The sequence below is a fragment of the Rattus rattus genome, chromosome 6 (genome assembly GCF_011064425.1).
Source record: "Rattus rattus isolate New Zealand chromosome 6, Rrattus_CSIRO_v1, whole genome shotgun sequence".
Taxonomy (NCBI): Eukaryota; Metazoa; Chordata; class Mammalia; order Rodentia; family Muridae; genus Rattus; species Rattus rattus.
Window position 1 is genome coordinate 31,537,861 of NC_046159.1, and position 483,169 is coordinate 32,021,029.

The window sequence follows — 483,169 nt, forward strand, 5'->3', positions numbered from 1 at the left end:
AAAAAAAAAAAAGAGGCAGCAGGTGGATCTCTGTGAGTTGGAGACCAGTCTGGTCTATGAATTAAGTTCCAGGACAGCAGGGATATGCAGAGAAACCATGTCTTGAAACACATAGAAATTCTGTATATCACATCAATCTAATCTCTTTGTGACCTCCTTTTTTGGCCCTGTTTATATTCTCTTATGGACAAAGCCAAACCTGCTTCTCTTAAATCAAGTTTCTTTGAAGTCTCATTTCTTCCTTTCATTCCCACTCTGCTCTGTGTTTGTCCCTTCTTCCTTTACACATAGTCTTATTAGCTCAAAACAATCATCTTGCCTCAGCCTCTTGAGTGCTGAAACAGCAGGTATGAGACACGACTCAACTGTACCACACATTCTTTTAAATCACCTGATGACCACAAAGAACAAATGACATTTTCAGAACTTAATATAACATCTTGTATACAGTAATTGCTCAGTAAATGATAGGAGTTGTCACATTGCACACTAATAGCACTAATCACATATCTGTCAGTTCAGTATGTCTCAAATTTGATTATGAGGATCAAATGCAAAATACATTTCAGTGGGTAGAAAGTAGGATCTGAGATTCTATTCTTCAAAATGCTTCTGGTTGATGCCAATGCTGTTGAACCAAGGGCCATATTTTGAATACAAGAAGTAGACTTTAGCAAGCTTTTAAAAATGTATACAAATCTTATCTGCTCAGCTGGATAGTAAGCTCTTAGAAGACATATTATTTATCATTTGTCTTAACAAATGTACCCTATAAAGATACTGTTGACTTATTGTATCTGTGGTTTTCTAGATGAATATCTTGCCATACTGATTTTCTCAAACTCAAATGCTTTAAAACTGTGCCAACAGGAAAAAGCATAAAGCAAACTGGGTCACAGTTGCTTGATTGAATGGAGACAGAGAATCTGGTAAGAAACTTTACCTGTTCACCAGTGAGGACATATTAGAAGCAAATGTGCCAACTGATCACCTTCTAAGGATAAAGTGTAGATCAGTAAAGTGAAAACCTTAAGTGCACTTCAAACTTTAGCTATGAACAAAAGATGTGTATTTGGGGCAATGCAAAAACCAATAGTGTGTGTGTTGGAGGGGGAAGCTTGATTTAATTCTTAGTGGTACACACTTTGCGTATTTTTCAATAAACTTTTGTAAGCAATTAATCCCCTAAAGCTACATTTGAAATTTCAAGGAAAATAAAGAAGTACCCTCCAGTTTTCTCATGAACCAGGTCAGAAGTCAGGGCTCCATGATACACCGCCCATAATCACACTGATAAGAAATTCAAAGAATCTTCTGTATATTAACACATGATCTGAAAAAGCTTACCTGTTTTAAGATTTTTAAAAAGATTTATTTATTTTATTTATATGTGAGTACACACTGTTTGGTCCCCAGACAATTCAGAGAGAGTAACATCTGTTGCATAGGTTGTGGAGCCACCATGTGTTTGCAGGAATTGAACTCAGGACCTCTGAAAGAGTAGTCAATTAACTCTTAATTCACTGAGCCATCTCTCAGCCCAAGATTTCTTTTAAATGTGAACTTATTTAGATGCTTGTTAAAACTCTCTTTATGTTAGCATTCTATAATTCAGATGGGACCAATACATTTAAATTCTACTTGGATACTCCATTCTTCCTACTCGAACAGCATAAAAATGGCATTGGGTAGATGTAACACCTGCTTACTCAGTTCTGTCTAGGTAAGCTTAAACTATAAGACAAATTATTTTAAATTAGTCTCCAGAACAAAAAGCACCCTTATATTACTGTGTTTTGTCTGAAGCAGCCACCTGCTCCTTTAATTCAGAGACCTTTCAATAAAACCCACTCAATATTTAACTAAGGTGTTTTTAAAACAAATTTAGACATGTTAGAAGATGACAAAATTCTTGGAATTACTTATACCTGCAAAAACACAGAAGCACAGAACCTATCAAGCACAGACTCCAAACTCGGCAAGAGTTTTAATAAATCAATGTTATTATCAGAGGAAGTAAAGTCCATAAGGCATTTGAGAGTCAGCCCACAGGAAAGTGAATCCCTATTACTTCCATCAGAAGCTCTAGTCTCTAGGGCAAAGTAGATTCCAGTTTATACCAGGCACTCTTCCTAGAAAATAACCCTATCCATGAGAATTTCAAATTCAACTCTCTCATTTCTAAATAAACAGATTCACTGTGAGCCTCGACATACTCAACACTTATCCACCTATCTGTGGGTATCTAACTAGCAATTAGAACCAAGAAAATAGATGCAGTTGGGTAAGAGATCGGAACAAAGCTCACAAGAATCAGATTCATCCACAGAAAAATGAAACGTCAATGTTAGTCTCATTCCTCCCTATTTCCTGGCTTTTCTTTATGATTCATTTTTTTAACTGTTCACCAGTAACTCTCAATGTCACTGATTTCTGTTTTTTCCTTTTTTCTTCTTTTTTTCTTTTCTTTTTCTTTCTTCTTCTTCTTTTTTTTTTTTTTTTCTCGGAGCTGAGGACTGAACCCAGGGCCTTGCGCTTGCTAGGCAAGCACTCTACCACTGAGCTAAATCCCCAACCACTAACTTCTGAAATAGTCTTAACTCTAGATTCCTTTGTTAACTGTCTCAGATATCTATTGGGTGACCCAAACCAGTGAGTCTTTCAAAAGGCCCCCAACATTGTCTAACCCCTAAAAGTGAATGTATTGTTACTATATATCGTAGTAACATTCTAATAATGAGACAATACAGAAGGAAACCAAACAGTCCTAAAGTCAAAATGTTACTGTACCATTTGTTAGCTGGATGGCTGTAAGCTCAACACTTACCTTTTCTAAGTCTCAGTTTTCTGGTGAAGACCCAATAGAATATCACATTAAGAGTCTTTACTAGAGAGTCTGACATTCTGTTAGTGTTTAAATTGTCCATGCTTGCTTTCCCCTCCTCCTGAACAAACACTTGTTGATTTGAACTGAGAGTGATCCTTCCAGGAGACTGCTAGTGGCACAACTGTCATACTTTCCCCATTACCCTCCTCTTGGTATTCCCCATGACCTTTGTTATTTCCTGATAAAAGGTCTTTTCCACTCTACTACCTTGAAAAATAAGGGCCAAACACACAACCCACCCAAAGGAAATGATTCCAGTATGGTAACAGCAGGAGGAGATGCAGCTCCAGGTAACATGTCACTTCCACCAGCTCATACCAGCACTCCTTCCCCCCCTCCCTCCCTAGAGTCTCAGTGAAGGGATAGCAGAGAAAGCACAGCAGGGAAGCAGCTAAAAGAGAAATAAACAGCTCTGGGGTCCCCGTGTCTTCCTCTTGGGAAGAACTCTTAGGTGTGGGCACCAATCGACTTCATCCCCTTAGGAAAAACAAAACAAACACAAACCCTTCCTCACATTCCTAAAGAAAAAAACACCTCAGACTCCTGGCCTTTTCTTATTTCCATACCCACCAGTCAGCCCACCATTCACCATTGCTTTAGTCAGCTTCCTACAGGATCAAAGGAACCACTCTGAAGCTCTTAATTAATTAGTCTTCAGTGGACCTCATTCATGTGTTTCTCAACTAAACCTAGCACCTTCCCCAATCTTCCCCATTCCCTATATCTCTTTAAAAAGAAAAAGAAAAGCATTCTTAAAGTTTCCCCTTTACTGCATTAGAGCCAATCATTTTATCTGTGCCCTTTAACAATCTATAATATTTTTACTCATGATTCAGCTGAAAAAGCCAACATCGTTTACACAAAACACAACACACACACACACACACACACACACACACACACACACACACACACACACACACAGGGAGGGGAGGAGGGAGAAGGGAAGGGGGGGAGAGAGAACAAAATTTTAAAAACATACATCCCCTCCCTGCTGCATATATACAATAATCAATCTCATTATTTTTAAATAGATGTCAATCACACTCAGAGCACATCTGTGATCTAACCTACCTTGATGTCAATACAGGTACAGGTTTTAAAAAAACAAACAACAACAACAACAACAAATACCTATCGATTTTAAATACTAATATCCACTTCCAATTCATTCCAGACCTTGCAGACTAGAATCTTTTTTGGTGTCCTTTATTTGATGGCCATCTGGGACCATTTTCACCTTAGCTTATATGTGTCTAAACTATTAAGTCTGCCCCCCCCCCCGTAAGTATTTTTTATTTTGTGTTTTGGTTTTTTATTAGTTCTTTGAGGATGTTGTACAACCTGTTTTGATATTTGCCCTTCCTTCCCCAACTCTTTTCAGATCCATCCCCCCTTCTCTTCCCACCCAACTTTGTGGTGTCCCCACCATCATGGCCAATATGTGCTGCCTAATATTCTTAGCTGTGTGGCCCTCCTCTAGAGTGTGGTCGACTTATCACTATTTTTAAGCCCCATAGGTGCTTAATGAAGTAGCTTGCTTTGCCACCAGCCTGAAGGCCCCTGAATCCTTTACCTCAGGACCGGGTCTCTGGGAGGTCGGTGCCTACCCTCGCCCCTCCCACACACGGACACCTGCTCGTCCCGGGTGCTCTCCCGGGTGACCTCGAGGGTCCATCTTCACACCCTGCCCCCGGCGGACCCCGCAGGGGCCTACCAGTCGGTGTGCGGCTCGTCGACCACCAGCAGCACCTTGGCCTTCCTGGAAGCGGCCGAAGGCGCGGGCGCGTCCACCAGGCCGGCGGAGGCGGCCGTCTGCTTCACTGCTTGCGACAGCGAGCTGAAGAAGCTGCTGCCCACCGACGGCGTCGGCGCGGGCTGCGGCGCCGGCTGCGGCGCGGGTGCCTGGGCGGGTGGCGGCCTGCGCTCGGGGCCAGGCGAGGCAGCTGAGGTGGCCGCCGATGCGGTAGCGGTACCGGGGCCAGGGGCGGGTGGGGGCTGCTGCGGCTCCGGGCGCTGAAGGTCAGTCATGTAGCCATTGGGCAGGTTGGCAATGAAGCTGCTGTCCGACAGCCGGCGCCTCAGGAAGTTCATCATCTGGCTTGAGGGACTGAGGGCGCTCGAGGCGGCGGGCCAGGCGGCGCGGAGAGGACGGCGCGGGGCGACCAAAGGTGGTCCGCGTCTCCGTGAGCCCAGCAGACAGCCGCGGCGCTCTGGGTCTGGGGCGAGCCCGCTGCGAGAGAGCAGTGGGCGGCGCAAAGGCGTGGCTACTTCTGTCTCCGCCCCTCTCCGCAGAGCCTGCTCCGCCCCCGCCTACTCGCGCGCACCCCTCCTTCTGGCTCTGGCGCAAAGAGAAGGGAGAGTCTGCCCTGCCGCCAGCGAAGCGTGACTGTGTGGGAACCAGGCGCTCTTGCAGTGTGGCGGGAAGGGAAGCCTAGAGTCTCCCACCATCACCACCTTCGTGGGTTGAAGAGGAGAGTGGCGTCCCACTTCCAGGCGAAGACACCATCCTAATGCCATCTAGGTAGAAGAGGTGTCAGCTTCCCTACCCTGAGGTGAGAGAAAAGAGCTACACCCGCCTCTCCTCCCCCACCCCCCAACCCCCCCCCCCGCTCTGGCGTGTGTACACGCGCGCGCACACTCAAGCGCACCATTCAGTGAGCAAAACCAAGCATCTCCTTTCCTGAAGCTCAGGACAAATATGCCAACGGCTCCAACTTTCAAATGAGAAGGAATAGACTAATCTGTTGCTGCTAACTCACACCCTGTATGCTGAGACCTAAATAAATGAATGAATAAAAAAATAAATAAAAGCTGCCTACCCATGCTGAGTGGGAAAACCTTTCCCAGACCCAAGAAGAGGGAGTCCAGACCACAGTGAAGTAAAGAGCTATCTCATCCTCCTTGAGGAAGAAGGAACCTAAGCAGAGCCTCTCCACACTGCCCTGGAGGCCCACCTAATAGTGCACAATTCTCTCACTAACCAGAGTTGTGGGGGGGGGGGGAGGCAAGAAGACTCAAAAGGTCTTCTCAGAATCCCTCAGACGGATAGCCAAGGCTACCCCCTCAATTTGCTTCCCTGACATACATTGTTTTTTGGTTTTGGGTGGTTTTTTTTTTTGGTTTTTTTTTCTCAGTGTTATAGGGAAACCTAGTCCTCTAACTGACCATCTCCATGAAGGTTTATCTGATTACAAACTTCTCTGTGCACTCTCTAAATTCTGTGTGCTCTTTGGACCTTCATTTTGATCTGTCTTCAGATATATTCATCCCTTCCATTGTACTGGGACAAAATACAGCAGATGTACGTGACAGGCAGACTACCTGGAGTGATGTACACGACTTTGGACAAATTACTCCTTTGAACCCTTCCCTTCCACAGCTAATAAAAGCAGATAGCACTTTTCAAAGCTGCTGGAGTAAATGGGAACATGTAGGTAAAGCATCAGGTACCCAGTAGATATTCTAGTAGTGGTGCCTAAATCCTTATTATTATCTGACTTGGTCCTCAGTAGTATTAATGAGACTGCACGGAATCAGTGAGTGTCTTGACACTAATGTTAGCAGGATGCTCCTGTTTTGTGCACCCCAGTTGGTGCTCAGCTCTAAACCAATGGCATCAGAGAGGCCTGCAGCCAGTAGTGAAAAATAAATAAATAACCCATAAAGTTAGGAAGCAACCCTTGTCACAGGTATACTCACCACTGAGAGCTAGGGAGGCACTATAGAGACGGGAAGAAATAACCACAGTGAGATGTGAGGAATTCTGTAAGTCAGTTGGATAAGGTGGTTTAGGAACAACAAAGATACAGGATTCATTCACCTCTGAGGAGGCAAGACTTCTCAGAGGAAGTAATGTTTAAGAAAGGACTTGAGACTCGTGGTAAATGTTAACAGAAATGGAGGGATGACTCTGTAGTTTGGAACACGTGTTACTCCTCCAAAGGAGCCAAGTTTGATTCCCAACACCCAGGTCAAGTGACCTATGATCACTTATAACCACAGCTCCAGGGAATATGACACCCTCATCTGGCCTCCAAGGATACCCACACATACATATCATAACATTTACACAGATATACTATCTTGGTTACTGTTCTGTTGCTCTGAAGAGACACCATGACCAAGACAACCCATAAAAGAAAGCATTTGGGGGCTTGTTTAGTTTCAGAGGATTAGTCCATTGTCATCATGGCAGAAATCATGGCTGGTGGTAGGCAGGTGGATGTGGAACTGGGAGCTTACATCCTGATCTATAGTCAGACAGGCAGAAAGAGACAGAGACAGACTGAGACTGGGCCTAGCATAGACTTTTGAAACCTCAAAGCCTGCTCCCAGTGACACACCTCCTCCAACAAGGTCTTCTAGTCCTTTCCAAACAGTTCCACTAACTGGGGACTGAGCATGCAAACATATGAGAGCCATTCTCATTCAAACTATTATACATACATACATACACATAAGTAGAAAGAAAAAAATTTTTGAGAATGTATCCACAGAGAAGTAAAGGAAGCACTTGGGCAGAGAAATGGATGTTTATGAACTCATGGCTCCTCCAGAATGGGCTGTTTCATGTGCTGACTTTGTCAACTCTCCCGCAGACATCATAATAAAATATTGTAGTGACTAGGATGTGAGTTTTTCAAATATAGAACTGTAATTTAGTCATCTTTGGTCCCCCAAGATCCAGTGTATTTATTACCTTCCACATAGTAAAGATTTAATTGTTTCAGAATTGAACTGTATCCCCTTACATAATTTAGTTCTTTCCTACTGAAGAATAAAACTTATATTGCTGATAATCAAATAAGCATAATTTATCACACTTTCCTTCCTAAAATTCCTAAAAGAATTTTTTTTAAAGAAAAATCAAAGAAATCTTTCCCAAACACGTTTCTCTATTGACAGGATTTCAGACTATATATGTCAGGGTTACTATTACTGTGATGAAACACCATAACCAAACAACTTGGAGTATAACTTGGAGTATAAAAGGGTTTATTCAGCCTAGGCTTCTATATCACAGTTCATCATCAAAGGAGGTCAGGACAGAAACTCGAGCAGGAACCTGGAGGCAGCATCTGATAGATAGACCATAAAGGAATGCTGTTTACTGACTTGCTCTTCATGACTTGCTCAGCCTGCTTTCTTATAGAACATAGGACCACCAGTCTAGGGATAGCACCACCCACAATGGGCTGGACCTTCTGCCATTAATCACTAATTAAGAAAATGCCTAACAGCCAGCTCTTATAGAGGCATTTTCTCAATTGAGGTTTCCTCCTTTAGACAACTCTAGTTTGTGTCAAGTTGACACACACAACTAGCCAGCACAATGCAACTTCTATTTTTAGGTGATTTTGGTATTTTTCTAATATATTTCATTAAGAAATTCCCCTTAAATATTGATCTTGTAGTGTGCACATAATTTTTTATTTTTTTGCACATAATTTTTTAAACTGGCCTATTTAAAATGTATTTTAAGTATCTAAAACGCATAAGGCATTGTATGCTACAGACTAGGTGATCAAGGAGATTCAAGTATGAATAAACCCCAAGTTCATGCCTTAAGAAGACAGCTTATAATTAGCAGCAGCAGAACAGTCTGGGAGTAACCAGAAAGTGGAGCAGGCAGTGAGTGCTACAGGAACCAGCGGGAGAAGCATTTTCAGGGATGGGAGATTTTATAGGTGAACTAAGGAAATTCTGATAGTCAAGAAAACGTGGGGAAAGGAAGTGATGTGGCTGGGAGAGCCAAAGATTGGTCAGAGAAGCTGGGCTGCTAAGTATTTAGCACTGTGTAGATCCATTGCTGCCTATGTTATTTTAATCGTTGGACTTTAGCATGGTATGTAATATGCAATGTTCACGGAGGCTTAGAGAGACTGCCCTTGTGTACAGTATTCTGTTATTATCTATAGAACTGCTCTCTATAGTTCAGTTACCTGACATCAACTGTGATCCAGAAATATTATGTAGAACATTCCAGGGAGGACACTGAGGTGGCTCAGTAGGCAAAGACATTCGCCACCAAGCCTAACAACCTGCTTCAACCCCTAGGACTTAGATGGTGGAAAAGGAAACAACTCTCACAAGTTATCCTCTGACTTACACATAACACACACACACACACACACACACACACACAAAGAGAGAGAGAGAGAGAGAGAGAGAGAGAGAGAGAGAGAGAGAGAGAGAGAGAGAGAGAATAAGAAAATTCCAGGAAGTAGGGGGAAAAAAACCATTTGAAATCGCATGCCACTGTGTGTTATGATGGAACGCTATGACTCACACCTTTGCCAGCACATGGATGCTGTAGACATCACTAGGCCATTATGTCTCTTGGTTATTACCTCAGCTATCGCATCCCAGTGCTTGTGTTCAAGTGAACCAGATTCCCCTTAATATCCTCAAAGCGCAAGAATAATGGTGCTAGCCACAGAGGAAATGGGAAAGACAAGCCATAAAGTGCCTTTAAGAGAAAAGATAAAAGTTCTCAGTTTAATATGGAAAGAAAAAAATCGTGTACTTAGGTTGTTAACGTTTATGGTAAAGTATGGGGGGAGAGACCACATTCTCAGGATTTTTATGCTAGTATAGTGTTGTAATTGTCTCATTTTATCATTACTATTAATTTCTTGCTATGTTGAGTTTATAAATTAAGCTTTGCCATTGGCATATCTGTATAGGAGCACCGATTATGGTATACATAGAGTTCTGTACCACCCTATCATTCTTCTTTATGCACTATGTTTTACTTAGAATTGGAGGAATGGTTGAGTTTGAATTTAGAAGCTTTTCAAAATATAAAACCTGGACTGTTGTTCCTATCTGTCTCTGAAACCAGCCAGCTTTCCCCACCCCCATCTCCTCTTAAAGGGTTTTTCTCTGGACAATCAGCAGAGATGTCCCTCTTGCCTCTCTTAATCCTTCTGTGACCTTGAGCCAACTGTCAGAATCTCAGAGGTGTATTCCAGTCAAAGCCCAGGATTCTTTGCATTCCTTCCATGTGTAATCTTTATCTTCTCACTGAATTGTAAGCACCGGTAATCATCCAGCAACTGTGGATCAAATAATATATATATTAGCCCAGGGAGTAGCACTATTAGGAGGTCCCTTCCCTTGAGCAACAGTACAGTAGAGAAAGCTCACGGGGGCAAAAGCTGAATGTGTGCCTGTATAGCAGTGAGAGTGCCTTGGGTAGGCAGAACCCAAAAGCCTAGTTTAGGCTACAAGTGGTAGTGGGTCACACCTGTAATCCCAGCACTCATGTAGCAGACACAGGAGGATGACAGCAAGATCAAGGTCAGCCTGGTCTACATAGTGAGACCTTGTTTCAAGAACAGAAAGGAAGGTTGGTGGGCAAGATGGCCCAGCAGGTAAAGGTGCAAGCCTAGCAACCTGAGTTTGATTCCAGAATCCACAAGAAGGTAGAAGGAGAGAACCAACTCCCATATGTTGTCCTCTGACCTTCTATCTCGTAGATATAAATTATTGTTATTATTACATTTTTCTAATGAAAGGAAAAGAGAAGGAGAGATGGGTAGTACCAAACCTAGCTTAAAGGAAGACCTGTCACACTAGCTACTGAACAAAATGTTGCCAGGTTTCTAAACCTGGAAGTTGGCTTGAACCACCATTTTCAGCTCTGGCTCACTTTCCAGGTCCAAGAAGCCCATTCAGACTCATCTGCTCTAAAGAGAAATGGAAAATGTTGGGATTCCAACATTGTGGGTCCTTGTCCTCCTCTGCCACTAACTCATTGGCTTTGCAGTCCTCACAGGCTACTCAGTTCATATGTAAACAGGAAGTGGTAGTATCTACCTAGATGGTACCTGGATGATATGACCAAAGAGGATAGTAGAAAATGGCAAAAGCTCTACCAGAAGAGACATGGGTTTCTTTCCACATTTGTGTGGTGTTTGAGCACCTCCCCAAGAATCTCTCATGTCCACTGAGGTGGGCCTTCTTGACACTGCTGGTTTGGGTCCCATCACTTTTTCTTTTCTACTTCTTAATGGTCAGCAAAGGACACTTATACCCCAACATCCAATCAAGGTGGCCAAATAAGGTGGGTCAATGTGTCATAATCAGGGAACCATAGGACTCTTAACTCAAGTCCCATCTTCACCTGTCATCCCCAGCCTCAGTTTCAGCTGTGAAAGAACGTGACAACTACCTTGAAAGACTACCGAGAAGATTAAGATTGAGCGAGTGCATTTTATAAGCCAAAGCACTGTGCAAATGTTAGCTATTGATATTTCTCACCTAGTGGATCACAGAGCCTGCCAGCAAAAAGTAAATTACCAAAAAAAAGGAGGAAAAAAATCTTCCCACACATAATTATCCCAGTGTTAAACATAAAGAGAAAGAAACTCAGCAGATGGGGTTTAAGGTCGCCCTCTCGATGACTCTCAGGCTTAGTCATACCCAAAATAAATGCAGCAACCACTTTGACTGATGGTTTCACTTTGTGGGTGACTTAAAACAAGCTTCCCCCTCTCTCATACACACACACTCTCTCCTTTCCCTCCTTCTCTCTCTCTTCCATTTTCTAGTGTGGAAAATATGGGTGAGAGAGCTGAGCAGGCGATCCCAAGGTCTAATGATGTAAGATCTCTGGGTGGAGCCCACAAGTAAAAAAAACCTGATGTCAGCAGGCTGGAGCAAGGAAATACAGGCAAGGGGGCCTGGGGCAAATCACTGAACAGGTGGTTCTAGGAGCAAGAGAAAAGACAGGCAATATGGGTTTTGGTTCCAAGTTGATTCTAACATTAAGGGAGTCAGAGATGGTCCCCATGCCAAATCTCTGTGTTTTGGGACCTAATGATAACTATAATTAGATACTGACTTCATGCCAGAAACATGCTATCTCATTTCATCCCCCACAAGGGAAATGTTAAATTTCCTTCTTTTGCCGATAAAGCAGTTGAGAATCAGAGAGGTTACACCAGCTAATGTTAGCTCTTAGAACTAAAATGAAGCAGATCTGGCTGACTGCAAAGCCCATGAGATTCTCCATTAGGATATACTGACAGGCTCCGAAGAAAGGTGCCATCCATCAGCAGCTTGGCAAATGCATGAGCTTATTGGGAACCATAGCTGAAAGAACATACTTTCCTAGACTCTTATCGTAAGCTTCTCTGACACCTCGTATTACCCAAAGTCTTGCAGACACGTGATGTTTCCTGTACAAGGACCCCATAAAAAGCCTCCTGCCATGAAGCCAGCTAGATTCAAGCAAAAAATCTAGTTGAAGAAACACCCTCCTCCCCCTCCCCCAGTTCCCTCCCTGTCCCCTGTCCCCTCGCCTCCCCCGATCCCTCGCCCCTCCCCCTCCTTACCATACCCAACTCTTATTTTTCACCTAGGGAAGACCACAGCAGTCCCCAAAGAGCAGCTCTGGCTTCTGGTGCAAGATGCTAGTGTGTTAGCTGTTGCCATGGTGATGGAGGAGCATCTCTGTCATGCACACATGAGCAGTACAGAATGGGTTTCCTCTGCCTGGGAAACTCAGAGGATTTATCAGCAGTTGCTTTCCAGCAGCATCTTCACACTGATTCAAGGATGAGTGAAAGTGCAGCCCTTCTACTTAGAATTCGCCCCACACCAGAAGCAAGAATAAGCTTTCCTCACCACAGGGTCTGTGTCTAAAGCAACCCCCTCCCTCTACTGCTGAGACAGTTCCCTTTTAATGGAGGTACCTTCCAGGTGGTAGGAAAAGGAGGGAGGGAGCTGTTGGGTTTACAGAGTAAACAGACAGTCCTTGGCTTCCTAGGCTTTCTTGGCTAATACCAGTTATGTGCTAATTAGAGCTTCAGAGTCAGACCCATGTGGGTTTGTCACTTGCCTCACTCACTTATTAGCAAGTAATAGAATACCATTTCTTTAACCAAACCCTTTATCTATAGAGTTAATGATTACTTGCAAAGCTGTTTTTAAAAAAAATTAAATGGATTTCACATAAATAGTATCCAATATCAAGTCTGGTATCTGGAAGGAACATATTAATGATAGAAATTATTTTAAAGAAAGTGTAGGGGACGGGGTTGGGGATTTAGCCCAGTGGTAGAGCGCTTGCCTAGGAAGCGCAAGGCCCTGGGTTCGGTCCCCAGCTCCGAAAAAAAAGAACCAAAAAAAAAAAAAAAAGAAAGTGTAGGGGTGTGGTTCACACAGCAGAGTGCATGCCTCACCGGTGTAAAGCCTTGGGTTAAATGCCCACCACCATATAAATCAAGTGGCAAATATCTATAAACCCGAACTCCAGAAGATAAAGCCGAGCATCAAAAGTCTGGAAATCATCTTTCATGACACAGTGAGTTCAAGGACTGTTTGAATGCATGAGACCCCGGTCTCAAAAAACAAAATCTTAGGGAATTATTTTAAAGAAAGTAACTATGAGACGTTTTCAACTTTGAGACAGTCAATTTTTGAAGCCTGGGTCATCACTTGGTGGAATGATAGCTATGTAGTATTTTCTTCTGAATAAAAAGATGAAGAGATTAGAGCAACCTGAGGTTCTGTGAATATTTTAGTTTGAAAACATGGTTACATCTCTGATGGCAATCTAAGGGTTTGAACTGACAGGAAAAGAAAGAGAGCCTGTGATTGTCGATATGGCATGCCGTGCTAACTCTATCTTCACTGAGCACCATTGATGTGCTAAGCATGGTGACAGTGCTATGTGTTTGCTAGTCCTTTAATCCAGGCAAGAGCAGTTATGAGGTAGGCACCGTTTTTGCAAATGAGCAGTGTAAGGATATGCATAACCTGCTAGTAAGTTGCAAAATAAAAATGAACAACTCTAATTTTGACCTTTACTGTATCTGTACATTGAAAAAGAAAAGTCCCTCCAGTCAAGCTATGGTACCATTGTGAGTACCTACATGGCTATCTTCAAAGAAAGGCTCCTTGATGCCAGGGCCAGCTTGGAGCAGATGGCCCCATTTCTTTTATTGAAAAACATCCAGCTTTCAGGAATAGGAGACAACAGTCATATTCCAAGATCTCACACTTGACTGCTGTCTTTGTGAGTAGGATTCTGCCCAACAAGCCTGTCTGCACTTCCTCTTCCTCTTAACTGCCAGCAAGCATGACATAACAGAGGCTTCGAGGCATCTGATGAGCTTACCTGCCCACCATTCCTAATCAGGAATAAGTCCATATTCCTATTTACTGGTTTTTCTCTTCTCCCTGCGCTGCTGGTGTCAAAAGAATGTCTTTTCTCATCTCCAAATAGCATCTGGTCCATTTGAAGCCGGCTAGCAATAGGCTGTCTGCCAGCACCCTCATTTCTTGGCGGAGAGAAGGCATTCCCCATCCAATTATCTAAAAGTCTCCTCGCCTGATGATTCAGCCAACCTCTCCATCATGAGCCAGACCTGGGTAGCCTAAAGTCACCTTGAGTATCTCAATAGTGATGAGCGTTTTGTATCTGAACTTGAATTCTTGTATCAGTTCTACTAGGTAGGAGTCTCATTCTCATTTAAGCAAATGAGGAAATGGAGGCTTACAGGAGATTTCCCCAAGGTCACACTGCTTGTCACAAAGAAGAAGGAGATTTAAACTTCAATTTCAAACTGACAAACTTTAAAAAAAACCATTTATTATCCTGTGTATATGATGTAGGGGGTAGCATGAGTCAGTTCTCTCCTACCACCTTTACATTTTGTTCTAGGGATCAAATTCAGGTTATCAAACTTTCATGGGAAAGCACTTTAACCTCTAAACCATCCCAGTGGCCCCAAATTCCCAACTTAAGAAGAAAGAGTTGAACATTCACTGAACCCTTGCTTTTCCTATAGACTATAATGAATGGTTAGAAAGTTCTGTGGATTACAGAACATGACTGTGCAGGGCATCTACCCCATGTAATCTAGTGCATCTCTAAGCTTTCATATTTGCTTGGGACATCCTTCTTCATGCCTTGAAGCATGGTGCAGTTGGACAACCACAGGTTTTGTGGTAAATAAAGATGTTTTGGAATCTTGGTGTGTCATTTGCATGCATCTGCTCTCAGGTAATTTATCCAACCCTTCTGAACTTCTCTCAGTATAATAGGGCTACCTACCTCAAGTTGTTGTCCTGAGGCTTCAAGCTCAAAGTCCTTCTATGGTTCCCTAGTCACTCAGTAGTATGACCAGCCCTGACAACTGCTGTCCACCCACCATCAACTGCCTGGAAGCTCTCTGACTATGTTTCCATCCCCGATGCCCTGGCATTTTTTAATGTCTTTAGTTGAACCCCTCACACAACAGTTATAAGTGGGTCATGTTCTCTCCACTCTCCCACCTTCCTTAGTCTAGGAATCTTCCAAGGGCAAAGATTCTTTTCATCTTTTAAATCTTGAATGCCTAGCCCTTAGCTATGTGGGAGGAAGGAATGGAGGAAAAAAAGGGAAGAGAAAATGAAACCAAGGCATAAGACTGTTTATGAAACACTGCAGCGAAAACACACCCTATCTCTGTATCCAGGCAAGCAGAAGCCCCTGGTCTTCTCCCAGCCTCCTTTGCAAATGCTTCCCAATTCCCCCATCCACAAGAGCCCACAAGACAGGAATACCAATGACTGCCCAAATAGGAAGTCTCCGAGGAGCCCCGCACCCAGGGAGCAGACAGGCAAGTGATGAGTGGCAAGACACAGCTGCAGAAAGGAAAATTCCGTCTGTTAGCCAATGGGGACAGACTGCAGCCCCAGGCCTGGTAACAGTGTGTGTGGTGTGACTGTGCCTGAGCTCCTCCCACCTCCAGCAAGTGTAGCTGCAGCCCCAGCAACAGCTCAGCCTGGCAAGTGATGAAGGCAGCTACGGACTCAGAAGGAAGGCAGGTGGTTGGCTGAGGCAGTACAGAGCTGCTGCTTGGAGACCCGAGCTTCAGACAGAAGTGCCAGGGATGAAGAGGGAAAGGTCTTTCCCCTGGCTCCCCAGACAGTGACTGTGCCCACCACTAAACCATTAAAGGCCTTTTTGGTTGGTTGGTTGGTTTGGTTTGGCTTGTTTTTGTTTTTGTTTTTGTTTTCAAAACATGGTTTCTCTGTATAGTCCTGGCTGTTCTGGAACCCACTCTGTAGACCATGTGGCACTCGAATTCCAAGATTCACCTGCTTCTGCCTCCTGAGTGCCACCACCTTCCGCTTAAGGGTTTTTTTTAATGTCCATTTTAATCCCATCCTCCACAGAGGCTAAAGCCACTTGTTAGCAATGCATTCATGATTCTCCTTTCTGCCTTTCTAGCTGACCCTCTAGCTCCCTGTCTGTCACACCCTTTGGGATGCTGTTTCTTCCACTTGAGATGCCCCCAGGTTGGGACCAGGCCAGGCTTCTAAAGCAGATCCCAAGATTGGGATTTGAGGCAGATGATTCATTAAATGTGCCATCCAAAGAAGCCCCAGTTGAGGTCTGAGTAGGTGTGGTCATGAGCACCTTTGGGCAAATGGCAGCCAGTTCCACTCAAGGACCCTCGTAGATACAGGAGGATGTATTTGTAGGATAGCCCACTAAAGAGATTTAAAACTTCAGTCATGTATTCACCAAACCCATTGAGATGGTTAAGTTCTGCCCTGGCAGCACTAACTCCACTCTGAACAATAGCCAACCACAGCTTTGCGCTAGAGCAAGAACTGAACTAGGCAATTACAGAGTACTGGTACCATCTGCTGTGCTTGCCAATCTAGCTAACAACACCACATCCTTCACAGCCCAGCTCGATCTTAAATCTCACAGCCCCTTTTCTGCATTGCCAGAACAAGGCAACACATTCCTATTGGAGTGACTTTCTGCATATCTCCTCTTCCTCTCTGGACCATGGGCCCCTCTAAAGGAGAAGTGTGACTTAATTCTTCTCATCTCTGTCTTACTCCCCAGCACTGAGCAAGTAGGTGCTCAATAAATACCAGTGTTGCTGGCACTAAGACTCAGAGGCATAGGAAGTCACTGTGCCCATTATGAAATGGGGGACTGTAGACAAAGATTCTGAATGGACACAGTGCCATTGAGGAGAAAAGCCAGACTTTAAAAACTTACTCTGAGCATCCGGGAGGAAGCTCCACAGCCTTAAATACTCTGGCCTAATTCCTGAATTGCTGTGTGACTGTGCTCTAATCACCCCAGTGTAGCTAGGGTAGCTATCCCAAGCCCTTGACCCAAAGTAACAGTGGACATTATAATTAAAGGGATAAAGCTGAGAGATAGCTCAGTGGTTAAGAGCCTTGACCGCAGCTCTCCTTTAGACCAGGCTTCATTTCCAGCATTAACATGGCAGCTTACAACATCTGGCCTCCACAGGCACTGCACATACTCGGTACACATGTATGCCTGCAGACAAAAATACTCATATACATAAAATAAAAATTTAAAGGCAAGAGACACCCAGGTGACTCAGTCACTGGCTCCAGGAAACTGAGATCTGGGCTCTAGAATCTTCTCTAATTTCCAGCTAAAAACCAGGCCTTAAAAAAAACAAAAACAAAAACAAAAACAGGTACTTGGATACACTGGGCCAGATTCTGGTCTCCATGTTTGCCCCAGTGGTTCAAACACAATCGTATGGGTAGGGTAAATTGAGCAGATCATTGTTGGGGTAAAGACAAGAGATTTGGTTGGTAACACTCACTTACCAAGGAGGACATAGGAGAAACTGAAGGGTAGTGACTGAATCTAGGCTAGGCTTTGCTAAAAAAGCTAGGGGCAAGAACTAGAATCTAAGTCAAATTAAATATGATGTCTCCCAACACAGCCTAAGACAACCTAGCCAGAATGGAGATTTTTAAACTGTTGCCAAAACAAAATCCATTCAGGAATATGAAGGAAAACATAAGTGATTTACAATAGCAGTTGAAAAGATATGTTACCTAGTAAAGTTAACAAGATGTGTGCTAATTCATTTGTGGGGAGGAAAGCATGACTAGGGGACAGCAAAGAACCCTTGAACAATAGCAGAAAAGCATATCATGGTCTCAGGTAGGAAGACACAGCATCATAAAGGTGTCATTCCTGACTAAATCATCTTGGAAATGTAATAAATCAAACATAAAATAACAGATTTTGGGGGTGTTAACTTGGCAAGTGGTTCTGAAACCCATATTTTTTTTAAAAAAAGAAAGAAGACAGGCTAGCAAGATTTCTGGAAATAGACAGTTGAAAGAGAGGTGGTCTCCACACAGCTAGAGTGGATATTAAGCTGTAGTAATATAAACTGTGGTGCTTACATATCCTGAGACAGAACAATAAATAGAAAGCCCAGAGACAAGCCCAAGCGTATCCAGAAATCTAGTATGGAATAAACATGGCATTTCAAGTCTATGAGGCCAAAATGATAAAAAGGAAAAAATATTGGAATAACTGGTTAGTTATCTCAGAAGTCAGTCTCCTTGGGAAAAAAAACTTCAGTTAGATTCATTTCTCACATACTAGGCTAGAAAACTCCCAGATGGATTAAAACCAAAATAGTAGAAGAAGAAAATAAGAAATTTTATTTTATAACCTTGGAATAAGAAATAGCTGTCTAAGAATGATAGATTGCAAAAGTCATGAATCCAAAATTTGATAAATTTGACTGATTATATTTCTCCATGGAAACAAAGACTTTCATAGATTCAAAAGGCAGCCAGCCAGGCATGGTTGCTCACACTTGCAATCCTAGAGGCTGAGGTGGGAGGGTTGCCACGAGTTCAGAGCCAGTGGGGCTGCGAGGAGTTCTATGCCCTGAGCTGTAGGGTGAAGCCTGCCTCACAAAAATAAATTCAAAATGCCAAAACAAATTTAGAAGATAACTTCCAATCTATAATGCAAGCACAGGACAAACCTCCTTAATGTACTCAGCATTTCTACATTCAATAAAAAGAAAAGCCAAGGACCTTTAAGATGACTCAATGGGTAAACACACTTGCTATGCAAGCCTGAGGGCCTGAGTTTGATTCCCAGAACTCAGGTGTCTTGGGTATGGTTCCTGTTGCTGAAGTAACACCATGACCAAAGCATCTTGAGGAGGAAAGGGCTTTGATGTTGTGACTCTTTTAGGTCACAACAATTTTAGGTCACACTCCACCAGTGACAGAAGCCAGGGTAGGAACCCAAGGCAGGAACCTGGAAGCAGGAACTGAAACAAGGGCCATGGAGGAATGCTGGCCTTTGGCTCGCTAAACGTTTCTTGTTCTGCTGGCTTTCTTATTCAAACCAGGACTACCAATTCAGGAATGGCATTGCCCATAGTAGGCTAGGCCCTCCCACATCAATCATCAATCAAAAAAAAAAATGTTTCATGGGCTTTCCTACAGGCCAATCTTATAGGGAGGTGTTTTCTCAATTTATGTTCCCTCTTCTCAGGTGACCCTAGCCTGTCAACAGTAACAACAACAACAAACTAATCAGATACCACATGTTCTGGCTGGTCTTGTGTGTCAATGTGACACAAGCTGGAGTTATTACAGAGAAAGGAGCCTCCCTTGAGGAAATGTTCCATGAGACCCAGCTGTAAGGCATTTTCAACTAGTGATCAAGGGTGGAAGGCCTAATTGGTGGTACCATCCCTGGCTGGTAGTCCTGAGTTCTATAAGAAAGCAAGCTGAGCAAGCCAGGGGAAGCAAGCCAGTAAGTAACATTCCTCCATGGCCTCTGCATCAGCTCCTGCCCTTCTTGAGTTCCAGTCCTGACTTCTTTGGTGATGAACACCAATGTGGAAGTGTAAGCTGAATAATCCCTTTCCTCCCCAACTTGCTTCTTGGTCATGATGTTTGTGCAGGAATAGAAACCCTGACTAAGACAAATTAGTACTGGGAATGGTATATTCCTGTGACAGTCTGACCATGTTTTGGGAAGGACTGTGGAAGGACTTTGGAACTTTGGGCTGAAAGAGCCATTGGGATGTTTAGAGCTCTGTGGCATGTGTTGTAGGAACTTGGAAGATAATGTTAAGACCTGCAGAAGATGGAGGCCTGACTTGTGACATTTCAGAGGGAAGATTAAAGACTCATATCAGAGCCATTGCTGTTTTGATTGTGAAGATTCTGTGGTTTTGGTTAGCTGGGGCTAAAGAATCAGCTGTGATTAAGAAGATGCCAGAACTGCTAAAGTGAAACCTCTACATTACTGGGACTATTGATGCTGGTCAGCCGGAACTAAGAAATTAGCAGTGATTAAGAAGAGACCAGCATCACTAAAGTGAAATCTTCTGGAAAGTGTTTCCTGGGAGCAAAGAGAAGCTGTGTTACAGAGGCAGCCACAGTTGGCAGCCGGACTTGGTAATGTGTAAGAGTCACCCAAATAGTACTGGTTTTGAAGGCATGAAGGGGTCATGAAGAACAGCTGAGGCTGGGCACTGTTGAGAGGCTAGGGAAGGCCACTGGTGAAGGTGCAGCCTCAGTTGCAGTTGATGGCCCAGGACTGAAGGGGTCATGCAAAGGAGTTGAGGCTTGGCACCTTGAAGAGAGCCTATGAGAGGCTAGGTTGCAGCAGAAGACAGCAGTGTTTTGGAGATGCCAGTACCATAAGATGACCAACAAGAACAGCAGTAGCAGTGGAGTACAGGCAGCTGGAGCCTAGAAGACAAGCTGTGTGCTACAAAGGGCAAAGCTGGAGATGTGACCAAAGCCCTTGGAGGAGCCCAGGAGATCGTGAGGATTCCAGACACCGGGCAGTTAGAGTTGACTGCTTTTTTATTATACAGTCCATGAAGGCTTTTTTATTTATGCTTACATTTCTAGAAAAAGAATCCCAGGATTTTCCCTCCTGTATGTTTTCATCCTGCTAGTTCATGGTCCATGATGCCAGCTAAAGTTGTCAGTACAATGAGACCAAACTGACACGGGACCAGATTGTTCTACCATTTTTCTAGGTCCTTGAGTTACACATCCAATCTAGGGCTAATCACACCACACTTGTTCAACCTGCCTGTGAGATTCACAATGACTCTCCCAGCTCTGTGATCATCAGTGATCTCAAATTACTAATGTAACCATGCTTCATCATCACAGTTAGGAACCAATCGATGACTTTGGAACACGGCCTGATGAGAACCTGGCATTTGCCTCTCTTCTCAGCATTGTTGGTGTGCTTAAGAGCATCTGCCAGGACATTCATGAGCACCATGGTGACAGCACAGGAAGATGGCAGAAAAATTGATTTTGCTTTGGATTGGGACTGTTCCCTGATATTTTTTCCTCTTGAAGTATTTTAGTGGAGTCCACAGTAAAGAGACTTTTTGAATTTAAAGATTTTGAATTTTTAAAAATATTAGATATTTTAAAGGAATTGAAATTTTACTATGTAAAGACTGTGGGACTTTTAAAGTTATTTAGATCTTGGGGATGAATAAGAAAGTAAGGGTTAAGGATTAATAGTGATGTGTTTGTGTGTCAAGTTAACAAGGGATCAATTGTATTGACTGGTTTGTGTGTCTACTTGACACAAGCTTTAGTTATCACAGAGAAAGGAGCCTCCCTTTAGGAAATACCTCCATGAGATCTAGCTGTAAGGCATTTTCTCAATTTGTGATCAAGGGTGGGAGGGCCCATTGTGGGTGGTGCCATCTCTGGGCTCGTAGTCCTGGGTTCTATAAGAAAGCAAGCTGAGGGCTGGAGAGCTGGCTCGGGGGTTAAGAGCATGAGTGAGTGTTCTTCCAGAGGTCCTGAGTTCAATCCCCAGTAACCACATGGAAATTACATATGCTCATAACCATCTATAAAGGGCTCCTGTATTTATATAAATAAAATAAATGTATCTTTTAAAAAAAAAGAAAGAAAGAAAGCTGAGCAAGCCAGGGGAAGGAAGCCTCCATGGCTTCTGCATCAGCTCCTGCTTCCTGACCTGACTTCCTTTGGTGATGATCAACAATGTGGAAGTGTAAGCTGAATAAACCCTTTCCCCCCCGACTTGCTTCTTGATAATGATGTTTGTGCAGGAAGAGAAACCCTGACTAAGACACCACGTAAATGTAAAAGGAGAAAAAGACTCCACAAAGTTGTCCTCTGCCTTCCACACATGCACTGTCACATACTTGCCTCCAAAACACATCTTGCACACACACTCACACAAATACTAATAATTATGATGATGATGAAAATCAATAAGATAAAATTGTTTAAAATTTTTAAAAAATCAACAATGCTAAAACAAAATAGGTTATGAACATTGTATTAGTCAGGGTTCTCTGGACTCACAGAACTTATGGGTAGTCTCTATATAATAAGGGAATTTATTATGATGACTTACAGTCTGTAGTCCAACTCCCTAACAAAGGTCAGCTGTGAGTGGAAAGTCCAAGGATCTAGTAGTTGCTCAGTCCCACAAGGCTAGTAGATTCAAACACATGTGCTGGCAAGTAAATGGCAGGTGAAAGAGAGGGAATTTTCCTTCTTCCAATATCCTTATGTTGGTCTCCAGGAGAAGGTGTTGCCCATGCCTAAATCTACGACTTGTTCCAGGCTGACCTTGAACTCAAAGATCTCTTTGTCTTAGTCTCCTGGGATTCATAGCCACTATGCCTCAAGATCTCCACGCCAAGATCCAGGTCAGAAACCTGTGTCTCCCACCCTCAAGATCTGGATCACAGCTGAGCCTTCTGATTCTGGATTGTAGTTCATTTCAGATATAGTCAAGTTGACAACCAGGAATAGCCATTACAGACATGAAAGGAAGTAACTATAAATGGCTTTAAACCTCAACATAATGAGAAAAATAGATGCTGTTTTTTGTCCCCCACCTCCAAAGGTCAGTATGGCAGCAGTCAGTCTTCAGTGTGACATTGTTCAGGTGATGAGATCTTTATGAGATTGAATCTTTTTCAGGTGGTTAGATTACTAGAGCTCAACCTTCAAAAGAGATCAATGTAGTTCTCCAAGGACTCTGATTAATCCCCTGCCAAAAAAGAATTAAAAAGTTGCAATTGTAAGAGCAAATATGGTCTCGGAGTCCCTCTTGCTTCCAGTCTTGACAAGTGATCCCTTCCATATTGCTCTCACCATTGTGACACCATCTACCATAAGACCCTCACCAGAATGGGAAGGCCCAATCTGGAACTTTACACCTTCATAACTAAGATAAATAGACCTTCTTCCTTTATAAATACCCAGCCTCTGGCGTTTTGTTAAATGTCTCCATTCTTTTGTGAAATCCTAAATGTTGTGCCATTTGCAACACCCTCCCTGAACACACACCACCCATGGGTCAGGATGTAAAGGTTTTGATACTGATCCAATGCCTGTCTGCATACCACCATGTCCCCACCACTGTGATGCTAATAAATTCAAACACTGAAGCTGTAAGCAAGCCCCAATTAAAGGCTTCCTTTATAAGAGTTGTATTGGTCATGGAGAGCAATCAAGAAGGTAATTTAATCGTGACCAGTGGCCCATATGCACACATTCATGTGCACTTGCAGCCACCTGCACAAAAGATGCACAAAAGAGATGATGCAGAAAGAGCGCAATGTCTGGCATAAGCAAGAACATGTCTTTTGCATGTGCTCAAAGGACATGTGTGACAGCTTAGTGGCCATCATCCATAGGCAAGCACTCTACCATTGAGCTGTATCCCCAGCAAGCAGAAAGGTAGACCTCTGACTTTCCCAACTTGATTGTAAGGCTGTGTCTGCACTTCCTTGCAGTCACCAAGCTACTCCTTTACCTCAGAATATGTAAGAAATAAAAACCTCAGATACCCCTTTTGCTATTGTTTTTTTATTTCTCTCAATGGTTCTGATACTCAAGAAATTAACAGATATTTTTTTTTTGTTGTTGATCTAAACAGAGCTCTCTGGCCCTGACTGCTCCTGGAAAATTCCGGTACAGTTCTAAATATACTAATCTATAATTGTGACTCAATTTGGTTTACATTTAGAAAGCTCAGTATATGCATTTTGCACTCTGCCTTGACTGATTCACCCCTAGACCTGTCGACAGAGCCATCCCACCCACGCATCACATTCCTGCCAGACCTTAAAAGCAAGCTATAAGTGGTAGCTGATACCCAGGGCAGTCCTCAGGGTTACTGGCTTCTTATTGATGCTGACCCTACCCTGTGCCATAGAGCCTGGCTCTCTGTTCTTTGATTGATACCCCTGTGCCCCTTTGGGTGATGATGGTGGTAATAATGATCATTGTTTTTATTTTTTAATAGTGTTTGGGATGGGCCGTTGGGGAGTCTCAAGTAAATGTTAGTCATGAGAGCCTAGTAGGTCTTCAGGACTGTTCCTGCTTTAGTAGCCCTGACCCCACTGATCACTGGCTTACAGAGCACATAGGAGATGATCTAAGAACAAATGCAGGTGATGAACCTGAGCAGTAAAGCCAGTGAAGGGCTCTGTAGCTGCAATTCTTGGGCACATTCTCACAAGCATCTCAAGGAAATCTAAGTGGTGTATTCAAATAACACTAGCTTGCTATAATCGTGACATCGCTATCCTGAGAAGAATCCTGCAAAAGCTCCCGATGCCATTTCTTTCTGAAATCCAGCTTTCTCTGCCTTCAAATGGTGTCACTGTTCAAAATTGCCTTGCTGAGCTGATAATTTTCTCTTTTTTGCTGACGCCGGGTTGAATTGCAACCAAAGGGCTCTTAATTGATCCAGATTGAAGAAAACTAACTTGAATGATGAAATCTGGGCGTTTGTGGTCAGCTGTTAGGGGAGATATTTTTGGTGAGAGAATTCAAATCAAGTCAAATAACAAGGCCTTAGAAAGTAGAAATGCAGAGACAAATAAGAAACCATGTGCATGTTTGCTACAACGATGACATTTTTGCATTGACTTCATGTATAGCTATGAGGTTCTTGAGTCAGCACCATGCACTGTACTTTTATAGCTTTGGTATGTATTGGTGCTCCCAGCACACAAACCTCAACAAGTTGATTAAATGAGGTGGAGTCTTCCCCACCCCCACTTCCCTGACCATGAATTCATAATCTGGAGGCAAACTGACACAAACACACCAACACAGTAAGAGGCACAGTAGAATTAGATACAAGGCACTGTAAAACCAAAGAAGAGCACCGAACACTATGCCCGAAGAGATAAAAGGATATTACACTTTCACAGGAGAGATAGTTTTAGATCAGAGTGACTCTCATGCAAGCATGAGGGCCCGAGTTCAAGTCCCAGCTTCCACATAAAAAGCCAGGCGTGACTGAGCATGTCTAAAACTCTAGCGTTGGCAGATGGAGACTGATAGTTCCAGGAGCTTGCTGGCCAGCCAGCCTAGTTGAAAAGATAAAATTTCTGGTTCCGTGAGAAGTCCTGTTTCAAAGGCAATAAAGTTCTGATAACCTTTGCTGGTTCCTACATACAGGCACACACATCCTCACAGCCATGTGCATGCACTACACACACATAGATACAGAAAAGAAACATTCTACAACTGAGCTGGACTATAAGGATTAATAAGCTTGTGCTAATAAGGGAAGAGTTAGGCAATGGGAAGCATCAACAAAGTTACGATGGCAGAAACATGAGGATTTCAGAATAAGCAAATGTAAGTTAACTGAGCCATGAGCCTCCATGTCTTTTAAACAGAGTCTTGCTCTGTAGTGGTTATCTGTTTAGTACAGGCTCCGAATGCTAAGTGCTTCATACCCTTTTAAAAATAGTATTTCAAAACAGCCAACCTATGATGATGTAGGTGGGATATGAAGATAGGTAAGACCAAACGAACTTATCACTAGAACCAACTAGCGATAAATAGTTTAAAACGATAAAGTAGTGGCAACTGGGCCAGTACTGTGACTTAGTTGGTAGAGTGCTTGCTTATCATGCACAATAGGACCTTGGGTTCTGTCCTCAGCAGCACATATAACTGGTGGCACATTAAACATGATACCACACATCTATAATCTCAGCACTCAGGAGGCAGAGGTAGGAGGACCAGACATTCAAAGCTAGCCTTAGCAAGTTCATAGCCAGCCTGGCCTCACTGCCTCAGGAAAAAAAATACAAAAGACATGAACTGAAAAATGACTAGAGTGGCATAGTAACTCTGGATAGGGACACTAAGTCCATAGAGAACTAGATGGGAAGTGGGGAGGTATAAGGAAATGACCTAAATGACTTTTTAAAGACCCTGTGTAGCCCTAGGTGGTCTGCCTCTGTCTCCCTGAGTGCTGGAGTTAAAGATACTCACCACCATGCCCTGTCAGAAATTGATCTTAGAACCCACTCTTCCTTTCAAATACTAGTATATAGTTCTAGGACAGACCCTGCCTCAGCCCTTCCATTGTATCTTGTTCAGTCGACTTTATACCAGCTGCATGGTGATCCTGGAGTTCAGAGAAGCCTAAGGTTGTGCTCAAGTTCATTTAGTCAGTGACTAGCAAGGCGAGGAGTACAATCCAAGCAATTTTAACCCTTGAACTCACATTCACAGCATAAGACTTGTGTTTCTCTGGTGTTGAGTCACTTTGCTTTCCTTTGTCATGACGGCCTGCTGTCTCCAGGGCCTGAGGAATTAGGTCAAGCCACACAATGCCATCATGTGGTTTAGGTGTTCCTCTATGGTGAGCTGTACAGATGGACCTACTGTAGTTCTCTAAGCTGAGCCTCAGTCTGAATTGGCTACTGCAAGAAGGGTAGCACCCCTCCAGTTTTGGAGAACTCACAAGCATTACTATGATTGACTTTCACAGAGAAGGCGTCTCTGTGATGCCTTTCAAGTCCGTGTTACTGGTGAAAAAGCACCCGTTTAGCCATGTTTAACGAGAAATGATGTTTAAATGTGCCTTGTAGAGCAATGCTATGATGAATTTGAATCTATAACTGAAAGCTCTCAAGCAGCGGGGGGCAGTGGGGGGAACAGTAACAACTTCTAAACTAGCTGTCAAGAAATGTGGTAATTGGAGAAAAAATAAGCTTGAGGCATCAGTGTGATCACACCATTATGTAAACTGTTTCCTTCTCCTTCTGCTTCACCAAGAGGTGAAAGGACCCCGGTAGGCGAAGGAGCGTGTGCGTACCTCTCTGGCAGAGCGAGAACACTAAGGAGAGAGATCATTCCACCGGCCTGTGTCATCCTGTAATGACAAACAGGCGAGTGATCAGAAACCGTGACTAGTGGGAGTTGAAGTCTCTGGGAAGATGTTTCATGTCACCCCCATTTAAAGCATGTCTAGCATGGGTAAGCTCTGAGAAGACATCACCCAAGGATACTACAGAACATTTCAAAAATATCATCTGTCCAGCAGCCACAGTAGCTCTCAGTTCTGACCTCTCCTGTCACATCTGACCTGACATTAAAAGCAAAGTGGTGTGCACGTGACCTTGGTGAAGGTCGTGGAATAAGGAAGTGGCAGAATTAGGGCTTATTTTTCAAGCTATTTATGGCTTGTATTTGCAGGTGATTTTTAACAGTTTTTTTTTTAAACTTTACTTCATTTTATACAAATGGGTGTTTTGCCTACATGCATGTCTGCATACTTGTGTGCCTGATGCCTGTAGAGGCCAGAAGAAGACATTGGATCCCCTGGAGTCAAGGGTAGTTTTGAGTTGCTGTGTAGGCGTTAGAAACAGAACCTGAGTCCTCTGGAAAAGCAATTAGTGCCTTTAACCACTGAGCCATCTCTATTAAATTCAAATTTTTCATTAACCTTAAAAGGATGCCTAACTATAGCCTCAATCAGTCTTTCAGCAAGGTAGAGGTAAATAGGTAAGAGGTAATTTGTTGATCTAATACTCACATCTCCGTTTTTTCTTTTTTTTTTTTTTTTGATTGAATATTTTCTTTACTTACATTTCAAATGTTATCCACTTTCCCAGTTTCCTCTCTAGAATCCCCCTATCCCTTCCCCGCTCCCCCTGCCTCTACAAGAGTGTTCACCCATCCACTCCCTCCCATCTCCCCACCCTGGCATTCCCCTACACAGGGGCATTGAGCTTTCACAGGGCCAAGGGCCTCTCCTACCATCGATGCCTAATAAGGCCAGCCTCTGCTACATATGTGGTTGGCACCGTAGGTCCCTCCATGTGTACTCTTTGGTTGGTGGTTTAGTCTCTGGGAGCTCCGGGGGGTCTGGTTGGTTGATATTGTTGTTCTTCCTATGGGGTTGAAAACCCCTTCAGCTTCTTCAGTCATTTCTCTAACTCCTCCATTGAAGGCCCCCTTTTCAGTCTAATGGTTGGTTGAGAGCATCTGACTCTGTATTTCTCAGGTTCTGGCAGAGCCTCTCAGGAGACAGCTTTATCAGGCTCCTGCCAACAAGCACTTCTTGGCACCCACAATATTATCTGGGTTTGGTGACTGTATATGAAATGGATCCCCAGGTGGGGCAGTCTCTGGATGGCCTTTCCTTCAGTCTCTGCTCCACACTTTGTCTCTGTATTTCCTCCTGTGAATATTTTGTTCTCCCTTCTAAGGACAACTGAAGCATCCACTCTTTGGTCTTCCAACTTCTTGAGCTTCATGTGGTCTGTGGATAGATCTCCATTTTCCATCTCTCACCTTTCCCATCTTCCCCCTGCATTGAGACTCATCTCAGTCTCTCCTCTCCCCTCGTTCCCTCTCTCCACTGAAACCCTGCTCTCAGGAAAGGCATTCATATTAACACACAACTATGGAGCCATAGGGTTTTGACAAAGAAGAGTAGCTTGTGTTGAGAGATGAATATTCAATGGCAGAACTTCAGTGATGACGCCGTAGAGGGAAAGTGCGCCTGAGAAAGCCACGTCTTTCTAACTGATCTCTGGAAGGAGCTACCAAGGTGCATTATGATTCAGATCACTGTCAGGAATCACACTGGCACAATAATTATCTGCGCGTGGATTGCTCATGTGCATGCATTGGATGCTGTGCCTCATAATCTCCTGCTTAATGTGTAGTGTCCAGCGGCACCTCCTCCACATGGGAGTAGCCGAGGCCCATTTGCCCTGGTCAGGCCTGGCCTCCTAAATGTTCCATGGCCCTCAAAATAGCCACTGCAAGCTAGGGGCCGAGCCCTTAAAACATGAACCTATAGAGTACTTTTCAGAGTCAAGCCTTAACAATCATCCACTAAACCTCATATTCCCCATCTGTGATCATGAGAAATAAAAACACTACTTCACAGTATTGAAGAAACTCACAAAACATCAGTACATGGGAAAGTTCAGTCAGTACTGGTTATAACCACTGCCTTCTGCTACACGGTGGCCACCTGTTTGCCCGCCAGCAGCCTGTCCTCTGTTGGGTGAACACTCTTGCTGTGAAGTTTAGGGATGAAGCTTCCATTAAAGTTTACTAGTTATCTAACTGACTCAGAGAGACTTTTATGTCCAAAACAATTGGGAGTCTGATGAGAAAAGGAAAAAAAAACACTTTCTTTCTTAAACAAATGGAGCTTTAATATTCTAACTTTTCACCCCAGCCTGTTTGAGTCACTGAAATTAATTGAGTTTGAATATTGAAAGAAGCAAATTATCCTCTCCATGTTTTCATAATCAGCTCCCCTGAAAGTATTTTTAAAGAGAAATCAGTATGTCACACCTGGTCAGCATTATAACACAATTAGTTCTTAAATTAACGAGAAGAAAAAGCATCACATTTTATTAAGTCATCTTGGAAAAAAAATGTTGTGTTCTGGCAGCTCAATTGCTTGTGATAATTTTAGTTCTCGCTGTTCAATACAGATCACATCCCAAAAAAAGCCTACATAAAATTGCATGTTTTGTACCACAGAGATGTATGTGCATCTGTGTTTATTGCTGCAGGATTCATAAAAGCTCAGTAGTCGGGCCAGTCTAGATGCCTATCGAGAGGTGAATAAAGGCAGCATGGTACCTAGTAAAACCTTTCAGGCTGAAAATAAAAATGCAGAAGCATTGCAGAACATGGAGATAATTGGGAATCATCATGTTCATCTGATCCTTGACTTTTCCTGACAGAGTGAACATGAGTCAGTTGAAGTACTGAAGACAGACCAAATAAATAAATGTCATCCTACCCAAGTCCAGCCTTGGGAACCAGTGAATTTATTGGGTTACTTACATGAATTTGACAGCTGCATCACACCCCAACACGGATGGCAGCTTGTGAAATCTACATATCCACCCCACTTGCAGGCAACTCCACCAAGGAGTCTCTTCTTCCCTGGCAATTGTTTGCTGCTTATGTAACCCCGGGTATGACCGCATCAGTCTTTTTTTTTTTTTAAAGATTTATTTATTTATTTTCTGTATATCAATATACCAGTATGCTATCACTGTCTTCAGACACACCAGAAGAGGGAATTCGATCCCATTACAGATGACTGTAAGCCATCACGTGGTTGCTGGGACTTGAACTCAGGACCTTTGGAAGAGCAGTCGCTACTCTTAACCATTGAGCCATCTCTCCAGCCCCACCCCCATCAGTCTTGTAATTCACTGTGCTTTCTGTATCTTGTGTGTTGTTAGCTTCTTGAGCCCTGTGACTTCCCTCCTCTCTCCAGGAGGAAATGCTTCAATTTGGAGGAAATAGCTACACAACATAAGAAAAGAAGCTAGACTCAGAATAAGTACTGCATGTTTTTTCTCATATGGACAATCCAGGCTAAGGAGTGGGGGCAGGAAATATCTCAGTGGGTAAGAACAAGCATGAGGACATGAATCTAAATTCCTAGTATCTATATGAAAACCCACGCATGCCTGTAATCCCAACACTAGGTTACGGCGATGGGGCAGGGGAGGTGCAGAGACAGGAGGGTCACACAGGGTTTTTGAGCTGACTGCCAGTCTAGCCAATGAACCAGTTTCATCTGAAGAGGAAGAGAATTTAAGGAGGGAAGGCAAACTATTGGGGGCTAAGTGAGAGGACCAGCAAGAGGAGAGCATGAGGATAAGGAACTAGTGGAGTAAGGGATAAATAAGTTCAAAATATAGTTATACATAAAGACACCATACACACACACACACACACACACACACACACACACACACACACACACACAACCATAATGGAACCCTAATTGTATGTATATTTCAGTTGTATCTTTTGTCCATCAAAAATTAAAAATATCCCTGATTGCTTGAGCATTTTACAAGATCATTGCCTTCTTTTGTGTCTCCTTTCTTTAACATACCAGTAAGTGGGTTATAAAAATAGAGAACAAAAAGGAAAAGAAATCCCCAAACTCTTCATCCACTACCCAAAGCAGACACCCGCAGGGTGTTTTTCATCTCTCCACACTTCAGAATGGTCACCTCATCTTGTCTTTCTTCCTCCTTGTTATCTCCGAGACTCGGAATCTCTCCAACATAGGGGCACTAGACTTGGGTCAAGTTCTCTTATCTGACCTAAAAACAAGAACCAGCAGCATCAGTATCACATGAAAACTTATTAGAAATGCAGAATCTCGGGCCCTCCCCAGACCCATGAATCAGAATTTTCATTTTAATAAGATACCTGGGTAATCATATATACATAAAGTTTGAGACATAGCTGTGATAGTCTTTAGTTTTCTTTTATTTTATGTGGGTTTTTGACCTTGTTTTTAACGCAGGGTCTCACTACATATCCCTGGCTGGCCTGGAACTTACAGAAGACCACCTATCTCTGCCGCTTCCCACATGCTGGGATAAAAGCTCTGCCTATATAGCGAGCTACCATGCCTATATGGTGGTTAGCTTTAACTGTCAACTTGACACAATCTAGAGTCACCTGGGAAGGGACCCTTAGTGAAAGATCGTCTAGATCTGCCATGTCCATGGGGAATTGTCTTGATTATGTCAACTGAGGTGGCAAGACCACTGTGCGTTGTACCATTCCCTAAGCTAGAGACACTAAGCTGTGAAAGAGTAGAGAAAGCAAGCTGACCGTGCATGCATTAATTATTCTCTGCTTTTCGACTGTGGATACAATGATGTGACTAGCTGCTTCATGTTCCTGCTGCTTTGATTTCTCCATTGTAATAGACTATAACCTGATTTTATGAGCCAAATAAACCCATTCTCCTTTAAATTGCTTTCATGGGGATATTTTATCACATCAAAAGAAAAGAAGTGAAGGTAATTTCTCAAAGCCACAGGGGCTAATCAGTATGATCCTTAGACAGGCTTTGAATGGTTCTGTCTTTATTTCCTCGTGTCCTACATGGCCTTTCCCCAATCCAACCTAAAGGTTAAAAATGAAAGACTCTAACAAGTAGTCTGCATTCCTCTCTCCCTTGAAACCACGCAACAGCACCTGTAATGGACATGTTTTCCTAGTCGAATCTCTAATAGTTGTTATTATTATTATTGTAGCTGACTTGGGTTGTCTGTGTTTGGGAGGTGTGCTTTGGTCGACCTCCTTCCTGGTTTGGAAACACCCACTCACTCTTCAGCTCTTAATGGAAAGCAAAGATGGATTCACGAGATAGATGCTAAATGGCCCAGATGCACTCTGTCTCAGCCTTTCTGGCAACTAGAGCATGAACACATAACTTGTAATTGTCCAGGCCAATCTTCAAGGGATTTTGAATCTGGAGTTAGTGATAGAAAGAAGAAAACACAGTCAATCAGTCCCAACCCAATTTCTAGGGGTGAAAATGTAGAGGTGACCAGAGCTGGAAGTGTAGACTGCCTGAACCAGAGCATCGATGTTCAGCAGTGACAGCAATGATAATACCAATGGGGTAATCCCAAGGCTAATTTTTGTGTGTCATTCTGGCTCTGTTTTTTCTTTTGTTCTTCACATCTTCCAATCCTGGATCTTTAGCCTTGTGGTAGTTCAATGAGCTCTCAAGAGTCCTTGGCTTAATTCACTTCTTACTGATATCATCAGCCCTCCATATATATGGGTTCTGCATAGATAGATAGATAGATAGATAGATAGATAGATAGATAGATAGGTAGATAGATAGATAGATATGCAAATTCACTTACCTAGACTGAAAATATTAAAAAAGCAATTTCATTTATTGAATATGTAATGTAATTTTTCTACTGTTAGTATTCCAGAGCAAATATACCACAATTCTACTAAATATCAACAGTGTTCCCATTGCTGTGATAAAAACCATGAATAAAAGCAACTTATGGAGGGAGGGGTTTATCTGACTCACAGGTTACAGTCTGTCATCAAGAAAAGCCAGGGAAGGAGCTCAGGGCAGGAACTGAAGCAGAGATCACGGAAGAACACTGTTGCTGGCTTGTTTTCTTTGGTTTGCTCAGCTACCTCTCTTTATACCTCAGTAGATAGTAGTTGGTATCACCTACTATCAATCAGCAAAGTCGCAGGCCAATCGGATAGAGATAATTTCTTAATAGAGAGTCCTTCTTCCCAGATATGTCTATGTTTGAGTCAAATCTCAAACAAACAAAAAACTAACAAGAAGAGGTGTCCACAGTAGTCCTGGAACCAATCCCCAATGAACATCCAGGGTGGTTTCTGTTGTTTATTTGAGTTTTAAGGCTTGTCTACCTGTCCATAAAAATCAGTCTAGCTTCTTTTAAAATTTGATTTACTTAATTATGTATTATGTGAAGGTATGTACACATGTGTTAGGTGACCACAGAGGCCAAAAGGAGACATCAGATGCCCTGGAATTAGAGTCATCTGAGCCAATTTTGAGTCATCTGACATGAGTGCTAGGGACCAAACTCAGGACCTCTGTAAGAGCTCTTAACCTCCGAGCCATCTCTCCAACCCAAATCTAAACCTCTTGACCTGACTACAAAGCCCTTTATTTTCTGTTAGTGGTGTCTCTAATTTTAGGAGTACCACACAATAGGTTTTATGTACATTTGCCTAGAATGTGTACTCATGTGTATGTGCATGTTTATGTGTGTGAAAGCCAGAGGACAAGTCTTGGGTTCGATGCTCAGATGTTGTCTACCTATTTTTCAAAGACTTTTTTCATTTTGTGTGTATAAATGTTTTGCCTATATGTATGTGTATGCATCACATGTATGCAGTTTCTACGAGGTCAGAAGAAGGCAACCGATCCCCTACAACTGGAGTTACACATGCTTGTGAGCCACAATTTGGATGCTGGGGACTGAACCTGGGTCCTCTGCAAGAGCAGCAAATGCTCAAAACTGCTGAATCATCTCTTTAGCCCCATGTCTACCTGTTGTTGTTGTTGTCGTCGTCATCATTGTTGTCATTGCCGTTGTTTAAGACAAAGTCTCTCACTGGCCTGGGACTTACCTAGTTAGCTGGCCAGTGAGCCCAAGGGACTTACCTGCTTCTGCCTTCCAGCACAGGGATTACACATGTGCCACCGCACAGAGATTTTTACATAAGTTCTAGAAGTAGAATGTATACCCTTGTGCTTGCAAGGTGGGCACTTTACCAAGTTATCTCACACGCTCCCAACATATGCTTGACGATTTACATAAATTTTCTTGGATTTCAGCTTTCTTCTTTGTAGATAGGGATAATGATACCTTCTATACCTGTCTTATGGGTTTGTTGGGAGGACCCAGTGAGAAGTGTAGTTTCCAGTGAGTAGAAAATACACATCAGATATGAGCTGGGGAGCACTGTACGGGTAGTGATGTGCTCCTCTGATGTTGGTCTCCTTGGAATCTTTCTCCATTAGAGGTGGGGTTGAGGATGTGGGGGTTGGGTGATGAGAATGGCAAGGACTAGATCCAGGGGGCCAAACGAATGATTACAGTGACACGGAATTCCATCCAATGCTGCTTCTGGGTATGCTGGAAGCAGGAAAGAGACTATTTGCTATTCAGCCCCAATACCCCTCCAGTTATGGAAGGGTTATAGACAACAGTTTTTCTCCCCAAAATTTATGTAGCTTCCTTCAAAGAATGTCTCATTCTATCACCTGGGTTTTTCTTGGGTTTATCTCTACTGGCAAGCAAGTGAATTCAGAAAGCTCACAGGGTAGCTCTATGGCATTGTCTCATTGAATCCCCTCAGCATGAAATATGTCTCATAATTCTTTTTCATAGATGACCTCATGTGGGCTCAATGGGTTGATGGCATGGCCAAAGTATCAGAGCTAGAAAATGGCAGAGCCATAGTGTGATCCCATAGCTGTTGGACTCCAGGCCAGTGTTCTTTCTCTGGGGACATACCTGGTTCCACAGCCTCAAATTCAGATCTTAGTGTCAGTGTTTACACAAATTCCATGACTTTTGTGACTGTAGTCATTGGTTTCATGTCTCAAATAAGTTTATGAGGCCACAGACAGAACAGAGTACAATCGTGGAGTTATTCCACAAAGTCCAAAAGTTTGGAGGAGGAGGAGGAAGAGGGAGGAGGAGGAGGAGGAGGAGGAGGAGGAGGAGGAGGAGGAGGAGGAGGAGGAGGAGGAGGAGGAGGAGGCCAGGTCTAGATTTGAGGAGTTGGCCTTTGAGCTGTTTCCCAGCTTCCAGACCCTTCAGTGCACAGAGGATAAAAGATGGCTTTCCCCACATACATAAAGTGTAAGAAGAGGAGGAGAGGGCTGAGAATACGGCTCAGTAGTGGAGTGTCTACCTAGAATAAATAAGTGAGGCCCGAGAGTCAATCCCCAGGAGAGAGAGAGAGAGAGAGAGAGAGAGAGAGAGAGAGAGAGAGAGAATATCAACCTGTTCTCTTTGCCTGCCAAAGAGACAGAGTGAAAAGGTACACATTTGTGACCCAGATTAAAGCCCTCGCCAGAACCCAATCACAACAACTCCCTGATAGCAGATTTCCAGACTCTAAAGCTGTGAGAAAATGAATTTTCATTGTTTAAACCACACAATCTAAGGTGTTTTTCTAGGACATCTAACGCCAACTAAGATGCATTTCAACTGTTAATTTCTGTGTGTCAAGTTGCCTGGGCCACAGAGTGCCAAGATTGGTTGAGTACTATTTCTTCTGAGGGGTCTATGAAGCTATTTCTGGGTATGAGTTGCATTTGAATAGACAGATTAAGTAAGACAAAGTGCCTTTCCAGTGTGGGTTGGCTCATCCAATCTATTAAAGGTCTTAAAAGGATAAAATGACAAGCAAAAAGGAACTCTTTCTCACTAATGTCTTCAGCAACATTAGTTTCCACTTTTGAACTCAGATCAAACTAAAGCTTATACCAATGACAATCCTGATTCCAGCCTTCATAACTGTCAGCAATAAACCTTTGTTGTTTTTAAGTTGTTCTGTTGTGGGATTTTGTTATAGCATTCATCCACAGCTAAGGCACATACTGAAAACTAGATCATGGCTATAGGTTTGTTTTTTACCAGTTTTTTAAAAATGCATGCACAGGGAGAGAGTAAGGAATAAGAATTTTCCAAGCTGCACCCTTAGTGTCATATCTCATATCCATCATGGAGGACTGGATAGGCATGAACAAGCCCCCACATGAATACATTTTCTAAGCTAAAGCCTGAAAGGACCATCTGGTTGGCCCAACAGAAGACTGGCTAAGAATAAATGGCTGAGGCCAGATGCATGATTTGTTACTTGTTTGTCTTAGTTAGAATTTTTATTGCTGCAATGAAACACCATGACCAAAAAGCAAGTTGGGGAGGAAACGGTTTATTTGGCTTATACTTCCATATTGCTGTTCATTATTGAAAGAAGTCCAGACAGGAACTCAAACAGCAAGATCCCAGAGGCAGGAGCTGTTTCAAAAGCTGATAGAGGTGTTCTGCTTACTGGCTTGCTCAGCCTTCTTTCTTATAGAACCCAGGACTACCAGCCCAGGAATAGCACCACCTACAGTGGGCTGCCTGCCCCCTCCACCCCCCATTATTTACTAAATGAGAAAATGCCTTAAAGGGGGATCTCATGGAGACCTTTCCTCAACTGAAAATCCTTCCTCTCTGATGATTTTAGCTTATATCAAGTTGACATAAAGCCAGACAGTACACCATTTCTCCATTCATCTGGTCACTGTGTAGTCCAGACCTTCATGGACTAGCAGTTCCTCAGTGTCTTTCCAAGATCTTCTTAGAAAGTTCTGGATTATCTGTATGCCACCTATCTCTTCTTTCTCTGCTCATCCATCACCATGCAACTGGAGAGATCTTATCTGGACTTATCCCTTCATTTCTTGGTGGTTAAGAACATGGCTCTGGAGACAGACTGCTTAGATTCATACCTCTGCCCTTCTATTACTATCTCTGTTGCTTCAGCAAGTGACTCAGCTTCCTCATCTATAAAATGACAGGTATAATGGATTGATTGATGGCTTCCTAAAAGATATAAACATGTCCTAATCCTCAGAAACCTCTAGGAATGTAACAGTATTTTAACAAAAGTCTTTACAGCTATAATTAGGCTAATGGTTTTAGGATGAGATCATCCTAGATTATCAATTGGGCCCTAAATCCAATATGTGTCAAAACCCAATTGGTCATAAAGAAATGACTTCATTTCTGGGTTCTCAATTCTATTTCATTGATCTATTATTTATATCTGTCCTTGAGAGTCATTTTTAATGATTTACATTGCCCATGATTTACACTCCATAAAAACTATCCTTCTAAAGTGTCATACTCAATGGCTTTTACCATATTCACAAAACTGTGCCATGTGCAATTGTTGCTGCTGAGTCTAGAAAATTTTTATCATTAAAGAACTCTTTAATGATCCTTTCTTTCCACATAGATTTTTTGGGGGCTTTGGGGGTCATTTGTTCATGCATTTATTGATTTCTGAGGATCAGACCCAAATCCAAACTCAAACATGCTAACCATACACTCTATCTCCAAGCTATATCTACAGGTAGGTGATGGATGGGCTTTGGGTCCTCCTTTGCTTTGCTTTCTGACTTAAGGTGACTGCCTCATTTTGGTTTCTTGAGAAGGACCTTTTTAGTTCTGGGCCCACCAAGATAATCATTTTCTGCCCTAGTTGCATTCTGTTACTCTGATAGAACACTCTGACCAGTGGTTTGAATGAGATGCCCATAAAGCTCAGGTATTTGACTACTTGGCCCCCAGTTGGCTGTCTGGGGGAGGATTAGGAGGTATGGCCTTGTTGGAGGAGCTGTGTCACTGGGAACAGGCTTAACTTTTCAAAAGCCTCTGATCACCCCCAGTGCTCTTTACTCCCTGTGTGGTTCAGTATGTGAGCACTTCTTGCCTGCTGCATGGATTCCTATCCCTCTAGAACTGTAAGCACCAATTAAACCCTTCTTTCCATAAGTTGCCTTGGTCATGGTATTTTGTCCCAGCAATAGAAAACCAACTGAGGCAGGGAAGAAAGGGTTTGTTCAGCTTACACTTCCAGGTCACAGTCCATCATTGAGGGAAGTCAGGGCAGGAACTCAAGGCAAGAGCAATAAACAAATGCTTCCTGCAGGCTCATGCTTAGTTAGCATTTTTTGTATATCCAGGACTGTCTGTTCAGAGAACGGCACCTCCCACAGTGGACTAGACCCTCCTATATCAACTGGCAATTAAGACAATCCCTCATAGACAAGCCCATAAACCAATCTGGCAGTTACTCAGTTGAAACTCTTAATTTCAAGTGATTCTAGGCTGTGTCAAAATTAACAGTTAAGTCTAACTTTGATACTTCCATAACATGCCTTGTCACAATGTCTTGCCCATGTGCATCACCAGTCAGATGTGAAGGAATTGCCTTCCAAGTATCTGTAGTTCTCTCTCTAAAGGATTTCTCACAAGCCATGGAAGTCTCTACTGCTCAGAATAACAAGCTGTAACTAATCCTGCCTTATAGGAGCATAGGAGCAGCCATGATGGCAGCTAGAGTAAACATATCCAGCTCTCCCACTTTCTCTCTCTCTGTGCATGTGTGTGTGTGTGTGTGTGTGTGTGTGTGTGTGTGTGTGTGTGTGTGAATCTGAAAGTAAGAGCTTGATACTAGCTCCCAGAGTTTCCAAAAGGGATGAGCTCAGAAGGTGCAGTAGGAGCTGGATTGTCTGTACCCTTCCTTGACTATTCAAATCATTTCTCTGTGCTTAGATCCTTACTTCAGAGTCATCTTCTGTGACAGACTTTACTTCCTGGGTCTTTGTTGTTGTTGTTGTTGGTTTGTGTTTGTTGTTGTTGTTGTTGTTTTGGAATAGACAACCAATACTTTCTGAAACCTGCACAATGTCATGCAAACAGAACTTCTACCCCTTCCTCTAGTCAAATTGTTGGTTTTAAAGCCACATATAAAAATTCTAGAACCTCTGAGCAGTGATAGCACATACCTTTCATCCCAGCACTCAGGAGGCAGAGGCAGGTGGCTCTCTGTTTGAAGCCTGGTCTAGAGAGGAATTCCAGGGCAGCCATATCTACATAGAAAACCCTGTCTCTATGAAGAAATTAATTAATTAATTAGAGAATGACTGTTGCACTGCCAGACTGATCTTTACCTCTCTCTGCTCTCGACACACATGGTCCCTTATTCTATCCCTAACCAACTCTCCATCTCTAAGTTTTCTGTTAGGCTTGGAAAGACCTACAAATCATGAAACCATCTAGTTGTAGCTGGCTGGGCTCCATTGGATGGCACAAAAGTGGGCCAGCATTTCTTATTTCTATTTGTTGTCAATTCCAGGTCCTCTTGGCAGGCAGAATCACTGACCTGCCTGTCAGTGTCAAGGGCTGTCTGAAGCCTCTGAGGAAAATGGATCACAGATGAACGGCTACATAAATGCAGAGAATAGCAAAATAACAAATCAGGCGGCTACAGCAAAGTGACCCTGGGAGGAATAGGATATAAGAGTCACAGCAGTAAGGGAACCCTCGACTGCCCACATCCTACCACTAGACTTTGGTGCCTTCAAAGTCTCAAAGTCGGCAGTCCGTGAAGCAAGGAAAAGTCAAGGTCAAAGTGGACTCCAATTGGCAAGATGAAAAGCTTATTGCCAGGCAAGGATAGGAGAGGCCCAGGGGAATCTGGCAATTGAGCTGTATACCATAGCTGTGAGCATAGGGGATTAGAAGTGCAGCCAGTAACTAGTACAGGAGCTGAAGTTCCACATGCAAGTAGCTCACACTTGGAGCTGGATCACCTGGCTTACGAATCCCAGCTCTGCAGTTTCTCAGTGGTACTAACCTTGGGCATATACCTCAGTCTGCCTAGATCCTAGTATCCGCATCTGCCAGGTAGAGGTGAGCCTCGTAAGACCCTCTATTTTCTTTCCTTGGTGGTGGGGATTGTGCCTAGGGCTTCTGCCATGTTTGGTTACCATCCCTTCACTGTATCCCTAGTCCTCTTTTTCTTTTATTTATTTCTTTTTTGAGACAAGCTCTCTTAGTTACCTAGGCTGCCTTTGAGCTTAGTCTATAGCCAAGTGTATTAATTTGTTGTTTAATGGTGTGACAAGGCACCATGACCAAGGCAACTTAGAAACCATTCAACTAGAGGCTTGCTTACGGTTTCAGAGGGTGAGTCTATGACCATCGTGGCAGGGAGCACGGCAGCAGTCAGGCAGGTTGGCAGTAGCTGAGAGCTTACATCTAATTTGCAAGTTGGAGACAGAAAGAAAGTGAAACTGGGCCAGACATGGGCTTTCAAAAACCTCAAAACCCACCCCCAGTGACACAACTCCTCCAATGAGACCACAGCTCCTAATCCCTCCCCAAACAGTCTCACCAAGCATTCAAATATGTGAGCCTATGGGGGCCATTCTTATTCAAACCACCACACCCAAGCATGCCTTGAACCTGACATCCTCCTGCATCAGACTTTGCTAAGCTGAGATTGCAAGTCTATGACACCAAGTTACTGTGAAGATCTAACGACAGTATGAGTTTCGTTCATTCCCAGCTAGGCAATTCCAATGAATGTTTCTCAAATTTACAGGTGTTTTCTCTCTCTCTCTCTCTCTCTCTCTCTCTCTCTCTCTCTCTCTCTCTCTCTCTCTCTCTGTGTGTGTGTGTGTGTGTGTGTGTGTGTGTGTGTGTGTGTGTGTTTTGGGAGGGAGTTGTTGCTAAAATTTCCTCCACAGGGAAACATAATCAGCATCCAGTCCATCTCATACTGTTCCAACACCAAACCAAGGTGTGATTCCTCCAAAGCTCAGTCTGGGGAAGCAGTGAATTAGTTCATTGGGCTTCCTTGCAGAACATAAGGGAGGAGTTACCTAAGGGATATGGATGCCCCTCCCCACAACAGACCATACCTGAAAAACAGCTGCACAGATGAACCCCCAGCCCCCAAACTTCTCTAGCCCATGTAATGGAGCCCCTCCCTGAGGTCACGTGCAGATAAGAAAGTGTTGCATAAAACAGGTGGTAGCAAATGGTGGGATTCCCTCCCCACTCCTTCATGAGGTTCAGATGGGATAATCCTTTTGCAATGAGACACAGCAGAACTTCCCAAGATGATAGTTGCTTGGCTCAGGAGAGCCATTCACAGCAAGGTATCTGAGCATGTGTGTGCTGTGGTATATATTCAGAGGTCAGAGGAGCCATTTCTCTCCCTCCCCCTTGTGGGATCTGGGATAAAATTCAGATTAGCAGGCCTGGCAGCAAGCATCTTCATGCACTGAGCCTTCCCACCAGCCCTGATTCACAGGTTCTTTCTTAGAACTGTTTTGGTTTTTGTGTATAGGTGTTATAAATATATATATATATATATATATATATACATATATATATATAAATGTGTGTACATATATATGTTTATCATATATATATATACATATATTTATCTGTGAATGACATGTGTGCAGCACACTTGAAGGCCAGAAAAGGGCACCCAATCTCTTGGACCTAGAGTTACAGTTGATTGTAAGCTAAGCCGCTATGTGGGGAGCTGGGAATCAAACCCCAGTCTTCCAGAAAAATAACATGTGCCCTTCACAAAGGAGCTAGCTATCTCCCCAGGCCCCAAGTTCTTCCCATAGAGTCACATGCTTCCTCCACATCCTCCCCACTATGCAAAATAAACAGATAGATAGATAAGTAGATAGATAAACAAATAAATAAAAGCTTGAAGTACTTCTATTCTCCCTTTCCACCCTTCTCATTATTCCATGGAGGCATCAGCCTGATATCCTACATCTTTAATAATGGTCTAACTATTGTGGATTTGCAAATTCACTGTCTCCAACAGGAAGTGTGGGAAGAGAGATCAGGACCTTCTCAGTCAGGTGTCTGACTCCAGTGTACTAACATTCTGTTCTGGTACTTATTTCTATGATTACCTTCCTTTTATGGAGGGGTTCCCGGGTCTCCTTTTATTTTAGCCATCCAACCCTTCTTTAAAACATCAAATGTGCTTCTTAATCAAGACTGTTTCACAATATTAAACATCGTGTTAGTTTCAAAGTAGGCCTCTAAAATGGCAATGCCACTGACAATGTCTTACATGACAGTCTGGGCTCAGCTCAGGCCAAACACTGACCAGTTAAACAAAGGGGTTTTGTCAGGTAAATAGACAAACTCCATGACCCTCAAAAATCTCCTGAAGCTGGCTTCTGTCAGTGAAGCTATTGCTTCTCTTATCCACTTCCTATAGTCAACTACCTCAGAAAGGGCATCTAGTCCCAGATTAACCCAAACAAGCCTGCAGTAGATCAAAGTCCCCATGATAGCCCCCAGGCTGTTCTGGCCTGCACACCTTCCACCTGCTACTACCTCCTCCCCATCAGACTGGCAAGGCTTTTCCTATCAGTCACTCTTCTCTGCCCTTGAGAAACAGCCAGGCAGTTTGATCCCCCAATAAAACTTCTTTTTAATCCATGGAGTGGTTAGTTTGGTGGTTTCCCTGCACTCCTGCTTAGAGTAGATATTTCTTGGAAATGAAACAAAAGCATCAATCAACAAGACACTAACATGAGTGAACACTGGAAACCATGCTGTTAGAAGAAAGCAGAGTCCTGGGTAACACCTCCAGGTGTCATAGTCAGGATTTCTATGGCTACCATGAAACACCATGACCAAAAGGGAAGGAAAGGGTTTATTTGGTTTATACTTCCACATTGCTGTTCATCACCAAAGTAAGTCAGGACAGGAACTCAAACATGGTGGGAAACTGAAGGCAGGAATTGATGCAAAAGCTGTAGAGAGGTGCTGCTTACTGGTTTACCTCCCCTGGCTTGCTCAGCCTGCTTATAGAATCCAGGACCACCATTCCGAGGGTGGCACCACCCACAGTGGGGTGGGACCTTTCCCACTGATCACTAATTGAGAAAATGCCTTACAGCTGAATCTCATGGAGACTTTCCCTCCTCTGAGGCTCTTTCCTCTCTGATGACTTTAGCTTATGTCAAGTTGACACAAAAGCAGCAGTACACCGGGGATATGCACAGATCACCCCACAACTAAACACATTCCCAAGTCTGCAGATGTGCCCTGGGTCCCGTGTTCTCATGCGGAGTCACCAGAGACTCTTGCACTCACACTTACACTTGCACTCGTCTCATATTTTTTTCCCCTTGAGCCAGGGTCTTGCTATATGGCATAGCCTGGCTTTGAATTCAATCCTCCTGCATCAGCTTCCCAAGTGTTGGGATTACAGGTTAGTGACACCACGCCCAGCAAGAATTTGGCACATACGTTACTTAGTAAGCCAGCAATTCAATTTCTAGGGGTGTATTTTCATAAACACAGAAGGGGTTCAAAGACGTGTGGCTAATTTAGGGGGTCCCATCATTTGGGACAGGGTAAAACCTAGGTACCACCTACAAGAGTAACAACAAGGGGCAAGCATTGCTAATGATAGCGCTGTGTGTGCCTCCATAGATGGCTCCGATGACAGCGATATGTCAGACCGTACGCAGCACTCTCCAGGAACCTTATATGTCACCACACTTGATCCTCACGCTTGCACCTGGAATTGCTCTTGGCTGCAAAGGGCAAAGACTTGGACAACAGGTGGCCAATCAAGCACAGAAAGGTTAACAGAGGTGCCCCAGGCCACACAGCTGGTAAATGGTAAAACTGACATTGGAAACCCAGCTATCTCAACACAGAGCCCATGTTGTTAATTACCCTGCCACACGCTCTGCTTGAGGCTAATGTTATGGGTGAAAAATGACAAACCTAGCAAAGTGAGGAAGAGAGGCAGGGAAAAAAAAAAGGTCTTTGAAAACACACACCATATGTCAAAGAGGGTGTTTCTGGTTGCCTCGGTTGTTATTTTTATTATTTGCTTGTTCTTACTGTGTTTTCCAGGTTTTTCTGTATTGAGTGTTTGTTACACTTAATTATAGAAGCGAAGCTTTGGCAGGGGCAACTCCCTGTCTTTGCTGCTTTTAACGGTTGGTTCTTCTTAATAATAAACATTATCATAATGGCTGGTATGTGGATAAGTTAAGAGGGTGCCTAGTGTGCAGACTGGGTATAGTGGTGCTTATCTGTGATCCCAGCATTTGAGAAGTGGGCGCAGGAGGATCAGAAGTTCAAGATCACCCTCAGATACACAGGGAGCTTGAGGCCAGCTCAGGCTACATAAGAGAATAAATAAATAAATAAATAAATGCCAAAAAATCTCATTAATAGTGAGCTTTTTGCATGCTAATGGAGTGTCCTGCATGAGATCATTTGACCCTTCAAAGCCACCAGATACACTGAGTAGGGCTTCACCGGGTCTGTGTTCTTACTGCAGAAGGCAGATACGAGTCAAAGAACGCAAAGAAAGATCTAGACGCGTGAGCACCGATTCCAAGCTGATGAGGCACCCACCCAGAAGAGGACACAGACCGAGACACCCCGACTTCCCTCAAGCTCTGTCCCTCTTGGAATTCATGACCTTAGGAAAAGTCCCCTTTTCTCCCTCTGGGCTCAGCATCGCCATCTGCGGAACAAGAGAATTAGACAAGATGATCTTTAAGATCTTGCAGCTTTCGGAGTCTGCAATTACAGATGGCATCTCAATGTGCGCCCAGAGTCGTGCCCTCCCACGCAGCACAGCCCATCTCCCTCCTGCCTGCGGAGGCAGCGTCACTAGAGCTGACCTACTTTGTAAGGCTAGAAGAGAAGGACAAAGAGTGGGGCTCCTCCTCTCCCCAGACCCCTCTCCTCCTCCCTCCTCTGTAGCCTGTCCCGATTGATCCCCTGGTGGCAGGTGGTTCCACACGTGGCTTTTGTGGTTCAGCACTGGTGAGTCACCTGGGGAAACAGCCTTTTTTTGGCCTGGCTCTATCAAAGCCAGGCTTCATGATCCACAGGGTGTTTAAGCACAATGCAAAGGCAGGGGCAGGAAAGGATGGATAGGTGAGCAAACCGTAAACCCAAGCCCTCTGGGTTCGTGCCAGGAGAAAGGATAAGAGCCCCTGGCAGGCAACCTGAGCCGGGTGTCATGTCCGCGAGGGGGAAGCTGTGTGAAGACTGGCAGGAACTTTGCCAGGTCTCTCTGCACATGTGTTCCCAGGTTTGAAAACAGCAGGAAGCAGCCGTTCCCTCCTCAGTGCTTCCTGACTGCATAGAACAGCCATCACAAAGGGCCACAGACAGTGGTTTGAATATGAAATATCTATTTTCACCCACCCCAGAGGCTAGAAGCCTGAGCCACAGTGTGGGCCACATAAGCTGAGACCTTATTTTAGTTCATTAACAATAACAACAACAACGACGACAATAATAATAATAACAGTAGCATGCATACAAACCCGTCTCCAAAGGTAGTCATATTCTGCAGTTCATGGGTATTTAGAACTTCTATGTATGAAGCCAGGCCCTAACGCTGGCCGGTACTGATGGGCTCAGCCCTCTAGGACCAGGGGTCTCCAAGGGACAGAGACAGGTTTTCATATTCACTCAACGCTCTGAGCATCTTTCATGTATAAAGGTGTCCTTTAGGTTAGAGGCTAATGCCAGACTGAGTTGTTTCGCTCTGGCCAGGAAGGCAACCGGTAAATGAAAAAGAATACGGTTCGGTCCCCAGCCCCGGAAAAAAAAAAAAAAAAAAAAAAAGGAAAAAAAAAGAATACAGGGCTCAGAGCTTTAGGCTGGGAATGTGTCTCACTCAGTGGTAGAGCTCTGGGCTCCATCCCCAGTACCAAAGAGTAGAATAAAAATAAATTTAAAAATGTTAAATCCAGGCTCTGTTGCTTACCCACTGGGTTGGTACAAAGAGCCTCTGGGCCTCTGTACTGTCTGCAAAGTATAGATCATAATACATGCCTCCAAGGGTTGTCGGAGGGATTAAAGGAGAACAGGTCTGAGAGAGCCTGGAGTGTAGTTCGTGTTCAGTGTACAGCTGGCCCTTTCACTTCATCTCCTTTGTTGTTACCTTTCCTTTGAACAAAATATTTATTTTATGTGTATAGGTGTTTTGCCTGCATGTATGTCTGTGTGCCCTGCGCATGCCTGATGCCAGCAAAGGCCAAGAGAGCTGGAGCTGGAGTTACAGGTGATCGTGAGCCACCTGCAAAGGTCCTAGGACCCAAACTCCAGTCCTCCCAGAGCAGCAAGTACCCTTAATTGCTGACCCATCTCTCCAGCCCTCAAATTTTATTTTTTTTAACTGATAAATAAAGGCCTAAAAATTGTACATATTTATAAGGTACTGTGTGATGTTTTAATACACATATGCATAATGGGATAAACTTATTCTAAACTTCCTTGTACATTTGACATTTCATGTGTGTGCATGTGTGTGTGTGAGGTCGTGTGTGTGTGTATGTGTGTGTTGTCGTGTGTATGTGTGTGTGTGTTGTTGTGTTTATGTGTGTTTATATGTGTGTGTTGTCATGTGTGTGTGTGTTGCCATGTGTGTGTTGCCGTGTGTGTGTTGTCGTGTGTATTGTGTATGTGAGTGTGTGTTGTTGTGTTTATGTGTGTGTATATGTGTGTGTTGCCATGTGTGTGTGTTGCCGTGTGTGTGTTGCCGTGTGTGTGTGTGTTGGTGTGTGTGTGTGTGTGTGTGTTGTTGTGTTTATGTGTGTGTGTATGTGTGTGTTGCCATGTGTGTGTGTGTGTTGCCGTGTGTGTGTGTGCATGCGTGCATGTGTGTGTGTGTATGTGTGTGTGTGTGTATATGTGTGTGTTGCCATGTGTGTGTGTGTGTTGCCGTGTGTGTGTGTGTGTGTGTGTGTGTGTGTGTCTGTGTGTGTGTTGTCATGTGTATGCAGTTTTGTAAAGGTCATAGTACAATCTTGATGTCATTTCTCAGGTACCTTACATCTTTTGGTTTGAGAAAGGTCTCTCCTCAGCCTGGAACTTCCCCAAGTAGGCCGAACTGGTCAGTGTGCTCCAGGGATTCTCCTCTCTCTGCCTCCCAAGTGATGGAGTTATAGACATGTGCCGCCAGCTCCTGGTATTGAACTCAGATCCTCCCACTTGCAATGCAAGCACTTCACAGAGCCATCTCCCCGGCCTGTTTATTCTTTCTTTACATTGAAAATATTCAAAAATCCTTTCCCCTAGCTGGATGCCATGCTGTGTACCTTTAATCCTCTCTACTCTCTACCTGAGGCTGCACAGACCAGGAATTCAAGATCAGACCAGCAATGCAATGAGAACTTGTCTGTTAAGGAAAAATCAAAAAAAAAAAAAAAAACCTACTACTTTTTCACCATCTATAGCCACAAACTAATGCCATCTCATGTCCCTTGCACTGTGGGTTCCTCGAGCACAGTGAGTGTCAAGGCCATTGCTAAGGCTCCACAGTGTAGCTGTAAACAAGGCTCTGACCATGCCATTTTTCTGGAAGCAGTTCACCAGGCTGATTTAGGAGACCATGTGGATATTCTCCAGAGGGGCTTTCAGAAATGCCATATAGGCCATGTCTAAAAGCAGGTTTCCTAAATAAATAAAATATGAGTATTAATGTAACACGACCCTCGAGGGAGCCAGAAGCTGAGGATCTGAGTTTGGCTGAGCTATATGTGAAACTGCCTTCCACCCCTCACAGCCCTCCCCAGGCATCATGGGCAACACATCAGATTGTAGCAGACATCTGGAGTTTGGACCTGTCGGGTGGAAAGCACTGCTACATCCTCCAGAGAAGCAGAACCAGAACCGTGAGATAAATATATATATATATATATTCCACCCATATATATATATATATATATATATATATATATATATATATATATGGAAGAAGAGGCTTGCTACAGCAACTGGCTCGTGTGCCTTTAGAGTCTGAGACTTACACAAGCATCTCTCTAAAAGCCAAAGAGCCGCAAAGCTGCTGCCCTTCAGTCCAAGTCTGGAGGCTAAAAATGGGAGCCTAGGAGAGTGGTCCCAGTCTGAGCATCAGGAGTACTGACGTACAGCGTGGAGAAGACAGGTGTGACGGTTTGAACGAAATGTCCCCCATAGTCTTGTAGATTTAAACACTGGATCTCCAGTGGACGGTACTGGGGGCTTAGGAGGTGTAGCCTTGTTGGAGGATGCATGCCACTGGGGGCAGGCTTGAAGTTTCAAATCCTTGAACTGTAAACCCAAATAAACACCTTCTGTAATCTTCCTATCACATCCACAGGATAGTAACTAAGGTCACGAAAGTCTCGGCTCAGGTAGGAAGAGATAGTTATCCCCCCTCTGCCTTCCTATCCATCTAACCCACAGTGATGGATGATGACTGCCTGTCTTAGTTTGGGTCTTACTGCCGTGAAGAGAAACCATGACCAAGGCAACTCTAATAAGAACTTTTAATTGGGGCTGGCTTACAGGTTCAGAGGCCCAGTCGATTATCATCAAGGCAGGAACATAGAGCATCCAGGTGGGCATGGTGCAGGAGGAGCTGAGAGTTCTACATCTTCATCTGAAGGCTGCTAGCGGAATACTGGCTTCCAGACAGCCAGGATGAGGTTTTTAAAGCCCACACCCACAGTGACATGCCTACTCCCAAAAGGCCACACCTACTTGAACAGGGCCACACCTTATAATAGTGCGACTCCATGGGCCAAGCATAAGCAAACCTTCACACTGCTCATGCTGTAGGGGTCTTCTCTCTTCATGTGCTGTGTTGACTTAGGCTTTGAATGTCTGTAATCTGAGCCCTTAAAGTCCTAGTCAAGTGGATCATGGGTTCAAGGCCAGCCTGGGCTACATAAAGAGACCACATTGAAAACACTTATTGCTGCCATTTACACCCTTATAGACACCCTCAGAGACAATATCTGTTTAGTTATCCATTAGCCAGTCAAACTGACAAACAAAATTAACCACCACTGTCCCCAAACTACTTTTTCCCTAGGGACATCATGCATTCACAACCCTTGTGTACATGGAAGACAACACATGTCTCAGACCTGGCCTGAGGGAGTACTCTATTTCCTGATCTTCCCAGTTCACCATAGTTGACTCAGGGATTAGCACGTGATCCCAGATAAACCAATCAGAGCAGTTTCTTCATGTTTCATGGTTATTGTCAGAAGATATAAAAGCACTCTTGTTTTCAATCAAGGTTAATAAACTGGGACTTCTGGTGGTCATTTGCCACCATGAAGGGAAAGCATGTCTGAGTTCCTGTATACTTTGTTTGAGCACCTGAATCTAGCCATTCCTGAAGGTAGCAGACTAAACAACCTGGTAATATGGGTCAGTGAGCTTTCCTTATATTATAGTTTATTGTGATTTTCTGTCATTCACAGCCAGATGAGTAGCAGTCAAGGGATGAGGGATTATTTCTCCATGACTTCTCTCTGCCTTAAGTCCTTTCTGAGTGACCCAGAACCATTCCCTGCTAAACATCAATTCACTGAGCAAACAGCTTATGAGAGAACGTACCTTTTGCGTTTATAAAAACCCTTCCACATATTGAGGGGAGGCAAACATGAATAGAGAGGTGTAAATAAATACTGAAGCCAGGAAACAAAATGACAATTCCATCTGTCAGGTGTACTCAGATGCTGATGGAGACCCAGCTAGGACAACCTCACCGTCTGGTGATAGATTTCATATTCTGGGTCAGTGCTGGGAAGTGGGCTTGTACTTGCTAGGGAGATGATGGGTTAAAGGGTAAAGGAAGCTGGTTCCTTGTCCATCACTTGACCCAGCCATGGTTGTTCAGATTATAAACATTACTAAGTTTACACATCAAGCCATTACCTCTGATTGCAAAATCATTGAATGAGTGAACAACAGGGCCCGACTTTGTTTCCACAGGACACCAAGTTAAGTGGCAAGAGGGATGATGACCATCAGTAATAACTGCCACCAACATCTATATAAGTGTGCACATGAACGTACAAGTACACCTGCCCGTGTGGGCACCTGTGGAGGCCAGAGGTTGGCATTCTGTGTATTCCTCTATCGATCCATCATATTTATTAAGACAGGGTCTCTCACTGAACTCAGAGCTCACCAACTGAGCTAGACTGCTGGTCAGGGAACTCCCAGCCTCCTCCTGTGTTGTTCCAACATTCCCTGCCAGTGTTGGGGTTATACATGTGTGGTGCCACACCCAGTGTTTTATGTAGATTCTGGCGATGTGCACTCAGGTCCTTCTCTTTACTGACTGAACTGTCCCCACAGCCCTCTTCCTTCACAGTATCATCCCCACTCAGCCGTGGATGGCCATAAAACTTATCACTCTCCTCTCTTAGTTAAAGAATCAGAGCCTGGCAAGTACTGACCTAGGGTCCAGCAGCAGAACTAAGAAATAAATACAGGCTTTTGGACCCCTTATCTACTGCTGTTTCACACTGCCTGTGGGAGGTGACAGGGACATCAAAACAGGATCTAAACGACTAATTTGGTTCTGGGACTTTAAAAGGCTGTTTCTGTAAAAACAGCATTTTAACAATGTCTTTCTGAACAGAGGTGGCCAATTAGCAAAACTGTTGCCCAAGGATTAGCAGCAACATGACATATTTAATCTGCTGGGAAAACAGCACTACCCCTGATAAATTATATACCTCACATTTGCACACAAGGCTTTGGGAGGAAGCCTTCCAAGTCTGCCACTGCTGTAGACCAATTCCCTTTAAATAATTTAAATAATTGGGCCTCACATGGCAGATTGATTACCCTAAAACCCACCACCCACACTCCTCTCCCCTGATTGGATAAACAAACATTTTTACGTTTGTGATATCTCTCAGAGTCCTACAGATTTGTGATCTGGCTTCCTCCTTTCTCGATTTAATCAAGTTGACAAGCAAGACTAACCATCACCGATGTGATGCCTAAGACCCTAGATAGCTGTCACTTTGTAACCATGTGTTGACAAGACAAAAAGCTATATACAGTAAGGCAGATCGACAACAAAGAGGCACAGGGGACTAGAAAAATGATGAACAATAGAAAGTTTCTGAAATAATTATGTGGCAGGTATACATTATATACTATTCAGTTATTGAAAATATTAATATTTATCTATTTTTATCTGTATATATTCATGTATATGAGTTTATAGGCATTGTGTGCATGGAACCTGGAGGCCTGAAGAGAGCAGCAGATTCCCTGAAACTGGAGTTACAAACAGTTGTGAACCACCATGTGGGTGCTGAGAACTAAACCCAGGTCCTCTGCAAGAGTAGTAAGAGCTCTTAACAACTGAGCCATCTCTTCAGCCCCAAATTATTGCAAATTGATATGATTCCTTTTTAATTATTTCATATTTATTTAATGTATGTACACTGTAGCCCTCTTCAGACACACCAGAGGAGGGCATCAGATCCCATTTTAGATGGTTGTGAGCCACCATGTAGTAGCTGGAATTTGAACTCAGGACCTCTGGAAGAGCAGTCAGTGCTCTTAAGCGCTGAGCCATCTCTCCAGACCTATATGAAATTCTTAAATCTGTATTCTTAAACATTGTCCTTTAATCACACATAGGTGTTTTTTATGTAAACATATATACAGCTGTCCCTGGGTATGTTGCTCATATCAGATTTTTAAGGGTTTCAACAAAACATCGAACAATGTTTATATTGAATTGATACTTGCAGCTGTAAAAAGAAGCTCGTGGGGGTTTACAAAACTATATTCTTCCTTATTAGAAAATTTACATATATGTTAGAAAGGAAGGCATGTGAGCCTTATTCAAAGCATTGTGGAGTTTGATTTTAAATTACTTTATTTTGATTTATTTTATTCTTGAGACACGGTCTCACCATATAGCCATGGCTGTCTTGGAATTTGCTCCGTAGATCAAAGTGGCCTCATATTCACAGAGATCTGCCTGCCTCTGCCTTCTAAGTCCTAGGATTAAAAGCATGCACCACCATACCCAGCTCAAGAATTTTAATATTTTAAAGATTTATTTCTTATTTTATATGTGTGTCTGTTTGAGTGTATGCCATGTGTGTACCAGTGTCCGCAGAAGCCAGAAGAAGGTGTCAGATTCCCTGGAGCTAGAGTTATAGGAAGTTGTAAGCTGCCAACATAGGTGCTGGGAACAGAACTCTTGTCCTTTGGAGGAGCAGCAAGTTTGCTTAACCACTGAGCAAGCTCTCCAGATTTAAAGAAAAAAAAAATTTAAGGGTGTGTAGTTCAGTTGTTAAATCCCCAGAACTTAAAAACACAGTATTAGGCCTTCATTAGGTTCTTCACTATAAACATATCTTCTGGGCTGGAGAGTTCATCAGATTGGTATCAACTATCCTTGTGCTCTCTGTTCCCCTGACCCTCTGCCCTCTGCCCTCTGCCCTCTGACCCCTGTCAACTCTGCACTCTGATCCCACATTCTCTTCCCAGCCTTTCCCTCCCACCATACCCAGCAACTTCTACTCAGTGGAATTGGGGTCCATTTTCCTTCATTCTCTCCAGAATCTGATTCCTGCTTCTTCTACCTCCCACCCAGGATACCATCAAGGAAGTACCCTGCTCCTCAGGGAGGCCTCAGATCCTTTGTCTGTTGCATGACTAAGTCATTACTTATCTGGTAGGACCGACTTGGCGATTTACAAAACAGCTGCCTGGAGCTTCCTGTGAACCACAGCTCATCACACTGATAACCCAGAAACTCTGCAGCTTCTGAAATCTCAGCCTAGAGCCTTTAAGGATGAACTCTCTCAGGCAGAAGCCAGAACAATAGAATCTCAACTATACCGTCTGTCCACAGAGCTGCCACTGTAGTCTCAGGGAAGGCTGATTTCTGAGCAAACCTTAAAAACCCTATCAGTTGGTCAAGTGTGTGAGTCAGCTTTCTGTAACTGCCACAAACACCCAAACACCTAACTTACTTATAGAGGAAAGGTTTGCTTTGGCTCCCAGGTCTATAACTGGTTGGGCCTACAGCTTTGGGTCTGTGATCACAGCACATTGTGGTGGAAACACCTGAAGGAAGGACGCCAGAATGTCAAAGGAAAACCGGAAGACAGACCAGGGCCTACAGTTCTCTTCAAGGGCGTGCTTCTGGTAGCCTCCTGTCTTCTCACTTGGCTCCACCTGCTGAAGCTTCTGTCACCTCACAGTAGCATCTTGGGCTGGGAGCCTTGGCCTGTGGGTGACATTGCAGATCCAATACCAACAAGTGGTTGAAGTCGTGTTTCTGACACTCCTTAGCTATGGCCTTGGCCAGATTACCTGCTGTCTCTGGGTCATGGCTGGTTTATTTAAAGAATGAGGGTGATAAACGTAGGGACTTCTGTCTCTACAACGAGTACAGGACAACAGTGCAAAGGCTCAATCAATGACCAAGCCCAGAGCCCCTAGGACAGTGCCTGACACATCAGTGTGTCACACAGCTCTTAAGAGCAATGAGTTCGTCTTTGGTGACAGGCTTGGTGCAGAATTTGCACTTGGTGCTGTCTGATGCTGTCCCAGATTCCAACCACTAACTTGTCGCAACTGCACTCTTCAGCTACCTTTGCAGTTCCTTCTACTCCTCACAACAACCTTATCCTGGGGATACAGGCCTTTGTCCTGTTCTTATCCATTCCTGAAGTTGTCTGCCTATAATTCTCCTTCTCTGTTCCTTTCCCTCTACCAGTGCTGAGGCCCAACTGTTGTCAACGACGGGTCTGGGTACCTGGAAGAGAATAGGGGACAAGAGACATGAAGAAGGATGCCAAGACAAGAGTCTGATCAAGGCGACAATTTTATTTTTCCCCAAGGCTGAATTTATACCATAACATGGGTAACAAAGGGAGGGGGGAAGTAAGAAACATTTACGCAGGCCAAGGACACAATATTCATGTGGTCAGGGAATCGGCTGATGTTGACAGGATGTCAGAAAGGTCACAGGTTTGTCATATCTATTAGTCAGCAGGATGTTGGTTTTTCAGAAAGGTTACAGGTCATCACATCAGGTATCTTGACGTATCATATTATTATTCATTTTGACCACCAGATTTGTATTAGTCTTCTGCAGCTGGCTGGGGATTTTCCATGAACCCAGTTATACTTAATTCTAACCATAATAATAACATCAACAATGGGGGGCTTCAAGGGCATGGCTCCCAACAAACTGTAACACCAATCATATCATAGAGCCAACTCCAGTGGCTCAAACACATTTGTATTTTACTTCCTCCTTCTCTTACATCAAAGAAGAGAATGCTTTAGAGCAGGTACAGTGGCTGCATCATTAAAGAGACTTTAATCACATGGCTTCCATCTTCAAAGTCACAGTGACAAGTGTTTCATTTCCAACCATCACATGCTCTTTCCAAGCAGTAGGAAAGGCCAAGAGGACAAGAGGTGACTGCACTGCCGATGCCTTTTAAAGAACTTTCGTGAGAGCTTCACTCAGGGTTCTGTCTTTTGACCACTCTTAGCTTCAGGGGAGAAATGTGGTCTTTCATGTGGGCACACTGTTGTTTCCAACTGAAATCAGAGTCTTTCTAAGAAAAAGAAGAAAGCGGCCAGCTTATATGGCCGCACTCCCTCCCGTAAGCAGTGGGGAAACCGAGGACTTAACTCAGTTGGTACAGTACTCACCTAACCAGCAGGAAGGCCTGGGTTCAGGGCCCAACATCACATAAAAGGCCATGGTGGTGCATGTCTGGGATCCTAGCACCTGGAAAGGGGAAGTAGATGGATCAAAAGTTCAAGACCATCTTCAGTTATAGTTTGAAGCCAGTTTGGACTACTGGAGACTGCCAAAGAGGGGGAAAAAAGACAGAGGTAAGAAGGGAAGAAGACAGGCCAGCAGCCAGCTGTCTCTACAACATCATCCTTAAAATTCCTTCTAAGGTGAATACTGGACAGGGCTGGGAAGAATTCTTTTAGGGACTTTTTAGGAAAGATGCTAAGACACCAAAAAGTGTGACCTGAGATGTATGGGTCCTTAACTCACCTTTTAGAGGAGGAAGCTGAGATTGTTTGAGGGCCTTTTGTTTTGCTAAATGGAGATGTAGTTTGCCGCCCTGGCTGTTGGACAACAGAGAGAATAAATACTGCCAAGAGGCCTATTTGTTTGCATTTGCAACACCCAACAGCATCCAGCCTCAGCTCCAAACACTAGCTTAGACATTCGAAGAATGAGGGCTTAAAGAGGCGCCTGATTGATTATTAGTCTGCTTGGAAGAATGGCTTGTGCTCACCAACGTCTGGCTCTTTTCCTCCTTCTGAGTGCACAGAAAGAGGCTCACTTTCAGCCCTCTGCAGTGACACTGGGCTTGATGGCTAATGCTGGCTGGCAGGCTGCTCGCAGAGGTAACAGATTTCAGGTCCCAAACCAGAAGCTTCCTGGAGCTGATAGGTGTGCCTGGCTTCTCTCTTCCCAGTTGGGGGTGGGAGGGGTGTCTTTGCTCAGAGCTTGGAGCCACAAACAGAAGCAGCCTCTAGTCTCCAGAGTCTTAGTAAATAGAGCACAGCTCTTAGGGTATCAGGTCAGGCTCCCTGGAGACCTCTACCAGTCAAGAAATAAAAATTTTATAATAGCCTAGAACCTGATAAATAATTGGTTGATAGATTGGGGTGTATCCATACAATTGAACAGTTGGACCTTTAATCCCAGCACTTGAGAGGCAGAGACAGGCAAATCCCTGTGCCAGGCTAGCCTTATGTACACAGTGAACAACAACAACAAATTATGCTAAACAAAAAATGCCATCACAAAAGGTCACAAAAGAGTTTCCTGACTCTATTTATGTGAAACATCCAGGAGAGCCAGAGCTAGGAAGTAAGGTTGATGGCTGCCAGGAGCTGGGCGGAGAGGAGTCATGGGGAGACACCATTCATGTATTCCTGGGTATATAGTTTCTTCATGGAGCAGGGAATTTTTTTTAACATTATGTATGGTAGCTGCATAACTCTGTGAACATACCAAAAATCATTTAATTGAGCCATTTAAATAGGTAAATTTTGTCTTGTATGAATTTTCTCTAACATAGTCATCAAAGGAACAAATCTTTGTTGTTCTTAAACACTGAGACTGCAGGGCTAATTTGCTACCACTGCGGCATAATCTTGTCTGGCCTAGATAAAATACTGCCTGAGGTGCCACCATGTCTCCAGGCAGCCTTTCCTCCCTCCTTTAACAGAGTATAAAGAGGTCATATGGGAGCACAGATCAGGAGTTAGCTAATTCTGTCCTGTCAGAGGTGGAAGATGTAACATCTGGGTTCTGTAATGAAGAATGAGTGGACTCACTCCTCTTCTCCAGAAATGGATCAACGATGGGTAAATAAGATAGATGGATGGATGGATGGATGGATGGATGGATGGATGGATGGATGGATAGATGGGTGGGTGGATGGGTGGATGGGTAGATGGATGGATGGACAGATGGACAGATGAGTGGGTGGATGGATGAATGGATTGATGGATGGATAGATGGATGGATGGATAGATGGGTGGGTGGATGGGTGGATGGATGGATGGATGGATGGATGGATGGATGGATGGACAGATGAGCAGATAGATGGATGGATAGATGGATAGAATATGAGTAGCTTATGACAGACGGGATATAGATTCACTGAAAGAAGACCTTAAAGAAACTGGACTTCACTGGACATGACAAAGGATGATGTCTACACCACCCAAGATGGAAGTGGTGAGACGACAAAGGGCCTGGAGCTCCTGGCCCAGATGCTGAGGACCTGAGAAAGTCAGAGAAAGAGGACTTCAGAAAGATTTTTAGCAGAGGACAAGGGTGGGAAAAAGACTATTTCTGAAAAGAATAGACTAATGGAAGGAAAATACTGGGTGAGAGTTTGGGTGGCCTGAGGTGCCTGAGTTTTTCCTACCTGGTGGTGGGTCCGCCTACTTTGCGTGTGCTTTTCTTGCCTCTTCTCCCAGCTACCCATTCCTACTTCTAAGCTTCGTATCCAATTCCCTGTCTATAGGAAGCCCACCTTGCTCCACAGATAAGAAAGGCCCTTGGTGGGTGCTTTTAAACCATATTATCCAACAGTTGTCTCAGTTGGGCTTTTAGTAATCCCCCTTGTCCACAGTTTCAGCTTCCTATGGTCAACCATGGTCTGAAAATATCAAATGGAAAAACTCCTGAAGCAAATAAGCCCAAGATAGCCTTGAACCCGTGATCCTCTTGCCTCTACTTCTCCAGTATTCATCTTGCCTTTTGTATTGTAAGCACCTCATGGTGCTAGTGTCTTTAACTACTGTTGGAACTCTTGGGTCTCAGCTGACTCCCTCCCTGGACCTTGAGCACACCAAGCTTGCCTTTCTGCTAGACCCGCACTGGCCAGCCCGCTGGCTTCCCCACAGCAGCACTCAACCCATGCTCTGTAAATAAGCCAAGGTGGATGGGTGACTGTGAGTCTTCACTGCCCCAGCCCCATAGAACACCTTTTTTGAGAGCCACTAGTTTGCGTCAACATCACATCCTTCAAACTCACAGATGGCCATGGAAAGTTGTGAACTGTAGCGATCTTTACTGTCAATTTGTAGGGGTTTAACATCACCTAGGAGGTGCACATCCTCATATGCCTGTCTGTGCGAGCATTTCCAGACAGATTTAGCTGAGGAGGAAAGGGCCTCCTCAAATGTGCCTTCACCATCCTATGGATCTTAATGAGATAAGAAGGGACACGGGAGACAGTGAGTTGAGCACCAGCATTCATCTCTCTCAGCTTCCTTACTACAGGGGAAATGTGAGCGGCTGCCTCAAGCCCCTGTTGCCGTGCCTCCCTGCAGTGATGAACAGGGGGCCAGGCAAACCCGAGATCTTCCTCTTAAGCCACTCTCTGTCAGGTATTCAGTCATGGCAATAAGAAAGTAACTAAAATGTAGCCCAGCCAGGTATCTTTGGGAGAAAGTACAAAACTATGTTGTTATCCAAGCATTGTCATTATTGGAAGGGGATGAGGAGACTATAAATTGGGGGAAAAAACAGCAGAAATCTAGGTGTCAAACTGCTGTCAAAGGCCATAGTCCCCAGCCCTTAACAATCCAATTACGTCAGATTTTGAAAGCTAAGCAGTCTGGGTTGGGGATTTAGCTCAGTGGTAGAGCGCTTGCCTAGGGCGCAAGGCCCTGGTTCGGTCCCCAACTTCAAAAAAAAAAAAGAACCAAAAAAAAAAAAAAAAAAGAAAAAAGCTAAGCAGTCATCCCTGGTCAGTTATTGTCTGGAAGGATCTAAAACTTCAGCAGGAGGTGGACCAGGCCACCAGAACAAGCGATGTGGCCTAGAGAGAGAAGCTGGCTCCTACTCCCCAGCTGTAGTCAGACAAAAGCAGACAATTGTGGGTGTGTGCCACCTCCTCTTCCATTGGCAGATCTCCAGAGGGCAGTTGCCAAGGCCCAAGCTTACCTCACACCCATGCTCCCAGCTCTACCCAAAGATGGAGGAAAAAAAAAAAAAAAAAAAAGCCAGGCTGCCTTAGTCCTGAAAAGAGAAGAGACAATTGGACAGCTGTGAGAAGACTGTAGCAACCCCTAACTCAATTTCTTGCCTATCATCCTGGTGAAGTGTCTGCAAGGGATGCAGGTCTGTGTTCTGGGTAATGGGAGCACCAGACGTCTGGAGGTAGACAAGCATCCCCGCCACAGGATTCATCCGGAAGACATGAAGAGGGAGGAGGGAGGGGGGATCACAAAAGATAGGCTGTAATTTCAGGATCCATGAGAGAGACCACATGATGTAAATAAATGCCACGCCCAAGGCTAGGGTGCAGCTCAGCGGTGTACCACAGAGGATTCAAGCCCCACCAACCAACCTAACAAAGCAATTTTATTAGTTCTTTTTCTCATTACTGTGATCATTTCTGTGATAAAATACCTGACAAAAGGAACTTCAGGAAGGGAGGGCTCACTTTGGCTCACGATTTGGATAGAGTCCATCATGGGGTGAGAACTCATGACAGGAGGAACATGTGGTTGGCGCTTTGCACCCACAGTCAGAGACAGAAAGATAAATGCTATTGCTCTGCTCAGTCCAAGATCCCAACCCACAGAATGGTGCTGCCCACATTTTAGGGTAGAGCTTCCCACCCTAGAAGCTCCCTCACAGGCATGCCCAGGGCTTTGTCTCTTAGGAGATTCAAGAGTCTGACAAGGCGGTGGTCAACACTGACCATCAGAGCAACCCTTTGTCTGAGTTGCAGACTGGACTCGGAGCAGCACCATCTCATTTAATCCTCACTTCAACCCTACAAAGCAGATCCAGTAGGCCTGAATAGAATCGGATTCAAGGTCACAGTAGAGGGCGCAAGGTCATCACGGGTCAGCAGCGCAGCAGCGATTTGAACTCAGTGCTAACCTCCAACCACTTTCTGTTTTCTTCTCCTGCATAGCTGCGTCTGTATTATCACTGCCTGCTTTGGCCTTTAAACAGAAGAGGACACGTTCTTTCTCTAACTGTGGAGCTCGATAATCTCCCCTGCAGAGTCCAGGGGAAGCAGAGACCTGCAAACCCTTGCTACCCACTTCTATCTCAGTTCCGACCATGCAGCAGCCATGAAAGAGACCGGCTTGAAGATGGCTGCAGAGCCCAGACTACAACCTAATGAACACTGGAAGCTTTGAAGGGTGCCTGTACCTGAGAGGGGAGGCTTTTCTGAGCAACTGTCTCTAGTTTAGCATCAGAGCTTTCTGCTGTTTGAATTTGCCCCCGGGGATCTGCAGGGACAAAGCTTCTATTTGAAAGAGTCATGCTGAAGTGGCCACAAGCACAGCCATTTCATTTCCTATGTTTTTTTTTTTAAAGGACCCAGTGACATTTTGAGCCAGCTGACAGGTTTTTGTGCTTAAGAACAGTATTTTCACTACTTCTTTACTTCATGCTTCCACCCCAGGGCACTCCATGGCTCAGCGACCTCCACCAAGGTGACTCTGGTCCTGTCTGGTATTCATACCCCTGGCTGAGCTCAGAAGCTGGAAAGCCCTGGCAGGGGAAGACAAAAGGTCTCTTTCCATAATGAGAGGGAAAAAAAAAAAAAAAAAAGACCGAACAGCAGATGCCAGGAGGAGGACAAGGTGAGATCTTTCCAGACCGTCAGCCAGTGAAGGCCTAGCATCAATCCTGACTCTGCTCTTTAATGGCTCACCCACCCCTCAGAATGTCTGGCTGAGAACTGCAGCAAACACAGAGCAGGAAGCAGACTTCAGGTCAGGCTTTCGAAAAACCAACAGGTTAGCGAAGCAAGAAAACAATTTCCTTTTTTTTAAAATCTTTGCAAGCTAATGAGAAATCCTCTTCCCTGAGGGTTAGAGCTAGCTAATAAACCAGGGAGTGACTGGATTCTGTAGTAGATTCCAGGTTCATCTGTTCACTTGCGTCTGTCCATCTGGGCGTGGGATTCAGCTCACTAGCAAATTTATAAGCAAACTCTTGGTTATGGCTCAGTAGGAGAACACGTAGTTAGTCCGCAGCACGCACAAAGCCCTGGGTGTGAACTCTAGCACCGAAATAAAATGAAAACAAGCCAGTTCTTATTAAACCCCCTTGATTTCTTCTTTGAAGCCAGTTGAGATGTTTCAGATAGCAACAGGGCACTCCCACTTTCTCCTCCTGTCCACTGGACATCAACCGCTCACAATCTTCCACTCTGCTCAGGTAGACTTTCTGGTTATTTCCTCATGATCACTTCAGGTAGTATTATTGTGAACACCGCTGCATCGGTGTTGTCACGGCTTTGTTGTTGATGATGATGATGTTGTTGTTGTTGTTGTTGTTGTTGTTGCTGTTGTTGCTGTTGCTGTTGGGCACATGCTTTTCCATTAGCAATATGTAAGAGTTCCAGGGTTGGACACACAGGTCCTGGGTTTGATTCTTAACACTGGAAACAAGGCAAAAGGAAGGATGAGGTGGAAGGGGGAAAGACAGAGACAGAGAGACAGAGAGAGAGAGAGAGAGAGAGAGACAGAGAGAGAGATCTCCAGTTGCTCTTTCTTTGCTGACTTTTAGGTCTGTTTATGCAGGTGGGTGTATAATATCCTTTTTTGATTTGGAGAGTAGGCGTTTTGTTTTGTTTTGCTTTGTTTCTGCAGTGCTGGACATCAAACCCAAGCCTTCCCCTGTGCTGGGCAAGTGCTGTACACTGAGCTGCACCCTGGTACTCAGACTCATTTTAAATTCTACTCCAGCAGAACGAATGCTCTTCTCAAAGTGCTTGTCCACTTTGGCATCTTCTTGATAAGGTTCCTATTTAAGTCTCCTCCTCCTCTTCCTCCTCTTCCTCCTCTTCCTCTTTGTCTTCTAAGTTTTGTGTGTTTCTCTTATTTATTTACAAAAAAACTCTGCCAGTGCTCTGGATGCAAATCCTTCGATAGGCCTATGCATCTTCCCACTCCCCTGCCACCTATCTGGATGTAGAACTCTCAGCTCCTCTCCAGCCCCATGTCTGCCTGGGTGTCACCACGATGACAATGGACTGGACTGATGAACTGTAACCTGTCCCCAGTTGAATGTTGTTCTTCGTAGGAGTTGCTGTGGTCACAGTGTCTGTTCACAGCTATAGCACGGAGCCAAAGAGGCCTCCTTTAAGCTGATATAGGCTCTTGTTGCTGTAATAAAAGCCATCTACCACACTGGAGTGCCATTTAGAATAGTTTCTTACTCACAAGGCCCTTGGTACTCTAGTGAACCAGGATCCTGATCTGAAGTCACATTCACATTAAGTAAACTGAAAACTAGGAAACCATGTCGGTTTCAGGATGCCTTTGAATGCAGATGACAAAGCAGTTTTGATTTGTTGGTTGGTTGTGTTTGTATGTTTGGTTGGTTGTTGGTTGGTTTGGATTGGATTGTTGTTTTTTGAGGTGAGCTCTTTCTATGTAGTCCTGGCTGTGTCTCTGTCTCCTGCTGAGTGCTGGGGTTAAACATATACACCACACCCAGTCATTTGATTTTATATATATATGAGAGATGGGGGGAAGAGAGAGAGAGAGAGAGAGAGAGAGAGAGAGAGGAAGAAGAAGAAGAAGAAGAAGAAGAAGAAGAAGAAGAAGAAGAAGAAGAAGAAGAAGAAGAAGAAGAAGAAGAAGAAGAAGAAGAAGAAACCACAGGTCTAGATATTCAACAGATGTAAGATAAGTAGACAATTTGGCTTTATACATTTAATCCAGTTCACCTCTCTTTCATGCCCCCCCCACTTAGAATTTGTCCTGCAGAATTTATCAGCTTATCCTGATGAGCTTAGGAAGAGGTCTTACTATCATCCCCTCATTATAGATGGGGAAACTGTGAATCAGAAAGTAAGGCGATTTACAGCTAATGTCCAATGGATAGGGATTCATGGTTTTTCTAGCAGCTGTGCTTCAGATTGCACCAGGGCCTTACACACACTGGGCAAGCACTCCGTCTCTGGGCTGTGCCCCTGCCCTAGGTCCAAGGATTGAAATCAGGTATGTTTGACTCTATTCCAGGCTCTGGATTTCTCTCATCTGTGCCCTGTACCAATACCTCAGAGAATTCTGCCTGAGAATGCAGCTTCTGGAAGAAACTGTGGGTCTCTCGGCTGCAGCAATGTTCTGGCTTCTGGTTGGAATAGAAAGAGCTCTCAGGTGAAGGGCAGGGCTGTCATCCGCCCACCCCACTCCCTCCTGTGCATTGTCTGCCTACACTGTTACATTTTCCTAAGCCTTCAGCTTTCCTCTGCATTTCCCTCCCATGGCTTCATTTTTATGGCTTCAATATAAATAATTTACCAGGAATTGTCATGCTCTCAACTGCTCAGACTGCTAGAGAAAACAACTTCTGAAACTCTACAGTGTAATTGAATGTTTGAAACACAAGTACCCTTACCTCTAAGAGTCCACAGCAGAGACAGAAGGGGGCTGCCACACCAGCCACCGTGCGGACTGTGCAGCGGTGCATCTCAGAGCCTGCCCCGGGGGAATTCTGTGAACAAGTGCAGGGCCCTGCCTTCGATTCTCATCTCCGTGGGTGACTGTCGACCCATGCTAACAATTCCAACTCTAAGCTTTTCTGTGGAAGCTTACATCTTATTTGTTGAGCTGCTTTACTTTTTCCCTAAGCAACCAGCCTTTGAGGGTACAAAATGCAAAAAGCAACGGGAAAATATTCAGTTTATTGATCATTTCCTTGGACAAAACAGTCAGAAGGGAACCCCTAAATTTTGCCACCACCCAAAGTCACTAAATGCAGAAATTTTTCTGGGGGGATTTGCAGTCATCCAAACAGCACCCATCTCTTAGGACTTGATTGTCTCCGACGCTCATCAGCTGGGATAGCCTCGCAGAATCAAAAGAGACTCCTCTTGTCCATCCTACTCAAGGTCTCAGACAATGCCCCTTAATGTCCCTCTTGAAGGGCAATTTCCCCAAGCTGTCATGAACAGAAACTTTCACAGAATACAATTAGCATGAATCACTAGGAGGAAAATTTAAAGAAATGAAATCAAAGCTCTGACATTTTATTAGATTAAATAGATGGAAAATTACCACTCTAAAATTTTCTAAGCAGTTCTGATTTCAATTCTTATCTTGTCCTAGGCCAAGTTCAAATGGTTTACAAACCAGTGCTGCTCCACAGACCACAAACAAGCAGCCCTTTTACCAAGAAGTAGAAAGCACATGTGTGACGTACGTGCCACCGGCCACCTGTACTGAAACCAAAGCAGACACTACTAGTCGATCACAGTGCCCATTGTTCACTGGGGCCCCCAGATTCCTTTTCAATATACTCATCCCTACCCATCTTCAGACTGGGTGTACAAAATGAAAACTGGTGTCCTTAGCTCTTTTGTCCAGAGTCACACTCTGTCTTTTTTGATAGTAAAGAAGGATGTCCTGGTCTTCCACTGGCCTCTCCTTCCTGTTCTGCCTCATCTGGGGAAGTCATCCCTGTCATCCGATTCATAGATGGAAGGCAAGGCAATACTAACCTCAAGTTTCAAAGGAAGAAAAGACCAAGAGAATGCTCCTTCTAGTTCTATCTTCAATCTCTTTAAAACCTTCTAGAATGATCTGATCATATGCTTGGCATCTTCCAGTAGAGGTGTCATATGTGGAGTACCTGCAATGTTCCTGGCCTTGTTTTTGGTAAGTTTTGCTATCTTAAGTTATTATGTAACAATCCCATGAAACAGCCGTCATGCTGACCCCACTTTAAACAGATGATAAAACTCGAAGAGGGAAAATGACTAATTAAGGTCAGGCAGTTAGAGCTAGAGCAGACATTGCCACAGGGGTGAGCTGCATGCCAAAGGTGGTCACCTCCTTGTAGACTCACTGGGGAAGCAAGCTCTAGTTCCCCCTGTAGGTGACCCCATACAATGCACAGCCTTTCTCTAAGAGGTCCAGCTAAGCAGGAGACGGGACACTTCCTCTCCCTACGCCTAGAGGGCGATAGTGGGCGGACCGATGCTCAGCCCCACACTCAATGTTGTTTATCCTAAACATTATAATTTAAGGTGCCTGGAGGGATAACAGTGGGTGTCCACTCCCACAGCCCATGGGTGTTGCTGCATTTCCCTGACAGTATTCATTTGCTTGTTGGGGGTCCTGGAAGCTTGACATTTTAAGGTAGGACTTGGAGTGTCCACCCAGAATAACTGATGGAACGAGCTAGTATTTTAGGGAAATCATTGGCTGGAGAATTTACCCATCCGGCCGCAGCAATCTGGCTTCCTAGACAACTGCAGAAATAAATAAAGCCAAATAGGCGAGTGGTAATGACAACCAGTACTATTTATTGAACTCCATATGCTAAGCGCTGCTGAGCGGATCTATGTATACCTAAAACTAGACGGTATTGTCTTCCCATTCGGCAGCGAAGGGAAATTCCTTCTTTGAGAGAATGTTTCTTCCCCCACAAGACCCTGAAGTCGTCTTGGTATAGAGGCAGATGAATAAGGTGGGCGATGGACGTGAATCACAGCTGTATTTATATAAAATGAAGCGGGTGACTTCGGAATAATGAGAACAATTTCGCATGTGCTTTAGAAACTCAGTCTGAGGACTGCTGAAGAGAAAGCTCTGGAAATTTTTTTTTTTTGAACAGTGGCAGCCCTCCAAAAGAGTATTTGTAGTTAAGGATCCCCTCCCTCCTTTCCCAAAAGCAGCCTTTGTTTGTTTTCTGAATTACAGAGGCTATTTATCTTTACTGTAGAAGGTAGAAAATAGAAAAAATAAAAACAAAAACATTAAAAATCTGACTAAGTCCCTAGGATCCAGGCCTAACGTTGGAAAATGAGTTCTTGTGTCCATTGTTGCTGTTAAAATTAAGTGCACTGAATATTTTCTTAGTTATATATTTCTTGTACATCTCTGATTATTCCCTTAAAACGAGCCTCAAGAAGTAGAATGTCTGGCTCAAAGGGCATGTATGTTTCAAAGCTTTGAAATTCATTACCAACATGGCTAAGTGAAAAAAAATCACCAGATTTTAAGGTGAGTGTTTTGATAAGCCAGAACGTGTATTATTTGGAAGTATTTTCTTGTTTGTGGATTGCTGGTTCATGACTTCTGCTTTTTTTTTTTTTTTTTTTTTGCCATTAAAATTTTTTGGTACTTTGGGTAGTTTTCTGGGGGCTGCTTTCATACTAAAGAAACTAACCCTCTGTGTATCTTTTTTTTTTTTTTTTTGGTTCTTATTTTTTCGGAGCTGGGGACCAAACCCAGCACTTGCGCTTCCTAGGCAAGTGCTCTACCACTGAGCTAAATCCCCAACCCCACCCTCTGTGTATCTTGGTTTGTGCTTTCCCTCCCTTGTTGTTTGATTTTGAATGATATGAATTTTGTTTTGTTTTGTTTTCAGTGCTAGCACTGGATCCTAGGGCCTTGGACATATTGTTTACCCAGAAGATCACTCTCTAGCATATACTGAAAAAATATCAGTGCATGTCATTTGCACAGCCCTCAATACTTTTTAAAGACTTTTCAGGTTTTTTTCTATGACAATTTCACACATGTATACAATGTATCATGACTGTAGCCAACCTGAGCTAGGCCTGGAACCTCCGAATCCCTTCTATCTCCGCTGCAATGTTGAGGGACTTGATCTTGTGCGGGAGCCATAGCCCCAGTGAGATCACCAGTGCAGAGGCTATGCCATGGCAGAAGACAGCATGTGTGTGAGCATGCGCACATGTGTGTGCACATATGTGTGAATGTGCACATGTGTGTGGACGTGTATACATGTATGCATGTGTATGTGCATGTGCGTGTGTGCATGTGCATGTGCGTGTGTGTGTGTGTGTGTGTGTGTGTGTGTACACCTTTTGCTTCTTCACAGAGGGTCTGTAAAGATCTCCCTGCACTGTACTTGTTCTTATATTCTTTTTCTTTCTTTTTTTTTTTTTTTTTTTTGGTTCTTTTTTTCAAAGCTGGGGACCGAACCCAGGGCCTTGCGCTTCCTAGGCAAGCGCCTACTGAGCTAAATCCCAACCCTTTTTTTCTTTCTTTTTGAGACTCATTTTATTTTTAATTCTGTGTATGTATATGTATCTGTGCGTGAGTGTGCATTGAATTCCCTGAACTGATGGTACATGCAGTTGCAAGCTGCCTGATGTGGATGCCTCTCTGAACTGAACTTGGGTTATCTGCAAGAGCAGAACCAGTTCTCTATCTCTGAGCCATGTTTCCAGCCCTCTTGTTGTTTTATTGAGAGGCCTTTCCCACACAGAGATGCATAATCCCTGTGGTGAGTGTACTGTATGAAACATGTTTTAAGAAGCAATGTCTGATCAGTTACAGTGTTTTTAAAGTCTCATATGTTCAGAGTTATTTGATCCCCACCCACTTTGTTAAATCCTTACAAACATCTGGTGAATCCCTATCCTACTGAAGTTTCTATTAATGTGATAAACACCATAACAAAAAGCAACCCGGGGAGGAAAGGGTTTATTTCAGTGTATCATAGTTCATCATAAAAGGAAGTGAAGGCAAGAACTGAGGCAGAGACCATTGAGGAGTGCTGCTTACTGTATTGTTCTCCATGGTTTGCCCGGTTTGCTTGCTCATACAACTCGGGACCACCTGCTCAGAACAGCACTACCCACAGTGGGTGGGCTCTTTCATAGTAATCCCCACTCAAGAAAATACTCCTCAGGCTGGCCTGCAGGCCAATGCGATGGAGACATTCTCTCAATTAAGGCTCCCTCTTATTGGATGACTTCTACTTAAAGTTGACAAAAAACCTACCCAGCATAGTCTCTATTTGTCAGTAGCTGGAAAAGCAAAGACACACATTCAAAGCATTTGTGGACACACCTGACCTTCTTCCACATTGGCCATGGTCCAACTTGACAACAGAGGAAACCACAGGAAGAGAAGAGGGACTTGGCATAGCTCTCTTAATCCTCCTCCCATCCTTGACCTCCAACTGTCCCTTAAGTGCCTGTGCTCCCTGGAATTTTTGTCCAGGTTTTCCCTCACACTTCACACGGTGTATAAAGACACCCATATCTATATCAGAGCTCTGTGTGCTGTCTTCATGTCCACATGGGACACTGAGCACATCAAACCACATCCTCCAATTGATTGCATTTGCAAACCCACAACAAAGACCCTGTTCTGGGTCACCTTGACCTTGTTCTTGAATTGCTGCCCAGCCTCCAAACTAAGCCACTTGCTTTCTGTCTGTTCTCCACAGCAGCCAGGGAGAGGGGGACATTGACAGTGTCACATGCTTCCTTTAAGACCTTAGTCTTTGCTCATCAGCCTCATGGTGAAAGTCTGCAGACCTCTTATAAGATGACATTTTTTTTTCTTTTTTTCGGAGCTGGGGACCGAACCCAGGGCCTTGCGCTTGCTAGGCAAGTGCTCTACCACTGAGCTAAATCCCCAACCCCATAAGATGACATCTTTATACTCATTGGTGTGTAGTCTCTCTGGCCTCTCCCTCCTCCTTCCAACCACATAGAGATGTCTCTGGATAAACCAAGCTTTCTCCTGACTCCTGAGCATTTGAAACACTGCTCCATCTGCTTGGAACGCTTCCACCAGACACCTTCACCTGATTAAGTCCTCTTCATCCACCAGGCTTAACTCAGATAACTTCCTCCAGAAGCATCATTCAAAATTCCCTTTATGCTCTCTCTCTCTCTCTCTCTCTCTCTCTCTCTCTCTTCTTTCTCTTAACATTAATGCTGTGCCTATTTACCAGTTTCCTTTTTTCAACCAGTGGCACGGCAGCATGGGCATATTATCATGCATCTCACAAGAGACAATGATGTCAAGAATGACCTCACATCACCACGAAGAGCAAGAAAACTGGGTCTCCTTCACTTCTATGTAACAGAATATACTTATTAAACACTAGAACATGGAGCTCAAGATCAGCTTGGGCTACAAGAGGCCCTGTATCAAAAAGTAAATACATACATACATACATACATACATACATACATACATACATACATACATACATAATAAAACAGGAGCAGGCATGATGGCCCAATAGTTAAGAACACCTGGTAGCTACTTTTGTAAGAGGACCTGGGTTCGATTTCAAGCACCCACATAGCAGCTCACAACGATTTGTAACTCTATTTCCAGGGGATCCAACAACCCTCTTCTGACCTCCACAGGCACCAGGAACTCACAAGGGACACATACATACATGTAAACAAATGCTCATATACATAAAATAAAATAAATATTTTAAGAAGACTAAATTATTCTAAAACTAAAATAAATCTGGGCATCGTGGTTTATGCTTTTAAGGCCAGTACACAAGAGGTAGAGGCAGGAGGTCAGGAGCCTCAGCTCCACATTGAGGTCAAGGCCACACTGAGTTGAGACCCTGTCTGAAAATTGTAATCATGTAGAGCCATACCACACAGAGATAATCCTTGCTATCATTTTGATGCTGGGCCTTCTAGTGTTTTTCTTGTGAATTTGTAACTAGACATATATAACATACTTACAAGATTTATGTGTATGTGTGTGTCTAGATATACTTGTATGTTTTGTAGCTTTGATTTTACCAATATGGGATTATAATGTACAGATTGGCTTTCAAAACAGCAATGTTTCCTTCCTCATTAAAAAGCAACACATGTTCGTGGAGAGATTTGGAAAATGTGGAAAAACAGAATGAAGAAAGTCTAAGTCACAAGCAATGCTACTTTCCAAAATATTGACTGTTTTATAACCTGATTTTTAAAAAAATGTTAGAGCTAAGAGGGAACATTTGAATCTGATCAAGGAGACTTCAGTGCTCCCTCAGGCAATGCTGAGGATTAAACCCAAGGTCTTGTACCTGCTAAGTAAGTGGCTGCCACTGAGAAACACCCCTCCCAGGCTCAAACCTCTAGGCAGAATTCTTCCAAGATCTTCCTCCCCCTTCACACAAGGGGGAAAATGTCTGTACTTTTCCAAAGGCAATTTCACTTTAGACAGTGGACAAAGGGAGAGAAAGGGAATGGAAGATGCAGGCTGCTTTCTCTTCAAATCTTCTGTGCCCCAGAAAGCACTGGCAGAGCCTGGCCGGTTTGTAACAGTATCAGAACAAAACCTTAGGCAATCTGTCATTTCTGATTCCATCTAAGAGTTGGGGCACCAATTAAAAACTGTATGTCTTGACTATAAGCAAATCATTTCTAGGTATGGGTCAGGATTGTCTTGGAAGGAAGAGAGGGTAATAAACTGGCCATGGGAAAGCAAATGGGAGATAGTAGGGGCAATGAAGAGTGTGAGCTTTGATTGGACATGGAGACCAAGGAGCATGTTCTATATTATTCCACCCATCCATCCATCCATCCACCCACCCACCCATCCATTTATCCATCCACCCATCCACCCACCCATCCATCTATCCATTCACCTATTCACTCACCTATCCATCCATCCATCCATCCACCCACTCACCCACTCATCCATCCATCCATCCACCCACCCACCCACCCATTCATCTATCCATCCACCCATCCACCCACCCACCCACTCACCCACCCATCCATCCCACCCACCCATCCATCTATCCATTCACCTTTTCACCCACCTATCCATCCATCCATCTCTTTGCTAAAGTGTCTTTTTTATATATAATAAGCACATTTTACGTGACAGTTACTGCTAATTGTCAACTTGAGAATCACCTGGGAGATGGGCTGATGTGCTCACCTGGGAGGGGTTATCTGATTAGGTTCATTGATGAGGACCCACCTTTACTGTGGGTGTGACCATTCCCTGGGCGGGAATACTGGAGCCTATAAAATGGAGAGGACTCACTAAGCAGTCATATTCATCTCACTTTGCCTCCCGACTACAGATGTAATGTGACCAATTGTGTCCTGTTCCTGTTGCTGTGACTTCCTGCCATGGTGGGCTGCAACCCCTCACAGTGAGTCAAAACAAAACAGCTTTTTGTCCTTCAAGTTGATTCTGCCATTGCAACAGGAAAGTAAGATAGTTAATAAGCAGAATATTATTATTTTTAATAATTTGAGGCTTTTTAAAACTTCATTATCAGAATTCTCTTACAACAAGTGGTATTTTTTAAAGCCATTTTTTTAACTTCCTCCCCACCCCAAAAGGCTAATCCTGTTTTTCCATCATGTCGTGCGGCAGTATTTTACATCGCCTGTGGAGGACTGAAACCTGAGGGGCTTCCTGAAAAGCGGCCAGATGAAGCCTCGGGTTCAGGGTTTGGCTACAATCATGTTGTTCTAAATAAAGACCGGGAACACACGCTGCCCTTCATTACATAACAGCTGCGCTCTTCCTAATGCACGCCACTCTCCTCTCTAAATTACTGACTCTCTGTGCATCAGAGTCAATCCTCCCTTCTTGGCTGTTATGCTTTGAACATAAAAATGCCTCATACATCCATGCTCCTGGAACTTTTTTTTGGAGGGGGTTTGGAAACCTTAGGTGGTGGGCCTGGCTAGAGGATCTAGGTCACCAAGGGCTGGTTCTTGGGGGTATTTTGTCTCTGCCTTTTTCCTGTCCCCCCTCTCCCTGCTTCCTGTCTTCCATAAGGTGAGGAAAATCTTCTGCCCACATCCCTACTGCCACCACATTCTGCCTACATTCATGGGACCAAGCATAGGAATTGAGCTGTCTGAAACTGGGAGCCAAAGCAAAGCTTTCCCCCTTCCAGTTGTTTCTATTGGGAAAGTAACAAAGAATTGACTTCCTTGAGGGTTATAACACCACACAGACCTAGTCCAAACTCTGACTACTGAGGCAGGGGAGTGGGGTGTAGATTGATGGTAAAGCATTGCCTAGCAACTGGGAGGCCCCGAGTTCCACACTCTGTACACACACACACACACACACACACACACACACACACACACACACACACGATCAATGAAAGTAACAAATAACTTTCAAAGTCACTGTAAGCAGTAGTGAGGGCTGGAGCGATGGCTAATTAGTTAAGAGCACTGACTGCTCTTCCAGAGGACCCAGGTTTGATTCCCCAACATCTACATGGTGTCTTACAACTGTCCAAAACACCAGTTCCAGAAGACCCAAGGACATTTTCTGACCTCTGGTGGCATCGCCTGCCCTTGGTGCACAGACACTCGTGCGAATTACAAACCCATACACTTAAAGTAAAAATTCTTAAAGAAGAACCAGGGAGGTGAAGGTCAGGAAAACTCCTAGGTTAGTTAATACCAACGCTTTGGGCATTGATTCTTTCTCAGAAATGTGTGTTTTGAAAAGGGCTGTCGGCCGCTTAACCTCTGTTTCTTCATTTGTCATGGGAGGGTGTTTCTGTCTGTCTCCATGCTGATGTAATAAATGTGAGAATGAACTGTCCAGATGCCACCTCAAGGAGTGGCTTGTCCCTGCTGCCAGCTCCTGCACGGTCAGCTTGCAGGTAAACCTGCACTGAAGACTTGAACTTAGGACCCAAGAGCCAGCCTGCTCCAGTCACTACTGCACAGCTTTGCAGGCATTGGCCAAGGCTGCTTGGTCTGCAACATGGTTCAGCTTCTCTCTCTTCCAAGTCCTCTCCCTCCCCAGCTATTGATCCCTGATCAATATTCCACATGGCAACTCCATCTCGGCAGCTGTTCAGAGAGCCAGATTGGTGGCAGTTAGTGTCCAGGGAGGATGATAAAGCAGACAACAAAGTAGGACCTTGATCCAGATGACTGACCAAAAGGTGAGGACAGATTGGCCCTAGCATGAGGTGACCCTGGTTTGAGTGTTACGTGCCCACTGGAAGGGACTTGGGGCAGGGCATATGTGTGGAAAGGATGCAGTAGCTAGCATGCCATACAAGGCATGGGAGATGTGCAGGCAAGTTGTTGCCATAGAGACAATACAATTAGATGAAGGCTTAGTTTCCTGACTGCCATAATAAATTACCACAAACTTGGCGGCTTATAGGAGCAGAAAAATGTTCTGTAGACCAGAAGTCCAAAGTCAAGGTGTCACTGTGCCCGTTCTTCTGGGAGCTCTGAGGCAGAGTCTGCTCAGTGCCTCCCTCCTGATGGCTCCTGAGGAAGCCTGGGGCTTCAGACTCTATGTCTGAGTCCTCCTTCATTTGCTGTTATTTCCCATGTCCTCTGGGTCCCAAATCCTCCTCCCTTCTCTCGTGAGGAAAGACATCTCTCTCCTGAAGTAATGCTTATCTGGAGTATGAGCTCATGTTGAAGACTTTGAGTCATATCTGCAATGACCCCACTGCCACCCTCAGATGTCTGAGATCGATTTGTGTTGGAGGAGCCACAACCGAGCCTGCTGCAGATGCTTGCTGTTACTGCCTGTTGTTCCAGCTGCTCCAGAGGCTGAGGCAGAGCATGGCTTGTGCCCAGGAACTCAAGACCAACCTAGACAATGGTATGAGACCTTATCTCTAAAACAAAACCAAAGAACAACCCCACTAAATGAGAGAGAGAGAGACAGAGAGAGAGAGAGAGAGAGACAGAGAGAGATAGAGACAGAGACAGAGAGAGACAGAGACAGAGAGAGACATATACAGAGAGACATATACAGAGAGACAGAGACAGAGAGACAGAGAGAGACAGAGAGAGAGACAGAGACAGAGAGACAGAGAGAGAGACAGAGACAGAGAGAGAGAGAGAGAGACAGAGAGAGACAGAGAGAGAGACAGAGACAGTGAGACAGAGAGACAGCGAGACAGAGACAGCAAGACAGAGACAGAGACAGACAGAGAGACAGAGACAGTGAGACAGAGACAGAGAGAGAGACAGAGAGACAGAGAGAGACAGAGAGAAAGAGACAGAGACAGACAGAGACATAGAGAGACAGACAGAGAGACAGAGACAGAGAGACAGAGACAGACAGAGAAAGGCTGACAACTATCAAAGTCAAATGCCCCTCCCCCTGGGAGCCTACCAAGAAGACATCATCTACAGCAGGTGGGCAGAAGGGCCAGGCGAGATCCTGGACTTCACACTCACAGGGGCCAAGCTCCAGAGAACATGAACTATCCAATCAAGGCAAACCCATATGCCAGGGCCAGGCCCTGCCTAAGGAAAAAGGGGAGGAGGGGGTGGCTGACACTTGAGCTGGGGACATCTGGCCTGGAGTATTTGCTTGAGAAGCTCTGAGCCAGCAGCAGCAACCCAGACTTTTCCCAGCCAGGACAAGAGCTGCCCTCAGGATCTGATCCTCCTCCCTTCCTGGCCATGAGACCCACATGTAAATGGGCTTGGTGAGGAAAGAGACTCTACCCCAGAGAGAGACCAGGACAGCATGTGTCCATGTTCAGACATAAGCAGAGCAGGATAGTAATGACGTCTGGTTATCAGGCCTGGGGATTTAAAAAAACAAAAAGGCTGAGTTCTGGAAAGTTTACTAATTTCTAAGCACACTCTCAAAAAAAAAAAAAACCCCAAGAGTTAACACTCTGGGAAGAGCAGTGGGGGATGGAGTAAAGACCATGGTGTGTTTATTCTCGAAAGCACAGAGGAACAATGGTTCATGCCAAGTGAAGTTGTCATTGCTGAGGAAAGATGAAGAGGAGAAGATGAGGACACTCAGCAGGTCTGGGAAGATGGCTCAGTGGTCTCCAGCACTTGCATAGATGTCAGGTAGGCGTTGTGGCCTGCCTGTTGCTTGGGAGACAGAGACAGGATCAGTGAGAACAAGCTGGCTAGGTAGCTAGCCAAACCGGCGAGCTCAGGGCTCAAGTCAGAGACACCCAGTGTTAACCTCCGGCCTCTAAGTGCTTACACATTAACACACACATGTGCACTCCCACACGCAAACATGTATATACGTGGGCATATACAACATATACACAAATACAAGCAAAATCATTATTTTTTTTTAATGCTCAAGGAAGATGATGCATCAAGTCTGCGGAGAGACAAAACCAACAGAATACAAACAGCAAGAACTAGCTTACAGTACTATAGGAGCTATAGGTCCTAAGATCTGTACTTGGCAAGCAGAGTGCCCAAGGGAGCTGGTGCTGTGGCAAGGCCTGGGGAGAAAATGTCTTTAAGTCTACGTCTTAAGCAGGGAAACCTAGGCATGGTAGCGGCCGCACTAGTTACATAGTGAGACGATGCAGGTGGATCCGACGATCACAGAAATGTGAGACCAGGCCACACTCCACAGCAAGACCCTGACCCACGAAACAAAAATTCAAAGACAGATCTCCCGTGTAGCCAGGACTGACGGTACAGTACAAAATGATCGGGCTCCAGAACAAGGGAGGCCAGGGAGTGGCAACCATTGCCAGAAGCCACGTGGAGATTACTGCACTTGGAATGATGCCCAAGGGGGATGATTCAGAGAGCAGGTCAGTGAAGGCAGCACGGATGATAGGCTGTGCTACCTGAGGAAAGAAAATAGGGAGCTTAACATGAGGCTCCCACAGGACAGCACAACCCTACGCCCTCTTCCACCTGAATTCCACAGTGGAGGCAGAGTTAGGACCCCTGCATCTCCACACCAACTAACACAGTGAGGACTAGCAGCATCCGGCCCTGAAGGTACCCATGGCAACCATTCCCATCACACTTCTCTGCAGAATGGCAGATGCACTTAGAAGACTTGAGGACATGCGGTCTGAGCTGACCTGCAGTGCCCTGGCCTCCTCTGACAGAGCAGGGGGCATATAGGAACACAGTCATAAATGCATCCCTGGGTCAGAGACCAGGAAAATGGCTCTCCACTCTCTAACCTCTACCCTGCATCTCTGCTCCCTCTCCTCATCTCTCCCTCTCTTCAAGCTTAAACCTCTTCCCCTCTCCTTCCTTTTCTCTTGTCTCTCTACTGCACTTCTGTTTCTACAACCCTCACCCCTCAGTCTTACACACTCTCCCTCAGCTTAGGCTGTTAGAAGCTTTTGCATCAGTTCATAAAGCCCCTACCCCACCCTTCTTCTAATTACCTTCTATTGTGCCTGCACTCGGTTCAGAAATCATCTCTGGAGCTTCAGGAGAACCGCCTCGAGGTCTCTGTACCTGTCACGAGCATGATAGCAACTAGACTCTAACCACCAGAATCCCCTAAATTGATCTAGACACTCAGGGCAATCGTTATTGAAACTCAAGCTGACTTCCATTCAGAAACTGGAAAGCTGTCCTAAAATTCATGCCAAAATACAGGTGATCCCCAATAGACAAATCTACAGCAAAGCAAGGGAGCGTTGATTACCCTAAGGCCCCAAGTATAGGTCAATGGAAGAGAATCGATTGCACGGAATAAAACCTCAAGTGCACAACTGAGTTTTGCCTGGATAATTCAATGAAGACCTGATCGTCCCTTCAACAAATGGTGCAAGGACAAGGGGAAATCCGCATGTGTCCACGGTACACAAAAACTGGCAAAAATGGCTCAAAGACCAGAACTGAAGAGATGAAAATGCTTACTCGAATATAAAAGCCCTTCTCCAACAGGGAAATACGAGTCAAAACCACGAGATCCCACAGAAAGGGCTACAATAAAAAGACAGTGAATATGATGTTTCTTAAAGAAATTAAACATAGCCAGGCAGGGTGGTGCAAGTCAATAATGGCAGAATCAGGGAGATCAGAAGTTCAAGGCTAGTTTCAGCTACCTAGTTAAATGCTGCCTGGGTATGATGGTTTGTGTTTAGAATTGCCAACCTAACAGATTCAAGAATCACCCTGTGGGTGAACCTCTGTGGGAAGACACCACCCACTCCCACCGTGGGTGGCATCATTCATCCCCCAGGTTGATTTTGTCAGAGGATTTGGAGATTTTTTTTGGTATGGTTCTTTGTTTTTAATCACAGCAACAGGAAAAAATGAAGACACTGGGCTATATAAAACACTGTCTCAAAACAACAAAAAGAGAAGTGAAACAAAATTACCCTATGAGCTATTACCTTCATGGCAGGGAACTTAAAGCAGGAACATGAAAGTATGTCTGTACCTTCAGAGGAGTGTTGTTCACCACGGCCAGAGTGTTGAAGCTATCCCAGTGTCTGTCTATTGAAGGGCTGTTCAGACAAGGCAATGTTGCTCAGTCCTTTTTAGTGATGTGTTTATTTATTATGTGCACACATACACACACACACACACAACATGATGTACATGTAGAGAGGTCAGAGGATGATTTGAAGGAGTCATTTCTCTCCTTCCACCGTGGGGCTCCAATGGTTGAATTCAGGTTGTCAGACTTGGTGACTTGGTTACCTTCTGAGCCTTCTCATGTGTCCTATACTCATGCTTCAAAATGAAGGAGGGGCTTGGGAAATGGTGTAGTGGTTAAGGTTCTTGCTACTCATACATGAGGTCCCAAAGTTGGATTCCAGAACCCATGTTGTGGGTATGGAGACCTATCTGTAATTCCAGCCTCAGAAGATGGAGACGGAGGAGTCCCAGGACACACTGGCTCACAAGACTAGGCATACCAACCAGATCTGGGTTTGGTTACGAGAGTAAAGTGGAACAGTGATAGAAGGTGATCCCCAGCGTCAACCTCAGGACTTCACGGGAACATGCCCACTCTCCCATGCACCTGCAAACGCCTGCGTTCAGCATATAAACATTTGCACCAGAAGGGTGTGGGGTGGAAGGAAGGAGATTCCGGCATCCACGTGGATGAGCCTTGAGGACATTGTGCTAGGTAAAATAAGCCAATCAAGAAGGGGAAAAAAGATAATGCTGGATGACTCCATGATAACAGCACCTAATATGATAAAAACTAGTCGAGCAGACTAGTAGCCCAGGCTGGGGGGAAAGAGGCTGGGGCACTCAGAGTCAAAGAGGAAAGAATCCTAGTTTAGGATGATGTTGGCTTTGGCAATGGATGGTGATGGCTGGATAGCATTGCGAGTTGACTTAATGCCCCTGAGTTGTGAGGTTAAAACGGAAATTTTCATAATATATATGTTTTTCTATAATATTAAATAAAGGGATTTTTTATAGTTGCCTAAACTTACCCATGCCAAATAAACAGGCTGGGAGTAGCTCAGTAGAGTGAGCATGTTAAAGGCCTGAGATTCTATCCATAGCACATCCAGCCAGGCACTAAGTATGATTACAGATCAAAACATGTAAAAAAAAAAAAAAAACATGGGAAAAATCATGGATCGAGTCCTGCTCCCCAGCTTGGAGTCTCAGGGACTGTGCTCTAATCACCTTAAATAGTTCCAAATACAACATAATAAAACATTCTCTTGCCTTCTGAAAGGCTCCCCAGAACACTAAAGAACATTGGTTTCTTCCCCGTGGACTGGGATCATATGACTTCAGGATGGACCTGCAAGTTATTAGTTACAGCATTTTTGGAGAAGGAAGGGATGAATCTGTGTTGCTTGTTGCTTACATAAGCTGCTGTAAGAGACCGGGACCGCAAGCCCGTGAGCACAGTGGGGAGGTGGTTAAGAGCCAGTAAAGGTGCAGCAGTCTGCAACTGGGACCACTACAGCCACAGCTTGAGGAGGAGGGAAGGGCACCCGAACAGGCAGAGTACCTGAGCCCCAAAAATGTCATCCCAGGGCTTTAGGATACCAGCATCAGGAGTCCTATCTCAACCTGTCACAACCAGGAGAGATGGAGAAACAGTTCCTCCCACACAGCAGCTGAGACAGAGTGTTGTTCCCAAGACTGTTGATTCCCGAAGTCATTGGCTCTCAGAGGGCTTGTTAAAGCACAGAGAGCTGGGTCACCGGAGATGCTGTTTACTAGGCTGGAGGAAACAACAGAGCTTACCAGAATGAAGTCCCAGGTAAGGCCTCTGGGGTTGCTGCCTTGAGGACCACATGTTGAGAATACTGCCAACCTGTGCCGGTGCAGACAGGGTATGGCAGGGTGTGCAGAAACAAACTCTTTTGAGAGTGCCCAGTGGATTGACCCCCATGCAAGCTTATCTCTGGCTTACACCACTGACCGGTACAGCCTGGCTGATCCTCCAGGTTCGAAGAGCAGTACTGGAAAAGCTGATGAGAAGATTGGGAAGGCAATGCCAGACAAGTGTGTTAGCTCACAGGCAATTCCACTAGGCTCCTCCCAGGGACTTAGCAAAGGTCATCACCTACAGCTGCCAGGTGCCCGAGTGTAGGCTGCATATAAAAAGATTGCCCACCATTCCACACCTCTCTCTCTCTCTCTCTTCCCACGTGTTCCCGAGCAGTCTCTCTCCCCGTTGTGTTCTCTGCCCCATCCTTCTCTCTCTCTGGCTCTGCTCTGTCTGTCTGTCTGCCCATCTACATGACCACTTGTCTGCCTCTACCTCCTCCCCAGGTCCTCACTCCCTTCCCTTCCCCCAAATAAATCCCCTTATGCCAGATCTGTTGCATGGTGTGATTTCTCAGGGGGGCACCTTGGCATGGGTCTGCCAGGCACCCCCTCACTGCATTATATTTCATACCAGAAAGAGTTCCAGAACCTCCTGCTTCCCACAGGCCAGACCCTAACCTCACTGGGCTACAGTCTTCCCGGGTGCCCAGAAGGAAGTCATGTGACCACACAAGAGTTATCCCCACCACACCAGCTCACACTACACTCCCACCAATCCCCACTCCTCCTGTTTCTTTCCCCAGGAGAGGAATGGCAGCCATCCTCAGTTCTAGAAGGTCCCTCAGACTAAGATGACGGCAATGCCACCAGGAACCAGGTTCAAGCCAATCAGTGTCTGCCCTTCCCAGCTCTTCTCATTGGTCCAGGAGTGGTCATGTGACTGGATCCAGCCATAAATAACGCAGGAAAGAGTAACCTAGTTACTTGAATGAAGAAGCGTCTACTTCACTTGCCACTGGCAGTCATCTCTGGCCAACCCAGAGGATGACTGGACCTAGAGCCAAGTGGGAAGTGGAACCAAAGCCCTGCTGTCTAATGAAGCCTAGCCGACTGACCTCTGGATATTTTTCAAACTTTCAGCGTCCAAATCTGTCATAGGTAGCAGGAAATGAGTAGCCAAGTCAGCGACTTCTCAAAACATCAAGGTGAGAAGAGAGATAATTTGTTTCCCTGCTCCATGCCTCACTTTCTACAGTCTTCTACAGAAGAAGAGATGGTGCCATGTTCAATAAAGACAGCCAGAGCTGTTGTGGGGCCAGGCTCTTGGCATACCAGCACTGCTGTGAGAACTGTCAGTCCAGAATTCCGCGTGCAGCAAAACAAAGCAAATAAAATAATCCCCAGAAATGAAGAAATTGAGAGTCTCAGGACAGAGCTCAGGACCAGCAGGTCTAGCCTAAAGGAAGTGCTTCGAACATCTTCTTCAAATAGTAAAAGAAGACACACACTTAGGATTTGTAACAAAGAAAAACCACAATAAACTTATGTGGAGGGAAATATAGCAGCAGAATAACAAAATATATTCATGACCAGAATTTTCAGTATCCTCAACTTAATAACAATTAAAAAAAAACAAAAAACAAAATGGATGAAGCCTGTAGCCTGTCCTTGAAATCACTCAAATGATGAAAGACAACAAGACAAACAAAAGGATGTCCACTTTCACCATTCCCACTCGAGTGGAGGTCAGGGAATAGAAATCAAAGATGCTGGGTGAAAGAAATTGTATTGTTCATGGTCGCAGACAACATGGTTTTCTGTGAACTGAAAAAAAACCAATAGGAATCTACAATAACTTATGGACTAGTAAGTTCAACAGGGTTATAGGTTGTAAGACAAGTATACAAAAATAAAAATGTTTTTAAACAGCAGTGAACAAATGAAAATGAAAGTTTGGAAACGTGTCCTACTTACGAGAGCTCAAAAAATCTCTCAGGTATCAATCGAACATACATGTATAGGATCTATAAGCTGAAGACTACAAACGAGAATCCCTGCATCCTCTCCAGCAGGGGAGAAAGCTTGGGTGCCACAGCTGCCGTTCCTACAAGAAAAGATCAGGCAGCTTAAAAAGCACAGCTTTTCCTGAACTGAGGTGAAGAGCCCCTGCTCCCTGAGATCTGGACCCACACACAAATCCAGAGAGGCACACACAGGACCTGAGATAGAAGCTTCTGGAATCAGAAGACTGTGAGATCGTGTTAAATATGCCTGGACTCGCACACGAATGAGGGAACCTTGGGGGACACAGTCTCAGATTCAGCTACTTCTGTGAAGCTCACCAGACTATCATAGCTATGAGCCGAAAACATTCTTGTCCTGGTTTGAGAAGAGGAAAGGGGAAGCAACCACCCTGAAAGAAGTGAAAACATCCTCTGCTTCAAAGTACCACACAACCCCCGAGGCCTTTCAGAGTCCCTGTCCACCTGCAGAAAGGACATTTCCCTGACTCTGGCGCCCCCTAGCCTTCCTGCATCAAGCCTTGTCCTCAAGTCTAAGAGACTGGGATTTGCCAGCTCCTGGCTTGCCAGCCGTGCCCCAGGGCAGTGAACAGCAGATGACAGTCAACAAAGGCTAAACACACAGATCAGTCTGACAGGGAACAGCTGGGAAGGACCAAAGACTCAGAAAGGACTTTAGAGGAAAGAGAGGCTGCAGCACAGGCTGCTTTAGCAAACATTTAAAACCTAAACCCCAGCGAGGTCAACATGGAAACCACACGCTAAAGAACTACATATTTGGCACTTGGAAGACATTTGCAGGTGGATCTCTGTGAGTTCAAGGCCATTCTGGTCTACATAGTTTCAAGCAACCAAGGCTATGTAGTAATATTCCATATTAGAAAAGGAAGGAAGGAAGGAAGGAAGGAAGGAAGGAAGGAAGGAAGGAAGGAAGGAAGGGAGGGGGGGAGGGAGGAAGGAAGGGGAAGGGAAGGGAAGGGAAGGGAAGGGGAAGGGAAGGGAAGTGAAGAAAAGGGAAGGGAAGGGAAGGGAAGGGGAAGGGGAAGGGGTAGGGAAGGGAAGGGAAGGGAAGGGGAAGGGACAAGATGAGATGAGACAAGACACACTTCAGCTTCCATTTTCTGACACTCTTGTACCAAAAGCAAGAAAGAGTAAGAGTCTACGGGCTGGGGGTGGGCATGGCTCTATAAGTAAAGCATCACTGCCTGAGCGAAGACCTGATTTGGATGCTCCAAACCCAGGTGAAGCTAAGGCATGGCGGTGTGCCTATATTCCCAAGGCTCCTATGGTGAGATGGGACGTAGAGAGGGGGAAACCCCTGGAAACTTTTGCCAGTTACCTGGTGTATGAATGACAAAGAAGAGACCCTGCCTCAAACAAAGTAGAAGGCACACATGGATGCCTGAGGTTGACCTCTGAGCTGTATTCATATGCCAAAGCAAGCTCGCTCTCTCTCTGTCTCTCTCTCTCTCTGTCTCTCTCTCTCTGTCTCTCTCTCTCTGTCTCTCTCTCTCTCTGTCTCTCTCTCTCTGTCTCTCTCTCTTCTGTCTCTCTCTCTCTCTGTGTGTGTGTGTGTGTGTGTGTGAGAGAGAGAGAGAGAGAGAGAGAGAGAGAGAGAGGGTGGCACAGATGGTAGAACTGCCACAAAAGAAACTTAAACTGCATATTATTCATGTGCCAATGGCTTTAGTGGAAGCCATAGGCCGCATGCAAAAGGTGGTTCATATACGTGCAGTGATAGAAATTCTGAGAATGTGGGTCACATAAGGGCAGTGGTGGAAATTCTGAGAATCAAAAGAGAGTCCGAGAAAAATATTCAATGCAGCAAACAAACAAGGAAAAAGGGATACTTTGGGTGGGGCATATGCTGTAGATGTGGCTAAGAAAAGCCCCCAAGATCACTCAGCTCGCTGCAGGGAGAGGTAAAGTGCAGGGCTGACTGGAGGAGCAACCGAAGAACAGAAGCACTGCATTTCAGTTCAGTTGCTTATGGCTTCCCCTAAAATTGCTTCCCTCTCTTGGGGACAAATGAAAGTTGAAGGCTCTATCTTATATAAGGACTGCAAAGTATGGCCAGGAGGCAGTCCAGCTTGGGATTGGAGAGAAACAGGAACTGAGCATTCTCCTGGAGTGCAGCCGGCAGACATAAAGGAAGTTGCTGAGAAGGGTGTACAGACTCTAGTGATTGGCAGAGGAATGAGCGAGGCCTTGAAGGTGCCTCCATCGACTGTGGAGTACCTCGAGAAACAAGGCATTGATGTGCGAGTCCTCCAGTCTCACACAGTGAAGGAGTACAATGCCTTGGTTGCCCAAGGCATAAGGGTAGAAGGTGTCTTCCATTCCACCTGCTGATGGAGCCTACAGAGGAGAATAAACCTCTGGGCAGCAATGCCTCGAGTGCCTTCCATTCTCCACATCAGCCTCCACTGTGTACTTTGGACATATGTTCATGTTCTTGGAACAGATTGATGGGAGGCTAAGGCACAGTTCTTGCCCTCCAGGTTGCTTAAATCAGAAGAGAGATTTGCTGATGTTTAGTATTGTACTATGTGTTAGGTTCAAAGTATGAGAAAGTTCAAACAAAAATAAAGGTTGAAGCTTGGAAGCAAAAAAAAAAAAAAAGGAAAAAAGAAAAGAAAGAAAGAAAGGAAGAGAGAAAGAAAGAAAAGAAAAGTCCCCAACCTGAACACAAGTCAATAGAAGTACCCGAGACTAAAGTGCAAGGAGGAAGTGGAAGTGGAGGGGATAGAATGGTGAGAGGGGGAGGAAAAGAGACAGAGCACCAGGAGAGGACCGGGAAGGTCATGTACTCGCTGGGGAGGACCCAAAGCATCCGTGCACCCTCAGGCACGTCTTCCACCTTGATGTGTTCACCGACCCAGACATTCATCAGACATATCCTTTCAGAGGGTTTAAAAATTATTTATTTATTTTTAATTTGGTGTGCATTAGTGTTTGCGTGCATATATGTATGCCTGTGTGAGGGTGTTGGATCCCCTAGAGCTGGAGTTACAGTGGTGAGCTACCATGTGGCTACTGGGAATTGAACACAGGTCCTTTGGAAGAACAGGCAGTGCTCTTAACCGCTGAGTCATCTCTCCAGCCCCCTCTGTGTGAGTTTTAATAGTACTTATTCTCCAGCCTCTATGTCGCCTTTGTAGATCTGCCCAGATGGTGGGACTGAGAGTTCCAATCCCCAATCATCTAGTCCTTCCTATGACCAGCCTCATTCAGTTCAGAATCTATCCAAGATCCCTACCTTGAGTCTGCTCAGGTGTGGCCAAAATGGGGCTCTTTTGTTTTGGTGCATGTGTGTGTGTGTGTGTGTGTGTGTGTGTGTGTGTGTGTGTGTAGGTATACATATATGCACATATGTATGGAGGTCTGAAGTTGACATCAGGTGTCTACCTTGGTCATTCTTCATTTTTTATGGAGGCAGATTTTTTCAATGAAGCCCCGAGCTCCCTGATTCTGGATAGTTTAGCTAGTGATCATAAAGGGCTCTTTCTAAGTAGTAAAAGATGCTTAAATCTCTCAGAAAAATCTGAAGATTTTAGGGGTGCTGTGCTAGAAATAGTAATAGAATAGGAAATTGACTTACCCTACATGGTGCTTGTGCATTGGCTGTAGGATGTCTTCTCTATTCCTCTGTCCATGAAGAGGCCCTAGTGATGTCCAAAGCAGTAAGATGCCAACTGAAAGGCTCACAACCATAGTCTACAAATTATTGGGAGTTTACATATGAGTACTAATGAAAAGGATAGGAGGCATTGTTTTGGATGGGGCTCCTGAATAGGTCAAAGCTAAAGAAAGGAGTTACTTGTGCTAAAGATACCCATCACCAATTGAAAGCTGTTTACTGACCTAAGAAGACAGAAGAGAAAGATAACAGCCAATTCCCCAACCATGACAGCTCCAACTGACATAACAAAATCCTTCTACCTTACTTGTCACACAGAAATGGAACCTGAAGTTAACCTAGTGTTACCCCATCAATTACCTGCCTGTTGTTCTCTCTCCCTGTCCCTGCCTGACCCAGAACTGGTTTTGAAATGCCCAGTGTGTGTTAGTTCTTCTGTCTGCTTCGTTCAGGTCCTTCTCTATCTGTAAAGTTTACCCCACTTGACTCATGGACACAGTGACCCTGTTTTATAGATTGAAGTATTACCCTATGCTAGAATGAAACAATAAAGCCTATTAAGAATTTTAAAACAACCTCATGTCATTCTGTTCTCTAAGGACAGTAATTAATGCGTTGGGAAGCTGTCCAGTTTCTCTCACAGCCACAGATGCTCCAGGGCCTTCAGGCGAAAGAAGTCAGGTGACAAACAGGGAGAGAGAGGGAGACAGGAAGAAGCCCAGTCTTGGAAACTGCAAAATAATACCTGTTCTGTTTTTTCTCATGAAGATTCCCGGTGCTCACTGACACTGTAGCGCTCTGAGTACTCCGTGACAAACTCACTCGTTCTTCTCTATTTACCCCAGATTTTCCAAATGTCATTTGACTTTGAGATGTTTTCCAAATTGTCAGTAATAGTTCAGGTGAACCCATCTTGGGACGGACTACAGATCTGATAGATTACAGACCTCCGTTTCTGCAGATGGACTTCGTATGTAGCAATTACTTCTTTCTCTTTGGACCAAATGCTTCACCGTCTCATTTTCTCCCAAACTTTAGGCCAGTTTTAGGGACACAAAGTAGCCAGTTGTTTCTTGCTTGAAGATCCAGGACAGTAGAGAATAACCAGTACCACACTCCTAGGGTGGCTACACACCAGGAGTCCTCAGCACTCCCTGCATGTCAACCAGTTTTTTCTCATGACAACCCTATGTGTGTCATGTGCACGTATGAAAAGAGGACCAGAGTCCCTTGCCGGGTCATGAGTCAAACATGTAGAGAAGTTTTCAGTTTTATACTTTTTCTTCCAAAGTTTAAATGATTTCAGCCCGTGAAATAAACTGACACACAACAACAACAACAAAGGGGGGAAAGAATGCACAGATTTTTATTCCATGCTTAACAGAAAAGCTACACATATCCGGTATGAGTCTCACAGAAGGACAAGATGGCTGAACTTCCTGCTGGAGTTTACAGAGGAAAGGAGCTGTAGCGTTTAGGCTGTGGAAGGCCAGAGAGAGGAGGAGGGCGGTGATATCTTTTTTGTTATCATTTAGCTCAGTGCTCAGGGATTAGACCCAGGTTCTCACATAAATAAGCAACATCCCAAGGGTTGTATTAACACACATAATGTCTCCTCCCCAGATAACAGTCCATCTCTGTCTGGGCTGCAAATGTCAAACCCTTTCTCCCCCATTCCCCAATTCTCTCCAGCAGTTCATGCAGGCAAAACACCACACATAAAACATAATTTTTAAGTATATACATTTAATGGCTGGAGAGCTGGCTCAGTGGATAAGAGCACACGCTACTCTTCCAGTGGGCCCAAGTTCAGATACCAGCACCCACAGGAGGCAGCTCACAATAGCCTGGGTAACTTGAGTTCCTAGGGATCCAAGGCCCTTTTATGACCTCTAGGGGTACTCACATGCACATCCACATACATATACATGAACACACACACACACACACACACACACACACACACATATTTTTAAAAATTATAATATATATCTTATTTAAAAAGAATAAAGGAGAGATCAAGACCCCTCTCTGCTTTTGTCAGCAATTGCAATGACTAAATAAGTGGTTCAACTGTAACACACACACACACACACACACACACACACACACACACACACACACACACCAGATCTCAGGGTACATCCAGAACGTGAGGCCCTTAGGTTCCAATCCCAACATCTCGGATAAATTAAAAGAGTAATAGAACAAGGATTTTTTCACCAATCCCTTTTCCTGTTCTTTTAAAACACGGATGAAAGACCAAAGCTTACAAGCAACTGACATTGTACAGAGCTCTAACACCCAGCTGGGGTGAATCTTCTCCGTGAATCCTAGCCTGGCAACATCCTTCTTAAGGAATACAGAGACACCTGCCAGATAAGCTAGCAGCGACACTCAGCACTGGCTGAAATCCGGTGGCATATGTCTTTGGAAATGGCTCTCAAACATTTTTATTTCGTTGGCACGAGCTTTCCATCAAAACCTCAGAGCTATTAGATCGAACATGAGGGCTTTTTAATAGCTCCTAACGCAGTGAGCCACGGTAATTTAAAAGAGCGGATGAGCTGAAGGGAGCAGGGGGATTTCTGCTGAGGAATGCAAATGTGTTCTCTGCTGTTCGACTTCTGCCTCTTCCTGAGCAGAGGCAAAAAAGAAAAAATGCACACAGGAGTGGGATGGAACTTTCCAGCTGCTGGTTTTGTGTTAGCAGGAGGGAGTGTGTTGTGAAAATGAAAATTACTGATAATTAGATGTAAATGACTGCAAGGGAGAAAAATGGTGACGGATTAAAGGCTTTTTATTTCTATCAGGGGCTGAACCCTATTGGTGGCTGTGAGAACCCGTGTGTCTTTTCCAGGGGAATTTAGCAGTGTGCTGACGCTTACACCCAGCAATTCCACTTCTAGGCAGCAAGCATTTTAGGATTTATTTGTGTGTGTGTGTGTGTGTGTGTGTGTGAATTATACATATGGGGGTGCACATGCTGCAGCCTGTGTGTGAAGGTCAGAGGGCAACCTCTGTGGAGTTGTTCTCTCCCCCCAGCCTTCTGCGGGTTCCGGGACTTGAACTTAGATTGTTTGACTTTCATAGCAAACACCTCTACCTGCTGAGTCATCCTGCCAGCCCTGGGAATCAATTTTACATCAACACAGTACTTGGCATGTACAAAAAGAAATACCCAGAGGGCCAGAGAGCTTGCCCAGCAGATAAGAACACTTGCCATCGTGCCTTATGACCTAGGTCGGGGTCCTGGAATCCACATGGGGAAAAGAGAGACTGGATTCCTCCAAATTGTCCTCTGACCTCCACGGACATGTCACAGCATGTATGTGCTCACACGAAGACACAGAAATGTAAAAACATTTCTAAAGGGACAGCCAAAAAGACACTCACTGTCTCGTGTGTGGAAACTTGAAATGGGGCTGGGGGGTTGGCTCGGTATTGCAGCATTGGCTAGAGCACTCGAGGCCGTGTGTCATACTGCCAGGATTGCAAAAGGGAAAGAAGAGAAATAATCTATGTCCATCAGAATGTAATATCCATATTTTAGAGTAATTCTTTGCTAGTAATCGGAATGAAATACATCTATATACTCTGAACGAAGATGCCCTTGATATGTGAGGTGACAAAAAAAAAGCAATTTGGAAAATAATATCTTTCATCCATTTCCATTTAAAAATGTTTTCGATGTTAATATATTCCTAAGACGATCTGGAAGAACATGTACTGAAGATTACCAGTGGTTTCCTCAGGGGATGAGATGTATAGCTTGTAATGTTTACATTTTTATGAGCACGCATTACTCTTGCCAGTGAAGGGGTGGGAGGAATGTTGAGTTATTTCCTCGAGGAGAGAGAGAAGATAAGAAACGGCTGGTAATATGGTTCATTTGGTCTCCATGTGGAAGGGCTCTGTGTACTTCCACAGTGAGTGCATCTCGCATCCAAGTAGTCTGGACAAGAGTGAGGGTTCCCTAGAATGAACCAAAATGTTGTTGCCAACACAGGAAGCCTGAAGTCCAGAGTTTTCCTTCCTTCTTCTTCTGCTCTAGAGACTCCCTCTCCACGTTGCTGTCCTGAAATTCCACTCATGGTTTCCACCCAGCTGATTTCTTGTTTCCACCAAATGCCTCCCCATTCAAGACCTGGCTTTGTGGCCCACACTTCTTCCTCTGCTGCCCCTCTGCTCCCCAATTCATGTCCTCTTAATAGAAAGATTTTATATTCTTAGCACTGAATGCCTGCTGCGTGACCTCACTTGTTTGTTTGTTAAGTCTGTCTGCCACAGACCCTGAGTTCCTGCATAGCCGAAAGCTATAACCTGGTCACTGCAAAATTCCCAGCACCAACTTCAGTGCAGTGTGGCGAGCGAGACTCCAAATAACCATTTTTCCAACTGAGTGCATCAGAGCTAGTCCTGCATCTGCCTGCTGGATCGGGCCTTTTTTTTTAGTTCATGGTGACGCTGTTGCAAAAGCTCAATCTTCACTCTCCCTGCCTTTTCTCCATAATTGGTTATTTGACCCCACTGGGTCCCTGCTCAAAACCCTTCAAAGATGGACTAGAATGAGAGAGACCTTGGTGTGTGGCCAACCCTGAATTTACTCTTCTTTTATTACGTGTTCACGTGAGCTCAGAAGGGCTGCTCTCTGCTGATCGTCACCTGTAAGATACAGGTGATGTTACTACTCCCCGCCCCCGTGTGTGTGTGTGTGTGTGTGTGTGTGTGTGTGTGTGTGTGTGTATACTCATGCATGCAGAAGTACCACAGCTCACACAGGAAGGTCAGAGGCCCTCCAGTGTAGGTTTGAGACAGGGTCTCTTGGAGTCCTTCAGTGTGTACCCTCAAGCTATTCTCCCGTTTCTGCCTTCCATCTTACTGCAGGAGTTTGGGGATTGCAGACTTGAGCCACTATGCTTGGCTTTAGGTGGTGCTGGTGACCCAAGCTGAGGTCTTCAGGCTTGCATGGGTTAAGCACTTTCCTAGCAGGGCCCTCTCCCTGGCCCCTTAGTAGTAGGTTGGTTGTTGTTTTAAGATTTAAAAACAATTTTTATGTGTATAAGGGATCATCTGCATGTATGTATGTATGTATGTATGTATGTATGTATGTATGTCACGTGTGTGCCTGGTGCCCTTGGAGCTCACTAGAGGGCATCAGACCTTCTGGAGTTACAGATGGTTGTGAGTGCTGGGGACTTATCATTGAGCCACAGCTCCGACCATGGTATGATGTCATTTGTTGTGCTGGGATGGAACCCAGGGCTTTGTGAGTGCTAGGCAATCTCCCTAGCACTGAGCCACAACACCCAGCCCTAAGCACTGAGCCACACCACCCAGCCCTAGCAGTTCGTTGTTTTTGTTTTAGAGCGAGATCTTTCATAGTATCCCAATCCAACCTCAAACTTGCCAAAGCTTGCCTAGAACTCACCACCCTCCTGCTTATAGCCACATAAGTAGCTGGGACTGCAGGTGGTGGTGCTGATCTTTGAGAGGCAGTACAAGTTAGAGAAGAAAGCACAACTTCAAAGAGTCTGGGAACTCAACCATCTCCTGAAGGCCTCTGCCATCTTGAGCAAGTTCCTCTCACTGTGTAAAAGAAATCTTTGATATCTTCTACTTCAGAATCCCATTTTCTCCAGAAGAGGAATGGAAATTAAAGGGCCCTGGTGAGGCCATCCCTAATGGGGCAAGGAATCTTCTCTGATCCTAAAATTGAGAGAAAATATAAAAGGAATGTTTATTCAATATGTTTGAATATGTTTCCTTTTGTGGGGCATTTTACTTATTATCAGACTTGGAAGGGACTTTTAACATGAAGAAGCCATGGCCAGTTTCTAGCAATCACAGTTCCCTGGGCAGGCATGTTTTACTTTATTTTGTTTTGTTTTTCTAAATCTTCAAATTCTCCTACAACTTGGTGCTACAGGTGACAGTTGCACAATGTTGAGAACGAGATAGTTCATGCTTTCATTCTTGGGAGACAGAGGCAGGCGGATGACTGTGAGTTCGAGGCTAGCCTCGTCTACATAGCAAATTCTAGGGCTGTTGCACAGTGAAACCCTGTCTGGGAAAAAAAAAAACCTTACGCTTTGGGGCCAGCCTGGTCTACAGAGGGAGTTCTCAGACAGTCAGGGATACACAGAGAAACTCTATCTCAAAAAACCCCAAGAAAAACCGTCAATATACGGATGATTTAATTAATGTAATTAATTAAATGGTTTAATAACCATTTGTGGTTTGAGAGCTACAAAAGATTTGCAAGGTTGTGTCTATAGCAGGTTGTCTCAGGATGGACATGCAGTGTGCTCCTCCGCTGGCTAGAGGGCGCCACAGAGCCTCGGCCTCCCCGCAGGTCGCCAGCTGCCGCTCTGAAGCGCGCGTGCGTGGAGGGGCGGGGCCGGGCGGAAGCGCGGTCCGCACGACCGAGTATTGCGAGCACAGGGTCCGCACAGCACTCTGTCCTACTGGCGGGCCAGCCCGCCCATGGCGCTGCAGGCGCTGCACAGCTCGAGCGTGGGCCTGCGCAGGATTCTGGCTCACTTCCCGGAGGACCTGAGTTTGGCCTTCGCCTACGGCTCTGCGGTGTATCGCCAGGCAGGACCCAGTGCACACCAGGAGGTGAGTCCGAGGCCCCCTCTTTCCTCGACCAGTCCCATGTCTGGCACCTGTTCACCCTCGCCGGTCCCCGTGTGCCTTCCATCCCTGCGGAGCCCGGACACGCCAAGAGCCAACTAGTAAAGTGTTCATACTACCAAAGTGTCCCTCAGTGTGAGCTGAATTTGGATTTTCCTTGTCAGGGTTGACTGAAGGCTGGCCTCGGACTCACAGTCCTGGAATTAAAGGCCAGGCAAACCTATATGTTTACTTTTACTTAGTGGTTATGTAGCAAGCGCACGTGCACCGCTGCGCACACTTGAAGGTCACAAGACGACTTGAAGGAGTTGTTTCTCTCCTTGCACCACGTGGGTCATGAGGTTGAACTCAGTTTATCTGGTTTGGCAGGAAGTGACACTATATGCTGGTCCTTCACCGGCCTGAGCTGATAGGATAAGTAAGGGATGAGTAGTCATCTCCATCAATCTAAGTCGAGAGCCATGAGGAAGATGTGGTGGCATTGTAGAGGAGTGGTGGGAAGGGAAAAACAAGTGTTTTCAGCCTTTGACATTGGAGTTTTCCAGAGCTTTTTAGAAAAAGGAAGACTGTTTTGTCTACAGGGATTCATTTCATTGGCCTAGGACTTTATCAGTGTGTAATATCCCACGTGACTAATTCGAAACCAGCTTTGAAAAATCCCATCTAAAAATAAGGAGAAAATATGGAATAATCGTGGGCTTCAAGAAGTTGATGGTCTGGGTATAGGGCCCAGGCAGGTAGCACATTTATTCAGCTCAACACATTGAACAGGAGTCTAGGTGGGAGTGAGCCTTGCAACTCCAGAGTTGACTGAGTATACAAGTCTCAGTGTGGTCTGCAGAAATCACTGTACAGATTGCAGTAGGGCATCCTGGGTCTAGCTCCTGGCCAGATCTTTCTTCCAGTTAAAGTTCACCTCCTGGTGTTTCTTGAATTTCTTCTGCATCCTTCCTATTTTCTCTACCTTGGCTGCAAATGGGAAAGTACGGGTCATGGGCACACAAGAAATTGTAAGTTGTCTGGTTTCTTCATATACATTATCATAATTATAATTTTTTTACAATCACCCATCAGCAAGGCATTGTGGTACCCACTTGTAACCCCTGCCTTCAGGAGACAAGAACGGGTGGATCCCTGGGCCTTACTGGCTCGCAGCATACTTGGCAAACTCCAGGTGGTAAGAGAGCCTCTGACCTGCAAACATACAGACTCGTACACCTGTACAGATACATAACCATGCCCTATTCATGCTACCTCCAGGTCTTAAATATTATCACCAATGGTCTAAGACTGGCCTGGGAAACCATAGCATTCCTTAACCTCCTGATAGCCACCTTGTGGGTTTTCAGCGAGGTTCTCCTTTGAGCTGACCTAGGATTCTCTCCTGGAAATGACCCTTCTTTTCTCTTCTTTTTCATTCTCTACATTCATGCTAACAAGTCTGGTGCACTCTCCCATGACGAGAGTGCCTGAGCTAATAATGCCATTTCCTTTCCTCATCCATAAGCCCTCCTCCTTCCATTCAGCTCCTCTGGAAAGTTCTTTAATGTGGAAAATCACCCTGATCTCATTTAGTACTCCATGAGCATGTTTTGTTACACCAGCATCAAACTGGGGGGGTTCTGGAGCATGCCCGGCTAACCAACGTGTAGGGAACAGTTTCCACTAACCTGACAACCTTTTAAAACTGTGCTTCCTGGGTTACTTCTCCATGCTGCCTTCCCCTCCTACATTCTTCGGAAGTCATAAATGTCACATCCAAGAAAAATCCCTCCTCCGTAAATTACTCTCTTGATCTAATCTGTGCTGAGTGTAGTTGCTAGGTTAAGCGTTCCTATGTAGAGTCAACCTGTGCGTAATTTGTCAGTCTTTAGTGGGGGGCTCTTGAGTTCCCTGCCCTGAAACCTATCAGCTTTCTTTTTCCCTTAATGTTTTTAAAATTATTTTTAAAATACTCATGTGTATGAGTATTTTGGCCTGTGTGTATGTATGTTGACTACATGCATGCCTAACGCCCACAGAAGTCAGAAGAAGGCATTTGAGAGCCACCGTGTGGGTGCTGGGAATCAAACACAGGTCCTCTGCAAGTGCTCCAAACCACTGAGCCACTTCTCCTTGAGTTTCCTTGGTCTCTGTGGCCTTGGGCAAAGTGCTTTCCCAAGCCCTTCATTTCCCCTCCTATATGACTGGAATAGTATACTTGTCTGATGGGATTCCCTTTGGAGATGAGCTAACTCATTATGTGTCTAGAGATCAGACAAGGCCTGACACACAACCCGTGGTAAGTGAATGTGTGATGTCATTTATTTGTATGACTAAAAGGCAAGCTAGTGGGGTTGGGGATTTAGCTCAGTGGTAGAGCGCTTGCCTAGCAAGAGCAAGGCCCTAGCAAGGCCCTGGGTTCTGTCCCCAGCTCGAAAAAAAAAAAAAAAAAAAAAAAAAAAAAAGGCAAGCTAGCGTTGCTCTGTGAGACCTGCTCAGGTTTCTAATGGAGGATCTTCTGACCATGAAATGCAATACTGTAGCACTTTGGAATTTTCAGTTAGTTCGCTAGTGTTTTTGTTCGATGGTAATGAACTCTTTGTCCCTTCACTTCCCAGAATCCCATGTTAGATCTAGTGTTCACAGTAGATGACCCTGTTGCCTGGCATGCAATGAACCTGAAGAAGAACTGGAGCCACTACTCTCTCCTCAAACTCTTGGGGCCCAGGATCATCTCATCCGTCCAGAATAATTATGGTGCCGGCGTCTACTTCAACCCGCTGATCATGTGTGACGGGAAGGTAAGGGCCTTCAGGCCTTGGCCTTAACTGGGTGGTTGTGATTTGGCAGTTGAATCCCAGTGAAATATCCACATTCTCAGGAAGTAGCCTCACCCCATCCAGCTTTCTTAACCCCAGGCATAGACAGGACGGGAGTCTTCATCAGCTGTTGACTGTAACTGGTATCTAAGAACATGGCTGGCCGTGATCTGACTTTCTTATCTTTTGACCTTTGGCCAACTAGTTCTCAGATTTTAATCTCTCAGCCACACTGCTTTAGCAGGTCCTGGGTAGGGCTGCACGTTTTAAGGACTGCTGTCTGGGAAGTATGGAGAAGCAGCAGGACCACTGAGGACCAGGATAGAGAGTGATGTCATCTAAGAGGAGGAACAGGTACTACCAGGAAGTGAAGAGGGTGTCAGGTGGCTGGGACTTGTGATGTCACATGATGGAAGGGAAGTTCTTGGTGTCAGTAGGTGGGTAGGATTTGAGAGTTGCATGTTAGAGGGCAGATAAGATCTTTGGATCCCCCCAAAATAGATTATCTTACGTCAGGAACCCTACCTGTTTTATATAACACATCAGGCACTGGTGATATAGCTTAGTGACAGAGTACTTACCTAGTTATCTAGGTCCGGGATTTGATCCCCAGAATGGGGAGGCATTAAACTAAATAAAGCATCCTAGTTCCTCAGAGGGCTGCTGGGGAGGTGGGAGATAGGGTCAGGGCTGCCTGTGGGTTTGCCTGTGCCAACACTAATGCCAGTCGCTTAGGGCAGTGTAACCTTTGCAGGTGTGTGAGTCTCCTGGGGATCGTGTTAAAATGCAGGTCCAGATTCAGTTGGTCTGGGATGGAACCTGAGATTCTGCATATTTGACAGCCCCAGGTAATGACCCTACAATTGGTCAAAGGTCCAGGCTGTAAGAAGCAGAGACATGGTCATGAACCTGTGCATCATCTTAAGGTCACACCTTAACTTTTCTTCTTTATTTTATTTTTATTTTGCTAGGTTTTGTTTTGTTTTGTTTTGTTTTGTTTTGTTTTTTGAGACAGGGTTTCTCTATGTAGTCCTGGCTATCCAAGAACTTGTACTGTATGTAGAGCAGGCTGGCCTCAAACTCAGAGATCCACCCGCCTCTGCCTCCAGAGTGTTGGAATTAAAAGTGTGCGCACCACACCCGGATATGCGTTAGCTTTGCTGGTCCTTTGTGCACCTGCCTGCTCCTCTATGCCATAGGAAACCTCAGTTCCAAGAGGGGAAGTGACTTCATAAGGCCATGCATTCCTTAACCTCCTGAATGCAAGTGACAGTTCCCTGAACTTCCAGGCTTGCAGTGTCCCTGGGGCCTCCTAGCTGCCACTTGTCTGAAGCAGCACGGTCTTATGCTTCCTTTTGTGTTGTGCAAAGCACATAGTTTGCTTCTTTCTTCATAATCCATAGTCTGCCTCGCCTGCCTTTGATGAGTAATTTCCAAACATTTCAAGCTCAAGTAACCACGTTTGTGCATGATTGTGTGCCACAGCCGCTGTACTTTCTAATTGAAATTTGTTAGCTGCTTTTTAAATATTTGCAGCCTGAGAAGACTGCTTAGGTATTTGTTAACACAATTAGTAAGCTGGGAAATCCACGTTGGAGCTGTATACCAATTATCATGGTAATGGCCCTCCTTGTCTGTAATTCCATGTGCTTAGCACTGATAAGGGGGTTTTCGTCTTTGGATGTTAACTTGTAATTGTCACCATTTGGAAGAGTTAACACAGAAAGGCACTGTCAGGAAAAGGCCAGTGAAACTTGTTTTTAAAGAATTATTTGTTTTATGAATAATAGTACACTGTAGCTGTCCTCAGACACCCCAGAAGAGGGCATCAGATCACATTACAGATGGTTGTGAGCCACCATGTGGTTTCTAGGAATTGAACTCAGGACCTCTAGAAGAACAGTCAGTGCTCTTAACTGCTGAGCCATCTCTTCAGCCCCTGTGAAAATTTTAATGAAAGAAGAATTCTAATATTTTGCAATGCTAAGAATATTCGAAGACCAGGATGTAGTTCTGGGGCAGGCATTACTGTGCCCAGCTGCAGGGACTGGGGGTTAGGTATTACTGTGCCCAGCTGCAGGGACTAGGGGTTAGGTATTACTGTGTCCAGCTGCAGGGACTAGGGGTTAGGTATTACTGTGCCCAGCTGCAGGGACTAGGGGTTAGGTATTACTGTGCCCAGCTGCAGGGACTAGGGGTTAGGTATTACTGTGCCCAGCTGCAGGGACTGGGGGTTAGGTATTACTGTGCCCAGCTGCAGGGACTAGGGGTTAGGTATTACTGTGCCCAGCTGCAGGGACTGGGGGTTAGGTATTACTGTGCCCAGCTGCAGGGACTAGGGGTTAGGTATTACTGTGCCCAGCTGCAGGGACTAGGGGTTAGGTATTACTGTGCCCAGCTGCAGGGACTGGGGGTTAGGTATTACTGTGCCCAGCTGCAGGGACTGGGAGTTAGGTATTACTGTGCCCAGCTGCAGGGACTAGGGGTTAGGTATTACTGTGCCCAGCTGCAGGGACTGGGGGTTAGGCATTACTGTGCCCAGCTGCAGGGACTGGGGGTTAGGTATTACTGTGCCCAGCTGCAGGGACTAGGGGTTAGGTATTACTGTGCCCAGCTGCAGGGACTAGCTCACACGCTGCTGGTGCAGTGTCACCGTGACTTCTTACCAATTACCATCATTGGACCTCAATTTCTATTCAAGATTTATTCTCATTCATATTCTCTCTCTCTCTCTCTCTCTCTCTCTCTCTCTCTCTCTCTCTCTCTCTCTCTGTGTGTGTGTGTGTGTGTGTGTGTGTGTAACTGGTAGGGTTCAGTTATCTGTTTCCATCTTATGGGTTCCAGCCTCACTCTCAGAGTCATCAGGATTGGCTGCAAGCAGCTTCACCTACTGAGCCCTTTCACTGTCCCCGGGCACTCAGTTTTTTATTTCTCAAATGAAGAACATTACTTAAATCATCACTTCTGAAACTGGAAGGATCTAGCATTGCAGACGCATACTAGATGGTGTCTGAGAGCCATACTCCCTTTAGCAATCATATATATTAAAACACTGGCCATCTCACTTCCATACCTTGGGAGCCAGGTCAGTCTTGGCACTAAATCTCTGGGCAGTTTTGATAGAGATGTGGATTTTCTTTTTGTTTGTTTGTTGTTTGTTTTGTTGTCTTTGTTTGGGGCAGGGGTTGTTGTTTTGTTTTTTCCAAGACAGGGTTTTTCTGTGTAGTCCTGGCTGTCATGGAATTTACTCTAGACCAGGCTGGCCTTGAACTCAGAGATCCTCCTACCTCTGCCTCCTGAGTGCTGGGATTAAAGGCGTGCACCACCAGCAAGATGTGGGTTTTGGAGGATTTTAAGTTGCTAAGCAGATGAACATCCTATTCCTGGACAAGCCCTTAGCCATTCCCTCACTTCCGCTTGTGGAAGCAGCAGCCTGGTAGTTTGCTTTTTGTCATGTTCATGTCTTCTCTTGCAGCTCATCAAATATGGGGTCATTAGCACTGGCACTCTGATTGAGGACCTCCTGAACTGGAATAACCTATATATCGCCGGACGTCTTCAAAAGCCGGTGAGTCTGTGCCCTCTGGGTGCCACAGTTAGTCAGTCGCTTGTCTCTGAACTTGACCTCACTTGATCTTTATGAGCTCATAAATATGGAATTCCAGGAAATAGAAATATAGGTAGAGTCCTCTTACCCTCCATGAAGTTCATCATCCCACAGTGTAAAGAGGTTGCCCTGTGGCACTGTGCCCTAAGAAGAAATGATCTACATAGCATGTGTACATGATCTTTGTACATGTAATATGCATGCAAGACTCATGGTGGGCTCTGTCCTGGCTCCCGGCAGAGAGCTCCTAAACCCTTGGAATTCTTGGAACAGAGATACCATGGCTCTTACCACTGAGCCACACTGCCAAGCTGATGATGACCCTGGATGAGCCTCTGCTTAGCTTCAGGATAGGGCTGATGACCAGAGGAACTAGCCATGTGGTGAGAAGGCTCTCCTGCCCAACTCCAGGAAGGAAAAGGGGTGCTGGAGACTCAGTAACTCAGAAAAGGCTGAGTTTAATCCGTCCCAGATAACAGAACAGCCATCTGGAGAGAGAACACCGCCTTGTCTAAGGGCACTGGCTGCTCTTCTGGAGGACTCGAGTTCAGTTCCCGACAGCCACATGGTTCCTCACAGGCATCTCTGGCTTCATTTCCAGGGAATCCGAAGCCATCTTCTGACCTCAGGTACCAGGAATGCACGTGGTACGCATACATAGATGCAGCTAAGACACTCATACACATTAACATGGCCAGAACTGTGCCATGGGGCAGTGCAACACATTGTGTGTGCCTCTCACACATGCGTGCACACATACTACACATGTATGTGCTTAGGTAAACACAGCAGTGCCTTCCCTGTGTTCTGTAGCCTCTACTTGAACTAGAACCTGTGTGCTGAGGTGGGAACCCAGGGCCTGATACAAACTGGTTGACACTGTACAACTGAGGTCATGCTTATTCCAGGAGGAACAGATTTAAAAGTCCGAGAGTAGCAGGAGCAGGGAAACTGTTTCACAGATATTCACAAGAAGTAATTTTGCTCTTCATAATTTCAAGGTCCTATAACTAGCAGAACCCAATGTTGAGGAAATTACTACAAATGAAGGTTTTTTTAGAAAGCAAACTTTAGAAACAAAAAATACCCATTTTCTGTCCCAAGTTTTCTTTCTGTTTCTTGCTTTGCTTTTCCTTAAGACATGGTCCTTTCGCATTCCCCAGAGTAACCACACTGGGGACTTACCACACTGCCACACTGCGCTGTCCCAGGAGTGTGGGCAGGAGGTTCTCTGCCATGAGTGATTGCTGGGATCTGATTTTGGTGTTTTTTGTTTTTTTTTTCTTGAGGTGTGTCTGTTTATTTTTATAAACTCTGCAGCTTAATGGGGCAGAAGGGAGTATGAAATCACTCACCACCTTTATGTGAACTTATACAGTTGGGTTTTGTCTCTAAATCCCAATTTTCCCACCTGTTCAGGGGAGGTAATAATCCTGCCCTGCCTGGAAACTAGAAGCCGGGTTGTTAGCTCAAAAAGACTTGGCGTTTAGAACCCAGCACGCCTAGTCTTCTGCTTCTCATGTAACTGCGTGCCCGCACCACTCGCTCGGTGGGTCTCTGCTCGCTCGCTGGTCTCCCCCACCTCAGGGCAGTCCATCTGTGGATGAGCATCCCCAAGTGTTTGATTTAGAGGACTCAGAAGTGCTGTTTCCCTCTCAGTCAGTGTTCTTGGCTGGCTGTTACCTTTGCATAAAAGGAAATTGAACAAAAATGTATATGTACAAATGTGTCTTTACTGTACTTTTGCCAGGACTACTTTAAAACTTTTTCAAGAGTTATGTTACATTTTATTTTATGTAAATGGGTGTTTTGCCTACATGCATGTCTGTACACCACATGTGTGCAGTGCCCATAGAGGCCAGAAGATGGTGTCTGTTCCTCTGGAACTGGAGTTAGACTTGTAAGACACCATATGGGTATTGGAAGAGCAGCCAGTGCCCTCAACTTTAAAGTAAGCACTTTAAGCTTTAATTAGCTTTTAAAAAGCAAAAATGCTATGGAATCACAGAGTGAACACATGGCCTCTGAGTTGTTTGTTATGCTGGAGATTAAACCTACAGCCTCCTTTGTGCTCAGCGTGTGTCCTGGGCTTGGAGGCCACACTGTCTGTAACTGTACTTCCCAAGAGTCTGACACCTTCTGGTTTCTTTGGGCATTATGCACATATGGTATGTGTTCCTAATGGATGTAAAACTTACTCATACATTAAAAATAAATAAGTATTTTGAAGTAAATCATTGATAATGGTACTCAAGCACCTCCCCTCCCTCCCTTGGCTCTCACTCCTTGGGAATAAATCTGCCTACCTCTCTTCCCATTAGCATCCACAGTCAAACTTTTCACCTGTAGGTGGCAGCAAACACTTGTGACACTTGAACAAAGGCGGCATCTTCTACAAGAAAAGTGAGCAAGTGTCTCAAGAAAGAATTCTGAAATATGTGAACCCCTTGTCTTTGTTTTAAAAGACATCGTGTTGTCAGATCATGTCAGCTAAAGCTTCTAGAGTGTCTGGGGCTTACAAATTGAAAGGGGATTTCTCACCCACTAGCAAGTGTTCAAAAGGAATATGAAGGATTTGGAAACATGAACATTTCTAGAAAGAGTTGACTATAAATTAAACTTCTATTACACTTTTGCTTGGCATGGTGGTGCGTGCCTTTAACCCACTTCTCAGGAGGTGGGGGCAGGTAGATCTCTGAGTTCTAGGACAGCCAAGTCTACATAGTAAGACCCTGATTCATAAAAAAACAAAAAAATAAATAAATAAAAAATTTTATATTTTCCTGTCATGGTTGAAAAAGATACCTATTTTTATTTCCTGGACAGCTTTAAGTTTCTAAGTCTCTCTCTCTCTCTCTCTCCGTGTGTGTGTGTGTGTGTGTGTGTGTGTGTGTGTGTGTGTGTGTGTGTGTATACACACCCATGCATAGTACAGGGCATGGAACCCAGAAAGCTAACATTGAGCTAAATCCCAAACCCTACAACAGATATTTTTCCAGAATCATGGAATTTGAAGTATTTAATGGAGCTAGGCATGGAAGTACAAGCTTTTAATCCCAGCTCTCAGGATTCAGGTAGAACTCTGAATTCTGGGCTAGCCTGGTCTACCTAGCATTTAAGCCAGCCAGGGAGGGTTAAACAATGAGCATTCTCCTAAAAAATATAAAGTAACTAAAATGACATTTTTATTTAGAAAAAATCGACATGCTATATGATTCATCTGTGTAAAGCATAAAACTGGTTTGGTTTTTTTTTTTTTTTTTAAGTATGTTCACCCTTAGGTGATTTTGCCATGCTGTAACTTTATTAACATTCGGAGGACAGAAAAGTCCCAATGAACTAGGAATTGGGAGACTGGTTACTAGTTTTGGCTCTGCACGACTGTGAGCCAGCTTTTGGGCACTTCGCCTTTGAAATGCAAAGATCGAGCAGCTCATTTAATGACTCAGAAGGCAGCCAAGTTTCCTCTCTGTATGCTGAAGGAATAAAAATGAAGATCCCCACATCAGTTGTCCTAAAAGCCTGCAGTCCAGCAGGTAGACCAGGCTCCAGCCCTTGTGGCTCCCAGCAGTGACAGCTTAGAGCAGTCCCTGCCCTGGTGTTGAGATGGGAATGTTCAGGTGGGAATGAGCTGAGTGTCACAGGACCGTGCAGGTCTGGGTTCCTTGAGACTAAAAGTTCACTCTGCACTTCAGGCAGTCTCTGCTGTCACTGTGTTACTCTGGAGTCCCTCACGTAACTCCTTTTCCTGGCTTGAACGGTACTCACAAATCTCCCCTTTGAAAGACCCTTCAAGCATCGCCCTTCCTCTGTGCAGTTGGATTGCCAATGCTGTGTGTGCAGCCCAGATCGGCGTTCCCAGTAGGTACAAACAGCTATTCACGAGTGTGAGGACTCTCTCCTTTTCCCAGGCTTCTCTGGCGGGGCCCCAACCACTCACTGCTTTTCACTCTGAGCAACAAATACCAATGCTACGGAGATGAGGTCCTGGTTCACCTTTCGCCGGAGAACCAGATCCGCACATTTTCCCCTTGAGTAAGGATGCTTTTATTCTCACTCGCCTAACCTCAAATAGCAAGCGGGCTGCTCTCCGACAGCGCAAGCAGAGCGGCCTTCTCAGAGAACAAGTGGTATTTTGTTAACCAAGAAAGGACGCCCAGGGTTCCTCGCCTCTTTGCAGGTTTGAGCTATTCATATCCCAAAATAGCTCCTCTGTAAAAGCCACAGAAATGTACACAAAGGAGGTGCGACACTATTAAGAAGGATCTGGGAGAGGGGCTGGAGAGATGGCTCAGAGGTTAAGAGCACTGACTGCAAGAATGGGAATATGGATGTTGAGAGGCATCGTGGGACAAATCAGGAGCTCACTGGACCTGGGCTGTTGGCTCAGGTTCTCTTCCAGGATCCGGGATTTCGTGTGGAATGCAAGGTCTGAGAGAGCTAGGGGAAAAGGCTGGTGAGATGGCTCAGTGAATAATGAACACGTTTGATTCCTGGAACCTACGTAGTGGAAGGGAGAGAACATACTTCCTCAAGTTGTCCTCTGATCTCCACATATGCACTGTGGCATGTGAACACACACACACACACACACACACACACACACACACACAGCTAGGGAATGGTAATAGGAGTTATTTTAGAACCTTAGAACCTTAAAATGGAGGCTTGGAGGGTATAACTAAGGGACAAGGTGCCTGGATGGGGAAGACTTGCGTTTGATCCATCCTTAGTCCTATCAAGATGAGAAGTGCATCCCTGACTGAACCCATGAGGAAAATGGGACTTGGTTTCCTAGCATAGGCTTCACCCTCAGTTTTGCTGATCTTCATCACTCAGCCTTGGGCTGTCCTACACTGTTGTTTCCTTTTACTCCATGAATACAATAATACTAAACTCATTGAACGGCCTAATTATGGACTATTATGTTCTCACCGTGGGGGCGGAAGAGGTCTGTTAAATCAAATGGCTTTGCCTCACCTGCGGTGTATGAGGGTACGTTATAAATAGTCCCACTATTTATAAGAGGTAGCACATTCCTGTAACCTCAGCACTTAAGGGACAGCGGGGGCATACCACTACAAGTTCAAGGCTAGCCCAGGCTCCAAGACCATATTCTCAATATTAAAGAGTCAAGCATGGTGGCACCTGCCTAAGCTAGTCCACAGGAGGCAGAGGACGGAGATCTCTGAGTTTGAAGCCACCCTGGTCTACATAGCAAGTTCCAGGCCAGCCAAGGTTACACAGTGAGACCCTGTCTTTAAGGTAGATGGTTTGGCTTATATTCAGGGCTCTCCTAGGCCCACTTAAGCAGAACATGAAGATAAACTGCCATTAATGCTGTGGGGAGAAAAAAACCTAAAGAGGTAAAACCAGAGGAGGCCCTGCTCTGCACAAGAAACCCAGAGGCTCGAGTCGGCCAGCAGATGTGTCGGATTCCAGTTAGGGCCATCTTACCACTAAGTATTATCCTGTTGTATTATCCTGTTATCACGGAGTTGGGAAGTGATGACGCTGGGGACTTAAAAGATCCTGTTAACCCCTTATCCATGGTGCAGACGTGAAAACCGTGCGTCTCAGAACAGACTGCATGCCGTGTGGCATCCCTTGAAGTCAGAGAGTAGCTCCTGCTGCATCAGAAGGAAAGGGCCCTTTCATTAAGCAAGTGCAGTGGTCTGTGGACTTGATCATACTCACCTTTGGGACAGCTCTTGGGATGGATTTGGATCTGGACTTGGCCTCCTGAGAACTCAGTGACTGGCCCCAGGCTCACACGGTTGATAAATGCCTCAGTCTCACTCCAGACAGTTTCAAAACCTGGTCTCATCAGTATCTCCCTTTATTATTGTGTCCATGTGAATGTCAGCCTGTGGCGGCCAGAAGAGGGAGTCAGACCTCTTGGAGCTAGAGTTACAGCAACTGCGAGCTGCCTGGTATGGGTGTAGGATTGAATCCAGGACCTTCGAAGAACAGCAGGTGTTCTAAACTTCTGAACTAGCTCTCAGGCCTGTGATCGTTCCTTTATAGCTGATTGTTGTTTCTCTTTACTTAGTCAACTATAAATCTATGTGTCTAACAATAGTAAAATGGAACATGAACTACCCAGGTTACATAAGGTCCAAAAGAGAGTAAATTCTTTTTTTTTTTTCCTTTTCTTTTTTTTTTTGGAGCTGGGGACTGAACCCAGGGCTTTGTGCTTGCTAGGCAAGCGCTCTACCACTGAGCTAAATCCCCAACCCCAAGAGAGTAAATTCTAAATAGTAAAACACCCTCTTCTGCTCTCACAGTCAGTAATAGAACAATGAACTGATAAAAGGTTGAAGTGTAATTCTCCCAGGTCATTTGTTCCTTTCCAGAGCCTATGGTGAGTTTCCTTAAAAATATATATGTGTGTGTGTGTAATGTACGTATTGGGGGCTCTGCGATTAAGAGCTCTGGCTGTTCAGGGACCTGGGTTCTATTCCCAGCAACCATTTGGGGTCTCGGAAACCACTGTAGCTCCAGTCCAAGGGCATCAGACACCCTCTTGGCCTCTGCAGGCCCAGCATTCATGTGTTGCATGTGCTTACATGCAGGCAAAACACTCATGCACATGAAACAATTTATTTTATTTTTTTTTGAAACAATTTTTTTAAATAAGAACATTAATTTCGTTTCCCTCACAATGATTTTGTTTCCGTGTCACAATTTCTCTGACTTTGACATTCAGCAGGAGACTCTGGGGTCTCTCCTTAGAGTCATAATGGCTTCGTGTCACTGGGCTTATTATTGATGGTCGGCAGAACGGGACAGTGAGTGTTTGAGCACCGCCTGCTTCTGCAATGCTACTTCCTAACGGTCTGCTTTTTCCAGGTGAAGATTGTATCGATGAATGAGAGCACAGTTCTTAGAGCTGCCCTGGATAAAAACCTGAAGAGTGCGGTGACCACCGCCTGCCTCATGCTACCCGAAAGCTTCTCTGAGGAAGACCTATTCATAGAGATTGCTGGGCTCTCCTACTCAGGTTTGTACGGTTTGTGCCCCACCATCCCCAGGGAGACTTCCAGAGAGCTTACGGTATCAGCCTCAGACCCGGACAGCTGTTCATACGTTTGGGGTGTGCCCAGCACAAGTATCTCTAACCAGTTAATGGACAACTGGCACTCCTCCAGGGATCCCAGTTTGAGAAGTACAGCCCACTGGTGTTCTCTGTGTGTACCATAGTGCCCCACCCCCGACTCCTCGGAAATGTGTTTGTACCACCATATCCCTGGTAGGGCACACATTCCAGTTTGTGTTTCCTATGAGCAAGAAGATTCTCTTCATGCCAGCAGTGTTCTTTCTCTGCCTCATGTGATGTCTGCACGTGTGACGTTTATGTACATGACCTGCTGCTTCTCACACCATCCTCAGCTTAGTCACCACCTAGGACTCTCACACTGCACTTCACTGTACCAGGCCGGTCCTCAAGTCCACTGCTTCCTGCACTTAAACTAAAGGCTCTTCGTCTCCTCCATTGATTTCTCTGTGTGCTATTTGTCTAAATGCACACTCACTTTTCCTTTCAGTGTGTCTCCATCTTGGGGAAGCTCCCCCAGGTCCCCAGTAAAGTCCAGAGGGTGGACAAGAGGGCAGAGTCCTGTCTCACCTTAGCTGCATGGGGCTGTCACAGTTGTTGGCTATTTGAGCATAGTAAAGTTCTTTGCAAGCTTTACCTCACAGGGAACGGTAGAGCCCTTACCCAGCATGCTCCAGTGCCCTCCCAGCACCGCATGCATACACAGATCTTATTGGCAAAAATGATGCTTTAGAAAAGTTGTTCACAGCCCGCAGGTGGCTCGGTGGGCAAGGGTGTCTGCCACAGACAGAGCTTGATGATCTGAGACCCACATGGTGAAAAGAGAGAGCCAATTCTGATGAGTTGTTCTCTGACCTGTGTTCACACGAGCGTCTCACGCAGTGCACACACTCACAGACACACACATACACACACAGAGACACACATATACACACACAGACATACACAGAGACACGCACACACTACATAAATTAGATGTAGTTTGTTTAGTTTGAGGACTGAGCATATAGCCAGTAGCAGAGCACTTGACTCGCACAAGAAAGTCCCTGGGGGGGGTTGGGGATTTGGCTCAGGGGTAGAGCGCTTACCAAGGAAGCGCAAGGCCCTGGGTTCGGTCCCCAGCTCCAAAAAAAAAAAAAGGGAAAAAAAAAAAAAAAAAAAAAGAAAGTCCCTGGGTTCAGTCCCCACAGCCACACAAAGAAAAGGGGGCTTGAAAACAACTCCCTTAAGTAATCCCCTGTCTCCCAGTGTTTAATGCACAGCAGAGGTGCACGTCTGAAGCCCAGGGCAGATAAGGTTTCATGGAAATGTAGTGCTGTGAGGGACTTGGAGGCCTGGGTCTCCAGCCTTCTTCCTAAGACTCGTCCATCACTGGACGGACAGCTGTAACTGCAGCTGGAGAGAGAGGAAGTGGGCTCTGCTCCATCTTGGCTGCCTCTCGCCTTACCTCGCAGCGTCCCGCCCCAAGAGGACACAGAGGCCGGGTGGTCTCCCTGTACACCACACTGATGGGGCCTGGGAGCCTCTGATCACCCCATTTTCCCCTCCAAGCTTTGTGCTGCAAAGAAAAGGGGCCCAGACCTCTGTGCCTGGCTGACAGTGGCTGATGCAAGACTCCTGTCTGTGGACAGTCACTCCACTGTTCCATAGAAAGAATATCACCATCATGCTGGGTAGATCCCAGGAGTCTTTAAATGTTGAACCTTGACTGGGGTTTATCAAATTATGTAACAGCTTTTACCTATTTACGGACTGCTTACTTACTCCTCTTTTCTTTTCTTTCTTTTTCTGTTTTTGCTCCTGGGAGTAGAGCCCAGGGCCCCGTGCCTGCTGCATGTTACTCAGCACTGACCTAGCACTGACCTCCAGGTCCTGACCTTTTAGAAGGATACTCGTCTTGGGACAGTGTCTCCTGTAGGATCAGCAGGCCTTGAACTTACTCAGTAGTGGAGCTCTGGGCATGAGCTGGTACCTTCAACTTGGACACCACCTGCCTCTGCCTCCTAGGATTATAGGCGGGCATCTCCGTTCCTGGCCCCTCAGTTTCTTAAGAGAACATTGAACTTCCCCGACCCTGTTTTCCTTCTGGAGCTTGTGGGAGGAGGGAAGATCCAGCTGTATGGTGAGACCTCACCGTGATCTGCCTGGGGCAGTGTGCTGAAGGGCTGTGTTTCCTGGGCTTCTGAGAACCCAAAGTCCTTGAACCTCAGTTTCTATATCCCTTTGGCAAATACCCAAATCTCCCAAGTTTTCAGAATGTTCCAGCATTTAAATTGCCCCATTTAAAAGTCTTCCAAGTTGAAAGCTGTGAAATTTAATGTGTTTCCTGGGGGCGGGGGACAGGACACTGTGGTTGGACAGGTTCCTACCAGTACTTACTGGCAAAGGTAAGCTCAGCAGTATTAGCAGGAATAGCAGTAAGCCTGTGCACTTGATGTGGCAGAGAGGACCACCTTGCTGGCTGCAGTCACGTACATGTGAGGCGAGGAAGGTAGAGGGGAGAGCTACCAAGCCCTAAGTAGTTCTGCGAAGTGACAGCAGAGACTCCAGTGAATGACAGACACCTTCAGCTTTCTCGTGTAGGTTCACAGTGCTGAGATGTCAAGTTTCCAGCACGGATTCCAGTGTAGCAGTCATTGGGCTGTTCAGCATCCCTGCCTTAAAAAGCTGGGGATAGAGTCCTGCTGTACAGGGTCAGAGAGACAGCTCAGCTCCTCCCACTTCCGTAAAGGACCTGAGTTCAAGTCCCAGAACACATAACTGCCTATAACTCCAATTTCAGGGGCCCAATGCCCTCTTCTTGATGCCAAAGACACCTACACTTAAGCATGCACACACACAAAATAAATCTTTACAAAAGAAGCATACCAGCGTGTGAAACAGCCAAAGGGCGCGGGGGGATCATCTCGTGTGCCTGAAGCCTGTGCCTTATGGCAGCGGAAAACAGAATTCAACAGGAATAACTCCAGTAATTCCAGATGGGATAATTCATCTAACAATGACTTTTCATTTGGGCGTTGTGTTGTCGACCCATTCTACAGATGGTAGAGCTGAGGCTCAGAAATTACCAATCTGACACACCTCATCTAGTAGCTGATAGCCTTTCTGTGGGTGCTTAACCCTTTCAAAGTCCTCCCTCCACTTTATTTGTAAAACAGAAATATGTATATTGTAAAGACAATTCCAACGAGATGAGACAGGGCTACACTGGCTATCTCATTGACAGCTGATACACAAACACTGAGTGCTGTTTATATGGGCGATACAGACTTCCTGAGGCTGAGGCACTATTGTGTCTACCAATCAGCGGCCGACACTTAGCTCGGCTCTCCTTATCTATTGATAATCCCTCCAAGTCCACTTGTATATAGTACTGCGTAGGAAAGGGCAGAAAGCCACTGACTACCTGGGGTATGTCTCCAGGCTGGAGTTGAGTCCTACACACATGCTGCGGACAGAAAGTGTTGGGCACAATCAGGCGAGCATGTAGATCATGGGATTGATGGGCCTCGTATTCGAAGCTCTTTAGGTCTAAGGGATGACAAGTCTGTCTGGTGCTGGTATGAAAGAGAACGGGCTGCTTTCAATGCCAGAGTAGCATTTGGGCCACCTCCTGAAAACACTGCTTTTTAGCTATTTCTATTAAAATAAACCTGTGATCACTTGCAGAAGCAAGCGGTGAAAGGACAGTGAGACGTGCCATGTCTGAGGATAGACCGGTGCCCTTAGCACCCTAGCAGAAATCACCCCCACTGAAAAGCTGACAGAACCTCGGAATGGGCATGTCTTTGAAGGCCCAGCAGGCAGACAGGTCTCACCATCAGCATGAGGGGATGGCCAGCAGAGCCAGCCACTGCTGTTGGCCTGCAGACTGCAGAAAGGAGGCAGGAGAGTCTAGTGAGTGGAGAAGTTGAGCCCTCCTGGTTGCCAGTGGGAATGTAAAATGGCACAGAATGCACTTCCTCCGAGTACTAAATACTTCAGCAACCCTGCGAGATAAATGAAACCCATCTACCCGATACTTCCCTAAGAATGCCATAGCATCGCTGATAATGACCAGCTTAAGAGTTGAGACAACCCAGTATCCATCAACTGAAATGGGTAGATAAAATCCTCTCAGTAGACCTGAGTCCATGAACACCGTGAATCTCATAAGGACCATTCCATGCTACGGACACAGTGAATGCTGAAACATTTCGCTAGCATAATATAAGACCACAGGGGTGGCTGCGCATGAGCCGGGCTCATGGGGATACAGTTTTGTGGGGTAGTGCGTGCCTAATGTGCTTAAGCTCCTGGGTTTGATCCTGAAGGATAGTGAAGAGGCAGGGATGATGCACAAATGTAACCCCAGCAATTTCAGGGCTCCCTGAGCTGGGGAGCCAGTTAGGTAACTGTAGAGACAGCCTGTCAGCCTCTGCCCAAGGCAGGGATGGGAGGTGGTGGGGGTGGCTGTTGATGGCACAGGGTAGAATAGGATGTATACTAAAACATTGAGTCGTCACCTTAAGTGCCTGGCATGTGAGCTCAGAAACTTGTTAGAAAAGTGGATGTGTTGTTTCTGCCATAGCAGATCCAGTTTGAGCTACATACATACCAACCTACACTGAAACCGTCACACGCTGCTACACAGGCTAGGGTTTGGATGTCTCCAGGGTCGCATGGCCTCTAGTACTTAGTAGCCACCCAAAATATTCATTGTACTGAAATGACATCGGTACTGTGGTTAGTTCCCCCCGCCCCCCGGAGCTGGGGACCGAACCCAGGGCCTTGTGCTTGCTAGGCAAACGCTCTACCACTGAGCTAAATCCCCAATTCCTGTGGTTAGTTTAAAAGGACAAAGGTAACCATCAGCTATTAATTTAGACCAAAGGCTTTGTCTACCCACTGTCTCTTCCTACCAATAGTATCTGCTCATTACTTAGCAAACATTCTCTCATCTGTCCACCAGCTTAATCCTGAAAGCAACTGAGGCCGGTGTGATTAAAGCATTTTACAGAAAAGGAAACTGGCTCAGGTGGTATCCTAGGCTTACCATTATTTCGATGAAACACCATGACCAAAAGCAAGTTGGGGAGGAAAGCATTTATTTCACTTACACTTCCACATCACGGTTCATCTCAGGACATCAGGACAGGAACTCAAACTAGGCCGGAACTGATGCAGAGACCATGGAGGGGTGCTGCTTATTGGCTTGCTCCTCATGACTCTTCAGCCTGCTTTCTTATAGAACCCAGGACCACCAGCCCAGGAGTGGCACCACCTACGGTGGGCGGGGCCATCGCCTATCAATCACTAATGAAGAAAATGTCCTCCAGCTGGATCTTATGGAGGCATTTTCTCAGTTGAGATTCTCTCAGATGATTCTAGCTTGTGTCAAATTGGCATAAACTAGTCAGTACATATGGAGATTGTGTGTTTGTTTTGAGGTAGTATAGCTTCACTGTGTAACCCAGGCTACCCGAGAACTTGAGAACTTTCTACCTCAGGAAGGTTAATTAACTTGACTCAAATCATCATGAGGCATTTCCTCTCCTGAAAGCCAGACACTGTACTGTGCAGCACTCCTGTTCCTCACTGTTCAACACGCCTGACTCACAGAGCTGGCCAGTACACAGGGTTTCCGGGACAAATTTCCCCTCTGTGGCTCATCCTGGCAGCTCTTTTCTGTAGAACAGCCGAGAGTTAAAACCATTAGCAGAGATACAAAATAAAAGGCAGTGGTCAGTTCCTCTCAGTACCTGTTCAACTGCAGAGGGATTTCTGAAGGTAAGAAAATGTCCTAGCCATCAGCTGTGACATGCTGTACCCGTTTGACTCATTCTGTTCTGAAGAGGGGAGTCCACGTTTTGGGTGGTTGAGCTGCTGTTGCTGCAGTGGGAGAATTTGGCTCAGCAGGTGGCTATCGATGTGCCCTGCCTGCCCCCTGAGAAGGGCCCACAAGTTGCCAGAGGTCCAGAGCCAAACAAGCCCAGCCCTTGTTCTCAGAGACCAGAGTGTTTTCTGAGGTCTTTAATCTCAACCATCACTTTGTGGGAGGGTTTGAGTTAGCGCGCTTCTACAGTTTGGTCGAGTACAGCCCTTCTGTTAAAAGTTACTGCCTCAGACATAAGAACTTGAGTTTGCAGGACCTACAGAGAGGGAAGTAAGGATACAAGCTGGCCTTACACTTCAATGCTGAGCTGTTCCCTCGGCCCAGTAAGCAGATTGTCTTTCTTTCATTTTTCTTTCCTCTCATATCATCATCATCATCATCATTTTTATTTTTTAATGTAGCATGTGGCATGCTAACGTGCACCCTGGGGAATCCCCCGCACACGACCCAGTCCTTGTGCCTTTTGTTGTTGTGTGCACTCATGGGGATTGAGGACTCTCTTCCCGACAGTGCACTGCAGATAATTTCACCCTCTTTCCTCACATTAGAGACTACACCCCAGTATAAACCCGGGAGGAATCTCACCACACACATTCTATTGCAGGCAGCTTTGTAAATTTACTTTTTCCCCAACAAGTCAGCAGTTTGCTCAAGGAAATTCCAGTAGGCCATACATAGCTTCTTGGAATCCTCCCCCCCCCAACCCCAGAGAAAAGAATTGGCAAAGGTAACATATCTTCTAATATAATTACCCACAGTACTCTCTTTACGCCCAAAAGTGACCTCTATTGAGTGATGGGTTCTCTCACCATTCTGTTCCCAGGGGCGGCCTCAGCAGCCGTGTGTGTGTCTGTGCCCTCTGAGGGCTTCAGCACATCAGCCTCCTGACTTCATCCGGGAGCTCTACCGGTTCCTTCCAGGCAGCATCAGGATGTAACCCCAGGGCCTGTGCCAGCAGGAAAATGCTCCACCCCTGCAGCCCATACTGTCCCCACCCCCACCAGCCTCTTCCTTACTCCAGCACTCCATGTTACTGGTCTCCCCTCTAGGTTTGGCTCATCGTCCTCAGGGGCAGGGGGATCGCCTGTCATCTGCAGCAGAAGCTGCTGCCCTGGGTTTGGTGTTATGTGCTTAGAACCCAGCAGAGCAGGAGGACCGACAGCTTGGGCTACATAGCAAGTTCTAGGCCAACCTAGGCTTATAGGAGGCCCCTGATCAAAAAGCCAAAGGTACACAAAATAGAAGTTGCTCTGAGAAGGAATTGTTTTTTATCCAGTTCATCCTGTAGCAAGAGCTACATCCTTCATTTCTCTCCACTTGAATTTTTAAAGGCATAGTTTATGTAAATAAGTGTTTTGCCTCTGTATGTGTCTTCACATCAAGTGCATGCGATGCCCTCAGAGGCCAGAAGGTGGCGTCAGAGTTACAGGTGGCTGGTTGTGAACCTCCACAGAGTTCTGGGAACCTAGAGTAACAGTCAACAACCGCCACAGGCAGGGTTTTCATAATGTGTGTCAGCGCAGAGCTTACCATACTGGAAAACCAATAAAACTCTCATGGCCAGGCAGTGGCCTTATGTGAGATCACTGGACTGCAGCTAACACAGGGCTTTGTGCTTCAGTGTACCACAATGGCCATTTCAGAGCCGGAAAGCGCCTTCATGCTGAGGGATCCTGCTGTGCTGCACAGGCGAGCAACCCCTGTTCACACGTCAGGGTGAGAATTCCTCGAGGAAGACTGACTTCTGTGGTTGTATCAACTTAGGTGACTTCCGCATGGTGATTGGAGAGGAGAAAGCCAAAGTGTTGAACATCGTGAAGCCCAACGTAGTCCATTTCCGAGAGCTCTATGAGAGCATATTACAGAAGGACCCTCAGGTGGTGTATAAGATGCATCAGGGCCAACTGGAGGTGAGCTGTGCACGGACCCTTGTCCCTACTCCCAGGGGAAGAGCTGGTATTTATTTATGTTTTCTGAAGTAGGAGTAGTTGAACCTGTTTCTCATACTGAATAGACAAGTCTCCTGCCCCTGAACCGCCTCTAGCCCTCTCTGACCTTATTTTGAGACAGAGTCTTTTTAAATTGCCTAGGATGGTTTTGAACTCTCTCCAATGCCCTAGAAACCTTGAATTCCAGGAAGGTGGAATTACAGGCTGGTGGCAAGAATGGTCTTTGTTTACTGTTACTAATTTTTATGGTAGAGTAACAAGCTTCATTGGCATTTTTACCTGTGGGCCCTTATACTTTGTTCTCTTTCACACCCCCAACCCAGAGTGCCCTGCCCTGCTCTGACCATTCCTGGTTTTGTTCACTAGTCAGTCACCATTCTGCTTCTTATCACATGCATTCCGTCCCCTGTCCCCTCCCACTTCCTTCCCAGCAATAAGGTTGCCTTGAAGTCCACATTTCTGCAGTCACCATGGTTTCATTTTCCTTTAAGATTCTGTTGAATATCTGAGCTACGTTTTCTTTTCGCTTTTATTGTTTTAGACAGTCAGTGGCAGCCCAGGCTGTTCTTCAAGTCCCTATGTAGCCAAGGATGACCCTGAGTTCTCTGGAGCTCCAGAATTGAGCCTCGTACCACCATGCCCTGTTTATATAGGGCTAGAGCTCAAACCTGGGGCTTTTGCCTGCTGGGCCTACATTCCAACCCTGAACCACACTTTCTTCCTCCACTCATCTGTTGGTGAACAAAACTAGTTGTTTCCTGGCTACTGTGAATAGTGTGCCAAAGGTTCCGGTGGTACGTTAGCTTAGACTCCTTGAGGTAGTGCCCAGGAGTTAAGGCAATGCCAGGCCTTATGAGAACTTCCATTCAGTTCATTAGACCCCATATTGCTCAACAGGTGTCATTAATGGTATTTAATTGATTGGACTGGTGTGATGGCTCAGTGGGTAAGGACATCTGCCAAGCCTGACAGCCAAGGTTTAAGCCCCAGGATCCCATGTGGTGGAAAGAGAGAACTGACTCCACAAGTTGTCTCTGGCCTCCGAGTGAGTGTCTGTCATGGTATGTGCACCCATGCCCATAAATACCTAAATATAATTAAAAAACAAATAAAACGTCCTGCATTTGGTATCTTAGACAAATGCGCATATGGAATACCCAGGTTTCCTTTCAGTGTCTCATCACAGGGTTGTAAACAGGAACCCAACCCTGAGGCAAACCCCAAGGTTTAACTGTTGTTTCTTTTGTTTGTTCATTTCTTTTGTTTGTTTGTTTTTTTTAATTTTTGAGACAGGGTTTCTCTGTGTAGTGCCTTAGAATTCACTCTTTAGATCAGGCTGGCCTCATTCTGAGATCTGCCTGCCTCTGCTTCCCAAACGCTGGGCTTTAAAGGAAGCTGACTGACTACTAAATGCTGAGCTGGTTTTGACCCCCCTTCCCCTTCCCAGCAGAAGTGAAGAACAGTCTCCAGGCCCATGGCCCCAGATCACACCCATGGCTCCACTGAGCCACTCTCAGATGAGCCACCACAGCTAGTGCTGCAGATGCCTGGCTCGGGATTTCAGCTCGGTAGGGTTTGCAGACCTGTGCTGTAACCCGCTAGGACTCATTCAGATCTTGGCCAGACTTCCTGGTGACATGACTAGGGCCATCAGCACTTTCCTTTTCTGGGACTCTCTAGAGAGTTGGCTTGGTTAGGGGGATGGAGGTGAGTAGGAGAGGGGCCAGCTTTATTAGTTCATGGATCTGTGAAGCTTTGAGCCAAGGGGCAGATTACCTTCCTTAAGGGACCTTGTGCCTTTCTCTTGTATTTCAGCAGGTTCTTGAGCCTTCCCTACCATGATGGGTATAATTAGCTGTATTTATATTCACCTGATCAAAATGTTAACTGCATCTTTAAAATGACCGAGTGTCTGAGCATTGCAGATTAATCAAGGTACACAGAATGTCCACCACACTCCTCCATCCTCTCAGTGCAGAGAGAGCACTGATTTCTCCCTCCTAGGATGTGGTTTTACTTTTTCCTACTGCTTTGGCCAGTGGGAGAGAGAGTTCAGAGCCCCCGCTTACCCTTCTACAGTGGCAGATCTAACATGCCTCTGGAGTTGCTCACTGGAACCCTCCTAGTGCCAGTCTTTAAGTCAGGCATGTCTGCCCCCAAGGGCGCTTCAGAGTTCTCCCAGCTCAGGCAGGGCAGGAGGCTGGGTCTGCATCTCCTGCTTAGTGGATACAGGTAGCTAGCTGTCCATGCCTGAGAGCAGCTCTCAGAGGGCACTGAAGCAACCTATCGGGAGAACAAGTTAGATGAATGCCCTCATGCCGAGACCATTCTTGTTCGTTGTTATTGTTTGGAGACAGGGTCTCACTATGTAGCCCTGGCTGGCCTGAAACTCACTGTGTAGACTAGTATGGCCCTGAACTTACACAGTGCTTGCATAGTCTCACAGGACTCTGTGGAGCTGGTTCTCTCCTCCTGGTGAGGGGCCGCTGTTGCTTCTGCATGGAGCAGGTAGCTGCACTCATGCATAGCTTCCACGTTTTTATATTTTAGTTCCTTGAAGCAAAATGCACTGTATCAGGGAGCTAGTCTGGTCTCAGCAGTGGGGTTAGTTTTTGAATGAGTCTCCAGGCAATACATAGTTTTATTTATGTCTTTGTTCTTAAACAGCTTGAGAAATGGAACCTCCTGAGTAGCTCAGGCATACGTAACAAGTGATGGAACTAAGTTATGTCGATCAGTTACTAATTCACTCACCTTCTGTGTTCTGGAGGACTAGGAGTAAGACTGTCCTTTGTCCTTAGTGTGTCCTTAAGTCATTTGTGAATTGCAGCATTGCATAGAAGAGGCACCCAGAGCGGGAGCACAAATTCAGATAGAGTTGTCGAATGTGTCATCACACGACAGTCAGAGTGGGAAGAGAACCTGAGTTTCTGGGTTGGGTCTGGACTTCGGTGCAGCCCCACCTCCGTTAGCTGCTGGCCGATGACAAGTAAGACATCGTAAACTGCAAGTCGGAAACTGACCCACCAAAGAGGTGGCTCAGTGGTTAAGAGCTATTCTTGCAGAAGACCTGGATTCAGTTCCCAGCACCCACATGGTGGCTCAAAACTGTAGCTGTAATTCCAGGAGATATGACACCCAATTCTGGGCTCTAAGCACACATGTGGTACACAAACATGTATTCATTCAAAAACACCAATGCATAAAGTAATGTTTAAAAATGTTTAAAAGACTTCTTTCCTCGTGTAGAAATAGAATATTCTAGAATCAAAGCTGTCCCTTCTGAAGTGACCTATAATCCTGACCATGTAAATACTCAGTTTCCCCTGCCACCTGGGGCAGGTGCGGTGTTTATGTCAGAGGAAGGAAAACCTTATTTAATTACAAATGTATGCACAGGGGTCCTGCATAATACGAGACTCTTCTTTGTGTGGTTTTTAAATAGAAGCCATGTGTCCGACTGTATCTAGACTTCAGAGCACTTGCAAAGACGTCATCTCTGTCTCTCTTTTTCCCAGATAGATAAAAGCCCAGAAGGACAGTTCACTCAGCTAATGACATTGCCTAGAACGTTACAGCAGCATATCAATCACATCATGGACCCTCCTGGGAGAAACAGGGATGTGGAAGAGACTTTACTGCAAGTGGCTCAGGACCCCGACTGCGGTGACGTGGTGCGACTGGGTAGGTGTGTCCACGGGTTTGATGTTGAGCAAGGGCTGGCCGTGGGTGAAAGCAGCCTTTGTGTCATTCAGATGCATTATTTCTTCCTTCTTGCCTAACGAGATCGAGAGAGAGATTGCGTCTGGGGAGAAGAAAGGCATGAACTGTTGGGGTTTTCCAAACCTCAGTGTTCACTTGCTTGAAGGGAGCAGTGGGAAAACCACCCATTGGCCGAAGCACAGCTGCCGCTGGTTTCAGGAAAACTTTTAGATGTTGTTTGAAAGATGTGTCTGTCCTTTGTGGAGGTCTGAGAAGAAAAGAGACTGATGGTATTTTTCAGGCTTTGCTGACATCTCCAACTTCTCTCTGACTGGTTCCAGGCTGTGTCCAGACAGCTACCCTCTCTGAGGGCCCTTAGGCCCAGTTTCTCTGCACTCAACCCAGGACCTCCTTAATATTTATCAAAAGATCCAACCTGCAATCTCAGCACTCAGGAGGCTGGGGCAGGAGATTTGCCACTAGTTCAGAACCAGCTTGGGCTACATAGTGAGTTCAGGGCCAACCTAGGTTAATTAGCAAGGCAAGGCTCTGTCTCTAAAAACAACAACAAAAAGATCACAACCTTAAAACTTGAGAGACCCACCTCTCTCTTAAGTAGCAAAGGACAATAGGGGAGACATAATTAGGAAACTGAAATGACTCTGTCTCTCAAACAGATTCTTTCTCCCTTTGTGTCTCAGTAAAATACTTGTTGATTGGAAGTGCAGTTTGCAGTAAGGAGTCTGGAGAGTGGCTCAGCCCGCCCTCTCTCAGGAGCCTACACCACGTTTCTTGAGCATGCTCCCCGGGACCAGGACAGGCCATCAGTGGGTTGCTGCTGCCCTGTATCTTAGAATAAATATTCTCTTCACTTACTTTTACTATGAACACTTCTAGATGAAAGACAACTATCTCTTTACACTTTTCTGCATCTTAGAACTGCAAACAAGAAGACATGAGCAGCTTTAAATTCCTAAGATGACCTTTGAGGGTAGATGACCTTCACCCCACTCCCTTCTTGTTTTAAGGTGGCCAAGTGCACAGCAGCCCCAGCTTTTGCCGGTGCTCACACAGCTGGGCCTGGCCACAGCTGGCCTCCACCGAACCCTCATCCCCCTGTTCCGATGCCCTTTTCACAGTCACTGCCCCACAAGGCCAGCAACCCTCCACTAGTCCTGTTGAGTAGCTGGAAATAGTATTTAGTTTCGAAGTTTTAAGATCTCTAAGATGACCAGCATCCGTCCGGGCTTCTCTCGTTATTCTTTTTGTTCTTGTGTTTTGCAGCGGTCTCTTCCATCGTCAGACCTTCCAGCATCAGGCAGAGCACCAAAGGCCTTTTTACTGCTGGTAAGACCTTTGGGAACAGGCGCTTGGGCAGCACCTGCTGGACAAAATGGCCTCAGTTCTGTAGGCTGAAATACAAAGCTTTCCATCTGCATCTCTCTGTAACGGTGCAGTTCTGACCCTTCGCCACACACCTGACACTGTCGTACCCTAGACCCTCCTGACTGCAGTGCGACCTGAACCTCTGATGAGTCACCACCTGAGGTGCGGGCTTGGCCTCACCTCTCAGTTCCCAAATAGCTCCTGTGTGGGGTTTTGCCCTCACGTTTCTAAATTTAAGTCACCCCTGCAAAGCACTGCAGAAGCAGCTGAGTGGGGTGCTCCCTCCTCATCACCCCCCTTTCACAGACACTTGTTCCTTCTCTTAGTAAGGTGTTTCTGTTTTCCCTGCTGTCTCCTGAACTTAGGTTACCATTCCTCTGCCCCTCTGCTCCAGCTGCCAGCTTCCCATGGGCAATCGAAGGCAGTGCTTGAATCACAGTTATACCCTCCCCTCTGCCTCTGCCTGCCAGGCCTGCCCACCGTGATCTCCCTCCTGCCTCAGTTCTCCTTTCCTGCTTGCAGTTTGGGCCAAGTCATTATTGAAAGTTTGACACTGACACGAGGCACATGATGTGTTTCTCCTCCCCTGCCCAGCGAGTGTCTTTATCTGCCCTGCAGGAACCCGGCTTTGCCCTTCACTCTCTTGGTGCATAGCGTCCTTTTGATGAGCTGATTTCTGAAAAACAATGAATTTGGAGACTGTACTTGAAACCTCTTTTCTCTACTCTCACCTGTGGTTGATATTCAGGTCAGGTAGAGAATAAAAATAATGTCCCTCGGACCCCTTCAGGTCTTTGGGTCTGGTGGTGCATACTCATAATCCCAGCACTCAGGAACTCAGAATTTCAAGGTCATCCTTTTCTTCATAGCAGGATCCTGCATCAGAGAGAGACAGAGACAGAGACAGAGGCAGAGACAGAATCTTGGAGTAATCGATGCAGTTACTCCCACTTTGAGGACTACCGCTGAAGTTCAAAGCTATTCTGATTCCATCGTGTGTTCTTTCTGGAAGTTCATTGAGTCTTCCTTCTCCCTGGGGCTCTGGAGTCTCGGCGGCATGCTGTGTTGAGACTGTTTGATCTCTTTTCCCGGCTACTCTTTCAGGGGAGAGCAGAGTAGTCCTTCATTTCCCACCTTAAAGTCCTTGATCCAGATGCTCCTAGGCCAAGGGCTGTGCTGTCCTTTTGTCTCCCATGTGACCTCTGCTGTCCGGGAGGTTTTCTGCCTTGCAGTCTGTGCATCTGGGGTCCTGGGTGTCGCCCAGGCTGTGCAGAACTCTCTCACCCAGTTACTTTCCTAGCCTCTGCTCCTCTCTTCCTGCCTGCCACAGTAGCTCTGTTGAGGAGGAAAGGTGTGGGAGCCTCCTTTCCCTTCACTCCTCCAGCACTTGGTCATCAGGTAAATGCCTGCCCCGGCTCTCTGTGCCTCACATTGGGCGTCTTCTGTGCTGGCTGCTCAGGCGTGGCCACCCTGCCTCCTGAGCTAGAAAGGGAGACACACAGGAGATGGCACGGAGGCAGCTCCCAAACACAGACTTTTCGCCCTACGCCTGGGCTCTTTGGGTGTCAGACTGCCCTGGAGCTGGTGGAACCACACTCCAGAGTCTCGCAGCCCAGTGTGTGCCCCTTGGAGCATCTCATCTCCCACGACTCAGCACGTGGCTCGTGTCTCTGACTAAAGCAGTAATGGATTCTGTGCTCCTGCCGCCTTGGCAAGGCTGACATGGGGTGCTTTTGTTTGCTTGAGTGAGTCAGGCCGTTGACCTGTGTTGTGTCTGTGGCTGGTTGAGATGGGCTTCATGCTAGAAGAAATGTCTCGATGCTTTTAGTTGTGAAATAGTGTTATTTGGACTTGTTTGCCTTTTTAATCTTGTTCTTTCAGAGGGACATGCTAAAATATTTATGGGTGAAATAATATGATATCTGGGATTTGCTTTATAATAAAAGCGGAAGATGGTGAATTCTGATCCTGTCTGAGCCGATGCGTGAAATCAGGAAATATAAGGAGGGCCATGTCAGGATTCTGTTGTCCTGACAGCATTTTTATATAAGAGGGCATCATATATCACTGGCCAGCCTCGAACTTGCTGTATAGCCAAGGATGACCTCAAACTCTGTCCTCCTGTCCCACCTTCCGTGTGCTGGAATGACAGACTTGCTCCACCACAGCGGGTTCTAGTGCTGGTCAGACCATGGGCCCTCACTTGCCAGGCAACTGCTCTGAGCCCCATCCAGCCCCTCCTGGCTTGTTTTTTGAGACAGTTACTGCTGTGTAGTACAGGATGGTCTTCCTGCCTTAGCCTCTGAGTGCTGGGGTTTCTGCCTGTTAATGTCAGTTTGCGCATGAGTATTTTTTTAAATATTTCTGTGACTCGGGACAGAAGATTTTTAGAAAATCTAAACTGTTTTTCCTCATTGGCCTCTTTTGGTCAATGAAAAGCTTAACTGCTCCAGGCACTGTGGGTTACACTCAACTGTCTGTTACTTAAAACCTTGGGACCCTTTGGGTCCAAACAGCTGAGAAACTTGAAGGACTCCATTATGTTCCTGATTTTAACAAAAGTTAACTTTAGTTATGGTAATATCTTACCAAGAAGAGCAGCCTCTGAGTGTGAAAAATGAATAACAATATAGTCCTGAACCACACCAAAATAAACCTAAAATTGCTCTTCCTATTTGAGCTGTGAAGATTAGTCAAGAGTGAAAAAAGAAATCAGCGTGAATCCCTGCACCACCTCCTGATAACCGAGACAGTCCCTGGGCGTCTTCCCACTAATCCTCCCATTTGCCAGCAGAGGGCAGTGTTGGAAGAACCTGCCTCGCAGGCTGAGCAATGACTTGCTTCCCTTCTCAGGGACCCACGTTGTACAGCGGGAAGGAGGCCATAGGCAGTGGAAACGGTAGATGATGACCCTGCAGCTCTGTGGGTCGTCTGGCCTTGCTCCTGGCCCCTCTGTAAATGGTGGTGGCTTGTGACATCTGTAACCAGCCCTACAGATTTCGTTGGGAGGCACGTTCCGTGCAATGTGTTTGTGAGCAGCTCGACCCCTCTGTCCTCATAGCTTCCCTTTGCAGTTTGTCAGATACACTCATACTCTAGTTTCTCTGGAAGTTTCTTCTTTAGCATCCAGTCTCCATCTCTCTTTGTTTGCTAGCAGAGCAGCAGGACTCTCATTAAGTTTCCTAGATCATCAGGGACTAGCGCCAGCAGGGTGCCCCTGAAGAAAGTCGTTTGCCACTGAGGATATCCAGTCTCTGCTAACAGAAGACCAGCAGAGCCAGCTGTCTTTGTCTATGCAGCAGCCCTTCACAGAGTCTCTGCCTGGCTCGAGCCTGCTGGGGCAGTTTGAGCAAGCTGGTGTTAGTAGGTAGGAAATGAGAGTCAGCGACCAGCCTGGAAGACAGGCCAGAGATGCACAAAGATGGCCCCAAAGCTGCACTCAACGTTCAAGGAATGCTGAGCGTCTCAGAACAGAGAGAGGCCATTGAAGGATGGAGGGAGAGGAGGAGAGCTGTTGCCAGAGAGACCAGCAGATAGGGCTGTAGCCAGCTAGCCAGCCGGCGGACCCTGCAGCCCAAGCCCAGGCCAGGGCAGCACAGGCAAGGGAAGAGAGCCTGGAAATGGAGCGCCCGCGCCACATGAGCAGAAGAAGGCAGGAGGCAGATGCAGCTCCCAGAGGCCATGGCGCCACCCTCTGAGGTGCTGGAGGCTGGGGGGTGCTGATGAGTCTAATTTTCCCCACCTGTCTTTACGGTCAATCAGAATTAACTCTGGGGGCAGATCCCTCTCCCAGCTTCAAAGGATTCAGCTGAATTAACAAGACACGTTTAGTCTTGTCCCTAAGAAATATCCCAGCATGCCTCACTGCTTCTCATCCCTTTCCTGAAACACAGTGGAGCCAATCGTTATTTTCATCTTACATCATCTTTCTGATGATATGTTTGTCACCTAAGCTTACACATCCTCCCCCTCTCCCTCCCTCCTTCCTTCCTCTGTTCCAACAGGGTCTCTGTAGCTGAGGCTGCTGTGAACTGGCTTTGGTCTCTGGGTTCTAAGACTGTAGGTGTCCACTGCCACACCCAGCTATGTCTAGCCTTTCAAGTTAAGTTGTAGCTCTGCCTCAGTTGAGCCTTTCCCTGTGGACAGGTCAAGTGGAGGCTCACTGCAAGTGTTTGGGGGCTTACAGACTTTGTTCTCATAGGTGTGGAAATAGAGTAGTGGCAGGCTCCACCTTAGAGTGTGTGCTGGAGAAGTTCACCCCCTTCTTCTTGATACTTTTTCTTTCTGAAGTGAATATATGGTTTAGATGGGGTTTTTTCCCTCCTTTCTCCTGTCTTCCCCCTTCTATGCTAAGCACATACTCAGAGCTCCAGCAGCTCCTAGACCCGAGGCCTGTTTGATGTGGTTGGTAATACAGACAACTCCTGCCCTGGGGTGCCACTCCGGCTTCTCCACAGAGCCTTCACGGGGCTTTCCGCTTCTGAGTCGGGTCCACCCACCTGTCCCTGGCGCTTCACAGCCTTTGCTGTCCTTTGAAGAACACTTCATTTCAATTTTATGAAATTGTTGGCTGAAACTTTTGGCGAAATTATTGTTCTTAACCTTGTGCAAACCTCAGCTCTTGTGAAAACCTGAAGGGATTGAGAGCGTTCAGAATGGTGTGGCTATGGTCAGAGCCCATGGAAATCTAACCTCAGGCCCCTCTGCATGGACGTGCACATAAACAGTCATTTCCCAGTGTTCTTTGCGGCACAGTCCCCTGCTGCAGTCTTTCTGACCGCTGAAGGAGGGAGTGCACTCAGTCAAGAGAGGCTTCTAATGCTCTAGGCAGCTGAAGTGGCCCAAGGCCGCTCAGCCACGATCAGTATTTACCTGACCATCTCAGAGCAGCTTGTCACTCAGCTTTGGGGAGAGGAGTCAGCCGTGACTCAGCAGCCTGGGCTTGCCGCGCTGAGTCTTGCATGGTGACTGCCTGGCTTCTGCTTGGTCTTCTAGTCTGTTCCGCTGGAATTTGAAACAGCACTTTATGTAATGATCTTCCAGCCTTAGTACCCAGGTGGGTGAGTCTGACCAGAGTCATTGCTTCAGGGAGAAAATTAAGAGGGGTGGAGGCAGTGAAAACTCAGAGTTTCTCAACGAGATGTCAGGCGAGAGCACACATCCAGACACATCTGCTAATGATTTTGGGAGCCTTACCTTTCTCCCCATCACTGCCTGCAGTAGCCACAGATTCCAAGCAGGTGAGGCAGCTTCCAAGTACCAGGGCCAGGTGTCTTAAAAGATCCCTCCCTGGAATGAATCCTCCCACCTTGTCATCATGTTCACCAAGCCACAGCCAGGAGCACACACTTCCAACCCAGAGCACAGATCACGGTGCACAGCTCAAAGAGAAAAAGGCTTCAGTTCCTCAGACCACACCCTAAAGCACCAACTGGACCTCACCTTCAACACAAGGAAGTCAGATCCCTAACAACATCCATGGACAGGGCTGGAGAACACTAGCACCCCACTTATCCCTTGGTATGTGTTTCCCATAAGCCCTGAGGCCCATACGGGCCAGCTTTCACTCTGCCACTTCAGAAGACCCAAGGGAGCACCTACTGCGTGCTGCTGGGTACCAGGTACTGCACCAGGTGAAGGAGATGCGGGGTGAACAGAGCAAGGTCCCTGTCCTGGGGGAGCTGTCAGTCTAGGCAGAGCCAGGAGAAGCAGCTGCGAGTGGGGAGCAGTGGGGTAGATGCTATTCAGGAGACGAGCACCAGGCATGACAGCAACTGGGCATGTGTGATGGGGAAAGCATCTGCTCTAGGCAGACAGTGGCAGGCATGGGACACAGCAGCAGCCACTGGGATGCAGGTGCTGAAGAGAGGGACACCAGAAGGAAGACTCCTCCCTTCTAAAAGACCTGGGAAGCTCAGTGGCTGACAAAACCTGCACAGCTCTAAAGACTTTTTCAGTCCCAGGAATCCTAGTCACATGAGCGGCACGGCGTACTGCACAGTGGGGCCCAGCTCAGTCTCTGCTACACAGGCCTCAGCCTTCGGCTCCCAGGTCCTCTAGAGTACCCCGCTTGGCCCGCTCCGACCCGAAGACAAGCCTCGGGTCAGACTGGGACTGGCTGCGTGCCCACTGACCAGGACCTACCTCTCACCCACCGTTCTTTTCTCTTGCAGGTGTGAAGAAGTCTGTGATTTATAGTTCACGGAAACTGAACAAAATGTGGAAAGGGTGGGTGAGAAAAACGTCCTGACTTGACTGATGTGTTACGGGTAGATTATGAATAAATGACTCCATGCTTTTTGACAAGAGTTGCTTGTCACTCTGGCTGACTGCTTGAAGTTGAGCTGAAGGTTTGCGTCGTGCTTGGTAGGGTTTGGTTTTGGTTCGGTTTTTGATCTTTATAAGACAGGGTCTCCCTTTGTAACCCTGGCTGGCTTCAAACTCACAGGGGTCCACCTGCCTCTGCCTCCTGCAGCTGGGATTAAAGTGTATCCATGATGCTTGGCTACGCTCGATTTTTTGTTTTTGTTTTTGTTTTTTTAATTCACTGTCAGATACAACCCAAGCATATGAAAGGGCTTTGCATCCCAAGGGAAGTCCTCCAAGAACTGGGTTGTGAGTGTGTTTCGTAATCCGTGTTGGACAGGAGGTTCTGACTTTGAGGACACAGACATGACAGGTGACACTATGCTTTTCAACTTGTAGCCTGGAAAGTCTATGAGGTGCATAGGCTGGGCTCTCTTCTAGCACCCCGTTCCCCATTAGCTTAGTGGGTTTTTTGCTTTTGTTTTTGTCTTTTCAGTTTGTTTTTTGGTTTGATTTTGTTTTGTTTGGGGTTTTTGTTTTGTTTTGTTTTGTTTGAGCCTGTTTTATATGAAAGTGTGTAGCAGACTTGGGTGCAGAGCCCAAGACAACCCTTTGCAGATTCTGCCCAGCTGTACTGAGTGAGATGTGTACACACCAAGAACCCAGCAACACAGGACAGACTGATTGACCCTGCTTTCCTCTCTCCTCTCTGCCCTTGTTGTGCTGGCTCCTCTGAGGCTGGCTTTAGTTACAGTCATCGTATTCTTGTATCAGTCATCAGAGATACCCCACCCCCAATCTAATATGACCCCTGCTGTTTATAAGACACAGAGAGAACATCCCCTCGGGCCAGTCAGCATCCTCCAGGTGAGCTCTGACACATCTTCTACCCTGTACCCTATTTCTTTTCCGTGGTAAGTTCTGTGCAAAGCACCTACTCAGTTGAGCTTGGGACGTCAGGTTCATCTTTCAGATGTGGAATCTGAGGTCTCCTAAGAGGAAGATGTGGCCTAGGGTCATGACACAGCTGAGTAACAGCTTAGATGCCAGCCCTCCTCGCCTCTGGTCCTCTGTCCCCTGCCTTTTCTCAGACAGCCTGCAGCTTGTACAAGTCATGAGCACGTGCGCCTTCCTTTCCTCCTGCCCTGAATGCTTGCCTCTTCCTCTGTGCATTCCTATATCTAAGTTGGAATTCATCCGGTATATAGGATGAAAACTGAGGCATAGTGAGGAAAATGTCTGTGTAGGGCGTCTGAGAGAGACTCTGACTCTCCTCAAGCCCCTGCAGGCCTCTGTCTGATGGAACTGCTATGAATACTAGCAAAGGGTGGAGCCGGCTGCTTCAGCTCATACCTCAGCTGTTCACCTGTCGTAGGAGGCAGCTTCCTCCCAGGCTTAGCTAGCAGAACAGGAGGCTCCTCCTAATGTGAACAGAGGAGGAAGGACACCAGGAAGCAGTTACATCACCTAGCACACATCTTATCTGTTCCATCAAACCTCGGGGGTTTGCAGCCTTCTCTGTCCACCTCAGCACAGTTTCCATTGCTCTGTAGTTCAGTGCTGACCCTTGCTTCTGATGTGTATCCTGACAACATAGATTGTCTGCCTCAGGATTCATCTCATTGCACCCTGAATTAGCAGCCTTGTGGCATATCCTTAGTGCCCGGGGTTGGCTTTCTCTTGCAGAGATAGAAGACCATAACCAAAACCAGCGTGAAGAGGAAAAGGTTTATTGCAGCTTGTAGTCTGTCATCCAGGGAAGCCAGAGCAGGAACTGGAGGCAGGAACTGAAGCAGAGGCCCTGGAGAAGCACTGCATCCTGTGTTGCTTGCTCCCGTGCCTTATTCAGCCTGATTTCTTACAGCACCCTGTGCTCAAAGATGGCACTACCCATAGAAGGAGAGGCGCTCCTAGTCCGTCAGTCAAGAAAAAATCCTGCAGACTTGCCTACAGGCCAATCTGATGGAGGCTCTTTCTCAATTGAGGTTTTCTCTTCCCAGAAGCCTTGGCTTGTGTTGAGTTGAAAGAATTATTTAGCACACAGTAAGACTAAGCAAGTTGTCTAGTCTCTGAACAGTGTTCCCCTCTGTGGAATAGGGATGGTGTTACCGTTCCTTCAGGTGATCTCTGGCGTTCATTTGTACTGTAAGCCCAGAATATTCTTTCCTTCAATGGTGGTCACTGCCATTGTCTTCTTGAATCATGTCCTCAGAGATCCCCCTGCCCCGCCCCAGATCTAATATAAGATGCACAGAGAACATCCCCTCGGGCCAGTCAGCATCCTCCAGGTGAGCTCTGTCACATCTTCTACCCTGTACCCTATTTCTTTTCCGTGGTAAGTTCTGTGCAAAGCAGCTACTCAGTGGAGCTTGGGACGTCAGGTTCATCTTTCAGATGTGGAATCTGAGGTCTCCTAAGAGGAAGATGTGGCCTAGGGTCATGACACAGCTGAGTAACAGCTTAGATGCCAGCCCTCCTCGCCTCTGGTCCTCTGTCCCCTGCCTTTTCTCAGACAGCCTGCAGCTTGTACAAGTCATGAGCACGTGCGCCTTCCTTTCCTCCTGCCCTGAATGCTTGCCTCTTCCTCTGTGCATTCCTATATCTAAGTTGGTATTGATCGGGTATATAGGAGATATATAGGGTGAAAACTGAGGCATACTGTGAGGAAAATGTCTGGGTAGAGAGTCCCTTTTCAACCTGAGACAGGCCCAGCTTTGCCCCTCACAGCCGTGTTCCAGGTGTGCAATCTGGGACACCCCAGTCTTTGTGTCCATAATATTGTCATCATATCAGTCTGTCCAGGTTAGTGTCAGAATTAAACGTGCTGGTATCCATAAAGCACCTCGCATGCCTCATAGCACACAGTAGGTCTACAGGTGTCTGTTAGTGTATTTAGATGGTGATTTTCCATAACATAACCACAGATAAAACCAGATGTGTCTGTCAGAGTCTTCAAGAAAGGAAAAATGTGGGCTGGAGAGATGGCTCAGTGGTTAAGAGCACCGACTGCTCTTCCAGAGGTCATGATTTCAAATCCCAGCAACCACATGGTGGCTCACAACCATCTGTAACGAGATCTGATGCCCTCTTCTGGTGTGTCTGAAGACAGTGACAGTGTACTCATCATATATAAAATGAATAAAATCTTTAAAAAAAAAAAAAAGAAAGAAAGGAAAAATGTCTTGGGTGTACGGAATAGAGTATAATACTAGTTCCCAAACATTGGAAGGGCTAGTAAACAAAAAAGAGGGTACTTCAGAGAAGGAAAGAAATGGCATTCAGAAGGCCAGGGAGCTGCTGGTACCCCTGGGCTAGAACCTACAGGCCCATGCCTGCTGCTGTGTTGCTGAAGTTACTGCCTGTCGTGGTTTCAAAATGTCCATAAACGCTGGCCCTCCTCCCCCCAGTGGGCGGGATGTAACTCTTCCTTGAATATGAGCTGGCTTTCGTGACCTACCTCTAACAGAATACAGCAAACAAGACGTTAATGTGATTTCAGAGGCCTAAACAGCAGCACGGCCTCCACTCGGCTCCCTGAAGACCTAAAACCAAACTGCCCCGTCCCAAGGAGACACACACTACCATTTAAAGGGCCAAATGTGTTTGATCTGACAGGTCAATGAGGGAGCAAAGCTTTGTGGTACTCCAGCCGGGCCTCTCTGCCTAGCTAGGCCCAGTCAGCTCCTTGGTCTGTAGGTGAGTATGCAAATGAGTGTTGTTCAGAGTAGTTTGCTTGAGACCTATATGCCAGGTTAGACAAAGGGGACAATGTCCTTCCAATGCCAGATGCCACTTGGCAGCCACCACGGTTGCTGCTGCTGCGATGGGAGTCAAGCCAGGCACCTCTCTCTTCCTCCTACCTCATCCCCCACGCTGCATCCCCAGTGGGCAAAACCTAATGGAAAGCTCGCTGCTCAGAAAGCCTGGGAAGCGTTGTTTGCAGGCTCTGATCCCAGCAGGGCAGAATAGAGCGGAGAGGATGGGTATAAGCAGGCTCGCCAGATAGCACCCAGCCTGGTCCCCTCCTGTCTTGACTCAGCATCTGATGTGCCCTGCAGTCCACATGGTGACATCTGTGCTGCAGCAGCTGCCGCCAAACAAGAGGCAACTGCAAGGAAAACGCACTCAAGCTGGCCAAAAGGAGCTGACATGGAGTCCTTAAAGCTATCTCATCCCGCTCTGGGTGATGGTGACCCTCTAAAATCACAGCCCTAGACGGATACCGCTGCTTCTGGTGGACAGTGTGCACACTCACTGTAGAGAAGTGCGGGAGAGCGGGTGAAAACAAGCGCTTTCATGAGCGCGTTTCTTCATTCTGCACCTATGATCCTGCCTTCTCGGCCTGTGCTTCAGTGGGACGGAGTCCCTGGCCCGTGGGAGGGACCCGAACCCTCACGACTGAGGGGTCTTGCCACTAGACACGCCATCAGAGGCGACTTGAGCAGTGGGCCCCACGAGTGCTTAGGATTCAAGCATTGCTCGGGTTAACCTCACAGAAACCCTATAAGGCCAGGGCTGCTTCAGTCTAATGACAACTGAGGGACTAATACTCAGCTGTTAAGTAATTCGCACTCAGAGCCACTCAGTCACATGACCCTGGGCTCAGAGCCAACTCCGTGGAATGGTGTAACCTTGGCCAAGCAAGTAGAAGGGCTCTGAACAGTGTGACTCTTGGCGTTAACTTCTACAAGGTACCTGCTTCTTAGAGTCACAGATCCTTTACTCCCTTCACGAAAGAGACTGTTCCCCTCCCTCATTCCTGGTAGAATTCCCTAAAATGCCGCTGCAGAAGTCACAACTGCCATTGCAAGTAGTCTGTGTCCCAAAAGATCGTGTCTTTCCATGTTGTCCTATGGATGGATCAGCTCTGGTTAGGAAGCACTGGCCTGGGTTTGGCTCCCAGTGCTAACATGATGCCTCACAAACATCCATAACTCCAGCTCCCAGGGATCCAACACCCTCTTCTGGCCTCTGCAGGCACTGTGCACATGTGTTTATACACACACACAGGAAGAATGGTATTTGGAAGATTTATTTTTAAATGTGTGTGTGTGTGGTGTGTGGGTTCCGAGGGAGGCTAGAGGTGTTGGATCCTCCTAGAATTGTGAGTCACCTTACGTGGGTGCTGGGAACTAAATTTGGATCCCCTGGAAGAGTAATACATACTCTTAACCACCGAGCTATCTCTCCAGACCAGCAACGATAAATGCCAAAAGAGAGAAAAGGATAAATTAGCAATTGAGGAAGACACCTGACATGGACCTCTGGCCTCCCGACGTGTGTGCATATGTACATGGCACATGTATACATAAATACCAATTTAAAGTGTGTAAATATGGGCTAGAAAGATGGCTCAGCAGTTAAGAGCACCTGCTTCACTTGCAGAGGACCTGGGTTCATTTCCTAGCACACACATAAGATGACCCACAGCCGCCTGCAATTCCAGCTCCAGGAGATCCAGCGACCTTTTATAGGCTCTCCAGGCACTGCGTGCTCATGGTTCATATTTATACATTCGGGCACAGGCAGTACGTAGATAGTTTTTACATTTTTAAGTAGGGAAAAGGACCTAGCACTAATGGGAGGCTGATAACACAATGCATAACTGACCTCATTAATCCTACAATGGAGATAAGACCTTTTCTTTTCCTTGGTCATCAAGGAAATCAGTTTCCTGAAGGACTACAAAAGGAACAGGCAGCAGTCTCATAGCAAGGCTCTGAATTCAGTTCGAACCAAAAGCCCAACTCTCCCACCACATGGAGTTCACCCAATGCAGTCTTCTGCAGTGGCTTCCCACTGTCATCCACGACATAAGGATACTTGGTGTGCTTCCTTCCATTTTCTATTTCCTTCTGAAACCAAGGCTGTAGACAGGTCCCTCCAAAGGCTGCGTAGGGGGCAACTCAGTGACCATTTATGGATGTCCTAATTACTGAGCCCAGAGACTGTCTTTCAGACTCAGATGGGGAGGCCCTGGACTCCTTAACAACCTCCTTATTGCTGGGGTCACTACCATTTAGTAGTGTGGAGGTACCTGGGGTTCCATCCCCAGCATCTCACCTCCCACAAAACCTTCTAGAATGAGCCTCTTTGAGAAGATCATGTATGTATGACCTGTCAGAATTAAGAGATTTTGAAACCAGTGGAACACCCTCCCTTTGCAGGCAAGGCAGGCCAGTCACAGAATGTGATTTCCAAGGCTGGCGCTGACAGCCTGTTCCAAACCCATGTCTCTTCTTCCTTCATTCCCCTTTCCCTCCCGCCCACAGTTTCCCTACCTCATCATATGGGTAGGTTGTTAGAGCCCAGAGCCTCACGTCTGAGTCTGAAAGTCAGTCTACGGGCTCAAAAGTTTTAGACATAATAGGACCTCCATAAATTAACTCCTCCCTTTAGCTTGCATTTTACTGTGCTCAACCAATCCCTGTGGAGCCAATCTCCTAGTGAGCTACAGATATAAGAAACCCAGGCTGCAGTGGTGGGGTAGAAGTCAATGGCAGGATGTGGACCGGAGAAGAGTCTAAAGCACTGGGTCTTAAGAATCGTAATGTAGGGGACTGGAGAGATGGTTCAGTGGTTAAGAGCGCTGACTGCTCTTCCTGAGGTCCTGAGTTCAAATCCCAGCAACCACATGGTGGCTCACAACCATCTGTAATGATATCAGATGCCCTCTTCTGGTGCGTCTGAAGACAGCTGCAGTGTACTTATATATAATAAATAAATAAATCTTTAAAAAAAAAAAAAAGAATCGTAATGTAAATATCTGGAATGTGACACCAGAGGAGGCGGCAACCCACAGGCTGAGACCCAGCGGAAAGGAGAGAGTGCGCCACCTGGTTTCAGTTAAGTGTCTGTTAATAAAAAAAGCCACTAATCAGTGTTGGCTTGGGGGAAAGGGTGTAAGATCCTGACACCATGAGGAGTGGGTTCAGTCTTCCATTTAGTTAAGCAAGTAACAACAAATTCAACCGGCTGTGATGGCACAGGCCTTTACTCTCAGGTAGGCAGGCAGGTCCCCGTGAGTTCAAGGCTAGCCTGCTCCACATAGAGAGTATCCCAGGCCAGCTAGAGAGGCACAGTGAGACCCTGTCTCCCAATAAATAAAATAATAGTGTGCTAGGTTCTGGAGGCCTGGAGCACTGGTCCCGACCACAACGATCTTACAGTGCGGAAAGTAGTCACGTGGGTAAATTATGGATTCTGCTTCTCTGTAAGTACTTAATTGTAGGAGTAATTACAGGGTGCTGTGGAGTTTCATCAAAGCTATGGCAAACATTGGCTGAGCCATTACTGTATGTCAGGTACTGTCCTAAGGACCTTCCACATACTCACTTAATCCTCACCACAGTCTTATGTAATAAGACTTTTATCTCTTTTCTGCATGAGGCAACCGAGGGCCAGAGATGTAAGATCTTGTGTACAGTGTTGCAGGCAAAACACACGGCAGCCAGGATTCAAAACCGGGCCATCCTGTTCCAAGCCCTTTCTCTTTTGCCCTCTTGGTTAAAGCACTTTTAATCACCTACTGTTTTGGTCCGGAGGGAGAAGCTAGTGACTGATGCCCGCCCATTGCTGTAAGAACAAGACGTTGCCCAGAAGAGAGCGAAGCATCGCAGGCACAGGGTGAGGGTATCCGAAGCTCTGTGTGGAGAAGCAGGAACCGATAGGCCAAAGATGAGTAAAATAACAGGCGGATTCTGTTCAGGGGCAGGGCTGTGACAGGCCCAGTCAGGAAAGGAGGTCAGTCCTGATCCCCAGAGCAGTGAAATGTCTCCAGGAAGGCATGCAGAGAGGATAGCCAAGGTCACATTTATCAAACGTACCAGGAAGGTCCTCAGGCAAAGTCCTCAGCGTGGTGCCCAGAGGTCATAAGAGACCTGCATGGTGAGAGTGTGTTTGTGCCTGGTGCTTTCCTTGGACAGCCTGTTGCCTCTTGCAATGGCCTCATCCCTGTGAGAGGGGTAAACTTACTTCCTGACGGCCCTCAGTCTTGGCCTCCTGACTTAACGTCGACCATGGCTGTTCCTAGCACCCTCGTCCACAATAGCTAAATTAAAAATGATCCCATGTCTGGCATCCAGTGAATAAATAAATTAAGGAATGCCATACAATGGAATACTGGTCAGCAGCAACCAAGGAGACTAAACAGGCTGAGGAGATGGATGGCTCGGCCACTGAGCCAGTAACGTGCTTGCCATACAAGCCTTGAGTTCGGTCCTCAGCACTGCAGTGAAAAGGCTGGGCACAGCAGTGTGACCTGTGATCTTAGCACTGTGGGGGTGAAGGCAGGATGACCCCGGGGGTTGTAGCCAGCCAGTGCAGCCGAATTGGTGACCTCCAGTTCCAGGGATAGTCTCTCAGAAAGTGAGGTGCAGGGGCTGAGGAGGCAGCCCAGCAGGTAACGTGCTGGCTGCACAGCATGAGGCACTTAGCTTGTGCCCCAGAACCCACGTAAAAGCAGAGCCCAGTATCATGTGTAACTGCAGCACAGTAAGCACCAGGGCTAGTGCAGAGACAGGATCCCCAGCGCTCACTGGGCAGGCCAGTCCGTGAATTTCTCCTTAGTGCAGGGTTTTGTTTTCCATCTGAAGCCAGAGCTACCTCTCCTTGTGAAGCAAAGCTGAATTTGAAATACTCGTGTCTGTGTGTCTATGCACACACCCCTCTTCAGACACACATGTATACATAATTAAAATCTTAAAAATAACATTTAGTGTCTGTATGTATGCAAGCATGCTCCCAGATCAGAGGACACTTTGGGACACTCCACCACGTGGGTCTCAAGGAGCAGATTCCAGTCATCTGGGCTCTGTCGCTCGTGCCTCTACCTGCTGAGCCCTGAATTAATATTATTATTGTTGTTATTATTGTTATTATTATTATTATTAGTAGTAGTAGTAGTAGTAGTAGTAGTAGTAGTAGTAGTAAGATTTAAGGTTTTTCTTTTCTTTTTTGGCTTTTTGAGACAGGCTTTCTCTGTGTAGCCTTGGATGTCTGGTACACCAGGCTGGGTTTGAACTCACAGAGATCCACCCACTTTTGCCTCCCAAGTGCTGGATTAAAGGCATGTGCCACCACCACCTGGCTCCAAAACTGAATTTTAAGACACAGACAAGAGCTGGGCACATGTTTTTAATCCCGACACCTGGTAGGCAAAAGCAGGTGGATCTTTGAGTTTGAGGTCAACCTGGCCTACAGAGTGAGTTCCAAGACAGCCAGGGCTACATACAGAAACCCTGACTGAGAAAGCCGCTGTGTTTATATGTGTGTGTGCATATATGTAAAAAATAAAGACACAGGCAGAGAAGACCTATCTCTGTCCTGTCAAGTGCTGTGCAAAATTCCTGGTGCCCACCCACTGTCTCCAGCACTCTGCCAGAAGATAGGAACCACTGGCCATCGCCAGAGCTGGCAGTGCTCTGGGGGATGAAAGGTGGGTCAGGAAGCGATTGTTGAGAGTTTCGTGTATGGACCCTGTGTGAGTGGAGGGACAGGGCAGAACTGGCAGGTGTGTGACCTCTAACCTCCGTTCATTTGCATACTGAATGGAAGATTCCCACCTGTCTTTATCGAAACGGTAGGATTTCTGAAGCTTCGAGGTTTAAGGCAATCTATCATGATTGTACATGGTCCTCCCTTGCTGCAGATGTGTGGCAGTCATCTGGCAAGAGACCCACACAGGCCCGGGCATCCTCCTCAGTGGGACTAACAAGTCCCCGTCTGTTCTTGCAGCTGCTTCACTGGAGGGGTAGCAGACCACAGTGGTGTGCTGAGGCCCGGGCATTGGTAGGTTCCTGTGGAAACAGACTCTGAGGATGGGATTCGCTTGAAGACACTTACTGGGGAGGCTCCTAAGACTAACATCTGGGAGAAGATGAGGGCAGCAGGGGTACCTGTACTGTGCTCGAGTCCTCACGAGCCACACGAGGGCTAGCTCAGCAGGACTGCTTTAGGTAAGGGGCCTCACATGTCTCTGTGTTAAAGACCTGGTTATCAGTCTATAGCACTGGGGGGGACTTAGGAGGAGGAGCCTAGTGAAGGGTCAATGGGAACAGCAGTTAAAGGGGGGAGCCCAGACCTTCTTCTCTTTTTGCTTCACCATGAAGTGAGCATCTTTGCACAACATGACATTGCACCAGAGGCTCAGAACATGCTACCTCACCACAGACTCAAAATCAATGGGGCTAACTGAGTATGAATTGAAGCCTCCGAAACAGAGAGCTAAAATAGGCCCTGTCATATTCACATTCATTGACTCTCAAGTATGTCCATTGCTACAGTTCTTGAAAGCTTGCAAACACAGACAGCCTTTGAGAAATTGGTCTCAAATTGAGGCAAAGTGGAAGCCTTTATATGACAGTATCCAGATTATCAGAGCTGAAGGCTTTAGCTTGGCAGGTAACTTCCTTCAAATGGTTTACCATTTTCACAATAGGACCCAGCTGTGAGCCATCAGAGTCGAGTCTTGGCAGCTGAAGGAACAGGAAGGCCTGTTCTTTCCTAGAGAAGAAATCTCAATGGTGCTGGAGTCAGAAAGCCTTCCGGACTTTTGCTTTAATGGTTGGAAACCCTTGGCACCTCTGTAATGTGGGAGAAACATCCAGAGAGCCCTTTTCCAACAGATCTTCTTTCCTGGATGCCATAAAACAGCATAGCATCAAGGCAAGCCAGTAGCCAGTGTTCAGTGTGTTCTCTGCTCGGGCCCCTGCCATGCCTGCCTTGGCTTTTCTGGATGATGGACTGTAACCCGTGAGCTAAATAACCCTTTCCTTTCCTTGCCTTTCAGCCAGTGTTTTCTCCCAACAGAGAAATGAGCTTTAACACGTGTTCTAGTTGTTTCTCTGACTGTGGGAGGTAGCTTTGTTAAATCAAAGATTATTTAAGTTTCCCTTGTGGGAGTAACAGCTGTGTGTTTCAAATTCTGGAACCATTTCCAAATATGAACCCATTGGAAGCAGAAAACCGATTTTGCTGAGAGGTGGGCCACGCCAGTTCAGCAGGTGGGGGCTGTGGTTTCTATGATTTTTCGGGGACTGAGGCTCACACGTGCAGCCATGACGGTGGTTAGATTTAACTGGAACAACAGCATATGTTTTGCAGATATTTTTATTCAAGACAAAAAAAAAAAAGCATCTGGCCTTTCCCCAATAATGTGAAGACTTAACTTGTTTATAAGTGTGAAATGCTCTTAAAAAAATATATAGTCACCCCAGGGGAGGAATAGATGACATATCTATATGAAAATACCATCATGAAACCCATGCATGGCTTAAAACAGGTTTTGAGGCAGAGCATACCTTTAATTCTAGCTCTGAGTTCAAGGCCAGCCTAGGCTACACAGAGAGACAACTGTCTCATAAAACCAAACCAACCAAACAACAAATTCAGGTATGTGCCTGCACACGCTTGCTACGTAAGTACTGTGTTCTAACAGATGAGGCCACTGGACTCTCCCCTCCCCTCCCCCTTCTCCTCCCTCTGGGTTTGCCCGGGGACCCTGACTACTAGTTAGTTGTCTCACCTCTGGCAGGCCACTTCAACTGAGCTTCAGCTACACCATCGTTGTAAACGAGTACATCTGTCTCTCACTATCTACAAGCGATTGCTTCTGGGGCCTCAAAGATACGAAAGCCTGAAGGTTCTCCTGTTGCACAGACTCCATGAGCATCCTCCAACATGCTTTACCTCAGAAGTTTCCCATTCTAATTCAATGTGTGGGCTGTGTAGATAGATGGCTGTGACATGTTACGTAGGGAGTAAAGAGAAGGAAAAAGGTCACACACCTTCAGTACAGAGACAACCCGTGTACATGGCCGGGTGACTCTGGAAGCAGATGGTCTCACCAGGCTGGAACATGTGGGTTATTTGGCAGATGGCTTCATAGGTACACAGGATCCCACAGCCCACTCTCAGTTTCCCTGCCCCCTTATTAACAGGAGAGCACATGTCTGCTATAGCAGTTCAAAATAGCACCTTCCCACAGCAAAACCACAGCCACTCTGCACTACTGCAGTTCAAGGCTCCCTCTCCACCTCAGAAAACGACAGTGGGTTCCACAGGCCTCAGTGGGCAGTCAGAACTCAGTTCAAATCCCAGTGCACTGCCCTTGAGTGGAGTGGCCCTGCGAGGCCCTTATCTTCCAAGATGTTGCCTTTCTTCCTCTGGGACTTGAGGATAACATCTACTTCCCTGGTTGGCTTGAGTCTCAAATAACTGCCATAGAATTTTATTCACCCTAAAGAGTGTCGATGTTGTCTTTGATAAAGCCAGGTGAGTATGAGGTTGTGTCTTGCAATGAAGAGAATGCTGGCTGTGGGAGACTTAAGTGCCTACAGCCAGACGGGCCCCTCATGGAAGTCACATCCTACCGCAGCCTGGGGGAGGTTGTTGATTTTCCATTCTGCAATCCCCTCGCTGTACCTCATAGGCTTAAGTTCAAGTTTCCATTCACTTACTGTGTGGCCTTGGGGATTTCATTTATCCTAATTACTATGCTCAGTTTTCTCCGTTGAAGCTGTAGTCTCATTAAGCCTGACACCACCTAGTAGCCCCTCCCCTCCTTTTTGAAAACTCAAACACTTTAGAGCTACATTGACTCTGAAAAAATAAACAAACAAACAACAAAAGAAAGCTCAAGTGATCCTTTGCTTTCCTTCCAGCCTTATTAAGATGTGATTGGCAGGGCTGGAGAGACAGCTCAGTGGTTAAGTGGTTCTTACAGAGCACCTGAGTTCAGTGCCCAGCACACAGGTTGGGAGGCTCACAACTGCCCGTGACTCCAGCTCCAGAAAGTCTAGTGCCTTCTGCTGGCTTCTCTGGGCACCTGTGCTCATATCTACATTCCTACCTACACATTCATTCATGTGTGTGTGTGTGTGTGTGTGTGTGTGTGTGTGTGTGTGTGTACCCACACACACACAGGGAGAGGGACAGAGTGGTTAAAGTCATTGATGCTTTGAATGTCTCTGTTTCAGTCCACTGTGATTGCCTGTTCAATCAGATGTCCAATCAGACAACACCCTATAATATCTTGCTCACAATTGGATCATAGTAAGTCATTAGTAAGCCAAACCTGAGACAAGTCACCTCCACCATATTAGTGTGAATTTCTATAAAACTTCTCAACATACAAACCTCTCAGAACTCATTTACAGAACAGGAAATGGCTCGGTCTTAAAGGACTCTTGTAGAGCATAGGAACTGAGGCCTGATCCCTAGAACTCATAAGTTTAAACACCAACAGCAAATATGTGACTGGGCATGATAACACCCCTTTAAACTCAGCACTCGGGCCCAGGTGGATGAATCAGTCTCTGAGTTTGAGGCCAGCCTGGTCTATATAATAAGTTCTAGGCCAACAAGGGCTACATAGTGAGACCCTGTCTCAAAACAAAACAAAAAGCCGGGCCCTGTAGCATGTACCTGTAATCTGGGAATTCCCTAGGCTCTCTGATCGGCTGGTCTAGTGGAATTGTCAGCTCTAGGTTCAGTAGGAGCCTATGTCTCAACAAATAAGAGGAAGAGAAATTGAGGAAGACACCCGACATGGGCCTTGACCTCTACATGCATGAATACAGGCACAGACATGTACAAAGACACACAAGTGCCCACACACATGCACATAGGCACACACACATATGCAGACACATACATGCACAAATACATGTGCAGGAATGTGAATATACAGAGAGACAAAAATCAGGACACACACACACACACACACACACACACACACACACACACGAACATACACACAGAGAGACAGACCAAAAAAGTATGTGGGTTTGTATACAGCTGTTGGAAATGAATGGACAGGCTCCCCCATCTTGATGAGAGTATAACACTGTCCTGAGGAACACAGCTACGGGGCAGGGTGTTCACATGGGTATTGGAAAGCACCAGGAGGGAGTCAGGAATGGGACAGAGGTGAAGAGGATTCTGGGAGCTCAAGGCCTGGGGCCAATATAATGGGTAAACAATGATTATTCAGGGACAGTCATGAGGAAATGGTCTTGGTCATAGCTTGAACCTTGCTATGTCTGAAGGGTTTGTTTCCTCAAATTCCCATGTTGAAATCCTTACCCTTGAGATGGCAGCATTTAGAGATGGGCTATGGACTCTCGAGATGGCTCAGCTGCTTTCCAGAGAACCTGAGTTCTGTCCCAACACCCACAGGAATCAGTTCACAATTGCTTGTAACTCTGGCTGCAGGAGATCTAATGATCCCTTTGACCTCTGTGGGTGCCGCACTCATACACACACATATACACATAAATTTAAAAAATAAGTCTTTATAAAAAGAGGGCCTCTGAGGAGGCTTTTGGGAGGATATTAGTCATTTACAGGAAACCTGACCCACTTCTGCCACTGGGAGAGGTGAGCCTCACCAGACACCAAGGCTTCCAGAACTGTGAAAAAAAAAGTTTGTATTGTTTATAAGCCATTCTGTTACAGCATTTTCTTAGAACAGCCAAATGGATGAAGACAAAACTTCAAAGGGAGAGGTCAGACTCAGGGCACAACTTCTGTCTGGGGACTGCAGGTTCTAGCTGTGGGACAGTGGCATGTGGCCATTCTGTGGGAAATGCTCTCCCTCTGCTCTTGGTACAGCTGGCAAGTCCTGTGCCAGCCTTACCTTCCAATTAACAGCTGCTCCCCCTTCATTGTTGCTGTTGGAAGGAGGAGGATAGTGGGCCTGGTCAGTTAGGCCGGTTCTGAGGTGAGCATTCTCCTCAGACAAAAAGGCTGTTGTGCCTACTGGTTCTCTGTGCCTTCCAAGCTGCTAAGAGAGCTCTCCCTGGCCCTGTTTTCTCCAGGAAGTTCCCTGCTTGTGCACGGAGCACCCATCTAATCAAAGCATAAGGTGCCCAAACCTGTTTTAAGTGTCTACTTAGCCGTGAACACAGGAGTGGGTTTTGTGTTTCTGCTTAATTAAATATGTATGCTGTTGTAAATTGAGAAAAATTACAGCCATAAGCGCACTGGCTCTTGAGAAAACAAGCTGGTGAGCAGGCTAAGGCCATGTTTGCAAGTGTCTCCCAATCAACCAGTGGTTTGGGTCATCAAAGACAACATCAAATCGGCACTGGGTTTTGTTGTTGTTTTAGTGTTTTATTTATTTTTATGTGAGTATGTGTTAGTAGATGAACATGTGTGTGAGGCCCTGGGTGTGGAGGTCAGAGGAATGCAGGGGTCCTGCTCTAGCGCTCTCCACTGTATTTATTCCTTCAAGCCAGGGTCTCTTGCTGAACCTAGAGCTAGGCTGACAGCCAGCAGGCCTCAGTGGTTTTCCCATCTTTGTTCCCTGTAGCCCTGGGGTTACAGGCCCAGGCAAAGACATGTCTACCTTTCACATAGGGGCTGGATATTCACCCAAGCTCTCAGGCTTGCACAGCTAGCACTCTTACCTGCTGAGCCAACTCACCTCGCCAGTCTTCTGTTCGTCCTGTTATTTGTTGATTTTTTTTTAAAAAGAAAATCATATTTAGGAAACTTCAGAGTCACAAAGCCTTAGCTCTGTGACACAGGGTGAGGCTCTCAGTCCTAAGGAAGCCACAGTTTTCTCTGGAGGATCCCTGTACTTGGCAGGATTCTCAGAATTAGCTTCATGCATGTGAATCCCATAGCAAGGTCTTTGGCCTGGGGTGTTCTTCGTAGTATCAATCAGAACACTTTGTCTAGCTCACGAAACACCAGGAGGCCTAGGCTGGGCTAGCAAAGGTGGGGGTATCCTGCCTAGAATTCCCCCATTAGCAGAGGAGGTAGCTGAGGTCATGCAGAGGGGGGCCCAGGGTCCTATGGAGACAGCAAGGAAGGTCTCACAGGATCCCAGTCCTGGTGGCTCTCCATTGGCTCTGTTGTCCTCTTCTGCAAACCCTGGTCTCTCTAAAATGCCCCACAGGACTCCCCGGAGGCCACAGACTATTATTGCCTGCGCTCTCTTCTCTTCTGGTAGTCAGCCAAGAGGAACAAACTTGCAGTGAGTGACTCACCAGGTGAGCCAGTCCCTAGCGACTCTTCCTGTTATACAAAGCACTCCTCTCTGACTGTGCCCACAGTTTGTGTTCCCTGTTATTTTCATTCCTCCCTTCTGTTTGGAGAATCCGTAGTGTGTGTGTGTGTGTGTGTGTGTGTGTGTGTGTGTGTGTGTGTGTGTGTGTGTGTGTGTGTGTGTGTGTGTGTGGGGTTGGGGAATACTTGCTAGCACGGGGCTGCAGCCTGACATGCTGACCTTGTGGCCACCTGGAAGAGAAAAAGACTGGGTAGGCAGGTTGGCAGGAGTTCAAGGTAGGGGCTGATGGCAGCCTCAGGGCATCTCGGAGCAGGTTCGGGCAGTAGTAGGGAGGGAGGGAGGGAGGGACTTGTCAGCTCTTGTCTGTGTGCTGGGCCTGCTCTCTGGGGAGAAAGAGACACCTGGCATATGCCAGGCTGAAGCAACACAAAGGAACCCAGGAGGACCTGGGGTAGCATTGTTTCTGGAATGTGAGGCTCTCTTTTATTGTTTACAACACGCTGTGTGCTTTAAGACTCCTGGTTGGCTGCCCCCATAAGCTCCTCAGATATACTGACCCCCCAGCAAGCATGCTATCAGTTTGCACACCGCCTTTCTGCTTTGTGGCTCTGCTGGTTAGGAGTGGCTGCCAGCCCAATGGCTCTCCTGAAATCCCCATTAGGTCATCAACAGCCAATCAGAGTTTCTGACCAACTTGGCCTAACCTGTGTTTCTACCTGAGTTGACATAATCCGAAAAGCAAAGAAACTTGACAGCTTTCCTCAGCTAGCAGAGTCTTTTAAATGGCTTTTTGAAAGCTTACAAGTACTTGGGGTTGGAGGGGCTCGTTAATGCCTTAGGGAAATCTCAGTTGAGAGCCAATATGTAGCCCAGATCCATTTTAGGCTTCCCAGGAGTTATGAGCAGATCACAGGCCCATTCAGCTGCCCTCCAGTGTCCTCTGCAGAGTCATGTTTTCCAGTCCAGGGCTAGCCATGTGGTTCAGCTGACAACATGGATTCAATCCTCAGCTCTGAATCAGATACCATGGTACATACTACAACTCCAGCACCTAGAAAATGGAGACAGGAAAATGAGAAGCTCAAGGGCATGCTCCTTCTTCTCCTATCAAGCTTACAAATATCCTTTAAGACCAGATCCAAGCAGCTAGGAAAAAAAGGTTAGGGATACTCACCACTCTGTCAAATCCCAGCACCCACATAGGGCAGCTTACAAACGCCTATAACCACAGCTCCCAGGGGCCTGACACCCCACTTCTGATCCCACTAAACCCCTGAACCACATATACATAAGTGTACACACATACACACATAAATAAATCATTAAAAGAAAAAAAGGCCCAATCAAGCTGGGGCACAATGTTGCACACATTGATCCCTGCACTTGAGAGGCAAACAGATCTGTGGGCGTTTGAAGCTAGCCTAGTCTACATAGCAAGACCCAGGAGAGCTAGAGCTATGCAGAGAGACTCCGTCTTTTAAAAAAAAAAGAAAAGAGTTCAGGGTCATCTTCGCTCCATGGCGTCTGGAACACGTAAGGCCATTGTCTCCACCATTTCTTTTACTCTTGGAGCTCAGTGGGCTGAGATCAGGGATCTTGTTTCACTAACTTTCTATCCCCGCCAGGGACAGACCAACTGTCTGGACAACAGCCAAGTTAGGTTCAGACTTTCGTTAAAGTGCCAGGAACCTGAGTGTAGCATTGTGTCAGACTTGATTCTTTTTCCTCTCTTGTGTCTTCTGGTAGCTGGGGCTTTCAAAGGTGCTCAGAAGATGGCTGAATGGATATATAACTTGAGACATACACGCCATTTTCCCTCTAACATCAAGATGCAAAGAGTCCTAGTCATTTCATCTCCAGCACATTCGGGACCTACCACGCACAGAAGGAGTGCCAATGGCCAACGAGCACATGACATGCTCACTAGGGAAGTGCAAAGCAGCCACAGGGGCATCATCATGTCACCTGTGCCAGGATGGCTCTCACAGTAAAAGACAGAGTCCTGGCACCATGCTGGTGGGGCTGTAACAAAGTAGAGCTGCTATAGGTGACAGTCAGGTGACTCCAAATGGCTACCAAGACTCCAGTAGTCCTACTGCTTGAGAAGACAGGACTGCAGGCAGGCACCACTGTATCTCTCTAGTATGTATGTATACATACATACATGCATACATATGTGTGTACATGTGCATACACATGTATGTATAAATGCCATGGCACCACATATAGAAGTCAGAGGACGGCTTACAAAAGTGGATTCTTCTACCATGTGATTCTGGGAATCAAACTCAGGTTGTCAGACTTAGCAGCAAGCTCCTATACTTGGTGAACCATCTTGCTGACTCCAACAGTCAAGATTTTTAAATGGTGTTCTCATTGGATGGCATTTTACACTTGGTAGGTTGAGCCCAGGGAGTCTATACAATTTTTCACAGTAAACTAACATGCTAGATGCACTTCTTAAATTATCTATTTACTTATTCTGTGCTCATAGATTCTAAGCATGTTTCTACCATTGAGCAACTCTAGCCTTCAAAGTTAGGTAGGTAGTGGGGAAGGAGGGAAGGAAAAAAAGGAAGGAATGAAGGAGCTGTAATGTCAATGTTAAAACTATCAAATATGAGCTTATAGAATAGCTACAGCAACTCCTGTAATGTGTGTGTGTGCATGCATGTGTGTGTGTATTACATGCATATGTATATTTAATGTGTAATACTATTCTAAGGATTTGAAACTAGAAGTGACTTGGCTTGGAATCTTGTCTCTTATAGATCTGTAGCTCTAAGTTTCTTAACCTTTTTGAATCTCAATTTGACTATGTATTGAAAAGGAAATTAGATGTGGCCACCACAGACTCCTAATGCCTAGAATCTAATGAATGACTAACACATGTAAAAGGCCTGATAGGACCCACCCCTTGGTTAGGGCTTGACACATGTCAACTGGTGTAGGCTTATGATTTGTGCACAGTCGCCTCCATGTATGTTTGTGTGTGATGTTAAGGTATAACGGCTGGGAGCCCAGTGGGTCCTGAGTCCATTTAATAATGAGATTGTCCCTAAAGAGAACTCACAGAAAGATCATATTCTGTTGTCAATTCTGCAGGGGAAGCAATGGAAAGAGAACAAAGCCTGGTTCTGTCCTCACGTGTGAGTCTAAATGATAGTGGGACAGCCAGAGTGTGAGTCTAAATGGTAGTGGGACAGCCAGAGTGTGAGTCTAAATGGTAGTGGGACAGCCAGAGTGTGAGTCTAAATGGTAGTGGGACAGCCAGAGTGTGAGTCTAAATGGTAGTGGGACAGCCAGAGTGTGAGTCTAAATGGTAGTGGGACAGCCAGAGTGTGAGTCTAAATGGTAGTGGGACAGCCAGAGTGTGAGTCTAAATGGTAGTGGGACAGCCAGAGTGTGAGTCTAAATGGTAGTGGGACAGCCAGAGTGTGAGTCTAAATGGCAGTGGGACAGCCAGAGCAGAGGGGCAGGAGCGGCGAGTGTGGGGACTCTGAAGCAGGTCGGCCGGCAGGCCCCAGCAGGCCCCAACAAGTCAGAGCGTGGCCTGTAGGTCCTAGTCTCACAGGACTGAGTTTTCTTTGCTAGCACTCAGCAGTACTGGGTTTTTCTTTTGTTTAGGGGGTGGGAGGTGGGAGATTGAGACACGGTTTTTCTGTCTCACCCTGGCTGTCTGGGATTTTGCTCTGTGTAACAGTCCTGGCCTCAAACTCAGGGACTCACCTGCCCGAGCTGGGGTTAAAGGCATGTGCTACTACTACCAGGGTCAACAGCACAGGGTTTTAAAAGGTGTGTGTGTGTGTGTGTGTGTGTGTGTGTGTGTGTGAGTGTTTGTGTGTGTGTGTGTGAGTGTGTGTGTGTATGTGAGTGTGTGTGTGTGTTTGTGTGGGTGTGTGTGTGTTTGAGTGTGTGCGTGTGTGTGTATGTGTGTGGGTGTGTGTTTGTGTGAGTGTGTGTGTGTGTGTGTGGTTTTTGTGTGTGTGTGAGTGTTTGTGGTGTGGTGTGTGTGTGTGTGTGTGCGGTGTATGAGTGTATTGTGAATGTGTGTGTGTGTGTGTAGTGTGTGTGTGTGTGTGTGTGGTGTGTGTGTGTGTGTGTGTGTGTGTGTGTGTGTGTGTGTGTGGTGTATGCGTGTGTGTGTGCATGTATGTGTGCACCTGTGGAGCTTAGAAGAAAACCTACCTTAGAATGTATGGACACAGAATAAATAGCTTCAGGGTGCACCTGACATTTCGTTCCACATGAAGGAACATGTGGTGACAGCCTGGTCCTGTCTATTACAGTGTTGGGAGCTGGCGAAGTTCCGAAGAGGTAGGGTCAATAGAGGTTACTGGCTCCTGGCCCCTCTTTTCTCTTTCCCTCCCAGCTGCCATGAGCAAAACCATTTCTTCTGTCACACTCTGCAAAACAATGGAGTTTGGAAAGGGGACTAATAGGACAGTGGGGAAAAGGAAGGGGACAAGACCTGAGAGGGAATTTGCTCAACAACCACACACACACACACGCACACACACACTCATACCTATGCACACATTCTCTCACACACATACAGACATATACATATGCACACATACAATTATATATATATATATATACATACACACACACACACACGCACACACACACTCATACCTATGCACACATTCTCTCACACACATACAGACATATACATATGCACACATACAATTACACACACACACACACATATATATGGAAAATAAATTAAAATGTAAAGAAATCGGCTAGGGTTGTGCTGTGTTCTTGAGCAGTAGCACATAACCAGGCCTGAAAAGAGACCCCGAGTGTGTGTGCTGTCTCCAAATGCACTATTGTCGCCCTGCCCTGAGGTAGTGACATGACCAGTGATGGAAGGAAGTCGCACAGAATTGCTTCTAAATTGTGGAATGGGAGCAAAGATTAAACAGCCCTGTGATTTACTTCTAGGTGACCTTCAGCTAAGGAGCTGCTGATGGCACGGCGAGTATGTCACAAGGCACTGTCATTTTGTTGTCTGAGGCCACTGGTTCATCAAGCCGCAGTGTGGGCCTGATTCCCACTCGGCAAATAAACAGGGTGACATCATGATGCCATGATCTCAAGGGGCTGCTTGAGTTGGCCTCCTGTTTGCTGGTTGGAAGAGGCTGGCTATGGTCTCTGGGGATGCTCGTCATCTCTACAGCTCACAATCCTGTGGCTCTCAGGGGAGGGGTGACAAACTGCAGTCTTTCGGTCCCTTTGGCCTCCTCATGGCCCTCTGTACTTAGCCTGCTTGTCTCCACAGTCCAGCCAGAGTTCTAACTGCATGACCCCAGGAAACTTCTAGAGCATCTTGAGCCCACATTCTGCTCATAGAGGGGGCAGAATACTACTGCCTTCAAGGAGTCACTGTGAATATCAGCTCAGAATTTACTCGGAACACCCCTGACGAAAGTCAGGAAGAGAGAGGACCCCAAGGAAATGATGGCCCCTGACTGCTCTGCATGGAAAAGAGACCACTTCACATGTATCCTGAGGGCACTGGAGAGATGGATCAATGGTTTGGAGCTCTGGCTGCTCCTGCAGAGGATCCAAATTAGATTAGCAGGGCCTACCCAATTGCCTACAACTATAGTGCCAGACGATCCAATGTCCCTGACTGGCCTCTCCAAGCAGTGCATGCAACACTCACACACACACACACACACACACACACACACACACACACACACACACACACTCTCTCTCTCTCTCTCTCTCTCTCACACACACACACACACACACACACACACACACACACCATAAAAATTCTTCAAATGTCTATTAAACAATGACACTTAGTGACCAGTAAAGGGAGGAGAAGCCACACTCGCAGCCTGTTGGCAGAATCCAATATGCAGTAGCTGTCTAATAGCTATGACATTGAGAACCAACACTTATTGAGCACCTCAAGAGGTGTACTGGCTGGTTTTGTGTGTCAACTTGACACAAGCTGGAGTTATCACAGAGAAAGGAGGAAATGCCTCCATGAGATCCAGCTGTAAGGCATTTTCTCAATTAGTGATGGGGGGTGGGGAAGGGCCCAGCCCCTTGTAGGTGGTGCTGTCCCTGGGCTGGTAGTCTTGGGTTCTATAAGAACCCAAGCTGAGCAAGCCAGGGGAAGCAAGTCAGGAAGTAACATTTCTTCATGGCTCTGCATCAGCTCCTGCTTCCTGTCCTATGTGACTCCCAGTCCTGACTTCCTTTGGTGATGAACAGCAATGTGGAAGTGTAAGCTGAATAAACCCTTTCCTCCTCAACTTGCTTCTTGGTCACAATGTTTTGTGCAAGAATAGAAACCCTGACTAAGACAAGAGGCAACAGCATTTAGAGAGCATCTACTATATGTCAGATAAAATAAAGACCTGAAAGAACTTGTTTTTAACAGGAAAGCTAAAATTTGACTCCAAGATTACCTGATGATCAGTCATTATATGATGCTGGACCATGCTGATATCACTCATGAGGATGAATAGACACGAAGCAGCATCCACCTTGGGGAGGACAGATGTTTTATGAATGAAATCACTGTGGATTGTGCAAGCAGTCTGGCAAATCTGGAACCTATAGCCAGCAGCCCCCACAGAGTGAATGAGTCAGTTAGCTCTGCACTGTTCAGTGGGGTGGCCAGCAGGACAGAGCTCCTTAGAGGTTTCTCTGTGGCTCTGGGGTCTCTTGGCTGTGACAGGACGGGTACTTTACCAAGCTGCCTTGGCAGTGACTGTAGAATACATTTTAGCAAAGGTGACAATGCCCTTCTCTTTAGGGGCAAACTGAGCATCATGACTGGACAGAATCAAGTGTTTCTAGCACTGGAAGGCTGTTCTGCTTGTCCAAGTCCCTCCCAATCACCTTAGAAAGATGCCGTACTGGTTTTTGTCAACTTGATACAAACAAGGGCCATCTGGGAAGAAGGAGCCTCAGTTAAGAAAATGTCTCCATTTTATGGCTGTGGGCAAGACTTTTTCTTGATTACTGATTGATGTAGGAGGGTCCAGCCTACTGTGGTTAGTGCCATCCCTGGGTAGGTGGTTCTGGGTTATATAAAAATGCAATCAAATCAAGCCATGAGAAGCAAGCCAGTAAGCAACACTCCTCCATGGCTTCTGCTTCAGTTCCTGTCTGCTGGTTCCTGCCTTAAGCTCCTGCCCTGTCTTCAGTCAGTGATGAACTGTGTCCTGGGAATTGGAAGTTGAAATTAACCCTTTCCTCACCAAGCTGCTTTGAGTCATGGCATTTATCACAGCAATAGAAAACTGACTGGTGGGCTTGTTCTTTGGGTTACTTGGGGAAGATGTCTGCGAGGCCCAGACTTCTGACAAGACGTAGCTATGCCATTCTTTGCCAGATCCTTAGATGTTGTGTTGTTTGGTCTCTTTAACTGTGAATGCCATCCCTAAGGCACCCTTTGCCAGCTCAGGGTAGGCATATGGCCAGGCTGGGGCTGAGGGAGCTAGGGAGGTAGGAAGAAGGGACCCTGTCACCGAGGATCAGGACAGTAGGCTTTCCCAGTGTTTCTCAGGCTAAGAGGACATCCTTAGCAAGCTTCCTATGTGGGTAATGTGAAGATTGGAGAAGAGCAGAGTTTGGGTCAGTGGTTGCTGCGGCTCCTCAGGGAAGTGTTGTGGGCATCTGGTTGAGATGGTCCTCTGCACTCCTGCCTGGCTCTGTCAGGCCAGCTGTGCAGCTTTGGAGAAATAGCCGATCTCTCCAGCCCCCCTTTCTCATTTTATTCTAACAAGAGCAACTTAAGGAAGGTAGAGTTCTTTTGGATCACAGTTTGTGGGTTCAGTCCATCAGAGTGGGGAAAGCATGACAGCAGGAGTGTGAGGCAGCAGGTCACATTATGTCCCCCAGCCAGGAAATGGAGGGTAAAGAACACTGGGGCTCAGCAGCTCATGTTCCTCATTTTATTCAGTCTGGGACCCCAGCCTATGGGATGGTGCCAACCACATTCTGGATGGGTCTTTCCTCTTCAGTTAAAGGTTTCTAGAAACACTCCTGTAGACACACCCACTGTCTTTCCATAGTGATTCTAAATGCCAAGTTGATAATGAAGATGAACATTTACTTGCATGAATGTCCGTCACTAGTTTTGTGTGCATAGCTTAAAACCGAGATGAGTCCCAGAGTTCTGTCCACAGCTGAGTGACTGCATAAACTGTCTACACAACCCAGTCTTGCTCAGCAAGGGAATGAACTATTGGTGTATATAACCGCATGGATGAATTTGCCAACAAATTACACAAAGAGAAAGAAGAAAATTCCCCTTAAGACTGTCCCCATTCTGTTTAACTGCACATAGATAGCATCGTAAGAAGACAGCACTTTATCAGTGGAGAATATATTAGTGTTTTCCAAGGGTCAGTGATGGTAGGATACAATAGAAGGAGGGAAGAGAGTATGGCTACATCACGGGGCTGGTTATAGTGGAACATGACTTTAATCACAGCACTCAGGAAGGAGAGGCAGGTGCATCTCCAGGCCTGGTCTACATAATGAAACTCTGCCACAAAGACAAACTAAACAAACAACAACAACAACATATCAAGGATTCTTGAGCAGTGAACCATCCAATGTCTTAAGTGGTAAAGTACACATGTAAACCTATACATGTTGTAGAACTGAACAACACACACACACACACACACACACACACACACACACACACACACACACACACACTGCTGTGGTTGGCATGTGTGTGCACCCATTGAAATTTACCCATCACAGTGATGAATTAGAAGGTGGGGGGCTTTCTGCCGTACTGTGGAATTAGGTACTGTGTTAATTGTCTGCTTAGAATAATCTGGAATGACCTGGGAAATAGACCTCTGGGTATGCCTTCAGGGAGTTATCTTGATATCTTGATTGCATTAATTGAGCTGGGAAGACCTGCTCACTATGGGTGGTACCATTCCCCTGGCTGCAATCTTGGATACAAAAGTAGAGAAAAGAACAGCAGCATTCATCCCTCTCTTCTTGATTGTAGATGAGACAGGATCAGATGCTTCCAGCTGTGTTGACTTGCCCACAATCAATGGATTGCAGCCTGCAACCATGAGCCGGAATGAACTGTTTTGTCAGAGTGTTTATTGCAGCAAAGTAACTAAGTAACTTAGTTACTATAAAGTAACTAAGACCAGACCTTTAATAAAAAAGGGCTTGAGAGTATCAGTTCAGCTTTCCTTCCCTCCTGCCTGACACCAGGTGAACACAAAGCCAACAGGCATCATCTTGAAAACAGAAAACAGGCCCCACCATATATCGAGGCCAATGAGCCTTGATGTTGGACTTCCCAGGCTCTTGTGAATTGTGCTAATGTTAAAGTCGTAGTTATGGGAAAGTGGTACCCTGTGGGCACTGGGAGTGGGTTTATGGAATCTTACTGTAATATTGCTTATCACAAGTATTTGTAAATCTAAAACTGTCTCCATTTTTTAAAAAGCTCTGTGTGTGTGTGTGTGTGTGTGTGTGTGTGTGTAGCAGAAGGGAGCCAAAAACACTAGGAATCTGGGGTTTTATTTTAAGGGCTGTGGGCAACTGTTGAGGAATTTTTCTCAGGCATGACATATGTCTTCATTTAGCATCTATTTTCTGTCCAACACTAGGATAATATTATCCTGGCCTGACTTACGACTGTGACATTTAAATTTAAAATATAACACTCCTCCCATCCCCCATGTACTTTCCCAGATTTTCTAGGAAAGCAGTTTAAGGCTCCATGTACGAGCTTGGATTCTTTCTGCCGCAGAAATAACTGGGAAGGGTTCTTCCTCTCATTCCTTCCACAGACATTTCGTAAGCATCTGCAAGAAGCCAGGCTCCGTGCCAGCCACCAGAGATTGCAGAAGAAATAAGGCAGCCCTTCCTACAGTTCAGGGGCTGCATTGTTAGTTCTCAGTGGAAAACAAAACAGCTCCAGAAAGAAATGGATGGACTTGGGCCTCATACATTCTAAGGTCTAGGGACAAAGGTGTAGAGTTAAGGCCTTACAGGGTTATCAATGTCCCAGGTCCCAGGTCCCAGCATTTCTAATATGTTTTCCAGTCCTCATATGTTTCTTCAGACAGGTTCTCTCCTTCAAGATCAAGCTAGCCTAGGCTGATCTTGAACTCATGTAATCTTCCTGCCTTAGCCTGATATAGGAGCATCTTAGTTCATGATCATGAATACATCAATATATTTCCTGTTACTAAAATGGAGTACTTGAGGCTGATATATGTTGAGTTTTCAAGACAGGGTAAGGGTTTCTCTGTACTGTGGCCCTGTCTGTCCTAGAATTTGCTTTGTAGATCAGCCTGACCTTGAACTCAGAGATCTGCCTGCTTTTGCCTCCTGAGTGCTTGGATTAAAGGCATGAGCCATGATGCCTGGCTGAAGCTGGATATTTTATAAAGAAAATAGGGTGCTGTGCATGGTGTACACACCTGTAATCCCAACACTTAGAGAGTGAGACAGGAGGACTCTTAAGTTTCAGACTAGTCTGGACCACACTTGAACAATATTGGAAATCATGCCTCAGAAAGCCAAAGGCTGGGGTTGTAGCCCAACAGGAAGGGCACAGTTTACTTCTTGAAAAGCTCTGAGCTTTGGCCCTAGCATTACCAAAAAATGAAGACTAAAGACTAGAGGAAAGAAAAGTGAGAGCCTCACTGAGCTCACAGTTCTGGAAATTGGAGGTACCTCATGAGTTCGACTGAGGACCTGAGACAGGGGCATTACAGTGATTGCCCACAAACAACATGCTCTCTGATTTGAGCTTCTTGGGTATAAGGAATAAAGGAATTTGGAGTTTATTTGGGAGGGGGTCACCCATACAATTAACTCAGAAGTAGAGTGACTTCCTAACTCAGCTCCTGCGGGCACAGGTCTGAAAGGCAGACAGTCACCATGAGAACAACATTCTACTCCCACATTGGATGTTCTGGTCTGTTTTCTTTTGCTGAGAACACCTGAGTCTAGGTAATGAAGAACAGAGGTTTATAGAAACCATGGAGGCTGGAAAATCCTAGAGCAGGGCAGTGGCATATATTTACCCTTTGTTTGGGTTTTCTTGTTGCCTCTCAACATGGTCATGAGCTGGCAGGCATGCTGGCTCAGGGCTCGTCTGTAAAGCCCTGATGCCATCATCCGGGGCTTACCCTCATGACTTCGTCTAGCTCCTATTACCTTCCAACCCGCTGCTAATGTATGACTTTTCAAATTAAGTTTTTAGTGAATGAGTTTTTGGTGAGGAGACATGTCTAAAGCATTATTAGCATTTGGCTGGAAGTTAGAGATCTTGGTTTCTGTTCTGTCTCTGTGGCCAGTTGGCTTTATAAACAATAAATTATGAGCAATAATAATCAGTAATGTTGATTGGCAGTGTTTCACTGTGTAGGCCTGGCTCTTACCGTGTAAATCAGGCTGGCCTCAAACTCACAGACAGCTTCCTGTCTCTGCCTCCCAAGTGCTGGGAATAAAAGTGTATGCAAATGTGCCCAGTAACTCCATCTTAATATGATTTCCTTAATACTTAATGTGATTTCCCCCAAAATGGGCATTAGGATGTAATTTTCTAGGCTAGGACACAGAGGGTAAGTATCTAGCTTAAGATTCTAAAACTAGTAAAGAGTGGAACTAGGATTCAAAAGCAGGGTTTTTACTTGAAACTCCAAAGCTGCCTAACTTCTTTTTCATGATTTATGAAATTGGAGCTAACAAATACATTCATAGGAATTTTTGAGCTGCCTAGGAAAGCCTTCCAATTTAGCATTTCTTACCTTTTTAGATTTATTTATATAAATCTACTTTGTAGGTATTGGTATTTGTTTGGGCACCATGCATGCATTACCCCCGAAGCTCAAATAAAGACATCAGATTCTCCCAGAACTGGAGTTGCAAACAGTTGTGATCCTGGGTGCTGGGAATGGAGCCCTGGGTCCCCTGGAAAGGGAGCCAGTGTTCTTAACTGCTGAGTCATTTCCCCAGCCTCTCAATTTTGTAATTTTTATATTTATCTTTAAAGATTTGATAATAGGCAAGTACCAGGTCATGCAGACAACTCCTCTGGCTGGTTTCAGGCCTGGCATTTGCACTGGCACAGGCTGGGCAGTTATCAAATGTGTTTTATTTGGTTGTAATTATGGGATGGGTTTGGGCCTACCATAGCCTGTGTGTAGAGGTCAGAGACCAGAGTTAACTCTCTCCTTCCATCTTTTAATGGGTTCCAGGGACTCAAACCCAGCTCCTCACAAGGACTGTTACCCACTGAGCCATCCCACAGACCCATGATGAGCAGTGTTAACCGTTCCAGCTAAATGATCAAAGAACACAGCCGGCGTCTTACAGGATGACACCCTGTAGAGAACAACAGCCCTAAGGTCAAGTTTGCACAGGAATGCATAAAATGTTCAAGGGGGCCTGAGAAAAGGAGGTGGAAGAGTAAAGTCAGTGACAGCCCACAGCAATAAAAGAAACCCAGTCAGGGCGTGGTGGTGCATACCTTTAATACCTGAATTTGGGAGGCAGAGGCAGGCAGATCTCTGTGAGTTTGAGGCTAGCCTGGTCTACAGAGAGAGTTCCTGGACAGCCAGAGCTACACAGAGAAACCTTGTCTCAAACAACAACAACAACAACAACAACCACCACCACCACCACTTCCCCTTCCCCCTAAAGAAACCCACAAGAGCCCAGCTGAGTCACTCCTTCACCGTTCCACACAGCCAGGGCACCTGCCATGCTCAGTTAACTCTGGAGCGTGGTAGCTTGTGTCTCAACTGTAACTATGCTTATGTTTCACAGTCATTTGAAAGGTGGAAGCCTCTGGGGTTTTCTCTGGGTTTTATGCTGCACATATTTGAGTTACAGGAAAACAGAAATAATATGTCAGGCTAGAGAGATGGCTCAGCAGTTAAGAGTACTTACTGCTCTTCCAGAGGACCCAGGTTCAGTTCCCTGGCCCACATGGCAGTCTGTAACTCCAGCCCCAGGAGGTCCAAGGCTCTCTTCTTACTCTGGGGTCCTGCGGAAAACACCTTTGTGGCATAGGGGAGAGACACAGCGCTGGCCCATACAGTGTTCTCAGGTCCTGTGTATGTTCCTATTCCTTTTATTTAGTTAGAAATGATTCATGTGTTTTTAATTTCAGGTACAAGAGTATTTTACCTGTATGTCTGTCTGTATATCATGTGTACACAGCATCCACATAGACCAGAGGAGGCTATCAGATCCCCCAGAACTGGAATTACAGATGGTTGTGAGCCACCATGTGGGTGCTGGGTGGATGGGGTGGGCAGAACCCAGGTCCTCCTCAAGAGCAGCCGGTGCTCTTAACCACTGAACTGTATCTCGAGCCTCTATTTTAATTTTTTAATGGTAAAGTGGGAAAAGTTTAAACAGAGATTAAAAGTAGACAGGACACCCTGTCCCACACACCTTCGTACACCTGCCTCCCAGTGCCTTTCCTGGAGCTCTGAAGAGGACCAAGGCAGGCTGGATTCTCTCTCCCCCACTTCTAGGTACAGCTCCTTATTTATGTATAACTATTTTTATGTATGTCCAAGCCAACCTTTGTTTATTCAGTGGGCTATGTAAGTAATATTTATGTACTTTCTAATTTTTTCCAATATTTTTCTTGAGTTTCTTAGACATTAAAAATGTGGTATAGACTGGGCATGGTGATACACACCCCGTTAGTTCCAGCACTCAGGTGGCAGAGGCCAGTGGGATATCTGTGAGTTTCAGGCCAGCCTAGGATACATTGTCTCAAAAAAGGGGCTGGGAGGAGGGAGGAGGGAATTTGGTAAGATGGCTCAGCAGTTAAGAGTACTAGCCAGGTGGGATAGAGAGATTAAGAGTACTGACTGCACTTCCAGAGGTCCTGAGTTCAATTCCCAGCAACCACATGGTGGCTCACAACCATCTGTGTAATGGTATCCCCAATGCTGTCTTCTCTGAAGATAGCTGCAGTGTACTCATATACATGAAATAAATAATGTTTTTAAAAAAGAATACTAACTGCTTTTGCAGTGTCCCCAGCACCCACAAGATGGTTCACAAGCACCTGTAACTCTAGCTTCAGTGAGCCTAGGCCCTCTTCGGGTACCATAGACAGCTGATACTCAGTCATTCATACATTCAGGTTAAACACACACACACACACACACACACACACACACACACACAAAACATTTAAAAGCAGAAAAATAGATGTAACAGGTCCCATTTTACCTTGTTATTGATAAGGATGGGTCTTTCTTTTTTTTTCTTTTTTTTTTTTTTTCGGAGCTGGGAACCGAACCCAGGGCCTTGAGCTTCCTAGGCAAGCGCTCAACCACTGAGCTAATCCCCAACCCCAGGATGGGTCTTTCTATGTCACCCAGGATGTCTTTTAATTGTTTTGCTTAAGGCATCCTCCTGCATTAGTCTCCTAAATAGTGTTTTTATTGCACGTGTGTGTGTGTGTGTGTATACATATATATATATATATATATATATATCCCCAAATTATTTTCCATTTCATTTGTATTTCATTTGTAGCATTACCTATAAGGTACTTTGCCTCATGCCTGAATTTGCCAATTCATACCTATTTCAGGACACTGTGCACTGTCAGGCTGGTGTACTTCACACAGGACTTGAATTTGGTTCTATTTCTCCTGTTCCTTACAGTTTCTCCCACCCCGTATTTTCCACACACCTGCTTTCACCAACACAATGAAAACAGCCAGACTTAACACAGTGTAGAGGCTGCCAGACTTAAGTTCACTCCTGCTGATGTAAGGCAAGGAGTGAAATTAAACCCTGCCAAGGTCAAAGCTGGTCACATCCATGAGAAAAGCCCTCGGTCCCCGTGATTTATCTACAGAGCAAGGATCTGTCTAGCCAGTGATGGAAATTAAAGAGGCCTTTTAGACCTCAGCACTGACCCCAGAGGAAAATCAGTCAGCAGCCAAACAACGCCAGTGCTGCCATGGAGATCAAATGAGATAATGATGTGTAGGGTCCTTTGCCCACCAGAGGACAGTGTCTAAACTGAGCCAAGGAGCTCAGAGTTCAGTCAATAGAGAAGCCGGGAGATGGAACTTCACTGCCTATTCCTTAACCCCTCTTAAGAAAGAAAGTAACAAGCCAAGATCCTTTGTGGAACGAGGCTATTGCTACCTTCTTGGCACCTCTCCAAGCTGTTTCTTGTTGTCTTCGTTCCCTATTGATGTATTTTGCAGACTTTCTTTATCCACCCTTTTGGGGGGGAGGGGCAGAAGAAGGGGGCTTGAGACAGGCTTTCTCTGTGTAGCTTTGGCTGTCCTGGAACTCGATCTGGAGACCAGGATGGCCTCAAACTCTGAGATCTGCATCCCTCTGCTTTTCTGGTGCTAGGATTAAAGGCATGCACCATCACTGCCTAGCTTTCATCCACTCTTAAGACCTGAACTAAACTAGAGTCTAAGTTTCAGAACATCTTCGTGAGGCTCAGAGAGTAAGGATGCTTATAGTTAAGTCTGAGACCTAAGTACTAACCTGCTGTCCAACATGGTTGAAGGAGAGAACCAACTCCTACAAGTTGTCTTTTGATACACACACACACACACACACACACACACACACACACACACACACACACACCATTATCATCATCAGAAAGTCTGGGGCCTTCCTAGCATTGCTCCATGATTTTCTTTTCAAGATTTATTTTTATTTCTAAGTGATGAGGATATGTGTTATCTGTAGGTGGGTTTTGCACGTGTGCATGCAGGTGCCTGCAGAGTCCAGAAGAGGGTGCCAGGTATCCTGAAGTTGGAGTTACAGACAATTGTGAGCCAATGACTTGGGTGCTAGGAATAGAATTAGAGTCCTCTGGAAGAGTAGCCAATCACCTAACTGTTGAACTATTTCTCCAGCCTCTTGTTAAGATCCTGAACCATGAGTTTCAAAGGAGGAACTAGGAAACCTGACTGTGGCCACCCTTGAATCTTCTCACCAGTTTTGCCTCATGAAGGACCACAAGTTCCCAGGCAACCTGCTTTGCAAAATGAACTGCCTCGCCACTATTGTTATTCCTTAGAGGATGGAAACATGGGGGTGCCATGTGAACCAAGAACAGAAGGGAAAATAGCTTGGGACCTGGAAAAGATTTCCCCCCCAACACTGAAGTACACTACTGATTGCTTTTATGGTGTCTTGGAGGCCTTTCCCAGGAAAAGCCCTTGTGGTCCAGGCTGACATTGGCTAGTGTGCTTTCTCTGCAGTTATAAATCCCTTGGCCAAAAGCAGCTGGGGAAGGAAGGGTTCGTTTCAGCTTACAGCGTACAGAGCAGAGACCAAAGCAGAGTCTCTGGAAGAGTGCTGCTGAATGGAGAGATCCCCAAGGCTTGTTCAGTCATCTAGGACCACCTGCCCAGGGTGTTCCCACCCACAGTGTGTCTGGGTCTTCCCACATCAATCGCTAATAAAGAAAATGCCCCCTCCCCCCACAGGCTTGCCCACAGCTCGCCCCCTCCTGTGTGTGTGTGTGTGTGTGTGTGTGTGTGTATGCGCGCGCGCGCTTTCTAGAAACAAAGGTTCGAGGACAGTCAGAAGGCATGCAGGTGGAGCTGTAGTAAAACCAGCCAGAAGTCCAGCTTCCGTCTGTTTTATAAAGTTAGTTCCTGGCTATGCTAAGGAAATGTTTTCCTTAATTGTGGCAGTAAGAGGAAAAACAATGGAGAGCCCAGGGCTGTCGGGCGGGGGCGTGTCCGCTTCCCCCACCCCAAACATCTTCAGAGAATGACAGCTAAAAATTAAAGCCAGGCCTGGCTTTCTCCGGGTCACGTGCCCTAGCCAGAACCTGCACCAATTGGAAGCATTTCCCTCCCCCGCCCCTGCCCGTCCCACTGCAGAGCTGGCTGGTGGCAGCGCGAGTTTGCCCAGCGCAGCAAAGTGCAGCGCGCGCCCAAAGCGCCCTTGTCCGGGGCTCGGATTTTCAAGCATTTCCTCTTCGCAGCTAGGGGGTGGGGAGGCCTCGCGTGAGTGTGAACGGGCGCACGCGCGCGTGGAGTGCTGGAATGGGAGGGAACCCAGCCGGCTCGGCGTGTTCTCATCCTAGGCTGCCTTTCTGATTCTAAGTGGCACCCCGAGTCCCTACGTCCCAAGCCTGTACGACCGCACTGTGCCTTCAGGTACGTGTGGTTGACTGTCGCGTCCTAATGGCTTTGGGCATGGGGTTTGGTGACCAGAGAGTGAGGCTGCGAGTGGCCCTGAGTGGCGCCCCACGGAGCTGCTGCCGTATAGGTGCAAACACAGAGCCTAGACTCCTGGGCGGTTACCGCTGCGCCTGCCCTCGGGCTGCTTGGGAGGCGGCTCGGTGTGGGGTCTGCGAAGGTGACTCGGCGCCTTGCGTGGCTGACTAAGCGGGATGATTACGGGAGACATGGGGTACAAAGCGTGGTGAGGACGGTGGGGCGGAAGCCTGGTGTGAGTGCGTTGGGATGCGCGTGGCTGGCGGCGGCGGGCACCTGGACACGCATCAGGGTCCGTGGGTGTTCACCATGGGTCGGGAAGATGCGTCCGTGAGGCTCGGGGGCGTGGCGAGTGGGGGGAGAATGCTGAGAAACGTCGTGTCCATGTGCCCTGCGCCGCTGGAGCTCCTCGCGGGGAGCAGCGCGTCTCCGACGACGTTCCGAGCTGGAGCTTTGGATTCCGAGTGCAGGGCGCCGGAGGGTACGGCCCGTTCGTGGCGGTGCAGCGCGGCCCCGCGGGTTTACCTGGGCGCGGCTCCACCTGCCTGGCCTGAGGGGCGTGTCCGGGGCGTGCCCAGGGCGTGGCTCTGCCTGCCTGGAGTAGACCAGGCGCGGGCGGGCTGCGCCTCATTCCAGGGATTCCTCGCGCTCCCGAGCGTGCGCGCGTGTTGGAGAACCCGGAGAGGGAGCGCGTTCCCGAGTCCGCGCGCTCTGAGCGTGCCCCGCCTCCATCCTCAGAGCCCCCGGCGGGGCCCGGCCGGCCAGAAGCGCGCAAGCGGTGAGTGCGGGGAAACCCTAACTCAGGTCCGGTGACTTTAGGAGACAGGGAACCTCCGCGGACCGAGGGCGGCTACTCGTGCTCGCGGGACGGTTCAGCTCCAGCCGACCCCGGTCCCGGGCGCGAGCACAGGCCCAGAAGCAAGGCACCCACCGGGTCCCGGCCGCGGCGCTTCTGGGCTGCGCGGAGGCTGCGAGACCTGGCCCTTTCCGTACATTCCCTGCGTCCTGCTCAAAATTGGGCTACGCGACCTTCCGACGCTGTGTGAGGCCTCCCCGGAAAGCTCCAGTATTGGCCTTTTATTGGGTTCTGTTTTGCTTTGCTCAAGAGTCTTGAATTCATCACACAGAGACACTGAGGTCTTAGGCGAGGATGACAGGACTTGCTGGGGCAGCCTCGTCGTTAGCGCTTTCCTGGCTTTGCGTTCGCCGGTCTCAAGGAGATGATTAAAAAGTCGGTTTCACTTTGATCGTTGGTCCCGTTTGTCTGTTCCTCGTGTTTCCTCCTCTGGTTAATAAGAACCAGCAGCCTGATGTGGGGGAGGTGGGCGGTCTTGGAGTGTTTATCAGAACCCGCTTTAATTTTTTTTTTTTTTAAAGACAGGATCTCTCTTTGTAGCTCTGGCTGATCTGGAATTCGCTTTTTAGACCAGGCTGGCCTCAGACCCAAAGAGATCCACCTGCCCATGCCTCTAGAGTGCTGGGGTTAACGGCCTGAGCCACCAGGTCCGGCAGAATCCTCTCTTAGAAAGCTTCCACTCTAGCTGTGGAGCATTGACTCCCCCCCCCCACAACCCAAGAAGGTAAGCACCAGGTTTTTGTTTTTTTGTTTTTTTTTTCTTCTGAGAACAAAGTTAAAAAAAAATACAGGTCCATTTGCGATTTATGCTTTGAAGGCCAGTTTTGCATACCATTCTGGCATGTCAAACTTTAACTCCTCTTCAGTTTCTGCAGTCATTGTTCCCCACAGAAGCTAATTAGGAGTCCGCGCATGCCCACGAGGCCAAAAGAGTGGGATGAAGACCTTAGGGCTTGGTGGCTCTAGCAAGGTCTTTCCTGCTCGCTCTTAAATGATGGATGTATGGGTACTTTCCTCAGAAGATTCTACACCCAAGATAGTTTGTAACCCCCTCCTCCCCCGGCGGGGAATGTTTTTGTTTCAGTTATATTTGGCTGAGAAGCTGTCTCCCTCGCTTTATGTTTTATTTTTATTTTTTCATTTACTTATTTGGCTTTTCTTTTTTTTTTTTTTTTTTTGGTTCTTTTTTTTCGGAGCTGGGGACCAACCTTGGGCCTTGCGCTTCCTGAGCAAGCGCTCTACCACTGAGCTGGGGACCGAACCCAGGGCCTTGCGCTTCCTAGGCAAGCGCTCTACCACTGAGCTAAATCCCCAACCCCCTTATTTGGCTTTTCAAGACAGGGTTTCTCTGTGTAGCACTGGCTACCCTGGAACTCGCTTTGTAGACCAGGCTGACCTTAAAACTAAGAGATCCGTCTGCCTCTGCCCGCCAGGTGCTAGGTCTAAAGATATGCCACCATACCCGGAATGCTTTGTGGTTTAACTCTGGCAAAATTTTCATTTCAGGCAGATTTGCCTTGCCACCTGTGTGTGTGCGCACATGCACGAGCGTGCACATGCACATGTGCACATGTGCTTAACATTTCTGGGCAGTCTGCCTTTGCTTTCAATTTGGAAGAGAATGTGAACTAATTTTTTGTGTTGACCAAAGCACAGTACAATTAAGAAGACAATTCTGCTGTAAATAACTTCGTCTGCATTCCAGAACCGTGATTGTTGTAGTAAAAACAGCTTCAGCCCATTGTTTCTGGAGACTTGATTTCCAGCCCTGCCACTTGCCGCCCCAGGTAAATCTAAATATCCCAGATATTTAACAGTCTGTATTCCTTTTTATTTAAAGTTTTTGAAGATTTATTTTATATATTTGGATGCGTTACCTGCATATAAACCTGTATACCATGTGCATGCAGTGCTGGGAGGGTCAGAAGACACCTTCAGTTCCCTGGGACCGGAGTTTACAGATGGTTGTGAGCCAACATGTGGGTGCTAGGGACCGAACCCGGTCCTCTGCAAGAGCAGCCAGTGCTCTTAGCTGAGCCATCTCTCCAGTGCCTTTTTTTTTTTTTCCTGTGAGAGACTGATACTTTATTCCAGTACACCAGCGTTTCCAGAATTCTAGGAGAATAATGCGCTTTGCTCTGATTTTGTGTCAGGTTTAGAAATGCCTCTGTGAACTTACAGTGCTTCCTAAACCTGATCCCCCAGCTGACTGCCCAGTGATGTGAAGATTTCAACACCTCTTGCAGACATAGCTTTGGGAATAAAACTTTCACCTTTAAGTATTCTCTGTAAGGGAAAGTTCCTTTCGGCCCTTCTGGAAGTCAGCCTTGTTACCTACCTCTGGTGGCTGCTGCCAAAACAACCAATCCGGCAGTAGAGTCCTTCTTTTTGTCTCCTAAGATTGTCTTCTTATCTGTACAACTTTGAGAAGAAGAAGAAGAAAGAGTAATGAAAATAAAAGCTGGGTCATGGGTTTTGGGGGTCAGGTAGGTGGTCTTCACTGAAGAAGTATGAGGACCTGAGTTCAGATCCCCAGTACCCATTTAAAAGCTGGGTATAGGGGCTGGAGAGGTGGCTCAGCAGTTAAAAGCCTTGCTGCTCTCCCAGAGGACTGGGGTATGGTTCTCCACAGCTACATGGCAGCTTTCAACCCTACGGAAGTCAGGTTCTAGATGGTCAGATGCTCTCTTGGCTTCTGAGGGTCCAGCAAAAAGGCAAGCCCTGTATTGGGTGGCCGACTCTGTCTTCGAAACAAACGAATGAATCCAATGAGGAAATAGGAAGATACCCAATCATGAAAAGTTTACTTGGAGTTTTGAATATGATTTTATAGAACAACGGCATCTGATAACAAGCCAAACAAAGGCCCGGGAAGTGTAAGGGGATCAGGGACACTGGTAATGTCTTGTTTAGTGCCTGGGAGGAGGAGGACCTGGAGAAAGAGGAAAGTGTGGGTAACTTTCTGAGACTTGGTGTGGGCAGCACACACCTGTGATCCCAGCTGACAGAAAGACGGCCCTGTCCCCTGGGCTGCATGTCAACCTGGGTAACACCTGGTAATCTTAAAAAGTAACACAAACAAGCAGCCATCTCCAAAAGGACATGCTAGCTGAGGGTTGTTCATGGCTCTAAGAGGAACCTTCATAGTTAATTCAGGCTACTTGTTGGAATTTGATAGGCGACCAGACGACCCGGTGAGATAAGGGGAGTGGTGCCAGCTGGTTGGCAGGGGTTTGTCCACCTAAAGAACAAATACAATGAGGAGAAATGTAGGGGCAGGGTTGGCAGATCTGGAAGGCACTTATTGCCAAGACAGGAAAGTAAGGAAGTGTTGACACCAGAGGTGGGAGGCAGAAATCTATGTGGGATAGAGTTTAATGGTTCTTTGCCTCCTGTCTGGAAGTGAGATCTGGTTGATTGTCACCATTCACCATTTACACATCTGCCCACTTACCTCAGTTTGTGACCCGCAGAGCCTGCACTGTGGGTAGGTGGAGGTCAGCCAGGTTTGAGTCTCTCCATACTTCCCAAAGGAGGTTTAACAAGGCGTTGCTCAGTCTTATTCCAGTGCTGGCACTGTGGGTGAGCACGCCATGCCTTGGCATGTGTTGAGGGGGAGGGGCTGGTGTGAGTACCGTGTTTTCTTCATTTTCCTGCTTTTTGTGGGTGACTTGTTTCAAACAAGCCTCCACGCATGATGTCACGTGAAGGTGTCTCAGGTTCTTCAGCTAGGTCCCTGTGTGGAAAATGTGTCTTGTGAGAAGAATGAGGTTCTGGGATGCATAGTAGAGCTGAAAGCTGTGAATTCCATGTTAATGAGTCCACCGATGTCCAGTAAGATGTGTTTAAGCCAAAACACATTTGAAACAAGGCTGCCTATTGTGTTGGTCAGTCAGCAAAATGTGTCTAGAGGCTGAAAGGAACCCGATTGGATATTTATGGAGTTTGAAATTTTTTTGTTATTTTTATTTATGTGCAAGTGCGTGCTTGTCTGTGTATGTGCCACTTGTATGCAGACTCCACTGAGGCTAGAAGAGGGTGCTAAAGCTCACGGAACTAGACTTACATAGATCATGTGAGCTGCCATGTGGGTGCTGTGAACCGAAGCCAGGTCCTCTAAGAGCATAGAGTTAACTGCGGAACCAGCTCTCCAACCCCCAGTTCATGGTGGTTTTACAGAACTTCACTGTAGTACGTTAGGAGAACTAACTATAGTAGTTACTAGTAGCCATGGCCAGTATGGCCTAATGGTGGTGTATATCGTGAGTTAGAAGACTTACCTAGGTTTTTGACAGGCTGAGAATTGAGGGCAGAAGGGGGTGTGGGATCCCCTGGAGCTGGAGTTACAGGTGATTGTGAGTCATGCAGTTCACTTTCATGTAGGCTGACAACAGCGTTGAAAAATGCCGAGAATTGGGAGTCTGCTCACGAAGTCTTAAGCTTTTAGACACAGTATGTCAGTGTGTGCCTGTCACATGGTTTACTCTCCATGGGTTCTCTGAGGGAGATGAACAGACTTCAGCCAGAAGAAAGAATGTATGCTGGCACCAGGTAGCACTGCACAAGAGCCAGGTATTGCACTGAGTTTGGCTTAGCAGCTTTGAGGCTGTGTAGATGGCCTCGAAGGTGCAGATGGCTCACAGTCTACTTCCTAAGTCTATGCATGTGTATAGACTGTGGAGACTGAGAACGATCTGTGTTGTCAGGGCTCAGCATGTAGCTCAGGGTGGAGAGACTTCCTAGTGTGCTCAAGGCCCTGGGTTCTATGCTCAGCACTTTGAAAAGGCAGTAGATTTTTTTCAGTGCTAATGGCATGGTAGTGACTGAGGTTGTCAGACATTGCATGGTAGCACTGTCTGCCAGCTGAGATCAGTGAGAAGGCGAGACACAAGTCATATCCCTCCCTTGCTGTGGGACTGAGGAATGCTGCAGAGGCAAGCCTTGGGCCACTGTAGCATAAGGAAACACTACACACTGAAGCAGTACATTCCTTTAGGATTCTGGCCCAGAACAGTGCCCCTTTGTTTAGTCCCAAGCGCACTGACGTCTTCTCTAGCTGGGCAATGGGAGGTAGAGACAACTATGGGAAGAGATGAATGAATGCATCTTCTTTCTGAAACCCATTGAACCCTACTTGAAGGGTAGGAGGATGAAGCAACTTAGAGGATCCTCATCTCCTGCAGATGTGTCATGGGAGGAGCCTTGAGCCCTGGCAGGAAAGGGGACATACCTGGAACAGCTGGACCGCGTTATAGGGCCATGGGGCCCATTGCCAACATTACTGGCTCGTGCTGGGAAGCTTATTGTGGAGGTTAACAAGGACCTGGAAGAACCCTCATGAGGACTTTAAGTATGCACGTATATTTTTATTCATAGGCCATGTGGGGATGATTCCTGTATTCCAGGCATCTGCCCCGATGGATTTTCAGACATGATGATGATGTACAGACAGAAGGACATAGGCCTAGGTCAAAGCTGGCCATTCCCTGGCATCCCGGGTGCTTCAAAGGATAGCTGTGTGGATGAGTTGCCCAGAGATGGAAAGCTGGGGTATGGAAAGCTCTCCTGGGAACGTTCCTTAGTGGCATGCCTGGGGAAGAGGAGTGATTTTTAATGGGCTGTAATTCCACTGCTGGGGAGATGGCGACAGGAAGATCTCTGGCTGGCCAAGTTTAGCCAAAGCAGCAAGGTCCAGGCTAGAGGCAAACCCTGTTTCAAAAAAGATAGGTTAGAGAGTGATGGCGGAAGACACCTGGTGCTGACTTCTGCATATTGCATGTGTACGCTCACATGTCCATACGTGGTCACCACACACAGCACACTCATATTTAAAAAAAAACAGTAAAAAGAGGAAGGGGAGGGGGAGAGATTGGCTTATGGATACCAAGTGACAGAGGGGAAGTCATTCTGTTGTCTTGAAGTCTAAGATTAAAGGAAACCCCACCATGCCTGGCATCAGTGCTTTTAAGGGGCTGTATTAGTTACTTTCCTGTTGCTGTGATAACATATCATGGCCAGAAGCAACTTGAGGAAGAAAGGCTTTATTTTGGCTTACAGGTTCAGAGGGCCAGAGACCTTGTGGCCGGGAAGGCCATGGTGTAGTGGGAGCAGGAAGCTAGGCGATCATCAGAGTGAATGGGAAGGTAAGGCTACAGACCCTCGAGGCCCACCCCTCAGTAATCTGGCAAAGCTTTACCTCCCAAAAGTTCCATAATCTCCCCCAAACAGTCAGGGACCAAGTGTCCAAATGCACAGGGTGTGTCTGCACATTTCTTGTTCAAACCACCCCAGGGACAGGGAGCTGGAGAGAAGGTGAGGGGCAGGATATCTTCAGCAAAGCCTAGCAACACTGGCTTTTCTGTGGCTAAATTGTTCTTCTGATACAAGTGCCCTAGCTGTATTGACTTAGCAAAGGGTAAATCACGAGAAGCCAGAGAAAAGGGACACTAATAGCAGGAAGAATAGAGAGAGGTGGTCTGAGAAATGGCTGTGAACAGGGAGAACATGTACTGTGAGAAGCTGGATGGTCCTCACGGAGCCACAGTTATCTGTAGTCTCTAGAATTTGGTGAGAGTTTGGCCGTCTCTTCATTTCAGCGTCCTCGTTAGCCACGGTGTGGTCTGCTGTGAGTATAAGCTTCTCCCAGAAAGGGAACTTACCTTTTGGTTTCTGTGCCGTCTAAATCTGCAGCTATTGGATAGAAAGAGGAGAGGCCTGATGAAGCCCCTAAGCTCTTGATGGCCAAGAAGGCCACGGGCCCAGGCAACGCTCACACTCTGGCTTGTGCTACTGCTTCTTACTGGAGGAGGGTGAGCTGGCAGTGGTTCTGGCAGAGGAATGATTTGGACTGCTGATGGAACAGGGCCAGCAGGGTTTGGGGGGTATTTTAACCATGTGCAGCTGGAGGTTGGGGAAGCCATTGAGTATCCTGGGATAGTTTCTAACGTGTGGCAGGAATTTCAGACAGCCTGACTGTAACTTCTGCCATTCCCATCTCCACCAGTGACCATGCTGGCTAAAGAAGGTTGTTCCAGTCTGGCAAATCTACATGGAAGGTGGACGTAGTCACTGATGCTCCTTGGACAGAGCTAGCCAGCTTTCTACCTTCCGTTATGGAAATCTGGAAAAGGTCCATGACACATACCTTGAATTCCATTCCTTTACTTGAAAAAAAAAAAAAAAGCGCTAAATCTGTCATAATTCTGTTCCCAAGGCAGGTGCTGCTGTCTCCTTTGGTGGCTGAAAAGGCACAGATTTTTGGAAGGGAAAAATGGCTTTCAGGTTTGTGGGCTACTGAGTGCTGCTGAGTTTGAATTGATAGCCTCAGTGTTGGAGACGTCTTCCTCCCTCACAGTAAGCTGAGTGGGGATAAGACAGTCGTAGAAAAGGAGTTGGGCTGGTAGATGAGCATTGGTTGTGACAGACAGACAGACAGACAGACAGACAGACACACACACACACACACACACACACACACACACAGGATGACGCCGTACACATATGCTTCGTTCATCATGAATTGTGCTATGCTTGCCTTTGAGAGCAGCTCTGAAGAAAGGCCTCAGAACTGTCCAGAATGGGCTTTTATTACAGTGTCCACTGTATTCTTTCACTTCACTGCTAGTCCAGGTGTCAGCAGACCACATGACACTATGTTTGGTCATTGCTACCCTACAGCGTAAGAGCAGGAGACGGCACTGTGAGGCTGCACTTAGGCTGTGGACTGCAATACAGTTGGTTCCTGAGACTCCTGTGGGCTGAACTTGATTGTGTTTTGAGAAGGATGGAGATGAGCTACTCTGCTCTCGAAGCTATTGCACTGATGAAGTGTCCTCCAGGTTGTGCCTCCTCTGTCCTAATTTCTCCCATCTGTCAGGTCTCTGCCTCAACTCCCATGTTTAGGGGGACCACCCTAGATCACCCTGTGAGAAGCAGTCATTGATACTTGGCCTGATTTAGTAATCTTTCTCTTTTTATGGTAGGAAATTATTTTCTCGTTTTGTTTTTACGGAGTGCTGGGACAAAGCCTTGCTCTCCTGTGTTGACCTCTGTGCGTAGTCCTGGTCATCTACAGGAACATATGCTGGTATCTACAGTTCATTTCATATACTTGTACAGGTATTGACAAATACTTTATTTCTTTTTGGTTCTTGTTTTGGGATAGGGTTTCATGTAATTCAGGTTGGACTCTTCTTTTAAAAAGAGATTCTAAATTATCTCCATGTATGTGTGGCTGCTGTGGGTATGTGCACATGAATGCAGATGCCCACGGACGCAGGCAGGGTTAGAATCTCCAGAAGCTGAGGTTACAGGTGATTGTGAGCTGTCCAGTGTGGGTGCTGGGAACCGAACTCAGATCTTCTGAGATGGAATGTAAACTCTACCTTCAAGGTATTTCTGTAGTCCTGAACTTCCAGTCTCTGGCCTTGCCCCCCGCCGCCCGCCCCTGGGATGACAGATCTGCAAGCTTCAAGAGCCCACTCATGTTTGCTCTTTTCTCTGTTGGTCCCACAGATGTCCTTTTATTAGGCTCCCCAGCGGCTTTCTCCATCAGCCTTTCAGAACCCACCTCAGTCTCTCCAGGGCTTGGCTCTTGAACTGTATTGGAATGTCACACAGCTGTTTGTAATCCGCCATCACCCTAGGCGATCTTCAGGTTAGCAGGGTGGCTGGTGGAAGTGGGGCAAAGACTTGTGTGCAGCCAAGCAAAAAATCTGCTCCTCACCAGTCTGCTTCAAAGAGTCTCCAAACGAATTTATCATAGAACGTCCCACCTCCCCCCAACACTCTGCCGTGGCCCAGCAGGATGGCTCAGTAGGTAAAGGCACTTGCCACCAAACATGATGACCTGAGTTCTGTTCCCTAGAACCTATTTCCAGGAAGGGGAGAACCTACTGTGAGTTTTCCTCTGACTTCCACAGTAGGCCATAGTGAGCTTGGGGTGTGGGGAGAGGGAGGGAGGGAGACAAATGAATGGAGGAGCTGGGAATCAAACCTGGGTCCTCTGCAGGAGCAGCAGGTGCAACCACCGGGCCATCTCAAAGCAGTGCCTTGGAAAGCCATTCCTGCAACTTGAGTTTGTGTGTGTCATGTGCCCACAGACCCTGGAGGCAGCAGTTGGTCTTTGTCCTGTCCTTTAACACCAGGTACATGCTCCGCGGTTACCGAGTGAAGTCACTCTGCAAGGTCAGGCACTGATGCCTCACGGAGCCCTGAAGTGTTTGTATTAGAAAGCAAAGTCTGACTCCCACGCACTGTGTGACCTTCACAGTGGGTCGTAGTAAACATTGACAAGTACTGAATAAAGGCTGAGTGTCTTTTAAAAGTGCAGTTTTGAACTTTCTCCCTGAATTAGTTCCGGCCTCTTTTTTTTTTAGGGATTTCTTCCCCGTTAAATCTCTTGCAGCCTCTGCTTTTACATCCACGTCATAATCTATGGTTCCACTGGAGGTCCAGTGCCGAAAAAGGCACGGCCATCTGGGCTGGGGTAAGGTCTGTGTAGCATGCCAGGCTGGGGGGCTGCAAAGCAGGCAAGCTCATAAAACACCGTGGCACAGAAATCAGCACCAGTCGTCACAAGGTACACTGTATGGCACGACCCCTGGAAGATTCCTATTGGATGCAACATTTGCTTTAACCAGCCAGAAGGTTCAGTATTTTGGGCACACACTGCAGGTTTGAGAGCTGCAGCTCTCTGGCCATCCTGAAGCCCTTGTTGTTGCTCAGTGTCCCTCAGTGAGGAAGGCAAAAGGACCGAGTAGTCCAGTTGTAGTTGTTTCTATGAAGACTCATAAATGGACAGGATGAGCGCCACCACCAAGCTCACAGACTGGTGGCAATGCCGGGATCACAGGCAGCTTTTGTTCCCCAGACCAATTTTTATGGGTCTACACAGGCTCGCTATGAATGCACGTAAACGTTTATAAACACTAGTGACACAGGTGTGAACATTCTCCATCTCTCTCCCCTGAGCTCTGACAGGGCCGCTGGGCTTGGCAATTGAGACCCGGTTTCTGTTCCTGACCAGGGCCCTGCTGCCTCTCTAAGATGTAGCAACTTCACTCCAGAAGAGAGATTTGCACTCGGAGGAGGAGGAGGAGGCACTTGCTCATTGATGAAGAAGTTACTTTGCTGACTGCTAGAATTATCATCAGTTCTCTTTTCAGTGCTGGGCTTGAACCCGGGGCCTGTGTGTACTAAAGCGTACACTTCAGGTTGTGACCCCGGTGTGCTGTTAGCTGCCAGAATTCCAGACGAGCCTTGCAAGTTCTGCTCAGTTTCTTGGTTTTGTCTCCCTCACCTATTCTTTTCCTCTGCAGGCTCACCCAGGAATGGAGACGCCGTTGGATGTGTTGTCCAGGGCAGCCTCTCTGGTGCATGCTGATGATGAAAAACGTGAGTCACCTGTTTCCTGTGCTGGGTTAAAACCGCCCACGTCTCTACCTGGTTTTGTGACTGTGTGCTGGTAATTTTGGTTGCTTTTGTCCCCAAAAGGATGACAACATGTTACCCTCATTCCCATTTCCAAGCACCAGGGGATGGCTTAATTTTATTTGTGGCAGTTTAGATGGAACCCAGAGCCCTGTGCATGCCAGATGAGTGCACCACCGCTGAGCCTTGTCCCCAAACACACATTTCTAGTCCTTTCTTTGGGTGCTAGGGCTTGAAATGTAACTTGTTCTCCTGCAGCTTGCTTTTTGAGATTGGCAATGAAGATAAATCTTTTTTTGGTTTGAGACAGTGTCACACTCTGTAGCCCTGGCTAACCTCGAATTCATTCTGTAGACCAGTCTGGCTCCAAAGTCACAGTGCTGGGAAGAAAGGTATGTCCCATCCATGCCTGATACTCATTGACTTTCATGTCCTCGTGGCGTTAGCCATGCCAGTATGGGTTGGGCCAACTTTTCTAAGCCTGGTTTTATGATCAAGAATGGGAAGTGATGTCTGCCCACCAAGTGCTCTGGGGATTTGATGGGCTCTTAGGCGTTTGGTGCCAACCTTTGCTTTCAGTCTTCAATGTCATTAAGGAGTTCTCTGCCCCTCCTTCCCATCTCCCCCGGTCACACAAGGTCATCTTTTAGAGAGGCGATTGGACATGATAGCCATCAAGTCCCCGCCTCAGCCACTTACGCAATTCTCCGGTGTTGAGCTCTCGCTTACTGGGGGCTTCTGTGACTGAATGAAGGTGTAATTACCCCTCCCCAGGGAAAGGGAAGCTTTGGGATGCTGAGTGTCATTTCCAAGGCCACAGGGAGAGACAGCTCTGGTGACAGGATTTTATCGGAACGTCCCAGACGGCAGACCAGGCTGACTTGAGTAGCTGTCTGGGATGTGTTGCATGCTGGCATGGCTGGTGGGAAAGTTCCCTCTAGGTCGAATTTGACTTTCTGTATGTTAATACCCCAGGCTGGGATCATTCAAGACAGTAGTTCTCAGCCTTCTTAATGCTGTGACGCTTTAATACAGTTCCTCATGGGTTGGGGATTTAGCTCAGTGGTAGCGCGCTTGCCTAGCAAGCGCAAGGCCCTGGGTTCAGTCCCCAGCTCCAGGAAAAAAAAAATACAATTCCTCATGTTGTGATGGCCCCCAACCATAAAATTATTTTTGTTGCTATTTCATAGCTGTAATTTTGCTACTGTGATAAATCATAATTAAATTTCTGTGCTTTCCGATGGTGTTAGGTGACCCCTATGAAAGGGTCATTCCGCTGGCACAGGTTAAGAACAGCTGATTAAACACAGTGATAAGCGTGACCCTTTCAGTGTGGAGTTGAAGAGTTTTCTTGTCCTCTTTGTAGCCCTACCTGACGCCACCTCTTCTCAGGTTCCCCTCCCCCAAATTTATGAGTCTCTGTTTTAGGATCGATTTATTACCTACCTAGGTTCCAGTTTCATGAGCGATGATTGTATAAGGGGGGACATAATGATGAAGGGACAGTCCCTTCTCTTGTAGAACATAGCGACATATTTTTATAGAAGCTCAAAATGTGTAGAAGGAGAGATGAGTATAAAGGGCAGAGCCACCTTCTCAGAAACAATTATTGCCAAGGGGGAGAGGACATCTTGCCTCTCTCATGTGCCAGGCTCTCTGCCCACACGGCCCTGGCCTGGAGGTGTTTCCCAGAATAAGAGTGAATCACGTTGAAGGGTGATCAGAGAGTCAACCCAGGAACATTTAAGGACATTCCTTTCTTCTGGTGACTCCAGTTGGTTCAGGAATGAGCTGCTGTGCTACTGTAATCCTCTGTGTTCCCCCACATGGTTGTAGCTTCTTGGGATCTGGTTTTGCAAAGAAGAGGGAACAAGTGCAAAGATGTCCCCCGTTGTTGTTGACATGTAGACACTTCTTTTTTGTGTGTGGTCTCAGGGAATGACCAAGGGAGCCTCACATGGGTGGCACACACTTCCCTGTTAAGCCACACTCGGTCCTTGGCATCGTTTGAGAGGATTTTCTTCTGGTATTGTTCTGTGTGCCATAGTCAGGTTCAAAGGACTCAAGACATAGCCTTGCATTTTCTATGTCCATCCAGTATGGTAGTGGTGTATCCTTACGTGAGTGCCTGAGAGTTCATGCAGCTGAGAGACACAGTTGACCCTGACACCCAACGTCTCTCACTAGATTTCTTAAGACTTATCTGGACCAGCCCAGCCCGACTCAGCTTACTCTGCCCTAGATTAATTCTATTTTGGCTTTTGTTATAAATTGCTCTTACACTTTAGGGGCGGTTAACATCCTCCCCAACACTTTTAAAAAGCCCTGTGTGTGTGTGTATAATCTGATTTGGGTGTCTTGTTACGAACACAGAACTGTTTCTTGAGATCAGCTTCCCAGCACATCTCAGTGACCCAGATGAGTCCCTCCACTTTTCTTCAGCTCCCAGAGAACCGAAGACTTGGGGCCTTTTGGAGCATATGATTGTTCTAGTGTTTGGGAATGAATGGAAGGCCCGTGGTACCTGATAGCTTTAAGGCTTCATGAGGTCATCCAGCAGAGAATAAAGGCAATATCCAAGGCACCAGCGAAAGTAAATAGAGAAAGGGAGGTTTTGTAGTAACACAAGAAATAGTAGCTTATCTGGGCAGCCTAGAAGGAATAAATTTACCCAAAATAATCATTCTACCACTCATGAGACTTTGGTTAATTCCATGAGCAACCAGGGCATGCCTGGAACGTACTCAGTGAAAATGCTATTCTTGTTCTCTTTTGTCTGAGAGAATCTCTCCTCTCTGGATCACCCATGATGAGGTTGGGGTGTCCTTAGCTTTTTTTTTTTTTTTATTCTTATTCATTTAGCAGTTAGAGTGATCAAAATAAAGGGACCAGACACCTGACGTGGAATAATACACTTTTGTGTCTTTATTTTTGTATTTGTTTGTGTGGATATTTGTATATGTGTGATGTGTGCATGCGAAGGTCAGAGGACAATGTTGTGGCATTGTTTTCCCCTCTACCGCATGGCTCCTGGGGATTGATCCCAATTTACCAGTTTGGTGGCAAGTGCCTTTCCTACTGTATTAGTTCTTCTATATTGGTGTGGTAAAATGTCATGACAAAGGTAACTTGTAGAAGAAATAATGCATTTGGGGTTTCGTTTCCAGAGGGTTACAGTTCACAGTGGCAGGTACAGCATGGCAGGAGGCAACAGGAACAGGAAGCTGAGAGCTCTCACACTGAGCTGCAATTAAGAAGCAGAGAGTATGAACTGGAAATGGGCAAGACTAAGACTGAACACTCAGAGTCCGCCTGCAGTGACATATTTCCTCCCGCAAGGCCACACCTCCTAAACCTCCCCAAACAGTGCCACCAACTGGGGACCAAGTGTTCAAATGCCCAAGACCATGGGAGACATTTCTCATTCAAACCAGTACATCCACCACCCATCTCGCAGGTGTCTTTTATACCTACCTTATCCTATTGTGATGCTTACAAAATGTTGTTTGTGATTTTTTTCTTATATATTTTAGAATATAAGATTTTATAACTGGTTTGCGTGCTTTGGTTGAAATCTTTTGGGTAACTCTTTTCTGAGTAGTCCACAGCTGCGTTCTAGGGTGAGTCTTCTCTCTCTGAATGCCTCTTTTTCTTTTAACCCTATGTGTAAAGGATGTATTAAAACATTTTAATAAACCATCGTCACCATCAAAGATTGTGCCCGGCAGTGGTGGTGCATGCCTTTAATCCCAACACATGGGAGGTAGAGGCAGGTGACTCTCTGTGAGTTTGAGGCCAGTCTGGTCTATGTAGTGGTTCCAAGACAGCCAGGGTTATATAGGGAAACCACATCTCAAACAACAAAACAATGACAACAACTAAAAATGAAGCAGAGAGGAAAAAACAATGGATTATGCCCCAGTGAAAAGGCATTCGGCATTTTCTCAGCCCAGTAGATGGTGATGACTTGTACTGGCCCCCACATCCAACCAGCCAGTGCAAGGATGTGGAATTTGCTTCTTCCTCCTTGCTTCCTGCTTATTATCTTGCCTTTCCCCTCAACATCTAGATTTGTAGCTTTAGCACAGTTTGGAGATGGTACCTATGAGAGAGTAGTTCATGTCATGCTTGACCCCATGCCCTGGTCATGGAACTGGTCTGGGAAGCTCTGAAGAGAGCCCCCCACTCTGTACAGTGTGGTTCCAGTAAGGTCCAGGGTAACGACTGAGACCCATATTTGGGTTCATGAGGTAATCTCTCTGATTTGAGGGCTTTGTCCTCTTCTGTACTAGGAGGACTGACCAACAAACGAGCTGTGGAAATGCAACTGGCACACCTGGGAGCTTAGCATGTGTCTGCCTGAAATCGGGTTCCATGAAATGAGCGGACAAATTGATGAGGAACCCCATAGCTGGAATGTGGCAGTTATTTTTACTGTCATCGTCTCCGAGTTAGCAGAATCCTGGTTTTATTAATTTGTACTTCAGAAAAGTAAGATGTCAAAATAGTCCCTTGTAACAAAAGGCCTGGATCCTGAGAGTCTGTTGATTGGAACCCGTGCCCGCCGAGGGTGAGTTCCCTTCTTTCTGCCTTATGTCCCAAGCATAAGTACACACCATTTGGTGCACATGGTAGGCACTTAGGAAACATTCATTGGCAGTAAAATTGCCACTAGAGTGTGACTCCTCTCCGTGATTAATTTAACACCAGTGAAACAGACTTATAATGACTGTTGCCATTCTGAGCCTCACCCCCATCCCATTGTATTTGGTAGCATGCTGTAGTTTACGAAGTGCTTTTCTTTTGATTCTTACAGCAAGAACATGCAAGCAGATCATCTTGGAAATACCAGAGAAAATTAAGCTTGTAGAAACTAGATACTTGTTTAAAGATTAAAACAAAGAAACTTACACTTGTGCTGCATGCGCATACACACACAGATACACAGACAGATATACACACACAGACACACAGACACACACAATGTAAAACTCAACATGCTTTCTCCCTAGCATGCCATCCTCAGAAGGGGAGCTATTAGCTGGATGTGACAACCCCAGTATTTTGGAGGTAGAGAGAGGACCAGAAGTTGAAGGTCATTCGTGGCTGCACAGCAAGTGTGAGGCCAGCCTGAGCTACATAAGATCTGGGCTCAAATAAATAGAACAACTGATAGATGAGGTTAGCCACTGCAAAGCTCTTCAGGATTGGGTATGACAGGGTGTGTAGGATCCCTCTCTTGGTCTCTTTTATTTTTGATGGTGTCTGGAGCATCTGGTAGGGATCTAGGCGCATGCTCCCATCCCTGAACAACCTCTACCCCCCAAGCTTCCTTTTGCTCTTAATGTAAACACACAAGAGATGAGACAGTGTTCTGAGCTTACTTAAGCCACTTTCTGGGCTCGGGCAGTTACCCTAATCAAATTTGCATCCCAGGCGTTTAATCAGAAGAGCTTTCCTCCAGAGGCAGCTGTTTAAAATCTGCTGTTTTTATAGTTTCATATCAGATCTGATTAGCATAATAAGCGTTAGAAATGGATCTGTGCAGTGGAGAAATAAAGTGGCTTGTTAATTAGCATAATGGATGTAGAAAACAGCACTGAATAGCTCTTCAGACACTCGAGACTGGGTTATGTTTCCCTTAGACAAATATTTCTCAACCTTTTAGAAACCCGTTTTCCTTTACTACATGTAAAAAAGTTACAGGCTATTTTCATGTCATTTGCAATTCAAATTATAACATAGGGGCCAAGAAACCGTGGAAGAAGGCCTTATTTTTTTAATTAGCATTTTCTTATTTTATTTTATATGTGTTTTTCCTGCATGTCTGTTCATGAACCCCATGCACACCAGGTGCCCATGGAAATCAGATGAATCCCCTGGAACTGGAATTATAGATGGCTGTGAGCCACCATGTGGGTGCTGGGAACTGAACCTGGGTCCCCTGGAAGAGCAGCCAGGGCTGCTAACCACCTAGCCATCTCTCTGGCCCCAGTGAAGGACTTTTTTGCCATTTTGTTGGCTGGTCCCCTTCTCTTGGTCTTTCTTCATTGTGAGGATCCTCTGCCTTAATCAGATCTGTCAGCCCTCTCAGCTGCCTGTTAGTGCATTTCTCCACTGGTCCTGGGCTGCCAGTGCCCCTGTGGCACATGGTCTAGAAGTGTGTTTTATATGCTTTCTGGTGAGTATGCCCAAGACCACCTTGCTTTTAAATCACCGAGAGGTCTAGCAGTCATGGGGGAGAAGTGGGGCAGGCTGGTGTTCTTGAAGAGAGGCATCCGTCCTCAGCTTAGCCCAGCTTGAGCGACCTTCTGGCTGTGTCAGTTAAGCTCTGGAGAGCTCAGGTCAGCCATGGTGGGCGTGGCAAGTGCCTGGGCCTTCATTCCCTTTCCTTTTATAGAGTCTGTCTAGTTTTTTTAAATTTAGTTTTTATCTGCCAGCACTCAGTGGCTCCAGCCAATTGATTTTTCATGGGTTATGGGGTAGGCATTATCAAATTCTGTAATTGTTGAGGAAAAACCACTTTCATGCAAATGAGCTTTATGCAAAATTTATGCTAATTTGTAAGTTTTATAATTCTGTGAGTTCTCTAGCCAGATTGGACTTCATAACCGGCTTTTGGTCTAGTCACTGAAGGTAATAATAGATTGTTCACTTTTGTTGTTTTTTCCCAATAGAATGTCTAGGGATCAGGCCAGACCCTAACATGTGACTCAAGTGAGCCACTACGGAGGGAAGGAACCCTCAGTCCTATTGGATTCCCTTTATAGTTCCCTCTTTTTTTCTTCCCTGGCTGGTCTGGAAGGCTTTGTAGACCAGGCTAGCCTTGAACTCACAAAGATCCCCCTTCCCCTGCTGGGACTAAAAGCAAGCCTAGCGTGCCCAGCCTTACTGCACCCTCATTGTGTTTCCCCTGTACTATCCCCCATCCTAGGTGTGAGTGACAGTGGCAGATGTCTAAGCACGGAAGGAAGATGCTGTGAGTCCTCACATGTATGAACCTGAGTGTGTGTCTGTGCACGTATATGTAAATGTGTATGGGTGTGTGCGCCATGGTGTTAGTATCGGGTTTAGTATCATGGTTTTTAGTAGCAGAGGACAACTTACAGGAGTTGGTTCTCTCCTACCATGTGGCCTCTGGGGTTGTCAGGTCTGGCAATAAATATCTTTTACCTACTGAACCATCTTGCTGGCTTCGATTTGAAAAGAAAAGGTTTTTTTCTTTGAGAATTTCATGCACAACTACATTTTCTTTTTTTTAAAAAGTAGGCTTTTTGGGGGGGTTGAAGAGATGGCTCAGTGGTTAAGAGCACTGACTGCTCTTCCAGAGGTCCTGAGTTCAATTCCCAGCAACCACATGGTGGCTCACAACCATCTGTAATATGATCTGATGCTCTCTTCTGGTGTATCTGAAGACAGTGACAGTGTACTTATATAATAAGTAAATAATTTTTAAAAAAGTAGGTTTTTTTCTGCCTGTGCAGCTCCAGCTGACCCCTGCCCATCTTGAATGCATGGATTCGGGGGGTCACTGGCTCCACAGACGCAGAATTAATCTCGCTCTTGCATATTTTTCCTGTCTAATCAGGTTTTTCCCTTGCTAGAAGACTGACCCTGCGCCCCTTCTTGTCTTGTGCTTTCTTAGCGATGGATGTCTCGGGCTTCCAGAACGCTTGTTGCCTGAGCGTTTGATGAGGGTGCAGTGTGTACCCTTAGCGCTCCTGCTTGCAGGGAAATCGAATCGATGGACAATCAAACTGCTGCATCCTTCCTGGGTTTAGATTTACTGCAGCTGCCATTTTACTGAACTGAACTCTTGATTCCTTGTAAATGAAATGAGTAAATCTTCGCTTTCACACTGGGTGAAGGGCGCAGGCTGGTTCACACTGCCTTCTCTTCAAGCCTTATGCAAGGTGTTTCTTTCCTCACTTTGTAAAATGTTGCTTAAACGTCTCCTTCCAGAGAACTTATTTCATTAATTAGACTGGCCTAATTTTTAAAAAAAGTAATCAAAGACAAGATAAATTTCTTGTGTGTCTGTGTGTATGAACAATTAAGTGCAGTTTATCTGAGGGTTTGTGCACGCAAGTATAGTACCCATAGGGGCCAGAGCCACTTGACCTGAGTGCTGAGAACTGAATTTGGGTCCTCTGCAAGGTCAGACTTTGCGCTTTGAGCTGCTGGGCTTCGCTCTAATCCTTGAGGCCCAGTTTTTTTTGAGGTAAAGTCTTACAGTGTAACTCAGGTTGGCTCTCACCATTTCCTGCTCGGCAGGCTGTACAACCATTCTAGACTCCATGGTTGGTACGTATGGTTTAGACAAAGGCTCCTGTAGCCAGCCCAGGATGACTTTGAACTTGTTACGCTACTGTGTTCACCTCTCTGCTGGGATTTCAGGTGCACAGCACTGTACCTAGCTTGTACTGACCTTCAGAATAAATCCCACTGAGCAGGGGAGCTGTAACCTGGGGGGGCCACTAAGAAAGGCTTAGCAGCCCCTAACAATTTGAAATCGAAATGAATATCTCCATTGGGAATTCTAAAGGACACACTGAACTCTGAATCCATGGATATCCCCTTGTCAAATGTCCTTTAAAACAACAACAAAATGAGTACTTATTTTAAAAAAAAAATCAGCGATGGAAAATTAGGAAGGGGGCTACTTTCCTGGTAGAGGGGAGGCAGGTATTTCAGATGAAAAAAATCAAAATCAAAGAAAAAAAGAAAAAGCAACTGAAAACACACATCTAAAGGAGGAGGCATTAGAACCTATGCTTGCCGTGACCTGTAGCCACTCACAGGGAAAGCTCTAGAATAACACTCACACAGGGACGGGGGCAGCTGAGTGAGCATGTAAGTCTCGTGGGGGTCCCTCTGACTGGGGAGAGCATGTAAGTCCCATGAAGGTCCCTCTGACTGGGGAGAGCATGTAAGTCCCATGGGGGTCCCTCTGACTGGGGAGAAGGTTCAGGGAAGGAGTTGTGAGCTGTGACAACAGGAATATGTGCCCTTTCTTTGTGCTGTGTGACTCAGGAGTTAGAACCCAGGGTCTTGTGGGACCCCACTCTGCTGTGCCAGCCCTTGCCTTTGACCATCTCTGTCCCCCTAACTTCTTTCTTTTGAGATAGGGTCTTACCACGAGCCCTGGGTTGCCTGGAACTTTCTATGTAGACCAGCCTGTCCTTGAACTCTGTAGGCCCCTTCATTAAAAACCTAAACCCTGGCCCTCAGGATTGCATTGACTGGCGGGAAGATGAATATACTAAAATTATACATTAAAAGCATTGTCTTCCTTCCGAGTCATTTTTTTCTTTCAGGGTGAAAGATGGGATGTTCTGGAGAATTGAGGTCTGAGCTGGAGTTTTTCCTGGATGAGTGAAAGCTATGAGCACTACTCTTAAGAAGAAAACCCAGAGCTGGGCGTTCATCGTTCATCGTTCAGTTGCCCATTTTGGTTGTAAATCAGTGTGGCCAGGGCCATTACTTAGTGTAGTGCTTGCCTTACATGTGTGAGGATCCAGGTTCAGTTTCTGGTGCCTCAAAAACTGTACTCTTCCACTGGAAAGCCTCCATGTTCAGCATCTCTGTGGAACCCTGAGGTCCGAGAAGCATCAGGTCAGAGAAAGCACAGATCTAACCAAGGAAACAAAATCCCATTTCTGCCTGATTACCTCAGCCCCGTTCCTAGGAGTGTTGCCCTAAGAGCACAGTCTGGTGTTCGCATCACTCACTGCAGAGCTGGTAAAAATGGAAAGACCCCAAAACACCCAAACCCAAAACTGTGTGAGCAGAGGCAGGTGCAGCTCTGAGTGTGAGCCCAGCCTGGTCTGTACTTAGTGGCTTTTCTGTTCTCTTTGGTTTCATACTTTCAGAAATAAAATTCTCAAGTAACAAGATTAGTAATTATTATTCGAGTAGTGCAGATGCAGATTTACGGAAAAGAAAGAACTTCTGCGAATGGAGGGGCTCCAAGGGAGGAGTACCCCACCATTATTGTTATTATTGAGAAAAGATCTCCAGTAGCCCGGGCTGGCCTTGAAGTCACTACGCAGCCAAGGATGACTAAATTACAACCACTCTGGCTGGAAGTAAGCACACTTTTTTTAAAGAAATATATACGATGTATTTATTTTATATACAGTGAATGTTTTCTGTGTTTTTCTGTGTACCACATGCATGCAGTATCTGCAGAGGTCAGAAGAGGGTATCAGGTGTTTACAGAATGATTGCGAGCCGCCATGTGGGTGCTGGGAGCTGAACAAGAGTCCTCGCTGCAAGATCGGCCAGATCTGCGAGATCTAGCTTCTACACCTGGTTTTATATAGCACTGGAGATTCAGTCCAGGGCTTCATGCATGCCTGGCAAGCAGCCTACCAATGGAGTTACATGCTTATTAGTATTGAATTAAAATGTTCATTTTTATTGTTAATTATATGTAGGTGTGCATTTGTGTGTGGGCATGTGCACAGAAGTGCAGACGCCTAGGGAGGCCAGGGGCACTGGCTCTCCTGGAGATGGATGGAGATACAGTTGATTGTGGCCCTGCTATGGGTGCTGGGAACTGAATTCCAGTCTTCTGCAAGAGCAGTCCAGACTCTTAACTGCTGAGTCATCTCTCCAACTCTCCCAAGACTTTTATTAACTGTTATTTTTATATCTTTTAAAAGGTTTGTATCGATTTACTGTGTCACAGGCATTATTCATGGTCCCGGTGTTAGACATTTGGTTGGTTTTCTTTTTTTCTTTTTCCTTCCTTGCTTGATTGCTTGCTTGCTTTCTAGAATTCGTGACTCAGTAGATAAAACATTAACTTGAGCGCCTTTCTTTAGTTCTTTGTTAGAGCAATGAATGGCCTGCAGATGTTATAAAGAGGGTTTTACTGTATAAAGCCAAAGGAGTTTTGAGTTGTTCATATTCATTGTCTGTGGGTTTAGAGCCCCAGGGGAAGTGTAGCAAAGAGAGAGAGCGAAGAGGACCCAAGGCAGTCCCAGAGTTGGGGAGACTGAAGCAGGAGGCTTGTGAGTTTGAGGTCATCCTTAGCTAGGTAGTGAATCCTAGGTCAGCCTGGGCTACCTAGTGAGACTGTGTTCCTGAAAACCCAGCAATAAAACAGAAAAGGGGCAGGCAGGGGTGGACCATGCCTTTGATCCCAGCACGCAGGAGGCAGAGGCAGGTGGATATCTGGAAGTTTAAGCCCAGTCCGGTCTACAGAGTGAATTCCAGGATAGCCAGGGCTAGACAGAGACACCCTGTCTTGAAAACCAAAAAACAAACAGAAATGCAAAAGTATATGTTTTTCTTCTTTGTGTTTGAGAATTTCATCCACGCTTATATAGTGTATTTTGACGGAGTCTCGTCCAATCCCTTGGCTCGGTTTCCTTTGCCCACCCTCCAGATGTTGCCTTTCATCTCATTACGTTTTCTTCTTAAGCCTTTAGTCCACCCAGCTCTGCCACTATGTGTGTGGGGAAGGGGCTTTATTGTTGTTTGTTTTGAGACATGGTCTCTTTATCTAGCCTTGGCTGGCCTGGAACTCTCAGAGACCCACCTGCCTCTGCCTCCCCAGTGTTAGGCCACCATGCCCAACGGGAAAGTGTATTTTTATGTAACGGAAGTGGGACGGACGTGTCTACTACGGTGTGGGAGTGAAATGCAGGGACGATACACAGAGAATCTGGGCTGTTTACACTGAGTCCAGCATTAACCTATTAATACCAATTAGACTTTGAATAGGCGCTTCAGCTCCACCTGGGGTAGTTTATGCCTCGTGTTGGCTTTGATTGGAAATGATTAACCAAACGGTGTTTATTGCCTCATCTCTTAAGAGATCTAAAAATAGTTCCAATTGGCTATTCTGGCAGAACAGGTGTCAGATGTTAGCCGGATTCCTTTTCGTAAGGACAGACATTGTCTTATTTTGGGGCTGGCTTGCTCTGTGGCCCCAGCTGGTCCTGAAGAGGTTCTTAGACCTTTCTTCTCTTCCCCATTGTTAGGATTGCACGTGCGCTACCACACCCATTGGCCCTTGTTCTGGTGAGCTTCTGTAAAGGTTTATGGGGCAGATAACTTATATACATAATACGTTTACAGCCTTGCTTTCTATCCGGGGTTTTACCTTCCCATGAACCATTTTACTTTTTAACTAACCAGCTGGGGTGTAAGTCAGGAACATAGCACGTTTCCTAGCTTGTCTCTGAGATCCTGAATTCAGTCCCCAGGACACAGCGAAGCTAAGTACGTACCTGAGTAAAGCCGTGAGCTGGCTTGTGAGTCCGGTGAGCCCCACAGCGCCTAGGGATGTTCCTAACAGCAAGCGCAGCCGAGAGGCAGTGGGCAGTGTGCTCCCTTGTATTGTGGTAAAACCTGAAGATGTGCTTTGATGGGCTGACTTAGTAAGGAGTGAGGCTTCTCACCTGATACTGCTGTGGAAGGCTGCTCTAAAGCCACCCAGTAAACTCTGAGACCTGCATTTCCAGCCTTTTTTCCCTGACATTTTTGGGGATGGAACCCAGGTCCTCAGGAATACTATGTAGGTGCACCTCACTGAGTAATACCCCAGCCCAGGGGTATCCTTTACTTCCTCCCCATTTCCTATGTTTTCCTCATTCTTTCCTCTTTACTTACCAGTTTTTCTTTTATCCTTCCTTTGAAAATTTTGGAGAAGAGGGACAACAAATTTTTAAGATCAGGAAGTAAGTATTGCTAGTCTTTCATTCCTGGGCTTTTTGTAGTGGTGACTTGAGTCGGGTAGATGGCTGCTCTCATGCACATGTGAGCCGCACTGATTGGACACAGGCCATAGGAAAGTTGGGAGGGAGATAGGATGGGGGCAGTGGCGAGGTTGGAGGGAGGGCATGATGGATTGGAGATGACCTGTGTATATTGTATATATGTATGAAAAGTTCAAGCTAGATAAATGGCTTCACGGTTAAGAGTACCTGTTGCTCTTACTGAGGACCCAAGTTCAATTCCCAGCACCACAGGGTGGTTTACAACGCCAGGGATCTGATGTCCTTTTCTGACCTCCAGAGTTCACCAAGCATGCACACGGTGCACATACATACATGCAGGCACCACACATATAAAATAAGTCTAATTTTAAAAGTGTGCAATTAAAAAATTGTGATATTTTCAAAGAATAAAGAAGTATTATCTATTTTAAAGAAAATACCAAAACATAAATTGTGCTGAACATGTGTAGACTTTTTCCTTACAAAGAATACAGTAAGAAATGATTGGTGCACAGTTTATATTGATTGAATTTGTATTACCGGCCATTTAGAGGCATCTCAGGCACCCAGAAGACCCACCATTGTATCTAGCAGACGTGAGCTTATGTGGGTTTTGGTATTTCTCAGGAGCTCAGAATTGAGTCTCCTTTAGACACTTTCAGCCACCCGCCCAGGGTTCATTTCTTTCTCTGTCTTCTGACTTAGTCCCTCCATCTTGTTACCCTTGTTTCTTTGTTCTGACTTCAGATGTCTGAGCTTGTGCTTCTTCTTAACACCCTGCTGAGGTCATGACTATACTTGCAAAAGACCAACTGCCTGAGGTTGCCTCTGACGGCCATGTGACCCTGGAGATTAATCTTTCTAAGCCTCAATTAAGTAAGAAGCCATGTCTGCTGTGAGATGGTATCTTCTATGTATGACAGGGAGCTGCTCCCAAGAAATCTCAACAACATAGCCTCGTAACCAAGACCCAGACAGTGGAAATACCAGTAGACATTTCAGAATGGGGGAAATATCACAAGCGACCCCCTCTAGCCCTCTAGAAAAGGAGCAATAGGTAATTAATGGCTGCTAAGAGAGTCCTCTTCAAGGATGACTCCCCATCAGTATTCATGTATCAAATCCTCAAAAAGAAGGAGGCACAGTAGAAAGTGAATGGGGGCTGCTGTGTCAGAGTCATGTTTAGTTGTTAAATGAGTCGGTGCAGGTGACTGTGGCTTCTAGAGTTGGAAAGGACCTACGTGGGGCTGGGCTGGTATGCTCGGGTGACTCGATGCAAGCTGGGCTCTCTTGGGGTCCCTCTTCATCCTCATTCCAAGTGGTCCTTCTGATGAAAGACCAATCCTCTGGGTTGGTCTGTCAGGTTTGCTGTATCACTTTGCCCTGAGGAAGAGCAGAGGCCTTTGAGATGCTCTGCTCCCATTGATTGACAGCTTGACTGAGCCTAGAGTTGTTGGCAACTTTCCTCCAGGATGGTGGGTGTATGTGAGCCTGGCATCCTCTGGCCTTGGGTATCCGTTAGGAAATGGGACACTTCAGACCTCTCTCCCTCCCTTTATACACAGGTTTTACTCTGTAGCCCAGGTTGAATCTTTTGGCTCCTCTCCTCAGCCTCTGCAGTGTGGCTGTACACAGCTAGTAACTATTCAGAGCTTCTGTCCGATCACCTCTTTATCACTCTTGGTCTGAAAAATTGCAACATTGTCTTGCGACCTTATATTAAAGAAATAAGAATTGGTATATAGTAATCATACATATTTTGGGGATACTATGTAATATTTTATCCTGGGTAAAGTTCAGGTTAGGGAAGCTGACTTACTCATTGCTTAAACATTTTTTTTTTTTATTTGTACTTGGGAACATTCAAAATCCTTTCTTTGAGCTGGGGGTATAGCTTGGTGATAAATTGCTTGCCTAGCATGTGTGAGGGCCCAGGTTCAGCCCTCATCACCCCTTCTGTTAGTTATTTGAAAGCATGATTGTTAACGTAGTTATCCTGTGCGGGGTAGGATATCAGGGCTTACTCCTCCTCCCGCTGTACCCTCGGGCCTCAGTTGTTGTAGATGTTTTGATTGGTTGGTTAGTTGGTTGGTTGGTTCGTTCTCCATTTGCAGCTCAGACAACCCTTCAACCTGTGAATCTTCCCTGGGTACCTTGTACATAATTTCATTGTTAAGTGTGCTGACGCCTGCTTACTCCTTGGCAACAGGATTTTTTCTGGTTTTGTGTACCTGACATGGCCAACTTTTCATCTGTATCCCTTCTTGTCATCTTGCCCTGCTCCAGTTGTTTTGTTTCCCTGTTCATCCCCCACCCCTACCCCTAAGACAGACCCCCTGCCTCCTGCACAGCCACTCTCAACTTCTGGCCTCAACTTCATTTTCTAATGCTTCCATTAATTATTTTTGAAAAATCTAATGGTATCATTTTCTTTCTTATAGTTATTTAAAGAACCATACGTGATTTGATGGATGGTAGTTTACTTTGAGGCAACTGATTTTTTTTTTAAAGTTCATTTCTTTTTCAGAGGTGTGTGTGTGTGTGTGTGTGTGTGTGTGTGTGTGTGTGTGTTTTACTGGATATCAGACCTAGGGCTTCATACATGTTAAGCACATGCTCTGCCACTCTTCCCCTACCCTGCTTTCTTTAATTTTATATATATACTTATATACATTTTTAATGTTTTAATAAAATAATATATACATTACATTTATTATACATATTATATAACATGTGTATGTTTTTTTTTTTTTTTTGGTTCTTTTTTTCGGAGCTGGGGACCAAACCCAGGGCCTTGCGCTTCCTAGGCAAGCACTCTGCCACTGAGCCAAATCCCCAACCCCACATGTGTATGTTATACATATATAATACACTATATATGTATTTTTTTTTCAAGACAGGGTTTCTGTGAAGCCCTTGCTGCCCCAGAACCTTGCTCTGTAGACTAGGCTGGCCTTGGACTCAGAGATCCACCTGCCTCTCTCTTCCAAGTGTTGATTAGAGATTAGAGGTGTTTGCCACCACATCTGGCTTGTGTTGCTTCTTTGATTTGAACTTTGCCACATTTGAACTTTGCTAAACATCTAGTTATTTTCTCAGGGAAGGAATATTAAGTTCAGAAATTCTGTGTCGAACTTGTGGTCTGAATCCCAGTATAGGGTGACTCCTGAGGGCCTTCTGGGTAACCCTCAGTCTTGGGGCCCAGGCATTTTTTCCTGAGCTGGTCAGGTTTCTCAGAGATTCTCAGGATTCAGAAGTCCAGCTGCCGGCTCTCTGGGAGCTGAGTAGGGACTGCATCACCAGGGTTTCACTTAAATGTTTAAAGGAGCAGAAAACAGGGATGCCGAGGACTCGGCCTTGTTCACTGGTCTTCGCTTTTCTGCTGTCCTGCGTTTCTGATGTACTGGAGCATGCACACTGTTCAGTTGACCCGTTAAACTGCAGCTCAGCAGCCGTGGTCTGCTAGCAAGGTTGTCCATGCTTTTTTTTATAATACTGGTTGCTTTCTGATGTTACAGAAAGTTGCTGGTTGGTTTTTTTCAACTTTACAGAAACCTGGACATATCTGGGAAAAGGAAATCTTAATTGAGAAAATACCTCTATAAGATTACCCTGTATGCAAGTCTGTATGGCATTTTCTTGATTAATTATTGCTAAGGGAGGGTCCAGCCTCTGTGGGTGGTGCCAGCCCTGGGCAGATGACCCTGGGGTATATAAAAAAGCAAACCTGTAAGCAGAGTTTCTCCATGTTCTCCTGCTTCAGTTTCTGCTGCCAGGTTTCTGCCTTGGGTTCCTGCCCTGATTTCTCTTGATGATTGACAGCGATCAGGACATCAGGGCATGTAAGCTAAAATAGACTTTTCTCCCCATGTTGCTTTTGGTTATGGTCTTTGTCAAATGGAAGCCTAACCAGGGGACCCAGTGCCAGATTTAAGCTCCTCACTGGAGGGGAAAGCCTATAGGGAGGAATTTATATTGTTAACTAATTCCAATAGGCAGAGAGAGAGAGAGAGAGAGAGAGAGAGAGAGAGAGAGAGAGAGAGAGAGAGAGTGAGTCCATGCACCTATGCATGCACATAGAGACCAGAAGAGCATAACCACTCTGCTTCTTCCTTTGAGGTGTGGTCTCTTGATTCAGGGTTCACATTTTCTCAGTTAGACTGGAAGCCAACAGGCCCCAGCAGTGATCCTGTTTCTACATCCGTCAGTGCTGGGGCCATGTCATGAGGGATACCCTCATGGATGCACAGGGCTTTTAGTTCTCCTCAGTTTAGAGTACGCGTTATATTTAACATATCATGCAATTATACAATTAAGTGATATTAGAATATCATTTTGGGGGTGGATGAGACAGGGTCTCACTATGTGTAGCTCTGGCTTTCCTGGAACTCACTATACACATCAGGGTAGCCTCAAATTCACAGAGATCATCCACTTGCCTCTACCTTCTGAGCACTGGGATTAAAGGCTTATACCATCAGGCCCTATGGTCTCTAATCTTTGAATACGTTGTCCGAGGTTCAGTGTTTATTTACTTGAGGTTGGGATCAAACCCATGACCTCATGTTCCCTAAGCACATCCTCTACCAATGAACTTCCCAGCCCTTTTGTGTGTGTGTGTGGTGTGTGTGGTGTGGTGTGGTGTGTGGTGTGGTGTATATGTGTGTGTTGTGTGTATATAGTGTATGTGTGGTGTGTGTATTGTATGTGTGGTGTGTGTATAGTGTGTGTATGTGTGTACATAGTGTGTGTGTATGGTGGATGGTGTGTGTATATAGTGTGTGTATGTGTGTGCATAGTGTGCATGTATAGTGTGTGTGGTATGTGTATAGTGTGTGTGGTATGCATGCATACTGTGTAGGTGTGGTGTGTGGTGTGTATGTGTGGTATGTATGCATGGTGTGTGTTATAGTATGTGTGTGTGTATGTGTGTGCATAGTGTGCATGTATAGTGTGTGTGGTATGCATGCATACTGTGTAGGTGTGTGTGGTGTGTATGTGTGGTATGTATGTATGGTGTGTGTGTTATAGTGTGTGTGTGTGTGTGTGTGTGTGTATGTGTGTGTACAGGCACACAGCATGCATACATGTCCACACAGATGTCCAGATACCACACTGCACATGTATAGAGGTCAGGGGTCAGACAACTTGTGGGGGTTAGTACTCTCCTCCTACCCTGTGGGATCATTGCTCTCAGGTTGGAGGGGTTTGAGAACCCCTACCATTCGGTCTCTTGATTTTTCTTTGCCCAGGTTGAAATAATGGTACTTAGTAAAATAAACAAACAAATAAAAATTCTCCCTCTTACTTAGTAGCATTGTTTGGCTAAGAACTTAGCTTGGTAGGGCAGATGTATGTGGATTTGCTGTTTTATGGTGATGGGTTCTGTCTACCTGGACAGCCAGCTATAGCTGAACAGTGCAGAACCTGAAGGGAGCCAAAGAAAGAGGAGGCTTCTAGGCAGAGAGGTCATTCTGTTGGTGGGAGCATGAGTTCTGACTAGAATTTTAGGCAGATGTTATTTTAGAATAAAAAATTCCAGGCATTTTTGAAAATCTGTTTTTGAGAGGCATGTGACTGGAATCCCGGGCTTCAAGCCAGGGTCTAGTTTTGTGGAATGTACCCAGTTGAATTTAAAACAAAACAAACAAGCAAAAAGCAAAACCAAAAGTAAAGTTTAGCTTATAAACCCTCAGAATGAGACCCTCAGGTGCTCGCTGCCTCTCAGAGGTGGGTCTCCGTGCCTCTGTGATCAGAAGTGATTCTAGTGATTCTGGGTGGTGGCGTGCGTGGGAATGCTTATTTTGACAAAATTCATAAGTGACTATGTGCTGGAAACGTTGGGAACCTCAGGGCTTCATCAAGGTAAGAATGTTAAGGGATTAGATCTTCCTTTTCCTTTGTGTCCTGAATGGAGTCAGTTGTGCTAAGGTCTGGGGTCTTGTTTCGCTTGCTGCCTTTAGTTCACATTCATACTTTTACACACTTTTCTACCACCAGGAGGTGGGGAAATAGTATAGGAAGTTGACAGGAGTTGTATTCACATTCAGTTTAGTCTCAGAAAAAAAATAAGTGACTTTTGCTACTGTTTAGTGGAGGTATTAATGGTATTGCTTGTATATGACACAGACTGGAAACCTGTCTGGGTATGGATGTTCAAGCACTTCATGCTGGGTTCTTCGTTACAGCACAGTAAGCAGTACCCACATGCATCCATTCTGAAGGGGCCTCTGCACCCAGCTGATGGAGATCCTTCTCATTCAGAGCTGGAGACACTCGGAAGTGTAAGTGTGTCACACTGGAGGGAGCGGAAACATGTCTCATCGTAAATATAAAGAAACTGCCGCGTACCCAGGTACTGTGGCTTGTACCCAATCGTTATGGCTACTTGGAAGCGGAGGCAGGAGGATTGCTTGAGACTTTTAAGGCCAGCCTGGGTCATATAGCAAGTGTCCTTCTCTTGGATATGGGAGGCTATAGGTTGGGAAGGATGGAGAGAGAAAGGAAGTAAAGTCTGGGGCTGATGGGATGCATCTGTGGTGGGACCTTGCCTGGCAGGGGCAGGGCCCTGGGTTCTACAGAACCAAACAAACCACATGAAAGTTTCACCTGCTGAAGTGCGATCCTGTTTGGCTTTGCAGAATCATGTCAGATTTAATACAAATACAAGAATATTCTAGAATCAGCACCCAAGGATAAAAACATGCCAGGCTGACACCATTCCTGTGTGATACCCAATAGTCAGCTTTCTCAGCATTTTTGAGCTCAGTTTTTGAAATAACATTTATATTTCCAGATACCACCTTCTTACAAATAACACATATTCAAGTAATTAGACATTTCCTGGAATCATAATTATGCCTACTAAGGATTTTTTTTGTTGTTACTTCAATGAAGACTATCGCTGGGAGGTGGAGGCACACAGCTTTAATTCCAGCACTCAGGAGACAGAGGTGGTAGGATCTCTGAGTTTGAGAACAGACTGGTCTACAGAGTGAGTTCCAGGACAGGATACACAGAAAAACCCTGTCTTGGGATGGAAAAAAGAAGAAGAGGAAGAAGAGGAGGAAGAGGAAAGGGAGGAGGAAAGGGAGAAAGAGGAAGAGGAGGAGAAGGAGGAGAAAGAGGAGGAGAAGGAGGAGGAAGAGGAGGAGAAATGTTAGATATGGAGGAAGATTAGATGTTTTCCCAAGAAACATTTGAACAAAGGCAACATATGTGAGTTGCAAGTTAGAAACCATCTGGTCACATGACTGCCAGGCACTGGGTGCCAAAAGTGAGCCATGATGTGTGGTCCTACCCTTGAGTTGTTCCACCCAGAAAGGAGGAGGAGGCGTTCAGGTGTGAGTCAGGGTGTGGCTGCACAGGAGCCCAGAGCGAGGGTTATTTCGGCTTGGAGTTGAGGTGACAGCAGAGGTTTAGAAAGCGGCTTCAGTGGACGTTGAGTTGAAAAGAAACAGCCGTGTAGTGACAAGTGTATGCCGTGCATCACGGTGGCTCAGGCCTGTGAAACACAGGCCCGGCAGCAGTGTGCACTGTGTCACGGTGGCTCAGTCTGTGTGAAACACAGGCCCGGCAGCAGTGTGCACTGTGTCATGGTGGCTCAGTCTGTGTGAAACACAGGCCCGGCAGCAGTGTGCACTGTGTCACGATGGCTCAGTCTGTGTGAAACACAGGCCCGGCAGCAGTGTGCACTGTGTCACGATGGCTCAGGCTGTGTGAAACACAGGCCCGGCAGCAGTGTGCACTGTGTCACGATGGCTCAGGCTGTGTGAAACACAGGCCCGGCAGCAGTTCCAAATGATTATTAATAAAGCAGACAGATTCTTGTCACCTAGTGATGTTGGAGTCACTGATGGACTAATTCTTGACTCATGGGCTTATGGTGATGCTGGTTTAAACAAACCAACCATGCCACTGTTGTGTGAAATCACACATGTCACTGACGGGCAGTGGAGGATGTTTGATGACGATGACCAAGGACCGTTATTAGGATTTTGTGTTTACTGTACTTTTTATGGTTGGAGTTTGCTCTTCTTACTTACTTGGGGGAAAGTTTTATTGGGCCAGCAAGATGGATCAGCAGGTAAAGGTTCTTGCTGCCAAGCCTGAGGACTTGAGTATTAATCCTGGGACTCACATGGGGATGAGGTCTGACTTCTGTGAATTGACCTCTGATTTTCACATATGCACACTGAGTTCAAGTCCAGGAGTCTAAGACCAGTACAGACCACACACACAGTCAGTCAGTCTCTCTCTCTCTCTCTCTCTCTCTCTCTCTCTCTCTCTCTCTCTCTCTCTCTCACACACACACACACACACACACACACACACACACATATATACACATACACACAGGCATACAGTCACACACACATATACATACATACTCTCTCACACATACAAGCACACACACAGTTATATACACAAGTACATATACATGCACATTCTCTCACACACAAGCACACACACAGTTACATATATACACATACACTCTCACATACATATGCACAGGCTCACACACTCACACAGAGAGGTGCACACACAGAGAGGCACACACATATATACATTCACACAGGCAAACATACTCATGGACACATATACACAAACATGTACACACATTTTTTTTTGAGGAGCTCACTGTGTAGCCCTGTATGGTGTGGAGTTCACTGTGTAGGTGAATTCTCCTGTCTCTGTCTTCCTAGTGATTTGAAAATTACATTGGTGTACTCTGATTTCTTCCTTTCCTTTCCTCCCCCCTTTCCTGCCTTGCTTTCTTCCTTTGTCTTGAAGAAATGTGCTGTTTCCTATAGTTTAAATCGGGAAATCAAGATGGTGATGCACACCTTTAATCCTAGCACTTGGGAGGAAGATGCATGGGGGTGGATATCTCTTGAGTTTGAAGCCAGCCAGGTCTACATAGTGAGTTCCAGGACAGCCAGAGCTATATAATGAGACCCTGTCTCAAACAAACAAAACAACCCCCCAAAACCCAAACCAACCAACCAACCAACCAAATAAACAAACAAAAACCCCCAAAAGATAGGAACTCAATACCACAAGGACTCTAGTCAGGACAGTTCTGTTTGCAGGGAACTTTGTTCTGGTACCAAATGGCAAGCCAGTGCTGATGTCAAACTCTGGAGTTAACTCTCCGTACCTGGCTTCCATGCTGAGCCTCTTGCTGCTGTCTCACCCTACCGTGGTATTTCCTGTTCTGTTCTACTGGTTTCCATGGACATCATGCATGTCAGGCAGATGCTCTACCCGGAGCCACAGCCTAGTCCAGTATGAGCATCCACTGTGGCCCTTCTGTGTGCGGCATCTGTGTGCTGGCAATCACAGGAGTTACATGAAGGCAAATCGAAATGATCTTGCCTGATTGTGCAGCTTAGTGGGGAAGATAAAACCGACTGATAAGAGGTCTGCAGGATCCTGTCACAGTACCTTTAAGCAGGTTGAAGTGGCACATTCTGGAGATGAAGCGTGTGATAATGTTAAGCAAGACGCAGGGATGGTATCAGAAAACTCCCCTGCCCTTTGTTGCTACAGAGAGGGGTACCAGCTATGGCTTCTGTCCCCAGCCACACACCTCTGGTCATCTCAACGGAGATTGGAGGGGCGAGTGACTCAGAGCAGCTTTAAGTGGGTTGGAGATGCAGGGTGAGTGCACGTAACCAGGTTGCAGTTTCAGTATGTAGCGGTGGCCCAGAGAGAGTCTGGGGACGCCCGTGGTTCCTCTCTGCAGGGATTGTTGTTTAGAGCACTTGGAGTTTGCTCAGTGAAGGAAGTCAAGGTGGGTAGGGAGTCTGGCCGTGGTGGAGCCACCTCTCATCCCGACACTAGGGAGACTAAGGCCAGAGGAGTTCAGATTCAAGGCAGCTACAGTAGGCACCCTGCTACTGAGTACGGACCCAACCCTTTCTGTAGTTTCTGAAGGTGACCTGGTGTAGCAGAGGTTTCCAGGCTTCAGCTCCTCTCCCCTCTGTTCAGTGTGAGTGGCAGTGATGCTCCGTTAAACATATAAAAGCTTTGTGAACCCATCAGGCTGGAGAGATAGCTCAGTGGTTGAGAGCACTCGCTGCTGTTGCAGAGGACCCAGTTCAATTCCCAGCACCCACGTGGCTGTTCACAACTGTCCGTAACTCCAGATTCAGGGAATTTGACCCCCTCTTCTGGCCTCTCCAGGCCCTGTACGCATGGTTGCACATAAATACATTGAGGTTGCAAGTAAATATATGTACATAAAAATAAATCGAAGGTTTTTCTTTGCTGTTGTTAACAGAAATCCAGTCTTAACAACTGGTAAATTTGCTGGCTCTGCCTTTGCATGGGCCCTAAACCTGGCTACCTTTTCCTGCTCCCAGTGCCGGCACCCATGTTTTCATACAACCACCTCTTGCCTGGATGATTGCACCAGCTTTCCTGGGGCCTCCCTTGCTTCTGACCCCATGCCCTTTCGCTCGGGTCTCAACACAAGATGTTTTAGAAATGTCAATCAGATTGTGTAGCTCTTGCTCAGAATCTTCCTACGGGAAGCTCAGAGGCAGTCTGCCCCACACAGAGGCAGTGCCAGAAGGCCTTAGGTGATCTCTGGGCTAAGCTGAGTTCTCTGCCACGCAGATAAGCATCTTCCTCAGGGCCTCAGAGCCTTTGCAGTTGCCCTTTTACGGCTCAGAAAGTTATGCCTTTACAAATCTCTGTAGCTTTATGCGTAGATGTCTTCATGCGCTCCCTTCAAACTCACCCTCTTAAAGGGACTCTTCCTTGTCTCCTGCTCCGGGATTATGTTTAATCATGGTTTCCCACTTTTAAAAAAATTGTGTCCTGCTTTCTACATATAATAGGATGTATAGCTCTGGGAGTATAGATTCCTGCTTCTGTTATTGTCTGTGATGTCTAGAACAGATCCAGGAATATAGTAAGGGGTCAGGAACTTATGTGTAGAAGGGATGGACACTGTGTCCTTTGTTCTTCTGCAAGCTCTCTTACTTGGGCCTTGAGGGGGACAATAAGTCCAATTGTCTTTTGGGGTAAGACATTTATCAGAACAGTCATTGACATCAGAGTACGGACAGGCAGACAGCAGCAAAGTACAGGAGAGTTCAGGCCATCAGACAGAAGTGAGGATTCCTTCTTAGAGGTCTCTAAGGAAGAGGAAAGGTTTCACATAGTCAGGGTGTATCTGACTCCTGAGTGGCAGAGGGAGGGAGGGATTTTCTGGGAAGGAATGTACCACTCTGAGGGTAGGGTACACATGTAGTTAATGTGCATCTATGATTTCTCAGGGATGTTAGAACGGTACCAATCACTCATTTCTCCTGTAATCCAGGCGCCTGGGGAGTCTGTTACAGACTCATCCATGAGGATGGATAGAGAGAGAGAGCTACAGATGGGTGTAACTGAAGCATCCTCTAGTCTGGGATTCTGACGCTCGGCTGACAGTTGATGTGCACCGGGATGGAACCTAGTTGGTTACGTCTTCCAGCTGCTCAGCTGGGGTTTTGCCCACTTAGGGCTTGCTCACCCCTGGGTGTGGCTGACTGCGAATGGCATCAGCAGGGCCGTGCGGTGGGGGTGGAGTAGGAGTGAGGCAAGTTGGGATCTGAACACGCTCGAGAGCAGATGAGGATGTGGGCACTTCTTTAATTTTGGTGAGCAATGGTTAGAACTCCATTTTTGTAAGAAATGCCATTTATAAAAAAAAAAAAGGTAACTATGAAACATTTTTTTAAAAAAAAAAAATCTCTGGTTGCTCACAGAAGAACATGAGGAAAGAGCGAGGGCTGAGAGACCACTGAACCATGGAGAAGAGGTGGAGAAACTCATCTTAAACTGTGACGTAACGGTTCAATTAGAATTAGGATCAGTTTTCCTTTGTGAGAGGTACTTCGTGTCAGGAGGGAGAGGACACATGCCACAGCACCTGTGGAGGTCGGAGGACAGCTTTCAGGGGTCTGTTCTCTGCCTCTACCTCACTGAGTTAGGGTTTCTGGCTTCTGCAGCCGAGCTATAGGTTCCAGGCCTATGAGCCTCCTGCCGTTTCTCCTGTCTTCACCTCCCGTCTTTCCACAGGAGTGCTGGGGTTGCAGGTGCATGCTACTGCATGCCACTTATTACAGGAGTCTCTGGAATTCAACTGTCTTCTGGCTTGCACTCCGGTGCTTGTACCCACGGAGCCACGCCCCTGCCTATATAGCCCAACGGTTAAAAGCGCGCTCTTACTCTACAGTTTGTCCTCCTAGATGCTGAGCTTCACCTAGTGTCATGTGTTGAAGCACACCTGTAATCCCAGCACTTAAGAGGAACTGGAAGCAGGAAGATCAGGAGTTCAAGGCCAGCCTGGGCTGTGGGACACTGTCTCAAATATAAGACTGAAAAATCCACACAAACTAAAGGAATATTTCTTGTTTTTTTTTTATTCCCCTTGGAGTCAGGGTCTCACGTAACCCCAGGTTGGCCTCAAAGTTACTAGGTAGCCAAGGATGGACTTGAACCCTTGGTCCTCCTGCCTCTATCTCCCCTGTGCTGGGATCACAGTCAGGTGCCACCACATCTTTATTAGGGGAGCTTTCAAAAAAAAAATTAGGTTTATTTTTATTCACGTGTGTGTGTGTGAATGAATGCCTCGTGCTTGTTGGCACACCCATGTTGGCCAGAAGAGGGAACTGGATCTCCTGGAGCTGCAGTTACAAGTATGAGCCACCCAAGGTGGGTAAGTGTTTTCACCAGTTGAGCCGTTTACCCGGCCTCCTGTGAGAGCTTTTAAAGGCAGTTTGCTTAGATACGTGATAGAAATAATGACTATTCATCTTCAGGTAAAATATCAAGACCCCATGGCCGTGTAAGTGCTGCTTTTGTTGGGTCTGACTGTTTAACTTGATGTTATGACTAAAGTAAAAAAATACAGGTTTAGGGCTGACGGGGTGATCGAGGGAGTAAAATCACATGGCCTTTCCCAACAACCTGGTTCTGTCCCCCAAAACTCACTTAAAGGTGGCAGGAGAGAGCAGACGCTATAGTCCTCTGATCTTTTCACATGTATACTGCACCATAGCACCCCTGGTCATACATGTCATGAGCGTGCACATGCGTACACACATGGGCATGCACACACAAAGAGAGAGAGAGAGAGAGAGAGAGAGACAGAGACAGAGAGAGAGAGAGACAGAGACAGAGAGAGACAGAGAGACAGAGAGAGAGAGAGACAGAGAGACAGAGAGACAGAGAGAGACAGAGAGACAGAGAGAGAGACAGAGAGAGATAATAATTACAAAAATTTTAAAAAGCAACGTATGCATTTTTATCTGTTCTTGGACACACTGTGTTTGGGAATGTGCATGAAGGTAGACCTGGTTTGGAAAGTCTGGAACATGGTGACCACAAGTCACCCTTGCCTGGCCCTGGACTGAGATAACAGATGTGATGGCTAGGGGTACAGGGGGAGCATGACAAGGAGGTCCAAGGAAGGATGCTTATTCTGTGATGTTTCTCTGTGCTGTGGTGACACCTTGTTAAAATATTTTTTTTTGGCTGCCTTCTAAGTAATTGGAGATATTTTTGTGTGGGAACTGATGAGAAGATTTAATTAACATCCTGTTCCAGAAAAGCTCCGACACGTAAGAGTTTGTAGCAATAACATCTTTACGTGCTTGTGAGGTATGTGGGCGTGTTCACATGTGTGCGTGTATGTGCATTCATGTGAGGAGGCCAGATGTCGATCAGTATCTTTCTTTGATCGATTTCCCCCTTATTTACTGAACCTGGATCTCATGGATTTGGCTAGCTCAGCTAGTCAGCCTGCCCTGGGGATCCCAGCTCCTTCTGAGCACTGGAATTACAGAGGTTACCACACCCTCCTGGTCTTTCTGTGGGTGCTGGAGATCTGAACTCGGGCTCTTACGCTGAACATGGTACAGTGGACATTTTAGCCACCGGCTGACCTGTTAGCCCCAGAAGCTGCTTCTGACATGGAAGCCACACTGCATGGTCACGTCCACATCATCGAATCGAGATGTGCGCGTCACTCACAGGAAGGCGTTCGAATGTTTGTGTTGTTGAGATAGGATTTTTGAGGCGTCTCCTTCCAAGCATGACTGTACCCTGGTTGTACTTGGCCGAGTCCCATGGCCTTTAGAATGTCCTTCACCGCCTCCGCCAGTGGCTCTGCTTCCTCTGCTGAGACAAGCCCTGCCTGTTGGAATCGCATTTTTCTCCAGTGGAGTTTGCAGCTCACCTGGCACACGGTGCTGCATGAGGCCTCGGCTTTGTCTCTGCCTTCCTCTCCTTGGCCTCAGTCACTACTACAGCAAGGAGAGAGGAAGGTGAGATTCAGGGAGGCATAATCTCACCAGAGGGAGTAGAGAGAGGAGGGAGAAAGGATAGCTCGGACGTACCAGGTCAGAGCTGGCAGGCATCCCACGGGACTGGGCGGTTCCTTCTAAGACACCATGTTGGATTCATGTACCAGTTTTAAAAGAGGGGCAGGCTGGAGTTCAGTTCTCTGTGCTATGTCAGGTGGCTCACAATTGTCTGTAACTCCAGCTCCCGGGGACCTGATACTTCTGCCCCGCCCTCTCCCTATTCAAAACTACAAAATAAAAATAAATCTAAAAATTACAGAGAGGATCAGGAACAAGTGTAGTTTTACAAAAAGAAGGCAGACCCATTCTCTCAGCCGCGGTGTCAACTCAGCCCCATTTGGTTTTTTACTAACGTATTAATTGTACAGACTGGGTTTCATTATGATATTTCAAACATGCACATAACTGTGTTGGTCAAGTTCTTCCCCCTTTTAAAGGTTTTTTTAAGACTTTTTAAAAAATTTTTATTTCTATGAGTGCTTTGCCTACAGGTATGTGTGTGCACCACATGTGTGTCTGGTGTCTGGGGAGGTCAGAAGAGAGTGTCACCCCCCTCCACCTCCCCCACCCCCAGAACTGGAGTTATGCACGGTTGTGAGCTGCCATGTGGGTTCTAGGAACCAAACCCAGGTCTTCCCCAAGAGCAACAACTGCTCTTAACTGAGTCATCTCCAGCCCTACACTCCCTCTTTAATTATGAGTAAGTAAATAAACACAAACAGCTTCACAGAAGGACCCACTGAGATGGAGGCATGCAGACACCTGCATGGTTGGCTCAGAATTTGAAACTAGTGTGATCGGTTGCAGGGGAGTGAATTGAGGCACCGAGGGAAGTGACCTGAGAGGAACAGGCAGGAGTAGGGAGCAGGGCGCCTGGCATTGTGGGGTTAGCACTGTGTGGGCAGCACTTGGGGGCAGACAGCATCTCCGGGACCCCAGCTTGCTCCCTGGGAGATAAAACCTCAGGGTTAGATGCCCTGAAACACTGGTGGCACCAAGGGAGAATGGCTAGCCAGAGGTTACCTTCCTTTTCTAGGATGGAGGGAAGAAGTAACATCCCTGAGCCCACATCCTCATAGGACCCGTTCCTTCCCACCTCCAGCATTGGGCCTCTGGGGTTATCTTTGTGTTTCCAGCAACTTCTTGTGGTTTTTATTTTATTAAAAGATTTATTTGTTTATCATATATATGTATATATGTGTGTGTGTGTATGTATGTATGTATGTATGTATGTATGTATGTATGTATGTATTCTGTCTTCATGCACACCAGAAGAGGAAATCAAATCCTATTATAGATTGTGAGCCACAGTGTGGTTGCTGGGAATTGAACTCAGGACATGTGGAAGAGTAGTCAGTGCTCTTAACCTCTGAGCCATCTCTCCAGCCCCCTCTTGTGCCTTTTTTATTGAGATGAGGTTTCTGTATGTAGACCAGGCTGTCTGTGTGGCTCCCACCAGCTCTGGGTTCTCACTCAGTAATGCTTGCTAACTCGTCAGTCAGCACTCACCCAGCTTCTTGTGGGATGACTGTGAATTAGCACGCTCGCTTCATTGATGAGGCTCTCCATTTGCAAAAACTTGCTCCTCAACCCTGCTTTGCAAGTCTGGTAAGGTCTTGGACAGATGCCATTTTATTTATGAAATCCACACCCAAGTCCCTGCACAAAGTGGGCCTTCTCCTCCCTGGCCCTTTACTGTGTGTTTGAAGTTCTTGTAACATGGGCTTTGAATTCTTTCTGTCCAGACCCTAAAAGCTTCTAGGCCAGTGAGGTGGGCATTTTTTTCCTCTACAGTGCTGGGCAGAAATCCCTCTGCTGATCTAGAGTCCCAGCCTGCATGGAGGCAGTGTCTCTCTGTCCACAGGTCCTAGTTCTGTGATGTCCTCCCTGCCATGCTTCGGGCCACCAAAATCAGCACACTGTACTTGAAAACAGGAAAATTGACCGTGCCCTGGGCTTTTCATGTGCACCTTGATCCTGTCCAGGGTGAATTTGTGACCGAGCCCTGCTGGCAGGGTCAGGTGCATGTGCTGTGATCTTGCAGCTGGGACTGAGCAACCTCCTGTCTAACAGAAGACATTATAGGTGTTTGATTTGGAGTTCTTTAAGATATTTTCATGTACATGGCACGCTGTTGCACATTTCATGAGTGTACATTGGCTGTCTTGCTCACTGCGGGCTCACTTTCTCGTTCAACATTAAATGTGCATTCACAAGGGGAAACTGAGGACACGAGTTTTCTCTTTGATGAAGAGTCCTTGGCCATACGCCAGGCCAATAAAGTGAAAGATGCAGACCGAATTCCTGTGTTCTTGTTCTCTGCGGCCTTCCTGGCGTATTAAACTGGCAGCCGGTTTTTGTTTTTATTTTTGTCTTAATTAGTCATGCTACTGAAAGCAGGCACGCAGCGGTGATCTGCCGAGGGTGTGGAAGGGAGCTCCTGGCTCAGTGATTGGAGGGAAGTGGTTGCTGTATGTGTCAGCCTTTCCTGGGAGGACACAGGATTGGGGGAGGGTAGCCCCCTCCTTGGTGTTTCCAGAGCCAAGTTAGAAGCTGTTACCTAGGGCTTTGGGGGCAGCTGTGTCTAGATTTGGTGGCTTGGTTACTGCTTTGGGGAGGGGATGCTCCGTGCCTGCCCACACAGGCTGAACTTTCTATTCTCCCTTACTTGCCACATGCTTTACTGAAGAGCGTGTGGGAGGAAGCATTTTTGGGGGTATAATGTGAATTGAGAGTATTGGGGTCATCCTTTTCTTTGGCAGTGGGTAGAATGGCAGTGTCTATGTAGGAACACTGTAGCTGGAAGCCTTGAATAACCACTTCAGACAGAGTGGATGGCAGAACCATTCACAAGTAGGTTCTTCACAATAGGATCTTCCCTGAAACTTAGGTTAGAAAAGTTGTAGCCACTATGCCCCGGTACTGGCCTCATCCATATTTGTGTGCAACCAGTCCTTCATCACAGGTAGCCGTGTCTCCCTTGGTGTGCTCCCCAGAGGGACACAGAACTTGCAGTTAACGGCAAACTATGACTGCAGTGCCATAGGCGAGAGCCAGCATTCTGTGTCTGTTATGATCCACACTACTCTCTTGGCCTGTCTCTGTTTTTCTCTCTGTCTTTCTTGGTTTGTGGAAGGCAGAAGGTTACTGTGCTCCTGTAGTAAGGAAACCAGTGTAACCCGGCAGAAGGTGGCAGTCACTGCTGCCATGTTAGCCAGTGTTCTGTGTCAGGATTACACGTGGGAGCCAGTGGGGATGAGAGGCTCAGGGGAAGGAGGAGTTTGCAGAACTCGGGTTTTAGACGGGTGCAGGTAGGGTGGCAATGGAAGGGAACCTGTACTCCAGTCTTCAAGGGACTTTCAGAGGACTAGAGAGAGGAGGGGAGGCTGGGCCAGGAAGGGAATGGTTTACCTTTCATGAGATGTCATGAGGGGAGGTGTACCCTCCATTACTACAGTCTACTTATGTGACAGAGGAGTGGTGATCCAAGTGAGTTCTGGATAGTTGGCAGCTTTTCAGAGCAGTAATCTTACATTATTTTACGCAATCTACCAGAAGCGTTAACTCCACCTGAGCATTAGGGAAGCCGTTAAATGGGCAGTGGTGAGACCTTTGTTCCCGCTCTTCTCCCCCCCCCTCCTTTTTTTTATGGCTGCTTCTGTTTGAAGTTCTTTGGGGCTGGAGGCAGGGCAGGCCTATCACCCTAACAGACTTGGCATCCTCTATGGCACAATGAGGAAACCACTGTAGGAAGAGCTTTGGGTCCAAATCCTCCGGTCTGGCCCTAGGTAGCCTTGCATGATTAGGGGCAGGATTCTGCCATGCCCGTACACACCAGGAAGTCAGGAGTTGTGTAGTTACTTGATGGAGACCAGCAGCTGAGTGTCAGAGCCGGGCTGGTAAGCCCAATCTTTCCTGACTATATGTAGGGCTCCTTTACTGGGAAGCCTCTGTTCCTTGAGCTAGCAGGTCGGGTGTCCTGCTTTCTGCCTCCGATGTGGCCAGCAATGTCCTTTGCATTCTCCCCGTTTGTCCTCTGGGCTCAGTCTTCTATGTCTTCACCCTGACTGCTCTTTCTAGAGTCAGCTTTCCTCACTAGGGCCATGGCTGTTGGAGCATGGGCTGTTATGGTTTTCAAAAACTGATTAGAACTTCTAGCTTATGGAGTGTGGCTCAATGGGGAGTGCTTGTCTCCAAGGCTTATCTCCTGTGTCACTGGCCATGAGGTCACCATAGTAAGCGCTTGCTCCCCTGTGCTGGGGAGATCGAGGTAACTTTTCACACCCCACATGTGAGATCTGGGGTGAAGTCCTCCACTTCTTGAGAACTGGGCACCGCTGGACTCTCTCTGACCCCTACAGGACTGTGTTCTCACTGCAGCAAACCCAGACATCCAGGAGCTGGCGGCCTGCTCTGGAGGCTCTGCCCTGTCATCTGGGCGGGTCCCATTGTCCTCCAGCGTCCCTGCTGTGCTGGATACCCTCCATACACTTCAAACTTCAGGAGCACGGCCACCTCAGGTGGTACTGGATGACTGAACTTTGTATGGTTCATGTGCCTCATCTGCCTGCTATATGCCTTGTGAAGTCTGCTCAATTATTCTCCCCTTCTTTATGCATTACGGACCTAAGGAAAACTTTTTTTAATGGCAAAAATAAGCCACAGAGTCATGATGCCCACTTGGCTGCCTCTGCTTTCTAACCGTTCAAAGCATCAGGAACCGTAGGGTGTAGAAGACGGGGGCTCCTTTCCAGTGTCACAAACTCATTCAGAAACACTGCCTCTGTGGAGCCCGGTGGCCTCACCTGCTTCCCTTAGTACCCAGATTAGATTTAGAGGTCCTCTTTCTTCTGAGAGGTCTATCTCTCAGAAGATATTTGTGGACCACCTAGCAGTGCCAGGTGGTGTTATTGTTAGGTTCTGGGCAAAGTGATGTAAAGACAGAAGGTGTGACTAGGAGACCAATGCATGATAGATACATGGGGGATACAGCTGTAAAGAGACAATTGCCCCACTTTGTGCAGCCAGACAAGACTGGAAATTCTGCCTTGAAGGGGCAGCCTTTGGGAGAGACTGGTCAGCCAACAGGAGAGCCTGCTAAGCCCAGTTCCCAGTTTTCTGATGAAGTGTGTGTGTGTGTGTGTGTGTGTGTGTGTGTGTGTGTGTTGCATCAGTTCCAGAGCCTCTGAACTGGGAAGCCTACCTAAGATGACTGGCTGATGGTGTGTGTGTGCTCTTCCTTGGAAAGGAGTACTGAAGGCTTAAGTGTAAATGGGGATGATATGGTGGCGTGTCTTAGGTTGACTCACAGTGCCCCCTAGCTGTAGTTAAAAGCACTGCATCAGTAAGGCCGGGCCTGCTGCCAGGAGCTTTCCACTAGGCCACTGGTTCTCAACCTGTGGGTCATGACCCTTCACTGGGGTCACCTAAGACCATCAGAAAACACAGATATTTACATTATAGTTCATCACCGTAGCAAAATAACAGTTGTGAAGTAGCAACAAATATTTTACGATTGGGTTACCACGACATGAGGAACTGTTTTAAAGGGTGGCACCATTGGGAGGGTTGAGAAGCACTGCTCCAGGAGAAGCATTTTAAAACTCTCTGTAGTGCATACTTGTAAATCCAAACTTCATCTGTCTGGGGTTCCTCAGGCCTGGCTATAGAACTGAGGACCGGACAGTGCATGGCCTAGAAGGTTCCTGACTGGTTCCAGTGCGTAGGAAAACCACCGCTTTGTTCCCTAGGAACACGGTTATAGGGTAGTCCAGGCTAGCCCTAGAGCATCTGTTTTTTCTATCTCAGGCTCTTTTGTGCTGGGGTGACAGTTGTGGATTACAACAACCTGCTCTGAAAACTGTGTCTTCTGTTATATTTACATTTATTTATTTTGTGAACATGTGCATGGTCAGACACAGCTTGTCAGAGTTGGTTCTGTCCTTCCACTGTGTGGGGTTCCAGGGATTGAACCCAGGTTGTCAGACAAGCAAGCACCTTTACTCTGTGAGGTGCCTCCCAGGCCCCAAACAACCCCACTCTTGTGGCTGGAAGTCTGGTGGCCATGTTAATGTCCTTATAAACACAGGATCAGTAGAAACGCTGATGTCTACAGGGTGACTCTGGGAAATCCATCTTGGAGAACTTGGCTTGCTTTGTGAGAAGACATAAACACTATTGGCCACTATTTGGCTTAGTGGTATTTTCAACAGAAATATTTATTTCTCCTTTACAGTACTGAATACAGTTGACAGGATTACAAAATAAAAATGGGGCCCGGAGAGATGGCTCAGTGGTTGAGTGCTTTTTTGCTTTTGCAGAGGATCTTGGTTTGGTTCCCAGCCCTCACAACCATCCGTTACTCCAGATCCGGGGGAAACGATGCCCTCCTCTGGTTTCTGAAGGCAATTCAGGCATGTCGTACACAAGCATACACTCAGACACATAAACACAAAGTGAAAAAAATACATCTTAAATAGAAGAGAGATCTGGCATCACTCTTGACAATAATTTTGAGGGGATTAAAATTGGAACTGGGCTGGGGTGCGGCTCAGGGCGCTTACCTCGTGTGGGTGGAACTTTGCTTGCAAAGACCCTGGCACTATGCAATGTGTCCTCTCCAAGCCCTTGCCTTATGTCTCTCAGTTTCGGAGCGGTGACGGCTCTGGGATAGTGGGCAGCAGACCCTTGAGCTGCAGCAAGCAGTTGTTCTTAGTCTAAGGAGGAGAACTCAGGAAACAGTCGGCTTAGACTTTATGGCAATAGCTTAAGTATCACTTTTGTCTAAATTTTGTGTATGTGTGAGTGCAAAGGCTTCCCAATGCATTGGGGGTTGTCGGCAGCACCCCAGGCTTCATCCAGCATGTGGTGACAGCACCCCCAGTTAATAACAAGACAGGGACAAGAGGGGCACTGTCAGATTAAGACATGTTTTTCAACTTGTCGTGGGACCCTAACTGAGGTGGTTTAGAAATGCATTCTAAACCATGGAGCTCCAAAGCCATGAGTGTGGTTAAAAGACCATGGGTCTCACATCAGCACTGGCAGTGAGATTAGCCTTCAAGTGCTGACCCTTTGGGACATCATCCCCACCCCGGCCTCAGGAAAATGCTTCTTCCCATCTTTTGCTATAGAAGTTAGTTCTTGTCAACCTCGCTGGATACCTATGGATAATTGGGACTTGTTACAGTGTGAATGACCTCTGGGTAGGGTTTCCTGAAACTACATTGCTTGATGTCCTAGTTAGAGTTACTATGCTGTGATGAAACACCGTGACCAAAGCAACGTGGGGAAGAAAGGGTTGATTTCAGCTCACACGTCCACATAACAGCCCATTGCTGAGGGAAGTCACTGGAGACAGAAGCTGATGCAGAGGCCATGGAGGAGTGCTCTTTACTGACTTCCTCCTCATGGCTTCTCAGCCTGCTTCCTTGTAGAATCCAGGACCACAAGTCCAAGGATGACTTCACCCACAGTGGCCTGGTCCCTCCCACATCAGTCAGTATTTTTAAAATGCCCTACAGGCTTACCTACAGCCCAATCTTATGGAGGCATTTTCTCAATTTGGCTTCTTTCCACTTAGATAACTTTAGCCCGTGTCGAGATGACATAAAATTAGCCAGCACACTTGCAGAAACAAAAAACACAGTAGTCATTTTCAGCTCTGCACATTGTGGGGCATGGAAAACAGCAGCTGTAACAGTGTTCACTAGAGACTGCTGTTTCTGGGATGGTTAATTCATCCCCTTCCCACAGCATTAATTCATGGAGGTGGTGGTGGTGGTGGTGGTGGAGGAGGAGGAGGAGGAGGGAGGAGGAGAAGGAGGAGGGGGGTGGAGGGGGAGGAGGAGGAGGAGGAGGAGGAGGAGGGGAGGGGGAGGAGGAGGAGGAAGAGGAGGAGGAGGAAAAAACAGGGTCCTACTACACAATCCACTCTGGACTGGACCTCACGTCAATCCTGGGTCAGAGAATCATAGGTACTAGGATTACAGGCATTAGCCTCACCACATTGGCCTTTTCTACTTATTTTAAACACCAGGAGGCTGGAGTGATGGCTCAGTGGTGACAAGAACTGGGCCTCTTTTCCAGAGTCCTAGTACCCACAAGATGACTCACAACTTTTGTTAACTCCAGGTCTAGTGGATCAGAGCCCTCTTCTGTCCTCTGTGGGTACTGCATGCACATGGTGCACAGATAGACATGCAGGCACCTATACTTGGCAAATAAAAATAAAGCTAAAGAGAAACGATGAGCCACTGTTGTGAGTACGTACTCATGTACTTAGTAAGTTTGCTTGTGCCTTGAGTCCCTCTTAAAACCCGTTTCCCTTTAGTAATGTGTCGCCAATAGAATTTGTTCTTGATGGCATTTTGTTTTAATTTTTGAGACATTAAATTAAAGGCGAAGTTATTTGATAAGAGGCATTTTCTTCTTTTTAATTTTTCTTAAGAGGCATTTTCTATGACTTGTCTAGGTTAAAACAAGAGGCTATTGTGTTTGAGAGACAGTGCATACTGTCGACTTCATTTTTCTGAATTGCCGGTGTGATTTAAAATTGGCCCCTAGAGGGAGATATTGTATTGAAATTTTACACCCTGTTTGAGGAGATGTTTTATGTTGTTTTTCCAAATTACACAAATGTGTGTTAAATTCCTTTCAATGGTACACAAAATGAACCTGTGTTACTTAAAAAAAGTAAGAGTGTATTTGAGCTTAGAACTGGTATTGTTTTGAAGGGAACAACATTTAAGACATAGGTTAATTACACATGTTGTGGAAAACTTTTGACAAAGTACATTTTAAAAAATGTCAGTTTAAGCAATTCCACATCACAGAAATAGTGTGACCTATAAGGGTCTTTCCTTGGAAGAAAGTGTAGCAGAAGGAACTTAACAGATAATTTACATTTACCTTGTCAGCACTCGGGACCACTTGAAATTTGATTCTACCCCTTTCCCCTTGGCTCAGGTAAAGATGTCCTGCCAAACCAAGTTCAGAGGCCATAGAAAAGTAGGAGAGACTGTAGAGTTGTCATCTGACACCCTGCCTCCCAAGTTCCTCCCAGACAGACAGACACACACTAATAAGAAATTTGATTCTTTCCCCTCCATTTGGATAGTAGGTGTGCACCTGTTTAAAGACCCCCAACTCACATAGTAGGTCATCACCAACTTGGCTGAAGACCTATTGTGTGCTGATTGGACTTCATAGTCAGGCAGGTGAGAGCTATAGAAAGCTCCTCAGTCTTGTCGTAGAGTTAAGTGCAGGATTGATCTCAAGTACAGTGGCCTGGATGGCTTAGTCCTTTCTTTTTTTTTTTTTTTTAAGATTTTATTTATTGTATATGAGTACACTGTAGCTATCTTCAGACACACCAGAAGAGGGCATCAGATCCCATTACAGATGGTTGTGAGCCACCATGTGGTTGCTGGGATTTGAACTCAGGACCTCAGGAAGAGCAGTCAGTGCTCTTAACCACTGAGCCATCTCTCCAGTCCAGCTTAGTCCTTCTTTGGTCATGGCACCTAGAGGAGAGTTCCCACCAGGTCTTCAACTTTGCATCCTAAAGAAGCTGGTCTCAAGTGTTTTTCCTTTATTGTCAATCCAAGGGCCTTTGTTTGTGTGCATGTGTTTTGTTTTGAGAGGTTTCTCTGTGTAGCCCTGCATGTCCTGGAACTCACTCTACTGATCAAGCTGGCCCCAAACTCATGATCAGCCTGCTTTTGCCACCTGAGTGCTGGGATTAAAGGCATGTGTCACATGCCTGGCACAAGGTTTTAACTTAAAACTCTTTGTAGCACTGTGACTGTGGCTGACATTCTTGAAGTTCTGATCTTATCCTGGGCACCGCAAAGAATAACCAACCCCCCTGGCTCCCATGATTTCCTTCTTACAACAGCATTGTGGGTATTCAGATAGGTCAAGGGTGCTTAAAGCGCCTTGGCCAGTGCAGTGTCTTGGATGGCTGAGGAATGCGCAGTGGATGTGAACATTCTAGAGATCCCTGTAATTAAGCCTGGGTTCTCATACATGAGCTGGTCAGTTGGTGCTGGACACCAACTCATTTCCTAAAATCTTTTTTTGGATTTTTTTTTGTCATTCACGTATCAGGTTGGCTGATTTTAATTGCATAAATGGTGATGGGGAACCACCTTTAGACAGAAACCGTTGTCTAAATGTGTAACCACTGAGAATTTTAAAGGGAACAGTTGATTTCACTGGGGTGGGATCCTGATAGCTCAGTGGGACTATGTGTTCCCAGAGTCTTTCCAGACTTGATACAATGTTCCCTTCTCTGAAAGGCTCGAGTAGGAACATTTGATTCTAATAAGTATCTGAAAAGTGCTATCAGACCCCTGGCTTTTCTTAAGCAGCCCATGAGTTTTGCTGATGTAGACTAACTCTGTAGTCGGCTTTCTGGCTAGTAGAGTGATTTAGTGGTTAGCCTGGGCTTGTGTCTGTGGTGATAGCCCCATCTCTGTTCCACCAGGAGGCTGAGCCATAACCAATATTTGTAAGAGCGCCTACTGTGTGCTGTGGTGAGATTTATACTGACTACAGCTGGGGCTTGGTTTTCACCTTTTCCACAAGTTGTCTACTTTGGCCATCTGATTCCAACTGATACTAGCATGTGACATAATCAGTGAATAACACATCACACACCACACACACACACACACACACGCGCACACACACACACACACACACACACACACACACACACATCATATAGACATTCACCCCTGCAGTTCTGAATGTTCATAGTTCCCTATCAACTTTGCTTTTTAGGACAGATGCTTTGATCTCGGTTCTTTGAAGGTTCCATTAATTGCTTAGAATTGTACTGTCCTTAGTTACTAAACGTAAAATACACTGTGTTGGATGTGGTGGCACATGGCGGTGGTCTTGGTATCAGCAATGCTGAGGCAGGGGAATCATGAGTTCAAGGCAACCTTAACTATAAAGTGAGACCCTGTTTTAAAACAAAAACAAAACCACTACCACCACCACCAACAACAACAACAATAGCAGCAGCAGCAGCAGTAGCAAAAATAACAACAACAACAACAACAGCAATAGCAACAGCAACAACAAGATACATAGGAGCTGAAGGGATGACAGAGTGGCGAGTAGCATGTACTGCTCTTACAGAGGATCCTAATTCAGTTCCCAGCATCCACATTGAGCAGCTCATCACTGTAACTCTAGCTTCAGGGGATCCAATAACCTCTTCTGGACTTTGTAGGTACCCCCACACTCACATGCACAGCCCCCTCCCCACTCTACACACATGCGCATAATTAAATATAAAAATAAATCTTCTTTTAAAAGTGACACATGTCTTCCCAGGGATTACTGCCTTGCCCCTTTAACTTTAAAGTGGAGAATTTCTCCTTCACCTTCATCACATAAGGAAAACACCCCTCGTGGGTTGATAAGCAATGTGGAGAAATGTAAAAACAGTCAGCCATTTAAAGCTGAGCATATCTGAGCGGGCATAATGGTGCCCAGCTCTAATCCCTGCACTGGGTGGGCAGAGGCAGGTGGATCTCTATGAGTTTGAGAGTGAGACCCCCATTTTAGTGGGGGGAAAAAACCGAGCATGTCTGTGTTTGACTCTTGGAGGATTCCTTTCACCACATAGGTCCCTGGGATTGGGCTTGGTGTCCTGTTGCCTACAAACCACAGAAGAGAAGTTGCTGTTTTATGCGTATCCCTACATCTGTAGGGAATTGTTTCAATCTTAAAATAAGTGAATGCAGGGGAGTCTTTGAAAGGTGCGGGCTTACTCAGTAGCCCAGATAGGTCTTGAAACTAGTGGCAGTCCCTCTCCCTCAGTGTCTGACTAGAATTACAGGCTTGTACCACACTGCCTGGCTGTCATAAAGTCACTTATAGCAGGTCTTTTCCTTTCTCAGATGATGCTGATGAAGCTCAACGCTGCTCTTTATTCGAACTTGGAATATTTTGAAAGTTTCCATGATTGGTCACAACCTCTCAGATGAGTTTGGAAAACAATTAGACTTTTTTAAGAAGTATTTTATGTATATGGTTGTTTTGCCAGCATGTGCACCATGGGCATGTAGTGCCTACGGAGGCCGTAAGAGGGCATCTGGTCCCATGGAACTGGAGTTACAGGCTCTGTGAGTGCTGGATACTGAGTATTCTGCAAAAGCAGCCAGTGCTCTTAGCCACCTCTGCAGGAAGTTCTGTCCGCCCCCTGTTGTGCGTGTGTGTGTGTGTGTGTGTGTGTGTGTGTGTGTGTGTGTGTGTGTGTGAGTGATCTGTAGGCCACTCACTTGTCCCTGGGTCTCAGTTTCCTCTTCTGTGGAAAGATTTGCCTTTGGTGTCCCTCGCATCTGTGCAGCTACAGAGCTTAGGAAGGAAGTTACATGTAACGTTGACTTTGAAAATGTAAACATTCACTGTGTCCCTGGACATAATAAAACCATCTTACAAAGAAACAAAGAAACCTTGTACTGAATACAGCACACCGGGTGGAAGCCCTGGATTCCCAGCCCCTGGAATAAAGTTACCGAAAGTTAAGTTCCATGTACTTTGCCTCCACAGCAGGTTTTCTTTTTTAAACTTTGTGCTTAGCTTTCCCCACAAACAAAACAACCAAAAACTTGCTGGGTTCTCTTCCTCGGCCTCTGGCTCTGGCGGCCTCGGAGAGGACTCTCCTCACCCCCTGTGCCTCACTGTCCCCTCCTCTTTCTGCTTCCTGCTAACTCTGCATGCGCCTAGAGCCTGATCCTGTGCCGAGGCGCTAGTGAGCATGCTCACAACACCCCCCCCCCTCCCAAAGCAGAGGAAGCTGGTTTACATACGAGTCATACCAAGCATAGCCAGCATGTCAGTGCAGTCAGCTTGCAGCGGGCTGTGAGGGAGAGTGCCTTTGTCCTAAGAAATGTGCTTTGTGTTTTTCTTTTTTACTGCTTTCTTTTTAAACCCCCAAGACAGGCTTGAGAAGACTTCTGAAATGATTTTTTAAAGCCGAATAGAAGACAGGATCCGACACCTCCCACAAGCCCTTGACGGGTTTTGTTTGAGTCTGATTTTTTTGTGTGTATGATTTTTTTTTTAAGCCTTTTACATACTTTGTTTTGATCTTGTGAGGCTGGGCCTCTGTCTTCCTGAAGTGTTAGGAGAGCCTGGCGCTACTCAGCTAAAGACTGAATTTTGAAACTTTCTGGGGGTAAAAGCAAAGAACTGTTTTTCTTTGCTAGCCGGACAGATAAATGCTGTTTATGAAGATGGACCTGTTGAACTACCAGTACTTGGACAAGATGAACAACAATATCGGCGTTCTGTGCTATGAAGGTAGATGTTCCAGAATGTACTCTTTTGAGTTTGTAACGGCCACTCCTCCTTTGGGGGGGGGCTCTGACTGGCTTATGAACATTTTCTTGTCTTTCTCGTGATGGTGGAGTGACTGGAAAGAGAGTTGTACACCATTTCAGGACAGTTGGCTTTTGCCTGGCAGGAGGGTGGCAGCGGGGAAGGGCTGGAGGCGACACATTGTTAAAAGTTTACTTGCAATGTACTAGCAAGATCTGACAAGATCGTTACATTTGAAATGATTTTCTCTTTTGATTTTGTTGGCACTTTATGCATACGTAGGAATTTTTAGAAGCTAGGAAAAGTTAAACATGTGGGTGTTAGAGTAGAGGGGAGGGGCTTTGGGACTTATTTTTAAACATATCACCGTGTACAGTGTTCTGTGTGGACCCTGGCTCTGCATTTCATGTGGTAGAGGAACAACAACAGAAAGCCACAAGTAAGTTCTTGTTTTCCTGAGCCATTGTCTCAGACATCGAGGGTTTTTTTCTGTGGATTTTGTGGAGCTGGCAGGGCCTGGTGTCAGGGAGCCCAGGCCGGGCTCTTTGTCTGCCGCCCCATTTCCTGTGTAGAGAGCTGACAGTGAGACAGGCTCCCTCCAACCCCAGCCCCTGGCAATTGCACAACAAGCAGCCAGAAGGCTGAAGAAAGTGGAAAATGCCCCCACCCCTAGGTTGGCTCATCACCTCCCCTTCCCCTGGGCACTCCCTATAGTATTTTAAGTTTCTCTGGAGAAAACCCCAATCCCATCTTTTGGAATCTTACCTACGTGCGCTTTGAGACCAGGGTAATGGGGTTGAGTTGTGGTACTGGACTGGCAGGGAGAGACCTGGGGCTGCCGGGCAGTCTTTCCTGGTAAAAACATGTAGGAAGCAGGGCACATCTTCCTGTTGTGGGCAGCAGGCTCTGGGTGTTCTCCCCTAGTAAACCTAGGGGTCCTCTGCTTTTTCTTGACCAGAAGTTAGAAGGGAAAGCAGCACTGTTTGTGTTCATGTAAAAGTTTCAGATCTGCTTCTTAAGTTATTGAAAACATACCCACTCTCTTTCAAGATTGCTTTAAAATTAACTCTATGGGGAAAATCTCATTTAAAGGGCGTTTGTTGTTGTTATTGTTTTGCTTTTTAAAAATAAGATATTACTTTACTTTACTTTGACAAGTTTCCTCCACATATAAGAAGCGTCTCCGCTTCCAGGCCCCCTCATCTCAAAGGTTGGATTCTCCAGAAGTCACCAGAAGCGATTTCTGGTGGGATTCGTGTATTGTCTCTAAAAATAAAAAAAATCAGCATCTCCAACAAAAGCTGAAAACTTTTAATATGATTTATTTGTCAACGAATAATCTGACATTAAAAAACAAAACAAAACAGAGTGGCTGGCTGGCCTGGGTGAGGAGCTCAGAGATTGCTAGGACAGTGGTTCCTTCCTCGTGTCCCGGGAGGAAGTTCTGCAGCTCCCGCAGGTGGGCGTATGATTCCATGGAAAGCGCGGATGCCAACAGTTAGCTGTCTTGTTTCCTTCACTGTTTGGAGGAACAGGCTAAGAATCCGAGAGCCGAGTGGGATCATAGGCTATCATCTGTTTAGCTTAAACATCTGCTCCTGTTTTCCTTATTATGAAAGGTAATATTATTCTAACACCAAAATAAATACACCGGAAACGAAGGAAAGCGCAGGAAAACCCGAGTGGCGCTCAGAGCCAGTTGTTTATGTCCTCTGGTTTCCTCGCTGTAAACACCACACACATCTGGTCTCAACTGCCAGGGCCATGTGGAAGGATGGGTGTAAATTATACATGGGGTTCTCTCCTGTAAGAAGTCCGAACACGGCTAAGACTGGTAGCACACGTCTTTAATCCCAGCACTGAGGAGGCAGAGGCAGGTGGATCTCTGTGTTTGAGGCCAGCCTGCACTTTCAGGGGAGCCAGGGCTATATAGAGACACCCTGTCTTAAACAAACAAACAAACAAACAAACAAATCAACCAGCCAGCCAACCAAAAGAGAAGTTGGTCCATTTAAATTCTGAAGGGCTGTGATTGTTTGCATCGGGCCAGGGCAGTGATGTGGAGCGTGAGTATGGGGTAGCGTGAGTATGGGGTAGCGTGAGATGGGGTAGAGTGGGGGTAGATGGCATTTGATTTCATCTGGGGTGCAGGCCAGTCTCCTTCCTGCCTGTCAATAGGGGAGAGACTCAGCATTTGCCCTGTTGGCTTTAGAAGTGAAGGTGTAGGAGAACACTCTGCTTGCCCAGGTGGGTTCAATGACAAGCCTAGGTCTTTCAGGTGAACTGTGTCCTCACCACTTTCCTTCTCTTAGCAGCTGCCATGAAGATGGGTCAGCCACTTACCCCACAGCACACAAGGACCCCTGGATCTTACCTTTGGGTCCACTCAGGCTTGCCCTCCTTGAGGCCGTGGGCCGTAGCCTATATTATCTTCTGCTAAACCCACCTTCTTCTACTGAGGAGCCCTGTGTAGCCCAGACCTGTTCTAAATGGCTGGGGTTGTTCCCTGCATGGCAACCCCATGCTGGTGCTTGCCCTCAGAGTCACCTTGAAGGAGGATTGAAAGGCCAATAAAGAAAAACAAATACCCCAGTACAGGTTCTAGGGAGCCTAAGATATTGAAACAGAAAATCTGTCTAACTTTTGAGAACCAGTTTCTCTGCTAATGACGAGTGACTTAGTAGACTTGCTTGTGTTGGTCAATAGGCTCTGGAGCCTCATGGTCTCTTACCACCATGCCCCACAGCTGACCACCACATCCTGCCTTACTCTTCCGATTGGTCCTATTGTTACCTACAGAAGTTCACTTTGGCATCTGTCTCCATAAAAAAAAAAAAAAAAGACATAGGGCAACCCCAGCCAGCCCTCCCTTCCCTTTTGCCTTTGAACTCTAGAGCATACCCCACTGGACGGCATGAAGGCAGAGTGGCTGCCTTGGTGACTGGCACGACCCCAAGGCGTAGCTCAGGGCCTTCCTGGGCTCCAGGAAGTGGTTTACGGTGAACAGAGAAAAGGTCTGCAGGCCTTCCCCTGGGCTGTGGTCACTGCTGTATAATGTAGTCTCTAATTATAAATGTTGTGTTTTCTCTAACTAACTTGTCACCACAGAGCCAACCAGGGCCTCAGACATCACCTCATACCTTCGCCTCATTTTGGCTAATGAAATTGGGGCCGAGAGCGTCTCTCTGTTCAGGTGGATTTATGGTTTGTTGCAGGACTGAGCCAAGTTTGGAGCCCAGGAACTTCACCCATCTCTGGGCCTCTTTTTCCCATACCACCTTTCCAGGGTTACTATCTGTCTCTCCTCTGCTCCCATCCTCAGGACCGAGCATGCTGGAGGGTAGGGACTGGCCACTCCCAGCTTGGAGTGCATTGTCCTGCGGCCAGCTGACCCAGGTTCCAAGGCTTGTTTGATGTTCAAGGAAGAGTAGTGATGCTAGCTGCAGATGACCAGCCTTCTAGAACTTTCTCTCCCTGCCGCTCTAGATTGTGGGGGTGGGATGGGGTTGGAGGAGGAAGAAAAGGCCCTAGCTAGGGGCCAGGTCCCCAAGAGTGAGTCCTTCAGGAAGTAGACGAGAGTGGGATGTTTCAAGATGGCTGACAGCCATATTTACATAATTACTAAGTTCTGAAAACTTAGATCCTAATAAATGCTCATGCTTGGCCGTGGCTGTAAACTGCTGTTAGTGATTCTTCAATTATGGGTTAAGAGCCATTAGTGTGTAATTTGGTAGAAGAATGCACTCCTTTTAATTTAATAGCGTGATTTGTCTTGGGAGAAAGTAAGGATGAATTGCGTATTGTGATGGACTCAAAGCTTCAGAGAAGGCATAGAGAGTTCCTCGGGGTTTAGAACTGTTGGCTGTTTTAGAACGTAATTACACTTGCTTCACCACAGGCTGCATTCAAATCCATTTTCCTGGACCGGAAGGGGACATACTCACTAGAGCTGCCCAGCAGACTGAGGCTCTGCAAGTCTGGGCATGGGCTCTTTTGTTTCTTGCCAGTCTACCAGCAACAGGTTGATGGAGGCCTAGCTTCATTATTTTTTTTGTCTGAGAAGGCTTTGGAGCCTCCAATGCTGTTGGGTGAAAAGGCAACAAGTCCCAGGGGCTGGTCCCCAGCCCTACACACAGATCAAATGACATGGTCTTGATCCAGATGTATTCCGTGATGGTGTATCTGTAACCATTTTACTGTGGAAATTCATTCAATTCTAGCATTTTACAGGTGTGTGTGTGTGTGTGTGTGTGTGTGTGTGAGAGAGAGAGAGAGAGAGAGAGAGAGAGAGAGAGAGAGAGAATATGGGAGGGGATTGATAAAAGCCCAGGTGAGTGCTGAACACTTCTGTCCTTGTTCCTCCTAATTACAGCTTGTGCCCCGGAAGGTATGATTAGAGCCTCCTTCCTTCCAGCTCCACGCCCATAATTCTCAATCCCCTTCTGGAAGGATTGTTTGACTTGGCTGTTATCTATAGGAGCTGGCATTTGGCTTGTTAGAAGTCAGCCCTAGAAGGTGTCGTTGTCCCCTTCCTCCTCTGCCTTGTGCCCTAGGGTGTCTGTGTTCATTGCTGTGAAGCAAGCCTTTAACAGTCAGGCTGTATAGATAGATATAAAGAGATCTCTGGGCAAAGGAGATTGCTCAGTGCGTAAAGGTAATTAGACCCAAGCCCAATGTTGATCGGATTTCAATCCCTCGGACCCGCATGGTGGAAGGCGAGAACTGGCTCCCAGAAGTGGTCCTCTGACTTCCAGGACACACACATCCCCGCGTCACCCACTTCCTAAATAAATGTAGAAGGAAAGCAGGAGGGAGGAGTCTCTGTGTCGTGTTCAGAGCCTCTCAGTTCAGCTTAGTTCTGCTCCACTGCCAGAACGAGGCAGAAAACTGGGTTTTGTCATGAAGAAATTAGATCCAGATTTAGCTCATTGCTTGTATACAAATATATATAAAAAAATCTTCCCGGGGAATGTTCCTGGCTATATCTGCCTCATCTCCATGTATTTAATGTTTATTTAATGACAGTTTATATTTAATGCCATTTGTATATTTAGCTCATGGTAATTATTTTTTTAGCCTTGCTCAGCAGTGTAAGTCTGTAGTGCGAGGCAGGCCTCCTCCCTTTTTTATTTGAGAAAGAAGTCATGAGTTAGTCGCCCTCCAGCGACACCCCTCCCCCCACGCACGTGCTTTATTATAAAAATGATTTCTTCTCTGTGCCATACTCCCTGAGCATCCCCTGCTCTCACTCTCAGTGGATGCCACATGCTCGCTGACTTTATTTCTACTTTTTAAAAAAGACCACGCTTTCTAATAAACGCAGACGGGTGTGGTATGCCACACGCACGCAGGTGCCTGAGGAGACCAATAGACGAGAGGGAGCTGGGGTCATAGGCAGTTGTGAGTTCCCAGTATGTCACCTGGGAAACAAACTCTCCTGTAGGACCAACGGCCACCCTTAATCTTAACCACCTCTGAGCCCCCAAGGGTTTTGGCTTGTTTGTTTTATTTTTTGAATCCTGCTACGATACGGATATGGGGCAGGGGCCTGTGTGTGCCATGCGCACGGGTGGCGGTCAGAGGGTTACTTTGTGGAGTCAACTTTCCTCTTCCACCTTTATGTGGGTTCTAGGGCCTGGGTGGCAAGAACCTTTCCTGCTGGGCCATCTGCCCACCCATGTTCTAGAAGTTCTGAGAATTCTTTCTGCCTGTTTGCCTCACCGTGCCGACTTTTTAGAAATTTTAAAGTCTTGCTTATATTAGTGTGTTTGTGTACTCGGGTGTCGATGGGGGCCAGAAGAGGTCTCTCACCTCTGGAGCTGATATCAGAGGTTGCTCTGAGCCACCTGAGGTCCGGAAATGCAGCCAGCGTTCTTCACTGCTGAGCCGTCTCTAGCCGCTACTAGGCCAACCTTCAAATTCTGTGGGTTGTTTTAACTTTGGGCTTCGCTGCTAGTTGAAAGAAAGTCTGCTTACCCTAGTAAAAGTAGAAAATCTAGCTGGTGTTGGGGATTTAGCTCAGTGGTAAAGGCCCTGGGTTTGGTCCCCAGCTCCGAAAAAAGAAAAAAAAAGAAAGAAAGAAAGAAAGAAAGAAAGAAAGAAAGAAAGAAAGAAAGAAAGAAAGAAAGAAAGAAAGAAAATCTAGCTGGGTGGTTGGTGGTGGTACACTCCTTTAATCCCAGCACTCAGGAGGCAGAGGCATCAGGTCTCTGAGTTCAAGGCCAGCCTGGTGTACAGAGTGAGTTCTGTGACAGCCAGAGCTACACAAAGAAACTGGGTCTCAAAACAAAACCCAAAAAAAGGGTAGAAAATCCATTGTATTTATTTATTTACTTTGGACAGGTTATGTAGCCCTGGCTGGCCCTAGAATCCACTGTGTGAACCAGGCTGGCCTCCAAGCACACAAAGATCCACCTGCCCCTCTGTCTCCAGTGAGCATTAAAGTGTGCATTAAAGGGACATACCACCATACCTGGACTGTAAATAGATCTTGAAAAATATTTTTTTATTTCTAATTGCGCGTGTTTGTTTGTACATGTGGGCATGGTGCCAAGGGAGGCCAGAAGAAGTCATTAGATGAGCTGGAGCCACAGGGGCTTGTGAGTTTGCCATGTGGGCGCTGGAAACGGAGGGCTCCCCTCGGCAAGTGCTCTTACCTGCTGAGCCATAGCTCCGGCCCTGGCAGGGGGGCTTTGTTTTGTCTTATTTTGCTGTTCTAGCCCCATGTAATTGGAACTATTCTGCATGCCGTCTTTCCAGGGTTGTGGAATATGCTGGGGGGTGGAAGCCGAGGGGCCACACACATGCATAGCACATGCTCTAACCCTGAACTCTCGTGTCTTAATGACATCTTGTGAAGTGGCTGAATGGTCCTGATGTTGCTGTCTTTCCCATGGGCAGCCAGGCTGCAGCCGAGAAGGCCGTCTCAGTTCTGGGATTGACAACTCCTTCCTGTTCATTCACTAGCTGTTAAACATCTCCTGATGTGATGCTCCAGTTGGAATTTTTCCCAGCTGGTTTTTCATTCACATTCCCTACCACCTTTTCAGTCCTCCTCCCACCCATACCGATGGAAGGAAGGATGTATATCCAGACCATCTTGGTCATTTCTTTTGGGGAGTACATTTGGGTGGCACTTGTGGTGATGACGGTTGGGTGACATTTGTGATGCCAGAGTAAATTGGGACCTGAGTGGGGAGACTGATTATGCATCAACAGGAATGTGGCTTGAAGCTGACATGTGTCAGCTTTGCTGTAGCAACAGCCTCCTGTGGGCTGGGAAGGGACTTTAAGAGACACAGAAGAGCTTAGACAGAGCCATTATCCAAGCAGAACTCAACTGGCTTTGTGGGGGCAGGAAGGGGACGTTGTTTTCAGCAGTAGCTGAGAATTAGTCATGGTTTTATTTCTAGAGGAACAAAATCAATCAATCAATCTATCTATCTATCTATCTATCTATCTATCTATCTATCTATCTATCTATCTACCTATCTATCCACCCACCCACCCACTTACCCACCCACCCACCTACCCACCCACCCATCCATTAGATTTAATAGAATGGTTTACAGGCTGATGTCCAACTAGTCCAAAATGGCTGACTTCGGACAGAAGGTCTAAGCATCCAATAGTTGCTCCGTCCACGAGGCTGGATGTCTCAGCTGGTCTTTAGTAGACACTGGATCCTGAAGACGTGGGCTCTTATGCCACTGGAGGAGTGGACTTGCCAGCAAAGGCGAGAGCAAGCAGGCAGAGAGCAAGCTTCCTTCTTCCGCATCCTTTTCTATAGGCTGCCAACAGAAGGTGAGGCCCCGATTGAAGGTGGCTCTTTGCACCTCAACAGATCTGGATTAAAGGTGTATCTTCCTAGCTCAAAGATCAGGGTTAGAAATGGTTCTTTCCACTTCAAATGATTTAATTAAGGAAAAAACAAAAACAAAAACAAAAAAAAACAAACCCTCGCAGGTTTGCCCGTCCATTTTGGTTTTCGTTAATTCCAGATGTGGTCAAGTTGACCACTGACAAGAGCCATCGCAAGCCCCGTGCGTCTGCTGAGGTCATGAATGGAAAGGCGCTATCCATGTGCATTGTGCTTAATCTTCATCTTGTGTCTGTTTCCCGTGAAAATGGTGCCTGTTGATTCCTCTTGGCTAGTGATTGGACTTTCATAGAACAAACTCTGGCATTTAATGCTTTAGTGCAGATGTGTGCTGCCAAGCAGAGCAGCAGAGTTGTTTGCACTACCCATAATCCAGCTGGTCAGTGTCCATGTTTCTTCCCTGATAAATTAAGAGGGCCATGAATGCAGCTTTTGAGCAGGTTTTCTCATCTTCATTGTACGGCTGCACCATCCCAGAGCCCGGCTAATTGAATTTTTATTTTATTATTGGAAGCACTTTTATTTACCCATGTTCTTTTATTCTTATTAGGCATTTTAAAAAACTGTTTTCAATGCACTTATTTAGCGCACATGTGTGTGTGTGTGTGTGTGTGTGTGTGTGTGCGTGCGCGCATGCTTACACAGATACCACAGCTTTTGTGTACAAGTCAGGGGACATCTTGTTTTCCCATCTGCAAACTCCTTTGAATTCTTTCCCTCCCTCTCTTCTTCCCTCCTTCTCTCCCTCTCTTCCTTCACTCCTTCCTTCCTCCTGGCTCTGTGAAAGTCCAGCTCACCCCCTAGGCTCAGTCTCACCCACTAGGCTCCCAACCCCATGGGCCTGAGGGATTAAGAGTTGTTTTCACCGTCTTCTTCCCCTGGTGTGTTCTCTTTATGATGTACAACCACAGGGCTTCACACCCTTCTCTGCGCCATGTGATCTCCTTCAGCTGTGGGGCTCGGTTAGACTCTGCCTTGCAGTCCAAGTTACAGGAGGGAGAAAATCAGCGTAACCTGTGCTTTCTTCCGTTCTGGCCCCTTGCTCCTCAGTCCACTGTCATCTGAATGTTTTTAAGAATTATTTTTAGAGAGTGAGACATCGTAGTACCATGTGCCTTTTATAATCCCAGCACTTGGGAGGCAGAGGCAGAGGGATACCTGCCAGAACTATGTAGAGAGACCCTGTCTCAAAAAGCAAACTAACAAAAAGAAATTTTTTCAAGGCTGAGGAGAGAGCTCAGTGCTTAAAGGGCTCAATGCATGTGCCTGAGGACTAAAGCTCAAATTGTTAGAAGCCATGTAAGTGACAAGTGGACATGGTGGCCCACTGGTGGGGGTAGCCATATTGGTGAGCTGATCTGGCCTCTCAGTGAATAATATGGAGGAGGGCTTGAAGGTGCTTATTACCAACCCCACACCTCCACATGCACACAGACACATTTATACCTGGGCGCGTGTGTGCGCCTGTGCACCAACACACACACACACACACACACACACACACACGAAAATGGAAAAAGAAAAAGGAATCCAAGCTATTTGCATCATATATATTGATTATGCACATTAACTGAGTCCACCGTTACATTTCAGTGCATGTGCTGTGATCTGGTTTCTGCTCACACAACCCCTTTGGAACAATAGACGAGGTCTTGCAATGATTATAGTGACCTGCTCAGTACACACATTTTAGTTCTTGTCTGTGGGACCTGGGGCTCCCCTGTTAGCCTAGCTGGGCTTAGCCTCCCCGTTGCTAGGATACCAAGCTATTGCACCACTCTCTAAAAACAGATTTATTTTTATGTGTTTGAATGTTTTTCTTGCATAGTATGTCTATGTGTCACTTATGAGCTGTGCCTGTCAGGGCCAGAAGAAGGTGCCAGATCCTCTGGAACTGGAGTTGCAGGTGGTTGTGAGTCGCTGCATGGGGGTCTGGGAGCCAAATCTGGGTGCTTTGCAGTAGAATGTGCTTTTAACTGCTTAGCCTTCCATTCAGGCCTTACTCCCCTAACTCGGGTCCTCAGGCTTGCAAACACTCAACTCCACCCTCAATAACTAAAGTTTCTTTCTTTAGAAAAGTTTTTATGCTTGTGTACGTGTGGCTGAGTATTTGTGGTGCATGCAGAGGTCAGAAGGGAGTGTCAGATCCTTCTTGAATTGGAGTTACAGACAATTGTGGACCAGCTGATGTGGATCTAGGAAAGGATCCGGTCCTGCAAGAGCAGCCAGTGGTCAAAACTGCTGAGCCATCTCTCTTAAACCCTATCCAGGCTTCCTTAACTCTTTGAAGGTTGTCCTAGGAAGAAACCAAGTAGAAAGGGAGGCAATGTGAGTGAGGTACAGAAAGTAGAGGGCAGAGAAGCTCAGTCTGTGTAGGAAACGTTGATGAGCGCTGTTTGGAATGCAGTTGCCCTGCTTGTTCTGATGTCTGTAGTCTTGATGTTGGTCCACCTGTAACTGAACTCATCGTTTATGGGAAATTGCTTCTGCTCAGTTGTGTACCAGGCACTGTTTTATGTGCTAGGAATACAGATATATGAACCTTAAGATGCTGGCCTAAACTCCAGCAGCAGGGACGGGTCAGTGCAGAAGGTTAGGGCAAGTGCTACCGTTAGGGGTGGGTGTCTGTGAGCTGATGTACTGTTGGCAGTTGGCAATAGTCGTATACAGACTTGAAAGTCACTAGTTTTGTTTGCAAGCTATAGAACATAGAGACGAGTGGACATCTCTATGATCCTGTGAAGATCTTAAAAATATACATGAAGGAAACATTAAACAAACGTATTGGAATCTTGAAAGTATGAGGTCTTCTATTTGGTTTATTAAGTATAGCCACAGTCCAAGAGTTGTGTGTAACTATGGTGTTAGGAAGTAACTTTTTTTTTTTTTTACAGTGGTAGCAACTTTTTGTTTTTAAAAGGCTGTGTGATTCATTAGGACTCCCACTAGTAACAAAATATGTTTAGAAGAAGAAGAAGATTCAATGAACTTAAGAAGTCCCCAGAATGATTTAGTTCTGTATTCGTCTCAGACCTTTAAAGATAATGCCTGACTCTTAATCTTTCCACTTCCTGCTCTGCATAGATCTCTGAGCCTTGAGGGATCGGAGTGTGATAAAGACATTTTTTTTTTACCGTGTTCACACTGTCCAGTTGTGGTTCTCGGTGTTGATTTCCATCTACTGCAAGAAGAAGCTTTTCTGATGAGGACTGAGTGATAGGCAGATCTATGTGTATAGCAGTTGGTCATCAGAAGTTATTTTATTGATATGTTTGGCAGAATAATAGTAGCTGGCTTTTCCTTAGACCCATGACCAATGCAGTCTCAGGTTACTGGCTACTTCATCAGTGTCAGGTGTGGGCTCCTTCTCACGGAGTGAGCCTTGAATCCAGTCAGAAGCTGGTTGGTTACTTCTATAACATTCGTGCCATGATTGCACCAATATATCTAATCTCACAGGCAGGTCACTGTGGTGGATTTCAGGGTGTGTGACTGGGCGATGTTGATGACTCCCTTCACGTCCAGTAGGATTCAGAACACCTTCCAGACGGATGCTCGTCAGTAGGGGTGAAGCTTCTGGTTGGGCACCAGCTCAACGTCTTTGTATTAGGACATAAGTATTTGTGTCACTGATAAGACATTGTCATCATGGAGAGCAACCAGTAGCCTTGGACAATAGTTTGTGATGTTTGGGGAGTTTCATGAAATGCCCTTGGCCAACAAAATATAATCCATTCTTGGCACTGGAAGTTTTACTTTGTGGCATAAGTAGTTGGAGCACTGTCTTCCTCTGTTATTTGGTGACGCCATTTAGATTCCTTTCGTATCTGTTTATCTTTTGGAAGCTTCTACAGTGGGTTTCTTGTGGTTCTTCGAGTGGTCTCTAGTTATCCTTCCTGTATCCAGTTCTTTATGCTCTCTCCCATCCTCCTCCCTATTTAGTCTCCTAGTTTCTAGTTAATTCTAGTTTCCCCTTTATCTCTCAGTAATCTTATATTTTATGTTTTCTTCCTTGGGAGACCCTCTCCCTTTCTCTGGTCCCTTACTGGGTATCTAGAGCCCTGTGGTTATTCAGTTTGTAGCACACATAGCAAAAGCCGAAAAGCTACCATCCACATGCAAGAGACAACATGGAGGTCTGGTTACCTCAGGCTGGTGGGAGACTCCAAGGAAACTGTCTTCCAGGCAAAAGGACTGACACACATATGACCTCAGAAGCTATGACAGTAAGCACAAGACCTATACAGCTAGATAGGGCCCCACCCCTAAATCGGAAACTACATGCAATTGATACCCTCTGCAAAGGGAAAATCTGTTTTCTTCGATGGCATGCCACTGGGTATATCAGTCACATACCAGGGCAGGACGCACACCCAGGGGTAGTTTGCCAATACGAAGTGAACTCAGTGGTATTTTAGAGACTTTTTGTTTGATTTCGCTTTGGTATTTTTTGCCCTATATGTGTTTTGGTTGTTTGGTTTGATTTTTGGTTTTGTGATTTTATTTGTTGTGGAGTTTGTGTGTGTGCATTTCTTGTTTTTTTTGGTTTTGTTTCTTTATGAAAGAGAGAGAAAAGAGAACGTAACAAAGTTGGGTGGGTAGGGAGGTGAGGAGGAGCTGGGGGAGGGAAGTTATATTGAATGAAAAAATTTCCTCAATTAAAAAAAATAAATAAAAGGAGAAAGATAATGCCTGAGGTGGGGTAGTGGTGGTACTACCCCTGGTCTCAAGAACTTACTCTAAGATGCCATAGAATTTGGTGTTCTGGAAAGCAATGCAAACCCCACGCTTCCCTTGGACAATGGTTTGGGACTCTCCACCCACTTGGTTTTCCTTCCTCCTGTGTTTTTTTGTGATACATTCATTTACTGCTCAAGAGAAAGCTTTTTTTTTTTTTTTTTTACTGTTTCCTTCTTTTCATAAAAAATAGCATCATATTAAGTGAGAATTTTACTTTTAAAAGTGTAATTATATTTTAATTATTTTGTGTGCATGTATGGCCGTTGTGTGTGTGTGTGAGTGTGTGTGTGTGGTGGGGATTGAACCCAGGTAATCATGCTTGATTACCTATCACCTTTCCCCACTGAACCATCTTGCTGGCCCCTCAGGTTAGGATTTTGAGTTTGTTGTGCCTAAGAAACAACGGTTTGTGAACTGTCAGACCTCAAAGCAAAAGATGGCTGGCGTCTGATTTCATGGTGTGCTGTGGCGGTTTGAGGACGGCGCTGTTTAGCCCTGGAGGTCTAAGAAGTTTGTGTGGAGCTGCTTAGATCTGGTGAATCACGATAACTGTGTACAGAAAGCTCATCTGTGGGTTTTGTTCAGGGTCATCATTTGGGGAGGTTGGGATGACCAAGACTTCCATTATGAGTGCCCTAGCATCTCTAGACTGTTCCTTCTGCTTTTAATTGTTTATTTGAACAGTTTATATACATTTATCTTGGTTGAGTATCAGGACAGAGATAAAGGATCCTTTAGACTGTGTGTGGTGCCTCACACTGTTATCTGACACTAAGGCAGGAGGTTGAGAACTTCCAGGCCAGCCTGAGATGCTCAGTGAAAGCCTGTCTCATCCAGTATTTGTACCCAAGAGCTGTGTGACACGTCTTTGCCACAGGATGTCATAAAGTCAGTTCCGCCTGCCTTTGTTTGCCCTTCATCTTGACATGTTGGATCCACTCCTCTCCCAGAGGCAGCATTTTCTGCTGTCCTGGAGTGGAGCAGCCTTACAGACAGACGCATTCCTGTAAAACTGAATGGATTTCTAGGTTGGTCTGAGGCCAGTTCCACAAGTAGAGTTAAAATATCTTGTAGCTAGTGGCAGTTTTCTTTGGAGCCAGGAGAATTCAAGCCACACTAAAGGTGACTGTTTAAATAATGGCAACCATCATCTGACTAGATCCACTTTCAGAGCTAAACCCTCTTCCTCCCCATCACAGCATCTTAAAGTGTAAGTTCCTTGAGGGCAGGTCCATGAGAATGCAGCCTGGGCAGAGAGGGCAGGGTGGTGGTGGTATAGGAGGACATATTGATAGGAAGCTATACGTCTGTGTGTTCTCTTTGCCAGGAGCACGTGTGCATTGCTATGTGCAAGCCGGGTTGTAAGCAAGCATGCAGAAGAGTGAGGTCAGAGAGCCCTTCGGCTAGAGGGCAGACATACCTGGGTTACCCTGGGACCACTGATGTCTTTGGCCTTATCTTTATTTTGTTTGGCTTTGCTCATCCATCTACCATGTCCTGTAAGACAGTTGGCTGCTCAGAGCTGCTGTTCCTCACCTCTCTTCATGGGTTTGATGGTTCCCCTCATGTGTATTTCCGTGAGTGGTTTTCTGCAGGATGAATGCAGAATGCCCGGGTTGAAGAGATCCCACAGTGGTGCTTAGAGTGCAGGGAGTAAATGGCATCTTAAAATGCCTATTAGTGTTCTGAGGGCTCTGAAAACCCCATCTGTGCTAGCTCTCCGTGATGGTTTGATTAACATTGGCGCCCATAGACTCGGGCATTTGGACACTTGGTACCCGGCTGGTGGCGCTATTTGGGGGCGGTTTAGGTAGCACAGCATAGCTGGAGGAATACATCACTCACTGGGCACAGGCTTCAAGATTAAAAGTTTCATTCTGCTCCCTGTTTTCCCTCTCTGCATTTTGCTTGCATTTGTGTTCACCGATGTGGTCTCTCGGTTTCCTGATCCTTCCGCCGTCATGCCTCCACGTCATGATGGACCCCTCTAGAACCATAGCCCAAATAAACGGTTTCTTCTGTAGATCGCCTCAATCAGGGTGTTTCCTCGCAGCAACAGACAAGTAGCAATATAATCTCTCAAGCAGGGAGAACGCCAGACCCTTTGGTGAAATGAGTGGGTTTGGATATGTGTCCGCCCATGTAGGGGAGGCATTTCGCTTTGACTGACAGTAGTGGTGATGGTGATGGTGTGCATGTGTGCGTGTGTGCGTGTGTGCGTGTGTGTGTGTGTGTGTGTGTGTGTGTGTGTATGGAGTATATGATTCATTTATTTCTGTATGATGTCTTTTTTTCTTCATGTTGAGAAGAATTTCCATGCATTAGTCATGTTGTGCTCAACTATCGTTACAGAAGTGACAACAGCTGACAGGATCATGGTCCCAGGGGCAGTAACAGTGTGGTTTGTTATTGGTGTCTAAATGACGTTTTTAGTCCGTGATGTTTCGTCTAATTCAAGGTGGAGATAAAGCACTAAGTGTACATTTCTGAAATCTCAGAAACAGGCATCATCTAACTAAAGCCATGAATGATAGCACCAGGTGATTTATGGTTGTTTCAGATGTCATGAAACTAGGTTGTGGACCTCCCGATGTAAGATGCGTTGCCAGGGTGAATTTTCTAACATATGTGGTCACACATTTCTGTCACAAGTGACTCTTCTGTCCCCAACTAGTAGCCTTTGAAAAATATTTTGGGTCTGAAGGTAAAGCCCTTGGCACTGTTGGAATTCCAGAAGGATGCACCTGTCTAAATGTGTTAGCTCTTCAGCCATGACAAAGCACCTGAGAGAATAAACTTACTAAGAAAAAGGTCCACTGGGGGTTTCAGTCCTGGTCACTTGGCCCTGTTGCACCGGGACAATGGCGAGGCAGCATATTGTGTTGGGGGCACATGGTGGCCAAGAAGTCACACACCCTTCCTCCCACTCACAGACTGGGATCCAGCCTTGACCACATGGCCTTACCTGAACCACAGCATTTGCTGTCTTACGGCTTATTTTATAGCCACAGTCTGTAAGTATCAGCGAGGACAGAGTTCCCAGAGGTGGATCTTCAGGGCACACACCCTGCTCTGCACCATCCCCCAGCATCTCAGCGAAGGGTGGCAGTGGCTTTGTGGATGCTTTAAACGTCATTAGGTTGACTGGAACAATGCCCTGCTTCCCTCTGGGAATACTAAAGTCCATCTCAGCAGTTCAAGCTTCCTCTACTCCTGCGCCCATCCCTCCTGTTTCTGTAACTTCCAAGACACTGGCTGACCAGAAATCACACTCCTAGGAGTTTGTTCAAGGTGAATTACAGGAATTATAGGACAGATTTCGCCTTATGCAAAATAGGAAGCAGCTAATGTCAAAGGTTGGTTCCAAATGGGGAGACTGGGGTATCAGCCAGGTACCGGGAGGCCACTTACCTAAGTTTCTATTTATAAGAGGTAAACATTTTAAAACGAGGATCATGTCTGGTGCAGAGGTGATTGTGACGTGGGCTCCATGGTGGGCAGGGCTACAGGTGCTTCATGGGGTACCGAGAGGTCGGCATATCCTCACTTCTGGTCCCCTTAGCAGTTTGAAAGGTCAGGTATGGGTCTAATTGATATCAATATTGATCAGTTTGAAAGTGAAGGTGGGGCAAAGATATGCCAAGCTCTCCTGAAAGTGCCATGACTACAGAATTCTGATGTCCCTGTAATAATTGTGATCGGGGCCGGGGTCAGGTAGAGGAACCTGTCGGGTGGTTCTGCCGCGAGTGGTCCTGGAGAAGCACTGCACTAAGCGAGGGAGAGGAGCTTCTCAGGGAAGTTAACCGAGAGCCATTTGGGCGTCACAAGGAGAGCTGAGGTCACGATATTATGAACTCAGTGGATCCCAGGTCTTTAGAATCTTGCCTGTTTGACCCATGCATGTGGTCAACTGGGTGGTCACGTGCAGCCGAACATAGCACTGCTCAGAAAATCTTAAGATCAAAAAGCTCATTTCGCTCTAGTGTCCAGCACACACTTTAGACTACAGAGAGGCAGGTTCTTGACTGCGTCTATCTCACACACGCTCTGTCCCCCCCGCCCCCGTCCCCCAACATGTTGACAGCGCTACATGCATCCAGGAGGATCAGACATCTTTGTGGGAGAATGCACCCATGTGGGGGCGTATGGAGCAGTGGGATTGGATATGTGTGAGGTTCCCCGCCCCCCCTGCATTCAGCCACTATTAAGATCCGTAGCAGTAGATCTGTAAAGAGCAGGAAGGTTGATATGTTTGCCATCTGTGTGTGTGTGAGCATAGTGGACGGTGTGTGTGAGCATAGTGGATGGTTCTAAGATGACAGTTCCAGTAAGAAACAAAGGAGCACGGAGTCCTCAGGTACAGCCCACTATTGCTTCTGTATCCAGCAGGATGGAGCCTGTGGTGGAGGATGCTGTGGATTGCCGCCACCGTCCCTAGGAAGCATCTTTGAAGTGAGATGGACAGCCTGCTAGACCCTTGAGGTTAACAGTAGAGCGAGACTAGAGACCCAGAGAACTCATGACATGGCCGAGCCCGTGGCTGCAAACCACTCGTCCATTTAATTTACCAGATGCTCAGAGACTCTAGAGCATCCCAGGCCAAAACATTTCACCTTTGCTTTATTTCTTCATTAGTTTAATTCCCACTGACCTCATGTCAAGACTACATCAATTTAGGAATGTTGTAGCAGGGGAGATGTTTCAACAAGCTCTGTCAGGGAGGCTTTAAAGAAAAGCTGGCAGAGCACAGGCAGCCTCTATAGTCTGTGACACTGAAGTGTGACACTGCCAGGAAGGAAGGCTTTGGAAAGGTGGCTGAGCTGCTGGGACGTGGGGACATCTTTGGGGAGCTTCTCTATCCTTTATTATCCAGAGTTTTACCACCCATTTCTTAGGTGGTGGGAATTTAGCAATGGATTGTGTGGACCAGCCTCTCAAGAAACGGCCAGAGACGATCATGGCTTTCTGCAAACCTTCATCTTAGACTCATGTGCCTTGTAAGGGGGTAAAGAGGGTCTCATCCCCGGAGGTCTTTGCTCCTAAAATGAAAACTGTGCTGAACCTCAGTAATCGAGGAAAAGATAGCTCACAGGATGGGAGAATATTTTCATAAATGATGTCTGGAAAAGGGATTGTTCAGAATATAGAGAACTCAGAGGACTCAAGGACACAGCCAGAGCGCTGGAGGGATGGCTCAGGCAGTGGTTAAGAGCACTGGCTGCTCTTGTGGAGGGGTCTGCTTTTTAGTTCCCAGCACCCACATGTTGACTCACAACCATCTTAACTATAGTCCCAGTGGATCCAGTGCCCTCTTCTGGTCTCTGTGGGTACTGCACACACACACACACACACACACACACACACACACACACACACACACACACACACACACACACACACACACGCGCGCGCAAATCTAAAATCAGATGGTGCTGGTTATCGCATAACTCTGAGGACGCATATGACCTAATTGCATCGGATGCTTTAAAGGGTATGTGATTCTCAATAAAGCTACTGTAAAATTTAGAGATTTGGACTAGAACATATTCAGTTATTCTGTATATGTTAGAATGTTCTGTGTATATGCATCTGTTTACCTCTCAGTATTTGGCTGTAACCAAACCTTTCAACCAGCAACCTTATTGGGGGTACCAGTAGGTCATTCCCAGCTCAGCATTCTTGGCTGAGCTCTGTGCTGTTACCCCATCTCTCAGTGGATGGTCTGGCCTGGCTGCTTATCTCACCACCAGTATCAGCTGCCTGAGAAAGAGATCGTCACCATACATGTTGAACATTGTGCTCTCTACAGAGCATGGTTGTGTGCGTGCGTGTGCGTGTGCGTGTGCGTGTGTGTGTGCATGTTGTGGAATAGGGAGAGGAGAAAGGTAGACTTACAGATGAGTCTGTCAACAAGGCAGAGTCACAGAACCATGGTCTCATGTCCAGCTCAGACCTTGTCATTGGTTCCCCAGGATTGTACCTGTTGAGGCTCAGAATATAGAAGCACCCTTTGGAGGTGTGTGCATTGAGACAGAGGTTCTCCGTGTGCCCCGGGCTGTCTGGAACTCACTGTGTAGTCCAGACAGCCTTTGAATTCTCAGAGATCCACTTGCCTCTGCCTCCCGAATACTGGCATTAAAGGCGAGTGCCACTCTGCCCAGCTAAATGGCGGTTTTTAAGTAAGAGGGTTTTCGTGGTGGCAAGTTTGGAAGTAAGAGAAGAGAGGGCATACAACGAGCAAAGGCGTGCTTGTGTCTGCACCTGGGCCTGCAGGGTCTGTTCGGTGTGAGACTTCTGCTCACCTGCTAAGGACGTGCTCTGTCACACCCCTCTGAGGGGCACAGATATTGCAAATGTGATCTTTTGAGTCAGGTCTGGGTGGCCTTCCAGGTTTCCCTTTACCCACAGTGTGTGACCATGGGTATATTATTGGGCCACTTTGGTCTCCATTTTCCCCAAATGATGGAGCCTGCCTCGCCTGACAAAACTCACAAAATAAAGTATGCACGTATCAAGCCTCCTGGGCTCTTAACAGCTCTAAAGAGACACTTCTGGAGGCTTCCTGTGGTTGGGTCTTCATTCTAGGCACAGTGGGCTGCTCCCTCCTCTGCATCTTCAGCGTGGCTGGGGTGGATTGGAGGTATCCTGCCAGCCTCGGTTTCTCACAGGGTAGCTCTGTGCCAGCTCAAGTGCAAAAGCTCAGGGCCAGTCCCAGGCTAGGGCAGCCTGCCCGCCAGCTCTCCTCAGACTGCTGGGAATGGAGGCTTAGCACCATATCCACCCACTCCTAGAGTTGACATGGCTTGAGCTGCACACGGGTGAGGCCAACAAAAAACTGCTGAGGTGGAATTATGAGTGCCGTCTGGGACGCCATCTTTTTTCAAACTGCCCTTGAATCTCATTGTTTTAAAATGCCCGGTATGGAAGCAATGCTTCTCTCGTCCTTCTCCCATCCAGGCACAGGGATCCGGGCCGTTACCCTTGCGTTTTGTATAGTCAGTGTGGGGATGTGCAACTGCAGGAATGTCATCCGTCCATTAAGCTGCAGCCTGTGCCTGTGCCTGTGCCCCATACCCTGCTATGCGCTCAGGGCTCACTTCTGGACCTTTGAAGTGGCCGCCAGCCTTTCATCTTCCGTCATTTTCACTTAATGACAGCCCAGCCTTTGATCAGCCCCAGTTCTTGTCTGTCTTTGGCTTCAGGCTTAGTCACTTGGAGGTAAGCAGAGACCTCAAATAGGCCTGAAAGTGCCCGGCTTTTATGAGCACAATGACTGCTTAACCTTCATATCTTAAGCAAATACACGGAAGGGGAGCTGGCCCTTCCTGGCCCCTCGGCGATAACGTTTGCTCCATGGTAGTGTAAACTGAAAAGGAGACCTGAGTGTGGAGTGTGGGGAGAGACCAAGAGCCAACTGCATCCTGCTGTCCCCACCCCGCCCCCAGCGCCCAGTTTCAAGTTGCAGTTGCCCACCCCCACCCCAGTCTTGATGTTTTCAGGGAGAAAAGCTTGTCTGCCTGCTGGGGAGGCTGCGTGGAAGCACACGCCGTGCTCAGTGTTGCTTTTCCCACGATAGACTTTTTAGTTTATCATTTCTCTTCCATGAGACCTATCTCTTGGATAACGATTTTAAACTTTGAATTCATATTAAAATCTTGGGAATTATCTATATCTCATCAAAAAAAAAAAAGCTCACAGATGCAGTTCTGTGGAGTTTGCCTAGCGCGTGTGAAGCCCATACCCTTTCTTTCCCAGTATCGAGGCACCAAGTCACAATTTCATGTGGTTTTTCATTCTGCTCTGTGCTGTGTTACTTTGGTTGTGAAGAGTGTGTGTGTGTGTATGTGTGAGTGTGTGTATGAGTGTGTGTGAGTGTGTGTGTGAGTTTGAGTGTGTGTGTGAGTATGTGTGTGAATGAGTGTGTGTGAGTGTGAGTGTATGAGTGTGAGTGTGTGAGTATATGAGTGTGAGTGTGCGAGTGTGAGTGTGTGTGTGTGTGTGTGTGTGTGTGTGTGTGTGACCTTGGACAGTCAGGCAACTTTACCTTTACCCACAGAGCCTTCTCACTGCTGTACAGTAGTTTTATTTTATTTTTATTTATTATTGTGTATATGTTTATATAAGATATGCATGCCACAGTGTGTGTGTGGAGATCAGAGGACATTTTTGTGGAACCAGTTCTCTCCATCCACCTTTCTGCAGGATCTGAGGATCAAACTCAGACCGTCGGGCTTTCCTGGCAACCGCTTTTACACATGGAGCCCCCTAATTCTTAATATTCTTACTTATATATGTCTGCCCTCCACATAAATCTTCACTGAACATTTTAACTCTTTTTGTCAGCTAACAAGCATACCCATACTCCTTTACTTCATTAATTTTAATATTATTGAAGACATAGGGCCTTGCTGTGTAGCCTAGGGGCTGGCATGCCCCTCCTCTGTGGTCCAGGCTGACTACAATCCTTTTACCTCAGCTTCTAAGTGCTGATATCCAAGCAAGGGCTATTACAGGTCACTGGCAAGCCTTAATGCAGCCCCTGCCACTGAAACCAGCACTCGGATAACCAGTTTACAGATAGAGAATGAGGGATTGAGGCAGGGCTCAGGGCTTCTGTGCATGGGCCTGGCTTCAGTCTCCAACACCACAGACCATGACAGGGAATTAATGAAAAATAAAGATGAGAGGAGGTTGGTGTGTCTGTGTGGATCCAGTGATTATTACTCCCCTCCTCCCTGAAGGGCTGAGGGTAGAATCCAGGGCCTCCCCATGCTAAGCCAGTATTCTGGCACCAGCTCTACACTAGCCTTCTTGCCTTTGCTCTGGCCATTGAAAAGAAATGAGCCCTCTACTGCAGCCACTCATCTTGGACACACAGTTGTCCTAGCCTGGGACGCCTGGGTCCACCCCCACCTCCAACAATGCCGACTGCTGCTATTTCCTAGAGATAGAGTCGCTGCCTCGTATCGAATGTCCACAGCCTTGTCTCCCTTCCTCTCCTGAGTGCTTTCCCTTCAGGGTAACGTTTCAGAGCCGCCCCCCATTGCAGTCCTTAAGTGGGGTATTAGTTTTCAGTGTTTCCGTGATGGGATACCCTGACAAAAAACAAGCTGTGGAAGAAAGGGTTTATTTGTATTGTGGCTTACAGTTCCAGAGGGGATTCTGTGAGTTATGGGGAGGAAGGCATGGCAGTGGGAGAGTGAGGCTGTCCGCAGTCAGGAAACAGAGATCCAGTTTCATGCACACACAGGAAGTAAGGTCGGGCCATAAAAACTTCAAAGCCCATCCCTGATGATGTACTTCCTCCAGCGAGGCTCCACCCCCGAAGGTTCCATTGCCTCTCAAAACAGTGCCACTGGCTGGGGACCAAGCGTTCAAACGCAGGAGGGCACAGCGGACACTTCACGTTCAAACCACAGTGTATAGTAACTAAAATGCTCATGGTAAGGGAGGCTTGAGTTCGCAGTGATTTCTCCCCTGTGGTGTTGTTAATAGTTCCTTGAAAGGTACTCTACGTGCCTTGAATTCCCCCCATTTCAGGAAGCCTGGGTGACTTTGCTGGAACTCTGCCTGGGATTTGAGGGTGAGGATGGGGAGGGTGAGATGGGTGCCCATTCCCCGCCCCAACACAATAGACCACTCACTCTGCAGACAGCCGCTCGAGGCCACCTGCTGTACTCCAGGTGGTGTGTAAGCCAGCCTCAGCTTGTACCGGGCCATCATTTCTCCATATCCACAGGACAGTAGAGCAGAGCAGAGCTCTCTGGATGGAACTGGTCCCTGATGGCATCACCAGCACAGTGCTATGAGAATGGCTGACCTAGTGTTTTGTTTATGAAGTCTTGATGTGAATGAATCCTGTACATATTCAATAACCACAGCCGCTAAAACGTATTTTAGATCCACACTTGATCGAATGTCGGACATGCTAGGGAGGGTGGAGGGCCCACTGTGCGTTGTCTTTTGGGGTCTCATCCTGACCAGACTTGCTGTTTCATGCAGTTTAGCCACAGCCTCTGGTCTGGCATTGCCACCAAAGGCTCATAACATCGGTGGATCAATAAAGACGGGGGCGCAGCCTCATGCTCTTAGTATGAAAAAGGAAATGTTGGTTTATTTAAGGTTGATCCGTTTGCTCGTTTTTTGGTAATGGAGAAGTCTGTGGGTACCACCCCCCCACTACGTGGTCAGCTCCGATCTCCAGTGTGGGATGAGCTGATGTCAGGTGACTCTGATGTAACACAGGTGAGAGTACTTGGTGTCACCTCTGTGGGCTCTGGTCAGAGGTGTTTAACTGGAATCTAATCATGAGGAGGTGACCAGACCTGCAAAACATAACATGTCATAAAAGAAGAAGAAGAAAAAATTTTTTCTCAAATAAGATTAAAAAGACACAGCAGATGTGTCGAGCGGTGTGTGACCATGCCACTCTGAAAGAGCAGCTCATTGACCACCTTTACATGTGAGCTGTTGACAGTCAGTGAGCTATGCTGGTAATGTGCGTGGTGATGTGCCACTGCTATGTACCATTCTTAGACTGTCACGAAGTACTTAGTGACGTTGGACTGTGTACTTCCAAGTTACTTTCAGAAATTATAGCAGTTATTTCTAGGGGAAATGCTTAAAAATGTATGCACGGTCAGCTGTAACTCTGACATCTGACATGTAGGATCATATGTAATTCGCTTCTGCACAGCAAAAAATGTGCAGAATGAAGGGGTGGTGGCAGAATAAGGGAGAAGGGGCGTATTTGCCAGCTATCCACCAGACAGGAGATTAGTACCTAGAATTGCCATCAAACCCCCAGAACTCCAATCAGTAAATGGGCCAGTGAAACTGAACACAGTTCTTAAAGAAGAAACACAAATGGCCAATAAACACATTTAAGCACCTTCAGCACTGTTACAGAAACGTGAATTAGAACTACTGTGAGATTCCATCTTATCCCAGTCAGGATGGCTAAAACCAAGAAAATAAATGACAACAAATGCTGGAGACGATACAAGGGGAAAGGAACCGTATGCTGGTGAGAATATAAACCACTGTAACTACTATGGAAATCAGGGTAGAGATTTCCCAAGAAATTGAAAATAGAACTGCTATATGATTCAGATACATTGCCCCTGAGCATATATCCAAACTAAGTCCCATTGCAGTTATGTTCACATATTCTTGCTTATTGCTGCTCTATTCACAGTGGCTGGGAAATGGGGCCAGTCTAGAGTGCACCAGTAGATGAATGGATGTAGGACACGTAGAGCATATGTGTGTTAGAATTTTATTCAACAGTAGAAAGAAAGAAGTCTGCAGACCTGGATAGATGGAAATGACTTTAAATGAAGTAACTGATTCAGAAAAATCAGTTCTGCGTGTTTTCTCTCATATGATGCTAGACTTTGTGTGTGTGTGTGTGTGTGTGTGTGTGTTTGTTGTGATTGTTGTTGTTGTTGTAAGTATAGTCAACATTATAAAGGGAACTATGGGGGAGTTGGAGAGGGAAAGAGACTGGCATTGGTGGGATTGGATACAAGAGGGGAGATGACATCATTGAATAGGAGTCCCAAGAGATTCTGGGGTCCCAAAGTCCCTTCCAAAGGCATGTTCTCTACAGAGGCCCTTTTAGACTTGCTTGCCAGTGTCCTGCCTCTCAACATTATCCTACTGGGGGACAATCTTTCAACCTTGAACCTTTGGAGGCCAACCTCGGTTGGTCTGTGTATTTCTGAACCTCTGGGTTTACACCACCCTTGTCTCAGATGTGAGGAATTCCCTACAAAGCCAGGTAGTTGACCCCAGGTCTGTTGCCTAGTCTGACTGTACGGAATCACTTAGAGTACTCATTGTCTCCTTCTTCTGGTCACGGTGTCCCTGGCCTTTTCTGTTAGTTGGGAGAAGCAGCCCACAGAGCAGGAAGTGAGTGTAGTCAGTAGGCTCTTTGGTGTCCTCGAAGTGGGGCAGTGTCAGCTGAGAGTACCATGGACTCCCTGCTCTGGCCAGGGAAGCTTTCTTCAAGTTCTCAGATTCTCATGGTAAATGAAGAAAGGGAGGCTGGAGGGATGACAGGACCGCTGTGAGCACACTTTCCATTTCAGAGCCTACTTTGTACACGTCCCTGTCACTGGGTCGGATGAATGAGAAGCCCAGTGCCTCCCAGAGGCAACCTGTCCACTGGAGTGAAGCTCAGTTAGGTGCTATTTGGCGAGTCAATGTCCCATCCCAGGACGCTGGAGGGAGGGCAATTTGGTTTTCTAGTATCTCCATTCCCACGATTCTCTGTTTTCCCCCAGTGGTCAGTGATGGACTTGAAGTTGCCACCCTCTCAGGACCTGTGAGCCTGTCTCAGATGCTAGCCAGCGTGTTGCAGAGGCTGTGTGGCTGTGTGTGGCAGGGGCCTGTGCTGGTCAGCTTTGGGGCATTCCACCGAAACAATTAGAGAAGGCTATCACGTTTCCTCTACCTGACCCTTCTGTCTGAGCTTCATCCTGACCCTTAGCAGCTGGCCCTGGTGTGGAAGAGGCCTTGCTGCTTACATTCACTCACTGTCACTTTCTAAACACTGGGAAATGGAGTCTGATTCCAGAACCTTCTGCAGATAGTTTTTTACATAGTTCCCTTCCTCTTCCTTCCCCTCCTCTTCCTCCTCCTCTTCCTTTTTCTCTTCCCCCTCCTTTTCCTCCTTTTCTCCCCTCCTTTTCTTCCTCCTCCTCCTCCTCCTCAACAGTATGTTACCAGTTCGGATATGTAATCGGTTCTAGATAGTAAAGGTTCCTGATGAGCTCAGAGCCTCCTCCATTGAGGAGGGCTCAGTGTACTGATATCGATGGGGCCTGAGCCATCCTTGTCTTGTTGGCACTTTGGGCCATGGCAGGACAAGTGACACATTGGACCTCTGCCAAATGTTCAAGTGGACACCAGCCCGTATGGCTTCTCGAGTACAGAGTAGGCTTGATCACTCTACGGCACCATTCTCCTGAGGACTCTCTGAGAAGGGAGAGGAGAACCCAGGGGAGAAGATGCTAAGTGAGGGTCGGAGAGCAGGGATGCCAGCACGTGTTGGGTATCTTGAATCCCAGTTAAGATTTATGAATCCCAGAGTCATGCGTTAGGGCTTGACGCCAGCTTTGTAAACTGTGGATTGTAACCCTCTATAGGGTTGACCCCATGAATGTGGAATTGAGGATGGGGGCAGGAAAACTTAGCAACCATTAAAGTTTCTGCAAGCATGGTGAATAGAGGTGTCTCTGGCCACGCCTACCGCGTCTCACCATTGACTTCACTGAGCCTTGCTCTGAGCATATGAGTGGGCGTTTCCCATAACACCTTGGCTCAGGTTGGAGATGACTTTGTTAGGATCCTCAGGTTTCTTACTGAATCAAGTTTTCTGCTCTTTTGGAAACTAATTGTGGAAAACAGAAAGTCTCAGTGTCTTCCCACCATCATTCCTCAGCATGAGTGACTCGGTTACAGAAATGGCTCCGTGTTGGGTGTGTGTCCTGCTCTGTCCCCCAGAGGACCAGAGTTCGAGTCTCATCAGAAATATCAGGTGGCCCACAACCATCTAAAGGTCCAGTCACAGAGCATTCAATACCCTTTCTGGCCTCCATGGGCCTCCATGCACATGGTGCACAGACATACATGAAGGTAAAACACCTACACACACAAAATAAAAATAAATATTTCTAAAAGAATTCCTTGTCTCTTTGCTTTGCATTGTTTTGGTTTTGAAAACTGCTTGAATTACTGACTTGAGTCTGTCTCTCTGTCTCTCTCTCTCTCTCTCTCTCTCTCTCTCTCTCTCTCTCTCTCTCTCTCTCTCTCTCTCGGTTTTTCGAGACAGGGTTTCTCTGTGTAGCCCCTGCTGCCCTGAACTTGCTCTGTAGACCAGTCAGTCTTTGAACTCACAGAGATCTGCCTGCTCCTGCCTCTGGGGTGCTGGTATTAAAGATGTGCGCCACCACACTCGCCTTTATTGATTCAAATCAAAACCCCCGATTTAAATTTCTTATAAAATAATTCAATAAAATTTGGCTTGGGATTAGGACAGAATTCCTAGCACTTTCATTAATGGCTCTAAACAAATGTACCCTTTTCCATCTTGTCCTATGTATTAATGCAGACAGAGTTCTCAGCTCGGAAAGATTATAAGAGGAAAATATTGATTAGTTCTCATAGGTGTCGAATATTCAGTCGAGGTTTATTAAATTTAAATGGGATATATATCCATCTCATTTGTACACAGTCTATTTTCATCTTTAATAAACGGTAGAATTACATGTATACCAAAGAATTGTTCTGTAACACATTTCTTAATGATTATTAAGTATTTTATTTTTATACTTAACTTATGCATGGTTATACTTGGCTAATACAGAAGTTTCTTGGGCCAAAAGGGATTGCGAATGAAACGTTTTAAACTCTCTGACGCTGTAGAAGTGGGCCAGTGGTTACATCACTAACCACTCCTGCAGAGGCCGAGTTGTGTTCCCAGCACCCAGGCCAGGGACCTCATGACCCCCTGTGCCTCCAGCTCCAGGGAATCTGATGGCCTTCTCTGGCCTCCACAGGCCTCTGCACACACTTGGCACTCACTCATGTTGACATGCACACATGCACACTCACACAAATCGAAATAGACCTTACAAAGCAGGCGAGCGCTGCCCTCGACAGCCTTTCCTGTTGCAGTTACGTGGGGGCAGCTCCCTTTGTGGCACGGTGACGGGCGTGACTGGGAGCCTCTTGGTGGCAGTTCACCCAAGCTGGGCATTGTGAAATTCTGTAGTTAGTGGTACAAGCTGTAGTCTGAGGGAGAGGGAAGCGTTTCTGCTGTCACTTCTGGGGCTACAACTGCTTTTACACAGTATGGACTTGTGGCCCCTTCTGTGGCAGTGTCTGGGTAGGATGGTAGCGTGGTAGTCAACATATTTTAGTGCCTTTTGATATTCAGATTAACCAACCCTGCAGGGCTTCAAACCGGCATTCGCACAGTGGATGTTGATTAAGAATCATATGGATGGGGCTTTTTTCCCCTTTTACACTGCTGATGCTCTTTGCGTGTTTCTGGCTGCGTACCATACCCATGCAGTGTCTACAAGGGCCAGAAGGGGGCATCGCATCTCTTGGAGCTGTTGTTCTAAGGTGGGTGTGAGCCCCCCAACATGGGTGTTGGGAACTGAACTGTGGAAGCGTAGGAGGTGCGCCTAACCATCTCTTCTTCCCCTCGTTGAGAGTAAACAAAATCAGACACTGTTGTCTTTTAGCCTTTGTGGAATTATAGGTACTTAAAAGCAGGTAAGACTGTGGACGTTGTCTGGTCCTCATGTACCAGATGTGCACCATGGGACTAGGTCACACTTGGAGCTTCTCTATCATTGTCTTCTGAATGGAGTCTGAGTGTACCCCCACACCTGCAGACAGCCAGAGAGTCTGGTCTCAGCCACTGGCGTCCCCTGAGCCCTCGGGCCTCCATGCTTCCTGGGCTCTGTGCATCTGGGTTGAGTACAGTGGGTGTCTCTGTGCTTTGCCTGGTCTGCTGTCTTTTCAGCCACTCGTTCTGTTCCTCCTCGGCTCAGCCAGGCCACCAGGTTTTCCAGGAGAGGCTCAGGAGATCTGCTTGAAGTTGTATTCAAATGCTGCCTGTGTCAGTCTCTCAGTTCCCCTGTGGCCTTGCTAATGGCCTTCCCCTGTTGCTATCTGAAGGCTATATAGGTAATGGTTCTCCTGTCTCAAGGGAGCACTGCAACCAAGACCTGCCCAGGGCTGGACCCTGCATGGCCACACTGACCTTGCTGGCTAGACAGGCTCTGTTTGGCTGAGCTCAGCCTCCTGGTTCTAAGACTTGGCTCTGAACACTGGACTGGTGGTCTGAACAGCAGGTGAAAGGTGCTTTTTGTTACAGCCAGAGGGCTGGTCACTGAGCAGTAGAAGTGTGGGCCAGACTTGTGCTGTGGCAGACAACGTTACATCTTTTATCTCTACGGGCTTGGTCCTGTTCACTGAGTTGCCCAACAGCCCTTCTTTAGAAAACAAAAAGTGACCCAGAACCGGACGGCCACAGCTGAACTGCTCAGAAGCGTCTGATTTCTTTGCACCTTCTCCCCAGCTATTCATCTCCGTGCTGGAGACTAATAATTTAAAAGAAAATAAATGTGCCTCAGCCGCCTGGGCCCCTGCCCCACACAGCCCTGGGCCTATGAGAGGGTTGTGCAATGTCGCAGGGCAGATATCGTACTGGGGTGTCTTCCCTCCCACCGAGACAGTGACGTCAGCCTGGTCACCACGGCTGTGGTCAGACAGGAGACAATGCCAGTGCAGCCGAGTGGCTGGCGTAGGGAGCGGTGGTTTGATGTTTTGACATTAGGTTCAAACATGGCGGAGGGCGCGTGGGCGACGACGGGAAGGAGAACAAGAAGCTGTGGGGCGGTTTGAACGTTTGTCGTTGAAGGCTAGCGTGGTAGGCTGCGGCGGCAAACTTCTGTAGTCCCAGCGTGCCGAGGCTATGGCAGGCAGAAGATGGGTTTGAGGCCATCCTGGCCACACGGTGAGACCCCGTCTCAACCAGCAAGCAAGGAGGCGAATACATGCTTCTATTTTGAAAGTTAAGTTCTGTGTTTTGTTGACTGTAAAAGGCGAGAAAGGAGCAGCTGGCTGGTAGCGAGTCTGGCTATCATCACTGTGTTTAGAAAGTGAAGTCTTAGAATCCACCACGTGCAGGATTTCAGAGGCAATGGTGTGCTGGTCTCCCCCATCCGCAAGTTCCAACATGACTTTGGCGTTGATTGCACACGTGTGACATCATAGCTTCGTCCCCCCCCCCATCCCCCGCACATGTGCATTTGGTGCTGGGGCTGGTGCCCAAGGCCCTCTGTGCCTGCCCTAGGGCAGTGTTTGGCCTCCAGCTTTTCCTTTCTATTAATTTTTTTCCTTAAATATATGCTAATACTTCTGATATCCTAGGCCAAGAGAAAGTCTTGCTTATTTGTAATTGATGTTTACAAAGCGCTTCTGTCCTGCAATGCTGCTGTGAGTGGAAGTAGCAGGTATAGAGCATGTGTCTGGAGTTTTCTTCAGTAACAGTGCTAGTGACAGAATCAGGTATGTCCTAGGAAGGCGGGTGCTGTGCCCCGAGACCCTGCTGAAATCATTCCAACCTTGCTCTGCCACATACAAGAGTGTAGCACACAGGCTTTAAAGTATAAGCATTCGACCGACGGCTTCCCTTGGGATGGGGATGAGTAGAGGGGTATCAGGGAGCAAACCTGGTCACCACTGAGGATTGTTGCCCGCCCTTTAGTCCTGTGTGAGGGAGGCATTTGACTGGCAGAGGACATACTTCCTCTCTGCAGCTCACCTGAACAAGCCATTCCCTTCACCCTAGTCATGTGCGTAATGAGACTTCAGGAGTGCTCAGAGGTGCCCTGTGCTACATGGGGCTCACACCCTCATCCACAAGCGACTCTGCAGGTCCTTCAGAGTCCTTTGTCCCCACTCCATTCCTGGAAAATCTCCTGTGGACTTTTCTTCCTCTGCGCTAGCCTCACTGAAGCTCAGCCACTCTTTGCATGTGAACTTCAAATGGAGGACGCACCATTGTCGTTGCTTTCTGCCATGGCCTGGGGGTATGGCGTGGAGGGTTTCCTCCATCAAGCATGCGCAGTGTAGCCACTGAGTAACTGGCTTCTTTGTGGGTACCTTCCCAAGTAATGGGGCTTGTGGGTGGTTTCTGTTCTGGGGCTGAGCCGCCCCATAGCTGCTGTCCTGAATGACGGCTCCTATTTTGGACCCCTTGGAACTTGTTGCTGTGGTGATTGTTTCCATAGCAATGTCTGTTGCCCCAGCAGGCAGCTGATGAAATGGCTCCTGAAACTCTGGGGTCCATGCTGAGCCCGTGTCCTCCCGACTCCGTGACTCCTGCCAGGAGTGTTGGGAAACCCTGGGCACACAGTGTATGGTGCAGGCTGTTTTACGTGGGTTGGTCTGCAGGGGTAGTGACTTCCTGACTTCCTCAGGCTTCATGGAGTTCTTCCTCTGCTCACCAGAGTCTTAAAGAGGCATCTGCTCTGTAGAGGAGGAAGTCCAAGAAACAGGGCTGAGAGAGGAACAAGAGGCCAGGGAGGGAAGAAATCTTACACCTTCTCAAGGTCTGAGGATGAACACTGCTTAACCAAAGGTTAGCAGAAAGGAAGCCAAGCCCTATCCAAGTCAGCCAGCGGCTGTGAGAGTGGCAGGCCAGTACAGGAGCCATGCTGAGCTACTCCATGCAGTATGGAAAGTTCCAGTGTGCCCTGTGGCCAGAAGCCGTATGAGAAATCCCGCTGGGGTGTATTACAGGTCGCTGTATATTTGCGAGTTTATATCTTGCTGTCTAAACTGGCAGGGTTTTTATTTTTCCTGGTGGATACTCAGAAGGTCTTTCCCTCCCTCCTTCCCACTAACAAAATCGCATTTGTTGCCTGTATGTGAAGCTGACGCCTGTTTGACGGCCGCTGGGCATCAATGATGATATGAAGGGAAGCGAGTGGTCACAAAGGTGGCTTTTCTTGGGTACCGCAGCGCCTCAGATGGAATTGACTTCATGCTAATATGACTCTTAATTGTGACCGGTGGAAATGAGATTGGTCAGGCCCCAGAAGCCAGTGAGCAACTGCCCAACAGAGGTCTTTCTCTGTTTGAGTTAGCTCCCTTAGGACTTAGAATGTTGGGAGTTTTCACTCGAAGTAATTATAACTCCTGTTATAACTTTTAGAAGATACAAACTCCTTAGTGTTTGAAAGGTCAGTACTGTTTTGACTTACAAGCAGGTACAAATTTGTCTCTCAGCTCAACACCCCTGACAACAGCCCAAAATGTCAGACTGACTGTCCAAGCAGATCTGTGTCACAGCCCTTGCGAGCACCTAACTGTGAAACATTTTCAGAGTTGCAGCTTGGGACTGGAGAGGTGGCTCAGTGGTTAAGAGCACTTGCTGCTCTTCCAGAGAGCCTGGCTTCCGTTCGCAGCGTCCATGTTGGGTAGCTCACAACTGCCTGTAACTCCAGCTCCAGGGGATCCAACAATTCTTCTGGCCTCCATGGGCATTGTGTACACACACGCGCGCACACACACACACACACACTTCAAAAAGTGTAATAAAAACAGCAACGTCAGCACGTCAGCAGTAGTTTCGTGCGCTTTCTTATAAAGGTATGGGGTTGAATTCCTGAGAATCGAAGCGTCTTCCGAGTTTTAACTTCCCCTTGGGGATTGCTCACGATCAGTTTTCCTCTCTCTGCTGTTTATAGCAACTTTTCGTTTTAAACTCTACCCTAAAGAGCTAGTGCTGGCAAACCTTGTTGATGTCAGATGTCCCCTGCTTGGCAGTGGCTGCATGCCCAGACCATGTTCTGAGAATGGCAGGCTGCCTGCTGTATTGCCAAAACTTTCCACAGAGAGTTTTGCAAGGGGCCGGGCGGAGTGCCAGGGAGCCAGGGGGACTGCAGAGACCACAATGGTGCCCTCCTCCCGCCTGGTGATAACATTTTAATTCTCTTTGCATAGGTGAAGCTTCCCTCAGGGGAGAACCCAGAATGCAGACCCTCCCGGTGGCCTCAGCTCTTAGCAGCCACCGCACAGGTCCGCCTCCCATCAGCCCCAGCAAGAGGAAGTTCAGCCTGGAACACGGGGACAAGGACTTGGACTGTGAAAATGACCACGTCTCCAAGATGAGCCGAATCTTCAGCCCCCATTTGTAAGTTCCACCCTCTTAGGGATCTTGCTTGCTCTGGGCTGGGCTGTGTTTTCACCTTTCACCTTTCACCTTTCTGCCTATCATCACGTCATTATGATTTCGTGAGTTATTGATGGAAGACATTGTTTATAAAAGATAGGTGGTGTTTATATGCCAGAAAAGTGTTGAGCTGACTTTAGTGACTGGTGCAGAGGTGAAATCTTATTTCCTCCCAATTCCAGCAACCTCTCACGCTGGAGGACAGCAGCCCTTAAGGTGAGCTATGGGTACTGTTTGGAAAACTTGGCTTTTACTTGCCAGTTTCTTCCGCTGGCCATTATGCAAATTGATACTGGGTGTCTGAGTACCCGAGGGAAGGTTGTTGCATGGGTGCCCAGTATTGCACGGTGTTGTGACCTGCAGCTGGAGGTAGCCTGGAGACGTGGTGAGAAGGCCCCCTGGGTATCAGAGAACCGGGTGGATCCTTGTAGATTGCGTGCCCCAGTGTCTTCTCTGTCTCTCATTGTTGTCTTCTTTAAAACAAAACAAAACAAACCCCTTCTTTTCTTTCTTTTACTTTTTTAAAAGGTGTTATTTATTTTTATGTGCGTTGGTGTGTTGCCTGCGTGTATGTCGATATGAGGGTGCCAGAGTCACTGGAACTGGGTTACAGGTAGTTGTGAGTCACCATGTGGGCGCTAGAGATGGAGCCCAGGTCTTCTGGAAGAGCAGTGCTCTTAACTGCCTAGCCTTCTCCCCAGCCTAGCCCTTAAGCCCATTTTCCACATGAAGAGGCTCTAGCTGGAGTTCTCTGAATCTGTGCCCTGGTCTGGCTGGCTAAGGCAGTGAATGCAACACCGCGTTTTCAGGACTTGGTGTCGGGGCTGTGGCAGTTCTGTAGCCAGCCCATGTCCCCGTGTGCAAACGAATGGTGTGTAATCACTGGACTTGCTGCCCAGACAGGGCTCACTGGTGCGGGCAGCAGCAGGTGCAGTGCAGGGCCCCTCCTGCAGTCTGTGCTCTGCAGCTGGAGGCGGCCCTGGCCTCTGCTGCCTCAGCCCGCGTCCTCGCATTCCACACATGCCAATCTGCCTGCTCCGTTGTGTTCAGTCATAAGACACTGACAGAGGTATTTATCCTCAAATAAATCACTGTAGTGTTAGTCAGAGGCTGAGCCTGCAGTCTGGAGCCTGGAATTTGCTATGCTCAGGAATCCAGCAGAGGAGGCTGCGCAGAGCAGCACCCTCTCTCTCTCACTGCCTGGGAGGGACTCAGAGGGCGCTCCTCGCCGAGAGGTCTGGCGTCCATGCTTGTATTACTCTCCCAACTTTCCCAAACCCAAATAAGAGACTTTGACTCTTTGTTTTCTTTTTTACAAGGGAGGGGACGGGAAGACGAGGCAGCCTCGTGACTGTGTAGACTGGGATCGTGCTTTCGTTGAAGCCCTCCTTCCGTGGCTTACCAGCTGTGAGGGGTAGGCCTGGTGTCCTCCTGTCAGATGGCAGCGACTGGGCTGGCAGACCGAGAACCTCAGACTTAAAACAAGTAAATACTTAGGCGGCTGAAGCTACTGTTTTATCATTAATAACCTCGTTGTGCAGATAGTGGCTGCGACGACCGCAGAAAACAAGAGTGTGTTGCGTGTTTGAGCATGTGTGTGTCTTAGGCTGGGTGCCCTGTCTCAGACGCCACCTTCTTCTGCCCCACGGGGCAGTGCGTGTGTCTTCTGCTTAGACTGTTGGTAGGGTTTAGCGCAGTGCCTGGTGTCCAGCTTTATTTGTCTCTTGGGGCTGGATCTTAGGTGACCCACACTAGCCTTGAACTCTGGATTCTCCTGCCTCTGCCTTCCCAACTTGGGGTTATAGAAGGTCACCACCACACCCGGCTGGGGTTAACAAAGAGTGTTAAAACAGTTGAAAAATAATTTTATAACTTCTTGGCGATTGCAGACAAGAGCTTGAAATACTGGTCTATGCTGACACTAAAGGTCTTTGAGCCTATAGGATGGTGAGAGGCAGTTTCATGGCAGCGTCGTAGCCCCCAGCACCGTGGAAATGAGAGAAGAATGGTCAGATATGGTGTGCAGCTCCCAATTAGCATCATTGTGCAAAGTTTGAGGGAAAATAGAAAGTGCGCCCTCACTCTGCCAGACTCTCTGGGCTCCCAACGGGTAGGTGTCTTTCACCCATTTTTTTTTTAATCATAGAAAAAAACATATAAATTCTGTGTGCATGTTCATGTATGTGCATGAAGGTGCACATATGTGTAGGTATGTGTGTAGGTATGTCCAAAGATGGACACTAGTTGTTTTCTCAGTCTTGTTCACTCACTTGTATGTTGTTTGACTTGCAAATGTGTCTTGTTTGAGGTGTGGCGTGACTCTTCCTTTTCATTCCGTGGCTAAGAGAACAATAGGGTTACTATCTATGGGGTCAGAAGTGATCCTCGAGTATTTGTATCTCGAAAGAGAATTCGATGTGATTTCCTGCGTGTGTGTTTTGGCTTTCTAGAATTTGCTAATGGCGTGTAAGCGAAATGCGTCTTGTCTGCTTTATTATTAAGAGGATTGCACTGGTGCTGAGGCGGGCATGTTGCTGAAATGAAGTTTGAGCCACCAGCAAAGAGTGTCTTGAAGATGCGGTTCTCTGCCCCCATGGCGTGGCGCTGTCCAGTGCAGGGGGAGCCAGTGAGTGGTTGTGAAGTACAGTGGGAGCTGCGGGGGATCGGGGGGCATCCCTCGGGATTCCTCTGGTGCTTGGTCCTGGTCACCCGACTCAGTTCAACCCAGCTAATTTTCTAGCCAGACTGGTGACAGGGGGAAGATAATTACTTCTGAAGAAATGTACTAAGAACGTGGATGTCGGGGAGTTGGGCTGGTTGGGGCAGGATTACTACCGAGGCGAGGTCAGTGAGTGGCTTTGGTGCAGGCTGTCCTGGGGTATGTGTGTCCCCTTTTCTTTTTGCCTATTCACACAGCCCCATGAATTCTATCTCATCCAGCCTCTCGGCTGTTCCACAGCCCCTCCTTTTTCTCCTAGCCTCATGGCCACTGTCACTGGAAGCCCTGCTTCCTTGGCAAGTGTCACATGGTGATTTACTCTTACTAGGGGTGGGGGATCTCTCCAGTCTTCTGATACAATGTACACTAGCCACAGCCTGGGCTACAAACTTCACAAGAGAGAAAATTTGGGGACTGGGGATGTGACTTAGTGGCAGAGCATTTGATACATTTGTTTCAGTCCCTAGCTCCAGGACTTTAAAGGTTAAATTAAGAAAAATTGAGAGTTGCACGTCCTCAGTGGCCCTAGCTACATTTTAAACTCAGGAGCCACCATGGCCAGCAGTGTTTATTGTGGGCAGCCAGCACTAGAGCGCGGCCATCTTCTTAGGGATCCCAGCCCAGCAGTGTATTTCTAGACACTTGCCATTAAAAGGCCCTGAGTGCCTGTCCATCCGGCACTGCCATTCTGTCCCTGCCCAGTCCTACAGTGTGCACTCCAGATGCTCTACTCATAAGTGCCAGTCTTAGGAAAACCCTAAGAAGAGGTTTGGTGTGTTTGTGGGTCTCTCTTCATGCTCTTGTGACTCCATACATTCTTGCCCCTCCCCTGTCAGTATGGTTTCAATTATCCGCTGTTGTTTGCATTGAGTTCTAGATTTTTTTCCTCACCTTTGTTGACTTTATATTATCTTGTTTGTTTTGTATTTTGTATTTTGTGTTTTGAGATAGGGTTTCTCTGGGTAGCCCTGGCTATCCTAGAACTCATTCTATAGACCAGGTTGGCCTCGAACTGAGAGATCCACCTGCCTCTGCTGGGATTTAATCCCAAGTGCTGGGATTAAAGATGTGCATTACTACCCCACCACCCGACTTTATCTTTAAGATGTTAACCTGCTTGCAGCAGAAACCCTCTTAGAAAGCGTCTCTATCCTCTGTGAGCCACCGGCCTTTCAAAAGCAACTCACTTTCCTTTTCCCTACACTGAGCCATAGCTTTTCAGCTCATATGGGCATTGGCAGCAGGTCACCGTGGTGACCCTTCACACCAGCTCCATGTCTGTGTTCACAGCTATATAGCAGTCCAGGCCCACACACCCTTGAGTTCACTGCTAGTCCTACTGTGTATGACCCAGCAGTTACAGAGGAATGCCGCCTGGAAGGCTCTGAGCATCTGTAGTAGTTCCTGTAGGCTTTGCAGTGGGGCTGTGCTAAGCCTCACTGGCTTTGGGAAGGGTTTTGGCTGACCAGGCAGTGCTGAGCAGTAAGCAATGCTGGGTTCAGCTGTACCATGATGTACAGGTGAACATGTGCATTACCACCTGGGAGTTAGCCACCTGGGAGGACAGGAGTGTTTATGGAGTGCTTACCCAGGGCTAGTTCTGTGTAAGACACCCAGAATATTCCACCTCAACAGTAGACATGACCTTTTTTCACCATAGGTTGACTTCCCCCTACCCACTCCCCTGCCTTCCTGCCTGCCAGCTTATTTGAGTTGATTTTTGTTTGTTTTGTTTGTCTGTTTGTTTTAAAGAAGCAGACATGGAGGGGACAGGAGAGATGGCTCAGTGGTTAAGAGCACTGACTGCTCTTCCAGAGGCCCTGAGTTCAAATCCCAGCACCCACATGGTGGCTCATGACCATCTGTAATGGGATCCTGGTGTGCATGAAGACAGAATACACACACACACACACACACACACACACACACACACACACACACACACACACACCCATTCTGATGACCTGCACATGACTGGCACTCACTGACAGTGACTTCTGTGTTGGGTTCTGTGACACCTCTGTGCAAGTGTGCTTCAGTGGGATTCCCTTTTGATCACCAGGATATGTATGAAATAGCCACCCTAGCCTCTGAGCAGGCAAACCCCAGGGGCTCCTACTGGGGTCAATGCCACGTTGAGCCCCTTGTCATTCCTACGAGCTGCTGTCCTGGTGTGCACTCTGCCCTCCATGTTCTTGTGACCAGCTCTCTGACCTTTCCCCACTTCTGACTTAGGCAGATCTGGTGGGGCACTTTGTACCGCATGGGCCTTTTTCTCTTTTTCTATCTTCTTCCTTTAGGGATCCACTGGGTGTTTACTCTTCTCTCGGTGGGGTGAGTGAACCCCAAACTGAGACTTTGTTGCTGTGTGAGAAGGTTGGAGAAAGTGTTTGAAGGGTCAGGCATTTGATGGGAGAAGTGGATCACTGGCTAGGATGGGGTTCATGGCTCCCTGTGGGTTTGTTCACTGGGGCAGGGGATCTAGCGGTGCCTACCCTCTGCTTTACAGAGCCTATAGATCTGATTGTCCCGCAAAGGCTCACTGTGCACCCTGACTTGTTCCCTGAGGCGACCCTGCTCCTTGTTCCCTGAGTCCCTTTGGTCCCAGTGTGTGCTACCAACAGGCTTTCCCCCAAGAGCCAAGGGAACAATCCTGTGTCTCATTAAAATCGAACTCAGAGGAGATCGAGCAGTTGGGTACATGTTGCTTCCTTAACTCAGCTGCTGAGACTGGAAGCCAAGGAGCCATCAGGGGGCAGCTGGTCTGCTGAGGTGTGCTGTAGAGGATGTGGATGTCCTGTCACTCAGCATGATGGCCGCTGCTAGAGAAGGCTTCTTTCTCTGTGTCAGCAGCCATTGAGTGTACTGTATGCCACCTGGGCATGCCCTTGTCCTGTTCTCTTATTCTGGGGTGTCGGCATTCTTGTTCTCCCCCTTTTAAGACAGCAGCATGGGACCTCTGTAATTCTGGGACCTCTGGCTGGTGACAGCTGGGACAGGCTTTCCCACCTTCCATCCCAGCAATGCCTTACAGTGGTACCTGTGGCGCACCTGAGTCTTAGTTCTATCCCGAGGCTTTATTGTTGCCCCTTTTGGGCAGATTGAAGTTTCAGGACAATTAAAATGTAATCGCTGGTACTTTGAGAGGCGACTACTGCTTGTGATGGCCCCACCCACAATGGCTGACCCCTCCCATATCAGTCACTAATTAAGAACATGTCCTACAGGCTTGCCGTATGGAGGCATTTTTCTCAATTAGAGTTCCCTCTTCTCAGATGGCTATCCAGCACACCCTCCTCCTCCTCCTCCCCCTCTTCCGCCTCCTCCTCGTCCATCTCCTCTACCTCCTCTTCCTCCTCCTCCTCTTCCTCCTCTTCTCCCTCCTCTTCCTCCTCCTCCTCTTCCTCCTCCTCCTCTTCCTCCTCCTCTTCCTCCTCCTCCCCTTTTTCTTTTTTTTTTTTTTTTTTTTTTTTTTTTTTTTTTGAGGCAGAGTCTCCCTGAACCTGGAGCTCACCAGTAATACCAGTATCCCTGGAGTGGTGCTGGTGTTTAAGGGACTATTTTACAGCGGAGATCTTAGTGTTCCCCCCACCTCCATACACACACACACACACACACACACAACAGAAACTCAGAAGCCAAGATGCTAAGTTGGGATCTTTTCTTCTTTCTCACTTGCATGTGTGTGACTTGCAAACAGAAATTAGAAGAGAGCCTGCGTCTTAAAAAAAAAAAAATGCTTCTTGATACAGAAGTGTGAGCTGGGGCTGGTTTGTCTGAGGTTGACTGTGCCTTTCACGCCTTAGTGAGAGCTGGGAACCGGCCTGAGCTGTGCTACTTACAGTTGAGTTTTCGTAGAGACCTGGGTGGTTGTGACCACGCCCCTGTGGACGGCCTTTGCTAATGAAGTGCGGTACCTTTAAGTAAAGGTCACAGGCCTGACCTGGGCTGTGTGGGTTTCTTGTTTGTGAGGCTGGAGGCATTTTCTCATTTTCACAGTTGAGCTGAAAACAAAGGCCGCCTTATCCTAGCAGGGAGCTGCTCTCAGAGAGCTGACATCAGCCTTTTCCCAGCAGGCATCGTCTCTGCCTTAAGAGTCTCTGCAGAGAGCTGCTCAGGCAGGTCACCATCTTGCTCCTGGCATTTTTCTGGCTGAATAACGAATAACACATGAAATGAAGAAATGCCAAGGGTGTCAGGAGCCAGGGGACAGAACAAAAGCTCTGTCAACCAAGTCCATTCTAGGCTGTGTGGGGACTAGCCAGCTTTGAAGCTGTAGTCTGTCCTGGGGGTTACAGAAGTGGGTCAGCTCTTTGGGGAAGGGGGACTTACCAGGAGCTGCTGGGACGCACGCAGGGTCATACTCTAAAGGGACGCAGTGAAATCAGAAAAGCAGGATCGACGCAAGTCAGAGACATTTATTCAGAATTAGAAGTTCCCCTCCCCAGGCCCCAAGGCAGTCAGCTGGAGACACAGATCCCGGCTGCTTGGAATACAGACCTTAATCTGGGCATGGCCTGGTTCACAGAACTCTCCTTACTGGGACACAAAGCCAGCTTGTCCTGAAATAAAGTGCTGTTCTCGTAGGTCTCTGGAAGATCCAACTGAGGCAAGAGGAGAGATAAAGAAACTGCGAGGGCTTGGCCAGGGTGTGTGGAGAGGCAACTCCTCTCCTCTGAGATCTCCCCACGCTGGGCCTCACCAGGCAGGAGGAGGCTGGAGGCCTGGTGTTGACCAGGGCACTGTCTCCCGCTTTGCTGTATTGTTCGGTTGAAACACTTTTTATTTTTATTATATTTCACGGTGTCTCCTGAGCTTAAAACTCCCCTGGGGTCCGGTGCTGGAGAGGAACCTGCCCCAGGAGGATCTCAATTCCGGATCCTCAGCTTCCTGGCTGCCTCGGCTTTTTGTTGCTCCCCTTGAAGAGACCCAAGATGGCACTAGGATGCCAGGCATAGTGGTCGTGCCTGTCACCCCAGCACTTGGGAAGCTGAAGCAGGGGATCGGAGAGTCCCTGGCCAACCTGGGCTACGTAGCAATAGTCTCCAGCAAAAGAAGGGAGGGTGGGACGATAATGGATCATCACAGGAGCAGTTTCAGCACTGGGTATTATGGGTCTGTAGGCTCTCACTGGGTCACCTGAGGAGAAGCAAGTCCAGGGGTTCAACCATTGCTGAGGGTGTCTGTTATTGGGGCTGCTGGATCCGTGGAGGAATGCCAGTGCACTTTTCCAGGTTCTGTGTCAGACACGGTTTTTGGCCCAGAATTTCTCCAAGGGAAAGAACTTTGGGGTCTGTGGTAGTCTGACTTGTGATCCTTCAAGCCCCTCTCCTCCAGTATGAGGGTCTATGGAGCTGATGTGGTTAGATGAGGTCAGAAGGGTGAGCCCCGTTCAGGTGGGGTTAATGCCCTGGTAAGAAGAGACCACAGCACACTGTTCCTTCTTTCTGTATGAGGACTCAGAAGAGGACTTCGGGCTTCGATGAGTTGCTAACAATGCTGCTCACTGGTCCTCCAGGGACTGCCGTTAGATCTGTTAGATCTGCTGGGTAATTCCCTGATATAAGGCAGCAGAAGGGGAAACAGGAGATAGCGACTCTTGAGAACTAATCCACTTCCCTGAGAACTACCTGGAGAAGGAAATCAAATCTTCTTCAGGGTACTCCTTCCCCATACCACCATGTCATAGCTAGTTTTGGAGTCTGGCGACAGATAGTGTCTGCGGGTGGCATCTATTGTTATCTTTGTGCTCCCAGGCTCTCTCCTTCTTGTTACATTGACTCTGTAAGTGATGCCATGCAGACTGGGGCCCACATTGCCCCTGTACATGGGAGAGTCTCATTGCTTAGATATGGTGACGACCGGCCAGTCACACAGATCTGCCTCCCTTTGCATGTGCACCCCATGTGACACATGTGAATTTCTCCATGTGACACTCCTCCATATTCAGCACCGACAGAGCTTTCTACTTACCTCAAAAGCCACCTCCTGTCTCCTGCCCCCATCTCCACATTGTACTCACTGTGTGTGTTGTGCTGACATTGTCTGCTGACGCTTTTCCATGTTGGCATTGGCCTGGGTCACACTGTAACCATGGCCTGGGTCACACTGTAGACCCCGCCCCCATGTAAACCTCATTTCTGGGTCAGGTTTCTGAAGTATTTGTCTCTGTGGCTCTTGGTCAGCTGTGGGAAATTACTGTGCAGATCCGAGTCCCCAGGCTATAGCCTGCCTCAGGGTCTTACTTGGCCTTACTTGAGGACTCCTGAGCTATTCAGAAGCCCCTCGTCCAGAGATGGCAAGTTAGCAGTCTTCACTGGACACTGTGACACTTGAGGTAACTGTGCTTCTCTCTGCCCACTTCTGATTGTTCGCCTACACCAGGCTGGGCCTTGTTCAGTCAATAGCTGTGTACCTAGTGTATTGTCAGATAATCCTTGGGCCTAGGTCATTCTTGGAATAAGAATGGAACAAGAAAAGAGACCTTGAAGCTCTCTTTCTTTTGTTGGAGTTGAATTTTAATCCCACCCACTCAGGCAGAGGCAGGCGATCTTTGTGAGTTCAAGGCCAGCCTGGTTTACATAGCTAGTTATATACTGTCTTAGGTAGCATTGCCTACGGTCCCTCCTGTGTTCTGCAGCCATGATGCTCATTTCCATACCAGAACGGAGTCAATTACAACTCCCCTGTTCCCCCTCTTCCCTGTACCCCATCTTCCAGAACAGAAATCCCTGGGTCCCCTTGGACTTGTGACAGCCCCTCATTCAGCCTGCGTCATGGACCTGCTCAGTATCAAGCGTCCTTATCCTGGTGTTGACTCTGGTTACTGTGTGAATAAAATGCCTTTTTTTTTTTCATCCTTTTGTTTATATTTCTTTTTTTTTCTGCTACTGGCACCAGGCCTGGTAGGTGTGAGATGTGTGGGAACTCATTACCAAGGATTGAGTATGGTGGAGTGAGGAGTGCTGGTGTGGTCCAGGAGTCACAGACCAGCAACACAATCAGACATCTGAGATAAAAAGAAGGGAGAGGCCTGTATATGTGGCTGGAGAGATGACTCAGTCATTAAGAGCTTTGACTATCTTTCTAGAGGACCAGGGTTCAATTCTCAGCACCATGTGACACTCCCTTTCTGGCCTCCCTGCATGGTATACATACATGTGGTTTATATACATGCATGAATACTACATACATGCAGGCAAGCACTCATACACATTAATTTTTTTTAATCTTAAAAAAAAAAAGGTAGACAGACACTCTCATCTTGGGAAAACCAGCAGGTCTGCACTCACGGGTCCTTCATACTCGATACCAACCTCTCCCTCAGGACTCCACTTTCCAGTAGATTCACTGTGTTCATTTACTTGAATGGCAGCTCAGGACCAGTGTCAGCCACTGCTTACCTTCCTACCCTCCTGCTTTGGGTCATGCTTGGTCATGTGTTTCTAGGCAGAGCTGCAAGTGGGACAGATGAAAACTGGACCCTCCGAGCCACCAGGAGCTGCCCCTTCACTCCTGCCCCTCGGTGAGCCAAGCTGAGCTTGGCTGATAGCTCTCCTCCAGAGCCTATGTGTGCAATACCACTGGGTCTGTCCATGGGCTGTGTCTGTCCCCTCGACTACAGAATAAAAGCCACACTCCTTCTATGACCTTCAAGGATGGAGGAGCCCATTTCGGCAAACTGCCTTCCCAGTAAGCACCTCCCTGGACTTTCATGGAAACGCTGTGGTTAAATTTTAAAAGAATTCACGGAAAGCTCCTTCGTCCCTCACTTCCAGGCCAGCTAAGCATGCATCGTCTGCCTGTGTGACAAGCAACTCTGACACAAGTCAGGGCCAGTACACAGGGCGGCTGTGATCTCCTTTGTGACCTCCACCCTTTGAACCCATTGTCCATGACATCTTTTTTTTTTCTTCTTTTCTTTTTTCTGGAGCTGGGGACCGAACCCAGGGCCTTGTGCTTGCTAGGCAAGCGCTCTACCACTGAGCTAAATCCCCAACCCCAATGTCCATGACATCTTAATGCGGTCATTTTCTGCTCTTACCTGGGCTAGCTCTGGTGGTGGCATCCTTGAGGACTCCTGGCAGAGAGATCTCCATACATTCCACAGCCTCAACTTAAAATCAGGTTGTTCTAGTCTGTCTGTCCAGCATTTACCCTTCCCACCCATCCCCATGTCCCCACCTGTGACACTCTATATTCTGAAAAGCGTTTACCCTGTGAATCACCAAGGACTGAGCAGGCTGCGACACCTTCCTGCCCCTCGACCCCAGCCCTTTTGTTTACTACCCACGTAGATGGTAATCAGCCCTCAAGCAGCTGGGTGGGACTCATGGCTTCTTTTCTCTTAGCGCTCTAAATATGCTTTTTCTTAAGTTTATTCATTTTTGTAATTGAAGTTTTTGGGGAAGGATACAGTCACAAACATGTTGCTTCAGAAATTTTTATATAGGCGAGCTGGTCTGGAAAGGGTTTGGTGGTAGGTTTTGGTGCTAAGGGACCCAGGAATTGTCCTGGAGGGTCAGTGCCCATGAACTCTCCGACTGAACCAATAGCAGGCGCTGCTTGTTTCTCAACACCAGGGTGATACTTTCTCCAGATCAACCCCTCATGAAGTAAGGATGTGGCTCTCAGTCCACAGAGCCACTAGGGCTGATCTGGGCACTTTGGTCTTAGGTGCCTGAGAAGACACTGCACAGTGCCAGGCCAGGGTGGGAGAACAAAATTCAACATCCAGAGTACAGTTTCTACCGAATGTACCCTCCCTTTACATCACGGGGAAGTTGAGGACCCTCTGCATAATACAAAGGGATTTAGGGCTGGTGTGCGGTCACCGTATGGGGGAGGCTGAGCTCTCAAAGAGGGCACAAGGGAAAGCCAAAGAGAGAGAGGTCTTGAAGGAGGGAGCGGGTTTGGAGGTCCCAGCGGTTGAGATGCCAGGGTAAATTCAGCAGCTCACCTCTGCCCTAGGGTGGCTCACCTGTGCTCCAAAGGCCACTCTCTCCAGCCAGCTAGTTAGACGACAGTTTAACTTAAACAGGCAAACAAACTCCCAAAACAGTGCTTTGGTTTATTTGTGGCAAAGGTTTCTTTTCCTTCCTAACCCAACCAAAATAGATTGTTTTCCTGTGATAGTCAGTTGTTTACCTATTGATAACTCACTTGGAGCTCAGGTTAATGGCCTCCTCCCCCCTTCATTGTCCCTGCCCTGCCGGAGATGAGACCTGGTTAGATGAGCTCTGAGCTCTAACCAACTCTCCGGTGGGGTCAGTAGACTGAAAGCAGGAAACGTGGGCATGCGTGTAGTAGGTGTGTGTGTGTGTGTGTGTGTGTGTGTGTGTGTGTGTGTGTGTGTGTGTGTGTGTGTGTGCTGGGGGAAATGTGTGCGTGTGTGTACTGGGGAAATGTGTGTGTGTGTGTGTGTGGGGAAATGTGTGTGTGTGTGTGTGTGTGTGTGTGGGTGTGTGTGGGTGTGTGTGTGTGTGTGTGTGTGTGTGTGTGTGTGTGTGTGTGTGTGTGTGTGTGTGTGTGTGTGTGTGTGTGTGTGTGTGTGTGTGTGTGTGTGTGTGTGTGTGTGTGTGTGTGTGTGTGTGTGTGTGTGTGTGTGTGTACTGGGGGAAATGTGTGCGTGTGTGTACTGGGGGAAATGTGTGTGTGTGTGTGTGTGTGTACTGGGGAAATGTGTGCATGTGTGTACCAGGGATCTTGAATTTCTAACAGCAGCAGCAACAGCACACTTGATAGGTAACTGATCTGGTGGTGGCTGCTGCTGCTGCTTCTCCTCCTCCTCCTCCTCCTCCTCCTTCTTCCTCTTCCTCCTCCTTTTTCTCCGTCTTCCCCCTTCTCCTCCTCCCCCTCTTCCCCCTTCCTCTCCTCTTCCTCTTCCTCCTCCTTCTTCCTCTTCTCCCTCTTCTCCCTTCTTATTTCCTCCTCCTCCATCACTACCTCCTTCTCTGTCTGCTCCTCCTCTTCTTCTTCTCCCCCTCCTCCTCCTTCTCCTCCCTCTTCTCCCTCTTTCCCCTTCTCCTCCTCCTCTTCCTCCTCCTCCCCCCCCTCCATTACCACCTCCTTCTCTGTCTTTTCTTGTTGTTGAGAGAACAAGCTGGCTTTAGATTCACTGCGTCGTCAAGGGTGTTCCAGTCCGTCTGCCTTCACCTCCCTAGTGCTTGGGGACAGGCACACCATCACACCTTGTTTATCTGTTGAAAATTGAACACAGTCTTCATTCATGCTGGGCCAGTGTCCTACCACCTAAGTTATAGCCCTTGGATGGTCTCAGGACTTTGGGCTTGTTTGTCACTGTTTTTTCATGGGGCTGTAATCTGCTGCATGGGTGTGAGCATGCTCCCCAGTGCTGGGAGGGGGCAGGGGCAAGGACGTTTCTCCTGAGATTCCCTCCGTCCGCCTCAACTTTCCTTTCTTTAAAGATTGCAGACAGTAGTGTGGTCAGGGTGTCTGGGGTTCGCAGGCCTCCTTGGCATTCCCTATCCTCTTCATGTCGCGTTCCCATTTTTCTGATTGTGGAATTTGTGGGTTGGAGGGGACCCATTTGGTGTCTGATAACCTAAGTGTGCCCACCCCTGCTCAGCATCTCCCCAGCAATGACTACATCTGTGAGAGTTGACGTCCTCACTCAGAGCCCTGCAGCTCTCCTGGTGTCCCTGCTAGCCATGTGTAGTCTGTGACTGACTGTCCTGCACGCTCTGTCTTCTGAAGTCTTTCAAGTATTTACCTTTTAGGCTATGGCGATAACTCAGTTGGTAGCATTCCTGGAAACATGTGAAAAAGCTGGTTGAGGGGGTGCACACTATAACCCCAGTGCTGGGGAGGTGGTTCCCTGGAGCTGCCTGGCTGGTCAGCATAGCCTACTACTCGAGTGAAAAAGACACGATCTTTAAAAAGAAAACAAAAAACAAAAACAAAACAAAACAAAAAACCAGCAGCAGCAGGAGCAGCAAAAACCAAATCCAAGGTTGATGGCCCAAGGTGAACTGAACTGCACTGGAGCCTGACCTCTGTGCCGGCATACACACGTGCCACACAACCCCCGCCCCCAACACATGGCTAGGACAGGGTGACAGTGACCGTGGTAGAACACTCTCGTGATGGAATGAAGGAGCTGTATGTGTGGACCTCTGAGGTCTGTTCGCCCATGCTCTTCCTGATTGCATCCACATTAGAGGGGGCGGGAGCTTGGGATTAGCCCTGGGTAGAGAGGTGGGCAGTAGTGGAGCTGAGGGCTGAACAGGGCTCCTCACCCCTTCGAGAAGGGGTGGATCTGCATCCCAAGGTCTCCCTGGCTGCCAATGCCTCTTTCCCATCCAGGACTGTCCTGCCGAGCTGAGCTGGGAGTGTGTGATGCTTGTCTCTTGTTGGGTATTCTTAGTAAACTCTGAAATCAAAAATGAAATTTTTTTTTTTTAACCATTTTACCAGATGTTCCCTTGGGCTTGATAGATGCAGCCTTTACTAGAAAGTTGCACTCCTGAGACACGGTGTTATGGACACGGTTGCTATAGACAGTGGCAGTTGGCAGGTTGGCCTTTGCATCTTTTTTTAAATGTGTTTTCCTCCCACAAGCAATGTTCTTTCATTGGTACGATTTCATCTTCTGGGCTACAGGTCTGGCTTATGAGAGCCTACCAGATATAAACGCTGTTCTGTTGCGGCGTGAAAGGGGCCAGCAGGCCCATGCATGTTGCCAGTAAGCCTCCTTAGGATCTGAAGGAAGCAGCAGCCAGGTGACTCCCCTAGAAACGGAAGCCGCTGGCCTGGTATAGGGTTCTGAAATCTACAGATCTTACCAGGGCTAGCTGGGTCTGAAATGCTGGCCTTCAGCACTTCTAATGGAACACCCCTCAGGTGGGGTTTGTGAGGAGGGCAAGAGGACCAGAGAACCCACAGAAGCTGAACTGAAGGCCTGTCCCCTCCCTCCTGCCTCGCCCCTTCCTGCCAGCATTTCCTTTGGCCAAGTTGTAGAGTTTGCTAAAAGCCTGATGTTACGGAAGGTAGGGAAACAAAGAAAGAGGAAGTGGCTAGCTGTAATTCTGACAGCAGATCTGTTTTCTCTGAAAATGGAACTGCAGCGATGCATGCAACGTTCTTGGCAGGCGGCGCTCTGTAAATAACGCCTCCCAGGAGTTCCCAGCCTCTCCCAGGCCCGCAGGAAGCTTCCCCTGCAGCGCGGGGCAGGCGGCCCCGCACCTCACACCCTCCTCCCGGGGACTCTTATTCTGACGGGGTGCGCGTCCGCCTTGCCTGCCAAGTTTGTGAGGCCCCAGGCTTTCTTGTGGGAGGACGCTGGGCTGTCTTCATGCTCCTTGGCAATGATTAAAGTGAGGTTAGTACCAAAACCCCCTTTCATTTTATTCCCTTATCCTGCCGTTTTCAAAGCAGATGGCCCCGCTGTATTTTCAGCTGTAATTAATTTAAGCTGGGGGAGGCAGAACTGATGGGCGCAGCAGGGATGTTCCTTGGGTCCCTGTCTCCTGGCCACCCGCACCTTGTCCCAAGCTGAGCAGCCATGTAATCACCAGATCTCCCTGCTAGGGTGAGGGAGCTGTCACAGAAATGGAGTGTGGAGGGAGCTGGCAGGATTAAGGAGCACCCAAGTTCAGGTGAGGCTGTCACGTGACAGCGTCTAGTTGGAGGGGAGCAGATGCTGGGGTCCCCTGTTCCTTCTCAGCCCCGACACCGAGCTTATGCTTCTGCTCTCAAGTTTATTCATAACAGAAGATAATGAGAAAAGTACTTGGCAAAGTCTAGAGGCTCTGACCTCAGCCGCTTCCCCCTGGATACTCCACTCAGGTTCCCTTGTCGCTCAATATCAGCCAGCGACCTCTTACCCTCCCAGGGTCTGATAGAAAATGCTTTTGTCCCAACTCTGGGGAACTTGCACAATAGTTCTACCAAGCTCTACCCTCATCTACTCTGAGACTTGCGCCCTGCCCAGCTAAAGTGCATCACGACTGGCCTCTGGGAGCCTGGGGAGGGACCTGCGGATTGGAGTGCCCTTGTTGTAGGAGTCGTGCAGGCACACTGAGGACTTGGTCCCACCACATACTGCTGCCATACAAGTGGTAGCTATTACTGTTAACATTTAGCCACCCTCTGAAGACTTGAAGCAATTGTTCTGGGCTCATAGTGAGAAATGAGAACCACAGTTATGTGGCTGTGAATCTCCCAGAAGCCCACAGCTGATCGCAGCCACAAGTCCCCACTGTCTTGTGTCCTGGTGGCTGGGAGGAGGGTGTGCACTAACTTCTGTGGGGTCTGATCACAGTGTTCGTGAGTGTCATTCTCACAACCTAGGAAGGCCGTCTTATGAAGGCTTATCAGTTCTGTGCTCAAGGACCATATCTGTGCTCCTGGCAACCTTCCTTTGGTTTCTCTGTAGTAAGGAGTGGCACGTGAGTGAGAGACACGTTCTAGAGACCCGGCCTTCTGATGTTCTGCTGGTGATTTGTCAGAACTCCTAAGGACTGAGTGTTAGACTGAGAGCCACACTGTGACCCAACAGCTCCTCTTCTGGGAATTTACCCAGAATAATTGAAAGTAGAGTATACTGGGTTCGAACACCTAGACTCACGGTGGCTCTGTTCACATAGTCAAGAAGTGGGAACAGCACAGAAAAATGCCCATTAATGGATGGGTGGCTAAAAGCAGGGGTCTCCGCATTACAGTGGAATACATTCAGATCTAAAGAGGCAGAAAATTCTAACAGACTCACACACATGGCTGAGCCATGAGAATTTGCTAAGCAGAATAAACCAGAGTCAAAACAATGATGGTACACTAACTGACTTATTACAAGGCCTCTAGCATGGAGAACCGTTGGCTCACCCTGAGGGAATGGGGCGTGGCTGTTCCCTGGACTGGCTGACCTGGGGTATTAGTGCGTAGTGGGGGCAGTGGAGAACTCACGGAGCTGGGCGGTGGCAAATGGTTTGTGGAGCTGTGCGAATGAATGCTACTGGACCACATCCTTAAATATGGTATTGCAGGGGCGGGAGAGACAGCTCAGGAGGCTGAAGCTCTTTCCGAGGACCAGAGCTCAGTTCCCAGCACATGGTAGCTAACAACAGCCTGTAACGCCAGTTTTAGGGGACTCCATACCATCTCATGCAGGCAAACCCTTATACACGAAAATAAATCTAAGGAAAAAATTAATGGTATATCCCTTACCATTTGGTTCAACTGACAAACACTTATGAGTGTCCCGGGGAAGCAGCGTCTAGTGCTGAGGGATGGGAAGACAGCTCTGTCCACTGCTGGACCCCCTCGTGCACAGGTGAAGTCCAAGGACTCCAGGGGCAGTGACTTCAGTTGAACGGGTTCTGAAGAGGAACCGTAGCCATCTGGCTTTTGGAAGCTCTTGGCAGAGTGGACAGGTTAGGGTTTGGAATCCTCTACATGGCTCTAGGGCAAATGCTACCCAACAGAGCAGGAAGTCAGGTTCCATGGTCGTCACTTTCCCTAGTCAGAGCTCCAGGGTAGCTTGAAGGAAGATGAAACAGCTGGGGCGGTGCTTAGATGTGAGTAACCACCCAGGAAAGCAAAGTGCTCAGGGAGAGAATTCTAGATGCTGACGAAGGCCTCCTGTCCTAACAGTAATGGAGTTTGAGACAAGAGAACCTTAAATTGGAGGCCAGCTTTAGCTACATAGCAAGATCCTGAATGGCAGTCGGGAAAGGCAGTTTTGTGATTGAGAGAGAGATGAAGCAGGCCTTTAGTGATGGCCTCTGTGTTTATGAGGATCTTCTAAGATTGGGTGGAAGTGGCACATGACTTTAATCCCAGCACTCGGGAGGCAGAGGCAGGCAGATCTCTGAGTTCAAGGCCGGCCTTGGTCCACAGAGCGAGTTCCAGGACAGCCAGGGCTACACAGAGAAATCCTGTCTTGAAAAGAAGAACGGAAAAGTCTTGAGTCCTAACCAGCCTAACCAGTTGCTAGCATGCTGGGGTATTTCCAAGGACCAGGGTAATTCTCAAAACCCATTTTTCCTTACAGTAATTTAAAGCTCATTGCTAAATTCTATAGATGTATTAAAAGAAAGAAAGTCCTTCCCTTCTCCAGTTTTTGGAAAGATGGAGCTCAACAAGGACAAGCCAGGCAGGCACTTGGAGGCAACCATGGACCTTAAACATTGAGGGTCTGTGTGGTCCAGATGGAAGGCCTTTGGACCCTTCCTTTATTGGTAGTGCAATATGGTAAATGTCGAACAATCTCCTCTCGGGGGGAAATCTCACTGCCCATAGTAGAATCTCAATAGCTAAGGTTCATGGCGCTCGCTCTACGGTAGGTTAACGGTTGATTTTTGTTGCTGTTATTCTTGATTGTAGTTTGTAATTTCTGAGGCCAATCAGGGTTATAGGTGACCTGAGAAGAAAACCTCCTTCATGTATGTGAGTACACTATTGCTGTCTTCAGACACACCAGAAGAACCCATTACAGATGGTTGTGAGCCACCATGTGGTTGCTGGGACTTGAACTTGGGACCTCTGGAAGAGCAGTCAGTGCTCTTATGCACTGACCCATCTCTCCAGCCCGCCTTTCTGGTTTTTATTCAGTGTTGAATCAATGTGTGAAAGACCCCACAGAGTAATTCGGAACCTGTCACCACCAGCCACAGACGGCTAGCACTCCTGTGCAGGAGGTGGCCATGCGTGGTGGGTGTGCACCCGTGGGAATTCCACACGTGTATGGGAATGCAGAGGGTCTGCTCCAGATCGAGTCACGGGTAGAGCTGAATTGAAAGGAAGGTTTCCATATGACCTCACCTTTCTTCTCAGATTGTTATTTTTAATTTATGTGTGGGTGTTTGGTTTGTATAGTACCCACAGAGGCCAGAAGAAGGTGTCAGATTCTGGAACTGGAGTTAACATGGCTGTGGGCTGCCATGGGGGTGCTGGGAATTGAACCCCAGGCCTCCCCTTCTTATGGGACACAAGCATAGAGCACCACAGGCCTGGGCTAATCCTCATCTGTCATGCATCCTGGTCTGCAGTTCAGAGATTACCACTGTGCTGAGGGGGCCAGCCCTTCCCCAGGGGGTCCCCTGGCTCCCCTACAGTGATGTCCAGTGCCAGGTACTGCTGTGGGACAACTAGTTAGTGGAGTGTGCGGTACTGCTGATGGGCTGGTGTTTGTTGCAGAGACCTGACAAGGCCGGCAGGGAAAGAAGGAATAAAGTTTCTCAGTTTTTCCAAAAGGAAGACGTGGCATAGAGACGTGGTCTCTGGAAGCACCTGTCACCCACTGGAAGGCAGGCTTTGTGCTGAAGCTTTTCTGTTCTGAGCGGCTTGCCTGAGGAAGGAAGTCACATCTCACCAGCCATTTGTGCAGCCATCTTTGTGGCTGCTGCATGCGTGTGTGCCCACTACACACCTTGGATAGGGTGAAGCTTCTAAATAGCGATTTGCTGCAAACGTATGGAGGGAAAACTAGGAGTGAGCATTCCTAAGATTTAGCATGAAGCCCTGAAAGACCTTGTAGCAGCACAACAGTGGGGAGTGTGGCTGACGGTTTCCAGACCTTTCCTCTCTGGTGGAATTGTCATGGCAGGTTACCCTCCTAGAGTTTCTCCTGGAACCCTGATGGAGGTGCTACCCTGTCTGCCCAGCCTTATGGTGCTGATTTCTTCCAAGAATAGCTTTGCTTCTTGAAAGCCAGTTCATGTACAAAACTTCCTGGTGCTGTGCAAAACACTGGCTGGTCTGACTCTGGTTGTGTCCCTCCTGGTGGCTGGAGGGACTGTCTCTTCTCTCCTGGTCAGCCGTGATCTTCCTAATGCTGGGAGCTTTGGACCTGCATACTCTACAGGAAGCTGAGAGTGGGAGAGGGAGGCAGGGGAAGGCGCGCTCCAGGTAGGTCTGGGTGAACTGCGGTGAACTGCGGTGAACTGGTGCTGGACGTCTGGCTCATTCCCAGCCTCTTCCTTCGCCCTATTCTTCAGCCTTCCTCTCAGTGGTCCCAAGTCCTCCCTAAAGGATAACAGTGTAAAGCCAGCCCAGTGGTGCCTGTCACTGGGTGGAGAGGGAGTGCTCTAGAGGTTCTTTCTGCCCATGGCAGATGTGGCCGCTGCATTTCGGCAGGAAGAGCCTGATGCTTTCCATCCCTCTCTAGTTTGAGGACTGCTTAATGCCAAAAACATGATAGTGGTTGTACTTTTTAGTATCATTCATTGAGAGACTGCATAATGACGAAAACAGCTGTACACCCAGGAGCAGCAGGGATCTTAAATGAACATTTATTAATCTCAGCAGCATCCCCATTCATTAGCATCTGAGTGTGCATGTGCACAGCACATGATCTGGGCTCTGTAAACCGTGCTTGGCATGCACATGGGTTCTTGGCCCATTTGTGTGTAGTCTCTCGGGGCTTGTGGCCACAGGTGGACCAGCTCTTGCTTGGCTAACATGGGGATTGCATGGTGTTCCACCCCCTAGTCTCATGGCAGACCTGATTCTCAGGCTTCCGTTTCTTTCTGTTGTCTCAGCTAATGATGTAAAACACATGCAGGCAGTTCTGATCTGGGGAAACTGGGGCTGGAGTCAGAGTGGAGCCGAGTATGAGGCCCAGGCCGGGTAGGCTGGGAGAGCTTGGTTTCTGAGAGGCACTGCTCCTCTGAGACCAGAGCTAGAGCCACCGTGGATTCACCTGGTTATTTCCTATCTTTTTAGTAGATGGGGGTATGTGGCCTTCTGGGCAACATGAGGGAAAGAAACTAACTTCTTGAACTGTCCCCACGGTTTGCATTGGAAGGAAGATGAGCAGGAGACTGCCTCAGTGGAGCAGTGCACTGTGCCTTCAGAGAGGAGTGCTTGTAAGAGCCCTGCTGTCACTGTGACAGGAGGAAGTGAAGTGTATGGTGACAAGTCTCTACACTCTATGGAATTGCTTCTCTCCCTTAATTGAGGCTTGCACTTCAGCTTTCAGGAGCCTTTACCTGGGTGCTGTAACCCGTGGCTGTTGGTCCCAGCTCCTAGGTGTCCTTGCCTGTTACCTTGCTCTTGTAGGATGCAAGTGGCCGCTGAGCTGCTGGAGGGGCCAGGAGAGCAAGGTGGTGGTGGAGGGGCCATCACAACACAGCCAGGCTCCTTCCTGATCCTGGGCTCATGTATTAAAGGGTCACAACATTAGGAAGGTTGACTCCAGTCCTCATCAGAAGAGTGGCAGGGGTATGGCTCAGGCTGTTCTACCTGGCTGCCTTTACCTCTGGCTACAGGAGGTGACTCTCCCAGGTCATTGGGACCCCTGCACTGTCACCTGCCTGCTCTGGGACTTAGGCAGATCACTGATGGCCTTGGCCTCCTGGAGCAGGCCCTGGCTCAGCGCATAGCGTGTGTTATCTGAGGGCCAGTGAGGCTTGTGGTGCCTGCTTTTCTAAGGCTCTAGAGAATGCTTCTCAACCTGTGGGTCACATATCAGATGTTTGTCTACATTACACGTCATAACAGCAAAACTACAGCTATGAAGTAACAACACGGCAATTTTATGGTTGGGTCGCCACACCATGAGGAACTGTATTTAAGGGTCACAATATTAGGAAGGTTGAGAATCTCTGCTCTAAAGCTTTAAAATGCTTTTGCATTAATTATGGAGTCAGTCAGCAGAAAGCCTCACTGTAGAGAATTTCTAGACATCTGTAAAGCAGCAGAGCTTCCAGGGGTGGAAAGACTGGACCGTGGGCCTGAGGGGCCAGCCTTTGTCCCTGACAGCAGGTGCACCCTGAGGAATGAGCCCTTAGGTGGTTTCATTGTTGTGCCTACTCAGGTCACTGGGCCTGCAGGGCAGGCAAGCTCTTACCCTCTGGGTCATCTTGCTGGCTCCAAAATTTTAACCTTTACATTTTTTTGAGCTTTATGATAACAATTAGCACTAAATTATTATATACCTAGACAAAAAAAAGTTTTCTTCATACCTTTATAAGCTTAAAAACTTGTATGACTTTTTTGTTAAAACTAAGGCACAAACATATTAGTAGAGGCTAGCCCACATCAAGCTCCCCAGAGCACTGGTTTCTAGCCCCTTTATCTGACATACTAGACTAAACAGAGGATCCATGCTTTTCTTGTAAATAGCATTATTGAAGGCTGCCCATGGTGTCTGTCTTGTCCCCACAGACCTCCCAAGGTGACAGCGCCTTCTAGAGTCTTCCCTCGAGTACCTATCTGAGTCTGTTTTGCAGCATATACATTGGCATGCTCCAGAATAGTCAAGAGTATGCGCAGATCATAAGCACAGGAGTGTTCCTGCTGTGACATCATGAAGGCCATTCAAGATGGGTTTTTTTTTTTTTTTTTTTTTTTGGTTCTTTTTTTTTTTTTGGAGCTGGGGACCGAACCCAGGGCCTTGCGCTTCCAAGCAAGCGCTCTACCACTGAGCTAAATCCCCAACCCCTCAAGATGGGTTTCTTCAGCTGCCTTTAATCCCAGCACTGGGAAGGCAGAGGCAGGCTCATCTCTCGAGGTCAAGGCTAGCCTGTCTCCAGAGAGTGACTTCTTCTGAAGGAGACTTTCTTAATTGATGCCTCCTGGTCTCAGTATCATCTTCCCTTTGAGTGCCTGCTATTTTATTCATCCTCCAGTGGCACTGACTTGTGGTTCATCTTATTAGCTCTGGTCACATATAACATCTATCAGTGGACCCCATTCAGTCTATGACAGAAATTAAAGGCAGTTCTTGAGAGAATCAAATGCTGAGAGATGCACAGACAGTTCTCTACCCCATCAGGAAAGGGGAAGGTTTTAGAGATAGCGAGCTGTGCACTAGTGAGCTTGACTAAGCCAGCTTGGTAACTTCAGATAGTGCCTGGGCCCCTCTGAGTCTCTTTCCCACTTTGGAGTCTGTCATAGTAAGGTCCGAGCACTCAACAAGGGATGAAAAGAGCTCTAGCATGAATGGGGGGCCATCCTCCACCAGTGCTCTGCTCCAGCTGGAGCTTTACCAGTCGGGACTTGGGCCTTCCTGTGGCAGAGAGAATGAGGCATGTGTTGGTTGTTTAGTGCCCTGGAGTTGAGTTTTAAGATTGTATTGAGCAGAAAATGCGACAGCACCTTTGTGGGCAGGGGACAGAAATGTCAGGCAACCTGGATGGTGCCAATGCTTTCTTGGCTTTGAGGTAGAGGTGGTGTAGTGATGTGGCCTTCTTCCTGGTTGTCAAGGGATGGGAAGCTAGGATTGGGGGCACAGAGGATATGGTCTGCACCATCATATCTCCACTGATGACACAATCCCTGATCAAAACAGGTGGCCTCTAGGTTGGTCGTGGCTTTGGGAGGGTCTAAAGGCTTAGCTTCTGTTCCCACAGCTATTAGTGCTAGACTCTGGGAAGGCTTGAGACTGTCATCCAGGTTCCCAGCGCAGTGACGACAGCACAGATAGCATCAGGAAGGCTCGCTCTGTCACCTCCAGGATATCCTGTGTGGGAAGCCTGAGGCTGGGTGGGTCCTTCCTTACTCTTCTACCCTGCCAATGTACCATGATTCCTGGAGCTGAGCAAGATGATGCATGAGGCTAGCCCTCCAGTCTGTACCTGGTGAAGGGCAGGACACTTGTTTTACCTCCATGTTTTCTTCAGAATTGTACTTCCTGGGATCTAGTCTGTTCTCTCCAAATTCTGTTGATATTTTGTCTTTGGAGCTCAGAGAGTGATTGGAAGCACATGGTGACCATCCCCAGCAGACTCTGGATTGGAGGAGTATGGTGGTCTCTCTTTGGCTACCCACCTTTTATTTCTCAGTAGAAATGCCCACCTATGGGCAAGGTTGCTTGTCCCAGGCAGTCCTGTGAGTCCTCTAGGCTCCAGCAGGGCCCATGTTGGTTTTCTGTCCACCAACTTGGTCTTTAAGGAGCTGCAGGATGTATGTGGTTTGGGTCAGCGTCCTGATGGCGCAGGACACTCTGGGCTGTGATTCACTCAAAGGGGGAGGGACATGGAAAACAATGTCTGTCTTTAGGCTCCAGGAACCAGGAAAATGAGCTGGAAACAAAGTGATGTGTAATTTTACTAAAATTAACCAGCGCATTCCCAGGCTTGCCCTGTGTTTCATGGTATTCTGTGTGATGTATGCTAGTACCAGTTGACTGATTTCCTAGGCATAGTCCTGGAAGCCCCTCTTGGTACTACCCAATTCTGTTCTCTCTATGCATCTCATCATTGAAGTTGGTGCTTGGCCATGTGAAAATGCTGTGGGGATCAAAGGTGGGAGGTGACAAAGACTGGTGGCCTTGTGGTCAAGGAGACAAGTGATGTTAGCCTGCCTGAGTCTTCTTGCCGTCTGTTGGCTGTCTTCCCCAGACCCTCAGCCCTCCTTCTGTTGGGTTCTTCTGTACCCATTGCCTGCCACAGGGTCTCCTGGGGATCATGGTCGTCCTTGGGATTTCCTGTCTGCGCTAGTGTCTGCTGCTTGAGCTCCTGTGAGTGAACCGTGTGAAGGATGCAGATGCAGCTCTGGTTCCCCATGAGTCTTCCCACCCCCAGTTCTGCACTCTGATGTCTTCTTTTCTCTGTGCAGATGGTCTGCAGCTCAGGGCAGGCAGATTTCCTCTCCCCAATGGTTTCAGTGCTAGTGTAGGACAGGCAGAGATGACCAACAGTGGTGTGGCTTCTGCCCTGAGGGTTGCACTAGAATTCAGGGCCACTACACATTCAAGGAAGCACAATATGGCTGTAGTCTCCCTGAGGATCAGCAGGTATGAATGGTTTGCAGCAAGAGCCAGCGGTGAGCATGGAAAGGCATCCAGAACAGCCGATGGAAGAGGTGTTGACTGCTGATATGTGTGTGGTGAGAGCTGTCTCTGTAAGGTCAGATTTGCGTAATAAGAAGATGGCTTTGAGATGACCGAAGGGAAGCCACGGAATAATGCCACTACAGAGTGGGCATGTCAGTAGTTTTATGGGGGACCACCAGAGGAAAAAGGAATACTAGGTACCCAGGATTTGCTGTGTCATTTCTTACAATGGAAAGTTAATTGGCCACTAATTAAAGGTATGGCTGTCACATTTGTGGTGTGTGTGTGTGACATTTGGTGGGGGGGCAGGCATGGCTGCTTTTTGCTCACAGCTAGAGTGCACATGACCTGCTTCCCTGGTGGCAGAGAACAAACGGGCCACGCAGGGGCTCAGAGAATAACCTGAAATTTCCAAAAGTCTTGGGACTCATCTCCCATTTTCCTTTCAGTTTTCAAGTTGAACAGGTTTGCTCTGAAGGTTGGTTAAAAAGGGACAGAGCCCCAGGGGCTCTAGAATCAGTGGGTGGAGGGAGGAACACCTTGTGTCAGCTGGGCCTTGTGGGTTCTCATGCCGTAGTTGTACTGATGCTCTCTCCAGGCCCGTGTAGAGGCAGCATTGAGCAGCTGGCCTGCAGTCCATGGGGCATCTCCCAAATGTGCAGGCACTCACAGCTCACGGGAGCTGCTGTCTCCTGCAGTGTCTGCTGCTCTGGTTTCTGGTACAAGTGCTGGCCACTGGGAGCAGACACCACTGTAGTCCCACTGCAGAACTGGCGTATAGGATTGCACCATTTCTTTGGGTCAGCAGCATTCCCGTCTTCCTCAGTGACCAACTGTGCCCAAACTGACCATGAAATAGATCTTGTATGTAGGCAGGCGACACTGCTAAGTAACATGTCTGCCAGCAGGAAACGAGGGAGGCCATGAAGTCAATTTCAGTCCAAAGGAGCCTCTCCTATACTCAAGGCCTGGTTCCACAACTCACCTGTTGGGCCTGCCCTTAGCATTAGCATAGGAATGTCATGGAGCCATCTGGGGGCTCCTCACCAGGGCCCCGTTTGCCAGTCATCCCACTCTGAGCATGGCCCTGTTTTGCAGGAATAAGACTGTCAACGGAGACTGCCGCAGAGATCCCCGGGAACGGAGCCGCAGTCCCATCGAACGGGCTGCAGCCCCCGCTGTAAGCTTGCATGGTGGCCACCTGTATGCATCCCTCCCCAGCCTCATGGAGCAGCCTCTTGCCCTGACTAAGAACAGCAGTGACACAGGAAGGTCAGCTGTGGAGCGGCAGCAGGTGTGTATGTCAGCTTGGCCAGTTCTCATCTGGAAGTGGCCACATCAGGCTGGAATGTTGGGGACCAAGAGCTCCATGGAGAACCCCCGAGCAGAAGTCCCAAAGTGAGGGGACCTTGGTAACCTCACTCCTTTGGCTTCGTCTCTGCACAGTGCAGGGTTGGTCCAGATGAGTGCCTGGCCCTGGCACTCTGTTCCTCAGGACTAGTGTAGCAATCCCCTTGAGAGGCCTGTCCTCACCCCGTAGGATTTCATAAGGCCTAAGTAAATGTCAGTGGATTGCTTGGGGCTCAGATCCTACAAAGTCAGTGGTCATAAACCTGGGATAAACACAGGCTATTATTATATTATCATTATCATTATTATTAATATTACTACTACTACTACTACTAAAGGAAAATAAAATTATTGCTATTTACAAAACAGGCCAGGCCTAATAGTATAGGCATATAATCTCAACTACTTGGAAGGCTGAGGCAGGAGGATTACAAGTTTGAGGCAACTTCAGAAGGCCTTGATTTACAAAGAGCAAGAGTGGTAGGGAGAGGTCATGGGCACTTGCCTAGTATGTACAAGGCTTTAGCCCCACACGGAAAGCCCCAGAGACAGCAAAAGGGCACAAAAACTGCAGTGAGAGACTTTAAAAGCAGAGGCAGCATGCGGGGTTAGGTCCGTGTGACCCTTGGTGGACTCTGAGCCTCTGGGCCTGTGATTCCTAGATTTCTGGTCAGTGTTTGTACACACAGGGCCTGGCCATTAGGAGATGCTATGTATGTGTCCAGGAGCTCATCTGCAGGGCACCCCAGTCTAGTCTCCCCATATTGTGTAACACAGTTGACCCCAGGAGCAGCTGAATGCAGGGAAGGCCCCTGTCAAGAGGAGCTGAGCTTGCTGGAGGCGCCCGCTTAGTAGAGGAGCTGACCTGCCTGTCCTCCCTCCTTCCCTCCCTCCCTCCCTCCCTCCCTCCCTCCCACAGAACCGGCCCTCCGTCATCACCTGTGCATCTGCCGGCGCCCGCAACTGCAACCTCTCTCACTGTCCCATCGCACACAGTGGCTGTTCTGCGCCTGGGTCTGCCAGCTACCGGAGACCACCCAGTGGTGAGTTTCCCACCATTAGCCTGTGGCATGTGGGAACCCTGGATTAAGCTACGGGCTGTAACCTCTCTTCCTAAAATTCACTTAGTATTGAGTTTAAAAACAGTGTTTTGGGGCACGTGTGCACCTTGAGTTGGCCACGGTTCTGGTGGGATGGAGGAAAGAACCTTCTGTCCCTGCCCCCTCTGGGCTCCAGGATCCACAGAAGACCGGAGCCATCATCATTGCTTAGTGCCACAAAACTGTCTGGCTTTACACTTTAACAGTGTGGTCAGCTATCACTGACTGGGGTGCTGTCTGTCCTCTGACCCTCCTTTGCAGCGACTGCCACCTGTGACCCTGTGGTGGAAGAGCACTTCCGTCGGAGCCTGGGCAAGAACTACAAGGAACCAGAGCCAGCACCTAACTCCGTGTCCATCACTGGCTCTGTGGACGACCACTTTGCCAAAGCACTAGGTGACACATGGCTTCAGATCAAAGCGGCCAAGGACAGCGCATCCAGCAGCCCGGAGTCAGCCTCACGCAGGGGCCAGCCAGCCAGCCCCACTGCCCACATGGTCAGCCACAGTCACTCTCCCTCTGTGGTCTCCTGAAGGGGGAGCCACCCTTCCACCACACAGGAATCTGCATGGTTTGCCTGAGCTTTGAACAGTCAGTGCTTAAAAAAAAAAAAAGCAAAAAAAAAAAAAAACAAAACAAAAAAAAAAAAAGAAAGAAAAAAATCCGGGGGGGGGCGGTGGGGGGTGGTTTATTCGCAAAACCATGTTGTCTGGACTTTTGTTCTGCTCTGTTTTATACTTGCTTGGTGTTCATACAAGGGGCCTCCATGTGGCAGCAGAACAACACGGAGCATTATGTCCAGCAGAGCATCCTTGCTTCCTGCCCTGGCTACCAAAGAAACTTCTGCAGGTCTGCCGCCTGGCAGCCGGGACCCTGCGGCCCTTTCTCAGTCACAAGCCATGATGACATGGGGATCCGGACGCTTTGTGCTCTTAGCTTTTGAGGCTGGGCCTGCACGGCTTGGCTTCCACCTGGGGGCTGGCTCCGTCTGCATTTGCATGTGTCTGCCTGAAGAGAACTGTCCTGATTTGCACTAGGGAGGGCAGGGCTGCCTGCTGGGCAGCTCATAGATGCCAGTACTGAGGGCAAACTGCTAGGGAACACTTCTGACCATGTGTGCTTGCATTTGTTGCTGAACTTGGAAGGTCTCTAGCAGGTTCTAGGTCTTTCTCTAGGCTTGAGGTGCTCACAGCTGGACTGCAGACTCCCCCGACCATGGGCATTTACCTTCTCTGAACACTGCAGTTTGAGGCTGGTGCCGAGGCTGGAGGACTCTGTAGTGCTTCTGACATGGTGCATGTCTCAAAGAAAAAAAAAATAGCTGGTTTCTATTGACTAAGCCCAGACTGTAGCACTGACTGGCTTCTTGTCGGCATTAGCCTGTTTCGTCAGTCTCAGCCCTGGATACATTCACTGCTGGCACAGCTGTGCTTCTGAGATGAGTCAACGCTCGCTCTGCTCCCAAGAGGAGCGCACAGCCAGTGGGTGTGGCAGGCTGGGGAAGCCCGTTGCTGCTCATTTTCTGCATCCTGGGCTGGGGACTTGGAGTTCATGTCTTTAGGCTCCTTGATACACAGACTGCTCCTTTCCAACTCCTAGCCAAACATCAGGTGCCTGACAGCCTGCAGCACGGGGCTGCGTGCTTGTCCTCCTATGCTGGGGCCAAGGCTGTACACATTCCTCTGACTATACAGTTATTCCTGCACCACTATTCCTGCACTATTAATAGCTACTAACTAGACATTAGAAGCCAGCAGGACAGACACGGCTGGGGATGCCTAACAGCTGCTGCTCCTCCCAGCCTTGAGCATTTCTGTCCCCTGGCCTGGCCCACCTAAGGGCGTCACTTGGCCAGGAGCTCCTCCCTCACAAGGCATTATGGACTCCTGCTTGTGGGAGCCCATGGAGCTGACTTTCAGTAGGAGGAAACAGGTTAGCTGTTGAACTTGGGAAATAGGCACAGGTGGAAAGGTGGGGACTGATTCCCGTAGTCGCAGGGTGGCTACTAGCCTTTACAAACATGGACAGCCCTCCTCCTGCCCCGCACAAGGTTCACTCCACTCTCCTGGGCTTCCAAGCTTGGCATTCAGGCCCTTATATTTTCTGTAGGAAAAAAAAGAATTGTTCAGAACACTTTTTTTATATAGGTAATTTTAAAGACCATCATTACGCTGTGCGTAAAGAATGTACAGAGAAATTTGTAGGTATTTTTTGAAGAACAATTAATTTGTTAATGATATGTAGCTATTTAATTTTCCCTTTCCCATCGTAATCATTCATTGTTGTTGTTGGGAAAAGTTGACCTTTTTTGTCGTGTGTGTCTGTAATCGTGCAGGTACACAGTTACTCCACGGCGACACTGCGTCCGCATTAACAGCCACTAGTTTGCTATTCTACAGGCCACTGAGGTTGTCACAGGAAAACAACCATGCCGCGGACTGGCTCTGTGGGCAACGGGCCTCAGATACCCGTCGGTGAGCGGGTCATCGCTGTTGGGGGAGGGGGGAGATGGCCGTGCGGGTTGCTGGGTCCCTGGTGCGCTGACCTATCTGGAATAGGTCGTGCCCTGGAGCGGGATACCGCACACGTCAGCTGAGGAGTGCGCCGTCCTGCCTGGGCAGGAGCTTGTGGCCTCCCCAGAACCAAGCCATCTATGTGCGTGCTGACCCCTCTCTGTGTTTGTAAATCTGTAAAATACCATTTTCTGTGGCCTGTTTTTTTTTTCCTGGAAGAAGAAAAGAAAAAGGTTTGGCAGGCCATCTTTTTTTTTTTTTTTTTTTTTTTTTGTACTTAAAAGTAGCCTTAAGAACAGTAATAAAGTGCTCTTAAACCAAGGCTGTGTGTGGCTCTTGAATTCTAGGGTGGCATGTGGGGTGTGGGGCCTTGTGCCAGGTAGGTCTGGCGAGTTGTGGGGGCCTTGTACAGATGGGTAGGGTCACTTCTAGCATCTTTGTTAGGCCAAGGTCCTCTGCACTCCCCCTTCCTGAGATCTGCTGAAGGCAGCCATGCATGGGCTTCTGTTCTGGACCTGAGACCTCAGGTGGGAGAGCACAGTGCCGGAGGGGAGCTGCTAGGAGCAGTGCATCTACTTAGGACCGGTGACCACAGCTGCCAAGGGCCTGCCAGGAGCGACCCAGTGAGGCACCTGACTATGGCCCAGCCGGACACACCCATCAAGCAGAGCTCTGCCCTGCCCTCCCAGCACAGGGCTGTGGCAGGAGCTTCTCCACCCCTGGAGCAGGGTGGCACCACAGCATGCCCACAGCTGGGGTGGGCAGCTTGGTGTGCCACTTGAACACTCGAGGCTACAAGCTCAGCACTCACTGCTCCCCAGGGCCCACAGCAGGAGCCTTCCCCGTGGGGCTCCTAGCACAGCCTTGTCTGATCTATGTTGGGTCAGAGACCATGATGAAAAGATCCTGGGGAGTCCTTTGGCACAGTGGGGTGTGGGGGGAGGTGGTCAATGCACATGGAAGGATCTGAGCCCCAGATCAGTGGCAATGCCGAAGTTATTATTGAGTTCAGAGCTGGTGAGATGACACAGGAAAGGGTGCAACTAGGCAGCAGAGGGCACACCCTAGTCCTCAGAGGTGTGGGGATCAGGACCAGGGACGTGGCAGGGCCCAGATCACCAGTCCTGGGGTTCAGTTCTGCGCTGAGGGCCAAGTACTCCTGAGCTGTGGTTGCTCAGACGGTCTCCTCGTCACTCATGTCCCAGATCTGTGTAGACAAAGGAAGATACTCAGCTGAGGGCTTCTGCTGCCCCACGATGCCCACATTTCCCAAGTACAGCTGCTATGACAACAGATATATACTCCCTACAGGCAAGTCGTAGGCTTCCCAACATGGGGGAGGGCTGATACCTGTTTCTTGTACAATGGGTTAAATCTCAAGTTTCTTCCTTCCACACGGGCAAACTCAAATGTGGGCAAACTGAATGTGAACGGGGAGCAACAGTCCTCTCTCCATCCTCTTCCACATCCTTGCTGTACCCAGCCACCCCCGACTTTTGCAGCGTGCACCACTGGCCCAGTCGACTTGTCTAGCTGTACCCTGTGCTTGAGAAGCTGATCTCGAGAGGGCAGAAGCTCTCAGGGACCTGGCAGGAGAACTCTTGTCATCCTGTATGCCCTACTGTCTACACTGAACCTTAGGCCAGGTGCCAACAACACTCTGGGGCAAGGGAGCTGGCTGTCACTTAGAACAGCCCTCCCGCAGCAACCCCTGGTCACCTAGGCAGGATACCAGACCAGAGACTACCAGATCCTCCTCAGTGTGTAAACTGAGGGAGCACAGTGCCGGAGGGAAGCTGCTAGGAGCAGTGCATCTACTTAGGACCGGTGACCACAGCTGCCAAGGGCCTGCCCAGGAGTGACCCAGTGAGGCACCTGACTATGGCCCAGCTGACACACCCATCAAGCAGAGCTCTGCCCTGTCCTCCCCTGGGAAGCCCAGGGGTGCAAACTGAAGAGGGAACCCACTCTAGCAATATCCTGAGAAGGAGATAGCCCCTTAGGCCAGTCCTCTGTCCCAGTAACTCCTGGCAAAAATCCTGCATCAAGGTGGCCTGAGGTCAATGCAGCAGGTCCCAAGACTCTGGTGCCCTAAGCAGCCTAGGGCCCCTAGAGAGCTATGCCTTCAGAGCCTTCCAAAATTCCTGGAATGGGTTGCACAAGGATACCTTAGCCCTTGCAGAGCTGAGAAAAGGAATAGCTTATTGGCAGGAGGCAGGAGGCCTGGCCAAGTTATGTTCATAGCAGGGCTGGCTGTCAAGGATGTGGCGAGCAACACAGAAAATGACTTCTCTCCTGCAAGGGTGGCAGGGCCCCTCATACTGTCCCTCCGTTTCTACATAGGCTCTTGCCTCAGAGATAAAGAATTTGCCACTGTCCTGTAGGGCACTGTCCCTCTGGTCCCAGATCCCCACCAGACTAGTACCTGTGCCCATGGGTGAGGTGGCTTTCCTGCCCATATTCAAGAGCCCCTTGACCTTGTCTTTTGGGTCTGAAGTCTGAGTCGGGGAGACACAGAGCCATCTAAGTTGCCGCATGATTCAGCTACATTCAGCGGTACATTTGCACAGCCACCTGTGACGCAGGCTGTGTGCAGACCTGGGGCAATACTCCCATTCTGTCTCACTCCTGCCAGAGAGGTAAGAGGGAAAGTGAGAAGTAAAAGTTTGCCTGAGATCACACAGCCAAGCTGGAGAGACTTATATAGGAAAGGCTGGCAGCTAGTGTGGAAGGGGACGCTGAGGAGGGGGCTGTGGGAGGAGGTATCAGAACAAAAGGAAGGAAGGTGAGTTCTAGAATCTTCTGCCCTGCTTTCCTGGGCAGTGGCATTCCCTGGATGGCTAGGTAGAGTTTGTCATGTTAAGACTACTTGTTCCTGAACCAGGTGCTTAGCTCAAAGGCTGACCAAGTGGGACTGTGCTGCTGGCACTGCCTGGGCCACCCAGAGAGCTTACTGTGAAGCCACTGGGATTTTCCAGACCCAACTTTGAGGGCCACTACAGGGCTTCTCCACTAGTGCAGCCTGGCCATGCTCACTGTGGGGCTCACATGGTGTGGTACCTGGGCCTGAGCAGGCTCCAGCCATCTTCCGCATGAATGAAGACTAACTATGGTGACTTGGCAGAAGTTTGATCAAATGTTAATGTGTGGTGCTGGCATAGGACAGTTAACAAGTTTCACTCAATAGCCCAGATTAGCCTCGAACTCATAGCAATCCTCCTGCTTCAGCCTCCCAAATGCTGGAGTTATAATTATAATCCACTATGCCAAGCTTCCATGTTTTCTAAAGCTTTTAAAATGTCTACGCTGCTTAGTTGTTTGTTGTCCTGACATGAGTTAGACCGATTTGGGAAGAAGAAACCTCAATTGAAAAAAAGCCCCTCCATTCAGAGGCAAGCCTCGGGGAGCATTTTTTGGATTAATGATTACTGTGGGAGGGCCCAGCCCACTGTGGACAGTACAGCCACGGGTACAAAGCTGGCTAAAGGGCTCTGAGTCTTCAGTAGGCCCTTCTTGCAGCCAGAGAAGGCAAAGGTCTCTTCAGACACACAAAAAGAAAGAAAAATTGGACAGACACTTCACATTGGACAGCCGTTGGTTTTCAGGGACATGCCAACCAAAACACAAGAGGACAGAGATGATGGTTTAATGGATTAAAAAAAAAAATCACTTGCCATGCAAGCATAGATACCCAAGTTCAAGTCCCTAAAAGCCATGTTGAGCTGGGCATGCTGGCATGTGTGTGACCCCAGAGCTCCTACAGAGAGACGGGAGGCAGAGACCAACTTCTCCAGGAGCTCTGGGCCTGCTAGCCTGCGGCAGAGTGTCCAACATCAGAACTTCCCACAAGTGAGGTGGAAGGCGAGGACCAACATGCCTTATCTCCTTCATATGTACATGGGTGTGCATGCACATGCACATGCACGTGCACACACATACACACACACACATCATATGCATATATTTAGTTAGGGTTTCTGTTGCTGAGATAAACACCATGTCTAAAAGCAGCTTGGAGAGGAAAGAATGTATTTCACTTACACATCACAGTCTCCCTGAAGGAGGCCAGGGCACGGATCACAGCTCTGCGAGGAAGACAGCAGGCCATGCCTCAACTCTGAGATGAGAGAAGGGCCCTTCTAACCAGACCTTATGGGAGGTGCCAGAGGAAGTCTGCCTGTGGTGCGCACCATGAGCGGAGGGGCCTCTTCATACCCAGTCACAACCCGGGAATGACACAATTATATTTTGGGCTATGTTAAAAGTGTTCATTTGCTAATATAAACATCTGAAGCCACACTGCAGCTGTGAAAGCTGGGGCTGCCATTCCTCATGCCTTAATATAAAGACCTCTGTGAGCCTCTGCACAGCCCACTCCACACCTCCTACGTCTCTCCTCTGGGAGGGACAGGACAGGAGCCGAGATGCACTGTGCTGGGACTGGGTAAGGACCCCCTGAGCCTCCTCCACAGACTCCCCAGGAGGAATCAGAACCCCTGAGAGAGGTCGAAAGGCCTGCCATACTCCCTTCTGAGGGATGTGCCACCATCCCTCACAGACCCTTCCCGAGGCAACTAGGTTTGGGGGTGGGGCTATAGTGGTAACACTTAAGACCCGGAAGGGCTTCCTCGGATAAAAGACCTGAGGGAAGCGTGAGGGCCAGAAGTGGACGAGGCTTATGAGGCGATGAGGCTGATGCATGTGGACTGGTGTACAGTCCATAACATTCTAGGCTGACAGGCAGGCAGGAAGCAAGGTACTGGAGGGGGAAGGGGTAGAGGGTGTAAGCAGAGAGGACAGTGGAGGTCACAGCCTGGGAAAGGTGGGAGCTGAGGGCAGGACTGGCTGTGGGTGCTGTGCAGGCACCTGGTGCCCATCGGAGAAGCAGGCAAGGGATTGTGCTGCTAGGTCTCCATGACGCCTCTGGGACAGTCTTACAGTGGTGTGGGGCAGACACAGGCCTGCTTGTCCTACCAGGGCAGGAGATTGGCAAGGCTTCCCATGTGGTGGGGTCAGTGAGGAGGAAAGGGAGCTCCTGCAACTACTCACCAGTGACGTGTCAGTTCTAACTGGGGGTTGCTATGGCGCTGGGGACCGGGCCATCAGATCACAGACCCTCTGGTAGCCTTTCCTTGTCTTCTAAAACCCAGGCCACACACCCTGCAGTTTCTTTCCTGGTGGCTTCTTTCCTACCCCGTTTGGCTCTGAGCAAGCCTAGCCCTACCCCCTTGCAACTGCACCGTAAGGTTACAGCCCATGCTCCTTGGCAGGTAGACCACGGCATATGGAATCACACGGTATGCAGCTTCCCTCGTCCCTCGGAAGCCTTTAAGCATCGGAAAACCCCCTTAGTTCTTTTGGCTTCCAAGCACAAACTGAAGGACCAGTCTCCTCTCCCTTCAGGACTTGTCAGCTCACCTGGCTTTTGAAGGGAGGTGTTCTTCCTCCCTACCTCTCGAATCCCCCTCATGCCATCCCTGGTATGTTCTGCGCAACGCCCCTGCCCCCCACCCCCAACCTACTTCTAGGGTGAATTACCCTCACGGTGTAAATAAAGTTGTAGATAAAGTTGGCTCTGAGAGGAACCTTATGTAGCTCCTATCAAGTTTTATGTCAACGACACAAGCTAGGGTGGTCTTAAAGGAAGGAACCTCAATTAAGAAAATGACTCCGTAAGATCAGGCTGCAGGCAATCCTGTAAGAGCATGTCCTTAGTAAGAAATTGATGTGGAAAGGCCCAGCCCATTGTGGGTGGTGCCTTTCCTGAGGAGATAGTCCTAGGCTCTATAAGAAAGCAGGCTAAGCAAGTCATGGAAAGCAAGTCAGTAAGCAGCACCCTTCCATGGCCTCTACATCAGCTCCTGCCTCCAGGTTCCTGCCTTATTTGAGTTCCTGTCCTGGCTTCCTTCAATGTGGAAATGTGAGGCAAATAAATGCTTTCCTACCCAACTTGCTTTTGGGTCATGGTGTTTCATCACAGCAGTAGAAACCCTAGGAGAGCTCCTCCTGGAACTTTCCGCTTGGACCTGTTTTCTGTTGTTGTTATTCTTGTTGTAATAGACATGTGGAGGAGGTGGAGAAGCAAAGGGAGGTGACAGCTCCCCACACCTAGAGACCTACCCACCTTCTAGCACATTCTCTGTGGCATGGAGGTCAAATGTCCTCTGAGGAAGGGACATTGTCCCATGAAAGCCAGGGTGAGGTACATGGAAAAGAGGTAAGGCGGGTCCCACAAGCCTGGACTGGAGCCTTTGCCTCCCACAACAGGGAGAGCCAGAGCCTGCACCCCTGGCACAGGGAGGGCACAAGGCTTGTTTGCAGGCAGGATTTAAGGAATATGTCTACAAATGAATTAGAGGAGAAAATCAACCCTAAGCCTGTTACCAAGCAAGGAGATAAAGCCAAGAAGTGAGAACAAGATTCCTAATGTCGGGACCCCAGGTGTGAGTCATTCTTCTTTGCTCAGTGCTCTCAGACCAAAGGCACAATGGCAGCGTGTGTGTGTGTGTGTGTGTGTGTGTGTGTGTGTGCGTGCATGCATGTGTGTACCTGTGTGTGCACACGAGTGTGTGCGCGCTCACTCATGTAGGGGGTTGCTCTGGGAACTGGGTTAGGGGCCTTGTCTGAAGGAAGGATTCACACATCTAACTGCTTTCTTCCATGTCCCAGGAACTGATGAGCAAAAATTCTCAGGGAAGTTTCAAGACAGGAGATCCTTGAACAACAGACCCAGCCCACTCCTGCTGCTTCATTTTAGTTTGGAAGATAGGCCTCCTCTAGGGGCAGATGTCTTTAGTCCCCTCCCCTGGCGTGTCAGTGAAGGGGCTCTGGAGAGTGTCACCTCAAATGGGAGTGGCTGAGGTAGGAGATACCTGACAAGATGGGAGCAAACCACCTGCAGGCTTTGCCTTCTCTGACCTTCACTGACCTTCACTGACCTTCAAAAGGGACAGCCTAAGCACGGCCCACTAAGTGCTTCAGCCCCTCTGTGGATTGAAGGGGAGGTGGGATGGTGGGGAGACGGACAGGGGAGGCTGGGCTTGTTTGCACTCTCCTGAGCTTCAAAACACATTTTTTAAATTAGGTGGTAAGAATACAGGGTAATTTTTGTGGCACCAACACACTTTCTTTCAAGCTATGATTTATATGTTTGGCCCACATCTTAAATGCACTGGTGATTGAGATAAATGGCCGTGCTGGAGGCTGCAAAGTGGTTTCCATTATGCAGCTCTGATTTTGGGTTCCTTAGAAAACCTTAAAGGGGCAGGCGCATTCACGGCCTGTGCTCTACCTCACAGGGCTTTTAGGGTCACCATTGGAGAGGGAAGGAGAGGGGAGGAAGGCAGGATACCTCGGAGCTCTTAGAGTGTGCACAGGTTTCCCGGCAGCTCGCTTTAACACTTTATGTAGAGTAACAAAGGGGACCTTCAGGATAAGGGACCCATCCAGAGGGAAGTCTTGTGCTAACAGGTTTGTATCCTCTGTCAGAGTCCTGAGGGCTCTGCCTCTTGGGCTGACCATCGCCACCCAGGCACAGTACAAACACTGGTCTCCTAACCCTCTCTAAAGCTATGGCAAGTGCATCCAGGTAAGCACAGAAACCCAGAGGGGTGTAGTCTGCTGGGCCCAGCCCTGAACTCCTCCTGAGAAACTAGGACAAGGCCGGGAGACAAGGGGCAGCTAACCTTCATCAAGGGTGCCACAGGATTCAACAGGGCAAACAGCTTTCAACAGAGAGTGCCAGAGGACAAGATGTGGCAGAGAAAGCAGCTGCCACACACTGCACACCACACATCAGAGCAGGGCTGGAGAGATGGCTCAGAGGTTAAGAGCACCGACTGCATCCAGACAAGCCCTAGTCAGGTGAAGGCCACCCACAGCAAACAGCGAGTCAGCACCCGCATGCGCTAAGGACACGGCATTGGCTGTTTTAAGTCTGAGGCTTTTCTTAGTGTGCTTTCTGTTGCTGTAACCAAAGTTCCCAAGATGAGTCATTTATAAAGAAGAGAGGTTTCTTTAGCCCCTAGGTTTGGAAGCTGGGCAGTCAGAGCAGTGAGGCAGTCACAGGGCTTCAGAGCATGTGGAGGCAGAACAAGGGCTTAAGAAGCTACTCAGGCTGCAGTGGGAGCATCTGAACTGAAAACAAGTCTCACGACCTGGGAAAACAATAGCTGTTGCTAGCATTGCTGCTTCCTGTGAGCTCTGGGAGTGCAAGGTGAGTAGCCTCACACAGCAGCTCTAAGGCTCCGGCCCTACACCAGCAGGGTGGTCCTGGCTGCCCCAGGCTAGCTCAGAGCGGCTGGGTCCATGCTTGCGGATACTGAGGCCAACGGGCCAGCTGTCTGAGGATGTACCCTATCCGAGGATGACCACAGGGGTGCTCACTCTGAAAGCAGCCGGCAAAGACCTCCCTGAACACAAACATCCTCCACCAGGTGTGCATCAAACTCTGCCCTCCGCTTGGGAAATGGAAAGCTTTGATTTCTTCCTCTCTATCTGGTCAAAGAGCCTGGGAGGGAGTAGACCTCTCCCAGCTCCCGACTCCCTCCCAGGACAACAAAGCAGACAACACAGCTGCCAGGCCTGGCTCTGAAGACTCGAGTTCCTGGTTGCCCTGCCTCACACTCCCTGATCCTGGACTGGCAGGGGCTGCAGAGACTTGGGCCCATGGGATGCTGCGCTCAGCTGCAGTCCTGGGAGACGGTGGGCTTTGTCCAACTTGCTCTAAGGGGCTATCTGTAACCCCTGGACCTTGACTCTCTGCCGTCCTGCTCCTCTGGCTTCAGGAGTCAAAGCTGAGCTGCACACTTGTGGCCACTTAGAGCCCATAGGCATCCAGTCCCTGTGGAGGAGGAGCCTTAGACTGCGTTAGATGCCTGAGGACCTATAGTGGGCACAGGGACTCCCACATGCAATCGTCCTTTCCCTGCTGGGGAAGAATAGAAGACGCTTTGGTTGTGAGTGTGTGTGTGTGTGTGTGTGTGTGTGTGTGTGTGTGTGTGTTAGGGTGGGGTAGGGTGTGTCTTTAATCATTAGAGTAAGAAGTGAGTCTAGTAGGATCCCCAGGACTAGAAGGTTCTTGGGAAGCCATTAATGAGAAAATCTCTCTCTCTCTCTCTCTCTCTCTCTCTCTCTCTCTCTCTCTCTCTCTCTCTCCTCTCCCTCCCCTTCCTCTCCTTCTCCTTCTCCTTCTCCCTGTTTCTCATTAAAGCCATAGCTTAAGGGCAACGCTGTTTTGAGGGAATGAGTGTATCTGTTTGTATCTGGCCTTCTGATGTCCCTGCCCAAACAGGGACATGTCAGAGCGGGTACCCATGGCCAGCCGATGGTGCTGGACACAGTAGGGCCTATTGTAAAGAGTGGGGTCCTCAGGGAAGCTTTGCTTCCCCACTGGCTCCTGCCTAAGAAGTGCAGACAGGAGTTGCTATACCACAGTCACACCCCCATGTCTGACGGTACGCTACTTGGAGACCTGTTTGGTCCCCATTCTTGCTTTGTGAGTGCATTTCCACCTGCTTCGGGGTGAGGAACTCAGGAGACTGAGGCGAAGATGTTGGGCTCAATCTTTCCCTTGAGAAGTCTTCAATCCAACCAGGGAATCACTCGGATGAGCCCAGCAGGGGTCTTTACATGGGTGCAGGGAGAAGCCTGAGCTAGAGGGAGCAGAAGGCTGAGTGCCCCGGGAAGGTTCTTAGGGGATGGGCTGGCCTAGGTCATGGAGGATGGAAAGTTCCAGCAGAAATGTCTACATGTTCTCCATGGATGTCCCCTAAGCAGGACATCCAAGAAATCTGACCTTTCATGAAGGCTTCCTGGAGGAGGGGGTCTACAAGGAGACAGAAGCACCAGGGAGCTGAAGGCTGGCGAGGAAGACTGCTGCAGGAGGAGCCAGCAAAGCAGCTTGTGCATGGGTGTCTGGGCTGAGTCGAGAGAGGAGCAGAACTGATCTCCTAGGCACCGAGACTTTGAAGGCCCAAATAAGAAGACTTCGACTATGGCCAGAAGGCCACCAGGCCTCAGGAGATGGCAGTTTCCCACATATGCTCTAGGACAGCAGATTTTGAGAGATAGAAGACAGTGGACAGGGCCACTCAGAGTGCTGGGTCATGCTCTGCTAACATGGAGTATGTGGTGTCCCTTCAGTAGAGCAAATAGGAAGCCACTGTGTGTGGTCCCTGCCCAGTGGCACATACCCGCCCAGCATCAAGGATGGCTATTCAGAAGGGCTGACGTTGTCCAAGCTCTTGTGGTTTGGGGGTGCTGTCTTTACACCATGGCACACAGGGCCTGTGGTGAGTAGCAGATGCAAGGACAGACAGACACACAGCTATAGCTCCAAGGGCAACAGTGTTCTGAGGTAACTTGGGGGTGTCTTTCTTTACCTTGGCTTCTTAGGCCCAGGCCTAAATATAGAGATGTCTCAGGACAGGCATCCATGGCTGTCAAGCCTCACACTGCCCAGCTGACAGTGGTGGGACACGGGGCTAACTCATGGCTTTCACCAGAGCTGTTTCACTCATAGATCTTGATCTATTTCAGACCGGTGCATCCTTGGCAGCAGGTGCCAAGGCCAAGACCTGGACCAAGAGGCACGACCATGCCAGCTGGCTTAGCGGTTTCTCCTTGAGACACAAGGGTGCCCAGGTGCTGCTGGGCAGTACTTTTCCAGCCACGTGGGCTTGTTCAGGCTGGGCGTCCTCTGAGGTGCAGTGTCTCCCTGGTACACGAGGCCGGCCAGGTTCTGCTGGGCAGTACTTTTCCAGCCTCTAGGTTCGTGGATCCCAACTTGCCCTTCATGGCGGCTCATTCCCAGTGGTGGGAAGCACGCCCCGAGCAGAGTTCCAAGATTTGAAACTGGCTATAACATGAAAGCTTTTCTGTTTTGAAGAGCGAAAATGAAAGGGCAGTTGTTTCCCCTAATAAACACTCTTCTAACCCATTTACAAACAAACCAGCTTTCTGCTTCTAGTTTCTTTCCTGTTCCTCTTTTTCTTAGTTAATTTGATAAGCAACAGGCGCCAAGCTGCGGCGACGCTCTGGTTATGGAACTAAGAAAGAAAAACTGTGGCTTTGAGAAATGGCCTGTGTGTGGAACCCGCTCCACTGTCCTCTCCCATCCCCCCACCTTCCTAGACAACGCACTTAAGCTTAATGACTGCCTTGCCTGCTTCAGAACAGAGACTGCAGGGGGGTCCAGAGGTGGCTTAGCAGTTGAACTGCATTCTGCTCTTCCACAGAACCCACATTTCGTTCCCAGAGCCATGTCAGGCGGCTCCCAGCTCCTGTAACCTGTGACTCCAGGGGATCTTATCTGGTGCCTCTAGTCCCTGTGGTCACCTGCACACGTGTGCAAAGCCCAAACATACATGTAACTAAAAAAAATCTTCAAGAAAAGAAAATAGAGATTCTGCTTTCATAAGTTTACAGAACAGAGGCTTTTGCCCTGAGAACAGAATAAAACAGCAGCACAGCATCCAGTTCCAACGAGAGGGACGGGAGAGCAAGCTCCTGGATGAGCCACTGATCAAACCCCGCTGGAAACTCACTCCCCTCTCTCTAAGCCGTGACAAGCTGGACTGGAAAACATGCCACAGTGAAGGGGGTTTCTGCACAGCCCCCCGAGACTGCTTCTCTTGTTTTCGTTGGCTCAGGGTATACATGAAAACAAGGGGTGAACTGTTCTGACACCCCAAATAGCTCCCACCCACACCAGCCTTCTGGCCCTGGAGCAGCTTGCCGAGCAAAGCCAGGGTGAAGGTGCTCCCCACATCTGCTCTCTGTCGTGGGCCTTGCCTCCAATCCTCCCCTCACACTGGGGACTCTCCTCTTCCCCGCTGTCTGAAACCTGTGATGTTAGCATGTAACACTCAGAATAGAATAGGTTGGGTCACCACAAACCCTGGTGTTGGGGTATGGCACAAAGATGACTGACGGCCTCTGGTCCAACCCCATGCACACACAGTCAAAACTCCACCTGGTGTCCTTAGCCATTGGCTGCTATGCCTCCTGTTGCACCTCTGGCCCCCTCCGCCCCATCTGTCTACTTTGCCCTCCTCTCTTTGGGCCCCAGTGCACACTGGTCCTCTCTGTGCAGGGGACATATCTGGCTCCTTCTCTAGTTCAGAGTCTGCATGACACTTAGCAATGACATACCCTCTGTGATTGTCAGTGGCACAGAAGTGCACACACACCGTGCTGAGGAAGTGGGTGAAGGAAGCACTCTCAGCACACACCCCACCAAGCCTTCTTCCCATCCATTTAAGCTGCGAGCACACACTGGGTCCTCAGCAGCTTGGCATCCTAGCGCAGTGAGGGGCTGGCTGGTATAAATGCAACGCCGTAGCTCTGGGTTAAACTGGGCACATTCTCAGGGGTGATTCTCAGGAAGGTTCCTTAAAGTGAGACCAACGTAGTGTGGAAAACAGTGCTGGAGCTCTCTGTGGACATCAGTTGCTGCGACTTTCATGCTATGTTGTTAGGACAGACATTAGTAAACAAGGATACCCAGCTCACGGACCATGTGGCTGGCTGTGCTTTGACCTTGCAGCGAGTCCCTTCACTCAGGTTGGTAATGAATAGACACACAGGAGGAAGGGGGCTTGTGTTAGGGAGGCTTCATCAAACTGGGGTGAAGAGCTAGGCCATCCTAGGGCATTCATCAAAAGGCTCCACGGTCAGACAGGCATGAAGGAACAGATTGGCCTCACCGGTTCCAGGGTGCTCTACTCTTAGCCTAGTGGACAGGATGTCTCCCGTGACCACACCCCTTACACCCTTTTACTCTGGAACCTGGCCTGGACTGAGTACTCTGCGTCTAATCCAGCTTCTATCTCCCAGAGCAACAGACCTGGGGCAGGACAATCAGGCTGCGGTCTCAGCTCACTCTGTACCCATGAGCTGAGGCCTAGGTAGCTGGAGGGCTCAGCTGAGGTCTTGCAGTGCCCAGCTATTCACAGGTCTGGGGGACACACTTACCGAGACTAGGCACTGCTTTCTGGTTTGTTTTTTTTGTTTGTTTGTTTGTTTTTGTTTTGTTTTTGTTTTTTTCCAATGCCGGGGATAAACCTTGGGCCTGTCTGCTAGAGAGAGGGTTCTCCCATGAGCCACACCCCACTCTATCATGTCACTGGTCATTCCCACCCACCCCCAAGACAAGATTTCTCTGTGTAGCCCTGGCTGTCCTGGAACTCACTCTGTGGACCAGGCTGGTCTCCAACTCAGAGCTCCATCTACCTCTGCCTCCTGAGTGCTGGGATGAAAGGTGTGCACCGCTGGTCACTTTAAGGAATAAATAATTCTGGTGAAGGGGCAATGAGATGTTCAGAGGTGGGGACCCATTTTAGCATATGGTACTGTGGGTGCAAGTTAGAAGGATTTAGCCATTTTCTTGCATGTCTTTGTTCTGCTAATGCAGACCACTCCTAGCCCATTAAGTACTGAGCTTTCTCAGAAGCCCCAGGAAAGGGATTTGGGGACAGCTCTAGCATAGAAGTATCTCAGGGTTCTTAGGGCTCCCTCATGTGAAGGCCACACTTCCTGGAATTTCCCAAAGGCAGTAGCACAACCCCCCACCCCACCCCCACCCCCAGCAGCAGGACAACAGACACATGCAGCTCAGCTGGGGCTCTCGTGGCCAGGAACAGACGAGAGAGTGCAGCTGCCTGCAGGGCCTTGCTCCTGCTGCCTCTGACAAATGCACTGATTGTTCAAAGCAGACAGTTTGTGTAGTCATGTCTGCTGAGGTGGGAAGGGCATTATAACACATCTGTGCCCATTCCTTCTGCCCTGTCGCCCAGGTTTCCACCAGCCAGAGGCCTGTGCACAGAGACCCAAGGTATAGGGCACACCTGTCCCGGGGTACACACTCTCTGAGCACCTGTCTGGACCACACAGGGACAGGGTAGGAAGGCAAGAGACCAATGGGGAAGGCAGTTAGATATGGATGGTTGAGCAGGTAGCTAATGGTTGCAGATCAATCTCTGCCTCCCTGGTGTACGAACTTTGGTCCTTACCTCTTCTGCTCTGTCCCCTCAGTCACCAAAATAATATGTGTGACCTGTGCCATTCATCATTTAAGGTCCCAGGCAAGAAAGAAAACAAAGGCAGTGGAGTCTAGGAGCCAGATGGTAGTGGGGGAGACCCCGCCCAGCTTTATGCAGATGAGAGTGGAGACAGACCCCGCCCAGTTTCATGCAGACGATAGAGGGGACAGACCCCTCCCAGTTGGCAGCAACCAGGTCACATTCCCGTGAGATTTGGGGACTCTCCCTTGCCTACACCTGACTATCTGGCCAGTAAGGATGGCAGGATATGTTTTATGTCTGTAATTCCTGGTTGATCGAGGTGGGAAACGATTCTGTCTTCTGGAAGCACAGACCTCCGGCTGGGTGCTGGCTCCGTGGCAGAGCCCTTGTCTGGCATGTGAGTGGCCCAGGGCTGAACACACTGTTTGCTGCTCTCTGTGCACTGGGCAGAAGGGCAGTGTTTAGATGCTTCCCTTTGCTGCTGTCCCTAAATTTAATTGCACTGACTTGCTTTTTCCTAATCAATGGCTTTAATTACTTTTAATGATCAAAGAGTATTTATTTGTTTGCTTTTTTTTTGTCTTAGATGTTGGGTATTGAGCCCAGGACCTTGTGGTTGCCAGACAAGGGCTCTACTATGGTGCTGAATACCCAGCCTAAATATACAGCTTAAATCCACCCCCTGCACCCCCGCCCCTCATAGGGTTTCTAGGTGTAGCCCTGGTTGTCCTAAAACTCACTCTGTAGATCAGGCTGGCCTGGAACTCAGAGATCTATTTGCCTCTGCCTCCCAAGTGCTGGGATTAAAGGTGTGTACCACTAATGCCACCACTGCCCAGCTCTGAATTCTTAAGCAAAAGGGAAACAGTGCTCACCTAGGTGGGCTTCTGAGGTACAACAGAATGTAATGTCAAGTGTTGAGCTCCTACTCCCCTCTACCCCCTTTTTACTAGGTGTGTTCTCATCCTCTACATCCGAGAGCTCACACTATCATCCGATTGATCGATCACATAGTTTCTTGCTCATTGCTATACCTCTGATACAGCTCTTCTCTTGGCTAAACTAGCCCCCAGGCCACTTCTGCATTCTGTGCATGGGAAGCTCCCCATACCTCTCTTCCCCATGGGCAGGCTGACTGGATGCAGAGTAGAGAACTCAATATTTTATGTATAAATTCTCTTCTGTGGGGCCCTTGAATTGTGTCTTATTCTTTTGTTGAGGGAGACAGTCTGACTGTAGCCCTGGCATTCACTATGTAGACCACTATGGCTTAGAACTTACAGAGATCCACCTGCCTTTGTGCTTCTTGAATGTTAGGATTAAAGTCCTGTGCCACTATGCCTGGCCTTGCGGTTTAATTCTTTTAGATGCATTTTAACTTTTTTGCTCTGTTGATAAAACATATTCAGGTCTTGTATATGCATTGTGACTTTTTTGCTGTACTGTTTAGCATATGCAAGACCCAGATATACTAAGCAAGAATTCTACCACTGAGCTGTGCATCTAACCCTTGTAAACAAACTTCCTCAGCTCAGCAAACCTCCAACAGACACCCCACTTAATGGTAAACTCTCAGCTCAGTCAGGACAAAGCAAGGAATCTACTGTGGTTGATCGGTATCAATCAGACAATGAAATAAGACAAGAAAACAAGCTGCAGTCCGTCCAGTGGGTAAGAACACTGACTGCTCTCCTAGAGGACCCAGGTTCAGTTCCCAGCACCCATATGATGCCTCACAACATTTTCTTCTGGCCTTGAGGGCACTGCATGTGAGTGGTGCACAGATATACATGCAGGCAAAACACCCACACACATAAATTAAAATTAAGAAATAAAGCTTTAAAACTGTTATCTACAGAAGGAATGATTAATTTGGGAAACCTTAGAAAATTTTCAATTGACTAAAACAAGTAAGAAAGGTTAACAAGACTGCTGGGTAGGTGGCATATAGAAATCAAGGTTTCCTGTACACCAATAATAACTTGGAAAAAATCAAAAGAGCCAAAGGCATTACTAGCAATCCATTATTTATAGGACAGCAACTGAACAACAGTCAAAGGACTCCTCTAGGCAGAGCCCTAGGTAACAGGCATGAATCAAATTTACAAGCCACCATAGTTTTACCCATGAACTTGGCAGACAGAGTCAAAGTAATAACATTTTAATAAATGCACATTGTGCAATTCAGTAAGCTAAATCAACGGTCACCAGAGAATTCTTCAAGAGAATTTGGACAGAGCTAGAATCCTTATTTTATGTAGGATAGCTACAAGAATTTTTGGTATTTTCTGCTGTTTTTTTCTAGACCACTAATGATTTTAAAGAGGTAATAATACTGGCTACTTACCTAGATGTTGTATGGCGTTAGGGGCATGTACACTGCTCTTGCAGAGAACTGGAGTTTGGCTTCCAGCACCCATAGTGGCTTACAATTCCAACTACCTACGGGGGATCTGGTGTCCTCTTTTGGGCAGCATAAATGCTGCACTTGCATATGCACATCTCTATACATAGACATGTATATAAAGAAAAATGTCTCTTTAAAGATGCTACATAAACCAACAAACAAGTGTGTCTCACATAGGACAGAGGAGAAGGGGAAACCCCAATGAATAATGTGCCATGAATCTCCCCTGAGTGACTCAGGCTAAAGAAAAAGGGTGCTTTTGGTTCCCCAGGAAATAACTAAGATGTGATGATGGGACTCTGCGAGCAGAAGGTGGGATGTAGGAGGTTTATTCCTGCGCACTCATTCAAACATCTGCTCACAGAGAAAGACTACTAGATGACAGGACCATGGTGGGCCTGCTAGATCTGGACTGCCTGGGATTTATTAAGTACATTGAAAACAGATAGTCCTCACTACAAGTCTTCTGCTTTTCTGAGAAATGTGGACTTCTGTATTTCTGTAATATACCACACTCCAAGGGAAATGCCATGTTGGTTTCCCAGGGCCTGGCTGCTGGTGGCCGGAAGACAAAGCCTCCCTTCACCTGCTGTGTTTTGGATGCCTTTCTGCTAAGGCAAGGCTCAGCTAGCCAGGCGGAGTCTACCACACAGCCAGCCAGCCACAGGAAGCTGAGCACAGAACAACAGAAAGGCTTGGGGAGGAAAGGGTGTCTCTTTTGAGAGAGGCATGTCACGAGAGGGAGACAGCGAATGTTTGGAGCTGCTTTGGAACAGAGTTTTGAAAATGGCTTTGTCCGTTTTGGCCTAGGGCTACATACTTAAAATGATAAAGCTGGACTTTCTGCTCAGCTTGAAACCACAGCCAGTGTGAGCATGCAGGGTGCATGCTTCTGAGAAGAAAGGGCCAGGGCACCCAAGAGGTTACTGCTAGTCAATGTAGAAACTAAAGCCTGGTCCCGCCAGGCCCTCTCCAGCCCCTGTGCCTCGTGCAGGGCTCCGTTCCATTTCTTTCTTTCCTCCACAGTCTTCCCATGTGAGCTGTGTTTCACTACTGCTGTTTGGCTATAAGCAGGGATGGAGTGGGGTATAATTATTCTAACAGCATGAGGGGCAATTTTGCTTCCAGAGCGATACTTTAAAACCTTTGTTGCCTGCTGCGTGCCAGCATCACCAGAGTTTTTCCTACAGAGTGTGAGCAGGGGCAGCGTTATAAATCAGGTATAGGGAAGCCAACTTCCAAGAGGCAAGTCCATGTTCAGGGATCCCCGAGGAATGGCAGCCTGGACTTGCTGAGACTCAATCAAGGAAGGTCACAATGCCCTGGTTCTGGTCTAGGCTTGGATGGGCAAATAGACAGTGGGTGCCTACCATGTTGTGGAGCATTGAGGTGCAAGAGAGGATACTAGGAGGGCTTGGAATTTTATGACGGCCATTTTACCGGAACTGAACATCCTTCCCCCTCCTCCTTTCAGGACAGGGGAAGACAAAGACAGAAGGACTGATTTTAATGGATGGCCCATCATTTTCAAATCATGGCTTCTGAGTTTCCCCCTATACTCCAGGGGTGGGGAGGAATGAGAAATGACTGAGGTTGGAGCCATTATAAGTTTTGAGGCCCACATTAAGATGATCTCATCATCCTGTGGGAAATATTTGACAAAACTGCATGCAGCATCTTCCTAGCCCTGCTAGAGCCCTCTGAGGAATCACTGTGTCCATTTCACAGAGGAATAGATGTCTGAGAACGGGAAGACATAGGCTTGGGACCTCAGCTGGCTGGGCATTCCACACCTTAGAACAAACTGTGCAGGGGTGGGGATCATCTGCAAAGGGCTTTCCCTCTGTGAGGTGCCAACACTTTTTATTGTGTCTGCAGCATGGAATCCTGCAGACCAGGTCTAGATTGGGTATGCCCTCAGTGGCGAGGAGTGTTTCATTATTCAGTCATATTTTTAAACTTGGCTATGCCACTCGGATATAAATGAACATTAGAAGCTGAGCCTAAATTCCGTGAATAATTAGGTCTGCAGCAGTGGGGCATGACGCCTGTTCCAAGCCCATCCCAACTCTAATTCAGCTTCTCCTGGGAGGAGGTCTCAGTGATCTTTCCCAACACTGTGGAGAGCTCCGCTACTCTGCACAAATGTGCACCTCGGCAGGCTCATCCCAGGACCCAGGGCCCATGAACTTCCCCAGGAATCCCCTGAGCATCTCCACCACTTTGCAGGAAAAGGCAAGAACACGCCAGATGGTAGTCAGTGCCAACCTAGTCCTCTACTGACTCCCCAACAAGGACATGCATGGTCTCTTTTGCAGTAGCTTTTGTTCTACAACAGAAGGGTCTCTGTTGGAAGAAAGCAGATGGGCAGGGTGGGGAGATATCAAAACCTCTTCCAACCGAGAGTAACCCTGAGATACTTGGCCAGGTCTTGGGAAATGGAACCCTGGCTCTACCGGCCCTTAGCTGATAGACTTGGGACAAGTTATTTATGCTCTCTATTCCTCAGGCTTCCTTTCCCTAACCATCACAGAGTAGGAGTGGGGGGTGGTGACAAATAGTTCTGTAGGGACCAGCACAGGCATCTCTGCTGTTTCTGTGCTATGCTCAGCAGCAGCAATGCAGAGCAGCTAAGTGGAGAATGGAGGCAGGTGGATTATCAACTTTACCAGACCTGCTTAAGTGCATGCAAGTTCACCCCATGCAAAGCTTTCTGGGATGGCCATGTAATACTGGTCCTCCTCAGGCCCCACAGCAGACCAGGCAAGCACACAGGTGCAGAGCCCTGTGCTAGGAGTCCCAGTGGGGGATGGGAGGGGGAGCGCTCCCCTCACTTCTTCCCACAGTTGCTTTCCTACAGTGTTAGCACTTCTCTGCAACAGGTCTATAACTTCTGATCTATAACTTCTGAGCTGATGAGTCACCCTTGGTGACATTTTGCCACCCTTTTCCATTCTGTCCCAGTCACACCCTGTTTCCTCTGGTTTCTGGCACCATCTAGCTTGTCCAGCCTGTGGACTGAGCAGTCTTCCTCTGGAGGAAGGTGCAGTCAGCTAAGGCAGTTGGTTGCTGCCTCACACCTACAGATCTGACAGGCAGCAGACCCCGTGGTTTGTAAAGACTGTCTTCCAGCAAGCATGTCAGGTGTTGACCATTATCCCCATGTTTCAGAAGGGAAGCTGGTAACCCAGCCACCTCCAATGTCCATTCTGCCATTTCCTCTCCAGGCCTGTGTGTGGTTTGCAGCATCAGCTACCCCTGCTATGCCAAAGTGGCACCCTCCCATGCTGGAATGTGCCAATTTGCTTCCAGAATACAACCCCAAGGAAAGAACTTACAACTGCCTATGTTTGTTATAGAGACACATGCCAGGAGCATGGAGATGGAAGAGAGCGTAACATAGGCTCTGCAAAACAACAATTTTTAAAACTTAATACTAAATGCTGGTGTTTTCAGTAGAGGAAAAAAATCACTTCCTGAATGCATGGTGCATTCTTGATGAGCCCAAGTCTGCAATGACATCCCTAGGTAGGTTTTCCAGGAAAGGACTGAGAGAGAGGGAGGGAGGCTCGGGGCAGAATGTGGCCAGAATGAGTCTTCCTCACTCTCTGGCACCAACATGCACTTTGTGAACAGCAAAGCCACACGGCCATGCTATAACACAAGCTCTGATAGATGGGTCTTCTTCACTGTTTACTGAATGGGTGAAGAAAGGAAAAGGGGGCACTTCCCATACCCTGCCCCTTTACTACAACAGGCTACAGAAGGCAGTCTAGTCAGGGGCTCTACCGGACTCTGGCATAGTTGCGTGCTGAGTGGCACTGACTGCTCTGGGCTTCATGCTTTGCTTGGACAAGTTCTGTCATGTGACTCTAAGGGAGTTTACTAAGTTTCTTTAAGCCTCAGCCTCCCATTTGCAAGATCTCATGAAGTTACAGGGCTGCAAGGGCAGAGGTCTCTGGTGCCTCGGCTGGCTTCTTTAGCTTACTGGGGGGCCTAGCCAGCAGGGCTAGCTCCCCTCAGGACAGTGTGCCATAAGATGCCTTGTTATCTGCGAGCGAGGAATGGAAGGAGAAAGTGAAAATAATTTGTGTTGAAACAGAAAGTGGTTAAGGGAGCATTTGGATGCCTCTGCTCAACTGCCTTGCCAATGTCAAGTACTGCTGACTGGACCTAGCCAGTATGTCAGGCAGCTGGGACCCGTCCCTCAGCTGCCATGGCTCAAGGCCACTCTAAGAATAGCATCAGAGGCAAATTGGAGTCAGGTTCAAGCTCCAGAAATTTTCCACCCAGAAAGGACACACGTGTTTAAACCATCACCTTTCTTCATCCATCTCCTTCCTCAGCACTAAAATGGGGATATTAGCACCTGTGCTCCTTACACTACACATATGCTGGGGGATAAATTGATTTTCTTAATATGGTTTGAATGGGAATGGCCCCTACAGGCTCGTATATTTGAATGCTTAGTCCACAGCCGGTGGAGCTGTTTGGGAAGGATTAGGAGGCACGGCCTTGTTGGAGGAGGTGTGTCACTGGGGATGGGTTTGGAGGCTTCAAAAAGCTACTCCCAGTTAGCTCTCCCTCTGTCTGTGTTTGTGGATGAAGAGGTGAGCTCTCAGATATTGTTCTAGTGCCTGCCTGCCTGCTGCCATGTTTCCTGCCATGATGGTCATGGAACCTCTGAAACTGTAAGCCCCCAATAAACTCGTTTTTCTATAAGTTGCCTTGGTCATGATGTCTAATTCAGGAAGAGAAAAGGAAGGAAGACAGGCAGTGGTAAGTAGGGAACTCCATTGCTCTAGGCTTAAAGCAAAAAGTTAGAGCTTCAGAGACCCCAGAAAATTTCAAACACACACACACACACACACACACCACCACCACCACCACCACCACCACCACCACCACCACCACCACCACCACCACCACCACCACCACCACCACCACCACCACCACCACCACCACAAACAATAGCCCCAAGCACACGAGTCAGAGTCTGCACTTTGGCAGCTGGCAAGATACAGTTTCAGAATCTGACTTGGGACTGAAGCTCTCTGAGCACTGCACCTGCCTGTGCTTATCCATGCAGGCGGCTTCTCTGGGATGCCAGCTTGAAAAGTTTGAGCAGCTGAGTGCTCAGAGCATCAAGGGAACCTGGGATGAGCAAGTCCTTCATTTGTCATGTGGGAGACTTGGATTCTGTCATGAGCCTGGGTCATTTGGGAAGAGGAACCTCAGTAGAGAAACTGCCGTCGCCAGGTTGACTGTAGGCAAGCCTGATGGATGATTGATGTGGGTAGGCCTAGTCCTCTGTGGGCAGTGCTACCCTTAGGCAGGTGGTCCTGGATGGTGTAAGAAAGCAGCTGAGCAAGCCATGGGGAACAAGCCAGAAAGCAGCCTCCTTCAAGGGCTCTGCTTCAGTTCCTGCCTCCAGTTCCTGCCCTACTTCCCTCAGTGATGGACTGTGACCTGAAGTATATGTCAAATAAAGTCTTTATTCCCCCATTTTTACCCTAGCAACAGAAACACAGTCACGGCTTCTGAGGTCCACATGGTACAGATGATGCTACGGTCTGGGGTAGCTGCTCAGTATGCCACCATACTGGCTCTGCCAGACGCTCTCTATGCTGAAACATGACTGCCACTCCGGGAAGCCTGTCCAATGTTTATTCTAGAATCTAACGACCCCCAGATGTCCCTCCACAGCTTTGGTTCTAGTCAACATTTGATGGGACAAAGCAAGGCATAGCAATGAAGGGGATTTGCACAGCACTGCTCCTGTCTGTTTCCAGCTGCCTCCACATTAGCACTGGACAGCCTCATGCCCAGTTCTGTGACATCTCAGACCTTCTGCTATTCCACCTCCACTTCTTTTTTTTTTTTTAATTTATTTATTTATTTTTATACGAGTACACTATAGCCATCCACAGACACACCAGAAGAGGGTGTTGGATCTCATTACGGATGGTTGTGAGCCACCATGTGGTTGCTGGGAATTGAACTCAGGACCTCTGGAAGAGCAGCCAGTGCTCTTAACCTCTGAGCCATCTCTCCAGCCCCACCTCCACTTCTAAAGACATTCTCCACCGTGACCTGGGCCAGAAACCTCAGAGTGTGACAGACCCTGTCCTCTCCCTGACCCAGCACTCAGCAGTCTGTTTCTCACCTGCACCTTCTCACAGACCCTCCTTCCTCCAGATGTCACCTCCAGCCCCACCCCCACACCGCCATCTGTCTCCTCCAGACCAAGCCTGCTGCTTGCTGTGCTTCTGGAGCAGGAACCCAGCCATACCTCCTGGTTAAGAGGCTCATCCTTTCATGGATCCCCACAAAGGCTGTGTCCTTACCCTACAGGCTGTAGGGTCAAACCCTACGGGCTCTGTGGTATCTCAGCCTCATGACTGTGTCTCAGGTTCACGTTTGTCCCCTTCAACACTGCTTCTGGTCACGGCCAGGTTTCCCTCTCTCTCTCATCGCTGGGCCCTGACACTCTCTCTTTTGAAGCTTACAAGCTTTCTCTCCCTTCCTGGCTCCTTCCTGTCTCAACACAGACTTGTTTCTTCCCCTTGAAAGCCTCCAGTGGACCACCCCCTCCACCCCCAAAGCTTGTTAGTGACCTCTCTAGTTTCCTCAGGGCGCAGACAAAGAATCTGGACTTCCTCAGCTCAGCAGGCCTCTGCTATAGTGCCTACTCCTACAGCTGATGTCTAAGGACTTTTGAAAGATTTTAGTGCAATAAAAACCGCCTCTGTTGTGCCTGACCTGGGGAAGGGGGGCTATCCCCTGCAAACACTATCTTCCTCCAGGCTCTAGGATCAGCCCTCTCCAGGACATCCTGTGGCTATAGTTACGCAGCAGGTGGCTTCTTTGACCCAGTGAAACATGTCTACAGTTACTCTGTATCTTTTCATGGCTTAAGAGCCCTTCTTTCCGCCTTGAAAAATAGTCTATTGTTTGGGTATTCCGTGATTTACCCATTCACTCGATGGGGGTGTTTGGCTACTCATTCATTTGTATGTATACATAGTTGCTTATTTACTGTGGTGGGATCAAATTCAAGGAAGGCTGTTCTAAGAACATAGGCTATATAGAGTTGTACCCCCACCCCCAGCTACTTAGAATTTCTGGCAAATACAAAGAAGGCTGTGGGTTCTATGTGGATGCAATTTTGTTTGATTGTTTGTGTTTAAATAAATACCAAGGAGTCGGGCCACTGGATTGTATGTCTAGTTATGTAGGAAACTGCCCAGCTGTCTTCGGAATGGCTGTGCTACCCTGAGTTCTCCCTAGCGATGGCTGTGAGGGTGCTGTCCCTTCATGTTCTTTCTAGCTTTGGATGGTATCTATCTTCTACCTGGGTCTTTCTCAGAGGTGCTTGGTGGTTCCTCACCGCTGCTTTGACTGGCTGGCCCATGCTGGCATCTGACGATGAGCACATTCTCCTGGGGTTTTCCTCCTGAGCTGGCATGTGTTCCGTTCGTCTCTGGCCCCTCTAGCACAGTGCTTCTCAACCTTCCTCATGCTGTGACCCTTTAATACAGTTCCTTATGTTATAGTGACCCCTCAACCATAAAACTATTTTCATTGCTACTTCATAACTAATTTTGCTACTGCCGTGAATTGTAATTAGAAATCTGATATGCAGGATACCCGATACCTGACCCATGAAAGGGTTGTTCCACCCAAAGGTTGAGAACCTTCTAGCCTTACTCAACCCTGTTTAAAACAGAGTGAGACTGTGTGCTGCTCTAGGTGCTTTTACCCTGGCCATTCTACGTCCTGGCATCTCATTGCCTGCACTGCTCAGTTCAAGACAGGCTAGGTCTGACAGCTGCCATCTTTAACCATGCAAGTCATGTCTTATGCCTCATAAAGTCCAAGTTCTTTGTGGAAATGGGCTCGTCTCACGCATGGATTTTTTTTTTCCTAAAATTTATGTACCATAGTATAACTGGCTCTGTATACAAGAATATTTCTATCACACATACACAGTTAAAAATAAATAAGTCCCTCCCTCTCATGGAAGCATCCCAACAGCCGAGTCCATCTCTCCTCCCATGCTCTGTCCTGCCAGACACGTCAGCGCTAACCACAGTGCCTGGCCATCTATTCAGCAGGATCATGGCTCTGCAAGGAACCAAACCTTCTATTTCCAATTTTCCTTGTGGCTAGCAGTGTGCTCTGCCAGGGCTCCATTAACTCACTGTGGGGAGACTTTCGAAAGTGGAACTCTCTACGCCCCCTACACTGGCTATTGACAGAGATGCAGCTGGCACTTTCTGAGTATCAGTCATCCCGGCAGCTAGAGGTCCATACAGCAGAGTCCCCAGGCTGACACACGGGAGCCCTGTGAATAACTAGAGTGGGTGGCATTTCCCTGAATACACAGCCCCTTGTGTCTTCCTCTCCCGGTGGGAAAATCCTAAGTCCCTTCTGCAGAGGGGACAGGGCCTGAGCACAGGACAGTGCTTGCTGATCTGAAAACCATCGGACTCAGGGAAAGAACTGCAGCCATCATCTCCCAGGCGACCCTGCCTCTCTCAAAGATCACTGCCCAAGGAGGAAAATCTGCCACCCTGGCACATGTGGCCTTCAGCTTTACGTCACCCTAGCTGGGTCCAGAGCTTGACTCTACCACGTTCCCTAGTATTGGACCGACTGCTTCCTCTTTTGGAGCCCAGTTTTCCTTCCCCATAAACAGGCTACCAGGACTTCAAAGAGAAGTCATAGGGATTCAGTGACTACATAAAGCCCTGACCACAGCGCCTGGTACGCAGCAGATGCTCCTCAAATGGCAGCTGCTGTTTTTATCCTGAGCTCCCTGCCTCTCAGAAATCATGTCACTCCATCAATCTCTTCTCTCCTTTGAGTGGCACCCTTCCCCTCGGATGGAACACCAGCAAGGCAGAACAAAGCTCAGAGCTGGAGTGGTCATGACTGGTGACCTGGTTTGGGGGCTTAACAGGCTGGCACCAGGCTGGGGGGCCTGAGCGTATACAGCCATGGTAAAGGGTTCTCCTTACTTCTGGTGCTCTCTCCAGGAGGTAAAAGGATGTCTGCAGTCAGGCCTGACAGAGGCAGGGCTGGGAACCTTGGGGAGCCAAGGAACTGTAAGTTTTCCTCACCCTGAGTGAAGGCACAGATTGGGCAATTACCTAAGGGAGCTGGAGAATGCTGCAAACAGCATACACTGACTAACATAAACATTTACACTTTAAGCTATCAACTCTACCCCTAAGCCTACAAGTCTGATTGCCAAGAACAGCAAGGACACACACACACACACACACACACACACACACACACACACACACACACACACACACAGAGTGAAAAAAAGCACAGCATCAGCCAGGGTTTCCTGTGAGAATGTGCTGTTTTCAGCAGGAAAACCTGGGAAGTTTGCAAAGGAAGGGTGGGCCTTCTGTGTAGCCTCTGTAGATGGATAACTATAGTATATAGAGGAAGGAGTAGGAGAGGAGCCATGCAGGGGACTGAGATGGCCTGGGTGAGGGTCGAGTAAAACATCCTTCACTGGGGACCAAGGAAGCAGGGAGGCTTCCAGAGAGCTCTACTAGGGTCAGCGTCTGCCCAGCCAGTTTGGTTCCACAGCAGTTACTCTACTATGTGAAGGTGGCTATGGTGTTTTTTGTTGGGGAACAGGGTGGGGTTGGGGGTTGTTTTGGCTCTTATGCTTGGGGTAGCAGTGGAGCAATTTCATCAGATGCGGTCTATTCTGAATGGGGGAGGGGTGATCTTGTGAACTGAGGGATATCTATTTTAGACAAGCAGCCGCCCCTGAGTTCCTGTGGCCTATTGGGCGGGGTTGGTGACATTCTGGGCAGGATGAGAGAAAGATGATCCTGAAAAGAGGCGAAGATATAGGATTTCAGGCAACTCTTTCAAGCACATACCTTCTTTCTGGCTCCTGAAGCTACCAGCTGGCTGGAGAAGGGGGAGAGAGACAGGCCAGCAACACACACAAAAGGCCCCACTCCGCAGTGAAGGAAAACAGTGGTGGCCAGAGGGAAGAAGCCCTTCTGGGTTCAAAGAAATCAACTTAGAAAGCTTTGCCTATAAAAATAGCCATCTGCAGATCCTATTCATATCTCGGGCAGAGAGCCCTATCGGGATCCTAGGCTGAGTCACAGACTCTGGAAATCTTCACTGGGTGGGCTTACTTTTGATGGATGGGAGATGTGGAAACAGCAGGCACTGGAGCCTCGGAGTCAAGGAAAATGTGACTGCTAGAACACGGGTGATTTCCACGGGGCTCTCACTTTACAGAGATATACACGTTCCCAAAAAATTGGCTCTCAAATCCACTCAATTAATAGAATCATATTTTCCTAGTGAATCACATTTTAAAAGTAGAAATGGGCTGGGGGAGGGTGGCAAGAAACATCACAAAACACTGAACAACTGTGACCCGGAGACTAAATGAAAATCACCCTTAATTGAACAAATGTCTAAAGGTCACATACTTGAAAGGCCATTATAAATGCTATGCCGCAGGGATTATTTGTCAGTAGACATGGTTATGCCTAGGATGTGCAAGGAGTTTTGGTGGGGAGGGACTGGAAGACTTGGGAGTTTGCTTCTTTGGGGTGTCCAACTCTGGTGCTTCAAAGATAAAACACAACACTCAAGTTACAGCTGGGAAAAAAAAGTCTGTCTGGATTTTGCTGACTATGTACAGGGTACACGTGACCCTTTATGGGCTATCTGGGCTTCTGTAGCTGCTCTACTTCCCTCCTGCCAGCAGAAGCCAACCAGGCTGGCCTGCACTACTGCTGTTCAGACAAACCCTTTGTAAGCTGCAGGCTGTGAGGAGCTGCATTAACTAACTTGGGAAGGAAGAGATTGAGGAAGTGGCCTGACAGTTTTAACCAAATAAGGAGTGTGAAGGTATTTAAAGCCCCCTGGAAAGGTAAAGGCCTTTGGAAAAGCCACCCCCTTCTTAGGCCCTATGCTAATGACAACATCAACAACTGCAGGAACGGATACAGAACTGGGGACTGTTATATGCTACATGTGGCTTAAATACTGCATGCCTCAGGGTCTGGGGCCACTGTGGGGTTGTGCACATCTGTAAGGGGCAAAACTCTTCCTTTTGCTACCTCCCTGCCTCAAACTTTAAGTTCTACACTATCAACAGCAGGTTTTGAAAAGAAAAATTTTTTGTTTTGATTCTGCAGTGATGAACCAAGCTGTGACCCAGACTGCTCTTTATCTTATTAGCCATTTTCCTGACTAATAGAAGAGCCCCATTTTCCACCAGCCAGGTACGGGGCTGTCTAAGGACTACATTTCCCAGAAGGCTGTGTGCTCTAATGTGGTCACACAACTCCCTGTTGGCCAATAGGGTATAAGCCTATTTTTAGGTCCAGCCTTTAAAGGAAAATCCTTCCCCTCTATTTCCTTTTTCCTCTCTCCAAAGAATTGGCTTGCATGTACAGTGTGACAGCCCTCAACAAGGCCTCTTAACATTGAGGCCCCAGTACTTCCAAGGGGCACACCCATAAATAGAATTCATTTGTCTGTATGTTTGGCTGGGGGTGGTGGTGGTGGTAAGGAAACACCAACAAACTATTTTTACTAATCTCTGAGAAATGTAGCTCTTCTTTCACTTATGCCATAGGGAACTGAGCACAGTAGTCTGGGCAGTATCCATGGCTCTAATGCCAACAGAAATGACACTGGGCCTATGACACTTGCCACAAATTACCTTGAAATATTACAAATACTCATCACAAATTTAAAATCACGGGAGTCATGTGGATGCCACTGGATCACTACTGGATTATTGAGAACACACAGGCCACAAACTTGTTTTTGTTTGTTGTTGTATTTTCTTTTTAATATGTTGGCCACTGTGTTTTAACCTAATTAACTTCCTTTATAACTCTATACATTTTTATTTTGCACTCACAAAACATTAGTCAGGTGAAGTGACCCTGCTGGCTACATGACACTGTCAAATGAACACGAAACCAAACACATTATGAATCTTTACCAGGGAGGCACCATACAATGGTGCTGTGGGCTGCCTTTTGAGCCATGGCATCAGGTTCCCATTGTGTCGCTAGACTTCCTGTGATGACTTAGGAGCCCTTCTGTACTGTTCAATAAGGCTGCTGATAGCAGTGCTAACAGTTCTCCAAATGCATCTAGGACCGTGGAAAAGATGACATTTATTTTTAACCCATTTGCGTGAGTATCAGTGGGTATTTAATGGCTGCCATGTTAGAGGGTGCTGCTCCAGACTGCTCCACCAGGTAGAAACAGAGAAACACATTTCCAGCTTAGCTGTTTGGGACTCTTTCTTTCTTTCTTTTTTTTTTTTTCCGGAGCTGGGGACCGAACCCCAGGGCCTTGCGCTTGCTGGGCAAGCGCTCTACCACTGAGCTAAATCCCCAACCCCCCGTTTGGGACTCTTTGCCATCATGTGGGAGCTTAGGTAGTCTTACTTACAATAAAAAGAAGGCATATCTGCAGAGACATACTCATTAAAAAGCTCACTAATTGGGTTGAGTGTGGTGGCTATGCCTGCAATCTCAGTAGACAGGAAGTACAAGCAGGAGGATCATGAGTTCAAGGCCAATCTCAGCTACATAGCTGAATTCATGAGTTCCTCCCACAGGACAAGAAAAGACTAGAAAACCGCCTCAAACCCCACTAAGTGTAACCAAGAGTTGCTTAGGAATTTCCCGTTGACAAAGCCTTCCCATGTATGCCATTTGTACCCAACCCCTACAGCTTCCCCTGTGATTAGGATGGCCCCTACATTACTCTCAAAAGGGTTAGGTGACTTTCATGAAATTTCCAAAGTGGATTAGCCAGGATTCAACAGTCTTAAATATAGTAGAGGGGACCAGGCTGCAGAGGAGCTGTGAGCAGCCCTTTGCCACACTATGGCCGCTAGAACACATATTTGGCAAGTCTTTTATGCTTGACCCTAGAATTTTTGGGTCCCCCAGATACCGAGATTTCCTAATTTTAGGCAAAGTTCCCTCTTTGAGGGCCGGGAATGGTGGTTTTCCAGTCCAAGGTAAGCACAGGGAGAGACACTGTCTTTTGCAAACTTGACTGTGAGTGTCGTGTCAATGACAACCCGTTTTCCTCTATGAAGCCAATCCAAAGGATGCTATTTAGAACAACTAAGCAGTGTAGAAGGTCAAAGCTTTAAATCATAGAAGGCCTGTGTCCTCATTAACAACATGGAGCCCACAGGGAGACAAGCCAGCACTTGGTTCAGAATCACACCTGCATCTCCAGCTGCCTTAGGGTTCAGCACCATACAGCTCTCCACTGTTCTCAACTGTCTGTCTGAGAACTCGCCCTTCCCTCCACAGCCTGCGGAGCTAGGCACAGCTGGTCTTATTTATTTGTTTTTTTAAAGCACAGGCTGTCCATCCTGACATTCTCTGCTCCTACTTGGTCTCCTAAGGAACGCCACATTTGATTAAAGCAGTGGGATCACAAGGCTGGTCTCCCAGCTTCCATTCTTCATAGAGACCCTGCTTCATCCTTAATCTCCCCGTGTCACAATAGCAGGAGACACTGTCTTGACTTTAGACATTGTATCATAGTCCTTTGGGTTTTGCGAGGATTTAACTCCCTTTCATTGCTATGCAAGCCCAGGATTGCAAAATCGTATCTTCTCATCTTCCTACTCTGCCAACTTAATAATTGCCCTTCAGTAAATCTCCTGCCTTGACATTATTATGATTGTCTAATTGCGGTGTCTAGGTGAGACCTATCATACCAAGACTATTTATTTATTTATTTATTTATTTGGCAGCAAGGGATAGAACCCAGGCTTTACACAATCTCGACAAGGGATCCATTACTGAGGTTCTCCTATAGCCCCCAAGATTATTTTTTCCTTTTATGTACTATATTCTCCCAGAGCTAATAATTCTTTTATTTGTTATTATTTTGTTTTATTTCTGGGCTCTTTTTTTCCCCTCTCCTTTGGTTTTCAAGACAGGGTTTCTCTATGTATCCCTAGCTGTCCGAGAACTCACTCTGCAGACCAAACTGGCCTTGAACTCAGAGTTCCTGTCGGCTCTCTCTCCAGAGTGCTGGGATTAAAGGCACGCACCACCCCCACCTCCCAGCTTATTTCTGGACTTTGATGGATCACTTATTTCTTTTTTCTTTTTCTTTTTGGAGCTGGGGACCGAACCCAGGGCCTTGCGCTTGCCTCTACAACTGAGCTAAATCCCCAACCCCATGGATCACTTATTTCTAAACTTTCTGTCAGCTGTCTCAGTCTCCTGCAGTTGTATTTAGATATAACAGGCATTCAAGACTTGAACTCCCAGCATCTTAACAAAATCTTCTGGGAGGGCTGCAGAGATGGCTCGGCCATTAAGAGAACATATTGAGTTAGGTTCTGAGGATCTACACTGCGTAGCTTTCAATCGCCTGCAAGTTCGGATTCAAGTTGGTTCCTAGCACCCACATGGAGGCTTACAACTATTTGTAACTTCAATCCAGGAGACCTAATGCCCTTTTCTGGCTTCCTCAGGCACCAGGCACACATGTGGTACATATACATACATACATACATACATACATACATACATACATACATACATACATACAGGCAAGCATTCATATACATCAGATAAATACATCTAAAAAACAAACAAAGAATAAAAAAAATCCAAAGGCAATTCCCCCAAACCAATGACCTTCTTGGACCAAGCTGCCCTGCCTCTGACTGGTTTCTTAGAATACTGGGACCGCGGTCACCCCAGGCTGGTCTTTGCTGCTATGCTCGTCAGGTTTTGTTTTGCTTTTGTTTGTTTGATTTTTTTTTTTGTTTTTTTGCCAACTTTACTATCCAGATGTGTAATTCCTACCTTGATTGATAAATTCACTTCTCTCTGCAATTTTCCATTTCTCTGTCCTAATGCTGATTTCTGTGTGGGCAGAAAGTTGAGTGCAGACCGAACTTTGATATTGTTATTTTTACGGGATCATCTCCTGCCTGGATATTTTGTAAATATTTCCTCTTTCACCTTCTGATTGGTTTTTAATAAAAAGCCTACAGTGAGGCAGGAAGGGATAGGTAGGACTTCTGGGGAGAGATAGAACTCTTGGAAAGAAGAGTCAGGTGCAGGAGAATTCGCCAGAGGAAGAGGCAGGCCAGGACAGAAGGAGAGGCTCATTAGTTAGTGTGGTAGAACATAGGTTAATATATATGGGTTAATCAATTACAAGATCTACTTGGGAGCAAGAGTAGTGTGAGGCCTAAAGCAGTGTAATAAACAGAATTCTCTTGTGTCATTATTCAGCAGTGCTGGGGAAGGTATACAAAGACCCTCTGGCTCTGTGTGTGTGTGTGTGTGTGTGTGTGTGTGTGTGTGTGTGTGTGTGTGTGTGTTGTATGAGTGTGTATGCACATGAGAAATCACATCAGGTGTCTCCTTAATCACACTCCATCTTCCTTTTGGAGACAGGTCTCCCACTGGACCTGGAGCTTGCTGATTTGCTGACCAGCGAGCCCGAGGCCACCTTTGGTTTCTGCTTCCCCGCACTGGGATTACAGGTGCACGCCACCAGGCATGAGTGCTGGGGATCTGAACTGAGTGAAGACGGCCATGTTAGGCAAATAACACACCACTGAGATGCACCCCCGGGCCTCCAGCTGCGATGTCCTCTATTTATGTCAGCCTGAAGGCCTCTGAATGTCTTGTAATTTTCATTTTAGAAAGCCTTCTCTCTGATGTTACTGTGTATGGAATAGCTTTTCTTTCCCTTCATTTTTTGGTTGTTCATGGCAAAACTATAAAAAGTTGATGTTTATAGACTAATCTTGCATCTTGGGAGCTCAATGAATCCATTCACTTATTCTAGTATTTCTCTTGTGGGTCATTAGGGTTTTCTACATAGAAAAATGATGAATAGGAAGTTTCTCTTCTTCCTTTCCAACACTGGTATTTGCATTTGTTTTTTATTCTGACCTGACTGATCTAATTCTATGTCTTTCTGGCACTCCTCTTTGGTTTGGAGAAATATTTTTCTTCCTGTTCCCTCTACTTTACAGTTTGACATTGAACCACCCCCACACAGGCTTGTGTTTTGAATGCATGGTCTCCTGCTGGTGGCACTATTTTGAGAGGTTGTGGAAACTTTGGGAGGTGGGGCTGAGCTGTCACTGTGGTATATCCTTGGGTAGGTTATCCTTGGCCACTTCCTTTCCCACTCTCTGTTTCCTGGTTGGCCATGTAATGAACAGCTCACCTCAGTCATACTTTCCCATGGCCATTACTGCCCACTTGTATGAGGCCAACCAAGTATGGACAGAACCCTTGAAGCCAGTAGCCACAGCAAACCCTTCATCCCATACATTGTTTCTGTCAAGTGACTTGGTCAGAGATGAAAGCTGACCCTGTCTCTCTCTCCCTTTTCCTTTCTTCCTTCTTTTTATACCTCAGGCCTTACACACACCAGGCAAGCACTCTATCTCTGACCTATATGCCCAGCCTGGGATTGACGTCTGTCATTAAAAAACACACTCAGGGTGCTAGAGGGATGGCTCAGAGGCTAAGAGCTCTCGTTGCCTTTGCAGAGGACCCAGGTTTGGTTTGCAGCACCCACATGGAACCTCATAACTATTTATAACTCCAGTTCCAGGGGGTCGGATGCCCTCTTCTGGTCTTCATGGGCACTGAGCACATGTGGTGCACAGATACACATGTATGCAAAATGCTCATGCCCATAAAATCAAATAGTCCTTTAAAATTGCATTTGGATCTGCAAACAATCATTTATCCTAAGAATTTTGCTGACTAGATTTTGGGGACAATGTCGGTTCCTCTGGCTGTCATAACTTCACAACAGAAAGGGGCTGACGGCAGTTAAAACAATTCGGCTTGCCTGTTCTATAACCACCAAGGTACTAGTTTGTAGCCCATGGGAACTGAAAGGTGTGATGCAAAGAGCCCACCACAGTTCTGGTTCTTATACCATCTTTAGGGACCCTGACGAGCTAAGTGCCTGGGCCTTCAGTATCAGGAGTCTGACTTGGAAGTCTGCACACAGAACTGGACTGAGCAGCTGGTAAGTGGGAATTGTCTCTCAGTGTGCCTCTGCCACTGTCCTCTGCAAGGGCAGGCCAGTGTCTACAGCAAGCACACCCGCGAGGGCATCAAGGTTGTTCTGCTCCATTTCCGCAGCTGAATGAACTGAACAGCCAATGAACAGCCAACGGAAGCAGAATCACTCCTGGAGAACTGCTGCCACTTCACATTGAATCCTCAGCCACGGTCAACACTACATGGCTTCACAGACCTGGCGGTTCCCCACATTAGAACCAAAGCACTCAGAGGTCTTTCTTAGACTCGAAAGGGATGAGACATGAAAATGGTTCCTTCCATGGGGAGGAATGGCATGCTCCAAGGGACAGGGTCGGCAGGAGTCAGCAGAACCTGTATGGAAGCCGGGTCTGGAAGGGGCCCTGTGGCTTAAAGTGGCAGAGGGCACTTTCTGGAAAGATCTAGCAGCTTGCATAGGACTCGTGGTACAGAGGCTAGATGTGGCAGGGGTGGGGTAGGCTGGAGATGTAGAGGAGTCCCCTCCTCTCCTGGCTAGAGCATGTGCCAAAATCAACATCCCCCAGTCCAGACCTAAGGGACCTAACTGAACCACTCTCACGTTTTTCCTGTTCTCAAGTACAAGTCTTGTTAGGTATGGATGCAAAGACTTGGCAGTAACTCTCCATCTGCTCTCAGGCCGCCAGAATGAGGAGAAACGGAAGGCCTGTCTGTGCTTCCATTGACAGAGCAGGGCCCCTCCGACCCTTCCTTGCCCTTCCTTTTTAGATCACGTCTTTCCTGGCCACCAAAGTCATTTTTCCAACAGCGCTTCTGCATACCTCACTTCATGGCTTCAAATCCATGTGAGCTGCTCTCCAGCTGACCCCAAGTGACCCGCACTGCTAGCTTCTTCTCTTCATCTTTTGTGTATGCGCCCTGAAGCTAATCACCTGCAACAGGCAAAACCTGACCCTGGCCTGCAAGCTTCAAGCTTCCTCCTCTCTCTGCTCCTTGTCCGTTGTAACCTGGACACGAATCCAATGGCCCCTGTCATGTGATGTCTTCCTCACATGGGATGTGGCGCCCTCCTCTCTTTGGCATGTGTATCAGTGTCTGGTTCTAGTAGCCTTCACATAACTTCTTCTATTATAAATGTGGTGGCCTTTAGCATCGGGACATATCAAGTGAAGGCATGGCTGATATTGGGAGTAGTCACCTAGGCCTTGATTGTTCCCCAAGGGCCCATAAACTACAGGTCAAGTCTCCTATAGACCCTGAGGAGCCCAACAGGAACCCTTAGCAACTAAACTCAGTGCTCAGGTGAAACTGGTTACTTGTAAGAACATGTTCACAGTTACTTTCTGAGAAAAAAGCAGTAGTTTTTCAAATGACTAATAAATTGTTAGGGAGCCTCCATGCACTAAGCAAATAGTTCAGTCCTAACTCTTGGGAAAGGGCCTTCCCAGGGCTCTGTGGAATAATCCCTGAGACTCTAGGGAGATCCCTGTTCCCTAGGGACACACAGCTGAGTGGCAGAGAGGGGTTGGGAATCTTTAATCTGGGGGCTATGCAAGCTGTTTGTTCAGGAGTATGGAGTAATAAAAACAGATCACCAGTTAAGGAGAGCCATCCCAGGAGCACACGGGAGGGATGAGAGGAGAACGTCGCAGGAGGTGGATGGTTAGAGCCTGTGAATTCCACTGTCTGACAGACGACTACACAGCAAAGGCCTGAATGGCACAATGTCCCTCGGGCAACAGGAATGTTATAGGGTATGGTGCTGTGTAAGCGCCCCTGACAGACCTCTCAGGACAGGAATGGCATCGCTCAGCTACCCGGGGAGATCCCTGTGTTAGAATTCAAAGTTAGGCACACTGCAAGTGCCACGTGCACTGTCTGCTTGGAGACCACAGATCGTGGATTCCAGCAAAGCATGTGAAAGAGGCAGGGTGAGGAGCAGGAAAAGGACTGAACGGAGCCAGAGAGAGCTGGACTTGATTCCCGGCCAGGCCTCCAAGCTGGATCTGGCCTCAACTTCTTCCCTCTTAAAAGGAGGGCCCATTTCCTGAGAGGCAGAGTGGCCCAGTCTCCAAGGAGGCTTCACGCCCACCTGGGGTGTTAGGTCGAAGCTTTGTGTGCACTGATAAGCAAAGCCAAATTGTGGTTTTGATGCTTCGTGCCAACATTTTCATTTATATCAACAAAGGGCTCTCTATTACAAAGCTACCGTAATCTGGGCTCCTGTAAGCAATTCTCACTAGAATATCAGTGGCTCTGCAACAGCCGGGAACACTGGCAGAGCGTTACTGGGACTGCAGTCAGCCTGGTGGACCAGTGCTGCTCCACAGTGGCAGACAATGACTGGGGAATAACCTACTCACCTCCAGGGCCTGAGAACACACACATGATGGCCTGAAGCCTGGAAAAGCAGGAAAGCCACTAGAGTGAGCATGGCTACAGCTTGAAATAATGACCAGCATAAGATATACAGTGGAGCTTTATAATAAATGACATTAGCAAAGTCCTACAAAACACTTATTGACTGACTGAGGTGGTGTCTATGCTTCCCAGGCTGGTCCTGAAATTGTGGCCACAAGTGATTTTCCTGACTCACTTTACAAGTGGCTGGGGTGCTAGAGGTGCCACACTCCACATGTGGCTACTTCATCTTTTATTGTATTTATTTATTTTATGTGCAGGGGAGCATGCATGCCACAGCACATGTGTGGAGGTCAGAGGATAATTTGTAGGAATCTGTTCTCTCCTTTCACTGTGAGGTTCTAGATGCTGAATTCAGGTTCTCAGGCTTGGTGGCCATCTCTCCATCCCCTCAGATAGTCACCAGTCTGTGAAATATTCATGATTCTTTACTCAAACTGGGTTTGAGCTTAATGAGATAGGATTTGGAGCTCTCCATTGTGACAGGACTGTGAGTCACAGGGTTTAATGGTCATGCGTGTGTTTTCCAGTATGTTTATTTATGCTGTATTTCTTTGTTATTTGTATCTCGCCACCCAGAGCTGAGGACTGAACCCAGGGTCTTGCACTTGCAAGTAAGTGCTCTACCACTGAGATAAATCCCTCTGCTGCATTTCTTTTGTGGTTCTGGGGCTCAGCTTGGGATCCTGGACATGGTAGGCAGGTGCTACCACTGAGCTCACAGGTTCTCGGATGACAGGCCCTATGGCATTCTAGGCAACACCAGTCTAGAGAGGACACAGAGCTAAGACCTCAGGGAAGCCCAGGATACAAAGGACCCTGTATAGGGCTACAGCTCTGGCAGGTGGGTTGTACCTGGTTTACTTTGTGGAGAGGAGAACGGCATTCATTCTGTCTTTGAGAAACTTGCAGGGTCCTTTTCCTCAGTGAGTTCATGGAAACACGATCTCCACTGCCCACCCTCCCAGCAGGTCAGGGAGCTATTCAGAAAGAGGAAGTGACCCAGAGGTGGCTTGAGGAGAGGCTGACAGCATTGAGCAGCTCCTCCCTGCACAGTGGTGGAGAAGGGAGCATCCTGTTTGACTTGGCCTTGCCAGGGCCAAACCCTTTCTTTGTGATTTTTTTTTTAAGAGAGGAGAGCAATGCTGTCCTCATCCTAAGAGCTGTCCTCCGTGCTGCTGGGTGCTCAGGGATCTGCATCCCCTGCATGAAGCTTCCATCTGTGGGTTGGGGATGAGACCCAAGGGCTGTTGCATGGGAAACACCTGGAAATGAATGTGTGTACTGGCAAAGCTACTTTGTGGGGTGATGTGGGGTAATGTGGGTGAGGCCTTAAGGCAAAAGGACTGGTCAACACTCACCATTAATTAACACAGAGTGCACTTCAGTTGGCAGTCAGTTAAGAGAAAATAAGCAGATAACATGGAAAGTTAAAGAAAAGCAAATGGAGTGAGTGTGCAGGTGGCTCGAGCTAAGCAAAGCATCCCAGAGTCATGTGTGAACAGAAAGGAAAATTGGCACTCACACCGTGGGAGCTACGGCCACCAGCCATGATGACGTAAACCTGGAGTTTAGAGGGGCGTCGGGAGAAATGGGAAACCGCAGACGGGGCGGGAAGATAAGCAGGCATCCTTGCTGTGTATCTTCTAAAGAGGCGCCTCTCTCTTGCTCTTCAGGAAATTGTCCAGGCAGCAGAACTAAGCAACTGTAAAGCTTGGTTGACCCTTTGCTTTATCAGCAAGGAAGCTGGGGGCCAGCACTGGGGTTAAGGTGTTGAGACCTCTGAAGAGACTTCCTGCTCAGGGGTACCCCTCTGCAGTCCTCCCCAGTCTGCAGATTTTGCTTTTACTATCTCCCAACCCCCATCTTGCCTGCTCCCACAGGCAGTCCACTTTTCTTCCCTTCAATTAGCTGTCTGAGCTCCCTCTGCCCGCATTTTCTCAATTCATGGAGTCCTGGTCCTCAGAAGAGGCTCCAACTCTGACAAAGGCAGGGAAGGCTGGTGGATGCTGGGGGCTCACTTCATATGTCAGAAGGCTGGCACACCTGGAAACAGGACCAAAGTGTGCTGGTGCCTGTTTTCCTCTATACCATGAGTAAAAATGTTTTAAAAAGACAGTTTTGGCACCCAAATCCCGTGGGAGGGAGAGCTAGATGTTCAGAGGGGCAGACACGACTGGGAAACCAGAGGAGACTACTCTCTGTCTACATTTCTGACTCTAGAGGAAAACACCTAGTGCCATCAGGGTCCCCTGCCCACAGGGACCCAGAAATAGGGGCAGACCCTTCTGGTTGTTGCCCTCATGGAGAGCTGAAACCTAGCCCCGAGGAGTGACTTCAGGCCCGAGACCAGAGGTAAGACCAATTTTTCTGCCCCAAGTGACTTGCCTGGTGGACTCAGGACACACAAAGGCAAAATTCCTCTGGGACCGGACGCTTCCGGTTTCTAGCCAGTGCCTGAACCTCACTGATCCCGGCTCACAGCTCCCTGCTCCCAAACAAACCCCTTGGAAGAGAGAGCTCATTGTCCAGACACGTAGGCAATCCTGAGACTACAGGGCAGGAGAGACTGCCACTTCTGCCCACCTTTGCCCACATCCCTGGCCCAAGAGGAAACTGTATAGAACCTCTGGGAACAGGAAGATAGGGACAGTCAAGCTGCAGGAGCCCTGCGGTCCAGACTGCATCCGGATCTGAACGGACCCGGTCAAACAGCTTCCTGCACCCAAATCCCGTGGGAGGGAGAGCTAGACCTTCAGAGGGGCAGACACACCTGGGAAACCAGAGGAGACTACTCTCTACCCACATTTCTAACTCTTGAGGAAAACACCTAGTGGCATCAAGGCCCCCTGCACGCAGGGACCCAGAAGTAGGGGCAGGCCCTTCTGGCTGCTGCCCTCACGGAGAGCTGAAACCCAGCCCCAAGGAGAGACTTCAGGCCTGAGACCAGAAGTAAGACCAACTTTTCTGCTCCAAGTGACCTGCCTGGTGGACTCAGGACAGACACGCACAGGAACAGCTGAAAGGCAGTGGATAGGAAGGGCTACATGCCTGAAAGCAGAACGCTCTGCTCTCATACCTGGCTGAAAGAGAACAGGAAAACAGGTCTACAGCACTCCGGACACACAGGCCTATAGGACGGTCAAGCCACTGTCAGAAATAGCAGAACAAGATAACACCAGAGACAACCTGATGGCAAGAGGCAAGTGCAGGAACCCAAGCAACAGAAACCAAGACTACATGGCATCATCAGAGCCCAATTCTCCCACCAAAGCAAACATTGAATATCCAAACACACCAGAAAAGCAAGATCTAGATTAAAAATCACATTTGATCATGATGATGGAGGACTTTAAGAAAGACAAAGAACTCCCTTAGAGAAATGCAGGAAAATACAAGTAAACAAGTAGAAGCCCTTAGGAGGGAAACACAAAAAACCTGGCCTTCAATAACAATAATGAAAAAACACCCACATATACATAGAAGTTGAACAGTGCTCTACTCAATGATAACCTGGTCAAGGAAGAAATAAAGAAAGAAATTAAAGACTTCTTAGAATTTAATGAAAATGAAGGTACAACATACCCAAACTTATGGGACACAATGAAAGCTGTGCTAAGAGGAAACTCATAGCTCTGAGCGCCTGCAGAAAGAAACAGGAGAGAGCATATGTCACCAGCTTGACAGCACACCTAAAAGCTCTAGAACAAAAAGAAGCAAATACACCTAGGAGGAGTAGAAGGCAGGAAATAATCAAACTCAGAGCTGAAATCAACCAAGTAGAAACAAAAAGGACTACACAAAGAATCAACAGAACCAAAAGCTGGTTCTTTGAGAAAATCAACAAGATAGATAAGCCCTTAGCCAGACTAATGGGAGGACACAGAGAGTGTGTCCAAATTAACAAAATCAGAAATGAAAAGGGAGACATAACAACAGAATCAGAGGAAATTAAAAAAAATCATCAGATCCTACTACAAAAGCCTATATTCAACAAAGCTTGAGAATCTGGAGGAAATGGACAATTTCCTAGACAGAAACCAGGTACCGAAGTTAAATCAGGATCAGATAAACCATTTAAACAACCCCATAACTCCTAAAGAAATAGAAGCAGTCATTAAAAGTCTCCCAACCAAAAAGAGCCTAGGTCCAGATGGGTTCAGTGCAGAATTCTATCAGACCTTCATAGAAGACCTCATACCAATACTATCCAAACTATTCCACAAAATTGAAACAGATGGAGCGCTACCGAATTCCTTCTATGAAGCCACAATTACTCTTATATCTAAACCACACAAAGACCCAACAAAGAAAGAGAACTTCAGACCAATTTCCCTTATGAATATCGATGCAAAAATACTCAATAAAATTCTTGCAAACCGAATCCAAGAACACATCAAAACAATCATCCATCATGATCAAGTAGGCTTCATCCCAGGTATGCAGGGATGGTTTAATATATGGAAAACCATCAACGCATTCCACTATATAAACAAACTGAAAGATAAAAACCATATGATCATTTCATTAGATGCTGAGAAAGCATGTGACAAAATTCAACACCCCTTCATGATAAAAGTCCTGGAAAGAATAGGAATTCAAGGCCCATATGTAAACATAGTAAAAGCCATATACAGCAAATCAGTAGCTAACATTAAACTAAATGGAGAGAAACTTTAAGCAAACCTACTAAAATCAGGGACTGGACAAGGCTGCCCACTCTCTCCCTACGTATTCAATATAGTTCTCGAAGTCCTAGCCAGAGCAATCAGACAACAAAAGGAGATCAAAGGGATACAGACTGGAAAGGAAGACGTCAAAATATCACTATTTGCAGATGATATGATAGTATATTTAAGTGATCCCAAAAGTTCCACTAGAGAACTACTAAACCTGATAAACACCTTCAGCAAAGTGGCTGGGTATAAAATTAACTCAAATAAATCAGTAGCCTTCCTCTACACAAAAGAGAAACAAGCTGAGAAAGAAATTAGGGAAATGACACCCTTCATAATAGTCCCAAATAATATAAAAACTTCGGTGTGACTTTAACCAAGCACGGGAAAGATCTGTATGATAAGAACTTCAAGCCTCTGAAGAAAGAAATTGAAGAAGACCTCAGAAGATGGAAAGATCTCTCATGCTCATGGATTGGCAGGATTAATATAGTAAAAATGGCCATTTTACCAAAAGCGATCTACAGATTCAATGCAATCCCCATCAAAATTCCAATCCAATTCTTCAGAGAGTTAGACAGAACAATTTGCAAATTCATCTGGAATAACAAAAAACCCAGGATAGCTAAAACTATCCTCAACAATAAAAGGACTTCCAGGGGAATCACTATCCCTGAACTCAAGTAGTATTACAGAGCAATAATGATAAAAACTGTATGGTGTTGGTACAGAGACAGGCAGATAGACCCGTGGAATAGAAATGAAGACCCAGAAATGAACCCACACACTTATGGTCACTCGATTTTTGACAAAGGAGCCAAAACCATCAAATGGAAAAAAGATAGCATTTTTAGCAAATGGTGCTGGTTCAACTGGAGGTCAGCATGTAGAAGAATACAGATTGGTCCATTCTTATCACCCTGTAAAAAGCTTAAGTCCAAGTGGATCAAGGACCCCCACATCAAACCAGATACACTCAAACTAATAGAAGAAAGAGTGGGGAAGAATCTCAAACACATGGGCACTGGAGAAAATTTCCTTAACAAAACACCAATGGCTTATGCTCTAAGATCAAGAATCGACAAATGGGATCGCATAAAACTACAAAGCTTCTGTAAGGCAAAGGACACTGTTGTTAGGACAAAACGGCAACCAACAGATTGGGAAAAGATCTTTACCAATTCTACAACTGATAGAGGGCTTATATCCAAAATATACAAAGAACTCACAAAGTTAGACTGCAGGGAAACAAATAACCTTATTAAAAAATGGGGTTCTGAGCTAAACAAAGAATTCACAGCTGAGGAATGCTGAATGGCTGAGAAGCACCTAAAGAAATGTTCAACATCTTTAGTCATAAGGGAAATACAAATCAAAACAACCCTGAGATTTCACCTCACACCAGTGAGAATGGCTAAGATCAAAAGCTCAGGTGACAGCAAATGCTGGCGAGGATGTGGAGAAAGAGGAACACTCCTCCTTTGTTGGTGAGATTGCAGACTGGTACAACCATTCTGGAAATCAGTCTGGAGGTTCTTCAGAAAATTGGACATTGAACTACCTGAGGACCCAACTATACCTCTCTTGGGCATATACCCAAAAGATGCTCCAACATATAACAAAGACACATGCTCTACTATGTTCATAGCAGCCTTATTTATAATAGCCAGAAGCTGGAAAGAACCCAGATGCCCTTCAACAGAGGAATTGATACAAAAATGTGGTACATCTACACAATGGAATACTACTCAGCTATCAAAAACAATGACTTTATGAAATTCAATGGTTGGAACTGGAAAATATCATCCTGAGTGAGGTAACCCAATCACAGAAAAACACACATGGTATGCACTCATTGATAAGTGGCTATTAGCCCAAATGCTTGAATTGCCCTAGATGCATAGAACACATGAAACTCAAGAAGGATGACCAAAATGTGGATCTTCACTCCTTCTTTAAAAGGGGAACAAGAATATCCTTGGGAGGGGATAGGGAGACAAAGTTTAGAACAGAGGCTGAAGGAACGCCCATTCAGAGCCTGCCCCACATGTAGCCCATACATATACAGTCACTAAACTAGATAAGATGGATGAAGCTAAGAAGTGCAGGCTGACAGGAACCGGATGTAGATCTCTCCTGAGAGACACAGCCAGAATATGGCAAATACATAGGCGAATGCCAGCAGCAAACCACTGAACTGAGAATGGGACCCCCGTTGAAGGAAATCAGAGAAAGGACTGAAAGAGCTGCAGGGGCTCGAGACCCCATATGAACAACAATGCCAAGCAACCAGAGCTTCCAGGGACTAAGCCACTACCCAAAGACTATACATGGACTGACCCTGTGCTCCAACCGCATAGGTAGCAATGAATATCCTAGTAAGAGCACCAGTGGAAGGGGAAGCCCTTGGTCCTGCCAAGGCTGGACCCCCAGTGAACAGGATTCTTTTTTTTTTTTTTTTTTTTATTACCTTTTTTTTTTTTTCGGAGCTGGGGACCGAACCCAGGGCCTTGCGTTTGCTAGGCAAGCGCTCTACCACTGAGCTAAATCCCCAACCCGTGAACAGGATTCTTGGGGAGAGGGTGGTAATGGGGGGAGGATGGGGAGGGAACACCCATATAGAAGGGGAGGGGGAGAGGTTAGGGGGATGTTGGCCTGGAAACCGGGAAAGGGAATAACATTTGAAATGTAAATAAGAAATACCCAATTTAATAAAGATGAAAAAAAAAAAAAAAAGACAGTTTTGAGGATTTAACCTTTTTGGCACATCTGCTTTCCAGCAGGGCAGAGATTACCCTTATGCAATACCATACATATAATAAATGCTTATGCAAAATTATTGAATTGAATACAATTCTACTCTTTATTAAAGAGTGCTGGATCTTTATGGTAATGCAGAAATTTGTCTCAGCCCTTTCCTGTGTTCATTTCTCTCTGTCACTCCCTGTCTCCTCTCTCTAGCCCTCAGAACTCTGCAAACTTGCAAAGCCCGGGAATAACTGCATCAAAAATGTGTTTCCTTAGTACTATCATAGCGCCTGTCCTGATGGGCTGTAAAAGACCCTCTGTGTTAGAGATAAGGTCTGTAAATCCTGATTTCCTGTTTGTTTCCCATGCCAACAGAATAATAGCTCCTTGTAGCTATCTCTACTGTCTGATAAGCAGACTGAGTACCTTGTCTAAATAAAAGGATTTGAGCAGGGCTGTGCAAGCCAGGGTGGGGACTGGGGGAAGGACAGTGAGGTGACTCTGCAGATGGAGTCCCACTCCTCAAAAGAGCTTCTAACTCTGGAAGGCAGGAAGGGCCAGTAAATGCTGGGTCACACTGGACATGTTAGGAGTTACAGACATAAATATCTATCTCCGGGGAAGCACTCAACTGAGCCTGGCACACCTGGAAACAGGATCCAAGTGCCTGGTGCCTGCTTCTCTAGATTCTGAGACAGAGCTGACAGAGCAGAGAGGGCGAGGATGCCATCCTCTCTCCCTATGACCTGGTTTCAGGAGCAGGAGGAGAAACTGACATACTGAGTATTGGGGGAGGTGGAGAAAGAACAGGTCCGAGTTTAGCACTGTGGTTTTGTCATGCCAGCCATGAACTGGGTTTGTGCTTTGGTGTGTTTTTGTTGTTGTTTTTGTTTCTCCCAGTGCCAGAATTTGATCCCAGGGCCTTACATGCACTAGGCAAGTGTTATTTTACTTCTGACCTCCCCAAGTCTAAGTTTTGATTCCTAAATACCATTACCTAGGTGAGGTGTATCTTTGGGCTGGGCACTGAAGGGAAAGATTTTACAAGTATTTTGTACCCAGGAAAGATGCAGGTTAGAAGGGTGGAGATTTAGGGGTACTGACTAGAAGGAGGTTTGAGAGAGGCTGCAGATGGTGCCTGTACCACATCGTGCTGGGGTTACTACTGACACAGCTGCACAGGTACAGCTCAGCAGCTGTGTAGTTCAGATTTTCATGTTGAAGCACTTACAAACGTAAAGTCCCCCCAAAGGTTCAAGAGAAGGGTAGAACAACCCTGATGAGCTCCTCCTACCTTAAGACCTGGGGCCAGTGGGTGAATTTCAGTTCCCTAGTATTCTATAAGGGACCAAAACACCGTCAGCTTAGGGACACAAAGTAATTTTACCAACCCAAGTCCTTTCCTCAGCCTCCACCCTCAGTTCTAGCTCTTGGTGAGGCCTACAGTCGACCGGTCTGACTGTCCGTTTGGGCTAGGGGAGGCACAGGGATGTAAGGAAGCCAGGCCCAAGATGGTGGTTTCTCATAGCACTGCAAGAAAAGCTGCTGGGGGTTGGGGTGTAAGACTAGGTCTATGCTAAGTGTCTTTCTTCCTGGGGGCTTAAGCAAAAGGCCAGAGGAAGACATTCAAGTCCTCAAGAAACTGGAGGGCTGGAGATGAGATAGTGAGGCCTTTACACAAACAGCAGAGACACAGAGCAGGCTGCCCCACAGCTGCCCTGGTGGAGTACCAGGGCCTGCTCCCTTCTCCATTGTCTAGCATCACTATATCCCCCTGAGGAACTTCCCAGCTCAAAGGTAGGCGAGGGTGTGGGGGGTGGGGTGGGTGGGTGCTATCCTCAGGAGGAAGGGATCAGCAGCCATCCCACCATGCAGTCCTTTGTGAGAAAAGGCTTAGAGGCAAGGGAGGTAACAGGGACTTAACTACCTATGAGGTCCTCAGTGTAGTGGACTGAAGTCTGATCATTCTGAAAGGTAGGGCCCCCTCGTTTCCACAGACAAAGATGCTGCAGCTTGCAAGGATGATGGAAACTTGTGCTCCTGGCCAAAGGTAGGTGGCATGGTCCAGGGCCCCAGAGCTCTTACCGACCACTGACTGGGCTGGGCTGGTTCTCACAAATTGCATGCGCAGCTCACTAAAGCTCTGGCCAAGTCTGGCACTGTGGGAAGCAGGACTGGACACTCTGCCATTTCTTGTGCTGCGAAGGGCCAACACTTGTAACTAAGACCATGATAATATGAGAAATCTAAAGTGATAACTTGTGTTATGAAGCCAGGAAACCTGGAGTTCCAAATCCTGTGGTAGTCATGCAAGCTTCCATTTCCCTAAGAGATAGACATAGGACCTAAGAGGCACAGTACATACACAGCTGGAGAGATGGCTTGGTGGTTAAGAGCTCTGGCTACTCTTCCAGAGGACCTGCCTCACAACTGTCTGTAATGAGTCCCAGAATATCCCATGCCCTCTGGTGGCCTGTTTGAGCAGTGCATGCACATGGTGTACACACATACATGCAGGCAAAACATACACAAAACTTAAAAAAAAAGTACAGCAAATACATGATGAACTTTAACTTATAAAAAAGGTAGAAGGATCCTGATTTTTTTCACTCTGGTAAAATATACCACTGTGTGATGCATACATGGCATTTAAATTATTTTTGAAGTGTGCAGTTCAGTGGCATTAAAAACATTCACAATGCTGTGCCAGTGTGACACCATCCCCCTCCAGAATTTTCTCTTCCTCAGCTGTCAGTCCCCACCTGCTGAACACAAGACTCCTGTCTCCAACAGTAAATAGCACAGGGCTCTGTACAGAGAACTCCAAGAACTGGTCAAAAATACTCAGTGAGAAAACCTGATCTTATAATTATACAAGATGACAGCATTGCCAGAAAGAAAAAAGATCAACTCTCATCTAGCATAAATAAGACAGATTAAAGGGAGTCCATTTCCCCATAACTAACGAGCAGTGGCTGCACTGCTGAGAACAGAGTGTAATTTATGGCTTGTTTGCAGTTTTGGCATCAAATCCAATCATCTGCTATGACCGAGGCCTCTAGCTCTCTTCAGACATGTTAGCAGGTGGCAGCTGGGCCCAATGCCTCAGGGGAGGGGAGAGGAAAGGAGGGGAGAGGCCAGTCAGTCAGTGCTCAGCTGCTAGCTGAGCTCTCAAGTGGATAGGGCCCTCCTGCACTGGCCACAATTCCCCAGCATGGAAAGCTGGCCTTGACAGGGCTGTCAACCCAGCAGTGACCTTGGGATAGAAATCTACTGAGGTGGCTCGGGTAAGCAAAGACTTCTCAAGTCCACCACATGTAGTTATAGTTTGGAGAGGAGACAAAGGACTCCCCAGCATCTTTAGGAGATGTGGGGAATCATGAATAAGAAGATGACTGATGAATTCCAGGGCACACAAAAGCCTGATAATCTTGGGCAAGTGGTAACTTTACTGTAGTATTTTGTCATTTGGAAGGATATATAGTTCCACTGTAAATGGTAACATGAAAGTGATCTGTCTAAGTGAGGGGAGCTGAGGTTTTAAAAACCAAAGAAAATCTCATGCATGTGCACGCACACACACGCACACACACACACACTCTCATGCACAAGCATGGGCAAGCAAAATGGTGACAAATGGGATAGGCCTCCAGCATTGGTGTCTTTAGCTTTTGATCAGTCTACCAGGGCTGGCTGAAGTGTACCCTCCCTGTTAGGGGACATGCATCACTAGCTTGAGAAAGCATGCTGAGCTAGCTGGCACCAGTAGGGAGGTGCCATGCTTCAAAAGTGGGGCCCAAAGGCTTGCTGGGCTTTAGAAGTGACTTTATGGTATTTGGATTTGGTGCTGGCACTGGGCACTCTGCTGTCATATGGTCTATGGCCTTTCCAAGGACAACTCTATAAAACAAAAATACTTTATTACTGTGACCTTTGACATTTGCAGTTGCACAGACACAGCAGTCTCTAACAACATTTAATTCCCACCCAGTTTACCTGAAGAGAATTAGTTCCGAATACGTTCCCTTTGCTTTCTGAAAAACTCCAGTCTTTGCTGAGGCGTTGGTGTGTTTGCTGGGTGCCAAACTGTTACTTCACATATGTGAAAAGAAAATTGGCACCAGGTCCACATGAACTAAACTCCTGGCAAGGGCAACGCTGGAGCTTGCCATTGAGAAGATTAGATTCCCAAGAAACTTCTCGGGACGTGGCCAAAATCCACAAATTCAAAAAGAGCCTGTGTGTGTGCAAATATCCACACACGAGGAGATGCTGGCTTCTCCCTGTGTGTTCAGCTTGGAGGTCTATTAGTCACTCAAGTTACCTGGAGCTTAAACGGCTCAGCTGTACACATTAAATACTTAGCGAACAATAAACATGCATTAATAAGAGAAATGGGAAATTGAGAATGACTGTTTTTATTCAAGCCTGAGCTTGTACATTCCTTATTAGCCCAGTAAATAGGGCACTTCACATCCTCCCTGTAAGCAAGACTGGTTAAATCACGTTTGGAGTGTGTGTGTGTGTGTGTGTGTGTGTGTGTGTGTGTGTGTGTGTGTATGTGCGCGCGTATTTTCAAGCCTCTTGCACTTTAAAAAGTCTTTTACAGGTTCTTTGCCTTTGTAGCCACAGCTTCATAGGAGGAAGCAAAGCAACAGAGGCAGAGCTTTATCTCTCAGTCTCTGAGAGGAGACCCACGTGCTGAGGTGGCTGAAGACAGCACTTCCTCGAACCCCACACGCCACATGGCCCAGTGGTAGCACAGCTGAGGCAGCCATGGTAGGCTGCGTCTCTAACTCCTCCTGGTTTGTCTCTTTGTGATCCTCTCCCTAGACCGTGACGTAGAGAGGCTTGGGGACCAATTCAGATGAGACGAGAGCGTCATTTGGAATGCACGTGGGAACTTCTTGGCTTTTAAACTTGGGTTTTACCAGGTGGAATGTTTCTAAGTGAAATGTCAAGATTCGCTTTGGGATACATCCAGAGAGTTTTTGGGTTACAGTTTGACATTCTCAGGTTAATTTTTGTTTTCTTACTAATAATCATGGACTTTTCTCAGTCACTGGGATACCACTTGTAGGAAGAAATCAGTGTTTCTGACTAATAGGCCTGTCAACCCCAGGACTCCATCTTCCATGTCCTACCCACAAGAAAAACATGGGTCCAGTCCTGACCCATAGCATGTACTGTTTCCATGGGGATTAATTAAGAGGTAGATATACAGCTGGATGGGGCCAATCAAGGTCCTTTTCTGACTCTTTTCCTTCTCTCATTTTCTTTTCTTTTCCTTCCCTCCCTCCTTCCCTTCCTCCTTCCCTTCCCACCTCCCTTCCTCCTTTAGAAGTATTAGGGATGGAACTTGGGGCCTTATGTAAGCCAGGCGAGCTTTCTACCATGGAGCTCTATCCCTAGCCTCCTGAGTTAGCTTCTGGACACTGACGAACAGAAGGGAAAGTCAGCTGCTCTCCACCAAGGAACCTGTGGCTGCTGATGGCTAAATTCTCTGCCACAGAGAAAAGGCTGGGTGATTCTCTTCAGAATGAAGCCCCACACATCCAGGCTCAGCTGAGATCCACAGAGAACCAAGTCAAGATCCTGGTGCCCTGGTTTCTGCTGCTCTTTTAATCCCTGAGCAGATCCAGCACATGAAAGCTACAGCAGTAAAGACATTTTGCTCAGGTTGGTTAAAATGCGTCACAACTAGAAGGGGCTGAGTCCAGCGGGGCCTTTGAATGGCAGGAGCACACTGTTCTGTAGAATGAGTACCACTGATCACTAACACCCACTACAGGGTTAGTAGGATCTCCAGGAAAGTCCAAAATCAATGCTGAGGCTGGGGATATAGATCAGTGGACACATGTGAGGAACTGAATTTGAATCCCTACGACCCATGCAAAGCCCAAGTGGTAAGTAGCAAATGTCTGTAATCCCAGCACTTGCTGTGAGAGGGAAGGTAGAGACAGGAGAGTTCCATAAACTCATGGGCCAGTTAGTCTCTAGTATGCAGCAGTCAATAAGAGCCCATCTCACACTAGGTAGCAGGTAAGGGCTGATGCCCAAGATATCCCACTGACCTCCATACTTGTGTGTGCACATGAAAAATTTCTCATGCTAGCAAGTATAAAAACATTTATATAGTTATTTTATCTAAATATACTATTAACCTGAAATGTGTTTATTGATTCAGGAGTTTGGAGCACAAGCACTCTTGCCTAGGTCTTACTTTATCCCCTTTGTTCATGTACCTTGTGGAACAAGAAAGGCTAGGAGCCACATTAGAACATGAAAGCATCCACTCAGAGGAAGCTTGGGCCTCTCTGCCTATGTGTTTATATCAGCTTCCTCTCCACCTCACTGGGGCCAGAGCTAGAAGATGCTGGCAGGTACCAGCACGCTCCCTTTGAATCCCACCGCTGAACTGCTTCAATAACTGATTGCCAGATGAATAATTATAATCAAGTGATCATTGTGCTAACAATCATTTAATGACTGCCGTCCGAAAACACAGTAATAAACAGAGCTTTAATGAAGAAAACTGGAGAGGGGCCAGGGTTTTATGGCGGTTTGCTTAAAGGGAAAGAGAGCCATAATCTGTATTTAAGATTCAAAGAGGCCTTTAATCCACATGCTCCACGTTAAATGAGGGAGTGGAGTCATGTTTTGATCAAAAGTTACTGCATGCATAAAAGAAAGGCACATAAATGTCCCTTTAGGAAAAAGCTCCAGCAAATTACATTAAGTGAGTGTTTGTGACCATTTGCTGGGGGCTGAAGGGGGGGGAAAGAGAAAAGCATCTGATTTTAATTTTGGACAAGAATACTTGGCTAAAGTAAAATACATGGGAAGAGATTTGATTTGTCTTCTATCACTGAGAATACAGTGAGTTCCTTCACCTCACAGCAGGCGTCCTTCCACTCACCCTGTTTCCCTTCCTGCTCTTCCTTTGCTAGGCCAGGACTACATCTCTGGGAAGCCTGACTACCTTCTGACAAGAATCCTTCATGGAATGACTGAGCAGCTCTCAGGTCTGGTGAGCAGTACAGTGCTTGGCTAAGGCTGGGTGGGGGAGTAAAGCCCACCATGCTGTCATGGGGCAGCAGGCAGCTCCAGTCCTTGCTGAAGTGGGAGTGGGATGGAGGGGACTAGCTGACACAGGCTCCTGGAAATGTAGACATTTTCCACAAGCTGATATGTAGCCTGACCAGGGCCAAACACCACAGGCTCGAAACACCTGGCCATTCCAAGTTCTTTCAAGGCCCAGGAGGAGGCAAAGAAAACCCTAAACCAGGAACTCTTTCTACAGCTGAAGCCAGATGCAGACCCCATTGCTGCCTGAGCTTTAGTGTACTGAGGCATGGAGCTGACCCACAGATGCACATGGCAGTGGGGCTTTTGAGCCTGCCAGTCCTTGGGAAGTCACAATAGAGAGTGACCCTGAGCATCTGGAGAGAATTCAACCCACTGAAGCTTTGGATTGTCACAGAGTGGACATTCAAGACCAAATAGGCTTCTGTGGCACTCCTGAAATAGCCCAGAATGTCAGGACCCAGGATGGGTATGTGTATATGACACAAAGGAACAAAAATAAGCTGAGGTCAGAGAAAAAATAATCACTTGGTAGCCTGGGGTGGACACCACACACAGGCCGAGCCAGAGCCTCCAAGAACATGCCATCTTTGTGCTGACCTAGGAAAGGATGAAGGAATGCATTTCTGACACAGGGACATTTTTGGGACATTCTGTTGTTGCCAAGGTGCAACCAAAACATACCAATGACTCTCTAACAAGGGACTTTTATTTGGAAACAGAGACTATGACTGCAGTCCAGACACCAACCCAAGGTGAGGAAATCTGAGGCTTCATCAAGATAGTGTAAGCATGGAGTTAGTGGCACTCTGGGTTCTTTAAGGAGGTCTGACTGGCACGTGGTGGCAATGGCTATGTAAAGCTGGTGGCCTATGGAGCTCAGTGGCAGAGCAGTCCAGCCTGTGTGTCCCTAGGTTCTATTCCCAGCACTGGAAGGTGTAGGTATTTGTCTTAAGGTCACTATGGTTTTGTCACTAATTGCTAACTATGATGTCTTAAAAGTAGGCTACTGGCTTCCCTGACAGGCATTTGGGGGACTCCCTGAAGTAGTTGTCCCTTGACCATTTCCCTTTTCTTCATAGCTTGGAAACTTCACTTGGTTGAAATCTTGGAGGGACAATTTTGTTCTGGATAATTAATTATCACAGAGTATCTATCTCTCTACTCTCCTTCGGGTATTTGACCATTCCTATGTTGGGTTAAGGATGGAATCTTGGTGTACAGGGGCAGGACTCTGTCTCACCAAGTGTCCACCAACCCTGGGTGGAGAACGTGTTTCATGGCTGCCTATTGCAGAAGAAAAGTATGCTGAGCCCACTGACGCTGTGCACACTGGACGCTGAGGACGCTGGATGATGCTCAGTCCATTGATGTTAATTTGGTTCTTGAATATTCCTGAAGGCCAATGGTACTCCTGAAAGTGGGCCTGATAGGTGACGTTAGGTTAGTAGGTGTTCCCCTGCAGGGACCCCCACCTCATTTCTCTCTTTCACTTTTCACTATAGTCATGGTGTGGTGCCCCGCACCCCTAGGCCAACTGAGAAAAGCCTCCAAAGCTGAACTGAAGGAAATGTCCCTCCCTCTCTTTATGTTAAATGTCTTAGGTATTTTACTGCAGGAGAAAGAAAGCTAAGGTACTGAAACCAGCACAAACCACAGACTACCTACAGTAAGGAAGAAAACAGGGCTCAAAGGGCACCATTGTCACATTGTCACTCCTGGTGTGAGGTAGGGTTGAAAACACTGGGATTTTATGGTTTGATCAGAGTGAAAAGCACCTGCAAGGGAGAGAACGGAACCTGGGACTGCAGCTCAGCGGCTCCTCGGAGGAAGAATGTTAAGAGGAAACATTGTCTTGCAAGTGGTATCTGCTGTAAATCTAGGTAGAATGTGAAAATTCACTCGCGTGCATTTCAATTTTTACTACACAGAGTTCAGCTTTAAAGCCCCCTGGATGTATATACATATGTATTCCTTGAGGAAGCAAGGTGTTGGTCATTACAACAAACTGCCACATGCAAATCACCTCCCTTGACATTCCAAGGCTCTAACACAGGGCTATCCTGCTAATGCCAAAGGTTGGGGTAATTTGCCAGTCAAATATCCTGGAGTCCCCATTATGGACGAGGATCATAGCCACCTGTGGAGAGTGCACGACTCCATCTGGTTTTAGAGAACAAAAGACACAGGAAATACAGCTGTGTTGGGCATAAGTCGTTCTGCTTGCTTGGCCCTTCGATAAGCACAACAATTTTGAAAAATTTCGCCAATCTTTTCTTGACTCTTGGGTCATGTGACACGATGTGGCTGCTGCTCCTGGCTATTACCACTGTCAGAATAATTCCCAGACGTGACCAATGACGGCCACATTGACTGGGTCACTGGAGGACCAGGCCAGCAGGCCATTACAGACAGCCCTCTCTGCTGGCCCTGTTGAGCTTGAAGAGATACCCCAGAAGTGTGGCTGCCATGTTACCAGGCAACAGTTTGGATGCAGTAGTGGTCCACCCTAGCTCTCAGTGAGCTAAGGGTTTATTAACAAGCACATTAGCATGTTTGTTTAAACCCTAGCCAGTGATTCATTTCAACCAAGGTTGATTAGCATAGTAATCTTGGAAACTTGACTTCTAGAGGAGCTATTTTTAAGAGAACTCATTATCTGTGCTAGATTTTGTAAGCTTTCACACACTAGGGTCACCAGTAAGAGACAACCTTAGCTGAGGAGTTGCCTCTGTGAGACTGACCTCTACGTCTGTGTGAGGCATTTTCTTGATCAATGACTGTCATGGGAGGGTGCAGCCCACTGTGGGTGTGTCACCCTAGGGCAGGTGGCCCTGAAGTGTATAAGGACGCAGGTCAGGCAAGCCATGAAGAGCAAGCTAGTAAGCATTCCCCATGGCCTCTGGTTCAGTTCCGACTCTGACGTCTTTCCATGACAGACTGTAACCTATAAACTGAAACGAGCCCTTTCTTCTGAGTTGGTTTTGGGCTAGTGGTTGTGTTATAGAAACAGAAACACCACCTAGGATGGCACTTTTCTGAATTCTTCAAAGCAAAACAAACATTGGACACATTATGGGCCCAGACCACTTTAACATGACTGTGATAACCACTGATAAACCCCTGAGTGCAGAAGTGCCCTGATCTCTCACCTTCAGTTTGCTGCCAGGTCAAACATGCACCCACCTACCTACTTATCCATCTGCTCATCCATGTACCCGTCTGTCCATCCATGCCTCCACCCACTCACCCACCCACACCTCCACCCACTCACCCACCCACACCTCCACCCACTCACCCATCCATACATCCACCCACTCACCCACCCACGCCTCCACCCACTCACCCATCCATACATCCACCCACTCACCCACCCATACCTCCACCCACTCACCCATCCATCCATCCACCCACTCACCCACCCACGCCTCCACCCACTCACCCATCCATCCATCCACCCACTCACCCACCCACGCCTCCACCCACTCACCCATCCATACATCCACCCACTCACCCACCCACACCTCCACCCACTCACCCATCCATACATCCACCCATTCACCCACCCACTCCACCCACCCATCCATACCTCCACCCACTCACCCATCCATACATCCACCCATTCACCCACCCATGCCTCCACCCACTCACCCATCCACGCCTCCACCCACTCATTCATCTATGTACCCATCCTCCCACCTACTCAGTCAGCAATGGATGTTTTCATTGAGTTCAAGGATAGCCTCAGCCACTAAGCAAGACCTTGTCTCAAAGTTAAAAAAAAAAAAAGAACACACACACACACCCCATACACCCCACATACACACATATACACACACACACACATCACACACACACACACACACACACACACACACACACACACACATACACACACAAATTGGTGGACTAAAAAATAGTGGGTCTTCTGGTATAGTTTTTCATTTGTCCTTAAAGGCAGATATGCAAGGACATTTTGTTAGTGGCTTTTCTGCATCTTCCTACCTTCTACCTAGCCACCCTCTGCTAACAAGTCAGGGCTTGGTTACCAATATGCAATAAGCATATTCACTGAGACGAGAGGGGCCATGATGCAAAGTCCAACAAGACAGGGCAGCGGTGTGCTGCTCTAGCACCCACCAGCGGCTACCCACTCATATGAGAATGTCACCAGCACAGCTGCCTACAGACATTGAAAGCACACACATCCACTCAGGGGACTGTGCTAACATATCAGATCAAGATGACGTCTGGTGAGCCTCTGGAGACCCCAAGACCCTCCCCACCCTCCTCATCCATGTGCTAGAGTCCCAGAGGAATTGTGAGGAACAGGTCTCAGGGTTTGAGAGAGTGAGGTAGGTAGGCTGTGAGCTCTTTCTGCTGTGGCTCAGCTTTTTCCATTACATAGTTCACTGCCAAGAATGCCACTTCTCCACAAGGAGAAGACTAATGGTTGACAGGAGCTCACTTGAGGGACCAGACCTTCAGATGCCCACTTTTCTTGAGCAGTCCAGCCCTAACTCTAAGTGGCTGTGGAAGCTTTTGGAATTTTAGTGAAAAAAAGAGCCCACTAGGGGATAGGGAGATGATTCAGTGGGTAAATGCTTGTTGTGAGGGCATGATGGACTGAGTTCAAATCCCAGCATCTACAACGAACCTAGAAGTAGTGGTCTGGGACTACAAAACAAAACAAAACAAAACAAAACAAAACAAAACAAAACAAAACAAAACATAACTAGGTGGAGAGCAATACAAGACAACACTAGATGTTGGCCCCTGGCCTCCACAAGTGCATGCACACAGAGCCTGTGCAAATATACATCTACACACTCACACATGGGGAGGAGGAGAGCAAGAGGGAGAGGGAGAGGGAGAGGGAGAGGGAGAGGGAGAGGGAGAGGAAGGGGGAGAGGGAGATCCTACAGAGAGCACTAGAGCAGCAAATGCTGGGAAGTAGGAGGACAGCAAGCTGAGAAGGAGTCGCCCTCTCAGGAAGTGCAGGTGGCCCCACTAGCTCCACTTTCCTCTGAACTCACTCAAGAGTCTGCAGAATCCTCTGGTGTTTTGCACCAACTCCAAATGGTTTAAAAATAATTTGCTAAGTGTCTTCCTAGAGACATGGAAACCTGAGGCCATTCTGAGCTCTATCCAGCCATACCACAAAGGGTGAGCAGGGTGGAAAGTCATGCTCCCCGCTGACTGAATTAGCAAGTCAGACCTCTAGAGGCCTGGTCTTGGGACATCACAGGGCTCACGGTGCCATCAAAGACTGAGCAAGCATCTTCAGAAAGCCAGCTGCACTGTAGAATCCTGGTGTTTCCAAACAGATTGTCTCTACCCAGTCTCTTAGTCAGCTACTGAATGGAAACTTAGCTGTGACATTAGGAGAGGAAATCTTTTAAAACTCTCTATTATTTTGGAATAAAAGAAGTCAAAATGGAAGGAAAAATATCAATGCATTAGTCACTATATGAGGCATGTAAGGTGGGAAAATAAAATCGTTGCTGTCTTGAGAATTACTGATATTTGAGTGGGTGAATGATTTCCAAGAGTGATGAGATCCACATACAAAACAAAGAAGTGAAGAGTTGTCTGGCAGGGCTGCAGCTCACAGGTGGAACCCAGGCAAAGCACATGTGAAAGCCTGGGCTTGACCCCCAGCAAGAACAAAACCGAAACCAGAACGGAGAGTATTTGGCGCCTGTCTGTTTTGAGGGTTGACTGGGTGGGACGCTCAAGCACATCCAAATCCGAGAAGTGAATTTAACCTGGAGCTGCCCACTTTCTGCCTGCTCCTAAGAATTCCCCAGCTCCTCTCCAGTTTCCTGAGAAACTAAAGAGTGCAGAACAGAGCTCCTTTGTTCGAAAGTCCTCCCTGTGGGACGACAGCAGAATCCTGAGTCTCTGAATTCAAAGGAGTGTGGTCTAAGCCATGATCCTGATGGTGATGCCAGGAGACACTGTTAATCCCTACAGATGAAGCTTCACACACTCGTCCTTAGCACAGCCCTCTGAGAGGCGAATCACCATCCCCACACCACAAAAGGGCACTGGCAAGGCCTCAAACAGGCCAGTACTCACAAGCACCGTACAGGCAGGCCTTGCACCTCTCTCTCTGCTTTTTCCATTACACCACACAGCCTTCCAGAAGACTCCCCAAGGAGCTTCATTTGTCTCTAACCAGGCATCAAGGCCATAACTACCTTGGCTGTGCACATGGGCATGAGTGACTGCTTTATGCGACTGCCAAGTGAGTCTACTATGCCTGTGACTCGGACACAGAGCTGGCTTCCAGCAGCTCTGCATTCTAAAATATACGGAAGAATTTTTTCACCTCTCTTTCTGGGATCCCAACTTATGTCTTCATAAGTGAATTTATGTGAATTAACAAAGTCACAAATCCCTGGCTACTGTCGAGCACCACTAGTCCACGTAATCCCAATGCCTAGCCTGGTCATGTCCGTAGCACTCTTCAGTACAATGACAGTAGTCGCTGGTGGAGCCCTTCCTCTTGTTCCTGCAGGACCAGTCCATTTCCACATCAGGAATAAACCACAGACTTCAGATTCTAAAACAGACCCAGAGATGCCCCCTGAATATAATTACAGCTAAATTTTACTGCCCGCTATGGAAGATACAAATAAGGAATATTGTAGCAATTTCACGAATATGCTCCAGAGAGCACAGCTCTGGATGGAACTAGGCTTGGATGCCTAGAGGACCTTGAAGCTTACAGAAGGTTGTCAATCATATCTCTCTCTCTCTCTCTCTCTCTCTCTCTCTCTCTCCCTCCCTCCCTCCCTCCCTCCCAACGGAAAAAAAAAGTAAAAAAACAAACAAAACAAAACAAAACAAAAAACACAGGTCTCTACGAAGCTCTAGCTAGAACTTTCTGAGGGATCACACACACACACACACACACACACACACACACACACAGCGGGAGAGAGGAGAGAGGGAGGGAGGAAGGGAGAGAAAGAATTTAATTTTCAGAGGTTTTATGAAGACAGGATCTCACTGTGTTCCCAGGCTGACCTTAAACTGGTGATCCTCCTGCCTCTGCATCCTAAGTGCTAGGATTATTGGTGTGCACCATCATGCCCAGCTTCAGAGATTGACTTGATAAGCAAAAATATCATCTATCATCTTTATGCATTGTTAGCTGTTCCCTCTGAATTGTTGTTAAAAGAAACAATAATTAAACTCTGACAGAAATAGCAATCTTATCTAGGACAAGTGCAAAGCAGTGTGCACACATGCTGTTAGGTAAGATGTGACTGTGATGGCGGTGATGACCGATGTTGCTTTGCTGTGGTAGAGGCTTAATCTACCCTATTTTACTCAGTCCTCACAGTGCCTAGACCATGTTGTCACCTCCATTTCACAGAAGAGGGACTGTCTCTAAGGATGGATCTGCAACTATCTGGAGGTTGCATAGGTAGTAAGTTTTGAAGTTAGAATTCTGTGTGTTTTGTATGTATGCACATTTGCCTGTATATACGCAAGTGGAAGTCAGAGGCTAATTCTGAGTTTTTTTCAGGGTCTTACTGTGTAGTTCTGGCCTCATGTATGTTGGCCTGGGACTTGCTTTATAAATCAGGCTGGTCTCATACTCACTGAGATCTTGCCTGATTCTGTCTCCCAAGTTCTGGGATTAAGGTGTGCACCACCAACCAAACACTTTATATTTTGAGGCTGGGTCTCTTGTTGAATCATAAGTGTACTGTTTTGGTTAGCCTGGCTGGCCAGCAAGACCCATGAAATCTTCCTGTCTCTGCCTCCCAGACAGACACGCACGCACGCACGCACCACTACCACCACTGCCCCTCTACCCCCAACACACAGTGGGCTTTTACATGGGTGTCAGAAATCTGAACTCAGGTCTTCATGCTTGTGTAGCAACACTTTACCCACTGAATTATTACTCCAGCCCTCACAGAACTAAAACTTGAGTGTAGGGAGGCAGTTTTAGAACCTTCCTTGTAGGATAGCCTTGCTCCCACTGCAGACAGCAGTGATCCCAGACACTCACTGCCATCAAATTTTTCCAAACTCAATTTGGGTTTCATAAAAATGTCTTCCAGCATTCATTTTTCACTTAGGTACTTAGTTACATTGTATAATGACGTGTCCACCTGGCATTCCCAGGTTTGGCAGGAAACCTGAAGGATTCTTGGTAAGTATCTGCCTCAGCTAGTAGCCACAGAAATGGGAGGTATTCTAGAAAGCTATTTGCTGGCTGAGAGCACCCGCATCCCTTGGGCACTAGGACCCACGGGAGTGGATCACCTTTAGGCAATCATAGCTTAAATCATAGCATCAGGAGGGCTGGATAAGGGAGACCAGTTAGGAAAGATTTACTGACTATATGCACAGTGCAAACAGAGTCTAGTCTTTGTTTTTTAGCTTGGTCCTGACACTCTGGTGGCCACAGATCTGTCTTTTCCTTAACTTTTGCCACACCAAGTCATAGGCCTCATCCTGTGATATGGGGCCTGAGAAGGTGTGGACCATGCCTGGATACTGAATTTTCTACTGTTTCAGGCAGCCATATCGATCTGCAGGAAAGATGCCATCCCTGCTCTCCTGACCTGAGTTTTCCTACTGTGAACATGAGGAAATTGATGTGTATGCTGTCTACATTTGTCAGTGACAATTCAAGGTGACTTTGTATCACTTGAAATGACAATCTGGGAATAATTTAGAAATGGCACCAGAGGGAGAGCTGAAAGCAACCTTGTATAAATGCAGAAAAAGATGAGTCAAGGTGGAGATAGGAGGCCATGAAAAGATCCCCATCCAGGGGAGAGAAATGACCAAAATGCTGTCTGAAGCTCTGAGCAACCAACTGCATAGGACAGAGGACAGTGTCAGATCACCATGGAGAATCACCTGGCATTCAGAAGGGCAAGAAGCCCAGGGAGGCTCACCTCTTGCAACTCTCCCCCTCCCCCTCAGCATCGCTTCTGTCCACCTGTCTTATTCCTTTATCCCAGCTTCCCCATCCCAGCCCCAGCCCTCATCTTCCCTCAAGGTCTTCCAGTTCAAAGTGCAGCAGGCTCAGAAGCATGACCCGCTGATGGAGGCACTGTTTGTGCTTCAGACAGGACAGCCTCAGGGAAATGGGGATATAGTATGCAGGGCGACTGTCAAAGCACACCGCAAGGCTTATGTACAAAGTTAAGCCACCTCCCTATGAATTGACCTGTGTGGTTCCCACAAATAATTACGAGAGCTTCCTTTTGTGTTCCAAGGGGTATGAATGGGATTTTAGCATCTTACAGAAGGGAGTTGTGGGTGAAACTGCTTGCTGTGCAAGCATAAGGACTTGAGCTTAAACCCCCAGAAGCCATGGGAAAATCTGAACTGTGAAAAAGGATGCTCAGGTTATATACACTGGGATGGGGGTGTGTGTGGTGGAGACAGGGGGATTACTGGGGTTTGCTGGTTGCCATCCTCTGTCTAGGTTCTGTGAGAGTCATAGAGAATAGAGTGGTAAAATAGAGTACCCAATGTCTTCCTCTGCCCACATGCACATGGAACGCACACACATGCACACATGTCCCTACCACCACGTGCAATGGGTAGCCACTAATTTTAATTTTTTTTGAATGACTGAAGGAATTATGTTACTCACTACATTCTGCTTTATTCTTAATGAATGTCAACAATAAGAGGAAATTATCTCAGAAGCCATCAGTTTAGTGGAAAGCCCTGCTCTGTACAAGGCCGTGGCTAATAAAAGCAGGCTTTGGGGCTCTACGCTTCTGGGCAGAAATCAGTGTGCAGCCTTGATGTGCATCTTACAGCACAGTACTTGGGTAGCAGAAGTGTTACCTGCAAGCTGGCAAATGAGAGAAACTGACTGAGCTGTGTAGCTTCCCTGAGGGAGACCAGAGATATCAGGGCACAAGGGACACGAGGTTGCGTGATGATTTTTAAGCCACCACTGAACTATGAAAAAGGATGCTCAGAGCTCCTACTGTTCCTCTAAATTCGAGATACCCCTTCTCACAGCATCAGAAAAACCATCAACTCAGCAAGCACACAGCTCATCTGCTTAGGATATGGGTACTGTGGCCATTGCATATCATGATTGTGGCTATAAATGGAATATTTTGTCCTGAAGTGGCTCAGGGCTGGATGCTGTAAGCTAATTTCTGAATTAATTTTCCACAGCTTACCTGTGGTAGTATGGTGTAGGAGTGAGATCCTCCGCCCTCCCCAACCCCTGCACTGTTCCTAAGTCATGAGCCAGTTGAAGGCCTGCAAATATTAATAATTACAAAGTAGTTAGCAGAGCACTGGGGAAAGGGGCATCAACCACTCCAACAGTCCCACCTTATCGGGGAGGGGGTTGTTCCAAGACTCCCATGGACATTTGAGGCCAGAGAGTGCGGAACACTGCAGATGCTGGCTTCTTCTACATGCCAACATACACGATAAGGCTCGCTTTGTGAGTCAGACACAGCCAGGGGAAGATAAGAGTAATTGAAAGTCAATCAGACAATCTTAACAAAGGAGTGAGACGAAACTGCCAGCCTCAGCAACCTGGCAGGTTGAGGCCATTTAAAAACACTAGCACCCTGATACTGTGGCAGGCAGCATGACAGCTGAGCTGGGTGCTAAGTGACTGAGGGGTGGGTAGCATATACACCATGGCTGTGTAGGACAAAGAGACTATTCATGTCCCAGGGAGGGATTCATCATGCTACTGGTTATACTACAGTGCTCATGACGTAGGAACGGAGTTTTCCCCGTACTGCCTATGGAACACAGTAAACCATTGGTAGCCAAAGTCACTCAATGTAAAAGGGTGAATAAGAGGGCCACTGAGCTCCCTGTGGCCTGGCTAAAATGTCCCAAACAATGCACTCAACAGCCATCACCAGCCACAAGGTGTCTGGGTAGGGTGGCAGTCTCATTTGCAACTGGATGGCTTGCTTACTGTCTTAGGACAGCCCTGATAAAAGGCTGTCAGTCACCCAGGTGGGGTGACTAAATGTGCTCCCAGAGCAGTCACTCTGTCTGCTATCAGAGTCAGCAGTGTGGCCTCTGGTTTTTGGCTGGGATTTGTCTGAAGGGTTTACAGAGTTACAGTGCATACTGTACTTCGAAGCCTTCTGTAACTTAAATGTTTTCTACCTTTTATTTATGACACACACTGTAGCCATCTACAAATACAGGACAAGTTTCAGGGAATGATCTCAGAGAAAGTAAAAGGACTTTTAGTATGTTAAATGGTACCGTAAAGATCTCTGTTAAAACCACACACAAACATACAAAAATTCATGCTCCACTTAGAAATTAAGGGTTAAATCTGAGACATGATAGGCTGGACACAGGGCAGAATCCAGGTTGCTTCTTCCTCATCCACCCCAGGTCTCACAGGAGTCAAAAACTGTTTTGGTTACATTCTGGCTCTCTGGAGGAAAATGGAGAATGGCCTAGGCAAGTGTAAGGTGGTGAGCAGGCTGGCAGGAAAGCCCAGCTCTGAGTCCAGGCCGGGGGCTCTTTGTGAACCCCGCCCCCAATCGTGTACAAAAGCAGGACACTAGTTTTGAGTAGGCAAATTAACTTAGCAACTCTTGAAGTGTCTGTGTGCATGTGCATGTGCATGTGTGTGCAAACGTGTGTGCCTGTATGTTTTGAAAATGAGGACCCAGATTTATAGAAATCCAAGTTCTCCAGGACATGTTTCTGCCACAGGTCCCGTCTATTAAGATGTGCTGGGTCATTCAGAGTCACAGGCCTATTCCAGAGAAGAACATCCATCCAGTTACCCATTCAGCTAACATGGAGAGGTCTGGGACACATGTCACATAAGAATCAGTCTTATGACCTTCAAGGGGCTGACGGGATAGGGCGGCCGTCAACAAGAACTCTTCACTGTCGTGTACACATTCACGCTGCTGTTCTCGCTGGAGCTGGCGCAGTTAACTCAGGACCACCTTCTTGGCTTTTTAGTCTCAAAAATCCACCCCAAAGCAAGCCGCCACCACGCAGCCAGGAGCAATTAACTGGCACCCTGAAGTCACCTGCCCTCTCTGGACTGGCAGTTACCTGGGGCCCATTATGTCCTGTGCAATTGGAACTTTACTTTTTGTTTGCTTTGAGATGGAGTCTCACTCTATGGCCCAGGTTGGGCATAAACCTCTAGGCTTAAATGGTTCTCCTCCCTCAGCATCCTCAGTAGCTGGGACCAGAGGTGTGTACTGTTGTGCTTGGCTGAAATTATAATTGTTGTTCTCAAATAATTTTTCTCACCAAGAAGGGAAGAATGTAAATTCTTTGATATCATTTAGGGTAACAGCTCCCTGAAGAACAATTCTTCTCCTATACTGCCCTTTTAGCTGGCCATGGCTCTCTATCTGGGGTCTGTCACCACTTACAACTGCCATCTGTTGCCGGAGAATCAAAAGCTGGAGTCACTCTTGACTTCAAAGCAACTTCCTGCTATGTCCTGGGCTTCATTATCTAAGAAAGAACCTTTTACCATCAGTGCTGGCTGGGATGGCCCTTTCTGTGGGAAGATTTTGAAATGTAACACTTTGGCCTGGCATCTGAGTAGATCCCGACAGCTGCCAACCACCATTTTACTAGGCTGCTATCCCTTTTGCATGCATGAAGCTGGCTCATTAGGGTCTTGTTGAGGGAGAAAAAAACCAGGCTGGCCCCACTTCCTCTCAATAGTTTTATTGCATCTGTAGCTATTGTCTATAGAAGCACAGACCCTGTGGCCCTCTTTGCCAAGCCTGTTTTCCTTCAACACCCATCCTTTGGTGACAGTACCACATAGTGTGCATTGGAAGGAGACTAGAGGAAGCTGCCCCTTCCTTATGGTCTAACATGCACCCCCATTCCTCCCTGCTCACCGTGCTACAGTGCAGACCAGCAGGTGCTGGATGCTAGTCACAGCATTTGTGCTAGCATGTCCAACTTCATGTAGTTGGTGATACTCAGTTGAACCTTCAGGCCTAACACCTTTATAAAGAACACAGACGGACAGAAGATGCTTTCAGTGGCATGTACCTATAAGTGCAGTGTTAAGGAGAAGCAGGAGAACCCCGAGGGGCTTGCTGGCCAAGCAAAGCAGCTCTAAGTTCAGTGAGAGAGTCTATCTAAAAAGAAATAAGAGCCACTGACGTACTCTCAACAAACTCTACGTTCAACACGAATACGCCACATTCATAAGGATTAGTACTAAAGAGAGTCATCACGTGACTTAGCAATCTCACTTCCAGGCAGACACCCCAAACAACTGAAAACATCTCAACAACCGCCTGCCCACGAGCATTTACAGCAGCACTGCTCTTGTGATTCGAAAGGGCAACAGCCCGCATGCCCACCACTGGATGAAACACAACGTGCTCTGTCCGCACAATGGAATAGTATTTATCAAAAAAAAGGAACTAAGTTCTGATGCATGCTCCAGTGAGGATGAGCCCTGAAAACCTTATGCCAAAAGACAGAAGCCAGAAAAGACCACATACTGTGGGCTACGATGTCCTCAAAATGTCCAGATGGGGCAATCCGTAGAGAGAGACAGAAGTGGTTACTGGTTTCTCAGTGCAATGAGAAACTGCTCTACCAGACTGGGGGTGCAGTGCAGGGCAAATGAAGGTAATTGCTGCAGGCTGGGTTTTTTGGGGACAGTGAAAATGCTCTAAACAAACAGTGGTGGTGAGCACACAACTTAGTGATTATATTTTAAATGATCAGATTAAACCATTTGACTTTTTGAGATGAATTCACCGATCCCAGACAGAAAATAAATGTGAACTCAAGATTCCCCTGCCTCCATCCCCTGAGTGCTCGGATTATAGGTGTGTACCACCCACCATGCCTGATTTTATGAGGTACTAGGGGTCAAACCCAGGACCAAATGCATACTAGGCAAACACTCTACAAACTGAGCTACATGCCCAGGTCCTAAGAATGCACATTTAAAAAGGGAAATTCATAAGGTGTATGTTTTATATCTTAGTTAAATGATCACCCCTCCCCCAAGTGAAAATGACAAGCCTTTAGAAGCTCAGTGATGGTAAAATATCCGGGCTTGAAAAGGATCCCTAAGATATGCTATGTACCTGAAGGTGTATGGTGTGTGTGTGTGCGCGCGTGTGTGTAACACATTTGTCTAACTCAGTGACAATGTTCTCTGATAACCTACAGAGCTTCTTCAGGTTAGGTATATGTGCCGTGCCACAGGGCAGGCAGGTGTGAATGATGTCCTCAGAAAGTCACCGTTTAGAGTTCCGAGAGACAGAAAACGCTTCTTGTGGGCTTACAAGCCCAGGCAGGAAGAGCAGAAGTGCAGGTCTGTGCTTTCCGTCTCACCTGAGCTGGGGCTCACATTCCTGAGTGGGCTCCACACTCAGTCAGCCCAAGGCTGCTGCCCTGGTTCAGGCATCACCGTTGAAACTCGTGTCCTAATTCTGGCTCCTAGAGCTGGCTGCATAGCCCAGTGGTAAGGTGCTTGCCTAGCATGGCTGATACCCTAAGCCTGATTGACAGTCAGCACTGTAGCCTTCACACAATGTGGTCTATATCTTGGGCTTCAATGCCAGGTTCCAACCTTCCTTGAGTGAAGGATGAGGCGACGCCACTAGAAAATCACAGGCGAGGGGAATGAGGTTGTGGGAGAGGTGTTCTCTTGGGGTAAATTTAGAGTGCTTGTTTGAAAAAGAGCAAATGTGAAGGAAATCAATTGGTAGCCATTTGATAGCAGCAAAGTTGCAGGGTTTTGTTTTGGTTGCTTTTTTTTGCCCCTTTTCTTTTTTCTTTTTCTTTTGATTTTTTCACTGCTAGGCCTGAGAACTCAGTGTCATTGCAGGGAAGCCTGAATAAAATGGCTGGTCACCTGAGTTAGAGTAAAGGTTAAGAGACTATTCCATGAATGGAAAAAGCTCACTTCAGTGGCAGCATGCTAACATTTATCCACACCAACTTCCTCTAACGCAGGCTACTTTTTCTCCTGCCCATTTCCCATAAGCCCTTGGTAGAGAGGTTACATCGGTGAAACTTAGAAGCCTTCCAGATGGAGGGGTCAGCTGACTGGGGCCAGCTGTCGGGGAACTTCAGTGAAGGGGTGAAGGACATGCGGCCCCAACACACAGTGGCAAACAGATGGTTTCTGGCAGAAGGTGTCCTAGAGCGGCAGCCTCAGAGATGGTGACCTCAGTGCCCTTTCCTTATGTGTAACAAGCCATAAAATTCTTGTGAGGAAGATGCTACTCCTGTGCCAAGACAAGGAAATTGGCCTTCATTATCAGGACCTGCATCCATTGTGATCTGCAGAAGTCAGCACCATGGAGTACCTCGCAGAGAATGCTTAGCTCCTGCCAGTGACTGCCTCTCATTGACTGCCCTCGGCCCTAGCCTGGTTTTATCTTCCACAAACCTACTGTTTCTTTTCAAAAGGTCCAAAGCTTCTCTCTCCTTCCCCTTTCTTTTAAAGGCTACTTACTTACTTATTCAATTTTGAGATAGCCCTGTTCCTGGTTGGTCTGGACCTTGCTATGTAGACCAGGCTGGTCTCAAACTCACAAAGATATACCTGTCTCTGCCCCGAGTGCTGGAATCAAAGATGTGCATTTCCATGCCCAGAAAAATTTGGTTTTTATTTATGTGTCTTTGAGTATATGCACAAGCAAATACATGCATACAGGTGCCTGTAGGGGCCAGAAAAGTACTCAGATCCCCTGGAGCCAGAATTACAGATGGTTTGTGAGCCACAACATGGATGCTGGGAACTGAAACCAGGTCCTTGGAAAGCAGCCGGTGCTCTTACTTTCAGGCCTATTAACTTTCTCCTTTATCTTTCTTTTGACACAGGATCTTGCTGTGTGGCCCAGGCCAGCGCTGAACTCGGACAGTCTGCCACACCATCACAGTTGCATCCACATTCAGCTTTGGGTATTTCATGGTTCTTTTCTGTTGTGAGGGTCCCATGCATATGTAAAGCCCCCAACCCAGGCACGCTTCTGTCCTGTTGATCTGCCTCATGCAGGCCTGTTCCAGATCCAGCTCAGATTAGAGGTAAGAAACAAATTGGGCAGATTTGGTCCTTGAACTTTGCTTTACGTCTGCCTCCACTGAAGATTCTAGTTGTCCTCTCTTGGAACTCTCCTGTCACAAAAAGTGAGCTTGGACCTTGGGAATCCTGACATGTGGACACAGCAAACTGATCCCAGGCCACCCTGGGGAGGTATAAACACCACTGCCAACTCATACAATGCAACTCGAAGTGTATATTTTCCTGAGGGTTCCTCCAGAGAGATGGTCTGTGGGCACGATGACTCATGAGAGAGCTAAATGAATTCACCCCACAGAGAAGACAAAGGAATTGGAACATCACTGAAATGAGAAAAATTGGCCACAACAGCTGCAGTACTTCTAAACAGATGCCCCTCCTGCCGACTTCTCTACCCACTGCTGGCAGTGTATGCATATTCTCTCTGTCTCTGCCTGTCTGTCTGTCTGTGTCTGTGTCTGTCTCTCTGTCTCTGCCCCCGCCCCCGTCTTATTACATGCTAACTAAGGTTCTGCTATTGTTGGCAAAAAGGGACCGCAGAGGCTGGGACATATGCCCCTTAGTGATTGTCTTTTAACCCTCTGAATTTTCTGGAATTATCTTTCTCAAAGACAGCTCTGGGTTACTCAGAATGACCCTGAAACATCTTGGCTTCTTCCTAGGTGGAAAAAGTGTTAACAATGCTGTGAATGGGCTTTTCCATGCTTAAGAACACCCAGTGCCGGACCACATGGGAAGAAGCCTTATGGTCCTGCCTGTCCTTATTTTGGGTATCTAGAAAACTCTTGGCCACTTTAGCTTTTCATAGTCCAGGGAGGGGACCTTCTGGCTTCAGGGTAGTACCTCAAAGTGTGCTTGTCAAAAACTATAGATACCCCGTGTTTGCTAAAACAGGATTATTTGTCTCTTTCACCCTTTGGGGGTTTTAACATATAGTAGGATCAGTAGGAATATGGCCTGGTCCCCAGTGGATTGTTGCTGGGCCCACTGTGGCCATAGGTATACACTGCCTGCAGATAGAAGCTGGTCCTGGCTTGGGGTCATAGCAATGATAAATGCTGGCCAACTAGACATCATTGTTGGTGCCCTGTAGATGCTGTTCTGCGTTGAGGAATGCTAAAGAGAACCAGTCTCAACACCAAAACCTCTCTCCTCCCCAGAAAAAACAAATGTTGATCTATTTACATCTATAAGCTGGAGTTAGGAGTCCTTAGATTCATGGTCTTACTGAGGCTTTGAAGATGGCCTATTTAAGTAAGCTGTGTTAACTAGTCCCGGTCTGGATAGGGATAATGGGGAATGAGGGGGACACAGGACTCTGCAAGTTTAGATCAGCAGAGGGAATCTGCTTTGCAGATTAACCCTGACATGGCTAAGTGTTCAGTGAGCTTTCCTATAGGTTTCACTGTCTCATATTTAACACACATAGGTCATAAATCCACCCATGTGAGGTGCTGTTAGTGGACTTAGTGTGTCAGAGTCGTGTAACCATTAGTACTATCTAATTCAACACCATTTTCCTTATCCCCTAGGTAAGCCAGTACCCATCACAGCCACTCTCCCACAACCACTCCTCTTAGACTCCCTGGTAATGGCTCTTCTGTGTCTCTGGGACTTGACTCTGCCTGCTCAGTTTCTAACAGCAGCACCTACCATTCTTTGCAGGGGTTACCATGCTTTCCAGGGGTGCTGGTTCTTATGAGGTGCTCTGGCCATGGAAGGGACCCAACTCTGGGGCCTGTCTACAGTGCCCTAAACATTCCTATGTGTGTAAATTCCAGGACTTCTTTGTGGACACATGATCCCAGAGCTCCACCTATATGAGCTGGCAGAGGCCCTTTTGTCCCACAGGTCAACTGCTTCCTTGGGTGAAATCTGTCAGCTGATATCAATCAGCAAGCTCCTTCGTGCACAAGCTGATGGGGACTATACCTCCCTTCTCATCCATTACTGGGACTGACCCAACCACTCCAATGCCGCCCCTCCCCCAACATCTTGATAAATAACCAGATGTTCTAGGTTGATTTAAATCTGCCTCCTGTCCTTTCTTACCCTGTCTCCAGAAACATGTCAAATGTTATCCTGGGTTGCACTGATCAAATATCCAAGGAGGACATGCTGAAGTGTTTCTACCACTGAAAATAAGGTCAGGCTTGGGCAATGGAATCAGTGAGTGCGGAGACACCCAGGAGAGCGTGAGCCAACTGTGAATTATCTACTGAGAGACACTGTAGAGATACCAATTGCAGACACTTGAGGATTTCCAAGTTCAGTCAAAGTGACAAAGGGAAATTCAGTCTTAATTCAGAAAGTCAGAGCCTATCTAACACCAGAAGGTATGTAGAGCTTGGAAAGAGGGAGCTCACTGAGCAAAAGTAGGAAGTCTTGGGGCTGAGAGGGCTCAGTGATTTAAGAGCGCTGGCTGAAATTGTGTGCAGCCACCCATGCACAGCTGAAGGAGAAGAGGGGTAAGTGAGGAGGTGCCCATTCCACGGATCATAGAAAGCAGACTCCCCATAAATCCACCAGTGATGAAGGACTCAGAAAACAACAGGCTACAAAACGGCTCACAGGAGTGCACCCTTTACTACAGGGGTGAAGAGACCTCTGGCACTCTGTGAAATTAGGCGCTATCAGAAGTCCACTTCTGATTGGCAAGCTCCCCTTCCCTTCTTCAAGCCTCTGGTGGGAGATAATGCTCAGGACTTCAGAACAGATCAGTACTTCTGGAGCAAAGTGAACGATGCTTTGAAGGCCAGTGAGGCCTATCTGGTTGGCATTTTTGAAGACACCAACCTATGTGCTACCTATGCCAACATGTAACACTTATGCCAAAAGAATTCTAGCTAGCACTGGGAAAACATGCTTAAGAGTTCACTATGAAGAGAAACATTTCATTAATTTTTTTTCCTTTTTTTTTTTCTTTGTTATTAGTGGGTCTAGATGTTAGACATTTTTGCCAAAGGGTCAAAAGGTACCTAAGTACATAACTGCAAATGGAAAAATAGGGGACAGAAATCAGGTATTAGCAGTTTTTCCATTTGTGTGTGAATTTTTAATATTAATACAAGGTGTATAAAGTATTAATGTAAGTCAAAATGTTTTGGTGTACACATTTCAACATTATAACAACTGTAAATAATTATGTTAAAATTTTCTGGACAATGGAAGCATTTGGGTTTTTAAAGAATAAATAAATTTCTTACTGATGGGACTAAATGGCATTTGCATAATTTTTATCATCCAGTAGATTCTTTTCATTCATTGTACTTTACTGAGTTGTCCTACATGCAAGTACATGCTTTTAATATGTCTGCTTTCAGTGTGGTTCTGGTGAGTGTAATTAAAACACACACACACACACACACACACACACACACACACACACACACACACACACACACAGAGGCATATGTGTACTGGCTTCTCTTCTAGAGGACCCAGGTTTGATTCCTAGCTTCCAAAATTGACTCACAATGTCTGTAACTCCAGTTCTGGGGGATGCGATGCCCTCTTTTGGCCTCTGTGGGTATCAGGCAGGCATGTGGTACTTAGACATACACATAGTTAAAACCTAATATATACATAAAAATAATTTTAAAAATGGGAGGTCTCTGTTACCATTGAGAAACAAACAAGATGGTCTGACAAGATCTCTGTATAGATGAGTTACTGCCGCCCCATGAACTGAACAGCAAACCTTCCAATTACCAGCTGTCTCCTGTGTGTGAACAGTGGGAGGACCACCCTTCACAATCGCCAGCAGTCTCATCATGGTGTGTGGAGCAACGGGAGGACCATACTGTCTAGTTCCCACCTCACTCTCTTGTGAGTTTGGTTTGTGGAAATCGGTCCTCAGGAGTCTTTAGACTCATTGAGAAACATTGAATTCTGACTTGAACAGTTAGGGATCATGGGACATGAGAGTAACCATGAAGGAAAGAAGAGAGATTTGGAAAGGTGAGACTCTGTGGCCTTCCATTCAGAAAGGCAGGCCTATCCAATATGTAAGAGAGGCAATACAAAAGGGGAAAGAACATGGGCTTTACAGCCAAATTTCATGGCTCTGATATGGTAGCTCTTTGACCATAGTAACTTAAGTGTCCACTTTGTGCCTCAATTTCCTCATCTGTGTCATGAACTGTGAAGACTGAGATAACTCGTACACACACCTAATACAACACAAGGGACAGGGCAAGCTCTCAGGTTGGCCATTACAGCATCACCATCTAGATGAGCAACAGACCACTCTGGTGCACAAGTTCCCTAGAGTCACAGCCAGGCACAGCCAAGCACAGCCAGATGCAGCATACATGCTGCTAGGTTCACAACCATCCCAAGGTAACCTGTCAAGGCTCTTGACACAGAATAATGGACATGGGGTCTCAGAAGCTAAGGTGTCTTTCCTGAAGACCACTGCACAAGGTTCTGAGGGTCAACAGTCTCTGAGGGTGATGATAGAGGAAAGATGGGGTCTATGCCCCCCCCACAGTAACATATGATTGTGAAGAGGAGATGTGAAAACTACATAGCTGCGGCATTGAGCCTGGCCAGCCAGCCAGAGCTTCATTAGGGTCTTGCTTTTGATTAATGGGAGAGCCATAACCAAAAGAATAGGCAGGAAACACTAATGCAGGATCTCTTCCTTCTAGGTTCACGAAAGTTGCCAGTGTTCTATTAAAACTGACTACATTGTATCCCCTCCCTCCCCTCCTCATTACCTTCAGCCCTCCAAACCCCCCAAACCCCAACCCTAACATATCTAGCCACTCATCCCAGGGTCTGTAAGGGTGCTCTAACACAGAGCATCTCAGAGCCTGTCCCTTAATCTCTAACACCACCTCCTCCCTATGGACAGTAGGCTGGTGCTTCTTGGTCACAGGGCATAAGTCAAGCTCCCAAACCTTTTCTGATTGTCCTCCATCCCTGACCCCTCTGACAACTGCCTTTTGAAATGTTGAGGTTCCATGGGGGCTGTTTGCTACACTTGTATGCTTATTATGCTGATATAAAAAAACAAGAGGAAGGGGGGACAGGCTCTTAGGCCTTGTCATGCAGGACAGGGGACATCTTGAAGCTCCATCATATTGAAACTGGCTCAGGTTTACAGACTGCTCCATGGCCTCAAGAAATTCCTGCACCTCAAGGCAGGGGAACGGCGAAGTGTTTATTGAAATCTACATCTGGTAACAGTTTGTTCAGCAGCAAGAGCTTCCCCGCTGTCTCCTGCAGCAAATGCTCTGCAGGGGCCCGTAGCCCCACACTGTTCATGTGTGTGAGGCCCAGCTTGTCACTCATGACATTTTCTTCACACTGGTCTGGAGGCAGAGACATTGTTCTCACTCATGGCCATCTGAGCAGGGATGAGACCACATGTTGACCTTCTCTGAAGTCTACAGTGGAGCAACACAAGGGCACGGTATGGTCTTTGCTGTCCAAGAGGTCCTGTGCCATGATGCTGGTAAGAACAGTACAAGGGACTCAATCCAGAGTGACACTTCCAGGACTGTGGAGATGGGAAGGCACACAGTACTATAACCCCAGGGAAAGTTCTCTGAGGAGTCTGGAAGCAAATTCTGAGAGACTGGCTGATTGAAGAGTTTGTTTTTGGTGTCTGTGGTTAGATAACAAGATGGAGTAAGTCCATAGAGTAAAGGCCAGTTTGGTGGCAGCTTGGGGACTGGCTCCTCAATTTTAAGTGTTCCTTAACAAAGTGGGAAGCAGGGGCAGATGTGGGAGTCAAATTAAGAGTATACGGACTTATGACCAACTTGTGGCGTGGGTGCTAACACTGACACGAGCCCCTCCCTTGTTGGGAATTCCCCATTGCTCACAGCATTCATACACTTATGAGAGGCTGTCAATTACAATCATTGCACTACCTTAGCCTTACATCTCAAACTGACCAATCAGAGTAGCCCTTCCTTGCCCATTGCAAGTTCCTGAGAAGTCATATCACTCAGTCCTCACTGATGATAGCTTTTTTAAAAGAGCTATTGGCAAAAATGCTATTGCAGAAAAATAATGTTTTTGAATTGTCTAGACCCATGTTTCTTGCTATTTGGAAACAAGAACCCACTGTCAAAGAGAGTAAAAATCAACACCAGTAGAGAACAGAGATAAGCCATAAAGAGAGACAGCCTTGACATAAGATGCCCTAGTCTAAACGCCTCCAACCAGATTCCACGTGGAATTAAATACCTTCCAGAGTGTAGGTGTAACAAAGCAAATTTATTTGGTGAATGTTGAGAGCAATAATCACCCAAAAACAGACCAGACAGAAAAGGTGTCCTCAGCCATGCAGGGCCATATGGAAGGAATCTCCATGGTTAATACAAGTGCTGTTGTCCTCATGCTCTGCCACCAGTGTCTTCATGACTTTCTGCAAATTCCTCACCCAGTGTAAAAAGGACATGATGAAGCTCGGCTCCCAGGATGCTACCATTCTCTTCCTTGTCAAATACTTAAAGGCTTTACCATAATATCATGGCTTCCCAGGCCCTTGTTCATGTCCAATATACAGTATAGGCAGGAAGTGCTCAGAATTGAATACTTCCCCATCCATCACCTCAGGGTTCTCCAAACCTTGGCACTCATCATGTCCTGCACATTGGAGTCAAAGGCCTCCTTGAGATCTGTTCCACATGAAGTCACACATCTCCATCACTGGGCTCTATGGGACCTTTTCCTGAAGTGATGCTTGCAATAAGTTACTTTTTACACTAAATATAGGTTGAGCTTTTGGCTTCTGTCACTCATAACCAAGGTAAAGAAGCTTGTCACTGAAGAAGAGTGCTATGGTGACCACATGCACAAATGCAGAAAACACTCTGATAAATACCAGGTATGACACAAGTGTTGGAGACTGATCACAGGTAACATGGTTATGACTGGCAGAGGGCGCTGGAGGAGCTGAGTGGCTGCACCAATGGATTCTGGAGCACGCTACTATGGAGGCCTTTGTGACTGTGGAGCATCAAGCTGCTCTCCCATAGCCCCCACCTGAATAACTTCCCCCAGCCCCAAAGGCCCCAGGCAGGATGGCTGTGCTCTTTACCGACCCACCTAGCAGAGATGGCTCATCTAGACCATGGTATGTGCAAGGGACTGAGCAGCTCCGTTACTGTTTGGTTTCAACCAAAGCAGACCTGGCCTTTAGATTTTCCCAGCAGCCCTCAGTCCCTACCTGCCATACCTAACCCCGAACTTTCCAGTCCAGATGCCCCACCCCACCCAACCCCGTGCTCTCTCTCCTTCTCCTTTCCCCTTCTTCCTCCCTCCCTCTCCTCCTTCCCCTCTCTCTTTCTCTTTCTCTCCCCTTTCTGCACATGCATCCTTTCTCTCTTTCTCCCCACCCCACATAGTGACTTACCTAGCCTCTAACCTTGGGGCCAGTAAACTCACCCAAGAGCAGCTTCCTAATAAACCTGCCTTGAACACATTCTATTCTGGCTTAAATTGACTCATTCCACCCAGCAGAGAAATAACCTATTACTGACCAACTAGTCTTACAGAATCTTACAAAAGGAAGTCAAACGTCAGTCATTCATGAATGAATCTAGGGCAAAGCATAAGGCCATTCCTTTCAAGGCTCACTCATGGCTTCCTGGCAGTGCACTTGGATGTGTATTTTGCCATCTATGAAGCAGTGCTTAGAATGCTGGCACCAGTGTTTTCTATGGACATAGTAAAAGGGTTTCCCCCTTGTTCTTCTTTCATCATGAGAGTACCACAGAGTTCCACAGAGAAGTTAATCTTGATTCAGAGTGTAGATGAGGAGGGCAATCAAAACTATTCAGCCTGTGGTGAAGACTCACTTCTCTTGTCATCAGAGAGAACGACAATGATTGAGACAAACTCATCTGTTTTTTCTGATGCAAGTGGCGCAGGTGTGCTCTGATCATTATAAGTTTCCATAAAGTCTCTCTGACAGTTCTGATGGGCACACAGATAGAGAGGATTTGGGACTCTGACTAAGGCACATGGCTCATCTGGGATTAGAATGCAGTCAGCAGGCCCCATCATATTTTTCAAGTGAATAACTAAGTCATGCTACTGTGCTTTCTTCTTAACACAGTAGAACTTGCCAGAAACTTCAGAGCTGAAATAGTGGGACAAGTCACTGGAGAGAGGAATCCAAACAATCACAATTGTAAGTCGCTAACCACACTGGTAATCAGGACAGTGGGAATCAAAATTCTAATGTGATAATGTTGCAAGTCTAACAGATAGGGGACAATTTCAAAACATGATGTGCCAAGAATTTGGCAAGGACATGGAGTTACAGAAGATTAAACTGGCCCAAATGCTGCTGGAAAACAATCTGTCATGATCTGATGAAGTTGAAGATACACAGCTTCAATGACTCAAAATTGTGATCCCAGGTAAACAGAGTATCATTGGTATTCTAAGTTACATGGATAGGGGGAGAGAGAGAGAGAGAGAGAGAGAGAGAGAGAGAGAGAGAGAGAGAGAGAGAGAGAGAGAAAAGAGAGGGAGGGAGGGAGAGAGAGAGAGAGAGAGAGAGAGAGAGAGAGAGGGGGGGGGGGGGGGAGGAGGAGAGAGAGAGAGAGAGAGAGAGAGAGAGAGAGAGAGAGAGAGAGAGAGACTCTCAATGTAATCTGGCTTTGCAGCAGGGTGGGACAGCCTAGGAGGACTGAACCCAGAGCCGTCTTGCAGGAGCCCTTTTATTGATTGTTACACAAAGGGCCTTTTAGCAAGTCAATTCCCACATAACAAAAAGTCTCATCTAGAAGTTGTCTGAAGGAACCATTACCTAAGCAATTCTCAGTCATTGCAATCATTCCTGGTTGGCCAGGAATGTCTTGCAACAGAGGTCATGCAAAGGATCCGAAGTTCCGACAGGAAGAACAATCCCATAACTCCATAATCCAGAGAACAATACTGATTATTTATAAAAGGTTACTCCCAGGCTAAGTGGCCATCACTCCAGAATAAATTCCAGATAAAATGCCACTTCTAGTGTAGATCGCTCCTGAGAGACACAGCCAGAATACAGCAAATACAGAGGCGAATGTCAGCAGCAAACCACTGAACTGAGAATAGGACCCCCGTTGAAGGAATCAGAGAAAGAACTGGAAGAGCTTGAAGGGGCTCGAGACCCCATATGTACAACAATGCCAAGCAACCAGAGCTTCCAGGGACTAAGCCACTACCTAAAGACTATACATGGACTGACCCTGGACTCTGACCTCATAGGTAGCAATGAATATCCTAGTAAGAGCACCAGTGGAAGGGGAAGCCCTGGGTCCTGCTAAGACTGAACCCCCAGTGAACTAGACAGTTGGGGGGAGGGCGGCAATAGGGGGAGGGTGGGGAGGGAACACCCATAAGGAAGGGGAGGGGGGAGGGGATGTTTGCCCGAAACCGGGAAAGGTAATAACACTCAAATGTATATAAGAAATATTCAAGTTAATAATAATAAAAAAAATGCCACTTCTAAAATTTCACTACAGTGTATGTTTCAGTGGGGATGGTATCTACCCCTAAAAGAGTAAAACCTGAGTTTGGGCAGCTAGAAAAAGTAAACATAGACATGACCTTGGTTGGTAGACCTATAAAGCTGACTCTATCCAACATTATTATTAAGCTTATGTCACACTAACACAGTGAAGTGCAGTGCAGGACCCTGTGAGCTGTACCCAGCAGTACTCCAGTCAGCCTCATGTCCCCAACCAGAAGTGTGTTGGAGGAGAGAGACTAACTAAGGAAGGTGCATGGAGACCAGTGTTGAGCAAACTATAGCCACAGCACAGACCAGATGTCCCACAATTCCATTCATGAAAGTTCAGGACAGAACTGCATTGTTTGGGGATGTGTCCCCCAGGCTGACAATGAAGAAGCAGGGTGTGTGGAGTGGCAGCCACCAGGACTGCAGGCGACAAACAGCACATGAGCTGGGAAGGGCGAGTTTACATCACACTTCATTCATGAAGCCATGGAGAACCCATTATGGTTTTTCTGCATGTATGGCAGATGACTTTAAAATATTAAGACAAAAAAAGACAAGCAGGAGGGGATTTCCTTGATCATTGTCATTTAAATGTCTAGAGAGCAGTTTGGGCATCAAGGTCTCCCCCCTCAGAGGCACGTGGGTCTGTCGGAAGCCTGTGCACCTGGGCCCAGCGAGTCAGAACCCATTCCTCAAAGGAGGTGAAGGCTTGAGTTAGAAGCTCAGCAGGGGTCCCCGGCAGATCTCAGAGGGAAGCGAACAGGTTGAGACAAGATGGATGAACTGAACAAAGTCGGGGACCACACAGCAACAGAAGGATGGACCATGGGCCTCCATCTTCCGGTTCCACAGCCACAACTCAATAAAGTGCAGATGGAAAGACTTAAAACAGCATCTCTGTACTGAGCGCGCACAGGGTTTGGTTTTGTTTTATTTGAGATAGGGTTTTGTTTAACCCAGGCTGGCCTTGAACTCCTTATGTGGCTGAAAGTGGCCTTGAACTGCAGATGCTTTGGCTTCCCCCTCTCAAGGGCTAGGATTAAAGACATGCAGTGTCACTGTGCTTATATATTATTTTGATTTTTAAGACCGGACTTGAAATGGCAATTCTGCTTCAGACTCCCGAGTGCTGAGTCTATAGCATGCTCCACCACACCTGGCCAGACCTTCTCCTTTTATTATTCCTTAAGAGGTACGGTGTGATAAGTGGACATCATTGGCAGTATTTGAGGGATCATGGGTGATGGACAGATGACTCCAGGCATTAGAAAGGATGTGCACAGGATCCATGCAAACGCTCCTCTACTTTATAGAGGGGTTGGCATGTCTGCAGATCAATTGTGAAATCAACAGCCTTGATGCTGAAGGGAACACTTTGGGGACTCCCCAGAGGAAAAGTGCATCTGGCTAGCTAGCCTCTGAACAGCCAGTAAGAATGTGCCATTGGCTGTCTGTTTCGTGTTAAGACACCCCACACACACACACACACAGTTCTTTCATATATTCTGACAAAGTTGCTAATCTGACACTCTAAAACTCATTTAATACAAATTACTTCCAGGGCCGGGTCTGGTGGCACATGTCTTTAATCCTAGTACTGAGGAGGAAGAGGCAAGTGGATCTCTATGAGTTCAAGGCCAGTCTGGTTAATCTACAAAGCAAGTTCTAGGACACCAGGACTACACAGAGAAACCCAGTCTCAAAAAAAGCAAAAAACCAAACCGACCAAACAACAAACAAAACTTACTTCTAGGATGGTTAACGCTTGCTTAAAGTTCAAAGGTGTGTGGCACTACATATTAAGAATCGCTTTTAGTTTAAGAAAAAAAAAAACTGAGAAAGTTGTATTTAGACTGCATTAACTAATTTTCTATCATTTTTTAAAGATTTCATTTTAAGTTTAAAAATTATTACTCCTCCCCACACAGTGCGTGTGTGTGTGTGTGTGTGTGTGTGTGTGTGTGTGTGTGTGTGTGTGTGTCCAGGCCTTTGAGTGCCACAGTACATGTGTGGGATCAAAGGACACTTTTGAGATAGTATCTTATTTCTACCTTATGTTGCTGCTGACTAAGTACCTCAGGCTAGCTGGTCAACATGCATTCTGGACAACTCCATGGTCTCCACCCTCCATCTTGTGTAGGAATACTAACACAGATTTGATCTCCTAGATCCAAGATGAGTCTCAGGGCTCAACTTCAGCGTGGCAGGCTTCCACGACAGCCGTCTTCCTGGCTCTTTGTCTTCTAAAGATTTTAAAAGTATGCCGACACCTTTGTGGCTAGGTGTCATCTCAGATCCCAGATAGACTCAGGTAACAGGAAGTGACGTTGATAGGGGCAGGCCTGGGAGGAAATCCCGCCTCTACCTCCAACATGCAAATCCCAGGTCTTCTTGCAGACTGGCCTATCCTAGATCCTTAGGCCTACACTGCTCAGGCTGAAGTGGGCCCAGCTATCATGGAGCAGTATCTGTTTCCACAGGCCACTGACTAAAGAAAGGGGAGGGAATAAAGGGAGCACAGAGGGAAGAGTGTGCCAACAAGTATCTGGGCACAGAAACACAAACTAGGTTGGTTCTGAGCTCATGCTTTCAGAAATCAATGCTCGCAGCTCAAGTCTGACAGAAACAACACAGATGTTTTATGTGTGTGATCCTTTATGAAAATCAACTATTTTTGAAAACTTTTTATGAAGCCAAGTTTTTTTCCTTTTAATAAAATGCCAAGCAGAATTAGGTGGGGTCTCTTCCAAGGAGGCTCAAGGTAGGAAACACACAAATACAGAAACAAAACAAGGGGTTGCAAATTGGGCTCAGGGCAGAGTATGGTGCTGAGCAGGCATGAGGCATGGGGTCTATGCCCAGCACACAGACCAACAAGAAAAGCCTATCACCTCCTTCTAGCTTGTTAACATGTTTGTTAAAGCACACAGCTTTGTGACTGCAAGTGGTGACCAGCTCTTGATTGCCTTTCCAGTTTAGGGAAGATGGAAGCCAGCAAGAAAGCTCCTCAGACCTGCTCTTCTCCAGGTGAATTCCAGATGAGTCATGAATTCATTGGTGAAAAAAAAAACCTCTCAGGGACCCTTGGATTTACTTAGAAGCCAGTGGAAGAGTAAGAAGGCAGAGTGATGTGGCAGATGCTGTCATAGCTATGCCCAGTTGTCAACTTGACTATATCTGGAATGAACTACGATCCAGAAATGGAGGGCAGACTTGTGATCCAGATCTTGAGGCTGAAAGACACAGGCTTTTGATCCGGATCTTGAAGCGTAGTGGCCATGAAAAGCTTAGGCCCAGGCAAAGTGATGCAGACCTTTAATCCCAGGAGACAGAGGCAAGCAGATCTCTGGGTTCAAGACCAGCCTGGGACAGAGCAAGTTCCAAGTAAAGAGCAGCTTAGGTCCAGACATGGTCACACCTTTAATCTGGGCCACACCTCCTGCTGGAGGCTTGGACAATAGAAGAGGAAGGTTTTCTTCTTTGCCTGTCTGCACGTCCGTTAGAACTTCTACAGAAGACCAGCCTAATCGCTTCTCGGCCTTTTGGCTAAGATCAAGTGAAGACCAGCCTAACACCTTCATGGTACTGAGCAACTACTAGATTCTTAGACTTCAGTACACTGCAGACTGTAAGGTATTCCAATAGTTTCCCTTAATATAAAGAGACATTCTCTAAGTTCTGTGACTCTAGAGAACCCTGACTAAGACACAAGACACCAGAGAATGTGTCTGTGAGAGATGGGCAAAGTGCTGTGTGTGTGTAAACTCGTAGGCTCAGTACAAAAGCGGAGACTCCCTGTAAGTTAGATGCATTTCCGCACCTGCTCTTGATGTTCTCTCTGCTCCCAGCCTGCGACATGGACTTTAAACCTGACCATGTGCATGGAGGCTTTACACAGTGATGTTCAAAAGCATGTCATCAGTGGATTTGTTTGTTCCTTTGCCCTCTTCGGCTTCATCTGTAAAATGGGTACTTCTTCCTATAAGGTGGCTGTAGGCATATCCAGAAGAGAAATGTGCTGTTGGCTATAGTACAATCTCAGGGGCCCTGCTGCCACAGTCACATATGGAACTCCTGCTCTGCTTTTCCTGTCCTACACTGGGAGTTCCAACCTCTGAGAACCAGTTTGCTCTTGCCTGGAACCCCCTCTGGCATAAAAGCCTCCTGAGATTCCACAGAGTCAAAAGAACCATGTGTCAGCTCTGCTCCTACAGCCGCAAGCTCTGTGTTGCTTACATCCTCCCTCCCCCAGCACCACAGGACCAGACCCCTCTGCTTCCACCGCACCACAGCTGGGCAGGGCTGATGAACACTGGCTGAGACTTAACGATACTGGAGGAGTAGGCGCACACCTTCACTGCTGTCCCTTCTACCTCCTGCCCCCCGCCCAACAGAGAAGCAGGAGATTCAGACCCACAATCTCAGTGCAATCACAGAGCTAAAATGCATTTAATTTTACAGTCTTGAAATATGGAACCCCCCCAAATTCAACACGAGGCAGCTGTTTTGCTTGCAAATGAGAAGGATCAGCTGTGAAAATAGAGACCCCAGAAAACCAAGGCCAGGACAGGCTGCGAGGACACCTCCAGGGGCCTGCACCGCTGAGTCAGGAAGTTGGGTCAGCGGTGCCTGGCCTAGTGCTACCCAGCTCTAGGAATTCACTCAGTTCCCAGGCTCTGCCTCACAGACTCCATCTTGAAAAGCATCCACTTAGTTTAATGTTTTCATGACTTAAAGATATACACAAGTGCCAATCAAAGCTGAGGATCCAGGCAGGCAGGCCCAGACACAATTCCTGTGTGACAGGACTGATTCAGTTTAAAAAAATATTTTTTAGGTTAATGTAGTATCCTGAAACCTTATGATTTTAGGTCTTTTGGACTTGAGTTTCATGGTTTAGAGAGGACTCCACTCTCGGGATGTAAAAAAGATCGTGTTCCCATGGGTTAAGGAGGACGAGTGCCTCTCTTCTGTTGCTCAGCTGTCTTGTCTGCGTGTAGCATGTGACCCCCCCCTTTCTCTCTCCCATGGCCTCTAAGTAGATGGCACCATCCAGCCTCCTCTCTGGAAGGTAGGAGTCCACTCAGACTTTGCCATCCACTCTTCAACAGGACCATCCCTAATGCCCACATATATAAACATCTCAAATTTCTGCAGATAACTCTGACAGCAAACAAGAGGGACACACTTTATACAGCGAGTTCTCAGTGAGATGCTGCCAAGCTGGATTTCAAAAGACAGGCTCCAGTTTCCAAGCTAAGCAGCAAATGGCTCTGTGCCTGCAGTTTCTGCCTCTCCTCCCCTCACTCAGGAGAGAGGGCCAAGGCTGACCTTGAGCGATTGCTTCATAAGGAAAAATCAGTGCAGGGCACCATCCCAGGACAGACTAGGGGTGATGGACTAGCAGAGGACTCTGGGAAGACAGAGCTAGGTGCTCGAATAAGCTCATGAGTTCCCGTAGTGAAGCTTCTCCATTGCAAACAGGTCTGAGTGCTGACACGGGGGTTTCCCACTGCTTCCCCTGGCCTCCAAAGGCATATTTGTCATCAGAGGCTCTTGATGAAGCTGTACATAAATATCTGACTGTTGTTAAATACAAAACAAAACAAAAAACTATTCCACAGAAACCAAATCAAAACCAGCTGTGAGGGCGAAGGGCCAAAAACTTGGGGTAAGTGCAAAGGCCGGGCAGAAACACTTGTTAACAGCGAGCGTGGCTGACTGAGTAGAGCAGAGCGGAAGTCTTTCTGCCCATGAAGTCACACCATACGGTGGCCATGTTTCTCCTGTGACTTTGCTGTGAGGACAACAGACATCCCACCTTCTAGAATTCTGTAGCTCGATGAGTTAAGAGTTCTCCGGCTGGATCTGTCAGTGCAGCCCTCCTTGTGGCTGCCAGCCTGCAAGGGACTGTACAGCCTGCCTGTGTTAGCAGGTAGTGCTCAACTTCCCTCCCCTGCTATCACCAATTAACTCCATGAATCTGCAAGAAGCATGCTGCTTCACCAAACCCTGAGGACATAAACACTGTGACCACAATGCTAAGAATGGACGATGCTGACATCACCCACAGTGCAACTGTCCTGTGTTGCCCAGAGGCCCGAGTAAGGGGCAGACAGCCTCGTTAACCCTGGAGGTGGGAGAATGGCTGGCTTCTGGCTATGGGATCTGGGAATTTCAAGCTCTCAAGCATGGACCAAGATGGTTCGTTTCATCAGCTCTCTTAGGAGTCATCCTTTTCTCTTTAGTTGGACAGAGTAGAAAAATATATCTTGGCGTTTCTCAGAGCATGATGCTGAACCACAGTTGGAATAAAATAAAAACACAGAAACTGATATTTTGTCCCAGGATGAGAAATAACCCCAGAGGCTAACTCGAGCCAGTTTCATAAAATGAGGCTAACGCATCTGCATGCTTGAGTCAGACTGAGACTTTCCTTAAGAAATCTAGCAACTAAAGCAACACTCCAGGAACTCCTCAGCAGATCTGTGACTGAAACATAGAATGGTCCATCAACTTGCAACTTCCCTTCCCTTAGGTTACAAAGAGGCTAGAGGAAGGACCAGAGAGTCAAGGCCAGTGTCCGTGAACCAGTACCACTCTCAGCAAGCTGGGCCTGGAAGGTAAAGCATGAAAGCAGCCCCCACACGGCCATGCTTTATGTATGTAGGAAGCTAAGTGGGACCTTTCCTCTGTGGGGACTTCTAACATCCATGGGCAAAATGAAAGCACATTTGACACCCGGATGGGGTTCAAAGAATGTGGGTGTCTGTCCAAGGCCCCAAGATAAAATACAAGCCAGGGCAAATGGCCTTTCCTAGGTTCTTTTAACTTTTTGGTGTGAAATAAAATTAACCGTCCATACACATTCCACAGAAGAGCATTTGGGTTGTCACTTGGGTGGCAGAGGCAGGGAGATCTCTGAGATGTTAGATGTACATAGACCAAGCCTTGGTTCCATGTAGTTTCAAGCTATCCAGGGTTACACAGTGAGACCCTGTATATAAAAACAAAACAAAACAAAAACAGCACCCCAGCCCTGCGGCCTCCTCTCACTGTGACAAACAGGGTAACTTTCTGTTCTCTGCCATGCTGGTTCACTGGTCCTGTTACTTTGCCTTCAAGTTTCATTCCTAATGGCATGAGTCCCTGTCCCTCATTGTTACCACAAAAACATTACTACCGAAACCAAAGCATCTTTCCAGGGCTGGCCCCAGGGCCATCTGCACCATGTTCCTTAAGTACACCTTCCACAATGCCCGCTGATCTCTGCAGCACGATAGAGCAACAGGGACCCTGAATGGACTCACTGCAGTCTGTTAGGATGAGGGGCAATGGCAGGAGCGTGGTGGGTAACAAAGCTAAGGTGACCATGTTTGATCTCACTGAACACAGGATGACCCTGCTTGCCTGGATCTTTTGTTTGTCACTGTGGCTCTTTCTGTGGGAACAGGGGACATGTGGTCCCTAGACCACATGTGGTTCAATTGAGTGCCCTTCCCTCTCAGGGAGCAGGAGTGAGAGGAGATACAGGTGCTGAAAGAATTCGGAGCTTTCCAGAGATTGGTGCTAGAAGGGCAGGGAAAGCAGGGCAATAGTGAGAGCACTCAGGGAAAACTAAAAATGATGGATTATACAGGAGGGCTGGGATGAGCTTTGTGGCTGCCATGTGCTCTGTAACTCAGGAAAGGCCAGGGCGTTGGTCCTCTCCTCCCCAGCTTTCCAATGACCAAATCCAGCTTTTATTTAGAAAGACAGTGTCTCATCCTCTAAAACTAAGGGACTGGGGCTGGAGAGATGGCCTCTTCCAGAGGTCCTGAGTTCAATTCCAGCAACCACACGGTGGCCTGCGACCATCTGTAATGGGATCCAATGCCCTCTTCTGGTGTATCTGAAGGCAGCCATAGTGTGTGTGTGTGTGTGTGTGTGTGTGTGTGTGTGTGTGTGTGTATGCTTGGGCTTCCACATGCTAGGAAAGTGCTCCACTAGTAAGCTGTATCCCCAGCTATTCTCTGACATACACATTTATTCTCTCACACACATGTTCTTTTTACACTACTAAAACCACATACATGAAACAATGATTTTTGCTCTTATCAGGTCCCCTGGTGAGAGTACTAGTTTTGCTTTTCTTTTGAAGCTTCTATTTAGAGCTTTGGCAAGTCAAGGGTTACAGATCCAAATTCCCAGAAAGGCCGTCAACTGCAGAACATGAAATAAATCCAGAGCAGGCTGAAGGATGAAGAAAGAGCAGCTGTGTCTCCAGGAGAGGAAACGGGGCCACGTGACAGGCACGACTGTATCCCTATAGGCTTTCCTAATGTGGTGCTGGCACTGCACCCAGGGCCTTTCGCGTGCTTGGAAGTGCTCTACATCCTCAGCACGTTACAGGCTTTATGCCGTCGAAGCCTGCATCCAGTGCTTCATTTGTTTGGCTCCCTTTAGTCAAGCATGTACCTGTAGTTGCCAGATCCGATTTTTCAAAGAAGTTGAAAACGAGGAAATTCAGACTTTAATGTAAAAAACATAATTTTAAAATTCTGGCTTTCTTCAAAATTTAACGTAGGGCAAGCTCCAAAACACTGTAAGCAGCAAGCCACGCCTGGGTCATAGGCTAACTGGCTTATTATCCTTCACCTCCAATGTTATGGGGCACTTAAGACCCGAGAGCTGACTTAGCAAAGAAACCTAAACAAAGACGAACAAACACGGAACCCGCTCAGGCTCACGGGTGAGGCAGTCTCTCTGTCTCTCCTGCCCACGGCCTGTTGTTACCGAGGCTCACTGAGCAACTAAAGACAGGATAACTGGATGTGATCAAAGTTGAGTCCCCGCCCCTGACATCTTGTCTGTGTCTCTAGAGTGAGAGCAGAGGAAGTCTCTGCTCTTCTGGTGACTGGGAAAGGCCCTTCCACCATCTTGTCAGTGATGTCACAGCTGCACAGACCTGCAGGTTCCTCCCATGCACTTCCCGCTGCCATCAGCATAACGTGAAACCTGCCTGGGACCCAGTCTCAGGTCTAGGGGTCAGCTTTGTCTCTCAGAGTTCTCCAGAGGCGCTATTTCCTTCCTAACCCCAGAAATGAGGGACTCTCCAGGTTTTAAGTACCAGAAAGTTCACATCTGTTTAATGACCCCGCATCGGAACAAGTTAGAGATAATTCATTTTCAGTACTAAGCGGTGCTAGAGGACAGCCTGGTTTCCTGGGTGTGCCAGTAAAGCACCCCAGCCTCTCACAAGTCCTAGCAGCTGTGCTCTGGTTTTTCCAGAGGTTTGCTGGCCAAGGCTGGTCCAGCTCACCCACTCCTTGAGGCCTTCTATGTAGTATAGAGACAAAATCCCTGGATGATTATAAATGATCAAGACTCATGCTTCTGGAGCCAAGTCTGAACCAGGTGTTCAGAATGTGGGGTGGCAAGGGCTTCCCTGCACAGCCATGGAAGTGCCTTGAGGGTTCAATTCACCTCATGACCTCTTCAGGGGAAAGCAAGTTCACTGTGAGAACCTATTTTCACACTCAGCCTGTGGCTATCTCTCATTCAGGGTGGAGACTTGCACAACTCCCAAGCTGACAGGGACATTTTACAGCAGGCCAATGTTGGCACCTAAGATTGACCAGACTTTTAACAAGTCAGCCATGCTTTCTCTGATGACACAGCCCAGAGTCCAGGATCCTCTCAGACTTGTGTTTGACATACCCCTTATAAGGAAACTGTTTACCAACAGCTGTACTCAAGCACACTATCCAGAAATACAAGGGATGCTAGGCAATCAGTGGCTGGACTTGCTCTGCCCTGGCTTGGGGTTTTGTGCAGACACGTTAGCAAACCAGGGTGCTCCTTGCCCTCAGAAAGAAAAAAGTCCAAGTCAATCTGTCTATTCCCTTTCACAAAGGGGAGAGTCAGGGAGGTTTTACCCTTAATCCTTAGGACAGAAACATGCTCTTACCTCAGCAGCTTGGGTCTCTTGGTGGAGCAGTGTAAGACCGGTCAAATCTTCTAAGAAGGAATGTGAAGAGTTAAACACCTTGGCCAGGAAGGTGAATCCTTCTTGCTCATATTGATCAAGAACCTGCAAAACATTGGGACTTTTAGAAAGGGGGGCTGTACTGCTGCTCTTAGATATGCATAATATTCTAATTTCTAACAAGCACTTGCTAAAAGCAGGGAGATAGTTCAGCAGGCAAAGGTGCCTACCGCCGACCCTATGACCCAAGTTCGATCCCCAGGGCCCACAGAGTAGAAGTAACTGACACCCACAAGTTGTCCTCTGCTCTCCATATGCACTCCATGGCATACGCACACATTTACACATGCTCATACACAGCACATAAAACTATATGTAAATGAACCAATGTGATAAAAAATTTTTTAAAAGAAAAATAAAACATAGGGTAAATGTGCTATCTGACAGGCTGGAGAAAGCCCAGTGATTAAGGGACTGCTGCTCCTGCAGAGGACCTGGGTTCAGCTCCCAGTACCCACCATCAGGTGCTCAAAACTGGCTGTAACTCTAGCTTCAGACAACCTGATGCCTCTGTGCTAACATAAAGATGTGACATTTGGACACAGACACATAAACACACATTCTCATCCCCCCTCTCTCTCTCTTAAAAACATCTGTAGGAAAAAATATAGGAGGACTGAGTATTTACTCCTCTGCTTGGGAGAGTCATGACATCTGTGTAGATGCCAACGTCTCCAATAAAGTAAATTTCATGCAAGTTCATTGAATGTTCTACAAGACTCAAGCTACTAGGCCCAAGATTCACTTGGTACAAAATAAATAACAGATGAGAGAAGATTCAAGGAAAAATGGAAAGTAATCAAGGAAGTGGGCAGAACAGCATGATCTGTTAGAAATCATACCAGCTAGCAAAAAAGCATGTTAAAACACAACGGTTAGAAACAGGACTATATTATGTCAACAGGGGTGCCACAAACAAGGACAATCGACACAAGAATGTGCTCAACATCCTGTGATCAGTGACCCACCAGAGGGGTTACAAAGTCAGGATAGGGGACACTTGAGACTCCCATAAAGTATCAGAGGAGACCATCTAGAAGTTTAGTACTTACTTATGTGCCCTATGACTCAGAGACCCATATATATGTGTATGTGTGTGTGTATATATATATATACACACACACACATATACACACATACACACACACACACACACACACACACACACACACACACACACACACACACACAAAGATGTGCACAACGGAGTATCAGCAGACAGACACAATTGTTCCTGGCAACACTCTTCATGGTAACCAAACTAGAGTTACTTAAGTGACTATTCAGAATGGAATACTATATGACAATAGGAATTGAAAATATATGTGTCAAACATTACAGAAGGAAGAATCTATAGGTATGTCACAATTACCTTTACACAAAGTTAAAAATAAAAGCAGGTAAGATTAATCTAGGGTTTTATAATTCAAGATTGAGGTGGACCTATGGAGAGACTGTACCTAAAAGAGAGATGCTCAGGGTGGCCCATGGTATTAACAATGTCTGGGCGCTGGGTACATAAACTACTTGTTGTGAGAGTCCATCTGAGCAGTTAAGCCGTAGACAGGATTCCCATAAGCATGTCATCCTTCACATAGAAGGCCAGAAGATGACAGGCCAGTCACCTTGACAGAACAAAAGCTCTTGGAGCAAAACATATGACTGTCCTACCCATGGATCAGTGTCACAGTAGCTGCCTGAAGGGCAGGCAGTGCAGCTGCAGGGTCCAGGAAGTTCTTCTAGAACCCAGAAGAGACAGCAGAGTAGTGTGAAAAAGACAGCAGACAGAGGCACATCCAGGAGTCAGTGAACATGTGAACAGACACCCGAGAAGCAGTAAGTCAAGAAGTAGAATGTAAAAAATTCTCCTTTTGGAAAAGCATAAGTACCACAATTTAGCAGTTTCACTTGTGAAAATTTCGGAGCAGCTGTCTGTAGCATGAACACAGATGTAAGGTTGCTCACTGAACCACTGTAGCAAAAAACCTTGAAAACAGATATCTGACAGGGGACTGTGCAGCCTTATTATGCCGCATTTACAATCAGTGGCATATCCTGTAACTCGTTATAAAACACACATGGCTCTGAACAACTGGTACAAATTGATTTCCAAGATATAGCAATACATTAAACAAAGCCAATATCCAGACTGTGTATGCAGTGGTGTTTAAAGGATGGAGGGAGGATAAAAAGGGGACAGGCTCATACATTCCTTCGATGGTCTCAGTGTTCCGCACTTGGAAATCTCAAAATAGGCTGAGTGCTGGTCTGGTGTCACAGGCAGAGCTGTCCATATTGTCTGCTGTGGCTAGCTAGCCACGGGTCAGATTCAGGCATACGACAGAGACTGCATAAAGCTGCCCTCAGTTCATGAGTGTAACCTGCTTAAGAAGTACAGGTGGAAACAAAAATACAGTGGGCTTAGTGTTCACGGCCAGCTCTCCTGACCCAGTATGGAAGTTAAGAAGGGGCAGACATGTGTGGGAAAGTCAGCATCTGAGACTGGGGGAGAGGGGAGAGAGGGAGAGGAGGTTTCTCAGCAGTGCTGAGCCTGGCTCAGCCAGAGCCATCGGCTTGACAGCCCGATGTGTGGGTTTTAGAAATCATTTAAGAGCTGGGCTATGGTGGTGCCTGCCTTTGATTCTAGCACTGTAGGTGGATCTCTGAGCTTGAGGCCAGCCTGGTCTACAGTATGAGCAAGGCCTGTCTCAAAAAGCCAAAATAAACAACAACAAAAGGAAAGCATTTAATAAATATGGATTCCTTCACCCTCAATAATGAGATTCCTCACAAGTCAGAATGGCATCTCAGAAGAATAGGTATTCAAATTAAATGAAGGGCTTCCAAGTGGTAAGTCTGATCTATTTAATGACGACTTAGCGCAAGTGGATATTTTGTTGGACTTCAAGCCCTTGTTTCTCCAGATCACTGTGTAACCCTACAAATCTGTGTGCAGAAGAGGGACAGCAAGAACAAGTGAAGGACAGGCAGCCTGCATGCAGGGTGGACAGTTTAATTCGGAGGCTTTAACAGCACTGGCTAGAAAATATGTGGAAAGACGTAATCCTCTTGGGGGGTGTGGACTCGGGCACGGACCTCCAGTGCTGTGAGTTAAACCACTGAACCCAAGCAGCTTGGGAAAGGTTTAGTTCTCCTCCTTGATGGGGAGTCTTCTTAGAGGATGGAATGTATGTACAACTATAATAACAAACAAACAAACAAACAAGAAGAGGAAGGAAGGAAGATAAAGTGCATCTAACTCCAACCTACACAAGGCACAGCACTGCCCCTTAAGCCAACAAGGATGCTGCAGAGCAGAAAACCCCTAAGGCAACGGGGAACGTTACAAGTTTACCACAGGTTGGGAAGATTTTCCTAAATAAAGCAGTGGTGCATCCTGCCTGCTTCTGCTCTCTCCACCCACTTCTGCTCTCTCCACCCACTTCTGATCACACATCCTGGCCCAATCTGCTGCAAAGGTGTTCACTTACAGGTAAGAAGACAACCTGTGGGAATCAGTTCTCTCCTTCCATCATCTGGGTCCTGGAGATTGAACTCTGGTTGCCCGGCTTGGCGGCAAGCACTTTTACTCCTGAGCCACCTCGCCAGCCCAGCGTTCACTCTGGTCTAATCAGACCTGATCAGAGCCTTTGCATAACCATTTGTACAATGGGTTTCTGTTATTTATGATGTATACGAAAACACATCTCTGGACTAAGATGGCAGAGGAACGTCTTTGTAGAGACGATGCCAGGAACATCACATCTCCATCTGAGACTGTGCTAACTCTCTCTTCTCTATCAAATCAATAGCCTATAGCTAAGCACTGACGCTCACCAGAGCCTTCCAATTCCAGGCTACTCTAGAGAAGGCTTTCATAGGGACTCTGCTCTCCTGATGATAAGTAATATTTTTCTTTAAAAAGCATTTTTATTTCATTTATTTATTTGTTGGTATATGGGTCATGTGTAGGTGTGTTTGTCAGAACACAGAGGAAAAACCTGTGGGAATCAGTTTTCTTTTTCTACCATGTGGGGTGGGGCCCAGGGACCGAACTCAGGCCATCAGGCTTGACAGAAAGAACCATTCCACAACTGAGGTACTGTGTTGGCCCAATGTAATAGCTTTCACTTAATGAAAAGCCAGTGGAGTTTTCCCTTCTTTCCTTCTTTCCTCCTTCCTTCTTTCCTTCCTTCCTTCCTTCTTTCCTTCCTTCCTTCCTTCCTTCCTCTCTTCCCTTCTTTCCTTCTTCCTTCTTCTTTCCTTCCTTCTATGTATGTGAGCTTGCATGAATGGGAGTTGTGAGTGGCTTGATGTGGTTTCTGGGAACCAGTCCAGGGTCCTCAGCTAAAACACTACACACTCTTACCAAGCCGTCTCTCCAGCCCCTTGTCTAATACTCTTACACAAGGGCAGCACAGACGCATACCCAGTCTAAACAGCAGCTTACATATTTTAGTGGGGATGTGAATGTAGTTTCTGGAAAGCTCCTGTTAAAAGTCACTTTGTCTAGGCATTTTACTTCCTTGCACATGATGATTCAAAACTACACACGGCACCTATTTCTACAAGACTAACTTAGATGAGGTCTAAAATCTGTTTCCTACATTGAAGTGGCAGGCAGACTAAACAGGACTTTTAAGAAAGCAGGCAGTCAGAGGGAGCCTGCACCAGGCAGGGATACCTGCACTGTAACAGAGAGAGAGCCACTGGAAGTCTGAGAGGGAAGACTTTCAGGAGGAAGAAGCCCCCCATGCTTTTGTGAGTTTTACAGAGAGAATATTCGAGAAAACCCACTTTGCTTGCAGCAGGTGGGTTAGAGCAGCTTCTCTTATTATCACAGGTGAGGCAGAGAGTGGATCCTAACAGAGCCTGCAAAGTGGAATACCCACCTGCCCTGCCCACGGCCCACGGCAGGAGGGAATGAGACAGTCATCAAGTTCACAGTCCCAAGGCTCAGGGACTAGAGGGCGGCCCCTTTCCCCTTATCCTGCCTGCCCCTCCTTTGGCAAGGTTCATTCATATTTTTCTTTACAGGGCATCATGTCTAGCTATACGAGGAAGGCTGACTAAAGGCAAAATCAGTTTGAACAGACAGTAAACACCCACACCAGTCATGGTAAGCATGCTGAGATTAGCAGACCAGAAGCTGAAACAACTTGAGTCAACACAATGAGAACACAAATGGAAAACAATATGAAGCGGAGAGGGGACTTAAAAAGACACAGCACAGGCTTTAAAATTATTTTAAATTACAGGACTGTGCCAATGTGGATATGTGCATGTGACTGCAGGTGCCTATGGAGGTCATCGAGGGCGTCAGACCCCTTCCCACCCCCAGCTGGACTCAAAGGTGATGTGAGCCTCTGCCTTGAGTACTGGGGACTGAGCTCAGGTCCTCTGCTCAGCCGTACATGCTGAGCCATCTCTAGCCCCACGTCTGGCGTTGTAGGTTACAGGAACTGAGTCCAGGTTGTCAGGACTATCTGCCTAATGCTTTTACCCACTGAGTCCTGCCCCGTTTTCCCGATTCTTTATTAACTTAATGACCTGTTCAGAACAACAATGTATATGATCAGGGATGCTTATGCACGTGTCACTCACACATGTACATGTGCTTACACACGTGTAACTGAAATGAGAGGCAGCAGTGACACAAGGACGGGAAGGACAGATTAGGACACTGTGTTAACATAAGGTGTCCTTCCCCCATGACTGGTACAACGTTGCAGAACGCAGCAGTGTAGCATCTGGAAGGTATATTAAGCTCGAGGGCAGTGTAGTGGTTGGAATGTGAGTGACCCCCATAGACTCAGTGTTTGAATGTTTCATCCCCCGTTAGAGGAGCTATTTGGGCAGAATTAGGAGATGTTGCCTTGTTGGGGTAGGCATGGCCTTGTGGGAGGAAGTGTGTCACTGGAGGTGGCCTTTGAGATTTCAAAAGCTCGTGCCAGGTCCTGTTTCATGATCGCACTGCCTGCAACTTGCTGATTGATTAGATGTGAGCTCTCAGCTACTTCTCCAGCACCGTGCCTTCCTGCCTGAATGCTGCCACAGCTCCAGCCATGATCTCCATGGATCAACCTTTTGAGGCTGTAAGCAAGCCCCCAATTTGATGCTTTTTGCTATGAGTTGGCTTCGTCATGGTGTCTTCTCACAGCAATAAAACAGTGACTAATATAGGCAGATATTAGAAAAGATAAAATTATAATGCTAAGAAAGGAAAAAACTGCAACAGGCTGGTACCAGCTTTAGTTGGCCCTGAGCATCAATAGTTCTCCATCTGTAGACTCAACAATCATAGGTGGCAACTATTAAAGAAAAAACATCCCAGCTGCATCTGCACTAAACAATTGTGTGTGTGTGTGTGTGTGTGTGTGTGTGTGTGTGTGTGTGTGTGATGTCCACTACAGAGTCCATATATACACGAGTTATATGCAAATACTATGAATGCTATATAAGAGATATGTGTGCTTCTCACTGTGCTAGGAATAGAAGCAAGGGCCGTGTGCATAGTAAGCAAGCATCCATTCATTGGACTGCACCCTTGACCAGGTTATCCAGAGACTCACAGCTTAAAAGTAAATGTATAACAATATATTGTGTTAAAAGAATTCAGAGAAGAGTATATAAGTTTCCAAGAAGACTTCAAAACAAGTGAAGTTGCCAAAGACAATGAGTGGCTCTACAATGCAAAGCATAAGTCTCTAAGAAGGTGTGGCTCCTGCTTCATTAATTTTGATTTTCCCCTGCTATTAATGGACTTCAGGACCTCAAACATGTAAGGCAAGTTCTCTATCACTTCTGAGTTCTGTTGCCAGCACCATAACATCCTCCCTTGTGTTTCTCTCTGCTTCCTAGTGCGTGTGTGCATGTGTGTGTATGTGTGTGTGTGTGTGTGTATGTGTACATATACATGTGTACAGGCGTGTATGAAGGTAGGATGTGGAGAGGTGTGTGTGTACACATGTGTACAGGTGCTTATGAAGGTAGGATGTGGAGGTGTGTGTGTGTGTGTACACATGTGTACAGGCATGTATGAAGGTAGATGTGGAGGAGCACACCCATAGTTTCAGCTGAGGCATGAAGATTTATTAAGTCTAGGAGTTCTAGGTTGTGGTATACATGACAATCAGCTGTCTGTAAAAAGTTTATCACCAGTATGATGACTTTCTGGGGGCAAAGAATAACCGGGGTTGCCTAAGGTGTAGTGGCACAGGTCAGAAAAGGAAAAGGTTTGGTACACATGGGGACTCACAGACCACACCAGCTGGCTTTGCTTGATCAACCTCCACCTTTCTCTTCTCAGGCAGTGTTTCTCACTGACTGAGGGAGGCTGGCTAGCCAATGGGCATTTGGGATCCTCTAGTCTCTGTTCCTAAACAAGACAAGAGTTCAGGCTTGCACCCTCATACCCAGCTTTTTCGTGAGTGTTGGGGACTCAAACTCAAACTCTGGTCTTTCTTCTTGTCAGAAGTCACTTTACTGACCTAAAGATTTCCCTAGTCCCACCAAAATATCAGAGTCTAGGGATAACTAGGGGAAAAACCAATAGGGCAACAGGGAGGAGGTAAAGCCACTGATAGAACTAGAGGTGTCAACCACGCTCCAGCATGAAGACATGCAGCAGTCAGGAAGCTAATAAGGGCATATCTGATTTCAAGACGCTAACTACCATTGGCTATAGCTGATATCATATAACTGATAATATCCACGGAATGCACCTTTATTCCAGCTATGAGTACTTACTGCTTTTGAAGAGGACCCATGTTTGTTCCCAGCACATGGGGGCTGCTCATAACTGCCTGCAATCCTAGCTCTAGGGAGCCTGATACTCTGTCTGGATAACTGCATGCACTCAGCACCCTCCCCCTTATATATAGGCATGATTAAAAATAAACAAAGTTCTTTTTAAAAATTGGTTACACAAGGACTCTGTCAGAGCACAAAAGAAAGCTGAGAGTAATAAATACTGCTGAACGCAAAACCTGAAATGGAGAAGCAGATCCATGTGACACAAGGGTCAGAGACAAGGTGCCAAGAGCAATTAAAACTATTTTGAACTAAGTGCAAAAACAGCCAGTGCATGTGAATTTCTACAATGTAAACAGTGCTTAGAAAGAAACACAGAACAGAAGGATGTGCCAGGGAAGAGGAAAGACAATGGCCAATCCCCTAAGACTTCATGCAAGGGAACCTTAAAAAGGAGGGACCTAAATAAGCTGAAAACAGTGGTTTTCAACCTGTGGGGTCATATATCAGATACCCTGCATATCAGAGACTTACATTCATAACAGTAGCAAAATTGTATTTATGAAGTAGCAATGAGATAATATTATGGTTGGGGTCATCACGACATGAGGAACTGTACTAAGGATCACAACATTAGGAAGGTTGAGAACCACTGGCTTAAAAGAAATCAAAATCCTGACCTGGCTTCTTTCTATTAAACACAATTGAGTTCATAATTAAGATCCTTCCTCCCCTGAAAAGCAACAGGCCCAGAACTGTCATTCATTTAAAAATATAATAACCAGGTGTGGTGGCACATGCCTATCACCCCAGGACCTGGGAAGCAGAAGCAAGAGGATTATTTGAAGCTTGAAGCAAGCCTGGTCTCATAGAAATTCCAGATTAGCAAGGACCACACAGTGAGACCCTGTCTCAGATGGAGAAGTAAAAGCAGCCAGTTCAAGGCTGGTTTAACAATCAAGTGTTTAATTTAAGGTCCACTCTTGCAGCAAGAGGCTAAAAAAGGTAAATGATCACATCAGTAGTTTTATAAAAATATTTGGCAAAGTAAAAAACCTATTTATGACAAAAACTCTTACTAGACAAGAAAAAGAAAGTTTCTTCAATGTAATTTCTACAAACAATCTACCAGTATTCCTCCCATCCCCCTCCTGCCTCCCTCTGTTCCTTCCCATTAAACAGATATTATCTTGCTACATGCCTGGGCTAGCCTGGAATTCATAATGCTCCTGCCTCAGTCTCCTCAGCTCTGGTACTATAGTATGCACAACCACACCCAGTGTCTCGGGTAACTCTGATGAGAGAAATGGAAGAGCTAAATAAACGGAGAGGGCTCTAGATGAGCTGCACCAAATTGCTGGTTCTCCCAGTGCAGTCTTCAGAACTGATGGGATCCCAAGAAACCCCAGCAGGTGCCACTGATGGGAGTCCTGGGTCGTTATAGGGAAGCAGGAGGATCCAAGAAGAGCTAACACTGCACGGAGGGAGAAGAACTATTGGAGGCTGCCATAAGCCAAGGTTAAGATCTACTATATTACTACATTCAAAAGACAGTAGAGGGGCCAAAGAACACACAACTGGACCAGTGGGATGGACCAGAGGGCTCCAAAACAGACCCACAAAAATGTGGTCACCTGACAGAAACTCGAGTGAAGATGATACAGTGAAACAGTCCTTTCAACAAATGCCACTGGGACAGCTGGACAGACACACATAAAAACCCTGCACACCACCAGCTCAAACTGGGTCACAGGCCTGGATGTAGAACACAGACCTATGAAGCTGGCAGGGGTAATGGGGAAATCCAGTCTTGGCGCCAAAGGTATGATCTACAGGAGGAGAAACTGGAGAACTCATTTCTGTTAAAGTGAAAAATTTCAGCCAAGAGGAAATAGGTATCACAAAGAGAGAGAGAAGCCATGCCACTGACGGGGAGAAAATGCCAAAGACTTAGAGGAAGGACTGCTACCAAACATCCAGACAAATAAATAAATAAATAAATAAAGTAAAGCTTCAAGCCCATGCGTAAGATTACAAGTCATGAGGTCTAAAAATGGGCCAAAGACCACAACACACACCAAACTGAAGAAGATTCATGGAAGTAAACAAGCGTGTGACAGATCCTTCACACCACCTGTCACCAGAAGAATGCAAGCTACAACAGTAGTGGACCTCACTGCACAGCTATGAGGATGGCTGACATGGCTGACAGATGCCATAAGGATTCGGACTGGCAGAAATGTCACACTGCTGCCAGAGACCCACAGCCCTTTGGAAGATATTAGTGGTTTCATATAAAACCAAGGCTACTCTTCCATCTGACCCGGTAAAGCCTAGAAGACGTGGCCACACTAAAACTTGCCCACAGATGCGAACAGAAACTGCTTGTTTCCAAGTGCTCTCCAGTAGATGAATGAGCGGCACAAAACAGGGCAGTAAATAACCAGCAGCATATCCAGACAAGGAGTGATACCCAGCACCGCAGGAAAGTGAGCCATCGGGCCCTTGAGAGACACAGCAGGCTACAACGAACTGTTGCAGAAATTACACAGAGCAGATAAATGTGCATGAGCAAGACAAAGGGTATGTATGTGCTGTATCCTCGATGCAATGTTCGAGAAAGGGCAGAACTATGGAGCCTTAAGATGACTGGGACGGGGGCTGGGAAGTAGATTGTTCAACTATACTTACTGTACATAAATATGCTATACTCACAAACAAATGTTTAAAGAAGATATTTTAAAGGGCAGTGGTGGTTTGGTTGTGCACCTTCATATATTATATATTTGCCCAAGACATGAAATATACAGCATTAAAAGTGAACCTTGATGTAATCTATGGGTTTTAAATGATAAGTATCCACGTGGGGTCATCAACCTGGATGGCCATACTCCGGGGAAGGGGCTGCAATAGTGAGGAAGCTGTGTTCACATGGGGCATAAGTAGAATATCTCTGGATTCCCCTCTTGATTTTGCTATGAATCTAAAACTGCCAAGGGAAAAAAAAATAGTCTCACGAACAATTTAGGAATAACTTGCCCAATGCCGCAGTATGGTGACAGAAGGCTATGGCTGGACACACCAGTGCCTGCCATTCCCATTCTAAGAGAACACATGAGTAAGACTCTTTTCTCTCCTCTCCTAGGGACAACCAGCAGCTGGTTCTGTCTACAGAGGTCTTACTCCACAGCGGGGCAAGCCTGAAGTTTCTCAGAACTTTTATGGATGGAGTCACTGCACAGGGGAGCTCTCTGCTCTGAGCTGGGCACACTGCTTGTAGAAACACAGCTATCAGCCCAGTCTGGTCTGTCTGTGTGTTCTGTTGAACACAGGTAAGACCTACTCATAAAGCCAGGCCTAGAAAGTAGAACAGATCTAAGGTCAAGGTGCAAAGAGTTGTTCTAAATCGGAACACTGTCTGGGCTGCTGCCAGCATGTCAAGAATGTAGCCTAGGTGGCCCTAAAGTCACTGTAGAGTGCTCACTGCTGTCCAGTCCAGGTGGAAACTGGGCAACAGGTCATGTAGAGGACTCCAGAGGTTGTCACACCAAAACATCAGCTGCCTGTAAACATGAGATGACTGTGTTAGAATATCAGATATCATTGTATTTTGTATTTTGATCATAATCAAAGGCTTGATCAGAGTCCAATCTAGATGCTGGTGTTTGAATGAGTTGCCAGTACATCATACAACTGTACTAAACAAAATAAAAGAGCCATTTTGTTGGGACAGCACAGAAAAAGTAAACCTTCTATTGAGGTCAATTGAGAAGGAAAGATGCTCAGTGTGGGGAGTTGGTACGCACCAAGACTCTTACACAGGGAACATTTCCCATCCTAGAGCTACCTCAAGCTCATCACCCCAGTTACTGAGAAGAGATTTCAGGCAGACATTGAGCAAGAATGAATCCCAGGAGTGTTATGCATGTGCTCCTAAAATACATGACTGTCCCCAAATTAAGTTTACAGAAACAAAAATACATGATGACACAGAAAGTACCCCCAGAACAGTGGAGTGAAATTCTCAAGAATATCCTCCCTCAAGGGAAACAGCTAGGCATTTGGGACTTTTGTTCAAGAAAAACAGAGATCGGGAGAAAGCAACAAGTTTGTGTTTTTGTTATTGTTGTTTGTTGGTTTTTTTTTTTGTTTTATTGTTTTATTTTAACTTTCCTTGTGCAAATCTTTTCCACATCAAACCTCACAGGAGACTTGAAGACCACCGGTAACTATATCCATGGAGAAGCTTCTAGGAGTGGCAGCTTTGGGTGAGAGTCAACTTCCCAGTCTGAGCTAAATTCTCAGATAATTGCCACCCTTAGGAACTCCTGGAAGCGTGAGCTCCTGCTCTTTAAGCGGTCCTTATTTGACCCAACTCAGAACTGACCTACTATGAAAGTCTCTTTCCTGGGGCCAGTGCCCATAGGCTTGTTTGTTTAAAATCAGCTCTTAAGGTGGTCGGCAGGTTAACAATCTGAGCAAAAAGGAGCCCACCAGAATAGATGTGGGAACTGTCCCTGGCGGTTCCGACGTGCTCAGTGTATTCTTGGCAATGCAGAAGAGCACGTATGAGCATGATGTTCAGTGTGTGCCCCAAACCACCCGTGAGCTCAGCCGAGCTCCGAGAGGGCCTGGGCGTTGGGTGGCTGACCTGAGCATCGTGCCAGCAGGGGATAAAGGCAGGGCAGGATTAACTGCCTGCCTGCTCATGGGAGCATGTCCCAGCGTGTACAGAACCCCCTGTTAGAGCCTAGAAGGGGAAATCTCTATTTACTCCTGACCACAAAGCTAACTGAGCAGAGACTCCAATACCACGTAGGACTAGATTGCAACCTAACAACATCCAATTCAAATAGTTTAAAAAAAAAGTCACTGAAAATAGCAAAGACTGAAAGAACAAGCCACAGAGCAGACTCTGATGGTCCAACTGGAGGCACCATTACTCAAAAGGCTCAGTTCTCTGTGGGAGGGTCATGGGGTGAGTATGTATAATCAAAATACATCATCTGTATGTGTGAAGACGTCATAGTAGACCCATTACAAGACACAGGAAGCCAGGCAGATATTCAGGAGAAGGGTTTGCTATTTTATAATAAACATCTCCTAAAAAAAAAATAAAGCTCCCACATATTATTTGTTTACTTTACGTTTGAGATTGCCTGCATGGGTTGGCACTGAACAAGGGTCCTCTGCAGTTGCAGAAGTGCTCTTACTCACCACACCATCTCTCCAGCCTCAACAACCATTTCTTAAGAAGTGACCAGAATTTCACAAGCACAACTTAGTCCTGTCAGAGGGAGCAGCCCCCTGACCTCATCACCAGGCTCACTGACAGGGACCCCTGGGAAGCGTCTCAGACTGCATACGAACTATATGTGACTTGCTCTTAGACGGACTCAAAGAAACTCTGACTGTGGGTTTGACAAGGGTTTCTTAGTTTAACTGACAATACAGGCAACTGGAGAAAACAGATGCGTTTTTACTTCACTGAACGTTAAAGCTTTTGTTTTCAAAGATTACGGGAGGGTGAAGAGAAGTCAGAGAATGGAAAATGTCAGCATACTCTACTATATATGATGTTACTTATGCAGTACTTGGTACGCAGAACCCATCAATCACCCTGACAACCCTCAGTAAAAACATGAACACAGCTGACACACGGCTTAGCTGAAGGTATAAAAATGGTTACAGAAAGACATCCAACATCATGGATCCCTGGGGAGGTGCTCTTTAGAACCTCGGGGAGAGGGGCACTGCCTCGTATGCACTATAGGACACCACCCACACCTGTAGGTGACCATCAGAAAACTAAACAGGAGGGTCAGAGTGGTACAGTGTCTTCCAGACAGTACGGGACTCATAGCACCTGCGTGTGCCTACACAAGATCAAACTAGTCAACAGGCTAGAGCACAGAGTGGGAAGGACTTCACGAGCTCCCACCCCAACTGAGGTGCTCTGGTGACAGTTACTGACTTCTGGGAAGGGAGTCAATTTTCTTTAAGGGTGTGGCCTCTGGTAAGTCCACCGTGCTCCAGGACATGGCCCCACACCCAGACATGTATAGGCAGTTCAAATTGGACATGATAGATTGTTTTAAAAAACAAACAAAAGCAAGCAAGCAAAAAACCAGGACACAGAGCTGGAGGAGGATCTGGGGGAGGACTGGGGGAGGACTGGGGGAGGTGGGGGAGGATCTGGGGGAGGACTGGGGGAGGACTGGGGGAGGACTGGGGGAGGACTGGAGGTGGATCTGGGGGAGGACTGGGGGAGGACTGGGGCAGGATCTGGGGGAGCACTGGGGCAGGATCTGGGGGAGCACTGGGGGAGCACTGGGGGTGAACAGGATGAAAGCACATAGTGAGGTTATCAAAGAATAAAGATACTGTATGTCTCTCAAAACAGCAATGGTGTGGCAAGAACTGGAGCCTTCCTACACTGCTGCTGAGGTAAAGTGGCCCAGCTGTCAACCCGTCAATAATTGCTCTTAAGTATTAACTCAAGAGCTGTGAAAGCCTGTCTTCACACACATATTCCCAGTGACCCAAGGTGGACACAATCCCTGTGCCCATCAACTGACAAGCACGGGCTGGTTCTGGCCAATGGGGCATCATTCAGCCCTGAATAGAGTAAGGCACTGGAATGCTGTGGTGTGAAAAAGCCTTGAAAACATCGTGCAGAGCGTACGAAGCCATTCTCAGAAGCCACATTACACCAACTGCCCACACTAGGAAAGCCCGGAGACACTGGACCTAGACTGACGCTTGGCAGTGTCAGGGAAGAAGGCAGGCTGGGAGGGATTACTGATGGGTAGAAAGCTTGTGGGGAGGATTGACAAAGGCATGATGGACTCAACGTGATGGTTGTACAGCCTTCAGGATGTACTGGAGAAGGCAACAGAACTGTACCCTTAAAACGTAAACATTTATCATAGTATGTGACTTCCATCTTAAACACATGCCTAGAGCTGGTGAAATTCAGGGTGAGGATGAGTGGAGCGGCTGAAATGCACTTGGCAGATGAACACACCGATCCATGGGGCTGGGGAGGGGGTCCCAGGAAAGGCTTCTGTGCCACGAGTCATTTCTCATCAGCTAAGTCCCAAGGCCATTTTCCATTAGAATTGTTCAACCATGTGTCATTTCCTCTCAGCTAAGTAAGTATCAAGGCCGTTTTCTATTAGACTTTTTCAATTATGTGTCACTTCCTGTCAGCTAGGGCAGTACCAACTTAAATTGATCACTATTAGGACCACTGTAAGGATCTAAAGATCTGCGAGATGCAGAATGTCACAGGGAAGACAAACAGGGAATGTTTATCTGCAGTCTTCAAACACAGAAAACCTGTGTGAAAAGCTAATGTGGAAAGGATGGAGGGATGGAAAGAAGGAGTTGAAGAGGGAGAGGAGGAGGCAAAGGAGGGATGAGGGGGAGGGAGGAAAGAGAGGGGAGGGGGACAGAAAAAAGTTAAGGAGATGCTCACCTGTCACCGGAATCATGCTGGCTTCTATGAGGTGGCTTGTCTTTTCAATTCCATCAGGAACTAAACTATGGCACCCTGCTGAGCTGGTTAGCCACTAGGTATTACAACAACCACTCACTGGCGATTCCATGACCAGCCCTACTCTGGTTATCAGTCTAGGGAGGGAGTCTTCCAACAAGGACAGGAGCCAACACAGGCAAACTGGAAACACAGAGCTACCCTAGGACCTCCATAGCCAAGAATGATCGTAAACTGGCAGCACCTGAAACTTGCTAGGGCTTCTTGGTTTCTTTCAGAAAACCAGGGTTAGGGGAACAGAAGTGCTGCACTCCTCATGGAGAGGTGAGCATCTGAAGACATGAACACAGTGTGCGCGAGCATCCGAGGACACATACACTGCTTTTGCCCTGTGACAGGCTTTGGCCTCAAGTGCACACAGCAAGATGCTAGTTTTTCTTTCTTTGCCAGTGGCACCCTCATTACTGTTTATAACCATCTTAGGGAGAGAAGAGCCAAAGGCACCTCCGTACCTGAGATTTAACTACATTTAAAAGAAAGAATACAACCATGAAACACAACTGATTCACAGGGGGAAAAGCCCTAAAACTCAATGAGTAAATTACAAGTTTACAGGTTGCATTCTTTAATTTTTTTATATGTGTATGTGTATGTGTATGTGTATACATATACAACCCATGTGCAGAATCCCTTGGCGGTTAGAAGAGGACATCAGGTCCTCTGGAGAGTTCGAGTGGTTGCTTAGCAACCACAGGCACTGTGAATCAAGGCTGTGACCTCTATAAGAGTGGTCAGTTCTCTTAACCACTGAGCCATTGCCCTAGCCCTCTAAAGCTGTATTGATGATTAATTACACTTCAGTAAATAGTCATTAAAATTTATCAAAGTTCACACTTGCAATGGTAGGGGGTAGTTTACAGCACATACTTGTATTTCCAGGAAGTTGTTAAAGCATGACACTCCAAAATGCTGGGTTTGGTTTCAAGCCCAAAGTCTTTTGTTTTTAAGTTAGGTGTGATGGTATATGCTTGTAAGTCAGAACTAGGGAGACAGACTGGTGGACTCATGGGGCTTGCTTGCCAACCAGGCAACCTATTATAGGGCAAGTTCCAGGCTAGTGAGTGACATACCCCCTACAGGCTCTGGTGTTTGAACACTTAGTCCCCCAGTTGGTGGTGCCATTTGGGGAGGGCTGGTAATACTAGAAGTATGACCCTGGGTATGAGCTTTGAGATTTAAAATACTTAGGTCATTTTGAGTATTCACTCTGCTCTGTGCTTGTGGTTCAAAATATGAGCTCTCGGCATCTTGCTCTAGTTGCCATGCCTGCCTGTCTCTCTGGAACTATAAGACAAAATACACTCTTCTGTGAGTTGCTTTGGTCTTGGTGTTTTATATCAGCAACAGAAAAGCATCTAATACAAGGTAGATGGTACCTAAGAAACAAAATATCTGAGGTTGTCCTCTGTCTCTCTGTCTCTGTCTCTGTCTCTGTTTCTCTGTCTGTCTGTCTGTCTCTCTCTATCACACACACACACAGAGAGATAGAGAGAGAGAGAGAGAGAGAGAGAGAGAGAGAGAGCGCGAGCACAAATATCAAGAATGTCAGCATTTCTATGACTGTTGTGGTATAGTACCCGCGCTCCCTGTGCTCTCTCTGGAGAAAGGGTGCCTGGAGGTTCTGTGTGGTGATGAGCTGGATGCACACAGGCTGCCCGGACACTTCCAGCAGACCTCAACCTTCATTATCATCTCATTTCCATGATAAATGACATAGCTACCAGGATGCCCACAGTTTACATAGAATCAATATGCTTGCATCCAGGAAGGACCACAAACAAGGAAAGACAACAGGTGGGCTGCTCTCCTGCAAGCCATGTGAACACCCCCTTCTGTTTTCGCTGCTGTGTGTCTGTGACCCACAGACCGGGTGGAGAAAGTGTCTGTGAGTTAGGCTCCCCCAACCCCATCACTGTGTGCACTTCTGTCTCTGGTGCTCAGCCTGCGCTTCGTTTTCCAGCTTGGCAGAATCAAATGGAAGATGACCCCAACGTAATAGAAGCGGATGACTTCTGAGCCCAGCCTGAGGGTTGAGTGTGGGAAGAGTAGGCCCTGCCACTCATCTGCTATGAAGTGGTATGGGTACACAAGTGATGCCCTTTGTACCCTTGCTCCTTGACACCTGCATCCAGGCCTGCAGCACTTGGAAGAGTGGGTCCCCTGCCTCAACTGGACAGCACAGTGGAGCTGGCTTTGGTGGCATGGGTACAGGTGAGCTGGCCCCGAGGGAATGAGAGTGGGAGAGCAGAGCCTGCCCACTGCTGGTGGTGGCACTGGGTGGGCTACTCGGAGTAGTGTTGTTACACTCAACCTGGTGGTGCAGCTGCAGGAGAACCGGGAGACTGACCAGCTCAGCTTCTACCCAGGTCAAGATCCAGGGCTAGAGTTGGCCAGCCCCAACGTCTACGTCATCTGTGAACTACTGGGGCCCAGGAAAGGACCAGTCCTGCTGATCCAAAGCTGCAGGATCTCCATGACACAGGGTGACAGGATAGCTAGGAGAAGTCCCAGTGAGGATCTAATATTGATGGTGTGGCGAAGCCAGAGGCCTCAAACCAGACCAATGACTCATTGCAATGAACATTTACAAGATGTGTAGACAGAGGGACGCACTGGACACAGAGGGACACACTGTGACACTACAGCTTCCATGAGGAGATATCTTCTATGCTTTGCTTTATTTTGCTGTTGTTATTTTATTTTATTTTGGGGGAAGGTTGCCAGGGTAAAGGGTGAATATGAGGAGAAGAGATGAGTAGACAGAGGTACCGGATATGAAACCCTCAAAGAATCAATGAAAAAAGTTGAAAAACTAAAGAGTGGGTGACTTCAATTCCCCAGTTTCAGCAATCCATAGCTCTCCCCAACAAAAGCCAAACAGGGATGCCCAAATTAATTGACATCATAGATCAAGCAGAGTGAGAATTCCATCTAAGCCCTGAAGAATACATATTTTTCTCAGCAGTCCATGGAACTAAACATGGATCTAAAACAGATCACATATTAGGACACAAAACAGATCAACAAATGTAGGGAAATTTAAATTGCTTGTATTGTCTTTGATCATAATGGAATAACACTGCAAATCAACAACAAAGGAAATCCCATCCATAACACAGACAGACTCACAGAGAGTAAACCACACACTATTAAAAAGTGAACATGTTCCTGAAATCAAGAAGGAAAATTCAGAAAATCTAGAATCAAATGAAAATGAAAATACATCATACCAAATTCTCTGGGCCACAAGGAAAGTTGTCCTAGAGGGACCTGTAAGGGTCTTCACCAAGTAACCAGAGAGATCTCAAATAAATAGCTTACAGCCAAAAAGGGGGGTGGGGAAAGAAAGTCAAACCCTAAATTAGTACACAGGAAGAAAATTTTAAGATCAAGGCAGAAATTAATGAAATGGGAACACAGAGTTGATTCTTTGAAAAGATAAACAGAATGGATTCACCCTTAGCCCAACAAACCCGGAGGAAAAAAGACTCAAATTCATAAAATCAGCTATGGAAAGTGAGGCTTTAATGGTAGATCCCAAAGAAATTCAGAAAATCATCAGTTCTTATTTTAAAAACATGTTCTACTGCACTAGAGAATCTGAAATGCATTCATTTCTAGATGCACCTAACCTGCGAGGTTAAACCAAGGTGGAATAAATGACTTAACAGGTTGGTGAGACAGAAGCGGATGTTGCAGACCTCCCAACTAAAAGAAGTCTAGGCCTAGATGTGCACACTGGTGAAGTTTACCAGAGCCGCAAAGAAGACAACACCAATGCTTCTCCAACAGCTCCCTCCAGTGAGAAAGGAGGCACACCTCCAGGCTTGTTTTAAAGAGCTAGGATAACCTTGTGATCAAATGCAGATAAAGACATAACATCAACAAACGAAATTCACAGACCAATTTCCCTGATGAACATAAACATAAAAATACTTGCAAGCTAAATTAAAAAATATACCAAAAAGTTCATTCACCATGATCAAGTCGACTTTATTTTATATTATGTATTATATTATTTTATATATTTTATAATATATATAATAAATTTTATGGATGGTTCAAGAATAGACATCAGAGTCATCTTGAAAGATTAAAAAAAATGCTTTTGACAAAATTCTGTATTCCTTCATACTTAAAGTCTTGCAGAAATTTGGAATATAAGAAACACACCTCAATGTAATACAGGGCATATATGATAAACTTAAAGTCAACATTATATTAAATGAGAAAAATACAAAACATTCCTGCTAAAATAAGGAAAGAGACAAAGCTGTCCACTTCTCCAACTCGCCTTCAATATAATACCAGGAATCACAGTTCCTCAGAGAAGGAAACACATAGGAAAGGAGGCGGCCAGAGCATCTTTGTTCGCAGCTGAAATGATCCTGTACATTCAGACACACTGAAGATTCTGCCAGAAAACTCTCACGGCTGATAAAAAAATCAGCAAAGTAGCAGGATACAAAACTAACACACAAAAATCAGTAGCCTCAGACTCTGCTCGAGACCATCCCAGCCTGGTGCTGAGCAGCATGGGTGGGTAGTGAGCCCAAGATGACCACCAGTCTGTAATTCCTGTAGGTGGCCAGCAGCCCTCTAGGTCATGTCCGGGACAAGGCTGGAGTGGAGCAGAAAGCTCAGAAAAGTCCTGTCAAGAAAAAGACTTCAGATACAATAGCTATTTCATAATGAAGGCCTTTCTGTAAAATGGGGTATTTGTAAGCTCCTTCACAAACAGTTATCATTGGTATATAGTCAGGGTATTTGCTATAAGCCTAAGGATAGAAGTGTAATGGAGTTATTATGAAGTCATATTTTTATGCCAGAAGTTAATAGTAGGGCGGAGAAAGTTCTAGTTAGGGTCATGGGCTTGGATTAACTATGTAATATAATGTGTTTGGTGGGTTACTATGTGTTATCATGTAACTAAAGGCTTACTAGGAGAGTAAACACATAAGCTTAAATAAGGGCCATGCAAATTCTAGAATAATAAGTAAGAATAATAAATGTAATCATGGCAGTGGTGGACTAATATTTATAATACTAATGTAGCACTGCCAATTAGGTGTATTAAGAAGTATCCTTCAGTAACATGATGACTCCTGCCCAGTGCCACTCTGCACAGGCAAGGCCCTCCGGAGACCACTCCTGAGATGACCCTAGACACTCAGAGACCTGGGGTCACAAAGATAAGCAAGTAAGTAGAAGCCATGGTGGAATCCTGCCTGGTGTGCCACTGTGGGGCTATGTCTGGGTCTGTGGCTCTGCAGCAGCAGGGGTCTGCTACTACCATCAAAGGCCAGGCAGACGTCCCTTTTATGGGCTGTCACCCAGGGCCATGTTGATATCTGAGGGCTCTGCAGAACTGGCTCCACCCTCACCTGGGCTTTGTGGAAGAGCAGACCCTTTAAAGTGTGAGAGCAGGAGAGCTGGCGCACCTCTGGCCAGCTGCAGTACTCAGGAGAGCAGCCCACCCCTCACCCAGGAAGCCTTAGTTGCAGGAGTTATGGGTGAGCCAGCCTTAAGGGTATGAGTATGGGCGAGCTGACCCTGTCACTCATTAGCTATGTGGTGGCATGGGTAAGGGAAAGATGCCCTCCTCGTTCACTCCTTAACACTTGTAGCAGGCAGAAGGGCTAGCCTTGCCCATCACTGACTCCAACTGTAGTAGTGTTGACTCTGGTTGCAGGGGCGTGGGTGAGCTAGCCTGAGAGCATGAGCATGGGAGAGATGGCCTGGCAATTTGTCAGCCTTATGGTAGCACGGACAAGGGAGAAATGCCCTTCTCATCCCTCTAGTCCTGTGTCACCTATGTCAGGTAGGAGAGCCAGTCTAGGGAGAACCAGCTACAACGCTCTAGAGAGTGGGTCCTGAACCTCACATGGGCAGCAAAGTAGAGCTGGCCCTGGTTGCAGGGACTGCAGGGGAGCCGACTCCATGGGTGCGAGAGCTGAGAGTGGGAGAGTTGGCTCTACCTCTTGCTGGCTGCAGCATGGGTTGCTGGGGCAGTGCTGGGGAGCTGTCCCTGGTGGTGTGGGTCCAGGAAAGCTGGTGGACTGACCAGCTCACATATCTCCCAGGCCCAGATCCAGGGCTTTGAATTGACCCACCCCAACATCTACCCCTGTGATGAACTGCTGGGGCCGGTTCTACAGATCCAAAGTTCCAGGATCCGTATGACACAGGGCAACAACAGGATACCCGGCAGGAATCCAGTGACGATCCAGTATTGATAGTGTAGCAGAAGCCAGGGACCTTGAGCCAGATCAATGACTCATTGCAATGAATATTTGCAAGCAAAGGAGTGTGGACAAAAGGGTATACTGTGGGGCACTCTGTGACACACTGCAGCTTCTACAATGAGATTTTCTTTCTTTTTGTGGGAAGAGGTTGCAAGGGTGGAGGACAGGTATAAGGGGACAGGGAAGTATAAGATGGGATTGGGGTGCATGATGTGAAATTCACAAAGTTAAAAAAAAAATCAGTAGCCTTCCTCTGTACCATTGACAAACATATTGAGAAAGAAACCAGGAAAATGACTCCATTCACAACAATCTTTCCCCCACCCCCCTTGGAATAAACCTAACCGGCAATGTGAAAGGACTGTATGACAAAAATTTTAAAATACCAAAGAAAGAAACTAAGAAAGACTAGAAGATCGAAGGACCTCCCAAGCTCATGGATTTGAACAATCAATATTGTGAAAGCAGTCATCACACAAAAGGCAACCTACAGACTCAGTGCAGTCCAATCAAAACCCCAGGAAACATCTTCACAAGAAATCGGAAAACAATCTTAAAATTCATAAAAAGCATGCATATAAAAACAAACAAACAAAAACAAAGATGGAGCTGCCAAAGAAACTCTACACAAAAGGGCCAATTCCAGGGACAGTGACACTCCTGATGACAAAGTACACCACAGAGCCACAGTAATAGAAGCAGCGTGGTACTGGCACAAGACAAGGACACACAGGTCAATGGAAACAGATGGAACATCCAGACCTAAGTTCGTGCAACCAAAACTACATAATTGATTTTTTTAAGATGCCAGAAATACACACTGGAGAAAGGACAGCATCTTTAACAAAGAGGCCTTAAACTTAGATTTCTACTTGTGAATTAAACCGGATTCCAGTCTCTCACTTTGCACAAAAATCAACCCAGGGGCCTCAATGTTAGGCCTAGAAACTGAAACTTCTAGAGGAGTGGAGGTAGAGGCACAGGCCAGACCTTTCCGAACGGGGCTCTGTTCGCAGATAAAAACACTGACAGAGCAATAAATAGAAAATAACCGTGTAGCAAAGGAGTCCATCAGCTGAGTGGGAGCCACGGATGGGAGAAAATCTGCTAATTATATGTCTGGCAGAGGGTTAGTATCTAGAATATGCAAAGAACTCACAAAATGCAACATCTCAGAAACAACCCAATTTTTAAAAATGTGCTACAGACCTGAGAAAGTTTTTTAAAAGAATATAAACGACTACCAAACATTTTAAAATGTATTTCACATTACCAGTCATCAAATTAAGAAAAAAAAAACCCTCTGAGATTTTTACCTCATTCAGAATGGCTGTTATCAAGAAGACAAAAGACAACGCATGGTGAGGATGTGGGGGATGTGAACAGGTGGGATCTCCGTGGAGATCAGGTCGGGGTTTCTCAAAACACTAAAGGCAGAACCACTGCACCGCCCAGTGCCTCTCCTGCCCATACCCAAATACTGCATATCCCACCGCAGACATACTGGCTTGTTCCAGTTCATTGCTGCTCTATCCAGTAGCCAGGTAGGGGAATCGGCTAGATGCCCATCAGTTGATGGTGAATGACTTCTAAACTGCAGAGAAGTCTCTCTCTGCACTGGGCAGGTTACTGACAGTAAGTGACTTGCGTGCTCAGCCCTAAATGGGACATCTGTATGAATACCTCCCCTCAAGACTCAGGGAACATCCTGGAAGAGTGGCTGGTGGTGGTTTGAACGATATGTCCCCACAGGTTCATTTATCTGAACACTTGGTCTCTGGATGGTGGTGCAGTGTGGGTTTAGGGTACAGCCGTGTTGAAAGAGCTGTGTAACTGGAAGTGGGCTGGGAATGTTTAAAGAGCCACACCTTTCCGGTTACTCTGCTTTGTACCACAGTTGCGGTTCAAAGTGTGAGCCCTCATCACGCTGCTCCTGCCACACCTGCCTGCTGCCACACTTCCCACAGTGATGAGGAGGAACGCTAACCCTCTGGAATGGTAAGCCCCCAAACCCCTTCCTTCTGTAAGTTTCCTGGGTCATGGTGTTTCATTACAGCACTTACAGGGTAAGTAACATACAGGGTGGAAGGGTTTTAAGAGCAGGAGCTCTGTGAAATGCTGTCCTCTGCCATGACATGGCTACTGCACTCACTGTAGCCATGGTTTCCTGCACAAGATCAAGTCACTCAACATTCCAGCATGGATGGCAGAGGCTCCACCCTTGCTGAGAAGCTACTGGCAATTGACAGGGGGAGTCATTTTCCCCCTTTGGGATTCAGCTGATGATGAGTTACCCATACTCCAGTGGGTCCTGGCTCTACACTGAAGTGCATGCAGACAGCACCAATTGGACTCAGTGAGTCACAAGATGATGAAGGCAAAGACGATAGTGAGACAAAGAAGCAGCAGAAGAGGAGGAGTTAATATATTAGTATTGGGGCTGGAGAGATGGCTCAGTGGTTAAGAGCACTGACTGCTCTTCCAGAGGTCCTGAGTTCAAATCCCAGCAACCACATGGTGACTTAAAATTATCTGTAATGGGATCTGATGCCCTCTTTTGGTGTGTCTGAAGACAGCGACAGTGTACTCATATAAATAAAATAAATAAATCTTAAAAAGATGTAAGTATTGGGGCTGTCGTAGTATTTGTTGGCTTGTCACAAATCGAGACCACACAAGCATATAGATTACAACTGTCTCAATCTATAGGAGAGAGCTCCCAAGGAAGGAATACAAAGGAAGGTGGCAATGATGTCTTTCCATCAGCCTTCCTTCTCACTCTTCCCCTTGCTCACTGTTTCCTCTCCCTCTCTTTCTATATGGTCTCTGGTATCTCAGGGTGACCTTAAACTTATGGTCCCCAGGCTCCTCCTCCTCCTGAATGCTAAGATTATAGGCGTGTGTCACCACAGATGCTTTTGTGGTGCTAGGGATCCATCCCCAGGCTTCATGCACGCTAGGCCAGTGTTCTACTAACTGAGCCACACCCCAACCTTGGAAATTATTTTTCTGTTGAAAACTCTATCATTCGAGATATACACAACTTGCTAGCCATACTAGACAAGGTCCCCTCACCTTGCACATACCTGCGGGATGTAAGAACATGGCAAACCAGGCCAGTTTAAAACAGTACAAAAGCACTGGAAACTCCAGACACTCAACAGAAGATCCCACTGACTCCTTAGCTAAAACAAGCTACTGCAATGAGACTATCCCACACCTGATCCATCTACTGAGTTCTCCCTGTGAAATGTTTGTTTATTCAAAGACCACAGCCTGGGCCTCTCCTGGGCATCCTGGATGACTTGGCCTTCATGCCTGCTTACTGAGCACTTGTATGTGTGGCAACCTTTGGACTGAGACATGACTTCATTGTTATGGGCCTGGTAGTGTGATGCCTCTAGTGCTGGAAGCTCCCTGTGTCTATCAAAACAACGGTGCTGTTTGGGAATTGAGCTTGCAGAGATGGTAGGGCAGGAGATTTCCCAAAGAAGCCTGTTGGGACACAGCCTTGTAGCAAGAGCAGCGAGATTCCCACCAAGCTGAGGCACAAACTTGCCATTCTAGACCTTCCAGGAGAAAGGCTGTTTCTCTTTAGTGGGGTAAACCACAGGAAGCTCCACAGACAGCCTTGGGGGTGTGGGCTCCCCAGGCCTGGGACTCTGCCAATCATACCCACACTGTGTTTTGGTCCCGATGGTGCAATGATACTTCAACTTTACTTTCTTTTAAGAAACTCTCCCCAAATACCTGCCTCTAGACTCTACTCAAAATGACATCATTTAATCAATGCTAACATCAGAAGGGATGGGTGAGACGCAGCTTTGCTGTTTCAAGTCAGCGCAGACCAGAAGCACCTGTGTTTGCCAAGTCTCGTCTTCTAGTCATACCAGCTGCATGTCCCTAAGCCTCCAAATGTTTGATTTAAGCTGGGAAGGAACTAAAACAAAAGGGAACTAAGTTTGTTCTAGCTCAAGGCGAGGCTTTAGACTCTCGTGGGGCATCTAACAAGCTGCTCCGGCCCCACAGTTTCCCTGAGCTGATCTGGAATATGAGCAGACAGACCCAATCCCTTCAGACAGCAGAATGCTCTTCAAAGGCCAGGACACTAGAGACAGCAGACAGTTTCCCCACTCAACCTAGCCGCTGACAGTTTCAAGGGGAACCTCCCCCCTCCCCCCCAAAAAAAACCAAACACAGCGGTAGCCTGACCACATTACTGTGGGTGTGGGAGGCATTCAGACTGCAAGCTAGGAATCTCAGACTTCTGTGCCATTTTCAAGTCTAATGTCCTTGATGTTGGACTGATGGGACAGCTCTCTTGCTAGCTGTCCCACAAGGCACTAAAAAAAGACAGAGATAGTATGCATCAGGGCACTGAAGGACCCATGGAGGGAGACAGAAAACAGGGGCAACTCTCACCCTGTGGGCACGGACCAGTCGCACCAGTTCACAACCACAAGAGCAGCAGGAAGGAGCAAGGGCCCCCAGACTTCCAGGAAGGAGTGGAACACGGACAGCATGACCATGCAACTGTCACACTGTCGCCTGTCCCTGCTTCGCAGAGACCAGAGATTCAGCAGTCAGGTCACACGTTGAGTGACTCCCCCATGGTTTCTGTTGGGTCAGCTTAAGTCCAGGCACCTGCATAGACACTGTGGCCTGGGGACAGCAGACACAGCACCAGCCCCACCATCACTTTCTCAGGAGCACCAAACTGTAGCTGTATGGAGGTTAATAATTGAACCCCTAGCTGCAGACTCTCAAGAAATGGAAAGAAACGGGCTCAGGTACCCCAGGGGCTGCAATCTGCTCCCTCCTAAGCACCATTGTTTTGGCAGAGACTGGTTCACCCTTTGTTTCTGTCCTCTTTTAAAGACCTCTAAAGATGAGACTTTACCCTGCAAATGACAAAATGAGAGTATTTATTAGAGAGAAGGGGGAGAAAGTCATCCAGTTTCTGTCCAGTGGAGCCATAAAGACTTTCCCAGCCCCACTGTAGGATGCCAGGCATGCAGGCTCTTACTTCATTGTCTTGGCCACTGAAAAAGTAGTTTCACTCTTTCATACCAGAGGAAGAATGTCTCAGGAAGTCTGAGCCGTGCCTCCAAGGTCATGAGGGGCAACACGCATCTTGGCGCCTTGGCTATAGTCATCTGGTGGCGTTTAATGGTCTATTATCTAGTGGGTCCGGCATGAATCTACCTAAGATGGTGTCTATGTGTCACCTGTGCATACAGACCCTTCTGTAGACTGGAATCCTATCAAGATTGTCTAGAATACTAACATGAAGCATGTGCTTGGTACAGGGTGCTCGCAATTCTGTGTAAACAGAGTAAGGGGGAAAAGCCTGTGCACCTTTAGTACAGACCAATTTTCCAAATTTTCCAAATAGTTGCAGTCTGTGATCAGTTGGCTTCACGGAAGTAGAATGCCATGCCCTTAAATGTAAAACTTTTTTGTTTTTTTTAGAAAATTGCTCCTCCTGTTTATTCACAAAGTACACTCTCAAATTACTCAGAAGCACAGGATGGAGGTCCTGGAGGTTCAGGCAAGCCTCGGCTAACAAAACCCTGTCTTATAACAAATGTTTTAGGAGCTGCAGATCAGGCTGAGTGATTACAAGCAGCCTCTGCTTTTCCTAAGACCCAGACTCAGCCTCCATTGTGGTAGCTAAGAGCTGCTTGAGACTCCAGTGCAGGGGACCACCACGCCCACTTCTGCCATCACAGGCAACAGACACACACTTGGTGCACATACATATGAGCTGACACTCATATATAATGTACACACCACACACACACACACACACACACACACACACACACACTTAAATTGTTTTTTTTTTTTTTGACAGGGTCTTAGTATGTAGCCCTAGCAGGCCTGGAACTTATGTGAGCCAAATTGGTCTCTACCTTGCAAGATCCACCTGTCTCTGCCTCAGAGAGCTTAGATTAAGGTATGCACCATCACATCTAGCTAAAAAAATAAAATAAAATAAAATAAAAAGCCCACCCTTGAATGTCAAGAATTCACTACTTTGTTACTTAGGTTACTTAGTAACCACTTAGGTTACTAAGAGGACACCATGAGCCCAGGGACATTTCCTCAAGTACTTGTCTGACTTGAGCTGGTCAGCCCAGCTGAAACATGCAGTCTCTCTCCAGCAGTGCCCTGCAAGGGTCCCTGCATAGCCAACCCCTTACGGAGCTGGGCAGGATGGCACAGGTCTCATTTCCCATGTGCTCTTCTGCTGCCCATGGGGGGGTACAGGGCAGAAGGAGCAGGGGGTGCTGCTGTTAATGGGAACTCTTTCTGCTCCGCTGGACTACAAAACCATGTGTGTTTTTCTTTCTCAAAGACACTACTTTTCATAAGCATTCTTTTTCCTTTTTTATTTTTATACCTGATTTATATGATACTGGGAATCCACGCCAGCCTGCTTTACCAGTCATTCACTTACTTATGCATATGTGCAATGTGTGTGTAAATGTGTGTGCACTGCTGCTCTGGCAGATGCATGTGGGGTCAGGAGACAACCTTGGGTATTGGGCCTTGTACCTTCCACCTTGAGACAGTGTCTTGTTTTTTTCCTTTTGTTTTTATACCTGGGTAGCTGCTTCTCATTCCAAAAATTTATTTTGTCTCTACTTCCTACACTCTGGGAGCACGGGCACACGTCATGTCGTGGCTTTTCTGTGCCCTCTTGAGGATTCTCAGTCGGGACCCCTTGCTTACACTCAGCAAAGGCTTTTTTTTACCGGGGTACTTTTTAGTCCTCTCTTATTATTAGCACCTCACTTATTTTTTTTAAAAAAATCTACTCAACCAATGATGGAATTGGTTCTCTGTGTCAGTCAGATTAAGTGAAACTAATGATTAAAGTTGGGCATATGTGCAGCTTTACAGGGGAAAGAATAAACACTGTTCTTTAAGGGACAGTGACGCTGTGTCAAGGTCCATGTTTGGGATGCACAGGAGTGTGTACGAAGAATGGGGCACTGCCCTCAAACCCCACTTTCATTATCCCTTCCTCCAAGTTCCTTTAGGAAGAAGCTGGTGTAAAAGGGATCAGGAGAAGCCCAGGCATGCCTCTTGCTTCCACAAATCACACCAAGTTGGGAGTGCCAGCAAGTCCTTAAAAATACCCAGAAGCCTCAGCAAATCTACAGCCAACTGTGCAGACAGGAGCTGTGCAGAGGTGGACACACCCTCCCCAGCAGCCAGTGTAGGGATGCTACCTGGGCGTCAGGACACCGCGTGCTCCTCAGACGCACACACTGGAGGCATCCCTGCAGCCCAGGGCCACATAGGAGAGATCCCCCGAGTCTAGTGAGGGCTGAAAATTGAAGATGTATTGTTCCATGAGCACTTTCACCAGCTCTCTTAGTCTGGAAGCGGGGAACATGGAGGGCTTTCATTCTTTAGAATAAAACATAATGATGAGAACATTACTTAAAGCAGGAAAGACAGATACTCAGGGATGTATGGTGGTCATTGTGTAACTTAAACAAGTCATAAGGATGCTGATTTTGGGAACAACGTCTGCACTACAGTTCCTTTACCTTGTCTGTGGCAAAAGTCTGAGTACTCTTCGAAATCCCAAGGAGGATGACCAGATGGCTCAGTGGGTAGTAGCACCTGCTGCCACAGAGTTCACTGCTGAACCCGAGTTCAGTCCCCAGGAGCCATATGGCAAGAGGCGGATCAACTCCAGCAAGCTCATCTCTGACTTCCACTCGTGCTCACACACAAGCAAAACAAAGCAAACAAGGATAATGAAAAGGAACATTCCTTAAAAAAAAGAAAATTACCAGGGCAGCGAATGAGAGAACATCTAGAATGGGCATTTCAGAACCTCGCAGGGCAGCAAGCAAAGCCTTTGGAGAGCTCATTGCTGGAATGCCCTTGAATCCAATGCTAAGCCAACTTTGGTAACTCCCAAAGGCAGCTTGTTTTGGTAAACTCTGGCCATGATCTTCCAAGAGAGGAACAGGTCATCAAAGACGTCACTAAAGCAGATGGAAAGGTAAAAGTTGAGCAGAATCTTCTGGACAAACAGAGAACACTGTAAAAGGCCATGCCCCAATCTGGCACCAACCAGCAAAGGGCATGGTGTTGTTAGATCTGGTGGTCAGCATCCCACTGGACAGAGGCCCCAAGAGCAAGTGGCCTGACTTTCTACTGTTCATGAATTTACACATGAGCTATGGCTTGTTCTCTTGTCCTCACACTTGATGTTGGCTAGGACCTAGCCATCTCCTGCAGCAATGTTTGATTGCTGGTTAAGGGTGATCTAAGGACCTCATACATAAGTGCCACAATCTAGCATTACCATCACGTCCAGAAGGACATCAACAGAAATCAACACACTATCATCCAAAAATACTCCATAAATTATTTGTTGTTGTTGTTATTATTATTATTATTATTATATTTTGAAACAAGGTCTCGCTCTATAGCCTACTTGGGTGGCTTCAAACTCTTGCCTCAGCCTTCTGACTGCTGAGATAGTGTGACCAAACACTTCTGCCTTTATAAAATTATTTAACTGACTCACTTTAAAATAAATCCATGTAAATACCTTTTTGGATGTTACAAATATTCCATCTGAGTAGTTATATTGGGGCTAAAGACATGGTTTGGTGACTAAGGATGCTGACTGCTCTTGCAGATCCTTGTGTTCTGTTCCCAACACCTACATGGTTCTTCCCACCACCTCTAACTTCAGCTCCAGGGGATCTAATGCCCCTTCTGGCCTCTGCTGGCTCCTGCCTACACAAGGTGTACAAGAACTCATGTAGGTGCACACTATACACATTAACCTAATAAATAAGGGGCTAGAGGGAAGGTTTAGCAGTTAAGAGCACCTGCTGCTCTTGCAAGGAAGTGGATTCATAGCACCCACATGGAGGCTTACAACAGCCTCTCATTTCAGTTCTAAAGGATCTGATGTCCTATTCTGGCCTCCAAGGGCTCCTGTATGAATGTTGTGCATATAAACTCACACAGGCATAGACACATAAAAATAACTACATCTTTATATACCTACACACACATATTATGTAGCCTATTTAACATAAATGTACTTAAAAGCGTCCAGTTCAAACGTATCTCTCAGTTCAGTAGTGAGACTGCAGCTCCCACCTGTTCCTTCCCTTCTGTCCTTCCTCTGATCACTATATCACATAAATATCAAAGGACATGAGTGACATGAAAAGAGATGCCCGGGCTCCATGCCGTCGAGGGGAAGAACTGACCCACAGAACTCTAAGCAGGGTTACTGTCTTCTCCTGTCCTCCAGTTGGCTGAAGCTTGTCACAAGATACACTCAGTGGCAGGTCAGTCCTTCACAGTTTCCTGTGATCACAGAAAATGAGTCCCCAGTGAGACCTGGTACCTTCCAAAGTCCTAAGTGTCATGGAAGGCCTGGGGTGGCTGCAGGGATTGCCTCCCTGTCACTTTCCAGGGGCGCCTGGGCATGGTACCATAGCAAGCCTCAGGGGGCCAGGTGTCCTATCAGCACAATGGTGGGAAGCCACTGAAACACTGTTAAACTACAGTGGCTATACATTTTCCAAAGGAGTATGTCAATTCCTTTCATCACATGAACATGGTCCCAAAAGACTTAGTAAGGGAATAGACATGGGACAGAGGCTAAAAATGAATTCTAAACTATAAAAGCCTAATATTTCCATGTCCTGAAGATGAGAACCACTGAAAAGATCATATCCCTATATATTCTGGTCTGCATAAGAGACAAGAGGACACCTGAAGTGAAAAGTACACTCAAGTGACCACAGGCATCAGGGAAGCAGGATAACCTTTGCGGCTGATCAGAGGCTTCAGAGGACCAGGTCAGCAGGGAGGAGCGAGGCTGCCTTCTCTGGAAGCATGAGGAAGGGTTTCAAAGAGGGCTGTCAGGGAACATGAGGAGAACCTTTCTGCAGTTTTTAAAAACCAGGGCAGCCTTGAGCCTTGCCTTCCAGACCCTGGACTCTGTCCTTGCATCTGTCGGTGGGGGAGCAGCAGCTTGAGGAGATGCCACACACTCAGGGATACTTCAGGCCACCACAGTGGTCTTTGTTTTCTTCCTGTTTCTGGTGTCAACACCAGTCCCAGGAGTGGGCAAAGGCCCTGGTGCCTGGCCTGAGAAACTGGATATGCGTCAGCCATTGCAATTTCCCTGGGAAACAGAAAATATTTTCCCCGCTCTATGGATGAGGAAATTGAAGCAAAGGGAGAAAACATCCGAGATTTTCCAAAGAGAGGAAGAGCCAAGAGCTGTGAGGTTAAGGCTTATAGCTGAGCACTGCTCCCTGGCTCTGGCGGGACATCCCAGCTCCTTTCGGGAGCCCAGCAGCTCTGGAGATGGGAGAAACACAAGTTGCTAAGGACGAGATGTGGGATACAGTTTACACCACACATATGGATCCCATCACCCGTTCAAACAGAAAGCATGAGTGAGGCCTTGCTGGGTAAATGAGATAGGAAAAGAGGACCAGGGTGGGGGTTACTCATCATTTTCCCAACTAGAGATTTATGTCCCTTTTGGAAAGGGGAAGAAAACCCTGGCTGCAGCTCTGTTTTGAGTAATACTTGCCGCTAAGAAGCTGTATGCAGACACTCCTGGCATAAGCCCTTGGGAGCTCTTCCGATTGGGCGCTGGCCAGTCCTTGTAAAGGGCTGAGGAGCAGGCAGGACACTGGTCACAGTGCTCTGATCCCCTTACCTGAAGCTCATTTCAAACTGAGAGAAGGAATAGCTACACATCACTATGTCCAGGGCACAACGCACAGTCAACAGCAGGTAGCCGCAGTGACTCTTGTCCTAAACTATGTTTTCACACTTTTCTGCAATTAAAATGGATTTCTGGGCTGGGAGGCTCTGGCTTCCATGCCCAGGATGGGACACAAAATAAAATTGTCTGTGAAACAAAGACTGAAAGAACCTCAACCCAAAGTGCAGAAGCAAGTAACTTGGAGAGGAGAGAGCCGGAACTTATCTCACTGAGCTGACTCACTGGCCAAAGGAAGGCACGGAGGCGGACAGAGGCAGAAGCACCGAACTTGGGGTCACTCAGCAGGCAAGGGAGTGAACAGAGCCAGGACCCTGGGAATCCCCCATTGTGGCTGCTGAATGCCATAGGCTGGGAAAGTCCCTTCGTGTCAGGGGAGGTGAGAGAGTTTTATGAGGAATTGTAAGATTCAAGACGGAATCTTATATTCTGTCTTGCCTTGGGAACACATTCCATCTTGGGAAGTGTTGTTCACGGGGACAAGTGGCCATCCTCCTTAAGCCATTACTCCTCCTTAGACCACCACTGGGTATTCAACAGCTTCCTGTGCAGTGTTGTTTCTGGCCATTATGTAAGGAAGCTCGCATTCTCTCACCCACAGATGGGTTAAACTCCTATTTCACCTCAGCTCAGAAGTGACTCTCAACAAACCCTCCTTGGGGTAGCCTCATTTATTGAAAAGAAGTGGGTTGTGCAGACAGGCACGCACCCTAACACAGCAGGACCCAGGAGGCAGCATTGTTGTTGGATAGGTTGTCTCACCCTGCACGTCTCATTTCTTTCGCTTTTATTTATATTTATTTAATTTTTAATTGCGTGTGTGTGTGTGTGTGTGTGTGCGCGCACGCGCACATGAGTGCAGGTGCCCATAGAAGTCAGAAGACAGTGCTGGATCCCCTGGGGCTGGAGTTTCTAGTGGTTCTGTGCTAGGAACCAAACTCAGGTCCTTTGGAAGAACGTTGAGTCCTTTTAACTACTGAGCATCTCTCCGGCTCCTGCGAGCCGTTTTTCTCGAGGATAATGACTTTTTTTTGAGACAGGGTATTTCTATGTAGCCCTGGGGGCCTCACAGAGTGCCTCCTGCTTCTATCCTCAGAACGTTGGGATTAAAAGCACAGCATAATATTTCTTTTGATGATTGTGATAGTCAGCTTCCAGCTACTGTCACAAAATACTTAAGCAAACAGTTTTAAAAAGAAAAAAAAATTTTTTTTTTGTGACTCATGGTTTTAGAAGACTCAATTGATGGTCAGTTGGCCCACTGTTTCTGAGGGTGAGGTCAGTTTGTTACACCATGGTGGGAGTCCATGGTGGAAAAACCCTTACCTCATTGCCAAAAGAAAAAGGAAAGAAAGAGGAAGGGTCCAGGATCCCCTCCAAGGTACGTCCACAGTGATCTCACTTCCTCTCAATGGCTCCACTACGTCCTGATAGCACCAAGCCTCTTCCGCACATGCCTTTGGGGGTCCTCTCAGAGGTGAATGGTAGCAATGGCTTTGCACACAGTGTGTGAATCTCTAGCACATACCATGCATTCATAGCAGCCCAATGATAAATGCCTGCTGCTGGCCACTGAGATGCTGACCCTTCCCTCCAATCTAAGCTGGTCCCTTTGTCTTCTAAGGTTATGTGTACAGAACTCTCAGGTGATAGGTTGCTCTTGTCCGAACTCCCAAAAGAATATTTCAATAAAGAGGTTTAGTTCTGGTATTTCATGCTTCTTTAAAAATATTTTTGTGTGAATATGGTATGTGTGAGTGTCCATGATCACGTAAATGCAGGCCCATACACGGCATTAGACCTGGTGTCAGCTTCACCTTCTGCCTTGCTTGACCTTGTCTCATGTCATCTGTTGCTGTATATTCCAGGTTTCCTTTTAGCTTTCAGAGATTTTCTTGTACTGCTTTTCATTGTCCTAGAGGTAATGAGATTACAGATGTGCACTAACCAACCTACTTTACATGGGTTCTAGGTATTTGAACTCAGGTCCTTACCCTTGCATAGCAACTGAATTTTCAACTGAGCAACCCCCAACCCCTTACGCCTTTTCCATCACAGGTAATTGTACAATAGAAGAAAGGTGGGGCTGTGTGAAGTGCATAGTCAGTTGGATGGTGTTTTGCTGGGGCAAACATGTGAAGGAATGTTTAGCTGAAGCAGACACAGGTGAAAGAATGTTCTACTAAAGCAAGCATGTAAAAGGACAGATGATGGATTCTTCCCTAACGATAGGCATGTATTGGTTCGCCTTACAATGCGTAGTTGAATTGCATTTGTCGGGACTCCATAGAAAGAACCATTCCAAAAAACTTGTGGTGTGCTGCAGTTTCTTGCTGCTTCTGCAGACTTGAGCTGATTAGCAGGGTGATGTCAGCTGAGACAGGTGCATGTGCTGAGGCAAGACCCGAGGACACGTGCTGTTAGGAGGGTACAAATAGGACTCGATGGACAGTGACGGGGCTTAGCTAGGCTTTCTAATAGAGCTAGCTGTGCAATGTTTTTGGGTTTCAAGTCTTTGCTGATTTTCATTTTACTGAGAAAGGCACAGCTGAGAACTTCTCCTGGTGTTTCCCTGGTCCCTCCTGCTGACTTGTACTAAGGCTGAGGCCTGGCTGTCTCTACTAGGTGGTGTCAATGGTGTTGCTAATCTGACTTTACTGAATTGGCGTGCTGGTGTATATGTGAAGTGTTTGTGAGTGGATCGAGCTACTACTGCTAACCTGTGAACTGAACTGTCAATTTCCAGACAACACAGAAGGGAGTTGCCACAAAGAACCTTTCTAAACATGTCCACTTCCTCCGTATCCTTTCTTTCCCACTACCTGGTGAGTGGTGGGTTAAAAGGGAGGTTAAAGTGTTTAAAAACCATCATTAAAAATAGGTTTTGAAAAAAATTAAAGTTACAGCTGTGCTATATCAACAGGCTGTGGTAAGAAAGGCAAGAAAACCGTGTGCCACCTGATGATACCAGCTGGTGGCCGTTACTCTAATCCTCCTCCTTCTCACTTCCCAGGCCATTCAGTCCAACAGCTCAGAAGCTGTCCTACAACCCATCAGCAGAAGCCCTTCCACATGGTCATCACCAGAATGAGAATATTATTAGCCTTGCTCATCACTAATTAAAACCTCAAGATCAGGTTTCTGGGTACATCTTGGTACATCTGTGCAGGACACAGGCTCCAGATGGTAGGCAAGCCAGGCTTGGGACCTGCTGCCTCCCAAGAGGTGTTTCTGTGATGTCACAGATGCTGTGGGCGACAGAACCATTCAGCAAGAACACGCTTAGTCTTGCACACTGCCACTCAGGTGACTATGCTCAGGAATTCTGCCCCCTCGGAAATAGCCCACACCTCACTCTGTAGGTACCTCAGAAACAAAGCTACCACTATGAAAACATTGGAAGATGTCTTGACTCCTTGAAGAAAACTAGCATTCCCAGTAGATATCCTCCACTTTCCTGTGTTAGAAACTAGGAAAGTTCTAGGGTAATGAACCGCAGGTGACCAGCTAATGTCATCAGATGGCAGTGACGTTTCTCTTGCCTTTTTCACTGCAGCCTGTCTAGTCAATGTCACAGAATTGCTTTAGGGTGAAAGCATTCCTCTCTAGGAAGCCAGCAAGAAAAAAAGAACTATGATAAAGACTGAACTCTGTGTTCTATGTTCATTTTCTTTTGGAATCATGTGCATTGCGCGTGCGTGCGTGCGTGCGTGCGTGCGTGGGTGCATGTGTGTGTATCAGCCTGTGAAGGATACCTGGACATAAATGTGCATATGCATGTGGTGGCTAGAGGTTGTCTTATCACACTCCACCTTACTTTTGTGGCATTGAGTCTGAAGCTGTCCCTGCCCTATACCCTCAGCACTGGGGTCACAGATGCATGTCACCCACACCTGGCCGTTTACAGATGCTGGACATCCCAATTTAGGCCTTCACACTTGCAAGGCAAGCACTTTAATGACTAAGTCCTCTGCCTAATATCACTTTCTGAAGTAGCAGGGACTGCAGTTTTGAAATGTCTGTGTATTCTAGAGAGCAGGCAAGTCCATCTATTCAGGATGAGGGGAGCCAGGTTTCAGAAAAAAAGAAATGAACATTACCAGTGGTGACAAACATTTCACCTGCCTCCACTCCAGGGCACATTAGACAGATTCAAACCAAAGGAGATTCTATAAATTAACAGACAACGCCTCAAAAGGGCATGGACAGGAAAAAGGAAAGTTTAGAGACCTCTCCCAGAATGAGGGAGATCAGAAGAAACATAACTACATAGAGGTCTGGTCTGATCCTGAAGTAAGTCCTCATTCAGAAGGAGAAAGAGGTAAAGTCCGCGAAGAACATTCCAGGACAGAGACAATGTCTGAAATAGAGCCTTGGGTCAGGTACAGTGGCTGTTAACACTGAACGTCTGTTTCCTGTGTGCTGTGTTGGTGAGAGCAGGTCTTTGTTCTTAGGAAATTCACAGGGAAATGTTTAGTTGAGAAGGAACAGTTCCCTGTTGACTCTGGAAAACTCAACAAAGGAATCAGAAGGGGCAGAGCTGAGGAGGCGGGACAGCAGAGGGGAGGAAGGTAGAAACCTGGGAGTCTCTGCTAAAGGCCACATAGAGTAGACTCTGCAGTTTTCTGTAAGTCTCTCTCTCTCTCTCTCTCTCTCTCTCTCTCTCTCTCTCTCTCTCTCTCTAAGATGTATGTATGTATATATGTATGTATGTATGTATGTATGTATGTATGTATGGGAGTATCACCTGACTGTATATTGTGTCTGGTGCCCACAGAGGCCAGAGAGGGAACGGACTTACCAGCCACCTGAAGTGACAGACTCACTTCAGGATCAGACTGGACCTTTATGCAGTTATGATGTTTCTATGGAATTTGACTTACAAGCCACCATATGGGTGCTGGGAATTGAACCCAGATCCTCTGCAAGAGCAACACTCTTAACTGCTGAGCCATCTCTCCGCCCCAGTGTCACCAAGTTTGAAAGTGTATCAGAGGGACTGGAGAGATGCTCAGTGGTTAAGGTCGCTGTCTGTTCTTGCGGAGGACCCAAGTTCAGTTCCCAGCACACACATCAGGCTGCTCACAACTGCCTGAAGTTGAAGTTCCAGGGACCGATACTTCTGGTCCCTGTAGGCTCTACACTCTCCTACGTCCACACGTTTAATTTAAAATATAAATCTTTAAAAAATTGTACCAAAATACAAAGTTACTAAAAAAGAAAATCTTAATTAGAAATAAGAGATAAAGAAATTAAGAGACTGACTGCTGGTAATAAATTGCCTCAATGCATTCTGGGACAGCTTTTCTAGATTTCTGGTTCACAATCACACTTGTTGGCCTGACAGACGTTCACCACACTCTAGAACTGAACAGTAACTTGTACATGTATCAAAAAGGCCTCTTCAACTTCTGACAGCAGATGCTCTGTCAGGTGACGAAGCAGACGTTAAAATGAAAGCACCCCTCAGCACCCACACCTCCCTGCACATGTGTGAAGGCGACAGTTCACCAGCCCTGTCCCAGGCTCTGGCAACACGATGAGGGTTACACCATCAGCATCACTGTTTAATAAACAGAAGGCTCACTATCCCAGAGTGTCCTGCTCCTCCAGCCACTTCCTATACTGAAGCTAAACCAAGCAGGAGTAGAGTGAGCCTCTCTTCAGGGTGGGGGTGGAGGAGACAGATACTGGAAACCACCAAAGGAAAACACCACCTCACGGGAACAAGAGACAGAGGCTCAATCCTCAGTGGGTCATGCTTCTAAACACCACTTCCACAATGGCTGGGGAAGATGGCAGGACAGGAGGCACAAAGGACTGGAGGATGAGGAGAGCCCTGAAATTCAAAGTTCTGGACTTCACATGGTGTCTCACTCATGAACTTGGAGAAATTATGGATACCTGCAGGAGTCCTGGGTGAAGACAAATCCAGTCAAAATCCCAGCACAGATAGGTGAGGCATGACCCAGGCCCCCAACTTTTACTGGGAAGCTACTGGCAGCTGGCAGCTGCTGGGGAAGGGAGAATTATTCTCTCTTGAATGTGTGGCCTCTGATTTCCCAAGTTCCTTCCCCACACCCATAGGAAGTACTAATAGGAGTGAGTAGGTTACTATGGCTGAGGGCATGTAGTTGGGAAAGGTAGTGTTGGGGGATGGTTTAAGGGGAGTTGACGAGGGGTAACAGGAAGATATGATAATGTGTCATTCTACATGTATGAAATTCTTAAGACTGAGGAAAAATTTTTAAAAAATGACTTCATGAATATCAAAGGAAAAATGTGTAGAACTCACTCTTAGCTCCAAAGAATTTTGATTCAAACAGCAGCAACTCAGACATGACTCAGTATAAAAAACATCCTGCTGAGTAAGCAAGCGTTAAGCATAAGCCAGCACTCTCATAGAGCGATTCGGCGTAATTGGGATTGTCATATCGGAGGATCAACACTCAGTCTGCAGATGATGCAGATGACAGGGAAGGGGGCCAAGAAAGTAAATGAGGGGCTTCTCCTGGAAAGAGGTGCAACCTTCTCGGCACAAAGGAAACCCAATATCCAGACCACAAGAAAAGTGATCGCTATGGGAACAGCGCAGCTGTGAAAATCCACGTCAGTTTGTATTAACTCGCCTGGCAAGTTTGTGTAATGCAGGACTCTGAATGGCCACTGACAGGAAATAACTCTGGTAACAAAAACACCATACCTGTGTTTAATCTGAGACTTCCAAGGAGGGAGGACAAGAAAACAAAAAGCTATTCTCTCTTAAAGAAAAAGGAGGGGCAGCCTGAGGTACGCCTGGGCTTCTTTAGAGACAGCATCTTATGGGCCGATTTAATTAGAAACAGAGCAGGAAAGCAAATGCTCACGTTTCTCTGAGAACACAATTATCTTCATTTCATTGATGAGCTAGACCTACATAAAGCCACAGACGCTGCTGGCATGGGCACCAAAGGATTTCAGTTTGAAAATAATCCTGCCAAGTTATTTGGAGACCAATTAGTTCAGCTGTAACATGGAAAGATGGACAGACAGAAAGTCATTTCCACTGAGGAGCACACGGTCGTGAGACCCTGTCCCTGTGGACAGATGTGCGCATCACCACCTTCAGGGTCCTGCCAGAGAGGAATAGGATACCTTGAGAAACAGCAAGAAGAATAATAGGCTCAGAGGTCATTTACCCACAAATTATAAGGTTTAAATCTCCACCAGGCACTTGAGATGCCCAACAATAAAGCAGGCTTAGTTTACCCTCAGAGCAGAAAGGAAAACAAACCACTCTCCACTTGGGAGTGCCTGGATTTAACCAAATTCATCACTATGGCTTATCGATCCCAGATTCCACAGTTTAGGCAAACAGCTGAGGACAGAAGCTACTCTGAGTAGACTTTTCCTAGAATTCAATTCCCTCAGCTCCACCCATTGCAGGAGGCACAACAATGTGTTCTCAGAGAAATGCTTGCTTGGGATGAGTAAGCCCCACAAGCTACTCTGATAGCTCCCCAAGTAGGAATTGGAAAAAGGGAGCTTGAAGGCATAGAGTGGGGGCTCTCAACCAGAGGGTTGCGACCCCTTTTGGAGAGGACGAATGACCCTTTCACAGGGGTTGCATATCAAATATTTACATCACAATTCACAGCAGTAGAAAATTATAGTTATGAAGTAGTGACAAAAATAATTTTATGGTTGTGGTCACCATAACATGAGGAACTGTACTAAAGAGTTGCAGTATGAGGAGGTTAAGAACTACTGGCTTAAAGGGACATCCAAAGGGAATTGGCTGTCACGTACAGTGCACATGGAGAATAACTCAGAGCCTATTAACACTGAGATGCTGTGTATTCGGAGATACATCAGCCGGTTCCCATTACAATGGACAGCAGCCCCACTCTATTTTTAGAGCTGCTGGAAAGATCAAAGAGGAAGGGGCCTTGTTCCGGCCTCCCAATCCAGGCCCCTCATCTCTGCTTGCTGTTCCTTTGTGCTAGGAACACCTCCAACACCCAACCCAGACTGCCTAAAATCCCCACCTTCTGGGGAAAGCATAAACACTGCTCTGCTCAGTAGGTGCAAGGAAGGAAACCCTCAGGAGAGTAAGGGAGAGCCTCAGGCAAGCAAATTGAAAGTACTGTACAGCAAGTACTGACCAGCACCTAGCTCAGGCGCTCTCTTCACACTAGAACCACACACACACACACACACACACACACACACACACACCACCGCGCTGGCCGAGTGGGTTAGGTTGAGGTTAAATGGCTCAGAGGTAAAATGACTTACTTTGGATGAACAGGCTGTACATTTATCAAATGCCAGGCTGACAGGAAGGACATTATCGAACCGTGACAGAAAACCCCGGATCTGAAAACGAACAGAACAATTACTCATTAGGCCAGGGGTGCATGTCTAGTGGGTGACAAAGAGGAGGAAATGGTTATTAGGGTCCTGACACAGGCGATTCTGTGACTGTAAGTTCTTCCCCCTACTGTAATAGTTTTGGAAGTAAACTATATTGGCTCTTTATCCCCATGATATACATGATTTTTAAATATTTAAGACCTGAAAGCAAATAATTTACTTAATAATATAAAGTCAGGTGGAAGACTGAAGCCCTGTCTCAGGGCTGGCGTGTGGCGTGGTTGGTAGAATGCTTGGGTTGTATGCAGCAGGCTCTGTGTTCCATTACCAGCACGGCATAAAACCAGGCCCGGTGGTGCACATCTCAGATCCCAGAACTCAGGAGGTAGAGGCAGGAAGAGCAAGAATCCAAAGTCATCCTTGGCTACAGAGCAAGTCTAAGGGCAGCCTGGGCCACATGAGACCTTGTCTCAAAAACAAAACAAGCTAGGGTGTAGTCCAATGGCAGGTCACTTGTCTAGCATGTAGGTGGCCGGGGTTCCACCCCTGCATCACAAAACAGAACAAAACTCAGTCATCTAAGTCGCTCTGACACACTTCTCGTATAGAAATAGAGGCCTGGGGTGAGCGTGCATTTTCACAACTAAACAGAGGCTTCTCAAGAGCAGACAGCTGGGGAATGACAGAAGGCAAAGACAGACACACTGACTAGCTGCTGAACGCAGACCCCACGAAACTAAAGAACGAGCAGTCACACCATTGATGGCGCAACAGCACCACCTTGAGCAGAAACATCTGATTGCAACAATAAATCCACTCTCAGAGTGGCTCAGTGTTGGTGGTGAGCTCTTGTAAGTATCAAGAAGATATAACTTATAAAACTTGTAATGGTAGAGCCTTGATCATTTCTACAGAAGCCAGCATCTGCAGGAAGGAAGATAACACAAATCTTCTTGAAAGTTCATTTATATGATGCCAGAACTTCCAGTTTTAAAGTAATGAAATGTATGTTCAGGTGAAGCACAAGTGGGCAGAAGGACATAAAACCTGGTTTCAAATGAGGCCTTTCAGGTTCATACTGCTGTCATGGTTACCATGACTACAGATGGCGTCTCAGTTTCCTACTGTTGTGAGAAACACCATGACCAAAAGAATTTGGGGGAGGAAAGGGTTTATTTCAGTTTACAGTTCCACATCACAGACCAAAAATAGTCAGGGCGGGAACTGAAGCAGAGGCCATGGAGGGGTGCTGCTTACTGGCTTGTTCATCATGGCTTGCTCAGCCTGCTTTCTTATAGAATCTAGGATCACCAGCCCAAGGGATGGCACCACCCACAGTGGTCCATCACATCAATCACCAATCAAGAAAATACCTTACAGGCTTGCCCACAGGCTAATCTCATGGAGACTTTCCTCTCAACTGTCATTCCTTCTTACATACTTCTAGGCTGATGTCACATTGACAAAAACAATCAGCACATGGACCTTCACAGCCTGGCTCCCTGGCACTCTTCTTTTAGGTAATAGCTTTGTCTTTTATGTCTCCTCATAGTTTTTCTTTGTTTTCCTTTTTTAGTGCTAGAGATCGGATCTAGTGTCTCAGACTGAGCAGAGGCCTCTCCTGTTAACTTCGATCACCTCACTTAAGCAGTGCCCCTCCCCACCCCTGCAGGGTCCGTGCCTATACACAGGCAGGCAGACGCCAGAGGAGATCACATGTCTTCTAACACTCTCCACTCTATTACTTTACAACAGCAGGCTGGCTGGCCAGCACGCTCGGACCCGCTTGTCCCTGTCACACTAGGGCTACAGGTACACACAGCCATGCTGCGGCTTTGTTCCATCATGTCAGGTGAATAGAAAAAAAAAACCCAAAAAACAAAAAAAAAACCCCAACCCCCTCAACTCTCCAAAGAACACCTAAGTCCAGATGCACACAATGCCTGATGATGTTCACAGCAGTCTCCGTTTGCTGTGCTGCAGCCTGCAGCCTGATGGGAGGTAGGTGCATTCTCACCTCCAGTACACCCAGTCTTGAGAAAGCCTACAGGCCATTTCCAGAGCCCCTTTCAATCCCAGAGCAAACACGTACTGTCTTAGTTAGGGTGACTATCGCTGTGATGAACATCATGACCGAAAGCAAGTTGAGGAGGAAAGGGCTCATTTCCCTCACAGTTTCACATCACAGTTCATCATCCAAAGCAGTGAGGGCAGGAGTCTGGAGGCAGGGCTGATGCAGAGGCCACGGAGAGGTGCTGCTAACTGGCTTGCTCCTTATGGCTTGCTCAGCCACTTTCTTATAGACGCCATGACCACCAGCCCAGGGATGGCACCACCAACAATGGGCTGGGCCCTCTCTCATCAATCATTAATTAAGAAAGTGTCCTACAGGTTTGTGCCTAATCATACAGGGGCATTTTCTTAATTAAGGTTCCCTCTTAAATGACTTTAGCTTGTGACGGACAAGTTTTCATAAAACTACCTAGCACATGTATTAAGTCACAACTGACTGATTCCTTGGGAACCTTTGAAAATGTGACTTTTAGTTTCCTGTCTCTATGGGATATAGTGGCCACTTCACAAACTAAAATAAGAGGGAATTTTGGGGCAGGGGGTGTCTGCTAGTCAGGAACCAGGAAAAGCCATCAAAACTGCTGAAAGGACCTCAAATACAAATCAGAAAGGACAATGTTGAGATCCTCACGAGTCCCGAGTGTTCCAGGTTTAAATGCAAGCATAGGAGCCAGTCAGACGGCTCAGCAGTAAAGGCACTGGCTGCCAAGCCTGATAACCTGGTTGGGTCCCTGGTTAGAGGGATCCATGTATTAGAGGGAGAGAACTGACTCCTACAAACTTGTCTGACCATCACCTGTATGACAGGGCTCACACTTACACGCATGCACATACACCCAAGTAAATAAATGAAGTAAATAAATAGAATAAAAAGATAAGATGTGTGCATGCTCACAGTGTGCCTTATACACATAAGTTACTCTCATTCGGAGGTCTTTTAAAGCAACCAGATCCAACACATTTCCACTCAAATGCTGTTGAAAGCGGCCTACATATCTGTCTCCATTCTGTGGTGACAGATGAAGCTTCTGTTGTCATTTCTGTTCTGTAGGAATGGTCTCTGCTAAACTTAGAAACAGAGGTTGAGAGCAGAACTAGAGGGAAGGGAGAGGATAGACCTAGTTAGGGAGCTGAAAAGGAGAGCAGGGGGTGGGGGAGGGACGCATAGAGACTCAGAGACACAGAGACAGGGAAACAGACAGAGCGGGCATAAAGGCCGGCAGCAACACAGGTCAGGAGTCAAGCCATCTCACAGGCCCCATGTCCAATCTTTATTCATCGCATGAAGTAAGGGTTAGAATCCTTCTTTTGCATCTACAAATTCAGTCATGCCATAGATATTTATTTGTGAGAAAGGGATTCACTTGTAGCCCACCCAGGCGTCCCTTGTACTAAGGTAACCCTTCTCTCAGTGCTGGATTACAGGGGTGAGCCCACACCCAGCTGCAGAGTTACCTGCTGGAAAACACGTTCTCCACTATGTGCCATCAGTTGGCCATGTGTGTAAGAACTGAGTTACGAGCAAGCTCTGCGATACTCCCACACAGCAAGGCTATAGACCATGAAGAACTGAGAGTCCAGAAATGAAGCCTTACGTGTATGGCCAACTCCAGTCCCTCAGTTTGACAGAAAATGAATGAAACGTATGGAGCAGAGGCTGCTGCCAACAGTTTAGCACTACCCTTAGTTATCCCAGCACTGAGAGCAGTGTTGCCTTAGTATAAGGCAAGCCTGGGCTACAGAATGAATCCCTGCCTCTGTATAACTCCCAGAGTGACCCAAGATCCAGGTTATGTGGAGTCCTATGGGACATCTTTTCAGAGTGGCCAGGCATCTTTTCATAGTCAAAGAAAGTAAATATCTACCCCATATCAGAATTCTTTCCACATTTTCTAGGAAGAACACTACTATTCCACCTTAAGGGCCAAAACAAATATTTAAATTAAAAAGTCTGTAAAGTGTTGTCAAAGCTTGTTTTAGGCCCCTTTCTGTTTTTCAAGACTTATTTAAAGTGTGTGTATGTGTGCTCATGTGTGCAGTGCCCATGGAGAGAGGTATTAGGATCCCCCGGGGCTGACAGGTGTAAGGTTTCAGACTTGGATGCTGGGAACTAAACTTGAGTCCTCTGCAACAGCAGCATGTGCTCTTAACTACCAAGCCACCCTTACGGTCTCCACTCTCCTCTTTCACAGATGAAAGCAGCCCACACAGAATCTGGTCAGTAGCTGCTGGGGGCGAGGTTGGGACTACAGAGGACCAGCAAAAGGGAATGGCTGGGGTGACAGAAACACGAAGTCTCCTGTGTTTGGTGATGAGATGCCTCGCAGGTACTTGCCAACACTTACTAAAGTTGACATATTGTCAACTGTAAATTATGCCTCAGAAAGGCGAATTTAGAAACAGTTCATAAATTTGGAGTTTCAACAAGCTCAGAATGACAAGTCCCTGTACCTCCTCCAGCCCCAAATAATCACCAGCTTTTTTAAGTGTCCGGTGTAACTTTCTAGGGGAAACAGTTTTCATTTATTTATTTCTGGCTCTTGATGTTAATCCCAGGGGGCCTTGTGATTGCTACATTCTAGCACAGAGCTATGTGCCTTCCTGCCCAGAAGAAAAGATATACGAGAAATATGTTTCTTTGCTGCTACCTGCATTTGGAAGGGCCCTGGAAGAAAGGTACCTAAGCTTTCTTGGCTTCTGCCTTGTAAGTCACTGTCAGACTCTAAATAGGCAAAGCAGGTGAGGCTAGATCTCTCCTGCAAAGCATAAACCCTGGGTTATCCCTGAGTTTGGCCATCAGTGCTGTGAAGACAACAGATGCTGCCCTTGGTGTGAGGTGAGAGGCAGCAGACAGGATACACAGGCCATGAGCTCAGGGTTGTTAAAGGGGGGTTGGCAGCCCTGAGGCCTTCTCAGCACTCTGCCTGTGCAGTGTGGCCAGACATCATCAGGCTTACAGGGCCCTCCAGGAAAGGCACCTAGCAGCAGCAAATGTCAGAGGTTAGTCACCGAATGGGCCTGGCTTTGTGCCACCTAAGGAGTGTGACCATCACTGGAAGGAATGCCACCCAAAGCCTTTCTTTCTAGGGTGGTGCATCTCCAATGACCATGTCCTTGGAGGTTTCCAGTGGTGGCCCTGAGCTGTGCTGGCAAAGGTATGCCCTGGAAGGGCTCAGAGTCAACTGATGGCAGGACAGGGATGGGAGTCCCTGGTTTGGGTTGTAATTTTAGCTAAAATGCCTCCAGTTTTATAAGGGCTCTTCATATGTCTAGTCTGCTCTCCATGTAGTGGCCAAGGCTTACCCTTGTCAGGCCAGGTGTACAGGCACACACATATGTCATGTCCTCTACATGCACTGGTCCTATGGTGGCTCATTTGGGTATCGCTACATCCAATTACCTTCCACACTTTACAGATTAGATAATCAAGACTCAGAGAAATGGCACGGCCTTAAAAGCACCAAAGAGAAAAGCCAGGAATCTCAGTTCTGGTTTATTTTGGCTCTAAAGCCTGGTGGAAAAGCACAGAGAACAAAGGGAGGGTGGGAAGGAGGGAGAAAAGGAGGAACTCAAACACTGTCAACAAAAAAAACCCCACAGAAGGTGAATTCAATTATCTTCAGTGGATTTTACCCAGTTGGACACAAAAGAAATAGATCAGGAAAGGAGGGGACCTCCTCTCTGGACCACTGTCCTGGCCATGTTCCCACCTGTGCTCAGTGTAACTAACTTTGGTGCCAAACCCACCTCGCCTCAATGGGAAGCCGGGCTCCATTGCTCGGGAACGGCCATCCCAAAGGTGCCCTGAAGCCCCTTGGGACCCCACTGCCTGGGAGTCGCAGCAGATCCCTACAGGTTTGGCAAGGCTGCTAGAGCTTGAAGTTTGCATGCATAAAAATGTGCCTGAAACTCCAGATCGATTCTGGATGCTGAAAAGAGTCTTAGTCACATTCTGTGCCAACATGGAGTTTAGCAACAGCGAGCCCCAGGCACACTATGGAGGTCTTTGTTTCAGATAACAGCTTCCGTTCCCTTCACTGGCTGCCTCTCATTATTGAACTGGAGCCATAGAGGGACCAAAGAGCTAAACTGGAAGCCAGCCAGCATCATCCTCAGAAAAATATTTCAGGATGCAGCTAACTCTCAAGATGGAGCGAGCATTGCTTCCTGAGTTTGATGACTCTTCCTAATTTCCTGTTTAGAGGGTGGACAACTTCCATTTTAATAAAAAGTGGAAAGAAAGAAAGCGAGCGTGGGCAAGCATCTCTTCGGAATTCTGCTAGTGTCCTAATGCATACAATCTATTCATGACGCTTGGGCCTGTATTAGGGTGTCCTCATTTATAGGCACAGGACAGGTTCACAGGAGATGAGATGCTTGCCTAGGAGCAGGTAAACAGCAGGAGAAGGTGATCAGATCAGATACCTAGGACCTTCCTCACTCTCAGGCACTTCTGGACAGAGATCCTACCATGTTCTCATGGCCCGGGTTGTATCTATTATCTAAGACTGTACCAAGGGCAAGCATTCCTTGATGTCTCTAATCCCTGTATGCTCTGCAGTGTCTATGCTCAGGAAGCAGCTGCTTGGCTGGTTGTATGGAGAAGATGGACATTATGACCAGGTCACAAACTACATCAGCCAACATAGTACAACTGTGGACCATCCCATCTTCCTGCCACCATCTAGCTGAAGGCCACAGAGCCTGAGGGGAGGGAGAGCAAGGAAGCTCTTTCCCAGGTTACACCCCAGGCAATGCCCTCTTGCTGGACCTCCTCTAAGCAGACAGGGCACAAGAGTTGAGAATCCTTGAACCCACTCACAGCCCCAAAAGAGACCTAATTAAAAATAGAAGGCCTGGAAGCAGAAAGGTGGCTCAGTGGTTAAGAGCACATCCTTTCTTCCTGAGGACCTTCCTGAGTTTGATTCCCAGCACCCATATCAAGCTGCTTGCAACTGTCTGTAACCCCAGCTCCAGGAGCATCAAACACTCTGACCTCTGTGGGCATTTGTATTCATGTACATACATCACACACAGTCACTCGCACAAATACACATCATTAAAATAATAAAAAAATAAATCTTAAAAGGAAAAACAGAAGGCTGAAGACTAGGAAGAGAGGTGTCAGAGCCTGGGCACAGGCAATGGGCAGACAGGAAATGGATAGCGGCTAGAGTTTCGGGCCCCCTTTCACTCAGAGGACTCCCAGGTCAGCCTTTCCTGGTGCCCTGCCCTAGTTTTGCTTTTCTGCAAAGAGTAAAGGGAAAGAGTTTAAGAGCCCCAGAGAAGCATGAGCTCACAAGTGTAGACCTAGGGTAAGGACGCACACACACACACACACACACACACACACACACACACACACACACACACCCTAGGACACGTACTCTCAGGGACTTTTCCTTACCAATATTTCAGAGTTAGGAGTACATTCCTCAAAGGCAAAAATGCTAACTGCTTAGTCCACAAGATAAAGTGGGGCCTGGGTGTATGGACGTCTGCTGCAGGGTCCTTCTGAGGCATTCAGGCAAAGGCTGTCAGACTCCAGGTGTCTGAGTTCTGAGTCAGGAATGCTGTACACTTTATGACACCTGCATGGACCTCCGTCAAAGCCTTGTAGAGCTCACCCATCACCCAGGACCCAGGAAAAGACAGCTACCATGGTCAACTGTCATGGTCAACTTGGCTGGGCTTGGGGTCACCTAGGAGATGCACCTCTGGGCATGTCTGTGTGGGGGTTTTCAAAGAGGGGAGACCCTTTTTGAATGTGGGCAGTACCATCTTATGGGCTGGGGTCCTAGACCAGATAAAAACGGAAAAGAGGGAGTGAGCTCTGTACCAGCATTTCTTTTGTAGGAGGCACAGCTTAAGAGAAGCGACAGAGGAAGCAGACTTGTTAAGATGCTTGTCTCTCAGTGACATCAACAGAACTCATCCATATGTTTATTACAAATCCTTCCTCCCTAGGCCCTTACCCCAGCACTGCTTACTGGGCAAGAGAACTTGCTCTTATTGTAAAGGTCACAGGTGCTTTGCCATAAAGATGAACATTGCAAGGGAGTTTTGATGTAGCTATCCCTGAAGCCTTGTTGCCATAATCGCCATGTGGAGACTTTCCCCCAAAGTTTTACTGTTTTTAAGAGAGAAATAAAATAAAATAAAATAAAATAAAATAAAATAAAATAAAATAAAATAAACAATGAAGTCAGACTCTGGAAGTTTCTGACCCATGGCCTGCTGAAGTGGTTGGTGCTGACCTGGGTTTCATTCTTCACCCAAGTGGCTGTTTCCTTGCTGGCCGTGAGGCTTGCAGGAACCTTCCCAATCTCTCCCTGCTTCCTGGCTGTGCACATGTGGCATGTGGTCTCATGCTCTGTGGCCATGCCCTCTTCTCTGTGATGCAGTGTGATCTAGGACAAATCCTTCTCCTAACTTGCCTCTGGCAGATGTCTTGTCCTCGAGATGAAAAAGAAACAAATCCAACAGCCTGACGTCCTTTCTTGCCTCTCAATTTTCCCCTGCATGTGATGCACATGTATGCAGGTCGCATACATACATGTAACATGGAAGACTAAGTGGGGACCAGAGGTTGTTATTCTGTGTCTTCCTTATGTATATACAGAGGTAAAGCTTCTCACCAGATCCCAAGGCTCCATGGTGAGGCTCGTGTAACTGGCCAAATCCTCTAGGAGTCAGTCTCCGGTCTCTTCCTCCCAAGTGCTAGTGCCAAGGTCACAGGCGAGCTGCCATGCTCACCCTGCACTTATGTGGGAGCTGGGAATATGAAGTATGGTCCTGGGGCTTGTGTGACAGCGCTTTATCCACTGAGTCACCCCCCAACCCCCACATTTGAGTCAGGGTCTTATTATGTGCTCCAGAGAACCTGAACTCTCAACTCGCCTGTCCTCACCTCCAACTGCCAGGACTACAAGCTGTGCCATCATGTCTAGTTATCATTGTCTTCATAAAAGATCCAGGTTGGTGGGATATTAATTCGTTGCTGAGAACTACAATGAAAAACTTGTCTGCCAAAGCCCCCCGAGTCGGGAAAAAGCTCACTTTTCTGTTGGAAGGGGCATCTGGAGAAGCAGATGAACACGTGTGTGTGTGTGTGTGTGTGTGTGTGTGTGTGTGTGTGTGTGTGTGTGTTCACTTTGTGAGTGCCTGGATCATTCATTTGGTGATTTGGATCATTATCTGTATGTGGTTTATGCATCAACATAATACATTTTTTTTAAGAAAAAAACCCCACTCTCTTCATATACAAAGAGGTTTTACTTGCTGTCTGCCTGCAGCATCTATCCCTGTGGGTTGGGCCAGAGACTTAAAAAAAAATAAATAAATGTAAGAAGAGCCTGCTTCCTCACAGCTAGTGGTTTTTCACAGTTTTCAAGTCTCCCACCAGCTTTCTTCAGCTATAACATTCAGTTGATTTCAGTTGGGGACTAATCACGGTTCTCACTGTCCCTAGACAATATGTGAACGGGGCCAATTTGCCTGTGCACTCATACGGAGGGACAGAGCAAGCCAGTGGCCTCCCAGGTCCCACTCACAGGACAGCAAAGAAGTCAAGGAATGTTTTCCACCATTACACAGTGGTGTTGGGGGTGTTGGGGGTGGGGTGAGGGCTTTCAGGCATTGCACTCCACAGGGACAGATTAATAAGCACTCTCCTTGGGGCACTGAGAAAATGAGCCAGAACTTTGCAGGTCATTCTTTACAAGCAAAATCCACAAAGGGACTTAGCCAGCCCCCCTCCAACAGGAAACCATTTGTCTCTGGAGGAGGGAGAGGAGAGGAAGAGAAGGAGGGGTGGAGGAGGGAAAGGAGAGAAAAGAGGGGGAGGAGGAAGAAGGATGCTGAATCCGCCACAGGCCCAGCTCTGTGGAGATGACGCTCCCTAATCAAAGCACAGTTGCATAAATAGTCCCCTCCACTTGAGAGAAAGAAAAAAAAATATTTGTTTAAATGGGGACCGAACAACTCTGATTAATTCTGAAGTTCTTTCTCTCCTTTCCTTTTTAGAATGTTGCTAAAAATAAAGGCTTAAAACTTGAAATAAGCAACACACACACACACACACACACACACACACACACACACACACACACACACACACTTTTACCATATACGGTGGCATTATTCTTCAGCCTTTGAAAAGGTCAAATGAAGAGATGGCCAACAACCAAAAGAACCCTGCAGACACCTGCAGAAGACAGACAGCTGGAGGAGCTTGGTGAGTGACAGCGATGGCCGCTGGCTGGGGATGAATGCCTATGGAGGGATGAGGTGGCACAGCACTGGGAGACCGGCATGTGCCTGACACAGCCACCTACAACCACCTGTCTAGGGAGGGTGTTTTGTTCCCTGGCCTCAGCACTAAGAAAGCAACAGTGGCCGCAATTTAACTTAAAGGAAGAAGCCAGTGCAGGGGCATGACGGAAATTTTAACTGAGGCCCTCCTCAGCATGAAGTCTGTAAGGGAGATGAGGAGAAGGAAGAAAGGGGCAGGAGAAGAGGCAGGATGACCTGGAGAAGATGTGAGAGTAGCCCAGGTCAGCCTGAAGGTCAGCAGCCTTGTGTGGTGGGGGAGGGGTGGTTGCCACATTGCCAGGGTCTGCTGGGAGTGTGTCTGAGGACAAAGACTGACATGTTCAGATCATACAAATGACACACTTGGGAGATACTGGGGGAAGCCACCTTTCCTGGGGTTCTGTAGTTTCCAAAGCTGAGGCAGAGGTACTCCTGGACCCTTGCTAAAGCACTTACTTTCCTGACATAAACAGGTTAAGAGGCAGCAGGTATAAGACAGGAGAGACGCAGCAGAGCCAGGCTGGGGTGCCACCATGCAACCTTGGGCTCTCCAGCCACAGAAGCTCTGGGAGAATACCAGTCATAACTCCACGATGGCGGGCTAACCTTTTCTTTTGCAGATACCTCCTTACTGGAAAGCCCCAGGCACAGGGGCTGGGTGACTACACAGTGGCTTGATATGCATGATGCCCTGGGTTTCATGCCAGCACCAAACAAATACATTGGTCAGGTGGGGTCTGCAGTGAAGGGACCCCTCCCAGCTGTGGAATGCATGGGACCATGGAGAACAAACAGTTCCCCAAATGTGACACTAAAGCTGCCTGTGTTTTCCCAAAAGGCAGCAAGCAGACTGAGAGACCAGGACCTGTGGGCCTCATCCCATCTTCCCAGCATCTTTCATTTCAGCCTCAGGCATGGATCCTGCAAGCTGTGGTGGGAAAAGGCCCTGCTTCTGGGTGACATGGCTAACAGTCTGCCCATGCTTGTCCAGAAAGGCTTCCTGCCCAGGTAGGGCACTGGACACTGAAGGCTAGTCAGCTTATTCATACTCTGGGCTGCTGGGCTGGCATTTACCATCCTGGTCTCCATGCCTACCAGGGAGCTCAGTGTGATTTGCAAACAGGAAAACAAGGCCCTGAGAAGTTCTGAGACTGGGCCAGGGAAGGCCATAAATAGCAGGGCTGAGACTGAAGCTGGCTGAACCATTCATGGCAGTCCCAAGGCCTGTCCCTTCCTTTTCTACTGCATGGCAGAGTCTAGTCAGCAGCTTCAATACTTCAAAGTGAGGTAGTGCCACTGGTTCATTTCTTCTCAGCAGTATCCCCAGAAAAGAACGCTCTGCAGGTCATTAAGGCCCCTCTGAGGTCCCCGCTGCAGGAGTTGTGCTGAAGGAAGAGTGTGGCGGTCCCACCTTCACCTCTACTAGAGGATGGGGCAGGACCACACTTCATTTCCAAATCACTCACCTGATGAGGTACAAGCCCCAGCGAGGTGGGAGGCTCATTCATGCGGTCATCACTGCTGCTGGCGATGGCGTAGCCCCTGCAAGAGGGAAGGAAGCAGAAGGGCTCTTAGCTCCTTCATGCTCATGGTGATCACAGGAAAGAACATTTCAGGACACTGGAAAGAGTTAGGAGAGCCAATGCCCCTTTGCTGGCTTCATAAGCTCACAGGAAACTCATTTCCAGGGGAGAGAGGGAGGGAAGGGGTTAGTTTTTAAATGGACACCATAGAGCGGGAAGGATGAGAGCGAGCTTGTGAACACTGCCAAGTGGCAAACTCTCCTCTGTGCTTTGGGTCCAGCAGCTGTGAAACCGTAGGGAGGAAGCTGCACGAGACATTAGGGGCGTGTGAGAGGAACTGCCAAGTGCAAGGCCTCGCCTGCCTGCTCTCTCTCTCTCTCTCTCTCTCTCTCTCTCTCTCTCTCTCTCTCCAACTACTTCCTCTCACATGCTTCCACTACACTGTGAAGGGTAGCCTTAACTCCTGACTTGGGCTATCCTCCAGCTCAGCCTTCCAGCAGCTGGGAGTGGGTTGTGTATCCCCACACCCTCCTCTAACTTGCTAAACTTATCTAAATGCCATAAAAAATGGAGGAAGGAGATATAAAAGGAACGAACTGGGTGGGGAAAGTAACGGCTCCTCCCCAGAGAGGGTCAATGTTCATTTATGTCCCAGAAGAACTGTTTTTGACCTGTTTCAAAGACAAAGAAGGCAGGGATTTGGGATCAAGGTGTAGCTTTTACTTCCTACTAGAAATAGTAAGAAACTTGGATGGCAGGGGAGGTGAAGGCCGGGGAGGACATAGCTGTTTATCCCCTTTCATGCCTTCTCTACTAGCCACTGAGGCCCTCTGAGTCACATGACAAATAGATCATTGCCGTGGCTTTCTGCCAGTGCCTTTCTTGGAATTCAATTTGGATGAGAAATAAGTCTTTTCTAAATTTGATTCTCTGTCTCCACTACCAATGGCACATATAGCACAGCTCTCCAGAGCAGGGGAGTGACACTGGGGGAGCCAAGCCTGGCTGCCATTCACCAGCCATGAGTCTTAGACATCAAGCCCAGCTCCCCGCCAGAGATGGGACAAATGAGCCAGCGCATGAACTTGTAACGCTGGCACTGGACAGATTAAGGACCACAGCGAGTGTGTGCTACGTGAGTCCATAGCAAGTCTATAATACATAGGCAGTCTCTGCCCAAAACAACAATAAAAATCACAAATGCCAGTTAAACAAGTCGACAGTTCTAACGGACTTGGAGCAGGGCCTTGCACAAACTTTTCAGAAATGAACCGCAGTATCTATAGTCCAGTCAGGTGTGGACATCTGTTTGCTCTCAGGCCAAATTCTCAACTTCAGTGGAGAACTCTGTGGAATAAGATTATATATGCAAAGTTTAAAGCTGAAATGTGACAGTGACACTGAAAACTGTGATGGATTTAACCTCTCCCAGGCACAAAGAAGAAAGAATCGACTTGATAAGGATGAGCCAACAGAAAGCAAGGGACGACAGAGAACGATGAGGAGGCAGGGGACCCACACGAGGGACAGAGGGGACCAGACAGTACAGCTGGGGGCCTTAGAAAAAGCATGGAGGACAAGAGAATTGGGCAGAGTGACTGGCACTCTAGGGACAGGCAGAGAATGCGCACTGCAGATGGCACTCCCACGCCAGAGATGCCAGTCGCTGCCAGACGCTGCAGAAGGCTGAGCTAGAATGAAGTAGAGGAGGGAGATTGCCCCAAAGCCACTAGGGGAGGAGAAGGAGGAGGAGGGGGAGGAGGGGGGGGAGGAGGAGGAGGAGGAGGGAGGAGGAGGAGGAGGAGGAGGAGGAGGAGGAGGAGGAGGAGGAGGAGGAGGAGGAGGAGGAGGAGGAAAGAATATGCCAGTATTGAATTCCACCAAACATGAGAAACCTTCTTAAACACAAAGACCTTTGCAGACAAACAAAACTAAAACGCTTAGGGAAATTCTGCAGGCAGAAGAAAATGCCTCAGGGCCACAGGTTTAGAGACACAGGAAGAAATGAAAAATGTTAGCAAAACAAAATGAATACTAACTATGTAGCAATATCTTCTGGGGATTAAATGTGTAAAGAAATATTCCAAAAGTAAAGACCTTGCTGGTCATCTAGCCAACATTAATCTCCTCTTCTGCCTCTCACGATTTTCTTTAGAGAGGCAACAGGCCCAGATGACAAAGGTAATATCTTAGCATTTTCTGCAAGGTGAATCAAAGACTGCATTTTCTGACAAGGTTCTTTAAGAGGCAGCTCACGCTTCTGCAGCAGCAAGTCAGCTGTTGGCAAAAAGGAACCCATGAAGAAACTGGTTGACCCATTTTCCCAAGGTTGCTGTGACAGGAAAACATGGTTGTATTCCATGTTAGAAGCACAGGAAACAGTGCTTTGGGACTAGGTAACCAAAATAGCACCTTGCAGCCTCCAAGGCTGTGTCCTGGATGTGAGCCTAGTGGGTTTGTGGAGTGGGGAAGCTGCACGTAGAAAGTACAAGCTAATAACTGCGAGGGCCTGCTGTCAAGCAGCTTTGTATGTTTTCTGCTGTGTGTTGCCTTGACAGAAAACTGCACCAAGCAGGTAAGATCTACGCTCAGAAGCAACAAGGAAGGCACCAGGCCTGCAAGATGGTGTGGGAAGGGAAGTTGTGACCTGAGATACAGTGATCTGAGAGGAGTTACTTAGTTCATCCCAGACGGCCCTGGGAGGACAGGAGAAAGGCTGGCTGGTGTATTTATCTTTCCCAGGGTATTACTAGCAAATGACCGTCCTGGAGAAGCTGGGCTAGAACTGGGAATAGTCACAGGCTCTGTGGTGAGGGCTGCTGTACTGGAGAAGCAGCTGGTGAAAAGTAGGTGCTAAGGCTGAACAGGAGGATGGATGGGCACCAATCGAGAATTATTTAAAGTCAGACTTCAATAGTGACAAATATCTTATTTGCGACACTTGCCCCTGGACATTCCTTTACAACATGGCAGCCAGTGAGAGAGACACTGACTGGATGTGACCTGTGACCTTTCGTATGGATTTTGTCCATTCTGTGGTTAAAAGGTGTGGTTTCGTTTTAAGCTGAGGTCATCAGAAAATGCTTCCTGGAGAAAAGTAACAAAGAGGCCTTACTGCTCACTCCTGAGCTAACACCAAATGATAGATTCTGGGAGGGAGGAAGGCACAGTACAAAGATGTGTATCGACTGCTGAGCCCAGCAGGCTCCAGTGATCACCCATCCTGGTCACACAGCTGGCCTGGTCACACTCACTGGGTCACAAAACAAAGCAAAAAGTCATGTATATGAGGAAGATACTTGTAGGGTGGAGGCAGGAGATAGGCAGTGGTGGGTGGGAGAATAATCATCGCTATAATCATGTTTCGTGCATATATGAAATTATGCAGGAACAAATCTATTAATTAAAAAAAAGGAAACTGATGAAAGGAATCCCTTTGTCTCAAGTCCCAATGGCTTTTAGTTTGTGTTAAAATAAATGCTATTTTCCTGTGAGTAGGCACTGTCACACAGGTGTGACACTGGAGCACAGCATCTTGTGCCCATAGGGGAGGGAGGCTGCATGGTACATGTTGAGGCTCTGGATCTAGCCTGGACTGTGGACTTAGAACTTTCATTAGTCAAGTCCCTGGACACAGACTTCAGCCACAGGCAGTTCCCAATGCCAGTGACACATTCACAATGTCCAGGGCTAAGAACCACTACAGACTAACAGAAGAGAAGTGTAAAAGACCACATGCCCCTGCAAAAGTCTTTCTTTTTCCTTATCAACTACCAAAATAATCAGAAGAATTCAAGAATGGCACAGGGGCATACCCCCAAGGAGGGCAGAGGGACATACCCCAAAGATCACATGCTGACTGGACCAGGTGTTCTTAGTCTTGTTTTGAGGTTAGAAAGCCCAAGAGAGTCCGAGGGAGACAGTGCCCAGTCATTACCAACAAGCACTTAGTTCACATGTTCATCTGTTGGCTCCAGACTCACCCCTCAGGATGCTGCAGGACAGAAACCATCAGCTCCACAGCCAGGGCTCCTGCAATCACGGCCAGGCCTGGGCGGCTCACTGTGCACTGCTGGTCCAGAGTCCGGTCTCTGGTGGACTAAAGAGAAACAACCACGGACATGTATAGAATATTCTAGTTCAGCCAGATTTAGGTGAACCTGAAACTCCCCATGATAAAGCTTTAAAATACAACCAGATTGGTGTACTGGATGAAGACCAGATGGTCTCACCCTGTCTTGTCCTGGGAGACTACGTAATTAAACGAGGCACTACACTGAACAGGATGTGCACTGTAGAGACAGATGGGACATTAGCCATCAGTATGGCCTCATGGTGGCTCTGCACCCAGTGCCCCTCCACAAGACCCCATCACTCCCCTTGTACTTGGTAGACGAGAGGTGGAGTCACAGGGAGGAACATTCTTGAGTATTCAGTAACTCTCCTGTCTGAGGTAGTGGCTCAGAGTGACCCTGACTGAGGCAGGAGCCACAATCTCTACCCTGCTTCCTCTGTTCCTGTGCTTCATCTTCCTGCCTATGCTCTGAGGACTTAAGTGTGAAACTGCAAGCATCTGTTACTACCTGGCTATACGCACAAGCTGTGACTGGGTCAAACCCACAGATTCTATCTTCCAAATGGGCAAATCCCAGGGTTATTTAATGCTATAAAAATTTCAATGTAAAGGAAAGACCTGGCTGTCCTGCTTGGAGGTCAACCCTGTTTGATAGCAACCACTGACCAATAGGGCAAGCTGCATGTTCTAGCACCTTATAAAGATCATTAAGCCTCCTTCCTCCCTCACACAAGAGGAGATAGCAGCTTTTCTCTGTCAGTAGTTCCAGAGAGAGCAGACTGGCTTATAACAGCAGAAGGGGAAACAGGGCAGTTCACAGAAGAGGTTTGCTGCTGACCCGAGAGACATCTGTCCCTGCAGGCTCACTAGGGCTGCAGAACCCAGCTAGAGGCACCGCAATGAGCATGCTCAGAGTGGGGGTGGGAGTTCCTTTTCTAGATTGTCAGATAAAAGTATACTAGATAAAGTTAAGAGGTCAATTTCAACAAACAAGAAATATTTTTTTTATTCTAAGCAGCTCTTGACTACTATAAAGGGCAAACTTATTTACTTAAAAAAACAACGAACCAAACAAAGAAACCAAACAAACAAAAACAAACAAACAAACAAAAAAACCCCAAAACCAAAACCAAAATAACACTTGCTGTTTACCTGAAATTCAGTTTCTAGACAGTGTGACAGGCCCGTGCCCTGCCCTGTTCTCCAAAGTCCCAGGGAACAAGAGGCATTCTGGATCATCGAAGAGACAGCATAAGAATGAACCAGAGCCTGGGGCTCTTAGTCTCCTCGTATTTGGGGCTCTTTTTGGAGTGAATGCAGGGCTACAAGGGGGTAGGTTATGCAGGCCACATTTATGCAGTGACTGTGGCTCAGCCATTCAGGTAAGGGCGCCAACCTTGGCACATGGTGGGACAGTCCCCCTCCCTACAACTAGAGAGCCTGCTTTATTAGACAGTCTTCAAACACAGAGCCCTACTTACATCTCCTGGGGCCACCACATCATTGCAGAAGTAGCAGCCAAGCTTGTATCCGGGGATGTTGGCAAAAAGTGAGGAGCCCAGGTCAGCAGGTGCTACAAGATGGCTTGGGCACAGGTCCCCGGCTCCCTGCTGCTTGGGTTTCTTCAGGCCATGTCTCATGACAACAAAGGTGTCAAACCCCAAGGCAGCATTGATGACCAGCTGTTAGCATTGAAGGAAGAAAAGGGAGTCAGGACAAACACATTTCAGGCCAAGGCTAAGTTCTCATGTGGCTACCTTTAAATTGCTTTTTTCTTTCTTGTGAGTGTAACTAGTCTTTAACAGCCAACTGAAACCTGCAAGAGACGATAAACCGCTAACACAAACATCTCATTTAAGACGCTTTACAAATATTGCCTGTTTACAGACGAGGATCCTGAAGGTCAGAGTTCACCTCTGCCCCAGAGTTACAGAGCTGACAGGAGGAACTGTGAACAGCAGTTGGTGGTTGCCCACACCACCCTGCCACACCCTTTTAGTTCCTTGGAAAACTTGACTGGGACACAGTTTGTAAGTCACGATTTTCCCACCATGTGGATTTTCTTTGTTTTTTCTTTTCTTTCTTTCTTTTTTTTTTTTTTTTCTTTTGTTTTTCGAGACAGGATTTCCTTCTGTAGTCCAGGCTGCCCTGAAATTTACTCTGTAGGCCAGGCTGGCCTCAAACTCAGAGATCTGCCTGCCTCTCCCCACTGAGTGCTGGGATGAAAGGCAGGCACTACCACCAGCACACAGATTTTACAGAGAAGCCTTCTGTGTACTTTTAGAGCTCCCTCTTGATTGGAATTAAGTTGTTTTCCAAAATTTTTGGTTACATACAAAGTTTGAAAGAATAAGAAAAGGCACACTGGAGAAGATAAAATAAAAACCACAGCTCTGGGGGTTCTCGAAACTCCGAGGCATTGCCTCTTGTACCTCCTCTCCCCTTCCTGGTTTGTCCTTTGCCTCACGTATGACAGACAGAGGGTGGATGATGAATGAATGACAGACAGATGAGGGGTGATGGCAGCAGAGGCAGACATGCATGTTTTTATATACAATTGTAACATAACATTCATATGCTATTTTATCTTATAATATGGTATTTTCTTACTGCCATTCCTTGAAAACTTCCCTAAGAATGGCTGCATACTTAAGTGTCCTACATCACAGGCCTTTGGACTTCACATGCACCTGCAAGGATTGCTGGAATAGGAAGCACACCCATTGCAGATTGATGACGTGAGGTAGGGCCACACAGGTCACCCTCCACCCTGGGGAGGGCGGGCTCTAGATGCAGGGCCACACAGCTCACCCTCCTTCCTGAGGAGGGCGGGCTCTAGATGCAGGGCCACACAGCTCACCCTCCTTCCTGAGGAGGGCGGGCTCTAGATGCAGGGCCACACAGCTCACCCTCCTTCCTGAGGAGGGCGGGCTCTAGATGCAGGGCCACACAGCTCACCCTCCACCCTGGAGGAGGGCGTGCTGTGGACATGTCTCTCTTGAGTGGCTCACTAAGTTCTAGACAGAGGTAGCATAAGGCACACTCCACCTTTCGCTTGCTGGCTGCAATAACAGTAGGAAGCCACCGGCTCTCCCTGGTGTCCATTAGCAGGAAGATGACATCGTGGCTATCGATGAGCTCCTCCAGCTGCTCCACATCTCTCCGGGCCTGCTCCATCGTGACGTCAGAGAAGTTCACAGGGTGTCCGGGCATGGGAATGCTCATGTTGAACCCGCTGGCATTCTAGGGAAGCAATGACCACACTTACATCACTTACACTATAGCAATTCCTCTGCCCACAGTGCTACTGCTCTTCCCTCAAATACCTGGGCTCTGCTCTATGCCTTCACTACTTCCTTGAGCCATTTGTGTGTGTGTGTGTGTGTGTGTGTGTGTGTGTGTGTGTGTGTGTGTGTGTGTGTGTGTGTGTGTGTGCATGTGGCTATGTATCTGTCTGTGAATGTGTGTGTACATGTGTCTGTGTCTGTCTATGCATGTGGCTATGTATATGTGAATGTGTGAATACATGTGTCTCTCTGTGCGTTCATATCTGTGTGTGTATGTGTGTCTGTGCATATGTGTGTGGGTGTGTATATCTGTCTCTCTCTCTCTCTGTGTACATGAGTCTCTCTGTGTGTACATGTGTCTGTGTGTATGTGTGTGTATATGTGTCTGTCTCTGCGTACATGAGTCTGTGTGTGTACATGTGTCTCTGTGTGTGTGTGTCTGTCTATGCATGTGTCTATGTATCCATCTGTGAATATGTGTATACATGTGTCTGTGTGTCTGTGTGAGTATATATGTCTGTCTCTCTCTGTGTGTACATGAGTCTGTGTGTGTCTGTTGCTGAGGATGGAACTCAGAGTCACAGGAGCAGCACAGCCAGGGATTCACTTCCACAGAAGGCAAGGGATCAAAACTGCATCTCAGTCCTCTGCATCCCACTGGCCACAGGCAAGTGTGAAAACATCAGCTTTCCCAGAGTTGACAAAACACCGACTTTTCAGATGGCTGCAGGTGGGGTGCAGATTGGAAAATTCAGGAACTAAGTGGCAGAGCTTAGACTCAAAGCAACACCTTCATGGGCCCATGGAGGGTCACAGTCCTCTCCGGTGACAGACTAGAATGTTCTCCCAGGTGGGCATGCTTGTCCACCCCGGGGTAGAATGACAGGGCTGCATCTTCTTCCACAGGACTTTCAGGCCTCCCACTGGGACTACAGAGTACACTGGTCAATGCCTCCAAGCCTGTGCTTGGCCCTGTGACTTGCTTAAGCAATAGAAAAGAAGGTGGTGTGCTGTGATGAGACTGACCTGAGACTCTCTGGCCTTCTATTCTTCCTAGGAACCACAGGACCAGGAGACTGTGGCTCCTCAGGCCTCCATTTTGAAGCAATCCCATACAAGGTGGACTGGAAGCTGAGTCCAGCCTCGCCTATCAGCTTACGTCCCCGGCTGGCACACCCGCAGTGCCAGCTTGTATCTGAGACTCGGAAATTGTGAGCTATGCCACAGTGCCAGCAGAGACCTAACTAACATCGCAGCGGTGACGCTTTGCCTACCCAACGCAGAGCTGGGAACAGTGGATCCTCAGGCAATGCTATGGAATTCCACTTGATAAATGATGCTCCCCAGGGATGCTTGTGAAATAAAACATCGACAACAGGAGGCTTCGATAACATATGAATCAATATTGAAAGACTAAAAGAGGAAATTTCTGGAAGGCAAGCTTTTCCACGTCTAGAGCTGAGGATGCCACTCTTACTAGCATTGTAGGAAGAAACCTTAAAGATTGTTCATGTGGTTTCTGTTACATAAAATGATCATGTATTCAATGGGCAGACTTGCTGAATGACTTTAAAAACATCTTAAAACTCACTTTTTAAGTGAGTTGAATATGCTGGTTAGTTTTTGTGAGTTTGACACAAACTTGAGTTGTCTGAGAGGAAGAGCCTCAGCTAAGGAATTACCTCAATCAATCAGACCAGCCTGTAGGCATGCCTCTAGTCCATTTTCTTGATTGACAACCGATGTGGGAGGGCCCATCCTGCTGTGGGTGATGCTATCCTGGGCTACATGGTACAGGAGTGTATAAGAAAGCAGGCTGAGCAAACCATGGAGAGCATTCCTCCACAACTCTGCCTCTGCCCTGCTGGAGTTCCTGAGTCCTCTCAGTGAGGGACTGTGATCACAGAAGCCTGTTCCTCCTTCTCAGTGGTTCTGTCAATGCTTTATCACAGCAACAGAGAGCAAAGGAGGAGGGCAGGGATTGTCTCTCATCCGTCATCTCGAAAGGATTACGAGTGTGACTCAAAAGTAGCAGGAGATGCAGCCAAGGATCCAGCTTTCAGCCAGTCCTGCAGATGTAGTCAGTAGTTTCATGAGTGGCCCTCTGAGCCAGTGGGTAGTCTGTGACAGGCGAAAACTAATACCCTCCATCTGCACCCACCAGAGATCCATGTACAGGCAGGCAGTCTGAAAACATGCCGCTCCAAGTGACACTTCTTCACTCGTTCTTCATGACTTCTACTGGGGTGTATGAGAGGCACTTGCTGGGCAGTGCTGGGGATGGCAGCCAGGGTGTCACACATACCAGGCAGACACTTTCCCATCTGGCTATGGCCAGCTCTAGCTGTATTTTACTTGTCTGGCTGGTGGGTTTGAATGCATGTGCTTGTGTGTTGACATGGGTGTGGGACTGCTCTGCGTGTGTATGTATAACACATGAGTGTGCAGGTGTGCATGCACCATGATGTGTACGGAGAGGTCAGAAGGCAGCCTCAGATGGCAGGCCTCACCTCCCACCTTGTTAGAGCAGAAGCTTTTGGTTGTGATGGTTTGTTGCTGCACAGGCCAGATTAGCTGGCCAGCCAGCCAGTTTCCCAGCCCTCTCCTGTCTCTGCTTCCTTCCCACCATGGAAGCACCAGGATTACACACACACACACACACACACACACACACACACACACACACACACACACACTCACACACACACACACACACACACACTCACACACACACACCACACCACACACACACACACACCACACCACACACACACACACATACACTCACACACACACACACATTCACAATACACTCATACACCGCACCACACACACACACACCACACCACACACACTCACACACACACACATACTCACACACACACAATCACACACACACACTCACGCATGCACACACACACACACACACACACACACACACACACACACACACACACACAGGCACGCACTTCCATGCCTGGCTTCATGTTTACATAGCAAGCATTTTATCCAATCACCCCTTTCTTGGTAGTGTTTTAAAGAGGCTATCATGAGATTAGGTGGCAGGCTCGGTCACATGATGACCTGGTAGGAAGTAACACATGTCAGTCACCAATACTACAGAGCCTTAATCCCCAGGATTCCCAGGACTTAAACATTTATAGAGTTTACAGGAAAGAAAACATGGACGTTCCCCCTGAATCATCAACATACCACTCCGGGAAATATTTTCTGGAGCCGCTCTGCTGCAGCCAGGGCCTTGGGCTTGCCACCCCCTAGACAATCTTCAAATTCATACAGAGGCTGCCTCACGGGATTGGAGTAGGAGATCTTGGCGTTGTCCACAAACGTGACGTGTCTGACGCCCCAGCCCTGCACGGAAACAGGAGACCATGGCACCCTCCCGACGGGCATGTGCCAGCACATATTTCTAGAAGTCTCTAAAAAGGGTTTTGCTTTTGAGCAGCAGGGACATTAAGATATTGGAAACTATAGAATTTTAACTGTACAAATTCAATTTTTGATCATTAGAATGTCAATTTCTTTTTAAAAGATGAAATAATTATATGCCGGGACCTAGATCCCCATGGTCATTAGACCAGGAACTGTCACAGTAATTCTCACTTACAATGTGTTATTTCTGACAGTGTCACTAGAGGAAGATTGCCAGGGAATGCTAGAAGAATTCTACTTTGTTGTTTCAGGATTAACAAGAGCCTGCAGCGGTCTTTGGTTTCTCTTAATAAGTAATTAAGTATAAATATCAACTCCTCTGGAAACTCACTTTGAATCTCAATTAAGTCTTCAGAAAAATGACTTGTAAGTTGTCCCCATGTAAAAGAATGGAGAACATTCTTGGAGTATTTCTCCATGCTGGAGAAATCTGGCTTATAATTGGGCCTTACAAAACGAGTCTGTATTTGCATGTGAGTTGTCCTGTTGTCATGGACATCACTTTCATAGACAAGACCATTTCTGAAAACCTTTTTAAAGATTTGTTTTGTGCATAATGTTTGCCTCCATGTGTGTAAGTACATACATAAAATGCCCAAGGGAGTCAGAAAGGGGCATCAGATCTCCTGAATCTAGAGTTATGAGCTGTTGTGAACTGCTGTGTGGGTGCTGAGAACTGAACCTAGGTTCTCTCCAAAAGCAGCATTAATCCTAAGCTCTGAGACATCTCTCCAGCCCCTATATTTCCTCACAGTTATGAAACCACATAGCTTTAAAGTTAAACTATTAGGTTACAGAGAAAACGTTTTGTAAATAGCAGGCCATGAGCCAGTTTTTATAAATATAAATGAATGGGTAAGTGACAAGGCCCTGGAAAGGCCACCATTTCCTTCTGCCAGGACAATCCTGGAACAATGGTGATGTCTTTGTGTACGAATTCTATTTGTGGGATGGGAAGTGGGGCTGGGGCTGAGGCTGGGGCTGGGGCTGGGGCTGGGGCTGGGGCTGGGGCGGGGCTGGGGCTGGGGCAGGGCTGGGCTGGAAGGCATTCTCTGCTTCTATCTCACAACGGCTGCAGACTGCTCTTAGAACTATAAAGATGCTGAGGAGAACAAAAGGGATGGGAAGGAGGCACAGCTTGATGGTGGCCATGAGGCCACCAAACTCACCATCAGTGTCCTAGCCACGTTACACCCCAAGGTACCAGCTCCCAGCAGCAGGCACTTGACAGACACGACCTTGTCCAAGTCCAAGGTGGGGACCAATCGCCAGCACATCAGCTTGAGATTCAGATCCACGGATGACTCAGCCAGCCTGGAACACAAGATTAATGGGCGGCTGAGTCACTCACTTGGGCTCCAGACTTATTTCTAACAGAGAGACATGATCTATGGGAGGGACAAGATGGGGGTAGCTTGGCAGTCAGAATCACAGTAGAAATAAGACGAAGCTTATAGGCAACCGGGAGGAGAAAGGTCACCACACAGAAAGCATGCCACCGGCCTCTGTAATTCTGGGGTGGGGATGAAATTCCTGTAGGGAGCTTCACCAACAGCAAGGTGAAGGGAAGTCAGAGCGGTCATGAGCTGAGGTGTAGGTTTAAAACAATGGCTCTTCCAAGTCCAGAAATTCTCCTAGTCTTAATAAAGGGTGAGCGGATTCTCATCCTTCAATATAAACTGGCTTCTCCACAAATGCAACATTCCTTGTAATATCCTTCTGTGGTGGCAAGTAGATCAGAGGTCCACAGCCAGGAATAAAGAACCAGGAAAGGAGGCAGAGGCAGGTGGATTTCTGCAACTTCCAGGCAAGCCACGGCTGGCCTGCTCTATAAAGAACAACAATACAACAACAAAAACTCAAAGAAGCAGTGGTGAGGTCCAGGTGCCTCAGAGTCTGACCTAGAAACAACAGTCAAGAAGCCGTGCACGCCTCGGGACACCCGCCCCCCTAACCCTCACGACGCCATGGACAAGCAGTGGCTGGCTCAATACCAGCACCACTGAACTGCACAGCACAGCATTGCCACCACACCCACTGAGACTGGGGGCCCCCGGTCACATCTACCTTTTGGGGTCCATACATCCGCTGAGGTTCACCATCCTCGGACCCATGCCTCCTTTCTGGTTCTTCTCCCAGCCAACTGCCTTAGGACAATCTTAAGTGCAAATAAGACATGAAGTTTACTAAGAGGGGAAAGACAGACAGACTCAAACTCATGTCTTCGTGCTAATGTGGCAAGGATGTTACAGAAGGAACCCTCTCCTTCCCCCGACTTAGCTTTTGTCCTTTCCTTTTCACTGTGACTGCCTGCTTCTTAAACTTTTTTTTTAATTTTATGCGTATGAATGTTTTGTCTGAATGTAAGTGCACTACATGCATGCAGTGTCCTCAGAGGCCAGAAGAGGGCATCAGACCCACTAGAACAGGTTACAGTTTTGAGCCACCTGGGAAGTGGACCCAGGTTCTTTGCAAGGGTAGCCAGTGAATGCTACCTCTGAGCCATCTCTTCATCCCAACAGCTCTCTTTTAACTCCTGCTATAGGAGCCCCTGGAACTCCACGCCCACAACTTTTCCAAGTGCATCTTACTCTGTACTACAAAGACCGAGGTGATATTTCCACTCTTGCAGTTCTGTTACTCGCCACATGCTGGAGTTAACAGAAACCCCTTCAGGCCACAAGACCGCTCACAATTCCTTCAGTTGTGGGACTTCTGCCTGCTCTGTTTCTCAAAGACTTCCTTCTGCTCGGAATAAAGCTTCAGAGCAGAGCACTCAGCCTCAGGACACACTTCAGTATCACTTCCAATCCGCTTAAGTAAAGCTATGTGGCTGTGGCTGACTATGACTGTGGCTGTGACTGTGGCTGTGACTGTGGCTGTGACAGGGTGTGGCTACGATTGTGACTGTGGCTGTGATTATGACTGTGTCAGTGTCTGGGATTATGACTGTGTCAGTGTCTGTGACTGTGACTGTGTCAGTGTCTGTGACTGTGACTGTGTCAGTGTCTGTGACTGTGACTGTGTCAGTGTCTGTGACTGTGACTGTGACTGTGGTTGAGGCTGTGGCTGTGATTATGACCGTGGCTGTGGCTGTGACTGTGTCTGTGGATGTAGCTGTGGCTGTGATTTTGACTGTGACTGTGACTGTGGCTATGACTGTGGCTGTGATTGTGACTGTGACTGTGACTGTGGCTATGACTGTGGCTGTGATTGTGACTGTGACTGTGGTTGAGGCTGTGGCTGTGGCTTTAGCTGTGGCTGTGGCTGTGGCTGTGATTATGACCGTGGCTGTGACTGTGGCTGTGATTATGGCTGTGGCTGTGGCTATGGCTGTGGCTATGACTGTGGTTATGATTATGACTGTGGCTGTGGAGCTGTGGCTGTGCTTTAGCTGTGGCTGTGGCTTTAGCTGTGGCTGTGGCTGTGGCTAGGGTCATGCCTACAGCTTGGAAGTAGAGCACGTGTGTGAAAGGTGCAATGACACCTGGGCTCCATCATTAGAAACTCACACGTTTACACACTCACACATGAACACCCCACATACATGCCAAAACACATGCATAGGCTTTAACACAAAGACTGACACACACACACACACACACACACACACACTGATATACAAGCTCCTGCACACTCGCTCACCTGCACTAAGACACTCACAAATACACATGCATAGGCTTTAACACAAAGACACATACTGTACACACACACACACACACACACACACACACTGATATACAAGCTTCTGCACACTCGCTCACCTGCACTAAGACACTCACAAATACACATTGACAAAATTCTTCCTGACAGTGTAACCTTTACATGTGTGTACACATGGACACACAGGCTCATTCACTTATACATTCATTCACACACTCAGGAATACACTAACACACAGGCATACACACAGACATTCATCTGCACACACTTCCAAAAGTAAACCAACATGCAATAATCAAACATACAGCCTCATATATGCACATCAATACTTACATTACACATGTATACATACCAACATGGAAATGTGCACTCACGTATACACTTACAAGCTTGCCAAGTCACATACACATGCACAGACTCTCTCACACTAAGATAGAGCCCCCACACACATGACAACTCATACAGATAGATACTCAAATGCATATTTGCATACAGTCACACACAGGTGTGCACTCATATACACATAAACACACTTACACATCCATGCAAATATACTTAAAGACCCCTACATTTGCACATATGTATCCATACAATTTCATATTCACACATTCATATGTACATGCTTGTACATGCTCACATGCATTACAGACTCACACAAATCCATACATACACATACGTGTGTACATGCCCATAAACACTAATAATCCAAACCACACATATATAGTCTTAGAATCAGACACATGTGCACACACACAATTACACAAACCCTCATGAACTCACATGCTTGTACACTTACTCATACACACACCAACACTCACATGCTCACTTTTATTTACGGACACACAAAACTCACACATGCACATAGCATGCACAGACTCACAACTCATGCACTCAGATGAAGGCTTCAGGACTCCTTTACTAGGACAAAGGGCACCAGAGCTCTTCGCTCATTTTCTACTCTGATTCTAAATCACTCTTACATTAAATTTAAGAGCTGTTTCTCAGATAGTGGCCACCAGGATACCAGCCATGGTCTTCTTTTTACATGTGACACTTGAGACAACGCTAAGTTTCAATTACAACATCTACATACACAAGCCTGCCCTTCTGTTCTATTCATTTATTTCTTCATTTGCTTGTTTAGAGGCAGGAGCTTATGGTCCTCCTGCCTCCACTTCCCAAGTGCTTTATTGGCTATAGCCAATATGCACTGTAAGCTTATTAGTAATGAAAAATATTATGGGTGAAGACCAGGAATTCATACACTGCTTCTATATAAGCTGGCTTCATAACACACAGCCCAAATGAAGGAAGAACATGGTAGGAATAAGCACAGGGTCAGGGAAGGGAAGCTGGCATTGCAGCTCACCCCCAGGAGTGGCCACACCTGCTCATGCAGTGTCCAGAGCAGCTCTCTGCCAGCTATGGAGGCTTTAACACTTCTCACATCACTGAAGTGCCAACTATGGGATGCCTTGGATGGAGAACCATGTGTTGCTTAATCATGGGGGTAAGTTCTAAGAAATGACAGGCTGCTGACTGTCCTGCTCTGAGAACACCACAGAGTGTACTTATACCAATTAAATGTCCCTGAGATCCCTAGGCAACAGACTCTTAAGGGAGCGTTGTGCTATGTGGTGTGATGTCGTTACGTCACATGTGGCTACGCTGAGGACTGTGGCTATGGGAACGCCTTGGACTCACATCATGATGCTAAGTCTTTATGTTTATTATGTAATGTTTATTACAGAGCTTTATCTGCAGCTAAGTAAAACACGAATTTATATGTAAAACATGAGGAAACTGTCCCTTCTAGAATGAAGAACAACTCTTCATCATAGAGTACAAAGAAGACAGGAGGGGGATTAAGCAGGAGCCACACCAGAGAGGGGAGCAGAAAGGCTCAATAAGGACAGAGGAAGACAGTGCATCCCACAGGGTAAAATTAGGAGCATGGGAAAAGGGTCTGGCGACTGCATGCTCCTGGCTTCATTTTTCAGTGATACTCCACCTCCCCATTTTTGAGTTGCAACTTAAAGGGAATGAACTTAGGAACTCACTACATCTTAAGTAAGCGTGCCAGGGGGAGCTATTTCAGGATTCACCAGAAGAGGGCGCCAAGTCAAAGTTAATCAGAAAGCCTCTGACTGGAATGGCTTCCACCCTTGACCACACAGAGGACTCTGCTCACCTCTGCTATTGTATTTAAGATCTCCAGGCTGGAGCACAGAGTCAACGACAAACAGGCAACCCTGAGTCCTTCTGACTTCAGCACTGTAGAAGAGGTGAGGCATCCCTGCCACCTGATGCACACACTAAGGCACACCCGTGCACTGAGAGAACTGTCTAATCGAGAGGGACTGCTGTCTACATGAAGGTGCTCTGCAGATGCATAGCACGTGGCTATAGGGGACTCAGTGAGCTTATGGTGAGTAGCACCATAGGCTGGACACTGCTCAGCTCTCGCAGGACGCATGGAACACATGTAAAGCACTTTCCTCATTCCCTTAGACTTGGGCATGAATTCTACCTTGAGTGCAATGCACTGCATGTCCACACATATGCACCGTACATACACATTTGCACACATACAGACACATTTAGAATGCTCTATGAAATGCCTCCCAGGCTGTTTCCTAATCTATAAAACGTGCATAAAAGCTGACACCTGCTATGCAAGGCTGAGGGAAAATATTACAAGTGGAAGGAGAAAGCCTTTGTTGACTGACACTCTGTATGGAGAACAGGGTCACGCACACCTTCAATTACTCAATGAACGAACATGTTAAGTAATCAATAACGTCACCCTTCTCTGAGGAAGAGGCATAAATAAAGAGTCCATGTCAATCAAGACTAAACAAATTAAATCAAGCTGGGGAAACACCCCCTAAACTGGAAACGCTCACTAGAGAAGCTGCCAGAGCTCAGCCTCTGCTCAGGGCTGAGCATAGCCTGTGACAGGTAGGTGCTCACACTGCCATCGGGTGGGAGCTGTGCCTTCTCTCCTGCCATTGTGAGGCTGCAGGCAGAAAGCTGGGTCTCTGGTCACTCGTCATTCCATACACTCGCAAGGACCTGCCAATTACCTGGGCTAAACGCCATTTCTGGAAGTTTCACTTCAAAGATGATGCTGTGTGTCACATCTCTTGCTCCCTGCATGGTGCGGTCCCGAAAGCAGAGAACTTCAACGGACTGGAAACTGCCGCTCCTGTTGTCCACACGGGATTTGTGTTTATTTTGTATGATTCAGAAAGAAGAAGAAAAAGAGCAGGCATAAGTGCTTTCCAGACTGGCTGCTGAGAATTCAAGCCATGCGATCATTCCTGTCTGACCTCCTCAACCCTAGAGAGATCTTGAGTGCATTCGTGCAGACACCCTCTGTCTGTGCATTTAGAGTCTGGCTGCCAAGTTAGCTGGATCCCTCCCCCTGCCCCCTGCCCCCTGCCCAAGGTGAATTTTCTACAGCAATCACACAACAGACAGATAATTCTGGTGCAGGAATCTAAGGGTGGGATGCTCCCAAGATCTTAACAAGGGACCCCCTAAGGCCCTTTACCAGCAGCCAGAAGCTGGCTTTACCAGGGCATTTATACTTGTAGCAAATGTGCTGGGAATGGCTGAGGGGCCACATAGTCTCTCTAGGGTCCGTCAATATTTGTCTATGTTCATATTCTGGAGTAAACATTTTTACTTAAGTAAAGAAAACACAAAGAAAATCACATAATCCCTCTATCTAAGCTTGGCCAGCCCCTGCTAGGTCCTCACACTGGCTTTGCCTGTTTTGAACTACATAAATGGAAACATGTATTTTTCAGTCTGGCTTAATTTACTCAACACTGTGTTTGAAAACCTATGCTTAGCTGGTTGTGGTGGTGCACACCTTTAATTCCAGCATTCAGGAGGCAGAGGAAGGAAGATCTCTGTGAGCTCTAGGTCAAATACAGCTACACTCTAGGACTCTTTTAAAAGCAAAAGGGCAGGAATGCGTTCGTTGCACATACATACAGGGAGGCAAAACACTCATAAAATAAAAATAAACCTTTAAAAGAGAGAGAGAGAGAGAGAGAGAGAGAGAGAGAGAGAGAGAGAGAGAGAGAGAAACGCCACTAGTGAAGACTTGCTCTGTGAAGTCATCTAAAGTGGCTCTGTCATCCATTTGGAATGGAAGGACACGAGGCTGGGGTTAGTAAGCACAGTACTGCTCAGTACTGCTCTCTCTCTCTCTCTCTCTCTCTCTCTCTCTCTCTCTCTCTCTCTGTGTGTGTGTGTGTGTGTGTGTGTGTGTGTGTGTGTGTGTGTTGCTTATATCCAGCCTGCACCCTTGTGAGCAACAAGCTCAGAATACCACCACAGAGCCATGGGTGTTTTTAACTCTGGCAGACCCACCACAAGTGTGAATTCTGCTGTCTCCCATTTCAGAGAACCTGGCATGGTCAGTTTCCTTAGGTGATTTTGGTGGGGATGGGAGCTGTTAATCTCTTACAGTTTTTAATGTTATTTCCTTGATACCCAATGGTGCTGAGTATCTTATCAAGTGTGAGTTGGCCCTTCCCAATACCACTTCTTATTTTTGGATTAGGGAAAAATTTAAAGGTGGGGTGGTAGCAATAGGAAATTCCTCTTGAAAACCAGGGAGGGAAGGCTGGAGAATGTTAGTATCATGGCCCCTGGCTGTATGACCTCACCATAGTCTAAAGACCACAAGTCAGGCTGGGGCTCCCTAGCAGACCTGTTTGAGAGCACCAGAAATAGAAACTGGACCACAACTAATTTAATTGACTTATTTTCTATTTTCCATGACAGGAATGAAATCAATGCACTTAGGGAAACTTGCTGACATAGGCAGACCCATTGTGGGAAGCATTCAGACAAGACACACAGACACGGACACACATGTAAATACCATCTGTGGGCTGCCAGGACCAAAAAATTCCTCAAAGGCCATCCAGGGTGCTGGGTTAGGTTACAGGGATCGTACACACCAACTGTTAACTGTGAATAGAAAACACTTGCTGAGGGCCACACACCAGGTCAATTTGACAGCTCCACACACGGCTAACGCTTTACAGAGTAAACACTTGGAAAAAGCTGAAGGGAAGACAAGAAAGGCTCAGGATCTCACCTTGACGAGAGGACACCTTGATGGGCAAGAACTGGAGCATCTCCCCCTGCACTCCCTGGCCTGGCATGGGCCATGGAGAGAGCAGGAACTAGAGAGTTCAGAAAGAAAAAAGACTGGAAGGGACAGGGACAGATGGAGGAAGAGAAGGAGGGAGGGACAGAGGGACAGAGATAGAAGGCAGAGGACAGGCAACCTTCAGGACTTAGAGGGGAGTGTCCTCTTAGAGAATTGCAAGTTTTAAGAATGGCTCATCTGTGTGTGATGAGAAAGAAAATCAGAACGCGGCCATTACCCTAAGTGTCCAGTCAGTTCAAATTAAAACAGATGCTTGGGTATTGAGAACACGTATTCCTCCCACCTCTGTCCCAAGAACTCCGCTAACCCTGACTTCCATCTGGAAAATTCTACTCAACTTCAAACCACTGCCCTTCAGTGAGGACTTTATTTGCTTTATTTAGAGAGGCACCAAGCTGCCCCTCTCCAGGAGCCTTCACACACTGGGTGAGATGTTGAACCTTTTCCATTTCCTCTCTGTCAAAAGGCACTGGGCGCCTGGCACCCAGATATTGATTTCTAAAAACCATTCTCCAACAAAACAAGTCAGGATACCTTGGACATATGGCTGATTTTAGGGCTGGGACAGAGAAAACACAAGACATTCCTGGACCATCTTATATGACCAGAAAATAGGAAGTGCATTCACGTCTGTGCACTGTGTGTGAAGTACCAGAAGAAGGCATCAGATTCCCTGAAACTAGATTACATGCGTGTAAGCCACCATGTGTGTACTGGGAATTGAACATGGTCCTCTAGAAAAGCAGTCTGCGCTCTTAACCACTGAGAAATCTCTCTAGTTCCCATAGCTATCTTCTATAAATCTGAAGTTTTTAAAAAATAAAGTTTAGGTTTTAATGATGAAGATGATGCCCAGTGTCTGGAGAGCACGGGGATCCTTTTATCCTGTGATCTTAGATGTACAGCATCTGTCTAGAAAATACTTATTAAATGATGTAAAGATGAATGGATGAAGGCTAGGGTAGGCATTGTCATTTGTCTAGCATGTGCAGGTCCTGTGGGTGGGAGGGAAGGAAGATGGAATGAGGGGAGGAGGAAGAAAGATAGCTGGGAGAGACCATGAAGCCAAAGGTTTCCTTTATGAGCAAATGTAGATTAAATAAACACAGTTGATATGCATTCATGTACACAAATATAAGTTCTGTGTGTGTTGAGGGGAGAGGAGGAGAGAGGTAAAGATGCATATACTATGGGGAGAAGGCCGTGTGCCACCATGCACATGCAACTGACTTGACAACTGTGTGCAGTGAGTTCACCTTTATATGGGTTCAGGGGATTGAACTCAGGTTACCGGGCTTGCACAGTATGCCTTTTCCCACTAAGCCATGTTACCACCACCACCACAAGGCCTCACTCCTGGAATTCACTGTGTAGAGCAGGCTGGCCTCAATCTCAGAGATCTGCCTGCCTCTGCCTCCCGAGTGCTAAGATTAAAGGTGTGTGCCAGTATACTCAGGTCTGTCCTACTTTTTGTTTAAATTATCCAGAACTTTATGCATTTATTTCACACAATGCTCAGTGTGGTCTAAGCCAAAAGCACAAGCTAAAACAACACTCTGACTGAGGAAAAGGAGGGGGGGGAGGAGGAGGAAGAGGGAGAGGAGGAGGAAGAAGAGGACCCCACAACCATCCTACCTCATGAACAGCTAAAGGAATCTCTGTCCACATCTTCATGTATAACTACTGCCATGGTTGGTTTTCTATTTTTTCCCTTGTCAACTTGACAGAAGCTAGAGTTACCTAGAAAGTGGAATTAAAACACCTCCAACCAGACTGCACCTAGGCAAGTCTGTGGTACATTTTCTTGATTAATGATTGATGTGGGTGAACTAGGGTGGGCCCAGTCCAGTGTTGGCAGTGCTACTCCTGGGCAGGCGGTCCTGGGATGTGTAAGGAGCAAACTGAGCCAGCCAAAGAGAACAAGCCAGGAAGCAGCACTCCTTCATGGCCTCTGCTTCAGTTCCTGACTCCAGGCACCTGCCTTGATTTCCCTTCATGATAGACTACAGCTGTAAGATGAAATAAAGCCTTTCTTCCTCAAATTGCTTTGGTTATGGTCTTTACCATAGTGATAGAAACTCTAGCTAAGATAACTACTCCTAACTTTATTCTTCATATAAATATATTTGTACTACAACTTCTAAACAGGACTGAGATCAAGCTGTCTCCCACTGTATAGGCTCTTCCTATGTGACTGTTCTACAACCATCACTAGCAGTACTGAGTGGCGTTCCATGGTAGAGACGCATAAAGCTCTGTCTGAGCAACTGAGACCAGACGCTCACATGCAGAATCACAGCACAGCTCGCCGAGCTCCACTTCCTTCACTGTCCATTCTTGGCATTCACTGGCTGTCAGTCTTAACGCTGGCATTCTCTGACTGAGGAGGAGATGGGGGTCTGGCAAGCAAGAGGGCTCTGAGATCTGAATTACAGGCGTCTCCTTGAGCTATTCTGTTCTGGCTGCCTGCCACACTGCCACCTGCCCCTCCTTTGAATGTTTCCCTTTATGCAGCAAGGAAGGGGGAGAGGAGAGAAAGTAGCTTCCCTCATTTCATAATACCGGAATGGCTTACATTCAGGCAGTGGCTTACACAAGAGGAGAGCACTGGCCCTGTCAGCAGGTGTGTGCTCTCTCTGCAGCTAACTGATTGGAAGACCCAAAGAACATTTCTTCCTTGCCTCCAAAATAAAAGGGTCGAGGGGCTGGGGACAAGTATCAGAATGCTTGTCTAGCATACAAGAAGCCCTTGGTTCAATCCACAGCACCACATAATTCAGAGTGGTGGTGCCCACCTATAATCCTAGCATTCAGGAGGATCAGAAGCTCAAGGTCATAGTTGGCTACAGACAGACTCTAGCACCAAAACAGAAGGACGGAAGGAGAGGAAGGAGGGAAAGAGGAAAGAAGTGGGGGCAAGGCGGGGTTGTGAGGAAAGGAGGAGGCAGAGAAAAGGCAGGTTGCTGACTTATTTTGTTTCAAAGGCCCATTTTCAGATGTGGAGAATTGTGGATGACATCACAGAGAAAAAAGGAATCACAGCTAGGGGACAGGACAGCACCCACTGAGGCTCAGCCCCACAGGATCTAAGAGCCATTCAAGAGGTATTTAGGAAGAGCCTCAGTTTCTACCCAGGAAATAGCATTCCTCTGGAGATCTGAGTTTCAACTGACAAGTGTGACTTCAAAAAAAAGTGGGCCCATGTAGAGTGTCCTGCATTGCTCGCTCCTCTGTGCCTTTGGCAATCAACTTAACGGCCCTGAGCTTTAATTCTCCCATCTCTCAAGCAATTCTCGCCTGCATTCAGCACCAAATGAGAGTGGGGCTATCACCCAATAAGAAGCAGTAACAACAGCAACGTCATGGACACCCTCAGCTGCAGTCATCTCCCACAACTGGTCAGTTCCATCACCACAGACTGCCCCCATCTTCAGGTCCAGTTCTGCTCGTCGCCACAAACTGCCCCCATCCTTAAGTCCCAGGCCCTTTTATAGCCGACAAAGAAGAGCCAACTGATCAACACTCTCCGGGTCTTAAGTGTTGTCGTCCATGGAGGTAGAGCTGAAACCAATGCCTGGAGTACATTAGAGTACTATGTGTATACCCCACGCTGCAGCAGATGCCCAGCTTCAGGGAAGAGGTGCATTTCTGGGTATGAAGGGGATAAGGAGTCAGTTTCTTAGAACACCCTGACCTAAGATGAGCTAGATAGAACAGGGGTGACTGGTTAAAGAGGAACATCTGCCATGTAACCACAAAGAGAGGGGGTAGTGTTAGCCTGAAAAATGCTGGAAAGGGCTTTCCTATGGAGATAGGCATGCAGGGGGCAGACATGCACCACACAGGAGATCACAGAACTCATCTGACATGGGGCTAAGTATTAAGTAGCATTTAATCTTTCTTTAAGGATTTGAAGGTAATTCTGGAGTCTCTTGGTGTTTCAGGAACTAAAACTTGGAACCTTAGTCACAGCAGAAATGATACCAGGCAGTGCTAGGTAAACCAGCTTAAGAATAGAAAACACTCTGACTAGGAGTCCTGGGTTCTAAACCTGGCTTTGCCACAAAAGTAACTTGGCCAAATCACTTCCTTTTATGACAAAGCAGCAAAACGCAATTTATAAGCAAGACTGCCTTGAAGGTTTATAAATAAGTGTTCCTTTCTGCTTTGCTGAGAGCCTGCCGGTTCAGTGGAGTGGCACAGCTCGGGCCTGGCAGCTGTCCATGAAGCAAACTGTTGAAAACTACAACAGAGAACCAAGAGGGCACGAGTCAAGCTGACCATCTTCAGCTGAAGGGTTTCCTGTGAGGACCCACACAAATGGCTGCCTCTAATTCTTAAACACTTGATACCCCAGGCAATGAACAGGAGGCTCACTCCTAAAAGCACAGGGAAGAAAATGCAAGTCTTAAGTGCACTTCAAGGTCACAGGCAGTAACAAAGACACAAAGCTAACACTAAGTGCTGGCTGAGTGAAGAGCAGGCCCAGCCAGCAGCTGAGAGAAGCCTGAGAACTACACGGGAAACTTGCTGAAATTGCAAAGCGCCTTCCACTCTTTGATAACTGTGTCGGAGGAAGATGAGCAGAGCTTTCTCTGTGGACAGGTGGTGGGACACTGAGACTGGCTGCTCTCCACACATCACAAGAACTGGCTGGAAGGGATGGCGTTCCATAGCAACGCAGCTACTACGGATCAACTCCGTCCAGTTGAAATCAACACTTCTTTCTTATTTCTTGTAGGAAATAAGAACTTAAATGAAGGCAATTTCCAAACCTGATGCTGGAGAAGCACATAGTGGGAGGGAAAGCAACAGTATGGGGCAGTGGTCACTAGCACTAGCAATAATGACATGGCTCCAACAGGCTTGTGAGAGACTGGCCTAATCACCTCTCTCCACTTGGGGTTCTATGCCTCCATATTTGTATCTTTTTTTTTTTAAAGATTTATTTATTTATTTATTTATTTATTTATTTATTTATTTATTTATTTATTTATTGTAAGTACACTGTAGCTGTCTTCAGACACACCAGAAGAGAGCATCAGATCTCATTACAGATGGTTGTGAGCCACCTCTGGAAGAGCAGTCAGTACTCTTAATCACTGAGCCATCTCTCCAGCCCCATCCATGTTTGTATCTTAAAATAATCCATGGTGGGAATCTCAATGTAGAGAAATTAAGCAAACACTACAAAATTTGGTGACTCCACCTCGAGGGCCAGCAGTTAACACCACTGACTACAAACCATAAAATGTCTGAGGGTGCCGAGATGGATCAGAGGATAAAAATGCTCTCTGGACAACTTTGTGTAGTTGGTTTGTTTCCCGGAATCCACGGTGTGGGAAGAGAACGGACTCTTGCAAGATGTCTGCTGACCTCCACAAGTGTGCCCTGCCCAATTCCATCACACAGACACATACATACAGTGCTTCTATAAATGTTTAATCTCAGGGCTGCAGATATGGCTCAATGGTTGAGAACACAAACATGGACCAAAGTATGGTTCCCAGCACCCATGTTGGGCAGCTCACAAGTGCCTGTAACTTAGCAATTCCTTATTAAAGAGCTTTTCTTTAGAAATAACTCAAGATGCATGAGGTGAGTAGGGAAGGAAGAATTCATACATAAAAATAATCTAAACAGTAACGAAATATGAAGCTAGCTGCCAAAAATAGTAAAGATAGTCTATTACACACTTTCTAAAGGGGATGTGGGGCAGGGTGGTATTGTTCTATAGGGAGGTCCGGAGTTCAGCATGGATAAACAGCAGCTGGTGGTGGGGTGCCATGGTGAGTTCAGGCTTAAGACAGTCAAGTGTGTCATGAGAAGGAAATGGTTACTGAGTCATGGGCATATGGATGTCACCCAGGACAGACATCTGGAGGATCGTAACACTTCTCCATCTTTCCCATGAACACAAGGAGGCTCACGAAGAGCTACTTCTGGATTAAAATGCATCTGGGAAAGGGAGGTGGAGCTGGGGTGGAGCTCAGCCAGAGTGAGCTTGCCTAGAATGGGTAGTTGTTCTAGGTTCCATTGTGAGTATGAAGAAGGAGGAGGAGGAGGAGGAAGGGGGAGGAGGAAGGAAGAAGGAAGAAGAAGAAGAAGAAGAAGAAGAAGAAGAAGAAGAAGAAGAAGAGAGAGAGAGAGAGAGAGAGAGAGAGAGAGAGAGAGAGAGAGAGAGAGCGCTCAAAGAGGAGAAGCTGGAGGCAGGTGTGATTTGCTGGTAGGGAACAGAGCACCACTGAAGGGAGAACACACCTCAGGAGCTCACACTGCAATAATGAATAGAATCTGTTCTTAGAATAGGTTCAATCTCTCATGGAAACACCATGCTACAAATAATACACAAGAAAAGCTGGAATTATCTAAACAGCAAACTACGGCTAAGGTAGTAAAAGCAAGAGTGCCTAATCTCATCTAGATTCTTCACAAATCATTTGGTGCGTGTACATGTGCAAGTGCGTTTCTTGGGAAGCCTGCTAGGATGGCACCAGGTCATGATGGCCTTTTCCCTTTTCCACCTTTACCAGGGGCTGCCTCTGGAGCACCCAGATTGCAGTAAATATGGAGTCCACAGGAGGGGAACAGCATGGCTGTTGTGCAGTGTTTGTGGGCTGACTGGGACCCGGGCCAGGGGATCGGCATTGAGTTAGTGCTCAAGGGGTAGGGAGGAGGCTGCAGCTGGACCCCAGATGAGGACAGGAAACAGCACACTGAGACAGCTATCACTTTTGAATCAGGTGAGTAAGGCATCAGCCAGTGACAGGAGAGAGGCAAAGGGAAGGACCCTCCAAAGGACAGACCAAACCCATGGTGTTTAGGGGGCATGTTGTAGGCAGAGCATAGGTTTCACCTTGGGGGGCAATGGGAGATGAGGCACAGCTAGGGTAGGACATTTCAACTTTATCCTGAAGACAGCAGGTCTGGAGGGGCTGCAGGAATGTGGCAGGGATGTGGCCACGGGTTGGAGAAAGCATATGGAGGTTGAATGGGTGCACTCAAGACCACAGGCTGGAGGACTCCCGTGTGCACAGCTGCTGTGACATTTTCTAGAATATGCACTAGCATAGGTAGCCAATCTGCATGTCAATGTCTCATTTCTTTGGGCCTTCTGTTTTCGTCCTTCAGTTTCCATTAGCTTTTCATGCTGGTGCCTCTTCTGCCCTACAGGACTCTGAGTTCTGTGAGAACAGCATCTCTGAAGTTCTGGTCCACAAGGAGGCAGTGAGCACATGTGCTGAGTGATGCTGGCACTCCTGAGACCTGACCTTATCTAATGCTGGTACAGTTCTAAGCAAGTGGAGGCCAATGGTCCTGGCTACATATGTCCTTGGTCTTCTCCTGCAGAGAAGTTCAGAGACTCAAGATCTGTACACTCTTAGAATATGCTGGGGAATACGGGGAAGAAAACACAAGGAGGAAAAGAAGTGGGTATGTATCAAGTGCCTGGTATATACTGGGGGCCTGCTACATGATGAATGTCCCCTATGCACTGATCATTATTTGTTTGGGGGTTTTGTTTGTTTTTTGAGACAAGGTTTCTCTACATAGCTGTCGCTATCTTGATATTTACTCTGTAGACCAGACTGGTCTTGAACTCACAGAGGTCGACCTGTCTCTGCCTCTGAGTGCTGGGATTACAGGTGAGCGCTACCACACCTGACTTTTGTGCTGAACCTTTTATTCACATTAGCATGTATAGATGTCACCAAATCATAGAAAGAGCAGCCCTGTGGTATTTGACAGAAATACCAAAGCAAGGGAAGGCCACTCTGCTTCCTCAGGGTCACAGAGCTGGCATGTGCCAGCCCTGAGGGAGCATCAGAGCCAGGTCTATATAAAATACCAGGGTCAGGCAGAGGCGGGCTGACCTGAGCAATATAGAGATGGGAAGGCAGAGGGAGCAGGGTTCTTGGAAGCTGCCATGGGCACAGAGTGACTGCAGTATCATTTCTTGCATAAGGGGTGCAATGAGACACCATTTCACAGATTTATTATGAGATTTTGGGGTTCTGAAATCCCTTGTGGAAGGTTGGTGGAGAGACCTATAAGGATGCTCTGCAGTGGGAGAGGAACTACTAAGGACTGAGTATTGTAGGATGCTGACTGGAAGATGATACTACACGTAAAAACAGACAAAAAGAGATCTTAGGTGTGTTTGATTGGGTAATGGTGATGGGGAGGTAGAGTCTGGAGGATAGTAAGCAAGCTTAGTTAGAGCAATGGTTTATGGGAAGACTAGTGGAGGATAGGCAGAAAGGTACTGGGACCAGGAGGAAGAGCCCTCTAGGCTCTGCCCATTGGAGGACCAAGTGACCTGGGCAGTCTGAGGATGACTCTTTAGTTGATGGAAGCAAGAAGATTGCCCAGGAGGAAGGCAAACTTCAGTGGTGGTGCTGGGTAGCTGAACATGGATGTGCAGCATATCCAGAGGGAGAGAAGATCTTTTCATCTACCTAACAGAATCAAGGAGTCCGAACCACCAACCTGTGAGAGAACTAGGGGTGAGCTAGCTAGAGAGCAAGAAGGAACTGAAACAATGGGGGTAGGAGAGGACAGAGAAGGAAACATCCTAGAACATACTGTGGAGAGCTAAGAAAGTTTAAGTTTCAAATCGATGGTGGTCTATTATAACATGAACTTCAAATTTTATTAACTGTGTAGCAAAATCATACCCACAGGCTCTGACCTTTGTCCTTTGACCTTGGAAGAAATCACTGTAGTGTTTGAGCAAGGAGACCAGCACGGTGTCGTCATCGTACTTGAATAAGAAGTATGGCAGGGCTGTGACGCCTTCAGTTCGACACAGGTCATCGTAGGCATGCTCCAGGGCCTGGATCTGAAAACAGTGAAGGGGAAGGCACCTCTGGGAAATGCAGCTCTGAGCTGAAGACCAGACCAAGCGCCAGCTTGGAACACACGATTACTCAAGTGCTGACTGTCAGCACCTCTTAACCTTTCTACAACACTTCCCTGTGCTATGCCTTCATACAAAGGGGCACTTAATGGGAAAAACGATGGCTGTCTAAACGTCAGTCACAGAGGTTTATGGAGGTAACCAAGCATTCCTCTGCAATGTATTACCTCAAGTTAGCATGGTCCATCCAGGGAGAAAATTTATCTTCTTCTATAGTTTTTATGACATAATTCACATGCCCCACTTAGAGGGAAGAATCCATGAGGTCTTGACATTTTCTTATTATTTATTTTTGCTTTACGTGTATGAGTGTTTTGCTCTTATGTATGTACCAGGTACCTGCAATGCCCATGGAGGCCTGAAGAGAGCATCAGATCCCCTGAAACTGGAGTAGGGGTGGTGTAGGTCCTTAGCAAGAACAGTGCATTAGCCACTGAGCCATCTCTCCGGTCCAAGACCTATGATTTTTTTTTTTCTTTTGATAGTATGTTTACAAGGTTGGGCCCTCCTCAGATGATCTGAGAACTTTAATCCTTCTTAAACATGAATGAAATCTCCAGCTAGAATGTATTACCTCAAATTAGGACATGTCTTAGTAAATTCTTTGCAGAAAACTACAACCGTGCATTTGTTATAAATTTTAAATCTTTTGTTTAAAAAAAAGGCTTATTTATTTTTCTTTTATGTGAGTATGTTTGTACATGTATGTCTGTATATTACATGCATATAGTGTACCAGGTGGCCAGAAGAGGGGCACTGGACCCCTGGAGCTGGAGTTCTATATGGTTAGCTGCCATGTAGGTGCTAGGATAGGAACCTGGGTCCAAGGCCAGAGCACTAAGCACTCTTAACTGCTGAGTCCTTTCCCCACCCCCACCCTGCCTTTAAATCTCCGCCGATTCAGTTCTGCATGTTAATGACTGACAGACCTCTGGAACTCATAAACAATCAGAAATCTCCAGCTCGGTGTGCATTCTGCCAGCCTGACCTAATTGTTCTTGGGACTAATCTCTAACAGCCTCCTTGAAGGAAGGACTAGACCTGCACGTCTGTTCCAGAGAAGAGGTTTTGCCATTTGGTCTGAGGGGAGGGGAGGGAAGGGCCTGTGCTTGCTCCACAGACTCAAGGCTGTGGCTTTGTCTTCCCCAGACTGAAAAAAAAAAACACTCTTTGGTAAATTCTCAGTCTTCCAAATGTTCCTGCAATTCCTCCCAGTGGGCTTAGCATTTCCCCAAATTCCATGAGCCACCTGGAGGACAGCGGCTCCCCTCTTCAGGATGACCTTATCTGCACTTAGTAAGCACCAGTCCCCAGCCACCTGGAGGGCTCCCCGGTGCCTTTTCTCCATCTTCCGGATCAGTCACGCACCTGCTCTCACAGTCAGACCACTTTATCTGCATTTGTTTGACTTGCTGATACCTGTTTTGGTGAAAGCCTTTGATCCAAGCCCACAGGTCCCCGGATTAGAGGGATGCTCTCAGGAAGACAGAGGGCAGGGCAGCAAAACCAGTAGTAGAAGTGGTACTTCTTTAGGTCCTAGGGTAAAGAAATCAGAACAAAGTTGTATATAACATTGGTCCCATGAATTAAAGCACCACACATCTGTTAATGGGATATATTAAGCCAGGAGCAGTGGTGCATGCCTGTAATCCCAGCATCCTAGAGGTAAAGGGAGGACATCCTTAGTTATATAGCAAGTTAGAGGTCCGCCTGGGTTATGTAAGATCCAGCTTCAAAAACCACCACTAGAAAAGCAGATGCATTAAAAAGCTGATATGCACTAAGTATGCTCCGATTGTTTCCGAGAGACAGAGAGAGAGAGAGAGAGAGAGAGAGAGAGAGAGAGAGAGAGAGAGAGAGAGAGAGGAGGCAGGCTGACTCACAATTTCTGTCTGGACCTCAGGCTTCCTGTCTATGTCATCTCATAACAGACTGTTTCACTCAGAGGCTAGAGGCCTGCACTCCTGCATGCTTCAGGAAAGAGATACCCTTCTTGCTAAATGACGAGGAAGCATCTCACCCCATTGTACAGAAGGTTCCCATGGAGACCCCACCAAAAAGCACAGCTGCGCTCTTCAGTCCTGAGAAAGGGGTGCTACCCAGTCTCCTTTACCCACCAGAGGGAACCTTTCCACCAAAGGCTTGGCATTCTCTTCATGGCTCAGATTTTGCAATTTTTTTCAGATTTCAGACTATTTGCATATACACCCTGAAATAACTTGTAAATGGGACCTAAGCCTAAACAGGAAATTCATTTGTGTGCGATATACATCCCATCTTTATGACCCGCAAGAAATTTTGTGCAGAGTTTTTAGTACAGCAGCATTTTAAGTGTGGAATTTTCCATTTTATTACCATGTCAATATTCAGTCCTGATCTGGGAACATTTCTGACTTTCAGATAAGGATATTTCCGGTTTGATGCTGCTTTCCAAAATATCTTCCTGGTCAAGTGTAAATCAGCAACTATTAAATGCCTACTGTGCACATGACAAAACAAGGCACTCTACACTACAATGACTAAGCCTCCGTCCTAGCTATCAGCTGGCCTTCCACATAGCAGAGATAGTGAGTCTGTGGTTGTCAGTCTGAGTGAAAGGAGACCCCAAGTACTGACTTAAGGTGGCATCATGCTGGGAGCAGCTGGCCTTTCCCCGCCTGCAGGGAAAGTTTCTGAGCTGTTCTAAACTGACCTCCCACTCAGCCCCAGGGCTCTGGCCTCAAATTCCCGTGGCATTAGGACCTGAGTCTCTCATAGAATCCAAGCTCTGTGGGTCCTGGACAGCCTCTTCACTCATCTGAAGAGGGCTTTGATGCAGCTCTTTAGCCTGAGTCTTGCTAAGTCTGAGAACTGCAGAGCTGTCCTGTGAAATTAATTTAGATTTTGGTTTTTGCTTTTGCATATGAATAAGTGTGCTACATATGCATATATGTGTGTATATTCTCATGCCTGTTGGCACATGTGTGTATGTACAAGGTGCAACACATGCACACATGTGGAGGCTGAGTTTGCTATCAATTTTCTTCTTTCCCCCTTAAATACTACAGCAGAGTAGCAGGCAGGGTCTCTCACTTAAACCAAAGCTCACTGAGGAGGCAACCTGACTAGACAGCTTCTTTGCCCTCCATGTCTGGGATTATAGGTGGCTGCCACCCCCACTTGGCTTTTATGTGGTCCTGAGCTCTGAACTCAGGTCCGAGCCATTTCCCAGCTCCTAGAGGCCTCTTTTATCAAAACGTAATTCAAAATGCATAAATGTATCACATTTACATATACAATTTTGTGAGATTTTTCTTTTGTTTGTTTGACATGGCTAAACCCCTGACAATTCTTGAACATTTTAATTTTCCAAGAAGAAACTGTGTTCCTCAGAGCAGAATGGTCCAAGTCCCCACTCTCGTGACCTTTGCACACACCAAGCCATCCTCTGTGGACATGCCTGGTGCAGTTTTCACAGAGAGGGAGTCACTGAACTGCTTTTAAAATATAAATATGTATGCAATGCAGTTCCAGACGAGAGCCTCATAATTACAGTGCCCGACTCGGCCCCTAACTGACAAACTAAAGAAAGAGACTCCCTTTTCCCAGTGGCAAAGCAAACTGTCAATTGAAGTTAATGACAGGCCTGGCCCTGTGAGGCCTGAGAACCACAGAAAGGAAAGCTGAAGGCCTGGGAGCCTGCTTTCCCCTGTGCTTAAGTGACTTGTCACAGCTGATCTTCAGCAAAAGGTTAAGCAATTCAAGATGCGGGCAGCACACAACCAGCCAGCTTATCGAACACTCATCTCCAGAAGCAGAAGCTTGATTTCTTAGACTGTGCTTTTTTATTTTTTCATGATACAAAGGATCTTGGACGAATTAAACATAAAGCCTTTTGTGTCTGAATACTTTAAAGGACTTTTTATTGATTGACTGATTGATTGACTGACTGATTGACTGATACAGTCTGGGTAAGGACACTTTGCAAAAAGGGACAGCAAGGCAGATATCCACTGACTCCAGGAAACTGCTTAAATGTTTAATGAGAATTGATGTTCTTTTCTCATTAAGCTGAAATTATCAATTAGAATTTTTGGTATAGAAAAATGGATTAATGTTTAATTAACAAGAACTCTTAGTATAAAAAGGTACTTGTGCTCAAGTAGCAAGCTCTGATACCTTTAGCAATATTTAAATCTATCCTACCAAGGAACTCATAAGCAGACAAATGATTGATATCCAAGCTGCACCTGGTAACCTGACAGAGCCCTGGAACCTCCTTCTCACTAGAACCACCATAACTCACTAGAAAATGTGCCCCCCATAGTTAATGACAGTTGGGTTCCCTGAAGTTTATGCCCTGTCAGCCTCACCTGCCTGGAAGGAAATGACGCAAAGGCATTCGGAGAAACAAGACTCAGTTAAAAGTAAGGAATGTGGTGCCTTTCTCCCAGTGTATATGCTTAAGTCTATATGAAAACATTTTCTTAACATACTCGACTTTACTCAGTAAATAAATAGATCAAATGTGTGGAAGGAGATTGATCTCCAGGGCCTGTGGCTGTGGCAAAGTAACATACTTACCACACAGGGACCTTACTATGCCTAGAAGCACACACGCAAACCAGTAGGAGCAAAGGTCAACGTGGCCACTGGTCGTGGAAGTGATGTCTCACTAGGGACAGGAATCTGATCCTGATGGAAGCCAAAGTCTACAGAATGTCCACTTGACAGACACAGCATTGTTTTACAGAATCCACATACACAGACAACTTTCTCCACTCTGGGGTTGTATGTGAGCATACAGGGAAGGCAGGCCCTGGGGTTTCAATTAGCTGGCAGCTGTGATTTCATCCCTACTTCCGTGAGGCTGCACTTAACATTTGCATAAGTCAAGCCTTGCATACTGAAGTTTTCGTTCTCTCTTGATTAACCATTGCGTGTACATCAAAGACAGGTGGTATAATGGCCTCTACCCAGAAGCTCCTTTCCTCTCTGCAATGTGGAGTTCTGCCCCTGGGGTGTTTTCAGGGGCATGTATGTTAAAATCTTGGTCCCCAGGATGGAGCTGAGAGCCAGTTAGGCCTTTAGGGGGGGTGATTTAGGGGAATGGGGATTAATAGGATGAAATTAACCCACTAAGGCCATGCCTTTAAAGGGGACACTGGGCACCTAGCCCCTTCCTGGCTCTCTCATTGCTTTCCAGGCACTATGAAGTAAATAATTCCTGCCCCATGCTCCCATCGTGATATTCTCTGCAACCACAGGACCAAACACAGTAAAGCCAAGAGACTATAGACCAATGTTTCTGAAACTACTGCACCTTCTAAGTTTTGTTGTAGTGACAGCAAACAGAGTGACATGCTGGGCCTGAAAGCAAGCTGGGTACTTAACTTGTTTTTCCTTTGCTTGTTTTTCAGACAGAGTGTTGCTATGTAGTTTACCTGAAATTCACTACATATACAAGGCTGGCTTCAAACTTGTGCATACCCCTCTGTCTCCATCTCATGAACACTAGAATCACAGGTGTGTTTCACCACACCTGGCTGTAGGATCCTATTTAACAGACATTATCTGGCAACAATGAAGCCTCTCTTCCCTGAGTCTGCTTTGTCCTATGCTGAATGGCAGGAGTTGTTGGGTCACCATATTTGAGAAATGCAGGGGTGTACGGTGACCAAGAGGCACAGACTGGTCCTGCACTGCTCATAGGTCCCAGCATGCACTAGTCAGAGAGCTTTTCTTTAGCACATCCTCCCAGAGATCAGCTTAGAAACAAGAGGAGAGCCTCCTGTAGGTCTGTGGGGCTGAGTCAGGGCTGTTCAGTTTCCAGTCATTTACTTACCGCGAAGGTCAAGAGCAGAAACTTGTTGAGGAGCATGGGGTTTTCGAGAGCAGCACCTGACTTTATGGCTTCCCAGATCTGCCAGAAGGATGAGAGGTGTTAGGTCAGGCTGCTGCTCTCTCTGTCCAGCCCCTTGCCGAGCTTCTCAGCTCAGCTCTTCTTCCCTCTAGCCTGCCACTGCTCTCAGATGCTGAAGTGGTTCATTAGCTCTTCCTGCTACTTCACACTGCCTCTCTACCAGCCTTACTCCATCATTATCCATCCCTGAGAGGACCTCGCCTTCCCTCAGGGCCCTCAGCACAGGGAGGCAAGTAGACACTCACACATTCGAGATGCCCATCTGAAGGGATTTACTATTGTCTGCTGGGTATCATGCATGTCGTGTTACAGAAAAAAAAAAAGTACAGGTTCAGTTCCAGGCAGGACTCCTGTCACACAAGCACAGAGAGTTCCTGAGAGGACACCTGACCTGTCAAGAAGTAGGAACTGAGGGGAGGAAGGGAGCCTGAAATGACTAATTTGAACTAAATACACAGCTTGTCTTTCTTTCTTCCTCCCCCACCTCCAGCCATGTTGCCCTGTCTGGTTTGAAATGCTCTAAACAGGCTGGCTTCAAACTCAACAGTTTCCCTCCCTGTGTGTGCCTGAGTGCTGGGACCAAAGGATTGTACCACCACACACATCCCTACAGCACCACACCCATCCCTACAGCACCACACCCATCCCTACAGCACCACACCCATCCCTACAGCACCACACCCATCCCTACAGCACCACACCCATCCCTACAGCACCACACCCATCCCTCCAGCAAAGCTTTCCCAAAGCTCTATTTAGAGAACCTCTCACCTTGAGAGATGAGGAAAGGAGCATGGTCTCTGTGTAAGGACACGAGGCTAGTCCTATGTCTGTGGGTGAAACCTGGGCTGTCACCAGCTGGTCACAAGATGCTCAAAGGTCAGTTGCTAAACTGTATGTTGCTATGAAAGCCACAGCAAATGCTGGCAACAATAACATGTCCCACATGCAGGTGTGAGAGGAAAATAAGCAGACTTTACCACCCTGGAGGTTCTGGACCATGGAAGAGTAGACCCCACTTCTGATGAGCTGGCTGGGGGACCCCAGAAAAAGTCTGAGCCTGGTCAGTGGTCAAAGTCAGGATTTTTTCCTTCATGCGGTGAGATGTAACTGTATTCACTGTGAGTGGGATGACCACTTGGACTCATACAGAGAAGAATCGTCTCTCGTGATTCCCTGTCTTGTATACTAACGGGTATTGTTAGTGTAGCTTGTGGAAGGTCCTTTACTAAACTGACTCATAGAATACAAATACAGTGGGGGAATTTTCCCTGGTTAAAAAGAAAAACAAAACATAAGAACCTCAAACTCACCAGCGCCTCTGTGTATCTCTTATAGGCTATTTGTGACACACCCCTGTGACTGAGAAGACACGGTGAACTTGCCTGGACCTTGGAAATACAACGAAGCCACTGTGGCTGTCAAGCTAACCTCATTGGCTGACTGCTCCAGAAGGAGCTTCTTGTCTGCAGTCTTAAAAGCCTCAAGTGTGTTGGTGTTGTGCAGGGTTCCCATGGCCGGGCAGCAGCGGGCAGGCGTCGGGGCGCTCCTAAGACACAAGAGAAACACGGTGGTTACCCGGCACAGCTGGGGCTCTGAACAAAGCACAGGGTTACGATAAACCTGATGCCACTGACTGGGTCAAAAGTAGACCAGTGATTCACTGGCCCTTGCTCAAGCACAGCAAGCAGGCTCTGCCTGGATAGCCTCTGTGCCCTGAGCTCCCAGCGGCAGCTCCTAATTTTCTCAAAGAAAGTTCATCTTTAATCTTTTCCATAGTAAAAGTGGGGAGGAACTAGCTGGACCAGCAACTGCAAAGGGCCTGAATTCTAGCAGTAACTCCCTCTTCGAGCTCATGAAAACTGCCGGGCATGATGGTTAGTTCATGTCCACGTGAAACAAGCCAGTTATCCAGAAAAAAAACCTCATCTGAAGATTTGCCCCCATCAGATTGGCCTGTAGGAATGTCTATGTGGCATTTTCTCTTTGCTGGGTCATGTGGGAGGACTTAGTCCATGGGCAGTACCACCCGTGGGCCATGGAGAACAAGGCAGTCAGCAGCATTCCCCCATGGCCTCTGCTTCTCTTCCTGCCCCCAGGTCTCTGCCTTGTCTTCCCTTCATGATGGGACTGCAGCTGTAAGACGAAACGAACCCTTTCTTCCCGCTGTCTCCAGCCATGCAGTTTAGCACAGTAATAGAAAGCAAACTTGGACACCTGGGGGGTCACGCAATCACAGACAGAGCAGAGTGTGCTGTGGTGGACTCAAGCCATAGCCCCTGTGCTGGCTCCAGGCCACAAACTCTGGGTTGGCAGCAGTTCCCATGTTCCTGCTAGAGCTAGTACCTCAGCACATTTTCAAGAATGGCCACACATAATCTGGAAGCCAGGAATACATCTTTCCCCACGTGTCCCAGCACACCCACACTGCACAGCTCGGCACACAGCTGCTGCATCATCTGGATAAAATGCAGGATGCCTAGACTACTGTCAATCCAGGGCACCAGCACATGGTTCACCCAATACAGTTCCTCGAGGGCCCCCAGCCCCAGGAATTCGAGGGATAAAAGTTGAAGATGGATCGATTCTTCTAAGTGGTCAGCCTGAAATCTGGATAGTACTGATGTTAAAGAAAATATTCCTGCTGTAGGAGAGATGGCCCAGTGGTTAGGAACACTGGCTGCTCTCTACGGGACTGGAATTTAGTTCCCTGCACCAGTTACAAGCATCTATAACTTCAGTTGCAGGGAATCTGTGTCCTCTTTTGAGTTCCCTAGGTACCAAGCACGTATGTGGTACACATATACATCAGTCAGGCAAAGCACTCAAACATTTTTAAAAAGAAATATTCCTGCCATTAACCCTTTATGTTGTTGTTATGTGGAACTTGAAGAGAGAAGGGTTTATTACTCATCATTCTGAGGACAGCACATGTGTCAGACATCTCCAGTGTCCTTTCAAATCTTTCCATGTTTGGGCACAAAGGGGGCCTGGTGGAAAGAGATATCAATCTAGGACAGGTGGAGGGGAGGGGCCCATGAGTAATGATGGCTCTGCTAAATGTCACCAGTAAGCCTTAAATGTCAAGCCTTGGTTGGCTGCGGGGGAGAGCAACAGTGGCCAGAGTCTTCCCTTGAGAGCCATGAGTCATCACATCATAGCCTGCCTATCATCATGCCTTTCTACTAAAAGAACATTCCTTATCGAGGCCAGATGAAGGCATTGAAGAAAGTCTTGAAGAGAGAGAAATCAGACAGGGCTAATTTGGGCCTGAAGAAGAGGCATAGCCTTCACTCATCAGGCTTCTTGCATTATGTAACACTATGGAATTCTGGGATGAAGCACAGTGTAAGACGGGGCTTTGTCCAATGTGTCCCAATATCTCAGGTGTGCACAAACCACCACAGAGCCCTGCTCTGAGGGACGGAAGCTATTTTCAAGAACACAGACACTGCCAGGATGGCTCCTGGCAACACCAGACAGAGACAAGCTACGCTTGACCACATGACTAGGCTCCCACCAGGAATGACTAGGATTTAATTCGTTTTTAGTAGCTAGGAATAATGGGGAGAGAAAGCTGTGAAGGGTGGGGCTGGAGGGCAGGTAAGAGCATTGGCTGTTTTTGCAGAGGACACAATTTTGAGTCCCAGAGCCCACAGGGTGGCTCACAGACATTTGTCACTCCAATTTCAGGAGATCTGATGCCCTGTTCTGTCCTCCGTGGGTACTGTATGCAGGTGTATGTATATATACACACTGACAGCCACATACACATTGTTTTAAAGAAAAGAAGGCTCTGAAAGAAAAAACCCACCAGCAGGTATTTTATAGATATAAATACTAACACTGTTCTGCACTTCTGTTGTGCTTTTTAAATCCGCAACTTGAAGGGGATAAAGTACATTAATATTTTGAGAGAGTTAATAAAAGGGCGGTGCAGTGAGATAGCCTAGAGGATAAAGGTACTTGCTGCCTGTACTAACCACTTACATTCAGTCACCAGAGCTAACATGGTGCGAACAGAGAGAACAGCCTCCTACAAGTTGTCCTTTGACCTCGACACATGTGTGTGGTACATGCATACACCCATGCTCATACACATACAATAATAAACAAAATGTAATTTGAAATGTTTTTTAAAGGGCTACAACAATGATTCAGCAGTTTAAGAGTTCCCGCTACATCCCTGTAGAGGGCCCACGTCTGATTCCCAGCGCCCATGTAGCATCTCACACCCATCTGTAACTCCAGTTCCAGGGGATTCAATGTCCTCTTCTTTTTTTTTTTTTTTTTTTTTTTTTTTACTGCATACATGTGGAGCACAAACATACATGCAGGCAAACACTCATATATAAAAAACAAATAAAAAGGAACAAATCTTTAGAACAAATAGGTGCTAAGAAAGAATCATGAAATATTCTATAATGATCTGGAGAACTGCTATCTGAGGACCAGTCAATCTAGACAGCATCAGGCACATGGCAGGTTCTTAAAAAGACTCATCTTTCCCCTAATAATCAACCGTAGCAGACAGACTTCAGCTGCAGCACTTCATGGGAGCTTCTTGGCTGCTTAGAGGCCCACCTGAAGAAAATGTTCATTCCTCGCCCAGAGTAAGCAGGGTCCTTTGGACTCTACACAAATCAATACTCACATGTCAAAAGCACTGAACTCCAATGTCAAGCGGGTGGGGAGGCCGGCAGAGTCACCTGCATGGAAGCATTTTCACATCTCAGAGACAAGGCAGACTGGCAGTTATCATGGCAAAAACATCTATGGCTAGTTATGTCTTTTTATTGGAAAATTGAGCCCAAGGTGTCCTGTCTGAGACTGCTAACCCATGACATGCAGATGACAGTAGATCTTGAGAGAGAGTGGCAGGAAGGGACTTGTGACCAATAGAAAAAGGATGCCCTGGAAATTTCTACCCCCAACCCTGGAAGCTAGCTGTGCAGTGTTTGCTGTAACAACTTGAGTTCCACCACTCCTCTTTTTTCCCAAAAGATGGAAAAGAAAAATTTTAAAGTGATTTGAGACAAAAGAAAGGTTCAAGAATCTAAAAGGCTGTGGCTGGAAAAGATAAGCATGTCCCTTGGAGGAGGCTTGTCCACTGTTCAGGGGGCTCTGGGCTCCAACCCTGCACTCCAAAAGCAATAGCAACAACCTAATAAGGGGCGCTGCTTCCACAGAGGACAGACAGGAACATGCGGATGGGGATGAGGAGGGTGGGGACTGCCTACCATTGTAGTAATAGCCCTTGATGTCTTTGGGTGCCTCGTCCAGGCGATACTCGTTCAACTTCTTCTGGGTCAGTTCGTGCCAGAAGCCAACGTCCAGGGCACTATTAAAGGGGGCGAACTGCAGCTTGGACAGTCCAGGGTCCCCCATGGCCACTCCTCTTACCAGCCTACCAAAAGAAACAAAAAATAGAGCTTAATCCAAGTAAACCATCGGGGCAGGAGAAATGGCTCAATGGCTAAGAGCATTCATTACTCTTGCAGAGGACCTGGGTTTGGTTCCCAGAACCCACACAGTGCCTTACACCTACCTGCAGCAGCTCCAGTACCAGGAGATCCAATGCTCTCATCTGGCCTCCTTTGGCTCCTGCACGAATGCAATGCACATAAACTCACAGAGGTATGCACAGATTTACTAAATAAATGGATAGGTAGATAGAAAGATAGATCTGTTTTCTCTAAACGGCTAACCGTATATCAGTGTATAGGGTCTCCATCAATCTTTAAGACTGCAGTCACACTCTGCTGACTGTTGGTGCACCCAGTCCCAAAGTTTAAGGTTCAATCACAGACCTCTAGAGCCCTTGCAACTCCTGACAATGGAGTGCAGCAACTTTTATTTTTAATTGGCATTATTATTGTTATTACTAATGTTTTTGAGACAGGGTCTCTCTATATAAAGTCCTGACTGTCCTGGAACTCACTATGTAGAACAAGATGGCCTTGAATTCAAAGATCCACCTGCCTCTGCCTCTGAAGTTCTGGGATTAAAGGTGTGTACCACCATGCTTATCTTTGCACCCTTAAAGAGCAGCTCCCTGGGCTTCTCCCAGGCCCCCAGCACCAACCACTCTGTCACTGTGAGGCTGACACCATAGATTCCCTTAGAGAAGGGGACTCATGTGTGACTTACACTTCAGTGTTTGGCTTACTTCACCTAAGATGCAGATTGAAAATGTCCTGCAGAAGTGGTCGAGTTCAGCCTCTTTGTAGGAGTAATTTTATAAACAACCTTTCTGACATCAACGTCTTTTGTCTATGCTGGTTCTGGGCACACACTCGGGTTTTCCCTGTTCAAGGCAAGCACTGGAGTCCTGAACTACACCCTCAGCTCCATCCCTTTCTCCCAGAGTCAGCTGGGGAATGACTCTTGGAGACTGTTACAATCCTATGAATCCAAAATCTGAAGTCCTATCAGTCAAACATGCCCTCTGAGCCTGGTGTGGTGAGGCATTCTGCCATCCCAACACTTGGAAGACTGAGGCAGGACATCAATAGTTCAATGTCATCTTTGGCTACCTAGTGAATTCAAGGCCAATCTGGAGTACATAAGACCCTGTTAGAAGGAAGGGAGAGAAGGAAAAGGAAAACAAAAAGAAACGGAAGTGAAGAAGGGAGGGATAGAGGAAGAGGAAAGCTATCTAGAAGACTAAGTGGAATCATGCCTGAGGTGGCGCTGAGCACCCCAGCTAAGAGGGTAATACCCACTGCCCATGAGCCTAAACTCCTTTAATTAATTAATTAATTAATTAATTTTATGTTTGTGAGTACACTGTTGCTATCTTCAGACACACCAGAAGAGGGCATTGGATCCCATTACAGATGGTTATGAGCCACCATGTGGTCGTTGGGAATTGAACTCAGGACCTCTGGAAGTCAGTGCTCTTAACCACTGAGCCATCTCTCCAGCCCCTGAGTCTGAACTTCTTTAAAACCCCACATTATACTTCATTTTCTCCCTCCCTATAGGACCTGTGCTAGTGTGGGGTTGTTGCATCTCTTAAGTACATGGAAATTTTGTACTCTGCATCATAATATATGTTTTAATGCTCCTATTTCTCCATTCAAGTCATCAAGCAAATGTGGTCTTGTAGGCAACCCTGCCTATACACCAGAACTGTGACACATGCACGTGCACACCTGTGAGCAACCCTATATATGCACCAGAATGGTGACACACCCATGTGCATACCTGTGAACTATGTATGTGCACCAGCAGGTTGTGAAGCACCCATTCATACCATGCTTGTGAACTCATATAGATATGCATGTGCACTACAGCAATGAACCACCCATGTGCACCGTACACATGTACCTCACTTAGGTGTTCACATCCAGATGAGGAACACCTGGTGGGAAAGCAGTGTGGAGTCAGCCTCACCCCTGCAATCTTGGAATTTTCCAGAGGCCTATATGCATAGCTTCTAGTTGCCATCACACATTTAAAATCCTGTCTGTGCCAAAGGAAAAATGAAAATCAACTTAGCAACAATGTTGTTTGCCAAAGAGCTGTTTGTGCCTGTGCCTGGCTGCATATCTATTTAAAGAACCAACTGGGCTCAGATTCATCTACTTCACTACCGCATGTGTGACCACCGATATGGGTTGACTTACCCAATATGGCCCAGGATTATTTAGGTTGGCTTGGTTATTTGCCGCTCACTCCAAATTAGGCAGTACATTTCCACTGATTCCTGGCTTCTGGCCGAAAGCACATTCCTTTCCTAGTCTTTATTCTTAGCTATACAGGCATACATTCATATTGGTTTTTTATAGCCCAGAGCTGACAACCCCACTTTTACACAGCCTCTGCATTTCCTAGAAATAGAAAGAAATGCTATGCATTCTTAGAAATTAACTTGAATTTCTAGGATAGAAGCTATTCGAAAAGCTAAAAAATTAATTCTATGATGAGAGCTAAATCTGACATGTTTTATTTAAATTGTTATGAATTAACTATCTTTTAAAGGTTGATTTTATTTTACTTTATTTATTTTTGGGGGGACAGGGTTTCACCAGGTAGACCAGGATGACTTCATTCACTCTTAGGGATCCACCTACAGTGCTGGGATTAATGTCCTGTGCCACCACACCCTGTCAAGGTTGATCATTTTATATGGACACCGGACATTTAAATAGGAAAACCTCATACACACACACACATACACACACACACACACACACACACACACCATGTAAAATGCCTGCAACACCAGCACTGAGGATGCTGACTGAGGTGGAAGTACTATGGGTTAGAAGTGAGCCTGGGTTACATGAGGAGTTCCAGGATGCAGGAGAAGCCCCTGAGGCCCCACTGCTTTCAGAGAAGCTTCTGGTGGCTGCTGAGAGGATGAATTCCCCTCCTTTGGGGATGTAGCCTCGGCAGGTTGCTTATGCCTCCACAGGTATCCCCACCCCCAAGTGCACAAGGTGGCATGGACTAGAATCAAGCACTGATTATAAGAACGAAATGGGGATGTGAAGCCTGGAGGGAGATGAGGTGGGGGCTCATGGAGAAGCTAGAGGTGTAGTGGAGGCTGGGTAGACCAATAGGCCTTGTACAAATCTGTGAAACATCCAAAAATATAAAACACTATTAAGAAAAAGTAAAAGAACTGCTTCTGACTCAGAGGGTTAATCGTGCATCCATTGGTGTTTCAACTAGCCCCAGAAACAAGTGTTAAAGATTATTTTCTTAATGACCAAGCAAAACATGCATATTTCAGCTAGTTTACAGGTGATTAACCACACATTTTTGACAACTTGCTTTTCTGTTATCATTAGTATTTAAAACTATCTTCAGTATCAGCAAACTGAGGTCATTTCCGATAACGTGATTTATTTAACTCTGTTCCAAATCTAGATTAAAACTCAAACTGAACTCAGTACTAAAACATTTTGCTTTTTATATGAAGTTTAGAGAAAATTTCTCTAAACTTTTTACACAATTGGACACACGGGCAAAATGGATAATACTGCTTGTTAGATTGGGCTTCACACTCAAACTTGTCCTCCCATGGGTTGCTTTACTGGGTATACTACTGCAAAGATGAGGAAAGTACTAATACAGAACACTGGCGCCCAAACTGGGGCCTTTGCTGTGGCGATCCTGATTGTGTTGATCCTGGGCCTCTGGAAGAGAGCTGTGGGATAAATGTGGAAGGATTTAGAACTTTGTGCTGGAAAAACCCAAGATGGCTGTAGGCAGAACATAGTGGACATTTTGGTGGGAGTTTGGAAGACCAGAATGACAAGAGATAAATACACAGTGGAGGCCGAGTTTATGAGGTTTCAGGAGGGAAGAGCTCTAATCGAACTGTGCCGCAGGTTGTTCTCTCTGCTAAAGGATCCGACTTCATTCTGCCTGTGTCCTGGGAACTTGAGTGAAGCTGGATTAAAAAAGCAATGGACATGACAGCAACTCAGGCCACACTATGGTCTCCACTCACTGCTCTTATCCAGATCTACAGCAGGACAGAGAGACAAAAGGATTTTTTAAAATGTTCTATGTGGTAGAGAGAGGAGGGAGGTTAAATTTGCCCACCAAGAGGGTACAGAGAATCAGTTGTATTACAAATATTTTAAAAGTATTAGCATTAAAGAGAAACCCTGTGCTCTGAACTAGGAGAACAGTAAAGACCCTGAAGGCATACACTCCTGCAGGCTCCAATCTGTGAAAATACAAACTCATGTGAGAGGTAAGGGAGTCCACTGCTCTCAGCAAGTGTTTCCTGAGGACATGGCTCTGAGGGAAGCCGCAACGGTGGTCATGGAGGTCAGTCAACAGCCTGAGCTTGCTTAAGAACTTGAAAGCTGGTTTTCCAAGCAAGAAAAATGAAATAGTTAAGGGATTCATGGAGCTTGTGCCAAAGTTCTAGAAGGTTACCGCAGCCTGGCAAGGTGAGACAGTGAAGGTGAGCCCTAATTTCAGTGGAGTCACCAGATGCCAGAACGGAGATGCTTGATCACCGTGAGATGGTGAATGAAGGATGAGCGCCAATCCACAAATGCAGGGCTACCTAAGCCTTCTGAGGCCCAGATGGTTCCATCATGAGCAGACGCAGAGCTGCAGGAGTTCAGCCTGCTGGGCTTCAGCCTTGTTTCAGTCTGATCTTTTCCACTGTGCCTCTACTCCTCCCTTCTGGAACAGATGTTGACTCTGCGCCATCGGCACTGGGAATATGTAACCTTTCCTTTTTAATTTTATAGATCCTCACAGTTAAGAGGCTGCCTTGAGACTCAGAAGAGATTTTGGACTTTGAACTTTTAAACCCAGTTAGGGCAGATGACGACTATGGGGACTCTTAAGTTGGACAGAATGCATTTGCAGGATGATGGCCATAGGTTTATGAGGGCAATGTAACCAGCCACCTGGTGCTCCTGGTGCCAGGATGTCACTACCATAATCAACTACATCAGAATTCACCCTTCCTTTCTTCCTTCAGTTTTACTATCAGGTATTCTGTCACAAGGGACAGTGCATAATACATCAGATATGTAGTAGGCACAGAAATCAAACATTTACTGATAATAAATCACGAAGAAATTTATTTGAAAATAATTCTTTGGTATACATTTAATTTTACCATTTATTAGATGAGAACAAATTAGAATACTAATTAAGATTTAGTTTTTTTTTTTTTTTTTTTTGGTTCTTTTTTTTCGGAGCTGGGGACCGAACCCAGGGCCTTGCGCTTCCTAGGTAAGCGCTCTACCACTGAGCTAAATCCCCAGCCCAAAGATTTAGTTTTAATTATGCATATGTGTCTCTGTAGTGGGGAGGGGATGACAGACAAATGAGTACAGGTGTCCACAGAGGCTAGAAGAGGGTGTTGGAGTTACAGTTGGTTCTAAGTGGCTGCTGAGAATCTAACCCAGGTCCTCTGCAAGATCAACACATGTTCTCAACCCCCAAGCCACATCTTCAACATCTAGGACATTTTTTTAAATTTATTTTTTATGATGAACTAGGTTTAATCTGTCAGGCACAAATGAAATCAATACCCATCATGCCTTGCTACCTATGGGTTAGGGCTGACTGCATTAAAACAGAATCCTGAAGAAATTAACAATACAGAATGAAAAGTAGGCTTTTTTGGTCTTCCAGGTTAGTAAAAACTCAACTTTTGACCTACTAAGAAAATTTTGAACAACTGAGAGACATAAATAAAGCAGGCTTTTTATTGCACTCCAATGCTAGCCCATGTCCAACATTTCATATGAGATGTAAAATACAGCATTTGGTATTCTCTATGCAATTCATAATGGAGATTCTGGTTTGGGAAGGTAACGCCGTGCCTTGACTATGAGATGAGATATAATTTACAGGAATTATCTAATACGTGGCATTTTAAATAACAAGGAGGCATCTGCCTCAGGAATTACTATAGTCATTTAGACTGTTAGGAAAGATACTGTTCGGAAAACTCACAAAAATGAGGTTGTTCATACACAGGAATGAGCCTCCATATGAAATAAAAAGCCTTGGTGTTCATGTTTGCTAGTAACTCCCAGGCTCTGTGACCATAATAATTACCTCAAATAATTATATTTACTGTTTAAAGACAATTCATGACTCAGAGTTCAGATTCTAGCATCCATGTAATTATTGCCTAGAACTGCAGCTTCAATATGCCTTCCTGGCCTCTACAGTCACCTGCATTTATGTGGCACAGACACCAACAGCACAAATATAGATAAATAATAAAACCTTTAAGAAGATACCTTTCCTACCATCCAGATGGGTTTTGCACAATTTTTCTGCCAAAGTTTTTGAGACACCAGTTTCCCTACCTTTTTAGAGTTTAGAAGCACAAGTAAGGAGTTCTGACGAGAGAACTGCAGGAAAGCCTGGAGGAAGAACGGGGTGCCAAAGAGCTTCAAAAGGCTGAATGCAGGGGATGACAGAGAGGGTCCAAGGCAAAGGGACAGATGATTGACTCCTGTAGGAGTGGGAGGCGACTGGCCATCCCAGAGTGAAGGTCTGAGCAAGTGCAGCAGGAGCAAAGCTGGCTGGTTAGAAATACCAGCACAGAAGAAGCCACGGGTAGGCTGAAACATCCTGGATGGAGCTACAGCAGGTACACACAAAGGACCACACACCTGCAGTAGCAAAGGTCTGCAAGTGGTGATGTCAGTTCAGAGGCTGGATGTGGACAGAGCTCAGTCAGTAGGAAACTTCTGGTCTAGCAAACATGAGGGAGGCCCTGGGCTCCATCACCACTGCAGACAAAAGAAAAGAGGCTGCGAACGGATGAAGAGCTGAGTAGGGCAGAGAAAGTGAGAACACAAAAGAGGGATTCTACCTGGGGACACTTAGGAAAGGTGACCAAACATGGTCACTTGTGGAGTTTGAGGAATGGCAGAGCTGAGGTAGTGAGCAGAATACATACTCAAAAGTGTGAGACCGGCATCCAGTCCCCAGCACAGTGAAAACAAACAGAAAAGCAATGACAGAAAGCCCTGTAACTGCCACGCATGCAGGCTAGGAAGGGCGGGGTTGGTGTCAAGCCAGGGATACAAACACAGGACAGACATTTCAACAGAGGGTGGTAATAGACAAGGAAACTGAGAGGAGCCCAGGAAGGTGACCCAGAGGGATGAGCAGTATGGATTACTGGATTCATGGAGGGCATGACTGCCTGTCAGATCTTGGGTGTTTTCCCTTCAAGTTCTTAAAAGCTTCAGGAATTTGACCTGAGTTGAATTTTTAAGAAAAGGCACTGAGGTGAGATAGAATGTGTGGGGTTTTTTTATTCGTTTTGTTCTATTTTTTTTGATTTGCCTTTCCCTAATGGCCATCAATGTTGAATATATATTTTTATATATTTATTGTCTGTTATAGTGTGCCGAGAATTGTCTGTTCAGTTTGTTTGCCCATTCTGTGGTTGAATAACTTGTCCTTTTCTTGTTGATTTTTCTACAGTTGTCAGGTATTCTGCATAAGAAGCCCCTGTCAGATGTGTGGCCTGCAAAGTTCTCTTGTTCTATAGGTGTCTCTTCCGGTGTGGGTGCTCTTTAAGTTGATGTAGCCCCATATGCCAGCTCCAAGTGTAGCATAACCAATTTAAGCTTATCTGACACACTTACAAATAAATGAGACTCAGACTATGATTATTTCATTTGGCTTTGACAATTACTGGAGGGTAACCCCTAATTCACTTTTCTTACTGCTGGCCTGGCTGCCTCCCAGGTAGTGTTCTCAAATACGTGCTGTTTCTCCTGGTCCTGTACTCATGGTCCATCTCCTCTCATGGCACCTTCTCCTCTCTCCTCCTACTCTCTGCTTTCTCCTCCTTCCCTCTGCTCAACCAGCTAACTCAAAAACCTGCTTACCTCTGATTCCCTCCAGTAATTGGCTGTAGCCATTTTTATTTAACCAGTAGTTTTAAATTAAGAAACAAAGTTTGCCCATCAAAAGCTGCTAAATTTGTAGACCTAGACCTTCAGGTACAGAATTTAACATTACAATGCATAGCAACAAACCAAACCTCAACGCCAAGGATAAAATCTGAATCATCTGCATCATACAATTGGTGCAGAAAATGACATGTATAAAATTCAGTATCTCCTGTCTTAGTTAGGGTTGTATTGCTGTGAAGAGACACCATAACCAAGGCAACTCTTATAAGGTAAACATTTAATTGGGGCTGGCTTACAGTTTCAGAGGTTCAGTCCATTATCATCATGGAGAGAAATATGGCAGTGTGCAAGTAGATATGGTACTGAAAGAGCAGAGAGCTTTACATGCTGATCTGAAGACAGCCAGGAGGAGACTTCTATTCTGCAGGCAGCCAGGAGGGGGGTCTCCTCCACCCTGGGTAGAGTTTGAGCACTAAGAAACCTCAAAGTCCACCTACACAGTGACACACTTTCTCTAGCAAGGTGACATCCCCTAAAAGTGCCACTTCCCCAACTAGCTTACATTTGGGCCACGCATGTACAAACCACCACACCTCCCAATCAAAAGCTATTGCACCACAGAATGATAAGGGCAAGACAGGACATCCCAGGACCTCTGTTTGGCCAAGAGAGCAAGAGCTGGCAGCTTCAGAGGACACAAAAGATGAGGGAGTCTGTACTCATGTTCATTCAGTACTTGGAATTTTAGCTAGAACAGCAATACAGAAAAAGAAAGCGGTATCAAAAGGAAGGGAGAAGTCAAATTATCCTTGATTGCAGATGGCAGGAGTCTCTTCTTAGAAAATCCTCACAACTCCAAGACTCTTAGAATCAGCAAGGGAACAGGGTACAAAATTAATGTTGAAAACATTGGCTTTTCTATGTGCCAGCAATGAACTCACTGAGACAGAAAGAAAGCAACCACTCACTGCTCAAAACAAATTAAAACCAGGAAGAAACCCAACAGAAGGGGTGAAAGGCTTCAGCAGTGAAACCTAGAACACGGACAGAACTGCCATCCAGCAATGAGACTTATGTCTGAGTCAGGAGGATTAGTGCTGTTTTCAAATGACCTCTACTGGAGCAAGCTTTAGATTGGCTACAGCTCCCAGTAAAACACAAACAACATTTTTTATGTAGCTAGAGAAAAATCCTAAAGCACACATGAAGGACGCTGGGAATGCTCTATGTGCCTGCAATATCAGCATGGGGAAGGAAGGTGCAGGAGGGTGGAGAGGCCAAGGCCAGCCTGGGCTCACACAAAATTTATGTGAAAACACAAAAGACCCAGTAGAGTCAGAACAATCCTGAGCAAAAGGAGCGATGCTGGGGTCACTATAGTACCTAAATTCAAAATATACTACGGGGAAGCTGGGAGAGGCACACGCCTTTACTCCAGCACCTCGGAAGTAGAGGCAGGCAGATCTCTGTGAGAAAAAGGCTAGCCTGGTCTATATAGAGAGTTCCAGCCCAGTCTACACAATGAGACCCTTTCTATAATATTACACACGCACACTCACACACACATACGCACACACACTCACACGCACACGCACACACCACTCGCATGCACACACACACACTATAGTACAGAGGTACAGCATAGTGCAATAGCATGTAGTAGTAAAAATAGTATGACGTATTGATGCAGCAGTCATGTAGACCAAGGAAATAAAATACAGGAACCCGGAAATGAATGCATGCAGCTGTAGGCGATGAATTCCTGAAAAAGGCACCAAGTAGCTGAGCTACACTGTCCCTTGGGCATGCACAAAGGCTCTTTGACCTAGTCCAGGAGACATCAGCATGTCTATACTTATCACTACACTGATCAGTCAATCTCTGGAATCAGCAGATGAATGGAGAGAGAAAACTGCTGCACATATACAATGGAGTGTGTGAGCCGGAGAGAAGAAATCAGAGGTTTGCAGAAAAATCGATGGAACTTAGAGCCATCTTGTTAAAGACGACAGAGACAAATAGCACACATTTCCTCCTCCCTGCAGCAGCTGGGATTGAAAGAAAGAAGGCTACCAAGGAAAGGTAAGCGGTAGAAGGGATGGAGGGGAGGGTGAAAGAGCATCAGTGAATACCGAAGCTCAACATCTACTTGTACTGAGATGGCCCAGTACAGCTCATCACAGTGTGCAGTAAATACCCATGGATAAGTGTGCTTTGCAAAGGGGGCTGGGTGTGGTGGCACAAGCCTTTAATCCCATCACAGGATGAAGGAGGAGGAGGAGCTTGGTTAGTTCCAGGCCCTTAGAGAAGAGTAAGGACAAAGGACAAAACAAAAAGACTTCTGTATACTGGATTTCAGTGCCTAAAACTCTCCAAACTGCAATTCAACAGAAAACTGTTCAGCGAACAGGCAGTGTACTCAGAGTCACCACAGCTGCCTGTGTGCCCATGGCTGGGGCTAGGTCACTTTGCTGCTGGAAGTTTTAGGACAACGGTCTTCTACAGGCTCAGTATCTTCTGCCCACTTCAAAGTACACTTGGGTACCAGAGCCCCAGTGTGAATGGATGGTACATTCACGACAGGGCTTAGGAAATGGAGAAAATCAGCAGAAGACAGCGGGTAAGGATGAAATAATTAACCCCTTTCCTATAGAACTGGTGAGCCTCACTGATCACCTAGAGCAGCATCATGCATCGGGCAGTGCCTCACCCAGGGTCTCATTACATAGCCTAGGTTCTCCACAGACTTTTGATCTTCTTGCCTCAGCCTCAAGAGTGCTGGGATTACAGGTGGGCACCACCCTACCTGCAAGCTTCAGAAAAATGAGGTGTATGAGGCTGCAGAGATGGCTCAATGGTTAAAAGCTCATATTGTTCTTCCAGAGGACTGGAGTTTAGTTCTCCGCGCCCACACAGCAGCTCACAATGGTCTGTAACTCCAGCTCCAAATCGGATGCCTTCTCCTGACCCCACAAGGACACTACACTCACATACAAACCGGCACACCAACACACAGATAATAAATCCTTTCTAAAAATCGAGTTGCTTGAGTCCCATGTATTCTTCCTATGCAGGGGACAAAGGACATTGTTGGTGTCTAGGAGACAGCAAGTCTGACCAGGAGTCCAGGTTATGCAGACAGATACCTGGTGCTATCTGGGAGCTGAGGGTCATGGCTGCTGTTTCTTGTATTCTTAGGAAATCTTTCCTCTCTTTGCAGGGAAAACTCCCTTCTCATGTCTTCGAGTCTTTTAGATAGTTCTCATTAATATCCACAGCTAGTGAGGGGCAGTGGCTCCTTGTCCTACAGGTTCCATTACAGCATGGGATGTCTTTTAAGATGTGTGGGCATGTGTGGGCAGGTGTATGTGCATGTGGAGGAGAGGACAACCCTAGGGGCTGTCTTCAGGAGCAATGCCCACCTCGCTACCCTGGAGTTCATAGGCTAGAATGGCTGACCAGTCCCAGGTATCTTCTCGTCTTTGCCACCCAGTACTGTGACTATACATGCTTGCCACTGAGCCAAGCATTTATTTTTACATTATGTTTATAATTAGGGGAGATGGGGTATGCAAGTGTATCATGCCATACACAAGGAAGTCAGAGGACAATTTGTAGGAATTGGTTCTTTTCTTCCACCTTGTAGATTCTGGGATTGAATGAGGTCATCAGGCTTGGTAGCAAGCACCTTCACACTGCTGAGCCACCTTGTTAGGCTATGTCCCGTATTTTCACTTGGGTTCTGGAGAGCAAACTCCAGTCCTCATGCCTTTTGCTACGTTATCTTCCAGATCCCTTTACAAAAACTCATAACGGCCAATGCCATGGCAAGTGTTCTCCTAGATGTTCATTCTCCCCAGCATCAAGCATTACACTGTACATTGTATATAGCCTTCTCATGACAACCCAGAAACAGTTCATTTCCTTTACAATAAACGAGGCACTAAGAGATTAAGCAACGTGCCCTGAGTCACACAGTGAGGAAGTAGCATAAAGAACATGGGCCCACAAGTTTCAACATCCCTCTTCTCTCCCTGTGTTGTTGGGCCTTGATGGAAAGACCTTCTTTTCAGAATCATTATTCTCTCATCTCTTCAGCTAACCAACAACCAGTGTTTGGATACTCATTTGCTTGCTGATCTCCTTCGAACACAGGCTAAACACCTAGTGTAAGGGACAGGCCCAGGAGCGAGAGAAGTGCAAATGCATCTCACCCAGTTCTGCTGTCAGCTGTCCACAAATCCCCAAGATCAGGCCCAAGTCTTTCCCAAGTGCTCTCTGACGACCTGCTGAGGTGGAATTTTACTAGGGCCAACAGACTTCAAAGAAGCTCCTATAGCTTTGGGGACTGGGAAGGTCACCAGGAGTGACCACTTAGAAGAGATCATTTGTAATGTCATTTACACCTCCATAAAGCTATAGAGGTGTTAGGGAAAACAGAACAAAACAAAACAAAAGGAAGGCAATAAGAGGTGTGCTAAAGAGCATAAAAGGTGCAGCTTCAAACATTCTCTGGCTTACTTGGCTTTTGAGAAAATCTGGGCAGAACACAAGATCCTATTGGCTTCACAGAGGGTATGGCTGGGCTTCACTGTGTGACAGGGGGGTGTAGCAGCCAGAGTAACACAACACAGGAATTTGCTGTAAGTAACAAGGACAGGCTAGACCTCTGAGGAACCTAAAGGCAAGCATGTAACTCCATGCCTACACTGGAGGAAAGAACAAGGGACCCAGGGGAGCAAGTGCATCCAGGTGTGGAATCCATCTTGCCTATCTCTGGCTCTCATTCCTCCTGAAAAGCCAGGCTCTGCAGCTTTGAGTAGAGGAGGGGAGACCTCAGCCTCTTGTCATCTTAGAAGCTGAACACCTATACCACACCATTCCTACCTAGACACTGTGCTCAGAACAAGGGCCCCGCCCGATGCTGAGCGTGGGTCAAACTCAAGTCTCCAAGGTGGGACTGTGTGTTGTTTCTAGTGGAAGCAGACAGGCTTTGATGAGGGCTTGGCATGTAACAGACAAGAATCCCAGCAGCCAAACATCATCAAGATGAAAGGAAATGACAGTGTGGTTGGGCAACAACCCCCTCAGGGCTTCACCTGCCACAGAGTCCTGGTGCTAGCTGTAGACTTCTATCAACAGAGCCATACCCAGTGACTTAGATGTGGGAGCACAGATGTCAGAACATGACACTTATCCAAGGCTTATGACCAAACTGACCAAGAGAAAGAGGCTGGGGAGGTGGAATGGGAATAAGAAGCATGGTGGGGAAGGGTAAGACACAGCGGGTAGGAGGTAGGGGACAGGAAGAGGAGCCAATAAGTGGAAGGCAAGGAGTTAAGGGAAAAGGGACAGGGAGCAGGAAATAGGGGCCAGGGACTAGAGGTGAGGGCCTGGGCAGGAGGACTGTAAGCAGAAAACAGGATATAGGGAGGAAGTAGAGGGTGAGGGTAGGTGGCAGGGGTAGTGAGCTGAAAGCAGGAGGCAGGAGGCTGGGGAGTAGGAGGTGGAGGGTTGGGGTCAGCTACTGACAGAGTCACTGTACCATCTCTGAATCTTTCTAACTTGGTGCTGTGTATCTGCAACAGCACTACAGAAATAGGGAAATAAGAGCTTTCCTTTCTGTCCAACCTGAGTGGGTACACGGACAGGCTTGGTGCTGAATTGACAGGGTAGGGCTTACCCAGCACGGTCATCAGAGCCATCCCAGCTGGTTACACCAGCACCTCCTGGCCCTGCACTCCACTGATAGGAGGAGAAAAGGGTTTTGGCAATGGTGTCAGATACCAGAATTGTGTACATATTTTAAAAGATGGAGACTATCTGTTGTGGTTGTTCTTGGTTCAACTTCAATTAATTACAACCTACGCAGCTGGGTACACCTGTGAAAGACTGTTCTTAATTAAATCATTTGAAATAGGATGATCCACCTTAAATCTAGGCCACACCTTCTGGTGGCAGCCTATATAAAGGACACAGAGGAGGAGGCCTTGCTCTTTGCATGCTTGCCCTGACTCACTGGCCAATCCTTTCCTTCACTGGCATGACAGCCTATTTCTTTGGGATTCCAGAGTATACAGAAATAGTATGCACAGTTGAAACATCATGGACTGAACCATTGAATTCTTAGACTTTCCATTGCTACAGCCATTGTTGGACTAGATGGACGACAGTCTGTAAACCACTGTAAATTTCATATATATGATAGATTCATTCTATCAGTTCGGATTCTCTAGAGCAGTGGTCTTCAACCTTCCTAATGCTGCAACCCTTTAATACAGTTCCTCGCTGGTGACCTTCCAGCCATAAAATTACTTTTGTTGCTTCTTCATAACTGTAGTTTTGCTATTGTTTTTTTTTTTTTTTTTTTTTGGAGCTGGGGACCGAACCCAGGGCCTTGTGCTTGCTAGGCAAGCGCTCTACCACTGAGCTAAATCCCCAACCCTAGTTTTGCTATTGTTATGAATTGTACTGTAAATATGTCTGGAGATAGAGGTTTGTCAAAGGGGCCACAACCCTCAGGTTGAGAACCACTGTTCTATAAAGAACGTTGTAAAATCTAAAGCAAATACTGCCCCCCCCAAATACTTTAAATACTGCTGATTTTAAAGACTTAAAACTGAATCTTTAAGATATTTTTAGTTTTTACTTATACACATGTGAGTCTGTGTGTTTGTCATGAGTATACAGTGTACTGGTATCCAGAAAGCCAAGAAGAGGGCATCTCCTGGAACTGGAGTTCTAGATAGCTGTGGGTGTTGAGCACCAAACCTGGGTTCACTGCAAGAGCAGCCAGAACTTGTAACCCCTGAACCATCTCTCCAGCCCTGAAAACTGAATCTTTTACCTGCCGTGTTTTAATTTTTTTAATGTTAGGGGAATAAATCTAATAAGTACTTTTTTAACATTAAAGAACATTGTCTCCTTCCCTCAGCTGAGCACAGTACCCAGAGTACAGAAGATGCCTGACAAATGCTCACGGGAAGTCTACACTCCAGTCTCCACTCCAAGACAGTGTGCAGATGACACACAGTAAGATAAAGCCTGTCGGGGTTGGGGATTTAGCTCAATGGTAGAGCGCTTGCCTAGGAAGCGCAAGGCCCTGGGTTCGATCCCCAGCTCCGAAAAAAAGAACTAAAAAAAAAAAAAAAAAAAAAATAAAGCCTGTCAGACTCCAAATGACTAATGTTGCCTGAGCTGTCCAGACAGGAAGGAAGTGGGCTGCTCATTCCTTCCACTAGTGGAAGCACCCGAGTGAGGCTCTGATGATCAGGTGTCAAATGATGCTGTGCCAGCCACAACAGGGGCTAGCAAGCTTTCACTGAAAGTGGCTAGAAAGTAACGATTTTAGAAACTGCAAGCCACAAATAGTTTGTCTATATTAATCTCCCTTTTTACAACCCCATAAAAATGTCGAAACCAGAGGCTGGAGAAAGGGCTCGGTGGGTAGGAGCACTTGCTGAGTTGAAATCCCTAGATTCCACCTAAGAACCTGAGTGTGGTCACACACAGCTGTAACCCCAGAAGTGGGAGGCAGGCAGGCGGATTCTAGAAGCTCACTGGCGGGCCAGTCATCAACTCGTAAACTGAAGGTTCAGTGGAGACCCCATCTCAGGGACAGGAGGTGATAGAGCGGACACTCAGTGTCCTCCTCTGGCCTCTGAGAGTGAAAACAAATCTATTTTTTTATTATTATTATGTTTTGGTTTTATGCTTTAGAGAGGCTGAAATTTCTGCCAGAATATTTTACATGGCATCAGAAATCACCAAGGGCTCCTGAAGACCAAGCAGTTTCCAAGGCTGGAATCAAAGGCCACAATCGGTTGATCTAGGATGTGACCTTGTAATACAGGACATTCTGGGCAGGGTAATGGAGGAAGGCTGTACATAGCCAAGGCTGACTGTGAGCTTCCTATGAAGACCAAGCTGTCCCTGAACTCACAACCCCCTGCCTTAGTCTTCTGAGTGCTTGGGAGTATAGGCATGTACCATCATGCCCTGCTCTCTGTAAACATGTGTTTATGATCAGGTAAATACAGTCTATGCAGACCACTCGCCCAGCTCACAGCATGAGATGCAGCGCCTTTAAAATTTATTGAGACTTGGGAACGCCCTGGAAAGACTGAGTCAGCAGGACTCCAGATTCTCAGAAGTACAGTGCCATAACTCACTGCCACACTTGCACATCCTGGGGATTTCCTTCACACTTTCTCCTACTTCCTGTCACTGCCTTTCAAGTCCTTCACTCTCAGCTCCCAGCCCTGCCTCGATGCATCTCTGACTTGATGCTCTTCTTGAGGCACAAGGCAAGCCGACTATTGTGCCCCAGCGCCTACTCTCAGCTCTCCCTCAGTCAGAGACTGCTCAGACACTTCCTTATTGAGACAAGCAAGCATGGGGTAGTTTGGTAACATGGGGCTAAAGGTATGCACACCCCCACACACTTCTAACAATGCTCCTGGGAGCCCGAGACATTTGCCTGCCTATACTATGCACACATACACACACCTCTCCAAACAATGTGTTTGGCAACCTAGGATCCGCACCCGCACCAACCTACACATACCCACTACTCTTCTCCCAGCCATCAAATTGGTTTCTCTTTCCCTTGACAGTGATAAAAGTCAGACAGACTCCAGTTAATCCTGCTCTCTTTGTGTCCAGGTATAAGAACCAGTTTTGTTACAAAAGGGCAAAGCTGCATTCTCAAAGGAATTTCTAGGGACAATCCCCTATCTACCATCTACACCTGTGCAGAACAGAAAGCGCATATAACTAAAATCAGATCCAGGAAGTGACCTGTGCAGCAGAAAAAGGATTACCTGACCTAACCTATCATTATAGAGAACCATCTAAAGCCCCTTTAGCAACAGTCCCTGCTTCTTTAGACCCCATAAAGAGAGCCTGGGCAGTAACTTGGGGCCCTTGAGGATCTTCACTCATGTGACTCACCCTTGCTGCTCTCTTCCAGTGTGCTCTGACCTGTTCTATTACTTTGCTTTGAATAAAGTTACCTCACAACCTTGCCACCTGTATGGGCTTTATTCTGCAGAATGGATGACCAGGACTGGCTGACAACTGTCCAAGGTGTCATGGAGTTAGAAGTCCAACTGATGCTCTGTTGCAAACTGAGGGAGGAGAAGACGACTGGCGGGCTGGTAAGCAGGCGCAGTCTCACTAAGGAGCATGCCTGCACAAAAACCACAATGGAAAGCCTCGTGTGCTGAGATGCTAGCTGTGGTCTGAGGCCAGCCTGAGCTACACAGAAAATTCAGGGCTGTACAAGAGAGTGTACGAGATAGTGTATCAAAAACAAACAAACCAACAAACCACACACACACACACACACACACACACACCCGCTCCCTGAATGGAGTTTCTAGAAGAGGGATAAACAGGATCTTCTAGCAACATTTCTGCTGGAAGACTAATTTTAACACCTGGGCACACAGCCTTACTGTACAGCAGGCAAACCCCATCCACAAGGTTCTTTGAGTTGAAGTCAATTACAGCAGGGGTGCAGGGAGGTGGCTGAGAACAAGCATAAGGAAGCATCCCAAAGAGCTGGAAGATCCTAAAGCATGAGCTGGGTTGCTCATGGGCCTTTGTAAAGACAGTCGTGATCACTGTGTGTTTGTGTGTGTGTGTGTGTGTGTGTGTGTGTGTGTGTGTGTGTGTGTGTGTGTGTGTGAGTTAAACCTGGATACAAATGAGGAAGAAAGCCTCCAATGTCAAGACAAAGTCAGCTCCACCAAGAGCCACATCTCCATCTGGGTTAGGAGGTGACTTACTCCCTGGTAGAACCTGCTTCAAATAACAATTGTCTTCAGAGACCTAGTACTTTTGAACTGCTCTTCTGGCATTTTGTTACCAAACAGGCTGAAAAAGGAGGTATTTGGGCTTTGATGTTCGTGAAATGATTAGAAGATGGTGCTTGCTGGGGTGTGGTGAGGCTGCCCGGCAGTTATCTCTCAGCATGGGTCTAATTGGATTGGACACAGCAAATTGCAGAGCAGTAGTAGATTGTCAGAAACAAAGGAGGCACACTGGTAGAAAATTAGCAGCTAGAGAAGCAAAAAGCTCTCTTCATGGAAAGTGGAGCTGGAGAGGGGAGCAGAGAAACACGCCAGCCTACCCATCCCCCAAATGGCCTCCCAGTCATTTTTCTGTGTTTTTGGCTTTTTTGTTTGCTTTCTCTCAGAGAGTTGGAAAGTTTTTAATTATTCAGAGAGAAAATGCCAGAAGCAGAGTTGGCAGGATGCAGTGAAAAACTAGGCTTGAAGCCCCCTAGGAGCCAGGTTCTGGGTCCTCTTGCTACTAGCTGAGGAACCTAGGGCAATGTCACAAGCCAGGATGCCTCTGGAAAAGGAAGGGGGATGGGAATGTTTGCCCCAGGGCCTGGCATCCAAACAGCAGAGGCATAGCTGCAATCTATTTTCCAGTCCCTCTTTGTGCTAGCCACCAGCATTCCACAAACACGGCTCTGTCTAACTCTGGCTAAGAAGTGCCTGGCTGGTTTCTTCTCTCTCAGAGGAGCCCAACAGCCATTACAGCCACAGCAAGGGCTGTTTGGGAATGAAGCAGTCAGCTCCTGCTGAGAACCCTCACAGAGAAGGCAGAAATTCCAGGGCCCAGAGTTCTAGAAGGGAGATAGATAGGAAGTGGAGACAGGAGGATTCTTAGATGCTCCCTGTCTTTGTCAGGATTTCTATTCCTGCATAAACATCATGACCAAGAAGCGAGGTGGGGAGGAAAGGGTTTATTCAGCTTACATTTCCACATTGCTGTTCATCACCAAAGGAAGTCAGGACTGGGACTCAAACTGGTCAGGAAGCAGGAGCTGATGCAGAGGCCATGGAGGGATGTTTCTTACTGGCTTGCTTCCCTTGGCTTCCTCAGCTTGTTCTCTTATAGAACCCAAGACTACCCACAATGGGCTGGGTCCTCCCCTCTCGATTGCTAGTTGAGAAAAAGCATTACATCTGGGTCTCATGAGAACATTTCTACAACTGAGGTTCCTTTTCTGTGATAACCCCAGCTTGTGTCAAGTTGACACACAAAACTAGCCAGTACACTCCCCCACCAGCTAGCATGGTACACACAGTGGAAAACCAACAAAGAGATTGTCTCAAACAAGGTGGAAGGCACAGGCTGACATCTGAGATGGTCATCTGACCTCTATACCGGTACCCTTATTAACACACAAAGTGTGTACACATTTCTTTTGAAGTTTCAGGGCTGGCACAAACTCTGTGACCTACAATGGTGTATTGCCTGCTAGGGCGATGGTAGCACAAAGCTTGTGAAAGTAACCTACCAATAAATGATTTGACTTAGGGCCCAATCTACCAGATGGAACCCATACCTGACACTGTGGGTGACCAAGAACCAGAGACTAGATAGCCCAGGGACCTAGGGTAAAACCAAATGATCTTGGTCTAAAAAAATAAAAACAAGCAAAGAAAAACAGACCTAAAGCCTACAGGCAAAACCACAGTACAGTTTGGTACACTGTAGGATGGATGGGAGGGAGGACACAGTTTTGCAGGCTGAGGACGAGAGTTCAGTCCTACTTCATCCCCTTCCCACCTGTCTTTCAACTTCTGGGACTTTTCTGCACGTGTACACGAGATGGCTGACTACAGACATACTGTGAGGATTCAATCAGAAAATGCATATAGTTGCTGTGTAAGAGACATTAAAACAGATAGCAAAGGGGACTTAATGTGGCTGTGAAGCTCTTGCTTTGCAAGCACAAGGCCCTGGGTTCAGTACCAATATGGGAACGATGAGCTAAAACTATCAAAACGTGTTATAGATGTACTGGTTTCCTATCTTGCAGCAAACACCTGCTCTCTTGCCCCCACCCACCCTGCATGCTCTATTTCAGAGTTTGGTAGAAGAGAGCAATAGGCCCTTCTTCAGCGCTGCCAGGGAATCCGTGCTGGCTACAGCAGCACAACTTGGAAGGGAACCAAGCACAGTGTGCAGAGTGTGGCAAAGGTCTGCACAGGTGTGCTGGGAGGAAAGAGGAGGGATGTCTGCATGCAACAACTAGGCCAGATTGTTTCCCATGGATACCCTTCAGCCGAGCTCTTACAAACCGGAAGAGGACTCTCAACAGGGGCCTAGGGCAAGCTGTGTGGAATAACATTTTTCTTTTGACCCTCACCCTATAAAATGTTGAACTTGGCTGGTTCCCTTTCAATTAAAAGAAAAGGAAAAGAGATAGCCTATGATTACTGTTACAAAGTAAAACAGAGCAAAATAAAACAGTCTACATACTTTTAAATCCTGAGAATGGGGCAGGTGGTGGGCAAGTCATCAGGAAGCTACATTGGGACTGAGTGAATGCCTCAGTGGGTAACAATACTTAATAAGCAACCATGAAGATGTGAGTTTGAATCCCACCTCCTGTGTAAAAAGCAAGCAACAGCCATGCATGACTGTAACTCGAATGCTGTGACTTGGGAGTTTGCTGGCTCCCATCCTAGCTCCAAGATCAGTGAAAGGTCCTGAAATGAAGGAATAAGGTAAAGATTGGCAAGACACCAGCTGTCTGCCTCCGGCCTCCATGTGTGCAGTTGCATACATGTGTATACTCATACACAGACACACAGACACACAGACACACACATTCACACACTATGGTAGGCCAAAGGGAGAAGTGTGAATTGGGGACTGCAGCACAAATCTGCAATCCCAGCCCTAAGGGCAGTGAAGAAAGAGGATTATGAGTTTGAGGCCAGCTTACACTAGAATAAGACACTATTTCAAAATTAAAAAACAGAAAGGAAGCTGGTTTGCTTCCACACCAATTCCAGAATCCCCAGTGGCTTTTGCCCAGCTTGGGACACTCTTGTTCTGCGCACTGACCCAGTTATTCTCCTTCCCTGTCTTCATCTTAGCCCTGCCACCCTTTCTACAGACACTGCATGTTCCAAAAGCACTGCACCTCATCTTCACCATACAGTCAGTAATTTATGAATTTTTTTTTGAGACAGTCTCACTATATAGCTCAGGCAGGCTTCAAATTCCTCCCACCTTGGCTTTGTGAACACTGGAATTCCAGGGGAGGGCCAGCATACCACCATGCCCATCATCTTATACATTATGAATATCTGTCTTTCCTGGAAGCAAAGTTCAAACAGAGCCATGCTGGTTTCCATGTTCCCACCACTGCTTTCCCAGCATCTGCCCGAGTCCCCAACCACTCACACGGTTCTACCAAGGACTTGCTGATGACAAGGCCTAGGAATGAACAGCTAGCAGGGTATGTTCAGGCAAACAGGAATGAGCCTAGGCAGAACAGAGAGGTATGAGGACAGAGCAGCTAAAACCTGCAGGACACCAGAGCAGGCAAAGCTATACCCAGAAGGGCCTGAGAGGAGGCTTTCCATTCCAGCAGAGCTCTGTACTCCAGAAAGAGATTGTACAGTAGCAAGGGTGGACTGCTGAGGTGGGCCAAGCAGCAGCAGGCAGGGCGGGAATATAGACAAGGCGAGGAGGGAAGACAGTGAGGAGGCCAGCAGGTACCATGGTGTCAGGAATAACTCAGGGTGGAGATCCTGCAAGGGAGGGAACACCCAGGAAGAAAGACTCTGAGATTCTGCCTCCAGGACTGAGGAAGAAGACGATGGCAAATTAAAGGATGCAGCAAGAACAGCAGATTTACAGAAACAGGAACAAGCTTCCATCTGGACTCAGAGGCCCGGAGTGCACTCAGTGGGGGTCCCAAGACACACAGCAGGGGTCACAGGTGTTAGCATAAAGTTGTATGTGAGAAGGTCAAAGAATTGTGGGTACAACCTTGGAGAAAACTAGTACTCAGAGCAGAAGGGAGAGAGCCCATGGATGTAATCAAGGGGGAAATGGTCAGGCTGGGAAGCACAGGACAACATCAGCAATGCACAAACACCAGCTATGTCAAGAAGTTCGAAGATGAAGCAGAAAAGCTGGGGAGCTCTGGCGGGGTGCTGTCAGCTGCTTTGGGGTGCAGTGTGGTGGGTGCTGAGTACAGAAAGCCTGGCAACCAATGAGGGTGGGAGGAAGCAGAGTGTTCCATACTGCTCTCACCAACACTGTGAGTGGAAAGGTAAGCAACAGTAAATAGAGACTGTGTTTCTTTTTATACCGGAAAAGAGAAACTGAGGCTATTGAGGTGGGACTGGTTAGTAAAAAGACCAAATAAAATGAACAGACGACACAGCCAGGTCTCAGAGAAAGAAGACTGGATCTGTGGTGGTCTGAATCAAAACAGCACCTATAGGCTCATAGGGAGTGGCGCTATTAGGAAGCATAGCTTTGTTGGATGAAATGCATCACTAGGGACGGGCTTTGAGGTCTCAGCAGCTCAAGGCAGTCCTACAGACTCACTGTCTCCTCCTGCGGCCTATGGATGGAGATGTAGCACTCTCAGCTGCTTCTCCAACACCCTGTCTTCTTGCCTGCTGCCATGCTTCCCATCACCACAACAACGGACTAAGCCTCTGGAACTGTAAGCCAGCCCCAATTAAATGTTTTCCTTTATAAGAGTCACCTTGGTCAGCCATGGTGTCTCTTCACAGCAATGAAACCCTAAGACTCAGCCTCATAGTGCATGAGTTCTTCCTGCCTTTCATGAATCCCCCTTCCTCCTGTCCATCCTCCCTTTCAAGCAAAGACTCACTATGTAGCCTGGCCCCCAACCGTCATAATCCTCCTGCCTGTCTCCCAGTGGTGGACTCACAAATGGGAATTAGCCACCAAGCCTCTGCCAACACTGTCTTTCCCCAGATTAGAATAAAGTGCAAGTGATGGACAAGGCTTAAAAAGACTGTGAGGAGCAACAGAGAAGGAAGAGCCTTGGCTGATGGGTGTAATGTGGTGAGGTAAGAGGCAGGGAGGGCAGCTGAGGACTGGGGGAAGTCATGGGAAATGGACAAGAGCAACCCATAGCCATGTAGGTAGCATTCAGAGTTTGCTGGAGACACAAGAGTGTGATTGGAGGAAGAGCATAACGTATCTCTTAAGTCATTGGCGGGGCTTTAGGAAATGCCAAGGAATGTGCACCCCTTTCCCACACGGCTGGATCCCCTGAGGAAAGAGACTTCTTTCCACACATGCTCCAACCTAACGAGCAGACACCAGTTCAAAGAGTGGGGCCTAAGTAAAGAAGGCAGGGACACCTGGAATTCTGGGGTTGGACCCAGTAAACAGTAAACAGGATTTGTCTAGTCTGCTGTGTACATGGAAATTCATATTGTCTCATCTCACCCAGGACTACACAGTGAGCCTTCAGACTCTGGGAGAGGGAGGGGCAATCAGGAGGAGGAAGAAGGAGGTTTAATAGATTTCACTTCCCTGGGGAAGGGTGGAAAACTGAGGCCAACTGATTCTAAGTCTAACCTCAGAGGAGGCAGGTAGAATCAGAAACCTTAAGCAAAGAACTCAGCCCACAACACGAGTCTTGTCTTCTCCCTCTCCTGAGTCAATCCACAAAGCCTACCTCCCTTCTCAAAAATCTACTGCCTTCTCTGTAGCCAGTGATTCTGATTAGCTGTTGTCCTGTCACCTGGATCACTGCCACAGAATCCTGACAAGTCCTCGGGTTGACCTGGCTGTGTAGTGACTTAGAGACAGCACAGGCACTCCTTGTTTACAACTCTTCAGTGCCCCGCTTCCCACTCCAACACTTTCAAAATAAAAGTCCACGATCCAGCAGGTAATGAATGGTGTTTGTTCACAAGTTGACCACCTTTGCTTGATTCCCCAGGAGTCACGTGGTGGAAGGACAGACGTGATTCCTGCAAGTTTTCCCCTGAGCACTATGCTGCACTCCACCCCACAAGGACATTGTAAAAGTCTCCAAACTTCCCAGCAGCAGTACATACAGGCAGGGCTAAGTGAGCAATGTTTACCTCATCTTCCCCTCTCACCCTTTTGTCATACTGGGGACAGAGCCCAGTGATATAGCATCCTTGACCCTAATCTTAAAACACATCTAATAATGTGCCTTTTTATTTATTTGCTTTATTTATATATTTGCTTTATTTTAATTAATTCACAACTGAAACCATCACACTGCTAGGTTAAAGCGGCATTCAGCTTGCGGTCAAGCAGTTGGCCATTCTCAAACTATGCATCTTAGTGAATGCGGTTCACTTAGAGTGGCTGTTGCACGCATGCACGCATGCACGCATGCACGCATGTACACATATAATGCAGAAGAAAGAACTATGACAGAAACTAGAAAAAAATAAGTGTTCTACCTTAACTTTTGTTTTCTGAGACAAGGTCTTATGGGGCCCAGGTTGGTCTGGAATGTGTAATCCTCATACCTTAGCCTTCCAAGGAGAGGCATACACCAACAAGCCCAACTGGGAAATGCCAACATTAAAAAAAAAAAACAATTGTTCTATAAATTCTGTATTTTTGTCATTTTAATTTGGTAGGAAGAAGTAAGCATGCCACAGTACACATGTGGGAATCAGAGGACATGTTGTCACCTTCCACTATGTGGATCCTGTGGGTCAAACTCAGGTCATTAGACTTGGCAGAAAGCACCTCTCACCACTGAGCCTTCTTGCTGACACAGTGCATTCTTTTAATTTGTCCATATTTGCTATAAAGATGGTACTCAGGGCTTCATGCATAATGGGCAAGTGGCACAGCACACATCAGTCCTCTCCTCCATATTCTACAGAAGACCCTGAAACCCAGGAAGTAACTTCTAGAAGTGTGGCATGCAACCTCTGTGCTTAAAATGGCACTGCCCACAGGGCCATACATAATGTGGCTCCTACTTCCCAGACACCTTTCAGCCTGCAACTCTCCCATGGCTCTGCTTCCTTCAGGCCATGCAGTGTCACCGAGGCTCTGGTTCTTATCACCTGCAAACCCTCTTCATTTGGAGTACTCTGGGCATTGCTACAGGTGGGTCCAGCCTTTTGACACTAGAACAGTATACTGTCACATACAAAGTTTATGCTAACTGTGAAATCTAATGTTTTAAATAAATGTGCAATTTTGTGTTGGACTGCATTCATAGCTGTCTGAGCCACATGCAACTCCAAGGCCACACACTGGACGTATGTGCTAGGCCCAGGATAAAGTGCCAGCTGTGTATCCCCAGCCTGACTTGCCTGCATCCAAAGTCCCCCTCCCTCAATCCTTTGCAAGTTTCTTGCCAGATTGTCACAAGTCAGCTCCTGGAGGGCAAAGATACGTGCATCCCTCATTTTTGTATTCCCAGATTCTAGGGCCATATAAGGCACTAAGCAGATCCATGCTTATTTTCTTTAATGAGATACTGGCTAAGGACAGAAAAGGATTCCCCCTAACTCCCTGCCCCCCAAAAGCATTTCTCTGTGTGACTCAAGCTGTCCTGTAACTCTCTGTAGATCAAACTGGCCTTGAACTCAGAGATCTGCTTACTTTTGCTTCCAGAATATTGGGACTAAAGGTATGTGCTATGATACTGACCTTCAGAAAATGAACCTTGATCCTGTGGTTCTATAATAAAACCCTATCCTCAACTCTTTAAAGGGTTTCAAAAACCATGACACATGAAGCCACACATGAGTTGGCCACAAAAACTGGAAGATAGACATTCCAGGCAAATGAAGGCAGAGCTCTATGCAAGACACAACTGTAAAAAGTGTGAGAAAATTGAGGGACATAGCTGGGGTGAAGACAGTTTTCATTGTTTGGGTGAATTCATGGTATCGGGGCTCAAATACCATCTTCTCAGAGCCTCAAATAGCACCCTCAAATCCAAATAGCACCTCTCACTCTTTAGAAGTATTTCGTTACTAATTCAGTCATTTTTGAAGACTGGGCTGGCCTTGACCAAGGCATACAGCTGAAGATGGCTTTGTTCCTTGTCCATTTCCATGTGTGTGTTGTCCATATACGTATATGCATGTTTGCATTATGTGAGGGCACACATGCATGGGGATGCACATATGTGCACATCCATGGGGAGGCCCAGGTCGAAGTTGGGAATCATCCTCCATCACATTCCACCTTGCTTCATTGAAGCAGTCTCTCAGTCAGATCCAGAACTCATCAATATTCTCTATCAGTAGTCTAGCTAGCCAGCTTGCTCTGCACGGCCAGCCTCCACCTTCCAAGGCTGAAATTGCAGACAGGCCACCAAGCCTATGAGGACTGTGTTTACATGGCATGGGTTAGCCACTGAAACATTGTCCCAGGCCTCGACTTTTAAGTTTTTGTTTGTTTCATAGTGGACAAAGCTCCACTATGAAGACCAGGATGGTCTCAAGCTCATAAGTATCTCTCTGCCTGCTTCTGGTACTGGGATTAAAGGATTGCACTGCTACCCCTACCAAAACCTTAAACTCTTTTCTCTTTCAAGACAAGGTCTCTCTGAATAGCACTGGCTGTCTCTGTAATTCTGTAGACCAGGCTGACCTTAAATTCAGAGATCCACCAGAGTGCTGGGACTAGAGATGTGCACCACCACACCTAGCACCTTGAACTCTTAAGCCTTCTCTACCTCAGCCTCCAAGTGCTGAGATTAAGACAACCACTACCACCTCATTTAAAGTGTACAATTTATTGGCACTTTGGGGGATCCTGTTTCATCTTTAGGACTTACAAATAAAGCCTGGTATATAATCAGCATTCATATATGCCTTTTATTTCATCTATCTATGCATATTTGTTAAGCATATAGACCAGACACTGTTCTGTATGTTGCGATTTAATAATATAAAAGTCTTGTATCACAGTAGAGCTGCTGTGGGTAAAGAACTAAACGCATTTAGCTACGGAAGGGAGAGGAAGGCAACCTAAAAACAAGTGTGATTCCAATAAGGCAATGAGCTGTGACTATAAGCCACAGTCCTTAGCTCCTCATATGACTTTTTGGGTAAGAACTGGGTGGAGGCAAGCTGGAAGCAACAGGAAGTCATGAGCTTTCACAAACCAAGGCCACAGTGGCTGAGGTGTCTGAAGACCAAAAAAAAAAAGTAAACAGTCTATGGGAAAGGAAAAACCTGAGGCAGCGACAGAGCTCTCAAGTCTACAGCCAGACAGGTCTGTTTACCAGTTACATGGGTTTTTTAAAAAAATAATAAAAAAGCCAAAATCGAACCAACATCAAAAGCCACCAAATTATCGTGTTTGAAAGGGAAATCACGTTTGTGACCAGGATTTAAAAACAGTGTGCCTGGGATGGGAGTGAAGCTCTGAGTTGATGATTATTGCCCGGCATGCTAGCTTGTCTTCCAGCACCAGGAAAAACAAAAACAAAAACAAACAAACAGAAAACAAAAAATCTCAAAAGCAATCAGGCATAGTGGGACACATCTGTAATTCCAGAACCAAAGAAGGCGGAAGTAGAAGTATAAAAATTCAGGTTCAAAGGCAGAATGGGCTACATGGCATTCAGTCTTTAAAAAAAAAAAAAAAGTTAATTTATACTGGAAAGTTGACTCGACTTAGTGCTTACAAGGACCTGGGTCAGGTTTCCACAACTGCCTGTAGCCCTCCTTCTGCCATGATCTGACATGTTTTGTCTCTGGAGGCTTCTATGGGTTCCTACACTCATTAGACTAAACACACATACATGCTCTCATAGTTACAAATATTTTTAAAGAATTAAATAAGATTGCATACGCAGGAGCAGGTTGAATTCGGTCTCACCTAAATTCAATGTGGCGTGTGCTGGTAATTGAACCCAGGACACTGAATGCTGAGGAACTGCTCTGGGACTTAACTACACCCCATGTCCCTTTTCCAGTTTGCAAAAGGGTTTGTGTCAGATTGCCCGGGCTGGTTCTAAATAGCAATTCTCTTGGCTCAGTCTTCCTGCGGTTGGGATCACCTCCTCCGCGACCAAGCCTGGCTCAGAAACTTTCTGACAAGTACATTTGCCTCACCAGTTTGATTTCCTATAAAGTACTAATTTGTAATCTTCGGGTCCTTTAAGGGGGTGCAGAACCTCTATTAGAAAAGATTTAAAGGAAAAAGTATGTCCTCCTCATAAGTCACAAGATCAGAGTCCTTCACAGACCAGGGGGAACAAGCTCACTTGTGGCCCGTCCATACATTGCAACAAGGCAGCACTTCACAGAATGAACGACCAGAGGCGCCTCCAGACACAGAGATTGGAATACCCTCTGCGGAGGCACGAGGACACCGAGTATAGACAGATGAAGAATATTCCAGACCAGCCCAAAACTAGCCTTAGCGTTCCAAAGTAAACCCCGCCAGAGCCGGCGCCTGCTCCGCAACCACGACTTACTTACCGCCGCTCAACTTCCGGCAACCACAGCCCCAGACGCGCCGCGCGGCCCAATGACGTAATAACTCAGCTCACACAAACGCGGAAGCGCGGCGCGCATGCGCACGTTACAACAACAACAATAAAAAGGGTACCTACCGCCTCGCTAATGGGGCTTAATGTTTGAAAGCTAATCTGTAAGCCTTCTTGGGCTTTTAAGGAATATTATATTTTCCTGCGAGTGACTCTAGAGTACTACGGAATTACTGTCATTATTATCAAATTCCCAGGGTACTTCTAGAATGCAGGTGTTGAAACATGGTTTGCTTTTATTCTTTGCATTTTAATTTAATTTTTTGAAAGGTTAAACTACATAGCCAGCCATAGCTGTTCTGGACCTGTATACGTACATCTGTCTAGTCTGGAATTAACAGAGATTGCTTACGTTTGCTTGCCCTAGGGTTAGGATTAAAAACTTTCCCAACCTTTCCTCACAAAAGGAGTTTATTTGCATATGGAAAGCCTATGACTCTGGAAAACCGAATAGAATAGAAAATAACCACCAACCTACTGCAGCCAGAAACTTCAGTGACTGTGAAACCAGTTCTTAAGAACCTATTACGGAAATTGGACACAGTACTACCTGAGGACCCAACTATTACCTTACCACACTGGGTATAAACCCTGCCGGGGTCCAGCCTCGACACAGGATCAGAGTTCTCAACTGGAAGCAGGGATATCTGGAAGGCGCATAATAAATATACACAGGCTACTCTTTGGGTACAAACCGACAGGCAATTTCAAGGCTTAATCTCTCTCTCTCTCTCTCTCTCTCTCTCTCTCTCTCTCTCTCTCTCTCTCAGCTTAAGGCTGCACACACTCTGCATTCTCTTGCACACTCTGCATTCTCTTGCGCACTCTGCTTTTTTTTATTGCGGTTTTCTTTTCTCAAACTTCCACACTCATGCATATCTCTGTTCATTACCCTTTCATTCTCACACACACTCTTCATACACACCTCACACATATCTCACACACACCACATACACTTTCCTTTCACACACACAATCTTCATACACACCTCACATTCTCTCTTCACTCAGTCCTTACATTCTCCTCTCATGCTCTCTCACTCGCTCTCACATTTGTTCTCAGTCTTGCTCTCTCATTCGCTCCCTCATGTGCTCTCTCATTCACTCTTCACATTCTCTCTTTCATGCTCTCTTCATATGCTCTCTCTCATTCACTCTTCACATGTTCTCCAGCCTTTCTCTTGCCACAGTCTTTTATTGATAATTCAAAAGTAGGTAGAAAAAAAGACATTGTATAATCATTGCCAAATCAAAAAGAATAGCCACATCCCACAAAGAACTAAGAATTACAATTGTTCCCCAAAGTTTAAGCTTCCTCTATTCCCAGGTCTGCAGCCAAAATAATAATAATTGTAAACTTATCATTATTTAAACTTTAACTTTTAACTTATTATACTTCAGAGCTAAAGCTCCGAGGTCAGCTATTTGCATTTTCCTGTGAAGCTCTAATATAAATGACATGGGCAAAGCTGTCAGGCAGAAAGAATCAAGTTAACCCTTAACTCAGTGGTTCTGCTAGCTTTCTTTCCTTGCACACAATGACTCTCATAAGAGTCCCAGTATTTTGACTTAGTTTACTCGTATATAATTTTATATATTCTATACTTCCTTATCCAGGAACCACTCTCAGATGTTATATAAAACTTAATTCCTAATTTCAATAACTTTTTCTTTTCTTAGGGTCCCAATGTTGAATCTAATTCATTTTCTAATAATTTCTTTAAAGTTCCTTTGCAAGTCAAGCATTAATCTGGAGCTACTATTGTGCAGTCATTACATTGTTTCCAAGATGAGAACACACAGCATGCACCTGGGTCATTAGGGCTATGCTGTGCCCCTATGCCTCAATTTCCAATTGTTTAAGAATCATAACATCAAGGAACATCTAGTTTCACAGAATTCACCAGAGCAGAAATAGAAAGAAGTAGGAAAGTCAGATATAATAGAATAATTATGCACACCAAGGCCAACTGAAAGGCAGTCACGCATAAATGAAATCTATACAGCCGTTGTCCAGGGCTAAGGTTAGGAGAAATGGGTACAACCAGTTTTTACAAAGAGCTGCTGCTGGCTGCTGAGATGTCTCCATCCCAGCCTTCTGCAGGCAGCCTCTTATTTCAGATGACAGGTCCCCTGGAGGGGTGTGTCTCCTGCTTCTCAGAGTCCCAGATGCCACCCTACTTTATAAGGAGCTGCCGCAGGCTTCTGAGATGTCTCCATCCCGGCCTACTGCTGACAGTCCCTGTCATCCTATGTTGTCCCCAGCAATACCCAAAAGATGCTCCAACCTAAAACAAGGACACATGTGACACTACGTCCATAGCAGCCTTATGTATAATAGCCAGAAGCTGGAAAGAACCCAGATGTCCTTCAACAGAGGAATGGATACAGCAAATGTGGTACATTTACACAATGGAGTACTACTCAGCTATTTAAAACAATGGCTTCATGAAATTCTTAGTAACTAGAAAATATCATCCTGAGTAAGGTAACTCAATTAAAAGAACACATATGCTATGCAATTACTGATAAGTTGATATTAGCCCAAAAGCTCAGAATACTCAAGATACAATCCACAGACTACATGAAGCTCAATAAGAAGGAAGACCAAAATGTGGATGCTTCAGACCTTCTTAGAAGGGGGAACAAAATACAGAGGAAAAGAGTGAAGCAGGGACTGAAGGAAAGGTTATCCAGAGACTGCCCCACCTGGGGATCCAACCCATATGCAGCCACCAAACCCAGTCACTATTGCTAATGCCAAGAAGTGCTTGCTGACAGGAACCTGATATGGATGTCTCCTGAGAGGCTCTGTCAGAGCCTTACTGATACAGATGAGGATGCTTGCAGTTAACCATTGGAATGAGCACTGGGACCCCAATGGAGGAGAGAAAGGACTGAAGGAGCTGAAGGGGTTTGCCATCCCATAGGAAGAACAATAAAGTCAACCAGCCAACACACTCCCCCAGCTCCCAGGGACTAAACCACCAACCAAAGAGTACACATGGAGGTACTCATGGCTCTAGCCACATATGTAGCAGAGAATGGCATTGTCTAGCATCAATAGGAGGAGAAGCCCCTGGTCCTGTGAAGGCTGGTTTCCCCAGTGTAGGAGAATGCCAGGGCATTGAGGTGGGAGTGGGTGGGTGGGAGTGGGAGCATCTTTATAGAAGCAGGGGGAGGGGTATGGGAGAGGGGGGAAAGGGGATAACATTCAAAATGTAAATACATAAAATATCCAATAAAAATAAACAAATTTAAAGAAAGAACTTATTACTAGTCTAGTGTGGCATATGTCTTTAATCCCAGTATTTGGGAGGCAGAGGTAGGTAAATTCGTGAGTCTTGAGTCCTGGGACAGGCAGAGCTACAAAAAGAAACACTGTCTCAAACAAAACAAAACAAAACACAAAAACAAACTAACAAAAAACTTATTACCGGCAAAGCACGAGAAAACATTTTTGACAGGATAATGAACATGATGAAATGTTCTAGCTGAACCGGAGTGTACTTGACATGTTTTAGTTCTGTAGTCCAGGATGATCAGAGCGCAAAGCAAGCATCCCAATACTACATTGCCACTGCTGAGATGGCAGCCATGGACACCTTTCCTGCACACAGTGCCTTTGGGATGCCTCTAGGGACTCATCATAATAAGATGAACTATTTATTGATTTTCTACAACCAGGGTTTCCTGTTTCTAGTGGATATGTAATGAGATGACTTTTGTGTGTGTGTGCCTTATAGCTCATACGGGGTGGGCGGGACAGGAGTAAACAAATGAAAAGTGGTTCCTGAAGAAAAGGTACTTTGGACTCATATTGACAGTAAATAGTCTTAGACTCTGACAAATAAGAAAAAAATCCTGGTGTTAGGGAGGTGGCATGAGGCTAAGGAACAGGGGTTAACTACTGGAATTGGAGATTACCCTGAACTACAGGTAGGCAGATGTCTTCAGGATGGCAGCTGGCTTCAAATCACAGCTGATCAACAGGTCTGCGACCATGTAATCATCCTGCTTCACGCATCACAGAGAGCAAGATGACAGGTGTGTGTTGCTGTTTCTGATCAGCTCCCTCTGCTTAAGAAGTAACACACAAGACCAGAGGGAAAAGGCAAAGGGAGCTAGTATAATGCAAGGGGGATGGACCGTCCTATGCTAGACTGTTTCTTCTCCTGGCCAGCCTATTCTCTGGTGGCTCTTTTGATGGCAGAACCTAAGCTTGGGACAAATGAAAGTGTATGTAGCCCCGCATGCTCTTCTCAGTATTTTCAGTGGTATGCATGGAGGAGGCTAAGTTGAAGTGACACTGTGATCATTTTTTTAGGATGGGATCTTGGAATGCTACACTGCCCTAAAACTGTATAGAACTAGCTAGCCTTATACTGAGATTCTACATAGGAATCCGGAAGCCCTAGATCCTAGGCTCAAGATTGAAGGATAAGCTGGAGGGTGGTCCTTTGTGATTAAAGTGAACTTTTTGGATTGGGCATGTGCATACCTACTTGGGGAAAGAAGGTACCAAGAAGCAAGCAGTAAAGTGTGTAACGTAAGTAGCTTTAGACATGAACTGACACATCTCAGGAAGGCACTGCCCTTCTACAAATGATTCCAGAGGACCCCAAGATGACTGACTTCATTGTAAAGGACTCAAAAAAAAAAAAAACAAAAAACAAAAAACAAAAACAAAAACAAAAACAAAACTATGGAATGTCAGGTGTAGACTTGGGAAGACATTGTGTACTTTAATTTGAATTCAATGGCATTTTATTGAGACAATGTCCCCCTGAAAGGCAATGGTTGCTGAGACATTAAACTATTTAACAGATTTCCCTGAAACAAGAAGATCCAACAGTCTGCATTCCCAGTGGTAGAACAAAAGACATGCACCACAAAAAGAGACGAAACAAAGACAAAAACAGGAGAATGATCACAGAATAGCCTATGACTTTTACAATGCAAGGAGTATGCAAAGTGTACCCTTTCTACAACTGGACGTCCATGTTCACGATGACCTTTACAAAGCAGGGGATGTTGTTGGTGTGCCAACGGATCAGAGCACAGAGCATTCCAGTGTGATATCAGATACCTGGACTCTTAGCACTTGAGCCTGCAGAACAAATATTCCACCAGATTGAAAAAGTGAGCTATAGACAGACTTGTGCTCGAGGATGAATAGAACACAAATCATGAAAAGATAAGCAGATAGATATATAAATAGACAGACAGACAGACAGACGGATAAAAAGAGCAAGCAAACAAGAACACAAAACAGCAAGGCAGTTGGATATGAGAAGAAAATACATATGTAATTTGACCCTGGACCTACACAGGCAGGGGGTGGCAGTATATTGGGGCCCACTAAGGTTTACTACATCCTCGAAGGTAATGTGGAGTTGAATAGTCAGACCAAATCTACAAAAGAGAGAAAAAACACCCTTAGAGTTTATGGTCTGAATATGATGGGCTTCAATTGAGAAACATAGAGAACGAAGAAAGGGAATGAGAAAAGATGGCTCAGTGAGTGACAGGAATTCAGATGAAAGAAGGAGACCAGAGGAAACACACTGGCATCCTTGCTGAAGACTGGGTGTGCTTCTGTAGAAGTCAGTGTGCTATGGAGACACAGGAATTATGGATAGTCTCTATAGAGTAAGGGAATTTGTTATTATGACTTGCGATCTGTAGTTCAATACCCCAGTAATGGTCAGGTGTGAACAGGAAGTTCAAGGATCTCGTAGTTACTGAGTCTCACAGGGCTAGTAGATTCCAAGGGATGTGCTGGCAAGTAAATGCAAGCAACCAAAAAGGAGTTTCTTCTTCCAATGTCCTTATGTAGGAATCCAGCAGAAGATCTGACCCAGATTAAAGGTGTGTACCACCCTGCCTGAATCTGGGACTTGTATTGTCCCAGGCTGACCTTGAATTCACAGATCTCCATGCCTTAATCTCCTAGAATTCATAGACACTATGCATCAAGTTCTCCAAGTAAAGATCCAGGTCGCAAATTTGTACCTCCCAGGTTCAAGATCTGGATCACAGGTGAGCCTTCCAAACCCAGATTGTAGTTCATTAGAGATATTGTCAAGTTGACAAGCAGGACAACACCTTAAATGTATGCCTGTAGGCTAGCAATGGACAGATTAAGACTGGAGAAATAGAGAGACTTGTTACAGCCAAGCTCCAGAAGCAGGGGTCCAGGGGTTGGGGATTTAGCTCAGTGGTAGAGAGCTTGCCTAGGAAGTGCAAGGCCCTGGGTTCGGTCCCCAGCTCCAAAAAAAAAAGAACCAAAAAAAAAAAAAAAAAAAAAAAAAAAAAAAACCAGAAGCAGGGGTCCCAAGAAACCAGGAAGAGAGTGATAGAGCAGGACACACAACGTGACATTCAGTAACTCTCATATTCAAGGACTGTACACATCCACTGGGTATCTGAAACTCTACCAATCGCCGAGACCCTGTGCACTGACTGAGTCTTTTTGGCCCGGGTCTGTAGACCCTTCACCTCGACCACAAGTGACTAGCCAGGTCTGGGCAGTCGGGATCGTTCTTCCTTAAGGGAAGACAGACAGAAGCGCTGCCCAGGACCCGTGCCTCCGCAGCTGCCTCTCCACATTTCCAGCACTGAGGCTCGGACAGGCCTAAGTTGAAGTGAGTCCCTGCGAGAGGGACCCACTTGGCCACCCCGGGCCTAAAGGCACCAGGGAGCCCTCCA

The 483,169-nt window shown here is 46.8% G+C and overlaps 5 protein-coding genes and 1 pseudogene across 9 annotated transcripts in view; 3 read left to right on the forward strand and 3 right to left on the reverse strand.

The window, feature by feature from the left end:
* Syn2 (synapsin II) overlaps nucleotides 1–5,113 on the reverse strand; it is a 115,104-nt gene extending 109,991 nt beyond the window's left edge. Inside the window, exon 1 of the mRNA XM_032905883.1 lies at nucleotides 4,605–5,113. Coding sequence (XP_032761774.1) covers nucleotides 4,605–4,984 — 380 coding nt within the window. The 5' untranslated portion in view covers nucleotides 4,985–5,113. The remainder of the gene's footprint in view (nucleotides 1–4,604) is intronic.
* A 15,467-nt stretch (nucleotides 5,114–20,580) lies between these two features.
* LOC116904634 lies at nucleotides 20,581–20,981 on the reverse strand (annotated as a pseudogene).
* A 60,922-nt stretch (nucleotides 20,982–81,903) lies between these two features.
* On the forward strand, nucleotides 81,904–82,388 carry LOC116904635 (mth938 domain-containing protein-like). 2 transcript variants are annotated; one of them, XM_032907430.1, is made up of 2 exons: nucleotides 81,904–82,090; nucleotides 82,175–82,388. In XM_032907430.1, exons 1-2 carry the CDS (start codon nucleotides 81,950–81,952, stop codon nucleotides 82,310–82,312), a joined length of 279 nt encoding a protein of 92 aa, XP_032763321.1. In that variant the 5' UTR covers nucleotides 81,904–81,949; the 3' UTR covers nucleotides 82,313–82,388. The 2 variants fall into 2 exon arrangements, with proteins under 2 accessions (XP_032763321.1, XP_032763320.1); XM_032907429.1 differs by having other exon boundaries at nucleotides 81,935–82,327.
* A 7,614-nt stretch (nucleotides 82,389–90,002) lies between these two features.
* On the forward strand, nucleotides 90,003–122,921 carry Tamm41 (TAM41 mitochondrial translocator assembly and maintenance homolog). Of its 2 annotated transcripts, XM_032905887.1 has the most exons (8): nucleotides 90,003–90,221; nucleotides 92,837–93,019; nucleotides 96,513–96,605; nucleotides 103,497–103,647; nucleotides 111,341–111,486; nucleotides 115,044–115,209; nucleotides 116,512–116,574; nucleotides 122,787–122,921. In XM_032905887.1, the coding sequence occupies exons 1-8, from the start codon at nucleotides 90,087–90,089 to the stop codon at nucleotides 122,861–122,863; spliced, it is 1,014 nt and encodes a 337-aa protein (XP_032761778.1). In that variant the 5' UTR covers nucleotides 90,003–90,086; the 3' UTR covers nucleotides 122,864–122,921. The 2 variants fall into 2 exon arrangements, with proteins under 2 accessions (XP_032761778.1, XP_032761777.1); XM_032905886.1 differs by lacking the exons at nucleotides 116,512–116,574; nucleotides 122,787–122,921 and having other exon boundaries at nucleotides 115,048–115,201.
* A 75,496-nt stretch (nucleotides 122,922–198,417) lies between these two features.
* Nucleotides 198,418–269,282, forward strand: Vgll4 (vestigial like family member 4). 2 transcript variants are annotated; one of them, XM_032905889.1, is made up of 5 exons: nucleotides 198,418–198,436; nucleotides 240,031–240,220; nucleotides 265,813–266,008; nucleotides 266,984–267,107; nucleotides 267,426–269,282. In XM_032905889.1, the coding sequence occupies exons 2-5, from the start codon at nucleotides 240,060–240,062 to the stop codon at nucleotides 267,695–267,697; spliced, it is 753 nt and encodes a 250-aa protein (XP_032761780.1). In that variant the 5' UTR covers nucleotides 198,418–198,436; nucleotides 240,031–240,059; the 3' UTR covers nucleotides 267,698–269,282. The 2 variants fall into 2 exon arrangements, with proteins under 2 accessions (XP_032761780.1, XP_032761779.1); XM_032905888.1 differs by lacking the exon at nucleotides 198,418–198,436 and adding an exon at nucleotides 207,347–207,860.
* A 1,373-nt stretch (nucleotides 269,283–270,655) lies between these two features.
* Nucleotides 270,656–448,159, reverse strand: Atg7 (autophagy related 7). 2 transcript variants are annotated; one of them, XM_032905890.1, is made up of 18 exons: nucleotides 447,998–448,159; nucleotides 447,412–447,466; nucleotides 444,189–444,306; nucleotides 442,680–442,757; nucleotides 438,275–438,391; nucleotides 436,628–436,777; nucleotides 427,642–427,730; nucleotides 425,825–425,946; nucleotides 421,143–421,233; nucleotides 420,245–420,389; nucleotides 418,836–418,994; nucleotides 415,384–415,578; nucleotides 413,817–414,017; nucleotides 412,244–412,359; nucleotides 408,204–408,279; nucleotides 396,274–396,354; nucleotides 355,566–355,688; nucleotides 270,656–270,884 (listed from the first exon to the last, which is right to left on the reverse strand). In XM_032905890.1, the coding sequence occupies exons 1-18, from the start codon at nucleotides 448,143–448,145 to the stop codon at nucleotides 270,852–270,854; spliced, it is 2,097 nt and encodes a 698-aa protein (XP_032761781.1). In that variant the 5' UTR covers nucleotides 448,146–448,159; the 3' UTR covers nucleotides 270,656–270,851. The 2 variants fall into 2 exon arrangements, with proteins under 2 accessions (XP_032761781.1, XP_032761782.1); XM_032905891.1 differs by lacking the exon at nucleotides 270,656–270,884 and adding an exon at nucleotides 329,882–330,374.
* Between the last annotated feature and the right edge of the window lie 35,010 nt (nucleotides 448,160–483,169).

Coding starts and splice junctions, on each gene's coding strand:
- LOC116904635 (XM_032907429.1), top strand. CDS start 81,950: ATGGCTTCCCCTAAAATTGCTTCCCTCTCTTGGGGACAAATGAAAGTT.
- Tamm41 (XM_032905887.1), top strand. CDS start 90,087: ATGGCGCTGCAGGCGCTGCACAGCTCGAGCGTGGGCCTGCGCAGGATT. Junction 115,210..116,511: donor CGGTGACGTGGTGCGACTGG/GTAGGTGTGTCC, acceptor TGTGTTTTGCAG/CGGTCTCTTCCATCGTCAGA. Junction 116,575..122,786: donor CAAAGGCCTTTTTACTGCTG/GTAAGACCTTTG, acceptor TTTCTCTTGCAG/GTGTGAAGAAGTCTGTGATT.
- Vgll4 (XM_032905888.1), top strand. CDS start 207,779: ATGCTGTTTATGAAGATGGACCTGTTGAACTACCAGTACTTGGACAAG. Junction 240,221..265,812: donor CGAATCTTCAGCCCCCATTT/GTAAGTTCCACC, acceptor CCTGTTTTGCAG/GAATAAGACTGTCAACGGAG. Junction 266,009..266,983: donor CAGCTGTGGAGCGGCAGCAG/GTGTGTATGTCA, acceptor TCCCTCCCACAG/AACCGGCCCTCCGTCATCAC.
- Atg7 (XM_032905890.1), bottom strand. CDS start 448,145: ATGGGGGACCCTGGACTGTCCAAGCTGCAGTTCGCCCCCTTTAATAGT. Junction 425,947..427,641: donor GTCCTGGCAGCCCACAGATG/GTATTTACATGT, acceptor TGTGGACAACAG/GAGCGGCAGTTTCCAGTCCG. Junction 421,234..425,824: donor AGAAATGGCGTTTAGCCCAG/GTAATTGGCAGG, acceptor TTTGCACTTAAG/ATTGTCCTAAGGCAGTTGGC.